Raw genomic sequence first — 548881 nt, 5'->3', positions numbered from 1 at the left:
GATATCGATAATATTAATAAATCTGAACTATCTGAATGTTCTGAGAGTCACCAGTAATTAGAATGAATTTATGGAACATCGGAGTTCGTTTTGACTATCTTAATAGCGATGCTAAGATTATTTTGTAAGCTTTTGTTGATATAAACATTTCGACATATATTTATTTTAGCCTCAATTATTATATGACAGATGTCTTCCATTAGAATTATTTTGAATTGATTTCATTTTCTAGGGACATCAGAGAACTTGAATAATGCACAATTGTGAAGTTTTGTTCATGTATAACACACTCACAAGTGGTAGTGCCACACTGCATACCTCTCGGTTGCAGTCGAATGGGCCGGCACACAAGTGGTAGTGCCACACTGCATACCTCTCGGTTGCAGTCGAATGGGCCGGCACGCCCGGGGAAGTACCACTCTCTCACTTAAAATCGGCGTGAAGTGGTAGCTATGCTACCGCGTTTCGTCCGGTAAGTGAGAGTTCCGGAGGCCCGATCCCTCTCCCCCCAAAACATGGTTGTGCAGAATTTGGTGACATTACCCCAGGAGGGTACCATCAGCGACTGCGATGGAGAATCCCTCTCTGGGCATCCATGCTCAGGACGTACACCGCCTGAGCAGGGATGCCCAGGCTGCCCTCCGAATTCTGGGGGGGGCAATTTTGCGCTCGCCACTGTTCGGGGCAAGCGGAGCAGGCATCATAAGGCAACCCCTACCACACTCGCTGTGGACTTCTGCAACATAAGGGGACTCAACTCCAACTTGAATGCCGTTCACTTTCACCTTGAGACGGCGAAGCCGGCCTTGCTCTTTCTTACCGAGACCCAGATATCTTCTCCTGCCGATACGTCTTTTCTCTCTTACCCCGGGTACAAATTGGAGCATACTTTTGTGCCACGAGCTGGGGTGTGCGTTTACGTCAGAGATGATATCTGCTCTCGACGCCTCGGCAGCCTTGAAGGGCAGGACCTATCAATTATCTGGCTGCGCGTAGACTGCGACGACCATCCGCGAATCTACGCGTGCCTTTATAGGTCCCATAGCGGTAATGCCGAAACTGACCGACTGGTTGAGCACGTCCAATTGGCTACAGATTCCGTGCTGCAGCAGACTCCATCCGCAGAGATCATTATTCTGGGCGATTTCAATGCTCATCATACAGAGTGGCTTGGATCACGCACCACTGATCATGCGGGTAGATCTGTTCTCGACTTCGCTTTGGCTTATGATTTGACACAACTGGTCACCTCGCCAACGCGAATACCGGACGTGGAGGATCATACACCTTCCCTGTTGGACCTTCTGCTGACTTCGCATCCGGACGGCTATAAGATTGTCGTCGATCCCCCTCTGGGCTCGTCGGACCACTGTCTCGTCCGGAGTACAGTGCCAGTTACACGATACTCACGACCTCGTTTCGCGGGCTGTCGTCGCGTGTGGCACTACAAGTCAGCAGATTGGGATGGGATGCGGTCCTTCTTTGCATCTTACCCATGGGGGCGAGTTTGTTTCTCGATGGATGATCCGAGCGTTGTTGCTGACTCTGTCGCCGATGTGGTGCTTCAGGGTATGGAACTATTCATTCCATATTCTGCGGTGCCCATTGGTGGCAAGTCCCAGCCCTGGTTTGGTCGCCTCTGTAAGACGGCTTCACGCCGAAAATGGGAACGCTACCAAGACTGGGCTAACGCATCGGCGTCTCGTGATACAAACACCAGCACATTCAGAAAGGAATATAACTCTGCCTCCAGGTCCTTCAAAAACGTGATAGCTGAGGCGAAGTCGAAGTACATTGGCAGAATTGGCGAGAGACTGGTGCGCTTCCCATCAGGATCACGTGCGTTCTGGTCTCTCGCTAAGGCTGTCCTAGGGAATTTCTGTCAGCCTTCTTTTCCATCCTTGCACAGGGACGGTGAGTCATTGGCCCATACCGCGAAGGAGAAGGCCGATCTTTTAGGGTCTCTCTTCGCGTCGAACTCGACTCTGGATGACCAAGGAAAGTCACCTCCATCAATCCCGCGATGTGATACGACGATGCCGGAGGTTAAATTTCGGCAAAGTGCAGTTCGGAAAGCACTTCTTTCCTTGGACATTCACAAGTCGAGTGGACCCGATGGCATCCCTCCAATCGTGCTACGGACATGTGCTCCCGAGTTGGCACCGGTCTTAACGCGTCTTTTCCGGCAATCCTACGCATTAGGCGTCGTCCCGAACTCCTGGAAGACTGCTTTGGTGCATCCGATCCCTAAAAAAGGCAACCGCTCAGATCCGTCCAATTATAGGCCTATAGCCATCACCTCCTTGCTCTCCAAGATAATGGAGTCCCTTATTAACTGCCAGCTCCTGCGGTACCTAGAGGAGAATCAGCTGATTAGTGACCGCCAGTACGGTTTCCGTCGGGGTCGCTCAGCCGGTGATCTTCTAGTTTACCTTACTCACAGGTGGGCTGAAGCAGTTGAGAGCAAGGGGGAGGCATTAGCAGCCAGCTTGGACATAGCGAAGGCCTTCGATCGTGTATGGCACAAAGCGCTTCTTTCGAAGCTACCTTCTTATGGGCTTCCCGGGAAATTATGCAATTGGATTACCAGCTTTTTGGCAGATCGGAGCATCAAGGTCGTTGTCGACGGTGCATGCTCTGACTTAAAATTCGTCAATGCTGGTGTTCCACAAGGCTGCGTTCTATCACCCACTCTGTTTCTTCTGCATATCAATGATTTGTTGCAAATCGGGAACATTCATTGCTATGCAGACGACAGTACCGTTGACACCTTATACACCGGCCGCGCTAATATTTCTCGGGAAAACGTCGAAGAAAACCGGAACAAACTTGTGTCTGAAATCGAGTCTTCGTTAAACGAAGTCTCGAACTGGGGCCGGCTAAATTTAGTCCATTTCAACCCCAAAAAGACGCAAGTTTGCGCGTTAACCGCTAAAAAAACACCATTTGTCGTATCTCCACGATTTGAGAACATCCCGATAGCCGCTACAGGTAGTATCGGAATACTTGGCGTTGATATTTCGAGCCTCGTTCAGTTCCGCGGTCAATTGGAAGGCAAAGCCAAATTGGCTTCAAAGAAGCTCGGTGTGCTCAGCAAGGCGAGACAGTACTTCACGTCGGCCCATCGCCTAAATCTTTACAAGGCGCAAATTCGGCCTCACATGGAGTACTGCGCTCACCTCTGGGCGGGTGCTCCCCAGTACCAGCTCCTTCCATTTGACCGCATCCAACGTAGAGCGGCTCGAGTTATCGACGATCAAGCCCTTTCCGATCTCCTTGATCCTTTGGCTTTGCGTAGAGATGTTGGATCACTCTGCATCTTCTACCGAATTTTTCACGGGGAATGTTCCGAGGAATTGTTCGGATTAATCCCGGCTGCTGAATTTCACCTTCGGACATCTCGTCAAAATTCTAAGTTTCACCCGCACCATCTTGATGTCCGAAAATCCACAACAGCGCGATTTCTTAGACATTTTCTGCCTCGCACAACCACTCTGTGGAACCAGCTGTCGCCGGCGGTTTTTCCGAACCGATACGACATGGAAACCTTCAAGAAAAGAGCCTACTCCTTTCTCAAAGGCCGGCAACGCACCTGCAAGCCCCCTGGTGTTGCAGATGTCCATGGGCGGTGGTAGTCACTTTCCATCAGGTGAGCCTCCTGCTCGTTTGCCACCTATTCCATAAAAAAAAAAAAAAAAAAAAAAAAAAAAAAATGTATAAATTAACTGAGGCAACGGTGATTTCAGTAAAGATCTTAGCGCTCACGTTATTGGATCTCCCAATTCGAAAATCGAATATCAACTTCAAATTTGTATCGATGCTCATGTCATACCAGTCAACCGCTTATCAAACCAAGATGATTTAATCCAAGTGATCACTACAGAGAGTTACTTCATAAATAATAAATAACGCGATAAGGCATCATAATATCAAAACGCCTTTGAAAAGAGAGATATTATGGTTTCTGAGACGATAACTGATTCCTTATAGATAGAATATACAAAACAAATTAAAAGCAAATACTCGAAAATGGCAATGAAAGTCTCTGGAGAAATAAATAAAAAAAAAAACAAAATGTCATCTCCAAAATAAACACATTTGTTGATTCACGTTTAGAGGGTCGACGAATGATCTACAATAATATTCCAAATAAATCAAACAATTGCTTTAAGCCAATACAATTATGCAGATAATTATGTTATTTAAGTGTTAATTTTGCATTATTTTTAAACCGTCTTTTAAATTCGACTTACAATTTGAACAAACAATTTATGAATTGTACTTTAATTATGTATTTGTATGAACAATAAGCTTACATGCTTATATTCAAAAAAGAAAACGGTTGCTTATGATATTATGATCTACTCTTATATCTAGTCGTTATCTTTATTTATTTTAAAGAAAAAAAAATGGATGTAAATATAATAGAATAATCAACTGCTAAGCTTTTTCGGCTATAAGATTAATACGTACAATATATTTTCTGTGCAACCATTATTAGCAATGATGTATTGTATAACTTCTTTCATAAATGTCTACGTATATGAAACAAACCCGAGGTTTTCAATTATACCTACTCAAGATCTTGTATTAATACAACCGCTTTTGCAGTTCCTACACTCCATGCTTTTGTTCTCTTTCGTCTCGGCGATTTGGTTATTTCCTGAGTTGTAGATGTCACGTTGGCTGTAGTCAATTTAACTTCAGTTGTCATATCAGACGTAGGTTCAACTTTAGCAGTAGTTGGTATTTCTACTGTAGAAGATTCGAATTTAGTAACGTCTGTAGTAGTTATATCACCTTCTTCATTTACGTTATTTGTTTTAACGTAATCTGTTGTAGATATATAATTGGTTATTTCAGTGTTCATATCGATAGAAGATATTTTTGATTTTATTTCGTTTATTTTTGTAACCGGTGTGTTGGTTGACTTAATTTTTAAAGTTTTCTCGCTTTGCTTTTTATTCACTTTTTTCTCATTTTCTGTTACTTGATTAGTTTTTATATGATTTGTTGTTGCATCAGAATCAGTTATTAAGAGACTATTAAGCATTTTTGACAACTGGTCTGCTATTTTATTCGACAACATTTTTATCGATTTATACCAGTTTAAATCACCTTTATAGCAGGTTTGTAAGCAATCTAGTTTTTCTTCGAATACATTTCCTATTTGAGGACATCCGGTCCATATAATTTCTTCACAGTCGTTTTTAGCTTTGTTATAAACAAAAGCTTTAGTAGCCTTTTTGTTACATTTATAAATGTTCAAAGGTTTGACGCAATGTCCTGAAAGTTCAACGACATACAATAAATCGAATATATAAAAAAAATAATACACAGCTTGATAAAAATCTGTAAATAAATATTAATTAGCACAAATTGTATGTTCTGATAATTTTCGAAATATAAAACAAACAAGCAGTAAACTGCCTTTAAGAGTCTTGCTGGATTACCTCCTCACCTCGATTAGGAGGTTTTAGAGTTTATTCCACTACGTCACTAAACTGCATTACATGTTGTAGAATTTGAGTGACGTGTAAGTTCATACTGCTATTTCTGTTACCACTGAGCCCAAGAGAACAAACGAAAACGCTTTTAAGATGAGAAATCGTTGGTGTAACAACGACAATCGTCGTCAAATCAAGTCATTGAACTTATCTAGGCTTAGTAATGCTCAAGGTGCATGTTTGAAATTATTATTCAACATAATCCGTCATATAACATATCTAATTAGAAGCAGCTCTTAAGACATAGTGCAATTATGTATACTAAACTATATTGATATTATAAATTTGACTAACACACCGCTGAATCCGATTTTGATGAAATTTGTTATGAAGCCAACTTGAACAACTAACTCATGATCTCTAATCCTTAAAACGCGAGCAACGCCGAAGGAACAACCAGTGTTTAATAAAGCATAGGGTACATAAATATTGTCTTACTTTTTACACCACCGCTATGAAATCCTGTTTTACTCGTCGTGTAATCATAATTAATGCAAATATTTATACAGTTTTCTTCCGTATCGAATCTGTTGTACGTCGGACATCCCCTCCATTCCTCTAGCTCGCACCGGGACCCGGGCTTGTAGTATGTGAATACTTTGAGAGGCATTAAATTACAGTTGGATCTGTTTAAATTTTGAAGGCAGTATTCTGGTGGTACTGATGGAAAAAAGCGAAATTAAAAGTTTGAAAATTATTGACCTTTAATTATCATTTACAAAATATACTAAGTAATTCTATTTATTCAAGCAGGATCTATATGTTGCCTTTTTTATTCAAAATCGATATGTGGACTAAACCTTTCCTTATATAAGTATATATATTAATATTATAAATTTAAAAATGACTCTGTCTGTCTGTGGCTCTTTCACGACAAAAACAATTAACCGAATTTGATGAAATTCGGTGTGAAGCAAACTTTAACTTAAAGAAAGGCTTCGTTTTTTGCCTAACACATGACAACCCCATAAAACGCGAACGAAGCAGTAGGCAACAACTAGTATTATATGTAATTAGCATGTTAAATTATTCTGTAATAGGCTATTTGACAATGTGAAAAATGAATTGTGAATTATTGTAATCAGTGTATATTATGAGTTTAAAAATGCTTATTTACTAATGAAAGTTGAAAATAATACTTAATTTATTCAAGAATACATAAATAAAAATGCATTTTTTCAAACGTTTGTTACGTGACACAAAACGCTCCTGATTGGCCGGGCTTATGATGAAGTCACCTTCTTGTAAACTTTGCATTTCTACTACATGTACCACAGATTTAAATACAAGAAAGTGACCTCACCGACCACATTGCAGAGCCATATTGTCCAAGTAGCGTTTTTGTGCGCTATTTAAATATGGATTTTTTAATATGATATTTTTCGGCAAATATGTACTAGAAATAAAAAAATCAACTTTTACTGGGTTCCTTAACTTCTACTGAATCGTAAAAATGGATTTTAAAATCCAGTCAAATACCTAGCCTATTGGGTGTTCATATCTATTATATACATAACAATAGATATATAATCTACTATGTCTATCTATTTTAGAGATCTGAAATCACTGGGGAAACAGAGAAATAAAGACCGGTTTTAGGGATTCATATTATATGTATAAATAATAATGTCTTACCAGCATATATTCTTTTTATGAAATTAATTATGAGGCATATTTTAAGCAACAAACTCGCAGTATTAGCTTTTAATGTTCTCATGTTGCGGAGACATTGTGCATGCATAATGGCCACTATCGAGACGGCAATTTTCCTTAATTACCGTTTTATACCGTATTCTGACTTAATTATTTTTTAATTGCCTCGAATTTAATTAGTAACTGATATTTGTTTCAAAATAAATTGAGAAATTATGAAATTTAGATTTTGAAGTAATAATTAAATACACGGTTTTGTAATGATTATATATTTATATTGACTATAAATGTATATATAGATACTGATATGGTAGTGTCAAAAATAAAAAGCGTTGCATCGGCCGGGAATCGAACCCGGGCCGCCCGCGTGGCAGGCGAGCATTCTACCACTGAACCACCGATGCTTACATTGTTAGTGCAGAAATAACGGTATAGTCGGCTAACAAAACCAGTATCAGTTATATTTTATTGCAAAATTCATAGAATAAGTATTTTTAAGTCATATTTATATATATTTAAGGCCTTAATGTTAACATTTAGTCCTTAAATATAATTGTATAGTACACTACTACTACACTTTTTAAATTTTATATTTTCGAAATCAAATTATTCGAAAAAACTAAAATTTTATTTCTATCAATAAGAAAAAAACGTTCAAAAACATTATGTTTGTAGGTAGTCAAATAAATACTATAATACATTTTTCATTAAATAATTAATACTTTATCGAGGTTATGCAACTATGCCGCCATCTATTAAATAAAAGCATAACTAACAACGCTGACTATTGCAAAGTAGACCAAGCTTCAAGAGATTCCACTACTCAATAACAGGTGGCGCTGTTACAATATTAACAATAAAATAACGACAATCATATCTCACATTCGTATATTTTTTTAAAAAGGATTCTTACAAAATATGCTTAAATAAATATAACATTATAACATTAATTAAAAACAAAATTATTTCGCCGCCTCGTGTCTGTTGTTGAGATCGTTAGAAATTTGTTTTTTTTTTGCTTTGACTTTTGTTCTGTGTTCCTTTGACAAACAAAAAACAGAAAAAAAAATATCAATCAATTTAGTAATGATGTACCTTAAGCCGCCACTTTATACTAAGAGTATACTTTCCTGGTCAAATAATCAAAGAGATACTCCAATATAATACTCCTAATGACACAATATTTTAATATTATTGTAATTGGATTGTTATACTTCTAGAAATATAATATGAACCCAAAAAAAGGTTTTGCGAGATGGTACATAAGTCATGGTAAAAACCCTTCGCGTCTTGTTATGGTAGGCCATTTGCTTCCGTTCTTGAAGTGTCACCTTCACACTTTGACTGTTTCATACACCAACGAGTCCACAATGCACCATGAATGGCTAACCAGATCTGGTGACAATAGAAATATTTTTGGTTTTTATAAAAAACGTAATATATTTGTTTGTGTTGTGTATTTCAATTTTAATGAATTGATGCTATTGAATTTATAAATCTAGTTCCATTCTATCGATATTTATTACGTACTAGGCATAGTATGTTTAAATTCCGCTAAAACAATTGGGTTGAAATTTTGCATACATTTATGATTCTATGGTGCTGGGATCTCCAAATTTTTCCCGACTACACCCTCGTACATCAATTAAATAAATGTTCATTTACTACTATATGTATATTTTTAGTATACATTTCCACACTTGAGTTCATTAGAAACTTAGTCAAAAAGCAAAAGCCATTATGAATAGGTATCATAGATTAATTAAGCCTTTGACCAATGGTATCAAAATTTGTTTATTTGTCTTTCCTCTAGCTATGATTGGAATTGACTATATACTCTGAAGACTAATATTATGAGGAGGTAAAATTACTTTTATGGAGGAGGCAATCTCCGGAACTAACGACTGAGTGCTATAGCACTAAAGTGGTGATTAAGGCTCCGTAGAAACGTGATAAGAAAAAAAATATAAGATAAATATTACCATTGTTATAATCAGCAGAATTGAAACGGTCATCACCCTCTTCGTCATATCTCTGAACAGCTCTATAACCGGACTACTGCAGCCCATGTCGTAATACTGCTTCTTAATTTTGCAGGATTCTCTTTCTCGTTCCTGCACCAGCTGGGAGCGACTCGGGTCGTAGTTCGGGCAGCAGGAGATGGGCACATTCGGAGGGAAGAAGTTAGGTAGGTATGGATTTCGGTAATCTTCTGAGCTATAGACTCCACAGCACGTTAACTGAAAATTTTTAAATATTTTGAGTGAAGTCCTTAGGACTTAATATTCTTAGGATTAAATATTTTACTTTCTTAGGATTAAATATTCTTCTCTTTTATTAGACTTAATTTATGAGGCAATCCAATTTAAGAAATTAGAATTATTATTTAATGGGAATAGTAATGATACTACTTAATATGATTTTAATTTCAAATATCGATTAGGAGGTAAATATTCCAAAAAGTCACGTACATCTTTTTGTATGGTGGCCCAAAGCTTCACATGTCTTGAATTGTCTTCCCGAGACAGCTGGAAGGACTTTGATAGAGCTTGACTCAACTTAACTTCATCCTCTTCACGTATCTTCATCGTCACCCCGATGATGACTGACAGGATGATGGCCAGGATCACTAGAACTACGGATCCCTGAAATTCAAGTAATGTTTAATTAATATTAAACATTTTATATAATCATACTAGATACGCCGGCTCTCTGCGCGTTTGAATTTAACAAAAAAGTTATTATTGTAGCTTAAGTTACTCCTTATTACATCAGTTTTCGAAAGTTCCGTCAATCGATCGATCTAGCCGTTCCAGAGATTAGTTGGAACAAACAAACAGACGAACAGACAAAAATTGGAAATAATCTTATTTCGGTATATGTACAATGTTTTCTAAATTACTTTTTTATTAACATAAGAATTAACAACATTAAATGCTTAAATATATATATATACAAATATGAACTAAAACTAGTTACTGTATAAATCTTGACCGCGTGGAATGGTGGCAAGAATGCTAGCAGCATTTCCCCGTTGAATCGCAATTCCGATCCTCTGGGCAAAAAACGAACCAGCCCTCCTGTCACCAGTGGAGGCTATGAGGCGAGGTGTTATACTTTTGATGAAGCTTTTTGCAATATATGTATGTACAATGTACTTACATATGCGTGTCGATAAAAGCGGTTATCTTAATATTACAAACATACACCCTAATTTTATTATATATATACATATATTGATTAAGTCCGTCGAATAAACTGTTTTATAAAGATTTATATTAACGTTAATTTCTTTTCGTTTTTAACATATTCGAATATTCCAGTTACAAGATTTGACTAATTTATAAACGGTAATTTAAGAACGAGCTATAGCGTGATATGCCGTCCCTAGCCACGTAACGTCGGTGTTTCTGAACTTGAAAACACCATAATTCCAAGGTTAAGTGTTATTTACCCTGATTTTCTTGGAAAGGCGAGATAAAGAAAAATTTTAGCTTTCAAATCGACGAAAGCAATTACGCTTATAAAATCAAAATCGTTAAAAAGTAATTACGTTAATAGTTTTATTATTTGAGTTGAAAGTAATCCGTTTACTTTACGACATAGGAATGATACTGAATAATAATAAAATACTAAAGTAATATTTTACATATTTAAACGAGCTGGCTTGAACCCGAAATCGGTTAAGTTCTAACCACTGGGCCAAGTGGTTAGAACTTAACCGATTTCGGGTTCAAGCCCAGGCAAGCGTCACTATATATAGGTGCTTAATTTGTGTTTATAATTAATGTCGTGCTCGGTGGTGAAGGAAACCTGCATGTGACTAATTTCATCGAAATTTTGCCAAATTTGCATTCCACCAACCCACATTGGAGCAGCGTGGTGGAATATGTTCCAAGAACTCTCCTTAATGGAAGAGGAGGCCTTAGCTCAGCAGAGTTGAAGAATTCTTTCTATGTAATTCTTACCGAGTGAACAGGTTTCCTTTGGTTCCTCAGTAGTGCCACCATTGCATAAATGGTGATGGACAAAGTAATTGCAGCTACGACGGCAATTATAATCAATGCTACCAATCTTCCAGACTGTTCGGTGGAAAATATCCTCATGGCTATTGCTGCGCTCACCGCTACAGCCATCAGGGCAATGGCTTCTAACTGAAAAAGTCAGAATTATATAATTCTATAATTCTATTAATCTGGTTTTAATTGGTATACAATTCAAAAGGGATAAAATCATCTATTATTTCATTTTTATTTTACTTAAACCATTGTGGTAACTCATAATTCAAAAATTCATTGGAAAACATTCATCATTTCAAATGGCAACCAATATATTTTTGGGAACATATTTTTCTACATTCTTTTAAAGCTAGGTCTACACCAGGCTAAATTAGTGCATTATACGTATCAATAGGCGGTAATACATATCAGTGGTGGCTCTGATTATCTAGAAGCATACAATCTCCATCTTTAAACTTATCTAGTGTCTGTCACAAAATTTAGCTATATATTATAATTGTCATCTTATGAGTGAGTTATTATAAACCGACCTATTAATTAATTCACCAACCCGTATTGGAGGCGAGGTGGAAAATGCTCTAAAAATTATCCGCAAAGAGAGAGGAGGCCTTAGCCCAGCAGCAAATTTACAGGCTGTTCCTACCTATCAATTAATCAGGTCTAAACAAACAACAAAATCAGCCTGTAATTTCCCACTGCTGGACTAAAGGCCTCCTCTCCCTTAGAGGAGAAGGTTTGGAACATATTCCACCACGCTGTTCCAATGCGGGTTGGTGGAATACACATGTGGCAGAATTTCTAAGAAATTTGTCACATGCAGGTTTCCTCACGATGTTTTCCTTCACCGCTGAGTACGAGATGAATTATAAAGACAAATTAAGCACATGAATCAGCGGTACTTGCCTGGGTTTGAACCCGCAATCATCGGTTAAGATGCACGCGTTCTAACCACTGGGCCATCTCGACTCTAAAAGGTCTAAAACTATTTAAAAATATCTATAGCGTAGGAAGAAATGATTATCAAAACTTACAATATTTATGACGCTTATCACTACAAAGATAACTTTGGCACATTTGCTGGAACACGAGTCCTTCAGGCATTGCATTTTGTCCAAGACTCCCTCCTCATTTTTGGACTGCGGCTGCACCGCCTTTTCTACTGGGAATAATAATAATAAATTAGATTAAGCTGAAATAAATACCTGGTAATATCAAACCGCTAAGAAATTTTGTTGTATATCTAACAATGTTTATTATATATGGCGTAATCATGACTTATATTCAAAATAATTAATAAAATATGTACTAATTTAGTGATTATGAGAGTTATTCATATGGTAGTTAAAATAAACGTTTAAATAAAACTAATTATAACGGATTTGAATCGCGTATATTAATTAACGAAGAACAAATGAAATATTATATTTCTCAATAATATTTCATTTGTTCTTCAAATAGACAAATGTCATCTTAGTCTGCCCGTGACCACGAACGCTGTAAAGTGCTCGAAACATCGGGATGTTTAAAAAATAATTAATATACGCGATTCAAATCCGTTATAATTAGTTTTATTTAAATGTGTAATAATCGCGAAAATTTAAGACAACATTAAAATAAACGTATAACGTAGTTTAATTTTATTCCAAGAATACGTTTATATTTAATTGTTGTTTAATAAATTAACCAGCTAGATTATTTTAACACAACACTTTTGACGCTTGACAGATATGAATTAAAATTTATATAAAATTAAAACGACAATTTGGTTCCTTGAACTTTTTTTGAGAATTAAAAAAAAAACTTCCGGTACTCAAATTCACCTGTTACTGAATCCATTACAAGCCAGCAATCCAGTAATGATACAAAGCCATCCTGTCTCCTATTTATAACTAAATTCACAATAGCCCACGGTCATACAAATGCTCGACTAACCAATTATAATGGGCTATAAAGTCATTCATGTGGTTTACTGGTTTATCAAGTGGAATTTTCAAGATATCGACATTTTAGGTACAAAGTATTCATATTCTATTCTGACGTTGTTAGTTGAGCTATCTTTATCGATATAGCGATCGTAAAACTCACTCTAAGACAATTAAATCGACTACAATTAAAAAAAAAACACAAGTCACCAGCACCACAATATTGTGTGCAATATCTATGTGTAAAATTTACCCACACATATTAATGAGTAGTTACAAAAAATCTACTAAAAATAAATAAGTATATTACATTTAAATGTATTTAAATTAATGTTTGTTATTAATTGCACGAAATAAATGTGCGCTTAATCATAAAGTTATTTTCTACGTTGAGAGACTATGAGAGATTTACTAGCCGTTGCTTAGAATTTTCTACCGTCGGAAACATTTTACTTTGATATTTTTAAATTAATTTATATTTCCATATATTTAGTTACATTGAAATAATCATGTATCTATATATTTAAGCTGAATCTTTACACTGCCAATTATTTTTTGTATTTGTTTTTTTTTTAATCATATTTAAGTTTTCTAGTCCTTTTTATAGTCGTAAATATGGTGTTATGTTTTGGTATAACTAAATTTCTTTGTATACTCACTGTTTTCAGAATAAATCAAAATGGGACGATTTCTGTCTTCTATATATAAATTACACACAACCATTTTGACCGTTTATAAAAACAAAACACTTAAATTAACGATTTAAAAACAATATAATCTTTTTTTTTAAATAAGGTTCTTCATAATGCCATTATGTCTTTAGCGCTCGATTTCTGCAATGTTACTAGGTTCTTTATTGATACACGACGATACGCGGTTGATATTAGCACATTAATATACGTAATACGTAAATGATGCTAAATAATAAGATAACTAAGAGAAACAATGAAAAGGATTTGTAAGTTGTAAAATTAACGTCACTTTTTTCTAGATATGCAAATCATTAAAACAAATTGTTTCATATGACTTCAGTCTAACATATTTTAATAAATACTGGCTGGAAATTTACTTTTTAAAAATTTGATACTGTATCTGTTTTTAATCTGGGACCGAACTCGTATATATTTTGTTGTTGTTCTGTGCAACTTAGCGAAATGAGAACTATTATATATAGAGAGATACACATTGCTTTTATTGGTGTTAAGTGATTGTGTATTAGAATTGTTTTTACTGACTTAACAGGCTATATGCGTTTCATAATATCTAAGACAAAATATTATCAATAACTTGGGTAAACTGTTCTAAATTTATTTACGCTTTGAAGTTAAAATATATGCGAATATTACATTAACACTGCATTTACAATTCGTTTCAAGAACGTGTAAACTTAGCTGTTAAGTGGTAGTATAACTCCTCTATTTCTGGTTGAAGGGTGAGGCAGGGAGTCAGCCTGTGTAGATAACAATTTCTAGGTCAAGATTTTGCATATAATATCCATTGGTCGATAGCGCTTTGACGTCGTACCATAAGACTAGTAATATTTATATAAACGTATTAGCGAATGAAAGAAAAAATCTGTTGATATGAAACAATTAAGAAGTTATCAATCAGCCAGTGACAAATTTTTTGTTAGGGTGAGCAAATCGGGATAAGCACGTGTTATATATTGTACAGACAGCAATACAGTATTAATTTACTACATTTTCAAGAGCGCCTCACTTATGGTCCAAGTTCAGGCATGGGGACGTACTGACCTATGAAGCATAATGAGGTTGCAACTAAAATTCTGGTAATCAACCCGTTCCAAATAAATTTTAAAGAAAGTCCAGGAATTAACTCGAGCTTGAGACGAGCTTACTGCGCGGCGCCCAGGTAATTTGCATCCCATAAAGCTCTTACTTGGACTGACCTGACGACGCAGTCATTTGCATTGCATTCTTTGGTTAGAAGGTGGATAATAGCGCTTAGTAACTGATTTCTTACAAATTAGTTTTATGGTACTGAAACATAACTAGAAATGGGTATAATTTTAGGGTGACTGACAGACTGAAAATTTACAAAATTATAAAAAAGTTTTAAAAATCACTAGTATTTTAGTGAGGTTTATCAACCTATTAAAATCCTCATTCTATGTAACTTATAACGGATACTTTTTATCAATTTATTTCTCAAAAATTGTAACACTGATAAGTTTTTAGTGTTACGAAGTAGTAACTAATCATCACACCTTTCAGCAAAGCTTAATAACAGCCTATTTATGTACAAACTTGTATTGGTACCGTCAGAAAAAATAAACAGTGTATTTATTCTTTATGATTAGAATACACTTATACACATATCAATTTTTTAAAATATTAAACTTGTCATAAAGTTGCCATCGTTCGTAATGAAGTCTTCTAGGCAAATTCGTCTTTGAAACAAGTACAAATATTAATGTTTGCTATTTAGCTGGATTTCATTTTGATATTTTCTTTTATCACCTTGCCGAGCTTGTATTGTAATATTCGGTTAATTTATGTATTCTACAGCTTGGCATTATAATAGGTAACAATACCCAGATATTATGTACGTATGTATATCGTTTATATTCCAAGAAGTTACAATCTTTGTATAGAGTGTGTGTTTCTTAATACTTATGCAGTTGTAACAGTTTGAGAACCCAAAATAAATTATAGTTCTAGTATGTAAGCAATTATAATAAAATATAATTTAAATTTTCTTATAGGCAATGTATACAATACATATTAAAAAATACTACTAGTAATATATTTTGCTGACCATATGACACGTTTAGTATTAGTAAGCTAAGGCTTCGTAGCAACGTAGCCATAGCCACCAAAACGCAAACACCACGCACAAAAGGGTACCACCCACGATCCAAGGGCGGAAAATTTGCAATTGCTTGGAAAATAGAGCTCTTTAAACGTATTATTTTGTTTGTAGTTATTGAAATTTGATGAAAAGCCACAAAAGGCTAGACTTGTCTTTGTTGGATGTTTCTAGATATAATATTATAGCTTTTTGTTCAACGATTCCGAAGAAAATTTTTATTCAGACACACAAACAAAGCACTGTAGACTTTAAGTCAGGCTAGGTAATAAAACTGAAGTGAAATAAATTCTCGTTTAAAATGTTATGTTATACAATGTATTATGAAGTTTAATTTATTAATGAATTACTACAGCTTATATGAGCTGAGATGGCTCAGTAGTTAGAACGCATTCATCTTAACCGATGATTGCGGGTTCAAACCCAGGCAAGCACCGCTATATATATGTGCTTAATTTGTGTTTATAATTCATCCCGTGCTCGGCGGTGAAGGAAAACATCGTGAGGAAACCTTCATCGAATTTCATCGAAATTCTACAACATGTTCATTCCACCAACCCGCATTGGAACAGCGTGCTGGAATAAGTTCCAAACCCTCTCCCCAATGGAAGAGTAGGCCTTATCTCAGTAGTGGGAAATGTACAGGCTGTACTTTACTTTTTATAAAGTATAAAAAAGTAAAGTAACTTTACAGCTTATACATTATATTTTAATTTAGTATTATTTTCAGCATGATAAAAGGAAAGTCTATTTATTTTATTAGCATAAGAATTATTAGAAATAAGTCCTTAATACAAATGTGAATTAAAGTATGTAGTAAGAGTGTTCCCAGCACTACCCCGTGGCTATTCCCGTCCTCTGGTAAAAAAACAAACCAGCCGTCCTGTCACTAGTGGAGGCATATTATATGACAAATTAATATACCTAAATAATAGGTTTTACCAGTAGCCTAATATCACAAATATGAAAGTAATTTTTCCACTTGTAACTTTGTATGTTACGCATGGAAACCTATTGGTTTAAATGTTAAAATATTGTAATAATAGGTTGGGGAAAAAGTTTCTTCGTATTCAGCAGAGACCGAAACAGATGAAAATCTGAAGGTGCAAGGTCAGGACTATACGGCGTTAATACCTCCCAGCCAAACTCTCGTAATTTTTGTTGAGTGGCTAAAGATGTGTGAGGTCTAGCGTTGTCATGGTGAAAAACCACACCCCTTCTGTTGATCAATTCTGGCCGCTTTCTCTCAATTTCTTGCTTCAATCTCATCAATTGTTCGCAATACAGTTCTGAATCGATGGTCTCATAATGAATGATGCCCTTCCAATCCCACCATACACACAGCATTACCTTGTTGCAAGTTAATCCGGGTTTTGCCACAGTCTGTGAAGCTTGACCGGCCTTTGACCACGATCTTTTTCGCACGTTCTTGTCGTATGTGATCCACTTTTCATCACCAGTTATCAGCTTCTTCAAAAATGGTTCGGTTTCATTACGTCGTAATAAAGAATCACAAACGAGTACACGGTTCATTAGGTTTCTTTCAGTGAGTTCATGAGGCACCCATATATCGAGCTTTTTTGTGTACCCAGCTTTATTCAAATGAGTCAAAACCGTTTTGTGGTCAATTGCCAGTTCTTCAGCTACATCGTAACTACTAATATGCCGATCTTGCTCCACTTTTTCGAAAATGGCATCAATTCTGTCCGTAACAGGGCGACCAGAGCGAGATGCATCTTTGATATCAAAATTTCCGGCTTGAAAACGCTTAAACCAAACTTGCGCTACTCTCACAGATACTGCATTAGGTCCATAAACATCACAAATTTTTTTCGCGGCTTGAGTTGCATTTTTACCTTTTTTATAGTAAATTTTTAAAATGTATCGAATTTCTTCTTTAGATTCACTCATTTTAATAACAACAAAAACAAATGAAAGTCACACAAATTCCTAATTTGAATTTGGAAGTGCCTTCTTTAAAATTAAAACTTTTTAATGATACCAAAACCAGCCAGATGCAAATGGTATAGCCAAAGAGATTTTATTACAAGTTCATACATACTATATGCGAAAAGACTTTTTCCCCAACCTAATATTTTAACCAACACAAAAAAGGAGGAGATTCTGTATTCGTCTGTATTTTTTTAAAGTTCAAGCGTAAACCTTTAAGAGGCATTAAGGCTACTTTCTTGTAGCTAATATCAACTAGTATTTTATATAGGAGATGATTAGTTACACAATACAATGTATTCTTTAGAATATCAAATCAATTACTTAAAATAGAAAAAGAGAAATATGTGTTAAGGTAAAAACAAGCAAGCAGTAAATGATGTCATTACTAATTAAAATTATTAATTGTTTGTATACTTGTCGCGTGTAGTAATAGTAAAGACGCTTGCACTCTATATATATTTATATGAAATCACGAACCAAAATCCGGTATTTTGGGTAGGAAATTGACGCAAAGAAGGTCAATTTATGTTTGCAAGATGTTTATTGAACGAAAAACGTACATTACCATTGTAATCGAACCCCACGTATAAAAGTTTTTTTTTGAGTTTTTTTTTTTGATTATATCAAAATATCGAACTCCAATAACCATCAATTAAAAAAACACATGGAAAATATTTCGTAACAAATAACTGTAATAATACCCATGTATAAATTAATAAATCCTAAATTTTATTAACACTTAAGTTACTGACGTACGCTGACATGTAACATGTAACATGTAGGGTTAAGGGTTGGCTTAGATTGGTAATTTCATGGTTTATATATAACGACCCCCCCATGAAATAAAAGGAGGTTTTTATCCAAGTAACGATCAAAGTAAACCGTGTTAATGGTCGAAATGGGCTAAATAAGAAAAAGCCTTGATTTCTTACACTAGCCTTCTGAATTATCTTTAATATCGCCTAGGAAATAAACGGTAGGTACAGAAACAGTGAACCATACTTCTAACAGTGACTTATTAGTTTTCCCTGAGTGTATATGGTAATGAAACATATAACTTGACCTTGCTCGGTCGTTGACCTTCGTTTTTTCCATAACGACTATAAATTGTTTCTTATAATAAGAAATATAACCTCACTGAACCGAACAGCTCAAATCAACATGTAATTATATTCTAACGTTTTTAATCTAGAGTCAAACAGTATAAAAGTAAAAGATAAACAAAATGAGGCTGTTTTTGGTGCAAATTCCCACGTTTATTCTCCATATTCTATAAAGGAATAAATGTTCTGATATAATAACGATAAACTGTTTGTTACTTTGTAGTTAACGTGTATTATTCCTGATTTTTTTTTTATCCAGAGTGTATTAATATGAAATTAAAAGATGGTATATCTGCTAACAAGCGCACTCCTTACTTTGTAGAGAGATATACAAAATAAATTAAATCAATTGAATAATAATGAGCAATAATTTAATCAATAATTAACATTTAAGTACGACATTTAGTACTACAGTGCATCTTGAAAATGTCTACGATAAGTCACCGATGGATACATCTATCTATTAGGATTAACCCACAATAACAATTTGTTATTCTTTACTTTTTACGAGAGATGATGTCTCATATTCGAAGCGATTTTAATACAATTCCATTTCATATTCCTTATAGTATGTCATTTGATTGAATACTTTCGAAGATATTATTTTGAATGGGTGGGTCATTGATCGATGAATATTTGAAGTGTAATATTTTGAAGTCACAATACTTCGTAATGAAACAAATGAGGTCTAAGTAATACCTTTTTGAACATTATGTGAGACCTAACATTGACCGTCATCAGGGTCAGGTTTGTTAAAATGACATACATTACATAAAATTGAAACGTTACGTTTATATGTATTTAATTTCAACAATGGCGTCAGCAATTACTTGTGGAGATGAGTCAAGATTATGAGGATATAATTTGTAAGAATTACAGAAAGCTAGCCGCCAAACATTTTGTATTATGTTCCAATGAGACTGAGCGAGTCAGTGTAAATATGAGCAGTAGGGAAATTATTTCGAAATACTTATATTAAGAAACGTATAGTGTTGTGTGTCTCTGTATAAATAGAATATATATAGGTATAAAAGATTGTAGAGGCATTTTTATTCACGAGATACCCCAAATTATATAGATATATTTTTGAATATCGATAATATATTATGTATGTTTTAACACCAATTTCTAACGTGTGACTGAACCTTCGTCTTCAGGTTTGGCAACCTTCGGCCAACGTCAGCCTTGGGAAAACTTGTTAGAAATTTTGGCCGACGCTGAAGTAGCCATCTTCAATTAACATCTAGTGTTAGTAAAATTGTAAATTGTTAGCAAAAAAATGATTATTTATTATTGCATAGTAATAATTACTTTTACTTTTATTTTATAAATGCATAAGTCTGTCAGATAACTGACATGGCGTGGAGATAGTTTGAGTAACGAGGAAGGCTATCAATAAAATCTTATAAATTTCGCGCAGGGAAAGCTGCTGGTCAGCTGGTATAGTCAATATTTCAGTCGATATTATTTCGAACTGTTATTGTTTTTCTGTAAGCAGTTTTGACCCTTTCGTTTTAAAGTATTTTATAAACATTCAAGCATTATATTCAAAATACATAATTTTATTCAATTTAAGCGAATTTTGAACTGTATTTCTTACATCTTGAGGTTATTTGGTTTATAATTTAACCTTCGGTTTCGGCCGAAAGTTTAATAATCTTAAATTATGTTGAGTATGCTATGGACCAGAAAGTGACCTTCAGTCGGAAAATCTTTAAGATTTTTGATATTTTTTATCGATTATTGAGTTGAAATAATTAAATATAAAAAATATATAAAAAAGCTAATATATACAAAAAGACACATAAAGTAATTGTTGCTTTTTATCTACTTATTAATTCAAACTTCTGAATTTTCAACCGGCTTACGTGATTTCCTCTTATACGTGATATTGGCAAGTGGTTTGCAGTTACACGCCATGAAAAAGAAAAAAAATTGAAGCATTGCATTGACTCATGTTATTTTAAAAATAAAAAAAATACCAAGTTATGAAATAACCAATGAAAACTCACGATCATTTTTTTAACAATGAAATATCTAGCCATTTTAAATTTTCAAAATTAAAAGAAAACACGATTCCTACATTTCCTACACGTAACATTTATTATAAAATATCTAGACCCGTAGCAAATCTGTGAGTACGTATTAATAAATAACATTATATGTATATATGATGTCAGAACTGGAGCTAGATATATACATATTGTACAATGTTAGATATATTTGAAAGAGTTATTACTGAGTATTTTGCTGGTTCCTCATTCACTGCATACAATAACTTTACATGACTTCAAAAGCGTATAAGCGGTTTCCTTGACTAAAATATATTTTGCTCTGAGTGTTAATAGTCGGGAGAAAAACCTAGTCCAATTTGAAAACATCAATCCAAAAACACTTCTTATTCCTACAATGTTCTTAAGTCATTGAACGCTTGTACTCCTACCACCTACCTTATGGCTCGGAACATGCTGTTCTGTGTATTGACCTCGGGGTAAGGGGACTTTGAAGTGGTCGGATTCGGTCGCCATGGTGATTTGTCGTATTACGCCCAAGAAATAAAACTGTTCGAAAATATATCGTAGGAAATGGAAATTTATTCGACAATGAGAAAATTAGACTTTTTTATAGCAAACCGGCTTGGCAACACTTTAATATTTCTACCTTAGCTCTTGCGGCTGTAAATAGAAAAAAATATTTAGTGCTGCAATTAACTCTTCCGTTATTATTTTAGAGACGTTCGAAATTTAAAAATTAAATATATTTATTTTCAGCCAGGAACGAGCAGAAATGACAAAGATCGTAATTTAAATCCAAATTGTTTCGGACACAATAAGCATCAAATATACACATATAATACTCCATAAAATAAATAATATTCTTTATAAAGTAATAATGATACCCGACCGATTTAGGTCGACCGCTCTCAAAGAAGACTAACCGAATGTTCAGAAGGGAGAGAAGTAAGGGGTATTGTACAGTGCATTTAATATAGATCCATATGACCCTTGACAGCACTAAATTTATTTGAAAATACAAGAGATTTAAAACGCACGTATAGTACGACACAAATTAAATGTAGCGTCGGAAAATGCAATGGAATGGAAATAAAACTGATTACTGCCGATTTATACAACCAATAGAAATAGCTCTTTATCGCGCCATTCGACGCTATTCGACGCTATAGATTCTCGCGTCAGAGAAAACCAGTGCATGTAAATCGACGTGTCAAATTGAAGAATATATTAGGTCATATGATATTACAAGTTATTACGTTTGTGCAAAGATCATATTCGTATGAGAAATAAATATTGATAATAATTTTCGGTTTTACGAATTTTGTCGATGCTACATCTAAGTTGTGTCGTACTATACATAGCGGTTTGTATTATCTAATGACAAAAAAGCTGTGAAAGTTTTAAGACATTATGCAATATATGTAGTATTAGTATTGCACCCGTGCGAAAACAGGGGCGCTAGTTAACTATAATTACAATGCATATTTGCCCGCAAAAGCAAGTGCACTCTGTTGACCTTCACTCTCTTAACCCTGATGATGGGACAGCCATTACGACACGAACAGGAATAGTTCAGTTGCAGTATCAATAGCGTAATGACGTAAACTAAATGACCTAAGATTTCTTATTCCTAGTGAAGTACAATTATTGTATAGGAGACTCGTTCTAAAAGCCGTAGCAAAGCAATACTGAGTATTGTTTTTATTTAAGCATTATTGTGAAGTCCCCTTGCCATTATTTTTTTTTATTTAGTAACATACACTGACATACTTATTGCATTTGTTTGTGGCTGTTTACAATTTTCCTATCGACTAAACACCAGCAGATCTTTGGCGGAAGCTTGCCGGTTCACTTGAATGACGTTGTCAACAATGACTTAATTTTTGTCCTTTTTTTATCACTTATCTAATAGAGTTGAATCTTGAGTTTACATAAAACCTTCATATCGTAATAATTAGTAACAACCCGTAAATTTCCCACTGCTGGACTAAGGCCTCCTCTCCCGTTAAGGAGAGGGTTCAGAACATATTCCACCACGCTGAGATGGCCCAGTGGTTAGTACGCGTGCATCTTAACCGATGATTTCAAGTTCAAAACCCAGGGAAGCACCTCTATATATATGTGCTTAATTTGTGTTCAAAAGTTCAATTATCTCGTGCTCGGCGGTGAAGGAAAACATCGTGAAGAAACCTGCATGTGTCTAATATCATAGAAATTCTGCCGCATGTGCATTCCACCAACCCGCATCGTAATAATTATAATACATACATATATCATATAACTTTATTGGTTTCAAATAAACTCCGTAAGCATTTTTTTTTTGTGGATATCTCCATCAATATTGGTTATATATCAGAAAATTTTAACAAATCCATCATGAATTGTACACTAAACCTTCCTCACTAAACACTCCATCCACTGGTGAAAGGCGTATAGAAGTTTGAACCGTAGTTTTTGAGGTTAACGCGTTAGACAAGACGAACTCGATGGGCGGTTGCGGGATGTCATATGTTGTGTTATATTCTTGTATTTATTATTTGTATCCTATAATAATTTTTTTTAAATTAAAACTTAAACTTAGAAAAAAGCGAAGGTATAAATTAAAAGAAAATTTGCAAGTTAGAAGTTAGAAGAAAACTTATTTAATTAGAAATACAAGTAGTTACCCAAAAAATGTTACGAATAATTATATTTCTTGAGATTAATCTGATAATATCTAAATTAAAAGTAGATTTAATGCGGATTAAAAAATAGGTATACAAGAAAGGAAATTAGCTCAGTAATGTATGGATTTCTTTTACCGCCAATGCTCCTCCAACCTTGGAAAATAAACACTTTATATATCCTGTGCTTGTTGCACTGAATCATCCATGAAACCGGGAGATCAATATTAAGTATTGGTTTGTCTTATTCTGTTTGGCGGTATATACGATGAGTGGGTAGAGACAGACGGTCTTGTATAGCCTCAGCAAGTAAAACGGTCCGGATGTCAAAAAGGTTAAATCCTGAGTCCTTGCTAAAGGTTTGCTGTACTAAATATATGAAGCGCTAAAAGCATTTGTTTCGATGGTCACAACGAGATCATGAATTTATTATTATTACAGACTAATAAACTAGTTTACTAAGGAATGTTATTTATTTTTTACATCATAATGGTAACGTCCTAATAGTGTGTTAAATTTTGAAACGGTTTAAATTTCCTATCATTTTATTTCAGTAATTATGGACTTAAATTGACTATATAATACGAAATAAATCACCCAACGGTAATTTATTATAAATTTTTAAATATAGAGACTAAAATTCACATTCCCTATTGCAATTTTATTGCTGAAACTGACACAATCTATGTATATACAAGTCAATACATTAAAACTACTTTATAAATAGCCAGTTATGGCAATATTCATACGTACGTTACGTAAAAAAGCTTAATAATAATAAAAGGTCGGGTAATTACAATGGCGTCGTCATACATATATTTATATGAGATATGAAAAATGAAAATAACCTTATTGCATCGCTTCGGCGTGTTCCATATTTTTTAATAATAAAAAAAAAGAAAAACGAAACCAACCTTGGAATTTGGAAATTTACACTTTATACATCCTGTGCTTGTTACACTGAATCATCCATGAAACCGGAAGAACAATATTAAGTATTGGTTTGTCTTATTCTGTTTGGCGGTATATACGATGAGTGGGTAGAGACAGACGGGCTTGTAAATCCTTAGCAAGTAAAACGGTCCGGATGTCAAAAAGGTTAAATCCTGAGTCCTAATAAAAAAAAAGAAAAACGATACTTACTTTATCAACAGTGGGCACTGGCCGTAAATACAAGATCAATAACCTATCGCTTGTTCCTAGACCAATAATTCATCAGATCCCTATCATACTTTACGACATAACAATTAGAGGTCAAAGGATTTTTAGGGTGGTATTAGTGCGTGATATCAACCCTTCGCACGCGATATATACCACAGGGTACTAAATACCGTACCAACCAAAAATTACCACATTACGCCACCAGCTCTGGCCGAATCACAAGCTGTCGAGACGGAGAGCCGCGCGAACGCGTTTAAAAAAATTAACATTTGAAATTCGAACGTTTAAATTCCCGCGTCATTTATTTGTTGTGTGATTATTGTAGCCAGTGTTTTTTTTAAACAAAGATGGAGGGCTGCGGTATGAATTGCATAAAATATCTTCTGGTTGTATTCAATGCCCTGTTTATGGTGAGTAATATTTTTATAAAATTATTTAATCATAAGAAATCCTATAGTTTGTTAGTAGGTCGCGTGTTATTTTTGTCGCCTCATGACTAGCTAACGCTGTGATTTCGCGCTTCATTTTATATTTACATTTCGAGGTCGTAATTGTTTTGGTTTATGTTTATTATTTATTCGCAAACGTTTCAAAATAATTTACTTTTATAGAACACTAAAAAAATACTATCAAACATTTTATATTTTAAAATATTTTTGTAAATATACCTTCGATCGAGTTTTTTTTTTTTTTTAATAAAATAGAACATCATTAAAATATAGTAACATAAGTATTTTTATTATTTATAATGCATGCAATGTTTTATTCAAAAATAAACATACCAGTTATATCAGCGTACATCAAATATTATCACAGAAAATTAATCAATGTTTGAACATTAGTCTTTTAACGACTGTTATTTATTATTCATAAAGGAAGGAAGTGCAGTTTATGCCCACCCTACACGTTAAACTTGCAGACCTTAAGTTACTATTTTAGGTAGTCTAGATCAAAACAAGATACAAGTTATTCCCTTTTTCGATGAAGAAATGTTTATTTATTATCATACGTTATTTATGTTAATTTTTATGATATACATAAATGGACGTTTAAAATTATTACGTAAAAGCATTGGCAAGTTCTTTGTGGTACGAATTGACTACCATACCGATTTAGATGCATTTTTTTTCAGTCGCGTGATATTATGAGGACGTTCTTATGTACCCTATTAAAAAAACCGTTTTACATAAAACTTATACCAGAAAGTGCACCGTGTTTAATATATATATATAACACACGACAAAGAGCGTCTATTCTACGTCATAATCTTTAATCAATAAACATTTCACTTGTAAATTGGACTTCTTACTGAATCGTTTATTTTAAATATGTTATAGATTAAAAAAATGTAATCTTACAACTTTTTAATATAAATTAATATACAAATGTAACTTACCAAATGTATTCATATTCTTTTGTAATATAACAAAGTCACAAGTTGACCTGACGAATTTCGGTACGTATTTCCTTAATATTTCTTGACTTAAATATATGTATATTAAAACATTATTTAGGCTTACTTATTTCCCTATGCTTTATGTGCAATGGAAATCCTGTATCGTCATTGGAAAAACTATTGGAATTCAAAATAATAGGAGTTCATGATTTTTTTATTTATACCTTTTTTAATTTTAGGCAATTTATTTGTACCGTCATCTTCTTATCAATTAAACATAAAGTAAGGACATAATAAATTACATTTACCTTTTTTATAATATCTGAATATCGCATATTGAAAACATACTACGTAATTAGACCATAATCTTGACTGTATGTAAAATATTATTATTTAGATCTTATTACTAAAATGATAAAGCCTTATTACGGTTAATGAATATTAATCTTTTTTTAAATCATTTGACAAGTAACATTACATCACTAGACTATGACACACGTATGACATTATATGTGATCATAGTGACTACATGTAAAAATTGTTTTGAAAAATTATATATTTTATATCGATGACAAATAAATAATTTTATTCAACTGTTTAATTAGCAGTAGTAGCAGTACCAATTGAAATATATTATACTGATCACAATCGCTAATCAATTTGAATATGATAAAATACTTGCTGTCCTTTTTTAACTCCACTCATTAGAATAGGATAGACGTCAGTGATATTTGGTTCTGTCAACATTTAAAAATTTCTCAATTAGTGCTTTCTCGATCTTTCTTGACATGACGATATAATCTGTGATCTGTTAGCACAACTAAAAGTCATCATAGGAAATGAAGAGTAAGAATCAACGACAACTTACATTAATATTTAAGGAAATAATTAGTTTATCTCACTTTAATTAATGTATTAGGAACTCTAATGTTCTTTTTGTAGTCGAACAAATATCGCAAACAAATAATCTTGATACTTGTTGACATTGAAAAATACAACAGTCTGTTTTAAGTACAAACTATATAATACTATGTATAAAATGTATTTGTAAAATGTTTATTTAATAGTGTATATAAAAGTGTATTTAATAATACACCTGTAGGAATTATTACTAACTCTGAATCACATAAGGCTCACGATTATTCAATATGCGTCATGCATCATGATCTACAATGAATGACGTAGTCTTAGTGATTAGGCACACATGTATGTCGTCTCATTTCCTGCATCCCATAATATATAAATGGAAGTAAATAGTGCATCTTTGATTGACGATTTTATTAGAAAATACAATTTTTTTAAATGGTAACATTGTTAATACAAATTGTCAACAGTATCTGTGACATACAGAGGCTCTTAGACAGAGGCTGAATTAAAAAAAAATGTTTTTCTTTTAACATTTCTCTAGAATCTTTGGACTGTTGTTGCTGTACACTGCCTAATGTATAATAAGACAAGGCACATATATTTTATGAATATTTTTTATCTATACTAATATTATCTATAAATGCAATAAGTAAGTCTATCTGTATGTTACGTTTTGATTGCTTGCCGACTTTGGTACAGACCTAGCTTGAACCGAGAGGTAGGATATACTGTTTTTTTATAATATCCCTTGTAATATTGAACAGATGATAGGCAATTATAATAAATAAAGATTTCCACGTCGAATTCGAGACATAAATCAACAATGTGAAAGCTCATCCGTGCCCGGATTGGGAGTATCCGATATCATTGGTATACCCACGTGTTTATTTTGGTACTTTGACCCAACAATAAGCCAATTAAGTGTAAGATTTTTAATGTCCCTTGTTCCTGTAAGAACATATGTTCTCCCTTCGAACATAACATAGCAACAAGTATCACCGTGTCGGTAGAATAAATGTTGATAAAATGGTCGAGATGGTCGAGTTAGAACGCGTAGAATTCAAATACCTAGAAAAGTATAATTGAATTTTCATGTGCAAATATGTTTAAAATTAAACTCGTGGATTAAAGGCAAACATCGTTAGGAAACATGTAAATTGTAGCGTCTTTGAATTAGCTTTAAGCCGCCTCCTCAATTGAAGAGGCTTTAGCCCAGCAGGCCCGCCGCTAGCTGTTTTGTCGCCCGCGTGCAATACCTATGATGCCGCCCTTTTTTTCGCTGCAAAAACGCATACCACTATTCCTCCACATGAGGTGGGGGGCGGGGTGTATACCTGCTAAAAAACCAACGTTAGCGACTCTGTCTTTTTGGAGGATGTTACGAAATCTTTTGTGCATACTACCGTGACGTCCTAACGGTAGGCTCACCTCTGCGGAGTTCCACTTCCTAGGGAGTTCTCAGGGTACAGAAACCGTTAACCCCGGGACACTTATGGCGGGAGGAGAAGACATCCATAGCGAAGACCCCTTCTACTGGTCTTCTTCGGCGAAGCGGATCAGCAGCACTGTTCCCACGGTCCCGTAAGATAAGAACCTTGTTACGAGCATTAAGGGAGTCCAACCAAATAGGTGTTTTAGGGCATCGATGGTTGAATGACCCGCTCTTTTCACCGGAAATAGCTCCCCGATCAGTCGCAGGAGATCTGGCGGTAGTTATTCCGTAACAGGAGCGCCGTATGTTCGGAGCTTCCCTCGCAAACCACGATAGGGGCGCCCCTTTGCTCTCTGTTTACTTAACGCCTTTTCTAACTCTTTTTTCAACTGACGATGTGCAGCCCACAGGTGTACCTCTAAGTTTGCGTTGAGCACGTTGCGCCTGCGACAGCGAACGTATGCCCTCCGCGCCCGGTTTAACGGGGCCCGTAGCTCTGCTATTTTGAGCGACCACCAATATAACTTACGGCGTGATACCCTTCAAGCCGCCCTACGACAACGCCCTACTACAAGTAACGGATACCTAATCTACCAATTGATAAGGAAGCCGAAAGGAGATTCTCCTAACTTCGACAGTACTGTTTTCATAGGATAACAGACGACGGACTTTTAACTTTACTGAGTGCGATATTTTTCGATGCTTTGAATAATTTATTTTACTTAAGGATTTGTGGGAATTATAATAATGACTTGAATTAGGTACGTGATGTATTGCTCAATTTGCCGCCCCCTGGACGTGCCGCCCGCGTGCGGTGCACACGTTGCACCTCCGCTTACGGCGGCCCTGTAGCCCAGTAATGTTTTAGAGGCTGTTGATTTACTGGATACACATCCAGGCGACCCTGAAAAAAGTAACAAAACGATATCTTAATAAAATTAACACAAAAATGTGACAAATCACAGTAAAATGAACAAAAAACATTACAAGATTTAAGTAAACGTGTAAATTGTAATTCCAGAAATTCAGAATTTCTGAAATAAATAAAACACGTCAGGTACATCAAGGCGTGACTTCAATTGAGTCACGCGAAGCTACAATCAAGTCGGATATGTTTTCCGACTGTACTTTACGACGACTCTAGACGCTTTGAGGCGATAAATAAATAGAATACATATATATGTATATATACATATTCTATATTTAATAAAAATGTAATTTTATCACAAACTCTTAAAAATGTATAGCTTTTTAGGACGAAGGGTTTTTTTTAAAGTAATAGATAATAATAACGTCTAAATATAATTAAATTATACATATACCTACCTCCCAAAATGAGTATCTTGGGAGGTAAGTCTATAATATCGCTTATATGTAGATCTACTAACTACTTAAATATTTTAATGTCTCAATTACTCATTGCACGATGTACTAACATAACAAGGCAGTTATTTAACTACCAGTAAGTCTTTCATTATGCAATCAAAAAAGACCGACGGTTAGCAGCCCTAGCAAGCAATAAAAAAGTATTTATACGTTTATTGTTTACGTTAACTAATTTACATAAAGTAAATTCCAGTGCAGCGTATTATATAATACAATGCCCATATGTTGTTCCGGATATATTAAGCGATGCGTGAAGGTTGATCCAGTTTTTTTAGCTCTAACAAAGCAGGCTAAAGTCTGAGCTTTTATTAGGGTTGTCACATTTGCAATATCCATAAAACTATATCAAACATCAAGAGCCTGTAAATTCCCTATGCTGGGCTAAAGGGCTCCTCTCCCTTTGAGGAGAAGGTTTGGAACATATTCCACCACGCTGTTCCAATGCGGGTTGGTGGAATACTCATGTGGCAGAATTTCTATGAAATTTGTCACACGCAGGTTTCCTCACGATGTTTTCCTTTACCGCTGAGCACTTGCTTGCCTGGGTTTGAACCCGCAATCATCGGTTAAGATGCACGCGTTCTAACCACTGGGCCATCTCGACATGATGCTTAAAACTATATCGTTGTATCAGAATCTATATTACCTAATATTATAAATGTGAATGTAACCATGTCTGTCTGTCTTTCTGTCTCTATCGCAACCAAACCACAGAACCGAATTTGATGGAATTTGTCATGAAGCAAACTCCAAGAAAGGATATAGGCTAAACCAAGCAACCAACACCCTAAAACGAGCGAAGCCGAGGGCGACTACTAGTAGAATATAAATATCATTATAGAATCATTAGTTATGCTTCGTAGTTTCGTCTCGCTACCTTAAGAAGCCGCTATAAGTCTTGACGTGATGATCCTGAATTTCATATTCCTGTAAAGATATATATATTAAATAATACTGTTCTAAGATAATGTAAATATAATTTATTTATTCGTTTCGCCGTATTAATTGAACATTTTTAACAAAATAAATGACATATTATGTTCAATTCTAGGTCATGCTTTAATTATATATATTTTGGTAATTTAATTAAAATGTAGGCGCGTGACGTTATGTAGACAGCGGGTACAGGATTGGCGTGTTACGTATTCCGAGTATGTAATATTATATTTTTGTGATTAGATAAAAGTACAATACCGCATTTGTAAACTTTCGTTAGTAATAATATACAATAACCATATATTTCCGCTATATACATTATTCCTATGATTTTTATATTTATTTATTAACATAAAATATATTTAAATATGTTACTCATCCATAGTAATACAGGCGCCTACAAATGAGTCATCGCACTTATAATCCGGCTCAATTAAATAGCATCAACTATCATTAATCATTCCGAAACAAATCGACTTCCGAATTGTACTGCATTACAACCCACGTGTTAAAGGCATTATAAGCCATAAAAATTCGAAATAGTTCTTCCACCTTCCATTAATCACACAAGTATCGACTTTTTAAATATTCTGTGTTATATGCTATTATTGTATGGGGAATAGATTGATTGAGCGAGGTCGATTTAGGGCGAGTGGGTGTCACACTTACAATACAATGAAATGCTTTGTGAGAAGTAAGTATTGAACACGATATTTTTAGATTGACAAAAAAATATATACAATTCGAACACAAACGTTCACTAGTCCATAAATTAAACAGTGAACTGTAATGTAACTGTGATTGAATGGTATATTAATGTTATTAAAATATCATTTGAATTAAATAGATGTAATTATTAATCATCACAAATTTAATATGCTTTTCAAATGATATAGAATAAACTAAAAACTAACATATGAGCTGGGATAGTTTAAACGATACTTCAAAAAGATTTACTGATGCTTGGAGAGTCATGCTGGGCGTTGAAGGAAAACATCTTAACTTGTAGGAATGAGATGAAATTCTGCCAAATTAAAAAAAATCAACCAACAGTGGCAGTATGGAAAAGGCCTTCGCCCGTAATCAATAATGGAAAACTAACTATATAATCATTCATAACAAAATATTTCATCCAGCATTTTTGTGTTTAAAATATTAGTGTTCAAAAAACAGAACATTTCGTATGTCAACAGAATAATTATTCGAAAACTGTTTCAGAAATAATATCATTGTTACTCTAATCATGACATTAGAGAGACCTATAGAATTTAAATGACAATGTAAAGAAAAGGGTATTGTATTCGCCTCTTAGATAAATAATGCTGATAAAGTAAAACTAACCGTACTGCTTTCAAATAGAGTTGAAAATTAAACCGAAATAATGGACAATACACAAGCAGATTATTAGTTGGTACAGTTCAGAAACTGTTTAAAGTAATTTAGTCTTTATGCCATTAGCTTAAAACCTAATTTTGAAATCTTGTGAAACGTTGTTATTATAAAGGATATGACCATATTTATTACTTGAACACTTCCTGAAATATTATTTTAAATTCAGATCGATACGATTCCCTTTAACTATATCAAAGAACGTACCGACGATTATTATTACCGATTAAAGGTTTATCGAAATTAATATACAATATACACGAGTCCCAAATTTTTCCTACTTTTTCGGTTGTATTGTCCAAATAACATCCTCAAGTTATACAACTTCCTGTTCCTGATGAGAATTTTAATCTTCATTTAAAACGGTCTCATGGATCAAAATTCCTAATAAACGGAACGCGTTCAGTAAACAAATTGATTAAGATATATAATACCAAGTGGTTACCAGCTGAAGATCTCAAATCAATACACGTACAAGGATTGTCTTCACCTCCTGTTTATAATTGCTTCCATGCTCGTAAATCCATGTGTTGGATCAAATTTGCCACGTGTATAATAACTCGTAATGGAGCGTTATGGAATATGCTCCAAATCTTCTCTACGAGAGGATGAAGTCTTTGTTCTGCTGCGCTGATTCATATGAACATAAATGAGTATTTGACTTGGCAATCTATAGTGGATTTTGCTAAGAGTTCGTCTCGGCCAATCGAAACTATCTTCTTCAATCTACTTTTGATGGTGTATTAGATAGAAGTATTATAGCGCATCTGGCTAGGTCCCACTTATCAGATACCCGTCAAAACCAATGCTTATTAATGTCCCGTTTGATAAGAACAAGAATGTCATATATCTTGACGTTGATGATGCTTAAACAGTGTAAGAAATTGTTAATGAGTTTGTTGATGTTGATGGTCTAAGATTTATATTTCCAATAGAACCATAGTGTATTGACGATTCGAACCACTCACTATCAAATGACCCTTTTTTAGTCCAACTACCTACATGTTAAAAAACGCATTAGTCAGTAACATACGTGGTTTATAGTTCCCTAATTGGAGAAATGACTCCGGAAGTACAACATAAACAAACTATATTTATAGTCGAACGAGCTTTGAAAAATATTTAACGATATATTTAGGTCAGTTAGAAGCCATTTGACATGACACTTCTGTAACCTACATTCGTGCAGTTAAAGTGTGTTCCAAAACGCTCCCTGTAATAATGACAAATCGATCGGGTCACAGCGCACGTTGGATTAATAATAAATTAATGTTTAATAAGTGCTGACTTAAATACAGGTATACCTTTCTTTACTTTGATGCATTGAAGGAATTTCTGTAACTAAAACAATATTGGCGTAGGGTTTTTTGGTATATACTAAATCAACGTAGGTACGTACGCTATGTAATGTTGAAATTAATTTTTGAAAAAGAGTTATTATTCAGTTTTTTGCCCGTTATTCTCGATAGAAGAAGTGAAATCATTATTCTAAATCATATTTACTATACTTAAAATTATTTTTTAACTATAAAAAAAAAAGTAAATGAAAATATATTTTATTCAAGTAGGCTTTTACAAGCACTTTGAGTCATCAAATCAGGTCATTTTACAGACCTATCTATTTTATTTTATATGTCTATATTACATATTAAGTAGGACATAACATGATAAAAACAAACAAAATATGTAAAGGTTGAGCGGTATCAATATTGGATGTCTAAATTTTCTAACCGCGACTATGGTGTTAAAGTCTTTCTGTAAGGGGGGAAAATGAGGACACTACTGAAGATTAGAATCTAATGATAATACTAAAAAAAACCGTAGTATTGGTTACACAAAGATAGTTACTGTTTAATGATACATTATAATTTAGCTTTCTAATATTAGGTTAGGTAAAACATCGTAGTTTATTTTTTTTTGTCATTCAAAACTAAATAATTAGTAGACAACCGTTGTATTTGTAATAATGCCCTGTTTACAGCGTCATAGTAAGATTTTTTCAATGGACCTTAAAAATCAGTGCAGTATCGTCAGCAAGTAATCTAATATACCAAATTCCGTTAACAAAGGAAGATCATTTATACACACTAGAAATATAAAAAGACTACCTTAATAGGATCAATTGTAGGGTTAATTAGTATTGATTTAATCCAAGTGCACTTTTATTTTCAAATAATCTTTATATTCGATCAATTCCAGTATTTTTATAATTCGAATGAATTTAAATCCAAATCCTTGATAATCGAATTTATTCCAATTTTAAATATCATTGGAATGTAGTCTAGTGCAATTGTCAAAAAAGTAAGTGTCAAAAATTTCTAGAAATCTCTTTAATAAAGCTGAATTCATCATACCAATGTCCGTATAGTACATGTATGTATGTTCAATTCAACAGATCTTAGCTCGCTGTCATGAAATCATTGCCACTTTAGACCTAAATTGCGTCAATTAAGCAATTTACTAAAAGACTGGATCTATTAAGACACGTCCTTTATTCGTATACATGGTGTTTTTACTGGCTAGAATTAAAATAGTTAAATTGGAATGTGTTCTTTTTTTTAAATGTTGTTAAAGACTTACATCATGTTAACAATCAACTCTATTAGAACAATTATTTCTATTTTTGAGTCTTTATTTATGAATGTTGTTGGGCTTTGTGTAGACCACCGAGTAGCTAGCTATACTTATTATTGTTGTGTTCCTGTTAGAATAGTATGTGAGCCAGTGTAACTACAGAGAAAAGTAGCATATTATCAAAGGTTCTTGGCGTATTGACGATGTAAATAATGGGTAATATTTCTAACGGTGGTAATTTGTATGGCAGGTGCGACCACATATATCCTTTAGATGACCCATTTGATCGTCATATCTTTTAAAAAAATGTGGGTACAAACACAAATGCACCCTTAGATAGAGAAATAAAAATCAAAATCAAAATATATACAACCTCCTTTGAATCGTCATTTAACAATTATATTGATTGAAGCTACAACCGATACAGAAAGTCAATTCAACCGAAAATAATCCTAAAGAAACTTACTACCCTTTTTAACATTTAAAAATCATCATCAATCAAGTTATGTTAGTTAGTAGACAATATACATTCCCCCATAATCCATGAAACCGGAGAGTTCAGTTCTGTGTTTGTGTGTTTGTGTGCATACAACTGTGTAAAGTCTTTATATACTCCCAATCAATGTATATTTAAAACTGTAAAGATGTAGATGATACATATATGTATACATTTTCAGCAATCGTGGCGTGATTCTATAAACATGGCTGGATATTTTTCAACAATGCGTTTAATATTAATGGGTGCTATTAGTCTGTGTGACGTTTGTATGTATTTGTTGAAGGTCGAATCGTTTTAATTGAAACATCGAGTCTGATTTTCCTGTTGATAACTTTTAAGAATATAATAAAGCGCACTGAAAGTACATAATTAGTAATTAAGGATATTTTCAGATAGATTCCTGCAGGGTTTAGAATAAGACACAAAACTTTCCTATTTTTTTTCACAAATACTTTTACGCTTACTTACTCATCTGAAAGATTTAAATATTTGATAATTTTATGCTTAGATAAGACTTATTTTGGAATTAAATGTTTGTTTTTTTAATTTCATTGGTTAAAATGAGTTACTACTAAGACTATTGTTTTATTATTATATATAGTGTTCTTCTTGGTATAGCCTTCAATCCGAACCAGTAGCCATTCACTTAACATTAAATTTAACCTCAACCCATATTTGGGATCATCCCATAACTGGCATTGCATTGGCATACTTAGGTAATATTTATCTATAACCCATACTTTAACACGCTTTGGTAGATGTGTAATGCGTTCTATTTCGGAAAAATTAAAATCAAAATATACTTAATTCAAGTAGGCTTATGTTTTACAAGCACTTTTGAATTGTCAATTATCAAACTGTATTAAGTGAAGCTACCACCGTCTCGGAATGTAGATTCTACCGGCAAAAAATCAGTAGTTACTCTTTTTCAAAATTAAAAATACAGTCATGTTAGTTAAATACAATTACATATGTATGTAATATATCCTGCCTGGAAGTCAACAAGTATTAGCATTACCTGCGCGCTTTTTTATCACCTGTATAATCTTGTATTAAATAATATGTCTTCTCTACCAATGTATTTTTCCAAATGTTCTGAGTTTATGGAACGGCAAAGTTAAAATTTTCTGCGGATTTTTAGATCAGAATAATAATACATCTGAACTGAGAGCTAATATAATTAAATTTTGAAATAAAATCCCACAACTAAAATCTGCCTCGTCAGTAATTCGAAGCCTTCGATCCGCACCAACGCATTCGTACGTGATATTGGTCAATCCGTTCTCTAGCAAATGTTAATTCAGCGATGACTATTTGTTATTTTTTTTTATTAACATTTTTGCTGAACACAAATACACACAAAAGAAAATGAAATTAAAAAAATGTCATCAGAATTTAAGATGACGCGTTAAATTATGTTAGGTGAATTTATAATATTATGTATTGCTTTTGTAGTTTATCTTTATTAACATAAGAATTAATAACATTAAATGTTTATTAAGTATCTATAAATATGAAATTAAAATAGTTACTGTATAAATCTTGACCGCGTGGAATGGTCGCAAGTATGCTAGCAACTTAAATTGCTTTTATTGATTAATTTAATTCAATAGTAAGTACTTGTAAGTACTTAGTACGTATATTACACAGAGTATAGTATATTTAACAAAAATATCATAATCTCCTTGATTCAAAATTATTAATATTAAAAAAAATTATCTGATTCTTGTATCAATAAACAGTAAAAGTTATTTTTAAATCGTTTGTAAAATTATATATTTGTCACAATAATATTAGAATATAATGACTTAATTTACATTATTAAATTTTATAATAAACTCAATAGAAATGTAATCTAAAACGTTTAAAACAAACATAACGAATTAATAACCTCGTTTTTTTTGAAGCCGGTAAAAAAAGTAAAATAAAAGCCATATATGTACCAACTACAAACTAAATTAATCAGCGGACATAAATGTTACTAGACCTATGTATTTCCGTGTCCATAATTACATTTGGAAAAACGAAACGCTTTCTTGGTTCATCAAACTGACCCATTTAAACAGTGACCTCTTTGCTGGCAGCTGATGGCGTGGCTCGTAAACGTTATGCGTTCATAGTCTGGGATGGGCTAAATGTTTACGGTAATTATGAATAGTTATTTATAACCAGCCAAATAAACGTTGAGGCCCTAGGCGATGCAAATGTATCTCTCTATTAGATATATAGAGACAAGGCAGAGAATAGGTACTAAATTTAAATCATCATTATCATTTCATAGTATAAAACTATGTCGCTTACTGTCTGTCCCTATATATGCTTAGATCATTGAAATTACGCAACGGATTTAGATGCGTTTTCTTTAATGATAGAGTGATGCAAAACGTTTTTGTATATGACATATGAACAATATAGTAAATAAAAAAAACAACAAAAACTCTGTTGTATATTCAGTGTAAGCATTGCTACCGTGTCGAAACCGGGGCGGGCGGCTAGTATATTATATAATAGCAGTATTTAAATTTTTACTATAAAATTGTTTCTTATTTGGGCAACACTTGTTTCCGGAATCCGGAAATAAATCCGCAATATTTTGTAGCTCTAAACAAATATAAATCCTTTACAGTGAACAACTGTTTAATTTTAAATTATAGGACCTTTACTCTACGTGTCATACGTCAAAGAGTAATTTAAATTTTATGATTACAATAGTCGAGATGGCCCAGTGATTAGAACGTATGCATCGTGAGGAAACCTGCATGTGACAAACTTCATAGAAATTCTGCCACATGTGTATTCCATCAACCCGCATTGGAACAGCGTGGTGGAATATGTTCCAAACGTGGAGAACGTTTGGAACATATTCCACCAAAGGGAGAGGAGGCCTTTAGCCCAGCAGTGGGAATTTACGGGCTGTTGTTGATTCCAATAGTTATATTAATAATGGAACGTTTATCTGTTTCTTGAAAGGTAATTTAGTATTGAAATACATATGTTATATTCATCGATTTACGATCATACTACTTAACTTTTATTCACGTCAGGTTATCAAATTATTACGTAATTTGTACTATCATCTTCAAATCGGATACAGCAAATGTTAGAATAACATCATATAATTTTGTATTCATAGACAAGTGGATTGCAGTGAATTCTTCAAATACACTTTTGCAATTTAATTGTTGTAATAATAAGCCAAGATGGCTGAATAGCTATAATAATAATAAAATGTCAACCACATATTGCGGGTTCGAACATTTTTAACCGTCTTCAAAAAGGAGGGCGTTATCAATTCGACTGTGTTTTTTTTTTCATCTACTTAATTTCTATTTATAATACAATTCTATCGTGTATCGGTGGAGAAAATATAATTGCTAAAACTACATAAGTTCAAAATACAAAATCTACATAAATCTTTCCATATGAATCTTCTAAACCGATGTCGGCCGTGCTGGCCAATCTCTAGGAGGTAAGCCGACTTATAACCCGATGAGATAGCAAATCCAACGCGACCGGAAATAATCCTGAGGCACGTTCTCACTTCCATCATCCTGAATTTGGCTTGATAGTGATTTTTATTCGACAGAAAAGACGTGGGGTTTTAGTCTAGGATTCTACCGCCTTTATTTTATTTTATTTTTTATCGCTGGAAAAACGCTTTATGCGCTTCCCCCACGTGATGGAAAACGGGGGGTGTGTGGGACTCCCCGGTTTCCTGGACGCCTAGTGCGCCCAGGTCCACCGGGTTTTCCCACTAAAAAAATTAGCGGTACCCTCTCCGTCTTTCGGCTGGCGCCACGGGATCGCTTACGCATGTTACCGTGACAGGATTCTAGCGCCTAGCCTAGCCTATCTTCCACTGAACCAACGTGTTATATCTTATCAATATGAAAAATGATATGTTTTATTATGTCTCTGTTTTAATATTTTAAATATTATTATATTAATGTCATATTGATAGGCGGAGCGGCAAAAGGAGGATTTACTGGTCATCACTGACAATAGAAATTGTAATTTAAAAAGTTTTAAACATACCGTTGCATCGTAAAGATGCCACCAACTTTTGCTGATTAGTTCTCATATATTCTACATATGATGAGTGGCTAGGACCTACCAGAAAGTTATGCACAAAGCCTTGCAGCTTACTTCGCATGAGTAAAATTGATGTTAGGTTAACCCTTCCATTTCTCTGCTAAACGTCAAAAATTCCACAAATTGAATTTTGCTTAGCGATCGTTTATATAACAATTTACATTTAACCCTCCAAATTTCATCAGCTTAGATTCAATAGTTTTTATCTGTGTGATTAGTTTCACGGACTTAAAAACAAGATTATTTTTCATACTTTGAATCATTATGGCACGTAATATTAGTAAAAGCTTTTTCTAGAGTATTAATGTAGTGACTTTTCTAACGCTAATAGGATTTATACAACCCAGTTAACGCTATCCGCTCACGCAATGAATGTAATGTGACCTTTAAACTATGGTTTTAACTACAATATTTTATTTTTTTATTAAACTAACGAACGTGATATGAAATAAATAATCCCTTAATATGAATTATTATTTTAATTCACAATATATATGCACATTATTAACAACGTGGCTTGGAACTTTGTTACCACGCTGTTCTAACACGAATTTGTTAATGTGTATTTGTTTCTCCGAAAATTAAGCAAATGAAACTGAGATACCTACAGGACCTGCTATTTTTGCAGGCGTTCTAACAACTTGACTATCTCAATTAATTGCATTCATAATATTATATGTATTTTCACGTATAAGTTCACGTACAAGTTTTTAAGCAGTTGTTAAACGACGCGTATTTATGTTATTTTCTTTTTTTCCAGATCTTCGGTATCGTGATCATAGCAGCAGCATGCGTGGACATGGGTGTGATGAGAGACTTCGCCGGGATGGAGACGACCGGCCACGAGACGGATGTCGTATTGATTGTCGTGGGTGTGCTGATCATCGTCGTGGCTGCCTTCGGCTGCTTCGGGGCTTGGAAGGAGAGTCCGAAGCTTCTGTATATTGTAAGTCCCTATAATATTATGCATGATTTTATTATTAACGCCTATGGATTAAATATGTATAAATATATGTATTTGTTTGTTTATTAGGAAATATTCTTTCACTATCTTTACAACTTTAGTTGAAGTTCAAGCATTTTTCTGGGTGGTTTTTGCATTCTATCCGCATTTGAATAGGAGGCTCTAGTTTAAATTATAAAATTAAAGGCAGATGGAGCGCGCGGAACAACAAAAGAATATGTAAAATCTAGTGATTTTATTATTAGTATAGTGTGTGTAATTATTAAAAATTTGTTTATACATCAATAACTATAATGACCGTGACACCATAATAACGTATCAACAAAATTCGTTTGGCACTTTGTTGTAAAATCTGAGGATGATCGTGAATGACAGCTATTTGTCCTCTCTTTGCTTCTTAGTTTGCTGGATGCCTCATCATCATCATACTATTGGAGTTGTCCGTGGGAATCGCTGCAGCTGCCTTACGCCCGCAAATCGAGGGAACAATGAAGACCCAACTGCGCGCCTCCTTCATCAAGAACAAGTCTACACGAGAGGAAGACTCTACATATAGGGAGTTCTGGGATCGCGTCCAGAGCAACGTAAGTATAATAGTATTCTTAATTCAAAATAGTTCATACCTTATCCGTACTATCTACAAAATATCGGTGTTATGTACAGTCGGGGTAAGAAAATGTTCGTCACCTTAAGATCTATCTTTGTGTGCTCAGTATGAGCGATAATCTTTACCGATCGAGAATGACATATCGCTTCGCAATGATTTGATGTTTAGATTCAAAAGGTACTAAGAGTTTACGACTTGATATGCGAATAATTTAACACTATTAAAATAACTCAACTATTAATTAATAATAATAACCATTATGATAATGAAAGATAGTATAAAGGTTATCATTCTTCCTACGTTTCTTGGAATCAGAGCGATAAAATACGATCGTTTATGATTGTTTTATTAATTATTAAATCCAATTTAATATGCTATTGGAAAAAACAAACGTCGATTTAATTCTCAATGTAATTCGATCCACACATGACATTCGGAGAAAAATTTTAGAGGACGCAATAGAGCGGGTCGCGTCATATTTCCATTTAAAAAAATCATAAAGGCCTTGTCTTAGATATATTTTGGTGTCAAATATAAATTCAAGGTAATGTTTAATATTAACAATCTTAATATTTTTATAGTACGCATAGAAAATATAATAATATTCATACAATTACCAAAACATTTCCAAAAGGCTTTTTTCCGAATAATTTAGGCTATATTAACACAGCGATCTCAATTAAAGTTTTTTCGGATGAATCTTTCGAGTGATCGATTCATATGCATTGTTATGCATTACTGTTGTAAGGTATAATAAAATACCGATTCGAGAATATGAACACATGACCTTTTACTGATCCTTATTTGTTGATGTACAACTTGTTTATCAATCAGTATAATTTATCGGTCGATAAGAACATACTTCATTTTCCAGCTGGAATGCTGTGGAGTCACCGGCCCGGACAACTACGTAGCCTCTGAGCCTCGCCTGAACCCATCGTTCAGCTGCTGCCCTCCAGATGGCACCGACCGCGCTGATGAAATCAAGCGCTCCGACTGCATCTCCCTCTCCAAGTACTACCAGGAAGGCTGCGAAGACAAGGTCCTGAGCACCGTACACAGCGCCGGCATGACTGTCATTGTTTGCGGGATACTCTTCTGCTTTTTGGAGGTGAGCTAATTTTCAAACATTATATTTTCACTTAGAACTGACATGGTGTAAGTTTACCAATTTAAAGGAATACTTAGGTGGATAGGCCAATAGGCCATCTGATGGTAAGTGGTCACCGACAATAGATATTAATAATAATAATAAACATTTATTTCAGATTATTAATCCATATACAAATAAAAACAATTACAAACAAAACAATTAAAATTTGAATTCGTGTTACATTTAAATAATTAGAATTAATTTAAAACTAACCAATGAAAAAAGACAAAACACATAACAAAGAATTTACGGCCTCCAATGAGACCCCCGTTCTACAAAAGATGTTTTGTAGAGGGACCATAAAGCTGTACCCAGCGATAAATCAGTGGGGAGTCCCATCGGCCGGCCAACCCGCTCAGGATGGTGTTCGATGTTTCGCACACTCGATATTGATGATATAACATAATAAACAGTTCTTACATTACACCAATGCCCCACTAAACTACACACTACTAAAGATATTATATCCCCTGTGCCTGTAGTTACACTGGTTCACTCATCCTTTAAACCGGAACACAATAATACTAAATATCGCTGTTTGGCGGTACTATATCTGACGAGTAGGTACCCAGGTGGGCTTGTAAGTAAAGATATTTCTTCTTCAGGTCATAGGAATAGTCCTCGCGTTGTGGCTCGCTCACTCCATCAAGACCCAGGACAAGGGAAGAGAAACCGCTTAAATATATACTAAAGCACAGTACTAAAATAAAATTATTTATTTTTACACGAAAATATTTAAAAGCGGTACCGTTTAAAATTTAATATTCGAAATTTAAAACTTTTGTTATTATTATATTAAGCTCCCTATTATAGACTGAAATTGAATGCAATTCTCACATAAAGTAACTGTAGCGTATGGCTGTTAAGTCATTATGATTCATAATAAAAATTACGAGTAAAATTCTTAATTACAAACAAAAGAATATTGGTCTCACTTAGAAATAATAATGTAAACAAAAGCGAATAACAACAAATTCAGAGCATACATTGTATATTTCTATTAACTAAAAATGTTTTTTGGTGAAGATGAGGAAATCCTATATACGATTTAGACAAATATATACATTTGTTTAAGTAAAGACAGTAGCGATTATTGAAAGACAACGTTAATATAATTATACCACTTCACGTATATCTCCTTTAGGTAAATCAAGCTAATTACAAAAAAAAATGCATATTCTATATCTGTTATTATATATGTTTATTATAATTTGATTTACATTAAAATAATCGGGAGCTTAATACATGTTAACATATATGTGTATAAAATCTATAAAAAATTGTATCAAATTAAATTCCTTAATTTTAATTTTTAAATTAATTGTGTAAGACTTTAAAAAAAGCACTGAATTTGTTACTGGTGCTATATTATTTGAAATATATAAATAAATATATTTAATTAATAATTAATATCCTTAACATTAATTATTGATTAAGTATATTATTTTATTATTAATTTTTATTTTAAGATATTACTTTAATGTTGATTATCAAAATAAATTAATTATTAAGCTTGCAACATTTTAACACTAGTATTACTTTGATAGTGACGTGCGTGTACCAATTATCGATTATAGATAAATTAAAGAAATGTATTGCAATTAAAATTAAATATATTTTTTATGTAATTTAACCCACCTTATCTGCAAGTACAAATGATATTGTAGTAAAAAGTCTAACAGACACTTTATGTAATATTTTATGGAAATTATTGTAATGTTAAGAAATTTATGATATTATAAAGCACAGTTGTTCTTGTATTTAGTACATTTCGTTTACGTATTTTGTAATTTCGGAACTAAAATTGTCGTAATTTTTAATAGGCATTTACTAGTCAGCTAAGTATCAGCTAATTAGGTATAAATATAATTTCTAATAAGATATTTACTTTATCATTATATAAAAACAATTGCATTTTAAATACACCATATTCAATAGATTATTTATTTAATTTAATTATTAATATCACTGTATATATTTATTTGTAATCTTTCAAATGTAGTACAAGATTAGTGTATGTTCTAATTAATTTTATTTTATATAGTTTAAATTAATATATCTTCCTTAATTGTTATGAAATTAGTAAATAAAACTTCCCTTTTAGTTAAGATAAATTTAATTTGAATGAAATTATAAATGTTAATACATCTTCTAAAATAAACTATCAGTGTTTCTGGATGTGACTTTTATTTCAATATTAACGACACTCATTTTAGTGAAATCGTGAGTAGAAATACGAAATACACATTACAAAAAATCTTATGTAATTAATATTAAATGTGTTTTATCGATAAATTATCGACAGCTCAAATCCCATCACTAAATATTCTTACAAATTTTCGTATTACCTATTGAGCTATTACAAACGTGTAAAAGTGTGTAAATATCGTGCTTAGACGGATTAAGGTTTTCATATTCTTATATAATAATTAAATCTGTACTAATGACTATGTATATATTTCTTTAATTCTAAGAGTTGAATTTTACTGACGTCATAATCTTTAAAACTATTTAGGACTTATGATCTAAGCTGAAAAATCATTGACAGTGTATTTGCTCATTCACATGCTTGTTTGAACTTAATTCAAATAAGATTCGAATTACACATTACATTAATAGCAAGCATTAAAAAGCTATAGCTTTGTTTTGCATTATTTATTTTTAAATTTACTACATTGAAACAAAATAATTCGATAAAATAAATTCAATCGTTCATTCATTCAACTGTAGTACTCAATCAGTCGCTCATTACTCATGAATGTACTTTTAAGATCTTGCTTACATAAATATTTGCTCAAAGAAAAATTAAAAAGAAAGCAAATAAAAAAAAATTCGAATTTTTAGTAACATGAAACTGTTTAAAAAAACAATTCGAAAATAGATTTGAAATTCGAAACAGAACCAAAAGTGTTCTAAATGACAGTTTTAATATTGTTGTTCTGTAAGTTGACTGTTTAAAAAAAAAACAATTCGAAAATAGATTCTAAATTCGAATACGAACCAAACTATAAGACAAGACACGCAATCCACAATTCATTGCATCGAATACGAATTGAAAAGTGACATAAAAGCGCTTTCATCTCTGCGTGTTTCACGTGATCATGACGCAAACAAAAATGCTTAATAGTTAATTCCATTTGATTTTTATATGCATTTTACATTGAATACTTAAAAAAAGAACATGGGAAATCATTCACAATTCAGGAAAGCATATGAATAAATATGGAGAGTAATAAAGAAATACGTACTTTTTATTTAGGCTGTGTAAGAGCGGGACGGCGTCGCTTTACCCACACAGCGTGTTGGCAATGGCATTCGTTAATAAGGCACATAATTGAATACAAGATAATGTATGTGATATTTAAACAAATGACAGTCGGAGTACGCGGAACATTAAAACGAAGCAACCAGGGCCGGATTTAGGGAAGGGCAACCGGGACAACTGCCCTGGGGCCTCCACACGACGGGGCCCCCAACAGTTTTCAGCGAGTTAAAAAATACCAAGATATAGTCAAATTATAATAATGTTAATAACTTACTATCTTTAAAGTTACCGGTACAAGTAAATAAATCATAGCTTAGAGATTGAAATAAAAAAACTTATTAGAGTCTCCACGCTCCTGTTAGTCTAGGCCCTCCACTGCTTTGTGGCCCCAGGGTCTTCAGACATTTTAATCCGACTCTGGAAGAAACAGAAGCGTGTGGAAATTCGCATTAGCACGGTCTGTTAATATGTCAAAAGCTTTGTCACTGTAATTATTAATTAATGACGTATTTAGAAGACGCGTCGTTCGTTCGTGCGAATACAAAAATCAAAATTTTTGTATTCGCTTTTGTTGCTTCAACATAATGTTCCCCGCACTCGATCTGGCTTTTATTGTATCATAAAACTAATAAGTCAGCAGCATCGCTGAAGACGAGTAGTACATTTGGTCCCCTACAACTCTAAGCCACACTTATCTACTACAAAAACTTACGGCTACCACGAAAAGCCAAAAAGATTGAACTATGATAAACATATACAGATACATATTTTTATTCTATTGGCATGTTATCATGCAACGACATTATAACGCTGCCATCACAAATCTGCGCAGGCGCATAACATCTCAATCAGAGAGCAAATGTCGTCACACCTAGACTTCTTATTAAACGAGTCCTAAAAAGCATCTTCACCTATTATAAACAACGACTTACAAAACTATTTAAATTGATTTTTTTGTTTTTAATATTTCAGCTCTACATTTTATGTACCCTATATTTTACGAGTGGTTATTGAACATTAGTAAAATAATTCCAATAAATTATACGTCACAGTGCAAGTGTAATGTTCACATATATAATTGTAAGATCGTTTTTCAAGTTACATATAAATATATGTTATATTTAAATATCCACTCGCCGTGCACACACACCGTCGTCACCCGCGCCCAATCATATATTTTATATTCGATGTGTATCACTCGAGGGGACAGATACATAAATACACAGATAATATATCTATCCATATAAAATATAAGTCCAATAATATTTATTATATTATTACAGATCTGAGTACACTACAGCAAGTTTGAAACATACAAAAGGAGTACATAAATTTGAATACACTTCGTAGACGATTCTATCCATATTTTTCAGTAAGGTTACTGTTTATATTTTATTAAACGAATATTTTAGTAAAAGCAAAAAATGTTTTTAGGAAATATCGTATTAAAAAGTTTTATTTTAATCAATGAACTGAAATCGTACAATTTATTTGTTTCTTAAAACTACAATTGACACAAATAATCTGAATAACGCTATATGGGATTGTTTTTAAAACGACGACAAAGAGACCATATATACATTAAGAAAGTATTACATACAATGAACCTTTATATAATTAAATGATCGTAAATTAATACAATTGAATAGTGGGTAGTAACACGACTATTTCCATCTCTTTCTGTCATCAGTTACTTAACATTCGAAGGAAGGAAAAAGCATTATGTAACTACACAATCGCGATACAACATTGACTAGGCTGATATAAGATACATCCGTGCAAATATCAAGACGACATACACCCAATATGACTAACATATGTTGGACAAACATTGGTCATAAGTTGGAATCCAATCACCAACTGTTGGCGCAGATAATATCAACGAATCAGTTAAAGTATTAAACACTAATGTGCAAAGAACAGATAGTATGTAATATATATGTGAATTGTTTGATCAGTGACCGTTAACTTTTAACTCTACTTTTTATCACAGTATCCGCTGTATGTCTTATTTATTTCTTAAAGACATTAAAAACAAATATAATAATCGTATAGATACATAAAATAAGTATCAAAATATGGTACATAGATAAAAAATGCGTATTTGTGTTGTGTTTATTACATAAGAAATATTTACATTAAGAAAATTTGTAAGAGATTTGACACTCCGTTATTGCTTCTTCCAGTTAATCTGAATTTCGATTTCACGGTTTCCCTATTCTATAGAATCGTAATTAGAATAATACATGAAATTGTTTATTTGCTTTAGATGTGCGATGTGAATTGAACACAATGGGTGACTTACATATAAAAATATACCTTAACTATAACTAATTACGATTCAAAATGTGCTTGTAGATTCTGCTGCAACTTACGACGCTCGTTTCGAACGGATCTAGCCATCCATAATGAAAGTATGATGCAAATAATCTGAAAATTAAAGCACTGTTAACGTACTAATAAATTAGTATAGTAAAAAGGTCGATCTCGAAGATAAGGGAGAAATAGAGAGCGAGTATTATATACATTGCCAATTCAAAATAAAAGGCTCCCAAATGGCCACTTAGTGATAATTTGTCAATACCTCTGCTCCTAAAGCCTAATGGGCATATATATATATATGCCCATTAGGGTGGGTTAGGCCTCATATATATATATATATATATATATATATATATATATATATATATATATATATATATATATATATATATATATATATATATATATATATATGCACATACATAAGAGATTAACAAGTTATTGGTATCACACATAATAGCAAAAATATAAGTTTGATCAAGATGTCTTTATTGTTGTTTTAGATTTGACCGACGAGTGGAATAAGATTCAGTCAGTAAACAATTTTATTTCAAAACATCCATCAAATCCAAAGATTAAAAATGTAAGTTGTAACTAGACCAGTTATTTACTAAAGTCAAGTTCTTAATGTCATATAACCATATGATAATAATTAAAAATATATCAATAATCATAATCAGACGACCTCCGTGGTCGAGTGGTGTGTTCACCGGTTTTCATGCGTACACCACTCCGATTTCCCGGGTTCGATTCCCGGCCGAGTCGGTGTAGATTATCATTTAGTTTTCTATGTTGTCTTGGGTGTTTGTGGTGCCGTCGTTTCTTCTGATTTTCCATAACACAAGTGTTGCTATTTACATTGGGGTCAGAGTAATATATGTGATGTTGTCTCATATTTATTTATTTATTAATAAAAAATATCTACTTGCCTCCAGCAATACAAATATGACGACGGTCGTTATGAATATGTTTCCCCGAAACGACCTCTTCTGTCTCAGCACTTCTTCGCAGCCTTTCAAGTAATAAGATTTATCGTTCAAGCAAGTCGAATGTAGATGGCGGCGCGCTCCTCCCTCGCGGAGGGGGTGGGCGCGTAAGCAGCAGGACGCGGGGATCTCTCGGTCCAAGATTGCATAATCTTCTGGCCCTTCTACGCCACAGCATTGATTCTGTAGAAGAATATATTCAAACTGATATATGAAAATATACATTTTTATTGTTGCATTATAATTTGTAATAAAAAGGTATCCCATGAAAATATTTATTACTAGAAATATTAAAATATTTATTTAGGAGTTGAACTATTTTTTTAACTCGCTTTTATCCGCGTACTTTGTTTAATTTAACTGTTAAATATAAATAATGTAGCTACGGATTTTTGTTACAAATATACAAACAAAAATAATTACAGTAAAAGTACAAGTATTAGTACAAAATTATTATTTCAATTCATAGACCTGGAATTTACCCAGTCAATGGGCTGGTAGTAGGCGTGTCATTATTTGAGTCTATAATAAAAAAATACATTAGATCCAAAAACACATACTTGGTGGTAGGGCTTTGTGCAAGCCCGTCTGGGTAGGTACCACCCATTCATCAATTATTCTACCGCCAAATAACAGTACTCAGTATTGTTGTGTTCCGGTTTGAAGGGTGAGTGAGCCAGTGTAACTACAGCACAAGGGACATAACATCTTAGTTCCCAAGGTTGGTGGCATATTGACGATGTAAGGAATAGTTAATAATTCTTACAGAGTCATTGTCTATGGGTGATGGTGACGACTTGCCATCAGGTGGCCCATATGCTCGTCAACCTATACCAACCTATACCATAAAAAAAATCTGAACTACTTTTACCAATGTTTCATACTTGGCGGTGTTTACCTCAGATTGTAAATTGTCCCAAAACATCTTCTGATTAGAGCCCTCTACATCTTCCACTGTGGTGTTCTTATAGAAGTGTACGCTGAGCTCGCTGGAACCCCCAACCCAAGCGCTTAACACTGCGCCACCCACTCCCACTATGACTTCCACGGTAACCAGGAATATCAGGAAACAGGCGTGCTGGAAGAGATGTCCTTTTTTAGGTCGATCTTAGAAGTTACTGAAACTTTAAGCCTGATTTTCATAGATTAAGCCTACTTGAACCAGATCGCCTATCACAATTGAAAGCGAAGCAGGAAGCAGGTTATACCCTAATGTTTTTCTATGATTTCAAAATAAATATCATATTTGAGAGGATACTTCCCAGAATTCCAAGAGCTTTCTCTTTGTCTATTTAGGGTAATAATTCCCGGAGTGATATTCTAAAAGGGTAAAACTAAAATATTTAATAATTGAATTTTTGCAGGGTACTACAGGGTTTTGGTCTTTGATTGTAACCATATTGATTGAGTCTATCAACATGTACCTACATTTCAAGTTTTGGTGTTTCATTTCCATGTAAAACAAATGCCACACAGAGGTGTAATTATAGGTTGAGTATTAATAAAATTTGGCTCATGTACAGCTTATAATTCATTACAAATATATATTTAATAAATTCTATTGATTATGTTTAATGAATAAATAACTAATACACAATGGTATAACTACAATCCTACTACTACTATCCAACTTAATTATTTTTATATAGAGACTATTATTCTATGCATGGACAAGGGCGATATTGATATGAATAAAATATTAATACATTTTTAATAATACTCTACTATTTTTTAAGTAATGGGTACGAGGACTAATGTGCCAATTGGTGATTAGTGGTCACTAATTATGGTTAATAAATATTAACTTTTCCGTATATCAGACCACTGCGCCACATCTCAGGAGCTCCATCGAATTAGATAACATTACTATTGTTTTTTATTATATTAGTTACGAATTAAACCTTACAACAGCAGCTTATAAATTCCCACTGCTGGGCTAAAGGCCTCCTCTCCCTTTGAGGAGAAGGTTTGGAACATATACCACCACGTTGTTCCAATGCGGGTTGGTGGAATACACATGTGGCAGAATTTCTATGAAATTTGTCACATGCAGGTTTCCTCACGATGTTTACCTTCACCGCTGAGCACGAGATGAATTATAATGACAAATTAAGCACATGAATCAGCGGTGCTTGCCTGGGTTTGAACCCGCAATCATCGGTTAAGATGCACGCGTTCTAACCACTGGGCCATCTCGACTCTTAAACTTAAACCTTATTTTATTTTAATTATATTTGAGTAATGTATTTCTTCTCAACAAAAATGAATCGCTGAGCTTAATATACATATCTAGTTCACTCACCACGTAGAGTATCTTAATATTTTCTCGCAAAGCCCCAATGCATCCCAGCACAGCTGTCACCACCAGCCCGACGCCGAGCGTGAGGATGAAGGAGAGCACTCCTCGGGAGAGCGTAGATTGCTGGTCGGGCAGAGACTTGCGCTCACGCATGTTGATCACAGTAACTGCCATTAGCACGAGACCAAAGAGCTGAACAAGAAAATAATAAGTATATTACAAAAATCAAACAAAAAAGACCACTAATAACAATATGGTGTAAGAATTAATCTACTTGATAGTAGGGCTTTGTGCTAGCCCGTCTGGTACCACCAACTCATCAGTTATTCTTCCGCTAAATAACAGTACTCAGCATTGTTATGTTCCGGTTTGAAGGGTGAGTGTAACTACAGGCACATAACATCTTAGTTCCCAAGAATGGTTATTGACGATGTAAAGAATAGTTAATATTTCTTACAGCGTCATTGTCTATGGGTAATGACCACTTACCATCAGGTGGCCTATATGCTCGTCCGCCAACCTATACCATAAAAAATCTGATTAAAATTCAATTTTGATTAAAACTATTATCAATTTTCAATAACAGTAAATTAACAATACGTTTTAAAAAATCATATGTTGTTCAAAAAAGATTTAATAACTACATTTAAAAGCTCATAGGCGAACAATGGAGTCTCGCGTGCAGCATTCGTGTTGCATATTATATTTAAATAGGGTCGATCAATATTAAGTAAACATTTCCATCAAACTTACAATAAAGATTATATTGAAGAGAGCAAGGAAGAACTTCATACAGCGAATACTTTTTGGCTTCATTGTAATTCGTACAGCCGCCGCAGTATCAGATGTCCGGTGACGGTGAGGTTAGGAAGGTGAATGGTGGTATCGATCAATGCATTTGACGACCTGCTGGGTGGTAGGTGGTCATTACTGGCCGTGATCAAGTGATAAGCGAAGCGTGTTTTGTTATTTCTTTAAATGTTTGTATTTGATTTTAAATTAGGTATCTTTAGTCTAGATTTTAAATTTTACATTGATTTAGAGTATAGTATTATTAGTTTTAGTTATTTTTTTGTGCCGAAAATTTTAATAGACATGAAACAAATGCACCGGAATAAATCTTTCTGCTTTCGTACGGTAAATAAAAAGTTAACGATTCAAATAAAGAACAATCTATTTGTTTATTTGAATAATTTAAAAAAATGGAACATGGAATATGTTCCATTTTTTTACAGAATATTTTCACACATCGATTTAGATGGTTTTTTTTCTTTTTTCCTTATATTTATCACGTCATTTTTAAAAAGGTTGAAATCTATTAGTCCGCCGCTTTGCCTCGTCTTTAATATTTAAAGAAGTAAAATCTAGGGCGTGGGAAAACAGATGTCATTTTACCCATACATCGTGTTTCATGGATGTCTTTGTTTCAAATAAATTGATAATCAATTATAGTTTCTATTCATCTATAGTTAAGTTATAAAATTGATTGCAATTTGTGGAACGTTTAATCGATCTTTACGGTAACGTTAATTTGTATGACGATATTTCCAATTGCATTTATAAACTTTGCAATTTTTCAAAAGAGATACTTAACAAGTATACTAATACAGATTAATAATATAATATATCGTTCCTACACATCACTATTATTCATTAATTTTAGTTAATATCTTAAGTTACTACTTTTCGCTTATATCTTGCATAAACTTTTAATCTAATACATTTTTTCTCTATAATACTTTCTACGTATAAAATGTTATTTTTAAATTACTTTATTGAACTCTATATTTGCTCGTGGAAGGTAAAGTGCACCAATAAGGTAATCCCATAGGAAGTTACCAACATTTTTTTTAAGATTATGCATTGATTAAAACAATAACATACATATTTCGAGACAAAAATTAATAAAAACAAAAAGCCGTGTCACTTTATCAATTAAAGATTCGAGACAATCCTCCACCCTCTAAAACAATTGAAGACTTTTTAGATATTTCACCATAAAGAAGGGTATTGTGTCTGTACAGAAGTCAATTATTATCTATGGTATAATAGTTATTTTTAAATACTTTCAAGTATTTATGGTCGATTAATGTAAATAATTCGAAATGTTTTAAATGATTAGACATAAACTACTACAGAACCCATTACTGACTTATCCGAGTATCCTCAGAAATCTCAGAACAAGATACCATAAACCACGGGAAAGTAAGTGCTCTATAATCATTTTGTTTCAACTCCTATGACGTATGCTTCGGGTTTTGTGTTCAATCATGGGCTCAATTACCTTTTGGAGCAAAATCAAGAACTTTAGTTCAAGACTGTACCGTAGAGTCTATCTGCTCACAGGAAGACAGGGAAGGAAAAATAATTTAGATTACAATTGATAAGTTTACTAAAACGTCGACAATTTAATGTAATTATAATTGTTATATTTCCATTGGTGACTTTTAATTTTTACTTGTTAGAATGTGCGTTCCTGTGCTATGATATATGTAGTAGCTCTATAGGCAAAATTTATATAATAAAAGGAAAATTAAACAACGATTACTTTATTATTTTTATTTATATTATGTATGTGTAAAATGTAAGACGCTCTTATTTATATATATTTATGACATGTCTAGTATCGAATACTTTGCACGTAAACTGCTTCTTTTCTGGAATTGTTCGCCACCCACATTGCGAGTAACATGCATGCCGCCTGCAAAAAAAACTTTATTAATATAAAGTAAGTAAAGTAACCTGTAAATTTCCTACTGCTGGGCTATCTATACTAATATTATAAATGCGAGATTAACTATGTCTGTCTCTCTGTTGATCTTACACTTCCAAACTACTAAAGAGAATCTGATGAAATTTTATTTGAAGTATATTCGTACCCTAGGGCCGAACATAAGCCACTTTTTTATGCCTAAAGAGAACCCAACCTCTGTATCAAACAAAGACGCGCGTTAGAACTTACAACAGTCTTTTATATAACACTTAATATCTTTTTATACTATTTTCATTTATTCCGATTGTAATGAAACTTATTCCAAAGTGTTGCTGATACTGGAATTTTTTCCAACCAATTATATCGCTAGTAGGTAACTAGACTAAAACCCACATCTCTAAGAGATCCCTCGTATAGTCATTGTATATAAATACACATAGTTCTTAATTATTAATTAGTTAGAAGTATAGTCGATTTAACATTAAGTCAGAAATATTTATAATATAACCTCAAACCAGAAGCTCGTAATGGCAACACCAACGAGCCAATTAGCGTCTGATCTCAATGCGTACAAGATTTCATCTTCGCACCCGTCGTTGTAGAAAGAGGAGGACCTGGGATGAAATAATTACAATAAAATTATTACCCCTATTTCTATTTTCTAGAATAAAATAATTTTGTTATCGTCATTTATAAGGCCACATAGATTTTTACTTACAAAAATTTAGTTTGTTAAATGTAATAATTGTTAAATGAAATAATGAATTAACACGCTGTTATATAGGTATCTAGTTATATTTTAATTATTTATCTATATATACACTACGTTATTATATACTATATATAATCCCATCAAAAACATAAATGTAAAATGAGAGCCAAGTTCAGTATTATGAAATATACCTTAGTTGTTGACATCAACGACAAAAGAAGTGAGATCTAAATGGGTGAAAAGTTCCATTATCCTTCCTGAAATTAATTTAATACTAAATAAAATAATATTTCTCCTTATAACTTAGAATAATGTATTGTAGACTAAGCTCTCACTTGGCTAAATTTGACACGTTTATGTCACACAGTTTTTGAGTTATGAAGGGGTCAAAAATGGCTTCAAATGGTTCGTGTAAAATTACACACGGTGCTACTCGCCAGTTCTGTTACCTGAACTTGGCTGACACGCTACCGCGTTTCTAGATAAAATCGCTCCCTGCAGTCAGTATACTTAGATTTTTAATCAACGCAACGGATCTTAATAAGGATTTCATTAACAAACAAAGTGATAAAAGGGGATGGTTTATGTGTCTGATATATGTATGTATATCGGAAAAGAGAAGATTGATTTTTTTGCTATTCTCAATCTTAAGATTATATAGGTATTATACCCGTGTGGGTAAACGTAAAAATTGCTCTCATATCATCTATGCTGTGATTAATATTTTTAGAGTACTAATAACGCAAACTAATTAATAACTAGTACTAATCTAATGGAAGAAGACATTTATAAAATTACAATTTTATAGAATAGTTTTGTCTATTTAAATTTATAACGCTACATAGTAAAATTATTATACTTTTGTAAAATAAATAGCAATTCTTGTGAACACATAAATTGCCTTTTTTTTTTATATTACGCTGGAAAAACGCTTTACGCGCTTCCCCCACGTGATGGAAAGTGGGGGGGGGGGGTGTGGGACTCCCCGGAGCCCTGAACGCCGAGTGCGCCCAAGCACACCGGGTTTACCCACTAAAAAACCAGCGGTACCCTCTCCGTCTTTCGGCGGACGCCACGGGATCGCTTACGCATGCTACCGTGACGCCCTGACGGTCGGCCCGCTTATACGGGCCTTCAACAGCTAGGGGGGATTCCCAGGGTACTGGGACCCCCCCTGGTCCCTACGGCGCCTATTGAGGCGGAGGGAGAAGACCCTGGCCGGTCGCCGCGGTCCCTCGCCTCGACCCGGAACCGGTACACTTCCGCGAGCACCTCCGCCTGGAGCTCCCAGGGCGGATCGCCCGCGAGAAGTGTCGCCGCAGTCCACGACACCGTACGGTACCCTCTGATTCCTCTCACCGCTATGACCCTCTGCGGCTTTCGCAGCAGAGCCCGATTTTTAGCGGTGAGGGCGTCTATCCAGATCGGGGCACCGTACAGCGCCATCGACCTCACTACGCCGGAATAAAGACGCCGGCATAGCGACCCCGGCCCTCCCACATTCGGAAGGAGGCGACCAAGAGCGGCAGCGGCGTTGATGAGCCTTGGGCCGAGATGAACAAAATGCTGCCCGAAGCTCCATCGTCCGTCCAGGATCAGGCCCAGATACTTCATCTGGGGCTGCACCTTGATAACCGTCCCTTGGACGGTGATACTCGCCCCTCGTGAGGGTCCTTTTCGTGGACCGTGAAAGAGGAGGGCCTCCGTTTTGGATATGGAGACCCTCAAGCCCAGCATTTCCATGCGGTCCACGGTGAGAGCCGTTCCGACTTCGGCAAGGCGAGCCGCCTCCCGGAAGTCCCGTCCAATCGCCGTGACGAGAGTGTCGTCAGCATAACACAACACCCCCATCCCGGGAAGGACGGGAGCCCGCAGGAGCCAGTCGAAACCGACGTTCCATAGAATTGGGCCGAGGACCGACCCCTGTGGAATGCCGCAGCCCACTCGGTGCCGGACGATCCTCCCATCGACCCCCGCCCAGAGGATCTCCCTGTCCTGGAGATACGCCTCCAGCAGTCTCCTCAGATAGGTCGGCACCCCATGGTATCGGAGTGCCTCCCGTATCGTCTCGAAAGGGAGACTGTTGAAGGCGTTCGCCACGTCAAGCGACACAGCCAGGAACACATAAATTGCCTTGCTAATAATTGAATAAGAATAATAATATTCAGATAGTTAAATTTACAATTACAAAGTACAGAGAAGTAAGCAAAGTATCGAAATTAATAAACAAAATAAAACAAAAGTAGGTACTAACTCTACACAAGACCGGTAAAGCTGTTGCCGCGCGTATGTCGTCCTGGCGCGGTAGGCACGGGGGCAGCATGACAAGCTGATCTGCTTACGAACAGCTTCGTAATCATCGGGCCCATTGAGCCCACAGCATTCGTACTAAATAAATAATAAATATTACTAAAGTTATTAATTTCGGGATGTTCTCGTGGACAAGACATTCGACAAAAATAAAGAACATGGTAAATATCCCGAAATTAATAACTTTAGTAATAAAAATAACCATGTTAATTTAAAATAATAAATACTTTTATAAAGTATGATATCAGAGAAACTGGATCAAAAAACAGGTAACAAAAATAAATTCTTGTGTAAAAGACATTAGATATTTTGACGACCTCCGTGGTCGAGCGGTGTGTACACAGGTTTTCATGGGTACGCCACTCTGAGGTTCCGGGTTCGATTCCCGGCCGAGTCCATGTAGATTACCATTAGTTTTCTATATTGTCTTGGGTCTGAGTGTTTGTGGTACCGTCGTTACTTCTGATTTCCATAACACAAGTGCTTTAGCTACTTACATTGTGATCAGAGTAATGTATGTGATGTTGTCTATTAAAAAAAAATTTTTTCTTTTACATTTCTGCCAAAGAAAAAATGAAAAATGATATCAAGGTTCTTCCAAGGTCATTAATGTATGTATGAAAGTTTATTTATTCATTTCAAATCAAATCAATTTTATTCAAGTAAACTTTACAATGAAGCGTTTTTGAATCGTCAACAATTAAATACTACCCCCGTTTCAGAAAGCAGCTTCTAGCGAGAAGAAACGGCAAGAAACACGCATAGTTGCTCTTTTCATATAAATAAATTTACAATGCTAATTAGTGCCCTATCATGGAGTAAATAGTGTCATTTAAATTCCAGAACAGATTTAGCCTTACATTATCCACAGTGACACTCTTTCTATAAACCTTAGGATATCTTACGGTGATTTGCAAATTGTCCCAAAGATCATTATGCACGATGTCATCAGTGGTGTTCCTGAAGAAGTCTTCCCTCAACCACTCGGACACCTTGAATTCCAAGCCGTAGCGTTGCAGGGACACGTATATCGCGATCATCATTTCCAGTATCACCATGATCATGAGGAAACCGATGTACTAGAAGAAGTCAGAAAATTAGACCCTTTAATCAATGATGTTGTAGTAAACAGATATGTTATTAACGCGCAAAAAGTGAAGACTAGAAAACGTCCTGATTGAGACGTTTGCCCTTAGTTGTTTTACGTTGCAATACGTTATAATACATCATAATTACGTAGTAATACGTTTTGCGTAATTAAAACATCTAGTTATCCCTTTTATTTATTGTTTTTATCAAGCTATCCTTTTTACTTTTAACGAAATGTAAAAATAAACTAATTAAACGGTCCCCGACGCGGCACACTTTTTTTCTGTTGTTTAGTATGGATATAACATATCTGTTTATTAGAATATCATTGCCTTTTAGTGAAATAAAATTGTTTTGGAGCCCTTGATCTTCTTCAGCTGTACATATTTGAATTCCAAAAACTTTAGCTTAGGATTATTGAATGACCAGTTTTAATCAACTTTATCCTATTTCAATCCTAAGGTGGGCACTATTTTTCTTGCAACAGGTTCTACTTTACTTTAATTCATTAATAATTTACATAATTTATTTTCTTATAGTAACAGCCTGTTAATTACCCACTGCTGGGCTAAGACCTTATCTCCCATTAAGGAGAAGATTTTGGAACATATTCCTTCACGCTGTTCCAATGTGAGTTGATGAAATGCACATGTAGCAGAATTTCGATGAAATTGGACACATGCAGGTTTCCTCGCGATGTTATCCTTCACCGCCGAACACGAGATGAATTATAAATAAGATACAATTTTTTAAGGGACAGCAATCAGAGATCAGCATTCATTATCAGGTGATATTACCGCTTTCCTAGTACAAATAAGAAAGCATTTCTGAATTCAGCGTAAAAGTTTCTGCAATTGTTGTCTTCAATTAGTAGTGATATTTGTTAAGCACTTACGTGAATGGGTTTTATTTATGGAAAACTGCGAGAAATTTTAACCATTCCTTACATCGTCAATAGGCCACTCTTGGGCGAATACGAAATGTTGTTTAAGCAGCAAAGCATAGATTTAGAGTCGAGATGGCCCAGTGGTTAGAACGCTTGCATCTTAACCGATGATTGCGGGTTCAAACCCAGGCAAGCACCGCTGATTCATGTGCTTAATTTGTCTTTATAATTCATCTCGTGCTCAGCGGTGAAGGAAAACATCGTGAGGAAACCTGCATGTGAAAAATTTCATAGAATTTCTGCCACATGTGTATTCTACCAACCCGCATTGGAACAGCGTGATGGAATATGTTCCAAACCTTCGCCTCAAAGGGAGGGGAAGCCTTTAGCCCAACATTGGGAAATGTTGTTTACCGGCGAAATATTTAGGTGAATTTGTAGGATTGCCAAGTAAATGGTAATGAATCTTACGAAATACAGTATCTTGACATCTCCCTTCATTGCCCCTACGGATCCAAATGATGCCAAACATATCAGCAACATGCAGGCGACGATGATGATGATGTCGCCCGTGAATGTACCGCTTGCCCGGTCCTCGCCATATTGCTGAAGTATCTTGGTGTCCACCACAGCGAAAATGAAGGTACATAACGCTACGAGCTGAAAGCACCCAAATATTTGCTAATTTTATTCCAATCTAAATGCGTTCATCTGTATATACCGAGTGAAATTTGAAAAGATGGTTTAAATCTAATTAGGTATTTATATAGACTATTATAATAGTAATAATATAATAATATCGTCTAAGAGATCGTAAAGATATATAAAGATTCATAAAGATAAGAATTTTTAGTTAAGATAATTTAGGTATTTTTCTATTATTAATAATATGATAGTTCGTTAATTTTCCACCAAACCTAATTAGCATCGAAATGATTGACCAACAGGACAATTAGGTACAGTACTGTTTTATCCTTTGTTTTTATAGGATAAAGATAAGATAATGTCGAAATGAGCGATCTGATGGTAAGTGGTCACCATCGCCTTGACCTACACAATGTGAGAAACATTCACCATTCCATAGATCACCACCCAACCTGAGAGCTAAGATCTTGTTGGAATGGCACCTGTGACACTGACTTATTTATACGAGATAAAAACGATACTATAAGCAATAGATAGAATATCTGATGAGTTTAGCGAATGATGATTCACCAAAATGATCGATTCCCGGCTGAGTCGATATAAATTAGTGTCAATTAAATTAGTGTAATAAATTAAATTAGTGTAATAATAGTGTAAATTAGTGTGTAGAGTGTCGAATCGAGCATCGTATATCATTATGATATTCGATTACACTAATTAAACTAAACTACAAAATCACAGTACTTATTTAAAATATCCAAAAGAGCAAAATGAGGGCTTAAATTTCGATAGTGTTAGGTATACGTATACTTACAATGCAACATCCGTTCAGCACCAAGAGTAATGTTTTGGCACAACTGCGACTTACATTATTAACATCCACAAACATTTTTATAGCTATATCTTTTTATTGGTTTTACTTTAATACACTTGTTGTCGACCGACCATTTGACATTGACTAAGCCTATGGTCGATTTCCATTGTATGAAACGCTATGAACAGTCTGTAATAAACATCGGACGGATAAAATAACACAAGCGAGAATAAGCTTTAGATATATATTCAGAGGAGCTATAATGCTGTGATGTTTTTAAAATGTACAGCTACTATGTTTTATGTGTTGAGAATTAACAGATGATATAAATTTGTTTCAAAGTAATGTAAAATCAATAATTTGTTGGATACACTTAATTATATGTGTTCATACATATATTTATAATACAATAATCAATAATCGTTGATTACAAAAGGTAACAAAATTTTTTACACTGCAGTTTAGTTTCAACCTTAAAGATATAGTAACACCACAGTCTTTTGTTTTATTTTCCTAAAGTTTGGGAGGCGAGTGAGCCCATATACGCATGGTTATTTAAGTGGATAGGATTGTTGTCATAGTAGCAATGTCTGAGGGTTAGAGGTGGAAACCACTCATTACCAAGTTTCCTATAATCAATATTTTAATGATCAGATTAAAATGTTAACAAGCTCATCGAAATATCGTTGATATTTTTGTAGAAGCTAACTAAAATTCATCATTAGTATAAATTCTAAACACTGAACTACTGGCGGACCTAGATGCAAAATATTTATATTACTGCAGTTATACCTTAGATTTAAATGTAAAAAAAGGAAATTAGCAAGAAAGATAACAAAACATATTAAAAATTAACAAAAAATATTAAAAATTAACAAAGAATTCTATTTTATCTTAAAAAAAACAACTAAAATTAAAAGTATAACAAAAAGAGAACAAAACTCTTCTTTTGTTATTCTTTCTTGTATTCTTGAATGGAAAGTACGTTACATAATTATTTTTAAAGAGGCGGCTATATCAAATTACGATAAGCTAATTGTTACCTATGGCATACTAAAAGTACTACTATTTTCTTTATGTAAACGAAAAAAAGAAAAAACAAATCTTTTAATAATATTATATTTGAATTAGTAAGCAGAAAATAATAAAGTGGTAAAGTTATGGTACAGAAATACAAATATTCCGCATTTTTTTTTTATTATTATTATATAATATACATTCTTTTTTTTCTTTTTTAATATATACATGACAAAGTGACAAAAACCCCACTGGATTTATCCGTACATCGGTATTCGTTGTCACACTTAGACTTAAAACTAAACTACTACTATATATAATAATATAATAATGGCATAATTTGGGATTGCGCGCATATTTCCGAATCGACGTAAATCAAGCTGTATTGTTTAGCTAGATATTTGACTATTCGGCTACAAAATGTTGTCTACCCGTGACCACGAACGCTGTAAAGAGCTCGAAACGTCGGGATGTTAAAAATAATTAATATATGCGATTAAAATCCGTTTAAACTAGTTTTATTTCAATATTCGGCTACAAGCCCGAAATATTATAGTCATTGCAATACTAGAAAAAAAATTACAATATATAAGATATCTTCAATCGTAGTTTTATGTAACAAACAATTTAACTTCACATTTATCTAATATGCACCCTAACCCACTTGACGTTGTAGACTTCAAAGCAGTTACCGAAGCAAAGGAATTGAATTGAATAAGTTGATCTCGAATAGATCTGTCATTCACAAGCATTACATCTGTCTTCTCATGGGTACATGAATGGAAATCAGGGGCTATCAAAGTATAATTTCAAGGTCAAAAGAACATCGTTTCCAAACTTTAGGTAAATAAATAAAATTATGTTTGAGCGGTTTTTCTTTTATGGAAGGTCCATTATGTATATACTACAGACGTAAAATGTTGGACTCTAGAACACCTTATAATGCAACTGACCTTATGGTACCACGATCGATAGAAAGAGGCGTAACAAGCGATGGTATATATAGCAGGGCATAAATAAATAATGAGTATCAAATAATTTCATACATAGGGTAGGTAAAGAAAAAGAAATCAATACCGTCCCATTATATTAGGTTAATACTTTGTATAGTATGATTAATAATACGTATTATAATGGATTACAAATTCAAGATTGACTTGGTTTAAAGCATATTCCTATATTTTGTAACTTTATTGTTGCTATTGTATCTACAATCAATTCGCACACACTAACTTAAATTTGAGATAAACCAGTGAAGAAATATTTTTTTTTAAAAAGAGCTCTTCTTTTATAAAAAACTTTATTTCTTCATTTCTTTAGTCATCTGACTACAAATTGCTAGAAGTCCAATTACTAAGCAGTACTCTTTCAATAATATTATATGTGACGATATTTAATGAACAGACTCGATCTCGAACATTTTTTTATATACGGATGCTCAGCTCACTTTCCTTATGTAATCAAAAACGTGCATAAAATAGAGGAACGGTAACCGCATCATAAATAGTTGATTGTAATACTGTTTCTTATGGTTTTCCTCCTAATAAAATATCAGTATATCTATACTAATACTGTCATCCAGATAGATCTTGATCGTTGCAACCGAAGTCCAACCAAGTATACACGTATTATATTAACAATTGTTTGTTTCACAGATGCAATCTCCCTTTCATAAGCCGATGGGAATGAAAACGAAAAATCAGACCACACGACCAAAAATGGTTCAGACGAAGGACAATACGGCTTTAAATGTTATCCGAGGCACAATTTCAACTTCCAGACTTCGCGCTACTTACATTTTTCAATAGAAACCAGTATTTTTTTACTGCTCCTACGTGGGGTTGGAACCCAGGACTACGGGATTTATGGCTTATATCTAGATAATAGACCAAGAGGCAGTTATACTATTATCATCTATGGTAATATTATAAATGCGAAAGTAACTCTATTTATCCGTCTATCTATCTGTTGCTCTTTTAAATAAACAAGCTTGTACTTCATGTAGAGACATTTACTTTTTAACCCTAAAACGCAAACGAAACCACTGGTTAAAACTAGTAACGTATACTATTCTGTATTAAACTATATATTTACATAACTTTGAAATTTAAATAAATAACTTTGAGCAAGCCAAATAACAGTACAATTCTTTCCTAAATATAAAAGCAATGCAAAAACAAAAGAAAATCAAAACGTATTTTATTTACGTAAATGAAAATAACAACAATAAATAAATGATGTACATATGTATTGTTAACTATATGATTTACTGGAACAGAGCGACGTTGGCTGATACTAGGACGGTCGCAATTGTGGCGGTTACGAACTTGGATGCTGCATTCATCATCCATCCATTAACGGGACTCCTAAAAATTAAAATTAAACTTATTAATAATTCATTTTAACACAATAATTGTTCTATAAATCATCTAAAAAAGATATAGTTAAGATTGTAACGAAAGAAAATTAAATCACTGTTAACTTATTTTGAATAGATTTTCTACTTATATATATATATATATATATATATATATATATATATATTACTATATATTAAAGATAGTTGCAATAATATTTTTGAATGTTACAGGCCAAAACTACTTATGATTAAACAAAATTAATTTCTTTGACAGAATTACAACTGATAAAAACGGTGTAATCTTATACCATGTTAACTTTTGAAGTAAAACATACATGGACAATTTTATTTAGATGAGCATTTTTTGTCTCTCTCCCTTTTTGTCTCAAAGATTATTAAACAATTGTTAAAGAGATAATGAATATTTCGTAATCAAACCAGACCATCTCTAGACACCTTGGTTAGCTACCTCTGCCTTCTTTGTCTTATGTAACTATAACCAAATTAAATGATGCGGTTCCCTCTCAAAAAAAAGTACGCCAACCTCCTCCTCAGATACCCTGATGCGAGTAATTCTAATAATTTTAATCATTAACCTGTTTAAAGTTGTAATCAGTTAAGAAATACTTTCAAATATTCGATGATGTGTATTTGTATTAAATAAAAATTATCTTTAGTCTATGCAGAAGAATCAAAAATATGTACAATCAGGGTAAGAAAAGGTTCGTCATCGTAAAATCTATTTTCGTGTGCTCAGTCTGAGCGATAATCTGCTTTACCGATTGAAAATGAGAATGACATATTACGTCGCAATGATATGATGTTTGGATTCATATGGTACTAAGAGTTTACGACTTTTACGACGATAAAGGAATGAATTTGAAAACTGACGAAGGTTTTCTTACTCTGACTGTACATTACACTGATAAAAATATTTATAATTTTTATTGAACATTTTAGGTTTACGTTCATTAGTTTCAATTCTCAGTTTATGACTTTTAGTCGTGCCTACCAGGTTTTGCAGCGCCACCTTACATGAGTACTAGTCCTTGTGTAACACAATAAACATATTTTTAAAATGGCACAGATAATTAAACCATCGTTCATTCATAATGCCAATGAATGCCAAAAAAAAAAACGCACGTCCTGTCAAAAAAATTAATCAAAATATAGTTTTTTTACGTTGATTTTAAATTTTTTATATGCAAAGGTAACTTTGAAATGAGCCTAATTTTTTATATTTTTCAAAATCGATGTATCATATATTTTATTAGCAATGATTAATGGTTGAATTTTGACCAATGGGCGATCACTAGTATGTTTAAAACTGTTTATGTAGCATCTCTGCTAAGTTCACCTGTTAAGTTACTAATCATAGTTCACGACAACCATCTTATTCAAATATTTGTCGAACTGTTAACTCACCAGCTAACATTAACCAATACGCTAAGCAGACATAAGACTTATTAGTGATGGGACTTGTTTATCGAATTTAAGGCAGAATAAGTAATAGCAATTAAAATTAATACTCTATATTTTCTATACAAAATCATAAATTACAATTTAAATTTGGGAGTAAGCTATGTATTCATTTTGATTTTGAATTCTATCGGCATAAATTTAGTTATATCATTCATCATATACACATAGCACGTGTACTTTTGGGAAAAAACATTATTTTGAATATGCATGATCATATGTGTCACTGGCAAGCTTACATATATGAGCAGTTTATACAAGCCAACAATATCAAATTAATATCGGAAGGTCCTGTATATATGGAACTTTTATCTTGTTTATAAAATTAAATATTTCTTTGTTTGCTCCGAGTTCATTTAATTCATTGTAATTAAGTTAAAGATGTTGCCGTTGATACTTCAGGTAACGTCCACTCATCACATTTTGTACAGCCAAGCTGCATGATACTGTTGTGTAACGGCTTGAAAGGTGAATGAGCCAATATACGAGTATATTGGCTAATAACAACAGACAAGAGGAACATCTAAGTTTCCAATGTCGGCGCATTGACGACGTAAGAATTGTTTCTACGGGCTGTGGTGACAACATATAATCAGGTGGCCTATTTGCCCAACCACCTACTTATGTATGTTATTAAGTATCCTTGAATAATATTCTAGATACACTTCTAGATAGAACAATATTAACAGCAACTTTAAAAGAAGCGTTTCAATAGATGCGTGAAATTGTTCACATAATCTTTTTAGTATTGCGAATAGTAAAATGCAAAATAGCTAAGGCTTAAAAAGACACATATTAATGTATCAAAAATAGATATATAAACTTACCTAGACATTATTTTAGAAAACGAGGTGCATAGAACATTTACTCTTAAGTCACCAAGTGAATTAGCTCGATTTGATACACTTAAAAGGAAACAGCTGATTAACATCGACAGCAACTTTATCCTGTCCCTTTCTAAATCTAAGTAAACTTTAGTGATAATGAGTTAATAAACAGACTACAGCTATTTTTGACTTCATATTTTGATTACTTCAATAAACATATTGTAAGACTCAATATAATGTAAGTTGTATTACTTAATATTCAATATTATATTTATTATTTTTATCTGTATATTACAGACGAGTAAATGTCACCTTGTCTATTGAAATTTATATTTTTAATCTGGTAACATTGGAACATCGTAATAGCGGGAAAATTGATTCTAGAATATATTTTTTTACTGCGTATTGAGTAAAAAATTATTTTAATGAAACCCTAATAAATGTATTTTATTTCTGATGTGAGACTAAGTTCTTACAATATATATGTTACCAAATAAAGAAGTAATCTGTATATGTTCATGCTGCTAGACTTAAAACTCCTCCCTATTTTATTTGTTTAATAAAAGAAAGACAGACAAGACCTCCCTCAAAATACCAAAGAGGTAAAGTCAAAAAGTTTCATTTTGGAAAAATATTTTTTAGAATAAAATGCGTTGTTAGGTAAAGTATTTTTGTTATTAGTTACTAACCTTATTTTTTTTTATTATGAAATTCTACTTACAGATACGCGTAGAGAGAGAGAGACAAAAATGACGTGAATAGAATCATAAAAATCTTTATTAACAATATTGAGCTGAATCATCTTATAAAATAAAGAGAGATTATTTAAATCTATACGAAAGAATTACAAAATTCCGATAACGCCGCAAGCGACGCGACCGCCAGCGTTGCCGGTCTTCTTGGAGTCGGGGTGGTCTGATCTGCCGAAGTCGTCTGCCATCGCGTGAAGCACGACAGCCCTGCCAATGATGTTGTGGGGTCCGTAGAGAGCTATCACGCTGTCGGTGAAGTCAATGTTGCTGAGCTGCTCGTTGTCGAACACCACGTTGCCGAGGTCACCAACGTGACGGTTTTCGTCCTCAGGATGACCGTGGTCCTTCTGTCGTGTAAAATAATGTATCTTATAGAAAAGTATAGACAAATTGTCTAAATATAGTTGGACTGATACCGTTCGAATTAAATCAAAGGTTATAAATATAAAAATATAACTAGCATTACCGGCAGACATTTACTGCGAGAGCATTTATGATGGTACCTTCAAGATGTCACAAAAAAACTTCAGCTGAAAGAATTTACAGTTACCTCGAAGATATAAGTATACAATTTATTTGCCAACGTTCAGGATAATCTGTCAAATGGTGTAAAAGTCTTTTCCCCTTAATCAGATATATCAACACGTACATAATTATATAGATCTTTCCAAAGCAATAATATATGCTCAGTCATATAAAATTTACAACTAAACTCCTCATTTCCGGACTTAGGGGATTTCGCTTGACTTGTTGTATATTTATTCTTAAATTTTCTATTTAAATAATAAATAAATATAGTAAAAAAATCGTACCTTATCAGGGTTGAAATGTGCTCCAGCTGAGACGCAGCCGTTAGTAATGTCTCCGGTTTCGTGGATGTGGAATCCGTATTCTCCAGCTGGCATACCATAGATCCTTCCCTTCACTTCAACCTTGCCATCTAGCTGTGTGAAAGTCACGTTACCGTGAACATCGTGGCCATCAGGACTGGCCAGGCGAGCTACTCCGCGGAGAGGAACTGTCGCATGAGCTGATGACTGGAAATAAAAGATCTGATTAATTCCTTATTCATTAATATAATACAAGTATTGGATATTTTAATAAGTTACAAAATTCAATACTTAGTTGTATATTGCAGTTACACCCACTTTTTTATTTGTAATTACAAATAAAAAAGTGGGTGTAGCTTTACATTTTCTCATCAACTATGGATCTGAAAAGTAAGGAAGAATTGACAATATCTTCATAGTCACCTCCGTAATTAAAATAGCAGAAAATATTTTATGAAGAATTTTCTTATATTTATTTCCTCCTCCTCCTTTCCTCCTTCCTTGCCTTTCCAGTCAAGTGGATCATCTACTAGTAGATGTTTTATCGTTATTAATTATCAACAGATGCACTGTTTTAATAACTATTGGTGACAGTCATGGAATTTTAGGGAAGATTCGTTAACGTTGATTTTTTGTTTTAATGATTGCTGGATTGATTGATTTTAATTTTCCTTAACAAATATTCCAATTCCCTGTTCATTATTTTTATTACTTGTAAATAACTAAGATTATAATATTTGTACATGAATACTTACATCGTCGTGTGTGTGGGTGTGAGTGTGTGTGTGAGTGTGAGCGCCCACGAAGATGGCTGCCGAAGCGAGGAGTACCAGTTGATACAGCATGTTTAATATATTTCTGAAAACAACAAAATATCTTTATTACAAAAACCTTAAAAATTTGCATGAATATTGTACGTAATCATATTTAATTATGTAAATAATTATTTACTTTTTATAAGGATAAGTTATGTAAATGATTAAATTACTTTTTTATTCGTATAATGTCACTACAGTTCATGAATAATTGGAATTCCCTTCTTGTTTGTAAACCCAATTTTATGGGTAGTAGTAGTAGTTGTTGTTGTTGTTGTAGTAGTTGTATTCTATACCCATATGTTCTATACCCATACAACATATGGGTATAGAATACAAATTTGGATATAGTTACACAAATTACATAAAGTTTTCATTTATTTTAATAATGACTAATTAGATAAAAAACCCGGCTACAATATTTAGCTAATTAAATATGGGAATCCCGTATATTTATTAAAAAATCAAAGAGAATCAAAGAGAATCATTTGATTTGTATAATACGCTCTTTGTATACCTAATTGATAAATTTGATTTTGAAATATTACAAACAGACTATATAATAAGACTATTATATAGTCTGTTGATCTAGACAGATCAAACTAATTTTTCCTTATGTAATAAACCTGTCAGTTTCGTTCGTGAACTTGTTTGGAGGTAAATTCCGTCTAGAAGCTTCTTCTGGGAATCTTTACTACCAACATTGAAACGTAATCCTGATTTAACACATTTGTAATATACAACTGGTGATATCTCTATAAAGCGAAAATATGCAATACTTAAAAAGTATTATTCTTTGAACAAGCTACTCTAGAAAAAAAAAATAATTAAAAAAAATTAGAAAAACATAATTAAACAATAAAATTAATTCGTAATTAAGCTTGGGCTTATATTTTGTTATTTCAATGTCAAAGTTTTATTGATATTCTTAATCGTTTTATTTTAATAGTTAATAGTTTATAATATTTTAATAGTTTATTTTGATATGTAAGTCTTCATATCAAAATAAATAAGACAATAAGGTAAAATTGTTTTTACGTAAAGTTCAGAATGTTTGAACAGGAAAATTACATAAACAGTATTATTATCGATAATGATCATCGTATCAATATATTCAATCATCCGAATGAATGCAGATCAAGGAAAAATGTATAAACAATAATAAACTTATTTTGCATGACAACGTAGCGTATGAAGCATCTGACATACATACTGATTTGCATAAAAAATAAATATAAATACTTTTTTTATATATGACCTTTATACTAATAACCTTATTAATCGATGTCTCTGAAGACGGTACATTTTTCTTTTTTTTATTATTTACTGATAACAATAAAACGGTAAACAAACAAAACAAAAACAAATCGGTCGACGTACAGACATGTGATGTGGAACTGCTTTGTCTTAACCTATTATAATGTAAATTTTATTAAATTTTCAAAGGTCGTTTTAAATAAAAATACTAACACCGTTTGCAATTCTACTAAGATAAATTTTGACTCGTGTAGAAAATTACTTGTTCAATAGTTATTTCATTTCTATTATTTTAATAAATTTAAAAAAAAAAAACTTTTTTTATATTTCATTGGGTATGATGTGACGACAATAACCTAACAGAACTATGTTACAAACAACATATACAACATTTATGGTTCTCAATTTTTTGAAACATATTAATTTCTAAATAATACTAACATTACAGAAGTAGTTATATAATGTATCTATAAGTATTATTCGACGAGGTCAACTCAAAATCAAAGTAATGGAAAAAAAATCCTAAATATCATTGGGTATCCGAGTTTACTCTGTAACCTTGTTTAAATAGAGTAATGACTTGGAAATTGTAATGAAGATGTAATTAGATAAGTCTACGAAGAACAGGATACAACGAGTTAAAATACAATACGGAGCAGGCGATATAGTATAAAGCTTTATGCATAAATTGACTTTTCAAATGCGCATGAATATAAATTTAAAATAACTGGTCAGAGAACACAAAAAAGTAATACACACATTTATATAATCCAATATTGATCCTAACTGTTTTTCGTCAGCATTAAAACAGTTAATCAATTTGAAAACATTATCTTAAGCAGATTGTTAGTTAGACAATAAGTATACTATGGTATAATAGTATGGTAAGTAAAAAAGATGGCAATATCTCTACATCTCACTCTGATGCGGTATGTTTGATTGATCAAGAACTCTCATATGTTAGCAAACACTGTTGGACTACAGGTACTTTTTCATTTAAAGTTAGGCTTAATAACATACATTTTATTATTGTTATTTCAGGTAGTCATCATAGTTAATTCAAGTGTAAAATCTCTATACTCATCCTTAGTATAGATGTTGTGCACTTGAATGTGAGCTCAATGTAAGCTCAGTTGCTTAGCTCAGTAGCTACACTGGCTCATTCACCCTTCAAACCGGACTGGCACAGAGGACATAACATCTTATTTCACAATGTTTGTCGCGAATTGCTGATACGAGCAATGATTAATATTTCTAACGGTATCAATGTCTATGCAGGGGCCACTTACTATACAGTCAATAAATATTTACAGTAGACAGTGAATAAAGACACAAAACGATTTTCGACGAATATTTACTTTTAAATTCTTTTGCCAATGCTATTAGTGATTTGTCTAATGAATTCAAATTAACCGACGTTGAATGTTTATCCACTTAACAGCTTTAGCACAATCCTAACCTAAAGACTAACCATCTGCGCAAGAGATATTGTCGTGTATACATATGTGTGAATGCACAAATACAGGTGCATGGTCATACGCCGACGGGACTGTTTAAAACGACTGGAGAAAATCAGAATAAATAATGTGATGCGCTTTCCAAAGTAACTCTATGTTATTCCTTGTCTAAAATAAAAATTAGGATTGTATATTGCGATGTGATTCGAGTCTTCGAATTCGAATTCTGCTGTTTTATATACTAGTTACCTAAGTCATTAGCATAGTTCATAATTGTATTTTAAGCAATTAAAAGGACATATGCCGCATACGACGTTTTTTTAGGGAAATAGTCGAGCTTTCACAAAGTGCTACCACTGTAGGGTATTTATTACTTGGTGTAAGACGCTTAAGGTTCTTTGACTATCTTTTAAAACAGATAAAATAAACAAGACCATTTCGTTAGACTAAGCACATATTTAAAACCCGTATGTTCTACTGGGCCATCTCATCATAATATCTTTACATACTCTATCTCAATAAGGTATTATATTTAAATAAACAATTATTATTATAGCTATTACCACATTTAGTATAAATAGTTTTTATATTACATTAGAAGATCGTCGTTAATCAGTGTTAAAGCATTTATCCATTAACGTATCTTGACTCAGAGCATCTTTATTTACGTAATTGCACAGTTTCTTTATTTGGTAGGACTTCCTATGGGTCTTTACAATATTTAACAATGCGTTTTGCTAACGGACGATATAATTGTATAAGAAGCGTAACTCAAAAGCGTAAGTCTGCTTCATTCAACATTTAGTTGTGATATCGCTTGATTGTTAAGTAAGCACTCATAGTAACTTATAGTAACGAAAATTACACAGTAACGATATTATACATATACCTGTAAAACCAGGGATTATTATTATTAATGTATTATAATAAACATTGTAATACAACGGATAATCACAACGAGTATATGTTTACTAATAGTTACATTGAAGAACAAATTAAGTATAGGTATTCAGATCAAAATAAATTGATTACTTTTATTAATCATGATTGCCTTAAGAATACATAACAGTAAACAAGCCACTGTTTTGATACCGACTTCAAACAAAACACTATTTCAGAACAAATTAATATGCACTAAAAAGTAATAAAAATTATTGCGTATTCAAAATAATTTTAGAGTCCTCCAAAGTAAAATAAAGTGATAAATAGTAGACTACTTCTAAAGTTGATTGACGATTATATAAAGTTGTTACAGTTATTGTTATATTTGGTGCCGGTGTCAGATAAAAAAACTGTCGCATGCCGCCCCACCCCTTCTTCGTTAGACAATAAACAAAAATAGGTAGATAGGATCAACGAACGATTCCACGTCGATTGATGATATACTTATAATAATACGGTTTTACATGACTGACAGAGACAACAAATACGTTATCGATTGTTAATAATTTACGTCATATTATTGTAAACATATCATAATCATAACGCTACAAGTAATCCTACTTTATAAAGACATCCAAAGTTGATCTCCAAGTTTATAAATGCAATCCCGTTACTTGTATTTGACTTTAAATAGTACTATTTGATATTATGAGACTGTTTATTTTCATTATAGATATATCAACATATTTTTATTATATCTTTGAAGGTCGTGTCATTGATTACCAATATAATAATATACAGGTGTAACTAGCTACCCTCCCCGGCTTCGTACGGATGTAAAACTGATACTAGATATACTAAAGAATTTGTTTATTTACGACATCACAATTCTAAAATTATCAGTATTTCTTGACTTTATTGTCCATGTTTTATATACAAAAACTCGCGAATCACTCTATCTATTAAAAATCCGCATCCAAATCCGTTGCGTAGATTTAAAGATTTAAGCATATATAGGGATATATGGACAAATAAAGCGACTTTGTTATACTATGTAATGATTATAAAGGACTACAAAGTTTTAACATAGGAGACCTCTCCTTTCTCTCAAGAGGAATATTTTTGCGAATAACACTGTACAAAACCATTCATATACATTTCTTTTTTTTTTAATATTTGTTCTTAATTATTAATCAATGTTTATTATTATGTTGCAATAGTATTGTCATCCCTGTCAAACATACGGCGTCTGAGCGAGATCTAGAGATATTGTTTACACTTATTGTTAATCTTTTTTTAAAGTTAATATTATTAAATTGATTGTTTCAATACCGTAATTACTTAAGTATTATTTAAATGTTGAATTTAAAGAATTTAGTATTGGACACACAATTTATATATTAATAGGTACATATTTAATATAATATACAGATTATAATATTACGTTATCAATTTAAATACATATTTATTTTTATTCAAACGCTTTTACTACGTACTTGGATTTGGACGATAAATATACTTTCCTATTTGTATTATCATGTTTTCTTTCACAAGATATCCCACAACTGGGCTTAGACTGCTTTTTAAAGATTTTTGATTGGACCTTATGGCTCTAATACGGGTTGTATATATACAAGTGAAATAAAATAAACACAAATGAATCACGTATACATTGAAAGTTCGAATGTAGAGTCGCTGTGTCGCGAAGATTTACATGTCCTAACCGTTTCCGCATTTTAAATATAACAGTACAATTTCGTAATGAAAATATTCCACACGACTTGATAAACAAATTTGACATACCTTATGAAATTTATTTACCCGTGTTATTGCTCCAAATTTTCTAAACACGTTTTAATGGAACGTAAATGAATGGTGTGGTACTCTAAACTGGTATTGCATATCTATATTGCATATGGTTTTATGTAATGACTATTTAACTATTAAATAGTGTAATTAATTATCGAAATGGTTATAATATCTATACTTATATTATAAATGACAAAGTAACTCTGTTTGTCTGTCGTTCAGTACCAAACCAATAAATCGAATTTGATGACAATAGGCTATTTGACTGGTTTTTAATATCCATTTTATATTATTCAGTAGAGGTTAAGGAACCCAGTAAAAGTTGATTTTTTATTTCTAGTACAGAAAACGCTACTTGGACAATATGGCGCTGCAATGGGATCGGTGACGTCACTTTGCTGTTTTTTAATCTGTGGTACATATAGTAGAAAAGCAAGGTTTACAAGAGAGTGACTTCATCATAAGCCCGGCCAATCAGGAGCGTTTTGTGTCACGTGACAAACGTTTGAAAAAATGCATTTTCTTTTATTGATTTTTGATTAAATTAAGTCTTATTTTCAAGTTTCGTTAGTAAATAATTTTTAAACTCATAATACACACTGATTACAATGATTCACAATTTATTTTTCGCATTGTCAAATAGCCTTTTGTTATGAAACAAACTTGAACTTCAAGGAAGGACTTTTTGCCTAAATAGCGAGCAAAGCCGCGGCAACAACTAGTATTTAACCTTTCCATCAAACGAATATATTATATAGATATTAAGTAGTTTGTTTGTATATTTAATATTATACGACTTAAATGAATTGAAGGCTGTATATAATTATTAAACACAACAACACAATGAAACAGGTACGTGAAAAAACTATTAATCTATAGTTATACTAATAGAATAAAGAGGCAAGGTCTGTTTGTTTGTAAACGATAAATTCAGAAACTATGTTACCTACAAATCTACTATGTCTACATTGTATTGTTTAATAATAAGAATTTAACTTAAAAGGTCATTTATTACATAAATACGACCGTATGTTATTTGTTGTCTTTCAATCATAACAGATTTAAGTGCGGTCGAAGCAGCAGGCAAAACGTACTGTATTTATAACTAATTTAAAACGTAATATCTATTCAAAACATTAAGACGTTTTTCTTATAAATATATAACATTTCGATTGCATAATAAAAGAATTTGTTTTTAGTAAAATCCCACAAAAACCCAACCATATCTAATTCCACACAACGATATTAATAAATTTTAAATAGAAAAACACGTAGGTCACGTAGTTTCAGATATATAAGATAAGTAATAAATATTATCTTTAGAATCTTTGGGATAAATGTCGTTATCAATGTGCACGACTTACCTCGACGATGTCTGATCTCGAATGTCGACAAATAGCACTGTACACAATATATCGTATGGTACTGACCACTATAATGTGATCTATTTTGTTCGACATCACGAGACCTATATTGTGAAAATAACTAACTAACAACAAGAAAAAGGGGTCATGACATTATGGTCGCACGACCGGTTTAAGTGTACGACTAAGTAAGCGGCAAAAACTATGAAATAGTGATGTGATGAGTCGATAATCGAATGACGATATCAGTTTTTTATTGCAAGAGGATAATATATGTAGAATATTAATGATTGTGTTTGTTGTTTGTGTTGTGCGGCTTTGTTCAAGTTCAATTAACTCATCAGATATCTTGATTTGGAAATAGATTCATCTATATATATATAATAAAATTGGAGTGTCTGTTTGTAATATTACAATAACCGTTTTTTACTAAATGCATACATTACATTTTTTACAATTTTGTCAGACCGTCTATGCCTATGTCTATTTATTCCGACTCATTTTTGGAAGGGCTGAACTAATTTTCACGAGACTTTCACAAACAGAAAACTGATGTAATAAGAAGTAACTTAGGCTACAACGATAACATTTTGTTTAATTTAAACGTAGTCGCTGCACAGCTAGTTTTTTCTTTAACATTATGATTATGTATACTCTCGTACGAGCTATCGTGTAATATAGAGGTACCTTGATGACGTCATAATCAATTTTCGTCTCGGCGGGTCATCAGTCAGTCTCAAGGGAGACCAGCTAATATGATCCCGTATAATATTGCACATTCTATTAGTTTACACTCATAATCCAATTGCAAGAATTCGACACGAGCGGAAAATGTCCATTCGTAAGACCAACGGTTTAACGAGTTTTCCGAGTCCCAGACTTAAATCTTCAGGACTTCGGGTTGCTATTGAAAACCCAATAAATTCTATCGGTCCATCACATATAATAAGTGGTAGACTATGAGATCTGTGGCCTTATATCTATCGAGTAGCCTTGGTCTACTGTGTTGCATTATATCAACATAATGCCCCAGCTTCACCAATATGGGTTGTGAATTGAACAATTACTAGCAATATCAATTTTTCAAAACAAAATCCCCTGTATAAAAGTTATATGCAGAGATAGATGTAGTAGTAGACATATGCAGTTATTCAATACAATTTATTACACTTCGAAAGACACGTTAAGTCGTCATTATCATTAGCAATTACCGATAGGAATTTCACCTACAGGCTATATTTAAGTGTAAGTAATTAAAATTCATACATTTAAATCAATCAAAACAAAATATTGTACTAAAAAGTTGTAAAACAGTAAATTATATATTTATTACCAAAGAAGACTGGGAAGAATTTACAGAAGATTAGTATACAAGGGAGAAATTAAAAAACCACAAAAAATTAAAAACAAAAGATTAATCATAGAAAGTTACGTTATCGATAAGATAATAATTAAAAACAAAATAGCTCATCACTATCTCCTACCACAACACCATGCGATATAGTTTATCGCTAGTTATGTAAATAGTCGATAAATAAATTTAAAAAAGTAAACAAAATTAAGAGTGCATCAGAACAGGTTACTTAGCAAGTGTGATTTCATATAAATTTATAAAAAGAAGAAGAGAAGAAGAAGAGTCGAAATGGCCCAGTGGTTAGGACGCGTGCATCAAACCCTGGGTTCAAACCCAGGCAAGCACCGCTGATTCATGTGCTTAATTTGTCTCTATAATTCATCTCGTGCTCAGCGGTGAAGGAAAACATCGTGAGGAAACCTGCATGTGACAAATTTCATAGAAATTCTGCCACATGCAGGTTCCACCAACCCGCATTGGTACAGCGTGGTGGAATATGTTCCAAACCTTCTCCTCAAAGGGAGAGGAGGCCTTTAGCCCAGCAGTGGGAATTTACAGGCTGTTGTTGTTGTTGTTATAAAAATAATAGGACTGATAGGGTTTATCCGAGCACAAGGAAAATGTTAGTAATAGCTGTATTGGAATACAATGTAATTTAAATATTAGAAAAACTTAGTTTTCGTCTGTCTGTTCCGACATTACTCAACCAAAACTTATATTTTACTTATAATTAATATGCAGACAATTATAAATCAGTTGCCATAACATAAATAAAATTATGTATTCTTATGTTAAGATTTTAATGTCGTCTAGGCACTATAGACGACGTCTTAGGCTAATCATCTCTCACTGGCTGTGTAAGCAGTTTTAAATATTTCTTGTGACATAATCTGTGGACGAAGATGACTCAGGTACCTTGTTAGGTAACATTCTTGAATAAAACGACAAAAAACATTAAACATTTAATTAGCCTGGCATTACTGTTGTTTTAATTTTTTATTCATTTATCAGTAAGGTTAAGATGGTTTCTTATACGTCAAATAAATAAATTGTCTATTATATTTTATTAAATTTATATAATATTATTTTTTTTTATTTATGTATATCAGAATATTTCAACTCATTGATTTTGTACAGCCTTCTTCTTATGGTCGAAATTAAAGCGAGTTTTATGTGCGTATATGCTATAATCGTGATATCGATTTTGGTGCCTACATAACAAATTAAATGTTTCGCAATAGTAATAATTAAAAATATGCCGTTCTACAATAATTAAAGTAATTTTTTTATCAATTCTTTTTCTTTCAGAAAAGCGTATTTTTGTTTTATTTTTTTTAATAATTCTAATAATATTCATTAGGAGCCGATAAAGACCGTATAAGACCGATAAAGCCGTAGCACATAAAGACTGAAAGCCCCACTACTTTTCATGTATTTGAATTGTAAAGACACAATTCATCTCGTGCTCGGTAGTCATGGTATCGTGTAGAAACCATGCAGGTTCCTGCGTCTGTTGAAAATCTAACACTTTGCATTCATGGCAGGGGAACAATCTCCTAACCTACTCCTCAAACGAAAGGAGGCCTTAACCCGATCGTAATTATACTTATAGTCTGTCAGATAATACCTTTACTGCAATTACAAGTTTTACTGTAAAGTACCTTTACACCTTATTATTATACCTTTTTATTTTTTATATTTTTTTAGGTAAATACCTAAAAATATATAAAAAATAAAAATGAATAATAAAAAAATAAGATGCACGTAATAGTTTATTTTCGTTCCAAGAATGCTATATAGAGACGAAATGCAAATTAGGAGATAAAAATAAAACTTACTAATAATATTATAAAATGGGGACTAAGATTAAAATTCAGATCGCAATTAATATAATTGTTGTTATTGATAAAAAGAAATCATACATTTATATTCGCACAAAAACTTTATTAAGTTGAAGATGTTGCTAGGCTATCTATGTGTAGCGTCATGGTCAATAGCCTCGGTAACATCAATTGAAATCAATTTGAAAATTGGCCTTCTGGAAATTGGAGACCCACACCTAGCTGCCTTATGCAATTTTTGTTTAAAGTTATTTTTATATTCATTAAATTTTAAAGAGATAAGGATCTAAACAAACCCTTGAATTATAATCTACGTCAAAGTCAAAATTGTTATAGTATCATTCCATTCATCATTTTTTTAATTTCATTTCAATTCATTATAAGTTCTCTTTTTTTTAACAAGATCTTTTTGACGGAGCAGTTACATACTCTATTTTCAACCGACTTCAAAAAGGAGGAGGTTATCAATTCGTCTGTATTTTTTTTTATATGAAACAGTTTGAAAGTGTATTATTTCATTTTCAAAATGAAAAAGCATCGGTTCAAAAATATGTTTATTAATTTGACAAGCGTGAATTTCGTGTTCTTGTCATATAATGACTGCTGGACAAATCAATAAATACTATTAATATGTTGGTGTATTATAATTCACCGGCGCACCGCCACGGCTTCGCACGGGTTCAATACTGATACTCTAAATATTCTTCAGAATTTGTTTATTTACATGCCATCAGAAACTTCTAATATTATCAGTGTATCTTCACTAAATTGTCCATGTATTATATACAAAAAGCTTCCTCTCGAATCAATCTATCTATTAAAGAAAACCGCATCAAAATCCGTTGCATAATTTGGAAGATCTAAGCATACACAGGAACTAAATTTGTTTTACATATACTATGTAATGATTCGCGTGTTCGATTATAAAGCGAATAAACCAGAAGCTGCAAGAAGTAAAGATCTCATTACTTACACTATTTCACAATGATTATGAGTATGAAGCAATTTATTCAAAGTCAAAACAAAGTCTTAAAATATGCCGGAATTCTTCTTGAATTGGTTGAATCGGTTGTTTTCTTGAAAGCCAATGCCATTCAGTATAAATATTTTTACAAATAAGTATATAAACAATGGTTATAAGGTTTCATTTTGTACTCTTTAATATTTCTATTGAGAAAAAAACTGTGAAATAAAATAGATACGATTTTAATCAGGACAGGATAAATATATTAAAACCCGTAAGTATGGATCACATAATCCAATATGGGAAGATGATAGCGCTTTGTTCGAGTTGGGAGGAGCGAAAATAAATAGTAAAGTTCTCATAAATGTGACAACCAAAAGCCTTTGTGGGCAATCTTCAAACATTTAGAGGTTATAATTATTATTAGGAAGCAGAATGTGAGAATTTCACTTAGTACTAGACTTCTTGCAAGTCTATCTGAGTAAGAACCCAATCATCAGATATTCTACCTTCAAGCAGCCCTTGCATATTGTTCCGGTTTAATGGATGAGTGAGCCAGTGTAACTACATACACAAGGACAAAGCATCTCAGTTCTAAAGTTAGTGGCATTGGTTTTGTAAGGAATGGTTAATGTTTCTTACGGTACGGTGAACACATTTTCCAGCCTACCTAGCTATGGCTATAAATAAATAAAGAGAGAAATATTTCTCTTATATAGCTATTAAAGTCTATACTATGTTCTCTTTGCCTGTGAAAATTGTAATAAAAAAATATATATTAACAGACGAATGAAACAACAAAACAACATATGTTTAGCATTTCAGTAAATCCGAGTAATTTATGTTAAGGGGATGGCCCCGAACAATACCTTTTCTTAAAAGTATTAATTAACAACTTTTCCTTATACTATATGTTTATCAAAGTATGTATCAAGATATTATTACATTCGTATATGAGATAATTCTCGAATAATACAGTTAATAAAACCTCAACAAAAACACTTAAATAGATCTAAAGAACACACAAATATTAAAATAGGTTAAATATTAATTACAAAAGAATGTGAGATAAATACATGTATTTCATTTTTCTTCTATTATCTAACTATATTTAGTGCTCCTTTCTATTATCTATTAATCTATACACATTAAAGGGAATCTAAATGAACTAGGTAAACTGCTATAAACTTTCCTTTCGTATTGAATGTATTTAATCAAAACAACGTTATATTCGTTTTTTTTTTAATTGTGTCGATACACGCAAGCAAATTTTCTGTTTTTTATTGTCTTTCGTCGCTCATATACTGTAAAATTAATTAATTTAAAGGATTTGTGTACTTTTAAGTCCCTACTACACGCAAGTTTTATGCCCTTGTCATATTATAAACAATTCCTAATTATTTTAACTTTACTACTACTGATACATATAATAGTTATAATTTGCTTTTATAACAAATACCTTATAATCACTAGAAGTCATAAATTAATAATTTGCGCAGTTCCATTGTAGTTTTTTACTTGTATTGTATATACATATGTATGTATGTTATTGTTTGCTTTCCATGCGTGTAGAAATTAGTTCACAATGCAATGTAATGTCGAAATAGTTTCATTATGTATTGACAAGATTGTTTTGCCATACGACGTAAATAAATGGACTTGATAAAAAGAGCATTGGTCAACATTTCTTCAATACTTCTAGTAAATTTCTTGCCGGTCCTTCTTAGTAGAATCTGCATGCCGAACCGGAGGTAGTTTTAATTAATATAGTTTGCTAAATGACGATTAAAACGCCTATTTCAATAAATTAACATAAGAATTAATAACATTAAATGCTTAAATGTATACAAATATGAATTAAAACTAGTTACTGTATAAATCGGTGGTTAGAATGCTAGCAGCATTTCCCCGTTGAATCGCAGAAATTGATTTTGAATGAATACAAAAATATACCTTGTTGTATCATTAAAAGAAGCGTGACCAGAAAGCTTGAACCTCTTGGATAAGTGTAGACCAAGTGATCCGAATGTGTCCACACAGTCATCAGCTTAAACACGGTACTTTAAATGCCAAACGGCGAAAGGTGCTCCTGATTGTAATAAAGAAATAAATACTAATAATGACAATAATTATTTATTTATTAGTCAGCTTCAATATAAAATCAAAACTTTTTTTTTTAGTTTTTATTAGTCAAAGGTACCAGGTTACCAAAAAGGTTTGCCAAAAAGCACAAACTTTTTGATGATTCTCCAAGTATTATTTTATAAATATGTGTCCCATGTTCCTGTTCACTCACGAAGTCGCGCCCCATCGCTATTAATTTGCGACGAGCATTAACTAATGCAATCTAATTTTATTATTTTTTGCAGCCTTTATTCGTACATTAGTCAATTCACGCACAAAAAAGGAATATTATAAGCACGAGCTTCAATTATATTAATGCATTCCGATAATTTAACGTGAAGATTATTGTTTACAATTATGAAATGACTAGCGACCCGGCCTGGTTTCGCTCGGGTGCATTGCTGATACTAAATATAATACAGAATGTCGCTGTGTAAAAACGTTCAGAGCTTCTGAGGTCTATATTAAATGCACAATGTATTTATGATACTTAATTGGATAAAGGTTTGTAATGTACCTACTCGTATTACTTAAAATCGCTTCATAAGCCATTATTTAATGTAAAAATTTAATCCCAAAAAGTTAATGTGGCAAGAAATAGATATATACCATTTTGTAAACCTTTGCCAGGTGTACAATACTGTAATACATTAGTTAGATCTATCTCGCAGAGATCAGATAGCGTTTGCAATGTAAGGAAAATGTCTCTTTTTACAACATTAGATACCTCTAAAATGTTCAGTGTTTCTCTTTTCTAAACATGTATTGAGCATGTAAACCTTTCTCTTGAATCATTCTATGAAAGAAAACCCCAAAAAAACACATCAAAATCCGTTGCATTGTTTTGAAGAACTAAGCATATGTACATAAGGACAGATCGACAGGGGGAAGCGACTTTGTTATATACTATGTAGTGTACTAAATGAATACTCAAAACATTTATATCTGTTAACAAAGCAGATTATATGTACTAATAATATAAATGCAACGAAGCACTGTCTGTCCTCTCTCTTCCTCTTTCCCGCCAAACCATTGCAACGAATTTGATAGAATTGATTATTTTTTATTTGATATGGTGTGAGAGCAGAGATGGCCCAGTGGTTAGAACGCGTGCATCTTAACCGATGATTGGACTTCTAATCCACTGAATATTTACGTGCTTAATTTTTGTATATAATTCATCTCATGCCCGGCGATGAAGGAAAACATCGTAAGGAAACCTGCATGTGTCTAATTTCATAGAATTTCCGCCACATGTGTATTCCAACAACCCGCATTGTATGTTCCAAACCTTCTCCTGAAAGGGAGAGGAGGCTTTGGCCAAGCAGTGGCAAAGGGGGTGTTGTTGTTGTTGTTGTTGTTGCATATGGTATGAAGCAAACTTCAAAGAAGGGAATAAGCTGCTTATAAAACACCTGACGACCAACTCTTAAAACATGTCCGAAGCCGCGAGCCAAAATTAGTTTGTGATATATTTATACAAAAATATATTACGTGCACGATAAGCCGTTTTTACTATCATTTGATTGACATTGACAATGATATTTAAATAGGTATCTCGAGTTCACGAGTGATATATCTAAACGTATTATAAATAACTACATAATATAAAAGACAGTCATCGCTGCGTCTGTTTGTCTGAACACCATAGACTTGAAATCTGTCGAACGGAGTTTCATACGTCGTTCTCGTATTCGTATTCGATTATATTAGACGATCTCCGTGGTCGAGTGGTGTGTACACCGTTTTTCATGGGTACGCCACTCTGAGGTCCCGGATTCGATGTAGATTACCATTAGTTTTCTATGTTGTCTTGGGTCTGGGTGTTTGTGGTACCGTCGTTACTTCTGATTTCCATAACACAAGTACTTCAGCTACTTACATTGGGATCATAGTAATGTATGTGATGTTGTCTCATATTTATATTTATATAATCGTAAGTTATTCCTTTATTATATTAGAGTTAAACCGGAGGGGGAAGGGGCGGTGTTGTTTGTTGCGTTGTATATACTTAGTGTTTAATCCTCTGCGTGACTTCAAGCCGGGTCAAAAAAACCTTCGCTTCTTGTGTTTGTTACTGTGATGTAATGTTAAAACTTTAAATAAATACTATTTCCTCGGAATTTATTTTTGCTAGTATCTTTGTGTATTAATTATAAAATTTATAAAGGCCAATCATTCTGCATATTACTCGTGTATAATATCTGTATAGTAATAGTTTAGTGATGAGACGACGTTGATTTTAAGACACCCTAAATTTATTATAAATTTAATTCTGTAATATTTTATTTAACGTGGTTTTATGAGTCTACTTGAATAAAGATCATTTATTCATTTAATAAATAAATAAATGTTACACCAGATCATCTAAATATTTTATAGGTCTTCTAGCCGTCCGTCGAACGGGTGAAATTAGAATCTTGCACTCCGATTGCAGCGCCACCTATGTTCAATCTAGACCCACTCAAAAACATTTATTTTTATCGACCTAGCCGTTGAGCAGGAGTTCAGATAGAGTAATAATAATAAGTTTATTTCCTCGTGGGAGGACAAAATTATTAATTAATTGCCTTTTTTTTAAAGGTAATACATTCATTATTTATATGTTACAATAAGTTCTTAATAACGATATTCAACCAATAACGTTTTGCAAGCAAAATTACTAATTTATTTTTATTTACTCACCCGTTAATTAAAAAAAGAACAACATTTTGTGACTACTTTATAAATTATTGACAAATGTATTAATTTTAAGAAAACAACTAACGAAAGAAAAGCATGGATTTATTTTATTGTTTTCTTTACATATAAATATAGATTTGTTAACATATTACATTAGTAACTTTCCTTAATAGTGTATAATGTATTTCATTTGTTAACTTACTTGGAAAATCCATTGGCGCTATTAAATGAATTTTTCGATTATATTTTATCTGTTTTCATATTTCTTATCTGACCACATCATAAATAATCTAGTTATCTTTTTTTTTCTATGCGTCTTCTTCACAATACGTGACGTTGGCAGAATGTTTTATGTCCATTGACACGCGCCTCATTAAACAATAGGCTATTTGACTGGTTTTTAAAATCCATTTTTTATTTTTAGTAGAAGTTAAGGGACCCAGTAAAAGTTGTGTTTTTTATTTCTAGTTCATATATGCCGAAAAATATCATTTTATAAATTCCATATTTAAATAACGCGCGAAAACGATACTTGGACAATAGGGCGCTGCAATGGGGTCGGTGACGTCACTTTGCTGTATTTTAATCTGTGGTTCATATAGTAGAAAAGCAAGATTTACAAGAAAGTTACTTCATCATAAGCCCGGCCAATCACGAGCGTTTTGTGTCACGTGACAAACGTTTGAAAAAATGCATTTTTATTTATTGATTTTTGAATAAATTAAGTAATATTTTCAAGTTTCGTTAGTGAATAACCATTTTTAAACTCATAATATACACTGATTACGATTTATTTTTCGCATTGTCAAATAGCCTATTAAAAACAAACTACGCGGGACAAACGTATATGTAACATGACTTGGTCTGTTTTCATGACAAAAAAAACTCACAGATAATAAAACCAGTCACTTGTATGAGGTTTTTTGTTTTCTTCATTATAAAAATCGAATAAAAAAAACAGCTGGCAGCTCATTACACGTCCAAGATAGAAAAGGATATTTAGTGACATAAATAATTTAACTCGATGATAACAAATTAGAGGAGGTAATGCTTTCATAATTCATAATTTTATTCTTCGTTAGTAATTATACTGATTTAATTACATAAGTCGTTTCTGTTAACCTGTAGAAGCTTCTAGAATTTGATAGAAATTTGTGAAAAGCATACAATATTCGAAATTCAAAAAAAAGTTATTTGTTTCTCTGACAAATATTAATTGTTCTTAATGCATACATAGATGCCTCCTCGTAGATATATCCACATATATACATATATATATGTAACATAGTTTTCAACTAGCATATGTAGCAAAAAAACCTTCACTACACGATCTTTTTCAAAAAAACATATAAGAACAGGTTTTATATTTACGTTAATTTAATCTCACCCAATGGCAAGGTGATCTTCATAAAATAAAATCATTAGTTACATTGCAAGAAATATTTGCAACCATTTATATATTGTGAAAATGTATTGAGCTAGTTGAACACCTTGATCTACTTGCTTTGAAAGTTCAATAGCATTACTAAAAGGCAGGCTGACTGTCTGTTACATTAAATCAGCATGTACTGTGTTCAAGAACTGGATCTGTTCTAATTGGTCGTGGACCACATCTGTTGTCGTCTATAATATGTATTATTGATTGAGTAAAAACCATTTCACATTTTCTAATATGAAGAACAGGTTTCAGAACTATAAATTAAATACGCCATTAATTGCAATCGTGTTCAAATTAAAGTAACCCAGAATCTGGGTGTGACAGAATTGTATAATTAATCTGTTGCTATAATTGCTGTTTAGCCATGAATCGATTAAATTCAAAGAGGTTGTATATTATATACAACCTTGGGAACTAAGATGTTATATCCCTTGTGCCTGTAGTTACACTGGCTCACTCACCCTTCAAACCAGAACACAACAATACTGAGTGCTGTTATTTGGCGGTAGAATAACTGATAAGTGGGTGGTACCTACCCAGACGGGCTTGCACAAAGCCCTACCACCAAGATGGAGTGTCGCACTGAAATAGAACTAAAAACAAACGGACAAACCTTATTATATTTGGGTGCGTGAAAACATCGCAAACGTTCATTTCAGTTCATTAACACTATTAGTGTGCGTGTAATTAGTAATTAAGTAGTTAACTGCTACTGCTAGCTATTATTTTCTTCAATGTGTTTTCAACATTGTTGAGTATTATTAATATTTAAAAACATGTTTATCATTTTTGTACGCGATTAGAGCAGTTGATATAAGTTCATTGTTCAAATGTCATTTTAATTTTAAAAACTGTTTATGATCGAATTGCGATCATTCTGCAACAAAAGTAATATTGCTTTTTAAGTTTCCAAGCGTTTCAATGTTATAAATTTTTCGAATAGTTCCTTACAAAATATTAAGCAAAAATCACAATGATATAGAGTAAGTTTCTCATAAATTTAATTTTTTTCAAATCTTTTAATAAATATTTGCAATCACTAAAAATTCGTTATTGCTATTTTGAAATTTAGGCGTTTTAGCGATTTAAATAAATAAATTATATTAGTTTTTTTGTTGATTCTCAGTCCCAATATGCGCAATAAAAACCACAGCCAGAAAGTAAGAAATACAAATAAATACGCACAATTCGACAAAATAAAATCTTATTTGATAAATATAAATTGATATGTTAATTTTATGATAGGTACAAGCTTAGAAAAAATACATATTTTCATTTTACATAAATAAAGTAAAAAGAAAAATGAAATAAAAATAAAAAAACTTACCCTTTTTAAAAAACTCTTTATCACTGTTTTACTGATCTTAATTTTATTAAAATGATATTTTAAACCGCAATTGTTGCTAGTTTAATTTAACTCTGCCTGAGTTAAATTAAAATTGTCACTATACATAGCATTTTTGTCAAAGTCTTGTAACTGAATTTTTTTTAAAAACCACTCAAAAAGGTTGATAATCTTGGTGGTCAAATTTTAGTGCCGACACGATAACTTATTACAATTGATATCTACCTATTATTATTATTATTTATATCTACCAAGAGGCCTATCTATATTTTAAATCTAGGCTGGAACCTTACTTTACTTTTAAGTGCTTAATTTGTGCTTAATAAACCATCGCATCTTCAGCGACGACTGATAGGATTTCATTTGCCAATCCTCATTAGAGCAGGGTCTTGGAATAAACTTCTAACCTCCTTAAAATAAGCCAACTAAGACAATAAATAGATAGTTACTATAACAATAAATAGAGTTTTATTAATTTAAATTTCCACGGAAACATTGGGTACAACATTGTCTTTTATATGATATTTATCTAATTTAAATAAATCAAATTATATTATGATACAGATAGTTTTCCTATACATCTTATTTACGTTTATGGCTAATTTTCCATAATTATTCATTCTTAACTAACAAACTAAATATGTAATATATTTAATACGTTCGTATAATCGATCTAAATGTACATATCACGTACAAGTTAACCTCGACTTAGCCATGAGCATACAGTGTATCTATTAACTCATTCTATTACACGTATAGTAAAACTTTCAATCAAAGAAATAACTGCATAAAAATTTTTAAACACATGTAATTTATTTTTAAGAAAAATGAAAAATATTTTTATTTCACTTACCTTAGAAGAATAGCCGCATAAATATATATCGAAGTTAATTACACAAATAAATATCACACAATCACAAATGTATATTTTAAATTCTTAGAGCACTTTTTCTTAAAAACCACTTAAAACTATAACGATAAATAAATATATATTGGTAACTGATCGAGTCTGAACGCGCGTGTCTTACTGACATACACGAAACCTTTGATAAGAAGCCTTCAACGAGATGACAAATTGTTACCCGTTGAAGTGGAACAACTTAAGAGGTTACCTGCTTTTTAGAGGTCACTATAGAAATATGACAACATATCTTACCTTTTAAAATTATTCGTACATACACCGCTCAATATCACTTACAAATTATATTATAATAATTAAATATGGTAATTAGTTATTTTATTTTTTATTTTTACGTTTGAATATTTGAAATTAACTGTTTGTTATTGACTTATTCTCTGAAAGACTAATAGTGATTTCACAAATTAAATCTTTGCTATTAATATGATATCTGCAATTTAGTGCAATCAAAACCAACAATTAAACTACTTATATTATAGCAATTAACAAATCAATTTTATTTTAATATATTCACGAAACACCTTTTGGATAATTTAATCTTTTTTTCGGATTGATACATTGCTATAAAATTAACAAAGGAAAAAGTCATTTTATAATATTAAATCAATAATACTATTATGTTTTTATAGGACGTTCGTAGGTATATATCACAGAATATGACATAAAACTTATTGTTATAGAGGTTATATCTGGTTTTGGCAAAATTTGCATTATCGTTATCGTTTTATTTGTATAGTTATCTTTTAAGTTTTTGTCATAAAGGTTGCCTGGAAGAAATGGCAGTAGAGCACAGTAAGTTTTTAGTTACTTATTATCTTTCCGCTTCTTTGCTAACTTATAAGATATATTTAGTATCACTTATATTATCTATAATGTATAAAATGTTTGTGGAACGATAAGGTCATAACTCTTTTTGGGTGCTACCAATGACTGTACTGACTGAAATAAATCGTAGTTTGTAAATTCGCGAGCGCATAGTATTAAAGATTTAGAACAATAAATAAACAGTAATCTTAATTAATTCCCGATACACTCATAACTCTTTTCAAAAAACGATTTTAAATATTAAGATGTCCGAAGAAAAAATTAATCTTTCATCTTGAATATTAGAGGAAACCTGTGTTTTCAAGTAGCACCTAATACAGAACATGCTAGAAATTTATCTTTAATTAAATTTATTAGTAATATTGAAAAACCATTTTAACAACTGTAAAGTAACCTCAGGTAAAATAATCTGAAAGGTCCCCTAAAAGTAGTTATACGTAATGAGCATTGGGAAATACTTTGCGGTGGTTTGGCGGCGTGCCGTTGCTTCGTTAATTTTAAATTCGACTTCAGAAACGATTTCTGTTTAACCTAACTTTTAATATTGCCATTACAAAGAGACTAAATAAAATATAGGGTTGTCAAACTTTAAGATTACCTGTCTTTGATAAATGTAGCAAGTTTTTGCTTCTTGTGTTTACATATTATGTATGTAAGTGGGTATTTGTTTTAATGTTATGTTTGTAATGTGTCCGTAGCTTTTGTGTTTCATATATTTAATTACAGCAATATCGTCAAACTTTATAGGCTAAAAGTTCCACATTTAGATCTCTCTATAGTCACATTAACCATTTCTATTCAGTTTTAATTTAAGATGAGATACTAGGAATCTTTATCGTCAGTACCATAAATATGCCACCCGGATTATTGTTGAAAAAGAGAAACATCATATTTTGTATTGCAAATCTCGTTTTATTGATAATTCAAATTATTAATAATATATATACAACATTTAAAACAATTAGATTTAATTGGCTAAACAAATAATTATACAATAACAACTAAACGTAATTACATCTCATTTATATCGCTATAAACACTGTACAATTAATGACACAAAAACTTCTATGGGTAGAAAAACATGTTTAGTTATAATACAAGCAAAAAATCTTATATATTATTTTACGGTTAGAACATAATTCATGTATTTGTTTATTATGATTTAACGTAGGGAAACTTTACCTAAATATATTTATGTCCATTACTTGCTGACAAAGTGTCAGACATAGCTATAGCTCTCGTCGTCCGAATCTCGTCCCTTCTGAATAAGATATAGTACAAAAGTATGTGTGAAAAGCCAGGTGTACTCTATCCTAGGAGCTCGAAATGAAATGAAACAGAAAACGAACGTATTTTTTATTTTTTCTAACAGAGATTCGATCCCTTGTTAAAAAAAATGGTAAAAACGATTCACTTGATTATGATTACATTCGATTTGTTGTGAATTGTTTAAAAAAATAGGGTAATTTGCTTTGGCTAAGTGTATGGTCTACATTTTAATATTGGTTCTAATCTATTTTCTATCAATCTATACGTATATAATTTTATCCTGAGTTCTGACCGACAGCTACTGAGTTTCTTGCCGGTTCTGCTCGGTGGAACCTACTTTCAAAACCAGTGGTAGCTTCACTTAAAAGTAATTTTTAAATGACGTTTCAAAAGTGCTTTTAAAAGCCTACTTGAATAAAGTATTATTTGATTTTGATTTTGACAAACAACACATAGCTGAATCTACTGATTCTAGCTCGCTGAAATTTGGAACATATAGCAAAAGTGTATTCGTTATCGTAAGGGTCAACTGAGAAATGTTATTTGGACTTTAAAATAATAATTATTAATTATTATAAATTAATTTCAGACTATGTTCAGTACTAGGCAACAAATTAAAGATCGCCCAGCGTTTTATACAGCGCGCTATCAGCTATGCTCAGAATATTTTTGAAGGGTAAAATCAGGAAGGATATAAAACGGAGAAGAACTGGAGTTTCGACATGCTTGCTTGTTTGATTAGTTGATTGAAGTGGCTAAGTTGGTCATGTATGTTGAAAGACCGATGGCCGTCGGAGCGAGAATACGAGAGAGACGAGTCCTACAGTCGACACCGCGGATAGGGAAACAACACGCTGGTCGCCCTGAAGTCAGGTGGACAAATGACCTGAAAGTCGTGGGATCCGTCCGGATGCATAGTACGGAAAACTGGGAGCTTTGACACTCTTTGAGAAATGCTTTTATTCGACAGTGGTTTGTGATGATATAGAAAATTTTAGGAAAAGAGTGTATGTTACAAGTACACACATAATTTACTGACAATAACTCCCAGATCTGTCACGACATACATCTTTCAGCACCCAGAATAATTTAATAGAATTTTAATTATTATCAGGATATTATTTATATCCTGATAATAATTAAAATCAGGACAAAATTAAATGTAAATTCAAATGTTTGGATTTTTGTTTCACTTGAGAGTTAGATTGGATATCTCTATAAACTGTAGGAGCAAAGCTTAATATAACAGAAATAAAATTGTATTGTATGATAATCATTATGTTTTCCATTTCATGAAAAAGAATTTAAAAATAATAAGGCTTGAAAAAAGATGAGGGATGACCAGTTTTCGTAATTCGCTAGATAATCAAGAAAATAAATTAACTAAATGTATTGATTTTTTTGTAGCCCATAAATTATTTACAGTTTCCTATTTTTTTGTTTTTCTTTTTATAGTCTAAGGTATTAAACAATTCCATTGAGCGACTACCGTATACTTTTACAGTTCTTTCTTATCTTGCCAAATAATAAGTCGAAGTCTCAGTTCATTGTAATGATACCTCAATTCTGGGCATTGATATGTGCATCGTATGTTAAACGTTTAACTGGTTCCGGTGACTCAGGAGCAGATTTAGAAGCAGCCGGTAAGGGGGGAGCTGGTTCACCTTCCAACTGCGTCAGAGCACATCGAACGGCAGATAACATTTCGGGCGTAGATTTTCTGCCACGAGGAGCGTGCGGGCGATGTTGTCTCGATATCCGTTCTGTTGTTACGGTACCTTCTGAGAAATTACAAAAGAATTCCGTCATCACGGTCTAATCATACTTAAAGCTGAAACAAGACCTCCTCTTCCATTAAGGAGAGGGTTTGGAACATATTCCACCCCGCTGTTCCAATGCGAGTTGGTGGAATGCACGTGTGGCAGAATTTCGATGAAATTAGACACATGCAGGTTTCCTCACGATGTTTTCCTTCACCGCCGAGCAAGATATGAATTATAAACACAATTTAAGCACATATATATAGTGGTGCTTGCCTGGGTTTGAACCCGCAATCATCGGTTAAGATCTCAGCTCCATATTCTATACGATTTCCTAATAACTTATATTTCATGCACTACAAGCAGTCTTGATGAATACAATCGTATCTTTGTTATGAGACTAATATATCTGCTTAACGATATATACCCACTTTGTCCAAAGATTCGATAGCAATTTCATTGAAACCCCATTTTTTTCAAGAATTACTAATAATTGCTTGAGTATTTAAAATACCATATCACGACCAATAATGTTACAGTTTATTTGTTTTTACCCCTAATTATTAACGGCTATAGATATAAACAAATATTGTTCTTAACTAACTTTTTTTTTTTAATTAACTTTATAAAAGTTGACTTCATAATTTGGTATCGAGTATAAGTAACTTAATGTTTGTTGTAACTTACGATTGACTCTTGGTCTTTCCCTCTCCATTCTGTCTTCGAATTTCTCACAGCAGCTACAGAAGTAGCACGGGATACCAGGGACGCCGCAGCAGAGAGCGCCCCACATCCACTTGTTCAAAGTGGAACCAGCTCGCGACCAGGCGTTGGGTCTATCGTCATCGTATACGAAGTCGCGATTCATGCTACGTGCAACTACATTTTAAGCACTGAACGATTTCTTTTTCTTCATAGGCTGGTTATAACTATATCTTGATGGTATTGCAAATTTTTTTTAATTACGTAATGTGTGATAATGGGCTAAGGTTGTCAATAAATTGTTTTGACTATAGATGACATTATACAAAGATATATGTCATTGTTGATATAAATACTTTTTGGCGTTACATGTTAAAATTTTTAATATTTCAGTAGCTATAGGTGATGACGATCTTTATTTATAGAAATATAAATTAAGTGATCAGATATTCTCTACTCTTTGATGTTCATGATTTCATTTGAGGTTGGAAGACAGGCAATGCTTCTTTTTTTATTTTATTTTTTATTTAATTGTTTTTGTTTGTGCCCAGATTATTCCGCCAATGTCACGTGCGATGGAGAAGACACGATGCAGTCGAAAGTGCAGGCTTAAATTAATTTTAAGGGCACAATAGTAGTAGACTCTCTATAAACCCTAAAACAATACAAAAATATATAAATAATTAGATAAAGATATAATATTATTATTAAGACAACAAATAAGAACGATCTCAAAAATATTTACAACTTAATTTTATTACGCTCAATATATTTACAGAAAAATTTACAAAGTGGACTGAACACACAGATTAACAAACATTCAATATTAATAGGGCTCCTCGCCCTATTAATGTTGAATTTTGACTTTGGGAGGGAGAATGTCGTATACGGGATGGAGGAGTTTGGGGCAAGAAAACAGTATATGGGATCAGGCAATGCTTCTTAAGTTTTGACAATTACGAATTGTCATAAAGTGTAAACTAATTTTTTTAAATTGATTAATTAAATTTTGCATGTTAACAGGGTAAGTGACGCAAGTTCTTTGAAGTTAAGCGTGGAACCATTTAATAGTTCACAACTAACCATAGGTATTGCTTTTAAATAAAAAAGACTTTAAAATAACAATTTTAATATTAATATATTCAAACAATTATTATATAATTATAACCATAACGAATACTTATACACGAATCAAGTTTTTGTTTTTAATATCGATTAAGATTATTTTTAATTCCATATTGTCTATAATTTATTTCGAGAAATAAACACGTTTAGTCGAGTTTAGTTAACACTATGTTTTAACTAGACTCAACTAATCAAATAAAGGTCATACCCTTCTAGGCATATTTTATTCAAACATTGATTTTTCTTATTATCATTCAAAAAGATGAAGACGTAAATGCCTTACGCTTTTCTCCGTACAAGAAGACTACGGTGTTTAAGTAAAAAGTTCAAGTTGAAAAATGCAACATAAATCCAATACATATTATATATTAGTTAAAGTTGCAACTTAAACAGAAAGGTATGCTTATCCTGCAAAGTTCTAAACAAAATTAACACTGTAATTATAAGTTAATATAACATCATTTTTTTCTAAAATATGCACGAATTAACTGCCAACTTCCAGTTCGACAATGGCGTATCTAAACGTTTAACACGTCACGCTCCTCAATCACGAGACCTTGGCTGCTCACGAAGACCTAATGACAAACCATCTTCATATACATTCATTAAAATATACAAGAAAAAACATCTCTTACCACCTCTACTCAGTACAACAATCATTGACAGTCAGCCATTTGCAAAGCCAAGACGCCTACCGAAATCAAATCTGTTCCATTTTTAAAAAGCGCGCGTACTATTCCAAATTAGTTTTTTTTTTCGAAATGCATTTAAGGTTGCATATATTTTTTGGCCAATTTTTGTGGCTCGTGACGGTCCTTAATGGCAAAAGTTTTCAAGGCGTTCCTGGATATGGCAGAAACTTGTTGATCAAAGCGATACCTGCAATCGAAGACTACCAAAGTAACATTTATGAAGTGTTCATGGAACCTTATTTGTATGTAAGTTAACAAATTATTTTATTTTATATGTTACGTCTTTGGCAAATACCTGGCACGGTGACCATGCTCTTCGCTTCTATATTAGGTTGAATTTCTCCTCGCTTTTAACCCAATGTATACCATAACTATATATTTGTCGACTTCCAGGCAGGATATATTACATACATATATAATAGAATTTAACTAACATGACTTTGACAAAAGAAACTACTGAGTTTCTTGCTGGTTCATCTCAGTAGAATCTACTGTCCGAACCGGTGATAGCTTCACTTAATATAGTTGTTAAATGACGATTCAAAAGTCCTTGTAAAAGCCTACTTGAATAAAGTATATTTTGTTTTCGATATTTGATTATATCTGGAGCGATTTTAATCGAAATTTGGAAGAATAAACCAAATATATTACTTACAATATTGTTATGAACAAACGGGAAGCTGCAATCTTATATTATTTTTAATTTAACGTCAAATAATTGAATATAATTACGCTCGTAGTGAGTGATATGTCAAATTTTGCAGTAGGTTTCTGTAAGAGTTCATTGCACGTTTTTTTATCTGATCATTAGCGATATCCGTCCGTTTTTTGTTTGATTTCGTCTTCTTAAAATAAAAAGTTAAGTTACATTTTAATAATAACTGCATTTGCCTGTAATGACAGTGTTTCAGTCAGGTTCGCCGCGGAAACACTTAAATTTGGTCAGTTAATGTTACGTTGCGAGTCAGAATTTCTAAATATATCTTTATATTATATTCTAAATGGGAGTATTTTTATTTGTTGTTTAGATCGGATTTGGTAGTATTAATGTGCGTATTAATATGGGTTTAGAGAATTATTTAATTGTAAACCACTAGCTGTCCTTTCTGGGGTTGATCTTCAGCTGTTAATTATAAAAAGTAGTCTTTGTTCTTCTTTGGAGAGCAGCTTGCTTTGTACCAAATTGCATCAAATTCGGTGGAGTGGCTTCGATTTAGTTAATTTCACATTTATAGGTCAATAGTCCCATATATCTCTTGGGAATTCTGAAATATCCTAAAAATAGTTTTTAGTTGTTGTTATAACCTACTTGCATGCTAATTTGAAACCCCTAATAATTATTGTTACGGAGACAGAGCTACTTTGGTTCGAAAATATAAATCCCATTTATTCCCTATCCCGTGGGAATTTTGAAAAATCCCTTCTTAGCGCACCTCTGGGACACTTAAGGCATACCTACATGTCTGTCAGTCACTCAGTAACTGAACAGTTTATATATATTGATAATAATATAGGTAGATTATATAACGTGTATAATAGTATTATATATTATTTACACAGCGTATTTGGTCACCTTAGTCGAAATGAACTGGTCGGTCGATTCTCAGCCGAACACTGCCAGAGTTACAAAAGATACAATAAAATTATATTTACGTGTTTGGTTTATTTTTCAGGAACTCGGCTCCTCTTTTCCTCTTGGAAGCGAACGGTCTGATAAACAAATAGAATTTGCTGTTGTAAGTATTAGATGTACACATATTTATTATATATACAATACTAACACATACAAAGTTGACATTGGAAATAAGTACTTATATCTTCGATGTAAGTCACGGTTAACTTTAGGTTTTAATAATAGTCTTATCAGGGTTACTATTCTGACAGGCTGGACAACCGGCCATTACCTTAACATGGCCCTAATGGTAGGTGGTCGCCACCACACGTAGATAGTGTCACTGTAAGAAATTTTAACCTATAAACTTTTCTTTCATCGCTAATGGAACCTTGGAAACTAAAATTTTCCGTCCCTTGGGGCTATGCACAAGCTCTACCTTCAAACCGGAACACAACAATTCGAAGTATTGTTGTTTGTTGGTAAAATATCTGAAGCATGCAATGCGCTTAACCAATCAGGCAGACCTATTAGTAGTGATAGGGATATGTGTATTAGTTGGACGTAGATCTTCTTAATGCTTAAATTGTCAAAATATCAAGGTTTATTTTAGGAAATGCTTAACTTTAAATAGAATATGTAAAACGTGAGCTAGATTATATAAATATATATAATACAGGTGATTAACAATTCGGATCGAAGATAAAAAATAAAGTAACAATTACATAATTACTTAAACGTGACTAGCTCATGTAGATTTACTCATTTTAGTTTTAGGCCGTTATATGCCCATTACATCAAACTCTACACGACCATAGAGAACCCTCTGACGTCATATATGTATGTATACTAGCCGCGCGTCCCGGGTTGGTCGAAATTTCCTGAAATGTGTTCAAAATTCTTTCATAGCGCATGTTTACGGTATAAAGTAATCCCATACATTTTTCAATAATCTATAACTTATAGTTTTAGCTGTACCTTGATAGTCAGACATAACAAATTGATTGATGACGCTTTCATAAGCATAGACGCATGTTTTTTTTTAATAGACAACAATTTCAGACAGACAATTTTAAAAGCAATATAAAATAATGTTTAATAAAATATATTACTTGTTAAAACTCCGTTTTTAGTAAACAGTGATTAATAGTTATATTTTCTAAAGTAACATGCCCCATAACTAGGCAAAGAACCTCCTTTGGGTTAAATGACTTGGAGGTTATTCCATCACTCCACGAATACTCAGTAATGCTTGCTCGAGTTTCAGTGGCGCAGCGAGGTTTTTCGCTGCCGACCAGAAATCTGCCGTCCCCTATTTTAATTACATCTTATTTAAAATTTTAAATATTACATTAAAGAGCCTAAGGATTACAAGGTTTCTAATATTATTAAAATTTTTTGTTACTATTAATTAAAGAAAAAAATTAAAATGTAACCTTCGTGTTTTTTAGAGCAAAATCTTTTACACAATCGTCAATATCTAAATGTACCTATCTCATTTTCAAATGGCAGAAGAGCTAGGTTTCACTCGCGGTTCGTTTTCGGTATTTAACATATCGTGAACATGATTTAGATTTATGTATGTTTTTTCTTAATCATGTAATGCAATAATATCATTATGTTCCGTATCTGCCGCCCCCTTTCATATGGCGCCCGGGGCCATGGCCCCCCTCTGCCCCCACCACGCTAAGCCACTGTCGAAATGGAACCCACTATCTGTACCAAATGACAAGTCATATTGTTGTTATACCACAACAATTATTTTTGTGAATTTTAATGACGCTTAATAACTTATATGACCATAGATTAAATTTAATTATTTGATTATTAAAAACAATCGTGATACAAAAACTTCCTTCATTAGAGCTGTTCCGAGTGTTGGAGCTTCCGCGATGTAATTGATATGCGTTAATTAAGGATTTATATATTTAAAGCATTTTAAATATATATTTATTTGTTATTGTAATTATAGTTTGTTTATTTTATGTTAGTACTATTTTGGCTTAAGTATATATGTTTATTTTTATTATTTAGTATATAGTTTTATGAGTCGAGATGGCCAAGTGTTTAGAGCACTCCGTCTTATCCGATGATTGCGGGTACAAGCCCAAGCAAGCACCACTGAATTTTCATGTGCTTAATTTTTATTTATAATTCATCTCGTATTAGTGAAGAAAAACATCGTGAGGAAACCTGCATGTGTCTAATTTCATAAGAAATTATGCCACATGTGTATCCACATTGGAGCAGCGTGGTAGAAGATCCTCCAAGCCTTCTCCTCAAAGGGAGAAGAGGCCTTAACCCAGCACTGGAAAATATACAGGCTGTTAATTTTATGTGATGTAAGAATATTATTTTGTGAATATTGTACTGAATGCTTTCAACCACGGCACTCTCTTTCTTGGACTAACGTAACCAATATAATCTAACTTGCACAAGCACAGGTATAGCCAATGCTAATCAAAGAAAAGATAAGGATAAACAAACAATATATTTACGTATTCCATATACCTAATTTGATAATTAAGTACTTAATTAATATTATTTTAAAAATAATCCACTTTAATTTTACTTCCAAAGTGCCTATAAAAGCACCGTCTTTCAAAACTCTTTTTACGTTAATCTCTAATGAATATCATAGATTATTATTCTAGCTCTCGACCAATCAAATCACGTCAATTCGATTTAAAATGTTGTTCATTTGGTTTTGTTCTGTTTCAATTACAATATCATAGACCATAAATCTCCCACAATTCAATATGAAGACTTTATGTGCTTTATTACTATGTAAACAGCCTTAATTTCATACATGCGAATTTTTTGAAGGAAAAACCTAATAAGAAAAACGTTGATCATCTATAACAGAATTGTATTGATGACAATATATTTATATGAATATATTATGTAATCTGGCAAAAGTATACTCAAATGTTTATTCAACAAAATGTACACTTTTTGTCAGTCCTATATTGTAAGCTGACATACCATTCATACTTATGTGGTTTTTTGTTGTGGGAGTGGTATCTGATAATTGCTTTTAAAAAAATGCAAACAGGAATTGCAACGCTCGAGGGCATCGAAATAAATTATAACATTTTTGCACTATTGTTAAGTACGCTACGATGATTTGCGAGAATGTCAGCTTAATTTGTTCGTCTGTAATAAGATTGTCTTCCTGTGTTGCTTTGTTAAAGGATTTAAATTATCTCTAGCCTTTAACCTACGATGAACAGTGAAATGTGAGTTTCTTGCCGTTTCTTCTCGCTAGAAGCTGCTTTCCGAAACGGTGGTAGTATTATTTTCATTATTGACGATTCAAAAACGCTTCTTTGTGAAGTTTACTTGAATAAATTGATTTGATTTGATTTGATTATGTTTAAACTATTGATATGTACCTATTAAAAATCGCCATTGTACAATCACACAAATCGGAGAATGCTTTAGATTATCCTAAAATAAAATACAGTAATACACCTAATAGAATAACCATTCAAAGACAATGAGATTTCCACCAACCCGCATCAGAACAGCGTGTTGGAATATGTTCCAAACCTTCTCAGCAGTGGGGAATTTACAGGCTGTTGTTTTTGTCGTTTGTTTGACAATGAGATTAAAACATAGACAATTTTACTTCTTTTTTATGACTTAGTAATATGTCACTAAAAGTCTTAATATCAAATCGGTGGTATCGTTACGTTAAATGTAATCCAGTTATAAAAATCATTATTGAAATATATTTATTTTGATTTAATAAGAATTAATTTCAAAGATAAGCATCGCGTGAGTAATCACGTCGTCTTTCCTGAGATGCAATGCCGTGTCAAGGACTCATATGATACACGTTAAATCGTGATGACCATGTTGATAGTCACTAATTATAATCTTAACAATTAAATTCCTTTTACTTGCAGACTTATATAATTAACAAAGTGATTTTAATAACAGTTTACTCGTAGTTTAACCTATTGTGAGTCTATCTACATATCATAAAAAGCTTTATCTTTATTTAATTTTAAAACTTTATATGAATTAATTCATTTTAAAGTAATTAATACTTCTATAATAGAATTCTAGTGTGTTTTCACTAATTGTTTGTAATGAAAAGCGATGTTATTTTTATATATGCGACTATTTGTTCTCGATATTGAAGGAATAGGTGTGATCTACGCTCAAGTAAATACCAGCTATAGACAAACACAGACTATTTATCATAGACAATTATGTATTTCAGACCGTTTCTATTTAATTAAAAGGCAATATACAATACAAAAAAAATTTTTTCAGCACATAAGTAGCATATAGCACATTATCTACTTCTATAGTAACTCGCAAGAGGGCAATAAATTACTATTTAAATGTTTTACATTAATATTTTATGTATGTATGATCATTGTTGTACCCGTGTTCCTATTTTTGGAACCATCTTCTATTCACATTATTTAAAACGTCATATTTGACATGAAACCAAAGTATACAGCTAGTATCACGCTTGATACTAATCATAAGTAGTATCTCGCGAGAAAATCTTTTAATGCATACGAATTTTGCATTAAATTACATTCAAATATTACGTTACGATTAAACAATTGATTTAAAAATTTACTATTTATTAACTTATAGCATAAACTTATTGTGCAAACTTCCATTAACCAATATATTCTTACTTAAATATTGAACTTGTTTTCGAAAGGATTGGTTTATTTTTTTTTATTTTTTTAATAAATATGAGACAACATCACATAAATTACTCTGATCCCAATGTAAGTAGCTGAAGCACATGTGTTATGGAAATCAGAAGTAACGACGGTACCACGAACACCCAGACCCAAGACAACATAGAAAACTAATGGTAATCTACATCGACTCGGCCGGGAATCGAACCCGGAACCTCAGAGTGGCGTACCCATGAAAACAGGTGTACCCACCACTCGACCATGGAGGTCGTCAGACTATAAGTATATTTATTTATATTTTGGAAATATACAGTGCTATTAATAATTATAAATGTTGTACATCAACAACAACAACAACCTGTAAATTCCCTTATTAATTAATTAAAAGAAGATTTGGAACATATTCCACCACGCTGTTCAAATGCGGGTTGGTGGAATGCACATGTGGCAGAATTTCTATGAAATTTGTCACATTCAGGTTTCCTCACGATGTTTTCCTTCACCACTGAGCACGAGATGAATTATAAAGACAAATTAAGCACATGAATCAGCGGTGCTTGCCTGGGTTTGAACCCGCAATCATCGGTTAAGATGCACGCGTTCTAACCACTGGGCCATCTCGACTCGAGATGTTGTACATAATTAATCCTTAAACCAAAACAGTTTCCTATGACAATTAATTCATAAATAATTTTCAGAGTGTAGAAAGCATATTAAAAGTTACTATTATAAATTATACATTATCATTATAAATATTAAATTAAAACTTTAAATTAAAAATGATTGCAATATATAGTTAGGTATGTTAGATATCATTTAGGTTCATTTAATAAATATTTTACAGCAGATTTAAATTGACGGAGAGAGAGATGAAACATATCCAATTTAAAGAACATCTTGTTATGTTGTTTTGCACTTCTAATAATAAAAACATTTCCTGCAAATTTAGTGCGGGTATACAGTATGTTAAAAATAGGTTTAGTTCGAGAATTTAATCTTGGACAGTTAAGATCCAGTCTAGAGAGAAGGTAACTGGAGTCGATTCTATTGTTCAGTATCTTGTATAATAACATTTGATCTCTTTCGATCCTTCTATTACAAGGCAGTGGCAGTTGCTTCATAGTTATATTATTACCAGAGGTTCTATATTTTAAGTGTTTTTTAAATAAATAATGGACTTTATTTATTTTTTCTATATAGGTTTCGTATTGAGGATTCCAAACAACTGAGGCATATTCAATTAAGTTCTAACAAGTGTTTTATATAAAAGCATAAGGTTTGACATATGCCTAAATTCCTTGGATATCCTCAACACGAACCCTAGTACTCTGTATGCTTTGGCGGCTTGGCCGTAATCATCTTCACTTTTTGATATGGCGATAGATCTGCTGACCACTGAGCGTAGGCCACGTAAGCTGATATATATAATAACAAGTTTTCTATCTTTATTACAGGGGCCACAGCCAGCACCTGGTCTACGGGCTATTGCGCAATTACAAGCTGATGAGGAGTCAGGAGTAGGAGGCGAGTTGATATTCACTCAAATCTTACCCAACGGTCCGGTGACGATCGAGGGAAATGTGACCGGCCTCTCGCCTGGTCTACACGGACTCCATGTGCATCAAGCTGGATCTATAAAAGACAATTGCCAAGAAATCGGGCCACACTTCATAGCTTACTATGTGAGTAATTTCCTCCCACCAGGAATGTATCTAACTATTTAATAAAAGTGTTATCTATTAGATCACTTTTATCTGTTTAGTTAAAAACATATATCGTACGCCAGTTAATATATTTGAGTACGTTGTGTCAGATGCCCCTTGCAGTAAACAATTCGGAAATACCTAAATATAATATATATGAGACTCAACTTACTAGGAATAAGATAGTGTAGAACCTACATAAATGTAGATCTTAATAAATACGAAAAACTTATTATTCCGTTTTCAAACTAGTTATATTATAATCTATTCAGTAGTTAAGTAGTGTTGGTAGCAAGAACCACAACAACAGCCTATAAATTTCACACTGCTGTGCTAAGGCTTCCTCTCCCTGTGAGAAGAGGCATTAGCGCAGCGGTGGGAGAGAGATTTTAGTAGGTTTTATTAGTGGAATACACATGTGGCAGAATTTCTATAAACATGATTATTTAAAAAAAACGATTTCACAAACATTTTTATTGTGGAAGTAGGAAGTACGGTATGATCAGAGGTAAGAAGGATAAGTATCTAATTTTGTGATGGGGCGCCAAAGCTACGTATCATATAAGGTGTACCCGGTTCTACGATGGTCTACAAAACTTTATAAAAGCAGCTGCTACGGCAATCCTTAATAAATTTCGGAGGAATACTCGGGGTATTACATAACAATAATTAAGGCGCAAATTAATTTGAGCACTTGTTTCCCAAGGGTCGTCATGGCGGACCACGCGATCAAATTCGTCACGTCGGCGACCTCGGCAACATTAAGGCGGAAGAAGGAGAAACACTCCAGGTCAAAATCGTGGACCACTTGATCTCCTTAGCTGGTCCACGCTCAGTGGTTGGCAGATCGATCGCCATATCAAAAAGTGAAGATGATTACGGCCGAGCCGGCACGGAAGACAGCGCTCTGACTGGCACTTCTGGGCCAGCTATTGCTTGCGGAATTATTGGCTATTTGAACTAACCCATAAAAAAATTCTGAATGCCAATGTCCTTTTTTTATATTTTGTATAAATTAGGGAATAGATTTATTATACAAAGAAAAAACAATAAATTTAAATTAGATTGACACATTATAAATATCTATTTAATTTATTGTTTTAAGGAATTATCGTGTATATATCTGGTATTAATGTTAATTTGAATACACCTTTTATTAAAAATATAAATAAAAACCCATACTTTTTACTGATTTATTTCAAGCCAATATAAAAATAATAACAAAATGTTACCATATTGGTAACAATAAAAAAATTTAAAGAGCACCTTATCGCGTTCCAAAGGTAGCCTTAACGTTGTGATGTAGACATAAATAAATAATGATAGTTTCGGAATTACTCCCGAAAAATGGACACGATTTAGACAACTGTTTGTCATTTACACAGATGAAAAAGTAATGACACTTTAAAAAATCTAATTTTAGCAAAACATTATTAATAAAATTTAATAGATCTAAAAAATACTATTAAAAATATAGTTTATAAATGCTTTTGTAAAGGAAGAATATGGATTTCATGTTTATTTGTGCTTAACAGTTCAAAAACTTAAAAGTATAATTTTATTGCACAGATAATGCTAAAAAATATTTCTAAAACCAACTAATGTAAATAATATGATTCGACACTACGTTGATATTATGTCGATAGCGCTGGCAACATTACATTAATGTTGGCAACACAGATTGACATATTATTAATATAGGGTCATGTTGACTTAGAGCTAATTTATTGGAGGCCAATGGACGCGACTAAGCTTTCCACCTTCGCGATGTAAGCCTTCTGTGCGTCTTCCTTTGAGAGACCCTTCTTACCACTCCACGCCTCGAATTTAGCTTTGCCCTTAAGGTCGAACATGCCAGGCTTGTCTGAAAAAACAAAAAAACAACAAATTATAAATGACATTATCATCAATCAAATTAGGTTCAATAGGCTATTTGACTGCTTTTTAAAACCCATTTTATATTATTTAGTAGAAGTTAAGGAACCCAGTAAAATTTGATTTTTTTTATTTCTAGTACATATTTGCCGAAAATATCATATTAAAAATTCCATATTTAAATAGCGCGCAAAAACGCTACTTGGACAATATGGCGCTGCAATGGGGTCGGTTACGTCACTTTGCTGTATTTTAATCTGTGGTACATATAGTAGAAAAGCAAGGTTAACAAGAAAGTGACTTCATCATAAGCCCGGCCAATCAGGAGCGTTTTGTGTCACGTGGCAAACGTTTGAAAAAATGCATTTTTATTGATGGATTTTTGAACAATTAATTATGATTTACAACTTTCGTTAGTAAATAAACATTTTTAAACTCATAATATACACTGATTACAATAATTCACAATTTATTTTTCGCATTGTCAAATAGCCTATTATTACTTCAGAGTTTCTTTCAGATTTAAAATAATAGAATAGCTTGTATCACTTCATCCAAACAATATTAGAAATTGGAATTTAATATGGAGTTGAGAGCAGATAATTTTAAGCCTATACAAAATAATTAGCCGACAAGAATCCAATTCACGCGTTTCACTTAACATGTATGGGTAAATATCAAACAATTAGCGTTGCGTAATAATTAGAACATGTGAAAATGATGCTTCATAGCAACACTAATTAAGTATTTTAGTTAGATCAATAATTTTCACAAGTGATTACTATCAGAAAAAAACCCACGAATTTACGTAAGAGTAATGTTTTTTATAAAAAGAAAACAATTTCATGTCATTCATTATTAACAGATTTGTATGTTATATTAAAACATTTTAGAACTTACAAAATAAAAGCTAAAATCACAAAGGATAAATGAAATATTTAATTATTTTTGTCTAATAAAATGTTTCCTTTTTAATATATGACGGAGTATACAGTACTGGAGATGCTCGTTGAAATTAATTAAGAGTGGTAGATATAGAGTGTGCAAAATAACGTAAAACCTACGACAATATAATGTTTTTAAGTCTTTCTAGCTTTGGCGTATATCATATAATATGGTTATATGATATACGAAAAAGCATATCAGTATAAATATTTTTAGTTTTATTGAGTTGATTTCGCATTTATTGTAATGTTTATCGTTTATGACAAATTTGTATAATTTTAAATACATACATAAAATGTTTTGAATTTAAATAATTTAATAAATTAAAGAAAAAAATCAATACGTGCTTAAAACAAGAGGTTATTCACCTTTATTATCTATTATTTATTCTATTTACCATTTAACGTAGTCTTAACATTGTATGGATTATTGGGTTTGCTTATCGATGTGTATGATTTAAAGAAATAAGTAATGACTCGTAAGTATAATCAGAGGTATGCAGTATACGCATTTTACTTGGTGGTAGGGCTTTGTGCAAGCACGCCTGGGTTGGTACCACCCACTCATCAGTTATTCTACCGCTAAACAACAGTACGCAGTATTGTTGTATTCCGGTTTGAAGGGTGAGTGAGCCAGTGTAACTACAGGCACAAGGAACATAGCATCTTAATTACCAAAGTTGGTGGCGCATTAATGTAGGGAAAAGTTAATATTTCTTACAGCGTCATTGTCTATGGGTGATGGTGACCAGGTGGCCCATATGCTCGTCCGCCAACCTATTCCATAAAAAAAACGCACAGAACATGTCGATCGTATAATGTTTAAATATTTGAATATGGCAACTGGCTACAAACAAACAAAAACAATTTTATGAAAAAAAATAAACGAAGCATCACTCAATATTGATTAAACACTTTATTATCTGTGACTTAACATAGTAATATTAATTACTTTCGCGTTTTATACTTACTTCAAGGTTTCTTTAAATTACTAATAATTCTTTTATTATACACATTATATGAATTTATGGTATGAATCATAAAATAATAAACAATAATTAAGAAATGAGGTCGCGGACAGCGAGTTTAACAGGACCTTTAATTGTATATTATTAAGTAAGCGACTGAAAATATGTTAAATTAAATATAACACGCTAAAGCGCCGTTTCTCGACCCGTGTGTCACGAAACTAGGTACAAATGTTGATTTTATATATGTATTTATTTTTTTAAATCATATGTTAAAAAATATCCAATATCACAGCTAAATATTAATTTTTCTTAGCGATTTACGTGAATGTTGAGTAAATGTTAAATTAAAATATTGGGGAGATCGTACGGTAGTTTTTTATTTACTTATTTGTAGTAAGTAAACTGTAAATTAAATAAGTTAAGAATTTTTGTATGTGGGATTTCAAAATCTCAAAATGTTACGTATATTAACAAACGTTTGTACAATAAATTGTTCATATTGAAATATTAATAAAGAATGTTCAAAACTAAGGTTAAATTTAAAAAGAATTCAATTCAATTGTTTTTATTTATCTTTCTTTTTAATATAAATATTTAAGCTAATCCAAAGCAAGCCGTATCGCCCATTCAATCCTAATAATTTATCTGTAAAATAAGTTTCGGTCATTACCCAACCCTATCGGAATCTAGCTATTAATAAAACAGATTAACTATCGCTAGCCATAAAACCGATACATTATGATAATAGCATGACAGTTATCGCGAAATAATATTAAATAATCAGCTAAGTCCTCAACAGGAAACGAAATAGATACCTCCCGCGCATTAAGCTGCATGACAAATTGTGATTTTTCAGAAAAACGACTTTTGACTTTCATCTTCGCATTGCTTATGATTAATTTTGGAACACAGCATAGATTGTATGTTTAAAGTAATGATTTTTCATTTAATTAAATTTCCCTATAGTAGGAAAAATGTGGGAAAATAAAAACTTAAGACTTTTCACTTTTGCGATTCGTCACGAGGTCTTACTTTAATTTGAAACGACGCATATAATCTCAAGTTATATTTACAAGACTATATGGACGGGAGTTTAAATATGAAAACTATTGGCGAGTTAAAATCTCGGTATTAGAGAAAATATTATAATATAGGTTTCACGAATGTGTTGTACTTATATAATCTTACATTAAAGTATCAAAATACCATTTTGGCCAAAAAACATTTTACGTTGATGGTGTCGAAATATTTACAAATTCATCTTGCCTTGGTTCTCGGGTAAATGGAACAATAATAAAACGCCACTGTTGGCCAGTGGAACGAGTGGCCGGTTGTAATTTTTTTTATATAACGTCAATCAGGTCAGCCCAAACAACGTTTAAAGCATTAAAAAACAGTTTCGTTATGTTTCGATTTAAAGGAAATTAAAATTTTACTTCCCAACGATGGTAGCGCATTAGAGCCCAGACGGTTCGCGAGCATCTTAACTATTGATTGCGGGTTCGAGCCCAGGCAAACACGCCTGAATTTTCATGTGCTTAACATGTGTTTATAAATCATCTCGTGCTCGAAAGTGAAGGAAAACATCCTGACAAAACCTGCACGTCTCTAAAAGAAACGAAATTCTGACACATGGAGAAAAGGCCTTAGCCCAGCACTGACTAGACCGTTACTGTAGCGCTTTAACGATATTTCTTACTCGCCACTAGAATAGATAGCGCTAATGTCTATGGTTGGTGATGACCACACACCATAATGTAGAAAGAGCTAGTTATGATACACAAATATTAATTAATATTGTTTATTAGTGAATTTATAAAGATAAAATAAAGTGAATATAAAACCAAATTTAAAAATAAGATTACCGCTCATAATTCAAGGTAATTAAGCAGAGTAACAAAAATTGTGAATTGTTTTTATCATTTAATACATTCCTAGAAGACTTAAAGTACGCGTATCACGAAGATTGGCAAAAGATTATATTATTTAACCACTCATTCATCGATTAGATTCATATAGTACGACACAACTTATCCCAAATTATCAATATTTATTTCTCATTGGAATATGATCTTTACACAAACGTAATAAATTGGAATATCATATGACCTAACAAATTCGTCATTTTGATACGTCGCTTTGCATGCACTTGCTTTCTCGGGTTGAACTAACGTAAGAATCAATAGCGACGAAAAACGTCGCTATTGATTGCTTGCGTTATTGGTTGTGTAAATCGGCAGTAATCGGTTTTATTGAATTTGAGCTGAGATGGTTAGAACGCGAGCGTCTTAATCGATGATTTCGGGTTCAAGCCCAGGCAAGCACCACTATATATTTGTGCTTATTTTGTGTTTATAATTCATCTCGTGCTCGGCGGTAAAGGAAAACATCGTGAGGACAACCTGCATGTGTCTAATTTCATCGAAATTCTGCCACATGTGCATTCCAACAACCCGCATTGGAACAGCGTGGTGGAATATGTTCCAAACCCTCTCCTTAATAGAAGAAAAGGCCTTAGCCCAGCAGTGGGTAATTTACAGGCTGTTAGTATTTTTTTTTAAATCTGCCGATGCAGCATCTAAGTTGTGTCGCACTACCCTTTCTCACGTGTTGCTAACAACATTGTTTTTTTCATTACCCTAATGTGTGTTTTATACCTCTGACCTTTGACATTACTTATTACAGCAATATTGTAATTTTTAAGACTCACTCCGTGACGTCATTTTTTACTCATTATGTAACAATAGACTCATTAGTGTATAGTAAAGATTTTTTACATTTGTTTTTACATAAAATATACTTTATTAAATAAGGCTCGAACAAGCAGCTTTAACTTTACATAAAGATTTTTAAAATATATTTCTACAACCAAATCGTAAATAACCGACAAAAAATGTAGTCATTTATTTTTTAAAGTATTAAATCTATTCTTCCTTTATTATAGTAGCCATTGTTATAGATTTCAATTGTAGCCACTATAAAGATTATTTCATTTAAATGACGTCAGCAAAACATCAACGGGAAATAAAAATACAAATATTGAACTCTGGTGAATAAGATTGGAAACAGTGTTGGGCAAATTTTAATTGCAATTAAAATTAAAGATTAACAATTAATTAATTGTTAATTGTTACTACTACAGTTAACAATTAATCAATTGTAATTGTGGAAAATCACAACTAACAATTATTTAATTGTTAACTGTATTAGTAACAATTAACAATTAATTAATTTTTAATTGTTTTGTTAATTTTAATTAAAAATAACAATTAAAAATACTGCTGTAAAATATAAAGACTTGAGCGAAAACGACGACTTGAAATGTTTTTGTTTTATACCTACGCTGAAGAAATATTTATTAATGCAACTTTATATTATATAATATAAAAATAAACACTTTTTTTCTGTGGAAAGAGACATTTAGAAAAAATAAGCTTAAAACTTAGAGTCTTTGACCACATTTTTATTCGTCTGAAGTCTAATACTTATAGCTAAATTTTCCTAAAAATTTACTAATTACATTTTGATGTATAAAGTTAATTGTTAGTTTTAATTGTTTTATAAAACAACTAAAAAAGTTAATTGCAATTATTTTAATTGTAAGTTGCAATTGACATACGTTAATCAAATTAATTTAATTGCAAGGTGCAATTAAAAGTGTAATTGCGATTAATTTAATTGTAATTAATTTAATTGCAATTACTTTTTTAGTCAATTAATAAAATAATTAACAATTGCTTGATTAATGCCCAACACTGATTGGAAATACCAGAAGGACACTCAAAATCCACGTTTTAGTAAATATGATAGCACAGTCATATGAATCTAATAACAAAATGAATAGTTCTATCATTAAACTAGGGAAAACGTAACGTACAAATATTGACAAGTAACATTCAAGGCGACTAAACAAAGAGGTTTTCCCGTTAAATAAAAACTCCGCAAATAGGAAAAAGTCGACACTTAAACTATTGTACAGTCGGGGTAAAAAAAGGTTCGTCACCTTAAGATCTATTTTCGTGTGCTCAGTCTTAGCGTTAATCTGCTTTACTGATTGATTATGACATATTGCGTTAAAATGATTTAATGTTTAGATTCAAAATGTACTATGATTTTAAGACTCGATAAAGGAATGAATTTGAAAACTGACGAAGGTTTTCTTACTCTGGCTGTACATAGTACATCATTGCATCAAGGATATTTAAAAAGAAAACTAATTGTCACTGTTAATTTGTACACAGGGGATTTAAGTTGATTTAAATATTTATTAGTATCTTATGAATATTTATGTATATTAGGTTTAAATAATGCCTCATAACTATGCAAATAATATTTTATCAAATAAAGAATAAATTTATTATAATACTGTTGCAAAAAGAAAATGTTTTATTGCATTTAACTTTCACTTTTGTGAAATTATTAACTATATTCTTGTTTAAATAATCCTGTATCATGACTTTTTTCAAAAAGAGTTCTAATATTATTATTTATCTCTCTAATTTTATATTAACTGAGGATAGTATTAGAAACTGCGTTGGCAAAATTCCCTACTGGCTAATATTGAACAATTAAGGGTTATTTTGTATTTTTTTGAAGGACTCAACTTCATAATGTATCCTGATAAAAATACTGATAATAATTATGAATTAAAGAAATAGAGATTAACAATAAACCCTTTTAACAGATATTATTTTAAATTATATTGGCAGGGCTTAATTCTATGTATGTACCACTCACAAATAATAAGCTCTATCACTAAACGGCAACACTTTCAACTGAGGCATCATCAATCAATTAAATTGACTTCATATGTTGATTATAATTCTTTCAAATTGCAGTAAGGGCAATATAAACGGGACATCTTGTGAAAAAAATCTTTGTGACTCATGTACTAGGTATTAGTCATAATTATATTATTAGCATGATGTTATGCAGTACAATAATTATATACTAATTAAAAAATGGTAAAATTGATGAAGCAATGAACAAGTGATAATTACCTCAGAAGGTCATGATCCCATCAACCTTACCATTGTATCTGAATATGTATACAATGCAGATTATGGAATATATGAATTAATAAAAATTCAATATTTTATATACAAATCTTTAAGATGTAATATTGTGATTGCTTGAAAGATGCTTCTAGAATTTAATAAAACAATAGTCAAGAGAACTAAATGAATTGATTATTATAACTTCCACTGCTGAAATAAAAGAAAGCATTCAAAAGTACATACTTGCAGGGTCGGCATCTCCAACAGTCGCTTGCTTGAAGTATGCGTAGAGCTCTAGAAGATCACTGTCACTGGGAAGGGTCTTAAGTTTCTTAACGTTAGCGGCAGCTTGGTCAAATTGCTGAAATTATAAAACATCACATTACTTTTTTATTCTAAAATTTAATATGTTTTTAGTTTGTGATTTGTGACTTGAAGAGGTTATATATAAAATAACTAAGATGACTTATTAGTCAAGATTCTATTTAATAATTTAAGCAATACAAAAATTGCTATCTTTACTTGCACAAGCATTATTATAGTAAGTAACAATATAATATAGGTGATACTTTTAATTGATTCACATAAACCATTTTTTATTAATCAATAATATATTTGTGAACATATTTTGTATAATATTATAGTGACAGATCGTATAATAAATCCTCAATAAAAATGTTATTTGTTCATAATATACCTTCAGACCATACTGTGACCAATGTGACTTTGAATTGAACCCTATCAGACCTCTATACATTTAACAACACTCAATATAAATACACTTACCTCTTGGAGGGACATGGTTTCTTGGTGTATCGGCAGTTACTTAATCTATAATCATAAAAAAATAACTTTACACTACAAAAACCGAGTAATAATAAATAATATCAAATACCTACATGCCAGTGTACATTATGATTAAGATCACAAAAAAAGTAAAATAAATCTACTTGAAAATGTATAAACTCTTTACATATAATTAAAAGCATTTACTTGTTGTGGCATAAAAAAAAACTGTAATTATAAGTAAATGAACTACACAAACTTACTGAATTAAATTTGCGCAACAAGCACTCTCAACGAATGTTCGTATAAAACTAAAGGCAAATGGCAAAGCAAACCAAACGTAAAGGTACCGAATGAAAATGACTGATACTACTTGAACAGTAAAGTGACCTCTCTAAATTGACTGCTATAGCGTCGCGTCGAACTGAGCTGACGTGTTTCATTTCTGTAGGTAGCTAGTAAAAGGTGCTCGATAACTATATTTATAATTTTATTATTACATTATTATATAATGAACATTAAAAAAATGTCACACAGTAGAATTTATAAATAGTCCAAGTCAATGTCACTAAAGAATTAAATATGTCATTTTTGAAAAGTGACTGCAGTTTTGTGCAGAAATTGAATGGTTCTAGCAGCAATAATAATTATGATAAATAAAAAATTTGGACATGGTTGTAAAAATATCAACTTATACTTTATCATTTTTGTGTTATTAGAGCAGTTATTAGAATTATTTTTTTCAACTAAAATACCCACTTTATTGTTTACTCAATAAAACTGCGACTTGCCCTGGTCCTTACCATTGCCGAAAACTTATAGTAGTTATATATAGCATCGCAGCGCTCGATTTAGGGGATAGCATCCGGGACAACAATCTCGGTGTCTCCACAAAAGAGTAATGCCTTTACTTTTGAGATTACAATAGATATTTAAAAAATCCATAATTCTGTCAAGGTAGAAATTTAATTGTGAAAAGATTGAAATAATTTGGAATAAAATAATAAGAGGCCTCCGCTCCACTATTGTTTATTCCATACTAAATTTAATCCTACCCCTAGGATAGAAGCTACACCAGAGGGTCCATTCTATTAATCAGAAAAAATAAATCGGACACGAACCGTAGGACACTATTAGCCGTCGACCAATCGCCGTGGCTAATTTACGCAGTACACCCCGGCGGTAACCGCCAGTGACACAGATCGAAAGGGCTACATAATCATTGTAATATAATGTACCCGAGACCCTCTTGTACCGTTCACGACTTAGTTGAGCCCATCATTCTACTTGCTTTTGCGAACCATAGAGCGAAAAACTTTTACAAAAATCATTATATACTACTAATTTCGACTTTGACCTGATGCCTTGCTTAGCTCAGCCTGTTTGCCTCATCTCCTACCTATTTTAGAAGGAATAGCTACCTGTATTGAATACGGGTTCAACTTATGGAGAGATTCCCGGCTTGGAATAAATAGGTTACCTTTTCCCAGCGGCAAAATAATATATTATTATATATTAATTAGATATGCTATATTTCCAAAAGCCCATTCTTATGCTTACATTGGACAGACGACAGTAGACCTATGCTTTCCATTTCAGACACAGTAGTTCTGGCTACGCGTTGATAGTCCGTGAGGACAATTTTTATTTTTTATTTTATTCAAACTCTGTCTGCTTTATCTTATTGTGACAAACCTGGTGTATTGGCTGCCCGTACGTACTTAGAACCTGGATAAGTACAAAAGTCGAGCCTGAATAGATATTCCGTGAAAAATTCTGGATAAAAATTTAATTTCATAATGGGTATTTTTGAACTAGTTGGTTGAGCATTAAACAATTGCCTCAAAGCCGTTTCAAAGTCAAATCAAAAAGTCAAAAATCTTAATTCAATATGAATGTTTTACACTTACTTATTAATAGAAAAAAATGTACCACCGAGTTCCTTTCGCTAATTCTCTTCAGCTCTGAGTTGGTTTTTTTTTTCGAACCATACATATATATACCTAATTTTGACAGTTAATAAGTAAGTGGACTGATGCTTCTTTAGTGAATAAATATTTTTAATTTAAAAAAAAAGTTGGGAATAAAATTGACAATAAAATTTCAAACTAAATTTTTGACATTATAAAACTCCATTGCTCCGGATTCATGAATTAGTCAAAAAAATTATGTATAGACACACATGTATAGACATTTCACATCCAGTGAAATATGATTTGTAACGATACCTCATTCTTTCAAACATTTTAAAATTAAAGTGGAATTTCTAAAGAAAGGCACGTGAATACAAGTTCTGAAAACATTCCACCTCTCTCCTTTAAAATGTTAACGTTTATATTCTACAACTTGTACTTGTACGTTACTAGATATTATTTTAATTATAATTAATAACGTAACGTACACAGGTAAAAAAAACAAGTGATGACGCAAAGATGTTTATTAAGGAAACAAATTTTAAGTTAAAATTATTATTTAATAATAATTTTATAAACTTACAAAACGTTTATACAGAACATTCCAAATATATAAATTTCGAGTAAAAACAATTAGAAAATGAGAACGTTGAAGGAATTTCTAATTTTGAATTTCATGCATTTCGTTACACAACCTAACTAATAACTTACAAAATAATTATTAAGTTTAAGCGTATTTAGACTGTAATTTTTCGGCCATTTCAATGTATTGCTTCTTGGCATCGTCTTGTGAGATGCCCTTGCGACCGGTCCATGCCTTGAACTTGGCCTTGGCGATCATTTCACTGGGCTCAGCTGAAAATAATATATTTAGTTTTATTAAATACTAGCAACACTAGAATTAATTTTTAAATAGTTATCTTTGTCAAATATTACAAGTAGCCATTTTACTTTACTACGTACCAATGTTAACATCGCCGGATGTAGCCTGTTTGTACAGAGAGTAGAGAGCGAGGTTCTCGTTGTCGCTTGGCCTGGTCTTCCAGTTCCTTACTGATGCAGCGACTTTTTGGAATTGCTAGAAAATAAAGAAAAATATATATTTTTAAGTCGCAACAAACAATACATTAACATTATACATTATCATTAACTATACTTTTTTTCTAATATTTTTTAATTTTAGTTAAAGTGTAATTATAGTTTGATATATTATTTAGCCAGAAAAGTTAATTTGATATTACTATTAAAAATACTTGTTTTCCAAACATCCGGTTATGTATTTATTTATCTGTCAAAGGATCTTCATAATAAACTGTGATAGCTTATCGCAATTTGCAGAAATGATGGATTGTGTTTGATTCCAATAATCACCTTAACGTTGCTTGTAAAACTGTAGATAATTTGAACGTTATCATAATAATATAATACGTCCGAAAATAAATGTAATGCACCGTTACTTATATTTGTATTTAAGTAGGTTCATTTTTTGTGTTGCAGTGCATTAAAATTAACATCATAATTATTATATTTCATATAAAACCTATTTTGTTACTCTTATATCGTATATGAACTGAATGAATTATTGTAATACCACATTTAAGTAAATATATTATTATTTATAATATTTTATAGGTACATTGTATTAATTACGCAAGTCAAAAGACCAACGTTCTATAAGACATTTCCTCATATGACTTATTCAAAAACCCATATTCTAACAGTTTACCTGTTTGTTAGAATATGGGCATAGAAACATATTCAAAAAGATAAAATATTAATTGTATATTTCGTTTAAACTGTCATGTGACAACTACTTTGGTCCTAGTAGCCTCACAACGGGGCAAAAGCCTCGTCTAATCGCTTAAAAAGATTCGGAAGTTTAAATTTCTTTAATTTATAACTCTACATGCGTCAAAATTTTCAGTCGTCGATTCGTTCGTCTAATACATCCTTTTTTAGACGTCACATCCATCATGGACATTCTTAAATAGATTTAGTGAATTTTATAATTGTTTCGACCTACGTATATTTAATAACAGCGCTAACTAGGACTGCTTAGGCCTATAAGCTATTGGAACGACTGATATTTAATCGCATCAAGAATTAATACGAAGAATCTATACGCCAATTTTAAATTCATAAATTGTTTGAAACGTGTTCTATAAAAGACCATAATATATAAGTACAAGCCGTGCAATTATTCAAATATTACCTACTAATATTATAAATGCGTTAGTTCGAATTGATCAATGTCTGATACTTAATCACTCCAGAACGGCTGAACGGATCCGAATGAAATTTGTGCACTACGATAGATACTTATTTGGAATAGCACATAGTTTTTTTTCTTCCTAACACATGTACTCCTCTTCACACTCATACGCGGGCAAAAACTACTAATTAAATATAAAAAACAACTACTGTTATCAATTGCTACATAAATACCTCATAACATAAATATATCGTATACCTAACCTAAATAGGTTTTTATTTATTTTAGTTTAGTCTCCTAATGCTATAATACGCTAGTTTATTTGCAAAGTTTGTATTCCAAACCGGTACACTCACCTCGTCAAGAGACATTTTGGAATGTGTTGAGATCTGGAAAAGAAAAAAATAAATATGAATGTATGGTATATAAATAAATATTTCACTAATAATAATTATAATACAACGCATGTGAAATTAATGCATAGAACTTTGGGGTCAATATCGAAATGGTGCTTGGAATAATTTTCGAGGACGCGGGCAACGGCCAATGCACCAAAAATCACCTTTTGTGAAATACTTTCTTGATTTTAATTGTTGGATATGTGTATAACAGTGTGTAACAGTTATTTATAACTGAGTTTCTGTATAATGAGAATTGTTAATGTTATTTATTATTGATTTAAAATGATTTCAATTTGTGTTCTCATAAGTCAAGAAAAAATTACAGTTCGTTGTGCTTATACCTAACGATGGAACAAAATAGGTTTTGTTCCGGCCTTCATTTATGTCAACATTTCTATCGATATGCAGGTAAGACACTGTCTCTCAGATTTAGTCAAAAAAGTCATTACATATATTTTGATTAAAATAAAGTGTTTGTGGGTGAAATATAAAATACCTTTTAAAACATTACTGACTGTTCGCCATAAATGCAGTAAAATATAGAGTATACTTATTGGAGTCAAAACACGCATTCCTTTGGAAAAAATATTTTTTCAAACCCATTAACGTGATTTGAGTTAAGTAAGATTATAAAGTGAAAAAAAAATATAGCAGGTGCAATGAGTTTGCTTCGAAGTAGCTGCGCACGCGCACAATGTTTGCGGTATTCGCGTTGGACATTCCTTGGGTTCGTTGACCGGTATGCCGGTAACGGAAACCAGACGTTATCGCACTTTCCAACACTCATTCATAATACCGAAGAAATAGAAGGATTAAATTAATGCCATTTAAAAAAAATAACCCCAGTACTTGAACAAACACCAAAAATTATATGTATGTACAATGTTCAAGTAGGCTCTCTTGACAGGGCATTTAATACCAAGGCTAAACGACAAAAAACTCAACAGCATCAAATATATATTTTTATTTATCAATAAACAATAAACATCTGTTTATAAATTTGTGACACATTTTTTATTAGTTGTAAGTAAATAAAACGTTACGTACTACATTAACAGGGCCGTATTTAGGGGAGGGCAACCCGGGCCCTGGGGCCTCCACATTAGTGGGGGACACAGTTTTCAGCAAGTTAACAAATACCGAGATATAGTCAAATTATAATAATGTTATTATTTTATATTTTAAAAGTTACCGATACAAGTAAATAAATCATAACTTACTGATTGAAATAAAAAAAGTAATTAATTCATGATAATATAATTATTAGGTTGTTCACGCTTCTATTTGTCTAGGGCCCCCACTGCTTTGTGGCCCGGGGGCCTCCAGACCTTCAAATCCGACTCTGTACATTAAGTAAAACACTCGAGATATCAAAACTAAGATTTGCATATCAAAAATACACAGACTTTACACATCTTTGCAAAACACAAACACATGAAAGTCTAAAATAATTAATGCACAAGTGTTGACCCTAGACCCCTATTCATGATAGTCATAGTTTGTGTATTCAAACTGACATTTCAACCTTTTTCGGTTTCACTTAATAACATTGTTCAAGAACTAGTACACAATGATGTGCTCCGAACGAATTTAGACCACAACAACAACAACAACAACAGGCTGTAAAATCCCACTGCTGGGCTAAATGCCTCCTCTCCCTTTGAGGAGAAGGTTTGGAACATATTCCACCACGCTGTTCCAATGCGCGTTGGTGGAATACACATGTGCAAGAATTGATATGAAATTTGTCACATGCAGGTTTCCTCACGATGTTTTCCTTCACCGCTGAGCACGAAATGAATTATTAAGACAAATTAAAATTAAAGGTTTGAAACCGCAATCATCGGTTAAGATGCACGCGTTCTAACCACTGGGATATCTCGACTCAACGCCATTATAACCAACTCTAACTACTAAGAATACAAAGCAAACTGAGCAAGATATATAAATGTACAAATGTATAGTAAACAGAGATGCCCTGCCTATTCCCTTACTCTCATAATTCGTTGGGCATCCAACCAGAAGCTAGCAGACTCATGGAAATGTAAACAATAGCATCTTTCAAACTCCGAATTGCAATTGAAACAAATTTTATCGTCTAGTCCAAATCTAAGAGTTGACCTAGGACCTCAGGCGTCATGAACTAAAGATCAATGAGGCTAGAGGTCAACTGGTCGTAGTGCACACCATAACATTATTACACAAACTAGAGACAGTAATAAAACTGGTATTAATTAAAAATATTAGTTGTAATTGTAATACTTACCGGGGGGTAGAATCGGATCGCAAGCAAGAAAGAAAATGAATTATTTTGAGGCGGATCTCTCATTAAATTTTCAAACCCAGGCCCTTATCGGTTTTGCAGATTGCAATAGGGTTGTCAAATTTGATGTCTTGTTCAATGAAAACAATTATATTTTTACATGTAATTTGTTTTATTATAGAAGTCAACATAGTTAAATTGTCAATAACGACAATAAGCATATTAAATTATATTCTTCTTAAATTTACTACAACTAACGTAATTACTTAAATTTCAACGGGATAATCCATACGTACGCTATTCCAAGCAAATAGGAGAAACCATCATATCGACGCGTGTTTATTGGTCGAAAACTTGATTCTGTTATTTAATCTATGATATTTATTATTTATTATGGATTTGCGAAAAAAATGGCGTTTGGACATCGACGAAACAGTTATCGGATTTTATAAACAGTAGTGTTAAAATTGTTATATTGTAAATAAAGATATTTTAATAGAAACGAAGGTTTGTTTACCTTTTTTTCCTACTTAGATTGGAATAGGCTTTAGATCCATTACCTTAACAGAAGTAATTTTGACAAGTATGTATCTACCAAGCAAAGTATTATATTACCTTTATAACATTAAATGTAGTTTTCACTGAACGGATATTGTTAAAGTTATTATAAAGAGATTATTATCTATAAAATCTCTTGAGAAGCTTGCTGAGAAATTATACATATGATAATAAAAAATAACATCTTATGATTTTCTCACAGTCGAACTTTTCCTCTCTTCCTTGAAAACATAATTTGCAGTTTATTTATTAACCACATTGATAAAGCTTAAGTTACGAATTAAGTTATGTATGGAAAGGTCTACTACTAAATTAGTATTACAAAAACCTTCATTATCATTTATCTATTTATTACCTGTTTTGATTATTTTATGTTATACTAAGCGACAACCCTATAGCAAATAACGGTCAAAAAATAAAATTGGATCACTCAAATATAACGTCAAATACATATCAATAGTAATCAAGGAATTATAAAACTTATTACAATCTTATCATCTTTATCTGTTAAATATATTTTATTATTGGACTCAGTATAAATCAATCAAATCAATCGTTATCTAATATAAATTGTAGTTACCACAGGTCCGTAAAATTATTTATAAAATATTATGCTGCGCCGGCGTTAGCTACCCAGGCGATCGCTTTCACGATTAGTGAAAACAATCGCCATCTTCGTGATTGAATCACCTTTGAGAATATATGAAATAGGTGGAAATATGTGTATAAAACACAGATTCTAATAATATACGGTCTATTAAGCCGGCCACTAGACTCAATTACTGTTAAATGATTTATTTACTAAAGTAAGGTTAACTTATTTTCTATTAGCCAAGTTAGTGGTTACAAAAATGAAGTGTGCAAATGATTACAGATCCGTCTTCACTATCAGAGTCCTTTAGAAAAATAACTTTTTTAATTTTATACTTTATGTTTGCTTTATGTTTGTATATAAGTTAGTTTTAAGTTTAATAGAACTAAGATAAAATCATCACTAACCGTAAAACATATCGCGAACGCAACTTCGTTCCAACAAAGAGGTCTACGATTCTTCCCGTTTTTTATAAATATATTTTTTTAATTTTACGAAAACCCTATATATATATATATAGATGCATATATGTTTGCGAGTATGTGGATGTGTATGAGTGTGTACAATAAACGCAAATAACCAAAGGGTAAAACAATAAAATTATGGTTTTCTCATTGAGGGAATAATTGATCACTTTAACCCATTTAACGAGCGTTTAATCGTTCATTTCCGCTCTTTCATTCCTATGATTAACTATTTTATATGAGAAATCAAATAAAACAATGTATGTGGAAATTACGAGTTGAGCTGATTGCTAACGTTACTTAATTATTCACGTTATAAAGTAATAGGCATACACTTACACTTGCACACTACAACAAAACAGTTACAGTAATGTTGCAGCTACATTTACATAATAGGTGTTAGGGCTTTGTGGAAACCAGCCTGAACATCATTACATAGTATAACACAAAGTCACTTACTGCTGTCTGTCCTTATGTATTTTTAGATCCTTAAAATTACACAACGTATATTGATGCGGGTTTTTTAATATTTAGAGTGGTTCGAGAGGAAGGTATATAATACTTGGACAATATAGTAAACACTGATAGTTTTAAAAGTTGCTAATGTGATGTCGTAAAAACCCAAATTCTGTAGAATACTGTGTCAGCATTGCACTCGTGCGAAGCCGGGGCGGGTCACTAGTAACATATAACATCTCAGTTTGCAAAGTTGTTAACGCAACAGCAATATAAAATATACTTAATAGGAGAACTATACATTGTAGCAGTAACTATCGGCGATGGTCGTATGTAATATAATAAACATAACAAAAAAAAACATCATAATGTAAAAAGGCAAGTAAGCTTCGAATCGGTAAAAGGAGTTATCACTGGAATTAATTATTATTTCATTATATTCTTTGATGTGAAACATGAGCCGAGTTCTCCCAGTGGTTAGGACGCGTGCATCTTAACCGATGACTGCGGGTACCAACCGAAGCAAGCACCAATATTGTATTCAAGTGCTTAATTTGTGATTATAATTCATCTCATGCTCGGCGGTTAAGGAAATCATCGTAAGAAAACCTGCATGTGTCTAATTTCATGGAAATTCTGCCACATGTGTATTCCAACCCGCATTGGAACAGCGTGCTGGAATATGTTCCGAACTTTTTACTCAAAGGAGAGGACGCCTTAGACAAGCAGTGGGAAATTTACAGGCTGTTGTTGTTGCTGTTATGAAATATTTATTTTCGTGTCTTGCCATTCCCCTCTCCGCTACCGCTCTTAACTCCCTTGGAGGATGCACGGCGCGTATACTTGTTGCTATATAGTATTGTAATTTTAATAAGATTCTTATCAGTTCTAATTTTAAAGAAATGTCATTAATTATTTAATCGTACGAACGAGAGAATGGTAATGACTTTCTGTCTTTAATCACTGCGATAACTTATTCGATAATCATTATGATATAAGTATTTAAACACGTAATACAATTAACATTTTGTTATACACTAAATTAATAGTACAGGAAAAAGGAGTTACTTTGTTAAATATATAAGTTCAATCATTTATTCAACTCATTTATGAAATTATAAATTGACATTTCACTTTTATAGTAACCATAAATTTTCAAATCTAATTTTATATATATCACTATGAAGTAGGTCATCTTAAGTGGTTACTGTTGTGTTATCTGATGGAATTTTTTGAACACACCTAACACACGCCCGCTTTGCAAGACACGCATAAGTACGTACGCGTACATTAGAGAAATAAAAAAAAAAAACATTTTTCAAATAGACTTCCAGGAAAGCGACCATAAATGGCATCACCTCACGTTAAAAAGACACCTTTGCCTGCTGACCCTCGGAATTTTAGATGTATATGTATATTATGTATATGTAAACCGCTTCTGACAATGCATCGTGTAACTCGGTAGATAGGGATCTGTCCATGAACCTGCGATGCTTTTTCAACCGACTTCAAAAAGGAGGAGGTTATCAATTCGTCTGTATTTTTTTTTTATATTTGTTGCCTCATAACTTTTCATTGGGTGGACCGATTTTGATATTTTTTTTTTGTTTGAAAGGTAGTGCTTGCCGTGGGGTCCCATTTTAATTTTATTTTTTTCCGATGATGGTATCCTTATGAAAACGACATAAGTCTTAAATTTGCATCAACTTTTAAGTAGTCTAATATTTTTCATTTGATTTTACTTAGGAGGTCTCTAAAAAATATGTTGAATACGTAATTATTTTTATTACATTTTAGTGCATATTCATTTGTTTTAAAATAGTGTTTTGTTTGAAGTCGGTTTTTCTTTTTGTTAAACCGGAATTCGGAAAATAATTGCTGTTTTACAATAGAAACACTGGTGAAGCGAACCTACTTACCCAGAATACCTGTCAAGGAACGTAGTTTTAATAACAGGGTAGCTAATAAAACCGTCAAAATAAAAAAAGTTATTTTGTAAAACAATACAGAATTATGTTAGTATAATTAATACAATTTTCCCACCCAAAGGTTCCAATTGAAATCTAGGTAAGCGCTGTAATGGGCGAATGGTGATGATGTTAGGATGACCGTTTTCTTCTGCAGCTGGAAATATCAAGAGACCTGTGCACAATGGAAAGCCCACCCCTACACTGGTGCACTATCCATATCTAAATCATTTCTTTCTAATCACAATCTACTTAATCCATATCTTTCAAAATCTGATGGGACAAAATAATGTACTTATTTATGACATATTTTTTTTTAATAAATTGGAAAAATGCTGTCCATTTTGTCTTTGGGCTCAATCCAAAAGCTGACACTAGCTTTTTAGGAACTGAGACTTCGTGTCATATAAGGGAGATTATGATTAGGTAAAAGCTGAGAGACGGGAGTTCTTAATGAGAGGAGAGCTCTTTCATTTATCGTCCAGATAACCAACTTTGATCTTTGGTGGCAATTCAACGAGGAAATATTGCACTGCTTTACAAGGTATCGTGGCTGATTTGAATAGTACTTAGTCGTTTTATTTTTATTTTGAGAAAGTGCAAAAGAAAAAAAAAATGCAAAATATTCGAAAAATGAAATCCAACGGTCTACCGACGATAACTGTTTGATAAGTATCGTATAAGATACCTTAAACAGTTCCTTTTTGATATCTTAATTACACACGTGTAATCTATTACGAATAATATTGAAGGAGCGATTTGGGCGATTAATTAAAACTAGTGTCGGCCCTTTGCTCGAAATTCGACCGACGTTTATTACTATTAAAAATATGACAACATAATAGTACTGTAATATATTGTTGGATTATGTTCACTTAATTTTAATACACATTATTTATAACATTAGGCGCACTTTATCCACCTAATTGGAATTTCATTATACAAAACTGTTTTGTAATCATTGCTACTTATGATCATAGTTGAAGATTAGGTTTGTTATTAAAATTTTTAAGTAAGGAAATTCGACAAATGTTTGGAAATTATGAAATATGTAAGTATGGTTTTTATATTACTTTTGTATGTTGTGTTCAACATATTATTTGAAGGAATAAACAAACAAGACGAAAACCACAAGAACTTTTCCATGGACCGAATCTCACTCCTTTACATGTTATCAATGCGCCTCTTACTTCTATTAATAAAAAATAGATTTATGAAAACAATAAACATTTTTAGAAAATTTACTCCTTCGAGATGAAAACATATTAATATACTCGATACTGACTTGTAATACACAAGTGTCATCATCATATAAATGTTATGAGGCTATTATAAAAAATGTTATATATTTTTATAAATTGTATTACAAATTTGCTAATTTTATTAATCGAAATAAAACAGCCAATAACTTAAATTTAAAATGTAGTTTAACTGTCCGCATACAGTAACATTGTAAACAATCCTGGTTAAATTATGAACACGCCCATTTCGTTTAAAATTCCATTCAGTTGTGACTTGTAATGTTATGATTGCCGTGAAATCATAAACAATAGAATTGTAATTTACCGTAGACTTGCGGCGTAAGCATTATATCATTGAATGTTTGATTAGAATGTAAGAAAATTAACGTAAAGTAAATTAACAGCCTATAAATTTCCCACGCTAAGCTGGGCTGGGCTAAGGCCTCCTCTCCCATTAAGGAGAAGGTTTGGAACATATTCCACCACGCTGTTCCAAAGCGGGTTGATGGAATGCACATGTGGCACAATTTCGATGAAATAAAACACATGCAGGTTTCCTCACGATGTTTTCCTTCACCGCCGAGCACGAGATGAATTATAAACACAAATTAAGCACGCATATATAGTGGTGCTTGCCTGAGTTTGAACCAGCAATCATCGGTTAAGATGCACGCGTTCTAACCACTGGGCCATCTCGGCTCTTTAAGAAAATTAAAATCACCTCCAAATCACATCATGGTGTAAGGAATGCTAGCACTTTGCCCTTTAAATCACGATTCCAATTGTCTGCGAAAAAGGAATCTAATCCAAGCTCATGGCGGCAATCCGTAACATTATTATAAATGTATAATTCTCAATTTTTTTAATGAACTACTCTAACTAACATTATTACAGCATCGTATCCACACAAAAAATCTTATTTTCATTAAAAGAGAACAAAACCAGATACCATAAACACGAGTAAAATATGAATATTAATAAAATACGAATAAAAATAATTAGTTCTAGCTTATACAGGAGGAATTCTTTAACACAAGATATATTTTTGTATATATTGTATGATTGTGCACTGGAACCATTGAAGATATAATTGGACAACATATAAGTCATATAACATATAGAAAACACATATTCTAACCCCTTTATCACAACTACTAGAATACCTTTTAACTTTAGCTTATCCCTTATAACTGAACAATAAATTAGGCTTTTAATACTAGCGAGCTTATTGAAGCTACATCAATGAACCTTGTGACTTTAAGTCAAACATAAATTTACAAAATATTGTTCAAATGTGCTTATGTAGATAAAGATCTATGTACTTAATTCTATGACTTAAAGACAAACTGACTAAGCGACATTTCTTTATAAAGATAATACAATCTTCAACGTTAGCTCATGACTCACTCGAATTATAAGAAATTACGTATGAATGGAATTATATGATTATACGGCAAATGAAAATTAGTGAACGACAGTTTATAAAACACACATAGACACCTCAATTATCTGCACGGTGGTACATACAACATATACCATACGATAAAGAATATATAACCACCTGAATGTACCTCAATAGAAAAAAGTTTTAATCATTCAAATCAAAGATGATTTACAAAAATATCTTGACAAAAAATTTTTTTTGAAGTTTTTAAAAGATAATAATGACGAAATAATATATGTATAGATACAGTCAATGATGTTGTAGTAAACAGATATGTTATTAACGCGCAAAAAGTGAAGACTAGAAAACGTCCCAATTGGGACGTTTGCCTTTAGTCGTTTTACGTAGTAATACGTTATAATACATCATAATTACGTAGTAATACCTTTTGCGTAATTAGAACATCTAGTTATCCCTTTTACTTATTGTTTTTATCAAGCTATCCTTTTTACTTGTAACGAAATGTAAAAATAAACTAAAATAAACGGTCCCCGCCGCGGCACACTTTTTTCTGTTGTTTAGTATGGATATAACATATCTGTTTATTAGAATATCATTGGATATATGTAGTTAAAAAAAACTTAATTCACATCCGTAGCATAAAAACTGTGAATATTTTTGTCTACGTAGTGATGTACTTACACGATATGCACACATACAAAGAGTATTTACCTATTCGCGATTCCTACAGCCAAATATCCGCTGTTCTAAATACCAGGTTCATCCATTATAAACATTTATCTCGTACCCATAACGCATTTTTTATCGCTTAACTAGAAAAATATTTATTCAGTGTTCGTAAATCGACAAAAAATAGACAATAGTTAGCATCAAGCGCAGTCATATGTTATATTATTTAGTTAAATTAGTTTTTATGTAATTTACGGATAAAAAATAACAAGGCCATTTTTTTGGCTTAATATCATAGTTGAATAGAAGATTACGTAACTTCTAGTCTAGCTGTGTAAACTTATGTACAATATGCTTGATACATAGGAATAGAAATATATACAAACACAAATAGTTAATACAAACATTTGAAAAACATGTTCAAGATAAAAAAGTTGCCAACATTTTGTATAAAATTATAATATAGTGATTAAAAACATTGTAGATTTATATTACTCATTAAATGAATTTGTGTCGCTATTAAAACTAACTAACATTTAATAATAATTTAACATACATTTTAACTTAATGGGATAAAACGACTTCGAAATCATTATATATAAATACCTAAAAAAAGGAAAATAAAGTTTAATTTTAATTTCCCACTGCAGGGTCTCCACTGAGGCCTCCCAATGAGGGTTGGTGGAATACACATGTGACAGCATTTCGATGAAATTACACATGCAGGTTTCCTCACGATGTTTTCCTTCACCGCCGAGCACTAGATGAATTATGAACAATAATTAAGGACATATATATATACATATATATATATAGATATATATATATATATATATATATATATATATATACATACACACATAATATATATATATAGTGGTGTTTGCCTGGGTTTGAACCCAAAATCATCGGTTAAGATGCGGTCTAACCACTGGGCCATCTCAGCTCTAAATACCTAAATAGTATAAAATCACATTTTAAGACAAGTATGTAGACTATATAGCCTCAGGAATATAATTTTAATCAGAACAATCGACTCTTAAGTATATGTAGGTATGTACTAAATAAAAAAACAGTCAGATACTTAATTCATAATTTCATATCACTTTAAAAAAGAACCGATAATAATTCAGGCATTTTATACAACACAAGACTATAATTAGATTATAAAAACTATAAGCTTATATTTATTGACTTTTGGGCAGAATATGTTTCACAATTTGTATGTCTATTTTTACTATAAAAAAAAAATAAAAAAATGTATTTTAAATGTAGGTACTAAATAAAAAATAACGCAACAAAACAAAGTAATAGAAAAAATGAAGCATTAGAAATAAACAATATAAATCTTTTTCTAACACAAATAGATAGTGAATGTAAATATGTGTGTTTTTCTAAAAACTTATTTCTAAAAATATATTGCACATATATCAACTGCCTCTAGAGGATTCTAGAAGACCAGTATTATTTCTGGTGTCGGAAATATTTAAAAAGCTAAATCTTCCAAATAGATTACCACCACATACCAGTCCACATATGTGGACTAAAATAAATAATAAAAGAAATCTTAAAAAGTAACATGAAACACATTTTCGGCAACCGCTAACTTTAATTAATTTTATCATAAGCTAAATAAAATGCAAATATATCAAAAGCAGAATAACAGTCAACAATATAAAATTGTGATTGCAGTCTTAATTCTGCACATTTAAGAATTATTTAATTTAAACACAATAAAACCTTCTATCATGTCATAATTTCAGAGTGTTAAACAATGTAAAATTAATTTATTATCTTAAAATGTCTTTGGACTGATTTACTATCAATAAATAAAGTTTATCTTAACAAAATATGTTGTCCGATTATTTCAACTGATCTCTCTGCGTAATACCGACTATCATACACTTCCACGCAGCTGTATAATCCACGAGTGTAACATATTTACCTTATTTTATCAAATAGTTTATTGCCTCTTATCGATTTTGAGCGTAACCGTTATAAAACATATTATAAAATATTGGTTAATTTATTGGTTAGTATTTATGTTAGGATGCTAAGGTAGCTTACACACTGACGGCTTCAAACGATCGGATTGACGACGACTGATTCCGAAAACATCTCGCAAAGGTGATACGAAACAGATTAATAAAGTTAATTATTATTATTATTAGACTTTTTTTCTGTTTAATATAAATATATCCTTAGGCTTTTATTTAAAAATAAACACCGAAAGATGAATCATACAAACGTTCTGTATGCGGCATTAACCTAAATGACTATAAAATGAATAAACACGGTTGCATTACTATCACCGTTAAGTCTTGCTGAAATTTTTATCTATACTAATATTATAACTCTGTTTGTCTGACCAATTTCCCATAAAACGCGTGAGACTAGTTTACTATAAAGTAATTATCATAAAAGAGTTCTCCGACATAGCTGCTAATCCTGACAAATATAAAAGGATATAATGAGACAAAACAGCATGCAAGAAACAAGTTTCTAAATCATATATGAAATTCTTATTGTCTTTTAAATATATTTTATGATTAGTTGACGGTCGCTGTTTCGCTGGCGTTTTTTGGGGTTGGTTGTCATGGGTTAGGCAAAAAAATATAAACAATGTCATAAGGCATTGGGTCTTACACAATGACTTATCAATAAATAGGTCATTAATAGGCACCGTGCGTAGCGATGACTCTGCTATCTCGTGACTCAAATTCAAAACTTTTACCTTCAATTTCAGAAATTCTACTGTCAAACAACGGAAAATATTTCTGAATTATCGTGTTAATTTTTGATAATTTGAGCTATCGAAATGTATTGTTGTATTTCTGCATGCCGTAATACATCCCAAAACAACTTTAAGGGTGTAAAATTTTACTATTTCCCTACTAATAGCTATAATTGTTGTTTCTTTTAGTAGTCATCCAAATAACTGTTTCCCATCTAAAAATACCACCATCTGCAGCGCCCATTACTTTCATTGTTAATTTGTAAAAAACCATGTTTTATAATTTTGATCATTGTAAAATCATATTTACAGACTTGACAGCTGCCAGCCTGCCACCAATGTGTCTGGGAAGTTTCTTTTTTTACTCGCACGGTGTCTCTACTGTCGGGATTTTAACGCCCTCTATTGTTTCTGCACGGTGCCCATAATGTTTACTGGCTTTATAGATTTTTTTGTTCTTTTTTCATTTGTGTGTCAAACGAGTTTACTTGTATTCTAGAATAGTCTCGAATAAGTTAGTACGACTATAAAATCCTTTGGCATTGTTACATTTTGTTTGCTTTTCCAAATTAATCTATCACTTCCTTGGGATTCATGTTTGCTTCATACCAAATTTCATCAAATTCGGTTCAGGGGTCTGGTCGTGAAAGAGGGACAGACAGACAGCGTTACTTTCATTTTCATTAATTAGTATAGAAGTAAAGATAAAGATTACAATTGTAAGTCACTTATTAACCTTTCACAAGAAAGAAGGTGAATCAGATTAATTAATCCATTGATTAAAAACAGCACCTCCATTTATTTGTATTCAATGATTACAGTTGCTTTACAATAGCTGATTTCGAAATTCAAAACAAATTATCCAATAAAATTAAAATAGCACAAGTCCCGCTGTTATACCTAAGTTTTACACTGCGATCGAAGTCCGGCCGTAATCATGTTAGAAAAACAATTGAATATGAATTTGTTTGTTTCAAATATATTTTATCTATTATTATTTTCATTTATTATTGATAACACTAAAGTCGTCAATAGCTAACTTATATCCTAATTATGTACCCTCTGACATCTCTGGTATTAAGCAATTGTTAGCGAGTAACCCTAACCAATATGATGCTACCATAGAACGTCATAATTATATCACATAATTACGTATAATGATTATAATCGAAACTGTTTATTTTACTTTTAAAATTATTGTTGTATTGTTGTTTAATAATTTATTGAACTTTAATTAATATTATTTTGTGTGGCATAATATTTAAGACTGGCAAAACTTTATTTAAAAAAAATGAGCGGTCACGCTCAATAATTATACGATTGCATGATATTGGGGATTAAATGTATTAATTGGGAGAGTTATTATCAAGTTTGGATTTATTTGTCATCCGGATCAAGTGAAATTATACTTACACAACATTAACAATATTTTATGTTAACAAAATTAGTCAAACGATTTGTTCCACAAAAATGCTTGTATTTTAAGATAGTCGAAAAAAAAGAAGTAGGCGGTAGCGTAATGCCATACTTCTCGGACAGCCCGCCATACCGACGCGAAGACATTAATTTTAATAAAAGATTTCAACCATTTGTATCTGGCTAATTTTTGGATAGCTAATTATTGTCGAGTAGCCATTCACGAAAATCACCTTGCCATACTTTTCCGACAGTTCCCAATGGCCGCCATACCACTGCAAAGGTAGGTAGTATTTTTTTTTGGAAAAGCGATTTGTCCCATTATTGCATTTGAATTTTTGGAAAGTATTAGGCAAAATGTGACCGTTATTATTTTTCCCATACTTCTAGTAGGGAGAAAAAGTGCTGCCATCCTTGAAATACTTATTTATTTAACAAATTTTTAAAATACGACTGTAAAACGTAAAATCATTTTTTACATCATCACTATATTCTCGACATATGGATACAATTGTACGTAAAAAAAAATTATTACAGATTGTAAACATGGGGCGGATGACTGTCGGACTTGAGCTGAAAGGTGAAAAAGAAAAACAAAATTGGATGATTTGTACCAGTATGGCATTTGGATTTTTGGAAATTATACGATACAATGTGACCATTATTATATTTGCCATACTTGTAGTAGAGGGAAAAAGTGGCGCCATACTTGAAAAACCTGATCTTTCGACATTGAAAATCAAGGTACAAGACATAAAATCATTTGTTACAATATGGCATCATCGTATTCGGTTTATTTGGATAACATTTAACCAAAAAAAAATTATCCCATACTATAACTATATTATACAACATAATATCTGCTTGTAGGACAAGATTGCCGCCACCTACGTGTTTGAAACTTTGTATTTATATTCGTCAAACCTCAAACTTACAGGAAAAAATTGTGCCATACTGGTACAAATCGTTCGAATTACGAATAAAATCTTAGGATTATGAAAAAATATTGTTCACATTCGCCGCCTCCCAGGGGTATGGCATTATCAGACTTCTATTTATGATCGTACAGGGAACTGTTAAAAAACTGTTTTTGCGTTGCGTTCGATTAAAGCCCACGCGATTGGGCCGCCGGTGCGAGCGCTATGACCATCATTTTCCTCTTTGCCTTAACGTAATTAGACCCCTGAAGAACGGCCATACTGGTACAAATGACCAAATATTTTGTCTTTATCATCTCCCGGTCTATTCCTTAAATCTTTGATGATTTGGGTTGATGATGGGTTTTCTAAACGAAACGAAACATACAGGATATGTATAATAACTAGGTGTTGCCAGTGACTTCACTTGCGTAATGCGTTTTAGGGGTTTGGTTGTCATGAGTTAGGCAAAAAACGTAGCCAATGTTCTTTCTTGAAGTTCAAGTTTGCTTCACACCAAACTTCATCAAATTCGTTTCATAAGTTTGTCGTGAAAGCGCGACAGACAAACAGATAGTCACTTTCACATTTATAGTATTAAAATAGATTTAATATTAATAAAGAGCAATGGATCTAGGTTATAGAGCCGAGAATGTACGTAGATGTTACAATCTTTTTAATTGCCTCAAATGGGCAAAGGAACCCAAGTTCAGTAAAAAAGAAATAATTAAAACAACACATTACAATTGGTAATTATATTTATAAACGTTAATCAGCGTGTTATCTCGGTGATGCAGCGATGTAATTACTTCTTTATCGAATACAATCCCAAGCAAAACGTCCTTCGCGTCGTAATGATGACATATTACGTTATAGTACGACACAACTTAGATGTAACATCGGCAAAATTCGTAAAACCGATCACATCCTAATTTATTTATTTATTTTATTTATTTATTAAGATACACCATCGACTTATCATAATAACTAACACAATATTATAATGCACTAAATGTACAATCCAGTATGATTTGCCTTTACAGGTGTATACAACATTGTTGGCATTTGTTTGTGTGCGATTACATGATGCTATTAAGGTATCATCTAAATAGTATAAAACTAAAACAAAACAAAACAAAATAAAGCTAGGTGCAAACAAAGTTAAAAATTAAGAATTAAATTAATAACAAATTAATCCACTTAATCTAGATGAGATAGAGAAGAAAAGTGCAACAAAAAATTATTAACTATACAATCATTCTTCGTCATAAATAACATCTAAACACTTTCTAACAAAATTAACTACGGTAGCCCAAATTATCAATATTTATTATGTGAATATGATCTTTACACAAATGTAATAAGTTGTTGGTTGCCTGGAAGAGTTGGTTGCCTGGAAGAGATCGCTATGTAGCGATAAGGTCGCCAAAATTGTACACCTGTTATATATAGGCCATATCTTTGTCATATGTATTTTTTATTTCATTGAGTGGTGTACAATAAATAATAAACTAAACTAAACTAAGTTGTTAAATCATATGACCTAATTTACTCTTCAATTTACATGTACTTGTTTTCTTGGGTTGAACTGACACGAGAATCTATAACGACGAATAGTGTCGAATGGAGCGATAGGGAGCTATTTGTGTTTGTTGTGTAAATCGATAGTAATCGGTTTTATTGAATTTGTCGATGCTACATCTAAGTTGTGTCGTACTATATATTATCGTCGTTTTGCTTAAAGTCGCTTGACGCTTGTATTTTGTCGTACGGTATCATCATGGGGTCCGTGGGAGGCATTGTAACGGTTGCTGCCAGTACGGGACTCGACTTCCCGTCTTTCAAGAGCAGAATCTTTATGAGCGATCCCTCGCCCGCTTGTCCTGTGACGTTTCGGAAAAATATATCAGGGTTTAAATTCTCGCCGAAAATCTCTTCGACTTTTGCCGGGAACTTTAGTTGATTTCCCGGTGCTATCAGTGGAATCTGGAAATTTTAAAGGTTGGTAGTTATGATAAATATATAATATCAAGTAAATCAAACATCTCACACCGTGCTGAATACCTGTTATACTTTGTATGGGTTAAAGTAACTACAAATACCATAGGTAGCCCAATGGATTTATAAAAAAACATCATTTTATTTATTTTGTTGATGTTGAAACATTAAAAAAGGACTTTTAACAATACATTAAACAAAGTATAATAAATGACTACATGGCTTTTTTTTATTTTTATAAAAAATCTTTTTCTATTTTTCCGCAATAAAATCAATAGTTCTATTATTTGTAATAAGGAAATCATTGTATAATACCTTGACATAAGGGTTATAGACTTTATAAGCCGTGGAATGTACAAGAAACAATATGGAGAGGCCAAGTACGGCCTTATCCGTCGACGTGTTCTCCACTATCAGTGTCACGCGGAACACCGGTCCGAGGCCTTCGACCTGGAGAAAATAACTTATATAATAATAATAATAACTTTTTATTTCAAGTGACTATGACTCATTTTTATTGTTAGTGATACATATTACTTATCTCCTATGTTAGTATAATCAATTAATTAACAAAAAAAACTATCACTAAATTGTAATTATGGTAGTAATTGCTGAACTAATCTGCTCGAAATAGCACAGCAACGGCTAACATACTTACAGTCTGACGTGCTAGCAATTACCTTCATGATGCTGTTGGGACTCTCCCGCAATCTGTACACCAAGGATCCGCATCTTTTGCGTATAATGGCATAAAAGCAATCGACCCTCGCTGCCGCGAACATCCCTGATGCACTACAATGGCGGGGCAATCCCATCAGCACTCTAAAGGCATTGTTATATTGGACCCGGAGTGCGTTATACGACTTTTGAGAGTATTTGGCCCACAGGTTGCACGTGTAAAAGGTGGTACAATAGGCTCTAAACAGTGTAAGCTTAACTTCGCTCGAACAACGTACAAATCTGCGCACCAACATATTCGAAAGAAAGAAAATTAATGTTAATTCAATTTATTCAAAAAAAAAACGACATTAAACTATTTTTCTATTAAAATAGTTTATCTAATAGTTTATCAAATCGATCAAACTGAGATTTACACCAATTCGCAAAAAAGGTTTTTTCGAGAATCGATAAAAAACTCGGTAATTACCCTTTCAAAGCCGTAACGGCTCAGTAGTTTCGAGATTTGAATCTTATCCGATGATTTTGTATTCAAATTCGGGTAATCATCATTGAACTTACATGCCTAATTTGTATTTATAATAAATCTCATGCTCGGGCGTGAAGGAAAAATCTCAAGGAAACTTTTACGTGGCAGATGTATACATCAAAACCCCTACGAGTTGTGTGTTGGAGTAGGTAAGCTCAACCTTCTCCTCGAAAGGGAGAGTAGGGTTTTGCCCAGCAGTGGGACTTTAACAACTTTTACCCTATGTATTGGTTTTTATAGAGAAACTCGCGAGATTTGACGGGTAGACCACGGTTCCTTTAATCGTAGACATATAACAAGCCTCAATTAGACGAAATTAAATAATTGATGATCTGAGTCTATCCTATAATATTAAAATAATTAAATAAAAATAATAACATAATATTAACATATTTATTTACACTTACATTTAAGTAATCTGTATGTTAATCATCGATTAGCAAATCTATTCTTTATGTCATTTATAATCTATGAGTACAGATACAGATAATATAATAGTATAGTCATTTATATTAAATAATTTCGATTTAAATTTATTTATTCTGCTTTGTTTGATAAGTTATGGTTTAAAAGTAGCAAAGCCATTTATTACCTTATTTAAAGGTGCTTAAGCCTAGGCTCTAGACTAGACTAATTGTTTTGTACAAGACAACGAGACAGATAAAAGCAAGTAATCTAAATATGGTAACCATGTAATCAAATGTTCAGGAAAATATACAATAATTGAATGAATTGACATAAAATATTCGCCTCAAAAGACGGAAAACTCAAAAGTGTGTTAGATATGTATATGGTTAAAATTGTTAAAAAAATTAAACAAAGAACGTAATAATCTATGAAAAAAGAAACAAACAATATATATCCTAAAGCTATTCGTGTTTTTTTTTCTTGGTGTAGTTGGAACCACCCATTGACATTAGCGCTGTAAGAATTAGCCATTATTTACCAATGGGCCGCCAACCTTGGATGTTATGACGTATTTTACCAAATTCTATCCCTCCAAGGGGTTAAAACGGGGGTTGGAAATTGGTATTTTATAAATTTCGCGCGAGTAAAGCCGCAGGTGCAGCTAGTATAAAATATATATATCTACTATCGCATTTCAACACCGGGCTATTTATCGGGCTTTACTGATACATCCTTATCATCCGTTTTCAAGTCTTAATAATAAACACGAGTATTGCCGTAGGTTATGAATAAAAAAAATAACATAATTACCATATAAAAAAAAAAACAATTATAACTATTCAGCAATGTTAAATTTCGTTTTTTTTTTATATAAAATAACTGGATGATGATGCATTCACGGATGATTTTATGTCACTTGGTTCTATGGCCAATAAACGTGAAATCATTATTTAGATACTTGAAGCATCCTCAAGCAAGAGAAAACGATAAAAGTTATCTTATCACTCGTGGCGAAAAAAGTTTGCTGAGACCGATAGAATGTTGAGATGACAAATGCTTATATGATAAATCGCAATTCTTTACATTAAGAGATATTGCGAACGAAACAACTCGCAGACAATATTTAATATATTTGCACTAAAATTAAACAACACAGAGCTCATTAATGAACATATAATGTTGCACACTCCAATAGAATGTTTTATTTTTTACAAGCTCCACAACCCACAGAGCAAAACAGTGTTGTATGAAACGAATATAAAAAAATCCTTATATGACCAATGCCCTACAAATCTTAAGAGCTATCTATTATTTTTATTTTAAAGTCAACCAACCGTACAAAGCCTTGCATGGTGGTAGAATATCTGTCGAGCGGTTGGGATTGACCCCAACTGAAAAAGTTCTACAAAACAAACGCTCACGTAACCACTTTTAATTACAGGAATTAAGAGCGAAATAGGTTTGCGTGACAACACTATATATTTATCTCCCTCTAACAATCCGATGAGATGACAAATCAGACATTGCTAGAAATAAGTTCAGGCTTAAGACCAAAGGCTATAAACCAAGTGGTTTCAAAACCAGAAATTTGAAAAAAATGCCAACTTTTAGACTGCTACTTCCAGCTTCTTAAAAACTTTTTCGACAAAAACTTTCAAAGCTTTATAAAGAGCCGATTTGAGTTCGTGCCCAAGTCCTCAAGATCCACGGCCTTCTGAGCTAAAGATCAAACTAACAAAGGAGTTAATGCAGTGGATATGAACCTTTATATTATTCTATATCAATTATTCAAATTACTAATCAGCTATCGGCGCTTCGATAACAATTTCGCTTGGATTACCAAAAAGTAATTTTCCATTCCGATACTATTATCAGTTAATTGAATACATTAACATTTACTAGTCAATTTATTTAGGAGCAGCTTATGCGGCGGTTTCGTCTGTCCGGCATATTACAATTTAGTACTTACTATTTATAAACACCGGTTCAAATATAAAATCACAATGGCTAGCCTTTCTTCTCTCTTACGTTCTTTAAACGCATTCTCAAATCAAGAAGCCCTCTTCCAAAACCTTTTTCGATAATAAATATTGGGCTAATGCCGCTTCAAGACATGGATTATAGATAGCTGACACGTATCCGTTCACACGGGGGCATTGCGAGTTAGGGATGGCAGCAGCGCGGGGCCGGAGCGAGATCGCGTTATATCGACACGATCCCGTAGCCTCTCTGATCCGTGCCAAAGACGGCCGTCACAGTGGATTTAGGGGGTAAGAACCTAGTTCTCCTAAAAAAGTATGTCTACTTCTTCAGTTATTTTGCAAATCACCTAATGACTTATACGATCGTTTAGACAAACGCAAAGCATATGGTCATTTTATTAACAAACTTAAAAAAAAGAGTGATCTCAATTCGACCGTATATATATATTTTTTTATGTTTACTCGCCGATTACTTCGCCATTTATGAAATTATCAGGGTCTGATGATGGGATCCTGAAGTAATCGACGGGAACCCTCAAATTTTATGGACACATGTACCGCGTTTAACACATTTACTGAAGTTATATTGACATTTGCTTCTAGCAATCATAATGTTATGCTGCTGAGCTGATGATGGACGATGAATGTCCTCAATTACTAGAAATTAGGAAATAGTTCTTTCAACATTAATATATGGATTTATACTCCTTTTCGTAGCTTTTATGAGAAGTACAGGTTCACTAAACATTTCTTTTGTATACTATGTAGTGATGGAACTCCTACACGGCTCACAGTTAGGGTGCGATATGGGGCAGAATTTCTTACTATCTTTAATCAAATTTTGTGTTGATGTCCTATGATGTACGACTTATATTAGCTCTTTTGCAAAGTTTTTTTACTGAGGTCGATTACAGCTTTCTTTATGGTATAGGTTGGCGGACGAGCATATGGGCCACCTGATGGTAAGTAGTTACCATTACCCATAGAAAATGACGCTGTAAGAAATATTAACTATTCCTTACATCGTCAGTGTGCCACCAAGCTTGGGAACTAAGATGTTATGTCCCTTGTGCCTGTAGCTACACTCTTTCGAGGGTGGAGCCACGGGCTCACGCCTCAATAATCAAAAGAAAGAAGCGATACGAGCCCCTTGATTGACCCAGTATATTATCGTATAAAAAGTAATTTGTAAAAAACATATTTCTTAAAAGTATTCTCGTATTGTTTTTTGATAGGTATACTATAGGGTTTTCTGGGCTGACACCCTCCAAATATAGCAATAATTATAACTACATTATATAATCGTAAATCCTCTTTTATTACTTTTTAGTGAATATTTATTTGTTTTAAAAGTCTTTTGGTTGAATTCGGTTTTTCTTTTTGTTAATTTTTTTATTATTTTAGCGTTGAAGCATTTATGTTTGATTAAATGTATTCAAATATTCTTTGCGGCGTTACATTTTAAGCTTCTCTCATGTTTACTTATAACAATTTAAGCGAGATACCAATTTCCTATAAAGACAGCACATAATATGTTATGGCTGTTAATAAATCTAACGTAATACATTTATATTTAGAAAGATAATTCTTTAAACATATACAAATTAATCTATTATTACATATTAATATTATCATTATGATATGATATCATACTAATTAATAAATAGTGATAAGTACACTTCTTTTTTAATTAAGTTCAGGCGACCTGATTATGATGGTAAGTGGTCACCACTGCCAATAATTTTCGTACCATAAGAAATATCAATCACTTTTCACATCAACAATGGCCCAACTACCCTGCGACCTAATATAAGTCTTTTTGCGTGTACACTGACTAACGCGCCCTTCAAACCGGAACACAGCGGCTTTGCGGTAGAATATATGAGGAGTGGGTGGATCGTACCCAGACGGTTATGCGCAAAGGCCAGCACCAAGTAAAATGATAGATTAATAATTAATTTTAAAGCAAAGTAACTTTTTAATAATTTGCATTTGCATTATACCCTTGAATTGATAGGTATAACGTATAACTATAACGTATAACTAACTTTAATTTGTCATTAAAAATAGCTCATCAGCAAATTATTACTTTACAATCTATATTGGTGGTAGCACGTACTTGGTGGTCTGTTAGTTAGGTGGTGGTTAGTGGTCTGGGTAGGTACCACCCACTCATCAGTTATTCTACCGCCAAACAACAGTGCTCAGTATTGTTGTGTTCCGGTTTGAAAGGTGAGTGAGGCAGTGTAACTACAGGCACAAGGGACATAACATCTTAGTTCCCAAGGCTGGTGACACATTGACGATGTAAGGAATAGGTAATATTTCTTACATCATCATTGTCTATGGGTGATGGTGACCACTTACCATCAGGTGGCCCATATGCTCGTCAGCTAACCTATACCATAAAAAAATCATAATATGTATACATTTTACATAATTACAAAGCTCGAATTATTGCTGAATCGGATATAAATAAACTAGTTCGAACTAATTTGTACAAATCTATATTTTATAAAGAGTAAGATTAACTATTCTCTACATCGTCAATGTGCCACCAACCTTGGGAACTAAGATGTTATGTCCCTTGTGCCTGTAGTTACACTGGCTCACTCACCCTTCAAACCGGAACACAACAATACTGAGTACTGTTGTTTTGCGGTAGAATAACTGATGAGTGGGTGATACCTACCCAGACGGGCTCGCACAAAGCCCTAGAACTTAAAACTCTTAATAATAACAGCAATGATAAGTGGTATTTTTTTCACTGGAAACAATAAATGGCATACCTCAGCAGAAAGTCGTATCGGCTCCATACTTCCGGCCCCGATGGAGTTCTCAGACTTGGTGTGAGCTTCCAGAAGAGTCTTTGCGGACAGCAGCCTCAGTCGGTTGAGCTCGTGTTGGAAGTTGATATGCATCGCTATAAATGTAGAAATTACAAGATTTCATTATACTAGCGACCCGCCACAGGTGCAATGCTGATACTATATATGCTAGAGAATGTATTACAACGTATAGTACGACACAAATTAGATGTAGCATCGGAAAATGCAATGAAATCAAAATAAAACCGATTACCGCCGATTTAAACAACCAATAGAAATAGCTCCCTATCGCGCCATTCGACGCTATTCGTCGCTATAAATTCTCGCGTCAGTTCAACGCGAGAAAACAAGTGCATGTAAATCGACATGTCAAATTTATGAATATAATTAGGTCATGTGATATCTATCACAAGTTATAATGTTTGTGCAAATATCATATTCGCATGAGAAATAAACATTGATAATTTGGGATAGCATACTCAATTCGGATGTGATCGGTTTTACGAATTTTGCCGATGCTACATCTAAGGTGTGTCGTACTATACACAGTTTTTTAATCATTAGACAATACATAGTTTGCAATATAAGCCCAAAAATGATATTTACGACAACACATTAGAAACATCTAAAATTATCGGTGTATCTTTACTATACTGTCCATGAATTATATACAAAAACCTTCCTCTCTAAACACGTAGTCGATTAAGAAAAAACCGCAGAAAACCGTTGCATACTTTTAAAAGCAAGATATTAGATAACGAAAACAAAGATGTTATTGCAATTCCAAATACAAAGATCGACAATGTAACATATGTATAGTACGACACAAATTAGATGTAGCATCGGAAAATGCAATGAAATGAAAATAAAACCGATTACTGCCGATTTACACAACCAATAGAAATAGCTCCCTATTGCGCCACTCGACGCTATTCGTCGCTATAGATTCACGCGTCAGAGAAAGCAAGCGCATGTAAATCGACGCGTCAAATTGACGAATTTATTGGGTCATATGGTATTACAAGTTATTACGTTTGTGCAAAGATCATATTCATGAGAAATAAAGATTGATAATTTGGATATATTATATTAAAGATTGATGGGACATCTAAGTTGTGTCGTGCTCTATGTATTTGACTCCCCATACATAACACTGAAATAATTCAAGTTCGCGGCGATGGAATCATATCTCGGGGATTTTTGTTTTTAATTGACTTTAGATAAAAAGAGGCGGAGAACCACAGTACGAAGTACGCAAGTAATCAGTGGTAATTAAGCATTCCTTAAGCCGTTAATGAGTCATCCATTGGTAATAATTGGTTTATCGATAGTTCTGCGTCTTTATATCAAAAATAATACGACCTTAGAAAGTATGATACAACAACAACAACAACAGCCTGTATATTTCCCACTGCTGGGCTAAGACCTCCTCTCCCTTTCAGGAGAAAGTTTGGAACATATTCCACTAGGCTGTTCCAATGCGAGTTAGTGGAATACACATGTGGCAGAATTTGTATGAAATTAGACACAAGCATCCTCACGATGTTTTCCTTCACCATCGAGCACGAGATGAATTATAAACGCAAATTAAGCATATGAATATAGCATATAAGCATATAGAATAAGCATATAGTGGTGCTTGTCTGGATTTGAACCCGTTAACATCAGTTAATATGCACGCGTTGTAACCACTAGGACATCTAGGCTCTATAAATATGATAGCTAGGATATAATTAATGAATTATATGAAATTCATCTGACCAAGAGAGTCGAGATGGCCCAAGAGTCGAGATGGCCCAGTGGTTAGAACGCGTGCATCTTAACCGATGATTGCGGGTTCAAACCCAGGCAAGCATCGCTGATTCATATGCTTAATTTGTCTTTATAATTCATCTCGTGCTCAGCGGTAAAGGAAAACATCGTGAGGAAACCTGCATGTGACAAATTTCATAGAAATTCTGCCTCATGTGTATTCCACCAACCCGCATTCTCCTCAAAGGGAGAGGAGGCCTTTAGCCCAGCAGTGGAATTTTAAAGGCTGTTGTTGTTGTTGTTGCATCTGACCAAAAAGAACGAAGGTGTGACTCACGTATAGCGTTCTCTCGCTCCCTCATGGACTGTTCCAGAAACAGCTTCGACTTCTTGGGTATGAGCCACGGCTTGTGGCCGACCGTCGCGCCCACGGCGGGCTCGATGCCGGCCGCGTGGGCGTTGAAGTCCGCCGTCCGCTTGAGGATTTTCAGCATTAAGTTGCCATCTGAAAGTTACAAAAAAATTCAAATGGGTATTATTAGCTTCAAAAGGCATTAATTATGCTGGTAAACTAGCCTCAGGCTGTTCAAATATAAAAATATAAAGCGTATATTATTATTACAATAATAGTGTTACAGTCTCCTTAAAATTCGTTTGTTCGTATGAAGGGGGTAATATCCTAAATTAATGATCACATTCCAAAAATGTTTTCACTGAAGACAGCTTTGTAGAAAGCTACATTCTGGAGTGCTATAGGATAGAAATTATATTTATATCAATCCATCTTCCTAACTAATAGATTGTATATAAAATGTAACATATAAAAATGAACAATACAACAAACATTAATTTTTTCTTATATAGAAAACCAAATAAAAGCTTGTTTATAAATATATGAGTAATAATAGGTAATACAGTAATAACTTTTTTGTTAAATTAAAACGTGCACGTAATCACAGTTAGTTTTTTATAAAAATGAAATTTACTCACTTGCAGTTATGATGGTAAACACATGTTCCTCTTGGCCGAGCTGGCCAAACTTCATCACGGAGACAACATCTGATAAACATATTCAAGTTCAGTTAGGGCCCGTTTTCTAAGTTTAAGAACCTTATATTATAACATATCCGATATTATACCGCCAAACAACAATACTCAGTATTGTTGTGTTCCGGTTGGAAGAATGAGCCAGTTTAACTACAGGCATAGGGGATATAACATCTTAGTTCATAACTCATTGGCGATGTAGGTTTAATAATTATTATTAATCGATTTCCTTACAAAAATACCTCGTCATATAAGTAACGATATTTGTTTAGCCGGCTTATTAAATACAATTTACTTTTGATGACGTACCTCTTACATAGATGGTGTCCCTGCGAGCCTTCCCCTCGTACAGGTGCACGTGGCCCGAGCTGAGCGCCACGGCCGCCAGCGTCAGCCCCAAGTGCATCAGCGGCAATAGGGTCATTGCTACGGGCCGATGCTCTAGCGATATCGACCATACTTTCTTACCCTAGAATAAATTTAACATGAAATCACATTAAATCAAAATAAATAGGCATGTAGTTTTAGAGGAGCAGAGCAGAGCCTTTCACCAATTTATCCTTCGGTCATCTCGTCAACATTCCAATTTTCACTTGCACCACCATAAGACATTTTCTGCCTCGCACAAACACTTTATGGAACCAGCTTTCGCCGGCGGTTTTTCCTAACCGATACCACTTGGGAACCTTAAACGTGGCAACGCACCTGCAAGCGCCCCGGTGTTCCAGATGGGTGGTGGTAGTCATTTTCCATCTCACTTGCCCCTTATAACATAAAAAAATACAAAGAGCCGAGATACTATTGCTATCTCAAGCCATGTGTCGTTAGAACTGACTGAATTCCGTTATGCAAATTCATGATTCAAGCTAAGTCAGTACCACCATAATATGAATACTTTTTAATTAGACAGATCAAATTAATGTCTATCAAATATTATTTCATTTCACGATGTCAGTACAAGTGTGTAATATAAATTGCTAGTGTGAGTTCTATTGCTACGCTCCGAATATCTATGAAGGCACTAAGTTAGATGACAGAAGAGATTCATAACCAACTGAAAATATGCTCTACTATTCATTACTTATTATTTTCCTCGTATTATTATTTTACGAGTAATGTCGTGAAACCATAACAATTCAACTTTCGATAATTATATTAATTAAGACGTATTATTGACATTGTAAATGAAGTCTGTTTCTTTTCAAAATCAGAGTTTTAGTTGATTACCCTTTAGTTTAGTAATTTAAAAATAAAAATAATAATAATTGCAAATATCGACGGCAACGTGAATTGAAAGAGTCGAGACTAACGTTTGACTTGAGCTTTCCGCACCCTGCGCTTTCCCCTCGGGGAAAATACTGGGCGTGTCTTACTGGATTGAACTGATTCCATTAACAGAAATATTGGGAGATACTGGTTTTATTTGCATACGCGATTAATAGGACATGATATTTAGTTTTTAATATTATACCTTTCTGCTGTAGCACGCCAACGTGCCGTCTGTCGATATGACCATCACGCTGTTATCCGTCGTCATCACCTCTATAGCGACGATGTTGTCATCCGTATTGAAGAGCAGGCGACCCTCCTTCCACTCCCTCTTCAATAAGCAGACAGATTTTTCTCTGAAAAATAATTATACCCTGTACTAAAACGGAAAATTTAGGAGAATCTGTTCACATGTTTTGTGATCTATTAATAATAATCAAGCGTGCAATACTGATATTAAAAAAAAAAATTGTTTAATAAAAACTTTTTCGTGATACAATAAATTTTAAACTAAGAATGTGTTTTACCACATCAACATTTGCACTTTGCAGCATATTCAAGTAAACGACAATGATAGACCTACGAAATTATAGAGATACCTAGATTAAACAGATTCGAAACAAAAATAAATAAAGATCTTCGATAGTGCGTTATGTAATGTATCATAATTAAAAATCATTTTAACGATCGGACTTCAACTATGGTTCCTCTTTACATTCCGTGTTATTAACAAAAACACCCTACAAAATATACAAACAACTGCAATACCACATTTGGGTGTGTTGGCAAAAAGTTATTCAAGTGCGATACTTTTGAGCGTTACGAATATTTGTGAGTATTATCCATCATGCAACATCTAAGGTGCCAATATATTCAAATAACAGTGCGTATTTGTAGATTCACCTGGTAGCTACAGTTATTCGGTAGTCAACGTTATACAGGCCTGTCGCTACTATCTGATATGGTGTTCTCTTGATTGCACATAGCCTTGCCTGTATTATACGTATAAATATTTTATACTTAGACAAGAACAGCCTGTTACAACAAATTCAATAAAATTAAAGATATTTGCGAAGTAATTTGGCCAGACGCAAAAATTTCGATAACGCAAGTCTTTTTGATAGATATACCAAAATGAATTAAAGGTCACTTCACGGAGCCTCCACCAATGGTCCTATAGTACACCATGTCGGTGAGGCGCAACAACGCGCGGCAATTTTTGCAGTGCTGTCTGGAGTTAAGTCCTCAATATGTTTTAAGGTGCTCTATATTTCACATAAGCTAATGCCTCTGACGGTCTTAACTCAGGCCGACAACTTGCCCTTTCTATACTATAGTAACTCTCTAATGTTACCAAAAAGGTCATATATTTTGACAACTTAAAAGTCTAATAATAACAAAACCTACCAAATGAATTTGTGTAAAGGTCTGTGGATCTAGTACAATCAAGTCCCCATCTTCCGTACCCAGAACTAGACAGCTCATTGCATACTTGTCAACGGAGCACATTCTCAAAGTAGTCATACAAGATATCTCTGAGAGGGTCTTCTTTGGTAATTCTGCATGATCCAAAAATTCAAGCTGCTGCTCGAGGGTCAGTTCTAGGAAATGTCTTGATTGAGAACTTAGAACTTTTTGTGGCATGTTGTGCAGGCTGTCCGTGAGTGCGTACACTTTCTCCTCCTTGTGGTTCACTGGGTCTGTAAGCTGAATATAAGATATTGTTTTATATTTGAAAAGAAACCAATTTTAAACAAATATTATGAATGTGAAAGTAACTTCTGTTAAGCTCTCCCGGCACAACCAGAGAACAAATTTTAAAATACATAAATTACAATGAGAATACTGAAAACACTGCTATTTTTACACTGGAAATTTGAAATTAAAAATATTATAGACATTATTAAATGCTTTTTCAAATTTACTAGGAGATTGTATATCCCAGAATGAGCACAAATTTCAAACTTTAGAATATAAATATAAAAATTCTATGAAATAATATTAGCAACCTGTTTCCAAATCTCCATTTCACTAGAATTTAGTTCCATAGTCGGCAGGTAATACTTGTAGAATAATTTTAAGTTCCTATAAATATAAATACACGAAGAAAATGCAACGGCAATCAAAGGTAATGTTCTTGGCGTAGAGTCACTGGTGTAGATACTTTCCACTCCCAGTGGTAAATCTGGTAGAGCAATATCAGATAATTGCATGGCTCCTTTAAATATCTGTAATAGTCAATAAAATGCCATATTAAAACAAATATTCAGTTAATTTTATTAATAATGGTTTAATGAATGTTATATTGACAGAAATAAAATTGTTTAAAAAGAAAAAAACATAATGTAATACTAATTAAACAATTGAAAAGACAAAATTCGCATACACCAATGTTAGTTTTTAACAATAATTTAATAAGTGGTAGTAAATTCATATAATAAAATGAACTTTACACTCGTTGTAAGTTACCAAGTTTATATTATTTTTTTGTAAAAAATACCTTCATTGTTATTATTCTTATGGTAATTACAATTAAAATAAAAAAGACAGAATCTCTGCATAATTTGAAGAAAATTTTAAAATAAAAAATACCTTTAATCTCGGTCCTTCTTCACCTCTACCTAAATCACCAATAATAAGTTTATATTCATTGTCGTTTTCTAAATCAGTGAGAGTCAAATTAGAAGGTAAAGAATTAATATCTATATCGTCCGTCGCTGCTTCAACGTCTAACCACCGGCTCATACCTCCCATTATTTATTTTTTAAATATTTGTGTACTTATTATTATACTTTAAATGAAATAAACATTAAAAATATATACAGGTACAGCCAAGAGTGTGAGCCTTATTTGTGGAAAAATCTATTTTCATTTTTCATTCTTTATTTTGTATTTGGTTTCCTTGGCGATGATTCGATAATTGACATTATATATTTTTAAACTTATCCCAAATTTGATAAAAGAGCAAAGGCATACTACCGTCTACCAGTCTGTTTTTAATTTTTGATTAATTGTAATATTCCTTTTTCATTTAGTTTTTAATATAATTACCACATTAAGATTTTTTGTAATAATTATATTTTTTTTCAATTAATTAAGAATAGTACATCTATGTGTTAATATTAAGCTTCATAATATTTAAACATTTTGTACAATTTATTTATAATTAATAAATTTCTAAAAATGTAACTATATCACACAATAAATTTTGAGATGGAGTAATTAAATGGAAAATCTAATTATCTGTGTCAAATAAAAACCGTTTTTCTCGTTATTGACAATAACAATTTTATTATGACATTGACATTTATATTCGAATGCGAATGTAAAGTTGAAACTTCCTACCGCAGCTGAGTTTTGTTATTCAGTTATGTTAAAATTGTTTTATTTATGTGAAAAGTTATGTAGATGTCATATATTTTTTGTTTATAAGTTACAAGAAAATAAAATAGCTCTAAAAGTTCTTAGTGTAAACAAACTATCGTGGAAGTTGTAAAAATGGTATGTGTTTAAATTTTGTTTGTGTTATAATAGTTATTAACTTAATAAGCAAAAGGTAATGTATATAGGATTATTTCAGTAATTTCAAATGCATATGTTAGTAAATTTTCAAATAATTTTTTACAACATCCTCAACATATGATGAAAATAGTACAATAAATATAAGAGTTAAACAACTTAAATATTAACTACCTAAACACAGAGACACTTTTTGAAGCATAGTAAGGCCTTAAAGATCAATTTTGCAATATTACATGGATACAGAGTGGAAGATTTAATATATCTTAGAGGATTTCATCAACTTATCATTAAATAAACAGGATGTTACAATGCTGCAAGCAATTTTAGATTGTTATTGAAATTTATGGTCATTATAAAATAAATGATCAACTTACACTCAGGCTTAAACTAAATACTGCAAATTCATGATTACATATACTAACATACTTTTGATGGTATTTAATATTAATTTTTGTCTACATGAATATTCTGTAACTTTTTTTATTTATTATCAGTTTCCATAACACAATATAACAATTAAGATATTAAGTCGCTCTTCATTAAGATATACCTATTTATTAGGATTATGTACTAAGAATACCTTTTAAAACAGATAAAAAATAGTGTTATAATTTTAATATACCATTTACTAACTCAGCATTGAACTAACACTACAAGCATAAAAAAAGACAATACAAGCCTAAATAAATTTAAAATGTACCAAAAAAAAAAAAAGTATACAACTCTGTATGTGCAAATTTTGGTAATAAAATAAATTCATAAAATAATGACGACATTAAATATACATTGTTAAAAGGGCTTAATGTGCACTTTTGTGAGTACACCTTATGTAGTCATCAATAATCTGTATTGCTGTGTTCTGGCATAAAGAGTGACCTCTAGCTTGCCATAATCACTGGTACAAGGAATACAATATTTAGAAATATCCATTAGCAGTACAATAAATGGATTTCCTACTACACTTCCAATAAGTTTTTTTTTTTTGTATGTGCACATTTGTCAATTGTTTTCGTGAACAAAATGACAATTGTAAATGTAATTGCATGTATAACATAGATGTTTAAGTGATGTAATATTGTTTTTTTAATTTTAAAATTAAATAATTTTCCATATTGCTTCATTCCTAGCATTTACGCATATAACTCAATGTATTGAATGCAATGAGTTATATCATTATATATTTTTATGTGACACAATTTTTCTTGGAAGATAATGCTGTCAAGTAATAACAATTATTATTAATGAATGAACGACGGTTACTTATCTCGTACAGAATATAGTTTATACAATTGCATAAATTAAAATCTTATAAAGTACAATTGAATCATTTAATTAAAAAGTCAAATGTCATAAATTAATTAATGAAAATCTATGAAAAAAAAGAGAATATATAAATAAATTATGGCTTGATGATGATGTATATTATAAAATCTCGTTTCTCATATGCATCCCTGCACTATTCATTAGCTTGCGATCAAAGTTCAGATATATATTGTGCGCTCCGTAATGGCGGCAATTTGTACCTACTCTCAAATATTATAAATATGAAATCAACAAATAAGTTGCGTCCTCAAATAACTCAATCATACAATAATATTTACTTATACAACGATGTTTGATATTAACTCTGCGTTATATTACTATGAAAAACTCATAAGTAAATGAGTTGACATATGCTTAGACAAATTGCCAGTTTTCCGAGGTTTTTCTCGGTAGGAACTCCATTTCGAACTGATGATTTTGACACGTTGCCTATTCAAATAAGTTAAGCTAAAAAATGCCACCGTAAAGGTCAAAGAATTAGTATTATAATATGTATTCAGTAATTTTTAACCACGTAATCGTAATCAACATACAGTTTAGGATAAATATATATATTATTTCAAATAACGACAGTTACTTTCGCGATGACTCACGCCAGAAGGAACTCGGAGAGTGGTTTCGCTAGTTTGGTTTTTATATTATTTTGTTTGCCGATCGTAGATGAAATCTTTTTGTTCGTTTTGAGTCACAAACCGGTGTGGCTTATATATTCCCGAGGGGCACACGTGTGTGCTATAAGTGCTAACTCGGTGACTTAAATGTGTACCTACTCTCCATTTTAATAATGTGTTAAAGTTGTCTATATCATAAACATCATATATCTATCCTCGAAAGCCATACAGACATAGCATTTCAGTTAAAGTTTATTTTGATTGAAGAATTGAATAGATGAATACAAAATTTAAAAAAATAACTGTTTTGCAAATTTCGATCGATGTAATTTTCCCTTTATTTATGTAAAGTTGTTACAAATCGTTTCCCTGTAACGTATAGACGTGAATATTATTTTATATCACGCAATAATAAACATATCAATAGGTAACCATCATAGTAAGGAAAGGACTATACGCTCTATGAATTTCCGTTCATTTGCTTCCTAATTAACCATGGATACAAAATGAGTTAAATACTAATAACCCTACTCTACCTGTGTTCTTTTAATTATGAACATATTCATTTAAGCTATGTTGCTCACTTATTGTATTTCCAATAATTGCATGGCGGTACATACAGCAAATAAATAGTTCTAGGTAACTTACTCTACTCAGCTGAAGACTTTAAAGATTATTGATATTTTTTGGGGCTTTATGACAGTAAGTAAACTCTTAGTACCGCCGCAGGAGTAGAATTTTTTTTCAGTTACTCTCCTAGGCAGATACTCTTTGCCATGATTCACAATATCGTTCCATCGGCTTATGACACTATGCGAATAGAGTGTGCAGCTGATATTGTACACAAACTTTTGTGCCTTATAGTAAATCCTGCGTAGTTAGCTATCTCTTAAGATTCTCCACCGTGGTTGATCCAATGAGGAAAACTACGCAACTAGCATAGCTTTTCTATGGCTGATAGATATGCTATCTTGTACAAGTGTTGCTAATTTCATACGTTAACTGCAGTGGCGAAGCTAGGTGAGGAAGGACCCAGGTGCATAGAAAAAGAATCAGGCCCTCATCCCCTCTTTCCCATTCCTCTTTAACTAATAATTTCCCTTTAAAATTATAAATACCAAATAAGAAATCTTGTGCGCAGGGTCGTCATTTTCTAGCTTCTGAAGCTTAAGGTTTAGTTTAGGGGGCCCCCTGAACTCAGGGGCCCTGGTGCACTGCACCTCCTGGCCCTACGATAGCTACGCCACTGGTTAACTGAAAACGTAATTTATGATATACCGTACGTGAAGTTAAAGCGTGTTTTTATTCGAGCACAGCACTTCCCATGTATTTTATCTGTAAACGCATTATTCTCTCAATCTCCATAACTTCACAGTCGCTCAGCGTTGAGATTAGCAACGCCTCACCGAGACCGATAACTGGTCACGGTTTTATTATACTGAGCAACTAAAATATACTTGGAGTTATAGATTCAAACGGTGTGTTTAAATCCCTTTCGAGATTTTCTAAATTTTGACTGTAATAATAATAGGTTGATAAACTTTCGGTGCCTCAAAGACTTGATCCGGATTGGTGACTTGAATAGAGCCTGAATGTCAAAATCAAAAATCAAAATCAAAATCAAATTTATTCAAGTGGGCTTTTACAAGCACTTTTGAATAGTCAATTAACAATTAAGTAAAGCTACCACTCGAAACTAAACACTAGTGGAAACATGTACTATATCTATACGTATATTAGTAGCGATAGTGACTCTGCCTGTTGCTCTTTCAAACTACTTCACTACTTTTTTATATATAAATTGATATGGTAGTCCATAAAACTACTTATACCTAATATTTATTTTACTCATATCAAATTATTAAACGATGATGAAACTATTAATTTAGCATTCGTATGTAATTAAGACCTCAACATATTTGATTGAATTTAATTGTTAATAATAATTTATCAAGGTATTAAAAAAAGTATGTTTTGTCGATATAGCATCTACATTCCGTACCTGTGGTAGTAGTATTTATATTTACTTATTCAAAAGTATATATTTTCGCACAATGAGGTTTCAACTTAGATTAAACCTTATTCATATTTTAGCGTTTTTTAATAATGTGCAATTGTAGTGTATTTTTTTTTACATTTGAAATAAAAAAAATCTATTAAACAAATATCATGCTGTTTATTTCTAGATATATCATAAACGTTTGTTAAACGTATTATGAACTATACTCCAGTCAAATTCGATGTGGAATGTTTAATAACAAAGCGTTGCTTAGCAACCAACGTCAGGCAGATGCTCAAAACATTTTAACAGAAATATGTACAACAATTATTTTTGATGTTAATAAAAATTAAATTTGATGATTAATAATAAAATATTCAAGACAAAGGACTAAGCGCATTCTTGATTATAATTATAATACTTAGGATCATCTGGAATAATGTAAATCTCAAAAATAATAACTCTTAATTTTAAATTGATATCAGAAATTACCTCGTAGTTATATAATTCGCTTTATTAACTTTATCTATCGCCTCCTAAACGACAGGACTCATTAAGATTAATTTGAAACAGTGATTTTAGTGCTATATTTATGCTAGCCAAAACAAGATATCTTTTTTTTAATCTATGTGTAATGAAACGTTGTGTGTAATGTTAACATTCTTAACCTGTTGTGGTTATACTACCATTATAATACGACTAAAAATATACTCCACCAATTACGAAGAGTCGTATCGCTATAATATATCTTCCTAAATCTGCCAATTGCTTAAAAAACACTCCAAATGTTACAAATCTGCGATTTCTTTACGTCAGTATTAAAATATAGGGTTGTTAGTTTTGTAGTAATATTATAGTAGTAATTAAAAAATTTTAAACTTTTATTTTAAGCTAATTTTCATATAAATTATGTATTGACCGGCTAAATAAAATTTTTGGATAAAGTTTAAACAGGAAATTGTGTTATAATTAATATAGTTGTAATTATAATAATTATTATTTTTTATTAAGAGTGTATCAACCCTAATTATGATGACACATGGTTTGTTTACTAAAATTCCAGATCGAATGTGGCTGGAGTATAGAGATGAAACGGATGACTGCGGACGATTACTATCCGGTCTCCGGTCATTCTTAATAGCATCCCGTCGAATGAATACCATCCGACCGGATAGTGCATACCTAATTTTGCAAATTATAAAGATTTTTTTTGCAAAAGTTTAATCTATTAATACAAATCTACTTTTATTCTTCCATATATATCTCGAATATAAGGGGACATACTATTTGACTTGATAGTCGCTTTGGCCCAGTGGTACAGCTCTTGCATCTTAACTAAAGATTGCGAATTTATATCCATTCAAGCTATTCTTCGCGTGCCTAAGTTTTGTATAATATAAAACCCTTATTACATTAAAAATCATTACGTTTATTAATGGTAGTGTACATTTAAATATACTCTTAAGCTTCCGCAATGTTACATGAACAGGCCTCGGAATAATTGAAAGGTAGCCAAATCCTTTCATTACATAATATTAACTTTCATTGGGATGATGTTTAACGGATAAGTTTTACACTATATCCTGATTGGCCAGTATTAATGAATGAATGAAAGTGAAATCAATCATACGGCGTGCAGTACGATGGATTAGAAGGGACTAGTATCACATAGTGCTTGTATCCTCTTTGACTAGTATTTGTTTTGTTGAAAAGTTAGTAGTAGTGGTATGACCATCTGGTCGGAGATAAAAATAATTGTTAGGATATAAAAATAACTGTTGGAATACTGATTCAGCTACTTGCGTTAAGTTTAATTTTCAAAGCCATTGGACAAATATCATCGAACGATTTATTAAGTACGGTTGCCGTTTCTATCTCTGAACAGCTATGATTAGACGTCGCAAAGGCGACGATAATGATCACTTCATCAGTAATAGCTAGAGATGGTTTGAAGTAAATTTCGCCACGCTTCTAAACTATAAATTTTCTCGCGATGTTTTCATTTACGTCGAGCATATATATTATAAACATAAATAAAGTACGTGATGATCAGCGGTGATAAGCTATGACCTACGTGTTGTATGCGCTTCGACGCAATTTATATGTTATTTATATTAAATTAATTGAATATTCATTCGACTTTTAAACGATAATGCCTTTTTGGTAATATATTATTAAACGTGTCCGTTTAACACCAATTAAGTCAAGGCATTACATTCGCTTAGAGTGTGTCGATATCATTTGTATTCAATTATCGGCGCTTTTCTGTAAGAAATCATTTCCCACCCGTGAAATGATAAAAAAACGACTTATGGTGATACGCTATTTTGATAATCGCATTTCACTTTCTGATATTTCACGGTCGTGTACTGCGATTAGTTTTTATATATATGCTACAGAAATATATAATTCTGTTCTGGCTTATACCACTAGCTAACTAACTCAACACGGAGAGACCGGATGTGAACATATAGCTAAATCGATGTAATTGTCAAAATGTTTTCTTATAAAAATTATCTTACTCAATATCAATATTCAGAAACAAAAACAAATATTAAATTTAACTCTGAGGAGAAGGAACCGGCGAGAAACTCAGTAGGTACTTATACTTTGCCATCATATTAATTATAGTGTATGACAATAAAATACTAGAAAACGCAGAAGTATACTTTTTGTCGTTGATATAATCTTGTATTGAGTAACATGCATTATTTATCAATGTTTTTAAACTAAAAGTTTAATAACATAATTATTTACATAGATCGATGTGCATAAGTTAAAACGGCTCTATTAATCAAATCAAATGAAATCAATTTATTCAAGTAAACTTCACAAAGAAGCGTTTTTGAATCGTCAACAATTAAATACTACCACCGTTTCGGAAAGTAGCTTCAAGCGAGAAGAAACGGCAAGAAACTCGCATAGTTGCTCTTTTTAAATAAACAGATTTACAATGCTATTGTAAATGTGCAATTTACAGTAATTAGTGTCCTATGATGGAACTTTTTACTAGCATCAGCTTTTTATTTTGAAAAAAGTTTAAATAGAATTAAATTTACAACTACTACAAAATAATTATTATTTCGACGTTGCCGATTTTACACATTGAGAATAGTATTTTAAAAACCCAATTATTTTATGTTAAACTCGTATCTTTATGACAGTTGTTCTTGTCAACAGTTTTCTCTAAAAATATAGATTAAAAATTAAAACATATTCAAATAAAGTAGTGTACGATATGATAATTAATCTTTACATTAAATATATATTCTGAGTAATAAATCCTTGGCCGCATTAGTGATTGTTTAGTTAGTGTCTGATTACTTATCACGTTGCTTCCGTTTAGGAATTAATTAACGCAAACTCACTGTGTTATATGAAATCATACGTTCTGGAAAATATTTATTCGAGCATTTTGATACTTTATAACATCGAGCTCAGTTAACGGAGAACCTCGAACCGTTGTTTCATTGACGCTTGTTTGTCAGAGAGATTTGTACAGTCAGAGTAAGAAAACCTTCGTCAGTTTTAAAATTCATTCCTTTATCGAGTCTTTAACACTTATTACCTTTTGAATCTAAACATCAAATCATGCGAGGCAATATGTCATTCTCATTTTCAATCGGTAAAGCTGGTTTTCGCTCATACTGAGCACACGAAAATGGATCTTAAGGTGACGAACCCATTCTTACCCCGACTGTACTTGGCAGTTTGTGTCATATTTAAACGGCCTTACGAAAAGTATCGCGTTTTATCAGAGTCCGTTACCTCGTAACAACGCCATGATGGGGTTTGACTTTAGAAAATCATACTCAAAACCTACGATCTTCTACCTTTCATTTTTCACGATATTATATTGTATGTAATGTTTCTGTTGCCTTGATAAATGGTCACAGTGAAATAGAAAGCAATGAATGCAGCAGAATGGCATGCATTTTAAATATATGAAGAGATTTATTATATAAAGTATTATAACTTAAGAGTTTGTTATTTTTCTGTTCTATACATATTATGACGTCAATTTAACAATAAAAGCCAGCCTGGGATAACAGTATTTTGAATACACATCTACTTCATAAGTAAAAACAAATGTAAATGTTTGTGTGTCATCTATGCGTTCCAAAACTATTCATCCGATTGTGATAAAATTTTCTGAGGTGTTCTTCATACGCCAGAGATAACTTAAAAAAAATACTTTATAGGGATATTGTGCTACACAATAAAAGTTTTATGTAAAACCTTATTTTAGTCGGGCGAAGTCTGGAAACAGCTAGACATTTAAAAAAAGAACATTGTAGTTATATTATTAGTCTCACTCACAGAGTTGACATTAATCTAACAAGCTTTATTTTATGTCAAAAATATAAAACAAAGCCTCTTATGATCCTGCGTCGAATAGCATTGTTCATACTTTCAGTTATCGGACTTCGCATCCGCGGTTTGTATCCTGTAGATAACTTGCGAATTCTGTATATTGACCCTGTCAATCTAATTAAGGAAACCCGATGAATGACGCTCTGTTAAGTAGGTGTAGCGTTTCTTTCACCCTGGATATTGACAACTCGTATTAAATCTACAGACATTTAAATGTTTCCCCACTCACACATGCGTATTTGAGAAGTCTATTTTAATACTTGTACATGGAATTTGATTTATTTTGGTTTATAATATTATAAAAAGAATATATATATTCTTTAGGAGTATTCATAGAACAACAATATCAAAATAGATTTTAACATATACCTCCTACTGTTTTCCGTAAAAAATCTATCAGTATTTGTTTAATTTGATATATTGTTTTATTCTCAAAAATATTTTAAATAAGACGTACATTTGTCGCGATAGTCACGAACATTTATGAATAAACATCAAAGGAAACCAATTGAGAACACCTTATGAAGTGATCATCTCATGCAGTCGTGCATTAAATTGACTGCGCCTGCGCCGGATATCTGCACGATACTTTAATAAAGATTAAGAAAAAACAAACGAGCATCGAAAATATTGTCAATTTTTATATATTAGGTTTTCATATAAAAAAATTGTCAATTAAAATTAATGAAAAAATATATCTTCAAGTAGATTTTAAAGCTCAAACGTTGTCAGTCATAAAGCATACAAAGGTCAAATAGCTGTATATTTTACAACGTAAAACACCTCAGTGTACACTTATTACCGTATGCAGACACAGTAATACTGTTTATTGTTCACTAAGTAATATAAATAAATACTTAATTGAAAGTCCTGACTATTTATAGAACGTAAACAATTAACAAGTAATCTGTCGCGTCTGCTTCATGAGCTAAATTATTCTTTATCGTCAGTAGTAGGTTAACGACCAGTCAAGTAAATAGCGACACTGGCTTTGTTGCCAATAAATGATTAACATTTTTTACGAAGAACAACTGAGTATTATCTGTTATTCAACAATTATTTAAACATTGATGTATAGGCTGTTTCAATAAGTTGGCAGAATGAAATGTGTAGAACGTGAAGTTAGAGCAATAATATAGGGCTCGACGGAACGTTTTACTTTTACGGTCGACATATTGACGGAGGCGCGCTCGCGGAAAGCATTACGCGGTTAAATACCTGGAGGTTTGTTGACTCTGCTACATTCAGGGTTGTCCACCTGTTCTAAGTAACGGATTTTTGTCAGTCGGCTTTATGTGGCAGTTAAGAACGAATCGATTACAGTCGTCGAGACACTTTAAGATTGCCATAAAAGTGTAATTCTACGCTTTTACCGTTTCACTCGGGTTCTGTGTGCATTTTCTCTCCGAAGTGGGTTACAACAGAAATGTACAAATTTCCTTGAATTAATTAATTGCCAGAACTTCATTAGAATGTCGTACCGGTAACGCCATTGACATGACAACCTGTTAACATAAGTCGTTTATTGTTATTCGTTAAACATCCTCTGTTACGAGTGTGTGTTGAAAAATAATCCTAAACATTAGCTTTCGATTCCCGCGCAAGGACATATCAAAGTGATCGATTTACGATGCCTGTCGCGTCTACGATGAACGGACCTTCGGGTACTCCTACATAACATGATGTTCAGAAAATAATTTGTTTTATTGTGACCCTTTTCATTATAAACGCTCCTTTAATTCAAGTATTTTAATGATTTATAATCTTTCATACAAAATATAAGTAGCAGTTACTTAATTTTGTACATAACTAGCGACCCGTCCCGACTACACATGGGTACAATAATGGTCAGTGCAAAACTTTCAGATCGGAGATCATAAGAATAATAGTTCTCTTTTTCATTTTCTGACTATAGCAGTTGTAATTCTCAGCTTTACTCTAAAACAAAATGCATAACACTGTGCGTAGCTAAAAAGATCTAAGCGTATACAATCATCATGTTTTACTATGTAGACTGTAGAGATTATAAGTTTGAAGTTATTTTTAACTTATAACAAACTGTAAGACGGAGAAATGACAAAAGTTACTTTCAACATTAGTAAGCTTGTAGTTTAAATTGAGTTATAAAACATGAAATTATCGGCGTTCATTATTATTACTATAAAATTATTATTACCTTTAAGTGACACTCTTCCTTATGACAACACATATTGTGTGTTAGTGTGCGTGAGACGATTATGTCCATATATGTAAAGACGGAAACAAATACATAGGTATGATTTCTAAGATTACCTTTGTTTTTAAGTTTTATGTGTAGCTTAATGAAAGAGCGCACCATTGTATTTGAATATATCCATAACTAAAACTTATGAAATGTTTTAAATCATTGTAAGAAAGAATGAAATGTTTATTAGTACACGTGACACAATAAAAGAATAAAAAGTATAAAAAAAAATTTAAAAAAAGAAAAACAATAAAATGTACCATTCAGCTTCCAAGTTGGGTTCCAAGGGTTGTACTAACCTAAAGTTTTATAATAGACAATGTCTATTATAAAACTTTTTTAAATTAATTTTACATTCTTTTTTCCTCTTATATGTTATTTTGTCGTAATATTATCTAAGTGTATCTCTCCAGTTTCGATAAATTCCACATCAAAATAATTTTACGTTAGCATGCTAGCTGATTTATGACATAATGGTACACCACTGAGATTTATATCTGATGTAAACCTCCGATGGTCATGTTATCAGGCAGTGAGAGCAAATCTCTAAGCTAGTGAGCGCTTTTTGAATATTATTTTATATTAATAACTATGTATCTGTCTAGTAACGTTTGCGTTACGATTAAGTATAACTTTCCAATTTTGTTTATGCGGCCCGTCACGACTTTGTCTATCTAAAGATACAAGCTCTAATGAAGACCAGATAAACTATATAAGTTTTATATAATATAAAACAATACATATATTTAAGATATATCCAGACAGACATTTATATTGCAGGAAAAAGGAAAAATAATAATCATTTTTTTATGATAAATGTTGGAGGAGGAGCAAATGGTAAGTGGTCACTACATGTACAATGTCGTTATAAAAATACTAATCATTTCTTATAGTATACTGGTTCATTCACACTTCTTACCGGAATTATGTTCCGGTAGCAATATTGTTTGACGGTAGAAATTCCCGTCAAAATAGACCCAGCCGTTCCAGGAAACAGTCGGAACAAACGTACAGAAAGACAATAATGGATTTTATTTGTGCGTTCCTCGTATGTATACATATGCATTTAGTAAAAAGCGGTTATGTTAATATTACAAGCAGACACTCCAATTTTATTATATGTCTAGATATTTAATGAACTAAAATTTTCATCGGGAACTGACCTGCCGTTACGTACAAACATTGGAACCTACGTCTTGTTTCATCAAGTCTTAAAAAATAACTCTTTATTAAAATAAGAATTAATAACATGAAATTCTTAATACAAATATGAATTAAAACTAGTTACTGTATAAATCTTGACCTCGTGGAATGGTGGCAAGAATGCTAGCAGCATTTCCCCGTTGAATCGCAATTCCGATCCTCTGGGCAAAAAACGAACCAGCCCTCCCGTCACCAGTAGAGACAATGAGGAAAGGTGTTATATTTTTGATGAAGTTTTTTGCACCACTATTCCAAGGCCCAAGCGTTTCTACAGCAAAAAATTAAAATAATATTTAAAACAAATCCAGACTGATCCTGTTTTTTATTTATATTTTAATATAATTTTATAATTCAGATGTAATCGGGTTTCGAGTACACAATGAAATCATTAAGGTAAACTTCTGTATCAACGTAATGCATTATATCAGTGGGTAAACAAAGGTAAATCAATATTTAAAATTCAACTCATTTTGGTTAGCTACACTTGCTTGATCCTGTTTTGTTTCCAAAAGGTATAGAATGAATATTGCGTTTTCTTATTTTTAAACTTGTTTACGTCGTGCCGGGTGGTGCCAGGAACTGAAAATGTTAACTAGAACCTGCATGACTCATCTCATCCGAGGTATCATTTGCTAGAACTGAAAGCATTGCCGGCTTGCAGACGAATATTGCTCAGCGCCATTTTTTTTTATAAGATTTAATAAAAAATAAATTTTAATTTTTTTTATTTTATTAGTATCGTTATTTTAGTATATTATCTATACATATAATAAAATTGGAGTGTCTGTTTGTAATATTAAAATAGCCCTTTTATACGCAATGTATATGTATTTATAAACGGTACATATACCAAAATAACATTTTTTACAATTTGTCGGCCTGTCTGTTTGTTTGTTCCGGCTAATCTCTAGAACGGCTGCACCGATTTTGACGGGACTTCCACTGGCAGATAACCGATTTAATAGGGAGTAACTTGGCTACAATAATTTTTCTTTTTTGTTAAATTCAAACGTGCACAATGTCGCGGGCACAGCTAGTATATATTATAACTAGTAGTCGCCCGCGGCTTCGGGTTTTGGGTGTTGGTTGTCATGTTAGGCAAAAAAGTAGCCTATGTCCTTTCTTGGAGTTTTGCTTCATACCAAATTTCATCAAACTCGGTTCAGCGGTTTGACCGTGAAAGAGCAACAGACAGACAGAGTTACTTTCATATTTATAATATTAATAATAATAAAGATTAAAATATTCGTTGGATGCGAAGGGCTCGCGTCGAGAAATAAAAACAATGAACTACACACGACAGCTCTGAAAGAACTATGGACGCCTTTGTATTCTTCGTAAAACCGACAGCCGTTTTGCAATTAGCGGTTAATGAGCGCTTCATTCAAGGCCCCGAAACGCATTCCGATCGTAAGCACGATTCTATACGTATATGTATTCGCACCTTAAGATGTTGTAACGTATTACCATTTACCGATGACCAAACTTGAGAAATGATGTCTGCCTACTTTAATGGTTTCATAAAATAAATATTATAAGGATTTTTCGACTTCTCAAAGAATATATATTAAGGATTTTTTTAAAAGGCGAAATCTAATTTCATAACACGGAAACAGTTATAATGATTGACGATTTTATATACATTGCGTAATCAATTAATCGAATATCTAAATAAGTTATGATTTAATGAAATCGAAAAATATTTATTTCCTGTTTTTTGAATCTTCCTTAAAACGTTATTGTTAAACGTGAAATTCAACTTCCTGAAGAACCTCCAAGAATCTAACTTATGTTGTAAATACTTAATCGATCCTTATCCGGTTTACACATGTAGGTACGACGCACAAAGGACGCTTTAGTTTAAATGGTTGGTGGCGCACTAGCAGTGTAAGAAACGGTTAAAAGTTGTTATGACATTATCTGACGTCAACAACATCATCATTATTATTAACTCATTCTTTGAGAATGTGGCCTCTTACAATGGACTATCTACCATTGTCATAAAAATAAGAAAATCTTACGGTATACAACAGTTTAGAGTAACACATCTTTTAATATAAAAGTAAAAAAAGTATAGTAACAGCCTGTAAATTTCCCACTACTGAGATAAGGCCTCCTCTACCATTAAAGAGAGGGTCTGGAACATATTCCATCAAGCTGTTCCAATGCTGGTTGGTGGAATGCACATGTGTCAGAAATTCTATTAAATTAGACACATGCAGGTTTCCTCACGATGTTTTCCTTCACCGCTGGACACTAGATGAATTGTAAACACAAATTAAGCACATATATGTATATATGGTGGTGCTTGCCTGGGTTTGAACCCGCAATCATCGGTTAAGATGTATGTGTTCTAACCACTGGGCAATCTATACTAATATTATTAATGCGAATATCATCATTCTCTGTGTTACCTCATCATTCACAAATTAAGAAACGGTGCAGATGAAATTTGATATGCAGATAGTATAAAAACAGTTCCGTTAAAGAATATAGGTTACAATTTTTTAATTCACACCTCGAGGATATAAAAGGTCAGATGACGGTTTGTGTACTATAGGTCTATAGATTCTTTTTTTAAATTCTGAGCCGGTAAATCCGCAATTTCAGTTAAAGTTACAATTATTATTCATATCGGAGAGTGTCGCGTTTATCCTTATAGTCCAGTACTACAGTAGTAAGAAAAAAAATCGACTTCTATATAAATTGACGTAGGAATGACGTCCAAGCTGCGAGCATGTGTGTCCTTTTATTCGCTTTGGAATATGTAATATATCCCTGGTATGGCTGGTACTTACTCACGGACTGTATTAAGAAGCTTCGTACATCATTTAGTAAGGACAAGTCTAAGAAAAAAACTTTGACTATATTCTAAAAAAATGCATTGTATATTTGTAGAATTACAATTTTCATTTTTACGACTTCAGTACTAATTATCGGTAACAAAAAAATACACCGCATTCTATTCACAAAAATAAATAATATTCCATGAATCATTACAGATTATATACAAATACACCATATAAAATCATTTAGGTCATTGACATTTATTAATAATACATTTTTCGTAGATTGCAGGTAATTAAAAATATAATAAAATAATTAGAAATGAGTCACTTCGAGAACGGTACATATAAGTTCGTTCTTGATTTTCCTCTTATTGCCCGAACTAGTTTCACTTTAAACACATACATTCATGGCTATTCTAGGTGGCAAAAAAGTTTAAATTTTGTCGGTGTTATAATGAGTTTTACACACAACTTGATTAATTATAAACGTTCGCTATGAATACACAAACAGAGAATAACTATTTAATCTTTCGCCTTACTGTTAATGTGTCTTGAGCAAAGACTTACGTTATCTCGAATCAAATTGGTTTCGTATTAATTAATATCTAAACCTCGCTCGCTTCTAGAACATGTTCAGAAATCAACTTTTTATGACATCGTTAAAAAAATATTACGCAAGGCTTTAAGTAATACGTTCGTTTGAAATATTATAAGAATTTGAAGTTTTTATATCTGTATCCCATACATTGCAAACGAGTTGAACAGGATGATTACTTATTTGGATCTTATTTGATTTTTTTAAACGAATGGTAACACGAATATCGCAAGGTTGAAACTAATGTTTAATCAATATTGAGTATGTACTTTTTACAAATTGTCAAGCACTATCGATTTAGGTCTCAATTCTGAAATCAATTAAAGATACTTTTATATAATTACTCGTATATAATTGTATAAATTACAAGTACTTAATAAGTTCTCTGATTGTTTCTAGCAACAATAATTACGTGTTTTCTTCAGATATCTTGATACAGAGTTTATTTGTAAGAATATTTGGGTATTTATTAAATAAAGTTTCTTTCCTAAGGTAAGAAAAGCCTGTGGTATATTTATGTCACAATTTTATAGGAAGACGTCTCAAAAGCGCTTGTTAACGTCTACTAGAATAAAGCACCAGTTCTTTTTCCTTTTTTTCCAATCAACAAGCAAATGTTATGGCTATATATTGAATTGAGGTATTTACTATGACTTTAATAGTTTCAGTTTGGAACATAACATTTCTTTAAAATTCCTAATGTTGTACTTATATGATTAATTTGTGACTAAAAAAAAGGTTGGACAATATAAAAATTGTCTTATGTAGAATAATATTAGTTATATTTTTCACTGCCAATAACGCAGAATAACACATTATTATATTATTGTTAATTAAGACATCAATGAGATTCTTATTTAAGATATAAAGCAATTATTTATGACTACTGAAAGCCGTCCCGTACCGTATGGAAGTGAAACCACGGTGACGCCCAAAGAATAGGAACAAATCGATATTGATTGATTTGATCCGATTATGAAAGACAAAATCTAAATTTATCTTATTTGTCAAAAGAGTACGACTACTATAAAACTTAACATCGTCCTTTTTAATGTTATTTCGTATTTTCTGTTTTAAGCATTTGAACGCCTCGATCGTTCAGAGTTTTACCACACAGAGAGTTTAACATTCGAAACGGATTTTGATACTGCTTACATGAATTCCGTGTAGTCAGTAAGTAGAAAATTAACCGAAAATTTCTAAAGCTATTGAAGATATTTAGGTCCACCGATCCGTACGGTATTTAAATTAATTATTTTTGTGGATAAAATTGCAGTAAAACAGACATTTTTGTGGTTGACCGGCTATTGAATAATTTTGTTGACAGTACAGCCGTCGTGAAATTGGGGTGTCAGTGAAAGCGTTAAATATAATAAGCCTACCAATTGTTGACTTCCTCAAACATTTCCGCCTACTCATCAATACAACCATGTCTAGTTCCCAGAGCTATTACAAGACGGTTGCGTCATTTCATTACCTCTCATTGTCTCATTTACTACCGAAATTAGGTAACATCTTGTCACTTGCTTGGGAACATTTCTTCTCGCTTTCCATATATAAAAGCAACGTAATTCATCCTATTGTCCGTCCTTAGTTCGAAATTCTATAGATCACTTTCATGTACTTTATAAAAATACAGTAATTTGTATTGAAAGCTTTTTTAATTTTGGAAAAATGACTTAACGTTTTTATGATGACAAGAGTTTTACTTCTTTCTCCATTTAGTGTGTATTAAACAATTTAGAATAGATTACGTTTTACGCAATGATCGTCTGCTATCATTTAATGGTATTATTTAATGCTAATGTTCACGGCATACGAATGCCTCTCGTATTTGGTAAGAACGGCACGTTCCTATAAGCTATTAAACGCAGGTAGCCTATTAATATTCGCCTTAACACCCTAACGGGTTGTGAAAATTGCACTTTCTCTTTTAGTGTTTGTTGTTGAAGCAACGTTTTGGCCCTTATGCATTGCATTCAATTGACTTTTTTATCAATTACCTAATAAAATCAACAACATCTGGTAAGCTTATCGAAGGAATTAAATTCGACTCTTCAAAGTCAAAAATTTTACAAATAATCTTTTCTTTCATAAAGACCACATTCGAAAATCAGGCTACTTATGTAGTACCTGTATAAATACTCATAAAAAATTATTGATTTTGCTCTTACAGGTCCTTTGTTATTGTTGTCAAAACTGAATATTACTTTATAACAGATTGTCTTCATAAGATATTCGAACGATTTTTTATTCGATTTTTTGTACAGGATCATACCTGTGTTACAAAAATATGCATATGAACTATTATATTATATTACATAACATTGCACCCTTTCAATTTCCATGTGTCACCAAGAAATAAACAGGCGTATAACATATAAAAAGCCTGGGTGGCTTTTTATTTATGTTTGTCAACAAACATACTTAAGGTTTAAATAAGTTACATCGTTAATGTACATGGTGATTATCAGTCTATTCTAGAGAGCTGTTCACTCAGTATTGAAAAGATGGACATTTACGGCTATTAGTTAAAAAACTTCGAATACTAGATAAAGTAGTATTAGTATTAGTAGTAGTATTAGTAGTAGTATTAGTAGTAGTATTAGTAGTAGTTAATAGTACACGATCTGTGGGTTTCGACCTAAAAATCATCTCATTTAAGTGTATCGATCAGCAATAAACAGACTTATAACATGTACTAATGTATGTATAAGTATAATTCTAGTGAGTAGTGTAGTTAGAAGCCAATAGTGTAATACTATGCACGACTATCAGCTTCGTCCTTGTTGCGGAATGCCTGTTTGTTCTTAGTTTGTGCAATGTTGATAACACGGTAACTGTAGAATCATTGCCTCATATTGGAGTTGTTACGTTTAAATATACATTGAAGCTTCTTTTGTAAACTACTCTTCGAAAATTGAAATGCTATCAACTACAAGATTTTTTTTTATTTATTGATGCTACCACGACACTAAGATGAAACGTACAAATATATCATTTGAAAAAATCCCTACCAATTCGAATAAAAAACTAGAATTTGTTGAGTACAAAACAAATAATTTGCATTGACATTGAAAAATATGTACCAAGGATTTTTGTGTTTTCTAAATCATTATCGTCTAATTACATTTCTCGGTTACGCAAATCATCCCGAGAATCGGCGTCGAAGCCTCTCGCCAGTTCACCGCGGCCCGTGCGCATGCGCACACGCGCACACGTTCAGCTCTCAGCCAGTGTCAGTGAAGTGTCAAATCGTCCATGTGTGTGTATCTATCGTCCCTTTATATATTGCGATAGAGGGATAGATGTTGCTGTAATTTAATAATACTGGATTTTCTAATGTTTTCTACGGTGAGTTAGTTCGTTAATGTATACGTATTATGTTTCAAATCTGGTTCCACCTGTCTTATGTTTGTTAACTGACTTACGTCAATATCTGACAGTACGGCGTGAGTTTTCGTTTACTTGACACGCGTTGTTTTATTTTAATTTATGGAATGCATATTCTTTTGTTATATTTAATCCTAAGTTATTTAGTTTTATTACTGTTTTAACTATATATCTTTCAAGATTACACAAAACATCGTTTCAAAACTTAACGTATCTTAAATGTATCTATGCCTATACTTTGGCTTGAAAAAGTAAGGAGGTTAAAAAATGGCTGTTTTATTTTTGACTGTTTATATACATACACGGATATTGGTTTTTGTTATTGTATTTACCTACAACTGGATAGAATAATATAATAACTCTAGATAAAACTGAAACCCAGGACCACGAAACAGCACTATCTCATATGCAATTTAAATCTATATACGTACATAAATCACGACTTTGCACGGGTGCCATTTATTAATCTATATAAATATAATTTGTATATTACCTGCCTAGCAGTTAAAGAAAAATTGTATGGATCATTAAATCCTAAGATTATTTATTAAATCAATGCAATCGATTAAATCAAAATGAATACAATATGTTTTTTATCTTGCCTCGAAAGCAAAGTTATTAATTATTGTAAATATAAAAAAATCAAATACTCAGAAATTAAATACTTAATAAAAAATATTTTTCGAGGGTACATGTGTATTTTTTGTATATATTTTTTAAGGATTTATTAAACTAGAATAACATGTATCACACTTGTCACGTGAAAGCCCTTAAATTATACAATTTCAAACGATATATTACCTGCATGTTAAGTTGAATATATTTCGAATTATAAAAAAGAAAGCTTACATCTCTACGTTAGAATTTTTAAAAAAAGAAACAACGTCTGTGATGTAATAATTATAAAACGAAAATTTTAATTATAAGCAATACATATATGTATTAAAAACAATGACGTAACCGATAATATAACACCACTACAAAACAGCTAATATATTATTATTCATCATAGAGAGTTTGGCTTTTAAATTAATATATTATAGCTTATACGGTTGCGAATGTTCGTTTGAATTAAGAAGATGGAAAAATCCTGTGCTGAGGCACAGATAAAATTATAACCTGCCTTATAATTTGTCACTTAACTCATATCCCCGTATTGTATTATAATAGTGAGGGAGTATCGAAGTGTGCTGTTTGTATAGTATAATATATAAACAGGCTGGATTCTGATAAAAATGGACGAAGAAACCCCTAAGCCGGAATGACTCAGAATGATACGATTTAGTTAGATCAAAAAAATAAGATCCACACAAAAAGTTAGGTGTTTCGTTTAACATTAAAAAATCTCAAAAGTACTTAAAACTCCAAAGTATTTATAAGCATATTTTATTTTAGCAACATACTATTTTATTTAACTACGTAAAAGTCAGGAATGAAGTTCCAAATCTTATCCAGCAGAGCTGTTAATAAGTTGTTACTAAGCAGTAACAGCCCAGCCCAGATGTGGGTCATTTATAGGATGTCGATATGGAAATATAAATGTAAATATATTTATGCTAATAGTTAACTACGTTATTATAAGCAAAAAATATATACCAATGTATGTGTTAGGAATGCGTTAAATAAATAAGTTTTTATTTATTCAATTGTTTTGTTTTTCAGATGCTTGTAATGTGTTTTGAGCGTGCTATAGCGCGGTAAGTTTCAGTTGAAACAATGTATTGAATAAATTAATATTATCCGTTTTTATATGTAAAATTCTGTTAATGATTAAAATAATTCCTTCGACTTACGTCATCCTGGATGTAGATTTAGATCATGCTTACCATGAAATGCATCGTCATCGAAACTGATTCATGTAAAATTCAATTCTACAGAAGAGATTGTGCTTTTAAAACAGCTTGCAAGACTTGACACACACACGTTTTTGCTATCTTCAACGCTACGTATATTTTCTTGTACATATATTGTTATAGTTTGTCTTGCTTGGCATACTTTGATCTTGACTTTATATCGCCGATACAAGCCTATTTCAACCACGAGAACACAAACGCCAAATAACAAACATTGGACATCGAATTCACGCGATATAATTTTTCAGGAGCTTGGATAATCTATGACACAAATTGGAGCATGTATATTGGTATGAAATTAATAATATTTCAGTTCATTATCCAAAGTACATAAAAATAGTTTATCTAATATATAAAAGTCTCGTGTGTACAGCGTTTGTAGTCAGACTTCCGAAACGGCTTGACCAATTTTTGTGATTTTTTTGGTGGATATTTACTAGGTCTGAGTAAAGGTCGTGAGCTATTTTTCATACCTCTAAATAATGAAAGGTCTCAAATTATTCTAAAATATAAAATTCTCGTTTTCATATGAAGATTGAGTGTACATAGTGTAAGATAAGAACAATTAAAATCGTGCTTTAATAAACAATACGCTCTGATCCCCGTAACCAAATGAGCGTTATCACAAAGACCTGATTTATCTTCCATTGCAGTTCATAAGTAATGTGTATTAAAAACTAAAACGTGCTTCGAAATACTAACGCAAGTCATTAATTCTGTATCAGCTGTTATCTAAATAACGATTTAATGATTTCGTTCTTCGTATTAATTCACAATTCGTGATTAATTGATTTAACAATTGATTTAGTCCGAAGGTAAAGATTTTTCTTAGTGAACAATTATCAGTTAAACATCCACACTTGAGCAATTGTGATCCTTGTACAATGTATAGTATTAAATATTTTTACAACATTGCTTATATTAAGAACTACCGACCCGCCCGGCTTCGCCCGGGTGCAATGCTGATACTTAATATACTACAGGTTTTTTAGGTTTAAAGATCTTTATTTCTCAAAAAGATTTACAAGAAAATCACTTACATGAGAAACAAATAAACAAAAATACAAAAAAAAATTGTTGGGACAAAACGGAAATAACTGGACACTTACTATATTACATAAAACATAGTATTTAAATATTTAAGTGTAGGGCGGTTTTTCTTGTTTCTTTACTACATTGTCCATTATATACAAAAATCATCCTCTCGAATCACTCTGTTTAATAAAAAAAACCGCATCAAAATCCGTTGCGTAATTTGAAAGATCTAAGCATGCATAGGGACAGACAGCGGAAAGCGACTTTGTTTTATACTATGTAATGATAATGATGTATTTATTCATTAGTGATTTTAAAATTGATCATAAATTATACATCGACGCAATTTATAAAGTGATATTATATTTGAAATTATGAAATGTAAATTAGTTGGAAGGAAATAAAATTACATAAGATATGATAAAATTGCATTAATTAAATGAAAACCATTAACGGTATTTTAAAGTACCAAGCTAGTCTATTTGAAACTTTGAGATAACAATAAGCAAATGTGTGTTAAATTAACATGGTTATTTTTATTACTAAAGTTATTAATTTTCTTGATATTTACCATGTTTTTTATTTTTGTTCGATGGAGCTCGATATTTCGACATTATCTACGAATGTCTTGTTCACGTGCCTCGTAAAATTAATAACTTTAGTAATGAGCAAATCATCGAATCCGTTAAAGTGAATTAATCGATTGTGCATATTGAATCCTTCACATTCAAATGGTAACTACTACAGATTATCACGTGTTTATAATGAGACGATACATTTTCATGAAGATTAGTTAGTCCATACTGCATTAAAATTTGACGTTTAAAACAATCGAAAGAATTGGATACTTCTTTTTAAAGATAGATAAAATTAACGTATTTTAACTTTTGCAAACTTTCATTCTTCTAGTTTGTCTATTTTTATTTTTACTCTTTATGACGTTATTAGCACGTTTTTGCGAGTTTGATATTCGTTAATGCAATGGTTGACACGTTTTGTTTCTTAAATTATCAAAACTACAATTGACAAGTCGGTACTCTTTTTTTCAACGTCTTTGCGTCGTTTCAAATACTTTTTGATAATAAGGATTATTTTTGCTTGATAAAGAACTTATCTGCCTCAATTTACCCATATAAACATTTAAAAGATGTTAAGATTTATTATATGTTAGTATATGTAATGCATATATTTTCTACTTTCTGAAGATATTTTATGAATGTACAACGTCCCATACAAAGTTTTCTGTTAATTTGTATCTGTTACAGTTTTTAATGACGATTACTTGGAAAGCGATCAAACCAGCAATGATCTCTCCAACTACTTAATTGACATAATAAACTATGTTTCAAACATTATACAACATATGATAAATGTACCGTATTAAATTACAGCCTATGTCCGTCCTGAAATAATGTGAAAGTCCCATATAAATTTAATTAGAAGATAAGTAAAATGAAGAGTGAATGTTTGTTATCGCTGGCGCCGAATGCGCTGGAGTACCCACTAAAAAAAGTATGAGCCTATTCGTCTCCTCTGGGGGCAACACGGAGCATATTTACTACCGCGTCCCCCGTTTGGTCTGGCCTACCTGCAAAATAGAAGGGTTTTCTGCACTCAAGGAATTTATCTTCAAGCGACAACCAAGTCGGAGCGGATCAGTCAGTGCAGGCACTCCCCTTACGCTCCCACTTCATGGCTATCTTCCGCGACATGACACATTCGCAAATAGGAACCATCCAGCATCTCTCACTGAAATTCAAACCAACCTACTTTACGTAAAAAAAACAGTTTGCCATTTGGATTAGATGGTAAAATTTTAGTGCAAACATAGACCAAAAAATGAAATTAATTTCTCAGTCTCATAGTAGGGTATATGTATGGAAATATTACCCTAAAGACCTAAACAGTGGTCCGTCTCGGGTTTTCCAGGTACCCCTGATACGTTCTTTCGAAAATCGGAGAACGTTAGTCAGTGTAGCTCTGTAGAAGAAATATTCCAATATTTTTTACTAGCCCAACCCACAATTCGAACATGGGGTCCCAATATTAATAGCCTCAAGAGCATTAAAATAAAAATGACCCCATCTAATGACTTATAACTATCTGTGAACGTCATAAAACAGCTCGACGTTAAGTGAAAACGAAAATCTTCTAAACTCTTATTCAAACAATTTCATATCTATTTGAAGACCAACTTTTTAGTCAAACACACAAGATTTCTCTGAAACAAAAAACGCAACAAATTTCTCAGACGTGCCGCAATTTTATGCACAATTATGATTTAAACATAAAAACTTATGATTTGAAAATTATTTTATCGTCCAATTTATAAGAAATGTTAATAACAAAATCTAAATTTGAATTTTTTTGGAATAAGTGAACCTTATAAATCGTTTTTGTTTGAGTGAATTCCTTATAAAAATGTGCATTGTAAATAGCTTACAAGAATGCACATTCGAGTCACGGGTGAGAGGGTGGATGAACTTCTTGGCGCACATGTGTGGATACTGCAGTCTGGCGCGACGGACACTTGATTACGTGTACCTCGCAATCGATATATAAAAACATACCGTGTACTGGAATTTAATTAAGCATATCATTATTTTCCTGCTGTCATGATATTTACTACAAATTGCTCACTGCTACATAATTTCATTTAGTTGATTTCTTTAAGTGATTTGAACCCGAAGAGATTGTCGCGAAAATATCAGTTAAAAAACGTTGCAAAGTATCAACGTTATATAGTTGCTTCAATTTAAGAATCTTTTTTTTTTTTGTTAACTTTTATTCTGTTTTTATAATCTGTTTTTGTTATTCGACTAAATTCGCTCCATCTTTAGCAGGTCAAGAGTTTAGGTTATTTTCGTAACTATCTAATCCTTGGCAGTGATTATTAATACTTAAAGAGTTTTTATATCGATTTTATTATTCAACTGAAATTAGTTATAGTTGTTTTCGATTTAAATAACTGATTCATTTTAAATGAGTCTGCATTTTAATACGACAGTCGACAACTTTTGAAATCGTCGCTATCGATATCTGTGAGAATTTCACTTATCAGAATTAATTAATAATTGATTATTTTACCGTTGTGTCAATGTAAAATAATTTCTATATTTAAGTAAATCTATCGAAGCAATATTAAAAAGTTGTTAAACGTGTTAAAGTTATGAAATAAGCATAACTAGTATAATAAAAGTTTTCTAAGGCGTGGCTAAGCGAGATACCGCTCTGCCCTACATCGAAGACCACCATTGAACATCTCTAGGGATGTGTACGCACTGTGTAATGTTACATTACAAGTAAATCACATTATAACAACAAAAGTGTATCCACGTGAAAATATAACGTAAAGAATCGTAATTGTTTTTGAAGACTATAAGTCATTTTTAAGAAATCAGAAAGATTTTTAAAAACGCGATAAGATTGATGTTTTGTGATCTAATTTAATGCAACATATGAGTGAAACTTCTCACGCCGTAAGTTTCAAAATTGTTACACAGCTGAACAAGCTGCAAGCGCTTTTTTTATCTTAAACATAAATTTTAATTACCGACGTATTTTTTAAAGGATGTTTAGTATACGCAACCATTAATACATAAATGCATTAAAATCATGCAACTTCTATTACACGAAAATTGCTTAAATTCTGTAAAAAAAATAGGTAACTGTGTATTTAAAAAAAAAAAGTAGAGTATTATTAAATATGTTGCAGACAACCCTGTTTTCCAACAAACAAAGATAAATCAAGCCCTGGGCGGTTACAGTTCTGCAGTTAATATTGTAATGCATTTTATAACAATCGTAACATCAAAGTACTGGTCGTGTCTGAGGACTTCACATCACACTATCTAAGATTCGTAAATAATGTCTTACTGTTGGGAAGATTGTCTCTCTATTTTGTCGAGAAGGTTTGGAGCTTTCATGCAGATTGGTGGACACTCTTCCCAGATCCACTACGTAAAGGTTCCCTCATGTGTGATGTTTCCTTAACCGCCGAGCAGGAGATAAATTATAAAAACATATTGAGCAAATGAAATCATGGTGCTTGTACTGGGTTTGAACTCACGACCATCGTTTTGTAAAAGTGGTCAGTTTGTAATAGTTAAATATATTTCAATTAAATTGAACATTACCATTCGGTCTAACTTCACTTATTTAACTCTCTATGATCTTGTATAATAAAATATAAAATCAAAATGATATTCAAGTAGGTTTTTACAAGCAGTTTTGGATCGTCATTTAACAACTACCTATATTCATTGGTATGGAGGTTACTGAGGTTTTATGAAGTTTAACGCATTTAGGTGTTAATAGCATTTATATCACTATTATATATTTGAAATGAGTAAAATAGTATCTAATATGTGTCTGTCTATACTACTTTCTGAACCGGTGGTACCGGCTGCTAACGGTTTATTCTTGTAATTAAAATTGCAAAATGACTTTTCAAAAGTATGACACACTATTATTAATAAATAGATATTTCTTTCTATGCAAATATTATATTAAAAAATATGTATATTGATTAGTTTTTTAATAAGCAGATAATTGACAATCAGGAATATAAAAAGAGGTTTCATTATTCACAATAAACAATTTGATTGTGAGCTTTTTTATCGACGCGGAAGCACATTCACTTTCTTCGTTACGAAATCATGGTTATGATCGATGATAACATGCGCCCGCGCAGATAAAATCTTTAAACTGCGTGTCGATAGAGCTTCGACTATTTACTAGTTATTAGACAGGCGTCTATATACATACATTGAATGTACAGAATAAAAAATAGAAATTTTATTTTGGTAATTAAAGAATATAAATCATTTTCGAAAAAGGTTCTCGGTTTTCACTTCGATATATTTATGATAAATTTGTTTGTTTGTCTTACATATTACTATTTTTATACATCCTTATCTATTTAACTGCATAAATATCATGTGATATATTAGTCTTGTCATTCAGAAATGATAAAAAACGATTAATCAGAATAACAGTATTTATTCAATAACTTTTATTGATAGGCGTATTTCAACTGTTTATAAATATAAATTAAATTGAATGGACTTAATATCTTACAAACTAACTGTCCCGACTCCGTAAAATAAAATCCGTGGTAAAATTTATATAAACGAACCCATTTCTTCACCTATACATTGGAATTTACAAAAATATTTTGATAGTGATTATATCTTTAGCGCGAAAAGGGAACCTGTGGTAACTTTTCAATTAAATCAGATCTATAGTTTCGGAAATTTCCAATGTTCTAGGTATTTTTCTCATTTTTCTTTCCGTTAGAAACTTCTTCGAAAACTTTTAAAAAAAGAATGAAATCGGTAAAATCGCTCTTAAGTTATGGCATAGGTAATATTCATAATAAATTATAAGTTTACTGCTATCGTTATTATTTAATAATAAACGAAAGTAGTGGTCACAACATGGGGTCCAAGTTGCGAATGATTTAATAATCATTGAGTGCCTATCAACCATTCATTCATTCAGTTGAATGGTGCTGAACGAACGGTTAGATAAAATAAAAAGTAGTTATTCTGACCCTGACCAGCATTACAGAAACTAAACGTAAGGGTTTACGGCAGACTCCATTGGGTTTTCTCTTACGGGTTGGAGGTTATTAAAGCATTCGAAATTTGGAGGCTATTCGAAGCACGGAAATGTAACCAAATTACTACTGTGAAATCCTCGACTGTAAACATAGACTCGATCAAATATTGCATATAGATTTAAACTTGTTATTAAAAACGGCTTATTATAAATAAAATAAGGAATCATCCTCAAATGGCTCGAATTTAAGCTGTATTCGAATAGGACTTAATAAGCGATAAGACTGTGACTAATAGACCGGACACTATGCTTCATGAAAAAAAAAGAGTAAGCTTACCCTATAGAGATTGGTGTACCTAATACTTATTATATAGCTAAGGAAAAATTGCCAAGTGTAATGATTTGTCTATTGAAATTAAGTCTCAGTCGAAAACGAACCATATAAACTGTAACCGTGGTATATATGTTGACGACCTCCATAGTCGAATAGTGTGTACACCGGTTTTCATGGGTATGCCACTCTGAGATCTCGGGTTCATTAGTTTTCTATATTGTCTTGGGTCTAATGTTTGTAGTACCGTCGTTTCTTCTTATTTTCCATAACACAAGTGCTTCAGCTACTTCCATCGGGATCAGTGTAATGTATGTGATGTTTTCCAATGATTATTTATTTATTATGTCCAGTTGATAAAATGCTTGACTCACTATTCTCTAGCTAACAGACGCTTAGCATTCACAAAGTCACTTTTATTTTATTTCAGAAAGCAGTTATACTGTACAGTGATTGCGTAATCCTAACGGTTTTTTTTTTGACAAAATCCCGCAAAAACGGAATAAAAACCTCGATAAAACGAGAACAGTGAAAATGTAATGTAATTAATTAGTAATAATAATCTTTATTGCAACACAATAGTACGATGTAATTATATATTGTGACTCCAAGTCTTGAATTATTTTAGGATTCATTGATAACAAACTTTTGACAATTTATTAAGATTTTATATTTTTTTATTACAAAGAACTATAAAGATAAATATTGTTTATAGATTAATAAAAAAAATATTAATATAAAAATATAGAATGACACTTTTTCACTCAAATATTTTGAGTGCTGATTCTTATAAAGCTGCAACTCAAATCGTAAACCAGAGATAATGGACCTCAAGTATCAAGTATCGGTGTATATTTAAAATGCTTTCATTCAAACTTTTTCTAAGCGTGATTCACGATCATTGCCCAAGAAGCAATATTGTAGGTCAACGTACAAAGTCGAAATCTGTCGTAAGAGAGTTGACATTGAATAACACGTATTATTTGAGAATAGTTGAGTGGCCTAGTGACGATAGCAAAGTGCGCAATGATTGAAAACGAGTAAGTCTCTTATAGTGACTTTGATAAAACCGATTCCTTGGCGGTTAATTTGAATGTATTATATGTTTGACTTTCCTAAATCCCTTCTCCACATTTGTCTGTACGTCTGTCGATCTATCTTTTATAAACTAACTTTAATGATTTTATGGTTCGGTTTTCACCAATAGGATTGCTTTACAGGCGAAGATTGGATGTATCATTTCTTTAGATATTTTATTAAAAATATCTGAAATGCTGATGGTTGTATTTTAGTGTTTTCAACGCTTCATAATTGATATAAGAATCAAATATTAATTATTTAATATTCTTACAGTATTTAATTTGAATATGTTAGGCGGAACTGGTTAAATCCTAAGTTCGATTTATTAAACGTTTACATAACTTTTATTTGATCCAAGATATTATTACATAGATAATAAAAATATAACGTACAACTAGTATTCGTTGATTTGAATAAATGAATCATCGATTAGGATTGCAAGTAATTATTACAAGTACGACAAATTCATATAAGATATTTAATTTCTCGACCGTTTTCTTACGAGTAGACACAATGACACTTGTAACATTTTCTTATCTCGTCATGTGATATAAAATGTTTGTATGAAAATATAAGAAATAAAAAGTATATTTTAACTGAATGGTATTAATTTTTTTTTCTAATTAAAAAAAATTAATCTTTTAATTATCTGTGAAATGTAATTCAAAATGTTTTTTCTGGACAAAAGGTTTTCGCGCGTTATAAAAATATATGAGTATTTTTTTATGTTGCGCACGCGCAGTATGTCATGATAGCTGCATAATAAAGTGGCTCGCTCGAAAAAGACAAAGTCAATTATTATTATTTTATTTTACTCAATTTTTTGCATCTAATTTAAAATAATTTTTAATTTCGTCGAGAGGTAAAACTTCGTGCATATATGTACTCGCATTATAATAAATTTTAAAACATTTAATAAAGCAGGTTGATATTTTAAAAGAAAATAATTTTATTGCTGTAACGTCAAGCGTTTTCGTTATTATCGTAACTGATTGCAATGCATTTTTAAGATAATCTTCACGATACGACCTTAAGTACAACTAATTGGAACATCATTAACAACAAAAGAATAAAATCTTTGTTTTTAATATTCGGCTTATAGATACTAAGCTTTCATCGGAATACCCGACGTTTTGGGAATACCGGTCATTCCGTTTAGTGTTCGTGTGTTCTAGCCCCAGTGGCTCCAATAATAAAAATACATTAAACATTGCATTTCTTACCTAACTTTTCTCAAGACTCCACTGTCCGCGTCAACATTTTCTTTATGGTATAGGTAGGCGGACGAGCAGATGGGCCACCTGATGGTAAGTGGTCACCATCACCCATAGACAATGACGCTGTAGGAAATATTAACTATTCCTTACATCGTCAATGTGCCACCAACCAAGGAACTAAGATGTTATGTCCCTTGAGCCTGTAGTTACACTGGCTCACTCAGCCTCCAAACCGGAACATAACAATACTGAGTACTGTTATTTGGCGGTAGAATATCTGATGAGTGGGTGGTACCTACCCAGACGGGCTTGCACAAAGCCCTACCACCAAGTAAATGTGTAAATGTGCAAGCCTATGTTATATATTCAGGAAAATTTCTGAACAGCCCGTTTCGTGTCGAAGTCGCGTCGAGCTAACGAACTGTCAAAAAAAGTTCCGTTTATTTGTATAGATGAAAGCCTCGTTAGAAAGTATTTCTTATCGCCGTTAAAATAACTCATTATTTATTTAACACTAGTCGAGATGGCCTAGTGGTTAGAACGCGTGCATCTTAACCGATGATTGCGGGTTCAAACCCAGGCAAGCACCGCTGATTCATGTGCTTAATTTGTCGTTATAATTCATCTCGTGCTCTGCGGTGAAGAAAAACATCGTGAGGAAACCTGCATGTGACAAATTTCATAGAAATTCTGCCACATGTGTATTCCACCAACCCGCATTGGAACAGCGTCGTGGAATATGTTCCAAACCTTCTCCTCAAAGGGAGAGGAGGCCTTTAGCCCAGCAGTGGGAATTTACAGGCTGTTGTTGTTATTGTTGTTGTTATATAACACTAGTTTCCTCCCGCGACTTCACTTGCGTTTTTGGATATTGTCATGAGTTAGGCAAAAAAAGTAGCCTTTCATGGAGTTCAAGTTTGCTTCATACCAAATTTCATCAAATTCGGTTTGGTCGTGAAAGAGCGACTGAGACAGAAATACTTTCACATTTATAATATTAGTATAAGATTGTTAAATAGTGGGATGTAATAAAATAAATGAACACTCTTTGTAATTTTACTTGCTTTCTACTTTAACACTTGTCCCGTTACGACGTTACGTATTGTCATAATGAAGTTATTGTACGTCACAACTTAGCTGTAGCATTGGCAAATTAAAAAAACGATTACTGTCAATTTATGCACCCGATTGAAATAACTCCCTATCGCGTCATTCGACGCCATTCGTCGCTATAGATTCTCGCGTCAGTGATGTGAAACTGACTAATATATTATTAGGTCTTTTTTTTGATTTATTTTAGGTTTTATCTTTTTTATGGTATTGGTTGGCGGACGAGCATATGGGCCACCTGATGGTAAGTGGTCGCCGTCACCCATAATTATTCTTACATCGTCAATGTACCACCAAAAAATATTAATTATTCTTACATCGTCAATGTGCCACTAACCTTGGGAACTAACATGTTATGTCCCTTGTGCCAGTAGTTACACTGGCTCATTCACCCTTTTAACTTCTAACTAACTTTTTTAATTTGATGGTGTGGGATATTGTACATAATTCAGACGGTTGTACGAATTCTGCCGATGCTACAGCTATGTTGTGTCGTACCATACGAAGCTCCCCTCCTTACGTCATACGACATATGTTCGTGAGCTTCGCAAGGGTTTCATTTCTTTCTTTGTAAAAATACAATATCACATGTGTGTTTTTGATGTGAATCACTTGGATTTATTTTAATATCTATTCTTGAAGGGAGTTAATAATACTATTGTGTATAACTTGTATCAAATTACCTATAAACTCTGCTTAGGGTGCTATTAGTTGAATAATGTTTTATCTGCACGCTTTATTTAATTAAGGGCCGATTTTTCAATCCTCAGTTAATAGGTGCAATAACTATCTGAAGAATAAAATTATTTGGCTGTTTATCAGATGAATAAATGCTCACTGGTTTTTCGACTGTTATTTATTCCATTGATAACTACCTGACATAATAATTCAACTCTGGCAACTCCAACTTCAAAGAAGCGAGACAAATATATTGCTTAGACAAGCATTAGAGCAAGACAGATGTTTTTCACAATTTCTGTCAATAACGTCACTGTCATGTCACACGCCGTGTCTATTATTTTTAGTTTTGTCGTTTGGTTGGATGTGGTGTTTAATTGAAAGTATTTTTTTTTGGAATAGGTATAATTGGTGTAGATATAATGGAGTCTAAAAAAAGAGAGCATTCGGTGAACTTTAATGAGGCAGAAGTTCAGCTACTCATAAGTTTTGTCAACAAATATAAAGTGATAATTGAAAATAAAAAGAATGATGCAGTTTCTAATAAAGATAAAGAGGCCGCATGGAAGAAAATTGAGGATGGTTTTAATTTATGCGGAATTACAACAAGTTTCCGCTCGTGGAAAACCTTAAAACTCAAATACGAGGGCTTAAAAAAAAACATTAAAAAAATCTTATAATTCTTTCCTTTCTTTCATTTGAATTACGGTTAATATATAAATTTATTATAGCTTCTTCTTCTAATGCATGCTATCGAAAATATCCATTTTTAATTATTGCATTTGTAACTTTTTTCTAAAATATGAAAACCTAACGTCAAACTTTCAACAATTAAAAATCAACGTCTTTTTCAACGTTTATCTATAGAATAGCGGTTATCGGGCCGTTAAAGGGTCAGATAGATTTATTCCTTCGATAATGGAATTACTCGTCGAATAAAGTCTATCTGACGATTGAACAACTGGTTTTTTGGCTATCGGTCGAATAAACGCTATCTGTCTGTTTATCTGAGGATTGAAAAATCAGCCCTAAAAATAAATTTAAAAACTTGGAATAATACAAAATCTGTATAATTAGTTTACTGGTGGTAGGACTTTCGACGGCCTCGGATTCTACCGTCAAGCTGTAATACTTCGTTTTTATAGAGTTCTGTTTTGGAGGGTGAGTGAGCCAGTACAGGCACAAAGGACATAATATATCAGTTACCAAGTTTGGCTATTTGTGGAATGGTATAATCTTTAACTTTACTATAGCTTCTTTTACCTATTTCGCCTGCTTATGCTAATATAAAAGTATAGTGTTTTTGTCACAGTGGCTCTAATGTATCGTTCGATCAACAAATAAACCTCAATAATATCTAATGTTTTAACTGACCAACAATTATTCAAACAAGTGTAATAAAATAATAAGTGTTATATTCTGTCATTTGAAAAACATACATTGTTTAAATAGGCCATATGACTCGCGCTCTTGGTATGTTATTTTGTAATCATAGATTCGCAATCAATATCCGCGCCGATGACAATTATTGTTACGGCGATTGTGATGTACAATTAAACAAACATTGCCGTTTAAATAATGAATAAAGATACACAGTTCTATTAAAACTAGATTTAGTTATGTGTGTCAAATGGGTATAGAGAGTAAAAATTAACAGTATTGAAATTATCTTTAGCCGTGCCCGTGTGTTCGTGTGTGTTTTAATGTAACAAAAAATTATTGTGGTAGCCTTAGTTAGTCCTTATTATATCAGCTTTCTGCCAATGAAAGTTCCAAATCAGTCCAGCCATTCCAGAAATAACCCGTGTTAGAATTCATATATATTATTAAAATACTACAAATAGACACTCCTGTTTTATTATATGTATAGATAACGTTTATGGCCTTACGACTAATGTGAAGAGGTATGTTTTTATTAGAATGCCTTCCATATCTTCCTCGTGAAATATTGGCAACCGACTTATGGTATTATGTACTAACGTATATTATACAAATTTTTAAAATAATAGGTTGGGGAAAAAGTTACTTCGTATTTTATATGAAAATTCAAAAAGTTTTTTTTATAGTTTATTTACATTTGACTAAAGTATGTAGGTGCAATTTTGTTCCATAACTTTTTGCCATCTTGTTGGTAGTGACATGATCCCATTGCTGTAAAAATTTTGGGGCTTCTGATCGAGTTTTTCGATCAGAAGCCACAAGTGGTTTTGGCAGTCCTCTCGTGATGTTAACCTGACACTGCCTAAGGAATTCTGCAGAGACCGAAACAGATGAAAATCTGAAGGTGCAAGGTCAGGACTATACGGCGGATGCATTAATAACTCCCAGCCAAACTCTCGTAATTTTTGTTGAGTGGCTAAAGATGTGTGAGGTCTAGCGTTGTCATGGTGAAAAACCACACCCCTTCTGTTGATCAATTCTGGCCGCTTTCTCTCAATTTCTTGCTTCAATCTCATCAATTGTTCGCAATACAGTTCTGAATCGATGGTCTGCCGGGCGGTAACAGCTCATAATGAATGATGCCCTTCCAATCCCACCATACACACAGCATTACCTTGTTGCGAGTTAATCCGGGTTTTGCCACAGTCTGTGAAGCTTGACCGGCCTTTGACCACGATCTTTTTCGCACGTTCTTGTCGTATGTGATCCACTTTTCATCACCAGTTATCAGCTTCTTCAAAAATGGTTCGGTTTCATTACGTCGTAATAAAGAATCACAAATGAGTACACGGTTCATTAGGTATCTTTCAGTGAGTTCATGAGGCACCCATATATCGAGCTTTTTTGTGTACTCAGCTTTGTTCAAATGAGTCAAAACCGTTTTGTGGTCAATTGCCAGTTCTTCAGCTACATCGTAACTACTAATATGCCGATCCACTTTTTCAAAAATGGCATCAATTTTGTCCGTAACAGGGCGACCAGAGCGAGATGCATCTTTTATATAAAAAATTCCGGCTTGAAAACGCTTAAACCAAACTTGCGCTACTCTCACAGATACTGCATTAGGTCCATAAACATCACAAAATTTTTCGCGGCTTGAGTTGCATTTTTACCTTTTTTATAGTAAAATTTTAAAATGTATCGAATTTCTTCTTTAGATTCACTCATTTTAACAACAACAAAAACAAATGAAAATCACACAAATTCCTAATTTGAATTTGGAAGTGCCTTCTTTAAAATTAAAACTTTTTAATGATACCAAAACCAGCCAGATACAAATGGTATAGCCAAAGAGATTTTATTACAAGTTCATACATACTATATGCGAAAAGACTTTTTCGCCAACCTAATATTACAGTCGATGTCACGTGATGTATTCTTCTGACGTTGTATAGTCGTGTTCTACAGCGAGATTCGAGTTTACAGAATGCCTTTACTTTAAGGGCCCGACAACGATTTTTATCTTTCAGGATTTGGTAATTTAAAATTCGAAAAGTAAGACATTTAGTTATTGTGAGTTGATAACTTCTCTTACCGACTTCGGCCAGCGCGACCAATCAATTGAGATCAGCAATATACGCTGTATATTATAGTGCAAAATTCGTAAGCAAACACAAGTGCACTTTCTATTAACTCGCTCTCATTTCTGATGAGATTGTAAATCGACACGGCCGGGAATCATTTAGAAACAGGACCAACAACTTTACGTGCTCTCCGATGCTCAGGAGTATCGACACTTTTATTTTTTAGACTCTGCACAGCCGATGAGGCAGTAATAAAGCAAATATTTTATTCCTTAATTCAGATTTTAAATATCGAATTGGTGAAAAATCTACGCTAACAATTCATAATGTGTGACGTCACTTAAAATGTAATTGTCGAGTTAGAAGTTTTGTAAGTTAATTAAACGTTTTATGAACTGTTATGCAAGACATAATTTTGTTATGTAAAAAAAAGTTATGTAAAAAACTATTTTACTAACAATTTTATACAAATATTACGTTAAAATTGTGCGTAAAAGTGTGGAATTAATACCTGTTAACTTCCAGGCAGGATATATCGATTTAAATAATTATATTTAACTAACTTTGTATTTTTTAAATGTTGAAAATAGTAACTACAAAGTTTCTTGCCGGTTCGTCTCGGTAGAATCTACTTTCCGGATCGGTGGTATCTTCACTTAACTGTAAAGTATTGATTCAAAAGTGCTTGTAAAAGCCTACTTGAATAAAGAGGATTTTGATTTTTGTAATAATATATTATATACATTTCCATATTAATCGTTAAAAAATACTTCACATTGAACATCAATGATAGTCAATATTTTTATACCAAAGTATATCTTAAAGTCATAAACAGCCTTTTAAGTGATCCTAGCACCATGATGAATAACTATGTTGATCTCTCATTAATTTGTTCGAAATATATTTTAAAATAAAAAAGATAGAAACATACCCATGATAAATACTGAATTAAATCATTCAGTCAGAGATCAGTTAAGATTTTCTCTAACATGGCAATATATGAAAAAAAACAACAATTGATATTGTAATATTTATAAAAATTAAAACTGATTATACATTATTTATAGGAGGCCTGGTTTTGTTCCTATCGCTTTGTCCGATGTACACATAGCACATAATAAGTAGTGACTAATCGAGAGCTCGGTGTACACAGCTGCGCTTATCTGCTAAAAATACCACGAATGCTCCTTGTTTTATGAATTTTATATGAATTTAATTGGCGGGAAATAAGGGCAGGACAATGAACAGACTGCATTTGTTTTAAAGTTTTTCTAATCTCGCGTCGACGCGAGTCGTTAGCGATTTTCGCTGTGTTATTTATGTAAATTATTATGTAATGTATATTAATTTCATTATTAGTCAATATTTAATAGAGCCATAAAATATCCATCTGCTGAATATAAAAAATAACTCAAAAGGTTTCGCACGGAAGTATTTTTAATGTGTGCCGACTTTATTAATTGCTTTTCCTTTTCACCTTACTGATAAAACTCCTTACACGTAACATCTAATCGTCGATGATATAGGTACCTATATATTTTATTCCGCAACAACCATATCAGTACCGTTTCCCCTTTCTACCTTCCTAAATTATTCTATTACATAGCAGTTTTATTCACATTAACGATTTTTTGTATAAGTCTAAAATGAGCCATCACAATATTTAAACTAGAGCAATTGGCTTTAATATTATCATAAACAGTGATTTACAGCCTTATGTCCCAATATTTGTATAGGTTGCCCCCTAGGGGTCCTTACTCCATGTCCAACTGACTCGGGACCCCCGAGGCAGTTAGGCAACTGCCTAATGGATAATCGGGCCCTGAATTCGTAATTAATTTCGTTGTTTAGTTTCATCGATTACCAATCTGATAGTCTGACATAGAAAAAAAAAAGTACCGATCTCATTTTTTTTATTTCTAACTATTGAAAAATAAACATTATATAATTGTGTATAGTTTATATGGTATGTGATGTTTTTCGTTCAATTGTTTCATAGAAGTTACATCTGAACAATTATCCGATTTGCATTGCATACAAAACCAATAGCAGGGCTTACGTTATCGCAACAATCGTTTATATTATAATTGTGATGACTTTCGCTCAAATCAGGAACAATGCGTTGAACAACAATACGAGTGATCAACGCTTCCGTATCGAGAACAAAACATCGATTCCGTGTAAATTACATTCGTTCTCGATTGATGCTTGTTTATGACGTTTCCGTTTTAATGTTTCCTTCGATTTGACATAACTATTCTCTTTGTTTTACGATATATTGACTATAGTAAAATTATTAATTCGAGTCAGTAAAATGACATTTCCAGTGTTGCAGGTTTTTAATCTCAAATAAATAGTGATGTGAAAGAATCTCGACTATAATTTTGGGAATTTCGACTAAAGCACTATTACTAATTCCAGTCAGTAAAATAATAAATGCAACTGTCACTGATACTGTTCGGCAATCAATAGACATAGACATTTAGTCATGCTTTATTTTATTAAGTATCAAAGCTTTTTTTATTATAAATATTTAATACATATTGTATTAAATAATACGATTTTAGAAATATGGACCTTACCAGCGTATTAAAATTTCTCACTACAAAATTATTACAAAGCTGGGAAAAAATGTATAAAGAGGTTCAGAGGAATTAACACTAAAAGGTCAAGAAAAAACAAGTAATTTTATACGTTTTATATCGATTCCGATTCTGAATATACCGATTCAGAATCGGAGTCGGAATCAATAACAACCGTAATGAATAAAAACGTATAAAATTACTAGTATTTTCCTGACTTTTTAGTGTTAATTCCTCTGAACCTCTTTATACATTTTTTCCCAGCTTTGTAATAATATTGTAGTGAGAAATTTTAATACACAGCTAAGGTCCATATTTCTAAAATCGTATTATTTAATACGGTATGTATTAATTTACAATAAAAAAAACGCTTTGATACCTAATAAAATAAAGCATGACTAAAAGTCGAAGTCTATTGATTGCCGAACATCACTATTGTAGCGGGTAACCCTTTTTTGTATCAGTGACAGTTGCACTTGTCATTTTACTGACTCGAATTAAAAATCGTACTATAAATACTTTATTAAAAAATTACTAATTTGAGCGAATTGTTTATTAATTTAGAATATACAATGGAATGGAGTAGATGTGAATAATTGTGATTTACATATTCGAATAAAAATTTCAAGATCATTTAAATTTATATCTATACTAGTGACCCGCCCCGGCTTCGCACGGGTTCTTAATATGTATCGTTATTACGACCAAATTACATAAAATCATTATAATTTATAGCCTATGTTATATTCTGATGTATAACCTACATTACTGTAAAATGTCGTTTAAATCCGTTAAGTAACTTTTTCGTGAGAGCGTAACAAACATACATATGTACATCCATCCCCACGAGCTTTCGCATGTATTTTTTTTATGGTATAGGTTGGCGGACGAGCATATGGGCCACCTGATGGTAAGTGGTCACCATCGCCCATAGACAATGACGCTGTAAGAAATATTAACTATTCCTTACATCGTCAATGTGCCATGTGTTGTCCCTTGTGCCTGTAGTTACACTGGCTCACTCACCTTTCAGACCGGAACACAACAATACTGAGTACTGTTATTTGGCGGTAGAATAACTGATGAGTGGGTGGTACCTACCCAGACGGGCTTGCACAAAGCCCTACCATATTAGTACGATTAGAACGCTTACTAGGCAATTGGATTGAGCTTTAAGCTATTTTATAAGAGTTACCTGGCTTATAAGAAAAAATAACTAAAGTCGCAACGACCTTTTCATTCCGTACAAGAAAAGCGATACAGCATTCATCATGTGAAAGTCCATCAACGCTATTATAATTTCTGAATTCTGCCATTGTTACAGATTCCTGCGCCCGCGCCGTTCCCACATCTGGTATGATACGTTTGTATTTTATATGTGTAATTAATTTCACTTTTTATCAAATACTAGCGACCCGAGCCGGCTTCGCACGGCTGCAATACTGGTATTAATATTCTACAGAATTTGTTTATTTACGACATCACATTAGAAACATCTAAAATTATCAGTCTTTCTTTACTATATTGTGAGGTTTAACTTTAAGAGTTTATTCTCAAAAAGACAGATTCACTTACATGAGAACAGTATGATAAATATAACAATAACAAATAATAAATTCTCCTTATAGATACTGAGTTAACGGAATAGAATATAATAAAATAGCTGTGTGTATTTTAATCGCTACAAAAGTGGGTAGGTATTCTCTAAAATAGGTATATTTTGAGAGTTGAGACTTGAACCCGTTAACTGAGCTTACATTTTTTATATAAGATGATAATTTGTTATTAAGTTGTGCTCCATCGAAAGTAACATTATTTTTTTATGTATTATATACAAAAACCTTCCTCTCGAATCATTCTATCTATTAAAAAAACCGCATTAAAATCTGTTACGTAATGTTAAAGATCTAAGTATACATAGGTACAGATAGCGGTAAGCGACTTTGTTTTATACGATGTAATGATTTGAAGGAAACGTGGTTGTTATGATTATTCTGTCGGTTAACAATATTATATTTTAAACTTGAACCGATTAAATCTGAACCATGAAAACAAACGTAATTGAAATAATGACGTACCATGTCTTAATTGTTTCTCTTCACTCGAACTTCCGAGGCCGCTACTTCAAATAAATTCTTCCATTTAAATTTTAAGAAGGTTCTATGCTTAATTTTATTTTTTGGAATAGCTTGACGGACGAGCATATGGGCTACCTGATGGTAAGTGGTCACCATCACCCATAGACAATGCCGCTGTAAGAAAAATTAACTATTCCTTAAATTGTCAATGCGCCACTAACCTTGGGAACTAAGATAACACAACAATACTGAGCACTGTTGATTGGCGGTAGAATATCTGATGAGTGGGTAGGAAGAAATGTGATGATTTACAAAATAATGTTTGAATTTAATACATTTGATAGGAAACAAGTTTGAATTCAAGAACATAGGCTTCTGTTTATGCTTAACTCCTGACGACCAAACTCCAAAAATCAGTGAAGCCGCATCCGACAACTAGTTTTGTATAAGATTTCAACATATTCATCCAATGCATCTTCCCTCACGATCACGTTTCAGTGGAAATCATTCACTCTTGCCGTAACCGACTATTAAATTTGACATTTAAGGGTTATGAAAAGCGAAATTCGTTAATTGCAGAAGAAAGATTGAAGACCCTTGTAATGCGACCAAATAAGGAAGTCGCGATTTTGAAGTGATATCATTATTAAATATTTTTATACGAGTGAATGGCACGAGTATGACCTGAGCGTGTTGCTCTTTAATTTAATCCGTTTTTCCTTATCAATCTATCGGAATGTAACATTGATAGCCGAGTACCTTAAAGCTAATTGGTAGAAAGCGATAGGGTTATAAATATTCATTTAAATTAACAACGTTGTTCTAGTATTGTTCGTATTTTAAGATTTCACGCATCATTCATCCGATTTGCATGGAAGATGCTCTAGGTACAAAGCGCTTTGACCCATCAGAACAGTCAGTACACTATATGCTAGCATACTATATGTGGCTAAATATAAGTGTAAAGTGCATTTGAACTCTAATGAATTCTATATAAATATAAGAACAATAACGGTCATTTAAGTTCGCATAGTTGCTTTACTCCAAATCAGAAGTTTTCAAACTGGGTTGCGTCCCCCCCAGTGTTTTGTGAAACGTTATTCCGGGGTTCGTAGTATTTTATATTACATATATAGGTTCGTTATAAAACTGTCAACTTTTTGTTGTGTCGCATGTCGTAAAAGGAGTTTTCTCGTCCAACCTGTCTGATTAACTGGTGGGGAAATTTTGACAATACCGAGTTCATAGCTCACGATTTCGCACCAGTGACTCATTGAGTAAATGTTACGTGCGTTCATTCATTACGCGGGTTTACGACGAAAAACTTTTACTTACAACTTGTCTGAAGAATCAGAAACGCTGCAACACTACACCTTCAATTAAAAGTGATCAAGCATTGGTTTTTACTTCCCAAAGGAAAAAGGGTGTATAATAATCTCTCTTAGATATCTATAACACCGTGTTTTGTATGCATTGATGTCATTTTCCTTTAATTATCAGTATCAGGTAGTTGTTATATGCAAAGCTTTCATATTTACCGCTTAACCACTCGCAGAAAATTGTGTCTTGCTTGCTTATAATTAAGCCATTTGGTGCAGCCTGCAGTTAAGCTCGTTTGTTTTAAAATAACTAACAGCTATATCCTACTTAATTTTGAATACAATTTAGAATTTCATATTGTTAACAATAGTATATGTTTGTATAATGTATTTGCTTCCTGGTAGGGCTTTGCTTAAACCCCTTGGAATAGGTACCATCCAGTGATCATATATCTCACTGCCAAACAGCAATATTTTTGATTTACGGTTTGAAGGGTGAGTGAGTGAATGAGTATAGCTACAGAAAAAGGAAGTGCGACTCAGTTTCCATGATTCCAAGAATAAATTATATTTCTTCTTCTTCCAATGTCAATGGCCGCTCACAATAATTTACATATAAATAAAAAAATTAAATTTTATAATATTGGCTAATGTATACAAAAAAGTCTGCAATTCCTGAATCGTAATTGATATTATTAATATCTTCTTCATCGAAGTCTAAAACTTTTGCTAGAAGTAAATCAAGACCAATCCTATTAATTTTACGTGTGTTTATATTGTGGTTTAAAGATTTATGAGAATACATGTTCCTGATTACTTTAGTGGCAGAACATGACGCCCTAACTACCTCTCAAATTAAAAAGAAAAACAATACTTTTTTCGTAAACCTTCCCGTAGTGACATCTGGTAAAAGTTTTTCTTCTGGACAAAATACTCCATTAAAGAGAACGTTTGGAGGGTATTCCACCACGCTTCTCTAATGCTCATAAATACTTTGTGCACAATTAACTATGTTTTCATTCACCGAGCATGAGGTGCCTGGATTCGTTTCCTGTTTCGATTAAAACAAACTCTCTATATCAATTAATTATACTTGAACTTCCTCACAGTCAATAAAAACAAATATGACCATATAAAGTGCAAGGTAGTTCTAGTCAGCGCTCAGTCAGGACAAATCATGCTCACGAAAAGGAGAGTTCTCGTACTACAGGTTCGATTTCAAGTTCAACGACCTGACCACTTTCCCTTCTTCCTGACTTACCTTAACTTGTCCTAACGGGTACTCGCTTTTCACCCGTCGTCGTCGAATATTTTGTTATTGACGTTTTTTTCCATTTGTCATATTTATACAGCTGTGAGCGTATGATGTACATATATGTTACTTAACATTTCAAGTATTTATCTATTTATAAAAATAATTGGCTTGGAATATTGAGAAAGAGCTAAGTTGACTCCGTGGTTAGAAAACGTGAATTATAGCTGATGATTGCGGGTTCAACTCTGGCCAATACCACAATTTTTTATATATTTTTTTGAACAAGTTGTATCAACAAATAATGAGAAAACCGGCACGTATCGGTTGAAAATCAACTACATGTTTAGCTAGTAATCCTGTTCATGTAACAGTCGCTTGGTGAAATATGCTACATCTTCAAAAGAAGGGAAAGCCTTAATCCGGCAATGGTTGATTTAACTATATGGTTATTATAAAATTGTCCTGGAAAGAATATTATTATCAACTTTACTACAACTGAGTAACACATGTAAATGTCCTACTACCAGACTAAGACTGCCTATTTAGGGAGAAGGTTTTTGAAGCTAATTCCACCATACCAATCCAACGCGGGTTGAAGGAAACACATGTGGCAAGGTTTCATTGATATTAGACACATGCTGGTTTGACTACCTGTTGAATTTTAGATACATTACATACATATATAATTGTATTCAACTAATATGACTGTAATTTTTAAATGTTGAAAAAGAGTAACAACTGAGTTTCTTGCCGGTTCTTCTACTTTCCGAACCCGTGGTAGCTTCACTTAATTGTTAAATGACGATTCAAAAGTGCTTGTTAAATCCTGCTTGAATAAAATTGATTTTGATTTTTGATTATGATTGCTAATTTTTCTGTCATCGTCAATCACGAAAGGAGTTATAAACCAATTAAGCACATAGAATTTCAGTGGCACTTGTTTCACAAACATCATGCACATGTACTAACCACTGGGTCATCTCGGCTCATTGTCATTGTAAGATTAACAAACATTACTATTGTTAAAATGAAATCGATAAACAACTTTTGACGTCTATATCAATGTATTATTCGCTCGTGATAAGACAAAAACTGTATCAGCTCTGACACCGTGACGATTCCATTTACCGACAGGTAACGACTAAAAACGTCGAATGGTGCTAATACAAATCGTGACTATTAAACTACATACAGGTAGCGAAAGATAATACTTTCGAACATATTACAGTTGCTTGTACTAAACAAACATAATTTCACTATTCGTTAGGTCACCTGTTTGTACTGAGTATTATATTAATTGTCTATAAATGTAGTAAATTTCTTTTATCTTTTATATCTATACATATAATAAAATTAGAGTGTCTGTTTGTAATATTAATATACTTAGACCTTTTTTACTCAATGCATATGTAACATTTTTTACAATTTTTGTCTGACTACAACTTAAATATCTATTTGTTCCGGCTAATCTCTAGAAGGACTGGATATTTTTTATCTTGGTGGTTCCGATGGGATATGGAAGGAGGAACTATGTCGCGTTTTCGAAAATGACTGTTTGACAGCAGAGGATAACGATTGCCCCTTAGGGGATGATTGCCTAAATCATTCTAATATAAACCTGTCTTGTTCTGATGACAATACGATACTATTATTTTTTGTAATCAACCTCATTTACAATTACGAGTTTTATCAAAAATATAGAGGGATAGAAGGATAATTAAAAGAGAAATGTATACAATAACATGCAGACCTCGTATATAAATCTGTGTGAATGTATTTATATGTATTATTTGTATGAGTACTATAACAAAAATTGTCTTAATAAAAACTTAACGGCTTATAACATGGCATTAAAATTTGACGATACGTATCGCTGTAATTATGTTAAAATAACTACACATCTATCATGATATATGAATACGCGTATCAAAGGCACATCAAGCATTTAATATAGAATTTCAAATCGACACTATGTTGAATGTTGCGAAGTGTAGGTAAGCTGGAAGGATCAACAGCAAATAGTTCAACTTAGCCGGTAATCAGCTTTTATCGCTAAGCTATCGGAGCGTGGAGCGATTCACTTTAATCGGTTTATTAATAGATTTGTTTTATCCTTCGTCAGTCTTCCTGTAAAAATACTGTACTCTAACTACTGTATCAGAATCAATAGCAGCTTTTAATTTCTATCTTTAACTAAGGTTCATTCACTCGCTTTCAATGTAAACATCAAATCAGTTACTAAACGATGTAAACTTGTAGCGTAATTAATCGTTATGTAAATAACAACTCAGGAAGAGATTTTAATTCCCTTATTAAGAGAAATTCTATTTGAATAACAGTCCCAGGGCCGTATTTAGGGGAGGGCAACCGGGGCAACTGCCCTGGGGCCTCCACATGAGAGGGGGCCACAGTTTTCAGCAAGTTAACAAATACTGAGATATAGTCAAATTATAATAATGTTACTATGTATTTAATATTTTAAAAGTTACCGATACAAATACGAAACAATTCACAGCTTACTGATTGAAATAAAAAAACTAATTAATTCATAATAATATAATTAGGGTGTTTGTGGCCCCGAGGCCTCCACACCTTCAAATCCGACCCTGTCAGTATCTTAGGATTCGATTGATACGGAGCCCCGAGTCCCCTCGGATTGTTTTCCAAACATTGAATACGTTTGCGCTGCGTTCGCACGGTACAATTGTCTTATTAAAATGAAGTAGGCGATGTTTTGCAAGTCTCAAAGCAAACCTATCAAGTGTTGCAATCTAATAGAAACGCGATATAGTTCAATGTACACTGAAATCTAATTACATCGCATTAGTTGCCTATTCACGGACTTTTTGTGTTGGAAATTGTATTGTGTCTCATTGATTGATATACGACACTAGGTAATACGTGTTTGTTCGTGTTTTCGTGTAAAATAATATTTAGGTTTTAAAATATCAATCAAACGGCCTCTTTACTGTTCTAAAATCTAAATATAAAATAATTATTTTATTATTTTTTTTAATAAAAAAATAATAATATCCTTTTCATGCTTGCAGATGTTTTCTTAAAGTTGCAACAATTATATCATTATCGTTACTCTAAGCTAGTTTATATATTTTTAAATTGTCTGTCAACTTTACTAAATAAAACATGTGATTTCCAATTTAACACGCAACATTTTCAACATTCCATGTGAAATAAAGATATTTTTATTGTAATATTACGATACAAATAAGTTTGACTCACGTTTGCGCTTAATCTTATATATATTCAATATTTGACATAGAAACAATAGATATATTTTACTCGCTTATTTTTTATCCTATCTCTCTTCATTTGAGTTGAATTCCTCAGCAGTCATTTGTCGAGGCCGACCAGTCTTACACGTCTAGTATGATATCATGTGTTTAAATAAATACCTAAATAGCATCGCTTCACAATAAAAAACTAAACTGATTGAGAAATAACGCCTTATAATGACTTATAGCAACGCTCATTTAGGTACTCTTTTTGTACATATAAAGTATTCATGAATATAAAAAATGTGACCGTAACAAAACCGTTGGATATTCAATCAAACAGGTATATATGATATGTGATAAAATTTGATAACAATTAAAAAGTCTTACAAATAAAAATATTTTGTAAGGATAATTGACATATATTATTTAGAAGGATTATCGTTGCTACTAATATTGTAAATGCCCAACTTAAAATGAAATCTTCACGCATAAACCGTTGAACTAATTGATATGAAATTAATTATGCAGCTAGTTTGAGTTACGGAGAAAGACATGTCTACTTTTTTTAATTCACCCCTTAAGGGCCTTAAATGGGGATTTCCGGTTTGTACTATAGGTAAAGTTTTGTAAATAAAGTATAACGCGCAATAAAGCCACAGGTTCTACTAGTTATATTACCTATATAATATATGTTGATTTTGAAGGTTAATAAAATCGATCTTTCCTGTCTGAAACAAAATACAGTTATACGTAAATTGAGCATTGATAAACTTTCAAGAAATTGAGATGCATCGAAAACGTTACACAATAAACATTTCTACAAGGAAGGAAACCTTAGCAGCGCCCGAGCGGGCTTCTGTAAACCAAGACGAGTAATCTGAACAGTTGAATTATTATGTGTTCAAGAGAAGATTCGTTACAGCTGATTAGGCGCTACCTTTCTCTAGTTATTAGAAACACTTTTTCAAATCAGCGACTGTTTTTTTGCAATATTAAGAAATTCTGATTTAGAGAAAAATTTGACGTCTGAACATTATACAGGCTAGGATATAAATAAAATAAAGACGTGATATTAAAACTCTATTTATAAAAACGAATGTATGAAATGGTTAATAAATATTAGAAACACAAACATACTATTGATATTTTTTTACAAAACAAAGACTATTTCAACTTAAATAACGTCTTTTTACTAACGTATCAAGATGAAAAAAGGCGAGTTAGAATACAACTGTTGGTTTTATAAATTCCAATGGTCGTGGTGAAATAAGGTTGGTGATTGAATAATGCTCGTTATCGAAGGTCTTATGCGCCGCTCTGACGATTAAAGCCAGTCGCCGTTTTGACATCGCACGCTTAGAACCAAACACACTTGTATCCGAATTAGGAGATGAGTATTTATATAAAACTATTCGAATAATTAAAGAAAATTATCATGTCCAATAAAATAACTTGTTTGGTTATAATGTCAATTTAAAATCGGCCTTTGATCTATGCCATTGTTGCTGGCATATAGTATGTATCGGTGACGATAAAAAATATATTCCATGGAAACAACTCGGCGATCGTGTAGGTAATTACAGGTTGAGGTCCACGAGTCTACAGACATGCATTCCACGTGTAATTACACTGCGGCTGAGTTGACTTGCTCGCATACTCTGTTACTGACCCGGTAAATATTCCTTATATAAAAAGTACTCGTTAAAACATTGATATAAATCAGCTATAGGCGGAGACTTCCTACGTGCCTTAAGTTGAAGTTTGCGTACCAAATGTAGAAAGCCGATTTGCCCTACTTTATTCGACAAGTCAATCTTAACTGAAGATTCCTTCTCAATTTTTCCACATGACAGTGAAGGAAAACGTCTAAAGGAAACATGCGTGTGTCGGTCGCGTGTGGTTATGGTATGTTTCCGATTTAATAATTCAGTTCCAGCATCAATTATTTCTCACAAAAATAAAACTCAGCTTAATCAGAACTGCCCCAATTATGCTCCATTATGTATATTTGTTGTACGATCCTAATTTCCAATTTCGTACGATTCGCAACTGGATTTTTGTTTATTAGAATAGGAAAACTGCTATACGGCAGTGACGTTTTGAATCGATTGCGTTATAGTGATAATTCGAGATGGCCCAGTGGTTAGAACGCGTACATCTTAACCGATGATTGCGGGTTCAAACCCAGGCAAGCACCGCTGATTCATGTGCTTAATTTGTCTTTATAATTCATCTCGTGCTCAGCGGTGAAGGAAAACATCGTGAGGAAACCTGCATGTGACAAATTTCATAGAAATTCTGCCACATGTGTATTCCACCAACTCGCATTGGAACAGCGTGGTGGAATATGTTCCAAACCTTCTCCTCAAAGGGAGAGGAGGCCTTTAGCCCAGGCCCAGTGGGAATTTACAGGCTGTTGTTGTTGTTGTTGTATAGTGATAATTTGTAAGAACAGTTAGTGCCTTGCAATGCAAAAAATTCACTTCGTTTCTCACTCATGAAATTTTGACAATCGGATTACAATGTTACGCTATTTTGATACGTGTATCCTATTAATTTTATAATTATTACACTCGTTTTGAGATTTGTGTTAATTGATACAGAATAGCCCAGAAGTAATTGAATAAACTCCAAAAACTTTTCTTTACAGAACAATATGAGTAAGATATTTAACTCTTTTTATCTTGTGTAGTGGAGCGATACACAATTTAAAAGACATGAGTACACTCACCTTCTGAGATTTCTACCACAACAATGCCAATATTTAGCGGTTAAACTTACGATGCTAATTGTACAAAACATTTAGTTTACAACAAATGTGTTCGTCATAATATAGTGATTAGTGCCATTGTGCTAATGATGGCTTCTTACTTTCGATTCTATAATGACCGTTATCCGATAATAATGAGCCACATTATTGTGAAACTTATTCTATTTACTAAAAAGAACTCATGGAAGCTACGCCTTTTGTTCTTTTATTTCGTTTCCCACCAAAAAATGACCTAAAAATTCTATTATAATACCGCATTATTCGTAAAATTCTCGATAAAGGCTTATTTATCGAAGGCTTTAAGAATGTATACAGGTAGGTGGTACCGTCCGTTTCACCCAGTTCCGACTGCCCCGTCTGGGTCACGTCAGTCGGCGGGCGTTCGTTTGACGCGTAGAATTGTTACGACCGTTCCGACGGTAACATGTGCGCGATCGATTTATTCGCGTTATAAAACCTCCCGCTAAGAGAACGTCCTAATAATAATCGTGAATGCTAACGAATTGTGACTGTTAGTGATGTTAATTAGTGATGTGATGTGTTGTGTATTGGATGTTACGCTACAGGTATGTTTAGTGAACACGGCTCGTATAATTATTATATCTCATAAATCATCACATACTAAACATGTATTTGTTGTTTTTTTTGCTATGTGAGTAAATATATGTAACGGTTTTTATTCGAATAGTTAGGTTAAACAGATCAAGAGTGAAATACGACAGATAATAATAAATACTGTCTATTTAATAATTATTTATATGTATTTGTCTTTTTGTTCGCTTGTAGTCTCCTTCAATATTCAGCAAAAAGTTTTTATAACTATTTTTGGGAATGCTCGTTACGTATTTCATATCTAGTGTTTAGAAATATTTTCGTAATTAAAGTGAGTTCCAAAATAGTTTTATTTCGTAGTTGCTTCATATTCCTAATGGGCAATAAGTTCTATACACATTAAAAATTATTATTTTTATATTATATTCATTTCCTTAATAGAAGCAATTAGGTTAAATGTGTTTGTATTTGACCACAGATAAAGAAATTCTACTGAATATAAAAGCAAGTTTTTTCGTGAAGAAATAATATCTATTAATCTTCATTACCTTCATTTCATAATATATGAAGTAATCTTCGCTTCGTACAAATTCCATATTATACGAAAGAATGAAAAATGTTGACAACATAATATAGCTATATTTGCGTGTCGGCAACTTTTATTTTTAATCAAACCTTTTCTTAAGAGCACGTCTTGTCCAGTAATGGAATAAGTACACTTGATGTTTTTGTCCAAACGAATTAAGATAGTATATATTTTTTATTATATAGTATGTTGTGCTAGTTATTATAATACGGTAAATTAGCTTCGAGGAATGTTTATTTCGAGTGAGAGTGAATGTGATTATTATACGTGTTATTTGAACCGTATCTCATATTACACAGAACTGTAAAGGTTTCGTAAATACTAAGGCTATATTTCCTAACTCCGTAAACTGAGGGCGTTATCTATGTTAATATTATAAACATGAAAGTAACTCTTTCTGTATGTCTGTCTGTCGCTCTTTCACGACCAAACCGCTGAACCGAATTTGATGAAATTTGGTGTGGAGCAAAGTTGAACTTCGAAGAAGGATATAGGCTCCGTTTTTTGTCTAACACATGACAACTAACCACATAAAACGCCAGCGAAGCCGCAGTCGAAAACTAGTCAATAAATATAAAATAATACTTATATTATAGATATTTAGATATAATAAATTTTGAATAAACTCATTTTAAACAGCGGATTAGTAGAAATACTCTCTCATATTCTGTATTTAACGAATCGTTATCGTGAATCAGCTACCGATCGAACCGGACTGTTAACTAGCCGTTAAATTCGTTCCAATATAGTTTTACGTCACATACGATCGAAACTTACGAAATATATTTTATTGGGCCGCTTTTGAATTACGTGGACATTTTTAGTGTTTGTAAACAAACGAATCGATTGATGAATATCGAAAAAGGATATGAGCTTGCTATTTGATAATATGTGAATTATATTACTACTAGCGACCCGGGCTTCACAAGGGTGCAATGCTGATACTAAATGTTACAGATTTTTTCTTGTTCCTTTATTATTTTGTCTATGTATTATATACAAAAACCTTTCTCTCGATTTAGTCTATCTATGAAAACCGTTGTATAATATTAAAGATCTAAGCATACATAGGGACAGACAGCGGTAAGCGAGTTTGTTTTATACTATATAATGTTTAAACAACAAATGTAATAGCCATGCAGACATAATCACGAATACCTATGTTATTACAGTAAAATAGTTTTTATTACTATGGGTGGTAGGTCCGGCGGGGTGGATACCACCCACTCATCATATATTGTCCCGCCAGACATATTGATGTTTGCATGCATTGTATTGACGTACTTCGCTTATGTTAAGTAATAAGGACATAAGTCATATAATAAATCAGAGTCCCTTTATTGAAAAAGCAACCTTACATCATTTATATAGGTATCTAAATAGAGTGACGCGCCGTAACATAACTAAAACAAATACGTTTGACACTTACCAAACGTCATACTATTAATGAGCGTGTAGTTAGTGGCCAACAATTTTTTTCAATGCATTTTCTGCTTCTACAACCATACCTATAAATAATCAAAGAAAGATTCTTCGTCGGTCTAAAGAGGTGTTTATATTTGTTGTCATTAATTACTGAATTTATATGAAACGATCAGTAAGCAAGTTCGTTTTAATTAAATAACAAACATTATTGTATAAATACAGGTATGTTGCATGAAAATCGATCAAGCCTTATTAAAGAACTGTTGCCTCTGGAAGAATCTTTTATTATTATTTGTAAACGACAGCGAGGCTCTTATAAATTATGATGTATGAACTCCGGATCTAATTATATATAATTTCAATAATGTACCGATATTCAATCAAAGGCTTTTTAATAAGTGAGTGTCATATATTATTTTAAGCACTAAAATAATTTTATTTATTTATTTCGTACTGACACATCCATTTCACGTATTAAGTAACGTCATTAGTATGACGTTAAATATATCGGATGTAATCGGAAATTCCGTAATGCTGTAGGTTATTTTAAATAACATGACTGTTGGGCACTAAGCTGCGTTCTGAAAGTGATACCATCCGCCTATGACTAATATATGTATATTAAGTAATAGTATGCTCGTGTATTAATGACAAAAATGCCTTAGTTATGACATAGTATGACAGCGAAATGATCTACATAGCATAATGTTTTACGTTGACGCGAATGCAATTGCTGAAACTTCAATACAAATAAAGATAATTGATATAAGATTATAGGGTGTATATGATACATAAATAATATTACTATGACTTTTATATGTTATGTGAAAACTCACTTTTGTTTGCCGGATATGATGTCCCTTCGGTGACATATAATACAGTTATAATAATAGAAAATTTATTATTCATTATTGAATCGATAAAGTATATATTGGATGCAATTATTTATTTATAATGTTTTACTTGAATGTTAAAAATAACATCGTAATTGAATGCGATACATTTGTGAATGATTTATTAGTGTTTATTTACGGAAGATTTCCTCGCTTTATTAATTTTATCGAGAAATAATACATCTTATATTAGTGTACAGTGCCCTACAAATATATAAGTAATAATAAGTCACATGAATATCTAATTTATAATCTGTGTATATCAAACGGCTTAGTCAAATAAATTATTGTAAATTAAATTTTATTCGTATAGGCTATTACTAAATATTGCTCTTACGACAATTTCTACTAGGTTTTATATCAGTCGAACGGCACAAATACCTTATATTAATTAAAATAATTGTATTTAACATGACTCTGTATTTTTTAAATGTTAAAAAAGAGTAACTACTGAGTTTCTTGCCGGTTCTTCTCGGTAGAATCTACTTTCCGAACCGGTGGTAGCTTCACTTAATTGTAAAATGACGATTCAAAAGTTCTTGTAAAAGCCTACTTGAATAAAGTTTATTTTGATTTGATTTGATTTATGATCAGTAAAGGTCTATGCCGATGATGATGTTAGGTGGTATGAGAACACGACAGCACTGAGGATTGATGCTTGTTTATGCTATATGACGAATCTGGATACTATGAGTACTATGAGTCGTCTCTATCCAGAATCGTCGTTCGTATAGAGACACCACAATGCACATCGCTCAAGACAAGTATAACTTAGTAACTTCTTTAATGCTAGATTATCATAAGATTAGTAGTAAATTGGCGATTTAGGATTTTATTAATATTAACGGTGGTGGTGAGTAGAGATGGCCGACGATCTGGTCAAGTTCGCGGGGTATCGCTGGATGCAGGCCGCTACTCACCGGTCAAGGTGGAAATCATTGGGAGAGGCCTATGTTCAGCAGTGGACGTCTTTCGGCTGACATGATGATGATGATGAACGGTAGTGACCTCTTAATATTTATCAGTAAACTTTATAATAAAAATAGTAGTACAGTTCTAATTACTTACATATATCCAAATCCAAATATCCATCCGTGGATAAATTACTTCATTCGTCATTTTATGAAAACGCCCAACGTGTTTTAAATAGCATACTAAATATAGTAATCAAATCCTGGTACAATAAACTTTATGTAACGCTCTCGGCAAATGAAAGTGAAACTTCTAGAAATTACGCCGATCATTAAGATTTTATTAGCAAACTAGAACTGGGTATGAAATAAAGAATAGTAGACATCGGACCGCGTCAAACGCGTAATCTGACAATTAATAAAAATAGACATTTATAGTATATTAGTTACTTTGCGCTTATTACCTTTTCAATTCTTTACACTTGTATACCTACGCAATTTAAATATGAAAAATCATAATTATTATGAATACGATTCATGATCTTTGTGCACACGTTCTCGATTTATGTGAAATTAGCGCATATTTTCACATAGGATTATTAGAATAACAACAGAACTCCTCAATTTCATAATATTAGTATGAATAATGATTGTCTTAATATATGTACACTGGATCAGTTGTTGTTATTACTGTGAGTGTATTAGTGAAATATTTGTATTAAACCGTAATCGATATCGCAATCCAATTACAATGATCAATGGCTTTACGTCTTCCGTTTTTCTTGGCCAACATAATCTGTTGAAACAATGAGACCATGAAATGTTCTTTACATAAGGTCATCTTCACACGCCAGCGATTACGTCCGATTAAATACGATTACATTGTGAAGTAACACCATGTAATCACACTTTACATCACTATATCCTGTACGAATGGGATAGGATACGTGTCGTAGAGGATATCCATTTCCTGTCTCGCTCGCTCTCTTCGATTCGATTTTCTTTCCTCCTCGTATCGGAACACATGCAAGACGTATGTGGGTCGTCGTCTCAGGCGAGTAAACGCGATTAGCTAAGCTGTTCGCTGCGTGAGGTAATGCGGCACGATCAATGCAATCCTTCCTTCAATCTAGATGAACATTCTATTTTACAGTAAAGATTTATACAGTTAATATTTTTAAATTATATTTATATATATTTAAGCATTTATTAACATAAGATTTAATGACAAGAGTTTTATTAATTCTTATGTTAATAAATTATAGTATTTCATAATAAACTGTTGACCCACTCCTTCTTCGCACGGGTCTATAGTTTTGATTGTTAGCCATACTTACGAGAACAGACATTCGTAGTTCATTTTTTAAAGAATATTATATACAAACTTTCCTCATGTATCATTTACTTATTATTTACTTGTTATTAGTTAAAACCGTATAAAGATCCGTCGTGCGTATAATGATGAGTCGCTTACAACTATTTATGTATCACAACACTCAATTACCTAAATATGTTACACACATACGCGTGCCTGTATATATGTATATGTAGTAATACTGATTATTATTTTGGTTATTAATTTATTTTTGCAAAAACAACAGCCTGTAAATTACGATCGTACGGCCTCTTCTCCTTTTTGATTTTTTTTGCTTTGATTAATTCAAATTGATTAATTAAATTTTCTACAAATTCAAATTGACACGTCTTTACCAGCGGAATGTAAAATACATATATTTGTTTATTGTTAACTTGAAACATACTTTCATTATATATAATACATATTTAATTAACGTGTGTGCTAAAAGGTTGACACTGTGAACGAGGCATTATATGTAGTAGAAGATTATTGCAAACCCCAACTCTTATCGCCTAAACTGTCCCTTAATTTTCAATAAATTTCATGTATAGATGCTATATACACAGATTTAAAATACAAGAGAAATCATTTTGTTGCACATAATCTCTTAAACTCGAAACGATAATAAATTGATTGAATGTTTAAGAGGATAATCCTCTGGCTGTTCACGATGTCAGCAAATGATTGTACTGTTAACCAATTATATATACTAGTTGTCGCCCGCAGCTTTGCTCGCGTTTCAGCGGTTGATCGTCAGATGCTAGGCAGGGCTCTGTCCTTCCATGGACCTATGGTATAAAGGCTTGCTACATAGCAATATTCATCAAATTCGGTTCAGCGATTTACCGTAAAAGACCAAACAAAATTACTTTCGCATTTTAACAATATTATATTATACATATATAGTACTTACGTGTTATTGAGTTTTCCCGTATTAAAATAATTAAAATATCCATTCCTAGTTCCTGAAATAATGCGTAAAATACCATTTACTTATTTGACTAAATACTAAACGCGTCTTCCAAGAAGACAACAAGCTCGAATTCCAGCGAAGATTGCAGATGTTCAGTAAAAATATAAAATAACGCCAAAATGTATAAAAGTAAAATGTAAAAAAAGGCACGGGCAACTGTGAGCCCGTGGATGTTATAAATTAAATAAAAAAAAAGCTTTTTGGTCGCATATTGCGTCATTGACCAATTACGATTGAAATTTAAATAATATTAAATCATTTGACTGCGATCGAGGTTGCAGGAATTAAGGATAAAACTCGTATCAAATAGTGATCACAAAATTAAAAATATCGGGTAACATTTCGGTCTGTTTGTTATAAAGAAAGTATTGTTGAATACGTAGTATAGGATGGTATGTTTTAGTTTGTAGGGCTTCACTCCCACAAACTGGTTTCCTGAGATCCCCTCAATGAAGAACGCTAAAGGTTTTTTTGCTGTTACTAGGTCAGTTTGAACCGGTTTTCTGATGTGTTAGAATAATCTTGAAGGTATTTAGGATACTAAAAATGCAAACACATGATCTACATTCATTACGCTCATATGAGAAGACAAATTATATACTGATAACTATTATTTTAGTGTTCTTTTTTTATTTTCAGCAAATTTCTTTTACTAAAATTAATAAATATATACTCGTTATATAGTTAGGCATCAACTCAGACAATCAGACATGATATTAGAACTAGAAACTAGAGTAGTCGTTCACGTTCGTAATATCTCTCCTTTTAATATTCTATCGAATATGACTTTTTCTGTTGTCACTCGTTCAACATTGTACTGAAGTTGCCAGCATGGACCATTTAAAAAAAAACATCCTAGTTAAACTTTTTAATGCTTCGAGATATATTTTGTCAGTAACTAGTATTACCTTCCCGCTTAGTTCTTGATAAGGTTTGAAAAACATTACTTACCCATTTGTAATATACGTTAGATTTTATAAAAAATGGAAGATAGACCCAAATAAAACGAGTTTATACATAAAACACATATATACAAGGGTACCGTTTAACATAGTTGAGAGTTTTTAAACTTAATACATTGTTTTGCAGTATCGTATATCATAAACACATGTTCCAAGTGCGAAGGTTCTAACGCCATATGTTACCATACATGAGTTCGCGGGTAATGTTTCACCACACAATGCTCATTATAAAAACGGCTACGTCCGGCCGTTAGGCCAGCCTTGGCGTCTCCGTGTACGTCTTGGGGTTTTCTACTCTATCACAAAATTAACACTCATTGATAGCTACGTTTTATATTTTCACTTGGTGAAGTAAGAATTTTATTTACGACACATTGAGTACATCGTGCGTCCTTGTCACACATATTAAACTTACATAGGTAGGTACACTTGTTTTTTTGTATGAATTATAATCAATATTTATGTAACCATTATAGTATATGTAGAAATCGTAATATTGTATTTTTTAATATTTACATCCATATTAATTATCTCAATATTAACTTTGTATCTTGATAATTGCAATCAAGAATTCATATACTTTAACAAGCAATAACAATTATACTTTTTCACAAAGTTCACAAACTTCGCCGATCCCGGGAAAAGAGTCCTCTATTAGGAGCTTCCATCACTTACATAAGCCTTACTACAAAACATAGTAGTTTACAGAAAAGTCAAAGTACCCTCTTATTTAATATTAATGTTTTCAATACAAATCACAAATAATTTAAATCTAATTATTAGTATTACAATTAATTAAAACATGCCATAAATAATGTAAGCCTTTTTACCTATAATTATCTAATTATTTAGATAATTAGTCACTACTATACAGAATAACACGCACAAATCGCAAATTCAAAACTAATTTTAAAACCGATTACTGTCGATTTATACAACCAATAGAAATAGTTCCCGACGACAACACTATTCGTCGCTAAAGATTCTCGTTCAACCCAAGAAAACGAGTGCATGTAAATCGACGGGTCAAATTGACTTATTTTAATATATTAGGTCATATGTTCTTATAAGAATTAATTACGTTTGTGTAAAGATCATAAGAAATAATTATTGATAATTTGGAATTGCGAACTTAAGTCGGCTGTGATCGGTTTTACGAGTTTTGCCGATGTTACATCTAAGTTCTGTCGTACTAGAATCGTATCGATCTAACATAGAATTACACTTTTAATTTTGGTTATCAAATTCAAGTCGCGTGGATAATCGCGACGACCTAAATCGGTCGGTTGGTTGTCCTTTGCCTCTCGAGTCGCACCCCTTTTAGCTGTTATATAAAACATCAAGTAAAAAGTAGTGAAGTAGTTGTAGAAATTGGGTCGAAAAAAAATGCTTTTCTTACATCATCATGTTTAATATATACGAGACACAATTAGAAGAATTTACCGTAATACAAGTTGATTATCAAGATTATTCGAATATTATCTCATTACGCAGTTTAAAAAAAATACAAATCGTTTAGTTTTTGATATATTTGTTTCCCTCATAAGAATTTTCTTATCTAATTTTAAGGCCTTTTTTTAACATAGTCATCTCACAGCTGAATTTGTCTGTCTACCTTTTTTAGAGGATTCTCTCATCCAGAGGATTGTAAATATGTATAACCTGATTAAAAAATTGAAATAACCTAACATACCCATATCAAAACGAATCTGTTCGTGATTTTCCAAGAAACTCTTAACTAATTAACGAAGATAGTCCGTATACTTATTCTTTAATTTTATGCAAAATGAAGGAACTACTATTACATCTTATTACATGTACTTTTTTAGATAGGGTTATGTGTAAATTAACCTTAATAATAATTCTTATAAGCTTGTTGTATAATTGATTGCGTAAATGATTGTTCTGTAACCGATGCGATTATGTTGTTGTAATTTATATTTTGTCATATTTACTCATACACAATAACTCGTTAGGAATTTCCTAATCAATTGTTATACGTTGGATCAATAACGTATCTGTTTATGTTTGTTTTCACTTTATATTATTTGAAAATCAATCGTAATAAACAGACATACACAAAAATACGTAAAAATTCTAAAAGGTTTTTATGATATCCAGTTAGTTGTAAGAGGCCTCTAGATAGTTCTGTGTATCGTCCACTTCTATACAGTTTTGCCGATCGCTATAATTACTAGAATATACTTTACTAGCTACCAGTCCCGGATCACATGTGTCACACTGTTACAATAGGATCTATGTACATTTATAATATTGAAAAATAAACATACAAAGAAAAAACATCTAAAGTTTCTGCTTGGAAAGGTAACATTCTTGGCTTTTCGGTAATTTACTCCTACGGCCTACGACCTGCTAAATTACTCTATTTATTAAAGTCAATTGCGTAGATTACAATCTCTAAGCGTACAGATATGCGTATATGTGTGTGTCTTATACTTTTTAAATATATACTCGTGTAGAACAACTTCTGACAAGTCAACCTAGTATACTCGTATCCTCTATTTATTTATCATTATCGTATTTACGCTATCCGAGCCCAGATGGCCCCAGTGGTTGAACGCGTGCATCTTAAGCGATGATTTAAACCGCAGGCAAGCACCACTGATTTCCAAGTGCTTAATTTGTATTTATAATTCAACTCGTGCCCGGCGGTGAAGGAAAACATCGTAAGGAAACCTGCGTGAATCTTATTCCAATGAAATTCTGCCACATATGTATCCACCATCCATAAGAGCTGAGACGGCCCAGTGGTTAGAACTCGTGCATCTTAACCGATGATTGCGGGTTCAAACCCAGGCAAGCACCGCTGATTCATGTGCTTAATTTGTCTTTATAATTCATCTCGTGCTCAACGGTGAAGGAAAACATCGTGAGGAAACCTGCATGTGACAAATTTCATAGAAATTCTGCCACATGTGTATTCCACCAACCCGCATTGGAACAGCGTGATGGAATATTTTCCAAACCTTCTCCTCAAAAGGAGAGGAGGCTTTTAGCCCAGCAGTGGGAATTTACAGGCTGTTGTTGTTGTTGTTGTATGTTGGATACATATGTAAGAATAATTTCTAAACCTTCTTCTCAAAAATGAGGTTAGTCCTTAACCCAGCGCTAAGACATTTACGGGCTGTTATTTTAACTACTTTGCCGTTAAAAAAGGTTCTATATAACATAAATATAAAATAAATTGCACCCGACTTATTAATGAGTCTTATTCATTACTTTACTTGCTATGTGTTAGTTTACAAACAGAAATCCAATTATATCAAAGTTACATTACATATTAGGCAAGCCCAGTTTGTACAACAATGTGCCATGACATATTATATCGGCAATAATGGCGTGACGTCATTAGCAAGCGACGAGTACTTTTTTAAATCTTTGCTCGTGTGGCTGTTGCACTATATGACACAGATAATTAATAAACTCGTTTTATTCAAAGGCCTAAAAAAATCTTAGCTGTTCATTTTAAAAGACTCCTAAGAATTTAATAAATAAATTATAAGTTATATATAGGTACGGTTTTAATTAATCTGCGATATATCAAACGAATATACTAACGTATGTCTTAATTAAATTAGGCGATTGGTCTATGCCCTGTATTATTCATCCTACGCGACGAAATATCTATATCCGTTTAACCCAATAAAAAAAGTTACACTTGGAAATTATGCAAACATATTTTTTTTATACATAGCAACATTATGCTATTTTTTTACATTGTTACTTATTTCATAACAGCCATGCATCGATTTTTTTCACAATTATAACAACGATGGTTTCACATAAAAAAAAAATTGGTTTCGAAGTTGCAAGGGAAAAATAAACCGTAATAAATAATAATTACGAATGGCAACATTTTTAGACATTATTTTCTAGACCTATAAAGTATAGCGACGCATGTAAGTATACCTACCTACATACATACGTCGCTCTACTATTGTATACACCTATGAAATAATGAAAACACAAATTTATTTGATTACATAATTATGACGACTTTGGAGACCAAATAAATTTAAAACAATACATATATATTGATTGATTGCTAAATAAATACCCCACTTTTAACTGTAGATTAACAATTGTATTTTTGTATTACTAGTATTGAACTTAATTGATTTAATATCTATTAAATAAGAATAATTTATCTAATTGTATCGTTCAAGGTAACTGCAAATATTTAAACCAATTCATTATGCGTTTACTTATTAGAGCATGAACTAGTCCACTTCTTGCTTTTAATAGAAATTTTCTTTCCCAATAATAACAAACGTACTGGCTATCAATAATATAAAAAATATTTTTAAGAGAAATTTCAATACTAAGAACTTATTTCTTTCTTTAAAACTTATATAATATATTCTAGGCGAAAAGTTGTAAATTAAATGTATCTCTGCTTCTCTTACATCATCTGTGTTTAATATGTAGTTATTGATTACGTTACATATATTATAGAACATCATAATAGTATGCGATTATCAAGATTATCTGGGTTAGTTACTATCTCATTACATGACGCAAAATCGCTTTAAGATGATAATTATAGTTTCTGGTCTAATCATGTACGAAGGAGGATTTGACGTCAGCTTATAAGCATAACAGATGCATGATGAATCGCTTGCAAAAGCCTACTTGAATAAATTTTATTTTGATTGCGGATTTAAAGTTTATATTTGGTGGTTGGTCTACATAGGTACCACCAACTCATCAGATATTCTACCGCTAAACAACAGTACTTAGTATTGTATTGCAGTTTGAAGATTGATTTAGTCAGTGCAACTACAGGCACAAGGAATAAGGGTCGTAACATCGCAGCTACCAAGGTTGGTAGCGAAATGGTGTTATATATAGGAATCGTTTTTATTCCTTACAGCGTCACGTCAGGTGGTGACCACTTACTATCACGTGGGCCCATTGCGGGTCCGCGGATCTATCACATAAAAAAGGCCTAACTGATGGATATTCTACCGCCTAACAGCGATACTCAGTATTATTGTGTTCCGGTCCGTTCCGAGTGGACCAATATTATGATATTATATTATACAGACCAATGTCTCGTTAAAAGTGAATTAATAGTTACGAAATGCTGCTATTAAATATTATACAGTGACATAACTTTCAATTAGTTTTTTACTTCGTCTGTTCGGTTATATCTCAGCTTTGTCGAGCGCCGCGCCGCGTCGATTCCGTTACACAAAACAGTTAAAAAAATTGGACATAGTATCCGATGTTAGATGTTTTCTTAATTTTTAGCGTTATACAATGTAGTTGTTTTAATAAAGTATGATTTATTTGTTCCTTGTCACACATTGCTCGATACTTTAATTATTGAACTAAGTTTTTTTGACACGAATTTCTTTCACGACGCTTATATTAGAGATAAATCTCAGAAAACGTCACTTAAAGAAAAACTATAACGCCACTTCAAGGCGATTCTTATCTCACTTCTTTTCCTATTGTAAATACAGTAATTTATAAGATTATTAAAATCAAATATGCGAATATATAAGAATGCGAAATCAATGCATAGTATAAACGAAGTCCTTTACAGCTGTCTGTCCCTATGTATGATAAGATCTTAAAACGATTAATTAACGATTAAGCAACGTATTTTGATGCGGTTTTTTTTTTAAAGATTGTGTTAAGGATTGAGGATTAAACGGTATTGATTTTGTTTTAAGTAACCGACTGTACAATTCTTGTTATAAGTTATACATTTTCGGAATCTGTCAATACAGAATCGATTTATTACAGTTTTATTTGTATAGTCGTTTTTTATGCATTTAAATTGAATATGATATCACACGGTTTATGTCATGCGGGATTTTTAAATAAAGCTGATGACACATAAATTGTCAAAATTTAAGGCACACTACACACGTAAACAATTGCTAAAAAGCACTTTTAACAACTATCCGTAATGGATCGCGAATAAAAATTATGTTATGTATATATACCTACGTGCATTGTTTTGTTTTTCGATACATCGGACGTCATGTTTGCTGTTTTTCTTTTCGTTTGTAAATACCAATTAGTAGTAATTAACTATTAATGTATTTAAACTGAATTAAGAATGAAGCTATATTTGCCTTACTAATTTTTACTGTATTTTACGAGTTTATTGACCGTGCGCTATTATGTTGTTTTTTTTTTTAATAATCTAAATCTAGATCTAGTATTTATATTTTCTTGGATTTTCCATGAAAAATTAGTGAAATTCATTTTTTTTTCATTTCCTTGCGTTTGATTTATTTGTATTTCTGACCAATTTCTATATCTCTTCAGACTAGCCAACTGGAGATATTACAGATGTACTGTATCGATTCATTCTATATTTATGATCTGACGTACGGTAACGAGTCCATAAAACTTCAGCTATGATTAACTTTCTGAGACTCACTTACACTCTGCTAACTTCTTGAAGTTACTGGACACTTGGATCTAGATCCAAGGCAGTTACGAGGAATACTATAACAAATATAATATACATCATTTGAAGGATGAAAAGCCGAAGCGCCAAAATAGTGCCTTTGAGAAATGATCTTTATAGTAAAAAAATCTTAGAACGAGAAATATATAAATAACTTTTCATTGGTTTTGAAATGAGTATACGAATCTTACAAACTAGTCATAGCTCATAAGCGAAACAATAAGTTTTATTCTGAATGTAATCATCAGTAAAATATCAACATATATAGCTTTGTTTTCATTAAATTTCTAATCACACATGTCATCTATAAACGTAAACAATTTATAACGTTCAATATATTACATTAGCGGTAATAAATAACATTGTATAACAAAAGCCACCTGTTAGAAATGTAATAGATGTAACGGCCCGTCATTTTCTATCACGTATCAGCCGCTTTCTATGAGCTTTGGACGCGTGCGCGTGCGCATGTCAAATTGTTAATTGGCTATGTTAGCGACGCACGCCTCATTGTGCAATGCGCAAGAGATCGTCCCATCTACATTTCCGGTGAATACCAGTTTTACAATATTTCTGGTAATAATTTAATACCTAGTTGAATAAAGTATCATTAGTGTATTATATATTTAATCGTAAAATAGCCTGTATATGTCTTCCTGGTGGGATATGTTCCCCTCTATGTTAGGGGAGAATTTCACGCAATTATGATATAAATTCTTCTCGTATGGTGATATTTTGTGTTATGAAGCGTTCTTTACTTTAATTCCACTAAAGGTAATCAGCAGGACATCTTTATGACAATTAAATGTAATAAAGGAGGTCTTCATTGAAAACATCGTATAATATACTGTTTCATATGACTTTGATTTGATTATAACTTTAACGTATTCAAACAAGTCACGTTATAAAAAACAAAAAAAAAACAGTTCAATAAACTATCTAATAAATAATTATGAACAACTTTTATATTTTAAATGATAATAATCAATTCGAGCTATAAATAACTTCTCGACTAAAATAGAAATAGCGCTACATATTGAATACATAATACATAAGTAAGAAACAAGATACAACTTCTAACTTGATAACAGCCATTTAGGTGCGCTAATCTTACTTTCCCAGATCCCAGTGAAAGCGTGGCTTACACGCTGACCTTAGGGTCAACAGCCCTATAAGTAGGTATTTGAAACAACATGGAATTGATAACGTCGACCGAACCATTTGTTTGATTGTGGCAGAAACTTTCTGTTACATTTATAAATGCAGTTTAATCTCAACACACAAATGTATTTTACTTAAACTAAGCTCGTTACTAGTAAATTGTTCTTAATCGTCGTTTTTAAAGTATCGTAACGATTAACTGCTAAACTAACTGCTTCTTAATTACTACTGGCTACTGATTCGAAATGTAGATTCTAATGATTGAAGCTGAAAATGCCCTAAAAATTGTGCTGTTGTGGACTAACTTATTTTCTTAAAGGGCGGCAATGCAACTGCAAGCCCCTCGGTGTTGCAGATTTCAACTTTCCTTCAGATGTATGCTGCTAGTTTGCCACCTAAACTATAAAAAAGCAAGCAAAAGCTGCTGAGAAGTTTTTTATATATTACCATGTTATTAGAAATAATTATGTTTAATATTTTTCATCAAAATGGAAGGATTTTTTAAATTGTTGTTAACGCTGACAAAAAAATCAAAGACTTTATTGTTCAATGGCTTATAACCCTTATACATTGACAAAATAATATGCCGAAGTCATTGATACTTAGCTTCCATTGGCTTTTCCAATTACGGCATTAAGAGGTCAAATATGAGGAAATACAGAATGCATTGTCCTGTCGAACGTTTTGTAATTTTGATGGCTCTCTTTATGGGTTATTGCCATTGGAATTAATAATCATCTATAAATAATACTGAAATACTGTGACCAAAATTAACCAATTACGGATCTTAAAAATTATATTATGATTAGCCGATTTCACTTGTATCAATCATGTAATCATGTATCACAAATCATGTATCAAAAGATGTTCTGGTAAACAGATATGTCATTAACGCGCAAAAAGTGAAGACTAGAAAACGTCCTAATTAGGACGTTTGCCTTTAGTCGTTTTTATCATAATTATGCCAGTAATACGTTATAATACATCATAATTATGTAGTAATACGTTTTGCGTAATAAAAACATCTAGTTATCCCTTTTCCTTATTGTTTTTATCAAGCTATCCTTTTTACTTGTAACGAAATGTAAAATAAACGGTCACCGGCGCTGCACACTTTTTTCTATTTTTCTATACGTATGGGTATAACATATCTGTTTATTAGAATATCATTGACTTGTATTATTTGTGCGTCATGTTTCGAGTATTTAAAATATATTAACAATAATCTAGTTAGTAAGTAGCTCGCCGCTCTAATCTCATGTAAATAATTAATGTGAGTATTTTTCTAGGCGGTTAAATCAACTGTTATTTTAAGAAAATTATCGTGTTATTGCGACGGCTGTACTGAAAAAATATTCTTAATAAAATTTTAAAATAACTGACCCACTACACAGGCTTCTGCACAAACTTACTTGCGCTCTTTAGTCCTCCGTGATAATTCGATAGAAATTCAATTTACCACAACCAAAGAGAGTTCAGAAGCAAATATATAAATTGATTATATCCCCGGGGCACGAGATCGTAACACTGTCAGCTTCTTTAATCTAAATAGATACTAAAAAAACAATAACTTCTATTTACCTTCCTGATATTTGAATACAGTACTAAAGTCTTATACGCTAGCTACTAAAGCAGTTAAACCGCAATATGTAAGAATATATTAACAATGTTTTCGACAAACGCATGAATGTTAACAAAACAAACTCTCGTCCCAAATAACACAAGGAAAAGAGACATCACGTATTAGGAACAACGTTCAACGTTCTAGGTCGGAATTAACGCTCGAAAACTGCTAATTCGCCCCACTTGTACAGACGCATTTTTTCTAGAACACAATCCTCGCACAACAAAACCTTGTTCAGAATAACACGTATAGTACGACACAACTTAGATGGAACATCGGCAAAATACGTAAAACAGATCAAATCCGAATTAAGTACGCTATCCCAAATTATCAATATTTATTTCTTATGTGAATATGATCTTTACACAAGCGTTATAGCTATATAATACTTTGAATTAAACTGTCGAAAAAATCTATAGCGATGAATAGCGTCGAATGGCGCAATAGGGAGCTACTACTATTGGTTGTGTAAATCGGCAGTAATCGGTTTTACGGTTAAATTTCGCCGATGCTACATCTAAGTTGTGTTGTATTATACTTTGGTGCGGTACGAAAAACCTTTAGCGTTTTAAAGAATTCATCAGTATCATTATCGTTACATAGTATAAAACAAAGTCGCTTACCGTTGTCTGTATTAATGGAATTTGATGCGGTTTTTGAATACTTGCACAATATAGTACAGAAATACTGATAACTTTAGTAAATAAACAATTTCAGTAGTATATTTAGTATTAGCAATGGACCCGTGCGTAGCCGTGCCGGGTCGCTCGCTAGCTTGAGATAAATAATAAGTGTAGCTCGCATAGTTTACGAATTAATATGTAGCTTGATGCGTGGGAACAAAAAATATGCCAAGATTCCTAATTATCTTAAATTAGTACAATCAAATTTATTTACAAAACCTAATTCTGCGGCGTAAAGATTGTTCGGGCTGAGATAACTGTTTGCTTGGTTTATAAGTTGTTGAATGCTTGTATCAAATAAACAATAGACAAATATAATGATTACGTAAATGATAGATAAGGTTTTTAGCGTCGAGCCGTCTATTCTACGCTACCATCAGTATTGAGCTGATTATCCACTTAAAAATATAGCTTAAAAATGACAATATTCCTTATTTATGTTGACTCTTACAAAATCTAATGAAGAATTCATATTGTTGAAATAAATTTAATATAAAGATATCATCACTTTGAATTTACTGAACAAAACCGACTAAACATTCGTACTTTACTTTTTTTTGCCAATAAATAATTCTTGTGTAGGTCTTAGCCCAAAACATACGATGTTGGGTTGGGTACAAATTTGGCTCACTTTGAAAATAATAATCAAGAGTTTCAGAACGGAGGGGCATCCTATAAGGAATCTCTTTTGAAAAGATCTTCAGAACTCTGTTTGCACTGAAGTTGTATTTGAGATTAAAATAACTTCGGTTATAAGCTAACGAAATATTGCAGCGATATATCACAGTTTCAGTGGACAGTCGGCGTTTAAGCCCACTTATTGGCAACGTCTTGCCTTTTGTTTCATAGGACACGCAGAACAACCCATTGTCATTGAAATAAACCGTAAAATCATGGCTAACAATAAAACAAGACAGTTGCGAAAATAATAACAGCTGTATCCAATTCGCAACGGTGTACTTTGTTTTCAATTTTACTTCTATACTACAAAAAAATATATTTAATAAATACAAAAAAGTAAACTAACAGCCTGTAAATTACCCACTGCTGGGCTAAGGCCTCCTCTCCCATTAAGGAGAGGGTTTGGAACATATTCAACCACGCTGTTCCAATGCGGGTTGGTGGAATGCACATGTTGCAGAATTTCGATGAAATTAGACACATGCAGGTGTCTTCACGACGTTTTCCTTTACCACCGAGTAAGAGATAAATTATAAACACAAATTAAGCTCATATATATAGTAGGTTTGAACCCGAAATCATCGGTTAAGATGCACGCTTTCTAACTACTGGGCCGTGGTTCTCAGCTGGTACTCAGCTTCAATCAGTACAAGACCAGATGAAAACATATTAAAAACTCAATCATTTATCGTTAGGCGATAGCTGTGAGGCTGGTATTGTCCTGACACGAGTTACTCCTTAAACAAACAAGACTATTTATGAAGATTCAACTCGATTTGATTAACAATGCATAAACACAGGAGACGAACATAGGCAAGGATTACATATTTTATGAAAAATCAGTACACATGAAATGTACTATAACTTATTCGCCTAAATTTAATAAAGTTCTTGGACCGTAAAACTTCGTATTTACATATGTTGCGGTCAATGACCGCCGCTTGTTTATCATAGAACCTTATTTGGTACGAGCGTAGGCAAAAATATTTTTGGTACCCGACAACTTTACCTTATTTAAGAAAATTTGTATGTTTAATTTCTTTTTTCAATATTTTGGTATGTTTATTTGAGTAATTATATTTTGTAGTATGTCTGTAAATAAAAATACTCGAACTTTTAGTATAATATGGACAGGAAGAATTATTTTGTTGCCATATAAATATAGAAAATTTTCGCAGGTTATTATTTTGGATGTTTTCATGTCATTTGAACAAAAAATTTGTATATAATGGACGCACTGTTTACATCTACAGACACCTAAAAATGTCCACGTTAAAAACAAGATTGTTTATTTCAATCAAGACACGTACGCTCCTCGAATCACGAAATTGATACTGACCATTAAGGTAAAAACAATATTATTAACAAGAAAATAGTTAATACTTATAAACCAGTAGTTAAATTAGATATGAAACTAACTATTGATTGCGAGACGCGAGTTCAACAAAAGCAAGTTACTGATATTAAGTGTTGTGCTTGAATAAAGTTTATATTTAATCTCGTTTTCGAAACTTAAATTTTTAATTTTTTTCATATAGGTAGGCAGTAAATGGTTAGTGATCATTGCCCACAGACATTGATATTGTTACATATATCAACCATCCGTTAATAACGACGTTAAAATATTTCTTAGTAAAATGTATGAATTGGCTTATTTATCGTCAAAAAAATATATATTAAAAATTCGTAGAACATAAAATATTAGTAAAAAAAAAGCGCCGTATTTAAAATAGTAAGATCATACAGAATATGTTAACCCCCTAAAAATGAAAAATAAAGAATCCATTTTGTAGAGCTTTACTTTACAGAACGGAGATCTTCTTTAATTTCAAAGTTTATTCAATCAAAAAATATCCTTTTATAGATAGACCACCTGCATATTATTTTTACATGTTTTCTTACCTTAAAATTTGAATTGTTTCAGAAGGCGTAGAAAACCAATCAGAGATATCCAGCACAAATGTTATTAAACAATCTAATGGAAGGCGAGTCGATAACTACAAAGAATTTAATTTCGTCAATAAAGAAATTTAATACAGACGAAAAAGAGCACGGTACTATAAAGGCCCTTTTAAAGAACTTCATTCTACCGGATTCGGAAAACATGGCTATAAAACATAAGCAAAATTTTAGTGATAAATGTATTTATTCAGTACCAATCAAACCATCGTCACCCCAAAATGAAAGAACGAATTCTATCAATGAAGCTAAACAGGCCTTTTTAAACGCTACTGTAAACCCATCGTCTTTGTATCCGAAACAGACAAGTAAAGATCCCATAATACATTATGCACAAATTGCCATGGTTACAGAAAGTGATGATACGAGAAGTACTGGAGGAGGTGGAGAATTACCATTGGCGACGAAAAAAATGAACAAAATTGCTACACCTTTGGATATACCGCCTAATGTCAAAAAACGGATAGAACAGCAACAGAGAAAAGTAAGCTTTAAAACAAAAAATGCTTCAGCATCCTACAGACGACCACCATTAGTTACTAAAACAACAATGACTATAACTAGTACTAAAGTGTCGGAGTTAACTAAAAAGTTCAACGACTTAGTAACCGACGGGAACAAAACGCCAATCAAACAGTCGAAGTTAGTAAAGACCATAGAGAATCTCCAATCATCCAGATTTTCTGCAAGCAATAGTTCTACACCTTCGTCGACCCTCAGCTCTAGTCCGAACATTAAAATAGTGTTACGGCAAAGAAGAAGTTCTAAAAGACGAGGCTATAGAAAAAGATGTTCAAGTGTAAATTCAATTGATAAACTGCTTTCCGAAGGGCCAAATGGCAAGTATCGTGTAATACGTTCAAAATCAGATGGTACTAAAATTCCAAAATCACCAAAAAAACGTCTAAAATATCATGACTCCAGTGAACAACAGAGTGGATCAGATACAATTGATGGTTGCCCATCGAAATCAAATGAAAGTGAATATCCTAATCAAAATTCAATTGAAAAACCGATTGAAACTAATGTTAAAAATGTTATTAAAAAGTTCGAATGTGAAATAAGTGCCCAAGCTAGTAATAATATAATAAGAAAATCAAACAGTCAAACTTCCAATAAACCAACAACAAAAGAGAAACCAAAAGTACCTGAAAAGAAATCTTCTCTAGTTTTAACTAAAAATATCGTATTGAAGGACGGTGTTCCAAAAATCAAAACCATAAAACCACCAATGTCAGTAGATTTTTCGAAACAAGAGCAAGTTACGGATTTATTAGACAATACGAAAAAGAAAGAGCCCATTTACGATAAAAGAAAATTTAAGACAAATTACATACATTCCGAAAAGTTACCACTTCACTTAGTTGAGATTATACAAGAGGACGCCAATGAAATATCAAACACACTAATATCAGAGGAAATTAAAACCTCCATCAAGTTACAAAAGGATGACGAACACACTTATCAAGAAATCAACTCGCAAATTACGCCTAATGATTCTTTTTTGTGGCGCAGAAAAAGTTCTCAGATCTACGCAGATCACGAGAAATCTGTATCAGATAGTACATACGGCTTTGTGAGCGTGATGATGGACGAAACTACTGCTAGTATCGGTAATGCAAGCACACATAACACTGAAAAAGAGCAATCTCTACAAGAAAAAAATAATGAATCTCAAGAAAGTACTGATAGAATAGATATAAAAAGTGAAACGAATTGCGATTTCGAAAGTAATTTAGTAGAAGCTTGTAATAAAGACGTACTTATAAGAAAAATATCAACAAACATTGAACCAGTTATTGAAGATGATTACGAACCATTAGAACCAAGAGAATCAGAAAATGTGGTAATAATATCAATCAAAAGCGACCGGTCATCCAAAATTAATTGCCCTTTACCAGAAATACCTAAAGAAGAATCTGCTAATCAAGGCGAAAACATTTATCAATGCCTTTTAGAAATGAGATCACATCCTGAAGGCGATGAGAACAGTCTTCACAACTATGAGCTTTGTGGCAACCAGCTCGAAGAGAGGACGCGTGGAGACGGTGACAGTGACGATGGTTACGAGTACTGTAAATATTCGGTTAAACCATTTTGTCATACGTCTAGCTCGGGCATTCAGATAGCTGAAAATTTTAATCCTCGTGATTCGAAAACCAATGATAAGAACTATTATATTACCAAATCTACTAGTGGAACATCAACAGTTAGCTACGAAAAAATCGGTTCCGACAGAATTTATGAGAAGATTCCGCCGCGTCCGCCAAAGTCTAAAGGTAGCAGTCCGAATTACAGCACCAGACATTCATTCGTCTCATCTGATTACAATGAAACTGAAAATATTTATGATACCATCAAGCATGCTGATGGCACCTCATTGTCTCATTGCTACGAGAGCATACCGAATAGCCCGAGCATGGTGAAGCTCAGAAATAATTTAAAGAAGCAGCTAGCGTCTGCAGTGCAAAAACGTTTATCGTTCGACAATGTTTCAAACATCAGTCAGTCAACGCTGTCGAGTGAGCAGAAAACTAACAGTATATATGGACAAAGATCAGTGCTCAGTTATAATGGACAGGAAATAGCTTTCCAAGTACCGAGCAGCGAAACGAGCGTGAGTGACCGAAGTGACAGGAGCGACGATTGGGTCGACGTGTCGGACGAAGAAAAGACTGAGGAGAAGAAAATAATCATGTAAGATAAACCTTTTTTAAAACTCAGTAGTGTCTGTTATTTTAACGTTTTCATTCCTTGTTTCCTCATGACTTAAGGTTCAGTAAACTTTTTTTTCAACAACATATAATCTTGAATAGATAGCATAAATAACTAGGAAGTTATGTAAATTTATTAATCATGAGATTTTAGATCTAAACTTATTTATGTTATATATATATATATATTACATAACAACTATAGATACTCCGAGCGCGATCGCTCACGCTATCTAGTATTTATTCTTGTGACCTATAAATTCACCACACGCATATCGAGCAATATTTTTTCAAAGAGTTGTGTAAACAGCGTTATCTAACATCGATATTACCACCATATTTACGTCCCAATCAGTATGAAGAAAGAAGGGGGAAAGTGCGGGACTATCACATGTCGTTTTTCATAAATATTAAATAAATGGATGTATTTGTTTATAGAGTAAGAGAACGGAGTCGAGGCAGAAAGAGTCCGGTCAGCTGGTCGCAGAAGGTTCGGCATCAGTGGGTGAATTCACCGAAGCAAAACAAAGATCAAGGTATGATAATTTATTATTATTTAATACATTTTATTACTTATTCTATTTTCAAATCGCTAATAACAAAATAATAAACTTTATAATAAGCGCCATCTATCGTAACACGGCTACAACTACAATACATACTCTAGCAGTAATGTTAAGAAATTGAAAAAGATGGCGCTAGGTGTTTATTTTTAAAAGACTTCATAAATAATCATATTATTTGATGAATGTATAAAATTACGGTTTCGAATTATTTACATAAAATATTTTACTATTTGTATATATTTTTCTTTCCGAACATCTATCAGAAAGTGTGCCTGTCTACGCTTATATAACACAGACAGTCATAAATATGCAAAAGATATTATTTAAGCGATTAATAATTATTATAAAAATATTGCAGACAGTCGTTAAGTGAGAATGGATGTTTAAATAAAGCGAGAGTGCGGTTTGTTTTTTTAATGTAGTGAGTGGCTTCCTTTATATTTATTCCTGTAGATTTGTTTTTGTATTACTTATAAATAAACGTAGATTCCGTAACAGATTATATCTAAGTACAAAAACTTTTAAGCTCATGTATTTAATTATTTTATATAATTTTGTCGGGCGGATGAACGAATACAACTTACCTTGCAAATGTTATGTCTCTGGTGCCTGTGATGACTACTTTAAATATTGTTTTAGAATCTCTTGTTTACAGTTCATAAAATATTGTATATTATCCATACATCTAATAAAATCGGAGTGTCTATTTGTAATATTGAATTAAGCCTTCTTTACTCAATGCATACGTATATACATACGTATGCATTGAGTAAAGAAGGTATACATACACGGTATACATAGCAAAATATCATTTTTTACAATTTTTGTCGGATTTTGACGGAAATTTCACTGACAGATAACTCATATAATAAGGAGTAACTTAGGCTACAATAACTTTTTTTTCTTGAAATTTCAAACGCGTACAAGATAGCGGGCACAGTTAGTCAATAATAATATTGTATAGGTAAAAGTTATTATCTGTATCAAACTAATTAAGAAAATTTCCGAACCTAAACTCAAGTTAGTCGACAAGTTCATGAACCTCAAACCGAAACAGGCGGCGCACGCGCCTTTTGAAGTGGGCGTTTGCTAATGTAATTGTTACCGGATTCCTGCGCCGACGCATTCGCTATCTAAACAAGATCTTAGAATATTTGTACATAGGAAATATTCGACAATGTTATTTTAACAATATAGAAATTCACCTAGATTTAGTTTAACTCTAAGCGTTAATTTCAATTATAGTACCCGCTGCCAGGTTGGTCACAAGAGCAGTTAGATAACTGACTTAAAAAAACATAGGGTTTTCAGGATGCAAGAGCCGGGTAATATAGTTAACTGAAATATCCCACTGCTGGGCTACGGTCTCCTCCCCCTTTCAAATATATTTGATATTTGACATATTTTATTTATAAGATATTATATGTTAATTATACGGTTATTAATATATGACTTTAGTTCGCTGTTTCGATCTAAATTTTCGTCTGAAAATTTGCAGAATTCCCATGGATAATAGAGTTAAACGTAATGATTTTCTTATGGATTATAAAATTACTGAACATAATCTCAATTGCATTATTTAATTGAAAATAATATATAACTCAGCATTGTTGATTGTATTGATTTTAATATAAGGGGCGTATTGCAGCTTAGGCTAAAACGATAACCGCTGACCTACATAGATAACCTTGTTTTATATAAAACTGCAGTGTTTCAGTAAACTTTTTAATTCAGAAGAGTTTTTCTCTTCCATAAATATGATTTACATATTTTTTTTTATACTGATGACGATAAACTTGTAATTTGAAGAATAATTGCAAATCAAACGTTTACTTTCTAATAAATTTCATAACATAGTACTTTATATACATGTGTTTGTGTGTGTGTGTGTATAATAATGGTGCTGTAAGAAATCTAAAACATTCCTTACATCGCCAATGCGCTACCAGCCTTGCCAACTAAGATGTTATGTGCCTTGTGCCTGTAGTTAGTGTTGCCATATTTGAACAAATGACAAATAGATGGGTAATAAAAACGCGGAGCACACATTTAAAGTTTGTGTGTAAATTGTATGTGCTTAGGAGCATTAACAATACCTACTTGCTATCAAGTAAAGGCTTTTATTTATTTTTATTCTTCTCAACAGAAAATCCTTATGTACTATACCGTTACAGAGATAGACCCGAGGACCAGTTTATTCTATATAAAATAGATATATGATCATAATATGAACATATATGTATCTTTGTGGCTAGCTTTTATATATTGCATAAAAGCTAGACCAATGAGTTACTTACTGTATAATTAGCTGTCTCGATGTAGCGAATTTATTGTGTTCCTTTACCTATGTAGTTGATACGATTATGACGACTAATTAATTTTGGGTCAGTACATATGGAAAGTTTAATATAATTCGGTAAGATATAATCGTTGCGTAATAAATATAAGGATGACATATATTTATTATGAATCCAAAAAGTCAGTCTTTAGATATATGATAAGCGACATTGACTGTAATAATCATTATACATAAAGGACATAATAGCGTATATATATGACTGTAATTACCTACTAGTCTACCTAGTAAATAACTAGTAGACTGCAGATTTCGTATACATAAGACGTTCCACAATGTACTAAAATATAGCGAGAATAAAATTTATAGCGAGAGAGAGTAAGCTCTATTGACTAAGGTCAATATTGAAATAATTCTTGAATTTGAGACTAAGCTATATTTTACACCAAAATATTTAAAAAAATATATAAGAATCTCTTAGTGAAAATCTTAACATTCAGACTTTAATTATGTTTAACCAACATAATTGTTTATGTCTCTCTTTTCCTGAATTGTTTTGTTATTACCGATTAAATTTATGATTTATTTTATTAACAATTTTTATTATTATACTAGGATGCCGAATTTGCTCGAGCGTTGTATATAAATTAAGCTATTTAATTGGCGGAAAAGAGTAACTACTGAGTCTGCCGGGTGCCGATGGTAATCTTACAAAACGACGAATGAAGTACTACAATATTTTAAGTTTCGATTTCATTTTATTTGTTGAGTAAGATTCCTTTGTAATAGACTATACTCGATCTTTTGTTTTAAATAAATAAGAATATAAATTATTATTATTCGTACGTACATATATTTAGTTAGTCTCTTTAAAATGATAAAATTTTAACACGAAATAAATTATCAATGATATTTTTTCCTTATATCTCAATACAGACAAAGCGTCAGTTTTCAAAGGCCGTCGCGACATTCCTCCGAACAAAGGAAAAAAACACTCGTCAATCGTCATTCATTCCAAAACAAATATCTTTCTCACGTAACCCGACGTATACTCATCCTTGACCGTATAAAATTATGACTAGGCATTGCGGCCATTCGACAAGTATAAGTAGAACCACAGATCAGTAAATCCGCTTTCACAAACTTTGACGGATATACCCCGAGCGGGGTCGTGTTACGCTGGTGGGGTGTCGATGACTACCGCACGCAATGATGTGTGTAATTCGACATGATTTGCCATTCATTGCTTAAGTGTTGTTTAATTTCGTAATGATGTGAAAACACTTGCGTTTGTTGTTTATCAGATGAATGTGAAGTTATTATCTCGAAATATTAAGTAGCTATTTGAATGTAATGCAACCGATACACAATCGGTATCAGATACAGCGTTGGCGGGGATAAACGAGTAGATGTTAGACGAGAACTCATAGATACACCCTACATATGTAATTTATGCTATAAATAAGTGGCATAAGAATAACAGACAACAACAATAGCCTGTTGATTTCCCACTGCTGGGTTGAGGCCTCCTCTCCCTTTTGAGGAGAAACATATACGGAACATTTTCCACAACGCTGTTCTAATGCGGGTTGGTGGCACACATGTGGCAAAATTTCTATGAAATTAGACACATGCAGGTTTCCTCACGATGTTTTCCTTCGCCGCCGAGCACGGAACGAATTATATACCAAGTTAATCACATGACAATTCAGTGGTGCTTGCCTGGGTTTGAACCCGCAATCATCGGTTAAGATGCACGCGTTCTAACCACTCAGCTTATAACTACAAAATTATAATTCGGGCATATTCAAAAATAAATAAATTATTCGATGAAATAAATGATAAATCAATATTAAATAAGGTATTACTTGAATAATGCAATATATTGGATATATGAAATATGATATATGTTTAGCAACTGTATATCTGTATCACTATTACTGAAGTATTTTCCAATCGCCACGACGATATTGTTATGAGAATGAAAGTAAATCATTCCATTGTCATTCCTCATAAACTCCGATATTTATACTTTCACCGTTCAGCGTCTCCAGTATTGTTTATAGACATTTTTTTCTCGTATCTGTATTGGATTCAATCTTAACGATATAAATATGAAATCAAATATCATATTTCCATCATCTGTACTATTTGATAAATCATTGCAAATAAATGGCCTTTATAACATTACTTTATCAGTGAGCTAATGTTAAATTCGGCGAATTTTGTAACTACTTTTCGTTGGGAACAGCTGTGTCAAATGTGAAACTGTTCATATAAATACATACTAATTTACGAGCAAATTTAGGTTTATAATGATATATGCTGATAAAGTAGAAGAGAACCAGGCATAATATAAACACCTCAATCTGAATAACTTAGTTCTTTTTTCCAAGAAAACGCTGTAGACTGCGCCTATAACTCATCATGTATACTTAAGTAAGCGTTAGCTTAAGAACAACATATTATTTTTTGTTGATTATAATTAATATTAAATTTTTTTCGTTTCCTGAGAGCGCACTTTTACTCACGGAACTGTTACCATAATTCGTTATTGAAATTCAAAAAAACTTCCAAGTTGCAATTTATAATTGTCTAATTATAGTCGTTTACTTTGTCGAAGTGTTATATCTTTGAATTATTGAGACAATATTTTACAATTGTACTCCGGTGTCTCTGAAAGAATTTCTAAACAATGACGTAGTAAAAAATGTTCAATTCTTGCTTGAGAAACTGTATCTATTACTAATAAACGCCAACATTATCGGCTAATTTATATTACCAAGATTTCTTGTAAAAAATTGCCAATCGGTGCCTTCAACGGCTTAAATGCCAATTCTAAGAAGATTAGTGACTTTAAAGATGATAACATACTTTAGGAATTCCTATTCTCTGGAATAAAAAAAAGTAGTAGACTTAGACTAAATAGAAGTAGAAGAAACTAGACTTTAAATGAGGATCTATCTTTTCCTCTCTTTTAAGTGTAATTATATATAAATACGGTTAAGCTTACCAAATCATTGCAAGTAAGCAAGTTAAATAAACATATTAAGAAAGAGTGCAGACATAACATTACACAATAGGGTTATATCAAATTTAATGAGCTTGACACATGCAGACATCTCACTGAAATGATAACTACGGAATCATTTTTGTATTCTTTGCTAAAAACTCGTGTTTAAATGAAGACTTTCACATTGAAATAGTCGAAAATTGTGAGAATCAGTTTGGATAACAATAAGCCGATTATAATGATGCTTGCGTAGACAATATATACGTTACGAACTTCTGTAAGTCTATAAACGTTGCATTTTATTTAATGAATGTAAAAAAATATGGAAAAGATATGATTAGTACACAGAACGTTCGTGAATTTCACTTCCTTCGATACTGATATATTATAGCTAGAAATATGTGGATACATGAAATGAGCTCAAAACATTCTTTTCACAAGAAGTGACATTCTTTTTTTAGTAATGGGCAGTTTCCATACAACGCCTTGTTAATTGTTACTAAATACGGCAGCTAGGGCTAATGTAGACACTAAATGTAAACATTTTATTAAATGGATATAACACTTTATGACTAATTAATAGTCTTACTGTATTTTCTCTCATGTATCTGAGGTATGGGTTCCTTATTACTATAGATAACAAAATTGTCAACAAGGCAGAAGCTTCCATTGACTTGCCACTTATTACGTAATAGCAAAAATATGCAGACACTATATACCTATAAATTATCACATAAATCCCCAACGATCCCCATATTTCGACTTTCCATACAAGCTTTCATCCTCAGTTTCACCCTCATAGGTGAAGAGTTTTCTGCCTTCATATTATCGTAATTAAATGATTTAATTACATTAGGAATACGAATTTCTATTCCAAATCTCATATCCCGTTTAATTCCATGAGCAATTCCTGTGCAAAATTTCACGATGTTTAAAAAGGCCTAAGTTGTTCGTTGTATTTTTATATCATTTAGTATTTTTATGAAAAAGTTAGTAAGAAGTAAATATCAAGAAGTTAGAAATTGCGGTAATTTGAGTATTCATACAACATCGTGGTTACATCGTCAGCAAACACTTCGTCACTGCTATACTAAGCCGAGATTTGGTTCTTAGGAAAAATGACTTCATACATATTAAGCAGGTTGAACATCCGTAAACATCTTAAATCTCAATTACATAATCCGTATTAAATCGAAAAATAGATAAAACTAAAACTATTGAAATACACGTGTCACTGCATTAAAATGTAAGTACGATCTAATATACATTTATTTTAAAAATCTCTTAAAAATTCAGATTAATTTAAAAGGTTAAATGTTTTACGAAGTGCATAAGGAAATGTATTATTTTAGCCAATTGACTGCCTTCGTGAGGCGATACGGAAGCATTGCCGGCACCACCGCAACCTGAAACACGAGTGTAATGAAAGTATAGAAGTGTTCAAACATTCACTTTAACTTAAAAATAATGAAACTTGCATTTTGTGCGTAATATTAATATACTGTTTGTTTGTATATTGTTTGTTTGAGCCGAGATGGCCCAGTGGTTAGAACGCGTGCATCTTAACCTATGATTGCGGGTTCAAACCCAGGCAAGCACCGCTGATTCATGTGCTTAATTTGTCTTTATAATTCATCTCGTGCTCAGCGGTGAAGGAAAACATCGTGAGGAAACCTGCATGTGACAAATTTCATAGAAATTCTGCCACATGTATATTCCACCAACCCGCATTGGAACAGTGTGGTTGAAAATGTTCCAATCCTTCTCCTCAAAGGGAGAGGAGGCCTTTAGACCAGCAGTGGGAATTTACAGGCTGTTTTTGTTGTTTGTTGTTGTTTGTTTGTATCACTTGTTTTACAGCAAAAATATTTAACTGAAGTCTTTAAAACTCGAAATCTGAACAATCAAACAAACAATATTTTAGTACTTTTAATACTCCTTTCAACTAAGGCTACTTTTTTCATAAAATATATGTCCTATAGATGTCCCTTGCTGCATTATACAAACAGTCAATAGATTACTTTAATCATCCACAGCAGTACCTAATGTGATGATACGTGCACCTAATCCAATTCTGTTGGACAAATCTTACGATTTCTACGCACTCATCATCCTCCTACACTTATCCCAATTTTATTTGGTGTCGGCGCAGCATGTCTTCTCCTTCCATACCTCTCTGTCAGACGTCATCTCACAAGTAAAATTCTTTCTAACCATATCGTCTTTCACACAATCCATCCATCGTTTCCTTGGTCGTCCTCTACCTCTATATCCATCCCCATGCTCAAGATATCTACGCACTAAGTGGTTATATTTAATATTTTCAGATCCACATGGCTTAATATATAAGGTTAGAAAATCAAATCAAAACCAAAAATTGTCCAAAATTTGCAGATTTGCAAAAGCGACGAAGACTTTATTTGTGAAACCATTCATTTTGCACTACTTTGTGATACCACGATATGTACAAATAAATACATTTCTTATTCCCGTTAATGAATTACAATGCGTTTTAAATTGGACGAATTGTAGAACGCGTTGAAACCGAACGTGGGATCAATAATGTATCTGTTCCACTTCTTACCGGTTATATCATAGGCGTTCTTAGCGCAGCTCGTTCTTGCATGTATCGACACTAACAGCGACTTAGTGCTTGTGTAAGTGTCACTATTTATACTTTACAAGTTACCAGTGATTTCGCTTGCGTTCAAATGATTAATCGTCAGCTGTTTGGTATAAAAAGTATTCTTGCCTAAGTTTTTAACCTTGCTTAATAGGAAATTTTATCAAATTCCGTTCATAAGTCGTGAAAGAGAGGCCGATAGATAGTTACTTTGGCATTTACAATATTAATGTAGATATTAAGTCGATCACCAATATCAAATGAGTATGAATAACTAGGTATATAATTCTTTGAGCTCAAAAAGCACTTAAATTAAGACTATATTATATATCACTTTCTCTTCAAATTTTTCTGTTGAACGTTTTCAATATTATCTTAACAACATTTAAGTACACAAGATAAAATTATGATCGCGTTTTATCTCGCCACTTTATTTTAAATGCTTAAACGTATTTAAACATGTAATTCGCCCGTCGTTTTATAATTGTTTTAACAAATGGTTTTCTCGTGATTTAACTCGATGTGAGCGAGTGGATAGAATGCGTGGAATGCAACCGATTTTGAGAGTTCAAACCCAGGCGAGTACAAAGCCTGCACAAGTTTGGAATGCTTAATTTGTTTGTATAATTATTGGCGTGCTTGGCGTGAGGAAATTTGTTTGACAATATTCTAGCACATTTTAATCAATAACTACAGTAGAGAAGAGTGACGAAATGACCTACAAATCTTCTAAAAAGAGAAGGCCAGTCCAGCTATAGAACTTTTACAAACACTATAATTGTTGTAAAAAAGGTGATGTCAATATAGAAAAAGTCATTTAGTAATAAGTTACAAGGTAACTTCTAATTGATTAAATTCTTTACTTAATGCCTTTTAGTTCTGACGGTTCTATCATCGGTTACAAAGTTCGTTCTTCTGTCGAAATTCAAATTTATTAGTCTGTAGATACCTTTTGCCCTAGATTGTGTCAGCTCTTGGAACCAGTTCACTAAAATGCAGCTTTACTTGATCGTATTTACGGCTTTCAATCTTATCGCATTGAGAGTCTAGCAAATTAGCGATGACAGTTACAATGTTGCAACAATGTACGTGTAATTGTACTAGTTGCCTGCCCCGACTCCGCTTGGCTGAAATAAGTATTATTTACTCCACGCCACTTTAAATCAAACAATGCTTCAAAATTGGTTAAAAATATGTGTTCAATGCTTTATGTATATAGAATTATTCTGTAGGAAATAATTTTATTTACATAAATAATATTACAGCACATTAGTGAGTACTGAGTACCTACTATCGAAGTTAACTAATTAATATTTAATTCTAGCAAAACTATTTCAAAGCCTTCATATTTTGTATCAAATATATGAGTATTACATACCATATATATCTACACATAAATTAAGTGAAAATATTGTTTTTTGTTTTGTCTAAAATCTCTCATTTGAGATGTATGCGTTAGTAGGCATAACAATTTCCATATTATTTTAACCCTATTCCGATGTTAATAATGCTAAAACATTTTAAGTGATACAATTATATCTGTTGAATTAATCACGAGGTATAATTTAAGAAACCAAACAAGGTTACGACTATGACGTAGATAACTGCCATTTGTCCATGCATTCTCGTGCAAATATGAAACGTGTTTTATTAAAGGGGTGCTACGTAAATGGCGATTCAGGTGCGCCCACACACGGCACGGCAGGGAGAGGGGCGACGGCGCGAGTTAGCCCTGCGCCCGCGCAAGTGATGCACGCGCCGCTCGCTCTGTTAGTGAAAGTTTAAAAAAAACCAGTGCAGCTGTGTGAATATGAGAAAATATATTTGAATTTGCAAGTGCGATTTATTGTAAATATAAGCAGTGTTTGCAAATTAATATTTGATCGTTTAAAAGGATAACAACATACTCGTGTGCTCTCAAACGTAACGTGTCTCGTTATGTCGAGATTTTATTTCAAGTGAACGATTACAGTTTTTAAGTACAAAAACAATGTAGTTTTTCTTTCTTTAAACGAAAACATATCTTTACCGTCTAATTGCGTTTTACTTTGGTCACGCTCTGCTTCGGTCCATTAAGTTATAATATAATGTTTGCTCTTGCTTCATAATGCTTATCTTTCTATCATTTTTATATAAAAAATATACGACTTTTCGAAACTATGCGGTCAACAAAAAAGCCGATTATCGTAATCATGCAAATTAAATAGTTAACGATGGTGTTTGTAACTGCTTCCTCGTGAGAATTTCATAATTCACTTGATGTTTTTTTTTACTATGTATATTGTATCATCATCAACGTCATACACTATGCAAAACCTTCATATAAAATGACAATACCCTCATTGTTATTTTTTTCCCTTATTTTTTTTACACACCAGTTTGATTATTCGAATGAAATAAATAGCCGTATAAAAAGTAATCAACAGGTTTTGGAACAGCATGTTTTAATTTTATCATTTAATTGCTTTGAGAGTTTAGTTCTCTAGAACTTAATTTTCTAAGTTATGTAATCTTTGTACCAATCAAACACTGATTCATTGATTATATTGAATTCCTTAAGTTACACTTTCACAATCATTTAGACAGGCTGAATAGAAAGCACTAACTAAATAAACTCGGCCGATTAAAATATTCAATGGCCAGTAATATTAAAAGACATGATTGAAAATTATTATAAAACTCTATGATAAATAAAATATAGGTTCCAGATTCTCATCTGGTCCGGAAAATTAGGATAAGATAATTTAAAAAAAGAATGGAATCCATCATATGAAACTAGATGGGGTGACATGCATCCGGCAACCGGTTTCAGGCCACTAGCAGCCAACTAGCCGGAACCGCAATTACGTCACGTTATCTTTAATATTCCGTTTGGTCAGATTACTGCATATTGCACATTCTTATGTAAAAGGACACATAATACAGATACATTACGCTTACCAACGACTATTTACTTTTAAATGAGAAAATGATTTCAATTCATTAATTTTTAATTTATTTTTTAACTTAAAAAAGAGTAAGTTGAAAATATTTTTGGTTAGAATGAATATGTAGTAACAAATTATTAAATAATAACAATTAAAGAAAAAACTAACAATCAACCTTAAGTTACAGTTGTTATCATTTTATACAGTTTTTGTTAAAAGTTGTTTTTTCGTCCCATTCCATATCAACATCAACAACTCTCCACGCCAGTCTTTAAGTGTGATAGTCCTCTTATTATATTGTTATGTAATTATTTTCACCGTGTTCGAAAAGTAGGCTAACATGCTCAAAGATCTATCTAAAATAGCGGCATTACTGTATAAAGCGGCTATTGTCTATATTTTCCATCATAGCCACTTAGAAAGTGCATCGCGTGTCTGACACAAGATGTAAGCTAAGATACGAATAGTAATGAACTTTGAATAACGCGAACTTCAAACTAGACCAAAGCCTCAAAACTTATCAATCTATCTATTGCAAACGCTCAATTTTCACCGCGACAAATGTTACTTTAAGTATAAAACGCACATTGAATACCTTAAAATAGAAACAGAACAGCAATGTTACAATAAATAAATATACATTAGATGTGTATTCACCGTTAATGACATTTAAATTTTGCGCATCACATTAACTTAGTGCCTCCAGCTGTTAAGCAAAAGGGCTGGTTATTTTTCGCCGAAAGAATCCAAATTGTAATTAAACGGAAAAATCTTATTAGCATTCTTGCCTAACATTACACGCGGTCAGAATTTATAGTTGTTTATATATATTTGCACATACATATTTAATTGCGACAATGCTTTTGTTATGAGCGTAAATACAATTGTTTGTAAGAGAACAATTCCGTGATATATTCGGTACTAAAATATAAACTGTTGAAGGAGTTAAAGTTATTAATTATTATTATCTGCCGTATAGAACGACATCAAAGCAATAGATTTAGCAGAACAGATTATGCGCTAGTCATTGCGTTGCAACGCAATGCTCTGATTGCAAAGCCTTGCTTAGAAACTATGAATGTTCCGGTAATAAAGTACAAATATATAGATAACTCGAACAGAATACCATAAATGAAAATCTTTTAGTGATACATAAACAGTAATTCAAAGAACGAAACATATTATTAAATGTTTTCGAAGTAAAAATAAAGAATAAGTTTTGTAAATAATAACAAATTCGGGTTTTACAAAAACTACGAAGCGTGTCAATGCTAAAATTATTAACAGAAAATAACCCTTTCTACAGTCTTGTTCGTTGAGGACAAATTTCGTAACTCTTGAATCAAAGAGTCTAAAGACTACATTGGGTGTAGTTTATTACTATTCATATTATATTTTGAAATTTAGTGGAGCGTGACTACTCGTATCACGTTGCGGAATTAATTAAACTCATTTATACATATTAAAACAGATCTAAAACGGCAAAACACAATTAAAAGATACGTCCAAAACTTCTCACGAGACATCGAAATATCAACAAACTACTTTTTGTTAAAATTATGATTACGTAGTTCACGATTTGTATCGAGAAAAAATCAGCTCTTGATATAAAGCGACCGGTTGACCCTGAATCGGACAACAGCTGCCGGTGTCTCGTTTAAGTTTTTCCTGCATCGAGTAGTAACTATAGCCATTGCAAACAGACCAGACATCTCGATCGTAATTCGATATATTATTTCATTCCACACGGGCAAGCACTGAGTATTTCCAGCGTGTGATGTATGGCAAAATAAATGTGAAGTGTTAAGTGATGTGATGCAGTGAAAAATGTTGGAAAATGGTATCGGAGAGACCACCAGTGAACGGCGGAGTCGGTCCGCCGAGGCCTCGGACATTTCGGAGGAACTGTGGCGATCAAGGTGCTAGGCTTTATTGATACTTTTTATTTAAACATATATGGTAAACAAGACGCGAGACCGGCTTTTGAAACTAGTGACTCAGTTGACACTTTACGTACGAAGCTGATTCAGATTTCTTTTGCAAACAATAAGTGTTAACTCGTTTCAACACACTTGAACAGTGCTTCTTTTTTGTTTAACAGTAAAAAATGAATGAGATACTATCGTAACTTAAATACAAGTTACTATCTGACCTTAAGAAATAACTTAGCAAATATAAAGCCGTGTAGTCATTCCCGTTTGAAGAAATGGGAGCCTGAGGAGCTAGCCTATGTGCTTTCGTTAATTGTCAAAGCGATACGAACTTAATTTCTTCTAAATTATTCAATTAAATATGATAATTACATTACTCTTCATCGATTATAATTTTCCCTTATTCTATAAATTAAGTTAATGGTACCTATTTGACTTTGTGTAGGCTCACTGATCGAAAATTAACAACAGCTAATCGTCAAAAACAAGGTTTGCTGATATAAATCAATAAAATAGAAGCACTGTTCCACAATGTAAAGTTAAAATTCAATCATTATTTCGATGCCTTTCTTTTACATGCAAGGACATCACATCGTTAACTTTACACCGCTTGTAAGCTTGACCTTTTAATGTTCGAAAACCGATCCGCACGCCGTGATCTCGTTTCGTTGTTTGCTCGACTTTAACTTCGAACATTCAAGCGGAACCAAAGCCTAAATCACCTTGACCGTTCGTTTTAGTATCCGTCACTTCACCGACGAAAGTTTACATCAAGACGAACGCCAAGTCTTCGTACTATAGCGAAAATGACGAGAAACCGAATAGCGTTTACCAGAACGTGGAAGACAAGGTGAAGTTTATTGAAGTACTGGAACAGACCTGGTGGCTCAGCGTGAGGACGGTTCTCCGTGAAGGAGAATTCGAAATCCAGGATCTCGTTGCATTTATTGGTACGCATTTTTATAAGCGCTAGATTATAAGGCAAACGATTAAAGCAATTATTTTAATGTAACAAGCTTGAAGTCTTTATTTTTAATTAATAGTATTATATCGAACGTAGACAAATGGATAATGTGTGAACACGCACACAATCAAAATGTATCTTAGAAAAAATTACGTGATGTTCGTGTTAGCTTATTTTGTTTACAATTTTAATTGCCAATTATTTTTACGTTAATTTGAACTTTGACTTTATATTTTGTATGATGGAATTTTTGATAATTTTTATGATAACATATTGAAATCTCACCAGAATCGGTGCTACAGAGGTGTAATTTTTCAATAGTATGTCAACTTTGTAGATATGAGACTTGGTACACGTTTTCTATGATTGATTCGAAACAACCTTACTACTTTTTTGTCTTCTCCACGATCAATCTCTGAAAACTAACAAAACAAAAATCATAAAACTCAAACCAATTTTTCAGCTCGCTTTGGAAAAGTTTTCATGAATTTAATATATACAATATATATAAAAAGCAAATGCCACTCACAGATTAGAATTACGAAATTTCAAAAGCTATGACAAATACAAATTTGAAATTCATCATCTAGGGGATAAAACGGCGGTTCAAAGTTTAATTTTTATAAGTTTCGCATGGGTAAAGCCGCAGATTCAGCAAGACTTAATAACTTAATATAACTAACTACTCTTCGCAATTAGTTTTTGTAGTTTGCATCCGCCTTAATTTAAATCTATTCTATTAAATAAATGTAAAATCTATTGTATTAAAAAAAACGACTAGAATTTTATAACCGGATAAGTTACTCGTTAAATATAATCGGTTTAATTTATGAAACCTCAATGGAACTGCAATTATGTTTGTTCGTAATTTAAATAAAGATTAATTTAAACTTAACTGGAATATTAATGTCATAGTGTGGGATATTCTATTGATTGATGACGGAAGATTACTTTCACTTAAACGGATAACTGGGAGCCTTATATAGTATCGAGTATTACTAGTATACGAGCCTAGAACAGAGAATGCTTATTGAATAGACATGGCGATCTTTATAACTGTAGGTCGTGCGTTTAAATGTATTTTCCCGATGAAAAAGAAAGAGTTTTCATGACTTTCTTATATCATGCTGGTAGACCACTTTGTATGATTCTTCTCTAGTTGGTTAGGGTATTCGCAAATTTAAACCAAAAAACATCCCTAAAGATATTTTGAACCCAAATAAGTCCAGTTCTGAGACATGCTTATGGATTATTTCTGTAATGCATTCACCAAAATTAACTATCACAAAGACTAATTTTATTGACAGCAAGCATGTGTTGTATTTAATTGAACTAAACGATCGCTACCTAGTATACGTTTATTTACGTAAGCTTCATCGCAATCAAATGAATGGCTTAGGATTTTCTTATGCATAATTCTCCGCTCTACCACACTTCATCTATTTTGCGTTCACGGCCAAAGCAGTACCAGAAACCTTCACGCAAATGTCAATTTTATAATTACTCTCTAATTATCAACACTCACATTAAAAAAAAGGTTTTTTTCTATTGTTTGGGCATATAATCTCTTAGAGTTAATGATCCTATCTAAAACAGTTGTGCGGCTGTAATCTACATTATTCCTGAATGCTATACCTAATATATATATATTAGGTATAGCACCCGTATGAAGCCATGCTTGGATTTTTATATACTTGTTAAACAATATTATTCGTCAACATCTTGTCCTATAATCTTTGTACAATTGAAGACTCTTGATTAATTTGTAAAGCAGTGAAATCATAAATGATCTCTCGTAATTGTACTAAGCTTTAATATATTTTACTACCGAAATTACGTTCTAAGTAGCAACATCATATTAAAATAGATACTTGTTTTTGATCGTATTTCATGCGTTCACGCATCGTCAACCGATAAAGTTGATACTGTGTCCAGTCGCTGTTGGCTCTTGCGTGAAGGTTTCTGCTGTAGTACAATAACAAGGTGCGTCACTCGTATAATTGCTTACAAAAAATTAAGACGCATTTCAGTACATGCAGCTCATGAGTAAGTCACAAGAAAGTATATAGTTAAGGGGAAAATAAAACAAATAGAGAACTTTAAGCTAATTATATAACAAAATTAATGTATAAGTAAAGTCTGATCAAGGACAGAACCTCTTATTGACCGAAAAACGATACATGTAAATGTGGAGATAGATTTTTGTTATGCCTAACTGAATATACCAATAAGCATAAAACTTAAACCAGAAGCTACAGTATGTACAAGCAAGATGTCTGCCGGCGGTCTTGATCGTTCTTGTTGTACTGCGTTACAATATTTATACATGTACATATGTCTTGTGTGCATCTAATCGACATAGGTATGCATTCTTTCAACTATCAAATATTAACCAAAAGTAATGATGAAAAAACATTCATCATAATACCACAAAGTTATCAATGATTAATTAATCACAGTAATATATGCGCATATTTATTCTTAACTGGTTTTTAATTTAGTCAATACATTAATTTATCGATTAATTTGCGATTTTCAATATTTTATCGTCCACGTAACACGGATGTTCGAATAACCTTACTAATATTAAAAATCCGTGGGAGGCTTGATGCTAAATATATAAAATAAGTTCGTATAAGTTTATAAAATACTTTGTTCTCTTGATAGTATAAATAAAGTGGCTTCCAGCAGTCTGTACGCTTACATTATTTAAACTAGGCAATGCAATTTTTAAGAGGTTTTCACAAATAAAAAATCCCAAGCTAAATTGATATTATGTCAAATGGGCCACCTGATGGTAAGTGATTACCACCATACATAGTGAAGACCCAGCTTCAGATAAACAGGAACATCAAATAATTAACAATATTTAATATGGTTTACTATATTAATTTTTACAGTTTTCTTTACAATCATCCATTATTTTCCGTATTTAAAGGCAGATTAACAATTCCCATGTCAAATTTAATAATATTCTTTTTCTACTTTTATTTATAAAAATGTCATTACATTCATATAGTCAAAGTATTCATTACATTCATATAATTCTGTGACTGAATATAACTCAACAGCGAGAAGTTATATAACCTTAAATGATTATTTATAAAATATTATATTTAAAATACTTTATAGGCTTACAATAGGCGCTGTAAAAAACATTCCATACGTCACCAATGGAACCAATCTTGGCAACCGTCCAACCATGCCAACTAAAATGTTATGACACTTGTATCTGTAATAACACTGACTCACTGACCCTTAAAATCGGAACACAACAATGTTAAGTATTACTGTTTGTTGGTAGAATGTCTGATGAGTAGGTGTCACCCCCACGGACTTCCACGAAACCTTAACCTTGAAATGCGAGAAAAGCCGCAGGTGAAAACTAGTAGTGTATAAAATTTATAGTTATAGTTCCGTATAGTAATGTCACTAGTGGAATTTTTTTTATGGAATAGATTGGCGGACGAGCATATGAGCCACCTGACACTAATCCTTACATCGTCAATGCGCCACCAATCTTGGGAACTAAGATGCTATGTCCCTTGTGCCTGTAGTTACACTTACATTACAAGAGATATTAACAAAAATGTTTATGCTTAACCACAGTATACATAACATACTTAATGTTGGGTCTCTCTAGTGAGCATAATACATTCTCGTGTCAGAGGGTACCCACTCTTCCATAACATTATATTATATAATCAGTAAAGAATAAAGAAACTTTTAATTAATATAATTAAAGAAAAGATAACTAGAATTAACAATGATTACAAAGTGCATCTGTGTTTGAGTGAGGCTAGTGAGATGTATGTATGCGTTAAACATCTTAGCATTGTCATTAATTACAATTATTATCATATAAATTATTCATTACGGCTCAGGATACAAAGGACCCTCAGTAAATAAAAACGTCCTAAATAATTATTTACACACACACAACATACGCTTTGTTAAATTTATGTATGTGTTGGTTGTCATGTACAGGCAAAAAAGTAGCATGTCTTTTTTTGGAGTTTAAGTTTGCTTCATACCAAAATTTCATCAAATTCGGTTCAGCGGTTTGGATGTGAAAGAGCGACAGACAGACAAACAGAATTACTTTCACGTATATAATATTAATATATATTTAAGTCTAGAACTGCACTCTTTTATCAAAATATAATTAAATCCCTCATACCGGATTGTATACGGTGTATTTAAAAACGCAATAGGCTATTTGACTGGTTTTTAAAATACATTTTAAATTATTTCGTAGAAGTTAAGGAATCCAGTAAAAGCTGTGTTTTTTATTTCTAGTACAAATTATTCGAAAAATATCACAGTAAAAATTCCATATTTAAATAGCGCGCAAAAACGCGCACGCGCGACAATATGACGCTGCAATGGGGTCGGTGACGTCACATTCCTGTATTTTAATCTGTGGTACATAGTAGAAAATCAAGGTTTACAAGAAAGTAACTTCATCATAAGCCCGGCCAATCAGGAGCATTTTGTGTCAATGATTTTTGAATAAATTAGGCTTTATTTTCAACTTTCATTAGTAAATAACGATTTTTAAACTCGTAATATACACTGATTACAATATTTCACAATTTATTTTTCGCATTGTCAAATAGCCTATTAGTTCGTTGAAACTAAGTTACATTTGATAACATATTGGTTGTATCCAGTTGAAAATATAAACGATGAATCGAACACTTGTCGGACGTTCTTAAAAAATGTAGTCAATCTCAAAACTTGCAATAAAATGTCAAGGTACGAGTATTCGCGGCTTACATAAATCACTCTGAAGCAACTCGAGTGAGCACGTCGTTTTCGCAACACCGGCTATCAACAATGGCTACGTTTTGTTGCGATCCGCACTTAAACATATGTCATTTACATACAAATGAATATTACCGTGATTTTCTTTTGAAGTTAAATCACTGGTTAAGCTAACAAAGTAAAAATGTACATTTAAAACGTCCGCTAAATTGCTTGTTGTTTCATTTTTATTATAAGTAGCTAAAGCACTTGTATTATGGAAAATCAGAAGTAACGATGGTACCACAAACTCCCAGGCCCAAGACAAACATAAAAAACTAATGATAATTTACATCGACTCGGCCGGGAATCGAACCCAGGACCTCGGAGTGTCGTACCCATGAAAACCGGCGTAGACCCCACTTGACGGAGGTCGTCAAAATACATTTACCTAAAAAATATAACATTATAACTCATTAACTTCTTTCATTCTAAATGCAGAAACTAAATAGCGAAGTAGTTGGAACGCATTAATCTTAATCGAAGATTATGATTAAGTCCGACATCGTTGAGTTTCTATTCGCTTAATTTATATTATTTTATTTATCCCACGAGCGCTGCAATTATCGTCGAAGTGGTCGATGACAAGCAATATATCAAATGAAAATCTATCACGCGTTTAAGTGTATACCAATCCATAAACGAGCAGCTCGACAGAGTCGAACACCAATCTTTCTGCCCTAAATCAGCTTTTCCTATTTCCTCTACGTTAAAGGCATTGCTTGCTTTAAACTTGCTACTAAATTACGCACTATTTTTTTATGTTATAGGTTGGCGGACGAGCATATGGGCCACCTGATGGTAAGTGGTCACCATCACCCATAGACAATGACGCTGTAAGAAATATAAACTATTCCTTACATCGTCAATGCGCCACCAACCTTGGGAACTAAGATGTTATGTCCCTTGTGCCTGTAGTTACACTGGCTCACTCACCCTTCAAACCGGAACACAACAATACTGCGTACTGTTGTTTGGCGGTAGAATAACTGATGAGTGGATGGTACCTACCCAGACGGACTTGCACAAAGCCCTAGCCCTACCACCAAGAAACTATGAAACTATGTCATTATGGCACTAATGATTCATCAGGTAAATCTTACCTGGATTCCGGATATTGAAAAACAAATAATAGGGAGTTTTACCTATCCTCAATAGAAGAACCTTTTCTTCTGTTTTTCAAAAAGTCATTTACAGTCTGTACATTTATGGCCTATGTATGTAGCTAACATACATAGGCCATAAATGTCTTATTAGGACTCGTTAAGGCCTTAAAAAATATATACTTAGTTTGATTAAAAAATCATTTTGAACGCAACTTTTTAAAGCGATATAATTTTAATGTATTAAAGATTAATTGGACTTTTTCTGCGTCCCTTTTGCTTAACCTGTTCGCACACGTGTGGCCGGTACTTTAACGTATTTGTAAAGTAATACCACTTATTCTTGACATGGTTATGATGTTTTATTATCTTGACCTGGAAAGCTATACTTGTTATGTTTACTCTAGTTTTATTACGTTTTTTGTTCTATTTATAGAAAGCATACGTAATGTGCGATATAACTGTTAAAATAACTGGAATATCGTAAAAAAAACATTAAATGGTGACTGCACTGTGTCAAGATTTTTTACTAGATATATATGATATAGATAAAGATGTATGTACATATATATACATTAAACTAGCAGCTTTAATTATGGGCGTCCTTTCGTAAATAAACCTATTGCTTCACCTAACCTTCTAACTTCACCTAAACTTCACATAATAGTTTTTTTTGAAAGTAAGGATATTGATGATTATCATCTTCCGTCTCGCTTTTTGTAAAATGAAAGTGATTTCAGGAAACGTACAATATGAGTAAGTTGGTAACAGGATGTAAGGGAAACGCGCGCTTTGATTTTGACGCAATGAGCGCGCTGTGTAAGAGTCGGCCGTCAGATGCTACCAAACTCGGAAAATGAGAAATTGTAATGTTAATATTGCTCAATGCCAAAGGTTATGTGGCAGATGTTACACATGCGAATAATATTAGGTTCGTTCCTGTATTTATAATTCTTTTGTCCTTTATACTACTATTTATATCTTACTAGCTACTTGTCCCGAGTTTGGACGGGTACTTAATATGTGACCAAATTACAATGACACTATCATTATAAATTGTATGTATTATTCTGATTATTGTAAAATTTCAACAAAATCCGTCCAGTAGTTTTTACGTAAAAGAGTATCAAACATACATTCATCCATCATCACAAACTTTCGCATTTGTAATATTAGTTAGACTCGTAGGATTAGTAGGATTGTTTGATGAAGGAGTCCTTGACTACCTATTTATGTTTATTTATTTATTATTTATTGCACATCAATACTAAAACGAAATAAAACATTTAGATTGAGAGTTACATGAGATCGATAACGGGTAGGTTCCATCTCTTCGTTTTGCGTATCCACTCCCAACACAAGCTTTACGACTAATTTAAAACTGACTTCATCTCTACTTTAAAACTAATTTAGAAACTCAATGCAAAGTATCGATTAACATTATTAAAGTACTTATGTTATTTTTTTTCAGACTGTGACAGTAGTGACTCCGGGCACCTCTACGAGTCGCTGGAGCCGCAGCCGCCGCTACCGGCCCTACCAGCGCCGCCCATACCAGATGACGACTTCGATTCCTTCGACAGCGACACCGACTCTGACGAACATGAGAAGGTGAATTATATCATATCATTCTAAATTTCAAAGTTTATGTATGAAAATCAGCGTACCTTGCTGCAGCTGTTGCGATATTTGCTCGCTTTATATAGTGTTTCATGGCATAATAAGATTCCGTTAAATAAAACTAATTATAACGGATGAATGGCGTATATTAATTATTTTTATTTTTAAACATCCCGACGTTTCGAGCACTTTGCAGTGTTCGTGGTCACGGGTAGACTAAGATGACATTTGTCTATTTGAAGAACAAAGGAAATATTATTAACAACTACCGCCAACGATTTCTCAATTGATATCTTGAGTAACGTTCCGGATGCACGCAGAAGGCACTAACTGTATCTCTAGGTCTTGCAGTCTGTTGGATTTGGGATTTTAAATTTTTAATAAGTGGATCCCAGGTGTTAGAAAGTCTCCAACCATCTTCTCTATTGAAGTTCGGATGTTTTTGAATTTCAATAGCCTCGCGTATCATTCTAGGAATGAATCTGTGTTCTCTAGCGAGGATCTGTGGTTTATCAAATCGGATAAAATGGTTAGGTATATCCAGAGCATGTTCACAGACTGCAGACTTAGAAGAACGCCTATTTTTGACATCTCCTATATGTTCCTTGACCCTGGTACCTATACTTCTCTTTGTTTGGCCTATGTAAGATAAACTACACTCACATTCGAGTTTATATACTCCTGCAGTTTGTAAAGGAATATTACTCTTGATAGGTCTCAAGAACTGGCTCACTTTCTTATGAGGCTTGTAAACGGTTTTAATTGAAGCTCGCTTCAAGATGTTGCCAATCCTGTCTGTAACTCCCTTCACATATGGTAGAAATGCAGGTTGTCGCTCAACTGTGGGTGGCTTGATACGGCTTCTGCGATGCTGGCGAGGCACGGGCAGCTTGTTCTGGTGGAGTGCAAGCTTGACCTGACGTAGCTCGTCCTCTAGGTGTTCAGCATCGCAGAGATGGTGGGCTCTCTGAAACAAAGATTTGCCAACGGTAGCTAACTGGCTAGGGTGGTGGTGCGAGTCACCATTGAGGTATTTGTTGGTGTGTGTGGGTTGGGTGTGTGTGCAAAGTGCTTGAAACGTCGGGATGTTTAAAAATAAAAATAATTAATATACGCGATTCATCCGTTATAATTAGTTTTATTTAAATGTGTAATAATCGCGAAAATTTAAGACAACATTAAGATTCCGTTAGGATACCATGTTGGGCAGTTTTTGAAATCGAATAAAAACAACATTTTGAACATATACTTACCGCTTTTGACAGCGGAAAGATGACAGGGTTTTGTGTTTATCTCTGGTAAAATGAAAATATACCTACTCTTTAAAGCAATTTCTTGTACAAAAGCACTTTTCATTATAATTTTATAACAAAGTTTTTTGAAAAATCAGTCTTATCGAACACAAAACCGAGCTAATCCCTCAAAGGAGTAGGATTTGGAAAAAAATACAGTTGATATATTTAGTCCTGAGTTCAAGTTTTTGGTATATTCCGCATGAATTGCCCAAAACTTGGGGTTATGGACTATTTACAGGAATATTAACGCAGGTACAAATAACTAGTTATGTTATGTTAGTAGGGGATTATTTAGTTATTTTTCTATCTATCAATATATGAAAACCACTTTAAGAGTTTTAGCTGTACTCAGCTGAATAGCTGTTAAACTAACGAATTCCTGAGATTATTGCACTAAATATTTATAAAAAAACACTTTTATTTTGTCTCCGATTCGATCCGAGAATTAGTTCGTATGAAAACAGGGCACAAAAAGCATATTTCAGTAATATTTTCTTCATATTGTTTAAAATTTTTCATGCCTAAAAAGCACCATTTTGATGTTTTTTTGTTATAATAAATAATTTATGTCATATTTTTTTTAATTATTTCAGATTATACAGCCTGAAGTTCCCCCCGCGCTCCCTGCGTCCAGATTACCGTCCCCGCCCGGAGGCGGACCATACACTCTCACAAAAATCGCGAGTGCCGCGCAACGCAAGATGCGTCAGATCAAGCGAAATCTCACAAAACGATACTCCGGTAAAAATATTCATTAAAACATTAAGTTTAAAAATTATTGGTAATAAAATAAATAGATGATTAATAAATAAATATATAATTTAAAAAATAAAAATATATTCCGATACCGGGAATCGAACCCGAGCCTCCTGGGTGAGAGCCAGGTATCCTAGCCACTAGACCATATCGGATGATGTGTATTATGTTGAAATAATCGAATTGTATACAGCGCTTGTATTTTCATGATATTATAATCATTTATTTTATTATAATAGGTTGGGGAAAAAGTTACTTCGTATTTTATATGAAAAATTCAAAAAGAGTTTTTTATAGTTTATTTACATTTGACTAAAGCATGTAGGTGTCATTTTGTTCCATAACTTTTTGCCATCTTGTTGGTAGTGACATGATCCCATTGCTGTAAAAATTTTGGGGCTTCTGATCGAAAAACTGCGACAAGTGGTTTTGGCAGTCCTCTCGTGATGTTAACCTGACACTGCCTAAGGAATTCTGCAGAGACCGAAACAGATGAAAATCTGAAGATGTAAGGTCAGGACTATACGGCGGATGCATTAATACCTCCCAGCCAAACTCTCGTAATTTTTGTTGAGTGGCTAAAGATGTGTGAGGTCTAGCGTTGTCATGGTGAAAAACCACACCCCTTCTGTTGATCAATTCTGGCCGCTTTCTCTCAATTTCTTGCTTCAATCTCATCAATTGTTCGCAATACAGTTCTGAATCGATAGTTCTGCCGGGCGGTAACAGCTCATAATGAATGATGCCCTTCCAATCCCACCATACACACACCATTACCTTGTTGCGAGTTAATCAGGGTTTTGCCACAGTCTGTGAAGCTTGACCGGCCTTTGACCACGATCTTTTTCGCACGTTCTTATCGTATGTGATCCACTTTTCATCACCAGTTATCAGCTTCTTCAAAAATGGTTCGGTTTCATTACGTCGTAATAAAGAATCACAAATGAGTACACGGTTCATTAGGTTTCTTTCAGTGAATTTATGAGGCACCCATATATCGAGCTTTTTTGTGTACCCAGCTTTATTCAAATGAGTCAAAACCGTTTTGTGGTCAATTGCCAGTTCTTCAGCTACATCGTAACTACTAATATGCCGATTTTTGTCCACTTTTTCAAAAATGGCATCAATTTTGTCCGTAACGGGGCGACCAGAGCGAGATGCATCTTTGATATCAAAATTTCCGGCTTGAAAACGCTTAAACCAAACTTGCGCTACTCTCACAGATACTGCATTAGGTCCATAAACATCACAAATTTTTTTCGCGGCTTGAGTTGCATTTTTACCTTTTTTATAGTAAAATTTTAAAATGTATCGAATTTCTTCTTTAGATTCACTCATTTTAACAACAACAAAAACAAATGAAAATCTCACAAATTCCTAATTTGAATTTGGAAATGCCTTCTTTAAAATTAAAACTTTTTAATTATACCAAAACCAGCCAGATACAAATGGTATAGCCAAAGAGATTTTATTACAAGTTCATACATACTATATGCGAAAAGACTTTTTCCCCAACCTAATATTTATAATTCCTAATTTACAATAACTATACTGTTTTATAAATGTAATAATTTTATATTATATTATCTTTACAGTGGCAATGGACGGTAAAACATTCACAAAATCAAACAATCAGAACGGGACATACGACGTACCGAAAACCCAAACAAAAACAAAGTCGCCAATATACGCAAATTATGAGAAACCAGAGATCCAGCACATATATAGCAATATAAACTTTAATGACACCAGAAATGTTTTGAATAAAGCCGATAATCCCTTGGCGAAGATTACCGGCACGTTCAAGGAGGAATTAAAGACTGTGATAGGGGAGAAGGGCATCAACAAGACTGGAGCCGACAAGGGAACAAATAAATCTGTAACAGGGGAAAAGATTACTACTAATAAGCCCGCTGAGAAAAGGAATAGTCATGGGGAAGTGCCACCCCCCTTACCAGATAAGCCGCCTCCAGAAAAGCCGACGACGCCTACGAGTGATACGAAAAGCAGCGGGACGCTGTCCCGGAAAGCGTATTTCTCCTTCAAGTCCCGGTTCAGACGAGCCACTTCCATGGCCGTGGACATCAACTCGGACGTTCCCAGCGCCTTGAAGATCACCAACTCGACGTTTTACTTGACCGATTCCATGGACGGCGACTCTGGATTCAGCAATTGGTAATTTATTCATTATTTTCCTGTAAATAAGTTAATCTTAATATTAGTGCCCACTATTTTCAAGATTTTTTTAATCTACAAGAACTTTTATAATGGTAAGATCTTCTTCGTAGCGTCAAGAAATACTTGTATTAGTTTCTTGTCCGGTTCTGACTCGTATGATATCATATATCATGGGTGGGCCCATCATATATTGAATCGCCAAACAGTACCTAACAGTGAATATTGTTGTGTAGGGGTTTGAAGAGTGAGTGAACCAGTGTAACAACATAATGTCTTAGCTCCGAAGATTAATGCGCATTGGTGATGTAAACAATGGTCAATATATCTAACAGCGATTGGATCTATATAATAATGAAGGCAGTGTATATAAAATATGCAGGTATATTAAAATAGCGTAAATTCAAATTATAAAAAATATACACATAGATATGAGTCACACGTTTGCATAGATACAAATATGATCAAATAAATGTTTCTTTGAAGTTAATAATGTGATAGAATTCTTATGGATATCAAATTGTTTAAATAATTAATGCAATCGTTTTTTTAATAATCTTTTAGAAGTACACTGAGGCCTACTTTGTACAAATTTATAACAGAATAATATTGTAGTCAATATCCAATAAGAATTAGTATAATTTTAATCAATTTAATTACGTAAAAAGATACGAATATTTTCGGAAAATAAATTTTACCTTAAAGTTATATTTGGCATTTTGGAAGAATACAGGTTTGTAATTTATTTGCAATATTCATGACTTCGGCTATTTCCCCGAGGCGTGTCGCAAGGCGTCCGAGAGGACGGGGAATTTCGTTGCGCAAATATTATGATCAGTTTCGTCGATATTGCCTTCAATTCGATTAATTTTATATAAGGCTCTACTAAATTATAATATTGCTATAAAATTAACTTTTCGTTTGATTGACATTTATATCCAGTATTTAGGACCATATTACTTTAGTTAACTTCATACTGCTTAACCATAAAACAAATTATATTATACCTACATTAAATAGTTAAACATACACTGTGAACATTCTGTCAGTCATAAATAAATAGGGAAACTATAGGAATGAACCTAATACCAGTTAAAACTATATTGAAATGCTGACGTAAACCCAAATTGCTCAAGATGTAATTAGATAAGCTAATCTATTAACTTAAAATGGACAGACCATATTATGAGCATGTTAATACATATAATAAAAATATACTTAACTAGCTACCCGTCTCGATTTCACATAAAATTCTGGTTAAACGTTTGGTTACATGATTACAGAAACAAGACCAAGTTTATGAGGGTGCATAAATACGGAATCTCATCTCACCACTGACCTGTCATAATAAATTAAATACACCTAGGTAAATGTGGCCGACTAAAATGACAAATTGCGTTATGAAAATATCCTTACATCGGACAATTCCAATTTATTAAATATTGATTTAATAAATTTTAATTGTCTGATGTTAGGACATCGTTGGTAATTATTGGAGGTAATTCTCGGTTGTTTTTCTACATAACAACTGAATATACAAATGTATGTATGTATGTATAATGGTATAGGTAGGCAGACGGAAAAATGGGTTATCTGATTATGAGTGGTCATCAGGAGTGGTCACCATCGCCCATAGATATTGGTGCATAAATCCCAAATGCGTCAAAGAAGTGGGTACTAACATATAATGTCCCTTGTGCCTATGTACACCAGGATATCTTACCTTTCAAACCGAAACACAACAATTTCATTTTTGGCAAACGATTATCTGAAGAGAGGTTGATACTGCCCAAATAGACTTGCAACAGGTCCGCTGTATAGAGTTTATTTAGATTAGAGAGAGAGGGAATGTGTGTAGTGTCTGACGCCGAGGTCGTTTCAGCAGCGAGACGGGCGCGGAGCCGCTGTCGCCGGGCGACCGGCGGCGCGACGGTACGCTGCGCGCGTGGTCCGAGTCGTCCCCGTGCCTGGCACTGGAGCGCCCCGCGCTGCCGCCGCCGCCGCCCCCCGCGCACGCCCCGCACACTGACCTTAGCGCTGTCAACGAAGGTCGGGACCGCTTGCTTTCCTTGAGGCGTCGACTGGAACTGCGTTACGTAGGGTCCGCCAGATCTAGTTGTATTCAATACAGATATTGATGTCTTTGCAGAATCGCCCTATTAATTCGAGCTTAGACTCCAAAATATTTAGTCACATAGGTAGAACTGTATTTTATCCTTACCTAGTATTCCTTACTATATTATAATGACTATAAATTAGTATTGCCAACTTTCTACCGTCCAAGAATAAATATTTCCCTTTCCTATTCTGTGTACATCGATACATTCTTTTAAAAAAATCGGTATCTTGTTAAACTAAAATAAGATCATTTAGACTTATATGTACATCGTACAAACATATAATATTACAGCGTAGAAAGATACATAGACGAAAATAAATATGGGGTTAGGACAGATTGAGCTCAGTTCACGTTATATATTTACACTTGGTAGTCCTTGATAAATATATCTTCATTTATAATACAAAATATTTCCATATATATCATTCAAATTTGTATCCAAATTTTTAAAACACCTGCGCGAACTTTCAACCTCCTTATATTATTTAATTCATAGATTACTCTAGATTTTGACCAATGATGTCGCATCAAATTTCAGATTTACTATTTGTCTACTTCTATAATTGGTAGGAAAACAAAAAGTTGATTTCATTGGCTTAAAAAAATAATGTGCACAATTGCAACTCCCTAGACAAATAACTTAAAATTAGCTATATTTGGTTGCAATCAATCTTGCACCAATTAAAAAAGGTTATATTTTTGACAGGCATTCATTACAGAAATGGCGAGTCGAACGTAAATGTTTAATAATCTTAAAATTAAATTATTATTAAATATTTGCGTTGCACTTTAATGTTTTAAATTAGCTTGAAAATTGTAGACTCAAACCGTTAAAAGTGATTTAATAACAGTCCAGGAACTAATTGCTAAATTGTTTGAGAAAGATTTATTTTAAACTAGCCGCCCTGAGTTCGCACACTGCAAAAACCTCTATATCTATATTTTTTCTCTACTACATTGTGCATGTATTATGCGTATAAACTTTTGTTTGAATCAATGTATTCCTTTAAAAAAACCGCCAAGTCCATTGAGTAATTTTAACGATCTAAGCATACATAGGGACAGACAGAAATAAGTGACTTTATTTTATTTATATAGTGATATAAAACTTGGAAACAGTAGCGGATTTACAAATCTGCCGTTAGTAGGCTAGTTGGCTATTAAATTTTTGCCGCCCCTCCTTATTTTTGCAGTGATATTTCTGTCAGATCCTATTATTTTTCCAACCCGCTATATAGTGACGAGTATACGGATTACGGACGTAATGTGTATTATATTTTTTTTGTAATTTCTGTAAGATAATAACAAATTTGGGCTAAATTTGCCGCCCTAGGCTCCAGCCTACTTAGCCTATTGGTAAATCCGCCACTGCTTGGAAAGATAGAAAGAGACGTAGATATATTTTGAATAAAAAGAAAAATAGTTTGTCCTAACCATCGCAATTATACTTTCAACATTCAAATAACAATACCCTTATGGTCGTGTTAGTGTCGAATGAAATTTAAAAATAACTTCTGGTTCCAAAATCCGTTGCGTAATTTTAAAGATCTAACCATACGTAGGGACAGACAGTGATAATGTCGTAATCTCTTGTAGTTTTGAGCAATATGCAAAATTAAAACAACTGTGGAATCGTGGAATAAAACTGAATACCGTGCTCCCTATAAAAAGTATATTTACAAGTAGCAAAGTAAGAAACGCGATGTGATTTGTTTACCTTTCCTCCTTGTCTCGGAAATTTGTTATTGTGAAGCAAATGTAAGTTTTCCCACTCTATAAAAAACTGACAACAGGGGTTTGGATGGGGAAACTTAGTGTTTTCCAAACATTTATTTCTTAAATCAAACTTACTTCTACAACTCGAGCATTCCTCGGCAAAATGAATGGAACCGGAATAGCTACTAATAATAATTCGCATTAAATGATTAAAGATATAAATGTTGATGACCGTTAAATAGCTGTTTTAATTATCATAGTGGTTACCGTGGTCGCATCTGCCTTTTAACCGACAAATATAATTGTATTGGAATGTCACATGTACACTACATTAGGTATATTTCCGTTAAGGATTCAGGACGAGTGTAAATTTAAATTACAAAACTAGAAAATTCATTTTTATTTAAAAAAATCATTATTTGTTTTCTTTCTCGATTTGAATTTGAAAAACGGTTGTTTGAAAAACGGCTCATTAAAATCACTAGTAATTCATTGTAAAAATCAGTAAATTTTTAGTTATTATATTAGTTAATACGCGTGAAGTGATGAAAATTTTTAATTAAGTAGATATTTTTCTAAGTGAAATCGGCGTTATGACAAAAATTTCAAGATCTAATTTGTGTGCAACGTAAGTACATTTTAATGACAAATTTTCGACGCAAAGTTTCACTTAAATTAAAAAGCGTAAAGTTATTAACTGGCACGACCATTTTCTGTTTAATATTTTGTTTAAAGACGTACGTTTTAGTGTTTATTATAATGTAAAACTGGGGTTAAAGTACTCTAAAATGGAATTTAAACATTATGATAACCTGAAACTGATTACTGAGAAGTTCCTTGTAATATTGAAACCTTTTTTTGTACATTAGCTCTTTGTCCCGTTAAGTACAGATTTCAGTTGACGTCTCATCGTAATTTATAAATTAAATCGTTCCTAAAGGGTTACTTGATAACGAAGACAGCGCTAAACAGAGGTCAGAACCTCTGTTCCTCTGCAAATAACTAATATTTATCATTTATTTTGAAGTGCGCTATAAGTGTCCAGTCCACTTCTAGTAGTAACGAATTAATAAAATTTTGCTGTACTATTATTTATAACTGAAGTAATATCATAACAAAAATAATTATTAAAAAAAAAATCGGGTAGTTTTGTAAGATGATTGCTATGAATGAAAGATTTTTTTTTTAATATTAGTTATTTTCAGCGGTCAGAGGATGGTTGAGGCACAAACCGTAAAGCTTCGTGAATGTCATATATATGTTTGCACTGTCTTTGTTCTTCTTTTAAACAATACATCTTATTTTTTATATCATTTTATGGGTTTTGGTATTGAGCATCTACAAAATAGTATTTTTTCTTTTCTTTTACTCTTATCTTTGACTTAAAACTTTTATTACCCATGTAATAATAATAATATTTTTCATTTTTCTATGTCGTTTAAAACTTTTTAATTATAGCGATTTAAAGTTCAAAATGTTTGACAGTGAAATATATAAGAATGCCTCAAGAAGCGTTATAAATAGGTATTAAGATTATACTAAAAAAACGTAAACTCTTAATAAAAGGTCAGATACACTTTTAAATCGTCTAAGATTTGAATAATAGAATTGTATTCGTGATGCTGGCTTGTTATATCCTTGTCAAGGCGACTTGAGCATTTTTATTGTTATATATAATGATTTTCCTCACGGTTTAATTACTCGAGCGGCCTTAGAGTGCATCATTTTGCGACCTACAGATAAACGTGTGGGCAGAGAGACGTTGGATTCTTTAATAACCTATTATAGTTAGTCACTCTTTATAATCTGCACGCGATAGACGTTTCAATGTTTAATAAACAATTAATCGTTATAATTGAAAAAAATCTGCGCACTTAGTGTATGTGTTGATTTATGTTTTGCTTCTAAATGGGTCGTGAGTTACAATGTTTAATCGTTTAATCTTCTAATTTCGTTGAATTATGTCACTGCATGACGTATCGCAGCATATCATAGATACTAACATTTAAATGTATGCATGCAGTTACACTGGACGTAATCTGTGCAGTGCATGGAAGTGTAGAATAATTTATGCACATCGATCCAATGTTACACCCACGTCTAATAATGATCTCTTGTTCGTTTTGTGTACACTGAGTGCCCTAAATTCAGGTCGTTGCGTTTTACTTGTCAAGTTGTAAATAAAACATTTTGTGCAATTACAGTGTCGCTCAATTTACTATAATGGAGTTAACTAAAGTGGTAAAGTTTATTTCTTGAATCATTTAAAATTGTTTCTGAAGTACCTATATTTAAAGATATTTTTAATTTGTACGTGTTATAAATAATTAAAATAAATAAAGAGCTCAGTGTAAAGAATAATAAAGACTCAACGCAAATGAATGGCTCTCATTGTACACGACGGTCACCACTGTGAATCTCAAACGAATGTTATGAAAACAACAGAGCTGAAGCGGCTCCTCCCGACGCTCTCGCGCAAGGAGAAGGGGCCGCGCACGCGGACCTCGTGGTACGCGGAGTGCGGCGCGGACGCGGCTCCCCCGCACACATCTACGTCGTCCTGGTAAGTCAAACCCAATGATAATGATAACGTTCTCTCGTGATTACACTTTATTCCAAGTTAAACGTTTTATAGAATGATACTCAAATTTAAGTGCAACCCTAATATAACTGTCTTGTATACTAAATAATAAATTCCCACGCGTTCTTTTTTATCAAACATATTTATTAATTTAAACTACAGGCACATGGGACATAACATCTTAGTTCCCAAGGTTGGTGGCACATTGACGATGTAAGGAATAGTTAATATTTCTTACAGAGTCATTGTCTATGGGTGATGGTGACCACTTACCATCAGGTGGCTCATATGCTCGTCCGCCAATCTATAACATATAAAAAAATTAAAAAAAAAGTATTCTTATTCTTATATTATAATAACCACCTTAATTAAAAAAGAAATACTTATAAAATAAACACCTATAAAATTATAATGTAATAAAATAAATATTATGTCTATTAAAGCTATAAAGACAGTTCAGTGCACTATCTAGTACCATTGTGGAATACTTGGAATTCTGCGAATCAAATTCAAAATATACTCGTAGGGTCCAAGAAACATAAAATACAGTTATATATTCCATCCAGTGTTGTTTTTCTCACATTAATAAAAACAAAAAATATTCACATGACTTACAGTTAACTTGAATTTTAATAATATTTTATACAAAATTTATATAATGTTTTGTGTAAAATATATAAACAATACATTTTATAAAGTAGCCGTTACGAGACAGGTGTAAAATTAATCTCTGTATTTTTTTAAATGTATTAAAGATAATATAAATAATAATACCTTTAAATATATATTATTTGTTGATAAAGTAAATTTATACGAGGCGCTAGAATATTACACCGGAGATTTTGATGATGATCATCGATATGAAACGTGATGACTTGAGAGATCGTTGTGCCGTCACGACGTACCAGTGATCTTACTCCCAGGCGTGCCAATAGATGTTTCACATAGTAAAATGATAACAGACATATATTATGTATAACATGTGATTACAAGCACAATGGACAATGAGCATAATAGGCAACAGTATTAACGACCCAGATCCCAAGCCTGTCAACGTTCAGTCAGGGCAAATCAGCAAATGTTTCGCAGAATTTAATCTTTGACAATTCCTCTGCTATATTTTTTTCACATATTTTATCATTCACAAAACAAGGGACCTGCTTTCAATTGTCAATGAAACATAAAGTAATAGATATGTGTGGAATGGATGGTACAATTTCTTGCATCGCTAATAGTATAATTCATTTTATATGATCGTCCTGATTCGTAAGGATATATAAGTTGATTGCGGATTATAATCTTCGGGCCGGAGCCGTTCAACATGACGCGGCCATTACGCGCTGACTCATAAGCCTGTTCTGCGCGGTTAGGCTCGTCGTAATTTACAAGCAACAGCGAATCTTAACCATCAAACCAAACCTAAAACTTGATGTCACTACGAACATAAACAAACCAATCATTGGTTGGTTTTAAACGAATTCATTTGTTTTCATTCATTCATTCAGAAATAAAATTGATGTCACTTTATTACTGATTGAAAAATTGATAATGATGTCATAATTTATATGCGGTCGATTTCTAGATTTTTAATGAAAGAACTTGCTTACCTCATAATTAAAACAAAGTTTATCTTATAATTTTTATTTTTAAGGCTTTACAGTTTACACGACGCTCATTGTAATTATGAATAGCGCCAACAATTTCCCGCCATGACGATGATCTGTAAATTTTTATGTTCCCAGATAAAAAAGACAAGATATGATTATTATACAAAGTGACAGATACTCATCTGTCGTTCACAGATAAAAGTTGTTTTTTTTTATATAATATTCATACAGTATTCGATACCAACTACCAGATCCTTAAGGAATCTTACACAACAAATCTATAATGAATATCATACATAGGTTACTCAAGCTCTCGACTAATTAGGTATTTCGCGTCAATTCGATAAATATTGTTTATTTTCTCTTTTGGTCGTCTTATGGTTGGAATAGGCTTTATATCGATCGTAGGATTGTCTTTACTAACTACATCATCAAGAATACATACATAACAAGTCTACTAAAAGAGTACATACTCAAATACATATAACATTTTTTTTTCTTATTAAGTTAGTCATAACAAAAAAAAAGAATAGTGTTTCATATATAACATTAGTAAAGCGTCATTTCTCATTTCCGCTAATCGCCCGTAACTTGACACACCAATGAATTTAATGTGTACATATACCTACATAGTCGTATCTTTTGTTGGATGGTCATCACGGAGTTACGAATCCTCTCAGTAATATTTTGTCGTTTTGCCGTTCAGTGACGGTAATTGTTTACAAATTTTCGTGGAATTTCAGTGGTTATTCATTTTTATAAGAATTAAAACAGATGATCACAAAATTGTTCCTGACACCAGGGTCGTAACCTGCCCCCCCCCCCCCCCTCCATATAAATCTGTAAAGGTCAGAAATCAAACATTTATTATGAATATCTATTTCTTACTGACAGTTCCATATTAATATTAAAGTTATTTTATTTTACTTTCTTCCGTAAACATAATATTTACACGTTTGACAATTTTTATTCAATATTTATCAGGTTATAAAATTGCACGTTCAGGTTTTACTGCATACTTTTTATGTACTTAATATCTTTTAAAAATCAGTGCAGACCGGTTCGCGCTCGAAAACCGTTTTTTTTTTTTTATAACAATCAAACGCAAAGATACAACGGGCGTTGACGGTTATCGGTTATTTTACGTTTTTTTTAAGAATCACGGTATTGTTTTAAAATTTCACGATTAACTCTCGAACGTTGTGAAATTGTTTTTAACCGTTATTATTATTTGCATATTGTAATTCATATCGCGATCCCAGACTTTCTCTCAACTTTAACCTTAAACTTCTTATCTCATTTAACCGCGAAGAATCTGAATGAACGTGAATAAAATTGATAAATCAAATACGACTCTGTATCGTCATTTTACGTGCTGCTAACTTTATTGATTTGTATCTAAAGATGTGTTTCTATGTGAGAATCGTGAGTGATTGATGTAATCGTTTTCGATATTTGAATTTTTGAATTCGACGTTGACCATATCGGTTGCTATTCTAGGTACGCGGAAGCCGGCCTATACCAGGCTGGTAACATCTCGTCGTCGTCGGGTGCGTCCTCGGGCTCGCACCCAGCGTCGCCGCTCCCACACTCGCTGTTCACCCACGAGCCGCTGTACCAGTTCTACAACGCCGCTAAAGTCGAGGTAAACTTTCAAAACGTTGCTAATCGAATTTAAATTAAGTGTTTCCTTTTTAGTGCATCTACTCGGTTACGCAGATATACCGTGTCTGAAATTGCTTAAAGGAATTATATTAATAGTGAAACTTATTCAGATCAAATTCAGTTTTACAGTGCGTCAAGGCTAGCCTACAATCTGGTACAATTATCATATACCAAATATTTTATTCATACTAATATCGTAAACGGAAAGAAACAATATTTACAGATAAGAAACGATTTCTTCAAAAATACTTCATAAATAACTTGATGATGTAGAATTACAATGAAATAGAGGTTCTGAATGACGTTTGGTAAATCTAAGAAATTGCGTCGACGACGTAGATGAGTCAATTCTTGCGTTCCTATTAATCAAATTTCCCGGTGGTTTGACACAATTACAATTACAAAGGGAAATGTTCGTTTAACGTTTACAGTTTAATAAAGTGGGTTATCAAAAATATTTTGTTGTACCGTAAACATACTGGCCAGTACAATAAATTTAATTGGTTAATGAAACGTCAAAACAAACAGTTTTATCTTGTTTAGTGTGTTAATTGAGACACTAATTGCTCGGTAATTGATGTAACCTCCAACAACGCTAAACTTGACCTTACATCTCCATGTTTGTCGATCGCGTTAGTGGTCTATTAGCGTCACGATTACAGAGATCCAATTCGTATTTATGACCATAGTGTTTACGGAAGTCATATTCGTGAATACATCATTGCGCCTGTTGAGGTAAATGTCGCGTTTGTTTTGATAATGTGTATTATATAACTAGTAATAATTCAGTTACACGGATATACCAATCAATCAATCGAATTACTTATTACAACTCTGTTGTATGTATTATGTACACAACTGTTATATAACTTATTAGCGCGTACAGGCTCGGCTTCGCACGGGTGCAATACTAAATATACTACAGAATTTGTTTATTTACGACGTCACATTAAAAACTTCTAAAATTATCAGTGTTCTTCTACTTCATTGTGTGTCTATTATACACAAAAACCCTCCTCTCGAATCACTGCATCTATTTCAAAAACCCCATCGAAATCTCTTCCGTAATTTTAAAGATCTAAGCATACATAGGGACAGACAGCGGTAAGCGATTTTGTTTTATACTGTGTAATGATAATGATAACGAGTCGAGATGGCCCAGTGGTTAGAACGCGTGCATCTTAAACGATGATTGCGGGTTCAAACCCAGGCAAGCACCACTTTATATATGTGCTTAATTTGTGTTATAATTCATCTCGTGCTCGGCGGTGAAGGAAAACATCGTGAGGAAACCTGCATGTCCCTAATTTCATCAAAATTCTGCCACATGTGCATTCCACCAACCCGCATTAGAACAGCGTGGTGGAATATGTTCCAAGCCCTCTCCTTAATGGAAGAGGAGGCCTTATCTCAGTAGTGGGAAATTTACAGGCTGTTACTTTCACTTTACTTGATAATGATATTTATAATATGAACGATATTTAGTCGGCGTGCCGCGAGACGGGCGACTCGGACTCGGACGCGTACGAGGCCGGCGGCGGCGGGTCGACAGCGGGCTCCACCGCAAGCTCGACCCGCCCCTCCGCCATGGCGCTCGTGGCGCCGCGCGGGCCCGCGCGCACGCTCTGGTGCGAGGTGCCCGAAGTCGTCAACTCGGCTGTGCTCAGTGAGTCATAAATACGTAAAAATATTTGATTATCGCTTTTCTTATTGTATCGTAGGCTGACGGTTATTTAGCCTACCTGATGGTAAGTGGTCATCCGTAGACCTTAACCTAGAGACTGCGCTTGTTACAACCGTAATAAAAGTAACGGTAGTAGGTACCTTATAAGTGGGTGGTATATGCCCAGACGGGCTTGCACAAAGCCCTAACATTATTCCAAGCCATTCAACCGAGTAAACTGACATAGCACGTGAGGATATTACACAAAATAACAGCAAGAATATCTCCTATAAAAAATAATATTAACAATTATATAATTGAGCCAAAGAATATACAACAAATAAAGAACAAACAGACATTTCTTGTGTTCGAAACTGTTATTCCTGTCCCTTTGATTTGTCAATTTTTTTAATATAATGTAATCCATAACTGTTATTTTATAGTATTTTTATGAATCAGGTTCGCTGGCACCGGCTCAGAAGCGACTCCAGGAGGCGAAGTTCGAACTTCTGACATCAGAAGCGTCGTATCTCAACTCACTGAACGTCCTCGAGACGCACTTCATCTCGCACCCCGCCTTCCGCGACCGCCACGTGCTCCCCAGGGACGACTGGGAAACGCTGTTCTCCGCCATCATATCGGGTAATAGATAGAACCGTTTGTTAAAAATATTATTAAGACTAAATTAATAAATAAATCATACTATTCATTAAAAGAGTACTTTTTAGAAAGAAACGCCTGGAGTTAGGCTCGGGTTCCATGATAGGACGCTAATTACTGTCAATAACAGCATTGTAAATGTGTTTATTTGAAAAGAGCAACTATGCGAGTTTCTTGCCGTTTCTTCTCGCTAGAAGCTGCTTTCCGAAACGGTGGTAGTATTTGATTATTGACGATTCAAAAACGCTTCATTGTGAAGTTTACTTGAATAAAATTGATTTGATTTGATTTGATTTGATTTGTAAATATAGAGAGATAGCTAGGGTATCAAACATTTGAAATCAGTTATTATTACATTTGTGAATATAATGTAGATACATATTTTTATCAGGTGTGTTTAAAGCAACCAATATTATTTTGTGATCAATAAATAAACTGACTAGTAATGACCGTAATAAATGATCTGATTTTTCAACTTATGATTACTACTCATATGGTGATATTTTAATATTGTTTATATTGTTAATAATATAATTTGTTTTTTTTTTTCCTAGTGCGCAAATGTTCTCAAATTTTGATGACGGAATTAGAAAAGTGCTGGCAAGAGAATATCTTGCTCCAAGACATATGCGACATCGTCCAGCGCCACGCCGAAGCGCGATTCCACTCGTACGTCAAGTACTGCGAGAACCAGCCGCTTATGGTCAAGACGCTGCAGCGCTTGAGAGAGCGCCCGTCCTTCGCTGCAGCGCTTAGAAGGTATGCTCATCACTTTACAGCAAAAAAGTTTGTAGTCTAACTACTCGATATTGCTCAAAGAGAGTGAAAGTAAAAAGTAAAGTAACAGCCTGTAAATTTCCCACTGCTGAGATAAGGCCTCCTCTTCCATTAAGGAGAGAGATTGGAACATATTCCACCACGCTGTTCCAATGCGGGTTGGTGGAATGCACATGTGACAGAATTTCGATGAAATTAGACACATGCAGGTTTCCTCACGATGTTTTCCTTCACCGCCGAGCACGAGATGAATTATAAACACAATTAAGCACATATATATAGTGGTGCTTGCCTGGGTTTGAACCCGCAATCATCGGTTAAGATGCTCGCGTTCTAACCACTGGGCCATCTCAGCTCTAAAGAGAGTACCAAGTATGAAGTGCCGATCTATTTTTGTCCTTAGACTGGAAAGCCAACCGGCGTGCCAGAGCCTGTCGCTGCACTCGTTCCTGCTGCTGCCCATGCAGCGCGTGACGCGCCTGCCGCTGCTGCTGGACGCCGTGCTGCGCAACCTGGCGCCCGCCGACGACGAGTACCGCGGCTGCATGCACGCGCTCGCCACGCTCAACGACGTGCGTACCGCATACTGTGCACGTGCTAGCCCGTGCCGTGGAGCCACTCGGCCGTCTAACCGGTTTGCCCGCTGTGCGCAGTTCGTGTCGCAGTGCAACGAGGGCGCGCGCAACACGGAGCGCGTGGAGGAGATGTGGCGCGTCGCGCGCGACATACACGTGCCGCCCGCGCTGCGCCGCGCGCCCGAGCTCGGCCCCGCGCTCTCGCGCCGCGACCGCAGGTGCGCACGCACACACGAGCGCACACACGCACACACATTCACACACCACACACGCAATCTCACACACGCACTCACACACAGGCACACACGCACTCACACACACGCACACGCACTAACACCCACGCACTCACACACACGCACTCACACACACGCACTCACACACACGCACTCACACACACGCACTCACACACACGCACTAACACACACGCACACTCCACATAATTACACACTTATTAGAGGATTGTGATAATAATGTCGCCCGTTGTATTGCAGACCAATTCGCTGGCTAGTCCGCTCGGGGGAGATGACGCAGCTCCTCTGGAAAAACGATGAGCTGAAACTTACCTTCGGCAAGAAGTTCCACAAAATACCGCTGCACCTCTTCCTCTTTAACGATCACCTCGTTATCACGAAGAAGAAGGGGTGAGTCGAATATCTTACTAATTAAAACGTAGATTGTTACAATAACACAGGCGCACCAACTCTGATCCTGAAATGCCACTTCTACCTTCTAATGATCCTCGATGGCTTACATCAAATCTGTATTTTAAAAAACACGTCGTCTACCTAATCATCACTACATTATGATTAAAAATAAATATTTCTGAATTGCAAGCGCTCTCAAAGTTGTCTATGGTCCGTCGATAACACTGTAACCCGTATGTGTCGCCAGCGAGGACTCGTTCGTGGCCGTGGACCACTGCGCGCGCTCGCTGGTGGAGGTGTGCGCCAGCGACGCGGCCGCCGGCGCCAAGCACGCGCTGCTGCTCACGCTGCTGGAGAACCACGAGGGGCGCACCATCGAGATGGTACGGCATGACCACATACTATAGAGTCGAGATGGCCCAGTGGTTAGAACGCGTGCATCTTAACCGATGATTGCGGGTTCAAACCCAGGCGAGCACCGCTGATTCATGTGCTTAATTTGTCTTTATAATTCATCTCGTGCTCAGCGGTGAAGGAAAACATCGTGAGGAAACCTGCATGTGACAAATTTCACAGAAATTCTGCCACATGTGTATTCCACCAACCCGCATTGGAACAGCGTGGTGGAATATGTTCCAAACCTTCTCCTCAAAGGGAGAGGAGGCCTTTAGCCCAGCTGTGGGAATTTACAGGCTGTTGTTGTTGTTGTTGTTGTTGAGCACATACTAACGAATTCATTTCATTTCCTATGTCAACACTTTTCATTTCTCTCTGTAATTCGTCTTTTGGATTGAGACGCTCTCTAACCCATGCCAAGCGGTCAAGAAGTAGAGACTGTATAGTAGAGCGTGCGTGCGTGCGTGCGTGTGTGTGCAGCTGGTGTCGTGCCCGAGCGAGACGGACGCGCGGCGCTGGGCGGAGGCGCTGGCGCCGCCGGCCGCGGGCGCGGGCGAGACGCTGTACGCGGGCTGGGACTGCCCGCAGGTCACGGCGCTCTACGCCTACGCGCCCGCGCAGCCCGACGAGCTGGCGCTGGCCGAGGGCGACGTCGTCAACGTCACGCGCAAGACCAGCGAGGGTGAGTGCGCGCAGCGTTGGGCCAGTACCTCCCATTAATTTAACCATCAAAAAGTTTGGGACTCCTATTGGGTTGAAAAGACAGACTTCAATTACATTAGCAGCGGTTCAATTATTTAAATTCTGAGAGAGTATTTTCGGTTAAAGTAACTTACAACTGATGAAAAAATTGTCGATGTTCCCCGAATCAACATAATATCAGTTTATGTGATTTCGTTTTTTATTTATGACATAACTCTTTTCGGGCGCAACAATGCAGTGTTGTCAGCACTGCATTCAATGTATGTGAATAAGACACTAGAGCTAAGGGTGTCGGTCGGCCCGCAGGCTGGTACTACGGCGAGCGCACGCGCGACGGCGAGGCGGGCTGGTTCCCCGGCGCCTACACGGCGGAGATCGCGTCGCAGCACGTGCGCGCGCGCAACCTGCGCCAGCGGTACCGCCTGCTGGCGCTCTCCGCCACCTACCTCGGACAGAAGAAGCGCGCCGTCTGACCACCCGCCGCTGCCATTGCGAGCCCTCGATGACCTGGAGCCAACGATTTCGAAAAAAAAAATCAATATTGATGACATCGTACGAATTCATAAAAGATTAATAATCATATAAAATTAATAAAACAAAAAAGTGCTACTTAAAACAACGCTATTCACATCGTCCTTTAATAAATATCCTCTTTTATGTTTCAGTTTGATTTAATTACAGTAAGGAAATTTAAAAATTTTATATGTTCTTAACTTATTAAAATTATGAAAAAAATGTAAAGTTCAAAAAGTTTAACGGTATGTATCATTTTGTATAGTATATTTATAAGATGCGATTGTTAATAAGTAATAAGTATTATTTCACATTAATCACGACCGTGTTTTAAGAATAAAGTGTTTCCGTCCAGAAACTGCCTTTTGTAATTATAAGACAATTTTTGGAGTATTTAATGCCTGGAAATTTATCAGATCGTTGTTATATACATTGCACCAAGTTTTGCATAGTTTAATGTTGGTGCTTTTAAATTTAGTATATTAAATGTATAATTATTTTAAATACGATACGCCGATGTGTAGCTAATTTACTAACGTAAGTATGCGAAATGTACAGTTACGAATGAGATTCACGGAAAATTATTGTATAGAATTGTTTTTGAAAAGAAAAATTAATATTTAGTTTTAGTATATTAATAAATAAAATATACACATTTAGAATGTTTATGTTTAACAGTTGAAAACTTCAAAGATAATGATTAGAATATTTTTAAAACTTTCTAAATTTAGTTCTAGATGTGTATGATTTAAGACTTTAGTTTAAACATACATGTACGTATACCATTCACTCGGTCGCTGATTCATAAATTAACTAGTCAAATAGCGGACGAGTGGAATTTGAATATTATTAAAAAAAGTTAAGACAGTTTACAATACAGATTCCACCAACATTCCCTTTTTATCAAAACCTTTTTTATTTCGTTAAGAAAGTTGCACTATAAATTTTTGTTCAACATATGTCTATGTAGTATCTTAAATTATTTTAATGAATGTAAAAATCTAGACATAATATTAATTAAGATCATGAAACAGAGTAATTTACATCAAATATAATTTTATAAATATAAAGACTTTTATTTATTATTCCAACAAATTTAGTCAATTTCTACAATTAATATATTTAATTGTAATTATTATTAAATAGTATTTATTATTCTCAAAATTATCTCTACATTCATGTACACCAACACCAATGTGTATATTATATACTTTTGATGATGATGGTGTAAATTTAACAGCAATGGAAATAACATAAGGTAAGCAGAAAACTCATATAAAGTAGATGCATAGTATTTATTCAAGCCTCTACCTTCACAAGAAAAGCGCTGTCTTTATTCATTGGTGGATTAATGTTACATTACAATTCGGTAAATGTTGATTGGCATAAGATGTAGATCTTTTTTAGTAGCTTTTTCGTTTTTTTTGTGTCCAAATATAAGACATTTCACATGCCTAGGGAAAGGTTTCTCCGGGTACAACTTAATGGTTCAAACATAGTTTGCATGTGTGCATCAAATAATATTATAATTATACAAAAATAAAAAAACTCATTGCTTATCTTGTACTTTATTGTTTTATATGATTTTCGTCATCATAAGGCAATTTTAACTTTATACAAAACTAGGACTTTTTTTAAACTCATAACACCAATCAATCCTTCTTTAATAAATGCATACAAAAAATATTTTCATTCGATTTACATTACAAATTTTTGTTAATTTAACAACAATAAAAAATATTTGAAATATAAAAAAGTAAAAATAAAAACAAAACAAAATACAACTTTTTAAAAATATCTTACCAAATTCTATTTTAACTAATATTTTCGATCTTATTATTTTAATCTATTGTATATTACACTAATTATGATTATGGTCAAGTAAATAAAAATAGCAAAAAAGAGATCAGTTAGTAAACAGAAATAACATTAACAAGGAATGAGTTAATTCAGTCAAGAGTTAATTGTGTCTTTTTCTTATCATAGAATATTTAAAAATTTATATTCTTGTTTTAGAAGAGTTTTCCTTAACTTCGAAGAGTTTTCTTACAAAATAGACTTGCAGTGTGCCTGTTGCTGCAACTGCTATGATTTGTATGAACGACCACCTGAAAATAAAACAATAACTAATCAATATGATAATGTTTTGATAAATAACATGGATACTGTAGCTTCTATAGATAAATTTAAAAAAAAAAAAATCACATTTCCCAAATTATCTGTGTACAAACAGAAATCACAAAAGTCTTGGTACAAAAAAAAAGTACTCTCTCAGTCATCATTCTTATTTACTTTAAAGTTATTTCTGCACAACCGAGTAGAAAGGACCTCTCAAACATATTCGGAATATAATTTTAAATAGTGGGCAATAAGAAAGTAGAAGTCAAGCAGAGGACTACAGAGATGGTGCATAAAATGCAGGGCCAAAGATTTGTTGTAGTCAGTTTTATGTCTAACTCATTTGATTTAAAAGTGAAAGTTCAAAAACAAGTTCATCTAAGTGCTGGAATAACTAAAGGCAATATGGAATGTGGGGTCATTGTACTCAAATAAAACATTGCCACTTGTGTAACTTTTCACACCTTTCTAATTCCAATATAATTTAGTATAATGATTATAATGCTTCGTTTACTACCCATCCATTTATATACAAGAATTTTTAATTTTCAATTTTTGTACTTTATAAACCAATATCTAAGTATGAGACCTACTAATTGCAATCTGACGATAACATAAACAGCATGATTCTTACGACATATTCAATTGGCTTACACTATATACATACCTTAATACATAAGCATTATTGTCTACTAATAGATTATAATCTCGAGATTCTCTTGCTCTGGAATGATATTGATATTGTAATATGTCATTGACATTGCGCTCCACAAATTGAATTGAATTCTGGAACAATAATAAACACAGTTAAAATAAATGACATAGAAATTTATATTTTTATAATATTGAATACAGTTTGTTTTACTAACTTTTTATTTAAAATTATATGTAATTAAAAAACTTACCGTGAAATTCTTAATATTCATATCAAGCTCCTCTACCTCCTTTGCATATTGCTCCCATTTATCGTACCTAATCACAGATAGGTACAAGTTGACTAGTTTTCCAGCAAACCTTGAGAACTGGTTGTCTATACACACGGCATAATAGCCACCAGAGCTTGACTGGTCCGCATACTCCGCACTCTGGCGCCACTCGTATGGGTGCACTATCTGCCCATTAGGGTGCCGAACCGCAAACCCACACATTCCGTCGCCTCCTTTTAACACCTACCATCAAAACAAACCAAATCTGTTTATTTATTGCTACTTTGAGTAATCACATATGTTTTAATTGGAGAAAAAGGCTAATTACTTGATAACTTGCGTAAAAAGTAGCGCCCTGTTGGACATACTGAAAATAACAATCTTCCTTGCCAGCGTCGATGTGTACTTTGTAATCCATGGTGACTGCTGGTAGGTTTTCGTACCATGGTGTCGGTGACGAAGAGGATGATTCGCCGACATGTGATAAAATTGTAAATATTAGTGTTATTAAAGAAAACATATGCCACGTCCTATGAGCCATTTTTAAAATCTGACGTGGGTGATGAAAGGTGAAACGGTTAAATTGTCAAAATGACTATAAGCATAATATTTGTATTCTGTGCAGTAACTGCACTGTAAGAAAAAATTAGGTAGATAAACTTCCCAAAGAAAAGAAAACATCATAATTTGTATCATCTTGTTCTACACCTTTTACCTATTTTAAACATTAAATAAATACACATAGATTATTATTAAAGATTAAAATTCAAATACTTGAATTCTATATCAAGCAATAATTCGTTTTATCTAATAGAGATTATATTTTTTATTTGTTTGTCATCGTAATCTTTTTATTACTACCCTACCTTTTTAGTATGATTACAACTAATTTGACCATTAATCTCATTTTAATCAGGATAGTCCCATTTTTATTCTCCATTACACTGTACCTGAAATTTCATCGGCTTGAGATGACTAGCTTTTAACTTTTAATAAGATTTTCAAGACCGATTAAAATAAACTTTAGAAATTATCTTTAATTACTAAATAGTGTTGATGAAAACTATTTTTACTTTAGAAATTGTAGCACTCTTTGTGAACAACAGAAATATGAATCTTATTATTTTATTAAGTATTTTGTCTGTATGCCTTAGCACTGCAGCCTATTTTGTACTTGAAACATACCAAATTTTAAAAACTTGTTGATCAGCTGTTCTGTCAGCTGTGTGCTGAATATTATTGATGTTTTTATGTTTGTTGTAACAAAATATTATTTATTTACATCACAACAGAAAAACAAGAGTTTTGTAACTGTACTTAAATTTTATGGTGTAAATAATGAAAGCTAGATATTTAACATTCTTCTCATATATAGGTACAAAATTTAGGTTAGTGTCGGTTCGAACGTTCTATTTTAACTTATAGTGACCTTTCTTTTAATATAAAAACAACGCGACAGGTCCTCCGAAAAACTATGGCTTAAAGATGGTCGTAACTATCCTGATACCGAAAGCGTCCAGGGATTAATGGAAATATCCTTACTGAAATTGAAGCCTTTAAATTATCCTAACCTCTATCTATCGAGCCGGTAAGTTTGTTACTCAAGTAGAATTAAAGTATTAAACTTATACAAAAAAAACAAATTAACTAAAAAATAATAATGATACCTGTAGAACAACATTTATATTGGTTTTTGACTTCTAATTACAGTTATTATACTTTTTTTATTCTTACAGCACAGATGGTGGAGTGCATGCATTGAATTCCAGTGCGCACTTTGACTTGGAAAGACGTGGGAATTATATATATGATACACAGTTCATCATTAACGAAATTAATAGGTTTTTCTCAAAGAATCAAATAAGTATATATGTTAAAGAGGTTTTACGAGTTAATGATAATTTTAATGCCAGGTTTAATGCTACGTCAAGGACATATTTGTACAGGTTAGTTAAAAATACATCTACTGTTTTAATGTTTCTAATAAGTGTGGGATGCAATTCTGCTGTAAAAAAGAAAAAAATAACATACTAATGAACCAAGATAATCTGATTCAGAGTAATCATTTTAAAATATCATCAAACACTGGCTAACACAAACTGTAAACGAAATTTATAAAAAATGTTTGTGATTTTATATTTCCAGATTGGCACTACTAAAACCGGAGATTCAGATTGATGAAAACAATTACAGTATACCTTCATTGATACCAATAGAGGAATGGAGAAGGTGTGACTTTATAAGGTAAATCTTATTTGAAATAATAGTGTAGCTAAATTTTTAATTATATATTATTGTTGTCTTAAATTTTCGCGATTATTACACATTTAAATAAAACTTTATAAATAAATAAATAGCACTTTGCAGTCTACCCGTGACCACAAACACTGCAAAGTGCTCGAAACGTCGGGATGTTTAAAAAATAATTAATATACGCGATTCATCCGTTATAATTAGTTTTATTTAAATTATATATTATTATTAAATAAGTTCAATTAGACAATACACAAAATTATTACCATATAATATTGGTCCTATGCAATGTATTTTATCAATGAATACATCTAATAAACTATATACATAATTAATAAAATAAAAGTATTGAGGTTTTAAAGACTGCTTTGGAGGATATTGCACGAATTGATGATGCAATGCCTTTCATTAGATGCTGAGATTTTTTTGACACAAGATCTTAATTGGCCTGAAACTATTTGAACCTGTGGCTTTAGGATTTGTAAATAGCAAAAGCATACTGAATAGAAATATACAGACTCTAAACTTGGAAAACTTCAATCATTAAACACCTATGTCTTGCAAACAAGTTTCTTCATTTATTGGTATTAGTTTTAAGAGATCTTCTACATTTGTTGTTAAAGTCAAGTAATGCTATTGCTTGAAACAAATGCGGACAGGTGTAACATTTATCATTTTTATCTTACAGATCAAAGGAATTTGACATAGAGAAATTCAAGGAAGGCGCGAAATATTTGGTCGGCTATCATGACTTCACGACTTTCAAGAAGTTCGACAAATTGAAACAGAATAAGCACAACCGACGTGAAATTAAATCAATAGATGTGAGACCGGGCCGACCTTGCGTCACGACATACACGAGTCAGAGTAATAGCTGTTTTGATTATTGGGACATAACGATAAAAGGACGATCATTTGTACATAACCAGGTAAATATATTACTGCTCGTGGCTTAAAACGCTCAAAAAGTCATCGTGACTTTTATTGTCAATAAGCTATTTGACAATGCGAAAAATAAGTTGTGAATTATTGTAATCAGTGTATATTATGAGTTTAAAAATGGTTATTAAATTAAATTATAAGTTTAAAAACAAACGAAAGTTGAAAATAAAGCCTAATTTATTCAAAAATCCATAAATAAAAATGCATTTTTTCAAACGTTTGTCACGTGACACAAAACGCTTCTGATTGGCCGGGCTTATGATGAAGTCACTTTCTTGTAAACTTTGCTTTTCTACTATATGTACCACAGATAATACAGGAAAGTGACGTCACCGACCCCATTGCAGCGTCATATTGTTCAAGTAGCGTTTTTGCGCGCTATTTAAATATGGAATTTTTAATTTTTTCGGCAAATATGTACTAGAAATAAAAAACACAACTTTTACTGGGTTCCTTAACTTCTATTAAATAATATAAAATGGATTTAAAAACCAGTCAAATAGCCTATTTCATTTCCAGATACGACGTATGATCGGCACACTCATATCGGTTGCAAAAGGAAAATTAAAACCCGAGGATGTAAAAGTTATGCTACAAGTCCCCTCCAAGCATTCCTGGCACAGCTTCATAACGTGCTGTCCGCCCGACGGGCTATACCTTTGTAACGTAGAATATAACCCAAAAGACTTGGTCTACGACCCAAATAGAAATATAGTTGAGTTGGAAAAAGAGAACGAAGATGAGTTTCTTGAATGAACTAAAGAAGCAAAAAGAACGATTAAAAGGAACGGAAACGGTTGTTACGCGCGCCGATGGTGTCAAATACTTAGAAGGTTCTGGAACATTGGTGGAGTCCAAGTCACCCGGCTTCGTAGTCGATACTAAACCAGACGACATACCTGTTTTAATTGTAGACTATTTATATATAGGTTCACAAGATTGTGCAGTGAAGTGTGTATTAGAGAAATATAATATTAAGCATGTTCTTAGCTTAGGCATTGATTTAGATATTTCTTTTATAAACCATAAGTTCGTTCACATTTTGGATCTCCCAGAATCAGACGTCAGACCTGCCTTAGATGCATGTTTGCCATTTCTGCAAAACGCTATAGAAAGTAAGCAAAATGTATTAATACATTGTAACGCAGGTGTTTCTAGAACTTCGATGGTTGCTATTGCCTATTTAATGCAATATCAATTGTTAGATTATGAGACAGCTTACAATTTTGTGAAGGAAAGAAGACCAGCTATACAGCCAAATGCTGGATTTAAGAAACAGCTATCATCAATGATACCTGGACAAATAATATCTTAGCCTATTATTACTAGTTTTACTTAATGAAATATCCTGCTTTCTAATACACGTTATATATAAATGTTTTGTAGATGTGTAAATGTTTTTATTATATATATGACTTACAAATTGTCTTTTGTATTACATACCTTAAGTACTCTGCTTTATATATCATAATTTATATCACATTATTATTGCATATTATGAATATAGCAGGTGCTATTGAATTTACTTTATTATATGCAATTATTATTGTAATTCTTGATCAGTAATTTGTAAAACTGTAATTAATGTTATTTTATATGGCATAGCATTCAATACTGGCATGTAACACTATTTTATTTTAAATATGATTGAGCTGGCATTAGACAACAAAAGGACGATAGCGGGGCTTTTAACAAAAGATAGAGAGATGGGAGCATCATTGTAAAACGTAATATTATTTTGGCCATTCTGAACTACTGAAATTACAATAGGCTTTCAAATTTAAGATTGATGAGAAAGAATAATGAAACAATGGTAAAGCCGAAACGGTAATGGGCATAAATGGACTGTTAATTTACATCCTCCCACATATAATCCTCATCATATAATTCTCCAAATCAGTTCATCAATGACGAATGAATGGTTAAAAAAATAAAATCCAGTTGATAGCCCTCTTATATTTGGAAGCCGGTTTAAAAATTCGCTGCAAATTACATCAAGTCCTGGTATAACTTTTTACTATGAACAACCTTTTAAAATATGAAGATTTGTATTTTTCTCAACTCATAAGCTACAAATTATTAAATATGAAAGAAATAAAATAAAAAATCTACATTCAAAACAGAACTTTATTAGCTAATAAATAAGACATTAAGTACGATCATCAGTCGTGTAACGTAGAAACTGCAATAACATCTTAAAACTATGCGATGAACACCAGGAAGCGCTCTAAGGTACAGGGTTGTAAAGTAGCACCAACATCACAAGTACTTTTTTATAAACATATATTTATACATTTAATATGTTAAAAAATGTGTGCTTAGTACAAGTAGGCAAAGACGCGACCATCCACTTGCAAATAGGAGCAAAACTGCGGTGGGATATATTAATAAGAAGCGAAAAATCAAAATATAATTGTTTTTACATTGAGGTTAAAAAGTAAACATAATATTATTTCTGCCAAATCTTTAGGGATTATTAGCATTTTGTCCTCATTATTAAGAATATTGCGTTATCTTGTAAATGGATGATCGCTATATATTTTAAGTAAAGAGCTTTATTTATATATTTTGTATAGCTTGGCACATCCAGTGGATCTTATATAAACTTAAATCTATTTGTCATTTATTATTATAATATATCTTCTTATATCTGCTAAATTGAGTTGCAAATGCAATAATAGTATAGTGTTTAATATATAAACAAGTTTTATAGCTTTAGTAAAAGTTAAGGAAAATTATTGAAATATATTGCATTTATCTAAATTTTTATTTAGTTGCAACCCCAAATTGGGGAATAATATAATTTAGCCTTAATAGCAATATTTATGACCCTGCAGGATTTAAGCAAGCAACTTTTTAATATCATCTTTGTTTAAACATTTTTTTAAGTCAATTGTAATATTCAATAACTATTGGACGCAATGACTGTTTTTAACAATTCTTTTTAACATATAACAACCACGATACAGTATATTAAGTTGAAACGAAAAGGTTGCATTTTATAGATTTATATTAATAAAAGTCATACGATTTAAATTGTTAGTATCGTGAAAAAAATAAAATACTTAACTGACTCATTTAACGTTTTTAGATTTTTTTTCTGATTTCCATCAAAGGTCTATGTCATAGCCTATTGATACGAAGTACAATGCCTTATTCAAATACGCGACATAAAAAATCAGATTAATAATTTATATAACAACCATTTTATAATTTGAGACCAAGATCATTTCATAACAACCGGAATGTCAATTTCGAATCACAACTCGTCTGTTTCGATTAAATAAAATATTTTCAGCAACACCTAAATAAATTGTTTTGTCAATTATAAATAGTCAAAAAGTTAATAATTAACATTAAAATTGATTAAAGTATAAAAAAAACTTCAAAACAATCTAAGGTAAGTTGTTTAAAATTGATAAAACGATAAAAAGTGAGCAATTACTTACAGAATAATAAAAATAAACATTTTTCACTTTACTATGACTACTCAACTTCAGAGAAGTGAAGTGTTTATATGTCATATTGCATGTATGTTTGCGTGTGTGCTGTTATGTACCTCCTTACCTTACCTTTTTATCTACTTACCATTGTGTATATAGATAGGACGATTTGTAGAAATATATATAATTAAATCATGTTAAGATCTATTCACAATTAAACGCACCTCCACGTTAAATTATTATAATTATAGTCCATTCCAATGACAAAAGGAAACATTCAAAACATACCGTATTTTTCAATATCACAAGTGTTTTGTTGATAATTCCACTATAAGATTAACTACAAACATTTCTTGATTAATATATCTTCATTTGTAATACAACAATATTTCACTAAACTACATAGATCCACCATAATTTCACTTCCAAAGTAACGAAAACAGTTTTGTCGACATTCAAGACGCCATTTCTGCATGACGAACATTAAAAATAGAGGCCTCATATAGGCATGTTCGCTAAACGAATGTAGACGAATGAATTTATACAGATAAAAAATATATTATTTTAGTTTTAAAATTCATTATAGATATTTTTTTTTAAATAAATTTATTTAATTGGTTGTAATATATAATATGAATTATTTATTAGAAACGTAAAAAGTTACCTAACGATAGATAAAAAAGTTATTTTTATACAGTAAGGTTTTTACATAAAAATAATATTTTTACCAAAAATGTTAAAAGAATTATTTTACTTAAAAATAATCTCTTATCTCGAAATGTAGATCAGTTTTGTGCATAGCAATTTTATAGTTTTGAAAATAATACAATGGTAAGAAAGACATTCGTCTCTCATCTTTCGTATGTATCATGTGCACGGATGCATATTCGGAATTCTCTGAAGTTTTTTATTACGACCTGACTTTGTTTAAACGGAAAATTACTTTTAAAATAAAAAAAATATATATCGTTCTTTAGCATTAATTACCCATTCATTCAATTATTTTCACCTCACTAGTCGAACGCAAATGACATATCAATTCAAGGTCAAAGTTGTTTATTTACCTTTTCTCCTCTTCCCATTGGAATAGACTATACTAATCTCATGCACACTATGAAGCATGTATGTCACTCAAATAAAGAATTAAGAGAGTTTCGTATGGAGAGGCACGCCTTCGTGAGTGAATAGATCTGTTGGTTCTTGCATGTATGCATAAAAACCTTTTTTAATTCAAAGCCATAATTAGCTATTACTGGGTTCTGAAATTACATGCAGCAAAAGATTATATAATGCTAGCAAACTTGCAAATTTTCACATACACTCGTATTTCATTGACTTTTTTATATAAATTTTATAGGTAGTAAAATAATCAATGTTCAAAAATTAACATTCTGTTAAACCTCATGTAACTTACGCTTATTTTGTTAGTGTATTTCAGAAATTCCATTTTGACTATGATGATAACACTCACAGTAGATTTATTGGCTTCTGAATATTGAAAAATGTATAAGAACCTCATTTTAAACATAACACACTTAATTGCTCTACTATATTTAAACTATATCTTCATGTATTCATAAAAAGAAAAATGTTTCGATATATTATCTTACTACTTATTGAATTGAACTATAAAAACATTATTTATTTTAACTTGGTATACACAATAATGTATATGTTGTAAATTCATATTGTAATTACTTCATTAAGTACAACTATGACCAGCACTCAGTCTTCGACCTTCCTACGTCTCATTTGTCAATACAATCGTTTATAATCCACGTATATACAGAAAAAAACAATACACAATTAACAACTCTTTCAATTTTATAAATTGACTTCCCAACAATAAAAACGTAATCTAAAAACATTAAAAAACTTCTTGTACTTCTCTGTCTTAACATTATAATTATCTTAAATATTACAAAATGGTACCATCGCTTTTTATTTTGTCTTTTAAATTTACTTGTAAATGTATAAGTACGCGTAGATATAATCAATAATCATTATAAAAACACATTAATGTCTTGGGAGCTTATATAATATGTCACTTTTGTGTTGCCACTTAAAAAGTTATGTTTTTATGTAAGAGAAAATTTAAGCAATAACTTAACCGGATATAAATATATATCACAAAGTATTTAAGGCACATACTGGCAATAAATTTAATAAGTACTTCAAATAGGCAAAGGCGCGAAAACTATGAAAATTGAAAATTAAGCTTAAAATAACGTGCGGCATTTTTACTATTTTTATATTATACTTATAAATAAATATAAGATTATATGAAATGCATAGAAAGTCTTAAATGTCAGTCAGCGCCAAAAAATAAGTAAGTTTTCTTAGATTACTTTATATAAAATTCATTTTGAGTAAAACCAATAAAATTATTTTTAGAAAGTATAGCGACAACATTAGATTGGCATAAAAAAATATTTTATACAAAATTTCTGGTCAATTTAAAAACAGTTACATAAAACTCAGTTTTTCATGCATATATCAAAATGTCAAAAATGTATAAGTCGTCCATAATTAAAATAAAATATGGTAAAAGCACGCGAATAGCAATGATGTTACGAAAAGAAACAAAAATGCTAATTCAGTTAGGTATCACCGAGGGTGGTTTACCTGAGGGAAGACCATCGATAGTGGAGTGAGTTAAAAGGCCTCTTGAAGTGCTCCAGAAGCCTAATGATATTAGGGCTATCAGAAGCTCTTCAGCGTGAGGCCTCGTGCAGGCAGACTGTTGGCCTTGGCAGGTGCGTCTCTCGCCTGCGAGTGTGCAACCGCTATGCTCAAACACTGAGCCCATTCCTCCGCATTTTTTCCGTCCTTCGGCTTCAAAATGAGAGTTTGATCGCCCGTGAAGATCTCGAAAGCTTTGGGAATGTTGCGAGCGCCTCGTGACACCTTCACCGAACGAATCTGATTTATGTCTATACTTTCGCCACCGCTCTAAAACAAAAATATATTCAATTTATCACTCGATTTTAAAAAGGATTTCCTTACGATCAATTGTGTCGTTTCAGAACATGTTCAATGAACACTCACGGCTCCCTTGCACGAGAGATGCGCGCCGGACAGCGTGAAGTATCTCGTGCGCCAGCGTCGGAACAGCCGCCAGCGCCCCTTCTTCTCCTTGAGCTGACCCTCGATGACGGGCTGGCCGTCGGCGGCCAGGAAGCCCACGGCGCGCTCGGGGTGGTTGCACAGGAAGCAGCCCCACGGCGCCTGCGTGGGCGGCACGTCCGTGCGCGTCGCGTTCACCTCGAACACGTCGAAGAAGCCCGCCGCCCGGAGCTCGTTCACCAGCATCTCCTGCTCCTGAAAGGGACCACGATGAGCGGGGCCCGCCGGCGCCGGGGCGCGGGCGGCGGGGTCTCACCTTGAGGCCCGGGAAGGCGCCCGTGACGAGCGTGAGGAAGGTCTTGTTCTCGCACTTGAGGATGTCCCAGCAGTGCTTGAGGCTGGCCACGGTGGGGTCGCGCGAGGACAGCGCGGCGGCGTGGCGCGCCTGCAGCGCCAGGAACATGAGGTGGATCCACACGCGCGGCAGGCGCGTGCGCATGGAGAAGGCGGCGCGCGCGTACAGGCAGTGCGGGCCGCGCCGCCCGCACGCGAAGGCCAGGCGCGCCTGCTTCTTGGAGCGCCGCTCTGCACACACACGGGGTTACTATCTCTCTCTCTCTCTAGGCTCTTCATGCGCACGCGCGCGTCTCACCTTCGATGGTGCACTTGGCGGGCGGCGGGATGCGCACCGACACGTTGTCCATGTACGCCTTGATCTTGTCCAGGTGCTTCTCGCAGAAGTGCTGCACGGTGTCGCGCATCGGGTACGGCTCGAACACGCTTATTCGGTGGTTGGAGTTCGAGGTCGAGTTGGAGTTGCTCGAGTTGATCATCGTCACGCTCGTGTTGTTCGCCCGCCGCGACGTGACCGTGACGGGGCCCAGGGACGCGGGGTTCGTCCCGACCGGTATCGGGCCGGGCTGGGTCAGGATGGGCCCGGCGCTCGGCGTGGTGGTGATCACCGACACCTGACCCAGCGCCGTGTTGGAGTGCTGTATGGAGACGGACGAGGTCGGGACGAGGGCGTCGGACGATTTTCCAGAAGTCAATGGATTCACAGATATCGATTGCGTTTGGAGAGAGGACGGGCCAGAAATTATCGTGGGCCCAGAATTCTGGAAAAAAAAATAAGCAACATAAATACCCAATGACACAGAACTGCTAAACGTCTTCCACTTCCTTGTGGGTTCGATTACTGAACATTATAAACATAGGGATGACAGGCAAATTTCCCTATCTCAAATTAATGCTCAGTTATAGATATATCGTATGTATATTTTTATAAATAGGTTTACAGCAGATGGTTACCGTCGCTGGGGCGGGACCAATATGTATGTTGTGTAGATGCCTGGCGGGTCGCGCTACCACCGTGACGGCGCCTTTGGAGCCCGCCTTGCCCACACCTGCACACACATCACTACTTTACAGCATCTAATATAGTAAGTCAGCTCATTCACACTTTCTTCATCAAAAAAAAAATTAATTATATATATTAAGTAAATAATATAACAATACAATATCATATTATATACTATTTGTCTCACGACTTCCGTCTAAACATATACAATAAAGAGTGCCTTACTTGGCGGAGGGTTGGCGGTCTGCTGCGCGTTGATCTGTTGGGAAGACGACAGGCGCGTCATACTTTTATGGAGACCTCCCACGGAACCACCTGGAAATATTCGTTTACACGCTATTACACGCTACGTATTCTATATGTACGCATTTGTACGGATAAACAACACGGACGTGCAAAAAGCACACAATATTTACATTACAATCGACACTATATATAATATGTTTTAGCAACAAAGTCAGAGAAACTTTCTAACCGGCAATATTCAATCGAGTCATACTTCGGTGCGAGTTGGGACCGGGGTGCAGCCGCCCCGTACTTCGCGAGTCACCGAGCTTCGCCCTCCGCGTGTAGCCCGTCACGGGGACCGCCGGCACCGCCGCGGGGCCCCCCGGCACCGCTGAGGTCACCACAGATACCGGGGTCACGGAGCTCGATGCGGTAGTGACGGGGGTGTTGGGCCCTCCTAATTTTACTATCGTTACGCCACCTGGAGTCCTGTTCACTTCACCGTGGGTTGATTTGGGTCGATTGCTGCAATTAGGAGCGATAGGCTTGAAGGATATCGAATATTGGGATACACTTTAACGGCATTAGCGTCACTCCTCCTCACCTGTTGTTGGCGCGAAGCGCAGCCAGCAGGCGGTCCGTGAAGAGCGCGGGGTAGGCGCTGCACAGAGCGGTCGCTTCGCGCAGTAGAGCGGCCTGCTCCGGCCATTCGGCACCAGACAGCCGCTCCACCACGAAGTTTAAAGCTTCTTGAGCTCGTTCCTGTTAAGATAGGGAGATCATTTTTATAAATAGTCACCGTTCTGATGTACCCGAGGGTGGGGCGGGGGATGTAGGGGCACTCACCCTGCTGGTGTACCCGAGGGTGGCGAGGATGGTGGCGACGAGCGCGGTGGCGCGGGGGGAGGCGTGCGGCGCGCGGGACGCTCGCCTCACGGCCGCGCTGTGCTCCGCCACCAACGACGCACGGCTGCGACTCACACTAGCTATTACCTGACATAAAAAACAATAAAATTATGTTATGATCGGCACTCTCTGGTGAGACAAATCTAACATCGAAGTAAAGTTTACCTGCAACAAATCTATACACATGCACCCGGGATCGTTTTGGCTGGCAGTATTTGGGCATAAATATGACAATAGCTGAGGAATCGCAGTCTTCAGCGCTTCGGGTCTTCTTGCAGCTATTTGTTCAAAGAGCGCGAATAGTGAACTCTTTTCTACGGGCTCGGCGTGAGGCAAGAGAGACACAAGTGCCGTGACATGGCCTTCCAGGGGTTCCGGACATACTTCGTACAAGTTTGTAAGGATCCGACACAGTGGATAATTACCTGCATATTAAAAACAAGCAAAAATAATTTTAGTTCAAAAAAATACAACACAAAATACAAATAGCTCCATTAATAATGAATCAATAAAAATAATTGTACCCGACATAATAGAATCCATGATTGTCTGAACATGGGGTTTTAAGAGTACCGCATGGTGCACGGCAGCTAGAGAGAGATAGCGCGCCATGTGTCGCGATATTTCTCTATTTCCTTTGTGCAAGAACTGGACCGCGACGGGCAGGAAGAGTTCCATTACTTCCGCGTTGCCACTTGTTTCCTTGTCTGACTGAAGAGGAAATGATACCTAAGAATATAGAGTTATGTAAATTAGATCGGCCACACTAAGGAATTTTTTATAAGTCAATGAAATAATTACAACTGTATGTAATGTAAGAAGTGTAAAACAATATGATATGGAAATATTTAATTTCTTCAGATAAAATTTGAAGTAAATTTCTATACTATTGGTATATTTCAAACACATTTTTAAATTTTATTTTGTATTTGATAACTTACCAGAACAATACAGGCAATAACGTCAGATGCAATCTTGGCATGAGGTGGGTCGTCATCACGTAAATGACCAACAGGCATTAGATTGTGATGGAGACAGGATTCCAACAAAGCAACTAGAGCCCCACAATATTTTTCGAGAGTGCCTGTCTCCTTTATACATGATGTCACTCTGGTCACACATATCTCAATGAGAGCTTGATCGCGATCATTCCTGATGTAATCAGGTCTGGATGATATGTCAGTGATTTGTTTTAGCTGTAAATAACGAAAATACATTTCATTTATTTTTTGAACCCAGTACTCTTTAATGTTAAAGTTTATCTTAACTATTCATTAACTCCTTCTATATGCTGAGAACTTATTGTTTCACAGAATAGGACAAAATAGTAATCAGGAATTTCATCTACATATTATTTTTTGAATTAATATTTAAGCAGCTATTTTGAAAATTCATATATTTAATAACTTAGAAAGTTTAAAAATAATCCATATTTTTTAAGTTAATAACACAGAAATTGGTGTTTAGGCTAAAGTTGAATGTAAAAAACAAATATTACACATTTTCCAGATATCAGATAAATATATAATTACTTAGAGATTGTTACAAATTCAAGTAAACTCTGGTATTAAGTTAGATATAATAAAATGAGATGCATGCACTGATGTATGCCAGTTGAAAGTTACACTTCTGTATATATATATGAGTTTGATAACTACTTATTATATAATTTGCTTTCGATTTTCCATATAGTCTTGACTAAATATAATAAAGTATGTATTTAGCTCTATTTAGCAACTGATTTCACATCATTTTTATTCCAGTACAAAATTATACATTCTATGAACTATAACTATAACTAGAAAAGTATCCCTTCAGTACATATTTGGGACTAAAAAGCTTGTTTTTTTTTTGTTTTGTCAATTTAATTAGTTGAGTTGCTTCAAAATACTCACATACATTAGTACCAAATGTTACTGTATTTCTTAGAAATAGATGATAGAAATCATAATTCAATAACAATATTCCTTTTCCAATTAATTATACATGATTACTTTCATATAGTCAGCCCAATCGCCTTGCTTCAAATAGATAGAATAGCAAAAATATTCAAATTTTTGTTTAAATTTATGAATCGTATTACAAATTTTGAGTACCAGTATTAGTAATACAGGACATTAATTTTAAGCAACTTTTGAATGTTTAATAAAAAAAATTTATTCTATTCCTTTCTAGTTTACTATATGTTTTGTAACTTAATATAAACATGTCTGAATATTGAAATTTACTTGAGTGCATTATGATTGGCAACAAACACGATAAACAAGTTTCGTAACTCACCACTTCATTCAAGTCGTCCACAATATCGGCATCTGCGATGGCGAAAATATCGCCAGCTCGGGTCAGATCCCGCTCAGTTAGCACGTGTTTCAGCAATTCGTGCATACTGCAGTCTCAACATCCACGTAAAATCACAAAAATACGGGATTCACCACCAACAAACACCTGACTGGACACATTAACACGACATCCTACACAAATCTACATAATTTTCCGGATAAGTATTAGACAACTTATTTTATTATTTTCATATTTATATAAATGCACTTATAATTGCGCTTTCTCGCTAGAAAGGATAATAATTAAATAGTATTATTAAAGAATTTCATTCGTGATTTATAAGAAGTCTAGTTCGTTCGTTCTGAAATCGAGAAGGTAATTCAGTCGACCTGTCGTTGTTTAAACGTCAATCAGTCAATGAACTTTAGAATCGGATAATGGTACTCAAATATTTATTTTATGAAACATGGTTAAGTACATTACTAGAAGTATGAATAATTATTAAACCCTTTCGATATATTTTACAATATAAAATATTTTATACTCAAATAAACTAAAACACGTTACGAAAAAATAAGAACAATAAATAATAACATAATTACAATACTTTGTTTAAGCTGTGGCTGTCTATTTTGTCATTTGTGTCACTGTCAATGTGTCAATATCAAACAGGTGTGATTAGGGATAAACACCTTCACCACTCACCAAGTCGCCAGCATAACGTAGTGATTATATATTTTTCTTCCCAGAATCACTGTTCACATCCCTCAGATTAGAATAATACGGGATCAAATCGAGTTTTAAGTCTTAATTCATGAAGGTCATATTTGTTATTCATTTTGGAAGTATTTGATAACCTGAATGTTTAAAAACACAATCTTGCACAACATTAGTTATAGTTATTATTTTAAATATTAATTAATATAACAACACAAATTATCAAAATGCCGGTACCGTGTAGAGCTGGATGTGGGAAAAATGCAATGTTAAAGGTACTAACAACTTTTAAAATAAAATTTATTACCATATTTAGAATTTTAATTAATCATATCTTTATTGTAGCGACCAAAAACAGGAGATGCTCTGTGCAAGGAATGTTTTTTTTGGGCGTTTGAAACAGAGATACATTTCACAATAACAAAAGGGGAACTTTTCAAAAAAGGTGATTCTGTCGCTGTGGCTGCATCGGGTGGCAAAGACTCGACCGTCCTCGCACACGTATTGAAGACTTTGAATGAGAGATATAATTATGGCCTTAACCTCCTGCTTTTATCAATTGATGAAGGGATCACTGGTTATCGAGATGATAGTCTTGAAACAGTCAAACAGAATAGAGATGACTATGAAATGCCGCTGAAGATATTGTCCTACAAAGAGCTGTATGGCTGGACCATGGACGAGATAGTGGCTCAAATAGGAAGGAAGAATAACTGCACATTTTGTGGAGTTTTCCGGAGACAAGCCTTAGATAGAGGAGCCGCCATGCTCAATGTTAAGTGCATAGCAACAGGGCACAATGCAGATGATATTGCTGAGACAGTGCTCATGAATGTGTTGAGAGGAGACATTGCTAGATTAAAAAGATGTACTGCTATATCCACGGTGAGTATTTTTTTTAATGTTAATTTTTTTTTTTTTTTGATTTGCAAATGCTTACCTAACTTCTAGGAACAATTATTTGTTTTAATCAAATGTTTTCATAACTCATAATATGAAGAAATTCATACAGATAACATAACCCATAACTTACCGAATGTTTAGACAGTTGGCATCACAGTGCATTCGATATAAAACTTATGTAAGAAAAAAAAAACTAAAAAAATATTTTTTTCAGGGAAGTGAAGGAACTATTCCTAGAGTGAAACCTCTGAAGTACACATATGAAAAAGAGATAGTTATGTACGCACATTACAAGAAACTTGTGTACTTTTCAACAGAGTGTGTGTTTGCTCCAAATGCATACAGGGGGCATGCACGAGCACTCCTTAAGGACATGGAAAAAGTCAGACCTACATGCATTATGGACATTATTTATTCAGGTAAAAGAAAATAAATAATAATAAGACAATTGTATTGCACTCATGTTAATACAATGGGTTTATGTAAAATAATTAAATAAAATTTTAAAATGTTATAATATATATTGTGTTATGTAATTCTAATTACAGGTGAAACAATGGAAGTTAAAGAAGCAGTGTCACTTCCCTCCCAAAGGGTATGCATTAGATGCAACTTTGTGTCTTCTCAGGAAGTATGTAAGGCTTGTGTTCTCTTAGAAGGCTTGAACAAAGGACTACCAAAGCTTGGTATAGGAAAAAGTTCGAAAGCTAAAAGAATGTTAGAAGAGTATAATGCAAAACAAAACAAATCTTTAGAAGAAGCAATAAAGGATATCAATGAGGAATATGAGAAAAATAATTGCATTTCAAAAGGCAAAGTATGCAGATCTTCATGTAAGAATAAGCAGACAACACAAATTAATAAAATTCATAATACAAATTCAGAGAGATGTTGTAATGGACAAAGTGATGAAAATGCAGACAATGATATCACTAATACAAAAGTTAAAGTTCTTTTGAAAGAATATGGATTATCTGAACCCACCCAAGATGACAGTTCAAATTTAATAGCAGAGGAAACAAATCATAGTGACACTGAAAAAGTGGCAAATGGCGTCAATGATGATGATTTTGAAGTTGACTCACACAATGCTGATGAACAAATAGTTGATGAAGATGACACATGTGGTGGAGCTTGTGGGAAAATAGATTCACTACATATAAATTTCTGATACAGGAAATAAAAGGCGTTTATAGATTATGTTGTAAATAATATACAGATATTATATAAAATAACTTTTATTATACCATTATACATGTTTTATTATACCAAATATACATGTTTGTTTTATACATCCTTTAAGTTGCATTTAATGCGCAGTCAAAACATTAACAAGATTCTATGTGGTGCTATGGAAAAATTTAACCCAACCCTTTACAAACAACAAATACATTTAATGTTCTCTTAAATTTTCGCGATTATTACACATTTAAAAAAAAACTAGTTATAACGGGTAGAGTCTACCCGTGACCGCGAACGCTGTAAAGTGCTCGAAATGTCGGGATGTCCAAAATATTTAATATACGCGATTAAAATCCGTTATAACTAGTTTTATTTAAACAAATACATTTTACTGCATAGCTGATATGATAGATATTTAACATGAATGTAAATTATTAATTGTGACTAGAAAAACAATATAGTGTTGCTCTGAGTTGTTACAAAGAAAAATGCTTCTGATATTTTTAATTTAATTTACAGATAATTTATATATATAAGATGATATTGATTTAAATTGATACTTTTTAATGAAATATTTACATAATACCATTATATCCTTGAATAGGCCGTATGTTTAAATAAATTAACTAATAAATATATTTTATTATTTACGTTATAAAAGCGGGTGCGCGGGAGGCTATTCTCTCCCTGCAAATTGGGCACTTGTCTTTGATATGCTCCGAGCAGTCTTCGCACAAGCACACATGACCGCAAGGTAGCAGAATTATCTGAAATATATAAACAAACATTAACTTTTAACCAACGGCTAAAAAAGTATCACATTGTTGTGGTGATAGACATTGTAGGAAGTAAATGAGGTTTTTGCTCAGTATTCTTTAAAGAATATTGCACAAGGCATTTTGTTGATTAAAGTGGCAGAAGGTCATGTGACAAATGCATTTTTCTGCAGCAGTTGTAGAACTGGATGTAGATTGTGGATGTAGATCCACGGACCTCGACCATTATTAAAGAATAACAAGGTCAAGCCAAAGTCAGTGGTGCTTGTCCAAAAATGAAGATGATAGGAAAAACGTTTCGGTTAAATCACAAATTGAGTATCTAACAAATATTTAATGTTATTTGTTTCCACGGCAACGAGTCCGAAGTTTAGCTGCTTATGTATCGAGCGGCGACTGACCTCCTTGGGGTTCTCTGCGCAGACCACGCACAGCTGCAGGTCGGGCAGCGTGTCGTCGCGCAGCGCGCGGCCGCGCGTGTGTGCGCGGCGCTGGCGTCGGCCGGCCGCCAGCTGCTTCTTCAGTTGCTCCTCAGCCTCGCGCCGACGGCGTCTCTTCATGTACTTGTAGAGGACACGGCCGGACGCTATGGCGGCGACTGTGCCGAAAACGGCAAGGAGGATTCTGTAAATTGTACCATAAAAATTATATAAACCTTTTATATTACATAATGCTGACCTTCTAGCTATTTTTCTCGATAGAATCTTTGTTTGGAGCCAATGGTAAGTTTACGTTAAACTGATTTTATAAAATTAAGATTCAAAAACACTTGTAAGAGAATACAATAAACATTTATTTGTATTATTATATAACAAAAGTGTTTGAAAGGATGATACCGAGTTTATATTAAATATTAAAGTTAATTTTAAATATTTTTTTTTGAATAATGACGGTTTTCTTGTGGTATTTCCTCAAGAAAATATATCTGTTTCCTGATCTATTCCTATTATCTCCAAGAAGCCGTCATCTAGCCAATATAAAAGTAAATTTGAAAATCCGCTTGTAGTAGCTGAAACACTTTGGTGCGAACATGACACTACCAAAAAACACCATTCACTTCGCTTAACTCGTGTAAAACCAGATATAATTTTAGTTATTGTTAAGAAAACTTAACAACAATACAGTATAACAATAGTTTAGAAATTGCAAATGTAAATTTGACTTACATGGTTGTCACAAACATGGGGGAACAGGCACACGAATATGAACTCAATAGGCACTAATCGAAGTCAATACGTAATCAAAGTTGATTGACATTCGCAATTAAGAGGTCACTAAGCTCGGAACGCTGGCATAAATTATATCGTGTGCGTGTCGTTACGCGAGGTTCTGTCTGCTGCAATTAAATTTGCGTCACGGGCACACAATTAATCAAATTGAGATGTTCATTATAAAAAAATATATATATTATTTGAAATAAATAATGTCAGTCTGGGTAACTTTGGCCTTCAGTAAAACATTGGCCCACACAAAGATACAACCAATCAAACAGGTCAACAGGGCAATGAATCTTTTTGTATTGTGAGTTACGAAGAGTGTCTGTTTCCTGGTAAGGTCATCAAGAGCCTGGGACAGAACCTAAAGATTTCCGTAATGCAAAAAGCTTCAGATGGGTGGAAATGGCCATCTAAACCTGATTTTCTGAATTGTAACAAAAAAGATGTTGTGAAGTATTTAGATCATGAGCAAATAGTTGTGAAAAGGGGATACTACGAAATACATGATGACTTTTTATACATGGAATGGGGAAATTAACCTATAAGTTTCAGCATCTTTCACAACTACTTTCTTATGTTATTTCCTGTTGATTAAGGTATTTGTTTTCTCCTGTTACTAAGATATTGTATTTCTAATTTTAGATTTAGGTTGATTTAAGCACAACTTTTTTTTTTTATTAAAAAACCTTGTTTCTCAAGGGTCAGTAAAAAAATACATTATGTACATTTTTTAGTTAATGTTATGGCAACCCTAACCTTTCTGTTATGTTTTTATTGTCTATGGCGTAAGTTTGCTTCTTCCTAGCTCTAAATTACGAGGTTAAAGTTACCCATAATCCTGAAATTAAAACATACGTAGTGAAATCCAGATCCAGACATACATGGTACAAAGTTACCCAAGTATCCGCAAAACTTTGGCCCAGCCTAAAATCGCAAAATTTTCCTTGCCTGCATTTAACTAAAATCAAAATCGGTTGCAAATTTTACACAGCAATGGTTCAATCCCACTGATATTATATTACTTGGAGAGCAGTATACAAATTAAAACGATTATTTTCTACAAAAAGTGTCCTGACTGGGCTAAAGTTACCCCGAGTGACTGTACTACATTGAAGCAAATGGCTTATTTTGTGAACTCTTATAATTCATATTTGTTAATGTACCGTTCCTACAACTTTAATAGTATAAATAGAAGGCAATTTTATAGACATACCTCAAGAAATCCCGCGAGCTAGCTAGCCTCTTCAATAAACTAGACTTCGTGGCAGTGGTAAGGTAAAGGGGCAGTCCATCTCTTGGTGGCTGAATCTTAAGACCAGAGCTGGTCCTACTCAACTCTCCTACGACGGTTATGTAGGAACCATCTCGAAGCATCTCCTCCATAGTCTGAAGACCGCGCTGCCGAACTCCCGAGAAGAACCCCCAGACATGGTCAATCACGCCAGGAGACATTGGCTCAAACTTATCTGATATTACATCCAAGTCTATGTGACGGAAACATAAAGTTTATTATTAAAATACAATAATCTAACAATGCAATCTTAATAGATAAATATCATTATCATTAATTTGCAAAATTTATTAATTTACGAGTCGAGATGGCCCAGTGGCTAGAACGCGTGCATCTTAACCGATGATTGCGGGTTCAAACCCAGGCGAGCACCGCTGATTCATGTGCTTAATTTGTCTTTATAATTCATCTCGTGCTCAGCGGTGAAGGAAAACATCGTGAGGAAACCTGCATGTGACAAATTTCATAGAAATTCTGCCACATGTGTATTCCACCAACCCGCATTGAAACAGCGTGGTGGAATATGTTCCAAACCTTCTCCTCAAAGGGAGAGGAGGCCCTTAGCCCAGCAGTGGGAATTTACAGGCTGTTGTTGTTGATGAATTAATGAATGAATTTTTTTTATAATGATGAACACTTGGCCACAATGGTACCTGATGCAGTTTGTGGAGGGCACTTGCCTAGCATGTTTATTTGGATTTAAATATTTCCCTTATTCATTTTTTCATTTAAAATACCCGAATATTTCTCGGAAAATACTGACGTCGGAAGGACGTTCCTCTCTTTGACTGTGATGGTGGAAAGTTTAAGAAGTTATTAAGTCAACGACAAGCACGCTACTACGTCAAGTTTCGACACATCGGCGAAGATTCTTATAGCGCAACAATCCACTGAATTTATTGTTTTTTTTTTTAAAAAGTGCTGGATATCAGGAGATTACACAACTCGAGATCTGCCTATAATTGGAGTGCAATCATTTTTCCCTTAATAAAACAACCTCGTTGCATCCTGCAGGCTTCAAAATTTTCATTGAGATGATGTTATTAGCCATAACTTTGACCTCCAAGCAGAAAAAAGAGGTATTGATTGGTTAGCAAAACATTTGGTATTTGCTATGGAGTAGCAAAATTTATTATTGCATTTGATTGAAACTGCAATCCCAAGTCAAGGCCACCTTAGAATAAAATTCAATTTTATTGATGATGGGCATTATCACTAGTTTTTTTTTTAATAATTATATAGTGTTACATAATTGATAAAAATAATGTGTACCAACCTAATAGTTCTGCAGCAAGAGCATCCACAACTTCAATGCTGTATTTGCCGCTATTGAGTACAAAAGGGGTTGAGTTGTAAACCTCATGGATTGTGCGGGTCTGGTCTGACCAGAACCCAGCTGATGTTCTTGCTATGACATGTTCTTTAATTGTTAACCTGCAATAATGTTAATACATGCATAATGGTATTGTATAGCATAATGTGGTATTTTATTATTACATTTAAATTTTATTTGTAATTAAAAAATGTTATCGAATTCCATCACAAGCAATCCCATGCCTGTGATTAGAGAATTTAATTAGACAAATAATCTTGAATTTTTAATCAACCAGTGTTTGCTCTGCTGTTGAAATTCAACCATAATAATTGAAAATTTTAGGAAAATGTATTCAAAAATAGTACTAAAAAGTAAGAAAAAAATTGTTATCTTTTCTTTGGTTATTTACATTTATAACACATGGTGCTGCTTGCCAGTACTATCACTAATACTTGGCTTTGACACTATACTGCGTGTATAGATAAATCACCATACCTTTGAATTACACCTGTGACAGATTGGTGGTAGTTGCTTGTAATCGGGTTGCCAAGTGGCTTCACAAGGCCCCTTATCACCACATATGGGATCACATGACTGGGATACTTGTTAATCTCCTTGTTTAAAGTTGAATCTATATCAAGTACAGGGGCTGACTGTAAAAAAATAGTATTCCAAATGTTAGTCTATCTTTGTTTCGATATTTCTAATTTAGTTTGTTTGTTTTTTAATAAAATGTATGTTATATTCACGACATAGTAAATCGAAGGACTAGTTGTAAGGCAGTAAATGACATAACATATCAAATCTCATTGATAAAAAACAAATCAGACAAACAGAGGCTCATTCATACGTATTTCTTTACTTATAAATATTAGAAAATAAACTTTTTCTCCAACTGTCATATTCCACTTATCATTATACGAATTACGTATAAATTGTGTAACATAATGTGTAACTTATATACGCTTAGGAATACCAACCTGTAACGCGTTCAATATATATTTACATTTGCTCAGCTGTTTTACACAAAATCCCAATATTAACGAATCAATGCCAAGTATAACGGTTTCACCTATTATCTCCGAAAAGAAATCCATTTTTAAGTATTTCTATAAAACTGTTTACACCAAAATTTTGACGAGTATTCTTTTCCGTTCTATATCATCATATTTATTTTGCTAAAGTTATCTAATAGTTCGTAATTAGACCACATAACCTCCTACAACAATAATAAATCATATGTCAAAGTCAATCTTATGTTGATATCAATGGTGTTGCCAAAGAAGGGATCAATGCCATTTAATATTAAAGCTTTTGAAACAGTCTACTATTTAAAGTTAAAATCTTATATATCTTAATATATCTGGTTTGGTACCATACATTCATTATTAACATGCCCATCAGTAATACTTATCATTGTTCTTTTCCAGTCGAATGGGGGAAATAGCCAGGCTAACTACATGCACTAGGTGAATGCAATAGATGATATCTTATTTCCGAAAGTTGGTGTAATTTAAGGAATGGTTCATATTTCTTAAGGCGTCAATATTTATTATATGGTGATAACTAAATAGAAACTATACTATCAGATGGCCCATTTGGGCGTCCAGTGTTGACCTACATGTTATATAAAATAATAAATATTGATTAGGTACATCGAAAGAACGATTTCGGCAGAAATGCTACAAATACTGCATGTGCTTAGTTGTTATGCTGCTATATTTAAGTATTTCTATTAATGTGACTGGTAAAAGCGATGATATTAATAGAAATAATTAAAAAAATTATTGGCCGATATGCTTTGTCAGCAACCATATGATTTTAATTTGTAAACCTGTATGGTTTTCAAATTATACTAATTGCCTTTTGAAAAACTTTGTTTTGAAATTGAAATTTTCCTATAAACAACATTTACATGTAATGCTTAAAATAATAAACTTTAGTATTTTAGATAAAATTAAGTTCAGACTTTTATTTTTATTAAAATACATTAAAAATGTAAATAAAAGGCACAAATTTCTAAGATTATGTTTAATCTTAAAAAGACATAAAACGTCAATAAACTTAAGTTAATTTCTGCGTCGTCGAACTCTTGATATTCTCCAAGCGTTGGGTTCTTCATATTTGTTGTACAGGGGTTCCAATCTCTGGTTCTTCTTGAATTTAGACAGTTTCGTCGGGTCAGAAAACTTGAAAAAGGCTGGTGCAAACTCCACGAGCCATTTGGGGTCGATTGTAGTCACCTCACGCATGTATTCCTTGGTGGTCTGTACTAGTTCATGGTAGATGACCCTAAAAATAAAGAAGTTTTATTTTATATAACTATATATTTATTTCAAAAATCATTAACAAGTATTATTTGATACATTTAATATAAATATCATACACAAATTCTCAACACAAAAAGTCTGTCGTTATATGAAGCACGGTAGCAAGGCACTGTAGCTCGCTACTTATATTTAAGGACATCAAAACATTTAAGCATTTTAGGGGGCGATCAAGTATTACGTAACGCAATTTAAAAAAAATAGGGAATCAAAACTCTCAAATTGACTCTTCCTTTACGTCTTACGGGGAATCCCTCGATTGTTTTATTGGAATAGTTGTTATTTTCGATTTGTTAAAAAGTAAAGAAAATAGGTAGGTGTTGTGGACTAAAAATGACTTGATTAATTTAATATTATTACCGCAAAGTCAATTAAAACTATACCATAGATAGTAACTATAACATAAGTTTTTGCGATTTTAGAATACAAATAGTTACTTGTGTGTTACGTAAAGTTTAGAAAGGGGGTATAGAAAAACGTTACAGTGCGTTACAAGGGGAGGACGGGGGCTAAAAAATCTTCAAAAATTGCGTTAAGTAATACTTGAACGCGAATGCTTGAAAATACAGCATACATATTTTTATAAAAGAAAGAGTCTTTTACTGGAAAACAAGTATGATCAATTTAATATTAATATATTATTAAATTTGTTCTACTTTTAACATAAAGCATAAAAAGTACATACCATTCAGGCTGTCTATTAAACAAAGCACTTGAAGGATGAATGTACACAACTTGACTGTCCACTAGAGTCCGGTAGCCTTCTTGTGGATCTTTCTTTGCAGCATTTCGGAAGAAGCCAGAGCATATTGTCTTCTGAATCCTTACTGTGTTCTTGCCGGCTGATACCACATCTAGTTTGTGCCTAAAATATTGAAAAGATACATTGATTATTATTGTTGATATTATAATGATACCGACTCTGAACAAACCGGATATTTGGTCCAAGAGTCAAAATAAAATGTTTCAGTAATTTTCACATACCTATCCATGATACCGAGCAGTTGTTTTCTGACATCCTGAGCCCGTTTCAACGTCCTGATCTGCACGAAGTTCTCATAGCACCACGCATTCGAAAACTTGTTATTCTTCCAACTGTTGTAAACAGCTAGTAAAGTCAGATGGTCTCCTTCGGGCTGGTTGAACTTCGCTTTCTTCTGATCAGCCAGAGCTTGTTTGTCTTTAGGTCGATAGAATACGTTTTGAACGCTCAGCATGGATACGATCGTCAATATTTCATCAGAGCACTGCAGCGCTACCGACATAATAAGGATTTTCGAAAGATTCGGTTCCAGCGGGAATTCAGCCATCTGTGACAGAGAAATGAATAAAATAAGTAATAATAAAAATATGCTTTTATTTATATTAAGACGAAAGGCACGCTAATCAACACACCACTAAACATGTTATAACAGGCCAAACCGAGTTGGATGCTTGGCAACATAACAAAGGAAAAATGTGTACGATAAATGGCTTGAAAGAAGTTAAATATCTGGTAAAATGTTTTTAATTTAGTAAAAGTGCCAGCTTACCCGTCGGCCAAGTCTCGTGAGCAGCCCCTCGGAGTCCAGGGCAGAGAGCGAGTGCAGCTGCTCCAGCGCCATGATGAGCGACTCCACTGGCGGCGCGTCCATGAAGTCAAAATGCAGAAGATCGTTAATGCCCATCGTCTTCAGCTGCAGGACCTGTTATGATATAAAATACATATTTTAGTTACTATTATACATGTGTACGGGGAATGTTCCGAGGAATTGTTTTATTAATCCCGGCTGCTGAATTTCACCTTCGGACATCTCGCCAAAATTCTAAATTTCACCCGCACCACCTTGATGTCCGAAAATCCACAACAGCACGATTTCTCAGACATTTTCTGCCTCGCACAACCACTTTGTGGAATCAGCTTTCGCCGGCGGTTTTTCCGAACCGATATGACATGGGAACCTTCAAGAAAAGAGCGTACTCCTTTTTGAAAGGCCAAGCCGACTGGTGTTGCAGATGTCCATGGGCGGTGGTAGTCACTTTCCATCAGGTGAGCCTCCTGCTCGTTTGCCACCTATGCCATAAAAAAAATGTGTATATGTCAGAAATTGAACAAATAGGCATGTACTGACCGTGGTGGCGAGGTTGGTGCGCTGTATTTCTGGCACCGGCGTGGGCAGCATCTCGTCGCGGTAGGCGCGCTCGGTGTACAGTCGGTAGCACTTGCCGGGTCCCGTCCGGCCGGCACGACCGGCGCGCTGCTTGGCTGCCGCCTGCGAGCGATACAGATACAATACTTCACCATTAAACCATTAAGAGAGATATTTGTAAGAGGTTTTTTTATTTTGGTTATCAATTTGATACATATTGATAATGAAATAAATATATTTACATGAGAAATGTTCATAAATTTAAAAATATTTAGTTGGAATATTTGTCTTTGCTTCGATATAATTTCCATTCATTAGTTTTAATGGCCAAAGGCGAGTTTATATTTCAGGAGTATCTCGAGTACTTAGAAGAGAATGAAACTATTGCTATTGCAATTTAGTTTCATAATTAAGAAAGCTTAAGCGTACATCCTTTTCAAAACCGAAATAACGTACAAAATGTATCATGTTAGATAATTACAACAATATTATAAAAATGCATACCTGAGATATCGGGGTTACGACCAACGAGTCCATGCCAGTCTTAGAATTGTACACCTTCTGCTTAACAAAGCCGGGGTCTACGACGTAATATATACCATCAATAGTCAGGGAAGTCTCCGCTATGTTCGTGGCTATGACCACCTTCCTCGACCCCGGCGGCGCCGGCTCGAAGATTCTTGTCTGCATTTCCGAAGGCAACGCCGAATATACGGGCAGGATGATCAACTCGGGCACATCGGGTCCCAAGGACTTCATCCTCTCATATAATATTTCACAGGCAGTGTCGATCTCCTCCTGACCCGTCAAGAACAGCAGTATATCACCGGGCGGTTCCCGCAAGTGGATTTGCATGACGGTAATCAATGACGCGTCGAGGTAGTCCGTCTCCGGCTCCTTCGTGTACAACACCTCGACGGGGAAAGTTCGTCCCGGTATCGTGAAAATGGGGGCCTCGAAGAAGTACTGCGAGAACTTGACGGCGTCGAGGGTGGCCGACGTCACGATCAGTTTCAGCTCGGGCCTCTTCTGCACGGCTTGCTTCAGAAGACCGAAGAGGACGTCCGTGTGTATAGTGCGCTCGTGGGCCTCATCCAACATGATGACGGAGTAGCTCTTCAGATCCAAGTCCATCAGACACTCGCGGAGCAACATGCCGTCCGTCATGTATCTGCAAATAGATCACGTGTAAACGATCGATTGTAAGATAAATTTAGTACTTAATAATAACAAAATATCTACAAGTAGTCCAGTCATTATAGACATTCAAAATCGAAAATTTAACTATAATTCCAAAAGTTTTCAAACTTCGGTCAAGTGAATGGTACATTGGGACGACAATAAATCTCATTTTGCAACCTTGTCCGCAGTCCGGAACATTGTTAAAATTGCAATTAAATTAATTTTGGCTGTATGGTCGTGAAAAAAATTCCAAAAGTTCTGCAAACTTAGGGAAGTTTTCGATATACTATTTCATATCACGTATTAAATTTGCAACCAATCTAAGTGTACGGAACAGTTTTTGTTATTGAAAATTAATGTTTTTTTTAATTAAACTGAATAATAACGTTCCAAAAGTTCTGCAAACTTGACACATATGTCGGAAAAATATACCGAACGGTTGTATAAATTTGCAACCTTTTTCGTTGACCGGAACATGTTTATTTATAATTATTTTTAATTCGTGGTCATTTTTTCGAGTAAGGTGGTCTCGGAATAATTACAAAAGTTTTGAAACTTGGTTGCAAACTTCGGAAACATCTATTCTGATGCATTAACAAATTTGCAACCTCATACGTGATCTGGAACTTTAAGCAATTTGCAAAAATGTAATTTTTTCATTTTTTTACCTTCAAGAAAATTTTAAAAGTTTTGCAAATCGAGGGGACTGTTTAATTTTGGGATTAATGTTAGTTTTGGAACGTTTTCCTTCAGTTTAATAAAGAAAAACATTAATTTTTAATAACAAAAAATGTTCCGTACACTTAAATTGGTTGCAAATTTGACACGTGATGTAAAATAATATATTTAACACCACTCCAACTTTGCAGAACTTTTGGAATTTTGGTGTCAAGAACAGAGCAAATTATCATTTATTGCATTTTTAACAATGTTCCGGGACGCAGAACAGGTTGCAAAATTTTATAGTTTGTTTTAATACCATTCCCGACCTTATATAAAAATTTGAAAACTTTTGGAATTATAATGAATTAATTGTCTTAAATGACTGGGCTAAAGAAAGATTTTTAATTTTTGAATTGAACTGATGCTCGTGTGAACGCCCATTGTCATTACTGTACTGTTCTTTGATTTAAGTATAATGTAACATATAATATATAATGTGAGTCGAGATGGCCCAGTGGTTCGAACGTGTGCATCTTAACCGATGATTGCGGGTTCAAACCCAGGCAAGCACCGCTGTTTCATGTGCTTAATTTGTCTTTATAATTCATCTCGTGCTCTGCGGTGAAGGAAAACATGGTGAGGAAACCTGCATGTGACAAATTTCATAGAAATTCTGCCACATGTGTATTCCACCAACCCGCATTGGAACAGCGTGGTGGAATATGTTCCGAACCTTCTCCTCAAAGGGAGAGGAGGCCTTTAGCCCAGCAGTGGGAATTTACAGGCTGTTGTTGTAACATCCAATAATATAGTGGGTCTACTCACTTAATGACGGTGTCGGGCGAGGTGCAGTCCTCGAAGCGGATGGTGTAGCCGACCTCCTGTCCGAGGCGGCAGCCGAACTCCTCGGCCACGCGCTTGGCCACGGACATGGCGGCCACGCGGCGCGGCTGCGTGCACGCCACGCGCCCGCGCGCCGCCAGCCCGCACTCGCACACGTACTGCGTGATCTGCGTCGTCTTGCCCGACCCCGTCTCGCCGATCACGATCAGGATCTGGTTGTCCGATATCGCCTAAGGACCGGATCCACCGTTAGTGTTCTGCTTGGCAGTTATGGCCAAAATGTTATAGATTCAGAAGTAAGCTAGTTACCTTAGTCAGCTCGTCCCTCAGCTTGTAGATGGGCAGGGACTGCCGCTGCTCGAGAAGGGATAGATTAGTTTTCTTCCCGAACGACGACTTCTTCCCGCCTATCACGTGCTTCTTCCATTCTGGGAGGTCCTGTGGGGTGATGCCGGTGCCCCTCATGTTTGCAGCTAAGGCCCGGCCATCCGCCTCTGGTAGTGGATCGATCCAGTTCTTGTTGAGGCCGGTCGGTAAACTTTCCATTTCCTGTTCCCTTTGCAGCATCTTTTGTTCTCTTCTCTCTTTGGCTAGGGCCGATTGCATCATGGCAGCTTGTGCCAGTGATCCGTCTGGATTCTTCACGATCCTAACGGGCGATAGGTCGTGTAAGGCTCGACCGTGGCCCTGGAGGAAGGGCGGTTCCTCCTCGACTAGTTCTATTTCAATGTCAGCCTCTCCATCTTCGTCTTTTGGTAGTAGGCCTGTCTCCTCGTCGAAGTCGGGCAACTCACTCTTATCGATGACCCCTGATGATATCATCTAAAAATATATAAAAAAACTTTTACATAAAATACTTTTTAATAACTCTAAGCAATTTTAAGTAAATATACAGAGCAATGCAAAATGAGATTACAAAGCCATTATGTATGAGATAATGTCATTTTAAAGCACCAATTTTTTACCTGTTTTATCTCCCAGCGCTCTGGACTAGAGATTCGAGTGACGCGTTTACGACTCGAGTCTTCATCTGGATCGAGACCGCCTTGTAGCCCCGCCAGTACCGTGGCTGCCGGCGGAGGTCTATCGGGGTTGCGACCTTCGCGCTCTGCCTGTTCAAAAATTTAAAAACATTCATTTAGTATGCATTCAGAATGTAAACCAACATTGTCTGGCTCAAATACTTTCCCGGGTTACTAAATAAAGCTTTGGTAGCAAGCAAACAGCAATTGTATACTTATTCTTTAAAAACTTAAAATGCTGTTCTAATTTAAAAATCACTTGAGATAGTTAAACTGTAACCTTCAAAATTATCCATGTCTAAAATAATATTATTTTTTTCAGTAAAATAAAAAACATAAAATGTCAACCAACTCATGGTACTAACTTCAACTTTACTATGGTACTAAAACAATTGAGATTCTTACCTCTAAGTGTGCATGAGATGCTGGATTCAAATCTTTTCCTGTTTCTTGACAAACATCTTTCATAGTAAGTGACACTTTTTGTCCTGTCACAGACAACACCTTGACCTGCAACAAATTGGTTTTAGCCTTGTATTCAATAGCCTATTGTAAAATGAATTTTAGTTATTTGTTTGATTATAATTGAAACAATAACTTCTCCTATATCATCAAACATTGGACAAAATCAGCAAAATATAAATTATTCTCTTTGTATTCAGAGAAAACCACTCTTCAAATTTATTTTTAAATAATACAATGACTGCATTTTGTTAAATTTGTAAAACTTTATTCATCTTCTATTAAGTTTGTGATAAAAGTTAGTACCAAAACAGGCCAACCAATGAGGATTAAATATAACATATAAAATATACAATCCAAATAATATAATATTTTTTAAACTATAAATATGAACATACCTTGACTTTATCACCTCTAGATACCACATCAGAAACATTAGTCACTCTTCCTTCAGCTCTCAGCTGAGATATATGAACAAGGCCTTCCCACCTCTTACGTAAGCCTTCCATTTGTATAAAACATCCAAAAGGCACAATATTTGCCACTCTCCCACCGTAAATCTAAAAAAGGAAATATAACGTAATATTTTTAAAAATATACCAGGTAGTCTAAAGGTAGCTTTCAAGGTGCAAGAGTTTTTTAATTTTATTTAACAAAATCATTATGGATACAAGTAATACTACTTATTTGTTAAGTTTTAATTAATATATCCAACATGATGTAACCTTATATTATGGCCAACTTAAGCAATATATTAAGTTATATTATTATACATGCACTATACATATTTACAAAAAAATTCTATAAGTCTACTTACTTTACCCGGCTCAGGATCATCACTCATAGCTACATCAGGGCTCTTTTTCCTTGGTTTTTTAACAAATTCACTATCTCTATACCTGCTCCTGTCTTCCCTACCACGAGACTGGGACCTGGATTTTGACCTCCTATTCCTAGATCTTGATCTTCGATATCTCTCTCTTGACCTAGATCTGTGACGTTGGCGACTCTTAGATCTTCGTCTTCTATCTCTCCCTCTACTCCTACTACGCCTGTCTCTACTCCTACTGCGCCTGTCTCTACTTCTACTACGTCTGTCCCTACTTCTACTACGCCTATCTCTGCTTCTGCTTCTTTTGTCCCTTGTACGACTTTGACGTTCTACACTTCTTCTACTTTTCTTGTCTCTTGAACTATCCCTTTTGATACGACTATCCTTACGATCTTTACTGTGTTCTCTTTCCCTTTTTCTAATATTTTCTTTCTTCGTGTCATCACTTTTGATGTTACTGTTAGAAGGAGCCAGTGCCTCCAAGGCTGCCATTGCTTCATCCACTGCATCTTTACTTGAAGATTCTTTTCCTTTTGACTCAACTTTAAATATTTCCTTAGAAGTTAATCTTGTATTTTTCTTATCATCATCACTTTCTTCATCAGAGGTAAAAACTGGAGGCTTATCATTAGGAATAGCTAATCCAGGAAACTTATTAGCTAGCGGATTTGATTTATTATCTTTGTCATCACTTTTTTCTTTTTCACATGGTACTGGTTTCATATGCTGTATTATACGAAGTAAATTTGTCATAAAGGAATCAGAAAATTCAGCCCCATTTTCTATTAGAGCTTTTTTAAAATCATCAAAGTAGGGATTCTTGTCTGCCAAGTCTATGATAAATTCAGCTGTAAATTAATAAAATTATGTTAAATTTGGGATTGCCTTGCGTGTTCGGTAGCAGAAATTTAGGAAACCTATAAACCAGAGTATAATTAGCGCCAATAAATAATGCACTGTTACATTGTTTTCTTAAACCCCTGCTACCTGATATATAATATTATGAAATAATACATGAAATATGTTATGTTGTTCTCTAATACGTACCTAAATCCTTATCGTTTAGCCCTAAATGGTTGTCTAATTCTGTACATATTTTAGATACAAGCGAGAGATGTTCTAGCTTAGCAACCTCATCCATTTCTTATTCTTAAATTAATTTATTTAAACTTTAATGTTGCTGTAAAATCATGCTCGTCACAATTTTAACAAAAACAGAACTTTAGCATTGCTTTACTGACAATGACAGATTAAAACAAACACAGATTATTAAGTATATGAACAGATTTAGTTCTACGATAGAAAGTTAGAAAATAGTTATAGATATCATAAGTTAGTAATGTCTATAATTAGAAATATCCATTATTTATTATATATTAAATTAACTTTTTAAATCAAAATAATGAGATATATCAAAGAAACATAAACTACATAAAGATATTTAACATAGTTTAACATAGCTTTTAAATATATAGTTACTTGTTTTTGTTTTTTTTTTTTTGCATTTTGGCTTTTATTTTTGCCAAGAGGGTACAGCTTATTTCATTATAATTTGTACCTGTGTTCCTCAATGACATATGAAACAACAATACATTTTGTCAGTTGACATTTGGGGTCGCTAATCGCTATTTTGCTTTTGACAATTCTTTCCTGAGTAATGTGTTATGTGTCCAAGCATGTGAAATTATTCCAATTTTAAGCTAATCCATGACTTTTAGTCGTTTCAATATTTTAGGCAAGTGAATTTTATAAGTTATTATAAGCATAATTATGGAAAACAACACTGATCATTCCGATCCCAATAATTTTAGCCCGTTAACTGTCCAAGAAGTAGACGTAGACTTTTTACCGATTGTTTACGAAATCATACGAAGGTATATTTTTGTACGATTTTATTTTTAGATAAGTTATTGTCACATTTATTTGACAATTGTTTAATATGCTATTTTTTTATTATTACGTAGTGTCGAAAGAGACTTTCACGACAACTCAGCTAAAGCCAGAGAATCTCAAGATTGCAGCTTAAAGGTCCTAGAGTTACAGAAGAAGTTTGATATTGCACGTTCACAGGTTTGCTTACTTCATACAATCTTCTTATCATACAAATATCTGCTTTAATAATTTTATCTTTTAGGCTAGGTATACATCATAGTTAGTTACAAAATATAGAATCAATACTTGTTTTATTAAATATGGTATTTATAATAAGTTCATTTATAATGTTACAGATAAGACGTCTCCCAGGAATTGAGTATAACAAACAAGATCAATTAAAGCAGTTTGAGATTCTTCGAACTCAACTGAGACTGAAAAGAGAACTCTTACAAAAGTATCGTAACATGTGCTCTTTTGAAACATCATTTAAATGATACCAAAATGCCTTTACGAACAATACTCAGATATTTAGCAAATAATGAACAACTTGTTCAGAAGATTGCGGATTCCTATCCAGTAAGAAGAGCAGCTCAGCTTGCTGTCTCAGTGTTTTTCAGAGGGAAGGAAAAGCTGTCTACAATGGATCCTCAACAAGTTAATAGATTTGTATCATTCTTTAGGAAATTTAGTCAAAACATAAAGGAAGGTATAGAAGATGCCAAAACGAAATTAAAAAAATAGCACTACAAACAGCACAAAAACATATATCAGGTTGTAGACTTGAGAAATATGTGCTTAGGAAGATTTGTTACCTTGTAGAATCTGGTGTTTCTAGTCTAAGCTAGAAGTATACATTGTAATTATGTAATAAAAAACCATTTACACTTCCAGCTAGTTTTATTTTTCAAAATCAATAAAAATATCCTCTTACTTACACTATAAAAAAATCACATTACAATGGTACTTATAGTGAATACTGTAGTTCTATGATATGAAGCAAAGAGCTAGCAACACTAATGGATCAATTGGTATTACTTTTGACCCATACCTGGAAAGAGATAATAAATTTAGAAATCATAAACCTGCTTCCAAGGCAAGTTCACAATACGAAGAATACACTGCATCTCAAGAGACCAGTGTAGTATATATAAATAGCCTATTTTTAATTCAAAATATTTTGTTGATTTATAGAAAATTTAGTAAAAACATGTTTAAAGATATCTTAGCCCAATATTTGTCTTCATCACATAGATTAGTCCACACTCAATTAATCTGATAAGTGTAAGATACTGAAATTTTTAGTAACTAAATAATTTTTCACTATGAATTTGAATAGGTTCATTTACAAATAAATGATTAAGCCATTTTCACACATAATAAAATAAAAAATATATTCTTTTTAACATAAATTCCATGAATGCATATAATCTGCGACAATATAAATTAACAAAAAGAAGAAAGGTAACAATTTTGCTTTTAAATTTTAACAATATAATAAAAAAATAAAAATTTCTGTGACAGGTTATTTTAACAGTATTGCTTATTGTTTTGTTTGTTTTCAGTGTATTGTAAATATTTGCCATGTGTTCAATCATAATCACATTTGCATTTGACAAGGTAATCGGTAGATCCTATTATACATATCTATTGCAAGCACTATTACTAATTTTGACCCATAAAAAAATTATGTTACTTTCTAAAAATGTATGTAAACACTATAGAATATTTAAAAGTAGATAAATATTTTTATATATGAATTCAAGACAAAATAGTTCTTCAAGACTTGTATTTCATAGACACAACTGAGCGAATGACATAAAAACGATTAATCGATCATGATGCAAGCAGACCGCACCACATCCTGCCCTATCGTGGTCGCACAGGTGTTTCTTATTATTAATTGAGTGGTAAAATACATGAGATTTATATAAAACTTACTATTATTTTAACCTAAAAATATGACATCACAAGTATTTTCATGTCATCAATGTCATTTTTAAGTTAAACTCAAATGATAAACATTTTACTTATATGTAAAGTTTGAGCTCTTTTAAGATGAGTTTTTCATGAAATACCTTGCCATAAAATAAAAACAATTTATTGCCATATGCGAATATATGCGAAAAAGAACAGTCTTGTGCAATGCTGTCTGTCAAACTCGTGAGGCAATTTATTAATTTAGCTCCGTCTTCTAATTTATTTGCACTGCAGTATCCTCGTAAATGGTCGTCGGTATGCTTGCTCAAAAAAGCGGACGTAAAGCGGAAATTTTTGGCATCGATTGCGACGATGTAGGTTTAAGTTTATTATTGAACAAAATAGTTCGAGTGCCGTTCGCACGGACAGTAAGAGGATTCAGAGCTGCGAGCACGTCGTGGAGGGAGGCGGGGTGAGGCGGGGGGGGGGGTCTCAGTTGGCGGCGAGCGCGGGCGGCGCGGGCTTGTCGTGGCGCTTGCGGCGCCGCGCCGGCGCGCGCTTGTCCGCCTGCACCTCGAACGGGGAGTCCACCGCCGTCACGTCGCTCTCCTGCGTCTGCACAGTAAACCACATCGAGATTCTTTGATTATTTATATATCTAGGACAGACAGTCAAGGGTAAGACTGCGTCGAAAAAAATAAGGGCCAACGTTTAAATAAAACTAATTATAACGTGCTCGAAACGTCGGGATGTTTAAAAATAATTAATATACGCGATTCATCCGTTATAATTAGTTTTATTTAAGTGTGTAATAATTGCGAAAATTTAAGACAACATTAAGGGCCAACGGTTGGTCCAATTACACGCCCACTTGTAAAGTCAAGTATACCAATTATGATCTGCATACTTTCTTTTGCATGTTCGATCACTTATTAAAAACAGTTTTGTTTTGACTAGGAAATTTATAAGACTTGTTTAACTTTTTAAATACTAAAAACTAAGAGTTCTATGATACTTATACAAAGCCTAGAAATATAACAGATCTAAGACAATAAGATCCATTCATAGACTTTTGTCACAAAGTTTTACTAATTTGATAAATTCCTAACAAAATGTTTTGGAAACTTTATTTGCTATAGAATATAAATTCAGTAAAATGAGTCAATATTTAATAAAAAAAAAAATCGTGTATCTTATCCAGTAGTGCCACCGTATCTTAATCTCGATTACAAGCAACAGCGACCGACCGTGGGGGGCGGCGTGGCGTGCGCGGGCGTGGCGGGGGTCGCGGCGGGCGCGCGGGGGGCGCGGGCGGGGCGCACGGGCGGCGCGCGCGGCGCGGCGGCGGGCTCGGGCCGCAGCACGTTGCCCACCGCCTTGGTGCGGCCCTCGCGGAACACCTGGCGAGACACGAGAGTAGTACTAGAGTCCACTATCAGGGTAGCGAGCTATTCGAGCAGTGACGAATGCACCCATGCTATGGCACATTTACACCTCGAGGGTGACATCTAGTCTTTATTAATTACTGTCGTTTTCTTGGTGGTAGGGCTTTGTGCAAGCCCGTCTGGGTAGGTACCACCCACTCATCAGTTATTCTACCGCCAAATAACAGTACTCAGTATTGTTGTGTTCCGGTTTGAAGGGTGAGTGAGCCAGTGTAACTGCAGGCACAGAGGACATAACATCTTAGTTCCCAAAGTTGGTGGCACATTGATGATGTATGGAATAGTTAATATTTCTTACAGCATCATTGTCTATGGGTGATGGTGACCACTTACCATCAGGTGGCCCATCTGCTCGTCCACCAACCTATACCATAAAAAGTCGTATGTGAACTCCGAACGAGTGGATATCATAATTGCACTTTAATGTTAAGTCCAAATAGCTACAAGTGTCGAAATCGGACGTTACCATGCGCTGGCCACACTTGAGATACTCGGGGTGCTTGATGAAGCGGAAGCGCACGAGCGCCTTGTCTCCCGTGCGCAGGCACTCCCGCGACATGGACAGGATAGATGCCGTCTGCCGGATGCTGCCGCAGTGCACTGCGAGTTAAGTAGGGGTTTAAAATTAAAATAAGAAATATTATTTTAATTCATTCACTTGACCATTGCTGTACTTACCATAAGTTTCTTTTTAAATTATATGATTTTATATATATGAATATTGTTATAAATTACATCTAATATAGGGTATTTTATTTATGGTAGTCTTTGTAACAATACCATATTTACAACCATTAATAATGACAATAAATTTGTGTAATAGCTCATGTAAAATGACCCTGCCCTGACCCTGCTGATACGCTCAAAGCTTAAGAGAGAGTGAAATATTAACAATAATAAAATAATACAAATATTTTTATGAACCAACTGATCTTAAAATATTTTTATTATATTAAGAACACAATACTGACCCATGGCCTGGTATCGCGAGGAGATAGTGGTAGGGTGGTGTAACACCAGGATCTCTCCCTCAAACTGCCAGCAAGCCTGCGGGTTGAGAGCCGGAGACACCATCACCATACCCTTGCGGATCTGAGACCTCTTGATCTGTAAACATAAAATAATTTTTAAATAATAAAATATTTAAATATTTAAATTAAAATAACAAACTATTTATCTCATTGTGTCTATTTTGTTGTTATAATAAGATAATAAAACGGAATCATATAAAATATTAGTCATTTTTTTTTAATAGATAAAATATATCTTTTTGTAAAAAAAATATAAAAAACATAATTGATACATATTTCAAGTTATTTAATCTCGAAGACGATAAATATCCTTCTCCAAAACAGGAGAACAATTTCGGTGAACACCTCATAAGCATCAATGGTCTAATAGAGAGCTCTCCTGAATTACACTGGAAGGGTGCGGGTTCTAATCCCAACTTATATGTCCAAAAGGGTAATAAAAAATGTGAATATCTAGCGATTTCAAAGATGTAAGTAAGCAAGAGCGACTCGTTTATTTCAGAAAAAAATTATTTTTGCCGAAAAAAAAAAAGAAATGCTCACTAAAATATCATATCAAAAAGGATATGTTATTTGAGTAAGCAATGCTATGTGTATTGTGAGTTCGATTAATAACTCGTTGTAAATATATTTTTATCTTAAATCTTCAAACTAGAATCAAATGTAGTAGATGATAAATTTATTTATAACGCACTTATCTTAGTAAGTTTGGTAAATCGGCATTCAGTTTACTTGATTAGACAGATGGTTTACAACCACAACAATAACAACAGCTTGTAAATTCCCACTGCTGGGCTAAAGGCCTCCTCTCCCTTTGAGGAGAAGATTTGGAACATATCCCACCATGCTGTTCCAATGCGGGTTGGTGGAATTCACGTGTGGCAGAATTTCTATAAAATTTGTCACATGCAGGTTTCTTCAAGATGTTTTCCTTCACCGTTGAACACGAGATGAATTATAAAGACAAATTAAGCACATATATATAGTGGTGCTTGAGTGGGTTTGAACTCGCAATCATCGGTTAAGATGCACGCGTTCTAACCACTGGGCCATCTCGATTCTTTAATCTCTTTTAATTGACTGGCTTATATCTTGACAATTTAGGATCAAATTATAACTTATTAAATATATCCTTTTATTACGTCTATAACAGGTAGCGAACTGCTGTTCCAATGCGGGTTGGTGGAAAGATGGTTTAAGAATAATAAAAACTAGCCGGCCCACCTTCTTGAGCGCGAAGCTGGCGGTCTGTCCGCCGCGCACCTCGGCGACGCTCATGCGCTTGCGGTGGATGCTCTTGACGGTGATGGGCGTGAAGCGGCCCAGCGGGTCGGGGCCCAGCAGCAGCGTGTCGTTGAGCCGGATGAGCCCCGCCAGCGTCGTGCCCGACACCACCGTGCCGACGCCCTGCCGCACACGTCCACACTCATACAAACGTATAGTACGACACAACTTAGATGTCTCATCGGCTAAATTCGTAAAACCGATCACATCCGAATTAAGTACGCTATCCCAAATTATCAATATTTATTTCTCATGCGAATATGATCGTTATTATTAGTATTTAGTTATTACAAACGTAATAACTTGTAATATCATATGACCTAATATATTCGTCAATTTGACGCGTCGATTTATATGCACTTGCTTTCTTTGACGCGTGAATCTATAGCGACGAATAGCGTCGAATGGCGCGATAGAGAGCTATTTCTATTGGTTGTGTTTATCGGCAGTAATCGGTTTTATTTTCATTCCATTGCATTTTCCGATGCTACATCTAATTTGTGTCGTACTATACACAACAGTATGTCAACATTAAAGTTATTAATTTCGGGATATTTACCATGTTTTTTTATTTTTGTTCGGTGGAGCTCGATATTTCGACATTGTCTACGAATGTCTTGTTCACGAGACAGTCTCGAAATATCGAGCTCCACCGAACAAAAATAAAAAAACATGGTAAATATCCCGAAATTAATAACTTTAATAATAAAATAAAATAAATATGAGACAACATCACATACATCACTCTGATCCCAATGTAAATAGCTGCAGCACTTGTGTTATGGAAATCAGAAGTAACGACGGTACCACAAACACCCAGACCCAAGACAACATAGAAAACTAATGGTAATCTACATCGACTCGGCCGGAAATCGAACCCGGGACCTCAGAGTGGCGTACCCATGAAAACCGGTGTACACACCACTCGACCATGGAGGTCGTCAAATAAAAATAACTATGTTAATTTAAAATCCTATATAGTATGTCAACATTTTAGGGTATCTTTCGTGTGTGTGAGTGTACTCACGGGAACGGAGTACGTGTCGTCGATCTGAAACTCGGCGGGCTTGTCGTCCTGGGAGGGCATCCGCGTCTTCAGCAGGTTCAGGAACATCGTCAGCATCTCCAGATTTTCTCCAGTCACATTGGACACTTGGAAGATGGGACACAGTCTGAAATGAGTGATTAGTACTTAAAAAAAAATTAATACAAAAAATTATTGGTTCCTTAAAAACCTTCTGAAAAATAGTGGCATAGCTGTTCCAAAGTAATCACTGCCATTGAGGCCCGTCTTTCAATGGGCTCATAGCGAGCAAAACAAGATTCAAGATTCTTTTGTTTCAAAATATATATTGTTTTGGGCCAGCAAAGGCTATTTATATTTTACAAAACAAACAATAGTTTGCTGAATTTTAGTTGAAATGGTATATAACGTCTTGTATGATAAGTATTGATAATACACCTGCTATGGAGACATGTTTAATATCAAAGAATACTACGAAAGTTCACCTTTGAGACACAAAATTCGTTGCACTGACGATGACGTCATCTCTCGTCTTCACCATCACCGGCACCTTGCGACATCCGGAAGACTTCAGAATCCTGATCAGTAGTTTGAGATTATCCTGAAATATAAAATACACTCATGTTATTATTATAACAATGACTACAATTACATTTTATTTGTCCATAGTTTATTTATGAAATCATTAAAAAATATTTTGGATGAATCTGTAATAGAATATATTAAATTTTTCTTCATTTTGTATAATTAATAGGTATTCATTATACTTAGAAAATATAATATAGTACGACTACAAGATATAGATATATTAAGAATAACCCGATATTGCCTTATATTATAGCTATGAAGGTCAAATTTGTGCAGGGAGCACAAGGTACCTGTAGCACGTTGGGGGGGCACATGTCGATCTTGGTGACGACCACGAACACGGGCACGGCCAGCGCCAGCGCCAGTCCCAGGTGCTCCTTCGTCATGCCCACGATGCCGGCGTTCGCGCCGATCTGCGCACACACACACACACATTTAATAATACACATTTGCTGGGGGGAGCTGGATAACGAGTGAAATTTAGATGTAAATTGTCATTTGTCAATGCAAGGACTACGGTGATGGCAGTCGCGGACGTTATTGTTTCTTAGGGTTAAATTACCCCTATTAATAATGTCTGCTAAGTTAACAAATTACACAGAATTATGCTAAAAATATTATTTGTGAAATACATATATGTATGTATACATATATGTATTTCACAAATAATATTTTTTATAAAAAGTTTAAAGTGTCACTGTTTAAAAGTAAGCTCGACTAGAAGTATAAGAAGTATGCAATCAATCGACTTTTATAATGTCTTTTATTTTGTATTTCACAAATAATACTTTATGAAAAGTTTAAAGTAACAGTGTTTAAAAGTAAGCTCGACTAGAAGTATAAGAATTATGCAATCAATCGACTTATAATGTCTTTTTTTACTAATAATAATTATTTTAAAGCATTATTGCTTTATACAGCAGCTAGTGCTGGTAAGCCTCCATACCATGAGCATGCCGAAGTCTGGCGCGTGGCCCGTCATGCCGAACACGGTGGTCTTGAGGTAGCGCTCGTGGCCCGCCAGGTCGATGAACGTGATGACCTTGGACGACTTCTCGCAGATCTTCACCCAGTCCAGCGCGCCGTGCTCCGGCTTGTTCACCACATTACCTGCAGTGGAAATGTGTTAAATTATGAGTAATAGTTGCAAATATAATACACTTAATAGACTATTATTTTTTATTTATTACAATAATAAAATCGCTGAGTTTATATATTTATTTTACTGGTTGTAAATGTATCGATGCTGGGCTGACCTGAGTGGCTTAAAACCCAAAAGTTTTGAGCTGATTCCATCATGCTGCTCCAATACGTGTGTTTTTGTAATAAAAGCTTATTAAGCATATAAAAATTCAGTGGTGCTTGTTCGGGTTTGAACCTGCTATCGTCGGTTAACATGCACCTTTCTAACGACTAGGACATCGCGGCTGGATAATACAAAGCAATTTTGTAAAAAAAAATTGAGAAAATAATTAATATCTATCCTACAATTAAATTAGTATTAGTATATTTTTATGCGGAAGTAGGAGGATATGTAGTATACACATTCATTAAAACCTTGACGATTACCTAGGCTGTCGAACCCTAATATGTCATTCCCGACGGAACTGGTCCTCCCGCTCTCAGCCTCGTGCTTGTGTCTGAACAGCCTCTGTCGAGCGTAGCCTCGTCCATTGTCAAGTTCGCCGTGCGTCAGCACTCCCAGCAGGGTGGACTTACCGGCATCTACATTGCCAACCACCGCGACCCTGAAGACAAGCAACAAGCATTGAAACATTTCAAAAAAAAAAAAACGAAACCGACGCGAGAACAAATTGTAATTTTAAAGCAATTAAAATCTCCTTGATATGTTTTTTTTTTTCAGTAATAAATTAGATAAGATGCTTGTATACTATATTGTATTTAGTGTAATTAACAACTAAATGAGCAATTAGTCAATGTTTTGATCTGGAGAATCTAAAAAGATAAATAGATATACATAAAAAGGTATATAAATATAGACCTTATTTCCATGAAATCATTATGGTCTACTTCTGTGCGTAACAGATACTGGCCAGTGAGGCCGGTGCCGCACTCCCAGCGCCGAAGCTCGACGCACGATATGCGCTCCCCGCTCACCAGGGACTGTAGCGTCGCCACTGACGCGCTGTATTCATCCTCCGTTAACCCCCGACCATCTAACAATGGAAACTCAATTAATTTAAAGTAAAATTAAACTTATATTCCCTTTCTCATAAATGTTATTTTAAAATCGTTACTACCATACTCATTGAATTATTCTCGCTCATATTATATGAGTTCTAAGAACTGATAAGACAATGCAAGAAAGTAGATTGTTGCAACATCAGACAGCTAATGACTATTGTGTAATCACATTTCATTATGTGTAGAAATATAATTATGTATTTGACTCAAATTAAAAAAACCATTTACCATCTTTAAAAAAAAGTATTTTATTGTGATTCATAAAAAGCAAACATTAATAAGTACAAATGTTGTGTATGAACCTCAAGTGGAATATAATAAATTAACTATAAAATCTTGTAACAAAAATGAATATTGTGTATACAGCACAATATATTAAAATTTTGCATATTAAATATTAAAACTGTATATGTATTTCAATTAAATATTCCATATAAAATTTAAATTTCGAGTAAGAATAAGTTCATTTAATAATATTCAAAATTTATGCAACTAATACATAAGTTTTAAGTAAATAAATAAAGAGGTGATGCAATATAAAGAAATAATTACAACTATGAACCAACAGTTACTATTTAAGGGTCGAGAATACATATAAACTATTGCCTTCTCACCAAATATACTAACAAAATATTATGTGAAAAGTGATGTGTTGAAATACAAAACTTATCACATATTATGAAATCATATCAATGATGCATATGATTGTTGCAATCATACATATTATGGAGTGATTTTGTTGATAATAGATATTGTGTTATGTATGTACAGTAGGTACTTTTTTATTAATTAAATTAAAAAGAAGAATTATATTTTGATATACAAAAAAAATATTTTTTCTGTATACAGGTTGGCAAAGATTCATATGTTCCACCTAATGGAAAGAGGTCAAGATCACAACCATCAACAGACATTGGTGCCTTATGAAATATAAAGTAATCCTTACATCACCATCCTAGACAGCTGAAATATTATGCGCCTAGTGCATTTTTGTAAATCAATTCATTTTTAATTTGTACTTAATTTGTCAACAAAATACAAAATTATACAATTTATGACTCACCCTCTCCGTGGCCAATGTCATATATTATTTCACCATTTCCCGTGTCTAGCCTCTCTAATAAATGTTTGCGTAGCAGATCATACTCATCAGCTGTTGGACTTACAAGTATCATCTAAAATATATACATATTATTCAAGTATGCTAAATGAAAATTTAATTAAATACTAAGACATATATTAAGATTTTATTTATTTATACATTAAATGGAGGTGAAGCATAATTAATGATTTAATTTAAATTAATAATCATTGTTCTGGCTTTAGTAAAGTATTTCATCATTTGTTTACAAATTTCATTCATAATGGGGATGCTAGGGTTGACTGACCATAAACCAAACATGATGCAACAAATAAACATCATTTGTTATGGCGAAATTGTTATAAATGTGTGTATGTATTTTATATATATTCATTATATGTTATGTTATGAAAATGTAAGTTCTTTCTTCATTACTTCCTTTCAAATTTAATTTTAATAAAAATACTACGACTATTGTGTTATTTATTGGCGCGTAATTGTTTTCAACAAAATATCTGATACTGCTTCATCTACGCAATGTTACCTTTCCTCGAATACTTGAATAGTCAGTATCACAGTCGTGAACTTCAAGTTCTGGCAGAGGACTTTCAGCCGTCGGAGAATCCATGTTGTTGTCCATTATTATATTTTTAAACAAATTCACAATATACCAATAACGATTACACCATTATGTCACCATTAACATAACAATCACAATTACAGTTTTATTGTTACCCAAACGATAGTTTCTTATATCTCAACTTAAATAATAACTTGAAATAGACAATTTTTACATCGCGCAAAATTAAGTTCTCATTTAATATTTTTTAATGATTTCCAATAAGATTGTCACTAAAATTAAGTCTTCGTAAGTAATTAAAAACACAAATATTACAGCACAAATCAAATCATTTACTTTCTCGTTCTATAGTGTATAGAAATAGATTTCAGCAAAATAAAACAGATGGAAGAAATGCCAACTTTTTGACAACTCAGCTCAGGCGCCGTCGCCAGTATTGCCGCTTTCGTTTAGTTGTAGGTAATTTAGTAGCAAAGGTCGGATACTTCATACTAATCTGTTATGTCTGTTTAACAATCACCAAGATAATGATATTAAATAATTAAAATAACTGTTATTTCAATAATGTGTTCATTTTCATTTTTATATATATCATTGGTTTTATTTCTAAATTTTACATATTACAATATTATATAAACTCATAATGAATTCCGCATCTGTGTAAATAATTTATTTTATTTGAAACTTTGAAAATTTCAATATAATCTATATTAGTATGATATTTACATTGAACTTTCAGTAAATAATTTGTTGTATTTTCCCAAAATATATAACGGGGAATTACATTTGAAATACCACATTTGTTCATTCTTTTCGAAAACAATGGTTTTGTGGATACCTTTATCATTAAATAATCAATATGGGTGATCTAAGAGCATCTGATAGTTCATGGAAGAAAATGGTGATAGCCAAATCAAACAATAAATGGATTTCTACGATCAAATCTGAGCCTATAGATTCTATTGTTACTACGATGAATACTACAAATATGTCTATTGGCGAAAGCAATTTCGGTTTTAGAGAAATAAAAAAAGAGAATGATGGCGTTGGTATTGAAAATAACACTCCAGAAATTAATGAAACAGAATCTATGATACAAGAAATGGATCCCCTTAATATTGATCTCCCTGCAAGGAGGACAAGGAGAAAAAGCTCTGGGCCCAAAAATGAGACACCAGAAGAAAGAGCATCAAGGCTTGCAAAAATGTCAGCATATGCAGCTAAAAGACTTGCAAACGAAACTCCTGATCAACGTGCTATTCGGTTGCGACGTATGTCCGAATACGCAGCTAAGCGCCTTGCTCAGGAGACTAGCGAGCAACGAGCACGTCGTTTGGCACGCATGTCAGCATATGCAGCTAAAAGACTTGCGAGTGAAAGCCCAGAGCAAAGACAAGCAAGGCTAGCTAGAATGTCTGCGTATGCAGCACGGAGACAGGCTATGAAAAAAATTATTAGCGGTAGTCCCAGTAATAGTCTTGAAACATCAAATTCAAATTATGATATAATAAATAATATAATGCCTCACCACAGTTGAGACTGTGATAGAGGTTGTCGGTCATCATAAGTTCTTGTCCGAGCAAACATACCTATGCTCATAGTATGCTAAAAGAATGCTATTTTTAGAGTATTCAATATATTTGTCATATTTATTTTTTGTAAAGAAAATTTAAATGTAAATAATTATATTTCCAAGGAAAACAAATATATAGTGATTTAATAATTTACTAATCTGTTATAATAACTTAATTTAAGGGAAACTAATTTTTTAATATGGAGTTCAGACAGGATTTTTGTATTTAACCATTGTAAATAAAGAAATAGACTTGGGCAGCAGAAAGAAAATCATAATAATGAGAAGTAAAAATATTTTATCTTTAGTCATTTAACAGTACATTTTTGAGTGTGATTTGAATTAATAAAATCATTTAATGAGAAATAATTTGTAAAATATATTTTTAGAGATTTTAGCATCTGGTAACTTTTATCTATATGATAATTGCATTTTTACATATTATATGCAGCTGATAAATCAAGTGTGTGCTACAGTATAATAAATTCATTTTTTAGCCTGGACTAAAGTTCTTTTTATTTTTTTCTAAAAAGAGGGTGAAATGAAATTAAAATTAATGACTATGTATACAGCCCTTTGTTTTTGGAAAATTGACTATGATGACAAATACCATTTATAAAGTATATATTCTTAAAAATGTTAAATGATAACTGAATAGCCATTAATAAGACTATTCTGCAGTGAGAATTTACTTCTTATTCGAGCATGAGTCGTTAGATTATCCGAACAGTTTATTCATATGTTCGAATGATAATTTAATGAACACATTGCTAGTACAAAATAAACATAGAAGAAAATGTCTCCAGAGTTATGGGCGATAGTTTAACACTTTTATGAATGAGGCCATGCCTGTCTTACTCATACAATATACTCAAAAAAGTTTGCAAATTTTAATTTACAACATGACAGGAAAAACACAGCCCAATCTAAAAAAAATATTAAAAATACAAATAACAGATACACCAAAGGTACGGACAACATGTCATTGGGGACAGATAGTAAAATAAATTATTTAAAAAAAAAGGTAATGAAAAATAAAACATTTTTAATTGTACATTTTATTTCAACAAATAATAAACTAAATTAGATTTAATTCAAGGTAGACATTTGAGATTCAACCAGCCAAGGAATGTTTGCATCAGTTCTCTTGTACATTCACATTATATTTATAACATGTAGTACATAATACTCAAGAAATCAAAATACCAATAACTCGCAATACCTACATTTATTAAAATTCTATACTTAATCATATTTAGTTCTAGGTATATATAATCTTTGAAGTATTTTTGTTTATTTGTTTTCTTTACAACTTACTCGCTACAAAAACGATGTTTAATAAGGATATTTCGTAAAAAATAACTTAAATGTATTTCATTTATTTATATTTTCGTTTTGGTATGGCCGCACTATAATAATAACGCGTGACTTCATTAAACCAATATTAAATAATTCATTCGAGATATTTGAGATTTACACTTGCAACATTAACAACTAATGGATTAAATTTAGGAGGCGGTCATAGCAATTATAAATTTCTTTTACATAAGATTTAGAGAACGTCACTTACATAGTAATAATTATTTAGGTAAACATGTAATATAACGAGCAGGTATAAGGCCCGAATCATATGTGATATGACATAGTATGTTAAACTTACATTTAACCCTAAGGGGTAAAATAGATGTAACCTCATAAGAAATAAATTCAATGCCTACACCTTTATTCTAAAAGATCATATGTCAGTAATATTAGTGAATTCGAAAACTGTCATTACAATCCTATATATCTTATATTTATATTAAATATATCACAATAATAATTTAATTCATAATTTGTGATGCTTGATTATGATGTGAAAGCGATACATATGTTAAATACAATTATAATTTAAACATTTGTAATATTTATGTTAATTTTTTAATACACAATTTTGAATGCAATCGCATTCAAAATATAAAAAGTACTTATATTTATGTAACAAATTTCTTTACCTAACAATAATATTTCAATTTTTTTATCCTAATTTTTTTAGAATCACGGAAATATTTATTTCATACGGGCACTAATGATTTCGAACTGGTCCTAGATGGTTCCAAAATCGTTAGCAATCAATCATGAATCAGTCAATACTCGCGACAGTCGGGAGAGTCTGTCTGACAGGTGTGAATGCGAAGTGCCGCCTAGAAGTGCGTGTCGGAGCGCGTGGGCAGCACGGAGAGCGCGCGCTAGCACGCCGGCTCGGCCGACAGCGCGGCGCCGGCCGCCAGCAGCCCGCGCGTGCTCGAGCTCGAGCTGTACGAGTCGCCCGACGAGCGCACGCTGGCCTGCGACAGCGGCGTGCCTGCGCCGCACACGCGGACTGTCATTGCCGGCATGCCGGCGCGCTACTCGCTACTACTTATTTACATGTGTAACGTTATTGACACGTTGTCATTGACACCACGTGTATTGTTATTTTAGCCTTATTCAATTTCGTTGTACCCATAAATTACTATTTCCATTATAAAGTAGTTTTGGTTATATAACATACCTGGCAAGGAGGTGACGCGATGCGGAAGCGCCCATCGTTGCGGGGTGCACTCCCCCGGCGCGGTCGTGATTATCTCCTGCAACAAAACACTCGATGCAGAATACGATCGAAAGCGCGCAATACAAAAAACTACTGCCAATTAAGTACAAATGGAGAGGCCGGTGAGAAAATTAATCCACAATGCACAAAACACAGTCGAATGAAACCAAGGCAGAACAACGAAAAATGAAACAAAAATTTGAATGATAGCGCTTGACGTCACAGCTGTGTGTATGGTCAGTGAAATGCCAGCCCCTCGGCAGTCCGGCGTCAATCCGTCTAACTTCTACCCACATATCATACAAATGAACATCACATCTACACAGTAGAGCGTGCGAGTCGGGTCGGGTCAGTCACTCAGTCAGTGCGGGTCGGGGTGGGGCGCGCGGCCGGTGCGCACTCACGGTTGGCGCGAGGCTGGGCTCCTCCGGCGTGAAGTAGTCGGAGTCGTCGGCCGCGGCCGCGCCCGCGCCGTCCGCTGCGTGCGCGGGAAACCATCACGCTCGTACAGTACATCGACGATTTTGGAAAACGGTGGTTTTAAACAAAACCTCGCGTTTCCCAAAATATTAAGGCTAATATTTTAGTCGGTCTCAAAAATGTTATTTACGCGAGAATTGTTCCTTTTAATTAAAACGTCACAAAGTTTTCGCAAGAAATTTCAATCGCAAATTTGTATAGTTAACATTATATATGATTGAAAATAACATTTCTTATACACGTACGGGCGGTAAATTAAGCTTTACAGCATGGTCAAATCTACAAAGCTCTTACATGAGAATAAGACAACTTCATTAGGGATACTTCATACTACATTTAATACCTATTAAATTATACATACTATCATTTAATATTCACTACAAACTTACGTACTGCAGTTCTAACGTTATTAATTATACAACTCTATCTTCTGAAATCTAAGTAATTACAACTACAAGCACTTAAAGATCTCAGTTAAGATTTTTAACCCCCAATTCTTCTAGATGGGGGAACTAACCGACATACATATTACATTAGATATTACGCTTGTGCGCTGTAATATTGTCGAGATTATTTCCATTTATTATTAAAAGCGTGAAAGCGTGATCGTTTGTTTGTCCTTCTTTCACACCGATCCAGCAGTCTTTCTCCATTTTAAACTCTTTAGAGATTTTGTTACAATTTGATTTAAAAAAGGCGACTTACAGAGCGGTTGGTCGAGTTGCTCGGATTGATCGGGTAGGTCGGTCTGATCAGGCTGGTCGGGCTCGTCGGTGTCGGTGTCGTCGATGTGCGCCAGCGGTGATCCTCGCAGCGTCTCCGAGCCGCAGCTGCTGCCCGTCCGCACCGTCTGCAACCACGTGGCCACCAGCGTTACTTGAGAAAACCATTTAGCATACCATAAACCATATAGAATTTCTTGGTGGTAGGGCTTTGTGCGAGCCCGTCTGGGTAGGTACCACCCACTCATCAGTTATTCTACCGCCAAATAACAATAGTCAGTATTGTTGTGTTCCGGTTTGAAGGGTGAGTGAGCCAGTGTAACTACAGGCACAAGGGACATAACATCTTAGTTCCCAAGGTTAGTGGCGCAGTGACGATGTAAGGAATAGTTAATATTTCTCACAGCGTCATTGTCTATAGGTGATGGTGACCACTTACCATCAGGTGGCCCATATGCTCGTCCGCCAAGCTATACCATAAAAAACAAAAGAAGCACCAAGCGAAATAAGCCACTGCTCAGTAAGTTTGAAAAGCACTAGTAATAGAAGAGTTGAGGTGTATGTGAGAGACGCACCCCGTTGGCGAGCTGCGTGAGCAGCGGCGAGCGCCTCTCCGCGTCGCTGTCTGGCTCCGCCTCCGCCGCGCCCGCAGCCTCCTCCTCCGAGCGACCCGTCGAGTTGAGGGAGCTCTGGCGGAGCAGCGGCATCGTATTAGCGCGGGTTAGTGCGACTCAACGAGCCGACGAGGGCGGTTAGCGCACCTTGGACAGGCGGTGCAGCAGCGGCGTGGCGGCGCGCGGCTCGCGGGCGCCCTCCTCGCGCGCCAGCAGCACCGACATGCGGAACTGTGGGCACACGACTCACTCGGACCGTACACGGGCGGCCACTTCCGAATTCACTCAGTCAACATAGTACGAAAATAAGGGTTAGTGATCACTTTATTTTACGTGAAGTGATAAAATATGAATCCGTCGCACTCGGCAACGATAATTTATACGGTACCTCGGGCGTCAGAGGGTGGTGAGGCTTCCGACTGCCGCCGCTGCCGAGACTGGTGGACGAGCTGCGCTCCAAGTTGCAGCGGTTAAGCGCCTCCGCCGCCTATGCACGAACATATTTCCTATTTAATGCCAACTATTTGTCTGCCTCCCGGCCATTACTATGGAATACTGATTTTGAAATACGATCGTTAATAGTTTTATAAAATTAGAGAACTTTACATGTGTTTCGACTGCATGATCACAGCTAGATAAAATAATAGTAAGTTTTGAATGGCAGTAAATACAACAGCGACCTGCGAGGCGGTGTCGGTGTCGGGGCTGGCGATGGCGGGCGCGGGCGGCGCGACGCGCGCGCGCGCGGGCGGCGGGCCGTTCAGCGCCTCCAGCAGCGACACGGGCTCGTAGCCCGCCGGGATGTTCTCCATGCTGCCCTGCGGACCGAGCGCACACGGGGTCACTTCACACAACCGGGGGCTCCAGACGCGTGGCGTGCGCGCGGGCGCTTACGTCGGGCGGGGTGTGCGGGTGCGGCGCGGGCGCGGCGGGGTTGGCGAGGCGCTGCAGCGCGCGGATCTGCAGCAGCGCGCGGAAGGGCGCGCGGCAGATGGGGCAGTTGTTGGCCTGGTAGCGCAGCGAGTCCGCGCACGAGTTGCACAGGCACAGGTGGCGGCACGGCAGGATCAGCGTGTCGCGCACGTCGCACATGCAGATCACGCACTCCGACCCGCCGTCCTCCGTCTCCTCCTCCGCGGTTATCTGCGCGGAACGTGACAAGCTGATAAAAACGTTACGAGTTGCTTTGCACGTATATTAGCGCCAATACTTGTGCCTTGTTGTTGAGAGGATATATTTCACTTGAATATAGTTTAAAAATGAAAAAAATCTTCGTTTGCAAAAAAACAAGGAAAAACCTTTCTTATCTAAAATTAACAATAAATGGTTAAATAAATGTTAAATGAAGAAACTATTTCGTACTAGAATACTAAAAGGCTCACCTTTGAATCTAGATTCTTGTTTTCTATGCCATAGATTTCTTGCAGCAAGTAGCAGAGGCCATCGACAAAGAGCTTCTGTTTGAGAGCTTTCAAGACATAGGTGCCATCTGAATGTTTTTCCACCACTGCTATAGTTGTGTGTGATTGTCTTATTTCTACAATGTTTTAATAAGCATTTCATTTTAAAGAGTTAAATTAAAACATATAAACAAATATGTAATACCACATCATTCCACTTTGTCTGAAAGCAATATTATGAAAATATGGCAATACATATTATTTTCTTACCATCTTGTCCTTCATCAACTACACAATAAATAGCAATCGGAATTATTTCTCTATCAGCATTGTATGACAGATCTTCTTCAGGTTGTTTTGAAGGATCAAAGACATGGGATATCTGGCAAAACTGTTGGTTGGCACCTTTCTTGTAGTGATAAGTCTGAGATGTCATGGACGGGTCTCGGGGATAATAACTAGAAATATATGATTAACTTGATTATTATTATTAATTTTGAAGTAATCATTTTCGAGTAATGCATTTATTAAAACATACTATAGTTTGATATGGAACATTTTAATTATTATCTATTAATTTCCTTATAAATATAACAAATTAATTTGCATACTAACACAACTCCTGTTGGTGTAACTTCCTCAGTACAGAAATAAAAGATTGTGATAGCACATCGAACATCGCAATCAAACGTAAACTCAATATTATAGTAGGTCCCCTTGCCGTTGCAATCAATAGTCTTTGTGACTCCATCTCCAATCTTATTTGTATCACTTATCTTACCAATAGGTTCTGGACATCGAACAAACCTCAAGGATTCCTTTCTAATATTAATGAGACTTTTAAGAGTTTTAGTTGGTTCATTGGATTGTGGTGGTGGATATGGAAACTGCAACAAAATTCATTATAAGCTATGAAATGCTAATTATTTTACTTTAATTTCATAATTTCATTACAAGGCAAAAAAATTCATCACACTTTTTGTATTTATTGGACTTACTGGTGTTGGTCTGCTGCCAAGAAAGTTAAGGTCAGCATTTTCACCAAACAGATATGCTTCTGGTTGTGGAGTGTCGAACCTCTCTCCACCCATTATAAAATGACTTCCAAAATAGTTACCTGAATAAATTATATTTGTTTAAAACTACAAAGACATTTTGTGTTGGGTTTTGTTTGTTTCATTTATGATAAATAGTTTTCATATTAAGCATAGTAAAAAGTAAAAAAGTATATAAAAGTATAAGTATATTAAGTATATCAAACTGTTTTCAAGGAAAAATTCACCACTATTCAAGAATTAAAGGATATACTACACTTTTAAACAGACAAAAAAAATTATTAAGACATTCTGCTTTACTAGTTATCAAAAAAGTGAAAAGGAAATGGGTCTACCAACCAGATCGGGGTGGATATTTATAGGCAAGATTGGAAACCACATCTGCTTCTTCCACACCAGCATTTTGTCTACTGGCTAAAGCACCCATTGTTAACTGCAGATATTATCTCGCTATCTTTTAAAAGCAATATGTATCCAACATATATAAAACAAATGAGTATGAATACAGTTTGTAGACTATTAGCTTAAATTGTTTGCTTTGTTACTTCATAAAAGAGACTCTTCTAGTGACATCGTCAAGTACCTAAACGTCACATATGTATTGAGTATTGACTATTGACTGACTATTGACAGAAACTTCGAATCAAAATATAATCATAAATATCAGATCTAATGACAGACAAACATTATTTGATAAGCACTAAAGAAAATATACAAAATCAATATTTTTCAAATACTTTTAATAATATTTATTAAATACGCAATATTTTTACATTTTTGTTTTTGTATAGGAATCATTGTGACTATATGTATTCTTTTAAAAAATTGCGGAAATTAATATTAAAAACAAAATAATATTGTACTCAAACTATATACAGACAGTATTAAAAGCATGTAATAAATATTAGAAAAATATATCTATTTAATATTTATTATATTCATTTTATTTTATCATTCATATATTTTTGTAGATTGATAGATTGTATTAAGATATATAAACTGATTACATCGTCTGTATTTTTTAAAGTCTGTAACAGTTCCGGTTGTCAACACTCTTTTACTAGGTGTCGGTGTCACTTTGTGAAGGTGCTTATTATTTTATGTGTATTTAATCTTAAAAAATCTCATTCTTCATTTAATATTTTGATATTATTTAAACAAGGATTGATTGCTTATGGTTTTCTAAGTATTTAATTTTATTTATTTCAGGCCACAATGGGGCGCCGTCCAGCGAGATGGTAAATATATTGGAGCTCTCACATAGTGCCATCCATAAGTATAAAGTTTTTCGCAATATTAAAGTGTTCGTTTTGTTTTAGCTATCGTTATTGTAAGAACAAACCATACCCCAAATCTCGGTTTTGCCGTGGTGTACCAGATCCGAAAATCCGTATTTTCGACTTGGGCAAGAAGAAGGCTACAGTGGACGACTTTCCACTATGTGTGCACTTAGTGTCTGACGAATATGAGCAGCTGAGTTCAGAAGCTCTAGAAGCGGGTCGTATTTGCTGCAACAAATACCTCGTGAAGAACTGCGGAAAGGACCAGTTCCATATCCGTATGAGGCTGCATCCCTTCCACGTTATCCGCATCAACAAAATGTTATCGTGCGCTGGAGCTGATAGGTATGTACTATATTATACTATACACATCTCTTTTTAAATCTTTAACTTAACCTTGCCTAACGAAGAACTAACGAAAAATTATGAGTAACCTATTCACAAAATGTGGTTAATCATATTTCTTAAATAAATTTTCTAAATGAGAAATAAAGAGAATAAAATATCAAAATTTTTATTTGAGTGTGGCTTGTGCAATGTTTATTCTAATTGTATAGCTACAATAACATAAGTAACTCATCAATGTATAATAGTTTGTTCTTACAAATGCAAGTAGATATTCAATTTTTAAGATTGACTGAAAACTTCAGATAAATGTTATGATATGATAAAATTTACCTGAAGTTTTCAGTTTTTGAATTGAATTGAATGGATATAATATGAAAGACAGTAATCATTATTAATATGTAATAGTAAATTTATATTATTTTTTGATTCTACTCGTAACTTCTATTTTGACCTTGTTGATATGTTTTATGAATCATACTGACTTAATTGATAATACTTCAATTTCATCACAATGTGATGATTTGCATATTTCTATTTAATATGACTTGTTACTTTCAAATAGTTTATCAAATAGTATTGACAGAGTTTAATATTATCATGATCATGCATTTTTTCTTGTAAACACCAATATGCAACACAATTTAATGTAGGTTACAGACTTATCCATTCTATTTCCTATTGTTTGATTATTGGTCTTACATATTTACTGACACTTTATTTATATTTATTATCTTCATTATATCTAATATAAATTCGTGGATAATTTGAAGGTTATAATTTCAAGTTATAAATATTGTTATTATAAATTCCAGGCTCCAGACTGGAATGAGAGGTGCTTTCGGCAAGCCCCAAGGTACCGTTGCGCGTGTTCGCATTGGACAGCCCATCATGTCCGTGCGCTCCAGTGACAGATGGAAGGCGCAAGTCATTGAGGCTCTGCGTCGTGCCAAGTTCAAGTTCCCTGGTCGTCAGAAGGTTTGTTCATTCTTATATACATATACACATATATATATATATATATATATATATATGTGTGTCTAACTTATTATTTATTACATTTAGAAGTGTTTGACAACAGAATTTTTACATTCTTAAACATTATACATAGTTTGTGTTCAATTTTAGCTGCCTTTCAACTGAAAAGGAGTCTATTATGATAATATATTTTTATCAAAACAGATTTTAAAATATTTAAGTCTAAAATCTAAAAAACTCTTTGAGGTGTAAAAAATCAATAAATAACAGAAAATATGCTTAAAAGCTAATAACTACATCAATGTCTATTTATTTTTTTAGATCTATGTCTCCAAGAGGTGGGGCTTCACTAAGTATGACCGTGATGAGTTCGAGAAACTGCGTGATGATGGCTGTCTCGCCAATGACGGTTGCAACGTGAGGTACCGCCCCAAGCATGGACCTCTTGACACATGGAGAAAGTTCCAAACTGAGCTCCACAGTGTATAATTGCATTGGATTGAACATCAATAAACCATAATATTTTACCTCAGGTTTTTATTTATGCCACATTCCTTTCAAAAACCAGTAAACCAGTTCCTGAATCATGTTGGTCACATGATTTATTAAACTTGACCATTTTAAGAATGGTAGAAAGGATTATAATAAAATTTATAGCCTTTTTTTATTTTGGGTTTTTTGTGTTAGTCGAAGAAAGACGTGATTTATTGATTTCATTATTTATTGGATAATAGTAACAAATATATTGTAAAAAATCTGTTCCTAGATATATCACATAATTTACATAGTTTTAAATTTTTTCTCACACTTATATGTATCTCACCTAAAAAACGTGTCTATCGATTTACAAGGTAATTTCGTTTTCTTTATGGGTGATGTTGATACTCTCTGCCTTTTACCACTACTACTAGCATAAGAATTAACTGAGGTTTTTTTATTTAACTCCCTACTTAATTTTTGAGCTTCGTGAAAGTCGAGGTGTTCAGAAAATTTTTCAACTGCAACTCGTTCACCACACTCAGTACACATCTTCACGGGGGCTGTGATATCGAATTTTGTAAAAAATTTGGAAATTTGATTGGAAGGCTTTGGCTCATTTTTATTAAGTTCTTGTACAGATTTTTTCTTCTTTACTTCTCCAACTGCTTCCTTGAGAGTAGTTTTATCTTTTGTTTTACGTAATTCCTCTCTCTCTTCCTCCCTTAATTTAAGCGCCATGTGGTAATCTGCGTGTTCATCAAACTGATTTAATGGTAAAGCTTTACCACATTCAAAACATTCAATGGTTTCTATGTGGTTTGCATCTATAATTTCAGGTGTAACTGTTCTTGATGAAATATCAGCACTAGGTTGTACTTCTAAAAGCTTATCTACTTCGATTTCAGTCGTTTTTAAGAGCTCCCTCATATTACTAACACGAGCTACATCAAGCGGATCATCTTCAAATAGAGCTATACTTTTATTAATTTCTTCATTAATAGTTGATCCTGAATAAACAGTATCATTGCTATCATCACCACACTCAACTATATTACAAATAGGACTATTAACTATATTTAGAGATTTAGATCCATCATCATAAGATTCCTGGTTACATTCTTTATTCACCAAGTCTTTTTTCAAAAATTTGGCAAAAAACGATTCTTGCTTATCTAATGAAGATTCTAACACTTTTTCATTATTTGGTCCCATAGTTTCTTCCTTAATTTGTTTCTTATCATTGTTTATTTGTAAAAATTTATGCAATATGTAGTTTTTGTCAATATTGTTTTTATTTATTATATTTTTTTCATTCACTTTAGTGGATTCATTGGACTTTGGTACTGTTTCTTTAGAAGAACCAGCACAGAAATAGTCCTTGATTTTTTTCGTTTTCTTATTCTCTGTATTATCTTCAAACTTACCAACACTGATACCAAGAAATGTTATTGGTGCTCTTAATTTTTTATTAATCTCGGCTTCTGGAAAGAACACTTGCATTAGTTGAAATAAATTTGGAAACATAAAATTAGAAGTTTAGTTAGGTACTTATGTATGAACCTTTTGGCTTGCAACCTTCTGTACTATCAATAAGAATTTCAAAAGCCTTATTTGTAAACAATTCTCCACACAATTCATCTTCAGGTAAGAAATTGTATGACCTGGAACTACTTGTGTCTCTGCCATCCTGGAGTTGTACTGAAAAGCTGATGACCATTTGCTTTGGTGTTCTATTAGTTTCTAAAGCATCTTTTTCTAATCTTTCTTCTATTTCGTCGCCTAAATCCCTTAGCCACTTTTTAACACTTTCTAAATCTAAGAGAGCCGATTTTCCTTTGAAATTCTTGCAACATCCAATACTTTTTGGATTGAATTTTGCTTGAACAGGTTCTACATCTATTCCTCGAGCTATGTTGTACAACCATGTTCTGAAATTGTAAAATATGTTTCAATTTTAATTTGATTGATTGCTTCAAAGGAGTACCACAATAAAATGTGAAAGTGAAATATTATATAGGAATAACAATTTATTTGATGTGGTAATTAATTTAAAATGCTTACCCATTTTTTTCATCAAATTTAGCCTGAAGATCTCTTTCTGTGAAAGGTTGTAACTGCCCCATGGTTTGAATTTTCAATATTTCACAGACATGATCTCCAAATTTTCCTCCTAAATGCTTAACTTTTTTTACTGATAAAGTCCTGTGATCAGAATAATATACTTTTCATAGATAATTATTATTTAAGGTAATGTATGTACATTATATTTAATACATACTTGTACAAAATGTTTACAGAGTGTTTTGGCAGCACTGTTTGTTTGTTAGGTTTGTTCATACCACAGACTAATTTTGCCAATATTTTATTGTGAGCAATTCCCGCTGAACATGTGTAACCTTAAATATGATTGGTGCATTAAAAACAAATGTATAAAAGGTTGCATATGACGAAACTTATTAAAAAAAAAATTTAAACTTTTACTTTTAAAGTGGCCAAACTAAAAATATCTTATCAATAATGCATTTATTAGAATAATAAAAATGATTTAAAAAAAAATTTAAATATAAAGGAATATCAATATTCCAATTCATGGTTTACCTGTTTCTTCAAAAACGGCAGCTCTAATTTCACTAACAATCTGAGCTCCAACTAGTAATTTTTGTGCATGTTCATAGTCAAATTCAATAGAATCCGAGCCACAGCTGTGAATATCTGAGATAAAATGATCAAAACTGTCATATCCCAGTGCAAATGTATTGGGCATCATACTACTTGTTAATGTGTGCACATTTATTGTTTGAAGTCTTTTTTGCACCTGAAATTTTAGTTCATGTCAATAATTGGTTTAAGACATATTAGATTCAAAAATTAAATAAATAGAACAGAAGAATAAGTAAAAAGTTTGCTTTGAATCATCTTTTTTTTTTGTTTATATATATTTTGTAATATGTTGATAATAATTCATAAATATTTTGTTAAACACTTTTATATATAAGAACTTACTGGAATTGTTATATCTAAGTAAGCTTCATCAATTGAAGCCCTTTCTAACAAAGTTGTAAATCTTTGAAGTACCTTTGCTACTTCTATCCCTGCATCTCTATATCTAAAATGTTTCAAAGTGATATATTTTTAATACAATCATAATAAAATATGTGTAAATACAGCAAGAACAAATCTTTCACCATAATATTATCTATTATTATCTTATTTTATTCTCTTCTTACTTTGAAATATTCGCTTTTCCTTTTTTGCATGGCACTGATGGGAGTTGGATATCAGGACACTTCGCCTTGGCATCATCACCTCGCATATGTCGATTTACTCCCATAGCTCTGGCTACATAGTTGACTGCAATAATTCTAAGTAAATATATAAATTATATTATTTTTAATCAAATATATTACTATTTAAAAAGTAAATCTTTTTTCTTTCTTTAAAAGTTACAAATAATAATTAACATTGTTGGTTTAACACAATCAAGATACTAAAATATTCTCCTATATAATATGGGCAAAGAAATATTACATAACAGACCCTAATTTAAAGGCTAGGAGGCCGTGAAGCAACAGAGGAGTAGGAAGTCAAATTATTATTTTACAAAAAATTGTTGACTACTTGGAATCTCTATTATGGAGGGTCCAGTTGCTCCCTCCTGTGTCATAACATAAGAGAGAGTTTGTTTAAAGGAAATAATATTGATAGGTTTAATAAACAAATGTAGTGTATATACTTAATACTGACAATTCGTAATGTAAAGTTTAATGAATAGATTTATTCACCCTCCTCCTTTCCATGGATTATATTGCACAACAGCTATAGGTTTTCCTTTAAGTTCTGGATTTAATTTCTCTTCCACTTGACAATAAAAACAATCCATATCTATCAACACAACTATTCTATTTTCCAAATCCATTTTACACTTTTATAAAAAAATAATACAATTTTATCTACAAATGAATTTCATCAATAGTTCATTAAATGACACAAGTTTATACTTGTACTACAGACTACCGGTTTCTTTTCAAGCAATGATTAGGTATTTACTTGATTGTGACTTCTGTTAGAAAAAACTCATGCTTTACATTTGTTTTGACATTTGGATTAATGTTGCCAGACTTTTAATTGGTAATCGCAGGATAGGTAAATAGACAAATATTTTTTAACATTTACATAAATGTACTAAATATAGAAATACGTTGTTTTTTGTGTAAATATTATATAATCACTACAGTATAAAACAAAGTCGCTTCCCTCCAACTGTCCCTATGTATTCTTATATGTTTAAACATACACAATGGATATAGAATACGGAATAAGAAGTGTGGGTGAATTTTATATGAGTAATAATATCGCACCCTTAGTACTATAAAGGCACAACCCAAAATCATTCTTAACAACAATATTTTTTTCTCTATTTATATTCTTTCTTACATAACAAGTATTTTTTTAAATAACATGTTTATTATTTAAGTAATACATATGAAACTTGGCAGATTTGATCTTTGATAAATAAACTATCAATATTTATACATATAAAGAAATAATATAAAAAAAGAAAGAAAATTACAAGCACTTGAAGAAACAGTTTCAAATTAGACGCATATAGTACAAAAAACATAGCGTCAATATGGAACTATTTAAGTTTACAACAAACCAATAAGACATGATTCTATAAATAAAATTTACTTTTAGGCAATATAACGATCGATTATGAACTAGACCCAATTATTTATTACATTTTGTATAATATAACGGCGCAAATATAAATTGTTCTGTATAATACAAAATATTAAAAACCAAACTTATTAGGTTTTTCGTCATAGAAGGACACAAACACAAATTGCGCCCTTGTAACAGAGCGGGGAACGGGAGCAGCGAGTGTGAGAGAGGCACATATATACAGAGTTATTCTGATTCTTTTTCTTTCTCTGTCAGCGTTAATCGGTGGCGCATTTCATTTTGTGCCCTTAGCTTTTAAAATCACAGTTTTCACAAATTTTGACTTGATTCCTTATATTACTAAAGGTGCGACATGCACAATATACTAGAGGAGCACTGATAATTGTGGGTGTGGTAGTGTGGGTTTTTTAAATTTAAGTCGTAATTAATATACATATTTTTTGCGCTTTCATTATAACTGCTGGCTGAACTGTACAAGTTAAATAAAAAAATATAGTAACAGTCTACTAAAAATATCTATTATAGTACAATGACAAAAAGATGTGATCTTTGTATATAAAGCAATTTTGTAGGATATTTAGCATTGCACCAATGCAAAGCCGAGGCTAGTCAAAAACTCAAATAACTTTATTCAATATTGAAGCATTACACTTTCTTATTGATGGTCAATTGAAACACTACCACCGGTTCGGAAAAGAAAATACCCTGACCTGAGAAGAACCGGCGAAAGAAACTCAGCGGGTTTTTTTTTTTTTTTGTCTCATATATTATTTAAACAATTTAATATGAGATGAAATAGCCAGGAGGCGATCGTTTCATTCCCAAGGTGTGCTATCGATCATAAACTCATTAATTGTATAGTAACCTTTTGCACACAAGCGTTCCTTAATAATTTTCTTAAATTTGGCAACAGAGGCATTTTGAACGCTTTCTGGGATCCTGTTGTAAAACCGTATACATTGCCCCACAAAGGAGTTACTGACTCTATGTAGTCGAGTAACAGGAGTAACAAGTTTGTGTTTGTTCCTTGTACCAATGCTATGAGTATCACATTTTCTCATGAAATCATTAATATTTTTTCGTACATACATAACATTGCAGAATATATATTGAGAAGCAACAGTCAATATCTTGATTTCTCTAAATTTATTCCTTAACGATTCTTTAGCTCCTAGGTTATAGATTGCGCGAATAGCCCTCTTCTGTAGCACAAATATAGTATGGATAGCGGCTGCGTTGCCCCACAGCATAATACCGTATGACATTATACTGTGAAAGTAACTGAAATATACTAAGCGAGCCGTATCAACATCGGTACATAATCTAATCTTTTTGACCGCGAATGCCGCAGAACTCAGTCTACTCGCCAATCCGTTAATATGGGGGCCCCATTGCAACTTGGCATCAACAGTAAGGCCAAGAAACTCAGCAGAATCAATTGGATCCATAGATTCCCCGTTAATGAGTACATCGGCTTTTACATTATGTACATTTGGTGTACTAAATTTCACAATTTTTGTTTTATTATTATTAAGCCTAAGATTGTTTACGCTAAACCAATGTACTATATCAGCTATAGCATAGTTTACGTCGTCGTACTGTACCTGTTTTCTATTAATTTTAAAAACTAAGGAGGTATCATCAGCAAACAATACTATATCATGTTTGTTCCCAACAAGAAAGGGCAAGTCATTTATATATGTGAGAAACAGAAAAGGTCCAAGAATTGATCCCTGAGGGACCCCCATACCAACTGAGACCCCAGGAGACCTATTTCCTTTAACGTCAACCCTCTGAATTCTATTGTTAAGATAAGAAGTCAGAAGGTCAAGCGCACATTCTCTAATTCCATAGTGATAAAGTTTCCTGACCTGAGTCTCATGTTGAACACAATCAAAGGCTTTGGATAAGTCACAGAAAACCCCTAAGGCATCCCGTGACTCCTCCCAGGCTTCATAGATATTCTTAATAAGCTCGATACCAGCGTCTGTTGTCGAGCGACCCCTCGTGAATCCAAATTGTTTACTATGAAGCAGATTATGTTTGTTAAAATGTTCTAAAGTGAGTCGCTAGTTATTCTATGTTTTAACAAATTTAGGTGAGAACTTGACATTCGTTAAATGATCCATGTCAGAAAACTTCGATTCAACTTCAGAGAATTTTAAATCAAGTAAAAGGCAGACACTGACATCAAAATTTATTAATAAAATATTTTTGTACTAACTACTAACTAGCCCAATCTGCTTACAATCTGCTCACTGTGCTTAAGCATTATAAGAACTTGGATAATAGTGGTTTTCTGGTGATCTCCCTCTTCCCCAAAATTTTTATTAAGAGACCAACTGTGGCGTTTCGCTGATGTTAAATGACGAGCTTAACGATGAGCCGCCCGCGGCAATGACACGCTGCAAACGCGTCTTTTACCCCGCTGCACCCTCGTTTAAAACAGATCTGTGTACAATTTTAGAAGCCGTGACCGTAAGTGTTATTCCATTTAACATATTGGCCGAGGTCGTCTTGTGAGACACTCGGACGCACACGCTGAAGAGCTATTTTGAAGTCTTGCACAGTTACCGGACGAACCTGAAACAAAATATAGTACAGTTTGATGTATCTCAAAATATTTAGGAATTGTTATCTGATACAACCAGAAAGAGTTGTGACTCCCAGTTTATAATCGGTCCTCGTATGTTCTGCTACCTGATCCCTGTCAATGGTGACGATCTGCGACAGAGGCACGGAGCGTATCGGGCCCATCGCGGCCTCCGAGCAGAGCGACTTCATGTCGGCGCCGGAGTAGCCGTCCGTGAGGCGCGCCGCGTCCGCCACGTGGCTCGCCGACAGCTCGTGCTGTTCGCTCCTCAACAAGTTGCTAATTATTTGTTTGCGTGCCTGGAATAATATACTTATCAAATTTTAGCATATATGGATTCAAATCAAATCAAAATATACTTCATTCAAGTGGGCTTTTTCAAGCACTTTTGAATCGTCATATAACAATTAAGTGAAGCTACCACCGGTTCGGAAAGTATATTCTACCGAGAAGAACCGGCAAGAAACACAGTAGTTACTCTTTTTCAACATTTAAAAAAAAGTACAGTCATGTTAATTAATACAATTATTTAAATTAATATATCCTGCCTGGAAGTCAACAGGATTATACTGAGAACATTATTCAAGCGATTTATATATATTATTGTTTTCTTTCAATCACACCACTAAATCGTTTATTACGAAATATATTATTCGACATATATTTTCGTTTGTTTTTGGTTTTTTTCGTCTGACAATGAACCATATATTACTTGAGTTAACTATGACGACTAAGCAATATATTTTTTTGCAAAAACTAATTCCAACCATCAATTAAGGGAAATGTTGAATATACACTTGTGATGCAAACTTATTAACCAAAATTATTATTCTAATTATGTTTTCGTTAAGGTTTCAATATTTTAAATACAAACTTCGAAATCGGGCAGCGGGATGTACAGTCGTTTGACAAGGCGCCGTCTCGCCGCTTCGTCCAGCTCGTGCGGTCGGTTCGTCGCGCCCACTATCAGAATACGATCCTCTTCACCTGTTGGCCAATTTTACACTTAGCTTACTTGCTACTATAAATAATAAATATATACATGAGTAACGAAAAAATATTGTTAATGATTACACGATTTCAATTACAACTAACAAATAAGATCCTATGGATTTACCACAGCAATCAATTAAAATGTTGCCGTCGTTCGATTCCTACACAAGGCAGATATCAATTACAAAATTAAAAGGTTTGATCGTTAAACAGCAAAAACTCACCAGTAGAAGCGCCGTCGAATTGCACCAGGAACTCAGTTTTGATCCGGCGACTTGCCTCGTGCTCGCTGTCGCTTCGCTGACTCAGCAGCGAGTCGATCTCATCGATGAAGATCACCTAAACATGGGAAGACGTCAGCTACAAAGGCACTTGAGCAGTCATGTCAGGAGGCAGCTCAGGGGGCGCTGACCGCGGGCTGGCGCGCGCGCGCCACGGCGAACAGCGCGCGCACCATCTTCTCGCCGTCGCCGATCCACTTGGACGTCAGCGACGCGGCCGAGATGCTGAAGAACGTCGCGCGGCACTGCGCCGCCACGCAGCGCCCTGCACACACGCACACGTCACACGCACACGTCACACGTCACACGCACACGTCACACGTGCCTCACGCGCTCCACGAGGCGTCTTAGGATATTTTCAATTTTTCAGTATCAATACCAATGTTTTCCTGCGCTCATTTGGATTATTATTCAGTCCGCCTTCAACACTTATAATAAATACTTTTTCAGTCAAAACGATTCAGTGAATTTTTAATCCGTGTATGTATAGAAGTATGACTTGATAATTCGTACATTCGCCAAGACCCTATTGGGCTATTGCGGGCGGATAATAAGACGGTGGTGAAAACTTAAAAAAAAACGCGAAAGAGATGTTGCATATCCTGTTGCTTATATTGTTCCTAAAGAATCTAATTTTAATTTTGAGATTTGTCTTTGCTAATGTTACGACTGTCCCTCGACATCTACGGCGTAAAGCGGATCGCTCACCGATCAAGGTCTTGCCGGTGCCGGGCGGGCCGAATAGCAGCACGCCGCGCGGGGGGCGGCGCAGGCCCGTGAAGATGTCGGGGCGCAGCAGCGGCCACACCACCGCCTCCTGCAGCACGCTCTTGGCCTGCTGCAGCCCCGCGATGTCGTCCCACCCTGATGATTAATAAATAAAAGTAAAAAGTAAAGTAACAGCCTGTAAATTTCCCACTGCTGAGATAAGGCCTCCTCTTCCATTAAGGAGAGGGCTTGGAACATATTCCACCACGCTGTTCCAATGCGGGTTGGTGGAATGCACACGTGGCAGAATTTCGATGAAATTAGACACATGCAGGTTTCCTTACGATGTTTTCCTTCAACGCCGAGCATGAGATGAATTATAACACAAATTAAGCACATATATAAAGTGGTGCTTGCCTGGGTTTGAACCCGCAATCATCGGTTAAGATGCACGCGTTCTAACCACTGGGCCATCTCAGCTCAATTAATAAATAATAATAAATAAATATGAGACAACATCACATACATTACTTTGATCCCAATGTAAGTAGTTAAAGCACTTGTGTTATGGAAATCAGAAGTAACGACGGTACCACAAACACCCAGACCCAAGACAACATAGAAAACTAATGATAATCTACATTGACTCGGCCGGGAATCGAACCCGGGACCTTGGAGCGGCGTACCCATGAAAACCGGTGTACACACCACTCGACCACGGAGGTCGTCAAAACGTCGATGATTGGTGGTTTGATGACATTAGAGAGACAATTTATTCGCTAATTTGTTTTTAATTTAGATTCTTTATATCAGAGATGTTATACTCAAACTTTAAAGTGAGTAGGAGGCTTTCTAATGATTCATAGTAGAGACTATTGATAATAAAATAGTACAAAGCAACATTTTAAAGTTTAATATTCATGTGAAATAATGACAAAAACCCAATACCAATTGGAGATCCTTTATCAATTATTTCACTTTCAATCAGTTCTATCATTTTCGGGTCAATGTGCTTTAGTCGCTCATCTGTTATAACAGGTTCATTGACCTCCTCCTGTTTTTCTCTGCAAAAAAGACCATTTTGTAAATTTATTGTGATATTAGTGAAATTACTATTTTTTTTACAAAAATCTTTGATAATATAAATAATAAATCATGGTTTAATAATAAAAGGGTGATATTTTGAAATGATTTAGTGGCTATAATCATCAAGTTTATTTTTGATTATAATGTAAAACACCTTGACATTTGCCAAATCTTTTCCAAAAAAAAAATCCATTCATTCATGCTAAAAGAATATAAGCTTATAATTATGCCAATGATTTTTAAATTAACCAATCAACTTTATTATATTTAATATTTTCATTCTGACTACCACAAGAATGGGTTATTGATATTTGATATTTTAAAACCAGGGAACAGAAATATAATTGAAGAGATTCAATATTTGATAAGTCCATGACCAGACGAATTAAAGTAATTTATTTTAAATATTTAAAAATAAAATCTTACTGAGCCCCAAGCATTGGAGAAACAAATTTGGCCTGAGCCTTTCTTGATGCGCCCAGAGTGCGCCGAGCTGCTGGATTAGATGCCAATAATGTTTCTCTAGCAGTTTTAAATGTTATTTTTGCTACTTGACTTTTATGAGCTTTGTCCTCGTCAACTTCAACATCATTATTTACTAATGGCTTTTCTATGTCCATATCAAATTCTTTACTGAAATTTCTATCCGATACATTATTTGATGTAGGCACAGTTTTCTTTGATTTCAAACGTCCAAACTTATGTTTTGCGAGCTTGTCATCTCCAGATTTTGATTCTTGACTAGAATTCTCAGAATACAATGGTCTAAAGTATGACACTTCTGACTTTTCTTGGGTAGGTAAATCAACTTTACATATGCATTTGGTATGCATAATATTTATTGTTTTATTTTGTTGCAAATTTTGATTTATACTAAGACATTTACACTTTGGTAAAGACTTTTCAAATAACATTAATGGATCTGGTAGTTCTCTGAAAATATAAATTTTTAATTGTACATATCTTCTATTCCATTTTATTACAGATGAGTGATTTTTAACATTAATAATTAAAATGAAATTTATCACACAATCCTTACCCCAGGGATGTACTCCAAGATTCGATCTCAGTACAGATAGAGCTGTTTAAAAGTTCCTTTGCAAAGCCTATAAGTCGATCTTCATTTTTGTGAAATAGTTTAATGTTGGCTTGCCATGCTTCTTGCAAAGAGATAGTTGATGAATTGTTGGAGCAACTAAAATAAGTTTGTCTTCAAGTGTATTTTTAAAATAATTTAGCTCTGATTATTTATGGGAAATTCAGTGCTGTTTGTTAAATAATATTGAATAAGTAACATTTAATCTAGCATACCTGGTTAGAGATTTCTTATACTGATGGACAATTTCTGCATTTATTAAAGACACGTTAGTACCGTCACTCGATTCAGATTGTGATAACTGCATTGTTTTTTAACTTGTAGTATTTACAGTTTTATCTATACTTATATTACTTTCTTGTTTCTCTTTACAATTTAAATTGCATTTAGGCGGCAATTCATGAAGTCACGACAACAGAAACCAACTTAATTTTTTTTGACAACTGACTTTGAAATATAGATTATTAATATACTTTAATATGTCATGTAAGTAATTTTATAGAAATCAGTATATGAATTTTACTAATATTTTCTTATTATTGAATAAGTTACACATGTACTTAACAGTTTTCTTTTAAAAATATGAATTACCATTTTAAACGTCATATTTCCTTTCAATCCGAACGTATTCGCTTTTTTTTTTTAACTCAAAAGTGATCTTGTTGAACTGTTGAAGTCTGTTGTCAAATCTGATTACTGAAGTCAATAAAATTATCAAGTTATTCATCATCAAGCTTATATTTTTTAGATTATTTTACCAAATTATCTGGTAAATTATTTTCAGTATTATAGTGATTATAGAAATTCTATAAAAAATTGAATAATTACAAAATTCAACAAAAAAATTAGCGCTTACTTCAAATACCAAACATGCCAAATGTTTAAACGAGATGGGTTCGAAACCGCAAATATATCATGAAAAACAAGTAAAAGAATTGTGTGCATTGCATGCGTTGAATAATTTATTTCAGGTGAGTTTATTATAGTTTTAAGAGGGTAAGGCTAAATTTATCACGTGAAAAACGACCATGAATAACATTAGCCGACAAGCCAAAGTAAACAAATTGGCTTGCTACGGTCATTAGATTTTAATTATCACCTCGTTATATTTTCGTTACTTTTAATTCCGATAAGATATTAAAGAGTATTTAAATTAAAATAAATTACTTTTTAATATGTAAAGTACAACTGATCATTTGAATATCAAAAAATATCGATAATGGCGGTATTTTCCCTATTTGCTTATTTTCCTAGTTTACTTTTTCCTTAAAACAATAACTGTTTTGATTTTTAGACAAGGAACACATTTTCGAAGTCAGAATTAGACACAATTTGCAGTAGGCTATCTCCAAATGTATGGATTAATCCTCACCGATCTATGCTGGGTCTTGGCAACTATGATATTAATGTAATCATGGCTGCTCTTCAGAAGAAAGGTTGTGAGGCTGTGTGGTTTGATAAAAGAAAGTAAGACACTTTTTTATTCAGGCATGTTATTCATTAGTAGATAAAGGCTAGTCTTATTCAGCCAAAGTACTCCAACTGTGTCAGTGTCTGCAGCTACATGTACATGCAACTTTCCTGACAATTTTCCTTTACCAGTGAGCACAAGACACAAATAGAGCATATGAACTGATATTAACTGATGTTTAGATATGAACTACACTGCAGTATTTGACTACATTTAATCCCACAACCTTATGGATAAAACTAGGTTCAATGTATGTTACAATATTGAAAAATTGAAGAAACAGTATGTGAATCCATGCTTTATACGTAACGGTTAATCTATCAGTAAATTTAAAGTAATTGTGTCAACCAATCATTGTTAATTATAATTCTATCTGTTGTAACAACTGTCGCTAAGCTTACAAATGTAACAAAACTTTTTCATTATAACCAAATATTAAAGATTTAATGATTCTTATGCCTATTTGTCTTTTGTCTTCAGAGATCCTGGATGCTTAGACCTCTCAAATATATGTGGATTTATTTTGAATGTGCCGTCAGATTATAAGCTGGGTTTTGTAATGTTGCCTCTTCGACGACGGCATTGGATCACTATCAGACAAATACAGGGCAACTTTTACAATCTCGACTCTAAGTTAGATTCACCGCAGTTAATAGGAAGGGTATGTAAATAATGTATTTTAGAGAAGATAAAGAATTTTTTTATGAAGTCATTATATTTTTAAAAATATCCATTTCTTGTGGTTGAGAGGCATGCTATTTAAATGTTTTATATACACTAAAAAAACTGCTACAAATGATTTGTTTGATTTTCTTTTGTGTAGTTTGTGCTGAATGTCATTTTTGCTTAAAATTTTATGCACCTAGTCATGCATATAAATATATCATTTTTATTAAATATATATTATCTAATGCATGATCAATTCAGTTATGAAGATATACCACATATCACATATTCATTAGGGTAGTTGTACTTGCCTTATTAGATATTTGATAAGAGGGCAATGATGCTGTTTTAATAACCAATTTATCTTATGTCTAATGTTCCTAATTATAAGAATCTTATTTTTTATCCATCCATTTGGTCAGTTCTATCCAAGCAATAAAGGTAATGAAATAGAAAAATTAAAAAATGAAGATTGAAAGACAAGAATACAGAAACTTGTTTTATTCAATTAAAAATTAAATAATTTTAAATAATTGACACTATTACTTAAAAAAAGGGAAATGTTTTTTCTTATAAAATGAATCCCTTCGAAAATTACCATTTATTTGTGCATAATACTTACCTAAGTTTTACTTCACTATCTTTTTCAGAGTAGTGATTTAATAGCATATTTAAAAGAGCAATTAGACAGCAAAGAAAAGGAATTGTTTGTGGTTGTGAGTAGAGAGGTTGAAGAAAAACAATTGTGGATGCATCAATATACACTGAACAACCGAGGGCAGGATACACTTTCCAATCAGAAGGATTATGAGCCGCAATGTGGGAGTCCAGATGATAGCCTGTCTTCTGATTACAACAACCGTGATTCTGAATGTCTGCGGTTAAATGAGGTCAGAAACTGTTTTGTTAACAATGAAAACTTTTAAGTGCTTACACTGCACATTGGTTCGGTTGTGTGTTTGTGTGACTAATCAACGTAAGATATTAGTAAAGTGATAAGATTTTGACATCTATTATTTTATCCATATTTAGTAACTGTTACTACACCGTAAACAAATTAATATTTAAAAAATACAATATTACAACAAAGTCATAGTCATATGCATAATTATGTAGATACTCAAAGGAATATAATCCAAAGTTCAATTTTAAAATATTGTATCTAGATATACATACATATGGGTGTTTTGCTATGAAAGACTAAACTACTCCGTGTTTATAAATACTATATTTATTATGTACTTAATTTTGAAAGTTATTTATAAATTATAAGTTCTTTGTTTCTTGTTATTATCATTATTTTGTTTATTTTTTTTAAAGTTGCATTTAATTGAATTGTTGAATATTAGTTAAAAATTACATAACAGATTCTCATTTTGAATGAGAGCAATATAAAGGCCTAAAGTAAATTAGATCTCTAAGGGACTGAATATTTTGTAATTCTAATAGACATTTATGTATATTTAATAGGATGTAATATTAATATCTATAGTCGTAAATAAAATTATTATTTACATAATATTTTGGTCAGTTCTATGCAAGATGTTTCATTGAAAGTGTATAAAAAATATTTTGATCTTGTAAAATTTGCTATCTATATTAAAAATAATGTTTGTCAATCAATTTTAGTCGAGTAGGTTTTGAACAAGTCAGTTTTGAATAATCAGGTAAACAAATTAATATGTAGATACAATCAACGTAAATATTGGTAAAATACTAATTGAATAAGCAACTTTATCTCTATCAGTTAGACACTTGTATACTTGGAACCAATAGTTAATACTAAAAATATTTAATGTCAACATGCTGTGAAATTAAATACTTATACTCAGATAGTTATACATTATTATTTTGTGTAATTAAAAGTACTATGTCTTGATATTCAAATTATTTCAAATACAATTGAATGCCTGCTCTTTGCTTAATAAATGACTTCACTTCAGCTAAGGAGATAATTTGAAACACCTCACTGCTAGGTGATCCAGGTTTGTTTTTCTATTAAAGTATCTTTGTCATGCATGCACTTTTTCTATTTTTTTGAATATCATATATGAGATGAATTTTAATAACAACTTAAGCTTATTTCGATTCGAAATCTTTTCCTAGAGATCGCCTGTTGCGTCTATTGGGTTTGCTCGGCTTCATGAATCATTACTTGCAAGTAAAACGTTAAATTGACTCATCAATTTTAATTTCACAGCATAATATGAATTCAATATAACGCCAAATACTAACCAAAATTCTAATTATAGCATATATTTACATTCATACTACTGACTTCAAGTACCTAATAGCACACATATATATTTTGTTGGCATTGCTCAAGCATCACAAAACGGGATTGTAAAATTTAATGTTTTATAGTAAACTGTTGCACTGGTCTCAGATTTCTAAGTAACTCAGATGTACCTAATTTTAGTTCATCGTATTTATGTTTTTATTTTGATATTATTATTATGTCCAAGTATGTTTTTTGGTGGTGGAGATCTGTGTAAGCTCGACGTGTCGTACTGTCATCCTTGGTATCATCAATGATCTATAGTGGAGCTAGAATCCCAAGGCTTGCAGCATATATTTGTTGGAAGGATTTACGTTTCTGATAATGAAAATTTAAATAAATTATAATTTGTAATGTTATAGTATGGAAATTGTAATTAATAAGTAATTTAGTTTTTTTTTTTGGGAAAAATATTATTTTACGCCCTCGCTCGTTCATTTAGTTAATCAATTTATAATAGACTGTAGGATTTTTATTGTGCGAGTAATCCACTGATAAAATACGGACCTCTTATTTCTTTGGATATGAGGTTTTATACTCTGGAAATCATATTCAACTTTCCAATTGTCACAAAAATCCTTTGTCTAGTTACATACAATTTTATATATTATAGCATAGTATATATTAACTGTTTCTTCAATTTGTAAAGATCTTTACGTTAACATAAACGGTATTTTGCTATTTCTTACTTTAATTATATTTTTAAGGCCCTTTCATCGCGTCTCCTTTTTTCAAAAGGCCGCTGATATTATTCCAAATATGAAATCATACCTACCACAAATTGATTAACAAAAGATTGCTAAACAACTAATAGTTAAATAAAAATATTATAATGTAATATAAATAAATATTAATATTGGTATTGATCGAGTTATATAGTACTAGATTAATTATTAATTACAATTTCTAAAATATAACATTACAGATTATTATTATTTGTTTATACATTATATACGGGCGGTGGTGACCACTTATTATGACTTAATCCAACTATTAGTACCTATGTCTTCCTGCTACAAAATTAAGTAGGTATCATTTAATAAAATTAATCTATACTTTTAAAACGTAATCTCGATTTAATTTTAATGATTGTCGCCCAAATATATTAATTTTATAACTCATTTCAATCTTCTAAAACCATGGAGGGTGTAGAGAATTAGGCTACACACATATTAATGCATTTCAAAAATTATAAAACACGTTTCAAAATGTTATGAAACATTAACAAGATAAATATTTTCTTTTTTTTTACTTTGTTTGACCTTGAATATATATGCTAAGAGAGAGAGGATAGACGCCATTTTATTGTTAAAAACAAGAAGCAATACTTTTTTACATTTTTAGACGTATAATTGTTTACGTGTAATAATTTATAGTTATTTTGTAAGTCAGTGTGTGGTCAGTGTCTGGTTTGTTGTGTCTGTGCCTGTAATATAGGCAGCTGTGAATTCTGTCACCATTCTGTAAGGAAAGAATTAAAATGTATTTCGATTCTTATATCTTTTACTCTATATTGTTGTAAATAAATATTTTTCCAAAAGCGTCCAATTTTATTTACTGAAAAATATGCATACGCGCGTTTCACCATTTGTTAAATATACCCATATCCCTTCCTACGTATTTAGTGCATAGAAAATAAGTAATTGAGTCGTGGCACACAGACCGTATTGTAACGTTGTGATTGTAGTTTCTGTGGCGGGTGTGGTGTGGTGGTGTGGTGCCCCATAGACACGCAGCTAAGATACAAACACAGTAAAGTCTCTGAAGTGCTGTGTTCTTGTTTGAAGAAGTAGTAAAAAAAAGGTGCGATGTAGACCCTACCTTGAGGTTTGCTTTTGGCTTATTATGAAATACTATATACACTCGAACTCGAACTATACATTCCTAATAGATATAATCGTCAATTTTTTTTCGATAATTTAGTATTATATTTACTTATACTTTAAGGAGAGAAAGGAACAGTCTGTTGTATTAGCGGGTGGTACATTTACAGTGTAAGAAGTTGTTTGTTTCTTGCAGCGTTAAAAAAGTACCCTTTGGTACCATGAAATTATAAAAACGAATATCAATAAATAATTAGTTTATTTCAGTCGTTTGATCTTCAAATTCGGTACAATTGTTGTTTTTTGAAAGTATAAGTCGGTCGGGGTCGAGTCGGAGCTCCTGTATTATGGCGTATATCTGTGCTCGCAATCCCGCTTCTATATCCCGCTGTCGTCCCAGTACCCACATGCGATCTGTTTAATAAGGAGATTGATGTTGATAGCAGATACAATTAGAAAATTTATAACTAAATATGCAGTTTTGTGCAAAGTGTGATTTGATGTTTAAAGATAATCGATAATCAAATGAATATTTTAAAAAGTTTGTATACTACAAAAGTAACAAAGAGGTTAAAAAGAATGATTGGAGAATATTTAAAATAGCTGGAAAATACGTACCAGAGTGAGCGACGCTAAAGTTAGTACAGGACCAGACAAGCGCAAAGCGGTCGTAGTCTGTGAATAATATGTTGTAGTGTCCGGCACCGGGCAGCATCCGACCTATGATGTACGGCATCCGGTTGTTCAACTTGTACCTGAATGAGGACGAGCCGTTGTGGCTTGGGATGCCTATGCCGTTACTTGTGGAACGGTTACCAGACCTACGGATTGTTTTTTATAATTCTAAAACTGCGGTACACGCTACTTTGATCAAATATAATAAATAGAAAATAAACATTATGTCGGACCAAATGGATTTATGTATAGAAAGAATTTGAAGAAAACACATACCATCTATTGACAGTGCTGACTGTAATAAGTAAGAAACCTCGCTCGTTGAGCATAACGTTCAATTCGGTGCAGCTCGCTGCGATCTCCATCAGATGGAAAGATCTCTCCACTTCGTACCACGTACCTGTCATCTAAAAGAAAGTTATTGTTATTGTATATTCGAAAAAAAAATACATCAATCAGAACATAATAGGTACGTATCTAGAACTTTTTTTTTTCTTTTTTGTGTAAATATTTGGTGCACTCATCCATTTCGGACAACATGATAAAATGATTAGTAGTTTTTTAAATATTCATTTACTTTAAATCTTTTCTTAAAACTCTCAGCTACTGATTCTTAATGCCTTCCCTGACTAATATTTTTGTATAATTGTTATTTATTATAATAAAGGTTTAAATTATTTCACTTTTTTTTAATTACACAAATCAAGATAAAATTTCCAACCGTCATTAGCATTACGGCAAAGGATGGGAAGATTGCATAGCGATTTCAAAATTGGATGACTATAACTTATTTTTTTGTTCCGTAATATTTTATCGTAAGACTCATAATAAATTCATCAATATTTGATATTCTAGCGATACGTCCAATTACTAACGTAAATGGCTTTCAGACGTACTACAAGTATTGTTTCCTTATAAAAAGACTAATATATGACTAATAAACGGTTTTTTTTCATATGAGTAGACAATCCCGTTGTTTATTATTGATACTTTAAATAGGTATCGTTTCAGTTAATAAGTTCAATGACCATTTTTGTAAGTGCATTAGTTTTATTTCATATGAATATTCTAACTGCCTAAATTTGTATTAACATATATAAATAATAGAACGTAGGTATTTAAATGGGCGTGTAATATCATTAAATACCAAAGTATAAATATTATTTCAAGACATTAATGACGTAACGACTGTTTGAATTAAGTAGATATTTATATTACGTATATAAATATCTACTCCACAACGAAGAAAATATCTTTAAACGAAACGTTTTTTTTTGGTAAGTATTTGTTATACCTTCCATTGAACTTTTTTTTTAAATTCTCGAATTGAATTGAGTGAATAGAATTTTGTACTGAATATAAAATGGGGACCATTTTCTGAAAGTGCTATTAGTTAATTTACGCTTTACAAGTAAGTATGTGTATAAAAATAACAATACGCGTACGTTATGTGTAAACGTTTAGTAATGATATTAACATGCAAAAGCTACCGCAGTGCCCGCTTGAGGGTTAAGGTCGACACTCTATGATTGTTAAGTATAAAAATATAGTAGGTATTTTGTAGTACGCAATTTATTTACCTTTAAAATAATTGTAAATATACGAACATAGACGATAACTTAAATTATATTTTCAAATATTTTTTTTTTATATTTTATGGTCAATATTAGTTCTGATCTGCAAATCAGTATTAAAATGCAGATAATCTTTTTTTATTATTTCAAGTTAATTTATTTCTACTTACCCGTCTAATATCGTAGTTAGGGAATTGTGGATATATTGGACATTTTCCTAATCCAGTACTGATCACAGCTTTGAAGATCGTGCACAGCAGTATGAAGTGTATTCTATTAGTGCCCTGTATCCGGAAGTCACCCATGGCATTTCACAAACAGAATTAGTGAAGAAAAAAATAGTATTACTTTTTAAACGCACGCCGCGGTCAGTGTTTTGTAAACAGTGCGCAGTATTTGTAAAATGGGGGTGCGCAGTTGTAACCGCCGCGGCCGTTCTTCACACTGACCCATTCGCGTCCGATTTAATGGATTGTTATTCATACACATTTATTCTTTTATAATCAACGACAAGTGACCGCGGCGACATATCGATCGACGTTGCACTATGGTCGGTTAATTTTAAAATTTCCAATAAGCCGATTAATGATGTTTTGTTCGGTTATTTTCTAAAAAAATATCATGATTTTCGGTGTAATGATTGTTAAGCAACGAACTGAGCGAATAATTGGCGCCATCGCGAACATCGTCGACACATCCCCACGTCGCCTGTAAAGGTCTCGTTAACACGTGGTGGTTAAAATTAACATAAAAAGGCGCGATAAGTGACAATGCATAAGTTATTACAATGTCGACGTGAACGTGAGTTACGTTATGAAGCGCACTCCTCCACTAGCGAACCGCTAAACCAGACAAGACAACAATATCAAGTTCAAATGAAACGCAAAAGTAACCACAACATTCTGTTTATTAAATAACAATATTTACAACATCGACAAATATCACCATTGCTGATAAAATCACTTATATACAAAATAATATATATCTATTATACATTAATTAAGCGCGTATGTAACGCGATATATCCATATCCCGCGCAGAGGCTGCCAGACGGGTATGTGAGCAAACGCTCCCGGTAGGCAGGTGAGTGCGGATCACCATTTGATGTTGAGCGCGATGTCGTTGCGCTCGAGCGCGTGGTAGGCGGTGTGCAGCAGCGCGCGCGCCTTGTCCGAGTCGCGGCCGTGGAGCCAGTCGGCGTACAGCTGCTTGGCGAGGCGGCTGGCGGCGGGGCGCGCGCGCGGCAGCCCGCCGTACAGCGCGCCCAGCCGCGCCACCACCTCGCGCCCGCTCTCGCCGCGCGCGGGCCGCGCCTGCGCGCCGCCGTTGAGGCAACCTGCGCAGTGGCCAACATATTACATTTCTCCTTGCTGGTACTAACAAAATCATTATGATTGACTGATGACCAATGGATTTTTTTCAATATATCGAGTATAAATTATTCTAGAAACATCCTTTTTGATTCGACAAAGATGCGTAATAACTCGTCAGACGCTTGTACACACCTGAGGGGCACGCCATGACCTCCACGTAGTGATAGGGCGACTTGCCGCGCTTCAGCTTCTGCACCAAGTTCTGTATATTGCGGAATCCGTTCGCGATCGCAAACCGTAAAACTTCAACGCCATCTTTTTCAAGTGTCACCTCACGGAAATCTGGATTTCTAGAATATTTGAAACGAATTATTTGAGCTATGATATATATAAACGTTTTTCGGTGAGATTTCGATCAGCAGAACTATTCCGTAACGACAAACTAGAAAATTAACGAAAAACACGATTGTTAAAATCAAATCAAATCAAAATAAACTTTATTTAAGTAGGCTTTTACAATCACTTTTGAATCGTCATTTTACTATTTAGTGAAGCTACCACCGGTTTGGAAAGTAGATTCTACAGGAACCGGCAAGAAATACAGTAGTTACTCTTTTTTAACATTTAAAAATTCAAAGTAATGTTTGTTAAAGTGGGTCAGAGATAAACGACATCGACTATGATATATAATTATATCATTAAAATATAGCAGACGTCAAAATAAACATTATAACGATACAAAGTGATGTGTTGATGAGTTGTTACAGCATAGTATTGCAGCTAATTAACTCCTTGTATACCTAAAATGTTAATTGGATGCTATTTCACTTAGTAATTATTTATTATGATTCAGTATTTGATAATCGATCATAGCATGCGCGTTTTAAGAAGTTCTAAATATAGTTTTATATATACAAAACGAATAGCAACATAATTTGTACATAATGAGGTTAATGCATTGAATTAAAATGTTTCTACACAGTTTAGTTCATCGAGTACATAAAACAATAGAAGTGTATTTGGCAACAGATCGCATCATTCGACCCACGATCTATGTACCATAGATAATACGTTTAAAGATAATAAATAAAAAATCAACTGTACCTACAAGATAAATTCATAGTCCAAACAACATACCATTTTCAGAGACAATAAAAAAAATAGAATATTTTTTTGCTTTAAATAAACTGTTTTTCTATACTGATAACAAACAGATAGAGCAAAGGTCTATTTGGTGATGATTTCGTTAACACATGCATTCCATACACAGGTTATAATAAAATGATACGAAATGATTATATAAATTAGCAAAACGCCCCGGCTTCGCACGGATACAATTTTTAAAAAAATAATAACATACTTTATAGTCTTTTTTAAGTGGGTATAATCAGAAAAAATGCTTCATAAATTTTTTAACAATACTAGTGTAGGTAATAAGTTCTCGCTAGCACTGTAATTAAACTAACCTTAAATTCTTATAAACCAATTGTGCATTTGTCTCTCCAAAAAGCTGTTCAGCGGCATACAGGAACACGTGATCTGCGTAACCTCCAGAGCCCGAGCCGATATGACTTTTCAAGCCTGGTGCTTCAGAATCATCCCACGGCCAATCCAAGTTGGTACCTTCAATCTCAGATAATGATCTTCCACTGTTTTCCAGCATTTGTTCCAATTCGACTGTGTACAAATAAAATTATATTTATTTATTTTATACTTAACGCAAAAAAACACTATCTTCGTGCAAAAAAAATCGTAGCAATAAAGTTTTATTTGTTTCTTTAATTATACGCAATTGCGATTAATAATAAAATAAGATAAAATCGCAGACACGCAGACGCTGTATTTCCGTTTTCTGTTGTGTCGAAAAATGTCGATGGTCCGTAAAATACAGGATGTGCAAACGGGTCATCTGATGGAGTGGAAACACTGCTCATGTACTTATAAATGTTAACGTTACGAACCTTGGAAACGAAGATGGTATATGCCCTGTGTCTGCAGTTACACTGTTCAGTTTATAAAACTAAACACATTGAAAAAAATATAGTGTGTTTATTTTTAGCCATTTTGGGTATTTGGTGTCAATACTTCGGCAATAACTGTGCCATTAAAATGATTTAAATTGATTACAAGTTCATTGTAAATATATATTATTAAAATCATTTGCAACTATGAAAATTAAACTGTGTCCAATTGGAAAAAGAGCACCTATTCAAAATCAATAGCAATTTCTTAATTTCTCTTACTTGCAGTGATGACACAGTCCACATCATGACAGCTCAATACTTCACTATAAAAATCTTCTCTAGACGCTTCGAGTTTCTTGTCATAACAAGGCATGAAGGTAACATGATACACTTCACTGGGATTCAGCTCTCGCTTGTTAGCCAAGTACTGCTTCACTAGCGAACCCATTATCTGCTGTGGTGATTTAGTACTTGAAATGTAGGGTAAGATGAAGTTACCATGAGTCTTTTCCGCGTAACAAACCCAACCTTATTGGAAGAAAAACAAATATGGTTTTATAAATATGCTATTTTACAAACCAGAATTTTACCTTCATGTTTATGTTTTCTAGAAGTTTTAAGTTTTATTATTATATTTAATTACTTTATTATTTATTTTATTCTTTTATAATTTTATATGTATATCTTGCATCCTAGATTGTAATTGTGTAAAATATACCAAAATCTTCAATGAATTTCTTATAGTTATTGATTTATTATTTCTTTTTAATTATCCTTACCTGGACAAGAACTAGCAAGCATTGGTAGTTGTTTTGCAGAAGGATCATGCTGGTGGTTTTGGTAACGCTGTAAGAACTCCTGCTGTGCTTCTAGTAGAGACAAGTCTTCAGCAACTGTCATATCTAATACCAGATCTGCTCCAAGACTCTTGAAATATCCTATAAAAGATTGATAAGAAACAGATTGTTTGATAAATGTTGAGACACAAAATTGAAATTGGTTGAAGACTTGCATGTAGATGAGTTATATTGAAAAGAAAGTTGCACTGAATGAAAGACATATTTGGAATCATTTTATTATATTTTATCATAACTAATTTCTGTGTCTATTAAAATTGGTAAAATATATTAAGCTTAACAAAATCTATTATCACTTATAAATCTATATAACAATTTTCAAAAATGGACATGAATTTAATTGTGCATAAGTGGCAATTTGTATTGATGATTGAGAACACTGCAGTAATACAGGTAAGACTGAAATATAACATATCAAATTGCATCAAATCAAATGTAACACATTTCATTTGATTGACAGGCAAATATTTATTTACTTAATTTATTTATTTAAAAGGTACATCAACGTCACAAATATTCAGCACTTATAAATAACATATAAAACAAAAAAAAAATTAGGACCTGATATGAGTGACAATTACAGATGTACACAAAATTCACATAAAGAAAAAAATAAAACTTATTGTCTACCTGTTGAATTTAAGTAATGATTAAAAATATATATTAAAGAAAAATCATAAGACCTAAATAATAATAAACAAAACAAATATGTAAAACTACAAATAAAAAACCACAAATGAAAAATAGAACAATTATATCTTAGGAACAGTACAGTGATAAAATGTGACTACAGACGAAATTTTTTATTGATAGATTTTATTCTTAAATCTGGGCAAGGCATCAGAAAATATGTCAAGATGCGGTGAAAATATACTACTATATACTGTTATCAACAAAAAGAATGCATTTATAACTTACCAACTAATTTTCGTGTTGCTTCTTCAGGGTCTAATTTATACCTGGCAGCTAAAGACAGTGTTGGCTGCACAGATAATGATATTACAACCAAGGTTACATCTCGCGTTACACCTTGAGTATCCGTATATTTTCTTTCAGACATAACTCTAAAAATGAAAAAATTAATTAAAAAGAGATTGTTGAATAAAATTGTATATTAAAAACAAAACAAACCTACTTCAAAAGTTCTTCCTGACTCTGTCTAGTTACGAGGACACTTTCAGCCGATGTTATGCAGCCACTACAAGCCAGGCAATCTGCAAGTGTTATTTCCACTTTCTGCAACTTCTGTTCCTGCCCAGTGGACAGGTCAAAATATCCATCTTCACCTATTTTAATTTTTGCGCCTGTTTTGGTTTTAGTCTTTTCTATTTTCACTGGTTTTATACATTCCTAAAAACAATATCACTTGAATGAATAATTGTTATATCTCCACTCAATATATTAAATATTTCTCTAACTATTAGATTAATAGGATAATGGTTTTTTTTTTAATATTTTAACAATACGCTAAACTTAAAACAAATAAACAGGGTTAACAACTTTCCAGAATAAATATATTTTAATCCCATAGAGATGAAGGTAGTATAAGTACTGATAAGATTTAAGAAGTGTCTTTGCGATGTGGTATAAAGTTAGTCATATATTATTAAAATTGAAATGATATAGCTATTACAACGAAAGGTTATAGTCACCTGCGATGGAGTTATGAAATCGTCTAAATCTGTCAACTGCAATGCACCACTAAATCGAGAAGCCATATTTTACAAAACATAAAGTATTCTAAATTACTTTTTTATTCAATGTGTAAATGTATTTTATTTACATTACACCAAATAATTTCACAGCTGATTCGTTTTCATTACATTTAACGTCCATGTGACGTTGACATTATTTTGTAAGGTTGCAAGTTTCTGTCTTCGAATGACTTGGAAAATTTGAGGAATTCTATATGCGCAATAACACAAATTAAATAATAAAAATAAGCAATAGCGAAAAATACTCACGTTTAGAAATAACTGCTTTGACTAACACAACTGTAATAATTTAAGGTATTTTAAAAATACACATATAACATTTATTTTGATCTATTAAAGGTTAAGCAATTAATGACCTAATGGGAAATGCAGGACATAAAAACAATTATTTCAAGTAAATATGTAAAACAATAATATATATGGAAGCAAAATGCGTGAAACAATGTTTATGTGCTTTAGGTGGACACCTCTCACACACATCTCTTATACAGTCTTACTTTCTTTCCGCCGCCATTCTTTACTTCTTTGTGGGTGCATGTCGCGAAGACATAATACCTACTTCTATAATTCATTGTTTTTCCGTATGCAGTACAATGTAGGTATACATTGAACTTGCAAAAAAGGGATATATTTATTACTTTTTATACGTTTTAAATTCATTCAATAGCAATAATAAAACAAGCAATATCAAACCTAGCATCCCTTGAATTTTTTTTGTTATTTTAACGAGGCAGTCTAGTGACCTTCTTAATATTTGCGATGCAATAATGAATCACTACTTACGACTCCAAAGCATTGGAACAGCGTAGTGGATTATGTTCCAAACCCTCTCCTTAATGGGAGAAGAGGCCCAGCTGTGAGAAATTTACAGGCTGTTACATTGCTACTTTTTTTTTATTTATAGTAGTTATAATAATTTTGAATTGGGGGAAAACGAGTAATTCAGCATCAATTGGTGTAATTTTAAGCTGCAATCTTTTATTGCATTTACTTGGTAAATGTAGTGTAGGTTTTATATGAATTAAATATATTACGTACATCGAAATCTGAATGTTATAACTAGTACATTACCTACTGAGTACTGAGGTCTGAGACGAAATAATATCACTTAAAGTACTCAATTGCATATAATTATAGTACATTATAAAGTGTTTACTGAAATAATTTAGTTACAGTTTAATTATAGGTCGTTATCTGAATAGGTGCTAGTTAATAATTAAAGTAGTTTTGGTGATCTTGGTCCGACAAAATATTTGTTCCCACGGTTGACCTTGGCAAGCACTACTTGTCAAAAATGGTCCGGCAGAAGCGAATATTATCTAGATTCAAGTTTGATTCAAACTATTGAGAAAAATCAATCGCGTCTTTCCGCCCGCCTACGGTTTCCAAGGCGACGCGTAAACAGTAGGGAGACGTCGCGACGAGCGACGCACGTCTGTTTTTTCAATACGAGTTTTTGTTTTCAATTTTCGTGATATAACTGTGTTTTAATTAAAAATGGCTGAAGAAGGAGCAGCTGCGGGTGGTGCTGTGACGGAAAAAGTGGTACACACGTATCCTTTAATAAGGGTAAATTAATTTTATTATTCTAAAATCTGCAGTACCTATATAATATAATTTGTATTGATTTTATTTACAGGATGCATTCACATTGTTTATCATAGTACGAATCAAAATACAAACAAGGCAAGGTCCTATGTTTATTAAAATTATGCATAAATATTGTGTCGCCTTTGGCCTACTCGATTATTTTATATTTTTAATTATTTAATTAAAAAAACGCACCTTCGTTTATTAAATTATAGATTAAAATAAAAAGACGTAGATAGTTATTGACGCGTGTATTACAATCGTCGATACATAAAAAAAAAAAATCATCTGAGCGAAGATCTGATTTCGGATCAGCATATTAACGCCACTCTTGCGCATCGGCTTATCTCCGTACACCGTGACATATTAAATTACTACATTCTAAACAATGAATGATGGTCACGTTATAATTAAATATTAGATTTGTGACATCGAGATTGATTGAGATTTAAATAACGGATTTCGTGTGGTTAATTATTATATGTAACTCCTCTTTTCTGTTAGGAAGTACCTACTTTATATTACATTACTAAAAACATGACATTATTTTAGAATATGTACACTACCTTTATACAAAAGCGAAATACCATTCACTGATTAAACACGAAATCTCAGGCTAAAATACCTACAAGCTAGAAAACTGTTCGGTTGCTTTCTTATAGGTGTAGACATTGGTTAAGTAAACTACACACTTACACTTATTCACTTAGGGTTAAACGTCACCCTTGTCGTAGATTCAGCTAGTAAACCTACAAAATTGTAAAATAATTCAATGAATACAATTTAAAGTGAGATAAAAGTTTAAATGTTAAATTTGTGGCAGTAAAATCGTCATCAATCATCAGTTAACAGCCGCGATGCATTAAGTTGCAGTACACAATTGGTTCTGTTTGTTTTGGCAGGTGGGCCGTCGCATCTCACGTCTGACGATCGTTAACAGATCAATAAATAGATGCTAATCATAATATTTTAACGTTATATGTGATTTGAGATACTTAAATTAGATATGAGTTATTGATACCTTTATGAAAATATAAAAAAGTATATCAAAGTATCGATGCGGCTCGTCGAATACTTAGTATTTGAGTTAAACATTATTTTATTTTTAGTAATTTTATCACGAGATTCAGTGGCTGTTAATGTTCCTACTGTACGTCTCCTACTTCCTCGTGGAGCTGTACGACTCCGCAATGCAGCTATTTGGTAACATTCTTGATCTAAATCTGACTCATCAATGGTTTTTTATTACAGCATACAGACATGTCCGAAGAGATGCGGATCGAAGCTGTTGAATTATCAGTGACAGCTTGTGAAAAGTTTTCCCAGAACAATGAAATGGCAGCTCGTATGGTTAAAGAGTCCATGGATAAAAAGTTTGGTCCAGCTTTCCACGTGGTCGTCGGCGAGAGTTACGGTTTCGAAATAACTTATGAGTGCACAACAATATGTTATATGTATTTCGGCGGTAACCAGGCTATTTGTATTTGGAAGTGTTCGTGAGTGACATTCTTCCTTTTGTAGAAATATTTTCAAAGATTCGTCACGTTTGCCGACTCGGATCTAACTGGTCTCTTGTGCTGAAACTAATATGAATACAATGTAATTATTCAGACGTTTATTAAAATTTTCTGTGCTTTAAAAGAAAGAATTCACTGTCCTTAGGAAGGAAAACATGATTATTTTAACACTATTTCAACAGCATATGAAAAGGAATGTAAAATATCGATGTCGTATATATCCCTCTAATATTAAAATTGCATTTTGATTGTCCTTTAACGTACTAATGTTTTAAAACATAAAATATATTTTTTGCGTTAAGCTAAACAAATAAGCCGATCGTATAATGATGTTGATATTTCAGCATATTCTGTTTACCATATGAAAGGTACTTAAAATATGCTCAAACGGTCAATATTTTAAGTTAAAAAATAATATATCTCGATTCCATATAAATTTTATGTATTAAAAAATCAAATATTAAATAACATATTAAAAAAAATCACCATAAAAGTACCTTCCTTAAGAGCTTAGCTCTAATTAAAATGTTTTGATTCACAAGATCAGCATGCCAACCCCTATCTTACGCTCGGTTATCAGGGGTGGTATTGATCGAAGGAAACAAACTTATAAGCTAAGTATTAGATAGTTATGTCGCGACTAAGAATATGAAGTTATATTAACGCTACTTTTAGAGATATGTTCATTTAGTTTTATTTAAAAATATATGTTTGTAGAGCAAACAGTCAAGATAATATATACAAACAATAAATTGAAAATGTCTAATCAGCCGCACTATTTTACTATTCGATGTTCAAATGAAGTAAAAGATAAACAACTGTCGTAAAAAAATATAAAGTAAATTAAAAACTTAGATTTTAATAAAAAAGCTTTTGTTATTATAAAGAAAAAAGTTAACAACCGTAATATTATTTAAAATCTAATAATAAATATTCACAAATCAAGTGCATGAATTGTAACACAAAGAACGTCGAAATTCAATTTCAAAATCTATTAGAATACAGTTTAAATTACAGTGTCAATTGTGAGAACACCAAGGAAACAAATATAATGCCAAACTACAGTTAATTAACCTTGAAAATTAGTTTTAAGTTCGGGCCTCGGCAACAATCGTTCTTGGAAAAATGATTCTGTTGTCATGTTAATGCGGATACCATTACAGTAGCTACTTTGGAAATAATTTAGTCAATTACCTTTGACTATGAAACGTAATTATATTTGAAGGAGCTTGAGATTTAAAGGTCATTTAATGCCATATTTTTAAACGTAACAAAAGTTTTATATTTACACTAATTTTAAAAAGAAACGTTAATACCGTATGATTTTCTTTGGTCAATGTAAAGAAAATAGAAACGAGCTAACAAAAAATAGCTGGTTATAACTGCTGTTTATTATGTATAATTTTTGAAACGATGTACAAATTGTAATCAAAGCCTGATGACAAACATGGATTACAGATCCTTGTGGAACTTTGCCTTTATCTTATAGATAATATATTTATACGGTTTTGCATGTAATAATAATGGAATACTTTAGTACTTGAGAGGAAAATAAATTATATTATATTTCAAGAATTTGTGTTTTATTATATGACTCTGCCCGCGACCTTTTACGCGTTTGAATTTAACAAATAAAATAATTATTGTAGCTTAAGTTACTCCTTATTATATCAGTTAACTGCCAGTGTCCCGTCAAAATCGTTCCAGCCGTTCTAGAGATTAGCCTGAACAAACAGACAGACAAAAATAATAAAAAATGTTATTTTGGTACATTTACCGTGTATAAATACATATGCATTGAGTTAAAATGGGCTATTTTTAATATTACAAACAGACACTCCAATTTTATTATTTGTTTATTGGGAAACAAACAGTATTACAGTCAATCAATTGAAAATAATTCATACAAAAATAAATACATAAACCAATTAAGTTTCCACCGATTACAAGTTCAATTATATGTATAGATGTTTAGTGTCACTAAACATTCATTACTCATCACATACCACTTGTATCTATTTGAAAAGTTAGATACTGTTTTGTTATTGGAACTTTGCTTAAAGTAGTCTGGTTGTGGTATTCATAGCAACGGAAATCATTAATTTGGGTAATTGTAAAAAAAACTACGTAATAAAAATCATTTTTTTAATGTGTTAAATGTTACAAATTTCAATAAATTTCAAAAGGATCAAATTGGTATCCTGTTTCCTAGGAGAATGTTATGGTGTCTTTTTGGTACTAGTTTCATATAACCGATGACACATTGTATACTACAGTTGTGTGGAATATAAAACGTATGATCACGTGATTATTAAGAAATAATACGAATATAACATCTTTAACAAGTGTTCCGTACAATTAACTGTATTAATAGCAGACCTGGGTCCGGGGTTCCAAACCCAGGTCTAGCTATTAAAGATATTGGAGATCAGTGTCGAGAAATGCTCAATAATAGCGAAGTCTGGATATTGGCAGTGAGGGAATAGAGTCCAGCCGTGTTTGCGTACACTTATATACTATAATGAGTATAATGCGTCCCGCGCAGTAGGCTCATAACTCTTGAGATTGGTCGTTGTGGCCAAAATATTATAAAAAAAATAGTAATACTCATTGATTGGTCTATGAAGTAAATTTTGTAAAGAACAATTTTAAGTATTATTTTTACTATATTACACTAGGGCGCTTGCTGTATGGAGGAGCACAATGGTGCAAATGACTTTGTTTTATGTACATCAAACATAGCTCATATGATACACTTAATCATGCATTCATTTATTTTTTGTAACTAAAAATTGTATTTATCGATCGGAAACAGGATGCCATACAAGTGCTTTACCAATAAAATACGTCTTTTACATATACATTGGCACATATAGTGATCACATAATACTCATTACAAATGTATAATTGTTTTATGTATACATCGCCTAAACATTCCATATGCAAGCATTCGATACAGAACTATCTGTGAATATGACTCGTTTACAAATACATATTAGATTATTAATACTTTCAATGAAAATATGATATAGGCAATGATGTTCTAGTAAACAGATATGTTATTAACGCGCAAAAAGTGAAGACTAGAAAACGTCCTAATTGGGACGTTTGCCTTTAGTCGTTTTACGTAGTAATACGTTATAATACATCATAATTACGTAGTAATACGTTTTGAATAATTAAAACATCTAGTTATCCCTTTTATTTATTGTTTTTATCAAGCTATGCTTTTTACTTTTAACGAAATGTAAAAATAAACTAAAATAAACGGTCCTCGGCGCGGCACACTTTTTTCTGTTGTTTAGTATGGATATAACATATCTGTTTATTAGGATATCATTGAATATAGGCCTTTCTAGTAGTTTCAAGGTCATGTTTATTTCAAGGATAACAAACTGTTATAATCCACATCTGTAACTGATTCCTATTCACAGACAGATATTTGACAACTCTATCGTCATTGTAATTGTGATTATTTATTTTATTTAAAGAAAACTTATATAATAAAATTAATACTAGAAATTAATATAAATTCATACGATAAATTGTTAACTTAATAAAGTTTCATGTGTATATACGCGTTCTAACTCGTACCCGTTAATTACTATTAATTTAATTTTTATCTATCGGAAGCCAACTTGTATTGATAAATTAAAGCAAATAATTATATCATTTCGGGCTTCCTAGATCAAATATTTTAATTTGGTTTTTAATTCCTTATTACAAGATCGATAGAGCGTCGTCAGCGTTACGAGACACTGTAATACAGCCTAACTACGTTTAAAATTTACACCATTTCAACTATACATACAGCTATGAACATATCGTGGAACGTCAGTATAAAATCTACTAAACTCATATATAGTAAATATCGATCTAGTCTAGTCTAAAAATTTAGGAATAACATCAACATCTTTCAGGCACGATTTTTATCAAATACCCCAAGTACAGTCGGCGACGAAAATTAATTAAAAATGTAAACAGTGACGATAAAATAGTTGTAAGATTTTTATCAAAGTTTATACGCATTTTTAAACTAACCTGATATTTAATATTTTATTGTATCTTTATGACTAAGTATTTTTGTCGTTGACTGTACTTAAACAAAGGGCAGTTTATAGGATAATAAGCACCTCTAGATAACATGGAAATCAGTATAAATCCTTGGATTCATTCAAAGAAAATCACTATACATATTTATATATAATCGAAGGCGGTGTCTGCAGTAGCTACACACATCGAGATCGACAATAAATAATAGTGAATATTGCTCCGCTCGCGACGTGTGTAGCGACTGCATTTACATAAATTCTATAAATATACATTGAATAACAATCTATCAAACTATGAATAAAATTAAGTTATTAGCAATTGCTTTAGTTAGTACGAAGTAGTTATTTTAGATTTAGTTTAAGAAGACACCGAAAGCATTTTATCAATAACTTTAACGTACAAAGCATTGGATAAAACTTGTTGATCGCTGAAGCTTTATACATTTTGTATTTACAAATTATATTTATTGAAAATATACGAAAAGAAAATGTTCAAATATACTTTAATCATAATACAGAACTATTGAATACATAATAAATTGTTATTATTTATAAAATAAATCATTTTCTTTTCAGCGGTATGGGACTTTTTGGAACTTTCATTTATATTATGTTGGTATTTGTGAAATTCATGTGTGATTATGACAACAAATGTTAAAACAAAAGTCATATCATGGTAAGTTTTTGGATCTACCAGATAAGTATGGCATTTTGTTTATGCCGTATTTTGTTTATAGACTACCGAAAAATACAAAAATCTCTATGTAATAAAGTTCTTATAACCCAGTAGGGTCACCTATACTATAATACTTGTGACAAATAATTTCCAATTATAAATCACTATTACCCGATGTGCAATATCTCTTCCTTCAATAGAATAGCGACAATTTTACAACCCCTGACAGTTAATACATGTCCTTTTATCATAGTGCAGTGAATTGTTATTATAATCAAGGTGCAGATGTAAATTACAAATAAAATAATCAAAAAGTAGAATGTGCCTTATATAACATATGTTTTACTTTGACAATTATTTTATTTACCTAAGAAGTTTATATTATGTAAATTAAAATTTTATATAGAACAAGGGATTTAGAAGGTTTGCAAAAAAATGTAAAAAAGAGCCTCAGAATAAAACGCAATATTTAAAACATTCCAATTACATTATATAAGTGTAGATTGCAATGTAAGAAAAAAGGCTTCGCGTTAATTCACAAAAATGAATCACGTAATTAAAGAATACTGCTATAATAAATAATTATTTTGTATTCTTGTGAGCTATTGTACGACCTTAAACAAACCTGCAATTTATAAAATAAAAAATAATGATCAACCAATACAAAATTATGATCAATTATTTTTTTTTCTTTCTGCACCCTTCAAATTTAAGACCAACTTTGTAAAAATATTGGTCATTTTTAAAAACTTGTTTTTATACTTTGTTATATTTAAATTATCTAAATGTTATTTAACTAAAATGCATTAAATATTTGTGAATTACATTCTAATCGAAACATTTTTTCTTAATAAGAGTTACTGGTACATTATCCAGTAACAAGGTTTTAAGACTTAACTTTATAGACAACAACCAGCGACAACCAATAGTATTTCCGTTTTTGAAAAAGTAAAGCTTAGTTAAAATATAGTAAACCTCATATAAATCGATTAATTTAATTTCTAGCGTCCAACATTTAAATTTGGAACAATGTTATCTTGTATTTATATCAACAAATTTACTAACCTATAGTGATAATCCAATCATCATCAATCAGTATATAATCCAATCAAAGAAAGAGTAAAGAGAAACAAAACTTTGATTTACACTTTCCACGCTATTTGCTACTAGCTAATGATTCCATATTCAAATATTTGATACAGATACAGGGTTGCCAATGCCTATTCACCTAATTCCCCAAAAATCTTAGCGAAATTCCTCTAATTAGGGAAATAAAATGTCCTAATTCCCCACACAGGAAAAGGAAAAAAATCATGTTATTGTATGTTTTTTTTCATTTCCTAAAAATAAAATCTAATGAGACTAGTCATGGTTACTGTCTATATATTAATAATCGACTACAATTTCAATTTTCGTACTAAAACACGGGTAAACAATCAATTACCGATCGTTTTGGTAAAAAAACGCATAAGTATAAATTGCCCTCATTTTCCCCACACCGATCCCCGATCGACTTGTGATTCCCCGCAATTTGGGGAATTCCCCAGACATTGGCAACGCTGTACAGATATTAACAAATGACATGTTGGTAAACATCCAAATGCTTTTTTTAGTAATACATAATCAGTATCAAATACTATTTCAGATCTATATTTAATGTTATCAAGACCATTCGAAGACAAAGTTGTTGATTTATCTTTACTCCTGTGATTTGAATGCGCTTTATGCTTTTTACACATTTCATAACATTATTACTTTTTTATATTTAGTATTAATTGTTTTCTTATTATTTATCATTGACACATTTTTGTTAAATTATTGTTACATTTAATAATTTCATACAACTGATGTGCGCAGACCGTATGGTACCGGCATTAGAGAAGAAAGCCATACCATATCAATCCGTAGCTATGGCAAGAGCCGCCTAAGCAATATTTTGTAAGGCTAATGCAACAATCAAGCAATAAAGCGATTTAACAACATATGGTGTTAAAGGACCAAACTAATGTTAGAAGCATTCCCAAGAAGGGGTGGCGGCAGTTGGGCGGCGGCTGAGCCTGGTTTACCAGTCAAGCAATTTACATCAACCATTGCGTAGAATAGGGTAAGCCAACGATTAGAGAGAATTAGTCCAGGAAATCAAACACATGAGCCCTTTCATTTCAAGATGTTATACCATAGTTTTGTTAATTTCAACATTATCAATGAGTAAGGTAAGTTTATTAGGCTGGCGATCTTTCGTAATATTGCACTAAAATATGGACATTGATGAAAGTCATATTTTTTTGAATCAATAGTAGTTATGGGTAGTTGTAAGAAACATTTTAAATTGAAAAAACTAATAAAGAAATTCAGAGGTCCTCGATTTTCTCCCAATAGACACGCCCTCTAGCACATTGGCATCAGAGTTTCTAGCGAATACATTTTAATACATTAGACGTAGACAACCTACTACGGTTTAAAATATATCGAATGCATTACTTCTAAATGAATCAGATTTTTCCTTCGCGCGCACGAACACAACACGAGGAAAATAACAAGCGAGTCTCGCACTCGAACACCGTCCCCTGGCGCCGCGCCGCTCGGCTGCGCTCGGCGCCGCTCGGCTGCGCTCGGCTCCGCTAGCGCAGCGCGAGGCAGCAGCGCAGCAGCGCGCGCGCGGCGGCCTACAGCGAGGCGGGGCGCGGCGGGCGCTAGGACGGCTGCACGTGCGTCACCAGCAGCTTGGTGGCCTTGGCCAGGTCGTAGGCGGCGGCGCGCACGCGGTCCAGCGACGCGCGCGCGCCGCACGCCCGCGACACCGCCTCGCTCGCCGCGCGCAGCTGCTCCAGCACGCCGCCCAGCGCCTCGTCCGTCGCGCTCTGCCGCCCCGGGGAGTCGACGAGTTTCAAAATTATTAGGCTGCCCTACTTTATTTTTGTCGATATTTGGGATGTGACTAGCGAAAAAATTCGGGCGGACGTTTACCGGCGGGAAGAGAGCCAGCAGCGACGCGACGGTGGTCCGGATGGACTCGGCGCACTCCGGCAGCCGGGAGCGGTGCAGGCGCGCCGCGGCCCACAGCTCCTGTATGCAGCGCGTGACGGCCTCGGCGCGGCGCTGCACCTCGACGCTCGTGTCCGCCTCCGCGTCCGCGCCCGCTCCCGCGCCCGCCGCGCCCTCGATGGCGCTCTGCGTCAGCGAGCGCTCCAGCCCCGGGATACTCGTTAGCTACGAGATCGAAAGACATTGCTCATTTTTGTTCTCTAAATTTGCAAATAACGGAACACGGATAACTTCTTATGGGAAGGTAAACAGCTTCATTACGTAACGGGTTACAACGCCACTCTATTTGGCTTCCCTTTCTTTCACGTATAAGACGCTGACTCTAGCCCACAGCGCCAGCCATATTTCGGACAGCGTAAGTTTTAAAATATTTTTTGTCGAGCGACCCGAAACGCTAACGTATCTTTTTTACCTTTTAAATTATTATGAATAAATAACAATTTGAACCAATAGCTTAGTTTTATTAAGAGCATTTACCAGATTTTTTATGAGTTTTTAATGTCATGGTTACATAAAATTTTTGTATCCAAGACATACATATATCCATGTTATTAAAATATATAAAAAAAATTTAAACTTGAAATTTAAGAATTATAAAAGTCAATATCAAATTGAGATTTGAATATTTTTTTTTATTTTTTTTAATTCATTATTTTTGTTATTTTAGATTTTCGATGCCCCCTCACATCCGAAGGAGGTTTGAATTAAACAGAAACATGCAGGTTTCCTCACGATATTTTGTATAATGGCCGAGCACGTGATGTATTATAAACACAAATTGAGCACGTGAAAATTCAGTAATGCTTGACTGGATTTTGAACCCCCAATCATCGGTTAAGACGCACGCGATCTATAAATCGACTCATAATAACTACATATAAAATATACAAATACAAATGTATCAATATATTATGTAACGATACACTCAACACAAGTGCAGATTCACGCACACAGGCATATAATATATTAAATAGGATTCGCAGTACTTGAATAAACGCTCTTAAATAGATAAATTAGTATTCTTGGATTATCTATGGGGGTCTAAGACTTATATAATAGTTTATTCATATTCATAGTAATAATAGCGTACATTTGTTAAACGATATCTAACATTAGTAAAGTTTGGGTAAATGTTGAACTAAATTATCTACTTCATTGGTCAATATTCAACCGTTAAGAATTGTCAGTGATTCTGGGAGCCCTGTAAGTAGGATGATGGTGTATTTACGCTATATCTAATCATTAAACTAACGACACACCTGCCATCCCTCATCTCTACATAGTTAGTCTACGGAAGGGGGCCGTTTAATAACATGTCGTACTTTAATGAAATCGAGTAAAATTTTAATACAAATCCATAATTGGTAACTGAAAATATTTATTTAAAAATAACATGTTATTATACGGACCACATCTCAAATACTATAAGGTAGGTAGAAATTAGTAAATTATTGATTAGTACCTGGTGTTTAGTAACCTGCCAGTTATTCTTTGGTCCCTCCCTAGCCTCAAACATACTGACCGGTCGCTGAACAGTTTTCAGCGATTGCCTCACGTCCACGTCCTCGGACAACGTCAGCTGTTCCGTCTCCAGGCTCCGGCCTCGCTCCTGCGGAGTCAGGTCGAGAGTGTTGTTGCTCTCGTTAATCGACGCCTGGGAGGTCATACTCTGGTCGTCGTCCACACTGCTGGTGGTCTTCAAGGCGCTGTTCTCTTTCGTCAATTGTTCAACTATCGTTTGAAGGTTCTTCAGCTGGTTCTTCAGTTCTGTGATGGTGGAATCTCGGTTGTCTAGTTCTTTCTTGAGCGATTCGATTTCGGTTTTTCGCTCGGGGAGGCTGTGCGCCGGGCTCGGGGAGTGCGTGAGAGGGAGCTCCAGGTTGGAATGTTCAGTTGGCAGCGAAGGGTTGTAAGTAGAAGATACCGTCTCGCCGGTTCGCGGGTCTGCGCTCGACATCTGTCAACATTGAATTAGAATTTAAAATTGTGGATATTTTTATCAGTTTGCGTAATTAGAAGCACACTTACATCTAAATCAATCGGCGCAAGCGCGGCGTAATCTTCGTCCGACGCGACCGAGTCGTACAAGGGCTCATCGTCGGACATTTGGGAGAAGTGTTTGAGATGGCTCGCCGACAGCAACGGATTTAACGGTCCGGACAATCCTAGAACATAATTATAATAATCATTATTGTTTAAATACTAGAGTGTGTTGCTAAGATGCTAAATGTGAGCTGAGATGGCCCAGTGGTTAGAACGCGTGCATCTTAACCGATGATTGCGGGTTCAAACCCAGGCGAGCACCGCTGATTCATGTGCTTAATTTGTCTTTATAATTCATCTTGTGCTCAGCGGTGAAGGAAAACATCGTGAGGAAACCTGCATGTGACAAATTTCATAGAAATTCTGCCACATGTGTATTCCACCAACCTGCATTGGAACAGCGTGGTGGAATATGTTCCAAACCTTCTCCTCAAAGGGAGAGGAGGCCTTTAGCCCAGCAGTGGGAATTTACAGGCTGTTACTTTACTAGAGTGTGTTGTAGAGATATAAATGAGATAAGAGTTATAGATAAGATGCTTCTATCTGCGATGTAGGTTGCAGTGCCTGCGCACCTCGGGGCTGCAGCGCGGCGAGGCGCTGGCGGCGCGTGGCGTCGAGCAGCACGTCGCGCAGCAGCGCCGCCAGCTCGGGCGCGGACAGGCGCGCCAGCTTCTGGCGGCCCTGGTTGCGCGGCGCCGACAGCGCCGGGTTGACCGGCAGGAACGCCACCCCGCACCGCTCCAGCCCCGTCGCGCTCGTTTGCCAGACTGCGATTGACGTATTTAACGTTATTTGTGAAGTTTATTATTTATGTTTATAAAAATTTTATTCAGTCGAAAAGTTGTACAAGCGATCTGTACCTGTTGCCGTTATATAAACTAACAAAACTAATCGTTACGAGTGAAGTATACACTCATATACATATATGTACCTATAGCTTTAAAAATCGAAAAACATATATCACAACTTACTAGCTTCAGTTTCCCGACGATCTATTTCATCGTAGATATCCATGACGAGCTCCTCGAACAGGTGATTCGGCAGCTGCAAGTAAGGGACCGGTTAGTGCCGTAGTGCTGGGGGTTGGGAGGGTTGGGGGGGTATGTGTGGGTGGAGGGTTGTCTCACCAGCTGCAGCTTCCCGCGCGCCGCCTTGGCGACGTCGGTCATCTCGTGCGTGTCGTGCGCGCGCGGCACGATGTAGTGCCGGCCGGCGGCGTGCTGCGGACGCTCGCCCGTCAGGAAGTGGATCATGCGGTCCGTCGCGTCGTACACCAGCTCCGTCATGCGCTCCGCCAGCTCCGAGTGCCCGCCTTGCCTGCGGGACAGCGCCAAACAGAGCTTTACATACATAAAACCTAACATGTAGGAAATTGTTGTAATTAATCAATGTATTTTTGTAAAATTCTGTTTATGTTATTTTGTAAAAATAAAATTTTATTAAATTTATAAAAATATTGTAATTGAATCTTTTAAAAATATGGTTTGTTTTATTTTTACAACAAACATCTATTAAGTCTGTTTCCTTATGCTCAATTATTCAAGAGGAAACATAAACAAATATTATTGTTTGTACAGCATAAACCACTATTGTGTAAGTCTTAAAACATTCTATTATATGTTCTTTAGGAAAAAACATTGTGGTAACATTTAAATATATTGATAAATTCAATACAGCATATTTTTTAAATTTATCTATAAGCTGTGGGTTGGATATAAGTATTACCTAGCGCAGTCAGCAGGCTGGTTGCCAGTGCTGTCTCGTGCTGTTGGATCAGCGCCCCACGCCACCAACAACTCGGCCTGTGCCGGCTGTCCCGCACGGCAAGCCACATGCAGACATGTGCTACCTTTTTCCTATAAAACAAATACATCTACTTATACAAGAAAGTTTTTTTTTTATTATTATTAATAAAGTAAAAAGTAGAGTAAAGTAACAGCCTGTAAATTTTCCACTGTTGAGATAACGCCTCCTCTTACATTAAGGAGAGGCTTTGAAACATATTAAAACATTCTGTTCCAATGCGGGTTGGTGGAATGCACATGTGGCAGAATTTTGTTGAAATTAGACACATGCAGGTTTCCTCACGATGTTTTCCTTCACCGCCGAACACGAAATTAATTATAAACACAAATTAAGCACATATATGTATAGCGGTGCTTGCCTGGGTTTGAATCCGCAATCATTGGTTAAGATGCACGCGTTCTAACCACTGGGCCATCTCAGCTTTTTAATAATTTGCATAAAATACTCAAGCCAATTTATGATTTTAAAAATGAGTATTTTACTTAAATATTAAAATTAATCCCAATATCAATAAAATTTTATCAGTAACAGTATAACTCATACATTTAAATAAAGTGAGCTTATGTGAAATGGAGATATGGTATCAAAAGAAGGCTGTATCTAAATCATTACTTAATATGTAGACATACCTGGTTGTAATAGTTAGGGTCAGCTCCTTGGGCAAGCAGTCTCATGGCAGTGTCTAGAGAGGAACTCCTCACAGCACTGTGCAATTGTCTTCCAAGCTCACTTGGAGGTTCATCTCTTCTTGCTCTTAGCACATATGCTAGCCTTAGGTGTTTAGCTAGTATGAATTCAGATTTTATTGGGCTAAAATAATTAATAACATTACATTATTTCGAAAACACATCATTTGCATTCAGATAACAAAAATACACAAAAATAACACACTATCCTCAGAGCTTTTCTTTATAATGATCAATTTTGGTAATAGGATAGTATGAATCAATATGTTTTTTTAACTTAATTCTTACTGAAGGGGGTCTTTTGGTTGTGGTTTCTTCCGTAAATGTTTGGGAGCTGAAGTGTCGAGTAACGAATGTTCCCATATACTGTTGACATTCTGAGCTGTCAGTGCTTGCACCATCTGTATTAAAACCATGGCATTTATAGAAGGAAAATAATCGCAACATAAACAATAACTTATCTTATTTACATACAGATAAAAGCGAAGGAGGCCAAGACCCTTGTCGTAAAGATTTAACATGTGAAATATGTCTTCCCATACTCCTATGAACACTACAGCATTCAGCACACAGTAGTAACCCACGGTTAATAGATGCCCATGACGGATCTACAACACAAAAGTACCCAACCCAATTAATAATCAGTACTGAAGTAATTAAACGAGATAGACGAAACTGGAACATCATCTAACCCGATGCTCCGCAATCAGAGCACACTTCCACCGATGAACGATGTTTTGAACGTGATATCATCATTTTTATTAAGTTTCCTGGAAGACTTTAACTTATTACAAGCTTTAAATACACTTAATTAATAGAAATAACTTGTTTTATAGACATAATTAACTTTGATACAAAAATAAAACATTTCGCGAAATGTCAATCAAAATAAGTATTGCAGATAATTTAAACAAAAGGTATAGTATATGTCATTAGTATTATGTAATTATTTATTAATTTAATAATGGGGAGAGAGGGAATTGAAACTCATTATTTAAATATTCTTGATACTATTCGGGATCACATACGATAAAATATTTTCCTAAATTATATTTTGATACAGACAGTTTTTATTGTCTGTTGGTTATTGAACACGTCAGTAAGCCGTTCATACGACAATGTCAAAAAATAAATCGGAATAGGAAGCGGTTTATTAGAGCAACAAAAATGAAGATTTCACTTATTTTAGGTCTAATAGCGTGCTTTTCAATAGCATATGCCGAACAAGAGACTTTAGTACTAGTGGATAATTTAAATATAAGAGAAACTCATTCTCAATTTTTTAAATCTTTGCAAGGTAAGCGACGTTAATCGATTGTGTGTCGTGTCGATAAGATGCCGGCTCATTTAGAAAATTCCATGTATATTGAAAACATTTTATCGAAATTAGTATTTTCTAAAGCCTTTTTGACCAATTTGACAACATTATACTAATTGCAGATCGGGGCTACAGCCTAACTTTTAAGTTGGCCGACGATGCTAACCTAGTGCTCTCGAAGTACGGAGAGTATTTGTACAAGAATCTTATAGTGTTTTCCCCTTCCGTTGTTGAATTCGGGGGTCAACTTGACACTGAAGGTATCACAAAGTTTATTGATGATGGTGGCAATGTCCTCATGGCTGGCAACTCAGTGGCAGGAGATGTATACAGGGAAATAGCTTCGGAATGTGGTTTTGAGGTAAGAAATAATTAAATATGCATATTGTAAATACATAATGAAGCTGACATTGGCATTATATTAATAGGAGTACTTATTATTCAACTTTATTTATTTATTAATTTCAGATGGATGAAGAGTCAGCTGCTGTCATAGACCACTTCAACTATGATGCTCTAGATGAAGGTGATCACACAAGAATTGTTGTATCACCTAAGAACCTCATCAATGCTCCAACCATTGTTGGTACACAGAACACACAACCATTACTGTTTGAAGGTACTGGGTTGATCTTGGATAAGGATAATAGTTTGGTTATGCCAATACTGACTGCTGATAGCACTGCATACAGCTACAATCCTAAGAGTCTGGTAAATACATTATTCCTTTCTATACTCTATTAAAATATCCTTTTGAATAATTATTACTGAAGATTAAAATCTTTAGTTTGAAGACAACATACAAGATTTGACTGATATGATAAAATATGTTATTTATTTCTTCAACAATGCAAAAAGTTGTATCAATAACTCTTTGAATAAAAATGATTCCTAAAGTAATTTTTATCTAATATTAAAGGTTCTAATAGTTATAGATAAAAAATATTTTATAGATATTTTATTACTAAATATAATTTTACAGGTAAAAGAGTACCCTCATGCTGTGGGTAGGAAGACTGTGCTGATAGCTGCTCTGCAAGCCAGGAACAATGCCAGAATTATTTTCAGTGGTTCACTGTTCTTCTTTTCTGATGAAGCCTTCAACTCTCCCGTTGCTAAAGTTCATGTAAGCTTTGTTGTGATATTTTTTTGTGAATTTGTTTTCAAATTAATTTGAATATATAGACTTTGTTTTATTAGCTATAAAAATATGTATAAAAATTAAGATGTTTTGAACAGATCAGTCTCAATGTCTTCTGTGGTCACATCTTTTAACAAAGAAAAAATATTATTAGCATAATAAAAGAAGGATTGCAGTTGGGATCATTTATTAAATATTAAATGTTTATATAATAGTACTTAAAAATATCAAAGAGATTTATTACAACTGCATTTTTAATTTCTTTTTATTTACAGGGTGATAAAACAAAAGCATCCCTTTCTGGTAACAAAGCTCTAGCAGTACACTTGAGCGAGTGGGCATTCGGCGAACGAGGTCAACTGCGCGTGCGCCGCGTTCATCATCACCGCCAGGGTGATAAACAATCATCTAATACATATACTATAACTGATACAGTGGTAAGTAGGGTTCAAAATTTATTAGTACCTTTAATTATAGTTTGTTAGCTTTAGTATTTTCTTTGTAATAGTTGTGTGGAGAAACTATTTATTTCAAATTAAAGTGTCAATATCTTAACCAAATAAGTCAGCATGGTAGTAAGTTAAAGCAAATAGAAGAAAGCATATATTCCACTTCTATACTAAAATTAAATTTGAATTTGATCAGTCATTTGTGTCGTGATTAATTAACACACATCTAAATACAAACAGTTGTATATAATGTAATTTTAACATAAATATTAATTTTTAATTATTTATTTCTATAAGATTTGTTAGAAATTTATGGAATTCCTTTTTCTTTTATCTAATCTTATTTTGTTGTACAGGTTTACAAAATTGAAATTGAAGAGTTAAAGAATGGCAAATGGCAACCATTTGAAGCTAATGATGTGCAATTGGAGTTTGTCAGAATTGATCCATTCATCCGCACCACACTCAAAAAGAAACCCAATGGAGTCTATGAGGGTATCTTCAAAGTTCCTGATGTGTGGGGTGTATATCAGTTCAAAGTTGATTATGATAGAATAGGATATACTAGACTATATCATTCAACACAGGTAAAAATTGAAATAAAGGATTATTATAATTATTTTATTATTAAAAAACTCCATGTTGAGTAAATTGCCCTCTTATTTCCAATTTGTGATTGTTTGTAGACAACTTTTAATTTTATAATGAAATATTCATATTCTTCTATTCTTTTTTTAGGTGTCTGTTCGTCCATTGCAACACACTCAGTATGAGAGATTCATACCAAGTGCTTACCCATACTATGTGAGTGCTTTCTCCATGATGGTTGGAGTATTCCTGTTTTCATTTGTCTTCCTCTATTACAAGGAAGAGACTCCCAAGAGCAAGAGTGAATAAACTAAGAAATTATTTATACATTTTCTAATTCCTAGTTGTGCGTGTGTGTATAGTTGGAATAAAATTGTCGTAAAAGATAAATGATATAATTATGGTAAATAAAATGTTCACAAATATTATTTTATATTCTTTTATTTCTTTTTTTTAAGTAAATTATATGTTACAAATAAATGAAAACATATTTTATTGCATAATATATAATATAATAAGTATCACAATAGTTCATAACATGAAAAACAACATTCGGCGAAAAGAAACCCGAACGTATTACAATGCGTTATTACGAACGTAAATGATTATACTGATTTAAGACTGATATTCTAATGTTTTAATAAAATTAAATATTTATATATTACAATTTTAGTGCCATATTAATAAAACTATAATTGAGTATTAAATAAAAAACTGATGATTTTATTTCATTTCCAATGATGAATGAAGCCATACTTAAACTGACATTCCAGTCTTGAACGCAACGGTTTTAAATGGCAGAAAAAAATGGCATGCTTGTCATAGAATGTCTTAATTTTTCGTAAAAATAGTTCGATTTAAAACATTTCACTGGTTGAAAACGATTTAATTTTATATATTTATACACATTGGTGCCAACAGACTCCTCATTATTTATAGAATTTGTGTATATACGTATCTGTTAATGTGAATCGTGTAGGCAGTGATTTGATTTCCCCGTAATACTTTAAACTGGCCTTTTTCAATGTTTGCATTTTAGTTTTTATCTAATAAGAGAAACCAGTGAAGGTCTTTACATATTTGTGTTAAAAAGTTGCAGTGGTTGTAAAAGTGATGTGTTTACATCTGTAAATTGTCTCCGTAAGTATGATGTCATTGTAGTGACTGCCATTAAAAATATGTTGGCTTTGTGCCCACCCGTTTTCCTGCTAGTATTATAATTCTAATAATGTTTTGTGAAAACAACCACGCGGAAAAGCACAACGAACCCTCTAGGTTATAGCTAGCTTGTACTAGATAAATATGTAAATGAGATCTCTCACTGTTCTGAGAGTATTAGAAAGCATTTTTGCATCTGGTGCATGGTGGTAGTGCATAATTATAGTGAAAGAATATCAAATTATATTCTACAGTATCTGTGGTAAAAAGTTTATAAATAACAAAACAATAAATCGGAGATGGTCAATTTGCAAGAGAATAGTAAGTGAACTTAAAAGTATTCCTGTCTTATATTTTAGGCACATTCTTGTCACTGATACTTTAAAATTAAAGTACTGGTTGTATATATAATATAGTGTTAATGCAACAACTATGCTTAATCTATAGTTATAGATTAAAAACAATATACATATGTACAAAAAGGTAATACAAATAGGATATGCAATTTTTGTTTGTGCAATAGGAATGTTTTGTTTTCAAATGCACTCTCATATAGTAACAATATTAAGAATGGATAATAAAGTAATAATTTATAATTTGTTAATATAATATATTTAGTGAACTGACTAAGCTTAAAAGTAAAATTATGAGTTAAAGTTATTAGCAAATCAATCTTGATTCGTGTACTTTGTCACAATTTGTCTGAGGAGTGAAATTGATCACATGCGACTGATAACCTTATTTCAACCTGCCTATGATAAGAATGTATGCATACTATGGGAATACTTTTTGAATGTGAGCTTTCATGGTGATAAAGGTTTACATAATACTAGATATATTTATATTTATAGATATGTAATTATGTAAAAAAATTAAAGTATTATTTGAAATCATTGACTGGAAAATTTAATAAACGTTAATGCTATAGTTTTATAAATAATAAGCAAGGACTTTTAACTGTACATATTATGAAACTTTGTATTCTTATTATTTTATATAAAATAGATTTGACAATAATCTAGGCAGCATTTACTCTATATATAACTTTATCTGTAGTTTATACAGATGTGAATCTCATATCATCTCATATATCATATCTGTTAGTTGCACTTTTGCCGTTAAACTATTAATTGACCTGGATGAAATCAGAAAACTTATATATTTAAGACGAATGTTGTTTGATATCTATCATTTATCAATAATTTACAAATGATAAACAAATGAAAAAAAATTCATACATTGCTTGAATGTTAATAATTAATAAAAATCAAGATGTAATATTACAATGAGTATTAGCGCATGCAAGCAAAGTGCAAGTATAACTTACAGTTACTTAGAGGATAATGCAGTAAGTGGACACTTAGTTTACATGATGACTATGTATATGCATTATAACAGAATCCATTATTTTCATGCTTAGAATTGACTGCCATGCCAATGCTAGTGAAAAATACTACGATAAAGGGCTGAGACAAAGTAATATTATTTAGGGTGAAGCTATTCATTTTGTTTTTCTTTGATCAATCTCTTCTCATGACTCCTCAAGTTGTTGTATCATGCAGATCTACGTCAACTGACAACTCCATTGATTTTGGATTTTTCTAAAAACTAATATATATATGAAGGTAACGCAAAGCATAAGAATTCATAAGACCAACCATAGAAACACTAATCACAAGAAGGATTATGGAAGTTAATAAAGTTTAGTGTTTTAAATTCAAATTAAATAACAAAAAATTTTGTTTAGAGAGTGCAGCGACAGTCAAGATGGACCCGTCGCGGCGTCAGCGCACCCAGACCAAGGCTACGGCGGAGGAACAGGCACTCGATCAGATTGCTAGAGAGGTCAGTCTTTGATATGCCAATATATTTTAAACTGAACAATAATTACACAATATTTAAGAGTGTGCCGTTTGAATAAGCTGAGTGGTTAATGGTCTTTACACAACTGAAACTCGTGGATATATTGGAAAGCAATCTTAAAATAATATGTAAGCTATTATATAGTCCATGTTATACTTATTACCTATGCTATTATGTAAACAAAAACAAAGTTATAAACATCGATCTGAATTCAAGTAGCAATAACACAAATCTATTAAATAAATTACACAAACCCATTTACGTTTATTCGTAACACAAAACGTTGTAGCAATTTATAAATTACATGCACTGTTTTAAAACGAATTCTTATTACGTGTCATGGATCAATTTATCGTATTTTCTGGTCGATTAAGAACATGTATGGCTCGCGATAAGATTGCAAATCGGTACAAGATAAGACAGCGTACAATTGTTATAAACGATATTATAATGTTTTTGCTTAATATAAACTGTTTTATATGTTAAGAAATAATCGTGCATGCCGTTATTCATATGCAAAAGTGGGTGCAGTTTATTGTAAATGCTTACATAACAGTGTAAGTTATGTAACAAGTAATCATTTAATAGTAACGTTAATTGTTATCATACTATTATTTAAATAAGTGAAAATGAATGTTGAAGTATGTCGGCCAAGTTTCGTTATCACTTTTTTATGGTTCCACATTCTAAACGTACTTTTTAATTCATTCAATATTTATTAATGATTAAATTAGTTTGCGGGGAAAAAATAAATAACGAACACAAAAAATAGAAAATATATATAAAATATAACCGTCATTAAAATTTTATTAGTTCTCTGACATTTGTGGCAATATATTCAAATACATTTAGTAAGTGACCAACATACTTCTTTGAACATAAAGCTCGCCATTGACATCATCACCTACTTAATTATTTCAAAGGAAATTGTTTAGCATCTCAACGCGATGTATTTAGTAAACAGCAAGACAACGTACATAGAGGACAACTCACCTGCACGGAGCGCGATCTCTGTACACTTTGTAATAGATTCATATGAGCGCGTCATACTTACCGTACTGCACAGTGTACCGGATTAAGATGCTGATAGAAAAAAAAACCCGTTACGAAGATTTGGAATGCAAAAGTTATACATGTTATTAAGTTCAAGGATAAAATAGGTATAAATGTAACATGAAAAGCATATTCGAGCTATGTAAGTGACAATCTGTCAATTTTTCGAAGGCTAAAAACAAACGTAACAATATATTTAAAAAGAACAAACAGTGCAACAGTCAATCAATTAAACATAAGAATACCAATAATTAATTTATTGTCACAAATGATACATATTTTATCCGGTCATGTTAAATCGTTCCGGACCTGGTACACTACACACTGCTTAGAATTATAAAACCATCGGAATATCTATAATGTATGTGTTTTCGTGTTGAGCTTGATTTACATTTTTTTCTACGTATAAGCACGACGTATCCAATGTTCAGTGCACCCATCAGAGGGTGTGAATTGAGACTAGATAAAATTAAACTTCCGCATGCAAACACCTTTGGCGACGTCCCTGATTCACGAGACGATGTACGTTCGTTTATTATACTACACACAAATATTTCACGTGTTGTATTTTCATCAAAGGTATTGCCAAGAGAGCATGATATAATTGGCAATCAAATTATAAGTAGCATTGCTATTACATCACTAGTCAATATAAATAACAATCAATACAGATATTGTCTTATTTATATTTAAACTAGTTTTAGCAAGTGGCTTTGGTTTGGTAGCCCATGCTTTATCTATCTCTTTTCAAAATGTCATCATAATCTATCCAGTCGTTCTGGCGTGATACAACAAACTAACAAACTCTATTATATCTGTTATATGGAACAGTTTTTAATTGATGTGTATTATGTATTATTTTTTATACCAAAATCGAATAGATGGTATTTGATATTACCCATCTTTCCCTTAATATATTGTTAAAATAGATAAATAAAAGTCTCTTATGCGAACTATTCAGAAAGAGATTGTAAACGTCACAAAGCTGGGCAAAGGATAAGATTTGGAACTTACCCAGTTTGCTGTATCTAGTATTATTACACAATTTAAAATCGTCTAATGTAAAGAATTGTCAACTTTATAAATTTAATCTATTTATGCATTTACAAGTTTCCCCGACGGCCGTTTTGAAACAAGACGAGAGAATGCCGAAATAGCCCCGTTCCCGGGCCCTCAGCTATTTAGGAGAACACCTTTCTCGTTCCATGTTTGGTTCGTGGTGCATACGATGTTGTTAATTACGAAATGTCTGCGACAGGTATATGTACCGTAGCTATAGATATATTCATAACTGGCTGGCCCGATAGCCGTTGCAGTCTCTAAACTATAAAACTATACAATAATAAATATAAAAAAAGGAAATAAAAAAAAGACAACGAATAATATTGTTTATATGCATATGCCTTATGAGGAAAGTTGATAGGGTTACTAAGATTTCTTAATAAATATTTCATAACGTAATAACGTTTAACAATCAACGATTGTACGTCCTGCAAAAAGGTCGAATATAAAATAAAATAATACCGTAAAATTGTGGCTTTTACAATAATAGCTTGCTTTAAATAAAAATAGTGATAGCGTATTTAAACGATGTTTAAACCTTCCCGTATTCTTTATCAACTGGTCGGAGAAGCAAACGTCTCTATAGGTCACTTGTTTCGGCGAACGAACGGGAATATCTTTCCGCGAAAACATTTACGTATATTATGTACACGCGGAAACCGCAACGATTTCGGACTGATAAGTTTACGTAAATACGTATGTATATATATAAAATATTATAATAACTTCAGTGTATATTTAATTAATGCAATAAAATATACAATTCTTTATTGAGTTACGTACTTATAACCGTTGTCGTAATTATTTAATAAATAATAATTTAACTGTGATTGAATGTATCAATGTAATTTAACCAGTAAATACAGTGCCCATTGCTTCTGAGTTTGTTACAGCTCATTATAAGTAGATTCTATAGAACTTTCTAAAAAAATCTCACTTGATTAAAGATCTTTTGATTTTAATTAACTAAATTTTATAAAGTACAGTCGTATTTGCTTGTGATGTTTGCCGATGTAAATCATACTGAATTAAGTAGTATAATTGTACTTTGTACGCAGGGTTTTAAATGCTCTTTGAATGGTCATGTCTTTGTTGATCATCTTTCAGAGGTAGAGATGGATGAAATCACTGGTTTATGTCATAGATAGTTGAAGACATAGAAATAAAATAATTTTGTATATTTCCTAAATAAACAGTACAAAAGTGTTTCAGAAAGTATTTAGAGTAAAATTTTAAAATGTTACGTTTCTATGGTATTGAATAAAATATAATTTAACCCTGTATTTACTGACTCAGAGCGCTCTTTTCTGTAATTCAAATAAATTTAAATAAAGATCTCATGCAAAACTCTAGTAACTGTGGTTTATACTTTCATAAAGAGTTCAAGTAATAAGTACGTACCGTTATACGATTTATGCGGATAAAATCTGACCTTCATGGTTTTATACGTAATGGTATATTTAGGTATATATGAAATTTTAAAAAGAGTTTACTACTAAAAAGTTTTTACTTGTTCCTTACAACGAGGAGAGTTAACTGGTGTATAAATATTCACTTCAAAAGATCTTTAAAAAAAATTGTGGTGACATTTGTGTATATTCTAAGATACACTTATTTCTTAATAACTATTTTATTAAATACAGCTTAGCAAAAAACTATAGTTTATTTGAAAGCATTTTCTCTTATTCATTATTAATACTTCTACAGATCAATAGGTTGCTTTTACATCACCCAAGTTTAAATCTATAAACCGTAGACAAATTATGATCTTTATTTCACCGTAATATTTGACGAATTCAATTTTTATTCAACTCATATTTCTGATTTAAGATATACTCATATTATGTAATAAATGAATAAAGATTATGAAATAAATATTCGGACCTAACATGGCATGTCCCTTGTGCAGTTACACTGGCTTATTCCTCTTCAAATCGGAAATAAAAATACTAAGTATTGCTGTTTGGCGGTAGAATATCTAATGAGTTGGTGGTTCCTATCTAAAAATTGCCTTGCATAAATCCTTACTAACAAAATTAAACTTTAAATATCCATTACATAAAAACTTATTATTTTTATAGGTAAATAGCCTTTACACCAGCGGTAGAACTTTATGGGTCGATTCTTTAAAATACGAAGTTTCTTAAAAATCCCTGCTTGTTGTTGTTGTCCTAGATTGTATTACTGGTATGAATATTTTATGGTTTTTCGTCACGAAATTTGATTGTAGTAATCCTTATTTTTGTAATTGTACTGATCGCTAATCTTATACCCGGCTCCTATCGATCCCGTGTTCCAGATTCAGTTTGAAGTCAACGTCCTGAACCCTGTATAATTTATACGACATTTTATAGCAAAGTAATATTTATATCGTTTGCTGAAAAGTTAAAGTATAAATAAAAATCTGTGAAAAGGTATTTCATGAATTCAATAGAAAACTACCTTTTGTAATAAAGAAGTTACTCGGTGAAAAAAAAAAATATTCGTCACAAAAATGAAGTACATAGGTAATTAATTTACTTTTTTTGTGTTTAAAATTGGTAGCTGACTGGTAAATTGATTTCACCATTGGTCTACAGCAATCTACCATAGATATTGACCATAATAAATTTCATGGATCCCCTACATCGTTAACGTTCCACCAGCCTTTTGAACTGTAGATGGTATATCCCTTTGCCTGTAATACACTGGTACACAGGCTTGAACAGAACTAAACACATATTTACATACAAAGTATTATTGTTTGGTGGTAGAATTAGTGATTTGACTTAACAGGCTTGAACTGTAATAACACTAACTGAAGTTGGCATTAATAAGAGCTTTTTTCTCCTTTCACGATAATTCTATAACAAAGTTTTAACTGATAATGTGGGTTCTAACACACGTCAAGTACCTTCGTTATGTATAACTCGTAAGGATTGCATTGTTTGAGTTTAGATAATCATTTATAATGATGTTCTTATCGTTCATTAACATGTATCAATTAATTGGGTTGTGTCATAAAATACGATATTTCGTCATCCTTATAAAATAGTAAAACTCTCAAAGAGGGTGAGATTACGCAATACACAATAGAACGTCACTATATTTTTAAGACCAATATACGTCCCAGGTCTCCATATTTCCGTGGTAAATAATGTGATATGTATATTAGAAGGATAAGTAAGGTTGTAAAATCCAGTACCCTAGGTCTCAGCTCCGTCTCGTCTGAAAACGCTGACGTCAGATATCGATCCGTCTGCCTCAAACCCCTGGGTGGGTGGAGGCGGTCTGGCTGATGCAATTGCTACATTTTGTGTCAAGTATAGTGACATTTATAGTGCAATAAATCCCTGTAATTACTGTGTGACATTAAACGTTAAGTAAATGAAGCCCATGAAAGTATTATTAACATATTCTTCATATTTTTTACGGTATTGTTTTTTTGCGTTCTTAAAAAATATATTATATTAAGCCAAATATAGAGATGTATCCGTGAGCTCGAAATCTTAACGTATTGCGAAACAACAAGATAATTAAAATAATATAATTCACGCCAATTAAATGCAGTACACCTTTTTTTTTCACCGTTTCGCAAGTAAAAAGTCGACGATTTTAATTTGTATTTGGATGCATTCCTCGGTTTTGTATTGCGTTTTGGAATAGTGGTTTGAGTGCACACCCTCGCAGCGAACTCAACCCACACCACTGAATGAAACTGCGTTCTACTTTTCCATTTCTAAAGTACTATATAATTATAGTTTATACAAACCATTATAATTTCTGTTTTAACACGGTAAGAGATTTTTTTGTAAAAAAACGGACTAGTTTTCGGTGAATATTCGAGGCTATTTTTTGCTCTTAGTTTTTACTTGCTACCTCACGTTCGTGAGTCTCACTCAAATTATACTCTAAGTTAGACTCATCGAAAAATTGTTTATCGAATTGAATTGTTTAAAAAGTTTACGATTAGTTTATATGACAATAATTCATTCAAGTTTTGACCTAGATTATGACATATCTTCATTAGACAGATCTTTTTCTATATCGTAATATATTGTAAATAATAATCATACGACTAAAGGATTATTGCAATAACTATAACTACTGAAGTCTTAATGCAGCTTGTCTATAAATCTCTAGGAACTCTTTCAGCGGGCGGTCAGTTGGTGAGATCGAGAAGGGGGATGGTTTCATGGGCGGGCGGCTGGAGAGGGGCACTCTGCATGGGTGGGGGCACCAGCGTCAACGACCGCCACTCGGTTGTCTGCGATCGCGAGAGGAAACCGTTTGGTGCATCGTGCAACTTAAACTTGCCAGTCGCCAGTTTAATGTTATTTAGCTTCTTTGCACGCGCCTGATTAATCGAATATTCGCTCCTACGTCGCGCTGAATGGCCGTGCCTCTTTAGACGTTTTGAATTCTTGGGATGACGCGCTCGCTCCGGTGCTACGTGATTTATTGAGTTACACGTGCTTACGTTTACTGACGTTACGTTGACGGACGAACCCTAGTGTGCAGGTTTCAGTGACACCGCGTGACAGTGTGAACTGCATCGATCGAAAATAGCTGCGTTTTTATTTATGAGCGATGCTCCGCTGACGATTGTGTTCCTCGTGCTAGGAAAAAGTGAATTATGTATATATAAGAGGGTTTCATCAATTTATTTGACTTTTTGGTTATGATGGTTCGGCTCGGCTTAGCGATGGTCGTCGGTGTCGCGCCGGCCCTCGTGTCGTGGTGGAGAGGTCAAGGCCCCTGGCTGCCGCCTCCTTTGTCTGATCAGAGTCCATGTTCAGAGAAGTCGCTGAAATGGCCGGCAAGAAGATCGCCCTCATTGTCAGATTGTTTGGAGAGTGCCAGCGACGAGGACTCCGCCCGCTCGGTTGTGTGCCACGTGAGGCCTAAATTAGTAAGTAGAGAATAATGACCTTATTTTATATGGTGTAAAAATAGCCGTACCCACGAAAAATAGTTACATAAATATTAAGTCATATGGATATAGCTCTGTATAGTAATAAAAAGCATATTTATATTATTTTCATACCATAAACATTTTGTTACCTGCGCTGTAAGCATAATACATGAAAGGCTGATGAGTTTAAAAACATTTACAAGAAAATGATTACCCAATTCTGTTTTGGGGTTCCGCAGCGCTGGTTATAACTTTCTCTCAGTCGTTACTTATTCGCTTCTCCATAATATTTCAATAGTCTTTACCGAAATATAATTTATTATTTTTAATGAAGTTTAAAAATACTAATATTTTAATCTTTAGGATAAAATAGTTTTTATTTGCTAATTCAATGTATTGCTTAAAACACGGAGTATGAGATAAATATTGAATGCCAGATCGGATTGATTCAGAGCTCCCATCGAACGATCATCACGTTCCTGACCGGTTTTGTGCTCCGTCCTCTGCGAAAAAGAAAGCGCAATTTACATAACAATTTGGAGATCGTATTTCGGCGACATCATTGTGAATTATATTCATCCGAGAAATTAGCTAATGTTATCCATATATGTTATATAAGTTATAGCGTATTTTCTAAATAATGTCGATCATTTGCATAAACAATTAAACATCCCCAAACGTAAGCGGCTTCAGTGGAAAAAAAGGTTTATATATTGCACGATGTTGGTATAGATATCTTTGTACATAAACCCTGAACTTATTTATTCATAATTCGTAGTTAGAAGCTTAGCTATTTTCTTCATTTGTTAAAGACATTTTATACCAGGATAGGCATTACATTCTCGACTCGTTTTATTCATTGAGCCCGCGCGAGCATTCCTCAAGTCTGATTAGACTAATCATTCGTCGGCCATATTATCATTTTCAACGAGCGATGACGACATATCTCGTCTACTTTGCAGACAATACTTATTGGTCACTGTACGCTTACGCTGTACGTGACCAGAAGCATATAACCGAGCACGAAAACGTCCGCGTTGCAAAATTGCAAATTAGCAAAGAATAACTTGCTTTCGTTTGACCTCATGTTCATATATTTTATGATCAATTTGTATCTATAAGTTTTGAACTTTCTTCTTGATATAAGAAGAACTGTTTGTATTGTTTTGGAAAATTCAATTCAAATCAAAGAGTATATAACCAATTTATATAATCACAGTGGTGTAGTTAATTCCAAAATGGTCTCTCAACGCAAAATATTAAGATAATTTAGTCATAAATCTCTCTATATTTAAAGATATTCGACTCGACTGACTTAAAAAATTAATTTACAGATAATAAATTACGAAAGACAAATTCATTTTGGGAAGCTTCTTCTCATAGGAATATAAACATAAATTAATAACTTATTATATATAATTTATTTATATCTATTGTTAATTTACTTAATACTACTCGCTTACCATTTCTTCCAGCACCGAACTTAGTTCCCAAAGTTAGTTTCTTCACATTGGTAACAAATTAGTTAGGCGACGGTGAACGCTTACCATTAGGAGATACATTAGTCACACTCGCTACTTATAAAAAATGTATACAATAAACATCAATCCCATACTGCAAAGATGATCTTTCATTGAGAGATTCAATTCCCGTGAGTAATAGTTGAGATACGGTCGATTTATGAACTCGAACGAACGCGTAAAGTAAAAATATAAATGCATTAGAATTCATATTCCTGTATCAGACAAAAATAAACTCAACGATGACTCAGTATAGTTTATTTTATACTCTCATAGATGTGTCGTAGGAATTTAAATTGTCAACTTCGAGAAGATTAGTGTTATTTGAAAATAAATGGTCCAAACAATGTTGATCTTATGTCAAATATCGTGATTTAGTGGTAAAAGAGTTTTATGGTATAGTAAGACACTTACTTGAACTTTTAAATGAATTAATGTATAATATTGCACGCTAATTAAATAAGAGAGCGCTGCTAATTATAAAAACTGAGGTACGTACTGTAACGGGCGTTGTATAATAAGTGTAATTAATTAATTAATTTCATATTAATATGAATACGTTTTATTTCTGCAAGGAATATAGCTTTAATATTTTTTGTAAAAATATATCTGTTTCTTTTATGGAACGTTTATAAATTAAATTATCTATCAGTATAGATAATTTAATTTATAAATTTTATTATAAATTAAATTATCTATACTTTGGTGCCTTACCAACAAGTAAAATAACAATATACTGATATTGTTATTTTACTTGTTGGTAAGGCACCAAAGCAATATTCTGTGGGTAGACTCACTTATTAGATATTCGACCATCAAAACAGCAGTGCTCATTATTTTTGTCTTCCGATTGCAACTACAGCTATAAAAATGTAACATCTTAGTTCCCAAGGTTGGTGGTGCATTGGCGATGTAAGGAATGTTTAACATTTCTTACAGCGCAATTGTTTATAGGCGGTGGTGACCAATTACAATCAAGCTGTACGTTTGCTCATCAATTGCATATAACATTGAATTAATTTCATTATAAATGCGAAAGTAGTTCGCCTATTTGTAGCTCACAGCCAAACCAGTGAATGGAATTTGATGAGATTCGTTTGTAGCAAGCTTAAACTCCAAGGAACATAGACACAACCAGTTATAAATATAGACCCAATTCTAAACCAAAGACAAAAGATACACGTGAGAAGATGTACTGTTATTCTGAAAAAGGTGTATCGTTAGTAATCATTGCATTTTTTATATTTGTTATTTGTTATAATAAAGAAGAAAATTGTTGTTATGTCAAGATTGTGGATGAAATCTGATACGATGTAATTGAATTTTAAAACTTTTTCCAATCGATTGAATTGAAATTAGCTCTTATTATAGCTCTGGTGTAAGTGTAAATTTATTCTCCAAATAACTTGAAAGTGATCAAATATAATTATTATAGAGTCGTATCACGTAAATATACGTAGAACATATTAAGATATTGTATGAATCTACCAATGTACGAGGGCTTAAATTCGGTAAAACGAATCTGCTTGTCATCAATACATAGTATAAGATTAAGTCGCTTTCTCTGTCCCTGTATCCCTACGTATGCTTGAATATTTAAAACTACGCAGTGGATTTTGATGCGGTTTTTTTAACAGATTGAGTGATTTGAAAGGAAGATTTTTGTATATAGTACATGGACAATATAGTACAGAAACACTGATGATTTTAGAAGTTTCTAATGAGATGTCGTAAATAAACAAATTCTGTAGTATATTTGGTATTAGTATTGCACCCGTGCGAAGCCGGGGCGGTTTACCTTTTAATCATCGCTAAGTAAACACTCGATCAAGTCATATTTCAAACAAAAATTAAGCTACACTATGTCAAAATTGGGTCCTGCACTTAGAATGTACGATGCAGCACACATATGCACATGCTAAACTTATACAATTTTTGCGTTGGTGTTTAATACTATGAAGGTGACATGTTCTGCATATGTATTATGTATGTAATGTGCATGTTTTTAATAAATGTGCCAATAAATATTATAAATAATACTTTCTATTTGTGAACTATATTCATCTTATTGACATGAAATCTAGATCAAACATCGATCATTCACCTTTGCTATTACGAAAGCGTATCTCACGTGCGTGTGCATCGCTTTGATGCCGGCAGACGAGCAGCAAATGTCACGGTATTTACGTACACGTCGCGTGCTCGGCTACCTGGTAGTGGTGGACTGACTCGATTACACTCGATTACTGTCTCGATTAAGTAGCATTAGGTAAGTAAAAATTATCTTATTATCATAAATAAAAATACCACTATCCTTCCATTAATCGAATCAAAACAGCATTCAATAAATACTGATAACTAAGCGTCGCCTTACTATACGAAAGTAACACTCATTGAACCGAACCATACGATGTTTTTTTTTGTCCCGATTTTTTGAAGTATAATTACCTAATCGATTACAAGCATCACTCAGGCCACCACATCTCCGTCCGACGATCCCGTTCGACGGTCATACAGTTAACTGTCCGCGATCGCCCTCTACTCCGTGGGCTCGTTAATTTTTTCCGCGCGTTTAGTTGCGTTCGCGCCGTTTTTTATGTGACAACTTTTCTCGTTGCTCAGTGCTTTGCGGCCTGTGATTTAGATCGGTGCGTTCCGTAAATGCTCTCAAGTGTCCAGAGCGTTTTATGTTACAAGTTTTTTGCAAGTTTTCGTATGTAACCATGTTTTCGTAAAACGTTTTACAATTTATCGGTTCAGAAGTGAACGTTGCTTGCGTAAATTAAATTTATCAATCATTGCTCAGTGATTGTGGAATGTATAGACCCTTTTGTTGTAGATTAAGTGAAGTGTATAAAACGATACGATATATACAAATAATATTTCCTTTTTATGATACTAATAATTGTTAATGAAAATTTAACATTTTCGGTTTTATGTAGGCATTTTATTGTCGTGTTAAAATAAGAAAACCTCATTTATTTTTCTTACTATAATTTTAAAATATATAATTGAATTAAGAGATAGATACTTTTATACGTTTTTATTATTGATAGAAAGCTAAATTATTTAATCAAAGTAATCTTTTTTCAAATACACACAAATGTGTCATGCGAGCAACTATCCGCTTTAGCTCAGCCAATTATAGCGAAGTACGACAGTCAGCTGTTCGGGTACAATACTACAATACCAAACTAACTGACAATCCCATTGCATTGTGCTGGTTACGGTACCCGTGACGTCCTTGTTCCACTGTCCGCGCCGAGATCGCCCGATACCCGACACTCGGTGAAAATAAACCAGTGAAATTTATTGAATCCGTTACGTTTACAATGTTTGATTGAAATAATCTGCCACCTTCACACTTGTATATTATCATATAATAGTGGTAGCGTACTGATCCATAAATTAAAAGGGGCGGTAATTCTGAAGCTTCCTTTAAATTCCTGTCAATTATCGACAATCTAGCAACTAGACATAAATTGCTAAATACTTACAGAATTTAAGTAAACATTGTCCATCCATATCAATTTCCTGTTTATTATCCTCGTTGCTATTGAAGGTCGAAAATTTATTTAAATAATATTTTTAATCAGGTTGAAATTGGATAGCAAGTCTGTTCCGTTGCGATGTTTTCGGTCGTTGTTCTAGGCTTTTCCATTAACCAATTCGACGAGGTTATCTGATTATTCATTTTCAATAGCTCTTGTCAAGCGGAACGTAGCCAAATTGGTAACCAAATGCAAAAACTGGTTTTCATCACAAAACAGATCACAGATTATAATTGGATTCTTATTTGTAAATTTTATTAATACTAGTAAGTAAAAGTATAGTTTCAATTGGTAAATGGAGGATGTTTACTGCTAACCTAGGTAAGGCCTACTTTTTATAAGAATGAAAATACTAATTTCACGATGCTGTTCTTATGTAGTTCTGATAAGACGGTTTTCTTTTCTTACATTTTTTTATTTATTTCTTTCTTTTTATAATAAAATATACACATTAATATATTTTACAAGCCATTAAACCATTTTCTGGTTTGTATTGGCTAAGAAAAGTATTCGCATATACTATTTATTAAAACTAAAAAACATGCAGGGCCTCACATGATGTTTGTTGGTTTCTTTTCCTCCCTGTACGAGATTAATTATAAAAACCAATGGAACACACGATCACTCAGTCGTGCATGGTTAGAACTCGTAATCTTCTGGAATAACAGAACTCACATAGTAATAGCAACTGAGCCACAACGTCTTTGAAAATGCCTAATTACTGTTCTAGAATTAATCTAATGTAACTTTACTTCGTTGTTTATTAGTACTTGTGCTTCGAGTTCAAGTTACCTCTTATCTATTGTTTTTATTTTATTTTATAATAATTATAATAAGTGTGTACTTATATTGTTATCAGCTATTATTTTGCAATACGCTTGTTTCCTTTTGATAAGTTCAGTGTCGACTCGTTCGTTGTGTAATTAAAACGATTCGTTCAAATATTACAAGTTATGTTTGAATTTCTTCATAATTATCATTGTTTTTAACGTTTCATCATTTTATGTAACGAATATTAATGTTTATTTAAGTCATCATAAATTTAAATTTAACAACAATCTTTGCTCCGTTAGAGAAAATTAAAAAAAGAACTAGTGATGTTCGGTATGATTAAAACATAACAATGTAAACACTTCCGTTGATCTGGCGTAAGCGATTTGAATTATTCCGGTATTTCGTAACGAGTTAATTACAAATCTCAGCATTTTTCATTTCTGCTTTTAGAAGCATTTTAATAACGAATGTATACACTATAGTGACAGATGACAATTTTCCGCCCCTATTTACTACACCTATCGGCGTTCGGCGTTTTGTTTGTATATGATTTTTTTCTCTTTGCCACGGATGATTCGAAAGAAAAAGGCAGAGTATACTTACTTAACACTAACTATCAATGTTTATAGATAAAGCCATTAATATTCAAACCGCTATCGGAACGAAAACTTGCAAATTGGATATTAACTAGGTTTTAATTATCGTCTGGTCGAACTAACTTATAATGGGCTTAATGATAACTTAGAGAGAAAATCGTTAATGTTGCTAATGCCTTAATTGCATTACTAGTATTGTTTCGAGACTCAAATAAAACTCCTAGGGTACTCCTTAGTCGGCTAATGTGAAGAAAGACTTCGCACATAAAATCGTATCACAACTTTATTCCTTGGAAGTGTTTCTGGTATCATATACATTTATTGTGAATGCATTATTTGTTAAAAAAATACGGTTTGATTGACCTTATAATTTGGATCGGTTCAGTTTCGGATACAATTATTTGGTCCAAAGTCCTAGGTATGCAAGGCGAAATTCATACAATCTAAAAAATATAGAAATAAAATCTAGAGCGAGTCTTCAAAAATTCAGATCAGCCTTCAAATGCAAAGTTATATGCGTTACCTACAAAGTTTGATTGTTGGTAATAAACTTCCTCACTGATTACCTGACTGATTGATCTATCAACGTCGAGGTCGAAACGCTTAAACTAGGAAATTTTAATTTGTAAATTACACGTGCATGAACCTAAGTAGGGTTACTTTTTGCGTTGTATGCGACCTTGGCGCTTAATAATAAAGTAGTTAAGTCGAGCTTTTATATTCTACATTGCGAGCAACACAAATCTTGCTGTCTTCTTCTTTCACATTTCATATCAATTATGATAGAATGAAAAGGGAGAAGTCAGTGTTTAATCGTGATGATGACGCCGTCCTAACCGATTTTGGCCGCGACTTCCTATTACAAGAGTCAGTTATCCAGAACCTATCGCAGTGCACGAGTGAGTGCGCACTCGTGCACTCGCGCACCCTAAACCCATAATTCTGCATCATCACTTTCATAATCCGATGGAAGGACTACTTCGACAAAACTGGAATGACTTCAGGCGCAATTTCAGGCCGTTGTTCCGAATTTTTGTACAGAAAAGCCCAATATTGTTTTATCGGCTCGACCTGGGTTATGAATAGAGGACCTCGGTGTCCGCTGCACAAGATCAACGACACAGTGAGGTCTTTAATTAAATTTCCACTTAACAGCATTTATAAGTAACCTATAGTAACTAACATGGACTCTTTACCTATCTTCATTTCTTTTCAAACTATCTCTTCTCACATTAATTTATCATTTTCTGGCACCCTGGTTTCCACGAAACGTCTAAAGACAGTATAGTTTTTTTTGGTTTTTGTAACGGTAATAAATCTCCAGGATCTTTACATGTCAAACAATATCACGATACGAGTCCTATTGTATATATTTATATGATAAATAGTTGGGTAATGTGACAATATTAAACGCGTTACTTGTATTGCATATAATATGGACAGGGTATTTCCTCGACCATAAAGGTCTAAGCACACTATAACAATGGACTATTAATCACCGCACGCAAAAGCTGAGGGCGGGAAATGCTTGTGTCGTCTGCGAGCGGAATGATTCACCTGGTTAAGCCTTTAAATTAGCCGCTGGTTTTAGAACATAAGCGAAGCGATATGTGATAATGTGAATCCGATTACTCATGCATATATTTATATATTATAGATATTTTCGAATAAATATTTACTTTATAAATTAAAAAAAAATAGTAACGTTAACGTCTAACTCTAATGCCGGTTAGGAAGTATTTTATAAATTTAAAAATATTGAATTAGAATTTTATCAATTATTGTTCCTAATTTGTCAGTTTAATGATTATATAAAATAATTAATCAGTTAGATATTTTGTTAAAAGTGAACCCTTAAATCGAAATATGTACTCGACCACTCGTCAAAAAGGGCCACATGCTCGCTTCCGCTTCTGTTTAGTGTTCGGATTAAGTTGCAGTTAACGGTGCGATTACGAAAGCGATAGCGCAAAGATGGTCGCGGTAACATACGGGTTGCTTACAAATGACACTGACAGTCTATCACCGACGCGGCCTCAAGCGCACGTGTCTCTCCTCCCAGCGAACATACGTGTTGCTAACGATAGTGTATCCAAAGTATTTTATTAAATTATTTATCATACTGAGATGTGTAAAGAAACGGGCCGGTGCTTATAAACATATGTGACTGTGACGTGACGTGAAAATAATTTAACTATTGTTATCAACAACAAAAATGTTATTGTTTTTTGAAACAAAGAATGTGTAATCCAAGGAGTGATTCTCGAATAAGTGGATAATATTGATAAGATAAAATAATATTTTATCACGTTCGTAGTTACGAAGTGCAGCGCAAGAGTGCTGTGCAAAAATTGCGTCCTTCCTTTCCATTTAAGTGCCTCTAACGATATTTAAGCGTACGCAGTACTTTGTGAATATTGCCACAAGATACATTAGCTGAAGAGCTGAAACTAAAATGCGTATTAAGGAAAACACTTGAATGAAATAAGAAGAAAGTTTTACTATGACACTAACCATGGGTGAGCGGTCTGACCAAGCGATATCAGAGAACAGCGACGAGGAGAGCGGTGAGGCCTTCACCGATGGAGATTTTGAAGATTCAGGTGATGAGACGGTTATTGAACGCAGTGCGTCCAGTAAAACGTCACACATCCCCCTCAATGAAACTGTGAATTCCGATATAAATATTAACAACACGATTGATGAAACAGATGACATTTTAGAGGAACACATTAACGGACATACGGAGCTGAACGGCTCTGACGACGATGATGTTAAAAATGTAAAATCAAGCAGTCACAGCAACGGTGATAATTCATTAGAAGATTTGCATGTAGATTCGCAGAGCGATAGCAATGGTTCTATCGTTGGAATCCTCGGAGATCAACAAAGTCACGTATGTAATGAGATTGAATTATACTTGTTTTCTGCTTAAGGTATATAACCTTAGAATAACTATGACCTATTATAAATGTCGTCTTGTCCATTTATAAGATTAATACAAAAATATCAAAAAGAAGCGTCAAAGTATTTCCTTGAAGTTTTTCTTTCTTTATACACCAATAAAAACCGTCTTGAGTCATATATATGGAATTTATTAGGACTTATCCTTCATGGGTACATTAATATCAGATCGTGGATAGCGAATAAATAAGGCAAGGTTTTTATTATCTTATCTGAAATTGTCTATGCTAACTTGGACACATACGGGAGGCCGGTCTAATACTACATATTATCTTACGTGAAGTGTTTGCCTTATTCATAAAGAGGTGTCTAATTTTGTGTCTCCGTTTACGTAAGGCCTTAAGAATTTGCCTTTTGTCAGGTGCCTCTAGCGTCTGTTGAGGTTACAGGTACTTCGTGTCTGTGTAATTTGAATGTCACGTTTCATGGTGTATTAAAATATATAGTTTGAACATTATATATCGTGATTTTGCAATATGTTGTCGTATACGTATAATCTTGAACAGATGATTTCGTTATTTTTTGTTGAATATAATAAAGTTTTGTGATTCTTCATGTAAGTGATGTGAAGTAATATAAATATAGATTATGACAAACAAACAATTAAACATAGTATTGTTGGATGGCAGTCCGTTTGTTGCGACAGCTGCTTACACTTGTGTTGAATGTGAATCGCGACCTTCGCTAGAATATTCGTCATGTCAACCCCGGAGCTCGTTATTCGGATCACGGCTCGGTTGATTCTGCTCTATGTAAGTAATTTGCAAGCGCAAAGTTTCGTCTGTCATGTTGTCATGTATCGTCAAATGTTATACGATAATTGGTGTATTCTTACGTAGCAATCGGTTTTTTTATATCCGTTATCGTGTATGAATCAGCTCATTCCTTGCATATATAATTTGTTAGCCATAATAAAGCTATAAATATTTTAATCAGCATTTGTTCAGCAGAATAAATAAGAGTTTAGTTTTGAAAAGAAAAAAAATAATGAAATGGAATAATAATTTGAATATTTAAATTTTAAACATGTTAATATAACTAATTGCGATGAGGTTAATAAACCGAATTAACATGTTATCGTAAGGGACTGTGTCGGAATAAGTTATTGGCAGATAGGATCCAAGTGTCAATTCTCAATATTTTTTTACATATTACTTTCATAACAGAGATTTAGACATAAAATTTCCCCTCTTTGATACGCATATGAATCCAAAGTTAGCGAATATATCGTCAATCAGCATGCTCGTTAACTTTACGTAGGAATCAAATCCAATGAATATGTTCTACAAATTATTTAGAGAACATATTAGTAATATGACATAAAGAATAAAGTGATATAATATAAGTTTATTCCATAACTTCTAGTAAAAGACCAAATCATATCAGAAGGTCACTCTTCTTGAGTTTTTTTATAGTTTAATGTAAATACATTTTTAATACTAAAATTATACTTCAGTACGTGTTAATTTTCTAAAAAAATTCTTAACTAGTCCAAAATTTTAACATTTTATGTCATAAAATATTCGCACTAAATTAAAAAATATATGAAAATGTAACATTAACATATATCTCGTAACATGAGAAACTGTTATTTAATGTACTTGTAACATGGCATGAGTGTTGTAAGTAATAGTTAACGCGGAATTTCTGTTGCGGCGACTTGTTAACGTTTTTGTACACATTGAGATACAGCAGTAAGTTAGGAGTTAGGAGAATTGACTGTAAACTGTTATTAAAGAACAAGGTTGATACGTTGATTGATTGAAGCTGGGGTTTTGTAATTTCGTATTCGCATTATCTCTAACAGATTTAGATTATGAGCTAATTCTCAAACTTAAATACGTAAAGTATAAATTACTTTTGACGACCTCCATGGTCGAGTGGTGTGTACACCGGTTTTCATGGGTACGCTACTCTGAGGTCCCGGGTTCGATTCCCGGCCGAGTCGATGTAGATTACCATTAGTTTTCTACGTTGTCTTGGGTCTGGGTGTTTGTGGTACCGTCGTTACTTCTGATTTCCATAACACAAGTGCTTAAGCTACTTACATTGGGATCAGAGTAATGTATGTGATGTTGTCTCATATTTATTTATTTATTATTTATTTATTATATACTTAAAGTACTTATTTCTTGTGGATGTTTTGATTGGAGTCTTAATATGTTTCAAATGGTATTAAAATTCATTCGTTCTTTTCGGTTTTAAGAGCAACGCGAGACGTCGCTTTGCGGTCAAATAATACGTAGAATAGCTATTTTATATCTTAACACATTTAACGAAATTAAATATAAATAACTATGGTCGCTTATCAAAACATGTTTGTTCATTAAGAACAATTAGATGAGGTATTGTTATCTACAACTTCACTATTGAATAATGAGCATCCAGGACAGTGATGACGCTTTAAGGATATTAAAAATAAACAATCAGATTACTAAAAGATGAAAATAATCATCTTGATATTGATAGAAATTAAATGTAATATATAGCCTTTATATATAATTATTAATAGTTACAGACTAAGCCTCATAGACGGGTTGGGTTGTGGCTGAATATTTGTGATACTCGCGAGTTACTACTAGTTAGTTAATTACTTACTAGTTAGCTCATTAGACAACCAAATTTAAACTATCATATAATAGATAATTTAATTAGAAATATATCACTATAAATTTCTTCGTGCAATTTTTGTTATCGTCACGGCAATTCCGGTTAATTATTTGTGTTCCGGGTTAAAGGGTGAGTAAGCCAATGTAACTGCAGTCACGAGAAATATAACATCTTAGTTTCCAAGCTTGCTGGCACATTGCACGCGGCTGGTGTGTTGTAAGGAAACGTTTTTTATACTCCTCATTATTACATGCAATGTGACAGAACTTAACATATTTGGGCACAAACTGAGTGGGTTTGTACGCTGTAATTAAAAACGTTATTGCAGCGTCATCGTGAATTCAGTAACAGATATTGATAAATCAATATACATTGCAACATCTGAAATAGGAGATTTAAATCAATATTAAGTTAATAATACTTATTGCATAATATTTATTAACATCAATGTGGGCGAACTCTAACCGCAGACCTAGGAGTGCTATTGAAATGGAATATGAGAATTTTATTTTAATATTTTATATTATTGACTTGAGTTATTGAAATCTTCTATAAATATCTTAACGTGGTATTGAACAAAAAAACTTATAGCTTGTGTGCTATTTATTGGATTATTATGAAATATTTCTTGATAAGATATTTCACGTGGTAAGGCAGTACGGTCACTGACTGAATTTGGAAAATAGTACATCATTACTATTCTATACTTACGCCATAACAGCTTAAATTATTCGGTAAGGCTGTAATGAAATAGTAATAAATACACTCGTAGACCTATTTAACAAAAATATTGTACTTCCAAACGGCACATTGTGTTGTCTTAGGTCAGTAATATTGGCACAAAACTCACAAAACGAAGGCCCTACATTTGGCAGCAAATTGGTTAAGCAAGGCATACTTTGGTATTCGTATATTAATAGCAAATATTGTAGTACTTAAGAACGACTGTAAAGAAGGAAATAAATTTGTATGTGTAGTGATCAGTTCAAGTCCGTCTGGGTACCCCATGGGTTACTCATCAATACTTGGTATTATTGCGTTCCGGTTTACTCACCCGAGTAAGTTAATATAGTCATATCTTAGTTTTCAAGATTAGTGGCTCATAAGCGATGTAAGGATTTGGTACTGTTTTTTACAACGCCAATATCTATGATTGTATTTGTGATCACTTTTCAACAGATCCATTTGATGACGTACAAGCTTATATTATAAAAAAATAACTTATTTAATAATATTAAATAGCTGTGTTTATATAATAGGTAAGTTTAACATACACCTTCAATATTTTATTTTCCACGATCACGTGAAACATATGCACGCTCGTTATGTGTTAACTCTGTTTCTATGTATGTTAAATGATGACTAATGAGCTTAAAACGTCGCTAAGTCTTGTGATATTTGTATTCGATTCAACAACTTGTTATTTGACTTAATAACGATTTATGTCTGTAAGAATCACGAATTTCTTTTTATATATTCTATAAATTAAAATCGAAGTACTTTTAATGTATTTTGTTTTAAAAGTATTAGTAACAAAGATTTGAATAGTATATTTAGTAGCGACCCGCCCCGGCTTCGCACTTGTGCAATACTAAATATACGACAGAATTTGTTTATTTACGACATCAGATTAGAAACTTCTAAAATTAACAGTGTTTCTTTACTATATTGACCATGTATTTTATACGAAAACGTTCCTCTCGAATCACTCTATTTATTAATAAAAAACCGCATCAAAATCCGTTGCGTAACTTGAAAGATATAAGCATACGTACATAGGGACAGACAGTCGTAAGCGACTTTGTTTTATACTATGTAATAATAAGTTTTTATAACGTAATATTGTTCTGTGGTAATAAAACTATGTAATTAAATTACTTGGGAGAGTTTGGACACTGAAGACTCTCACATAGCGCGACGCACATGGCTTAACCTTCCTTAGTACCGATTTATTCAAATTATTACCAACTGTGTTACATTTTATACTATATCGAATGTAAAGTAAAGTCTTAGAAATGAATACGATATGCGATAAATGATAATATTTTCCGCTTCGAAACAGATTGCTTAAACTTGTGAGATACGTGTAAGCGTTTGTAAATATACATTAAATGACTAATATGATAGATACGTGTACATGTAACAAGTTACTGATTGAGTGCAGGAAATGAAAGTCACGTTCTTTGAACTGATTGATAATCTCAGGTAAATAAATAATTATAGCTCAGTAATGATATAATTTTCCAATAAATGGCTTATCAAGTGCGAAAGATTTTTCAAATATACGTATATCCTGAAATTAGCGACTATAATATATAAGTACCTACATATACATATGGATGCTTATAATAAAAGTAATTTATCGTTTATGTTCCTTTATCTAAAAAAACTAATTAATATATTTTGGTACAATTTCATTGATATAGTTTTGATAGAATACGACTATGAGACAAACCAAAAAGCAAATACAATCGTAACACAAGCTTCTAATAACTTATAATTTAAATAACGGATCAACACTATCGTATTATCACGTTGTTCATTAGCTTTGTGTTGTACAAACAATCTTGTTTACAAAACATGTAATTGTATTCGTTTTATAATTATAACAATATTATTATCTTTATTATAATAGTTACTCATTGGCACCTTGCATACCAAACATTACGAACAGTTTGAGATATGAAAAGAAAAATACATAAAAAAGTCGTCATTATACACAAAAATAAGTTACACACAACCATATTTATTAGATTTAATGTCTAAAGACGGCTTATTGCTTTACATAGTCTTATAGACATAATTTTTAAAAGAAAAAAAAAGTAAAGTAACAGCCTGTAAATTTCCCACTGCTGGGATAAGGCCTCCTCTTCCATTAAGGAGAGAGTTTAGAACATATTCCACCACGCTGTTCCAATGCGGGTTGGTGGAATGCACATGTGGCAGAATTTCGATGAAATTAGACACATGCAGGTTTCCTCACGATGTTTTCCTTCACCGCCGAGCACGAGATGAATTATAAACACAAATTAAGCACATATATGTGCTTCCCTGGGTTTGAACTCGCAGTCATCGGTTAAGGTGCACGCGTTCTAACCACTGGGCCATCTGAGCTCTTCATAATTTTCAAATCAACTTAATTTTGAATCATAATGTAATGCACACTAATGCACAAATATTGTGTATATTCGAATGGCAGGAAGAGTGATGCGATTAGATTTGCTGTATCCCACAAACACTTCTTGATTGATGTATTTATTGAGAATGAAACAGAATTTTTAGTTATTTTCCTAAATAATTTCCATCGTTAGTAACTTCGCCTGCATTCAAGTTTTTCATTAATACAAGGGACTTTAGATCTCGACAAATGATGTGTCGAGAGTTCAAGGTCAAAGATGTTTATGTAGCTTTACCTTTCATTGGAATCGACTGTAGTCTGTTGTTGCCATAAGAGCAATCGTTCAGTAAATGGTGATTAGCGGTTAAGTACAATAATACAAATATATTTATGTGTGTGTGCTATAAAATTCGACAAATAATTACACACATACACAAAATCATCGTTCTAAACAACAATGTATAACTCTAATTTTATCACTGGCTTTACATTTTATTCATTACGATACATATTGAGCTAAAATTTAAATCTTTGGGGTGTGTAGAGTTGAAACTTTTCAGGTTTTGTGCAACAAAATCTTCTTAACCGTAAATGTACCGCTACTTAATGCGCTGACAAAAGTACAATCATTTATATTTTTAAGAGTGACATTCGATTTGTTTTATCTCATTGGGTCTTATGCACGAGCAAAATCTTCCCTTTTATAACGATACAGAAAATTATAAATTAAATGTTTTACGATGTATAAACATATTGTATATGTTTGATTTTTATTACACCGTTTGGGATTATCGTCCTGTAACTGGAACACCTTCATTCGTCCTTGTTGACCAGTCTCAGCTGATCTCTTGTCATTCAGCATTCTACTACGCGCGTATTTTATGCCGTACTTTCTCTGATTCCCCTTTATGCAGATCGACAAGATTCTTAAACACTATGTAATCGATTTATTATTTCCTTAATGTGTACTAAATTATGAAACAGAAATAACTTATGTACTTGTCTTATAGATACATATAAATAAAATAAACATTTAGATAACCGGTTTAAGCATTCGATATAACTAAGAAATCACTTTTTAGGATTATTTAATTTCAATAACTACAGTTTAAAACATTTTGTTAATCGTCTTTCGGCTCCCAAGCACCACTGACGCACCTAACTTCATCCAGAAAATGTGTCAGTGTATTTGCAAATTCACTCAACACATTAAATTTGTAATATGTTTATTTTCTGTAGTATATGTTACTTAGTTCGTATAATTAATAAAATTGTTAAACGTGTATAATATTTTTACATCATCAGCTCTGCTTGCACAGTTTTTAAATTAAAATTAAAATAATTATACGTATAGGTTCAATTTCGTCATCATCATCATCAATAATTTTTACTTGTTTAACTGGACAAAATTATGCAACAGAAAGGTTGATCAAGTTAGGCAAGTGGCTTATTTGAATGCAAAAGAGACAAAACAGTTATGATTTTTTTTATTGTTTATATCTTACTTTCTTGCATTTTATATAAAAAAGTATTAGATTTTATGTCGTGTTGATGAAATAACCATGAACGTAATACTTTATGCATGATTTCGCAACGATCGAAACCCGTTTGTTTCGAAACGATTATAAAATTATATGCATTCGTCTGATTCTAAACTGTATTTTAATTAATAACCAAATACGCATTTAAATTCTATTAACGTATAAATAAATAGAGACAGCAGTATAGTTATACGTTCATTTAATATATTAACGTGGCAAAAGCGTCAGTAGGTATATACGGTATGCTTAAAAAAATATCGTAAATGCATTAAACTGACATTACATGACGCTCGTGTCTGCCATTATCTTATTGACAAATATGACCCCAATTCGAATCAATTATTTTTGTTTTATTTGCTAGATCTAAGACTATGTGTAACATCACGACTGTTGCTATAAATAAAATTGAATTATCAATCAAATGTTTGACCCAGTAATATTGAATTCATTTCAACGCATTCAAAAGTATCCACGTGGTTTATGAAAATATTAAATGTAATACGCGTTTAAAAGACAACATGGTAATGAATTTTACAATAACAGTAGACGTTATGAACGTAAGTATTCGCTAAGTTCGTCAACGTGGGGGAATAACACGAGACCTTGAAACCCTAATCTGAAAATGATGTCATCGTACCCCGTTCGAACGCCGGCATTGGCTTGCGCTTGACCATATGTGCTGGTGTACACATGCATAATGCCGGTTTCACACACCGATTGTTACGAGACGTTTAGAAACATCGAAATAATATTCAGTTTATTTTTGTATATAACTCATTTAAAGTGTAAACGGTGTACGGTGACGAAATGTTACAATAGTAATGTTACATAAGCTTAGCAAAAACCAAATAAAAACCGAACTGCACCTCCAAAAAAGACCTTAATTTTTTGTCTAATCTGTCTCAACAAGGCACAAGAAAGCATTGCAAAGTTTTGTAAGAACCTGACGTGCAGGTAACTATTACGTTTTTTAACAGAGTCTAAAAATGTATTTTACTTGTTACATTGGTAGAATCTTAGGCCATAATAATCACATTAATCTTTTATATATAACTAAGTACCAAATAATATACATTATTGAAGGCTCTTACATAAACATGTAAATGAGAGCTAACAGTTCGGCTTGTTTAATTTCTACGCTACTGTAACACTTATTGGTATAGTTGTAAATACTTATGCGAGCCAAGCACCATGTGATTATTTTCCCTCGATAATATAATTCACTGGCGGTCAAGGAGAACGTCGTGAGGTAAACTGCATGTTCTGCATGCAATTCACACATGCATATCGATCGGTAAGCCCGCAGTAGAACAGTTGGATTAGGTCCAAACATTCTTAGAAGGATATTTCTGCAGTGGAACGTTTAGGATACCAGATTTCCCTAAGTAATCCCTAATTTGCTTGTGTAATAAATTATTTATAATAATCATACAGTACCAACGTGTTTTGTCAGTGCCAAAACGTTGACCACTTACCATCAGTTAACTCGTTTGCTCGACTGCATTCCTACTGTAAATAAAAAGTAGCATTTGATATAATTAACAGATACGTAACGAACTCTCATTACGTAACTTAATGTGGAACCATATTATTAGATCTTTTTTACTTAAATTAATCGTTCCACACATCTCCAAATTCATTTGTTTTTTTATTTTACAATGACTATCGATTGTTTAGAAAATATTCGATCAATTAAAATTATGCTGTAAACAAATCAAAACTCGTTAATATAGTTGTATAGTCAGTTCATACCTTGTTCGATCATGCATGAAGCAGCAACATCTGGAGCCCTATGTAACAATGTTACTAGCACATAACCTTTATATCGATCAGGTCATCTTTATCTATAAATCTGTATCATTAAAAATGCATTGAACTGACGAAAATCAAATGTTATTCCTAATTTTGAAAAGCCTGTTCTAAAAGTCCGGTTCACGGTGGAATAAGATGTGTTCATTTGTTCAATTTTTGTATTGATAATCGCTTTTAAATGTCAAATTAATTATTTTATTTTTTGCAATACTTTCGAAATACATTTTATACAATTAGTATGTTCCGTATAGAAGAAATGGTACAATCGAGCGTTAAATAAATTAAGTCGTTATTTTCTAGTTTCTATAGTTAATAGAACAAGTATTCATACATCCCATAACCTAAAAATGTATTTAATTTTCCCCAGAGATAATAATCACATTACATCAGTATTCATTGTGCGGTATTTAGTCATCATTACATTTAATCACTGTCAAAATTTATCTAATAATAATAATTATTGGCAATTTAGCCTAGTAGCATATAAACGTCGGGTAAAATTTGACAGTTATACTGGCTTTATAAATGAGTTAAAACAATCTTGTCTTGTTCGACCCTATCCCCATTGTAAAAATATATATTCTTATATAATAGATTACTATTAATAGTCGCGTTGTTTATGTCTGCCTCCGGACTCTCGACACAGGATATCCTAGTCCTCATCAGGTTAGTCGTTGAATATAAATCACTATTAAAATACAGCCAGTCCCCCAACTTCGTCTGCGTCTATTTTAAATCCATGAACAGTTCTTCAGATTTTACCTAAGAGACAAACTATTACTACTTCTGTCTGAATATTCATCAGTATGGAGTATGGAGTGTATAAACATGATGTTTTATAGTGGATATACGGTTTCATTGGTCAACTTTTTGACAGTTTTGTCCAGTGGTAGAGCTTAAGGAGAGCCGTCTCAATAATTCAATCATTAATCTTTATTGGAGCATTTCGATGTAAATGCAGATCCCTATACACAATGATAATGTAGCACTATACATGGGGGATATAACGTCTTGGATTATCTATGCTTGGCCCACTACGGTATAGTTGTCTATAGACGAAGGAGGCCATCATGGGAGCTAGACAAAGAGTAATTGACAATAGTCGATGTGATTTGAATTTGGCTTTCGTTAATTTTTTTTTTTATATATAATATGTAAATTGTTGATCACTTGACAAATCGAGTACTTTCAGACATTTTCTTATGAATCTAGTCTTTCAGTTAGTGAGACAAAATCACATTTTGTCTGAGCCCGCTTTTCAGTTAGTCTGTCTTCTCAAAAAATGTAAAATTCAGTCCTCCTTTACGACGATCTTGTTTTAAAAACCATCGTTAAGTCAATTGATAAAACATAAAATACTGGATTTAGAGTATTTGTTGTAGGTATTTGAAACAATAACAATTTTATCTCGTGCTTTGTTTTAGCTATCGTGTGACTGGTTCCCGAGTTATCGGTTAATCGCTCTCCACATTAACCCGATTTCATATCGCTGTTTCCAATACAATACATTTTATTAGAAAACGAATTTACAATAAATTCATTTGGGCTAAAATATCAAATTTAGAATCCAAAGCTTAACGTATTTTACAGTCAAACACAGGTAGAGTTATCTAAAAATTACCTGTAACTCAAAAGTAATAAACAATATGTCAGCCTAGCCCTAGCGTCATTTTGAACGAGACATGTTCTCTGCTTTATTTTTAACTAGCGACCCGCCCCGGCTTCGCACGGGTTCATACTGATACTAAATATACTACAGAATTTATTTACGACATCACATTACAAACATCTAAAATTATCAGTGTTTCTTTACTAAATTGTCCATGTATTATATACAATAACCTTCCTCTCGAAACACTCTATCTATTAAAAAAGTCCGCATCAGACCCGTTGTGTAGTTTTAAAGATTATAGCATACAAAGTACAGGGACAGAGAAAGCGACATTGTTTCATACTATGTAGTGATATTTCTAGTAAGGTATTCCGTCACCAATGTCATTCTATAGGCAAGATAATGTACATAGAAAACTCCGCTGTCTTACTCTGACTTTGTGTGTATTTTAAACGTTTTAAAGGAAACGCACACTTCGAGTGAACGCATCCTTTAACCCGTATGTTTAGTTGTTCTGGTCCTTCCTTTGATTAGGATTATGCTTTTTTTATTGGAAAATATGCATACTTTAATACTTTATAGAATCTGGAAGAGAAACAACATTATTTAAAACAATTTCAACGCCTCGTGATGCTCGTAATAAATAGATAGGGCTTTACTTAGTATTTAAATCAATAATATTTAGATTGAATAAAAGAAATAATAACTAAAAACTGTTATTTATTTACTAACTATTTTTATTATATCAAAACAATGTTACTTTTTATCGTTATATATTAATAAAATAAAGAAATTCATATACGGACGACTCCTTGGGATGAATATAATTGGTACTGTAACAATGAGAACTATTTTATTTTCTAAAAGCTATTTGCTATTGTTTTGGCCGCCATACTTAGTTCTGCTACAGGTTAATTATTATACTTAAAAGTAACGAACTAATTCACCTATTGTATGAAAACACGTGATTCTTGACCTTGAATAAAACATGTTATTATATTATGTCTCAGTTGTGTTGTGATTCACTTTTATTTTCCATGGAGGAGTCTTCATATCACTCTGATTGTAGGCGCGAGTGTACGCAATCATACAGAACTAACCGGATACTACCGGATCATCTTACTTCAAACCAAGCGTTGAGATGCTTAGGTTTCATTCGTTTCAATAATTAAGTAGTTTGTTTTCCAAATGAGTGGTTATTTGGTACACCGAACCGCAATCCTCGAATAAACGATAGAATTCCATGTAATAGAAAGAAGCGGATATGCGCTTAGTTTTTGACAGGCCCCATTAGTGTCACGCGATACGATCATTTTGTTAATTATAATATAGTAATGTTGAGGTTTTTATCGTTACAGGCGGAGCAACGGCTGGCGGCGCGAAGAGCGGCGCGGGCGGAGGCGCGAGAGATACGTATGAGGGAGCTCGAGCGACAGCAGCGCGAGCAGGAGGACCATGCCGACAAGGCCTACGATATGTACGCAGGTGAGCGAGAGATCCGCACTACACTGCGTGCGATACTTAAGCTTGATTTTGTGTGAAAACATTAAACATGGAACTTTCATTTTAATAAGTTTATTTATTTATGCGAAAGTTTGTAATGTAAATAGTAAATACTACTGAGAACAAACGTAATAGTTATTCTGTTTTAACAAAGGTAAAATTAAATTAAATCAACACGCAGCTCTCGTTTGTATTATCTTGTTAACTAAAATATTCCATGTTTATTGATACTTTTGAACACGTGATAAATGTAAATAACATAAATATGTAAACAATTTCTGACTTCTGAGACAATGCACCTCATTACAGGCGTAGTACTGCCTATTACAGAGACAGTGGGTCGGCGGACGGGCAGCCGGCTGGCGGCCATGAGCCCGAGCGTGCTGCACTCGCCGCGGCGCAGCTCGGAGGACTCGGACGACGTGCTCAGCATCAAGGACCTCAGGGTGAGTCTGTCTATGACAACGCTACAGATTTAATTTTTTTTTTTTTTTTTTTTTTTTTTTATGGCATAGGTGGCAAACGAGCAGGAGGCTCACCTGATGGAAAGTGACTACCACCGCCCATGGACATCTGCAACACCCGGGGGCTTGCAGGTGCGTTGCCGGCCTTTGAGAAAGGAGTAGGCTCTTTTCTTGAAGGTTCCCATGTCGTATCGGTTCGGAAAAACCGCCGGCGAAAGCTGGTTCCACAAAGTGGTTGTGCGAGGCAGAAAATGTCTAAGAAATCGCGCTGTTGTGGATTTTCGGACATCAAGATGGTGCGGGTGAAACTTAGAATTTTGACGAGATGTCCGAAGGTGAAATTCAGCAGCCGGGATTAATCCGAACAATTCCTCGGAACATTCCCCGTGAAAAATTCGGTAGAAGATGCAGAGTGATCCGACATCTCTACGCAAAGCCAAAGGATCAAGGAGATCGGAAAGGGCTTGATCGTCGATAACTCGAGCCGCTCTACGTTGGATGCGGTCAAATGGAAGGAGCTGGTACTGGGGAGCACCCGCCCAGAGGTGAGAGCAGTACTCCATGTGAGGCCGAATTTGCGCCTTGTAAAGTTTTAGGCGATGGGCCGACGTGAAATACTGTCTCGCCTTGCTGAGCACGCCCAGCTTTTTTGAAGCCAATTTGGCTTTGCCTTCCAATTGACCGCGGAACTGAACGAGGCTCGAAATATCAACGCCAAGTATTCCGATACTACCTGTAGCGGCTATCGGAATGTTCTCAAATCGTGGAGATACGACAAATGGTGTTTTTTTAGCGGTTAACGCGCAAACTTGCGTCTTTTTGGGGTTGAAATGGACTAGATTTAGCCGGCCCCAATTCGAGACTTCGTTTAATGAAGACTCGATTTCAGACACAAGTTTGTTCCGGTTCTCTTCGACGTTTTCCCGAGAAATATTAGCGCGGCCGGTGTATAAGGTGTCAACGGTACTGTCGTCTGCATAGCAATGAATGTTCCCGATTTGCAACAAATCATTGATATGCAGAAGAAACAGAGTGGGTGATAGAACGCAGCCTTGTGGAACACCAGCATTGACGAATTTTAAGTCAGAGCATGCACCGTCGACAACGACCTTGATGCTCCGATCTGCCAAAAAGCTGGTAATCCAATTGCATAATTTCCCGGGAAGCCCATAGGAAGGAAGCTTCGAAAGAAGCGCTTTGTGCCATACGCGATCGAAGGCCTTCGCTATGTCCAAGCTGGCTGCTAATGCCTCCCCCTTGCTCTCAACTGCTTCAGCCCACCTATGAGTAAGGTAAACTAGAAGATCACCGGCTGAGCGACCCCGACGGAAACCGTACTGGCGGTCACTAATCAGCTGATTCTCCTCTAGGTACCGCAGGAGCTGGCAGTTAATAAGGGACTCCATTATCTTGGAGAGCAAGGAGGTGATGGCTATAGGTCTATAATTGGACGGGTCTGAGCGGTTGCCTTTTTTAGGGATCGGATGCACCAAAGCTGTCTTCCAGGAATTCGGGACGACGCCTAAAGTGTAGGATTGCCGGAAAAGACGCGTTAAGACCGGTGCCAACTCGGGAGCACATGTCCGTAGCACGATTGGAGGGATACCATCGGGTCCGCTCGACTTATGAATGTCCAAGGAAAGAAGTGCTTTACGAACTGCACTTTGCCGGAATTTAACTTCCGGCATCGTGGTATCACACCGCGGAATTGTTGGTGGAGATTTTCCTTGGTCATCCAGAGTCGAGTTCGACGCGAAGAGAGAGCCTAAAAGATCAGCTTTCTCTTTCGCGGTATGGGCCAATGACTCACCGTCCCTGTGCAGAGAAGGAAAAGAGGGCTGACAGAAATTCCCTAAGACAGCCTTAGCGAGAGACCAGAACGCTCGTGTTCCTGAAGGGAGACGCACCAGTCTCTCGCCAATTCTGCCAATGTACTCCGTCTTCGCCCTAGCAATCACGTTTTTGAGGGACCTAGAGGCAGAGTTATATTCCTTTTTGAATGCGCTGGTATTTACATCACGAGACGCAGATGCATTAGCCCAGGTTTGATAGCGTTCCCACTTTCGGCGTGATGCCGTTTTGCAGAAACGACCAAACCAAGGCTGGGACTTGCCACCGATGGGTACTGCAGAGTAAGGAATGAATAGTTCCATACCCTGAAGCACCACATCGGCAACAGAGTCAGCAGCAGCGTTCGGATCATCCGGCGAGAAACAAATCTGCCCCCATGGGTACGATGCAAAAAAAGACCGCATCCCATCCCAATCTGCTGACTTGTAGTGCCATACTCGGCGGCACCCAACAAAGCGAGGCCGTGAGTACCGCACAACCGGCACTGTACTCCGGATGAGACAGTGGTCAGACGAGCCCAGAGGGGGATCGACGATAACCTGATAGCCATCCGGATGCGAAGTCAGCAGAAGGTCCAACAGGGAAGGTGTATGATCCTCCACATCCGGTATTCGCGTTGGCGAGTTGACCAGTTGTGTCAGATCATATGCTAGAGCGAAGTCCAGAACAGATCTACCCGCATGATCGGTGGTGCGTGAGCCGAGCCATTCTGCGTGTTTAATAGATTTTAGTGTGTAAAGTTCGTGTACTCTATAGGAAAGCATACAAAGTATATTTTTTTCTTGTACTTAGAGTATTTTTCTTCCATTTCCAATTTATTACAATTACTGAATTTGAGTCCATACGAGACCACTATAAAACTAATTTTGCTAAATACACATCGTCTAGATATTATGATTGATTGATTAGATATTATGATTTTTTTTTAACAATTGATTGAATTAATTTCAGCATGAGCTGAAGGAAGTCGAGGAGAAGTTTCGCAAAGCGATGATCCTAAACGCTCAGCTGGACAACGACAAGGCGGCGCTCGGCTACCAGCTCGAGCTGCTCAAGGACCGGATAGAGGAGCTGCAGGAGGAGTACGCGCAGCTGCAGGTACGGCTCGGAACGGCGACAAATACACGCGTATGTCGGGTCACACTCTAACCACGCCAACCTCCAACGGCAGCGCGAACACAAGGAGAAGTGCTCGAGCCACGAGCGGCTGAAGCGCGAGCACGCGTCGCTGGAGCGCGAGGTGGTGCTGGCGCGGGACGCCGTGCGCGCGCGCGACGCGGCGGCGGCGGCGGCCGGCCGCGCCTTCGTGGAGGCGGCCGCCGCGCCCGACGCGCTCGCCGGCCAGCCCTGCGGCAGCGTGCCGCCGCTCGCGCTCGTGTCGCACCACTCGCAGCAGCTGCTCGACGACGCCGGCGAGGGCACGCTCGGTAACTTGCCCCTCCTCGCCGATAATAATCCATAATCTCTGTTTTTGTAACATTACTATAAAATACTATAGAAATTTTCTAACCGGATCAGTAGCTCTCGAGATTAGTGTGTCCATCAAGTAAACAAATAGTCCTTATAGTATGAGTATAGATGAAGGCTTTCGAATCAATCGATGGCGACCGCTTGCAGACGTGCGGCTGGAGCGGCTGGCGGGCGCGAAGGCGGCGCTGGAGGGCGAGGTGCGCAAGCTGAAGCTGCAGCTGAACGAGGAGCGCGCGGCGCGGCAGAACGGCGTGGCGCACCCCGAGCGCGACGTGGACTGCGAGCTGGAGGCGCTGCGCAAGGCCGCGTCCGAGGCCAAGGCCCGCGCCGCGCGCGCCGAGGCCGAGGCCGCGCTGCACGCCGCCGCCGTCGTGCGCCTCGAGGCGCAGGTGGCGCGACTGCGCGCGCGCCAGGACCACCAGGACGAGCACGAGGAGCTGCTCAAGCAGGAGCGCCGCCGCCTGCAGCGCGAGGTGAGCCGAGCGCCGCGAGCCTTTAACGTTACGCCAGTATATAAACCGAGTCGTTGTTTTCAGGAAGTGGTCGATTTTTGGGCCGTTATAAATAATGGTGACAGATAACGGTACAGTTGCCTCATTCTACGCCCGGAGTGATCCTTGAAACTACTTTAACCGTCTCCTGTGTAATGAGTAAATGTAGCAGTAGTCCCCGTGATATTGTAGCACTCATGTACAAAATACACATTTTGTTCCTTAACTGTACCAGTAACACCATACTAATGATTTTTAGTAAAGTGGTGTTTTACTTAACCATTTTTATATAAATGTTTGTTACTCAAATGTTTTGAATCAACGATAAACAGTGTACTAAATAACAATGTATAAAAAATTAAAAAGCCTTCCCGCAAGCAAAGAACATTAATAATTAGTGATTTAATAAAAATAAACTCCAATCCAAAATTAATGTAAGAAATAATAAATTAATTATAACCTGGTTTAAAAACTTTTAAAATAACATCAACCGACTAATGACTTCAAATATATTTGTAGGCGAGGGAAGCATTAAACCGAGTTGAGGAGTTGGAAACCGAAAACAGCCACCTCACGAAACGACTCGACAAACTCAAGAACGCGAAGTCCGCCCTGCTGAAGGACCTGTGACACAACTGACCGTGCGGAAAATATTACGAAATCCCTTCATAGTACACGAAGACACAAATATATAATGCCGACATTTTTTATTTAAATTTAGAACGTTTTAGGGAATTGTGTACTTGCAAGCTACGCCACAGATAATGTATGAATTGATTACGATTCAATAATGAAATGTCTTTGCTGTAAGTTTGTATAAAACGACCACCTATGTTTTCCGCAGTCGATTTTTATTAATCTATGTTATCCAGTTTAAAGAATTTTTAGCTGAGTCTGTGGTTTTATAAATGAAAGTTGTATATTTTCGATGGTAGCGATGGTTGTTCGAATTTAAATACGTTGACGTTTTCCTTAATTAATTTTGGAATAATGATTAGATTTAATTTAATAAATTACGTATTTACACAAATAATATTGAAAATAAGGAATCGCAACATACATTTCTTGAGCAAAAAAAAAACAATTCAATACTGACAATTAACTATCAATTACATTATTTAATTTACCTAAAATATTCACAATGCCTAAAATAATATTCATAATAAAAATTAAAAAAAAAAACATTTTCATATTGACGATAGTAAATCATAAGGAAATATATATTTGTTATTTATAATGATACTAGTTTCTTTGTAAATGTACTTTTATTAATTATTTGTAAAAATATGTGCATTATGTTTAAAATATAACTGATTATTTATTTGTTACGCATATTAATATGTTCGTATTACTTGTATAGGTTCTATATCATAGGGTTTTTTTATTATTCTAACTTGCCCAAGTTTCGCTTTGTACTAATCGAAAAGTTGATAGCGATCACATTATATATTTAACTTGCCATTTCAAATTCGTTATATTACTAATAGAACCGACCGAATATGAAACAATAGTTGTGTTTAACCGCCATGGTGATGTATATAAATATTTTATACTGTAGTTAGACAACTTGAGAAAAGTTCCTCGCTCTAGCCTTAATGTTGAACATTTTGAGGAATTTTTACCAAGACTGTATGATCATTAGTGTAGCCAGGGGTGCGGTTATTGCTAGTAGGCTTAGAAATAGTCTAAATGCCAACTTTTTATATTTGAATATTTCAAATTTAATTTTTAAATAAAGCCTCGATAGAACCAAACCAGTCGTTCACGATGCCCATCAACCTCGTGGCCGCCTTCGGCAATTCTGGTTACGCGAATGTGTAAGAATAAATAAATTATTGCTCAAAATTGTACTCCAAACATTGTGATAGTCGGTAGCGAGTGTACACGTCCATTAGCGATCTCCTTGTAACAGTATTCCTCGAGGGATACTTGAATTTTATATCGCAACGTGTAATTAGCGTTGTTTTTTATTCGGAAGTTACCACAATAATATCTACGTATAATTGATTTATTTTCATACGATCATTTCTTTTTGTTTTAATAAAATTATTTCAACAAATGCAATGTGTAAAAATGTAATCTTTTTATGTATAAATTAAGTCATTCTTAAATGCCAATTTCATTTAACTACTAATCTTGGGTTGCGTGCTGTCAGCAGCGAACGATTCAATGCAAGTTCATTGCATGGCGAAGAGCGTTTTATAAATCTTTAATATGTTTATAATTTCGCGGCCGTCGATTAATAGTTATCTGACACGTCGTAGATAGGAATAGTCACGTACACAGTGCCATGGCGCACCAAAATGTATTATAGTTGTAGTTTGGTGGTCTAGTTAGTATCGTGTAGAGAATGATTTTTGCGGGTATATTACCTACTGTTAGTTAGATTATTGTTTGACAAAATATGCTTTGAATAACGCAGACGTTGCCTGCCGGTTCAGACGTTGTGTTTTTGAATGTTAAATTCTACTAGTCAATATGGTTATGTGGAAATAAAGCGTTTAGCTGAAGTTTATAATATTTAATAGAAAGTCGCCATCAGTGCGATGATGCCCTGAGAGTTAGCGTTTCGTGTAGACAGTAGACTAGTTGAATTTAACTCGTATTCCATATTGACTTACAGATTTTTATATTAATATGACCCAGATTACTTGTTTTATTTGAAAATATTTAAAAATATTCATTTAACGAAAACCGAATATACCTAAATAGTAAATAGTTTATGTAATGTATTAAACAATATAAGGGAACTATTATGTCTTGCGATTATAACATATTCTTTGTAATTAAATGTATAATTAATTTATCACTGCAAGATATAATATTTCTCTGACGTATGTTGCGAGTTGATTACGTGTGTGAGAAGTCGGGATGTAAGTAATATAAGTAGGAATTATCATTTTGTAAGTATGATGTATGTATTTTGGTGCTGCATTACTAATTTATTTCTTTTTAACTGAGAATGACAGTCTTTTTACAAGAAGCGAAACTGACTTAAAATGATGTATAAATTTGGATACTTTGAATAAATTTCGCCCTCAAATACTTGTTTTATTTACTTTGTTTAAAGAATAAACTTCACTGATCCTCGCCTAGACGGTCATCGCGGGATGAGGACAAGAGCCGCAGAGAAATGAGACACGTGATTACGTTTACATTAAAATTGAAGGCGTTTTTTAAACTTGGTTTTGTTTAAAAAATATATAAATTCACTAACTCTACAACAGTTAAAAGTATACTTATGTACATCAAATCGATTCTTTAACGAACAATTTAACCAACAGCATCCAGGTGGTAAGGAAAAAGCTTTTCAACCATACTATCAAAATATTTAATTCATAGTTTGATGTGGCATTTATTTACATACATACACATCGTGAGCCAGTTTTGAGAACGTTTGTATTTAAAAAATTACTTTCTAATGAGTCTGACAGCAATAGAGCAATATAACTAAGAAGCCAGAAAGATAAACATCACACACTATATTTTCGACAAATTAAATATTCAGATAAATCTAAACTTCACAAGGTACTTTTCTTCTTATCTATCTATCTATATAAAATTAGCTGAGTTGATGATACTGTCGGAATTCCCACTAATGATATATTCACGTAGTAATATAAAAAAAAAAATAAGTCACTTATTCCAGCGATACAGAGATCAATTCAACAACAATCATCCTTAGTTTAGGATAACAAAAATTTTAATTATCTGACTATATTGATAAAAGCTTGAAGAATGGCCTATGTACACACTTAAATTTTCGATTAATCTAAACTCTAAAGGTAGATCTACGAGTACAAAAAATCTTGATTAGATTAACTAACATTTAACTTTATACAAGTTAAAACACCAGAGAACTTTTTTAATCATTATCAAAAACATTCTTAGGTACTTGACAAATATGTTAGAAAAACTATTTAACTGATCTATCTATCTCATTAGTAAACCATAAAAACAATATACATTATATAATTCAAGTTTAAATAATTTAAAAGGGGACTAAGCTTTTAAAAGGTCTGATTAAGAAGCATCCAAGAAACTCAAGATAATACATTTAGAAGTTATATATAGACAGTTGAATGAAATCAGATAGGTTTCTTTGGGCCCAGTATTTGGCTGAATTATAAGTTTGGTACGAGCAAGTTTACAATATAAAAATAACAAAATGTAGATTGCAATAGGCTGAAGGTGAAACAATATTCTATTTGGTAAGAAGATCATAAAATTCAAATGCATTCAATTCGCTAAATTAACTAGATTAAAGTAAGATACACTTATAATTAAAACATACATTTTAGTTTTTTACTTTTAACAATTTTGTACATACTTTTTTATCTTGTTAATTTATTTTGTGATCACAAATTTTTCTTTCATATTCAAATAAATTAACTACAATAGTTGTTTTAATATAAGTTAACAATAGAAATAGTTCATAATTAAATCAATGTTCACATCACATGTTTTAAAAAGTTGAGTTGGTTGAGGTTAACAAAACTCATGGGCAACAATTTTGATAAATTACATATAAACTGTTACAGTTAAAATGTGTGTTATGTACTATTTAGAATAGGCTATTTGACTGGTTTTTAAAATCCATTCTATATTATTTAGTAGAGATTAAGGAACCCAGTAAAAGTTGTGTTTTTTATTTCTAGTACATATTTGCCGAAAAATGTCATATTAAAAATTCCATATTTAAATAACGCGCGAAAACGATACTTGGACAATATGGCGCTGCAATGGGTCGGTGACATCACTTTGCTGTATTTTAATCTGTGGTACATATAGTAGAAAAGCAAGGTTTACGAGAAAGTGACTTCATCATAAGTCCGGCCAATCAGGAGCGTTTTGTGTCACGTGGCAAACGTTTGAAAGAATGCAATTTTATTTATTGCTTTTTGAATAAATTAAGTATTATTTTCAAGTTTCGTTCGTAAATAACCATTTTTAAACTCATAATATACACTGATTACAATAATCCACAATTTATTTTTCACATTGTCAAATAGCCTATTGTGTAACTGCTAAGTATGTAAGTGATAAACAATAAAATTCAGTCTAAATAAAATTTTATCATTGAAGTCATTCATGTTGAGTTCAAATTAATGCCGATGACCAATGAGTATAATTAGATAATATTTAACTATAGATAGTTTCCCCTAGGGGACCGGGTGCTGGTTGGGAGTGAGACCACCATGCTCTGGACTGTGTTTCTGTTTTTTTCTTTTCTTCTCCTTTTTCCTTTTCTTACGTTCCTTGTCGTCATCATGTCTTTTCTGCTTTTTGTGCTTCTTTTCATAAGTATCAGGATTTGATGAATCTGCAACATATACATTAATAATAATTAGAGGTGCATATAAGATAAGTGTAAATGAAAAACCAAAATAGGTAGTTGCACATATTGCATGAAAATCTATGCATAGGTTGTGCTCTTTAATCTCACTATAACTCAATATTTGTGTAAGTTTGTGGTACCAAGGTCTGTCTACTTCAAACTCAATTATACATATCATAATTTTTACTGACCTTGTAACGGTGTGTCCTGTCCAGGCGGTGCTCCGTCTTTATGCTTGTGTTTCTTATGTTTACTTTTATGTCGCTTTGGTGGAGTGGCACTAACATAGCGATACTGTTCTGGCAAAGGACCAGGATGCAATCTGAAGCCCGCCAACTGTGCACTGGATAAGGGCAATAACTCTTTGCCACCGATAGGTCTCTTAGCTATTACTGAACCCAATGTACTATTGTCCTCCTGTCCTGGACCGTCAAGAATACCAGGTAGGTTTGGAAGAAATGATGATAGCGATTCCTTGAGCTTTTTACCATTAAATTTACTATAAGAGTGCTCTAATCCATAATACGCCATTAAATTCGTGGCTCCTGTGAGTTCACATTCTCCTAAAATAAAAATATGATGTAAAAAATATACAAAAACTTATTTTCTAATTAATTTGTCGATCCTTACCTGGAGGTTCTTTCATCAAATAGAAAGGCCCACTATGCACTATAGAAGGGTTCTTGCCCAGTGAAATAGTGGTTTTGAGGGTCCCAGAAGAATCCTGTCGAGAAACTACTGGTGACCTCGCTCCTCTAGGCGAGGATTTCGGTGAATAAGGCTCTACCTTTCTAAATTGATCAGACATCATCTTGCATATGCATTGTCTATAAAAAGGAATATAAAAAAGAAATTTTCTTAAACAAAACGATAAAAACTAAAACGAAGAATCTTTTCCCCTATCCTTTCGAAATCTTCTGATCACAGATACTAAAATTTAGCGTTATAATTATATACGTACACATAGATTATATTGGTTTCAGAAAACAGATTATTAAACATATTTGATTTAACTACATTTACGTATATTTTTATTTTTGTCAAGATTGGATTCGATAAAGAAAATTTATTATGACTTTATTTTTCACAAAAAAAATAAATTATAATTATTAATAATTTTGACAAAAGATAAACCGAACACTTTTGAATTAACATTTTTAAAAGTAAATTAATATTATTCAATTAATTGTAAAATCAATAACTCAAAATATGTTATAATAAGTATTGTGTAAAGTATGTTTAGCCTAATATCCAGCTTTTTTTTCGTATAAAATAATTAAATTAATTATAGTTGTACCGACAAGAGTACTATAATATAATTATTAGCCTTCTTTATTTTTAATAACATATTTAAAATCATATTCTACTCTCACTGTACTAAAAAAATTTAAAAAAATATTTTCAAAACCGGTTAATCTATGGTCAAAACCACGTGTTTTTGATACAAAGCATTAAAGACATCACTTAAATAAAAAAAAAATAAAAAAAAGAAAAATTTAGTCTATGGTTCATGAATTAGCTTCTCGTAACGCGCTACGATTTTCGATAGTGTGTTTGGAAATAAACAGTTTGAAAAGCTCAATTTGAGTTATCGTCAGTTATATGAGTTGTTTAAAAGCTGTAAAATGTTTAAACATCGTGATGTTTGTGGTACTAAAGAAGTGCAAAGCTTCTGATAACACCAATCCTCGCTCAGCGAAGTGACGCCATTTTACGGGAATGACCAGCCCGCGGCTGCCTCTTATTAGGTCTGATGTAAGGAGTGCTCTATTTAAACGGATGCATGGAAACAAATCCCTTCTATTGTACTCGTACTGGTCGTACGACTTCAGAGGTACAGTCAATGTTATTAATTGTTATTGTCGCTATCGTAATTCGAATCAGTTTTGATTTCCTCTTGTTTGAATGTCTTTTGTTTCTCGGTAGTCAAACTGAGCACGTGTTTTATTTTTTCAGAAAACTATGGAAGATGGTAATATTGTCAACACTAAAGACGATAAAATCGCTGCCGCATCATTGACAAACTTATATAGTGAACGGTCTTGTAAATTGAGGGCAAATGGACATGATTTTGCTGGCGAACCGTCCAGTCCTCACGACAAGCCGTTTGAGCACCGACGACACAGTGCCGACACATTGCAGGAAGAGAAGTTCAGGAAACGCATTAATCCGCTTAGAATACACCTTGGTAAAAGACCTTTCGTGGATAACTCGGTACCGTACAATAGTGTAAACAAAAAAAGAAAGTCTGTGATAAAACCTAGTGACGCTAGCGCGCCCAAAAGTAGTGCACCAAGGGTACCTAAATTAATTCCAAAGCGCTTAGACCATAGTCAATTTCACAATGTTACACCACACATGGACAGTGTATTGGATAATGAACAAGATAAACCGGTGCCTCGACTTGTGCCTAAGAGTCAGCTATTGCAGTTTAAAAAGAGTAAAATGGAAAAAGGAACCCAGCTGAAAGAATATGCTCAAAGTCTTGGTTTACAGCCTATGGTGAAGTTTAAGTGTCGAAAGTGTTGTTCTATGTCATTCAAAACTTTGGCCATGTTGAAGGAACATCAACTTGTTTGCCGTGCACAGGCCAAAGAGCCAGCTTTAAGTCCTGAAGCTGCCCCGAATACAGAGTGTAATGCAGGTGGACCTTCCCGAGTCACCCGTAAAGTATATTTGTGTTCAGCCTGTGGTACCTATTACGAAAATTGGAATCTCTTCCTTCACATGCGAGAAGTTCACAATAGGCACATTTGTCTTTTTTGTCTTGGAATGTTTTCAAAGGCTGAAAAGTTATCCTCACATCTAACAAACAAACACAATGTCCAAGAATTTAATTACGATAGCAAAGATGAATTCTGTAAAGTGTACAATGGGACTTTTTATTTAATGTGCTGTGCCTGTGATGAAATATGTAGTGAAAAAGATGATTATTTCAATCATGACTGTAACAATGTTAAACCGAAACCTGTACCCGTTCTCATAAGTAAAAATTTAATAAAAACTAACAACGCAAAATTTGTTAAAACTGGTAATGAAGCTACCACAAACGGACCTCCAACGATTGTAAAAGATGTATTAAAACCAGTTATTGATAAAAAAGAGATAAGTGAGCCAAAACCTGAGACAATAACATCACAAACTCAGAAACATGATATGAATATTAATAGTTTTGATGTTGTAAATAGTGATACAAGTATTAGTTCTGAGAATTCTGAATCTACTGCAAAAGATACTAGTAGCACTTTGGATTCTACTCTTGGAATAAATAACTCAAGTACTAAGCCTCCATCAAGTCCTGTTGATCATTTAACACACAGTAAAGAACCTATTACTACTTATGTGCCTAATGGTAATGAACCTTCAGAACAATCAGATGAAAGTGACTCACCAGATGCCATTGATCATAATGAACCAATGTCAGAATACACACTTTCAAAGCCTAAAGAGCCTTCACCCACACCCCCTCAACCCCAAGAAAAGGAAAAGGAGTGTGGTATTAAACTAAAATTAAGTTTAAATAATGCTAATTCTCCAGTAATTATAAATTCTACTGTAGATCCTTCTATTGGACAGCAGTATGCTAATAAACCTCCGTCACGTAATAGAAGGCCTCCCAAAAGATATGAAAAAGACAAACCGCCAGACCAAGGAACTGCAATAAAACCCCCGTCAATTAAAATGACAATTTGTGATAAAGCAGACAGCCCGTTTGTAAAAACTACCATTATTGAGAACAATAAAGAAACAACATTAAAAACTCTTGTAAATAATAATATTGAAACATTAAATAAAACACCTGAATTCAAACCAGAAAACACAATCAAATCTACTATTTATGATAACAAATTAGAAGATGTTAATACTTTGAATAGGGTACCAAAGCTAACTGTGAGAGTTCCTAAAGAATTTTTAGACAAAAATTCATCCAGTGATTATTCATCAGATAGTGATGTTGGTGAAAAGTTAAACATTATGGAAAATATCGATACAGAGCTAAAACCTTTTGAAAGTAAAGAAGAATCATCAGACCTTGCCACCTCTGTTTTATCACCAGTACATGTAGATGAGCATACAGAAAAAAAAGAAGATCAAGAGCTTGAGGAGGAAAAAGTACAAATTAAAAATGAGCTCACAATGAATCTTGAGCCAAAAGAAGAGCCGGTGGATGAGAACACGACTGAAGATGTTAATGTGGATGAACCAGTTGATCCAGCAGTAACAGATGATATTCCAATTACAGAACTAACTCTAGATAGACCAATTGATAAATATCCCCTAAAAGATCTTTTAAAAGTTTTTTTGGCTTCAACAGTTTTAAACTGTACTTACTGTAATCATGTTCGCAAGATTGCAGTAAACTGCGAGCAGCTAGCACTTCATATGGTGGCTCAACATAGATTCTCTGCAACTGTGGACAGTATAACAGCAGAAGAATTGATGCCTGAAACCATAAAAGCTAAAGTAAAAGCTGGAGCTGAGGAGTTATATTCTATTTATATTAATTTGGACTCGTATGATAGTGTAGATAAGTGTGAAACGGTACAACAAAATCAAATGTTCGAATGTTTTCAGTGTTATTTTAAAACTGCTGTTCATAAAGATCTCTACTTGCATAACCGAAAAATGCATCAGAAAACAATATTACTGTGTGTTATGTGTAAAAACAACTTTTATAGTTATAGTGAGTTATTATGTCATTTATGCCCTGGAACATATGATTCTGAGTATGAAATTAAGTTTAGATGCTGTTTTTGTAATGTAGATAATATTTCTTCATCATTTAGGTTAATGGTGCATCTTCGAAAGATACACCACACTTGTGATGTATGTTTAGAGTTTTGCCAAAGTCAAGCACGCCTGTCGAATCATGTGTGGAAACATAAGTTGCACCATTTATGCTACAGATGTGGTATAGCCTATAGAAATAAGCCAGACATTACTAATCATTTATTTTGGAAGCATGGAACAGAAAGTGTATTATGTAAGAAATGTCTACAGAAGAAATGGCCACATGTTTATCATTTCTGTACACCTCCTGCTGTTTTTGTTTGTGATGAATGTTCACTTCAGTTTACGAGAGCGGTTTGTTTAAAGGTTCATAAAAGATTTCATTCTGAGGAATTTCCACATTTATGTACTGAAGAAGATTGTACAGAAAAATTTGTTTCAAGAAAACTTCTCAATAAGCATTTAGAAGGACACAGGAAAAAAAATATTACAGAAGACTTAACTGAAGAGAAACCCCCAGTTTTAAATGAGCCCAGTACAGATAATGTAAAAGAAGCAATACCTGTTATAGATCTTGTGGATGAGAAAATAAAAGAGGGAGCTAGTTCTGCCGAAAACAAAACTGACAATGAAACAGAGCAAACACCTAAAAAAAGTAAAAAAAAGAAAGTAAAAGACAAAGATGCTTTATTATTAGATGTAAATTTACCAGCCCTAAATCTATCTGAAAGTGATAGTAGTGATGAATCAGATAGTGGCGTTTCTCAGCCTAAGGATGAAACATCACAAGATAAACCTAAACCTCCTGAGGCTCCAGAAGAAGAACCCGAGTCTATTATAAAAATTGAGTCTAATGCCGCGGATGTTGAATTGCCATCAAAAGCAGAAACAAAATCCGAGCTCGCAGAAGAGGACAAACCAAGTGAGCAACAGGTATTAGACATTTGGGATAACTTTAAGAAGTACCAAGCTAAAGTCGAGAAACAAAAAGAAAAAACACCTCCATTAGTGCCGATACGAAAACATGTATGCGAATCTGATCATGATTATTGTCTCATACCAACAGATTTAAATGGAGAAGATGACATTTTTAATACTGATAAAAAGAAAAATAAAAAATCTCCTAAGAAAAGACACGGTGATCTCTCATCATCGAGCAGTAGTAGCAGTGATAGTGATTCAAGTTGTTCTTGCGGTTCTAATTGTAGTTGCTCATCGAGTAGTGGTTCTTCGTCGTCAAGTTCATCTGATTCAGATTCCTCAGATGAATCTGGCAATGAGAAGAAAAAGAGCAAACAACAGAAAAAGTCCCTTCAAAATAGAAGAATAAGTAACGGGTCAAATGTTGATGTTATGGGAATGTCTGAAACGCCTGTTTTAATTCCTGAGAAAACTGAGCCCCCTATCGCTGAAAGTGATCTCGAAACTGAAGAAAGTGAAACTGACGAAGAATTTTACGATAAAAATCCTCAGAGAATTGCAAATAAAATGTATAATGAGAAACGCAATCAATTAATGCTTTTAGCATCAGTTGCGCCGTCTGATGGTGGTTCTATATCGGCGGAAGTGAGTCGTTCTAATACACCAATAAAAGAGGAAGAAGCTAAAGAAGTTAAAGAAACAAAAGAGATAGAAAAACATGAGGTGAAAGAAGAAGAGGTTGAAATTAAAGAAAAATCGAGCAGTAGTAAAAAGAAAAGCAAAAAGAAAAAGAAATCTCGGAGTTCTCGTAAACATGGTCCAATAAAGGTGACCATTCCGAAAGATGTTATTTCAAAATCCGAGCTGGAAACACCACTTCCTTTAATTCCTAATAAAATCACTATATCATTACAATCAAACACAGTTCAATTACCTGAGGTGCCTCACGTACCAGTCACAGCGCTGCCACCTGCCAGTGTTAGTAGCGGTACTCCCTCCACGGAAAGTAAAAGGGCATCAAAAAGAAGACGAGTGCCTAATAAATTTTACGGATATTCTAGTGATGAAGATTCGCCACAAACTGTTGCAGCTTTAAAACCCCAATTACCACCAAAATTAGAGTGGAGAAAGGAAGACTTGCCTTCACCCGTTACGCACAAATCTAAAAAAGAGATACCCTCCACAGTTATTCCGCAAAGAATGTTTAATTACAATGAACCAATAAGGTTGACGGCACCGATACCAGATCCGGAACCTCCACGATTCTTGATGAATTCTGAGTCCATGGAATCGAGCGATTCGGAATCTAGCAACGAAGGGGCCTTAGAAATTTTCCAACAGAACAGCGTCGCCAATCCGCCACCTGTTCCACCCCCGACTTATTTAAATTCCGGTACTTCAAGCTTGCCATACGCGTTCCAGAGGCCGGCCGTCCGACAGGCGCGCGAAGGCGAAAGCGTGTACTGCTACTGCCGTTGCCCCTATGACGAGGTGTCAGAGATGATAGCTTGTGACGCTGAGGGCTGTTCTATCGAATGGTTCCATTTTGAATGTGTCGGTATTATGGTACCACCTAAAGGCAAATGGTACTGTCCTGAGTGCAGGAAAAATCCAAGTTTTTCAGGTTACAGATAAGTCTAATCGAAATTCATTTGTATATAATTATGCTGTATTGTTATCTGTATATAACTTATTGATGACTGTAGATAATTTAGCTTTACCTGTATATCTTTGTAGTTAGTTCGTGTAAGTTAGGATATTAGGTCTGATAAAATGTATCATTGTTATAAAAGTACATGTTATGCTTGATTCTGGCTGAGCGGCCGACTCTGTAACCTGGCAAATTGTTACTGACATTATACAGCAAAACAGAAATATAAATCCAATTTTTGATACCATCATCGCATTGTTATTTTGACACCCTATTTTTAGACTATAGTTGAATATATAAAATGAAATTTTGAGCATATAGTAGGCTTTCAAAAGCTGAGACGTTTTGTTTTTATTTTACTGTGATTCAATGCGTATTTATTGGTGCCGGGTACCAGACAATTTGCTCGATTACAATTGGAGGGTCATTGAGCGCGCCAAAATTAGGGGAAATTATATAGTATATTGCTCCAATAATAAACTTTAACTCATTGGAATAAAGTGCAACCAAGCAAATAATTAAATTATCGATCTAGTATAGAAAATGAAATTTTCATACATTAACAATTTTTTTAGAACCATATTACATTAAACTTCGTTCGAAAACCTCTACAAATATAAATCATTTTAAGGTCATTTTCGTCTATTTTAATAATGATTCATTTTAATGTTTTGCTTGATATAAGTTATAAAATATTAAAATATATTAACCTTCCTAAATAATGAAATAAAGTGATAGACAAATGTAATCATTATGTTGTAAAAATAGGGTTAATTTTTTTGACATTATAAGTCTGTATAGTTAAATAAATAAATTGTTACGTCTGTCTCATTGATTGATTCCTGCCTTGTAGCTTTACTTTACAGCCATGAACATATCATTGTTAAATATTTAAAATCGATATCTATAAATAATGTAAATATTTAACCCATTTGTTTTACCTTGGATGCGATATCGCCTCACAAACTTCAATTATAATAACGAAGTTTGTGTCTACGATATAAATAAATAAAAACTAATAGTAGAGTCCGTCCGTGTTTCTATAAAAACAAGAAACGTTTATCTGTAACGTAAAATTCGAGTCTTAGTACCTACTTACACCACCACAATCTTAGTCTAAACTGGATACTGCATCAGTGCAGATACTTGTAACAGAATATAACTCCGACACATGCCCTGTTTCGTCTTGACACACATTGTTCTCCTTCGCCGCTGAATACGAGATGAACTATAAACACAAAGAAATCACATGAAAATTCAGTTGTGTTTGTTTGTTGTTGGTTTACAGTTACCTTTTTTTTTACTTGAAACCTAATATGTAACTCGAGCTATTAACATTTTTATCAACTCATCACACTCTCCAATCAGCAATAACTTCAATTATTGTGTTCCGGTGTGTAGGATGAGTGAGCCACGGTAACTAAGGTTTAAGAGACTTAGTTCAAAGGTAGTTGGCGCATTGGAGATGTAAGGCATGTTCAAAATTTCTTACGGCGATAACTGTCCCACTTGCCATCTGGTGTCGCATTTGACCGTCCGTTCATCTTGTTTTTAAAACTTCTATTCCATCTAAAAAAAATCCTATTCTATCTCTGATTTTGAGGGAGCAAATAGAAATTGGAGTTTGCATAAGTATAAGTCAGAAGCTGTAGAAATTGTTAAAGATACAGTTATAATAAATAAAAAAAACGTGTATTATTTATGAAAGGTCACACCTCTCTAACATTCACTTATTAAATTTTATCAAAAAGTAATATTATTTAGAAATTATATTCATACATACCTAAATAATACGATTAAAGTAGATAAAGTTGGCCAATATTTTGTACCTCATAAATGATTTTTTAAATGATCAAAATTGAAAGTAGAGGAAATATTAAATTATAAGATAATTATGTTAATCGATTTTTTAATATGACTTTTATATTAATAATGTAATTTTGATTAGCTGTTGCATACTTTTTGGCCGTCTATTTTCACGTAAAAGTGTTTTCAGTGTCAAAATTTCAAGTTTGATAATAAAATACACGACAAGTTTTAAATTAATAATACTCTAGGAGTGATAAAATGGATCTTGGTGCTCTTTGTCCGCACAGAAACATTTGCAGTAAGTTTGGTGAGTAAGATAAACTTAAAATAATACTTAAAACGTGTAGTTGAAGTATGAGATTTACACAGTCTTCATTTTAACAGAAATGTTATTCCTTAAATAGTGTTAAACATAGTTGATTTGAGTTTCTGTCTGTATCCTATTCTTATCCTTAACCAGTCACCAGGTTTTGATACAGTTTTACTAATAGAGAGTGTAATACATGTATGTAGTATGAGGAAGGTCTGTGTAGTGTATAATTTGAACAAAATGTCTGAACTATGATCGTGTTTTGTAGAAACATTAACTGTTTTTGTACGCCTACATGGCTAGCGCTAGCTAAATTTTAGGTGGTAAAAGTAGTAAGGTCCTTAAAAAAGCTTTAGCATACGTCTCCAATAATGTCTCTCTTTTACTTAAGGTAAAGTCATAATGGGTATTTCTATAAATAACAAATTAATAGAAATCAAACAGTCGTTAGCAAAGCCATTTTAAAATTACTCAACCCAATTTTAATATTACCTATATTTCTCCTTTATGAACAATTTATAGATGTTTAAGAAATTAATAATTTAATATACGTATGCAAGTTGATACCACATTAATATTTCCTTGTCGAGCACAACTCTCATTTTCTCGTTAAAATGCATCTGTTCGAAGCCGGGGCAGGAGCTTACGTTATTTTAATAAAATATATTAATACCTACTTAAAATTTGTATTTTTTAATGACTGAAGCAATAGAAACAATAATTTGTAATAGTAAAAGTAAAACCACTAGATTTTTTGTTTAAGTCGCTTAAAACATTTTTAGCCATTATTCCCATTTAATTTGTCTGAAATATTAACATAATCATTTATTAACATAATTTCGTCTTTTGTAAATAATAACTATTATACACCAAAAGCTTGTAAATTTCCCACTGCTGGGCTAAGGCCTCCTCCCCCCTTGAGGAGAAGGTTTGGAACATAATCCACCACGCTTTTCCAATGCTGGTTGGTTGAATTTACATGTGGCAGATTTATTGTGAATTTAGACACATGCAGGTTTCCTCACGATGTTTTCCTTCACCGCCTAGCACGAGATGAACTATAAACACAAATTAAGCGCGTGCAACATTCAGTGGTGCTTGTATTTGAACCCGTAATCATCGGTTAAGATGTAAGCACGCGTTCTAACCACTGGGCCATCTCGGCTCTATTATGTACCTATGTAATAAATATGTAAGTACCTATATTTCAAAAAGCTAACTATTTTTCAATCGTAATTTTACAGAACTGTATTTGGTAAAGCTACCAATGATTGGAATGTAGGTTTTACCGCGAATGACTGACCAGAAACTCAGCATCTACCATAAAATTACCAAGTAAAATGTGATTAGAAAATATCACGTTAAGCTGTGTTTGTGTGTTTACGAATAAATATGTTAAAGCCTTAGGCGCTACTCGTGGGTATGGAAAATAGTTTATGATTCTCAGAACCTGAAGCCATCTTCCATATTCACCAAGAACAGGACGACTCGCTAGGTTTTGGTTTGACTCTTAGCTCAGTAGGCCCTATCCTGGTCCCGTACGAGTACAATAGGCCGTCTTTATAGTCACCTACTATATGAATAGGAGCAAATCCTGGAGTTCAAGTTTGCTTCATACCAAATTTCACTAAATTTGGTTCAGCGGTTTGATAGTGAAAGACAGACACTTTCACATTTATAATATTAATATAGATTGACGTATTAAAGCATTTGCTTTTAGCAGTCATAAGTAACTATAACCATTGAGTAGCCCTTGTACCGTAATTATAGGTCCATGTTGATATTAAAGGTTTTTAAATTAACATGGTTATTTTTTTATTAAAGTTTTTGATTTCGGGATATTTAATATGTTTTTTATTTTTGTTCGGTGGAGCTCGATATTTCATCATTATCTACGAATGTCTTGTTCACGAGACAGTCTCGTGAAAAAGACTTAAATATAACTTTAATATTAAAGGTTGTACTAAATTATTAGAACATAAAACATACCTACTAATTGCTATTTACATAATTTTAGACCTAGTATAGTCATAGTAAGTACTAGTAGTAAACTATCAGATTTATTTATCACCTTTTAATAGAAAGAAAGAATTCTTATATAAGAATAAATGAATAATTTATTTTAAAGGTAAAAAATACAAGACAGAAGTATTTACCGCAGCCGTGAAAGAGTTTGGGAAGTCTAATTGGGAAGGTATGTGCACTTAATTATACATAAATTAACAGTCCCATGCTACGCGTAGTCACGACTGTTATTTGATTTAATTTTTTTGAGGAAAAAAATAACGGGTCACGCGGGTATTGACACGGAGGAATCATTATCCCTAATTCCTGCTTCCCTTTTCCTTCACCCGCCCGCGACGTCACCGCCAATATATGACAGCAATTGCATCGCGCACAAAAAAAATTGACAACTCTTTGATTTGTCGCACCGCCAAAAAATGTAATTCCACACCAGTTCACATGTTCCCCTCATCTTATAACCTGGATCCCTTTAAACGAGGCGTCAAGAAGCACTTGCGGGCATGGCTAGGGCGATTAGTGAAGTTCATTCTCTATGACTGTACCTACTGACCGTCTTCGCGATTGGACTCCGCTACTACTTTCTATCAGGTGGAGTGGAACTATATGCGTCCCTGGTTTGTATATATATATACATAATTATATAAATCGGATTTATACATATATTACAAAGACAAACAATAAAATAAAACAACATCGACTAAGTAGGGAATGGTTTTTATTTGTTACAGTTGTATTTATTATATTAAGTAAATAGTTGATCGCGCAATTGGAAATAAACAGAGTGAAAAGAACTATCACAAAATAAATCGATGAGTTTTAACAAAATAATGTTTTTCTATTAGGTATATTTCTTATGAATCATGTAATTGTTTTTAGAAAATTGTTTGATAAATTCCATAGCATATTACCTACTAGATAACAAATAAATAATTAGCTGCTTATATAGACCGATGTTACATTTTATTTCAAGAAGTGCATGTATAATTCACAATAGTTATAAGCCTATAATACTCTGATCTAAGTAAGTTTTAAATTAAAAGTATGCAATGAGTTGACCATGAGTTTTAACCAAGACTAATGACTTTGAGGAGAAATATATATCTATAGTATTAGTAACATGAAGTATTATAACTAATAAATGTATGATAATTATTACAATTTATAATCTATATTTACCAAGCCAACTCAGTACCGTCATATTGTAAAAATTTTCCACTATCTGTTTCCTTTAGATTTTCTATAGTGTTAAAAATACCAGAAACACTAGTGTCGACATCTAGTGGCGCATTTTTGCCACCCATATCCGTTTTTACCCAACCTGGATGCATTGCAGCTACAACAATTTGATCCTTTTTTAAATCAATACTCATTGATTTAGTAGCTGCGTTTAATGCCGCCTGTAATTTATCAAATGTTATTATAAAAAATTTTTGTAGTACTTAATATATTCATAATTTTTTAAAGATGTTACAAAATAATATTGAAATTTGAAATTTACAATAATCATTAAATTAACTATGTATTAAAATATGATCTGCGTTATGTTACACAATGTGCAAAAACTACCTTAGAACATCTGTAGGGATAAAAGCCTCCTTGGTCATTCAGTGCTATAGATCCAAGAATCGAGCTCATATTTATGACGACGGCTCGCTGTGCACCTACTGATTTGTCACTGTTTGATTCAACAGCTTTTTTTAAAATTGGATGAAGGCTCTGTACCAAAAATTAAATAAATTTATGATTTATTATTTAAAGTCAAGTCAGTAAAGTGACTATAAGTAAAGTACCTTGGTCAACATAATTGGTGCAATAGTGTTGACAGTCAGATTTTCTAATAACTGCTCTGCTTTTACTAATTGAAGCTTTGTGAATTTAGTAGTCACACCAGCATTGTTTATTAAAACGTTTAATCCGTGACTGCCTACTACGTTAGAAACTTCTGACGCTATCTCACCAAGTTTTGTGAAATTTGTAACATCTGTTGAAAAGGAATACTATTATATAATAATTGCCTTCTATATCTTACTTGTTCGATGACTAATATTTCTATTTAAATATTATATAATATTACCTAGATTTAAAATGTGTAGATTCTTATGTTCTTGAGATAATTTTGTTAATTCCTGTAAAAAAAAATGAGAACTTATTATATTGAAATTTATCAAAACATTAATGGTTGTGAAATCATAACATCTCGAAGAAACATCTCGATGTCGATTAAGGATTAGCATCGTCATCGTACGTCTCTATTAATACGTCGACGGTGACGTCATCTGTCATGTCATGGGCAATCCTCGACTCAAGCCGCCTGCGAATTGTGACTGTTGTATTGTCTCTTTCTCGCACTGTACAGTTACCAAAAGATCTCTTTATAAAATACGCGACAGCAAGTCTACAATATTAATTGAATCGTTGTCGAATAGACGTGACCATACCGTGTTAACGTGTTGAATATTTAGTGACAAAGTTTTAATTGAAAATGGCACCAATAGGTAAGTAAAAACGTTTAGTTTATTTCATACCTCGGAGGGTTTTCGGCATGTCGCAAATATAATCCCGGCCTTGTCATTTTTAGTTAGGTACTTCACCATACCGAGTCCCAAGCCGCGATTTGCTCCCGTTATTAAGATAGATTTCATCGTGAAACACAAAATAAACCCAACTGTGTATTACTTAAAGTTTGACGTGCGTCGGTCATTAGAAAGTTAACTTCCCATTCGTGTAAATATTTCGGGTGATTTTCTTGTCTCTGTCACATGAAATACGTCAAATATGACAATACTAAATAATTTCCGAAGATTAACTAATTTTGTGAAACCTCTTCGTGGAACGGAGAGCCTCTTTGTGATCACGACACGCTCCCTCGCTAGTAAGTTCAATGGTGCAATTAAAACATGTAACCTTGGAATCGTAAATATCAAATAACCTCACCGATGATACATCGTATTCTTTGAACCTTGTTCGTTGTTTTATAGATAAATCCTATTGAATTTATTTAATAATCATTAAATTCTGCATTTATTCCACTATTGAATTGATTTTGCTGAGTTCAGTATTTGAAATTTTAAAAATTTGCTATTTTTAATAACCATATAATAATTGGTTTATAATGTTAAATTCTTTTGCTTGGTGACAACACTAGGTGGATGGATGTGTTGTGGACGTAAAAGCAAGTTCGTAGCCCCTTTGGTTAATAATGACCAAGGTACAGTAAATGATGTATAAATACTAGGCATTTGTGCTGTTTCCGATGGTGTATGTTTTAACTTGCCTACACAGCATTGCACTATTACTTTATTTGTACAGGGTTGGTACAGGGATTAACGAAACATGAAATAAGTTAAGATAAAAAATCAATACTAAATGGTTTAGTGTAATAAAAAATTTTCATTTCAAAAGGGCTTACAGTTATTGGAACATTATTATATTCTTAAATGGATTATGTCATGTAATCAATTTGATAAATGGATTTGTCATGACTCCCTAATGGAATAACTGAATTTCAAAGCAAATTATTCAAAATATACTAATCTATGACTAAACATAAGAAATCAAAGGAAATCTTAAAACTACCATTTATTCCTCATTTGTGTTGTCACCAAATTAAAAGTTACTTATAACATTCTTAAAATAAATTAAAAAAAAATGACTAAACTGGCATTTCTGTACTAACTCTGTGAATGCACTTAGTGATGATATCACCACCACTTTATAGATGGGACCTACGACTATGATTTGGCTGTTATCGGTGGTGGGTCTGGAGGTCTGGCCTGTGCTAAAGAGGCTGTGAATCTTGGAGCCAAAGTAGCAGTGTTAGATTATGTAACACCATCACCTCAAGGCACAAAATGGGGTCTTGGAGGTACCTGTGTGAACGTTGGATGCATTCCAAAGAAATTAATGCATCAAGCTGCTATACTTGGAGAGAGCATACATGTAAGTATTGTTATGTTTTGTCTTTGGCATTTTTGTTTATACTTTATTAGATTTTAATATGTCCCTGATTTTCATTTTTATTGATGATTTCTTTAGGCATTATTAATGTTACTTGTGTTATATTTCAAATGATGTTGCAATTCGTCACATTGAAGGGTAGATTAGAGTAAATTTTGAAATGATTGGCATTCTAAATATTTTTTTCATTGTAGGGTATGGTAAGTGAACAATCCTCGGATATCCCCTCAACAATTTCCTTCCTGATTCTGGAGTTATGGACGATGTTGGTAGTTTTACATTTTAATTTTTTTTTTATTTTTTCTTATGAATCAAATAGTATACAATATCCGATTTAATCATATAATACTTAATACTTATGAAAAATCAAAGTTTTTATTAATTTACTTATTCCTCTAGTGAATTAGTTAAAGTAAATTTCATCATCACAGGAGGTCAAGCAAGATCAATAATAAAATTTGTAAATGCTAATCTTTCACCAAGAAGTATCATTATAATTTGATATGCAAGCTGATACAAATATAAAATATTTTTTTAGTTTGATGTCTATTTACGTTTCAAATACCTACTCTTATTAAACAAAAGCGAGTCGTTGACATTTACGAACTGCGCATTATAATTCGATCTTATTCCGTTTACCATAAGGACTAGAATAAGATTGCACAATTAAATATAGTTTTACAGTAGGTATGGTAGTTAGTCATACCTATTGGTATGGGAATATAATATGTTACATAATGAGAGTCAATTGTATTGAATTATGATTGCACAACATATCCATATATAGATTTCCTATGACTTGTTACGGTTAAATTGTGCTTAATTATAAATATAAACCAGTCATCGGTTAACAATACAAAAACTAAATTGTTTAATAATTAATAACTAGGGAAAAATGTATTTTTAATTTTATTAGATTTTTGGATTTGATTATTCTAATGTAAAAATTATTTGTTATACTGTATCGTGAGATTTTTATAAATCTCAAAACAATAGAAAAGCTTGGATTTTATTAGATTGAAAATAATGTGATTTGTATAAATGTACAGTGATACGATACGGCCGACCTATTTTCGTTAATTTAGTGAAACCCGTAAGTGATACCCGGCATTTGTAATGTGTTACAAATAAATACTAATATTATAAGTGCGAAAGTAACTATGTATATCTATCTGTCTGTTGCTCACGCCCATACCAGTGAACCGAAATTGATGAAATTTGTTATGAAGCTGGCTTAAAATTCCAGGAAAAATATAGACTATAACGCCAAACAACCAACTACCAACATCTAAAACGGCATGTGACAACTTTGCCTTCCTTCCTTCCCGTAAACCCGTTGTCCTGAAGTCCCATCGGATTATGAGTGTGATAGATAAGGGTGTGTCTGTGTTTGTGCACACACTTGTGCCCCATAATGTTCTGCGTTCTGTGGCCTAAATCGGACATCAGTCAGTCAAAAAATAATCATTTATCGCCTTTGTTATATATTTGTGTTTTGTTCCTCGTGTCGCTTACCTATTGGGTTCTGTATTTTATACTAACTATATATTATTTAATAGTATTCGATGTCGTGACGAATACTTTGACATCACTAAAATGTATACTGTTATAATCTATAAAACAATGGTTTTATCATTGCTTACCACTTTTAAATTAATACACATATTAAATCGAATTATGTATGAACTTAGGTTAATTTAAATTACAGTTTGGTATAAAAGATAAATTAATTGTGTTTGAAAAGTATAATAAACATATAAGTAACTAATTTATTGGAATAGTGTGAGTATATCATCAATATAATTCATATATTTTTTAAATAAGTAACTTACGTACAGCAATTTAACACGATAGTTCCACATTGAATTTTACGGCCTGTTGATAATTTAATTTAATAATATGTTATATATGGAGATAGTAATTAAATATAAGTATGTATGTAATCTTCTATAGTTATAAACCGAATGGATATCTTCCGCTTTTAGACCAGGTGTATAACAAGTGTCCTTTGAGGTCATTACAATTTTAAAAGTCGTTTAAATCGTATTGAAGACGTAAGTGTATGTAATTAACAGCCGATCTTTTTTTTCTTTCAATGGAATCCAAGACAGTTACAACACACTGAGCGTAATCCTAGTTGTATGCTTTAAGTAATAGCTTGAAAATAACTTGATATAAAAGTGTTTTAGCCCATGAATAATATACGGATTATTGCAAACCAAAAATAGTAAAAGCAAGATTTTAAAGTAAATTGTTTGTTTTTATCCATTGACTGTGACCTATTGAGTTAGTGAGTAGTTTGTACATAAATTTTATACATACATATACCTATTTTGATACATTGACATCGTTAATTTTTTATGAGTATTTAATTTCTATGTATAAATACATAGTAATTAAATAGTTATGAATATAGTTATAAATATATAATATAAATATAATAGTACCCGTATGGAGTAATAATTGTAATGTTATGTAACCATGAAAACTGCTAACGATGCGTTGAATCATTACATGATTTAGAGAATCCATCTATACTCTGTAATAACTAACTATGTATCTCCCCTAATTAAAGCAGGGAAATGAGTCAAGAACCTGCATAGTTGCGTGTCATGCACGGTGCATCAACATTTGTAGGCGAGAACATTTTGCTGGTGTCGATATGACGCGCTGTTGATGTTTGCGTACATGATATGATCATAGGAAGTTACGAGGCTGTGTAGTGTGCATACTTCCTAAATTAAATGTTACGAAAACTGTATAGGTGTTAATGGTGTTAACATATGCTAATCGACCTGTCAACTTATTTACGTCAAGTATGAGTTGTGACTTGAAGTATTACATTCATTTTATTTTCATTTACGACCAAGAATACAAACAAAATATTTTCCTTTGCTTCCTTTCTGAAGGTTATTCAATGATGGTTTTATTACTCAATAAATCTGAAAGAACGTTAAAATAATTCATTAGCTTGGAAAATTATTAGCTTCAATTGCAAAAAGTATCAAATTAAAAATAAAACTTATTCTTTTACTTTTACAGTATATCTAAAATTATTTTTAGAATAATCATACAGAAAATTCGATATTCTTATCTCAGATGTGTCTACCGAAAAGTCAGAGTTGGTTTTATTGTAGATAAACTTAGAAATTAATGGTTCTCAAGTGCCTCTATTTTTTATATTAGGTGCTACAGATACAATAGTAAACGTCTGTTAACAATGCAATAAGAGATACCGTGTGTACTGTTGCTATCAAAGAGAACTACATTGCTGTGCCAGCCAGTATCTTTTCTTGGTCTATTTATTATCTGTATTGTCCTTGTTTCTCTTTATTTTTATATATTTATAAATGTGATGTTCATATAATATAACTGATAACGATAACAAAGATTGCGAAGGCCTTGCGTAACATAATATTAGTTATGAAGTCCTCTTTGTGTTTTTGCCGCCATTATTCATTTTGTGGTACCAAATTTTATTATTTAGAAAAACTTGATTACAAAACAAACTATTTTCGTATAATTCTATATCCCACATTTAAAGTATGTACATAATGATTTTGTGCAAAAAATATTTGTCATTCTTATTACTAATTATATTAGGATTGAGTCTACTCGCTTTGTTAGTACCATTTAATTCCTTATCATGTAATAAAATTGGATTGCAGGATGACGCTCTTAATTCTCTTACGTCGACTGTCATTCACTTCGAAACCAACTAACAATTATCTAGTTAATTAAAAATCGTAAACAATAAATTCTAATATTTTTATGTCGTCAGCTTTTGCGCACATCTTAATTATATGGTTTAAAAAAAACGATTTATTGGATTTTACTCGTTTTCAGGAACAAATGTCGATTTTGAGCGACCGTTCAGCCTCGGTGCTTTGTTAGACCATGTTTAAATTCAGTATATCAATTTTCAGTAGTTGATTTCCATGACACACTGTATTATAACGCTTATTAAGGCATTTTATCTTTAAACTTATTTTTCCTAATCCAAAAAACAATAATCAACTCGTGAAATCTTTTTGTATCCATTGTTTGGAATACCACAAAAACAAAATCTCGAATCATCTAGAAATGATAACAGTTTGTCAACAGTAAATGTTGGACTCGAGACTTGTTGAGTCATGAAACAACCGAGTTTCTTGCGATTCTTTTGGTAGAATCTATGATACGTATTTGCGGTGGCTTTACATCTCTACTAATATTATAAATGCGAAAGATATTCGGCTACTACGTCACACTTTAAGCCGACTTAGATGAAATATTGTGTTTTGAGTCGAGAGTCCTGTACTAGAGACTTGAGGGAGGACGTAGGTAAGTTTTTATAAAAAAATCGTGCCTTAAGGGAGTGTAAAATGTGGGAAGCATGAAATCAATCAATGTATGGAGTAACATGGCCGTGAAGTTATAAGATATAATGTCGTTGTGCGTTATAAAGTTTCATAAATTTTGCGTAGGTAAAGCCGAGGTTTAGGCTAGTTTAAAATATTATAATGGCGATTCATAAATGATTGTAAATACTTTTAAAAGATACAGACTAATTTTAAGTTTCAATATATAAAACACTAAACAGGCCTTAAAGTAAAGGAACAGGTTTGGGGCTGTATGTCAGCTGTATAATTACATACGTAATCATTACATTACAGATCATTTCCATTATAAAAAAATCTAAGACCGGGAACTAATTGGCCATGTCAGGAATTGTATAAATTTCCAACGGCATGGGTGGCAGAGTTCACTTACCATAAGCAGATCAATTCTTCTGTGTGCGTGTTATTGAAATAAAAATGGTGCAACTGCCTAATGTTCGGAAAAGAAGGAAAAGGGATCATCGTCCGGCTAAAACGAGATTCGGGAATGAGCTTTTGGAAATTTCCTCGCGATATTTCCATTCAACGCCGACAGTCATTTATAAACTATATTATATTAAATTAGAATGCTTGTCTCATTTAAAACTTGTATTTTCTATCGAGTCGTTAGTGATAAAGAGGGGGTGCATTTTTAATAAAGCATAAATATTAGAACGTTATTGATTTTTCTGCTAGAATAATAACCTTGACTCTGTAGCTGTAGTCGTATACCGTATCTACTGAACGTGCTTAAACAACAGTTCAATTTGTAACGCTACGGTCTACCGACAAACACGGATGTTGTGACTCATAAACACTATGAATTCTGAAATAATGTAACTCTATACAGATGTATTGATTTTATGTATTAACAAGGACTTTGTAGTAAAATTGGATATGAAATCTTGAATAGGTGTTTTAAGCAAATATCACTTATCACAAATAAAGTAAATATCTACTGGTTGCGATATTATATGTAATATAATAAAAATATGTTACAAAAAGATTTTTAATTTAATTAAACATACATTAATACTTCGTCAGGAATATTTAATTTTTCTTTTTATGGGCCCAATGTTTGGGCGGTGGTACCAGCTAGCATAAGGTGTTATTTACCTACGTATAAAATAAGAACCAAAAACTAAAGAATATTTTAAGTCTTGCGGTGTGTCAATTCAAGATCAAAGTGTATTTATCTGTAATCCTTCTGACATTTTTATCGATTGTTGATCAAATACTTAAAACACTAAACTTTAAATATTTCGTGTAATATTTATAAGATCGCGCTTGTTTTATTCTTTACATAAAAAATTAAAAGAATAAATAAATAATTATTTGTAATCTGTTGTAATCTGTTCTTTGCATAATAATTTGTTGTAATCTGTTCTTTGCGTAATGCACAATTAATTAAAAATATTCAATAATATATTGCATACTTTTATTAGTTATAGTGTATAGTGCAATGTCATGTTCATTATTACATTATTAAATAAAAAGTATCTTCGATAGGTACGCCCTTCATTGTAATACGACGAAATTGAAAGATGTTATCGCCTAATAACACTTTTATTTCCTCTAATGGCCGCTGTTTGAGGCTCTGGCTCAACGTTCATTACAGATATTATCTAAAATATTTTGTTATCTTCTATCAAATGTGTTAATTAATCTACGTATTCTACTTATTGTATACTATAACTCATTAATCTATTAAAGAAAAGTGGAAGATTCGTCAAATGAACATTTCCAAAAGTTTAACAGAACAGAACAGCTGTTTTCACATTGTATTTTACCGGGAACACAAGTTTAGACGTAGGCTTAAATTATTCTGCCTAATAATTGTTGGTCTTCATTATTTTTGTAAAATGTTTTTTATTATTTAATTTTTATTTACTACGATGTGACGAAATTGCAACATTATAAAAATATACGTTAACTTTTATTTTACAAATTATTTTGGTTTGAAAGTATATGCCATTTAATCATCATTCGCCTTAGTCTTTCTCTGTTTGTCAAATCTATAGAACATTCGAGTTTGCTTGTAAAAAATACAAAACAAATAAATTGTATTTTCTAAAAAACTTGTTATTATATAATACAATAAAGCTTTTATTTATCTATTCAAATTTATTCTTATATTCAATCTTGTATTTTAATATGTATGTTTATGTACAGAAAAAAAATGAATATTTTTTGATAGAAATGCCAAATACGTTTTCGAGAATATTAATGTTGTTTTTGCTATCGGTCAAAGAATTTTCTGGAACATGAGAAACTAAAAATACCTACGGTATTTTAAAAAAGTTGTATTCAAATATAGAACGTGTTCCTAAATTTTTCGACATGATCAAATACGATCGTCTTTTTTTATTTAAATGGACGATAGCTATAATAGAATTAATGTGCACGAAAACTATTGTGTTTTAGAAAGCACCTCTTAAGTTGTAGTTTGTACGTTGTTTCCATATTTTTTAATTTATTTGTATTAGTTAGTTAATATTTATCGATACGCAGTAGCATCAATCCAATATTATTTTATTCAATTACAGGAAGCGGTAGCGTATGGATGGGAAGTGCCTTCATTGAACAATGTGAAAATTAACTGGTCAGCATTGACTGAATCCGTCCAGAATCACATAAAATCTGTAAACTGGGTCACCAGGGTCGATCTCAGGGAAAAGAAAATTGAATATATCAATGGTTTGGGCGAGTTCAAAGACCCCCACACCCTTATCGCCACATTAAAGAATGGTAGCAAGAAGGAGTTGACGGCTAAGAACATTTTGATTGCCGTGGGAGGAAGGCCTCATTACCCAGACATCCCCGGAGCGAGGGAGTATTGTATCAGCAGCGACGATATTTTCAGTCTGAGCCATCCCCCTGGGAAGACACTCGTCGTTGGAGCTGGATGTACGTATAAACAATATTTTCAATTTTTTTTCATTATTTCTAGTAAAAGTAATAACAGGTTAGCTCTTAAAATTGTATAACACAATATAGTACGACACAACTTAGATGTAGCATCGGCAAATTCAATAATGCCGATTACTGCCGATTTATACAACCAATAGAAATAGCTCCCCATCGCGCCATTCGACCCCTTTCGTCGCTATAGACTCTCGCGTCAGTTCAACCCGAGAAAGGAAATCGACGTGTCAAATTGACGAATATATAAGGTCATATGATATTACAAGTTATTACGTTTGTATAACGATCATATTCACATAAGAAATAAACATTGATAATTTGTATAGCGTATTTAATTCGGATGTGATCGGTTTTACGAATTTTGCCGATGCTACATCTAATTGAAAATTTACGTTGAAAACAGCTATCTTTTTGCTTCCATTTTTAAATTAAAACGATAACAATAGTGGCGTGTTAGGTGAATTATTCTATTGTATAGTAGTAATGACAGAGGTTAACTGTTAAGATTAGCGTATAGATTACGAGATTATTATCTCGTCTCGCGGATTAACTTTTAATATTAGCGATCTGGCCCGAGTTTTAACCTGCCTTCCATTATGGAGGGCCGTTCACTCGATGGACCCTTAACATTTATGACTTATATAGATGATGTGCCTGAGGGTAGTTGTTACTTTGGGGAAGTAGTAGTACTACGATAGCATCTAAAGACCTACTTTCTTAATAAATAGGTGTCTTATTAAAGTGTGTCTTAGTAAAGTAGCGCGTTATAGATTAAGTAATTATCTTAAATGCAAAATCCTTTATTAAAAATACAAACGTTACATTTATTTAATGACTAGTACTGTATTTGTGTTGGTTGTGATGTTGTATGTAGGCAAAAAAGTAGCCTATGTCTTTTCTTGGAATTCAAGTTTGCTTCATACCAAATTTCATCCCATTCGGTTCAGCGGTTTGGTCGTGAAAGTGCGACAGACAGATATTTTTTATTATTTTTCTGATTGTATACCAAATGTGTATCTAAATTAATAATTTTGATGTCTCTTGTAACTTAATCATATTTACTTTTTTTTTTGTATCTCAATTATTCATGCGTGCTGTGATGACCTGTAATTGGAAGTGCAATTAATTCTTAGTCTAAGAACATCTTTTATGCAATTACTAATGTTGTAACTTCTGTTGGCTGTCCCTAAATAAATAAATATTTATAATATTAATATAGATTGTCAAATTTAAAACTACTACCAGCTTCATACATCGAATACAGTAGATTATAAATTGCTAATTCCAATGTAACTTTATTTTCAGACATCGGTCTAGAATGCGCCGGTTTCTTAAACTCATTGGGCTACTCCGCCACTGTTCTCGTCCGATCGGTACCGCTGCGTGGTTTCGACCAGCAGATGGCAAGCATGGTCACCAACGAGATGGAGGAGAAAGGCGTTAAGTTCCACCACAGATGCGTTCCGCTGTCGGTGGAGAAACTCGAGTCTGGCCAGCTGAAAGCACGCTGGTTGAACACGGAGACCAAGGAACAGTAAGTTGTATTCAATTAATTAATCAAGTCTAAAACCATAGACAAAAATCACTTTTTTAAAACAACTTATATTATTTTGGGTGAGCATATAATTTATATCTTCAAGCATGTACTCTCAATTATAATTTTAATTATGTGAAATTTTTGGAGAAAAAATAAATACAGTAACTAAATAATTTGCGGAATATGTTGAAATTTTGCCCATAAATGCTTGGAGCAGTGGTGAAAATGTTTGCGCTGCGCAATATTATATTATTGGCATGAACAAAGTGACTGCGTTGTTGATTTAGTGGCTTTAGAAGCTGCAGATCCTGAGGTTTAAAACCACCAGGTCAGGTCAATAAAAAATATTGGGCTTTCCGTTTAAAGGTCTCTGTAGCTGCCCAGAGACTGGAAATTGAAAGTATGTAAACTCCTATAACCTCGCACGTGAACTTAGTTTCATACGCTCATAAACTATAGTCTTTCAAAGTGGCTCATATAGCACAAAACAGTATTTAAATTATCCTTCGTAACGTACAGACTAATGTTGTCTTAAATATCGTTGGCGGTAGTTGCAAATAATATTTCTTTGTTCTTCAAATAGACAAATGCCACCTTAGTCTACCCGTGACCACGAACGCTGTAAAGTGCTCGAAACGTCGGGATGTCCAAAATATTTAATATACGCGATTAAAATCCTTTATAACTAGTTTTATTTTAAACGTACAGACTCTTAAGTGATAAATTATGTCTTCCGATGTTCAGTTTTTTTTTGTTTTCTCAGGGGTGAAGATGTCTTCGACACGGTACTGCTGGCGACGGGCCGGTACGCGCTCACGCAGCAGCTCAACTTGGCGGCGGCCGGAGTCACCGTTAGTATTGAATGAGACCATGGATTATATTTGATTTAGTTTGTTTGTATCGCACTCGTATCGCATGTATTCTGTCAATTATAGAAAAAATAATCTAAAAATTAATATAATTTTTATAGGGCTGACTATGAGTCTATAATCTTAAAACTCAACGTAATACAGTGGTTAGATTTGTTTTCTAACTGCAGTGATATCAATGAAATAATTGATAAATTTTATCTAACATTACGAAATATTATTTGCCTATTTGTACTAATGAAGAGGCACAATCATCGAAAATATCAGATTTGGTATTCACCTCAGTTAATATCTCTTCTTAAATTAAAACACAAATACCATATTAGAATTAAAAAATACAATAATCCTTTGGACTTATTAGAATTTCAATATCTGCGTAAAGATAATTTATACACATATATAGAATCATATCAAAAATTACATAATTGAAAATCAGCAGGGATTTATACGCTCTACTTTGACTAATCTGTCGGTTCATGTATCTAATATTTCTGAATGTATTGATAGTGGCCTTCAAATGGATCCCACACATACAGATTTCTCCAAGGCCTTTGACAAGGTTAATCACTGCATTCTTTTAAATAAGTTGAAATCATATGATATTTCGGATCGACTGCTTGGGTGGTGCAAAACTTACTTAATAGGTAGAATCTCAAGAGTGGTAATCCACGGACACCACTCTAAACTATTCATTGCTTCCTCCGGAGTCCCACAAGGATCGAATTTAGGACCATATTTCTTCAATATGTTTATTAATTATATAATGCAATTTATTTTTAATGTGATATTGTATCGAGAGTCGAGATGGCCCAGTGGTTAGAACGCGTGCATCTTAACCGATGATTGCGGGTTCAAACCCAGGCAAGCACCGCTGATTCATGTGCTTAATTTGTCTTTATAATTCATCTCGTGCTCAGCGGTGAAGGAAAACATCGTGAGGAAACCTGCATGTGACAAATTTCATAGAAATTCTGCCACATGTGTATTCCACCAACCCGCATTGGAACAGCGTGGTGGAACATGTTCCATACCTTCTCCTCAAAAAGGGAGAGGAGGCCTTTAGCCCAGCAGTGGGAATTTACAGGATGTTCATGTCATGTCATTGTATCTACTGTTGGTTGTCCTAATAAAAATAAAATGTATATTTGTCGACGGCGCAGTCGCTGTCGGAGAACGGCAAGATCGTGGCGGAGGGCGAGCAGACGAACGTGGCGCACGTGTTCGCGGTGGGCGACGTGCTGGAGGCGCGGCCCGAGCTCACGCCCGTGGCCATCCTGGCGGGCCGCCTGCTGGCGCGCCGCCTGTTCGCCGCCGCGCAGCAGCACATGGACTACGACAACGTGGCCACCACCGTGTTCACGCCGCTCGAATACGGCTGCGTCGGCCTCAGCGAGGAGCAGGCCACCGCCCGGTAACGCGCTATCCTAATATATATAGCTCATAGGACACGCTATCGAGTTACTTGAACGCATCATCATCATCATCATCATCAACAGCCTATTTTTGTCCACTGCTGGACATAGGCCTCTCCCAGTGCACGTCACTGTGGTCTTTCTCCGGCTACTCGCATCCAGCTCCTGCCTGCCGCCTTGCGTATATCGTCACTCCACCGTGCCTGAGGACGTCCTACACTACGTTTGCCGAGACGCGGTCTCCACTCTAGAACACGTTTTCCCCAACGGTTGTCGGTTCTACGACAAATATGACCAGCCCACTGCCACTTCAGCTTACTAATCCGGTGGGCTATGTCGATGACTTTGGTTCTTTGACGGATCACCTCATTTCTGATGCGATCCCTCAAAGAAACGCCGAGCATAGCCCTTTCCATAGCACGCTGAGCGACTTTAAGCTGGTGGACCAGCCTTGTCGTGAGTGTCCACGTTTCGGCTCCGTATGTCATGACGGGTAGGACGCACTGATTGAAGACTTTCGTCTTAAGGCACTGTGGGATCGACGATGTTAGGATTCGACGTAACTTCCCAAACGCTGCCCAACCCAGCTGAATTCTTCTATTCACCTCGTCCTCAAGGTTGTTTCTACCTAATCGCAGAGTCTGCCCGAGGTAGACATATTTTTGAACAACTTCGAGGACGGTACCGTGTATCGTAGTTGGTTCCGGTAGAACATGTTCATTGAACTTGACCTTGGTTTTATCCAAGTTCATCCGTAGGCCGATACGCATAGAAGAATCAGCCAGCTCGTTCAGCATTTGTTGTAGGCCCTGCAGCGTTTCTGCCACGATGACGATATCGTCTGCGAATCTCAAGTGAGAGATGTATTCGCCATTGATGTTAATGCCACGTCCTTTCCAGTTCAGCGTCTTGAACATATCCTCCATTGCATTAGTGAACAATTTGGGGGAAATAACGTCCCCTTGTCTCACTCCTCGATGCAATGGTATGGGATTTGTTTGCTGATTCTGTACTCGGACGGACATGGTGGCAGCTTCGTAGAGACATCTCATCACTTGGATGTATCGCCAATCAATTTGGCAACGCTGCAGGGACTCCAGAACAGCCCAGATTTCAACCGACTCAAAGGCCTTCTCATAGTCCACGAATGCAAGACACAGGGGCCGATTATACTCATGGGACTTCTGTATAATCTGCCGCACTGTATGGATGTGGTCTATGGTGCCGTATCCGGTCCGAAACCCGGCCTGCTCCGGGGGTTGGAATTCGTCGAATCTTCGCGCAAGACGGTTCGTGATCACTCTTGAAAACAGCTTATAGACGTGGCTCAGTAGGGATATGGGACGATAGTTCTTTAGCAGGGTTTTGTCTCCCTTTTTGAAGAACAGGACGACCACACTCCTACTCCACGCCTCCGGAGTTCTCTCTTCGAAGAGGACAGAGTTAAAAAGCGTCTGAAGTTCCCTAAGTACCGGTTTACCTCCCGCTTTTAATAGCTCTGTGGTAACGCCGTCCTCTCCAGGGGCTTTTCCATTTTTAAGCTGTCCAAGAGCAGTCTCGATTTCGCCAATACTGACTTCAGGCAGGTCTTCGGAGAAATGGCGTGTTAATGTAGCTCTAGGATCCTCATTTTCGGGATCAGGTCGAGGTGCATACGATGCGTATAACCGGCCGTAGAAGTCCTCTACTTCCGAAAGTACTGCCGGCTTAGAAGAAACGACTTCTCCACTTGCTGTGGTCAACTTCGTCAGGTGGCTCCTTCCAAGAGATTGTACGAACACCTTAGACCCCCGATTCTGCTCAATAGCTCTTTCTATTGCAAGAGTATTGGAGCACCGGAGGTCGTGTCGTACGCGCCTGCTGATCTCTTGGTTTAATTGCCGTTTCTCTGACGAAGTGACAGTACTTGAACGCAGTGTGATAAAACGTCGTTCCTAGGATTCGTCTTTAAATAAATCAATATTACATCTAGGTATTATACACTTGAACATCAAATGATTTTGCTATCTTGACTGAGTATTTATTAAATTCAAAACTCATATTTTAAGCAGAATTTTAGAAATATATCCCTCCACACTGTGTGCGAAAATACAGAATGCATGCCAAAGCCATAGGTGTGGCTTCAGTGTAACTACAAGCACAAAGAACATAACATCTTAGTTCTCAAGTTTGGTGGCGCATTTAAAAAAATGGTTACAGCACCTATGGCTATGGCTCAGATAACTACTGAGCATACTGATATTATTTCTAAATATTGCCATTCAAACATTGCATCAAAATTATAACTAACTTATTTGATATCGTTCCAGACACGGCGCTGACAACCTAGAAATATACCACGCGTACTACAAACCAACCGAGTTCTTCATCCCGCAACGGAACATCCGTAACTGTTACCTCAAGGCGATAGCTTTACGGGAAGCTCCCCAGCGCATCCTGGGATTACATTTCGTGGGGCCGGTCGCTGGCGAGGTCATACAGGGCTTCGCTGCTGCTCTCAAGTGAGTATTTATTAAGATATACTCGTTTAACCCGTCTTAATATACCGCCATGCTTGGATAGTAATAAACTCTTAAAGGATTTTTTTACGGTTGATTTTTATAATGCATTACCATAATATAAGGATTTAAAAAAAAAAATAGCAATAACACAAATTTGTCTAAATTATTGCTACTCTTATCTTTCATCAGAATAAAATAATTTAGAAAGGTACATACTATTAAGGGATAACATATAGATAATTATGATAATTTTTGTGATTATTACATTATATTATGATATATTCATATATGACTGTGGTTTTGCATTGTTTTGCGGTTTTTAATAGCTTATGTAACTGTAGCCCACAAACTATACGAAGTTTCATTGCTGTTTTAAGAAAGACAAACCTATATACAGTCACATTTATAATAATAGTAGGAATTTATAATAATAGTAACTCATTTATAATAATAGTAACTCATTTATAATAATAGTAAGAATAGAAATGACGACCTCCATGGTTGAGTGGTGTGTACACCGGTTTTCATGGATACGCCTCTGAGGTCCCGGGTTCGATTCCCGACCGAGTCGATGTAGATTACCATAAGTTTTCTATATTGTCTTGGGTCTGGATGTTTGTGGTACCGTCGTTACTTCTGATTTCCATAACACAAGTGCTCTAGCTACTTACATTGGGATCAGAGTAATGTATGTGAAGTTGTCACATATTAAAAAAAAAAATATTAAAAAAATTGAAAAAGTAACTTTGAGTAATGTTTCCAGGTGCGGCATCACAATGGAACAGCTGATGAACACGGTCGGCATCCACCCGACGGTCGCGGAGGAGTTCACCCGCCTCAACATCACCAAGCGCTCGGGCAAGGACCCCAACCCCGCGTCGTGCTGCAGCTAAACCATCAACCGCAACGATATCTCGGTCGAAATGTCCTCACTTATACAGATTAAAGTTGTTTGTCATATTAAACTATCATTCTAAATGTTACTTATGAATTTAAAATTATATTTTCGCGTTGATACCGCCTAGTTGCTTAAACGAATCGATTAATTGTTTTTTTTTTTAATGTTACAAGTTAAAATATTGCATCATGTATATGTATTATTGTTCGAACAAGTAGGAAGTTGTTGTAAAAATTTAGCCACTAATGAGTCACAAAAATTTGTTTTCTATAGCCTTATATTGTCTTTGAGGGTGGTACATTGCATGTGGTTTTATTAATTTAGTAAAATATATTGAAATGACAATAAGTGTTTTTTAATCTGTTAGCACTGCAGATAAAAAACGTTTTGTCAATATAATTGTTAAAGGCTGTTTTTGGGAATTTCTTGCCTCGTATCGTTTTATTATTAGTACAAAAGACATTCAACTAGAATATATTAAATATGTTCAATAACAAAAGAACAAAATTATGTTATAAAAATACGTCATATTGTTCCAACACCGTCAGCTCAGTATTATGTCGATGTTATACGTTAATGTTTCTACTCCAGTGCAAGCACGCAGGCTCACATTCCGTCGACGCACGCTCACGGATTAATCAGTGTTGATCACTTTTTTTTTATTTCAATTCTAATAAAGTGATATATTTTTAATTTTGTGTTTATTTTTTGAATCCTTACTTAAATAACAACCCTCTTGTTAGGTAGCCGAATTCTTATTCCTTAATTTTAAATAAGTTTTTCTTTAAATATTTTTTAAGAACTGCCAACAAAAATTGTTTGAATTAGTAACATATACTAGCTGCCCATCGTACAGCATGAGTAAGAATTTTATTTTCAATAAAAAAAAAATTATAATCTGTAAACCATGTGCAGCTTCACCCAATTTAACCCAAATTGGATTGTGACCAGTGGCGATCCAGATAATGGTTGATCACCTCTTACACAAATCATCAAAATCATCAAAATCTATCCAGCCACTTAGGGAGTTCAATGATATATTGTAAATTGTAATCTATTCAGTGCTATGTTCTAAATCACTTTCAAAGCGAAGTTCAGAACTGGTCTCAAACAAATTTAGATTTTTTAATTATAACTTATCATGAAAAACATTGACAATGCTTAAGATGCTACTATATTATTTTAAGTTATCCAGTCTCAGTAAGATTCCCAATGATAAGAGGTGACAATAAAACACTTCAACTAAGTTATATCACATGATGTTATATATTGAGAAGCTAGCGACGCCCCCTAGGGCTCGTCGTTGGAGACGTACCGCGCCATGTCGGGCGTGGGGCGACACGGGAACCAGATCTGCGCGGTGGGCAGCGGGTAGTACTCGTGCGCGCGCACCAGCGTGTTGTCGAAGCGCCAGAACCGTGGCCCGCGGAAGAAATACGTATCTGTTGGAAATTAAATATTAATATTGCATTTTTTTATGGTTTAGGTTGGCGGACGAGCATATGGGCCACCTGATGGTAAGATCACCCATAGACGATGAAGCTGTACGAAATATTAACTAGTCCTTACATCGTCAATGTGCAACCAACATTGGAAACTAAGATGTTACGTCCCTTGTACCTGTAGTTACACTGGCTCACTCACCCTTCAAACCGGAACACAACAATACTGAGTACTGTTATTTGGCGGTAGAATAACTGATGAGTGGGTGGTACCAACCCAGACGGGCTTGCACAAAGCCCTGCTACCAAGTAAATATTAGCATACATTAATTTTATGTAATGGTGACTACGTGTACTAGGTACTATGTGTACTATTCTACATTACAATCAAAATAAAACTCATGTCATACTGCATGTAAGTAAAATATCAATCTATATCTTATTTACAGTTGGGTCTTAGCTTTTAGATTCTCCTACCTCCTTTCCATATAATTGCTGCGTCTACAGGATATGGAACCTGTCTCCAGGCTGACATTTCCTTGGGATATCCTTTATCCATTTTACCCGTCGCTTCATCAAATCTCCAGAACCTTTCGTATTCTATGAGATAAGTTTTGTTGTTATAGTTTGAGAGGAAGGCGGTTGTCAATTCGGATATCTGAGGCGGAATCTTGTATTCGCTGATTCTGCCGCGTCTTACGAGACGAAACCGAGAGCTGAACTCCCAGAAACTTCTACCTGTGATGTAAGAATAAATTGATAATAATTATTTGGATTTTATCATTTTTAGAAGTCAATTAAATCCATATGACTCTTTAAGTTTAATGTTCTGAAGTTATGTTTATCATGGGTTCATCGTATGTTTTTTTCATTAAACTGACATCTTATTTAAAATCCTCATCACGCGAGGCAAAATGTATTACTATTTGAGAAATAAAAAAATGCTATTAGTTTATTGTGTTACGTGTCAAAAGATTCCTAATATACATACCGGAAAATACAACAATATGTCCGTTTTGTTTCTCATATATCGTCCTGATCACGTTGACGTGTTTGGGCAGCCCTATGAAAACATCGTGAAACCTTTTGGGATAACCTTCTAAAATTTGTTTCCTTTCTGTCAATACCCACACCCACTAAAAGGCAAGAAAGAAATATTATACATAGAATGCTAGTATAATTGAAATGGCATAATTGTATCTGTTAAAGACTGACGGATATTATATAACTGATCATTGTTCGTATTTAATTTCTGGTAGAAAAAACACTATTTTTATTTTGTCCGTCTGTCTAGAATTTGACCATGCGTGTTATTTATGTATTGTTTATTTAAACATTACATGGACGAACATACCAAAACTATGCTACAATGTTGGATATAATAAATGTTTTGTGCCATAGGCAGCTTTTATATACATAGTAGATGTTTGCTCGTAAATTTCGTACTTTAAGTCAGGAAATTAGTAGTGACGAAATCCCACTCGTTTTTATGCTCACCTCCTCCTCGAAGACGTATATTTTGCCCTGTATGACCTGCAGGGTGTCATAGTTGGTGTAGCAGAGGTCGGGCACGTCGTTCTCGTCGTCGTCAGCAAGAGTAGGGCGCGGCGCTAGCGAGGAGCGTGACGCCACCGAGCGCTCTGTGCTTTCCGCCGACACCGAGGGAACTTCTTCCTTAACTGTTACGATGTTTAAAAAAACTTTTAAAAATGAATTTGGATACTATCCAGGCGTAATTGCTTATAAGTCAAATGCCTTCATTTCAAGGCTATTAAAAATTATTGGCGGTCACTGGGATTTAGGCTGAGATGAAGTCGGGTTCTTGGATTTGTTATCCTGGCTGATTTTAGGTAAAAGAGATTGCTTTAACATTTGCTTACTTATGCGTATTACGTGATTCTGCTGTAATAAATTATTGATAGGGTGTTGAGCGAAGTGTATGATGATGCTATCTTGATTGACAAAAATGCCATGTTTAGGCACCTATAGAGTTTACCAAAACATTTCATATTTACATTAAGTTAAAAATTTGAACCATAAGATAAATAAATCCATAAACTCACGATAAAGTTCTTGCATTCCTAGAATATCGTCCTCGTGTAATTTCTCCACCGGTACTTGGTAGTAGGGGTACATGACTGACGCCTTCACGTTCGAATGAGACAACCCCAACGCGTGTCCGATCTCATGGACGGCGACCGCGAAGAAGTCCGTAATGTCCTCGTCTTCCTCGTCAGGGTTGTCGCCCCAGAGCTCGTCGTCATCGAAATGCATTGCGCCGTGCGGCGGTGGGAACGCGTGCGCGACCACGTGACCTGGCCCGTCAAAAGGAAACCTAAGTTAGAGAGGGACGGTTTTAGTTGTACTTATTCACCATTCGATTGAAATTAAGTTTTGAAGTATAATATGAAACTATGAAAAGATTAAGTTAATCACATTTTTTTAACTAAGCAAACTCACTAAGGGGTAATGCTAACAGAATGGGTGTCTTCCCAAAACTCGTTGAAAATTTTTAATAAGTCGTAATATTTTGCCGGTCTTAAAAATAATTTGTTCAATTTAATGTTTAAAGTTATTACTCTTACTTTTTAAAAGCTTACTTAAGCCCTGTACCCTACTTACCCTCTCAAAAAACGGTATAAAACTTTTTATTCTTCGGTTATTTGCAAATTTTCATATGATGAATAAATAACCAGATTCGGTAATCAATTTATAGTCAAGGTGCTAATAACATAGCGCGTTTAAAAAAAACCCTTTATTAAGTAACTATATCTTTGTTACTAACTTATTTATGAGAGGCCCTTACCCATCTCCATGGTCCTTGCTCGCGAAGGAAACTTGTATGTCGGCCTTGCCACGCTCTAGCTGTTCGAACCTTAAGCCTCCGTGCGGCGCCCACACCGCCAGCCCTGTGGCCATCAACGACTGTACGCGAGCTCTCTCAAGCGTGCTCGAGCCATTAAGAATCCTGAAAATGGTAATCATTCCATAACCACAACCAAACTGCCACACATCAAGCTCGTTAATTATAGATTGTTTGACTAATTTATGAGCCTAATGCACAAAACTTTTGTCCCGGCTATTTTAGGGAAAACCTATTAATTGTTTTAGTACTTTTTATTGGTGCTTGTGTATATAGTATGGATATAATTTTGAAGATTTTTACGGCTTGGAATTTTTTACTAATGAGATTGTTGGGAATCGGGTCTTACGTCATCCATTCGCTTAAATAATTTATAATCTATGCACGGAGAATTTGAAAAATTATAAAATAAAATTAATTAACCAAATAAAAAATCGACCCGGACTATGCTGTTCGCATGGGCTGTATCATAGTAGTACGCTTCTTATACTGATACTCGCACACTTTATTTCACTACATGACATGATATATTTTATAGGTTGCCGATAGGGTTTTTTCTTCTGATATTCTAAATATCAAGCTGAACTGGCCAGTGGTCAGAACGTGTACATCTTAACCGATGAGTAAGGGTAAGTACCACTGAATTTTCATGTGCTTAATTTGTTTTTTTAATTCATCTCGAGCCCGATGGTGAAGAAAAACATAGTAAGGAAATTTGCATGTGTCATTCTGCCTCATGTGACTTCACTGGCCCGCATTTGAGCGGCGTAGTGGAATATCCTCCTAACCTTCTCGTCAAAGGAAGAGGAGCCCTATGCCCAGCAGTGGGAAATTAACCGGCTGTTATTTTTTTATTCATTATAATTATTATTTTAAATATCTCATATTCTCATTATTCACCGGTAAGTGATTGCCTTTTTGCCCCACCCCTGTTGCAGGATGTAGCGCTTCCGACGACGTATCGCTGATTTCGTTTCAATATCCTTTACACCGCAACGTTTTCTTTTAAACAGCTGAAAAATAGGAACAGTTTGCATTGATGATGATTTTTTTAAATTCTATTTAAGCATAATAATGTCTGTGTATTTTGCTGACTCACTTACTTGCAATAATAGCGAAATAACTTAGAACCCTCAGTTTAGAGTTACCATGCGATTATATTACATTTAAATGTGTTCGACAGCAGATTTACTTACTAAGTATGCCGATAACTTACTAGAATATTTCAGAATAACTTAAGTTTTAATTTCTTGTGACATTATGTTAAAATACCTTAACTATATTTTAATAATGTGGTCTTGGATTAAAAGAACGCTATAATTTCCAGAAAAAATAATTAGAAAATGGAGTCCCGGACACTTGGAACAATAGGAACTATAATAAAATTTGACTCACCTTTCTAGTTTCGGAATCAAGATGTCCAGTTGGAGAGAGACCAGCGAACTCTTGCATTTTCTTCAGTGCTTCTGCAATTGAGTGTGACGTATACGCGAAATCTATGTCATCCTGCTTTTCAGGAAGGTAACCGTACTTCTTCATGAAGCTTATCTAATTAAAAGAATAAAAATTATTAATTAAGCTAGACCGGCATCTCCAGGCTTGAATAAACTATGATTGAGAAATGAATATAGTTGGAAACTTGGATGGAATTATAAGATACGCAAATACTTTGTACTTGCAAAGGAGAGCTTTCATAATATTTTTATTCGACTTTTTCAGTCTAGGTATATTGTAGTAATTCACACCCGCGTGACGGGTGGTTGTTTAAGTTTTAGTTATAGAATTATTCGAATTAAGTTGTTTGCTTTAGCAGTAAAAGCGTAACATACAAACAGAATTACTTACGCATTTATAATATTGGTAAGTATAGATAACTAATTTTTTAATACAATCTACGTATCGACCATGTATTGGTTCATTTGATTGATAAAAAAAGTTGAAGAATTTATAGTAACATACATATAGTCGGTACCTTATTACTTATTAGTTATTATTTCTGACTCCATTTAATAAAATAAAATTTTAAATCGTATTATTCCAACAATCGTGATCTCAATGTAAACAAAAAATTAGGTCACCGGAGCAAGCGTAAAAAAAACAAATGAAATAAATTCAAGACATTTCATTATTGCGACCACTGACCTCTTCAATACTCGGCATATCTTCTTCCAGGAATATGGTCTTGGCCGTCGCTACACTGCACCCGACAACTATGGACACCAGGAGAACATATTTCCGCGGTTCCATGATCACATTCGCGTGGACAAACCGAGTGTGCGTTTACGTCTGTACTGGGCCGACCTTTGACAGGCATCTGCAGATAATGAGCCATGTATAAATACGGCCCCTGGTTAACGCCCTTTGTCTTGCTTACTCATGTATTTCCTACTTGATGCGCTATTTTAATGATGCACTGGGCGTTTACAGGACATTGATTTGGTTTTGTTTCATATGTGACTAATGTGCAAGCGCGTGTTAAATGTTTGCAAACTAGAATCAATTTTAGTATTTAATTTTGCTATTGTTATTTGGAATTTTCATTTGAATTCCCTTATTCATAAATCTTATCTGTCCCTTAATTATGGAACATTTGTGTTGTGACTGTGTTTTTAAGATTACCTAAATTAATTTGGTACTCATTTATATTTTAAGGTTATCGTTGTTATTATTGTATTAAAAATATCTTCAATGTTGTTTTAAAAATACCATCTCCATTTTGTTTTTTGTGACTTAGTTGCGCTTTTTGTGAATATGAAATTGACGATTGAAAATTTCTTTTTATTATCTTATAATTGCCTCATAAAAATGATTTTATTTGATTTCATTATTATTATCCAAAATATAATTAAAATAATTATGCACCAAATAAACAGTAATAGTAGTTTGGTGGAAGTTCATGCATTCATTCTTTATCATTTTACGTCTAACTGGCTAGCTATAGTAAACAAGTGTCATCATAAATGAAATAAATTTACAAAGCTGTCAAGGTTAAGCCTTTACAGTTTTAAAACTATATTCAATAAAAGTGTTTATAAATATTTATAAAACGATATGGAGAACTCTGTCGAAAAATTTCATTCTGTGCCTAATCTTCAGGCAAAAATGAGTAGCGAGCCAGACATTCGACACCTATACAGTCTCTCATTGTCCCAGATCAGAAAACGAGCTGAATTCGGAGAATACAATTATAAACCATCGCCTTTTGTTCGTATAAACGATCCTATATTATGTTAATCAATTTTATGTTTCCACGACAATGCCATATGGTATTGTGGGACTAATAATTAGGTTGTACCTACTATTAATATGAGAACTTGAATGAATTTTAATTATTTATTAGATTCCAGGGTAATTTTGTAAGGGTCTTTTATTTTCATAGAACCTTTGTGTTGAACTATCTTAGAAATCACATATTGTTGTTTTTCTCTCTTTGAGAGAACAAAGTTTTATCACAATCGGATTATTGGTTTAGATACCCATATACTGCAAACAGTCGCAATATTTATTTCGAAAAATATTTGTTATATTTATTTTTATTCATGACATAAGTATATAATAAATAAATGGTTTGTAAAAAGTTTTATGTAAGTTTTTTTTTAAGGCTTTATCGCAAAAACAGCGATATTGTCCCATTTCAGACAGGTTTTGATATTTTTTTTTATAGAAAAAGATATTTCTTTTATAAATCACCAGAATATTCGCTGGATTCATGGATACAATCCAAAAGTAGGTGTGATCAACCTTAACGACAAAGGCTCTACTGTAGCGTTCTATGCGGCGGGTAACTGTGCGGTGCTGTACAACTGGACCACTAACAATATGATGATACTTCAAGGACATGTAAGTTTGGGCAATTATGTCGAACGAACTAAACGTACTTTGAAAGTATTAGTTAATTAACTTACTGTTACTAACTGGTTAGTTAACTTTAGAGATAACAATAATAATAAAAAAAAATATGAGACAACATCATATACATTACTCTGATTGCAATGTAAGTAGCTGAAGCACTTGTGTTTTGGAAATCTAAAAAAATCGTAACTACGGTACCACAAACACCCAGACCCAAGACAACATAGAAAACTAATGGTAATCTATATCGACTCGGTCGGTAATCGAACCCGGGACCTCAGCGTGGCGTACCCATGAAAACCGGTGTACACACCACTCGACCATGGAGGTCGTCATAAGAGATAGATTTGGTTTTTTTTTTTTCTAAATTCAATTAAATTTGAATATTGAATATCCATTTTATACATAATATTAAATCTTAGTTATCCATTGGTGGAAGAAAACGACATTCCCAATCGGTAGTATTGTTCAATTTATTTTAATCTTATAAAATAAGAATTGAAAAGGGCTTTGAGCTCGAGCCCTACTTAAATAAAATATGTTTAGATATTATATCAATAACTAGCGACCCGCCCCGGCTAAGCACGGGTGCAATACTGATACTAAAGATACTACAGAATTTGTTTATTTACGACATTGCATTAGAAACTTCTATAATTATAAGGGTTTCATTACTATATTTTCCATGTATTGTACAGAAAAACCTTCCTCTCGAATCACTCTATCTATTTAAAAAAACGCATCTAAATCCGTTGCGTAATTTTAAAGATCTAAGCATACATAGGGACAGACAGCAGTAAGCGACTTTGTTTTATACTATGTAATGATGTTGAGATAAATTAATGAATCCATCTGATTCATTAAAATCATTCCTAAAGTGGCAGCAGTCGGTTTTAAAATTCATCAAATGATCACGATAATAATAATAATACAGTCAATGACCGGGTAGCCGGTTGCAGCGACGCGACGGTTTACAGATCCGAAGCAATTAAAATTGCGCGGCATTATCCCGTTTCCCGATGTTGCTAAATAAGGAATAATTGTATCAAAATTACTTACCACCACCAAATATGCACCCGTTAAGACGTAACACCTCGAATTACGTTGTAAATATTTTTGATTAAATTGTTTTATGTAAGGTAGATTTTCTTTAATAGCTACTTGACAAATAATTTGTTGTATTATAATAACTTAAAATAATTATTATACTATTGTTGCCGATAGATAACATTTTTGATCGATTATTATTAAAATGTATGTGTGTAAGTTTGTTGTACCATCATAAATTTTAAAAGAATTGATTTTGATTTTTTTGGATATCTGGATACTTTAGAATATCTACTAGATTTCGAGTGACTTTGGCTCGAAATTAATATATTCATTTATTGAATGTTTTATTTATCTTAAGTAAAAATGTGATCATTTTAGAAACATGTGGTTACGTGTATATCATCGGACGGTGCTGGCAAATGGCTGGTCACTGCTGATACAGGGTCTGAAAACGTCATCATCATATGGGATAGCACCGACTACTTCCCTCAGAAGACAATCTTCAATCCTCACAGAAACGTGAAGTTGGCAAAGGTCACCATGAGTACTGACGCTAAGTATCTATTGACCCTTGGATACCAAGAGAAAGCGACGATTAGCTGGTGGATTTGGTCTTTCGGGCACGATGTTCCTCACGGTAACATGAAAAAATTATAATTTTTACATTAAGTTTTTTATTGCTAGCTTTCCGCCTGCGTGTAGGCAAAGGGGGTCAGGTATTAGTACTTTCTTTTTGAAAGAGTAAAGATCCATACATCCATCTCGTGGGGTCAAACGTACACATTGATATATAAGACGCTTAACATATTTTGATTAAAGTTATTATTTTGTCTGGAGTTTCTTTCCTGATCCGAGAAGAAGAAGACGAACAACAATTTTAATTTTCCATTGTTAATTTCAGCATCTTTAGAAGTTGGCATTCCTCGCGGAGGGGTTATTGAAATGGATTTCAATCCATACCAGACTGAACAATTCCTATTGATGACGAAAAGTAACATTTGGATTGGTATTTCCGCTGTAAGAATTAATTTCTATACTGTGATATGAATGTATATGACATATTTATCAGAAGTAATATCTTGAAATTTAATGTAGATACAGAATACATTATATAAGAATTGTAGGAAGCTTAAATATTTTATATTTAATTATTATCTATTATTAGGTAGCCCGTTGCATTGCCTCTTTTTTTTTACCTCTTTTGATTACCTCTGTGATCAAAATTAAACAGTTCTCCAATCACCAGTAAAGGCAAAAAGACTCCGCCTCTTAATCTTAATATTCTTTATAATATCGTTAATAATATACCAATAGTAGGACTATATACATATGAGAGATAAAATGCTAAAAAATCTTACATAATCTAATATAATGGAACTTATATATACACTAACAACATTATGTATAGTCATAAGTTGAATACACTTAATTTTTTTACAGAAAGTATTCGTCATTGAAAGAGGATTGTTAAAAGAAACAAATGACTATGAATTAAAAATAAGGGTAGTGGAACATAAACTTAACCCTGAAAACGGCCGGCTTACGTGCTTCACTTTCGTCCAAGAGACTTCACAAGTCCTAGTCGCCACCAGCCGAGGATGTGTCCTGGTGTACGGATACAATATAGAATATAAAAAAAAGGAAAACATGGAAGCCACAAATTATGAAAGCTTAAAGTTTATTAAAGTGCTAAAAGTAGAGCAGAGGAAAATTCACGTCATCAAAAGTATTGATGGGTAAGAAGTGTTAATGAAATTGTATAAATAATTACTACTTACCTTTCTGCTAATAGCAGGAATAGAATACTTACAGCTCATGCTCGTCTTAGTCTTTTATTCTACCACATCTTAACACAAGCATAACATGTTCATGCAGTGTTCTAATTGTTTTTTGTTTATTTTTCTTAAAACACATTTTTTTATCCACCAAAATTTTAATTATCCCTAAAAGCCTACCTCATAGAAGAAGAAGTATTTTAAAACGTTGGTAAATGATTTGGACCAACAATGATTTTAAATTTTTCCTTTTAGAGTCATCGCTACTGGTAACAGTATCGGCGAGATACACTTTTACGATTCCCAGATGAAGTTGCTGTACTGGGTGCACGGATTTACCGTTGACTGCATTAAAGGAATTAGTTTCAATATATCACCAAGAAGTTACAAAATTTTCGATCCCAAATGTTAGTTTTCGTCGTTAATCGAAATTTTTAATAATTGTTTGATTAAGGGTCTTTGTATAAAGTTAATTATTGTCATACCTGCAGTAATAGAAGTCTAGTTTTAAAAATATCTTTTAAATCGATTACTGTCGTGTATTGTCCAGAAAAGAGTTGTTTCTAACCTTCGCTAACTTGTTCATTAAAATAAATATCATAATTTATGTTATTTATATCAGGTAGAAAGTTATGTCCGTGTTGGGAGAAAGTCGTAACCGAAGTAGACCCAAGTACCGGACAGCTCCAACAAAAACTGATAAAGAAGGATATTCCTTCAGACGCTACCTCGGCTGGGAAACCATTTCTCGTACGGGATTTCATCGTATGTATGTTGACAAGAGTAAGATATTATTTTGATAAGGTATCATTATTATTTATCGCTATAAGTTTGTGAATTTAAATATTACTTATGAATCAATTACTCTTAGATATCTACTTTTATCGTAATCCAAGCCCTAAGTGATACTACTTTATTAATAAATATAAGAAGGCTTATAATAAAAAAAACATAATCCTATCTACTTTAATATCTCGGGCATAATGTCAAGAATAAATAACTTGTCAAAAATTCCATATCAAATATATAATGACTATGTTTATCTACACTAATATTATAAAGAGGAAAACTTTGTTTGTTTGGTTGTAATGAATAGGCTCAAAAACTACTGGGCCGATTTTAAAAAATCTTTCACCATTCGAAAGCTAAATTAATCCCGCATAACATAGGCTAAATTTTATTTTGAAAAAAAATAGGGTTCCGTAAGATATTTTGGGTTTTTCAGACAAAAAAGGAAAAAATTGATCTTTTGCGTATGATGCCTAAACTATAAAAGATAGAACTATAAAATGTTCTAACTCCGGTCCTTAGAGGGCATAATGGCCTCCGACCCTAAGAACCTCATCAGATTCGTGGCTGATGTTGGTCTGGCTGAGGTGTTGTGATCACGGATTTGAGGTTTATCACAAAAGATCCAAGCGCCGGTTGCAGTAGTTCTTCAAATGTGACCATGCCTCATAGGGATATTAGAAGACTGATTATGAACCGTTAACTACGCGGGCGAAGCCGCGGGCGACCGATAGTTTATTTATATAGTAATATAAAATCGAGTTATTTAAGAATTATAGTTGTTATTTTACAATTAAGGTATTAAAAAGTTTATTTAGGTTCTATCAAAATGTATATTTGATATGATGTTACCTACTTATCTGACATTTTGACCTTTTACAATCTTATGTAAACTTAAAAAATGGGTTAGAATTAACTTCCTGTATGTTTATCAAATAAAAGGTACATACAACTACAGGAATTAATAAAATTTCCAAGTGATGCTTTTTTCTCAATTTAAAATAAAATGATTTATTACGAGATTATCGTTCGTAACTGATTGCAGTCTTATTTTACTGACTCTGGGGTTGACTACTATTGGCCTACGTAAAGGATACAAAATTATAACAAGGATTATAATTATTTAAGAAGTAAGAACTTAAACAAATGTATTGTCTGATTACAGGCACGAATAATCAAGGCATTGGCTTTGTTGACTTCGTAACAGAGAAGTTAGTGACAATCATGGACAACAAAACATCGCATACAACATCCCTAGCAATACACCCAGAAAAGTAATGAATATTTACGTTATTTTAATTAATAAAACGTATCTTAAATTTCCAATCTGTTATGCGGTAATCTTGTGTAGTACTATGCTGCACGGTATCTCGAAAAACACCTGATGAAGTCGTTCTTCCCTATCACCAAGTATCTATCATCATTGTTGATAATGCTTGTTAGGAAAACTACTTGTTTAATACCCAAGAACTACAAATACAGTTACAATCCTCTCAAACTTAAACTTCTTATTCAATTTAATGTGTCATAAAGTTCAATAGCATTTTCTTTACAGACCATTCGTTTGTATCGGATATGCGGATGGCATTATCGAGTTATTTAACTACGTACAACACAAGCTTTTCGTTAGAATCGATTTAAGAGAGTACTACAAAGTAGTGATCCCACCCAAAGAAGACTCAATAAAAGGAGATGTAGAAATAATGAAGCCACATATTAGTGTCAAATGCTTAAAATATTCGCCTTCAGGTAAGATATCTAAAGCAATGGTATTTAGTACCGAACTTGATGCAACATACCTAGGATACGGATACCATAGAAAAAAGAGCAAACACAAACACAAGCGCATCAAACAAGGTTTACCTGATGGAAAGTGACTATAACACCTTTGAACATAGAATAACCTAAAATAAGCTAATCCTAGAATAACGGAGGGCTAGCAGATATTTTGATGTCCTGTGAGTAATGAGTAGGTTCTTCTCTTAAAAGTTACCATATCATATCGGTTCGGTAAACCGAAAATGAAAGTTGGTCTTTATTTTTTTGGATAAGATTTTTTTCTCCACTGTATATTATTTTCTTAATTTTTTAATCTATTTTAGGTCTTCATTTAGCTTGTGGCTTAGACACAGGCGAATTAATTTTTCTTCACCCCACAATAATGAATATTCTAACGCAGACACCACACAAGGATACGACTCATGCAATAACCCACATAGAATTCAGCATTGATTCTTTATCACTGGCTATTGCTGTAAGCAATTTATATTATCATATGAACTTTTATTTAAATATTCCTTGCCTTTACCGTTACTAATATAACACATATATTAGCTATACTTTCAACATCCACATAAGACAACGAGTGTTTTGGAGAGAAACAGTTTATGTTATAAGTTAGTTTTTACAACCAATTTTGGTCGTCACTTTACAAAATTAAATTTGTAGATAAATAATAGGTTGGGGAAAAAGTTTCTTCGTATTTTATATGAAAATTCAAAAAGTTTTTTTTATAGTTTATTTACATTTGACTAAAGTATGTAGGTGCCATTTTGTTCCATAACTTTTTGCCATCTTGTTGGTAGTGACATGATCCCATTGCTGTAAAAAATTTGGGGCTTCTGATCGAAAAACTGCAACAAGTGGTTTTGGCAGTCCTCTCGTGATGTTAACCTGACACTGCCTAAGGAATTCTGCAGAGACCGAAACAGATGAAAATCTGAAGGTGCAAGGTCAGGACTATATGGCGGATGCATTAATACCTCCCAGCCAAACTCTCGTAATTTTTGTTGAGTGGCTAAAGATGTGTGAGGTCTAGCGTTGTCATGGTGAAAAACCACACCCCTTCTGTTGATCAATTCTGGCCGCTTTCTCTCAATTTCATGCTTCAATCTCATCAATTGTTCGCAATACAGTTCTGAATCGATGGTCCTGCCGGGCGGTAACAGCTCATAATGAATGATGCCCCTCCAATCCCACCATACACACAGCATTACCTTGTTGCGAGTTAATCCGGGTTTTGCCACAGTCTGTGAAGCTTGACCGGCCTTTGACCACGATCTTTTTCGGACGTTCTTGTCGTTTGTGATCCACTTTTCATCACCAGTTATTAGCTTCTTCAAAAATGGTTCGGTTTCATTACGTCGTAATAAAGAATCACAAATGAGTACACGGTTCATTAGGTTTCTTTCAGTGAGTTCATGAGGCTTATATATCGAGCTTTTTTGTGTACCCAGCTTTATTCAAATGAGTCAAAACCGTTTTGTGGTCAATTGCCAGTTCTTCAGCTACATCGTAACTACTAATATGCCGATCTTGCTCCACTTTTTCAAAAATGGCATCAATTTTGTCCGTAACAGGGCGACCAGAGCGAGATGCATCTTTGATATCAAAATTTCCGGCTTGAAAACGCTTAAACCAAACTTGCGCTACTCTCACAGATACTGCATTAGGTCCATAAACATCACAAATTTTTTTCGCGGCTTGAGTTGCATTTTTACCTTTTTTATAGTAAAATTTTAAAATGTATCGAATTTCTTCTTTAGATTCACTCATTTTAACAACAACAAAAACAAATGAAAATCACACAAATTCCTAATTTGAATTTGGAAGTGCCTTCTTTAAAATTAAAACTTTTTAATGATACCCAAAACAGCCAGATACAAATGGTATAGCCAAAGAGATTTTATTACAGGTTCATACATACTATATGCGAAAAAACTTTTTCCCCAACCTAATAATATACATGTAAAAATCGTAATTATACAATGATGATGTTAAGTCAACGAAATATAACTCGTAAGTGATGACTATATATTTGAAATGCCTATTTTGAAAAAATATATTTCAGGATAAGGGCAGAACAATTTGCGTATACAAGTACGATTGCACAGAATTAGTCTGGAGTTTTGTCGGCAAGCACAGGGCTCATTACAAAGATATTACAGCCGTTATATTTTTACCCAAGAAGAATAATGATGGGGAGTATAAATTACTGTCTCTCGGTGCGGACAGAATTATGGTAGAATATGACATTGGATCGAGTTCTGATGGATATTTAGAAGTTCTGAGTCTGGATAGAATTGATCAAAGTGCTGTGCCGCTATATGGGATACCTTGGAATAATCCTCCTGATATTGATCCCGAAACGCAACGCACTGATTTACCAATGATTCTTATTTGTAATGATGAAGTAAGTTTTTTTGGACAAACTGATTGTAATATAAATTGTATACTAAACCGAAGAAACTGATAAATTAAATTAACAGTAGCACTACTACGAGTAAAAAGGTTTAAGTGGTATAATTTACTTATGTCTTACCTCTTTTAGTTCTACACGATCACTTGTAGGTACTACTTTCTAAGAATATTTCCGACATTTCACAAATTACAATTCCATTAAGCATATTACATTCCATTGTGTACATATTATAAATATTAACTTTGTAAACATTGGTGCCGGATGTAGCTTTTTATACATAGAAAATTATTTTCAATTTTAGTTCAAATACAAAATTGTCAACTACGGAACAACAATGACACTGTCAACAATATTAGGACCCAAATACGAGCATCCTGTATGCCGCATGCAATTGATAACGAGTAGAAAAGATGACGTTGAGACTCAGTACCTGTTATTTGCGACGAAAAACGTTATAGGTTTACGAAAGATGCCGCTTGATGGGAATCCGTGGAAACATGTCGCTTTACTTGGCCATCCGATACAGGTATCAATTTACTGTCGTTTTGTTCTAGTGGCTAGTGTGCCTTTACATTCCAAGATCTGGGTCCGGCTCAGGGTTTTCTGCTTAAATATTATTTTTTGTGATATTACAAACGTTAAATGTGTTAACACTTCAATGCAACAGAAAAGCCCCCAGTCCTACGCCTAAGCTATCTTCAATTTAGTATTTTGCCGTCAAATAATTAAAAAAATTTATTACAATGTGAGAATCGAAGACAAAGATAATGCCTAAGCATATGTGCACTATATAGGTATATCTTAAATATTGGGTAAGTCTGTAATTTGGCAGCCGTAACCGAAATTTTAACATTATAAAAAAAAACCATTACACGTATAAAGTACCCGCCGTATATTAAAATGGTATCAGATGACATTTCGAAATACCCTTATCATGTATACGAGTATATTTCGATTCATGATGGACATTGGACACGCTCTAAAAAACTTTATTTCCAGGTTATCGACTTGTGTTATCGCGAAGATCACGGAATCTTATTCACAATAGGGAGTCGAGACAGCTGTATGTATCAATGGGCCGCCAACTACAGGTGACTTGCAAATCTAAAATATTTAAAGCTTATTTCCTTCCATTCAACGTAATAAAAGTATTTGATTTATAATTGATTGTACAAAACGTTAAGAACAGACGATAAAATATATTATATGACAACGGCCAAAGGGTAAATAATGTTATTAATCAGAATAATTTCAGATCGGTAGAAACAACTTCAAAACAAGGGGGTGGCGACTTAGACCCTTACTACTGTCTGATCGAAAACGGTCGTCCTGGCTGGTTGTTCCATGAGATCCGGGATCTATTCTACTACATCCAGATCTTATGTCAGGGTACTTTCTCGCCAGCAATGAGACGAGTAAAGGATTATATTCCGATTGAATCGTTACCAGACCTTATGCGTGCTTTGGGATACTTCCCTTCAGACTATGAGGTATTTAGATTTCTTTTGCTCCTAATAAAGGTTCAAACACGGAAAAAACAGCGGGCTTCAGGTGGTTATCTTAGAGGGTTGAAAACTAAACGCAACAAACGATATTGTCAAAATTTTAAATGGAATACGTATTTTCATGCTTATAATATCTGTTTCATCGCCATCTTAGTCATCTCATGTTCGGTGGCGAAGGCCAACGGCGAGCGTGATGCATGTGCCTAATTTTGTTGAAATACTGCCGAGTTGTGAGACAACAAAATTAAAATATACCGAATTGGTTGAATGGAATAACATTGACATAAATATAAGTTATTCAAAAACTTTTTGTTGTATACCATCAAAATTCAAAATCATATAAAATGTGTAAATTTTCTAATTCTTTCTTGAAATAGAAAAACGGTTGTTTTAACAGTGAAACTAAACTTAAGAAACAACTACAACAACCTGTGAATTTCCCACTGCTGGGCTAAGAGAAGGTTTTTGGATCAATTTCTACCACGCTGTTCTAAAGCGGGTTGGTGGAATATACATGCGGCAGAATTTCTTATGAAATAAGACACATGCAGGTTTTCTCACGATGTTTTCCTTTACCGCCAAGCACGAGATGAATTAGAAACACAAATTAAGCACATGAAAATTCAGCGGTGCTTGCCTGGGTTTGAAACCGCAATCATTTGTTAAGATGCACGCGTTCTAACCACTGGGCCATCTCTGCTCTTAAGACTTAAGAAAAGAATGTGTATAATTTATTGGGAGACATCCATAGAATATATTATTATCATCCTACCCCATATACAGGTGGAAAACTTAATAGTCGAAGCAAAGTACAAAATTTTTAATCGGACCCCATCTACTGAGATAGATTTTGAAGAATTCGTTAAGCTGTATCTAAATCATCGACCGGCTTTTGGCGAAAGTTTTAAGAAGATCAGAAACGCTTTTCGTTACTTTGGTACAATGGATGACACTAGTATTTCTATGAATCGAGAAGACTTTATTACTATGCTCAATAATAATGGTAATTATAGATTTTTATTTTTTATATTATTTGAAAGTAATGAGATCTATTCGCTCACAAAGTTGCGTACCTATATCAATTAATTATTAGTGTTTTATCATTTTATGTCAATAAACGAACATAATCTAACATGTATTTTAGACATCAGACGGATATAAAAATTAATGAGAAGCGTGCGTTCGAGAGCGAATAAACCTACACCTTCATATATAATTCTATATATCTATAATAGCTATCTGTTGCAATAGTTTTATAAAAATGTTATGAGTGATTTCCTCCTCATTCCGAATTACTATATATTTTTTTTTTGGAATTTTAAGATCCAATTGATAAGAATATCGAGTACAATAATAAAGATTAGCTTCAGCTTGATATTACAATTACAAGCCCCGATGCAGCTATTATATTATATATAATTTTATTAATAACGTTCCACTGTTTTCATATTCCACAAATGCAACGATCCAGTAATGGCTCTCTCAAAGTTGGATCGAATATAATCGGGATTGTATCGTAATCGATACAAATAAGTCTTCAGTTTTCTGAATTAGTCTTCAGTTACGATTAGAAATACATTTTTGTTAGTATTAGTCGAACTGGAATCAGAATAGCGTTTGGAATGTATCATAATCTATGACGATCATTCTATTCCGAGTTATTAAAACTGGTCCCAAATATTTTTTCTCGCTGGAAAAAATAACCTTCCGCGTTGCCACATATAGTGGGAGGTTATGTGAACAATGCTGGTGCCTCGATCGCCTGGTGCGCCCCGACACACCGGAATTCCCTCTAAATAACAGCGGAAACTTATGGGAACCCCACAAGATCCATGGGTGCAAGAGACCACGATGAATAGAATTGGATCCAAAGCAACTTGAATAGTGTTACAATTATCATTGCAATATAATTCATTATGTTTGCATATAATTGGGTCATATGCGTGCATAACTATGTCATCACCAAACCGCTATATTTTGCATATAGCGGTTTGGTGATGACATAGAACAACAAAAAGATTTCTTGTATTGTTTAATCTCATATTTATAATACAGGTGAATATTTCTCAAGAGAGCTCTCTTGGTACTTACTTTCGATACTATATGGTCAGAGCTTTGAAGATAGGACTACGATGACAGAAGGAGATTTCTCATTTTTACCTGAGGTTTCTGCTTGAAATTGTATCTATTTATTTTTAACATAACATATATTCACCATGTGTGGTACAATTAAATTTCACACATTGACATAATACAGTTTGTTTTACACAGTTTTTAGTTTACCTATTTAACTGCATATATTTTTTAATTCTGTACTCTTAAGTGAAGAAATGAATTTGAAACTAATAATGTGTACCAGCTTATTTAAAGAGTGAATACAATGGTATCATGGCCGTAGGCAGGCGGGGGTTTTGGGGGTTCAAACCCCCCCGAAATTTTTTCGCTAACCGCTATCGTATTATCAAAAAAATATTTTGCGCTAATTAAACAAACAAAACGTAAGTATTTATTGATTTCTTCAGAAAATTCAGCCGTTTGGTCTAGATACGACAATAAATCTACACAAAATGAATCATTTTACGCAAAGACTAGAGGCAATAATAATCATACCCTTATTCACATTTTATTAAGATACTAATTTTTAATGTCATAATGTCATGTTAGTAATTTTAGATACTGAAGAAGATAAACCTTTTACAGAGTGCCGTTATTTTTTGAAATGTGTAAGACAGATTGTAAAGGTGGAGGTGAAAGGGGTGACTATTTGCAATAATTTTAACCCCCATATGGATACTCCAAACGTGAACCATTATTTTAAAAAAGTATCAATTAAAATCTTTTTTTTTTTTGTTTTATAAAAAACGATTAAACACTGGATATTTGTCAATATTTAAACAATAATTATAGGTCCATATTTAAAAATGCGAGACGGAAAACTAAAAATTTTTTTTCCTCAAAAATGCCTTAAAAACAAAAAAAATCATTACAAGTAATCTTGGCCTGCAGATTATTTTAAAAACATAACCGTTTTCTTAGCTTTCCAAAAATTTATAAAAAGAAGGAAATTATTTCAAATCAATCAAAATAAAATGATCAGAAAGGACGCTGGTGGGAATTCGTAGGCGAACATGAACGAATTCGTATTAAAATAAAATTTAGGAACAGAAACAGTTCAATAGCTAAGTTATAAATAAGACATTTTGTAATATAGCTTAGATAAAGTATTAATAATCCGAGAAACTCTCTATAACATAGCACAGCACACACAGTATGTTCTACAGTGTATATGCAGAATTCTATCCTTACTATTCTCACGAAGAAGTCCCTTAAAGGAAATTTATTTTTTATAAATATGAGCTTAACGCGTATTCAGGAGTCGCGTCTGATTTGGAAAATAACTCTGAACCATTAGAAGCTACATTTGATCAAGATGGGATTACTAACTATCAATGACATTTTCATTGGAGTGATAAAGTGTACAAAAATATCCTCATGTGATCCTCCTTAATGGTCCAAATAGTCACCCCTATCACCTCCTAACGGATATACGTCAAATTACCAATAACCCTGTATATTTTATTGGGAATATTCATACCATATTATTAAAAAACAGATAGTCGGCGCTCTTTACTGATAGTCGCCGACTACGAAAGCAGCCGAACTCCTGGAAGAATAATTTGGTGCATCCTATCCCTAAAATGAGCAACCGCCCAAACCCGTCCAATTAAAGGCCAATGGCCATCACCTCCTTGTTTCGTTTCCATCGGGGTCTTTCAGCCAGTGATCTTCTAGATTACCTTAGTCATAGATGGGCGGAAGCAGTTGAGAGGAAGTGGGAGGCATTGGCGGCCAGTCTGGACATAGCGAAGGCATTCAATAGCGTATGGCACAAAGCGCTTCTTTCGAAGCTCCCTTCCTTCGGGCTTACCGGGAAATTATGCAATTGGAGCACCAGCTTTTTGGCAGATCGGAACATTAAAGTCGTTACATGGTGCATGCTCTGATTTAAAATTCGTTAATGCCTGTGTTGCTCAAGGCTGCGTTCTATCACCCACTCTGTTTCTTCTGCATGCTCAGCAAGCCATGACAGTATTTCACGCCGGCCCATTGCTTAAAACTATACAAGGCGCAAAATGAACCCCACATGGAATATTGCTCACAACTCTGGGCGGGTGCTCCCCAATACCAGCTTCTTCCATTTATCCGTCTCCAACGCAGAGCGGCTCGAATTATCGACGATCAAGCCCTTTTCGACCTGCATGATCCTTTAGCTTTGCGTAGAGATGTTAGATCACTCTGCATCTTCTACTTTCGAATATTTCGCGAAAAAAGTTCGAACGCATTGTTTGGATTAATCCCGGCTGCGGAATTTTACCTTCGGACAACTCGTCATAATTCCACTCGTTTCAACCGCACCACCTTAATGTTCAAAAAACCACAACATCACGATTTTTAAGACATTTTCTATCTCGCACAACCACTCTGTTGCAACAGCATTCGCCGACGCTTTTTCCAAACCGATACGACTACGGAACCTTAAAAAAAAGAGCGTATAAGGAGTACGCTCATTTTTTAAGGCCTTAAAGGCCGATAACGCACCTGCAAGCCCCACAGAGGTCCATGGGCGATGGTAATCACTTTCCATCAGGTGAGCCTCATGCTCGTTTGCCCCCTATAACATAAAATTAGCCATCGGTTGTTTTTTAAATAAATATGTATAAATTATGTCTAATTTTAATATACCTATTTATGCTTATTTAAAAAAAAACCTGATTTTTTTTCCTGGAGCGCGAACCCCCCCCGAAATGAAATCCTGGCTACGGCCCTGAATGGTATTCAACATGAGGATTTATAGATAGATGATGGAGTACAGTTACCATTGTCAAGATATAATGGTTTATTTTTCAGGTAATAACTTTAGAAGAATTGGCAACAAATATAATTGGCATACATGACACAGACATGTGTTCAGATGTTCATTCGGTTAAAGACTCCTTAGGATCTCAACAGACGATGTCATCCGATTCCGAAGATGCGGGGAATACAAGTTTTGTGTAAAATAAATGTATCCTAACGTGCTGCTGTGTCATTTATTATAATAGCGGTTACTGCTTCTTTCTTTGATAGTATTTTGTAAAGTTTTAATAGCAATTGCTTCCTGTGGAATCCGTCTATTTACCGAAGCCCCGAGTTATATTTTCATCAAGGTTCTACAACTAGTTTAATCAAATTATATTCATATTACAGCATTTTTAAAACTTTTTAAATTACTTGATGCGGTAAAATGCAGGTAAAATTACAATCTTTCAGAAACATGATTCGGCTAAATGCAGAAAATCAATGATTTCTACTGATCATTTTATGTTTGCTTGAATGAGTTCACTTATATAGAGAACGCACACAAGCAAAGTTCGCTTTTATGATATTAGTATATATCACTATAAATTTATGCAATGTATATTATCTGATGTAAAGACATATATCTTATATGATGATAAATAATTTCAAGGTCAGGGTCAATATCCTCAGTAGGACATATAAAAATGTGAAACATATGTCGCTTTTTGGAAGTTGAATGTATTTTTAAATAAAATATTTTTGGATTTATGAAAATTTAAAAAATTCGGCATTTTGTGGCTACCGAAAATCGATACTGTTCATGATCTGTACAAATAGTGTAATTGACTTTAATGAACATCTTCCGACGTGTATTTGCCTATTGAACAATTGGATCTCATTAACGACGACTTAGAACATCATTGTTATGTCTTGTCTGAGTTTCGACAAATTTTAAATAGAAACCGGCCAACTTCACAGAAAATGTCAGAGCACATACATATGACTATTAGAAAAACCGTAATCTCATTGTCTTATATGAATACTGAACACGACCGGAAAGAGATGAGAAAGCGAAATACGGAAATAATACCATTGATGATTATTGATCTCTTAGTGTGGAAAAACTTCATAAAATAAAATATATGGGTCGCAAATTTATGACACACACAGACAACGAAGTGTGATTGTTATACCAAAAATATAACAGGTAAAAGAAATGAAGTTCATAATAAATGATAACACTATCGTCTTTGATAGCAATACATGGTATAAATACTGATTAAGCAATACAGTTTGTATCCCAAATTGTATATATCTCATCAAACGATGGTTAAGCAACGTAAGGAGTTTCCACACAAAATCGAAGATGTGGATCCGAAGCTAGCAGAAGAACTCATGAAGCATTATACAGGTAATTTTATGTATAAAGTCATTGTAAACATATTAATGGAAATTATAGATCAAAGATTGAAGGATTAAAATGCCAAACACATTGGGATTTGACCTATATGTTATAGTTTTCTCAGTACACACCTTAACTAACATTAATATTCTGATGAAGGATGACTTATTATAGCTCATAGGTATCACTGTTTCACACATAATCAATAAGATCCATCGATACTAAAGTTACTGCTTAGTCTAAATAAGGTAACGCCAACTGTGATATATACCTTGGATACATCCAAAGTAGTCACGGTTGCCGGGACTACGATACGTTGAAGATACCACTTAATTATATACATAGATCAGGTCATGCTTGTTCATTCTTCTAGATGATCTGATTATATTTATTATTCTTCTCCTACTATCGCTATAGACTAAAGAATATTTTTGTATTTCGGAATTACGAAGTTGATAAATTAAACAAAAGAATGCTTGCTATATGATAAGTATCCTACAATAAAGAAATTCTTCAAACTCAATAACTATCCGTCAATTAGCCACCATGAGAACTTGTCCGATATGTTATAGACGTCGTTCCACTAAATTATATGAAACGTTTTAGTTATAAGCCACATCTTGGAGTGTATATGTGATAACACATTTCCTAAGTATCATAATTCGGATATCTTACGAGCCCAGGCATCTTCTTGATCTTTCATTCTTACATTCTTCTTAAGTTTGCACATTTACTTTTGAAAATCACTAATTGAAGAACAAAGTTGTAGATTAATATTTATCTACTACCATACTTTCATAAATTTGGCAGAAATGCATCTAAATGTATGTTTTATAGTTTGTCAAATTTGTTTTACATACATGTATAATAGACCCTGGAGACAAACTCATGAATTTCAATAGCTTATGTTCCTTTTTGCAGGCGAGTTAACAGGCTTTGTAAGGGTCGGACCGAAAGGCTACTTTTTCCCTCACAAATACAAGGAATGTGCGGCGGATTATTATAACATGTCAGTGAAACCAGACGACATATTCATCAACACATTTCCAAGATCAGGTAATTAATCGGAGAAAGTTTGTTTACTTATTTTATTGGTACTTTGTTTCTGCTTTTTAAAACGATGATAAATTAAACTAACAGGTACAACATGGACACAGGAAATGATTTGGCTGCTACAGAACAACTTAGATTTTGAAAAAGCTAAAAATACTCCTTTGGCCTTAAGATATCCCTTCTTAGAGTAAGCTAATTTTATAGAAAATTTAACTAATTTTAAATAACATTTTCATATCAAATTTTTTGTTTCACTTACACTAATATCGACATATTTAAAAAAGAGAAAATCTAAGAAGTATTATTTTGGCTTAGATTAAAAATCCGAATCTGAAGGTTGAATAAATTATGACGATGGCAGTAATGTTTAAAAAATTTACAAATATGACAATAGTGAACTTAAAGCTAAAGCATATTAAAATTTTCAGCTTTTCAATGTTAGTCCACCCGGAACTTGAGAAACAGATGTTTGAAGAAAACAAACACGACGAGGAAAAGCTAAACATAGTGAAGATCGCTAACATGCCTGGTGTAGAAAAAGTCGAGAACGTGCCTTCTCCCCGCTTCATCAAAAGCCATTTGCCGTTATCACTTCTACCCCCAACTTTGCTGGATAAAGCGAAAGTGGTGTATGTGGCCCGAGATCCGAGAGATGTGGTGGTATCGGTGTACCATTTTTGCAAGATGCATAAGATTCATGGAGCTCCAGACAACTTTAAAACGTTTTGGAATTATTTCAGGAATGGTTTGCGTAAGTACGAAGATTTTACAGTTTTTTATCATTAAAATATTGAACTTTTGTAAAAAAAATAACACAATGATTTGAAAAAGTATCACGATAGAGCTATTTTATCATTAATTTCTCTGTTTCAAATAAACTGGCCCAATTTACATGTGTCAATATTGTGTGAATATTTTCCTATACAGACTATTTTGCCCCTATCTTCGAACATGTCAAAGAAGCGTGGAAAGAGAGAAACCACCCGAACATGCTATTTATTTTTTACGAAGAATTGCAAGAGGTAAGTAAAACATTAAGATGTCAAAATTTTATCTTTCAACTATTAGAGAACACAAGCATTACTCTCTTAAATTGAGTATAGTAGAGATTCAAACAAGTATGAATTCAGAAATGTATGGAAGAGAAATCGTTATATTGGAATGAAATGGCAATAGTGTAAAAGTACTAGGTAATATTCTTGAAGAATATAAAGAAATTATGAAATTGTAGAAATTAATTATTTTCAAATGAGGGAAAGGAAGTAGCGTGTAACGAATGTAAATTAAAAACGAAAAGAGAAAATAGTTTGAAGTTTATTCTTTAGAGATGAGGCGAGAGCGGTTTCACCGGTCAGTAAAGATTACTCAAGGTAAAAGAAAACATTCTACATCAAAAGAAAAGGGAAGATTTCTAATTAACATTTTAAAGTAAAATGTATAAAAAAATAAAGATGCACATAAACACAGAACACCGAATCGAGTAGGATTATTTAGATAGTTAAATGAATAAAAAATATGTTTAAAATGGCATGTATGAAAATGTGATTCATTGTAAGTATACAGGAAATTAAGCACATATTCTTACTGCTCACGCTTTCGCAAAAATACGGATATGAAATAAGGACAAAAATATCATGTATGAAAGATTACATATGCAAGGGTAACTAAGGACGATTAGATAAAGAGACTAATGAATGAAAAACACTCAACGTCGTTCTCAGATGCCTTGGTATGCAGTAGGAGAGTGCGATGCACGTATGATCATGATTCAGCCAACTGTTTGCGCGGAAATTTACGATATTGCGCATTAATGTATCCATCGGCAGAGGCAAATGAGATACTTTTTATTTATAGGATTCTTAACTTTTCTCATATTTCAAGTTCGACTGATTTTAGCATTAAATTTTACTTTGTGTTATATATATAGTAATATTATTACAGAATCTTCCAGCAGTTGTTTTGAAAGTTGCTTCGTTTCTGGGAAAAAAGGTAACCAATGAACAAGTTCAGCAGATCTGTGACCACCTGAGTTTCGATAATTTTAAGAACAACAAAGCCGTCAATCACTCATTGCTCAGCAAGATTAACTTTGTCAACACCGATCAGACATTCATCCGAAAAGGTTTGTTAAGCCGATTTTCTAAATAGCAACACTAAGAAATCTATAAAAAAATTTAATTACATTCAATTTCAAACTAAATAAATAATATGAAAAAAAAAACAACAGTTTTATTTGACGTTTTTATTTTCTAGCTTCAATATACAACCTTATTTATTTCAGGTAAAGTTGGTAGTTGGCGCGAATATTTCGACGAGGAAATGGAGAAGCAAGCTGACGAATGGTTTGCACTTAACCTTCGTGACTCCGATCTAGTGTACCCAACATTTCCCACTAAGTGTATTTTATAAGTAATATGATTTAATATTAATTATTCAACTTCAGTATTTACGATATGATCAATTTACGCTTATATTTCATCAACATAATTATTTTACACCCAAGATAAAAGATAGGGCATTAACATCACACCACAAAAGAGTTGACAATGTTTTTTTATTCAATAATAATAACAAAAAATAAGGGGTCCTTTGAGTACCTGTCTAGTTAATAAATGCAAGATATAATTTGGGTATGATTATTCAATAATATAGCATAACTTAGCTGTGATAATAAAAATAAATTTTGTCATTTTTTTAAATTAATTTAATATTGTAAGTTACACTGTTTATCATAAAATCATATTTATAAACGAGCCTTTTATTTAATGAGTATTATTAATTTAACACAGAAAAATATTGTCTATCTAAACTTTATTAATCGTGGTTTCAATACAGCAAATTAATTAATAAATAGTATAGTATTAATTAATAGTAATTTATCTTATATAATATATACTCATCTATTTATTTTTACAGTAAGCACTGTCTTTTACTTGTAATTTAACTAAATTGATTTTGTTATTACTTTAAGATTTAACTGAAATTTTGCAGCTTTTTCTAATGTAAGGCTTAAAGTTAACAAATAAAACATCTTGTACATATATTTTCAATTCATTTAATATTTTTAGAATAATTTAATATCTTGTAAAACTGTACTTTGTTATTTTCAACACACATCATTAATTCCTGAGCATATTCTTACTAAAAAATCAACTAAAAGCATGATCATAGTTTTATTTCATTGTTAACCCAAACTATCATAATCTAATAACTATGTACACTTCATATACCTACTTTAAAGTTTATGTACTAATATATTTTAAACTCATATATGTAAAATACTGATAAATATTTTATAAAGTTATTGATTTAAGCACATTTGTTTTGAGCATTAGAGAACTTTTGACAGAGTAACAAAATCTAATTTAGCGAATGTGTCTTTTGATTGAAAGCATTTTCATCTCAACAATAAAACACTGAAATTACATCATCTATTTTGCATTTATGTGACCTACTGATTACCTATATCTAAAAACAACTAATCAAATTGTGGCATTGGATTTGGCAAATTTTATTATCAAGAGTTGATATTATAAGGGCTATAAACTTGAGTCCTTATAATATATTGTGTCTTGTTATATCTATACAGCTAATTCTATTTGAATGAGCTAAATAAATAACTAACAAAATGCTATAATTGTCATAACATCAAGATCTAAAATAAAATAGTATTCATTGTGGTTTTTTTAAATAAGAATAATTTCAAAATTGGCACACCTACATATCTTTCAAAATATCAATCTAAAATCAATGTGGATGGTGCTGTATTATAAATAAAGATATATTAGGTAATCAAGAACAATTTGTAGCTCATAATATAGACAAGCTTTTAAAAAATCACATGAAAATTGAATCTAAGGTTTTTTTTAACTGTACTGCATTTGAGATTGGAATAAGCTATATTTAATCTGTCACTCTGTTGAGTTCTCTATAAGAAGGTATATATATTCTACATAAAGTCACACACACATTATAATTTAAAGAAATGTACACAAAATGGTTTATTAAATGCAAATAACAAAGATATCAGTTCAAAAAGTATATTCTGAACACTGTCTTCACATAAAATATAATCATATATTACAATTAATAATAATGCCTGTGAAAACTACATAAAATTAAGGTCATATATGCATTTATATTTATTAGCACATCACTAACACTGACACACAGCTCACATTTTCATCATGTATATGTCCTTTGCTTTGTATAAAGTCTATATATTTGGAAACCAAAAATTTTAACTTTTGGCCATACCTCAGTCTGTTTTTAATCTTTTCGCTGGCGTTGTGGTACCACTGCTCTGTGAATTGGAGTCTTCAGAAAAGTTCATGTGCGTCGAGGTAAAGTCTGTCGGGCCCTGAGAATCACTTACTGTTGAGAAACCTGGAATTAAATAATAAATTAAATATAATTATTTTATATAATTCCTTTATTATATCAAGCTTATAAATAAATAAATAAATAAGAGGATCATGCAAAAAATATAATGAAATATATTCATTTTGCATAAAAATAATTAAAATTAAATAATTCTTTCTCAATAGTTATTATTATTCTGAATGTTATAAATTTTCGATAAAGCAGTCAATATAGTATTATATAAAAATATATATATATATATTATATAATTAAATTTAAATATAATTAAAATATATTTATTATATAAAAATAATTAAAATGAAATAATTCTTTCTCAATAGTTATTATTATTCTGAATGTTATAAATTTAAACAGTCAATAGAGTATTTAAAACAAAAAAGAAAAGTGTTTAATTAAATGTTATTGTACTGTATAAGTTATCACTTCTAGAATGTTACAGAGTTTTGTATTAATTTAGATCGAAAAAAAAAGATGAATGAAACTTACATGTATTCGAGTCCTCTGCCATTCCAAAATTGGAATTAGAAGAGTCGTGCATTTTTTTTGGTGTTAGTGTATTCTCTTTATTTTCTCGTTTCGCTGCATGTTTCTTCTTCTGTTCATTCGTGGATATCGGCACCCATTTGTATATCTTCATGGTTGTTTCTCCAATAGTCACCCATTTTTTCTCCCTACGATTCGGTTTAATTTAAAATTTTACCTTAATATATTAATACGTTATGATATTATATTTTTTTTATGAAATGAAGATGTCTAGCTTACCAATGGCGAACTTTTTCAACAGCTTGCATGACTCTTTTGATGTCATCTTTCACACGGTTCCTAGTTTCGGCACGCACGGAACGAGACATTGTACTATAAGTTATATTAAAATACTACTGAATTAAAATTATGAAACTTTGAATAAAAACTAAAATTATTTCATTACATTAAATTAAATACAACTGGCGTTCTCTCGCATTTGGTTAAATCCGCCATTTATGAAATTGACAGTTCCTTTTTGACAAGATATGAATCCGGATTTCTTTACAAAATTGTTTATATACTAAAAATATGTCAATTAAATTTAATATTTCTAGTAAATAAAACTTAATTACTTATATTTTATTTTTTGTTCAATTTTTTTTCGAAATTAGCGATGGCAAATGCATACTATAGACAATTGTTAATACATCTTTAGCACTTACGAAACGTCGTAGTTCAATAAAGAAATGTGATTGGAGGAATTTGTACAAATGATGTGCGAACCAATGAAATTATTTTAATTTAATACAGTAAATCGAAGTATTGTAGTAAAAAGTAATAGAGAACGAAAACATGCAAAAATCATAAATGAAAAATTTTACAGGTATATTCTGCCGAAAAAATAAATTAAAATACAGTTTATGTAATGTAATATAATGTTGCTTTAAAACAGGTAAGATTATTTAATGTTGGATATTTTAAACTTTCGTTATATGCTTAAAAAATTAAATATATCTGAAATTCAGCGCATATCTCATATTCAGCGGCTGTCATTTGTTTTACGTCTTAAAAGGTTTTTTTTTTGTAATGGATAAAATTTATAAATAGTTTAAAGTTTACAAAAAATTTCACGCGGCTCGGACTGCAGGGATGTGTTTGTGATGTCTATGATGCAACGGAATGATAAGGTGCACTAGATTTACATTTATGTAGTGCTCAATGTTTTGCTTCTTCTGCACTTTACTTATATTCACTAGCTTACTCGTTGTGGTATAACACTTGTTTTATTTCTCTTATAATCTGCTATAACCTAGTAAAAAATACTCCGTAACGAAGTCAGTCAACCACATCAGCTGTATTCATACCAGTTGAATTATGAAACCTATAAACTATTCTTCCTTCAACCATATATACCAAAGTGAACTTATTTTTTAGCTAATGTAATACTTTATTGATTTTTCTCCATTGTGTGGATCACATATAAGTTATTTGTGGTAGAAATTAATGATTACCTTCTCCTTAAGAGAAGAGAGGCCCTTTTCCCTATACTGGATATGAAAGAAGAGGGATATTTACTAGCTTTACTATTACGTTTTTTTTGTGTGTGATATAAACTCATGAACCATTTCGAAAGCTATGAAATCATCCCACTGTGTCTGTCTTGCTATGCACTCTTATGCTTGTTTGTTTTTGTTGCAGTTGTACCGTGCATGTTGTGTTTAAACCATAGAAGTGGTATTGTAATTATATAATTGGCATTGTCCAGTGTAAGGTACAGCTAACGAACACAGTGCATCTTTCCTTCCCGTATGGCTGCATATGTTAACCGTACAATATCGATGATGGCTGGCGACGGGCCTCATAACGTTGCTATGAACAATGGGACCGTTCGTGTCAATATGTCAAATGTGGACTCGCCTCTACAGATATTTGTTAGAGCCAAGAAGAAGATTAATGACATATTTGTTGAAATTGATGATTATGTCAAGGATGCAGTTACATTTATGCATGGTAAGTTTGGATTCATAATAATATGATTACATTTATTGTTACTCCCTTGCCAAATCTGCTTAAATATTTCTTACATTACATTGATGTAATAGCATTGAGAAAATAGTAGCTCAAGTAAATTTTTTAGTGATTTTTAATTTAGCAAATCATATCACAGAATTTGTAAGTATCAGATTGTAGAAGATGAAACATTATTTATAATGATTTTATTATAAACAAATATAAGATGCATTAATTTTTTATATATTTATGGCCTCTACTTCAGCTCAGTTTATGTTGATGATACTAAGATAATAATCTTCAGACTAAATAGAACCAACAGCAGCTTTGCAAAGATTGAACTCAATCAGTTCAATGATATATTAATACACTTAGAATCTTAGATTAAAACAAGAATTTATTTTTACTTAGAAGATTATTTCATGTTAATCTATATTATAGTTTATTTAAATACTCACATTCTTATAAGATTATCTTTTTCAGTCTATTCCGTTTATCATAATAATTTGACAAGAAGAGTATTGCTTATCAGAAATTATTTAATATTACATAAACTGAAATATGTTACAACGAAAAACATGAGAAAGATAAATAACTATGTAATTAATAAAGATTAAATATTGAATAAATAGTTTTTGTGTAATTTTTTAATACTTTTAAATCCAACAAAAGAATAAAAGGTTATTTTTGAATACAGTGTTATCAATTCTTCATTATGCTATTTCTCATGTTTCACTTTATCAATTTCAGCTGTGTCTGGTGAGAATGGTATCGCGACAGCACAAGATGTTGCGAATGTTGAAGCGTATGTCAGTAAAGTACAAGCCATTCGGGAGGTTCTTAAGCGAGATCACATGAAAGTGGCATTCTTTGGAAGGTATGCGTTCATATTCATAATCTCAATTAACAAATATACCAGAGGCTTTTATTAATCTAATGTAATACTAATTGAGTATTATTCGGCTAAATAATTTCAAGTAAAGACTCTAGGTAACAGCCAGCCTAGTAATCTATAAAAACTTGTCTTTTCACCTACGGTTCTATAGGTTACTAGAGAGTGGGCTAAGATCTGTCTAATATCAAGACTATTCCATTGTCAGTTAGGTCACCTAAGCACAGTGAGCTCTGTAACCATAGCCAAAACTTTGGCATATCTAAAATAATTTCTATCTGAAACGGGTAAAATATTATAGACATACTATATCTAGATCTGAAATTACACATCCTTAACTACATTACACCCAAATACAAATATATATATAATAGGTCAGGATAGTAGTATGAACTGATACTAGATAAACATTAGTTTTTCACTAAAATCCTTTGTTATTGTTAATTTAGTTAAAGTTTTCCAATACACAATGTATTGGAAAACTTTAAAGTGTTATAACAACAGTATTGCATAATGTAGAGTACATAATATGCAATGCATTATTTTGTTCTTGGATGAATGAAAAAATGTGACTACAGGCACCAGTGACATAACATCTTAATTCTCAAGGTTGGTGGTGCATTGATGATGTTAGGGATGGTTAATATTGTTTACAGTGCCATTGCCTAGGTGGTAATTACCGCTAACCATCAGTTGGCAGTCAACCTACAATAAATAAATAAAAAAATATTTTTTTCATCTATGATTATGATTAGAAAAATTTAATATTCTTAAAATTAAGCATATAAAAATGTTTATTTCATGAAGGACGAGCAATGGGAAGAGTACAGTCATCAACGCTATGCTTCACGACAAGATCTTGCCGAGTGGCATAGGTCACACCACCAACTGCTTCCTGCAGGTGGAGGGATCTGATACAGATGAGGCCTTCATGAGGACAGAAGGTTCCGAGGAGAAGCTCAATGTACAGGTAATGTCACTGTCACTTAGCGTGTAGTCTTTAATGGGAATGGGACCAAATAAAGTTAAAATATTTCGTATTAATGCCATTGCAATACTATGTCAAGATTAATCAGTCAAAAAAAAATCAAAATTAAAATATACTTTATTCAAGTGGGTTTTTACAAGCACTTTTGAATCGTCATTTAACAATTAAGTGAAGCTATCACCGGTTCGGAAAGTAGTTTCTACCGAGAAGAACCGGCAAGAAACTCAGTAGTTACTCTTTTTCAATATTTAAAAAAAATACAGTCATGTTAGTTAATACAATTATTTAAATTAATATATCCTGCCTGGACGTCAACAGGTATTAATTTCACGCTTTTTTATCATCTACAAAATCTTGTATAGAATAATACGCCTTTTTTACCAATGTATTTTTTATAAACGATTTGAATTTACGAGACGGCAAAGTTAAAGATGTCTGCGGAATTTTATTATAGAAATGGATACCTTGCCCCAAGAAAGATTTATTGACTTTGCGGAGTCGGAAACTTGGCGTTATAAGCTTATCCCTGCTTCTAGTGCACATACAATGGTTATCACTGATTTTATCAAAGTGTCGCAGAAGTTATGATAGTGCACATGTTTGTCTGTACTACAACAACAACAACAACAACAACAGCAGCCTGTAAATTCCCACTGCTGGGCTAAAGGCCTCCTCTCCCTTTGAGGAGAAGGTTTGGAACATATTCCACCACGCTGTTCCAATGCGGGTTGGTGGAATACACATGTGGCAGAATTTCTATGAAATTTGTCACATGCAGGTTTCCTCACGATGTTTTCCTTCACCGCTGAGCACGAGATGAATTATAAAGACAAATTAAGCACATGAATCAGCGGTGCTCGCCTGGGTTTGAACCCGCAATCATCGGTTAAGATGCGCGCGTTCCTACCACTGGGCCATCTCTGCTCTGTCTGTACTATTCTTCCTATAATGCGATGGGCCCGTGAGCCCGGAGCGGTCCACACTACCGAGCGGCAGTGTGGACTGAGGTGGCGTGCCCGCAGTCGGTGAGCCAGCTGGGCCACGCGCTGTGCGCGTCGCGCCTGCAGGAGTGCTCGCTGGTGCACGTGCACTGGCCGCGCGAGCTGTGCGCGCTGCTGCGCGACGACGTGGTGCTGGTGGACAGCCCCGGCGTCGACGTCACGCCCAACCTGGACCAGTGGATCGACAAGCACTGCCTCGACGCCGACGTCTTCGTGCTCGTCGCCAACGCAGAGTCCACGCTCATGGTCACCGTGAGTCCAAAAGACAATTTTCAAATATCTCAACACCGCTTCGGTGAGTAACACCTTAGCTCAGGGAGGAACTGGCGAAGCCTGAAATTCGGTAGTATTAGTTAGTAGTATTTATATAGGTATAATTTAAATTGTAAATTTCATGAAATATAAAAAAGTACTGCATCATTAATTATATATAAAGTTTACGGTTGCACACTTTGTTTTAAAAAATTACTAGTTCAAATGTTCATTTATCTCATTTTCGATTTAATTCCACAGGAGAAGAACTTCTTTCACAAAGTATCGACGAAGATATCGCAACCGAATATATTCATATTGAATAATCGATGGGACGCCTCCGCTTCGGAACCTGAATATTTAGACCAGGTAAGATTATCATTATTATTTATTGATGCTTAGCAATACGTTAAAAATAATCTTCATAATATATAATTATCATAAAATTAATTATTATAAAATAATCTCAATAATCAAATCTTATCCATCGAATAAGAAGTAATTCATTGTATCGAGCTGCTTCACAATGAGGTCCCGTGTGCGTGCAGGTGCGCAGCCAGCACGCCAACCGCTGCGTGGACTTCCTGTCCCGCGAGCTGCGCGTGTGCACGCCCAAGGAGGCCGAGGAGCGCATCTTCTTCATCTCGGCCAAGGAGGCGCTGCTCACGCGCATGCGCGAACGGGAGAAGCCAGTCTCCTGTGAGTAACACCCCCCCCCCCCCATTACTTCTACATTCAGTGACACCGATTAACATAGTGTAACGACTATTGCAATGTTTCAGTTTGAAATATGAGTAATTCAGATTTTATTCTTTATATTTTTATTACATGAGCCGGTGAAATTGACCGCCTGATGGTAAATGGTCTCCACTGTCCGTATTGGTGTTTTAAGAAATAGTAACCGTTGCTCACATCACCAGTTGAATGTTACTTACCCTGTGCCCACAATTGCACCGGCTAACTCACCACTGAAACCGGAACACAAAGCCACCATGTGTTACTGGTTAGCGCTAGCATTAGTAACGGGCCTTTGACGCCGTGGCGTTGCAGCGCCGCTGCTGGCGGACGGGCACCAGGTGCGCTACTTCGAGTTCGTGGACTTCGAGCGCAAGTTCGAGGAGTGCATCAGCCAGTCGGCCGTGCGCACCAAGTTCGCGCAGCACTCGCGCCGCGGCAAGAACATCGCCGGCGACGTCATGGCCGCGCTCGAGCTCGTGAGTATATAACATGTCACCTAAGAAAAAAGTGTCGAAAACCTTCGGGCGACTTTTCCCTCTCTTTCTCGTGCTCTCTGTGTTTTTATTTGGTTTCATATAAGTTCATATAAACTATTTTGGCGAAAACAACTTCGTTCCGACTTGTATCTCACGATATATGTATATCTTTTTATTTTATTTAGTTTGCTGGAGTGTCGTCTAAACCATATATGATATTCAAAAGTACAATTAATTCACAAACATTTGGATGACTAAATTCATATTCTATATTTCAGTCAGTAATTGATGTAAATTATTCTCTTTATTCGAAAATAACTTAGAATATATATAAGACTATAAGACTTAAAACATGACTACCGCGACTCAGGTGTACAACAGCTCGAGCGAGCAGAAGGCTGCCAAAGTGGAGAAGCAACGCGTTCTTCAAGAGCAGCTGTCGGCCGTGGAGGAGCAGCTCACCGCCATCACGCGCCAGATGAAGGACAAGATCGGCCGCATGGTGGAGAGCGTGGAACACAAGGTTTTTTTTTTTTTTTTATAGTATAGGTTGGCGGACGAGCATATGGGCCACCTGATGGTAAGTGGTTTCCAACCTTGGAAACTAAGATGTTATGTCCCTTGTGCCTGTAGTTACACTGGCTCACTCATCCTTCAGACCGGAACACAACAATACCGAGTATTGTTAGTTGAGCTGCAGTCCTCACACGAGAGTGAGAGTCTTTAGTTATCGTGACGGAGGATGTAACCCTGAGACCGCCCCTTGCCGCAGGTGTCGCTGACGCTGAGCCAGGAGATCCGGCGGCTGTCGGCGCTGGTGGACGAGTACGAGGCGCCGTTCCGCAGCGAGCGCGGCGCGCTGGAGCAGTACAAGCGCGCGCTGCACCGCCACGTGGAGGCCGGCCTCGGCTCGCGCCTCAAGAAGCGCCTCTCCGCCGACATCGGCCACGAGATGGACGAGGCTCAGAAGGAGATGGCCGGTGACCATGCGACTCGCTTCTGTGTATAGTAGGACACAACTTAGATGTCGCATCGGCAAAATGCAATGGAATGAAAATAAAACCGATTACTGCCGATTTACACAACCAATAGAAATAGCTCCCTATCGCGCCATTCGACGCTATTCGTCGCTATAGATTCTCGCGTCAGAGAAAGCAAGTGCAAGTAAATCGACGAGTCAAATTGACGAATATATTAGGTCATATGATATTACAAGTTAGTACGTTTGTGCAAAGATCATATTCGCGTGAGAAATAAATATTGATAATTTGGTATAGCGTACTCAATTCGGTTTTACGAATTTTGCCGATGCAACGTCTAAGTTGTGTCGTACTATACTTTGAATATAATATAGCAGGACTAAAGTTTTGTATTACGCTTGTTCCCCAGAGCGCATGTACAACATCCTGCCCATGCACAAGCGCGCGGCGGCCGCCAGCTACATCGTGCCGCACCAGCAGCCCTTCGAAGTGCTCTACCGCCTCAACTGCGACAACCTCTGCGCCGACTTCCAGGAGGACCTCACCTTCCGCTTCTCCTACGGAATCACGGCCCTGATCCAGCGCTTCCAGGGACGGAACACGAATAAAATCGCCCTGAAGAATCCTCCAACGGTTACGCAGGTATACCGCAGGCATTCCATATCATCCTTTTGATTGGAATTAAGTTCATTTTGGTTATGTTTATCGAGTAATCGTAGACATTTAAATTTTGTAGATTTTAAGACAACTACGGATTCCAACAGTCTTTTTTCCCAACATTTTTTTTGTTATTATTTCCGATAATTAGCATAAGTAAACCTTCTCATCCACTAACAATGAATGATAATCCGAACAGATCCCGCCGTCAATGCCCCCCGCGGCGCAGGAGTCCCCGCGCACGGCGGCCGGCGTGGGCCCGCTCAGCGCGGAGGAGTGGAGCATGGTCTCCAAGTTCGCCCTCGGCGCGCTCACCTCGCAGGGCACCATGGGCGGCCTGCTGCTCTCCGGACTGGTGAGAGGAGATGCTTTATATCTGTCGGTGACACAGCATCCGATCACTGATATCACGGATAGTATTTAATGATTGTTCTCGGGGCCGTCGGCAGCTGCTGAAGACGGTGGGGTGGCGCGTGGTGGCGGTGACGGGGCTGGTGTACGGCGCGCTGTACGCGTACGAGCGGCTGACGTGGACGACGCGCGCGCAGGAGCGCGTGTTCAAGCGGCAGTACGTGGCGCACGCCGGCCGCAAGCTGCGCCTCATCGTCGACCTCACCTCCGCCAACTGCAGCCACCAGGTGCAGCAGTACGTATCCGACCCCTACACCAATACGCTTATTAGGATACAGTAGGTTGGGATCTAAATAAAACTAGTTATTACGGATTTTAATCGCGTATATTAATTATTTTGGACATCCCGACGTTTCGAGCACTTTACAGCGTTCGTGGTCACGGGTAGACTGACGGTCGACCCGTGACCGCGAACGCGAATTAATATACGCGATTAAAATCCGTAATAACTAGTTTTATTTAAATGTGTAATAATCGCGAAAATTTAAGACAACATTAGGTTGGGACTCTTGCAAATGCTAGGTTGGATCATTCTAAAATACTGGGATTTTGACTCGAAATTCAGAAGTCAAAAGTGCCTCAGAGCTGCAATGTTGAGAGTTGAGAGTCCATATGTGATTCTGCACCATCTCCTGCATAGTTGCCTAGGATTGATCCGCCGCAGTAATCGCAACCCCATAACTAACGAGTTTGTCTGTCTTCGGTAGAGAGCTCTCCACGATGTTCGCTCGGCTCTGTCGCCTGGTGGACGAGGCGACCACCGAAATGGACAGCGAGCTGACCGAAGTCAAGGAAGCTATTAAAATGTTAGACGGAGCGTCCACCTCCGCCAAGAAACTGAGGAACAAAGCGAACTACCTCTGCCACGAACTGGAACTATTCGATGACGCTTTCCTCAAACATTAGGAGATTGTTTGTAAGTTATACTATCACTGTCGACTAATTGTAAATTAAAAATCTCAAAATCAATATTATGTAATATTTAAAATATTTTCTACCCACACAAATCCAAAAATAAAGATTTTAATAAATGTTATTATTTATAGTATAAATATTTAATTTATATTTTGTAAAATTATTAATATCTCATTAATGTAAACATTTTTGTTTTTCAAAATAGAATTCTTCGTTACAATCCTAATAAATTTTTCTCTTTCACCCTTACAGGTGTTTAAGATACCCTGGCGGGGCCGGCAGTCGCGGGATGCATTTCATACGAGCGCACTGGTGCGGCGCAGCTGATTAAATATTATTATAGTAGTCGTTATGTTGTGTAGTCTCGACGGTAGCGCGACTAATGCGTTAAGTAACATTTATCGAGACATAATCTCACCTCATATACTGTGTCTTGTGTAGACAATACTATTCTGATGTCTTTCTTTTTGACCGAGATATATTTTAGCTTGTTTAGAATATAAAAGTTTTTAATTCAAATAATTAAGACATTTTATAAATTTTATATGCTAATTTGTATATCGAAATCACGTCGGACATTTTATCAAGGTAATTGGATTAATTTTCTCGAGATAGTTGTAAAACTGCATCTCCGTAATCATAGTTGAAGGGATTGACATATAATATTTATTTAACGACATAAGTTGAAAACATTGGACCAATTTTAATTTTCCTCTAACATTAATAAAATCAAAATGTAAGTAAGCTAAACTAAATAAATTCGAATATTTTGTGATATATAAATATTTTTCATAAGGCATTAGATATTAAAATAATGTTACCATTTGTTGGTGGGGACGCTACCGTCGGGACTTTTGAGGGTATTGTGTGCATGATCTATTTATTTACTGTTGATTATTGTTGTTGTAGATGTCTTAAATATGTAAGGTTATATGTATGTCTTTATATAACTCAGTTATAAACTCTATTATAAACGCACAAAATACCATTTTTCTTTAGCCATTTGACTTTAAAATCGTATAAAACGGCAACTGTTTTTATATGCAAATCAATTTAAATAAAGAATTTTGTATATTAAGGAATTATCTGTTTGTGATAATTTAAATATCTTAAAGGCAAAACTAAAAATAAATGATAACAGTTGTATAAAGACTTACAATACAACCTCGCTGTTTTATATTTGTTAGCCTGTTGTATTTCAATGTGTATAAATATTTTTAATCTCCTGCCAGCACCATTGTAATGACATGACAATTACGGGGTCTTCGGTCCACTGAGCTTTACTATTATAACCGTATCAGCCATCAAACAAAAAATTGAAATTAGAGAATTTGGACATTGTCATTCGCATAGCTACTCCAGCGCGATGAGGTGCGAGGCTCTGTCGATTTAATCCACAAGAGATTTGATACGTTGACCTTGATGTGACCTTGGAAAGGTCAATCTTGTACATTAATTCATGTATAGTTGAATATATCCGTGTAAATTCGTTTTGTTATTTTTTTTTATTTTGTCTTGTAATATTTTTACCATAATGAATTCGCGCTTGAGAAGAGACTAATTGTCTGCTGGATCGTGACATATTTAAAGGTCTATTTAACGCCAGACATGATGACAATATTTGAATAGCAACTATGGTTAAACTTAAATTTTAGTCTTCTGATAAAACATGACTGGCGATTGAAAAAATTGTTAATATAATAATAAAAAGTAATTGCAGTGTCACATCCAGCTTTGTATTAGTCTTCGCAATTTTGTTATTATAAAACTTTAGTGAAATTTTTAATTTTGATTTTATGTCTTTTATGCCCGCTTGGTGCTATGCGCTAGTATAATACGGCAACATTGAAAATATAAAGCTTATTAAGCAACCAATATGTTACAATCTTAGGTCGTTATTAAATTTGAGTAAATTAAGAACATTTGTAAATTAAGATTAATACAGAAAGTATTATTACATGTAAAGCAGGAAAGAAATAATATATAATATACTGAAAAGAAATGTTACCAAATTTCAAGTAATGTGGTAATTTTGAGATATCGTCCTTGAGAGATGAGTAATAGAAAATGCTGGGAAACTCCGGAGTATGCTAGAATCAATGCAATTGGAAAATATATTACGTCGGAGTATGCTGGAATCAATGCAATTGGAAAATAAAATAAGTAATTTGAGATGTGATGTAACAACACTACAGCTCTCTAAGCTTCAACGACTAGATTTCGAAGGGTGAGATGTCGGAGTGAGCTGCAAGTATGTTCTATTACAAAACAACGAATGTTTGAAGAAAATTCAAATTATATAACAATGATTCAATAAAATTTTCAATTATTCTGTTTGATGCCTATTAATTTGCTTTTCAATTTAGAAACGCTTCCTAGTATGATAATATAAAGTTATAAAATACGCGTTACAAATGGAGGAATATATTTATTTAAATGTAAATTTGTTAAAACGTATGCATGTATGTCCTCCGGTACAAAGTACCTATAAAATTGGCTAATTTTACATAGTGTTATGTATAATCTAGTTTAATCTAATTTGTACAAAAAAATCGAGTAATGAAAATACATTATTTGGTTTTTAAATATATTGGTGTTCTAAAATAACATTTGATCACAACTTAGATACCAAAGTAAAAAATAATAACATATTGAAAATACAAGTTCTGTTTATTTTTGTACAAATTACTGATTGAATTTTTAATATCTTTGTTGCTCACAAATATTTTTTTGTAATCATGATTTGGTTACGAAGTAGTATACATATATATGAGGCCCTATTTCTATGTTATGGATTTAATGAGTTGAGGCCACATACGGTTTAGATAGATTTTGTTGTCAAATGTAATTAGTCATGCGTAATTAGGTGAATTTTCTTATGTAAATAAATAAAGGATTCCTTTATAATTCTTTGTTTTATTTAAAAACGACATATACTTTTAACAAAAAAATAGTGAGATCAGTTGTTATATTCATAAAATATTTAACATTAAATAGTATAGGATAGGACATCTTCCAGCTTATAACTTAATATTTTTGCTCTATAGTATTTTTTTGGTGGGAGCTAAAACAAAAATAAAACTTTGTTAATTCGCTTCTTGGAGTATTGTGTATAAAAAATTGGACGCATCTATGGCACGTACCACTCGAATGATATGGTTGCTTTCTTTTATACATAAAATAATACACAAGCATGTGTACCAAATGTTCATGTAACATATAAATATTTAGTCAGTCATTTAAATATGTGTAGAAATGTTATCATACCATATTAACATCGAGTTTAAAATGACTCTTGTTAAAGAGTACACCATCTGTAGCTTCCAGACCATAATATTTACAAGCTGAACGCACTTCCTCCTCACTGTTGAATGCTAGCCACTTTTGTACCACCTTTACAGGTACAGTCAAATTTTTACTGTTGAATGCAGTACTCAGGCTTTGCAAAGCTCTTCTGAAATACATATGTAATGATTTAATTATATTTATTATTCAATAAATAAATAATTTTAGGAATTTGAAAGAGAATGTCTTGTATATTTTAGGATTTAACATTGAATCAATAAATAATATGATAAATTTGTTCAAATATCAACTCACTTTTGTAATGAAGGCAGGTACAAGCAGAGAACTGAGAATGTTAGTGGACATAATCTTGTAGAAAGTTGCAACATCCTGATGTAATTCCCGTGTTGGTTAGCCACCGCTATGTTGTAGGTCAGCTTTAATATAGAAACTCTACAATATTAAATTTTTCAAAAATCATAATTTTTATGAATAAATATTTAAGCACCTAATATCATTTAAACAAAAATATTATATCCAGGAGATACAAAATATGCTGCATGTAGGTTCATTTCAATTTGTATAGTTATTCATTTTTGTTACAAATATTCATTATTCTTCAGAACCCCGACATGATAAAAGTAGCCAATTTTCTTTTCATATGAAACAGCTAATTCAATACATTTTATTAAGTTGTTGACATATCATTAAATTTAGACTAATAATAATTTAAATTCTATTTTATATTTGACAATAGATGAGTTTCATATGAAACTTTCATATAGTCATAATACTAACCTTTTTATGGCTTTTGGTAAATTCAAATACCTATAAAGTGGATGGATATCATCTAAGTTACATAAAATATACAAGCTTTCTACCAATATTCTGTCACATGAAAGAGATCCATCTTTTCCTCTATTAACATTCAAAGTTGATAAGTTATCAATGATCTCATCAACGTTGCTACCTCCAACCTTACTCTGTTCTATAAGGTCACAACAACTTAAGTACCATTTCAGACATTCCAACAGATATTTCTTGTTTAGAACAGGATCATATTCACTCAGTGGATGTTCACATAACCTAAAACAAATAATTTAAATTATTCTATAATATTTAGATTATTAATTCAATTTTAATTTATTTTATCAACAGACAACACACCCGATTTATACAAAGAAAAAATATATTTTAATTTACTGGTTTTAACTGATTGCATTAATAAGTTACATTGATGTTTCTAATATTAAATAAATAATTCTTAGACTTAATTATATATTTTTCATTTAATTTAATATGTATAAATACCTATAGCCAAAGTAGACATAAAATCTAATCATAGGTTCTAGGAGAACAATGCACTCTTCTGGTGGGAGCCTTTGTATAGTCATATCTTGCCTCACAGCCCTCAGACGATCATTTAGAAAGTCATATAAAACTGACATTGGAACATCTGATCTATTTGATACTCTGGAAAATCAATTTATTTTTTTATTTATTCATGTATTGTAAATGATTAGATTATATTATGTCAAATTTACCATTAAAACTCACAAGATATTTATTGATATTGAGAGATTTGTATGTTTAAGTAACACATATTACATTTATAAAGTCTATAGAAATATCATCTGTAAAAATATTTAGAAATTTACTTTAGCAACAAGTAGTGTATAGTGTCAAAGAGCACTGGATATGGCCTCAAAAGACGAGGCACTGCCATATTAGCACTGGCTGCCGATCGGGAGTAACTTTTGATTAATTTGTATCCCGAACCAGTAACTTCTAGAACATGCACCAACTTTTCTTTTTTCCGCCTTTAATTAAATAAATAAAACAATTATTGTCATAATGTTGCAGTATGATTATTAACAACATTTTCGCGGTTAAATCTTACAAAGTAACTTCTTCACGTGGACACATGTCTGAACATGTTCCAACGACGCACTGCTTGTTACCGTCATAGTCTGGGTCTAGAATTATATTATGATTAATATTTTGGGACATTATGTACATAAAATTATATTATATTTTTAAAATTAAACTAGGTATGTCCCAAATGATGATGTCAAAACCTTGACATTGACAGAATTTAAGTGCTGGTACTTCTTTTTAGACACAAAATACGTATCGAAAATACAGTAATATGAAGATTAGAAAATAATTTATACTGAAAGTTATTTTATTTTGCTTATTTTCGTTTAATGCCATTAACTAAACATATGAGATATAATATTTTACAGTTAATTTTTTGTAATATAATGTTATTCTGCCTGAAAGAAAAGAATATTAGCTTCATGCTTTTTTATAATTATATTATACCGCCAACAAGGCAATCAGACACCACACAATATTTTGCATGACCAAATACAATGACAAATCCTTAGATTGTGCTATGCGATTCTGTAACGCGGAATTTCGATTTCACACCTGGGATTTTTAAAGAAAACTATTATATACAAGATCGATAAGTGTAAAAAATACTGAACACAAAAATTAATTTCCTTAGTATTATTTCCTTTGAGGAAACGCTTTAAGAACATTGCCTATTGGAATGATGTTTTGCGGATCCTTTTTCTAATGTATTTTTGAGAAAAATATATTACCACTAAATTAAAAAGATACTTTTATTTTTAATTAATCGTGCATGCTTAAAAATTGCAAACCAATTATTTTAAACACTTTTGATACAATATATTTCTCGATATCTTTATGTAATAAAGAAAATGGTAGTACATTATTATTATATCATAATAATTGTACATATTTCGAGGCATTACTCTGCGATCAACATAATTATAATTTCATTACAAACATTAAAAATATATTAATATGCATATGCAACAATAGAAAGGATGGTATTGTTAACTAATGAAAATGCGGCTATTATTTTCCCATAATGTTAAAATTTAAAACCAATTGTCTCCCTTGAATTAATATTTTAGGCAGATAGAAAAGTAAATGCACATGAAATTGTACTATTTTTAATACGGTGTTAATCGTGTTTTTTATTTCCAAAATGACTTACACGATTTTTTACAAAATCGTGATTATAGTGTCAGTTATTATTTTTGAAGTTTTTTGTGTGAGTTACAAATATTTTTTCATTCATAAGTATGCTACGTTCTATCAATTCTAAAGATATGTATTTTTTCTACAGCTGTTTTTAAAATATATTAGCCATACATACAAAAATCAGGCAATTTAGTTTGTTGATCTAAAACACCTTGTTAGTTATAAAATGGTATTTTATATTACAGGCTGTTCAAGTGATACCAGAAAGGGCAAAAGTTGTATATGCAAATAAAAAATTCTTCCATAACTACACCTTTGAAGTCAGACGATACAGCAGGAAGAGCGGTTACCAGATCAATATTGAGTCCACCTTGAAACAACAATGGACTAATAATGTTTCGGTAATTAAAAAACAATGCGAAATATCATTGTTTTTTTATGACTAATACTAAACTTGTATATTAAATTTTTAGATACATATATCATTCTACGAATACCTTCACAATGAATACAGGAGGTCGTTTATTGAATTCAATTACAAGTATTGTGATTTACTGAAGTACGAAAAATATTTCGCTCCTGCACTTCTCAAGTATGGTGTCACGTGTCCTCTTCCGCCAGTAAGTCCTAGATTAAGATATTATTACGGATGACATATGGATAATCTATATAACTGGTGTGAGGACACACTTAGTGGTAGGGGTTTATGTATACCCGTCCGAAAATTAGTCATGCATCAAAAAATTAACCGTCAAACGTACAAACATCAGAGTATTAATAATATTAAATGCTTAAATATATACAAATATGAACTAAAACTAGTTACTGTACAAATCTTGACCGCGTGGAATGGTATGAATGCTAGCAGCATTTCTCCGTTGAATTGCAAATTCTGATTCTCTGGGCAAAAAACGAACCAGCTCCTATCACCATCGGAAGCAATGAGGCGAGGTGAATAATTCTTATATCAAATTACTTTTTTGTTCCATTTGTTGTCGAAACGCTAGGCCCTTGGAGTAGTGGTGCAAAAAGTTTCACAACTCGCCTTATTGCCTCCACTGGTGACAGGAGCGCTGGTTCGTTTTTTATCGTCAAACTGGAATACTATTAAGTATTAGTACATATAAATAACAACAAGCATAACATGTTAGTTCCCAAGATTGGTGAAACATTGGGTTTATAAGGAATGGTTAATATTAACGTCAACAGTACCTATGGGTGGTTGTATTCACTTACCTTCAATTCAGAACATAAGAAAAATAATAGTTATATTAATATGTATAATCATTATTGTTTGGTCAATATACAAAATAGCTGTATAGGCTTCAGATATATTAAAAAAAAACATAATATAAAAGTTTTACAAGGACTCATTCTCAAAGATTGTAAATTACTTACATGTCCGCGACCTTGTACGTGTTTGAATTAATATTATTGTAGCCTAAGTTACTCCTTATTATATCAGTATTCTGCCAGTGAAAGTCCTGTCAAAATCGGTCCAGCAGTTCCAGAGATTAGCCGGATCAAACAGACAGACAGACAGAAAGTCAGACAGACAAAAATAGTAAAATATATTATTTTTGTATATGTACCGTGAATACATACATATATGTTGAGTAAAAAAGATCTATTTTAATATTACAAACAGACACTCCAATTTTATTATATGTATAATTTTAATTATTTATATAATTAAAAAAATGAGTTATTTATACTGAAAAATTAGATACACAGTGATCGTGAAGGTTGTATTTACATTTTGATATAACTGTTGTTTTTTTTCTTTTGTATAAAAATACATCACACCCCGGTATTATATAAAACACAATGTACTCGTATATTAACAAAATATTTAACAGGGAACCTACCGCTTCACGAACATGACGGTGCCGATGGAGAATTTCCCGAACGTATTTCCCTTCGAGAAGGCCCGCGTGGACATCGAGAATTTTGCGGCCAACGAGACGATGCTCCTGCTACAACTGTACGCATCCTTCAAGAATACGAGAAATTAAATAAAATAAAGTAACTAAGTTTCTGTATATTAATCCATTTCACTTATTATTATTATTCATTACCCTTTATTGTACTTTATATATTGTATTATGAATAGTTCTTCTATGACAGCTAAATGGCTACTAAAACTAGATCTTAGCCGTGATTAAAGTCTTTTTTTTGAGCAAGAACAGTAGTTTTTTTGTTCATGTGTTAATAAGATTTTAAATTAACATGTTTATTTTTGTTTTTAAAGTTATTAATTTCGGGATATTTATCATGTTTTTTATTTTTGTTCGGTGGTGCTCGATATTTCGACATTATCTACGAATGTCTTGTTCACGAGACTGATGTTTGCGGGTAGATGTTGATAATGTTAGAAGTGTCCATATCAAAATACCTCCTTTCTCGTACGTTTGCTGCGTAAACACCGGTCACCACTACTATTGTCACATTCACCCCTACCATTGTCACTAGTTATATTAAATAGTGAGCGAAAACGCTACTTGGACAATATGGCGCTGCAATGAGGTCGGCGACGTCACTTGCCTGTATTTTAATCTGTGGTGCATATGGTAGGCAATCAAGGTTAACAAGCAAGTGACTTCATCATAAGCCCGACCAACCAGAAGCGTTTTGTGTCACGTGACAAACGATTAAGAAAACGGCAAATAGCTTTATTTTTTTTATTAAAATCAGAAGAATTGACGGTACAACAAACACGCAGAATCAATCCCACATCGAAAACTAATGAACTTTTTCTATATCGTGTCGGCCGGTCGGACCACAGTGTACACACTGCTCGACAACAAAGATTTACTTTACGCATCATGCCATTGAAATATATTATAGGTTATTTTCAAAGTTTCAATTTGATCGTGGGATCAAAGAAATGCAAACGCCCAAGCGCAGACTCAGCCTTCGCACTAACAAACTCACAGAGAATTGATTTGTTATAATACTTGTCCTAACAAAAGGCTACATCCAGCAGAACACTAATAAGAAATTAAAAATAAAACAACTAAGAATTCGTATAAAAATCACTTTATTTATAAAATCGTTCGCAATTACACAGCTGATGTATCACAAGTCACAACGTAATTGGTAACTTAAATAATATAAAGTCACATTTAAAATACATTTATGATTCGAAAATATTTATTTCAAATACTATTTAAATGTTTTTTTATTAAATTTTGAAAAATATAGTTGATTATTTATTGTAAATACTTATATGTTTATATATTGCAGTGAAGTAAAAGAAGTAGACCAAACTTCTTTAAAATTTGCAACAAATGCAAAAAACTAATAAAATAAATGCATCAATGATTTAAGTATATGTACATATATACACAAATAGCGTAATGATTTGACGGTTGAAAAGAACGAAATAAATGAATGTTAACTATTTTTTTTATCTATTAAGCCAAGTTGGCGCCCGAAGTGGGACTATCCTTTAATTTGTTCGTTCATATAAAATGATTTAATATTAACTTAATATTAATACTTTATTTGAGCTTACTTATATAATTAATATTTTAAAAGATGGAATGAAAAAAATAGTCTTTTCAAATATTTCATCGAGTAAATAAACCTTACTTATTAATAATTGAAAAACAATAACAGTCTGAATAATGAGAAAAATGGCATTTGCTATACTTTTTATTATTTAACATAACGAATGATTATTGATGTCATTTTTTTTATGAGGAAAAGGCTAATGGCCTTTTTATACATCATTCAAACTATGGCAGGATTTTTATAGATTATGCACTTTTATGAAAAAACGGGAATTTAATATAAATATCATCATTCATTTAATCGATATCACATATGACACTGGCATATTTAAACTAATGATTTATCATCGGAATCTGTCCAGTCATCGAATCTATATAAATATAGTTTTGACTCAAAAATAAAATACTACTTTATCAAATATAAGTCAAGTAATTTAATTAATATATATCAAGTAATTTAATTACTGCTTGTTTTTAAAGGAACTTTCTCTAACTGATTTTATATGTTTTATTTTTATTTATTTTGTATTATATGATTATTTTTGCAGCTATTTTTGTTTAGTTTGTCTTCTTTGCCTTCGCCTTGACCTTGTCCTTGCTCTTGGGTTTCGAGGGGTAAATTGCGAACAGAGACAGCTGGAATCCGCACAGGGCGAACGCTACTACGTTCTGAAGCTGAAAAATTTGTAAAATATTCATAGAATTTTGTAATTGGATATTAAATATAAATATAGTCTATGTTTGACATCTAGTTTTAACTTTATTCTTTTTTTGGGTTTTCCGTGGCCTGTTAGAAATTTATCTTGTTAGATATTATCTGTTGACAATAAGTCTGACAGATTGAAAGTCACAGTCGTCCCGCCTTAAAGTAACAGCCTGTAAATTTCCCACTGCTGGAATAAGGCCTCCTCTTGAGGCCTTATTCCAGAGAGTTTGGAACATATTACCCCAAGCTGTTCCAATGCGGGTTGGTGTAATGCACATGCGGCAGAATTTTAATGAAATTAGACACATGCAGGTTTCCTCACGATGTTTTCCTTCACCGCCGAGGACGAGATGAATTTTAAACACAAATTAAGCACATATATATAGTGGAGCTTGCCTAACCTAACATAACCTAACCACTTTAGAAGCGATGAATTAAGAATATTCTATAATGAGCTCATTTTCAATATATTATATTAAATACGTTTTAACTGAATAAATAAACAATAATCAAATATATAATTTAAAAAAAAACTACCAAATGATGTAATCCAAATTATTAACTATTTTTTGGATAAGATACTACGTTGTATTAAAATATCTTACGTAATACTAATACATGTACCAAATTAAATGTAATTATATTGTTATCTTGTTGATCATAGACACATTATCTTATCATGGTATTACCACGTAGTATGTTACGTGGTGTAACTAACTGTCATTAAAAATAAACTGATTTAGGTTATACTTCTATAATAGAAGGATTAATTATTCGATTCATTACAAATATTTTTATGGTTTACCAAAAAGTCTTCTCACTTCCATCTTTAGATTCTCAAAATATGCACTTATAACGCCTGTACATCATAGCGTTATATATTTTAAAATATAACAGGAAAGATGTATTATTAAAAAGGTGCATTTTTACATCACCAGTTGTTTTTGGAAATTTGCCGCCTCAAAATGTATAATATTACGATTATATTTACATATTATTTTGACGGTCGTTCGGGTCAAAAAGTATTATCACTGGCTAAGTCCTGAGCTATTAACAACATAATAAAGATTCGAAAAAGTATATATGTATGTGTATTTTGTGAATAATTCATATTGTCTTTATCTGTATTATAAGGCATTGAATCCTCCAAATTGATCGGGGGGACAGATATTTCGAAAATAACCAACCTTAATTCATATGGTATTATTTTTGCATTTCTGTGTTAAGCTAAAGGCCAATGACATTTTCCTTTCCTCAAATATACATTTCTGTGCATTTTCGCCCTTAATATGTAACGTTATTATTTAGAAATTAAATGAATACTTACAACAAGGAACTTATTCTTTAGAATTATACCATACAGAAGCCACATGAAGGTGACGATTGTACCAGAGAAGATTATGGGGAACGGCATGCCCTCTGTACTCTTGTTCTTAACGATGTGTTTCTGTAACAATAACATATTAATATTATAATTTCGAAATTAACCATGGCGGCCAGTGTCAAAGATGTGTCTGTCGCGAGATATTGTAACGCACAAAGCGTGTGTACAAATACATGCATTCTATTCCGCCACTTTGCATTGGAACAAGATTTGGCCGACCGAGGAGAAATTGGAAGCAAGGAGGTTTATCGCCTTAGATGGATAGGAATGTAACAATATCAACTTCTTGACTCTAGAGTTGTTGGCAAATTAAGAAAAAAACAAAATATCTTCACAAAACTGTCTAATATTTCCTGACCCAACTCAAGGTTTAGCCTTATCTGGGAATTTTAGTAGCAACGTCCATATAAGCTGTAAATAAAGAGGATATTTCATTTCAGCTGTTAGATACGTAAGGAAAATTTAGTTTACAAAGCGTCTTACCTCAATATTTGTTATGTAATCGTAATTACCATATTTGTTAATTATGTATTAGAATATAATTAAATTGGAAATGGGAAAAAAGTCATTCAAACTACATAATAAGTGAATACATGTTATAATATTTTAACGATGTATCGAATACGTTTTGAAAATGTTAAAAAAAAATAAGATTTGAGAGCAATGCAAAGTATATTTCGTGTGATATAGATCAACTAATTGAATCGTAACTTGAAACCAATAAAATAAGAAAATGTCTCATTGTAACTGCAGCCTCGTGTCGTACAGGCGAATCAAAACAAAACCTATCAAGACAAGACAGGTGATAGGTATACAGATAATATTTATAAAGATACGGATAATGGCAGCATTTGGAGTTACCGATATATTTAGCATGGTGGTAGACATGAGTCAGCATTAATTCCTTCGTAAAAAAGGCATTTTAATGATGATATAACGAAAATAAATGATTGCTTTGTTCTGGGCGGTTTATAAACTACCACCGTCAAATCTTAGTCTTTTTCAACAGCACAATCGGTTTTTAATAAAGATTCTACTTTAAAAAAAACTGACAAGAAACTGATCAAATATAAATGACATTGACAACACTTTTAGTACCCTTTTATTGATCAATTCCATGAGACACAGTTACCAAAACGCCAAAACCAACTTTGCATACACGAAAACCGAGGAACATTTGTTGTTAATTGATAATTAAATTGTTACTATTTTTAATACGAGGAGAAGGATACCATGGCATTTAAAATTAAACAACAACAAGGTCAGGAATTGAACAGGTCAACGTACTATGTTCGAAATTCGAATATGCGCAGGCGCATCGTAATATGCCTAAAGTTTTAAATAAACGACATTCTGAGTATTGATAGCATATTGTAATATCGACAATTTTATATGATTTCGCTGCTTCATCTATTTATAAGTATGTTACACGATAACGACTACATATTACTGTTCTGTCAGTTTTAGGAGCCGTTGTTGAGTATAATTATATTTTAATTCAATAAAGGTTAGCAACACAAACTAAAAACGAGTTTCAAAATATTTCATTCGTATATATCTTCTGTACTAAATTAGTAACTTTAATAAATTTTATATATCGATAAAAATTTCAATAAAATGGAGGACTAACATTTCATTGGGAAATGTTTTAAAATATATATTTTGTTAATTATTATCCCTATGTAAATTTCGAAATGCTGGACCATCTCCCTTTGACGATGTTAGGACACATGGAGGTTGTCTCACGATGTTTTTTTTATTTAGCACAAAGAACTACAGTATAAAAACAAATTTAAAACATGAACTTTCTGTTCTTGCCCAGAGCTTAATCATGATATACACCTTTTTAAACCATTTAGCCATTTTTAACAAGAAGGTATTATATCCAGTGACTGAAAGAGTCATTATTTTTTCACCCTTGCAATGCGTTCATGTTTAAACACAAACAGCGATGCCTGATCGCTGAGTTTTATTAAAATAGTTTATATTTTCGTTTTCTTAAAATGGTTTTTCAGAAAAAGGATATTGCAGTGCCATTATTACAATCATGTTATATTTATATTTTTGTTAATTAACCAATACTAGAAATGACTTACCAGATTTAAGAGCGGTGATGCAATCAAATAGAACATGAATACTGTGATGATTGAACCAAATCTGTTCTCTATTAGCTTCGGATCTTCCATCTCTGCGTAACCGATCAGTGCAGCACTGAATGCACCAGCTATGCCCATCTGCAGCCAGACTTTGCCCTTCTCAGTGGCGTAGTTGTAGTATATCATAATGTAGAGGATACTCAGCGACAATCCGAAGAAGTTAACTTGAATCATTGTATCGTCGCGGAGGATAAACCCGAATTTCAAGTTGAGGATACCCCTAAAATATGGCAATGGTTGTCAAAAAGGAGTATTATATAAAAGTGAGCTATGGGAAGATAAATAACATTTATAATATTTGTTGAAAATTATAAAAAGAATAAAATTGGTTGTATTCGTTAATGATTTGTAAGAAACTCTTTATATCATGTGACTCTTTGAAATAAAATAATCTTATTAACAATCAATGTCAATCATATAATTCATACTGAATAAGCAAGGGTTTTATCGCGATAAATTTAATGTCCTTAAAATATATCCTGTAATGTTATGTATACATATGGAAACTTATTAAATTAATTATTTTAAGGAAATGAAGATACCCATAAATTCGGTACATAAAACAAACAAATTGTTTCCCGACTGCATAGAGTCAGTAACTATTTTGTGGGCATACAATGCCTTTGTGGGTATGCAATTAATTTTTTACAACAGATACTGAAAGCGTTCAAAATGCCTCCGTAGCCAAATTAATAAATTTGCAAAGGAGCGCTTGTATGCAAAAGGTTATATACAATTAATGAGTTCATGGTTTATAGCTTGGGAATGAACGAAACAATAACGATCGCCTCCTGAATATTTCTTTGTTATGTTGCATATATGTTAACAATTAAAAATTTCTTTTGCTAGTTCTCAGTCAAGGGTATTTTATCCAAACTTATTTTAGAGTAATACTTAACAATCAAATCAGAATTTGATTTGATTTATTTAAGTTTGTGTTATATATTTAAAGATTGAGTCGAGATGGCCCAGTGGTTAGAATCCGTGGATCTTAACCGATGATTACGGGTTCAAACTAGGCAACCACCGCTGATTCATGTGCTTAATTTGTCTTTATAATTCATCTCGTGCTCGGTGGTGAAGGAAAACATTGTGAGGAAACCTGCATGTGAGAAATTTCATAGAAGTTCTGCCACATGTGTATTCCACCAACCCGCATTGGAACAGCGTGGTGGAATATGTTCCAAACCTCTTCTCAAAGGGAGAGGAGGCTTTTAGCTCAGCAGTGGGAATTTACAGGCTGTTATATATAAAATAATAAATCCACATAACTATTTTTAACCATTTCCAGAGTTCCGTTAACGATTTCGCCACTATGCAGAATGGTATTTTTTTCGCAAATCTATAATAAATATCTATCCATTCAATTCAGTATCAAAGTTGTGTGTTGGCCTTTTCTCCTCTTTTGATTAGAATATTCTACACTTACTGATTACATGCTTTAAAGAGCGGTGCACACGTACGTAAACTTTAATTTGATACAATATGTTAAGAGAGTAACCTTAGCCTTCATTACGGTGTTATGACATTTGATTCTATATCATAATTTATATCACATTATTATTGCATATTATGAATATAGCAGGGGACAAATACCTGTTGACTTCCAAGCAGGATATATTAATTTAAATAATTGTATTCAATTAACATCACTTTGTATTTTTTAAATGTTAAAAAAGAGTGACTACTGAGTTTCTTGCCGGTTCTTCTCGGTGGAATCTACTTTCCGAACCGGTGGTAGCTTCACTTAATTGTAAAATGACGATTCAAAAGTGCTTGTAAAGCCTACTTGAATAAAGTTTATTTTGATTTTGATTTTATTGAATTTACTTTATAATATACAATTATTAATTAATTGATCAATAATTTGTAAAACTGTAATTAATATTATTTTATTTGGCATAGCATTTAATACTGGCATGTAACACTATTTCTTAATTTAAATATGAGTGAGCTGTCAGCAGAAAACAATTGGACGATAGCGGGGGATTGTAACAAAAGATAGAGAGATTAGAGCATCATTATAAAACATTAATATTACTTTGGCCATCCCGAACTACTGGAATTACAAATACTTGATCGATTTAGATAAACATAGATAAAACTAATCGATACTTTGGATTACTTTACATATATAATATTTAATTACATATAACAACTACTCTTTTGAAGATAATCCTTGAAGTAAATGACACACTCTTTGATTTTATTTATTTGTATAGATTGTTATAGAACGTATAACAACAACGCCCCTTGGGGATTAAACTATAATTCTATTCTTTGCATGTCAATGTTTGAGTACTCTATATATGATAGAGCTAATTCAAATAAATCTAGTATCAGTCTATCGGATCAAGGAGGAACTCTTGATAAAATAAATGCTTAATGGATTGGGGATCCATGACACTCAGTGTGAACTTGGATTATGATGCGAGATGAAATAAAAAATCAAGATTGAAGTTGCTAGTTAAATTAATTTTTTTAACGAAAATTTATACAGGTAATAATAGTGGAGTGTCTGTTAGTAATATTGAAACAACCGCTTTTTACTAAATGCCTACGTATGTATACACGGTATATATACAAAAATATTTATTTTTCACAATTTTTGACTGTTTGTTCAGGCTAATCTCTAGAACGGCAGGACAGATTTTGACGAGAGTGGCATATAGCTGATGTAATAAGCACTAACTAAGACTGCTTTTATTCTAGAATAATCTATATCGTAATCACAAAGTGACGCTGCAATGTCCAAGTACTTTCGGGTCTCGCGCGAAGCCTTCGTGCATGCCACCACTCCGCCAACCACCAACGACTTAATATCACAAAAACTGCCTAATACAGAATTAATAAGTTTTTTTTTTAATTTAAATTAAGAAGCACCCGAAGTCGTAGGCACAGCTAGATCATAATAAGGTGGGAATTCAACAAAATATTGACATTTGTTTTAACAAGTACATAGGTACTGATTATTTTTCACCTATTGTTCCGAACGTGTCCAAGGCCGGGGTATAAATAATTGTGACAAGTCTACGGCAACTACCTTCTATTACGAGTACACAATAAAAATAAAATGAATATAGTAATGATTGGATACAACTTTTGTATAACACTTTACTAACCATGACTTCAATACATTTGTAATGTAACGACGCGTGAGAGTAACGTTAAAAATTAAACCGTAAATACTTAAATGCGGTCTATATTAATATTACAAATGTGAAAATAGCTCTGTCTCTCTGTCTGTCGCACGACAAAACCAATGGAACGAATTTGATGAAATTTAGTGTGAAGCAAACTTTGACTTTGAGGAATGACATAGGCTACGTTTATTGTCTAAGAACTGGTAACTTTTGTCACGGTGATTGTTTCATCACTCTTGTCTAATCCGTGAATATGTACAGATGCAGACTCAAATTTCACGTCGTAACGTGCACGCACCTCCATACATATTCATGGACTCGACAAGAGTGACGAAACAGTCACCGTGACAACAGTTACCAGTGCGCGCTAGTTCTAACTTATAACAACCAACTCCTTAAGACGCGACCGAAACCACGGGCGATAAGTAGTTATAATTAAAATTTCCGAACACAGTAAAGCTATTCTGTAAGAAATAATTCGGAACTGTTAGCAGAACATGATCTACGATCATAATCTTGTAATTTCATCAAGTATGTGACGTTTAAGTATCCGTTAATCGAATTTAAACATTTCGCGAGTGAGATACGAAGTGATTTTTAACAGAGATGATGTCTACGTTACTTTTAACAAGGATGGGCAATGTCAAAGGAGACCAACCGTCTTTGCAGATATTATAGTTCGAAAGTGAGACAGGTGCTCTCTTTATTGTCTCACTCTTAAAAACAGACTAAAAAAGCATATCACGACCGAAAAGAGATCAGTTAAAGGATGGCTTTCCACATTTTACGAAATACGAGACAACGAGTATACACTTCTAACCAGACCTTGCGCTGTTACTTTTCATCGACCCGATAAATTCCGTTTTAATCATAAGAGCACACTGCACCAGTGTGCCCACTGTCGAGGGCCCAGAAAGACTTATACTGTATCTTTTTGGAATGTGGAGGTAAAATATTGGATTCCAATATATGACAAATAACTATTCGGATACCCTTTCGAAATGTTAAGTAAAGGTAATCAAGAAATAACAATTATTTATTTTGCGGCTCGGCTCTATGAGCTAAAGCGGTCCTAGGGCTGATAATACATCTAGCCAACAAATAAACAAGCCCATCATATATTATTTCATTACGAATACGATTTATATAGCATATATTATGTATGTAATTAATATTATGTTACACGCCTCACATTGAAGTAGGTATGTTTATACAGTCTGTCACTAATAATTAAACTATATAAATAGAAATTTCTTAGCTAAAACATAATATAATACGAAAACGGCATTCCTGTTCATATATTTAAATATAAATACATTTGCTAAAATAAAATGACTCAACACGCCTTCTTAACATATAAGAATAAAACTTGTTTCGCCGGAGATTGGTAAAGGCAAAAGTCAACAGAATAAATAAATGGATATCAAAATAGGCTAAAATAAAAGCAAATAGTTTAAAAAACTAGGGTGTTACGTTTGAGTTTTAATAAGTTTTTTTACAGAAACGTGTCACGTGATAACTTCGCTAGCTGTAATGCAGATTACACATCCAGATATAGGCCAGTTTGAAATTAACAAGCTAATTTTTCGATATGCTGTACCGAGAAAAGCTTAACTTGAGTTTTCGACCAAGATGTTCGGGGCGCTAAGGCCGCCATCTTGACTCGGCTATCCGATGAGGTTACAAAACAAATTGCTCGTAAAATTTTTCGAATCAAGTTTGCTTGATAATTCTTTTCCATTTTTGAATGTACATAATGACTGGACTAAAAATATTTTCTCCACACGATACCTATATTAATATTTTCATGGAAACATATACATAACTATAGATTATAGCATATCATCTTCGCTTCGCACGGGTGCAATGCTGATACTAAATACACTACAGAATTTGTTTTTATATGACATCACATGAGAAACTTCTAAAATATTCAGAGTTACTTTACTATATTGTCCAAGGATTATATATACGAAAACCTTCCTCTTGAACCACTCTATCTATTAAAAAAAACTGCATCAAAATATGTTGCGTAACTTTAAGGATCGTAGCATACACAGGGACAGCCAGTGTTAATTGACTTTGTTTTATACCTTGTAATGATGATAATGATTTGTAGTTTTATTTTTTTTACAAATATCATCATGACATCAAAAAAGTAAAAAAATTCTATCTCTTAAATGATAACATTATCAATAGTTCCATCGATATTGTTACTACTATATTTTCTTACGTTACAATCAAAGTAATGACTTTGATTTATTATTTTTATTGAAACTAATCTGTATTAAATGGACAATTTATTTAAGGTTTAGTACCTTAAATAAATTGTTCATTTAATCTGATAAGATTAATGCTGTATTGTCTAAAATCGTTTGGTAAGTAAGCCTTCGTAAAAGGTAAAGGATAAAAAAAGATAGATATATCATGACGGAATTTTTATAATGCATTACTTTGATCTATTTCGTAGGGTTCAACTAGCGTTTGCAATGTCGGCAAAAAATGTGTTTAAATCACATTACAAATCCCAAAAAATATTACTGTTACTCTACTATATTATGCACGTATTATACATTAAATCCATGAAACTTTACTATTGGAATACTAATTAGAAATGAGTAGATACTAATTTAAGCGTTTCCCAAGCATCTTTCAAGTTATTTATATAATTTCTTTAAACTTTTTTGATTTTTATGAGTTAAACTTAAGACCATATCATTGTTAAAACCCGAAATAATAGACCACTTTTGTTGTAAGTAATAGGAATCTTCTTGAAGATATAATTAAATGCCCTGAGAGCCAATTTAACTAATATATAACGTCACGCTACGTAGAGATATTTTTGAATTAGCATGACATTATGGTCCAGATTTAATAAAATGCATTCATTGTGGAATCATGGAAAAAAATGTTTCCTGAATTTCAGGAATTTTAAAAGTTACTGTTTGCAATGCATAATATGGCAGAGCTATTGGCAAATAATAATAACCATTTATATATTTCATAACCAATATAATTAGAATTACTTATTATAATCGAATCGAAGTTGCGTGATTTGTTAAATCGAATAAATTTGAATAGAATTAAATAAAAAATGTTCTTATAAACGCCATATTTCATGCCATTAATTTGTTTACAACTTTAACTTTTTAAATATTTATTTATTGAGTTTCCTTTTTTTATGTTCTTAACCAATTTTATTCAAGAAAACAACTAAACATCCATGAATTAAAAAAATATATATTCATAATTATCTAAGCGTATGAATAATAAGTATGTATTTTTTAATTCAAATATTTTCCCATATAAATAAAAAAAAAGCTGAACATTATCACATCATAATTTATTTCGCGGAATGTTGTCATTGCAAAAAAATATAAATAAGCGGAAAATATAAATATTACAATGAAAATAGAACTCACATGATAAGACCACCAAGGAAAGGCATGAGTGGTACGCCTTTCGTGTTTCCCTGTTTATATATATCGTAACAGAGGAAACTGCCGGAGAACATCTGGCCCATAGTAACAATCCGTGTCACTAATGCGACAGGCTCCTTGTAGGGCAGTAGGATATCTCCTAATGCCTCCATTTTCACCTGTAACAAGACAGAAATATTGTATTACCGTAAAAAAAATCACGTTTTATTATATGTATTGATTTATTTTCTTATACGTTATTTACAATCTGGGCTTTTGCGTTTTTGCAAAACATCTTAGATTTATTTTGATTGATTATTACTTCTTAGGACCAGTGACAATGGACATATACTACCAGGAATCCAATTTACAAGTCTAGATTTTAAAAATAAATAAAAGCTGAAGATACTAAATTATATAAGTTTTAAGTTTATATTTATATATGACTTTACATTTTAGAAGCAGTAACAGACAGCAAAATCAATAATTTTGTCGCATATTCTGCTTCAGTTATACCCTAAATCCGAAACATATATATAATTCAAGATCATAAGAACTCAAAAACGGCATGAACGCAAGTCTGAAGATCGGAAAAAAATCTTGCTAATTTACATCTTTAACTTATTTAAATATAGAACCAGGTAGTTCCTAAAATATGAACCAGTTTAAAATATTAAGGGGTCCTGATTCAAAATAAGAACAAAAATACATTAAAGATATCGAAAGCGAAACTTTGTTGCTTTTTTCGTTTTTTTTTTTTTAAACTAAGTATTATTTTTTGTCATCTTTGGGCAAAAGAAATGAAAACAAAGTACTTATCTGGAATTCATTCGTAGAGTTACGAAGTATTTTTAATTTTGAAGCATTATTAACATATCAGACTAAATAATGTGATAAGGATTTTAATAAACCAAAGTTTCCTGATTACGTAATTGCGCTGGTATCACGATTCATAAGCATAGTCTTATATATCTTTAAAAATGTTGCAAAATAATGTTCTATATAATTTCTGCAGTCAATAAATTATTTATATGAAAGTTTATCTAATGTGTACAACCGATATTTTCTTTCTTCTTTCTTTACGGTGCATATACAAAGAAAGTAAATACGTATGTTTCTAAAAAATATATATGTAATTGAAAGAGATATTGTTTTCTATTTTACATACTTTATTTTCGAAAATGGCAACATCATCAAAAAAAAAGGATTAAAAAACAAAAATTTTGAGCGTTTCGTAGTTTTTTAAAAGTGTTTAGTATGTTTAAATTATGAAAAACGACTTCGGTTTCAAAATAAACCATTTAACGGTTTAGGGTCACGAACAATCACATCCTTGCATATTATTGAGACAAATGATCAGCAATTGACTCTAGTGCGTCATTTACACACCCACCGACGGCATTTGACGTCACTACACTTGCCCGTTAATAAGGATACCGCGTATACACTTCTTACTTGGTTTATTTAGACTATACGCGGTATACCTCATACGACCAATAGAGCCTTAGGAGATATTCTATTGTTAAACCAACACTAATTATTATGGTTTTCTGTTTTGAAGGGTGAGTAAGACAATGTTACTCCAGGCACAAGGGACAAATTATCTTAGTTCCAAGGTTGGTGGCCCAAAGGATATCTTTCGATAGATATCCGCTTAGCTAATGCTGTCATTTCAAAGTGTATTGTAAGTAGGTGGCGGCGAAAAGACACCGAAAAGGGCTAACGATTTTGATGCCTTTGGGGTCAAATTTTATATTTTATATATATACATTAGTATAATATTTTGGTCTTCCATTATCCAATATTAACAGTGGCGGCGCAAGATCGAATCTTAAGTTTGCGAGGCCTTTGTTTTTTCCAAATTTCGAGCGCGAGACCCTTTGCTCCGAAAGGCGGTGTGGGCCTTAGACCGCCACTGCAGTTACAATTACGAGCACATCTTTGCACTCAGCAATACTTGCACATCTTTGCACAGAAGCTGTAGCTGTTTCGTAGATAAACTCCATAAACTGAATGCGAACTAAATATATAATTGAGTGTTATAGATTTTCATCAAGTCAATAACTGAGAAGCTATAGTTACACGATTGCCTATAGGCCTCCGTAAGTCGTTTTCATTGTTCCGTTTTTTTCGTGCTCGTAAAAGGAATTGTCTTTGAGACTGGAGTGACCACTGCTCATCTTTTTGTACCCTTTCAATAGTTGTTTTGGTCTTTGTGGTTACAGACATAATTATCTACAAATACCTATAATTTTTTTATTTTGCAATTTTTAATGTTTTGTTTTAGAAGATGGGAGGAAGATGACTTAGCTTTGGAACCTTATGGGACCAGAGTAGCAACAGGTAGAGTGCAATGGAAGAAGTAGGAGGAGGCCTAAGTCAAATAACTCAACAAACTGAGGAACATTTTATAATTAACAACACAACTATGTTCACGCAAAAAACTGTAATTGTTCAGAATAAAGAGCTATTATTAATATTATTTTGTTGTATTCATTGGTATTAAATAACCAACTATATATCTTATCTAATGAATCGTAACTTAGGGACAATTAATTTATTATTATTTTATGTTTTGGTCTTAGTCTATAGAAAGATTTAAAAAGCTTTTAACTTATGCAAAATATTTATCAATTTATGGTAATATTATCATTGATAATGATATTTAGAAATTAATTAATACAATTTTATTTTTATATTCAGTACTTTTTGTAAACCATTAAATTTGAAGTCCTTACAAACATTCCAAGATATTTCACAGAGCATTTCTTTGGTATAAAAAATATTTAAATAATTAATGATTACAATTGTAACTGAAATTTACAATTTAATGTGTACAAAATGATAATTGTCACAATCAAGGAACAAAACATCTGTTTTGTTCCTTGATTATAATCCTTGATAAGAGGCGAAAACAAATATAACATAGTAGCTTTTGAGTTAAGAAGGCGGTTTTATTGGGGCTTAGATTTACATTCACAGTTAACTTGTGGATCATTAGTATTATTGTATGTGATCTAAGTTATCTGTAATATGTTAATCTTTAAGGCACTATATTTTTGTAACTATTCAGGGAACTTATTGTATCACTTGTATCTTTACTCCTTATAAAATTAATGCCATCTTTATTATAGCTGCTTTATGTAGTTATAATGTATAACTTGCGTATGTATAAGTGGTATATTTTATTTATAGCTGATTTTAAACTTATCTCATTCAAATTTTATTATTATTTTGTTTCCTTAATTACATGTATATTGTTAAAAGCTTACTATTATCTTTAATGTTTCTTGTTTACATTATTTAAAGAACTTTATTTATTTAATCTAATAATTGCTGAACAATTAGTAGCTTATTGACTTAACTTTGTTGATTAATTATTTTTGTAAAGGTATTCGAAAAATTAGAAAGTACTTTTGTGTTCCAAATAAAAAAAAACAATTATTATAAGTCATGTAATCCTATTTCAAAAATTACGTTAAGTATTACATCATAAATTTATTCTAATAGAAAAATTGTAAGCAATGTAATGGGAACAACATATTTATATTTTTAATTATTATGTAAGCTGAAAATAATATAGATATTTTTTATTAAATAAAAAACAACCTAATCTTACCTTTTTTTATATTGTCCTTTGTATACACGACAACTAAACTTTAAGTCACTTATTCTATATTTAGAAAAAAAACTTTATAATATATAAAAGTAACTTTTACAATAGTATGGTTAGCAATATCACACAACTTCTTCTGAAGTTAGCGATTCAAAAGTGAATGAAGTTGACTGTTGCAGTCTAGTACAAAGTTACAAACTACGAGTTATAACTCAACTAAATATCAAGGAATGACGATTGACTTTGACGTCGATTGACATTTGGTGCAACTCGGAGTCGACGGATTTCCTGACACGAAGCCTTGCCGCATATCGTGTTGTAATCATTGAAATTTAATATTGACAGATAACGGTAACTTCACTAACTTTTTGTTAACTATATGTTGAATTCGTTAAGAAGGGATTAGGTGCCTCTTTAAAATTAATTTACACTAGCGATAAACGCTTAAGTTAAGCTGGGAGCAGTTATTATCAGTTTTCAACTTTTATCGATGTACATGCATGATGGGGCAATGAAAACATGCGACTTTAAGTAACATCTGCGCGCATATGTATTTAAAAGTGTAAAATATAAATATATCGCAGTTGTGCATGGCAATGTCAAATAATAATCTGTGAAAAAATGACAGTTGGTACTATCAGCATTCTATCATTATTGTTTTATCAATCTGTGGTTGTCACTTTAAAGAGTCTTCAGTTTTCCCAAGATTTTCACGAATTTTCAACCATCTCGTTCTATTTTAGGACGTATGAGTGATAAGAGATTTCCAATTATCCGTTAAATCTCTTTAGTAATGAGTGTCTTCGTAGAATAAATCATGTTAGTGTGAAGATAATTCTATGAATAGTGCGGAGGTTCGAGTACGGGGCTTTGTCGCTAGCGCTCAATAATATGCTATGGAAATGCAAGAGTTGGAAGGGACGATGGCTGTGTCTGCTGCTGATGGTGATAGTGCTACCGATACTGGCTGCACAAAAGATCGGTGACCCTTATAAAATTCTCGGCATCCATCGAAGGGCAACTCTACCTGAAATACGCAAAGCGTACAGGCAATTAGCTAAAGAATGGTAAATATTGCAGTCATTCGATTTTTTTAAAATATTGCCATCAATTCCTCTTGATAGTTTGTGATAATTATCATTAACATAGTAATTGCTTTTTTTATGAATTATTTTTATGCCTTTTAATCTTCTTCTAAATTAATTAAACTTTTTGCAATTTCTGACTTAAAATAAATTAATAAAATAACTCTATTCTGTACAACATTGTCTTTATTTGTTCATCTTTGGATGTGCATGTGAAATTTATATATTATCTTGAGATACTTATATGATATTTTGTAGATTAAATTCTACATACTTCAATTTTATTAATTAAAAGAACAAAGACAAAACTCAAATTAAGTTTTTTTAAAATAAATTCAATATTTTATAGGCATCCTGATAAAAATGAAGATCCAAATGCTGAGTCTCGATTCGTTGAGATTAAGCAAGCATATGAGCTGCTATCGGACACAGAGAGACGGCAGGCTTATGACTTGTATGGGATAACAAATGAAGATGATCACATGTACAAGCAGCGACATGATTATAGTCAATATGCTAGATTTAGGTATGTTTAATCTCTACAGATAAATTATAAGTTTTTATTTTAATGTTTTTCTCTAAATAAGCCACCACAGACTAGTCTAGTGCTACATGATTGTTCTTCTACTAAAAAGGAGTTTTAAAGTTGTACCCTCTTCAATATTTATTGTTGCATATCAGCTGGTTCCAACAATAAAACAAAACTTTACATTTGAATGTATTCAATCTGTCTACATGAAGAGCTACAATTATGTTTTTTTTTTCAGCAATGACCCATTTGACTACTTTGGCACACACTTCAGAACACAAGACCAAGACATAACTTTGTTCCACAAGCTGTCTATTACAGCAAGGTATCTTATTTTATTGCTATATTAAAAATTTTGTATATAAATTTTAATTGAATGAAGAATGTAAAAAGAAATGCATAAAAAAATGTTGCAATATTCAGTATTTACTATTATGCCTTAGTTTTGTTATATACATTTATTTAAACAATGGGTACTTTAATATAACATACAGCCACTAGAATTTGTAAGGCAAATATTTGACACTGCATATTAAGTAGGATATTTGGTTATGTATTTAATGGTTTCCAGTTCCATTTATAATAGTAATTAATCACTGCAACAAAAACCCACACATTATTTAAATGTATATAGTGAATTTATAAAAAGGAAAACACAAACTTAAATAAAAGCAATGTTAAAACTACAATAACATACTATGCAAAGAAGCTATCAGTTAAATACAGACAATGAGATTAAAACTTTTTAAACTTGTTTATCTAATACCTTTGCATGAGTCTAGTTTTATTTGTATGGGTTTCTCTACAAAATAACATCTATTGTGAGAAATGAGTATTTGTTATTGTTATATTGTGTTTTGGGGTGGCAAAAACGAAATTTTTTTTTTTTTAATTTCAGACATTTCGAAAACAATATCTTAGAGAAAAGTGTTCACACACCTGCACTAGTTTTATTCTATACCGACTGGTGCTTTGACTGTGTTCGATCAGCGACCGCTTGGAGACGGCTTGTTGAAGCACTGCAACCGTTAGGGGTGACGATGGCTACTGTCCATGCTGGACATGAAGCTAACTTGGCAAGGCGGATAGGTGTTCATGGAGTCCCCTGTCTCACTTTGATACTTGATAAACAAGTGTACATATATAAGGAAAGCCTGTCGTCTTTGCCTAAGATATTGGGTTAGTATGTGATTGATGCTCAACTATGACTAAATGCAGGAGTTTTAAAATTATATTTATGTATGATTATGGAGAATCTAATTTCTATGAAATAAAATTATGTTGGATTAGACATTTAAACTACATAGTATTATTGGATTAAAGTAGCTTAAATAGTACAAGGTTTTCTAAATATTAAATTTGGCAGAGTCTCTTGTCAAATTACGAGTGTATAACAAAAAATAAATTTTCGTTTTAGATTTCATTCGGTGGAAATTCCCATACAAACAAATCAGTCACCTGACTGACCGTAACGTGGATGTGTTTGTGAGCGACTTCGAAGACAACAAGGTGAAGGCTCTGATATTCGAGGAGCGGCAAGTCATTCGCCTTCGATACTTGATCACCGCTTTTCATTACCGAGACCGTGTTTCGTTCGCGTAAGTTACTACTTTGATTTTAATCTATGGTTTCATAAACTAGACAGTTCATTCCAATATTTTAACAAAGAAATAGACTAAATGAAAACGTAACGGATAGTGTTTGGTCAAATGTAACTGGTGCTGGCTCAGGTAAAATTTCACGTATTTTTTCAATATTCTAGCTTCGTGGATATATCCGCCCAGAACACCCAAAAAGTGACAGCCCGGTACAAGATCCAGCGCAGCATGGACACCATGGTGCTGCTCAAGGAGGACAGCGTCGAGCCCGCCGCCACCGTCAGCACCACGGAGATACCGTCGCAGACGCTCCGACAGTTGATAGAGGCCAATCAGATGCTCACGCTGCCGAGGCTATCCTCCCAGGTGAGTCGAGCGCGGCGGATACACGAGCGAGGCCAAGATCGCAGACGGTAGCTAATGCATGTGTGGCGCAGAGCGTGCTGGACAGCGTGTGCCCGGTGGAGTGGCGCGCGGCGCGGCGGCGCCTGTGCTGCGTGCTGGTGGCGCGCGAGCGTGCGCACGCGCAGTCGCTGGCGCAGCTGCGCGCACTGGCACGCCGCGCTCCCGAGCGCCTCAAGTACGCCTACGTGTACGCGCACGCGCAGCCCGACTTCGTCGACGCGCTCGCCAACGGCTCCGGTGAGGCCGGCGACATTGCCGTATTTTGTATTGTGCCTGCATTGCAATCTGCTATCCTTGGAAATCTGAGTTCGGCTGAATAAATGAATGTCGGAGTATTTCCAGTATGCCGAACTCAAGCTTAAGCGCTAAAAAACTTCTCTCTTCGGCTTTTGCACTTAAATCTGACGCAACCTTAGGGAAACCCAATCTTGCCCTTTAAACTGGCCACTTCGGATCGGTACCATACATAAATCAATCAACATCCATGTTTCAGGCATCGACATATCGACGCTCGAGCATCGTATCGTGGTGATCTGGCGTCGCGAGGCGACCCGCATCCAGTACGAGTGGCTCAACGAGACGTGGCCCACGTGCAGCCAGTGCCGGCCCGACGAGCTGGAGGAGGGCGCCGCCCGCGGGGAGGAGGCCGTGCGGTACCACGAGAGGCTGAACGAGACGAAGAGGGCACTGGAGCAGCTCGTGAAGAGGTTGCTCAAGCCCAATGAGGTGGTGGCGTACGAAACTCGCGTGAAGGTAACTCAACTCCGTAAATCCGTATTCGCTGCCCAAAGGTTACCTGGTGGAGGAAGTCATGTATTTTGTCGTTTTTGTGTATTTAAAATATATGTTGGATCGACAGCGACATCAGTACGATCGTCATGCATCATAGGGGCGTATTACTAGGGTGATCGAGCAAAGAGGAAACCGCGAATACAGGAACACGTTTATTCTACGTTTAAAGTACTTAATACACTTATTCAGTAAAACACTGTATCACACTTGGCAACGAAGTGAATGACGGTTCCTAGGATGGAGGTACTGATCTTCACGAGAGCGGAATCGTAAGTGAGTCGTCTCTGAGCGCCTCCATCGGGCAGGCTCCGTCGTAGCACGAAGTTAGTAGCGTCGTGACGTAACGATAGTGCTGCCGCCTCGCGCTATTCGTGCCGCGCTTCGTTACGCTAAGGAATTCATGACCGTCTCCGACATATATATGTGTGCAATTATTTTTTAGTAAATATAATAGAAATATAGTCTCTGCTTCTCCACTTATTTCCAATTAATTTTCAAACGAAAGTAACAAAGAAAATATTGCAGTAAATACCATAGCTGTGGCAGAGTTCAGAAGTTTTGTCAACGCACGCACATCTGTCGCAGGAGCTGGTGGACGAAGCGGTAAAGGGCCCGCTGTGGCGCGCCGTGTGGCGCCTGTGCGAGTGGGCCGAGCGCGCGCTGTCGGCGCTGCGCACGCAGCACGCGCTGTCCGCGCTGTCCGTGCTGGCCACCGTGGCGCTCGTGCTGGCCGCCGGCTACTTCATGGCCTACCTCATGTGAGTACAGAGCGCCGCTGTCGGCGCTGCGCACGCAGCACGCGCTGTCCGCGCTGTCCGTGCTGGCCACCGTGGCGCTCGTGCTGGCCGCCGGCTACTTCATGGCCTACCTCATGTGAGTACAGAGCGCCGCTGTCGGCGCTGCGCACGCAGCACGCGCTGTCCGCGCTGTCCGTGCTGGCCACCGTGGCGCTCGTGCTGGCCGCCGGCTACTTCATGGCCTACCTCATGTGAGTACAGAGCGCCGCTGTCGGCGCTGCGCACGCAGCACGCTGTCGATGAATAGAGGTCTTTATGTGTTGACCTATACACATCGGAACTAAGGTCCGGAAAATCTTACCACAAAAAACTAATATTCCGTTATGGGTTCTCTTGCTTATATATGTAATATAACATAGCAATTTTAATAATATTTTCTTTATAATTATAACAGACGAGTAGAAGAGGAATCGGTCCAACGCCAGAAGGAGGAGAGGCGCCGACAGAATGGCACGAAGCGCAACAACAACGAGCCGCAGTCGGAGATGCGGCTGCACGAGCTGCGAGCTGAGAAGTACAACGGTCTGGTCAGGTCAGTCGAGTTGACCACTGTCGTACTGGCATCGAAGGATCATGGTATAACCAATAGCAGGACTATAAGACCAATAGCACCATGTTGACCATAGGTTCTTGGAAAATTTATTACCAAATATTTATTGGCTGAATGAGATTTTTACACGAGAAATTAAAACTCATGGTCATGGATTTGATAGGCTTAAGCGATTCATAAAGAGGAATGTACAGTCAGAGTAAGAAAACCTTTGTCAGTTTTTAAATACATTCCTTTATCACGTCGTAAACTCTTAGTGCCTTTTGAAACTAAAGCACTTAACTGACAACTGCATAAAAAATTAAACTTACATGATACAACTTGGTTCAAAATAGTGTAACATCTTTAGACTACGTCTAGTTTTGTATCAACATGAAATGTTTTTAATGCCGTTATAAGATATTACAAATTTAAATTAGATGGAAAATATGTTGCATATTAGACAAAATATATCACATTGGGGCTATGTGGTAGAATAATCAACTGAGGTTAGGCCTTAGCCCATATCAGATTTGTCTAACAGACTATGTCGTGTTAACTTTTAGAAATTATAAAATGTGAGATTTTAATCATTATTTAAATCATGTCATTCGCAGGTTGCTTAAGCCAGGTTGTCGAACTATTGTCCTATTGGTGGATGGCCAGAGTCGAGTGCAGTTGTTGTCGAAATTCCACAAGATTGTATGGCCTTATCGAAAGTAAGTACAATTTGTGTAAGATAATAACGCAATGTTTTTAAAAAGACAGCCCACCGTCTTGTAGCCTTGTTACAATGTCAAGAAGAACATGTGGATGATGCGAAATAGGCTATTTGACAATTCGAAAAATAAATTGTGAATTATTGTAATCAGTATAGATTATGAGTTTAAAAATGGTTATTTACTACGAAACTTGAAAATAATACTTAATTTATTCAAAAAGCAATAAATAAAAATGCATTTTTTCAAACGTTTGTCACGTGACACAAAACGCTCCTGATTGGCCGGGCTTATGATGAAGTCACTTTCTTGTAAACCTTGCTTTTCTACTATATGTACCACAGATTAAAATACAGCAAAGTGACGTCAGCCACCCCATTGCAGGGTCATATTGTTCAAGTAGCGATTTCGCGCGTTATTTAAATATGGAATTTTTAATATGATATTTTTCGGCAAATATGTACTAGAATTTAAAAAAAAACCTTTACTGGGTTCCTTAACCTCTACTAAATAATATAAAATTGATTTTAAAAACCAGTCAAATATGACTGTTTTGCATTACAACAAAACAGGTATTATATGTTGGAGAAAACACAGCAATGAAATGAAGAAGCAGTCCTTATGATTCTGTACTCTTTTCTTACTACCATAGATAATTAATCTAAAATACCTTCTATTTCTGGTACCAGAGGGCGCCATAAGTACTTTACCGCCATTGTAGCTGTTGAGCGTCATTGCAGTCTTCATCATCAGCAAGCTCCTTGTATCATTGCTGTGTTTTCTCCAACATATAATACCTGTTTTGTTGTAATGCAAAACAGTCCTATTATATGCCTCCGAAAACACAGCAATGAAATGAAGACCTGTTTGATATCTTCTGGTGATCAGAAATAACAAACCACAAGAATGCAATGTGAAAGCAAATTGTTAAAATAATAAGATTTTTTTTTTTTTTTAAAAACTTTTAATTATAAATCTTATTAACTTCTAATTAAGAGAAATCAATTTTACAAATGTCCTTATGTATCTAAAAGTTAGGAACCAAAATCATTTGTATCTTGTAGATACTACTGTTATATTAATAAACTAATAAAAGAAATATAAAATAACAATCAAACTTATGATTAAGTTAACAAAAATAATATGAAAGCTTTGTGAAACCAAAAATATAAGTATAGTTCGGTCTTAATCTTGAGATCAAATCATTAATCACTAAAATCAATAGGTATTGTAATTAAACTGTTTTAAAATTATTGTAAAGTGAACCTACTGCAGCTTCACTAGTCTGAGATCTGTCTACATTTTTGCAGTAATATCTTGAATAGGTCTTTATACTCCTCCAATTACCTCTCTCTAGTATCTCTTGAACTGGTCTATTGTCCAACCATCCCCGAGAAGCTACTGCTGATCTTATGCTACCTGGAGAAGCATCAATCTTGGCTAATCTAAATCCTGACCTTACCCATCCTGCAATCATTGTCTTAGATGCAGGTCTAACAACTCCAGATAATGAGATAAAAAGTGATTCTACTTTTTTATCTTGGTCCCGTCTTGACTTTGAGATCTCAATAAATTTTTTTATATGAGTAACTGGGCAAATCTTTGGGTCTTGATGCCTTATTAGAAGCCAGCCTGATTGCCTATGAATGCTTGTATCCGTTTTTGAACCAAATCTAGGCCAAAATGTAATAGTATGGTCAGTTTCTACAAACCCTTGGTCACTGAGTTCTAGCAGGGTCAGATCATGGAGCCTTCGACCCGAGGCAAGTAAAAGGATAAGTGCTGTTCGTCTGCTTTGTTCAAACAAAGAGTTGGTAACCTTAGATGTCTTTAACCACTCCAACAGAATATTAACGTCCCACACAGGGGATTTAGGTGAATGTGGTTGGGAGAGGCTTATAGCCTTTAAAACTTGATTAATAAAGAAGTTCTTTGATAAGCTTTCTGTTGCTGCACAGTATGTTGCCACAGCGGACTTATGTAATAAAATTGTACTGTATGCAAACTTTTCTTGTAAATACAAATTAGCCAGAAATCTGGCTACCTCCTTACCCTCAGGTCTCTTACTTTGCACATTATGTATTCTACTCCAACGTAGCCACCTCTTTAACGGTGCACTGTAGGTATTTAAAGTAGCTGGACGCCAGCTCTTCCTTAACAAAAGTCGTTCCTCATTACTCCATTCGGTTATCTGATCCTCCCACCCATAATCTTCCAAGCCTGAAGCTTTAATCTGTCCACTTGAGGTGGGCTGATCCCTGTTGTCCAGTCTATTAAAACTCTCTGGAGATTCTCTATTTGCAGAGGAGGAACCACTGCGCGGGACTGCAGGTCCGGGAACCAAAAGCATTGGGTCCACTGGGGCACTACTACATAGTATATCCCCACTGCGCTGTTGAGATGTGCTAAGACTCTGGGTATCATGCTTGGAGGTGGGAATATCCATGCTGTTTGAAAGATCCACTTTTGGCTGAAGGCGTCGCAAAAAAGAGCCGAGCCATCTCTTGAGTTTAGAGTCACATACCTTGGTACAACAGCGGTCTCTTTTGATGCAAACAGATCTACCTCTGGAATCCCCCAAAGGTCGAATATTCTCTTTGTGGCTGGTGGCAGCAGATGCCACTCTGGTATTGGTCTTCCTCTTGACAAGCGATCTGCAATGCCGTTTAGGTTTCCTGGCAAGTAGAATGCTGTCATCTGTATATTGAGCTGAGAAGTCAGTTCCAGCAACAGGTTGTTAGTCCTAATAGGTTTATTGATCGGGTTCCGCCCTGGTTCCGGATGTACGCTACTAGGGTTTTGTTGTCCGATTGTACCAGAATGTGTGCATTTTGTAACCGTGAACTCTGAGACTTGATCACTGCAAAGACGGCATACATCTCCTTCATATTGGAGTGCCAGTTTCTTTGGTTTGGAGCCCACCTTCCTGACAGATACTGATCGTTTAGACTCGCTCCCCAGCCCGCATCCGCTGCGTCTGTGGTTAAGAAATGAGTTACCTGTCTCTTTTCTAGTGGAGTTGAACTGCTCTCTACTGCATCCAACCACCACCTCAAGTCTTCTCGCACACTGGGAGTCAATACCCTCTTTGGGCCTTTCCCAATAAACTTTTTTAGGAAGAGTTGTAACCTCCGGCAGTGGAGCCGGCCCTGAGGATTCGCGTGGTTGGCAAAGTTTAACATGCCCAACATCCTCTGAAGCTCTCTTAACGAGCAGCTGTCTCGGCGCAACATGCCTCTCAGGCAGTCTTTTATGCTTACAACTTTTTGAGTTGGTAAGGCTATTGTCCGATTTTGAGTGTCCCAGATTAGACCTAAGTACTCCAGCCTTTGTGTGGGATTGGTAATGGATTTCTTGTAATTTATCCACCATCCCAAGGACTCCAAGATAGCCAGTGTTTCCGCAACCTGTGCCAATAGTTTGGTTCTGTCCTGACAGGCCAGTAAAAAATCGTCCAGGTACACAATGAGACGTATACCTCGACCTCTGAGGACCTCGGCCACCCAGATTGAGACTGCTGCAAACGTACGGGGCGCTGAGGACAGGCCGAAAGGTAATGCTGTCAACTGGAGGATCTCGTCCTTGTATATGACACGCAAAAATCTTCTGTGTGTCTCCGCGATACACAGATGAAAATACGCCTGGTGGATATCGATCTTGGCTAACCAGTCGTTCCCCTTAAGGAATTCTTTCACATCTACTTGTGCTATTAAATGGAAATGTCTCGTTGCTACATATGAGTTCAGACCCCTGAGGTCGAAAATTGGGCGCAGGCCACCATCTGATTTCCTGACTAGGAACATCTTTGAAAAGAAACCCGGGTCTATAGTTGAAGGTTTTTCTAACACACCCTTGCTCTTCAATTCTTCTATCATTTGAGTCATTTCTGGGGAAACTTTGGTTGCTAGACATTCCAAAAAATGACTGGTAGGGTATTTCAGAGGAGGCTTCTTCCTGAAAGGTAAGCGGTGATTTGCTATTGACCTTAAAATAAACTGGGTTGCCCCTAGTTCCGACCATTTCTCTATGGAAAATCTTAGGCAACCTCCTCTGAACCCGTGCAGTGAGTCAATTTTCTTTAGATTTAGGGTTTGATCCCTCTGTATTAGGTCGACGTTGACGAAAGGACCGACTCTTCTGTTGCACTGAATGTTTGAATTTCCTATCAAACTTCTTGTTTTTATATTTATTACTAACCTTCCTATTCTGAAAAATATGTTCTCCCCGCTCTGGGTTCTTCCTCTCCTTTAAATAGGCTGGTGTATTCAACAAGACTTGAGACCCTCCGAGGGATTGTATTATAGGCTGTAAAGCCTCTCTACTGAATAAGTATTCAGAGCTGGGCGGGACATTCCTTAGAGTATTTTTAAGGTTGTCATTACCTATTTCTTTAAGAATGCGTTCACGCCTAACCTCTATACATTCAGAACGCTTTCCACAAATAATTTGCATAGTGGTCTCTGAATTTTTATGACATAAAGATCCAGGTCCAAAAGTGTCAGAAATTTTCTCAAACAAGTTATTTGGATTTAAGTTCTGAGAATTAGTACAAGCCCAGTCAACAATAGTTTGTAAACCTGTTTTTAATAATTGACGTTGTTCCAATACTTGATTGGATAGCCCGGCTAAAAGTAACTCAGTTGAAGCAAGGTAGTCCTTGCTTTTATTAAAGTGACATAATTCATCGTTAACTTGAAGCCCAGTGAACCCTGGTGCTGCTAAGCAACTCTGTAAAACTTGCTTATACCTAATGCCTTTCCAAGCCTGAGAATCAAATTGTTGTAACTTATTTAATTCTAAATATCTCTCTTTATCACTAGTTGGCATAATCTTTTTTCTATCAACATCTGTATTTAGGGAACCCCAATTAAGCGACATTGATTCGGGTTGGCTAGGTAATGTTAGAAATTGTTCTGAATTATTATTAGGAAATTGTAAATTTTTATTAGGAAATTGTTGTAAATTGTTATTACTACTAGTACTAGGAACAGCTTTATTATAATTCTGTTGATCCGATGAATTATAATACATAGGGCTACATTGACTGAAATAATTAGAAATGTACGCCATTTGTGACATTAAAACATCAACCCGCGGATCGGAAAAACTTTTTTTGACCTGTACTTACGTGCTGTTGTACGAGATCGTTTATTTGGTAAGGGTGATGCAGTACCGTCCTCGAACTCCGAGGACGAGGATGAACTGTTCCCTGGCGATCTAGACACAGAGCTCGTAGATGGTATTTGTTCTCCATCCGAAGCAACAGTACCGACACGTTCGTTTTCCTTACCACTACTTACCGGATCCATCTCTGTAGTGAGATACACTGCTGTGTTTTCAAAAGGCACTAAATCCTACACTTAGTACACTTTTTAACAAACTTTTTAAGACTTTGTATTTTAAGAAAAAAATTTCGAAGCAATTCGAACGAATCACAAGAATGCAATGACGCTCAACAGCTACAATGGCGGTAAAGTACTTATGGCGCCCTCTGGTGCCAGAAATAGAAGGTATTTTAGATTAATTATCTATGGTAGTAAGAAAAGAGTACAGAATCATAAGAACTGCTTCTTCATTTCATTGCTGTGTTTTCGGAGGCATATAATAGCCTATTATAGTCAAAATTTTCTGTCAAGTCACAGTTTGCATTCAACAAAGAAATATTACACTTACTTATTTATTGTAAAGTAAGAATTTACCACCGATTCGGTCCGAAAGAAAGTGAGCTATAAAGTCACAGTTTGCGGAGTGGCACTTACCATCAGGTGCTCATTTGGCAACCCGTTGCCTTTGCTATAAGAAGGAATGTAGTCGGTGTGAGCGTTGGTCCCTATCCGATCCGTAGGCGTCCTAAGCACGTCCTACACGATCCCGTCGACAGACTCACTGCCGACAACACTACCCAGATAGGTACAGACAACACACACCGACCCCGCCGGCGGGGTCGAGGTCCCTATTTACCGACACGTCGGCGCCTAGGCGCACGACGTTGAATGCACACGTCATTCCTCCCTGGAGTCGACGACGGCGTCCTAAGCCGAGGTTCGGCCTCATAGGAGGCACCCTTAGGATGCGCGTATTCTGAGCCCTTCAGTGGGCTCCCATCACTAGGCCTGAGCATATAGCTCGCCCACCCCACCCGGTGACGCTGTAGAGGCCAATAGGGCCAACAGCAATACACATTTCGAAAAAAAAAATAAAAAGTGAGCGTTGGGTCCAGTAATGATATCTGCGTGTCGTGGCAGGAACAAGACGCTGGTGTTCGCGTACCTGTGCGTGGACCGGCACGTGGAGTGGTTCCGGCGCGTGCTGCAGCTGTCGCTGGGCGGCGGCGAGCTGCGCGTCAACGCGCGCAACTGCGTGGGCACCGTGCTGGCGCTCAACCCGCACCGCAAGTACTTCTGCATCTACCACGCCAAGCACCCCGAGTGCGCCAAGCCGCACAAGGTGAGCCGCCCGCTGATACTATAGTCTGTTCGCGTTAAGAATGCAGTGAGTTGTCATTGTTTACCGGCCTGACTCCGCCCCCTTTGACCAATCAAATCTTTTTTAACAGCAGGGTGAAGGTGTATGCATATTTGTGTTAAAATTCCAACAAATTATATTTGTTTTAAAGACTAAGTATAATGAATTTAAAAAATACACATTAAAATAAAAAATCGAATCGGGGTGTTTAATCAACAAAATTCTTAACACTATATACAATATTCGTTTGCGAATTTTCCCATCGCGATGTAGAAATTAACATATTTTGACATAACGTCATCTAGAAGCTATAGGTTACATTAATTATTACGTGTATAGCTTGAATAAATTAAATATAAATATATAAATAAACAAAATTTAAATTATAAAATAAAAATATCAGTTATTAATTGATTAAATGTGAACTTGACTTTGTAATTTAAAAAGATTTGATTGGTCAAAGGGGGCGGAGTCAGGCCGGTAAACAATGACAACTCACTGCATTCTTAACGCGAACAGACTATAGTCCTCGCCAAGTTCAATCAAAAAAAATCAAAACAAAATAAACTTTATTCAAGTGGGCTTTTATAAGCACTTTTGAATCGTCATTTTACAATTAAGTGAAGCTACCACCTATTCGGAAAGTAGATTCTACCGAGAAGACCCGGCAAGCAACTCAGTAGTTACTCTTTTTTAACATTTAAAAAATACAACGTCATGTTAATTAAATACAATTATTTCAATTAATGTATCCTGCTTGGAAGTCAACAGGTATTAACTCCACGCTTTTTCGTTATTTTCAGCTCATACGTCACTTTTGTTCAGTTATCTCAAGCAGTTCATTTAGCCCTCCATGTGTATAGCTTGATTAATGAAAAGCAGTAGATAATCAGTTTTCTGAGACTGTCTTCTTGGTACAATCAACGTTCCCAAATAATAAATTAATATTAATAATTCCTTTTATAAGTGACAGTTGAAAGATACCCATGGACTACTCGAACAAAGTACTTTTAATTTACACATTATTTATATAACCTGACGACCTGCATGTTCGAGTGGTATGTACACCGGTTTTCATGGGTACGCCACTCCGAGGTCCCGGGTTCGATTCCCGGCCGAGTCAATGTAGATTATCATTAGTTTTCTATGTTGTCTTGGGTCTGGGTGTTTGTGGTACCTTCGTTACTTCTGATTTTCCATAACACAAGTGCTCTAGCTACTTACATTGGGATCAGAGTAATGTATGTGATGTTGTCTCAATATTATTATTATTATTATGTATGTGTCAATAGCGCATGAGCCGCATGACGGTGTCGCTGGGCGGGCGCGCGGCGGACCCGGAGGCGGGCGCCTTCATCGGCTTCACCACCGACCCGGACTCGTCCGACGACGAGCGCTACGACCCGCCGCTGCTGCTGCAAGGTACCAACCTGCAACCTTTTCAACGCAGAGCGATATTCCCCGATTAGTAGTCTAAAGATTAGCTTTTTAATTAATACTCAGTACGCATAGGTATGTAACAACAACAACAACAACAGCCTGTAAATTCCCACTGCTGAGCTAAAGGCCTCCTCTCCCTTTGAGGAGAAGGTTTTGGAACATATTCCACTACACTGTTCCAATGCGGGTTAGTGGAATACACATGTGGCAGAATTTCTATGAATTTTGACACATGCAGGTTTCCTCACGATGTTTTCCTTCACCGCTGAGTACGAGATGAATTATAAAGACAAATTAAGCACATGAATCAGCGGTGGTTGCCTGGGTTTGAATCCGCAATCATCGGTTAAGATGCACGCGTTTTAACCACTAAGCCATCTCGACTCAATAGGTATGTAAACAGATTTATATTGTAATTTGAAAGTAATATGTATTATTTGTTTTAATTTTAGAAAACCTGTTGGATGGTCTCGGCAATTGGCTGGATCGACTGTTCGAAGGGAGCACCCACCGATACTACGTCAACTACTGGCCGGACATGACGACCAAGTGAATTTACACCAAGAAGTCCTTGGTTATCCCAAAGCCTTATTACGGGCTATTTTTTTTGTTTAAATGATGAGTTGGCTGTTTGTGTTTCAAGGAAACGGAGGTACCTTTTCAGCCTTTTTTATCTGTAAGCGAAATATACTGCCCAGGTATAAGATTTTTTCGACCACTTAAGTGGTGGGTTGGTGTTTTGACATTCATGGTATATTGATGTTGATATTCTCGATGACGTAACATAAAGTTATTCTTTTGTTTTACCATAACCTCATACCACAGATATTATATTCAAGGTCTCAATCGATGATATTGCATCAATGCATTGTTTGTCTTGTTTATTCGATTTTGTTCCTATTATTAAAATATTATTGATCCTGCATGAAAATCAATTATTACTAACTTCATGATTTTCTTATCGGTGCCTTATTTATCAATGTTCTTTTTTAACATTATTAATTGGTAAAATTATTGGCAAATGTATCTGTAGAATTTTATTATAGAAATGTTACCCAAGGATTTACAATTTTGAAAAGACATGCAATCTCAAATGCTGGCAACATTCTGTAAACTAAACTTATTTTTTTACTAGATTCTCTCTTTCTCATGTAGAGATATAAAAAGCTAAATATTTCAGTCGCTTCCAATATAATATTAAACATCAATATACTATGAATGTTAATAGAATAGGTTATGGTGCCTGTCTATTTGATAGTTATTGATAGTGTCACGGTAGAGGCACAGTCTGATAGAGATACATATATTAATGTAATATTATCACTGGATCTGCGGTACAAATTTTTTATGATTTATTTTTTTCTTGTACATGTCTTTCTTAATAGGACTCTTTATTTTTTTATTATATTTTCTCCAGCTTTTCGCGATTTTAATATATTAAATAAAATTATTGTAATTGAATTTAATTTAAATATGTAAAATTTTCTGAAAGTAATTGGAATGCCCAAAGGATTAATTGAAGGATTTGATTATAATAATTTTATTTAATATTTTAAACATATACTTCAATCCCTATTAAATAATGTTTAATTTGTTATGATATTTTCATTAACTAATTGAATACATTTTTTTTAATGATGTCAATAATGGCGTCCACGAAATTTTATTTTTGTACTGTACTAGGGAATGTTATGTTGAATTCAACTGCTATCCACGTTTGATAAGTATTCACACTTTTATAAGAAGTAGAAATTAGGCGTTCGTCACCATGAACACGGCTAGTCTTGCTAACGACAGTATTAAACGCACTATAGTCGTTTTTGACAATAATAAGCTATGTTACCATAGACATTGTTTTACATCTGAATTAAAACTCATAATACATTTTTTGAATATGCAATACAAAGCTTGTACCATATTTCTCTTGAAAATTAATATCAATATGAATCCCAATATATAAAATATAAGATTTCTGGAGTAAATATCGTTACGTAAACATTTTCAAGGTCAAATGTAAATCGACTTTTTCATATATACGACTCAACTGTCTATTACATATTTCTTGTGGAGATGTAATACGAGAAGGATGTAACTGTTTATTATAATGTCTATGGCAATATAGAGTTTTACAATTACGGATTTAAATATCTTATCCATAGATAGTATAATTCTAGCTTCAAACATTTCTCTCTATATGCTGTAATTGCAATTTTTATTAATAATATAAATCTGTATCAGTGCCTAAGGACGGTCTCTGACTTATGTTCTTAAAAATACCTTAATATATGATAATTATAGAAGTTATCCTTTTAGACATCACAATGGAGGAGTTAATTGTTAGTTACTTCTATAATCTGTATGTTTAATTGTTGATAAGGTGTATTTAAGTAATGGCCAGCCCCAATGTTATTCAATACTTTAAAATTTTACCTATATACAGATTATCAAATCGGGATCATAAATTTTTAATATCAATAAAAACAGCTACTGTAAATTCCGCATTTGAATATAGCCACTCTATACTAATTCTGTATCTATGGTATCATATACACAATGTGGGTGTCAAATTTCAATTTTGCTGAATTTATAATCAGCAAAATTGAATTTATATAAGATATCTGTCAGTCCAAAGTCACACTATTAACATTTACTTTTGATAATCGGTTTTTGAACACTACTTTTCTGTCATACAAATTCTTTCTATTTAACCTTAGCGGTCTCAATATTTATGTAACTGTTTGTAGCTTCATAATATTGAAAATTGAATATCTAGTAATAGTATTTTTAAATTATTAATGTTCTGTTTTTAAACGAATTTTTTGTCGTTTAAGGACTATATGTTACTAGTCAATATGTTACCAAATATTAGTTAAATGTTATATTCAATAGCATAGATTGCAAAGTCATAGACACGTTATCGTTAAAAAATATATCAATTGGTTTCTACAACACTATCAATATTATGGATGAAACAATTGATTTTTTTGTTAACGAATCATTAAAGGGTAATTTAATTTTGATCTTAGATATTGGAACTAATGCACACAGAGTAAATAACTTGTTTTAAAAATAATTGTCAATCTTTAATATTGCTATATAGTATTTTTTAATAAAATAAATAGTTCCATTTTTAATTATCAGGATTATTTTTCAATGTCGAGGATAGTATTGCAATCTATGTCTATGGTTAAATAGTTATTAAGTAGTTACAATTTTAATGTTGCCTATTCTTTGCCATTTCACAAGCAGCTGTATGTTTGCTTGTATGTTTATATAAAATTGTTACAATTTAAATGTGTGAGTGACCTGAGGATTATTTTAAATGTTCGATAAAACATACCTAGTTTATTATAAAGCCCTCAAAGACTCACAGACTTCACTTTTGCTAGATTTGAGATTTTCTCCAATTGGATAGGTTGGTGTGACTTTTAATTTTCATGAAAGCAAATTCAACAATAGTACTCGGAACTTTTTAGTAGGCCCATTTTTTATCTGAGAATTTACTAGTAGAAATATGATTCAGTTTCACTATGCTTTACATTTTAAAATAGATTTATTATTTGTGTTGGTCACAAGTTGGTCTTCTTATTAAAATATCAATGCATAAAATTCTCATTTCTGTTAATTTTTGAAAATATTGAGGAATTTATTCTCAGTTAAGAAATGTAACAACAATACGCTCAATATTCTTTGTATCCTGTATGATTACTTAAATTTATAACAATATACTGAATTGTATAAAAGTCGTATCATAGTTGCTACCATATCCTAAATTATTACAAAATTAATAGCATCTGATTTTGAATGTTAAATATATAGAGTCCTAAGTATTATTGGTAACAAATTCAATAAATGTATGGATATTTATGTAGATTATCTTATGACGTCTTGTTTTTCAACCAATTTTGATAATTCTTTTTTGTATTCAGTTCAGGTAGATAGAAAATGTTGTTAATAACTTATTACATGTAATTTTTTAAGTGGTCTAAGCCCAACATCAGAGAGATATAAAATATGTTAAATGACTTCAGATTGTGCAAAACAGAACTGAAACAATAAAAAGCTCATGTGCCATTCGAAACCATTATTATTAAATTTATGATTAATATAGGACCACCCTAAAAACTTTTTGTGAAGTTTTTGAATGTTTTGTGTGATTTGATGTCTGATTAAATTCTACAAGTGAGTTTTCCCATTTCTCATTTTTATTTTATAATCTGCATTTCAATTTTTTTTTTGTTTCTGTTCAATATATATATGAGGTTTAGTGATGATGATGATAAAGACACGCTTGTTTCATAAATATTTCCCTAAATGTATTTCTTCAAACCTATTTTAATTACTCACATTATAATTTTTTTTTCTTTATATATCTAGCCAAGGTCTTATATATCAAATTGTGATTGTTAAGAAAATCATTCTTATTATATTGGGGTCTTTTCATTGTATTCATGGATTTTATACCCAACTTAAGATGTGTGTGTTATTGTGTATTTTATCATTAATTTAGGTTAATTACCACCATGTTTGGTGTCTGTATATGGGTTGTTAACGGAGCTTTTTGTCTATTCATATGAAATTATACTGTTATATTATTTTCTACTTTTAAAATACAAAATTCTTGATCTTTATTCCAGTATCCATTTGTACAATAAAATATTAAAATTTGTTCTTCTATTATTGTTTTATTTATTAAATAATAAAGGTATAAATAAAAGGCATTATAATAATTAATAATTATTTGTACATTAAAACAAAATTGAATGCTTTTAAAATAAATTATCTACTGAAGTTGAAATTGCTTGCTGGACATGATTTGCATCACTCAAGTCTTCTCAACTAAACTCTTATCTGTGAAAATATATTGATACATTAGTGAATGGTACAGAAATAAACTAGAAACTTTAGGATAACAAAAGATTTCCTTGCTCGGTCTAGACTTATAGGACTTGGCCTCAAAGATTAAAGATGGCCTATTTAAGATTATTAAGCAATCTTGATATGCATAAGATTGGTAATTTAATAGATTCAGTATGGAAAAGGGTAGAAATATATTATTCTCTATCTTACCTGATATTACATATTAGTCATTATGCAGTATTTTTCTTTTTTGGATTTAATTCATATTCACAGTTAGCATATGCTAGACCTATTCCCATACCCATTCCAGCTATAACTGGCCATCTCCGCCGACCCAAGAATAAAACTGAAGTTAGAGCACCTAACATAACACCACTTCCTGCAAAGTAAACAACATATATTATCCAACTTGTTCATATTAAAAACGATATCAAGTAAGAATAATAATAGATATTTCGTAATTAAAGATTTGTGTTTTTTCAAAGGAAAATAATACATATTAAAGGTTTTAGTTATTTATAACTATATCAGCCTTTTGGTATAAGAGTTAGAGGAACTATACGGCTTCTGTTCATGGTTGCTAGACTCATTTTTAACCAAAAAACAAACCTACCAGTTTTAATGATTCCATCAGTCAGACACATGTCTAACTTCGCTGAGTAATCGTCTTCGACATCACTTTTGCCTTTCGTCATTATGGTAGCTTATATTATTAAGTTAGAAACAATTTCTTTCCAGTAAAGAATTGTAAATTATTTGCAAAGTAAGTAATGACACTTTTACATAATTCGGCACTAAAAGAGAATTTGACAGCCACACATGACATAATATGACTTAATTAACAGCAAAGGTAAATAACAATTGTCAAATTCTGTGACTCAAAATAATATAAAAAATAATTAAATCACTGTTGAGCACATAAAGAATTAAATTATTAATTATTTATAAAAACAAATTGCACGTGTAAGATAACTTTTTCATTAGAAAACTTTATAACTTAGAAGTGTAAAAAGAAACGTATTTAAAATACAGCTGAGTTTCACATTTGTATTGACAAATGACAATTCAAAAGTGACGTCTAGATCGAATTTGACATTTTGTTGGAACCTCATGCAAATATTTGCAACTTTATGTTCATTAGACTCAACATGTAATTTGAATCAAAATCCATTCTATTAAGGCTTAAACATACAATGTTTCTGTAATTGTCTTTGACCCGTCTCGTGTTATCATTATAAATACTTTCAGACTTTGAATTTTGTCATACTTTGTAACATTCAAGTTACGCATTATTTTAAGGAACGATGAGTTTGTCTGACTATTAAGTGGTGATCATGTTGTCAACTCGTGTAAATAAAGCTTATAGGCTCCAGATTACGTCTGTAGTAAGACAGACAAGTACCACTCCCGATGTGAAATCCATTCAAACGCCGAATCCAGCAAAAATTTCTAGTGATATGATAGGTCCACCGGACCCTGTGTCCAATCTTAGAAAAATTATATTTAAGAAACCTGATAATGAAACGAGCTTAGAAGAAAGATATCGAAAATTAAGAATGGAAGTGCAAGAATGGAACCACAATTTTTGGGCTCAGCACAATTCAAGGTTTTTCAAGGTAATTTCCATAAGACATTACAATGTATCACATAATAGATTCACTGCAACTATTTATATAAGTTGATCAAAATTTTCTCTCTTGTGTCTTTCATGTGATGCCAAAATTGATAGACAAATATAATAGGTATTAGAAAACTTAAATATAAGTCTAAAAAATGAAATAAAATTTGTGACAGTATTAGCAACAAATCTTATATATAATTGGGTGTTATAATTAGTACATAATTACTATTGACACTTTTTATTGACCATAAAAGCATGTTACTTAAATATATATGGCAAAGTTTATTAATTTGGAAATGATTACAGGAACGCGATTTATATTTAAAGAACAACTTGCCTGAAGGAAAGGCAAATCTCACTGCTGACGAGATGAGTGTATTTTACAAAGCTTTCCTTGACAAAAACTGGAAGACTCATCTCACATACAATAAGGAGTGGTATAAAAAGAACTTAACTCTACTAGGTTTAGCAATACAAGTTAGAATTACAAAATTATTTAGAACAAAAAATTCAAAGTAATTCTGTAGTGTATTTGTATTAATGTAGTAAAAATTAGTCAAAAACTCCTTTGTTAAACATTTTAAATTGTTATTTATTAATAAGGGTGTAATTTAGTATACAGTTAGAAGTTGTTATTTTAAAAATAATCTAAAAAGTCCTCTCTATTTGTTTTTGTATAATAAATCAATAGTATTGTTTAAGAGAACAACAATATTGTACAAATAACAAAAAGAAATCCATCCTGTCCGAGATTGTATATTTGGTAAAATTTGATCTTGATGATTGATGAGATTGTTTAATTTAAATAATTTAAAATGCAATAAACTTATTTCATCATTGAAATGTCATTCAATTAATTTTTAGAAGTGAAACTCAATAATGAAATGTTACCAATAACAAAATAAAATATTTTGGGACTTATTAATTGGTATCAATTCAAACCTATTTTGACTGACCTCTTTTGACTAAATGAAAAAGTTTAAATAACTCAGTAATAGTTGTTTTAATACATTTATTTTGATGTAGAAATGACATTAATTGTCAATTATTTTAAAACTGCTACTAAATGTTTTTAAATTATGTATAAATTGATGGTATATGATTTAAAGTTAATAAAAAGATGTATATTGCATTCAAATATCTATTTGGTATGGCTGTGACCATGTGGGTTTTATTATGTTGTCTAGATTTATACTGGAAGAAAAGTATGGAAAAACATTTTGGTAAGTGTTCAGGCGACCAATTCTACAACCTTTAGACCTTATAGGTATATTTCTAATTCTATTCTAATCCGACATCAACTATCCTCACACGAATTAACGTTAACTTAATCGTAACTGAGGGCAAATTCTACTTCCATTTATATCAATACGAGTCCGTATATATTACGATCCAGCTTCGGAACGAACGAACTGCACGTGATTCGTTGTGTTAGTAAATTGATAAAATGACTAAACTCAAAACTGTATCCATTTCATTATTTGCGACACAGTGGCAAAGGACAATTTTCGCCCAGGATCTTTAAACATATCGGGTAATTTAAAATTACTTATACAATTTACATATGAATTTCAGATAATGACTTTCAAAAGCTGTTGTTGCCGTTTTACGAAAACACAAGTATTGTACAAGAAAACTTGATTGAACCGAAAAATGAAATAAATATCTCTACTGATAATATGAATAATAATATTTATCTTCAATTTTTTATGTATTTTGTTGGCGTCTGTATGGTTTTCATTATTAATAGAAAACATGAAATTATTACGTTAACGAAAGGAAGATTTAATTATATAAATTATGATACAGCTGAAGCCTATTTACGGTTAAAGTGTATGTATTTGAAAAAAACCGCCAAAACGATTAGGGATACCATAATAATGTTTCTAAAAAATATGTATTCACGGATTAAGGTGAATAAAGTTCGTGACGTTAATTTTAATTTAATTTTGCTAAATAAATTGAAAGAATTAAATCAAAAGCATAGAAATTTAAGTGACATTTTAATACCCACAATCCAAGAAAACAAAAATTTAAGAATGCAGTTTTACCTAAAATCTGTATGTAATGATGAAAACATAGTTTGTAACGTATTTTCACAAAAAACAATAATGGAAAACCGATCTGTAAATGTGGGCTTCCAAAAATTGTATTTAATGACTCACCGAGAAAATGTTTTCTTACGATCACGTCTAAAAAACATAACACAAGAAAAAGAAGATGCTGAAAGAAAACTTATTAAATTAGTAAATCGAGTTTGTCAATCAAAAAATAATGATCTCAAAGCTTATTGCAGTCAGTTTATAGTACAAACTACAAATAATTTACTTAATTCTGATGTAAAAGCTGAAATACAAAAGTTTCTCGAAAAATCTTCTGATGATGCTTATTTTCCAGTAAATAGACTTTCTGAGCAAATGAATTCTTTAAAACTGACTGAATTAATTAACAGTGAAAATCCAATCATTGCAAAAGAATGCGCTCCAAAATTAAAAAGTGCTCTCGAGACACAGGTTCAAAACTATGTTTGGACGGTGAAAGATAAAGATGGAATTATTGAGAAACTTTACGAATATCAGAGTGACTCTCAAAATGGTACTATAATCAGAAGAATAAGACAATATTCAGTATATTATGATACAGAACGCGTCGTAGATTTGTCTAAGTAAGCTTAAATTATTTTATTCATAAAAATGTTAAATTTTGTATACCTATGTTTTACTATTTTTTTTTCTTCCAGCTCTACGACGCTTATTGATCATCAAAAGGCAGATGTGTCGAATTTACTTTGCGTCACTAATCAAAGGTTCTTATCGGGCTCGCAAGCTTTTAAAAATTTTCTGCAAAATAATAAGAGTATTGTCTTGAAACAATCAAGATCGCCAAAGTCTACAATATGCATAGCGACTTAAGTTTGTTTTAATAGTGTCCAATAATACATTTATTTTTGTTATTTTGAAAATAAATGAATAAATATTGTCTCTTAATTATATGACCTTATATACGATAAAAAAAGGATGTACCCATTGCAGTTTAAAGTTAAACTTTTTATATTCATTTCAAATTAACGCAAAAGCTACATTTGAATTAAACCTACATTCAATCATATAAATCTAAGGTAGATATAAAAATTAAAATCTCATTTATATGGCAATTTTAAATAACTCGCTGTCGACTGGTTGTTATTGAGCGGTTTTGATTAATTTTGATTTCAACGATTTGGGTATCAGTAAATTCTTTGTTTGGGTGAGTTCTAATTCTTTAAATTTAAATTAGCTTAAATAATTATATTGTATATGGATATATTTTAAATGAGATTTAAAAAGGTATAATATAAATAAGTTTGTATTTTGACTTTTGCATATGTCAAAAAAAACATTTGACACATAAAAAATGTTACCACACATTAATTACTTATTTTATTTTTTTAGGATTAAAATTTATGGCTCAAAGTCTTAATGAAATCGATTTAAGTTCACTATCGTGGAAAAGTATTAAGAATGATAGCCTTGATCTCGAATATGCCGTAACGATTCCAAGATCAATTGCTAATGCTTTATTAAAGGAACTTGAAGACACTCTATGTTATTATACTGGGGATTTGGCGAAAATAAAGTATAATTCTTTTGTCTATTGCTGTAGAGTAAATATTTAAGTTTTTATTGACATTTTGATCAAAATTCAGCATGGAAGCTTTGTTTTTAGCAAATGCTGAAACAAATATTTTTGTCATGTAAATATCCATTGTACTTTATTTTTTAGGTAATAATTTGGGTATTACTTACTTTCAGAGTTTTTGGTAAGGTTTATGCATTACCTCGCCAACAAGTGGCCTTTGGCGATTCCGGTATAACTTACACGTATTCTGGAATAACAGTTCCGGCCTTACCATGGACTCCTGCAATCCTCAGTATAAGAAATTTTTTGTTCAAATTGAAGGGTATTAAATACGACTTTGTCTTGGTAAATAAGTAAGTCTTGACTTTTAGTAAATCAAAGCATACCTACCTACCGCTTTAACTTATCCCGTTTCATTATGTAAGGCGCTATATTTTGTTTGAAGGTACAGGAATGGAAATGATCATATGGGTGAACACAGAGACAATGAACCCGATCTTGATCCAAATTTTCCAATAGCTTCTGTTTCTTTAGGAGCAGAAAGACCGTTCATACTAAAACATAGAGATACAAGGAAGCCAGGACCAAATAAAAAAGCGATACCAAAGAGTAAGAACATATTGAATTTATTTTAAATCCTCATATTTATTAATCGTCACAGAATCATCAATGCTTCGTAATTTAAAAAACATATAACGTAGAAGTCGAGACTCGTATGTAACTGTTTGTTTAGCTTTATTATTTGCGTCTTCCTCTTGGAAAGGCGTCTCAATAACTGTACTGACACTTCGGCCGTAAGTTTCAGAACCTTCGAGAAATTGTAAGCAATCCTTGATTGTATTGTCCTTAACAACGATTAAGTGCTTCGCCAGATTTTCTAAAAAAGATAAGAAACATCTCTTTGCATAAAACCATGTATCAGTGCCCAAGCGCTTGTTAAATGGTTCTAAGGATTTAATTACTCTTGAAATACCGAATTCGTAATTTCCCTTAGCACAATAGAGAGTACCTATAACTAAATTGACAATACATAAATGATAGAATTTCTTATGGGGATCTTCAAATATTTGTTGTTCTTCCTCCTTTTCAATCTTCCGCATAATATCTTCAGCTTCTTCATTTTGAGAAGTCATGATGTAGGACACACATAAATTCGCTAAAACTACTGCACTTACATCTAAAATATTATCGTACTGTTTTTTAACGATTGGTTCATAGAAGCTAGCGGCTTCTTTGTACTTGTTTTCTTGCATAAACAAAACGTGAGCCACATTTAAGCGCCATACATCGGATTCGTTACAGAATTCGACTGATTTTCGAAATATTTTTTCGACTTGACCATAATTTTCCATATCCCAATATATTTTGGCTTGAGCCATTACTACTGGAATGTATCTCTCTAAAGCTTCTTCATATTCAACGACAGCCTTTTTAACTTGGTCATTGTCCCCCTGAGATCGGCTCTCTTGTACAACTTTCGTAAGTTTTCTTAATTGTTCTGCATGTTTCGAAGCAATGTCTTCATACTTTTGAAAAGCTTCTTCGGGCGAAGTTTGGCTGGTTATTATAGCGTCTAAGAAATCGTATAAATATGGCGTCAAGTATTTGTACGTAAATTGTGCATTTTCAGCTAATATGTCTGCAGCAAGATCGTAGTACTCAAACTTGCAGTATAAAAGCAGTAAATTTGCAAAAGTTTCTGGTGGAAATGGATCCTGCTGAAGTAAGAAGTGGAGTTTTTCGAATCCGTCATTTGGCTTAACATCGATTGATGTGAGAGCCAAATTATGCAATGTTACAGCGTCTAACTCATGTTCGTGTCTAGGGGGCATATCGGACAAGGCTTCTCTAGCAGCTTCAGTATTCTTCAATTGATACTCGATAGCTGCTTTTAAATTAAATACTTCAGTCAATGCTGTTTCATGAAGCGTCAACGTGTTACCCACCGATTTCACCTCTGACGTTTCAGCTTGCATACCTACTGCTAATTCGGGATGATCCCGAATGCCCTTTTCAATGACTAAGGTTATGTGCTTTAGGGCTTGAGGATACTCTTTAAGTCTAAAGTAACATAAAGCCACGTTGTAATGCAAATGGGCGTTAAAACCTAAAATGTTTAGGCTTCTCGAAAACTTTTGTAACGCTTCTTCATATTGATTTTCTTTGTATAATAAACATCCCAAATTGATATCTTTATCTACGTCGTCTTGGGGATATGAATCGACAAGACTTTTTGCTGTAATTGTATCTTCTTCACCGTATTTAATAGCGGATTGTAATTTCGTTACGTTTTTCTCTAACTCGGGAGCTGTTATTTGTATAGTAACTTTGTATGCTTCATCGAACATTGACGCTTCGTATAGCGCTTGAGCAAAATAGAATTTGTACTCCGGAACATCGGGATGCATAGCGGTTAGTTGTTCATAGCAATTCGCTGCTTCTACGAATGATTGGGTTCGAAAATAGCAATAACCGAGTAAGGACAAGCCGGCTCGGTTAGGATTGAAATTAATGGCATCGTTCAAAGTCTTGATTGCATCTTCGTATCTGGATTCCTTTATCTAAAAAAAGTATAAATTGTATTTAATATCTTATCTACCTAGCAAAGTAAAGGTACGGTAAATATTTATTGTATAATTTATGGTCCTTTGTGAAATCGTAATCAAACTCGATAAACGACTGACACGCAAAGTTATTCTCTACAATAACATAATACTTAATTTGCAAATGTGATAAATATGCATTTCTTATTAAACTGTTATTTATAAAATGAATGAAAAAAAATCATATGATGAAAAAAGATGTCTATGTAAACTATCCTAGTCGGTAAGTCCTACTAATATTATGAATGCGAAAGTTTATGAGGATGGATGTTTGTATGTTTGTTATTCTTTCACGAATAACTACTAAAAGGATTTGGATTAAATTTAACAGTAAAGTAGGTAGGTTAAGCATTAGAATAACACATAGGCTACAATTTATAAGATTTTATATAATTTGGTAATGTAACGAAATATATCAACTACCCGTACAAAAGCAAAGGCGGGTAAGCTAGTAAGTCATAATTAATTTTTTGAATAATAAAATACGTGGTATTTTCGAATATAAATCCCTGTTTATGAAAACCTTTCGTTTGTATTTCAAATCTCGTTAAACGGATTGCGCTTTGCAATGAGCTGTTATCATACAACGGCACATTCCGATAAAATGTTCGTTTATCGTTTAAAAGTTCGCGTGTAAACATTTCCGCATAGGTTGGGCAATTTTCAGGGTTGGGTCAAATTTTGCTAGTGATAAAATCGATTAAAGATATAAATAAAATGTTATATAGGAACTCTTAATACACAATAACAAGAGGATCGATCACCTTGTCTTGTGGTGTTATATTTTCGATAACGATTAACGGACGTTTAACCTTGTATGTCAGTAGAATGCAGTACAATTTTTTAGGTTTAATGCAATAAATAGTAATGTTAATTTCTTAAATTTTTAACAGCAAATTTTATTTAAAATGCTATAACAATTGTACAATGTACTTATGTATATGTTGTCGCTACAGATTTTGAAGTGGGCAACATTATAAAAAAAAAGAAAACATTGGCGGGAATTTAAAACTGGCGCTCGGCAGAATATGCTGGAACCGGGAACATTGTGATAACTTTAATTTTCATTACTGTATCTCTTATATATTCTTTGCTTAAATTGAATAAAGAAGAACCTTATTAATTAATATCAAGAGTTATCTTTCAACAATTTATAAATAAAATAACTGTAACTTATATCAGAAGTGGAAACGAATAACCTGACCCACAGGATGCCGCGAAACAGAAAGCGAACTCGTAGCGCAGTTAGGAGGAAAACATCATCGTCAAGTTCCACCTCATCAAGTTCATCATCATCGTCTAGTGAGAGGGATCGCCGGCGGCGTCGCCGCCTTGTAAAGAAATCATCAACCTTGAGTCAAAATACCATCTTGTCGACTGTGGTACCAGAGTTTGATCCTTTGAATGATAATATAGATATGTGGATTAATGTGGTCGAAGCTAATGCCCGTGCGTTCGGTTGGTCAGATGCCATGACTAAATTCCAAGCATTACAAAAATTAAGAAAAACTGCCCAGGTTTGGTACGATTCATTACAAAAGACTGAAACGCGTTGGACTACGTGGAAATGGCGGCAGTGGCGTGATAGACTATCCGACACTTTTCAGGTAAAAAGAAATACCTATATTTTGTTAAAAGAATTAATTGACACTAGGCCTTTCAAAGGGCAATCTCTATATGAATTTTTTTTTCAACAAAAATCTCGAATCGATAATTTATCACTATCTTTTTCGGAACAAGATATCATTTCGATTATTGTAGGAACAATAGGTGACAAAAGTATTTCAATTGCATCGGAATCGGGTAGCTTTAGATATTGCGACGAATTATCGTCGTTTTTACATTCTAAAATTTATGAGTGCGAAAAAGAAAAGAAAGACGACCATTTGAAAAACAGTTATATATCAAAACAAGGTTCATCACGAAATGTATCTGTGCATAATAATAATACAAGTAATAGTTTAAGTATGAGTTATGCTGATTCAGGGACTAAAAATAACAATTTCCGTTGTTTTCGTTGTGGCGAAGCCGGACATAAAAGAAGTGACTGTGATGTAAAGGGTAATATACATTGTACATTTTGTAAAAAATCAGGTCATTTAGAATTGGCTTGCATGAGTAGGTTAAAAACGAAACCGGAAAAAGATGTTGAAGTTAAGTTAATTAGCGCGTCTGAGTCGAAACAAAAATTTTTTAAATACATTTTGATTAATAATACTTTTGAATGTCGTGCGTTTATTGATATGGGTAGTGATTGTTCCTTAATTGTTTCTGACTTTGTTGAAAAATATTCATTACAACCATATAAATTACAATCTCCAGTTTCGTTGTTCGGGTTTACAAATGATCATAAGATGGTTGTTGATTATGGGGTATCTTGTACAGTACGAATAGACGATGTCGAACTTTACGTTACAATGTATATTGTTAAAATGTTGTCTGGTTGCGGGGTACTCATAGGTAGAAACTTTACTGAAAATAAAAGTATAATGTATTGCCGTATCGGTGATTCATTGAAATTTAGAAACATTCACGACCTTAATAATGAAAGTGAATTAAAAATATATACCATAGATAACGAAACATCTAAAGATTGTCTTATTAAAGATATTTTGTCAGACTATCCTAATTGTTTTACAAACGATTTGAGTAATCTGGGCAAAGTACCTGGTATTGAACTGGAAATTGAACTAACGACAAATAAACCGGTCGTACAGCGCCCTTATCGTATGTCAGATCGCGAGCGTATAATTACACGGGAAATTATCGAAGATTTGCTGAAAAACCGAATCATTCGTTGCAGTAACTCGCCATATGCTAGTCCGGCATTATTGGTTGATAAAGCTTCCGGAGAGAAAAGACTTTGTATAGATTACCGAAAATTAAATAAAATTACAATAAAAGACAAGTATCCCATGCCACTGATTGAAGATTTAATTGATAGGTTACGCGGATGCGAGTATTTTACGGTACTTGATTTAAAATGCGGCTATCATCATCTTATGGTTAAAGAAAGTGACGTGTATAAGACAGCATTTATCACTCTGGACGGGCACTATGAATTTTTGAGAATGCCTTTTGGCTTGTGCAATGCTCCTGCCGTTTTTCAGAGATTGATGAATACTGTATTAGGTAACTTAAGATTTAATAGGGTCATCAATTATATGGACGATATTTTAATAGCAACAAAGACATTAGAGGAAAATGTCACCTGCTTAAGAAGTATTTTAGAACTTTTGCTTGCAAACGGCTTAACCGTTAATTACGATAAATGTAATTTTTTTAAAGATGTTATAACATTTTTAGGTTATGATATTTCGAAAAATGGAATAAGTCCGTGTCAAAAAAAAATTAAAGCTATTAATAACTATCCTAAACCTACGTCAGTTCATGAAGTAAGGCAATTCCTTGGGTTAATAAATTATTTTAGAAAGTTCATTAAAGATTGTGCCTTGACATGCCGTCCACTTAGTAACCTTTTAAAGAAAGATGTAACATGGAAATGGGAAAAAGAACAAGAAATTGCCTTTGTTAAATTAAAATCCATCTTAACAAGTGATACTATACTGTTAATATTTGATCCTAAATTACCTATTCTTCTTTATACTGATGCTAGTCGTGAGGGCTTAGGGTGTATTCTAATGCAAATGACCGAATCAGGGGAGAGGCCAGTTTACTTTTATAGCCGACAAACAAGTAATGAAGAAAAAAAATACCACTCGTTTGAGCTCGAGTTGTTAGCGATAGTGGTAGGGTTAAATAAATTTAGACACTATTTATTAGGATCAAACTTTAAAATCATAACAGACTGTAACGCGGTTCGTCATGCTTTAAATAAACAGGATATTGTTCCACGTATTAGCAGGTGGGTATTGCAAACCCAAGAATTTACGTTTGAGACAGTCCATCGACCAGGAATTCAAATGCAACACGTGGATGCCTTAAGCAGGAACCCTGCCACCATTGCTGACCACAATACATGTGTAGAGAGTAGTGTTTTGTACATATCAGAGGGCGACTGGTTGCTATCGGTGCAGTTACAAAACCCAAAAATTTGTAGCATTAGAGATATTTTACAATCAGGACAGGCCGAGTCTAATAGGCAAATATTTAATAATTACGAATTACTGGGCAATAAAGTGTATAGGCGCACGGAATTTGGTAGACGCTGGCTAGTTCCAAAACAATGTATCTGGCAAGTAATCAGAGCAAACCATGATGAAGTTGGTCATTTCGCGGTTGATAAAACGGTAGAAAGAATCAGTTCAATGTATTGGTTTCCTCGCTTAAAGAAAACTGTTGCTAAATATATCAAAAATTGTCTTCAGTGTATTTACTTTAAAAACTTGCACGGAAAAAAGCCTGGCAAGCTATTTCCCATTCCTAAATATGCGAGACCGTTTCATACACTTCACTTAGATCATATAGGACCATTTGTAAAAACCACTCAACTAAATTCTTACTTATTGGTAATAGTAGATTCTTTTACTAAATTCGTTTTTATTTCACCTGTAAAGAGTACTAAAAGTAAATGTGTCATCAATGAGCTTAACAAAATATTTAAAGTATTTGGAAATCCAAAGAGACTCATATGTGATGCAGGTACTGCATTCACATCTAATTTATTTAGTTCATTCTGTAAAGATAGAGGGATACGACATCACATTATAGCCACAGCCGTTCCTCGTTCCAACGGGCAAGTTGAACGATACAACCAAACCATATTAGAATCGTTACGCACAATGGGGGCCAATAGCGAAAATAATAAGTGGGACCAACATATACCTACAATTCAACAAGGCATAAATAGCACTATTAACAAAACCACATCGGCGATTCCCAGTGAAGTATTCTTTGGCTATCGTTTAAAGATGAGCCACGAAAACATGATAGACGAAGAAGAACCTATTGTGGATGTGACTAAATTAAGAGAAAAAGTCGATGCTAAAATTAAAGAAAATGCTTATAAACAAAAACAAGCTTTTGATGCAAAGAGGAAAGAAGCTCCTGTTTATAAAGTAGGTGATTTGGTGGTGATCAAGATTCCTAGTTATAATAATGAGGGGCAGAGTAAAAAGTTAATGCCTCAGTTCAAAGGGCCTTTTCAAGTAAAGCAATGTCTAGGGAAAGATAGATATCGCGTGGAAGATATGAGAGGAGCTGAAAGGTCTTCGAAGCGATACAACGGCGTCGCTTGTGTCGAGAACATGAAAGCTTGGATAAACATATCCAATGATGAGTAAAAGCGGATGTTGTCAAATATATATAAGGAACGCAAATGACTGTAAGTTACTTAAATTTAGTACCTTCGACGAATATCAATGTTTAAAAATATAGAAATTGTCTAATGTCTGGTGTACAAAGCTTTCAACAGAGTGAATCACTGTGATCGTTAAAGCACGTGACAGGCATCTATGTGAACGCTGTCTCTTGCGAATGATAACATGGTGATATGCAACCGCAGTGACCTAAGGTGCTGTTGGTTAAGCCATGAGGCTGCGAATGATAACATGGTGATATGCAACCGCAGTGACCTAAGGTGCTGTTGGTTAAGCCATGAGGCTGCGAATGATAACATGGTGATATGCAACCGCAGTGACCCAAGGTGCTGTTGGTTAAGCCATGAGGCTGCGAATGATAACATGGTGATATGCAACCACAGTGACCTAAGGTGCTGTTGGTTAAACCATAAGAATACCTATGCTACTACAGTCACGATTACCACGATGATATACGAGATATCTGGTAGAACCTTGGTTCGGCAGTATTCATTATGGGATATCACGTGTACATCCTTATATGAATACTATTTATCTATATAATTTTAATTTGAAATAATATTTAACCTCTGTTTACAGCTATATACACCAGACTAAAACGTCATTCGAGGGCGAATGCGTCTGCAGGAGGGCCGGATGTTGTCGCTACAGATTTTGAAGTGGGCAACATTATAAAAAAAAAGAAAACATTGGCGGGAATTTAAAACTGGCGCTCGGCAGAATATGCTGGAACCGGGAACATTGTGATAACTTTAATTTTCATTACTGTATCTCTTATATATTCTTTGCTTAAATTGAATAAAGAAGAACCTTATTAATTAATATCAAGAGTTATCTTTCAACAATTTATAAATAAAATAACTGTAACTTATATATATCTATTTTAAAATTAATTATTTCCAAAAATAATAAATAAAAATAAATTGAGGACATCAAGCAAAAGTAATAAGCATTTTTTTGTAAATATTAATCTGTTTATAAGGAAATGAGATTTAGTAACCGTAATATATTACCTATATAGAAAGGTATAGTGAAATTTATAAGAAAATACTTACCATGGAATAAATTGTTTTCGTATATTGCCCATCAGATATTTGTGCATATTCCATTGTTAGATGGATAAGTAGGCTACAAATTATTCAAAGAAAAAATATGTTCTGTATATCACATGTAACTAGTTTGTTTGTCAATTGTTGTCATGACAATGGTTTAGAAATAATGACAATAATTTTTGCTTCTCAATTTACATTTTCTCAGTCTCATAATTTCAAAACTTAATAATATAATAAAATAATATACATTATAATATTTCAGTCACGATCAATTTGGAGCATGGGAGTGTACTATTGATGAATCCACCAACAAATGAAGTGTGGTATCATAGTTTACCTACTCGTAAAAGGATACTGGATGCAAGGATAAATTTAACTTTTCGTAAAATGCGTGAAAAAAATATTTTATAATAAAGTAATATTTTCATATTTGTTTTGTTTTAATAATTTTCCTTTTTTATGTTATATAGTTAAAAACGAATATTTTAGAAATATAAATATGAAATATTAGTATTGAAATATATATGTCACGTATAATATCGATTGCATATAAATGTCTGTAACTTAAATAAATAAGATTAGTGACCGTCTAGGTTGGACTTGAACAGTGAAAAATATTGGATAGATTATATAATATAAATAGAATAACCAATTTTAACAATAATAAGTACCAGAATATTTAAATGTGCCATTAATATATCATTGGCATAACCAAAATTGTGTATGTGGTTGTATCAAAACAACCTGTAGTTGACCGTGAAAAAATATCGATAGTAGTTATCGATGTAGAAACTATTGTTGATTTCAAGATTGTAATCGGTTAGCGGTTATAACGATTGTCAACTCTATGAAAATTGAAAACATTTCTGCGTATTACGAACTGTCAGTATGTCATAATATGAAAAATATATTATTTTGCAATGACTGTTGTTCCGTTTGACAGATGGAAAGTTTTCCTCTTGCATTTTATTTATTTATTTTTGTTATGAGTTCAAACATCTAAATTAATTTCAAGTTGCTTAACTACTACATAATCAAGGATATAAAATTTGTAACCCGTTTGTTTGATAGAGGTGAGTGTACACGTTAAAATCGTTTACTTGTCATATCCAGCTTACTCACAATAGTTATCGTAGACTCGTTCAAGTACATTTACGATAAGAATAGCCTATATAACGACGTTCAACGGCCACCGTTACTGCCGTAAAATTGCGATGAAATATAACTCACACGCCGAAAGTGGAATTTCTTTTAATTATTATTTTCGGCAAAAATGGGCTGATATTTTGATTGAGTCGCTTTATGGCAGAATTTTTGAGTGTCGTGTGTTAAAATTAACTTGAAAATTTTCGTTGATATCATTTATACAAAATGTGGTATGGGCATAATCTTCAAAGATCTTATAAGTATATGATTTTTGCTAGTAAGATGCCATCTCTACGGATAGACCAAAGCGACTTGAAGTGCAAAAATGGCTGTGATTATTTCGGGAATCCTCAGTGGCAAGGGTACTGTTCCAAATGTCACCGAGAACTACTTCAGCGTCAGAGAAGAGCAGGTAAAACAATAACTTACTGAATACATTGCCATATTTAATTCACACAATCAAGCCTCCTGCTTATTATCATAGATAAATGTATCTTTGTATCTAAAGTATTATATTACTTTTTTAATTTTAAAACTATTATTTAGTCTCTATAATTGATGTAGACTATAGATTAGATTACATTAATAATACTATAAAATTGTGTATTTTTTTATAAACTAATCTCCATATAAATTTAGATCATAACTTTTTAAATCTGTAGTTAATTAATAAATATTTTGTATATGTCAAAAACCATTGGAGCTTTCCTTATAAAGGCTCAGGTCACAATCTGTGTGGGGTCGGTGCAGCATGTTGTTTCTTTCATTCTTTATTATTTGCTATCTGATTGTTCACATTCATCTTTCATATCCATTTTCACACACTCTTCTCATGTTTTCTTAGGTCATAATTAAAAAAAAATCCTTATTATCCTTGTTTGCTCCAATAATAATGATCAAAATAATCTGTTTTTGTATAAATAAAAACATTCAAAATTATATGGCAGGTTCAATTAGTCTATGTTTCTGAGGATTTGGGATTTTTTAACAGTAAAATAAACACCTGATATAAAAACTATAATATTTTCCCTACTTCAAGAATGATTACGAGTTGCATTGTAACCTGTGTTGCATTGGATATCGTAATTTTAAACTTGAGCCAGAATTAGAACCAGAAATAATAGTTTCTTTTTTCTTTTTTTCTTTCTGTATTAATTATCTATATCCTAGAATTAAATTATCATATTGTTGAAGCTTCAGACTTTCTGTATATTACATGAATTATCAACATGATTGATCATGATCATCCTTGAGTTCCATTTATATTATCATGATGTTATAGTAATAGTTGAAATCAATTAATCATTTATATTTATATAGGTTAAGTTTATAGGCCTTGTTAATTATTAAATTTAATGAGTATGATATATACATCATAAAATGTTTAGTTATTTTTTTTTAAATTATTATTTCCAATCATTGACATAGCATGAGTTAAACTTGCAACAATGTTTAGATAAATAAAATCCTGAGGCCCTGACAACCTTTGAATATGAATATTTTGTTTTTTATCCATATTCTTTATTGGTACATAGCACCAGTAGTACTAGGTATTCTTACACTTTATATTGCTTATATATTATAAAACTTACCCAGATGGATCTCAGCCATAAGTTAATTTAAAAATCAATATGATGTTTATAGTTCTTATCCATCTTTCATATCAGCATGTCTGGGTAAGTACCACTATAAACTATACATTAGGAACCCACAAAATAAAGCAGGAATCGTGGGCATTATTGTGTAACTACAGACAAGGTCACTTAATCCTCAATTCCTAAAGTTAATAATCAGATGGCTCATTTGTCTGACCATCAATCTGCATTATCAAAAAATAGCAGAAAGATTACATTTATTTTACTATACTATGCTTGTCCATCAACATTTTATTATATGTTGGGCTCATAAAAATTGATTGTAAACAATTGTCTACATGGTTGTAAAACAAAAAAGTCACCTTGTGCTGAGGGTAAATGTGCATCATGTAGGCAGTTTTTAAAGATGTAATATACAATTTATATAGTAAATATTAATAGTATAAAAAACTGCTAAGTCTCTATATATAAATAAATGAATATGTAATATGATATATTTGAGTATGTGCTTAAAATATCTTGATCTTAAAACACTTCAAATTTTAAGTGCTATTCATTTACTTATCATGAACTCTTAAAATACTTTGGATAATATTTATGTTCAAGGGAATGTTTATTTCTTTGATATATTGAATATATGTAAACAGCTACAAACAGACACAAGAAAAAACAATTCATATCGCCGGTACTTCTCAGATCAGGGTAGTTGAATAGTGCAAGATTTTAATTATACGGTATTGTGAATTCTGATTCTATGTGTTTTTCTGTATGATTTTGTAAATATATCATATTTTGCAGAGAAAGCATCATCAGCGACTCTCCCAAAGCCGGAACAGAAGAAGCCTGAACGCGGGATAAAGCTCGCGTCGCATTCGTCCTTTTCAAAATTCGAAGAAAAACGTCTAAGGCAAAGCGAAACTCTTAAAAAAGCTAATTTGTTAAAATTTAGCGTTTTCAAAAAGAGTAGCAATGGTAAGTGTCAATGTTAATAATCTTATAGAGTTGTCTAGTAGCTAGTTATAAGGTGACAGATTCTGAGGTCCTGAATTCAAATCTCAGATCAGGCCATGTGTATGTAATTGGGTATATTTTTTGAAAACAAAATCAGTCACAGCTGGGATTGCGGATTGCTGAAAGTGTGTACACACCCATGCCCCGGAAAGAACGTAAGCTTAGCTCTTGCCGGTTTATGTCGGATTTGAGAGTGATAGAATAGAGAGTGCTTCTGTGTTTTCCACATCTTTGCACTAAAATCGTGTAGTTAGCCGGTCGCCTTTGAGGTTCGTCGCTGTGGCCTAAATCGGTTAAGATAACATCATCATCAGAGATAATTTAGATTGAACAAGTATAGTTCGGTACAGATGTAGTGTAAATGTTTCTGGCCTGACACCATCACACACATGGCACGTGACTTGGCGAAATTTTTTTTCAAGTAAATCTAAAAAGTCAGTATAATTACCGGCGCAGGTAGTCATCACTTTAGATCTATTGGCATTAAGATCAAAATTGTGTATCCTTAGACGAACAGGATCACACACCGGAGCGCAAACCGCCGGAATTCAAAATACCGGCCCTGATAAATGAGGGTATGAAACGTGAGTTTCGAGTTCGATTCACGAACCTGCCGCCCCAAGTCGACCGCGACGCGAGGGTCTTCGTGCACAGCTTCATCATGGACGTCATCAAGTGTTCCAATGTGATGACGGTGGACGAACTGTCGGAGAGAGTGCAGAGACATTATCAGGTACAAACTATTTTTTTTTATCATTTACAATTATAAGACAAAAGAACACATCCATCCAACCTAGAATTCTTTTTCATTGAATTTTCAAAACTCGAAACTTGTATTATTTTATATATTATCCTGTTCATTATTTTTTAGTATTTATCAATTGCTAAATTACGACATTACATTTGCTTTGATAGAAATAATTAATTATTATTGGTGCAAGCAAGTTTTAGATAGTGTTAATTGGCAAAAAACGCCAAACGAACGTTACAGTATCGATTTATAATATTAGTTTATTTCGTCGAACAGCACTTTATGAAGTATATGGACACGTCGCCGCATTTCGCGAACGCGGAGTCCGAGGTGAAGGAACTGCTGATCGACTTCGTGGAAAAGCACGCCATGACTTACCTACACGAGTAAGTTTTGACTGATATTGTTCTGATTAGTGGTGGCATAGTTGGCCGAAAGTTTTGTTAATACTTGGTGGTAGGGCTCTGTCCAAGCCCGTCTGGGTAGGTACCACCCACTCACCAGTTATTCTACCGCCAAATAACAGTACTCAGTATTGTTGTGTTCCTGTTTGAAGGGTGAGTGAGCCAGTGTAACTACAGGCACAAGGGACATAACATCTTAGTTCCCAAGGTTGGTGTCACATTGACGATGTAAGGAATAGTTAATATTTTTTACAGCGTCATTGTCTATGGGTGATGGTGACCACTTACCATCAGGTGGCCTATATGCTCGTCCGCCAACCTATTCCATAAAAACAAAAAAAAAACAAAACAATAATACTTTATGACCCAGAATGTTAAGTAGAGTTTAGGGGGAGGTAGTAGTTAGTTGGTAGAGGTTGCAGGTTTATCCATTTCTTTAAACAAGCTTCCGCTAAGATTTTTTTTACTATACATGTAGGCGGACGAGCAAATTTTCCACCTGATGGTAAGTGGCGTTGTAAAAAATATGAACCATTTCTTATATCACCAATTAGCCAATAGCGAACTGAGATGTTATGTCTCTTGAGCCTCTTGTTACATTGGCGCAGTCACACTTCAAACCGTAACTTAACAGAAATTAGTATCTGCTGTTAGGCGTAATAATTAATATTTGATGAGTGATATAGACAGTAATTACCAACTTACGGTTAAATGAAGCTCTTTTGCAAAATGTTCAAATGTTTTTCCAAATGTTTAGTAAATCAGCCAAATATGCATTAAATTATATTTAATTATTTATAGTACTTACGCTGTTCACGTGTAATGAGCGGGGTAAAGGTGTTAGGTACCCTTACCCTTAGGAAGGGCATACGGTACCTCTGTTATCGTGTATATAAATTTTATGATGGTCGGTTGAAGTTTTAGGGACGGTTAAGGTAGCAAACAAACCAAGTTTTGATGTTTTGGACATTCCAGTCTACCAGGCGTGGTGTTCTCTCCAATCGGTACGGAGGATGAGCGCCTGGACCGCGCCATGTCGGAGCGCATCCAGCAACTTAGCTGGGTGGGGGAGAAACACCTGGAGTGTAAGTTGGACCGCACCGATAGCGCCTGCAGCCAACTTTTGTACAAGGCTATTAGTGGTGAGTTGCACTGGACGAATTTTATTACTGATAGCAGTAAGAAAATTGTGTCGTATTAATAAATTTCAATAATATTTTTAAATAAAAAATAGTGGCAATATAAACTACCGAGGATAAATAAATATTTTTATTATGGCAACTTTGTTTAGGCATGGAGTTGATACTTGAATGTTTAAAAGTGGTGGATATGAACAATTTACAAATTGGATCAGTTCGAACAAGTAAAAAAATCAAAATAAAAAATCTATTGAACTATACTTTTACAGATAAACGGACATAGTCTTTATGAATTTACATTCATAATAAATAGTGGGCTCTAAAATAAATGGTGTCTTTGTATAGAACAAAACAAAATTTAAATTTCACTATATTCAATAAGTAAATTAATTATAATTTGTCCGTTTACTTCTTCATTCACCCAATAATTTATGTTGTAGGCTCGATCGATTGGATGAATCGATCCTAATGGGGGAAGTACAATGTAGGAGCACATTGTCCGCAGAGCTGCTGGCGGTGGACGGCGCGGCGGGCCCGGGCGGGAAGCTGTCGCGCGTGCGGCGCGCCTGCAGGCACGTGCTGGCGCTGTGCGGCCCGTCCGCCTCGGCCGACGACCTGCTGCCCGCGCTCATCTTCACCGTCAGTACAGGCACACACGCGCACACGCGCACACACACGCACTCACTCACAGGCACGTGCTGGCGCTGTGCGGCCCGTCCGCCTCGGCCGACGACCTGCTGCCCGCGCTCATCTTCACCGTCAGTACAGGCACACACGCGCACACGCGCACACACACGCACTCACTCACAGGCACGTGCTGGCGCTGTGCGGCCCGTCCGCCTCGGCCGACGACCTGCTGCCCGCGCTCATCTTCACCGTCAGTACAGGCACACACGCGCACACGCGCACACACACGCACTCACTCACAGGCACGTGCTGGCGCTGTGCGGCCCGTCCGCCTCGGCCGACGACCTGCTGCCCGCGCTCATCTTCACCGTCAGTACAGGCACACACGCGCACACGCGCACACACACGCACTCACTCACAGGCACGTGCTGGCGCTGTGCGGCCCGTCCGCCTCGGCCGACGACCTGCTGCCCGCGCTCATCTTCACCGTCAGTACAGGCACACACGCGCACACGCGCACACACACGCACTCACTCACAGGCACGTGCTGGCGCTGTGCGGCCCGTCCGCCTCGGCCGACGACCTGCTGCCCGCGCTCATCTTCACCGTCAGTACACGCACACACGCGCACACAGACGCAACCACAGGCACACACGCGGACATACAGGCACACACACGCACATACGCGCACACACAGGCACACACGCGGACACATGCGCACACACGTACACACACGCGCACACACGTGCACACCCACGTACCCGCAGGCACGTGCTGGCGCTGTACGCACGCACACACCTGATACCGGACTGTATACTATTCTAAAGAATAATAAAGAAAAATATATTCTTATTTCTATGCATTCATTTTAATTCGAGCACGTATGAACGTATTTCACTAGCTTAATCATATATAAAAATACTATATTACACTGTATTTAGAATAGGGTTGTTGAGGAAGTGATTATGAGGAAGAGGAGGAGGAAGAGGAATTTTCACTCGCAAATTTAGAGGATGCGGATGAGGATGAGGATATTTTTCGAGAAAGAGGATGCGGATGAGGAATCGGTAGAGAAAGGGGGTTAGGAAGATAGGAAATTATAAATAATAGCGGACCCAACCGAAAAGCCGTTGTCCTGTCTTTACATAACATACATACACCAAAAATAATTAAACTATTCTCAAAACACAAACAATAAAGAATCATCAAAATCGGTCCAGCAGTTATGAAGGAGTTCAATAACATACACAACAAAAGCACACAAAAAAGATGAGTGAACAATACATTTTATTTTAGCAGTTGAAATGATATATAGTATATAATAACAATGCAGTCTTTATTTCTTTATTAATTACTCAAGTCGAATATTTTATTAATCAAAATAAAGGAATTAAATACTAATAAATAATCAAAATTAATTTTACTTGGTGGTAGGGCTTTGTGCAAGCCCGTCTGGGTAGGTACCATCCACTCATCAGTTATTCTACCGCCAAATAACAGTACTCAGTATTGTTGTGTTCCGGTTTGAAGGGTGAGTGAGCCAGTGTAACTACGGGCACAAAGTGGTGGCACATTGACGATGTAAGGAATAGTTAATATTTCTTACAGCGTCATTGTCTATGGGTGATGGTGACCACTTACCATCAGGTGGCCCATATGCTCGTCCGCCAACCTATACCATAAAAAAAAAATTATAGCTACGTTATTTTTTATAATAAATAATTTGGACGCTGTTTCCCCTGACAATCGGTTTCTTAATTCATCATATACTAATCCTGCATTGCTAAAACGTTGTTCGCTGGGCATACTGGATGGAGTAGAAGATAGAAGTTATTGATGTCGTTATTTAATAGTAACTTTAGTACCACACACCTTCTATTACTAAACTTTCATTTTCATCGTCACTGTTTGGTTCGGAGGCTAGCATTTCGGCTAAGATAGAATCTACAATCTTACTCGTGTAAGCGGTGGCTGTGGCTCAGGATGTGTCTACTACAGCTTCAGATTCCTCATAAATTGCTCTTAAATTTTGAGGAAGCGATAGCGGAAGAGGATTTTTAATATTTCTCAATGAGGATGCGGTAGCGGTTGAGGAACCCAAAATATTGCGGAACTTTCGCACTATGAGGAAGCGGAAGAGGAATCCTCAGCAACCCTAATTTAGAACGCTGGTAGAAGAGTTTGTTAGATGGACCGGAACGGACGATGAATATGTTTATGTATATCTCGAAGGTACTGAAAGCGAATCCACCGCGTCTCGTGAGCAACATCAACTTTGTGACTCGCTTCTGCAACGCGCAACGGCTGATGACCGGCGAGGGCGGATACTACTTCACCAACCTGGTAACTTCAATAATCTGTTGACATCTTAGATTTACATATTCAATGCGTTTTGTTAATGCTATGTTATGCACTACAAACGGTTCTTGATTTATATTATAAGTATTCACTATTCGCTATCTGTTTATCATTAATTTTACTTTAGAAGTTCAATATAACATATCCAATATTCAGAACGCCATTTTATTATTGCTTCAGAAATCCATAATAAGTACCATAGATTATCCGAGAGTTTCACCAATGACTGCAGTTTATACAGTTAACAAATGCTCATTGTAGAAATTGTATTTCCTCAAAATATTTATCTTGAATTATGTTAATGTTAAATACAAACAGTATTAGTGGTTTCTGATTTTGTTTTCGTTTTATTACTTGCAGTGTTGTGCGGTTTCCTTCATAGAAAATTTAACAGCTGAATCTCTCAATATGGATAAAAAAGAATTCGATTGCTACATGGCGATGCCCGCTTCAATCGGTGGCAGCACTTGGGTGAGTAGTATTCTTATATAAGTTGGAATGACTTATATACTTTTAAAATATCTATTATAATTTTATTATTAAACGATCAATAATGTGCTATATCGTTAACTTTAACAATGTTTTCGTTCATTTTAAATTATTTTATTTGGTTTTCGAGATCTTAGTGGGAACAATTCATTGTAAGGTATTTTGTTATGTATACGATAATTAAAAATTAAATAAAAATGAATGTTTCGAGAGTTGCTCCAAAGACGTGGAGATGATAAGATTTTCGACTCTCTAATTAAAGTTTAGGGAAATTTCGATTAATAAACAATTAAACGATTGATGAGGAAATTAGATTGTTTAGGAGGGATTTTGGATTAATTGCTAAAGTGGAAGTTTGTTGATTGAGGAAGGATTTTGCAGTTGAGGTAGATGCTAAGTTATTGGACAAGGAATTTTGATGGTTGTCGAGAGTTTAATGACCCCGAGGGAGTTTGATGTTTGATAGTATATGGGATATTCAGTGCGATAGTAATAAGTCCCCGCGCTGGCAGGCGGCGGCGCTGTCGCTGTGCGGCGCGGCGCGCGAGGCGGAGGAGCAGCGCAGCGCCGCGCGCGCGCTGCTGGCCGACGTGGCCGCGCTGCGCGCCGACGCCGAGCAGCTCGCCGCCAACGCAGACTCCTTCGAGGTACGCACGAGCGCCCCGACACATCCTACTACTGTTATAAAGGCGAAAGTTTGTATGTATGGATGTATGGATGTTCGTTACTCTTTCACGTAAAAACTACTGAATGGATTTGAATGAAACTTTACCACAATATAGCTTATACATCAGAATAACACATAGGCTACAATTTTTGAGGTTTCTAATGTGAGGTCGTAAAAAAACACATTTTTTGCGCTTACATTGCAAACGCTGACTGAATCCTACAAGATAGATATATAGATAGATAGAGAACTTAAAAAGGTCTACAAAAAAGTCCGTGATGGTATATGTTTATCTCTTAGGAATAACCAACAATAACAATTTTTCATCCTTTACTTTGTACGAGAAATAATGACTTATTTACGAAGCGATTTTAAGCGATTACTAGACTAGACGGGACGAACCTGAAGTCCACGCGAACGAAGTCGCGGGCAAAAGCTAGTAGCAAATAATCCAGCAGAATGTATTATAGTATCACCCTAAACATATACGTTTGTCATATGCATGTGAATGTATGTGCTAAGGCTTACCTATGTTTTTCTTGATATAGATATATCTATGAAATTAAAATCAAAACTTTAGTATAGGGTTATCTGTTTCGAGCATCCATTAAAATTGAGGAATTTAAACTATAATTAAATTTTGCAGAAAGAAATAGCGTACAAAGTTAACGACGTATTGGCCAACACACCTCTGGAAATAAAACCGCGTCGGGAGCCGCTGCGACTCAGTTCGCTCCGGAATTCGAGTATCCCTCTGATCGACCTCGAAACGCCGGTGGATGTTCCCGCGCCGATGAAGCCGTCCGAAGATATTCCGCAGATAAACCTCCCGGAAATAATGCCCGCCGAGGAGCCCGTCACGGTCACCTTCGACAGGACGACCGACGAAAATGTCACACAGAACATTATCGACTTTCAGTCAGAATTGGAGAAACCGTCACCACCAAAGTCGCCGCAAAACCAGCCGTGGGAACTGAAGCAGACTGGTTCATTCGAACTCCTCACACCATCTCCACTTGGATTCACGCCTTTCGACTCGAGATCTATAGATGAACTGATGACTCCAGACGATTTCGGGTCCGACCACTTGGCACCAGGATTGAGTAACATAAATTATGATATCGACTTGTCCGATTTCAGCGGCGATAACAGCTTGGCAGAGGACACGCCCAAAGAACCGAAAGACCCATTCAGTCCAGACGGCATAAAGAAAGAGCCAATATTTGACCCGTTCCAGCCGCAGACGAGCCAGAGTTCATACAAGAATGTTTTGGAGAAGTTCGATGAATTCAGTTTGATTGATTCGAAATCGAATGATGTTTCGTCAGAGGCGTTTGAAGTTGTGCACAGGCCGCAGGACTCTTGTGCGTCAGCAGCGGCCACAGAGCCCGGAGACCCGTTCAGTCCCGTGCAAAAAGAAGCGTCTATTTTAGATGACTCTGGTTCCCCCACTTCCGCATGCCTCCTTCCATCACCTCTACAACCTCAAACGAGGTGAATAGTTTTGTATTTTTTTTGTCATTTTGTGTAAATCAATTGTAATTTTGTTTTCAATGAACTTACTCTTGTTGTATATGTTATTTATTTATAGGTTAAATTATCGAGTAAGAATATCAACTGTCATTAATGTGGTACCACTGGAAAGTGATACAATAATTATATGTACATCAAATACAATTATTAAAATTCTATTATTTTTCTTCAATTTTGGCTTTCGTTTAAAATATTTTTTTATAGTACTTTATTTCATTGTGAATGCAGCGGCCAATTAGTATTACTCATTAAAATTGTCTGTGGAAATGTTATGCAGAAATTTGTACTGTACTGGAGTTTTCTTGTTTCCTTTTATTTTATTGGAAGTTTCGATAGATTCACATCAGCTGTGGTCATGAGAAATATCTGTCAAATTCAATGTATCTTAATTATGTGATAGCTGTACCCGCCAGGAAATAGGGGATATAAAAAAGGTTTTCTGTATCTGTCATCTCACTTTCCTATTATCTGTGGGAGTGATATGAACAGGGACGGATGTGTGGAACAGGAGGTCGGGGAAGCGGGTGCTATATGATTTAACCAATGAGGGCGCATTGTGCTAGACTTTGATTGGTCGATATAATTTTAATATTGTTTATGAAGGTGAGATGTTAGGAGTTGAGCATAATATGCGACTATTTTAAGGCTCGTGTTGGAATAAACCTTTTTTTGGTGCCAATTCTGTTATGTATTTTTTAACCATTAGGCAGAGTTAAAGAAACATTTGTTGATTTAAAAATGTATTAAGCATCTTACTTTTATAAATTTCATTAATTTTGTAGATTTTATCCAACAGAATTGACTCCAGAAACATGATATTTACATTAATATCTTATCGTGTCGCTAAAGATATAAACATTGCTTATTGACTAATAAAAAATCAATGCATTTGTTTTTTGTTGTCATTAAAATTGAAATTAAAACTACAGTTTGTACATTACAAAAAATTTTATTCAACCAGAATCTTTTATAAGGCTTTATCTAATGTAAAAAAAGTTTAAATCATAAAGAAGTATTCTAATGAAATTGAATGCCACTATTATCAAAGTGACATAACATTACTTGAGAATTACGTAGGGCTGCCGTTGAGGATGCAGAATGAAACCGAACGAATTTAACTTATACGTTTATTTAAATAATTTAATTTAACAATTAATTATTTCTAATTTATAATATACGTGACAGTCTGTTCGATGTTAGAACAAAAAGTGAAGTTCTGTAGTCTGAATTACATATTTATATACGAAATCGGTAAATCACTGAATGGTCCCCACGGTATGGTGATTCTTGGTAGCGCTCGATGTTCGGGAGGTCTTGCGAAACAAAGCAGCGACGCTGGCAACAGGTGGTAGCTTCAAGGAATGCATGGTGTGATTATTTCTCACGGTATGGTAATTCTTGGTAGCGCTCGATGTTCGGGAGGTCTTGCGATTATTTCTTAACAACTCCCTCCGCAGGATCAGCAGCTATTTGGAGACTTTTGTCGAAAATAGTGCTGATAGAGACATAGGATCTCTGGGGCTGTCCTGGACTTCTTGTGTTCTGGTTGCCTCATTGTCCTTCTGGTTGGTATTTCTTAAATGCATACATTTGCGACGAATGAGGACGATGCTAATAGTGAGTACTGATGCACCGATGAGTAGGTAGACAGGTATAGTCGTGTGATAGAGCGTGTCTAAGTTCGACAATTCCAAAGTCACTGGTTCTTGAGAGGCAATCCTGGTATTGGTTGAATGTAAGTGAGTCAAATCTATACTGTTCAATTTCAAGATGTTCTTCGCTGTCGCTTTGTATGGATCTTCATTACTATATTCTATATTCAACATTTTCAAAACTTGTCCTTTTACTTGATCATGGTGGTTAGTGATGGTGAAGATGGACGTTTGTAGAGCACACCCTTTAGGTATTTCAGCTAGATAGCTTCCGAGAAGGTTTTTGTATTGATCTTGAGAACAGGTTAAATGAACTTTCGTTAAGTTGGGAAAGCTCAGAACATAGTGACGATCATCCAATTGTTCCATGGCTTGAGAAGATAAGATTACTGGAGTAACCCGACAGGTTTCATGGATATGTTGCTGGAGTATAAGATGTTGAATGCAGCTCGTTTGCTCTCCATAGTGTCGGTTTAAGTTGTCCTCGCAAAGATGACCGTGACTGTACTTCGGACATTCTGTCTCTATATACAGTAGATCTTTCTCGTGAATTGCTACGTATGGATAGGTAGGGATTATAATTTTATCATTACTATTAGGGGCTAAGGACAATTTGTAAAGGATGTAGTTATTGGGATTCATGATTGGAAACTTAATTACCAAGATTATATCATTATCTTTATAATAATATCCTAATCTTAATAGATCTAAATATTCCCTAAAATTAATATCTAGCACTACATTTGAATTGTATAAACCTTTTAGTTTATTTAACATAACTATATAAGTGTCGTAATCGAGAACGGAATAATGGATGCTTTTAGCTCTTATGAATGCCAATAGATTCTGTAGTTTTGACAACTCTTGTGACAAATTGTCTATGTCATCACCTAGTATTGTAAGTAGCTGGGCTAAATGAAAATACTTAATTGCATCTTCTTCTTTCCTAACATCATTATCTAAGATGGTTTTAATAATGTTCTCTATTTTCCTCTGGTTTTCTACTATCCTATCTGTAACATTTGAACTCTGAGATGCCCACTGCTTGCTTAAACTTATTTGATGATTTATTTCAATGGCTAAGTTATTTTCGTTCTTTTGTAGAATAGCAATGGCATTTTCGTACTTTAGTGCGTCCGTATAATCTAAATTTCCGGAGATACTTTTGATTATGGAACCAAGACCGTTAACGAGGCCTCTTTTTGAACGTTTTCCTTGAAAGGTTAACAGTTGCTCTGACATGTCATTTAATTTCGTTGCAAGAAATTTGATATGCGGGGCGTAAAGTAACGAAGTTTTATTATTTAAGTCAGGTGCTAGGTTGCTTAACTTCTCTCGAACGGATTCTAACCTATTTCGCACATTATTTAAATTTATAATTTGAACAAAAGAATGGAAATGGGAAATTATTCTAGTAGGTCCTAGGTTGAAGGGGAGAATACCCGGTCCATTTTTTAAGCTTTCAAGTGTTATCACGTCTGCTTGTCCCAGCTTCAGGATCTGAGCCAGCATTAACGCGAGTAGTGTTTTCTGTATCCTGTAACAAACGAGCACTATTAGGTACCCGTTTCAGGCGCGACTTGGGTACGGGTCCTCTCTTTCTCTTTGTATAAATATGTATAGGTAAATCTGTTACAACCGTATCGTTCGTATAGCGGGCAGCTAATTTCTGTCTATTAGCTAGGGGATTTCTGACATAGATTCGTTGATCAGGTGCATATGTTTGCTCAGGCTCGCGATTTCTATTAATGTTCTCGGTTATTTCAGTACGACGCTGAAGGGCGGTTTCATTAATGATTTCGTATACCTTTAACATTCGCTTACGGTGATCTAGTATATATTCCTGCAATAGGTGCTCTGTTATATTCATGTCTAAAGGATCTCGCGGATCTAAATGACCAGTAATTATTTCTATTGGGCGACATTTCGTGAAAGAATGGATTGAACTATTATATGCCATTACAGCGTACGTCATAAGGTTGGTAACGGATTCATTGCGGTGTTCTAATTTTAAGATACGCAAGTGTTCGAGTAGGGTATTATGAAAGCGTTCTATCATTCCATTTTCATTGGGTGTATTGGGGCATATTCTATGATGTTCAATTTTGTGTAATTTAATGAATTCAGAAAATAGTTGATTTGTAAATTCAGGGCCATTATCCGTAATGTATTTAAGAGCCATACCATGATGGGAAGAGAACTTTAATAAAGCCTGAACTACACTAACGGCTGTAGCATCTCTCAAAGAATATGCTTGTGCATATTTCGAGAATGCATCGATAATTGTTAGGTACTTGTTACTATCTACGCTGAATAAATCCAAGTGTACAACTTCCATAGGCTTGGTAGGTGGTGGTACAATTTCATATCTAGGTCTTACAGGATTTCGGTCATATTTTGCCTGACCGCAAATAAGACACTCATTAATGAATTTTGTCACTTGGTTTTTCATTTTTGGCCAGAAATAACGTTTAGACAGAGCTAAACAACATTCATTAATGCCTCTATGGTTCGTCTTGCCTTCATGATAGTTCTTAATAATTTCTTGTTGCTTTAGGTAATCCTTAACGTTTTCAACTTCTAATTTGGAAAGAACTAGGTTCATTGCGGAATTTTTGAAATACTTTTGTATAACCGGTATAATTTTGTACATTTCAAGCGGGGGATTAATTAAGATTCCTGTTTTTATACGTGGTGTAACGTATTCTTTTATGGCATCTATTACATCTTGTTCTAGGTTTGATTTGGAGATTTGTATGCAAGTTTTTGTGTAAGTTTCAAAAGGGTGAGTTATGTGAGGTCTACTTTTAATATCGCCAACAACGTTAAATACGATTTGTCTGCTAAATTTGTTAAGGGGATCATCAGTAATAGGGACTTCTAGTATAGGGCTTTCTGCATCGCTATGAATACTGTCGGTTCTTGAGTCGATACTTCTGGTTCTTTCTGAATCAGATTTGTTTGAGATGTTAACGACAATAGAACTAGACTCTTCATTATGGATTTCTATTCGTGATAGGGCGTCGGCGTTGGAATTAATTTTCCCTGGTTTATAAATGACTGTGTAATCATATTCACTTAGGCGTAGTCTCCAACGTGTTAAGCGCGAATTGGGCTCTTTCATGTTCATTACCCATTGCAAAGGCCGATGGTCTGTCATAATTTTAAACTTCCTACCAAAAAGATAGGGTCGAAAGTATTTCGTTGCCCACACAATGGCGAGTAATTCCTTTTCTATCGTACTGTAGTTTATTTCGCTTGAATTAAGCGTTCTCGATGCGTATGCTATTGGTTTATCTGATCCAATGGGGCCTTGAGAAAGAACGGCTCCAATTGCTAAATTCGAAGCATCTGTTGTGAGTATAAATTCCTTTGAAAAGTCCGGATATTGAAGGATCGGATCATTGACAAGTAGAGTTTTACACTTTTCAAAGCATTGGATATAATTCTGATCTTGGACAATTTTGGAACCTTTCTTCAAGCATTGGGTCAGAGGCTTGGTTATTTTAGCAAAGTCTGGTATGAATTTTCTATAATAACCAAGTAATCCTAAAAAGCGTTTTATTTCTGTACGGGTATTAGGTAAGGGGTAATTCTTAATTGCCGATATTTTGTCAGGGTTAGGTTTTATACCATCCTTGCTAATAACATGCCCAAGGTACGCCGTTTCTAGTTTTAGGAATTCTGATTTGTCCATCTGTATTTTAAAATTTGACTCACGTAATTTCTTAAATACTTTTTCTAGGTTAATTATGTGCTCCTGAAGGGATGTACTAAATACTATTATATCATCTAGGTATACTAGACAAATAGTATTCTGTAGCTCTCTCAACACATTGTCCATGACTCTCTGAAAAGTGGATGGACTATTTTTAAGGCCCATAGGCATGCGTAAGAATTCAAAATGGCCGTGTTCAACATTAAAAGCTGTTTTAGGTATATCTTGGGGGTTCATTTCTACTTGATAGAAGCCACTAGCAAGGTCTAAGGTTGTGAAATATTGGCAATTACCTAATTTATCTAATACGTCGGCTATATTAGGAATGGGATACTTGTCGTCTACGGTCTTTTCATTGAGTTTTCGGAAATCAACTACTATACGCCATTTAGCTTTCCCTGACGCGTCTGCTTTCTTAGCTACAACCCAAATTGGGGAGCTCCATGCTGAATTCGAAGGCCTAATGATTCCCTGTTCTAGCATCTTACCTATCTGTTCTTGTACTTCCTGTCTGTGGACATAGGGATACCGATAACTTTTTGTGTAAACCGGAACCTCATCAGTTGTTTTAATCGAGTGCTTTACTTTGTTGGTGAAAGTTAAAGGCTCTCCTTCTAAGTAGAAAACATCGGCATACTGCGCACAAAGCAGCTCTAAGTTCGTACGTTCTTCGATATTTAAGTGATCAGTGCGTAGACGCGAAATTACTTCTTTTATGCGATCTTGCTGTTTATTGGCAGGTGTACACTGTACGTTATACATTTCTGCAGAGATTGCTCGGTCCATAGAGAATATGACGTCGCTTCGACTTGGATTGGTTACTTCAACTATTCCCCTGTTATTCGAAACGGTAGTTAAGCATTCGCCTATAATACAATTTGAAACGGTTTGTTCTTCTATAAATGCATGTCCGTCATGAATATTTATCGGAATCCT

The 548881-nt window shown here is 33.7% G+C and overlaps 50 protein-coding genes, 1 long non-coding RNA gene and 2 other non-coding genes across 88 annotated transcripts; 23 read left to right on the top strand and 30 right to left on the bottom strand.

Annotated features, from left to right (window-relative positions):
* Window positions 1-4573: 4573 nt before the first annotated feature.
* On the bottom strand, window positions 4574-7347 carry LOC124533370. Its single transcript, XM_047108596.1, has 3 exons — window positions 7143-7347; window positions 5946-6167; window positions 4574-5286 (listed from the first exon to the last, which is right to left on the bottom strand). The coding sequence occupies exons 1-3, from the start codon at window positions 7246-7248 to the stop codon at window positions 4574-4576; spliced, it is 1041 nt and encodes a 346-aa protein (XP_046964552.1). The 5' UTR covers window positions 7249-7347.
* A 146-nt stretch (window positions 7348-7493) lies between these two features.
* Trnag-gcc lies at window positions 7494-7564 on the bottom strand. The gene has a single exon. It is a non-coding gene; the product is annotated as a tRNA-Gly (tRNA).
* A 737-nt stretch (window positions 7565-8301) lies between these two features.
* Window positions 8302-15026, bottom strand: LOC124533359. Its single transcript, XM_047108583.1, has 6 exons — window positions 15011-15026; window positions 12211-12338; window positions 11129-11314; window positions 9632-9805; window positions 9143-9400; window positions 8302-8555 (listed from the first exon to the last, which is right to left on the bottom strand). The coding sequence occupies exons 1-6, from the start codon at window positions 15024-15026 to the stop codon at window positions 8454-8456; spliced, it is 864 nt and encodes a 287-aa protein (XP_046964539.1). The 3' UTR covers window positions 8302-8453.
* Window positions 15027-25013: 9987 nt separating this feature from the next.
* Window positions 25014-44232, top strand: LOC124533363 (23 kDa integral membrane protein-like). The gene is made up of 5 exons (XM_047108588.1): window positions 25014-25235; window positions 40157-40342; window positions 40762-40944; window positions 41842-42078; window positions 42726-44232. Exons 1-5 carry the CDS (start codon window positions 25173-25175, stop codon window positions 42798-42800), a joined length of 744 nt encoding a protein of 247 aa, XP_046964544.1. The 5' UTR covers window positions 25014-25172; the 3' UTR covers window positions 42801-44232.
* A 3065-nt stretch (window positions 44233-47297) lies between these two features.
* On the bottom strand, window positions 47298-51855 carry LOC124533361 (23 kDa integral membrane protein-like). The gene is made up of 5 exons (XM_047108586.1): window positions 51746-51855; window positions 50996-51184; window positions 49592-49771; window positions 48637-48876; window positions 47298-47815 (listed from the first exon to the last, which is right to left on the bottom strand). Exons 1-5 carry the CDS (start codon window positions 51806-51808, stop codon window positions 47720-47722), a joined length of 768 nt encoding a protein of 255 aa, XP_046964542.1. The 5' UTR covers window positions 51809-51855; the 3' UTR covers window positions 47298-47719.
* A 1744-nt stretch (window positions 51856-53599) lies between these two features.
* LOC124533362 (23 kDa integral membrane protein-like) lies at window positions 53600-60485 on the bottom strand. The gene is made up of 6 exons (XM_047108587.1): window positions 60162-60485; window positions 59174-59362; window positions 57633-57806; window positions 56672-56805; window positions 54214-54319; window positions 53600-53693 (listed from the first exon to the last, which is right to left on the bottom strand). Exons 1-6 carry the CDS (start codon window positions 60234-60236, stop codon window positions 53613-53615), a joined length of 759 nt encoding a protein of 252 aa, XP_046964543.1. The 5' UTR covers window positions 60237-60485; the 3' UTR covers window positions 53600-53612.
* A 2876-nt stretch (window positions 60486-63361) lies between these two features.
* Window positions 63362-87835, bottom strand: LOC124533364 (superoxide dismutase [Cu-Zn] 4AP-like). 2 transcript variants are annotated; one of them, XM_047108589.1, is made up of 5 exons: window positions 87611-87835; window positions 68181-68283; window positions 67408-67632; window positions 66692-66942; window positions 63362-63544 (listed from the first exon to the last, which is right to left on the bottom strand). In XM_047108589.1, the coding sequence occupies exons 2-5, from the start codon at window positions 68268-68270 to the stop codon at window positions 63445-63447; spliced, it is 666 nt and encodes a 221-aa protein (XP_046964545.1). In that variant the 5' UTR covers window positions 68271-68283; window positions 87611-87835; the 3' UTR covers window positions 63362-63444. The 2 variants fall into 2 exon arrangements, with proteins under 2 accessions (XP_046964545.1, XP_046964546.1); XM_047108590.1 differs by lacking the exon at window positions 87611-87835 and adding an exon at window positions 75010-75099.
* A 3065-nt stretch (window positions 87836-90900) lies between these two features.
* On the bottom strand, window positions 90901-92718 carry LOC124533365. Its single transcript, XM_047108591.1, has 2 exons — window positions 92218-92718; window positions 90901-91551 (listed from the first exon to the last, which is right to left on the bottom strand). The coding sequence occupies exons 1-2, from the start codon at window positions 92396-92398 to the stop codon at window positions 91331-91333; spliced, it is 402 nt and encodes a 133-aa protein (XP_046964547.1). The 5' UTR covers window positions 92399-92718; the 3' UTR covers window positions 90901-91330.
* A 1290-nt stretch (window positions 92719-94008) lies between these two features.
* On the top strand, window positions 94009-103424 carry LOC124533360 (superoxide dismutase [Cu-Zn]-like). The gene is made up of 4 exons (XM_047108585.1): window positions 94009-94295; window positions 95723-95785; window positions 101789-102016; window positions 102744-103424. Exons 1-4 carry the CDS (start codon window positions 94119-94121, stop codon window positions 102999-103001), a joined length of 726 nt encoding a protein of 241 aa, XP_046964541.1. The 5' UTR covers window positions 94009-94118; the 3' UTR covers window positions 103002-103424.
* LOC124533367 (acyl-CoA-binding protein homolog) lies at window positions 103217-112153 on the bottom strand. Its single transcript, XM_047108592.1, has 4 exons — window positions 111874-112153; window positions 111611-111655; window positions 111068-111185; window positions 103217-103901 (listed from the first exon to the last, which is right to left on the bottom strand). Exons 2-4 carry the CDS (start codon window positions 111623-111625, stop codon window positions 103762-103764), a joined length of 273 nt encoding a protein of 90 aa, XP_046964548.1. The 5' UTR covers window positions 111626-111655; window positions 111874-112153; the 3' UTR covers window positions 103217-103761.
* Window positions 112154-114032: 1879 nt separating this feature from the next.
* Window positions 114033-118480, bottom strand: LOC124533580 (acyl-CoA-binding protein-like). Its single transcript, XM_047108954.1, has 4 exons — window positions 118403-118480; window positions 116092-116124; window positions 114487-114601; window positions 114033-114378 (listed from the first exon to the last, which is right to left on the bottom strand). Exons 1-4 carry the CDS (start codon window positions 118463-118465, stop codon window positions 114251-114253), a joined length of 339 nt encoding a protein of 112 aa, XP_046964910.1. The 5' UTR covers window positions 118466-118480; the 3' UTR covers window positions 114033-114250.
* Window positions 118481-132228: 13748 nt separating this feature from the next.
* Window positions 132229-146109, bottom strand: LOC124533886 (Bardet-Biedl syndrome 1 protein homolog). Its single transcript, XM_047109440.1, has 11 exons — window positions 145902-146109; window positions 145319-145537; window positions 144717-145016; window positions 144213-144301; window positions 143512-143665; window positions 142350-142509; window positions 141984-142052; window positions 141331-141498; window positions 139203-139336; window positions 133132-133266; window positions 132229-132804 (listed from the first exon to the last, which is right to left on the bottom strand). Exons 1-11 carry the CDS (start codon window positions 146061-146063, stop codon window positions 132535-132537), a joined length of 1860 nt encoding a protein of 619 aa, XP_046965396.1. The 5' UTR covers window positions 146064-146109; the 3' UTR covers window positions 132229-132534.
* A 682-nt stretch (window positions 146110-146791) lies between these two features.
* LOC124533685 (rho guanine nucleotide exchange factor 15) lies at window positions 146792-260592 on the top strand. 10 transcript variants are annotated; one of them, XM_047109120.1, is made up of 20 exons: window positions 146792-146810; window positions 167005-167039; window positions 185579-185608; window positions 215096-217827; window positions 218283-218380; window positions 239545-239684; window positions 241582-241729; window positions 243340-243919; window positions 245802-245968; window positions 250200-250317; window positions 253443-253587; window positions 255093-255273; window positions 255730-255912; window positions 256485-256689; window positions 257111-257279; window positions 257361-257500; window positions 257774-257923; window positions 258174-258309; window positions 258803-259004; window positions 259331-260592. In XM_047109120.1, exons 4-20 carry the CDS (start codon window positions 215132-215134, stop codon window positions 259495-259497), a joined length of 5625 nt encoding a protein of 1874 aa, XP_046965076.1. In that variant the 5' UTR covers window positions 146792-146810; window positions 167005-167039; window positions 185579-185608; window positions 215096-215131; the 3' UTR covers window positions 259498-260592. The 10 variants fall into 10 exon arrangements, with proteins under 10 accessions (XP_046965076.1, XP_046965081.1, XP_046965079.1 ...); XM_047109125.1 differs by lacking the exon at window positions 146792-146810 and adding an exon at window positions 165122-165303 and having other exon boundaries at window positions 245805-245851; XM_047109123.1 differs by lacking the exon at window positions 146792-146810 and adding an exon at window positions 165122-165303 and having other exon boundaries at window positions 245805-245968.
* Trnae-cuc lies at window positions 241828-241899 on the bottom strand. Its single transcript has one exon. It is a non-coding gene; the product is annotated as a tRNA-Glu (tRNA).
* Window positions 260593-261086: 494 nt separating the features above from the next.
* LOC124533821 (transmembrane emp24 domain-containing protein 5) lies at window positions 261087-263174 on the bottom strand. Its single transcript, XM_047109342.1, has 4 exons — window positions 262910-263174; window positions 262561-262824; window positions 262323-262441; window positions 261087-261645 (listed from the first exon to the last, which is right to left on the bottom strand). The coding sequence occupies exons 1-4, from the start codon at window positions 263120-263122 to the stop codon at window positions 261537-261539; spliced, it is 705 nt and encodes a 234-aa protein (XP_046965298.1). The 5' UTR covers window positions 263123-263174; the 3' UTR covers window positions 261087-261536.
* Window positions 263175-263775: 601 nt separating this feature from the next.
* On the top strand, window positions 263776-266715 carry LOC124533814 (tRNA pseudouridine synthase-like 1). Of its 2 annotated transcripts, none has more exons than XM_047109334.1 (6): window positions 263776-263956; window positions 264041-264169; window positions 264318-264527; window positions 264727-264825; window positions 265523-265763; window positions 266296-266715. In XM_047109334.1, the coding sequence occupies exons 2-6, from the start codon at window positions 264108-264110 to the stop codon at window positions 266530-266532; spliced, it is 849 nt and encodes a 282-aa protein (XP_046965290.1). In that variant the 5' UTR covers window positions 263776-263956; window positions 264041-264107; the 3' UTR covers window positions 266533-266715. The 2 variants fall into 2 exon arrangements, with proteins under 2 accessions (XP_046965290.1, XP_046965289.1); XM_047109333.1 differs by having other exon boundaries at window positions 263776-263969.
* Window positions 266716-270579: 3864 nt separating this feature from the next.
* LOC124533625 (protein melted) lies at window positions 270580-277545 on the bottom strand. The gene is made up of 13 exons (XM_047109021.1): window positions 277057-277545; window positions 275718-275972; window positions 275301-275505; window positions 274942-275201; window positions 274717-274863; window positions 274475-274632; window positions 274118-274395; window positions 273868-273957; window positions 273594-273688; window positions 272938-273400; window positions 272602-272870; window positions 272268-272540; window positions 270580-272171 (listed from the first exon to the last, which is right to left on the bottom strand). Exons 1-13 carry the CDS (start codon window positions 277159-277161, stop codon window positions 271923-271925), a joined length of 2847 nt encoding a protein of 948 aa, XP_046964977.1. The 5' UTR covers window positions 277162-277545; the 3' UTR covers window positions 270580-271922.
* Window positions 277546-277701: 156 nt separating this feature from the next.
* LOC124533524 (cytoplasmic tRNA 2-thiolation protein 1) lies at window positions 277702-279928 on the top strand. The gene is made up of 4 exons (XM_047108869.1): window positions 277702-278048; window positions 278119-278658; window positions 278891-279095; window positions 279225-279928. The coding sequence occupies exons 1-4, from the start codon at window positions 278001-278003 to the stop codon at window positions 279845-279847; spliced, it is 1416 nt and encodes a 471-aa protein (XP_046964825.1). The 5' UTR covers window positions 277702-278000; the 3' UTR covers window positions 279848-279928.
* LOC124533525 (mitochondrial E3 ubiquitin protein ligase 1) lies at window positions 279899-285708 on the bottom strand. The gene is made up of 6 exons (XM_047108870.1): window positions 285438-285708; window positions 284953-285110; window positions 284419-284576; window positions 283065-283335; window positions 281036-281258; window positions 279899-280625 (listed from the first exon to the last, which is right to left on the bottom strand). The coding sequence occupies exons 1-6, from the start codon at window positions 285552-285554 to the stop codon at window positions 280506-280508; spliced, it is 1047 nt and encodes a 348-aa protein (XP_046964826.1). The 5' UTR covers window positions 285555-285708; the 3' UTR covers window positions 279899-280505.
* Window positions 285709-286486: 778 nt separating this feature from the next.
* On the bottom strand, window positions 286487-295166 carry LOC124533462 (ATP-dependent RNA helicase DHX8). Its single transcript, XM_047108750.1, has 13 exons — window positions 294965-295166; window positions 293903-294765; window positions 293484-293645; window positions 293029-293133; window positions 292567-292713; window positions 291911-292423; window positions 291584-291831; window positions 289418-290084; window positions 288896-289036; window positions 288317-288469; window positions 287769-288094; window positions 287470-287649; window positions 286487-286749 (listed from the first exon to the last, which is right to left on the bottom strand). Exons 1-13 carry the CDS (start codon window positions 295056-295058, stop codon window positions 286527-286529), a joined length of 3822 nt encoding a protein of 1273 aa, XP_046964706.1. The 5' UTR covers window positions 295059-295166; the 3' UTR covers window positions 286487-286526.
* Window positions 295167-295543: 377 nt separating this feature from the next.
* On the top strand, window positions 295544-296679 carry LOC124533664 (mediator of RNA polymerase II transcription subunit 9). Its single transcript, XM_047109083.1, has 3 exons — window positions 295544-295791; window positions 295882-295987; window positions 296146-296679. The coding sequence occupies exons 1-3, from the start codon at window positions 295688-295690 to the stop codon at window positions 296284-296286; spliced, it is 351 nt and encodes a 116-aa protein (XP_046965039.1). The 5' UTR covers window positions 295544-295687; the 3' UTR covers window positions 296287-296679.
* Window positions 296671-307393, bottom strand: LOC124533662 (GTP-binding protein 1). The gene is made up of 13 exons (XM_047109080.1): window positions 306912-307393; window positions 306350-306461; window positions 305084-305258; window positions 304651-304829; window positions 304028-304191; window positions 303372-303494; window positions 302979-303094; window positions 302497-302641; window positions 301410-301592; window positions 300126-300261; window positions 299621-299754; window positions 298957-299109; window positions 296671-298324 (listed from the first exon to the last, which is right to left on the bottom strand). Exons 1-13 carry the CDS (start codon window positions 307005-307007, stop codon window positions 298202-298204), a joined length of 1839 nt encoding a protein of 612 aa, XP_046965036.1. The 5' UTR covers window positions 307008-307393; the 3' UTR covers window positions 296671-298201.
* Window positions 307394-307641: 248 nt separating this feature from the next.
* LOC124533663 lies at window positions 307642-309023 on the top strand. The gene has a single exon (XM_047109082.1). The coding sequence runs from the start codon at window positions 307807-307809 to the stop codon at window positions 308482-308484; it is 678 nt and encodes a 225-aa protein (XP_046965038.1). The 5' UTR covers window positions 307642-307806; the 3' UTR covers window positions 308485-309023.
* Window positions 309024-309560: 537 nt separating this feature from the next.
* Window positions 309561-315992, bottom strand: LOC124533661 (probable E3 ubiquitin-protein ligase MGRN1). Its single transcript, XM_047109079.1, has 14 exons — window positions 315703-315992; window positions 315307-315425; window positions 314924-315195; window positions 314579-314766; window positions 314291-314445; window positions 313803-314051; window positions 313589-313726; window positions 313297-313395; window positions 313056-313139; window positions 312870-312983; window positions 312278-312422; window positions 311497-311570; window positions 311054-311129; window positions 309561-310882 (listed from the first exon to the last, which is right to left on the bottom strand). The coding sequence occupies exons 1-14, from the start codon at window positions 315788-315790 to the stop codon at window positions 310749-310751; spliced, it is 1935 nt and encodes a 644-aa protein (XP_046965035.1). The 5' UTR covers window positions 315791-315992; the 3' UTR covers window positions 309561-310748.
* A 359-nt stretch (window positions 315993-316351) lies between these two features.
* Window positions 316352-318493, top strand: LOC124533744 (60S ribosomal protein L10). The gene is made up of 5 exons (XM_047109217.1): window positions 316352-316449; window positions 316573-316601; window positions 316683-316988; window positions 317804-317966; window positions 318288-318493. Exons 2-5 carry the CDS (start codon window positions 316579-316581, stop codon window positions 318453-318455), a joined length of 660 nt encoding a protein of 219 aa, XP_046965173.1. The 5' UTR covers window positions 316352-316449; window positions 316573-316578; the 3' UTR covers window positions 318456-318493.
* Window positions 318494-318674: 181 nt separating this feature from the next.
* Window positions 318675-322530, bottom strand: LOC124533683 (DNA polymerase eta). Of its 4 annotated transcripts, none has more exons than XM_047109114.1 (8): window positions 322229-322530; window positions 321674-321808; window positions 321450-321552; window positions 321045-321261; window positions 320725-320842; window positions 320508-320648; window positions 320007-320374; window positions 318675-319924 (listed from the first exon to the last, which is right to left on the bottom strand). In XM_047109114.1, the coding sequence occupies exons 1-8, from the start codon at window positions 322360-322362 to the stop codon at window positions 318786-318788; spliced, it is 2355 nt and encodes a 784-aa protein (XP_046965070.1). In that variant the 5' UTR covers window positions 322363-322530; the 3' UTR covers window positions 318675-318785. The 4 variants fall into 4 exon arrangements, with proteins under 4 accessions (XP_046965070.1, XP_046965069.1, XP_046965072.1 ...); XM_047109113.1 differs by having other exon boundaries at window positions 318677-319927; window positions 322229-322529; XM_047109116.1 differs by having other exon boundaries at window positions 318677-319927; window positions 321674-321797; window positions 322191-322369.
* A 2783-nt stretch (window positions 322531-325313) lies between these two features.
* Window positions 325314-330315, bottom strand: LOC124533849 (fidgetin-like protein 1). 2 transcript variants are annotated; one of them, XM_047109387.1, is made up of 10 exons: window positions 330102-330315; window positions 329830-330000; window positions 329217-329723; window positions 328653-328768; window positions 327705-327860; window positions 327128-327261; window positions 326940-327054; window positions 326597-326709; window positions 325830-326021; window positions 325314-325712 (listed from the first exon to the last, which is right to left on the bottom strand). In XM_047109387.1, the coding sequence occupies exons 1-10, from the start codon at window positions 330191-330193 to the stop codon at window positions 325593-325595; spliced, it is 1716 nt and encodes a 571-aa protein (XP_046965343.1). In that variant the 5' UTR covers window positions 330194-330315; the 3' UTR covers window positions 325314-325592. The 2 variants fall into 2 exon arrangements, with proteins under 2 accessions (XP_046965343.1, XP_046965344.1); XM_047109388.1 differs by having other exon boundaries at window positions 329830-329985.
* A 252-nt stretch (window positions 330316-330567) lies between these two features.
* On the top strand, window positions 330568-335844 carry LOC124533615 (josephin-1). The gene is made up of 4 exons (XM_047109011.1): window positions 330568-330857; window positions 331181-331353; window positions 331838-332018; window positions 332674-335844. The coding sequence occupies exons 1-4, from the start codon at window positions 330777-330779 to the stop codon at window positions 332947-332949; spliced, it is 711 nt and encodes a 236-aa protein (XP_046964967.1). The 5' UTR covers window positions 330568-330776; the 3' UTR covers window positions 332950-335844.
* A 522-nt stretch (window positions 335845-336366) lies between these two features.
* LOC124533735 (apolipoprotein D-like) lies at window positions 336367-338848 on the bottom strand. Its single transcript, XM_047109187.1, has 4 exons — window positions 338544-338848; window positions 337076-337206; window positions 336743-336945; window positions 336367-336538 (listed from the first exon to the last, which is right to left on the bottom strand). The coding sequence occupies exons 1-4, from the start codon at window positions 338676-338678 to the stop codon at window positions 336378-336380; spliced, it is 630 nt and encodes a 209-aa protein (XP_046965143.1). The 5' UTR covers window positions 338679-338848; the 3' UTR covers window positions 336367-336377.
* A 414-nt stretch (window positions 338849-339262) lies between these two features.
* On the bottom strand, window positions 339263-344373 carry LOC124533770 (probable cytosolic Fe-S cluster assembly factor GL21135). Its single transcript, XM_047109278.1, has 8 exons — window positions 344160-344373; window positions 343643-343857; window positions 343426-343571; window positions 342430-342588; window positions 341930-342178; window positions 341153-341363; window positions 339879-340036; window positions 339263-339709 (listed from the first exon to the last, which is right to left on the bottom strand). The coding sequence occupies exons 1-8, from the start codon at window positions 344223-344225 to the stop codon at window positions 339468-339470; spliced, it is 1446 nt and encodes a 481-aa protein (XP_046965234.1). The 5' UTR covers window positions 344226-344373; the 3' UTR covers window positions 339263-339467.
* A 1212-nt stretch (window positions 344374-345585) lies between these two features.
* Window positions 345586-348883, top strand: LOC124533881 (dynein axonemal light chain 4). Its single transcript, XM_047109434.1, has 2 exons — window positions 345586-345791; window positions 347064-348883. Exons 1-2 carry the CDS (start codon window positions 345720-345722, stop codon window positions 347310-347312), a joined length of 321 nt encoding a protein of 106 aa, XP_046965390.1. The 5' UTR covers window positions 345586-345719; the 3' UTR covers window positions 347313-348883.
* A 752-nt stretch (window positions 348884-349635) lies between these two features.
* LOC124533450 (ARF GTPase-activating protein Git) lies at window positions 349636-360543 on the bottom strand. Of its 2 annotated transcripts, none has more exons than XM_047108723.1 (12): window positions 360330-360543; window positions 360112-360245; window positions 359926-360038; window positions 359581-359761; window positions 358871-359001; window positions 358273-358462; window positions 358117-358189; window positions 357718-357912; window positions 357131-357267; window positions 356565-357059; window positions 355025-355267; window positions 349636-354918 (listed from the first exon to the last, which is right to left on the bottom strand). In XM_047108723.1, exons 1-12 carry the CDS (start codon window positions 360391-360393, stop codon window positions 354751-354753), a joined length of 2124 nt encoding a protein of 707 aa, XP_046964679.1. In that variant the 5' UTR covers window positions 360394-360543; the 3' UTR covers window positions 349636-354750. The 2 variants fall into 2 exon arrangements, with proteins under 2 accessions (XP_046964679.1, XP_046964680.1); XM_047108724.1 differs by having other exon boundaries at window positions 356625-357059.
* Window positions 360544-360731: 188 nt separating this feature from the next.
* On the top strand, window positions 360732-363561 carry LOC124533737 (dolichyl-diphosphooligosaccharide--protein glycosyltransferase 48 kDa subunit). The gene is made up of 7 exons (XM_047109191.1): window positions 360732-360934; window positions 361078-361316; window positions 361424-361666; window positions 361938-362081; window positions 362372-362533; window positions 362902-363132; window positions 363284-363561. Exons 1-7 carry the CDS (start codon window positions 360805-360807, stop codon window positions 363440-363442), a joined length of 1308 nt encoding a protein of 435 aa, XP_046965147.1. The 5' UTR covers window positions 360732-360804; the 3' UTR covers window positions 363443-363561.
* Window positions 363562-363910: 349 nt separating this feature from the next.
* On the top strand, window positions 363911-402083 carry LOC124533760 (leucine-rich repeat flightless-interacting protein 2). 10 transcript variants are annotated; one of them, XM_047109252.1, is made up of 8 exons: window positions 363911-364273; window positions 366039-366136; window positions 394620-394746; window positions 395095-395210; window positions 398031-398177; window positions 398251-398506; window positions 398697-399022; window positions 399560-402083. In XM_047109252.1, exons 2-8 carry the CDS (start codon window positions 366059-366061, stop codon window positions 399668-399670), a joined length of 1161 nt encoding a protein of 386 aa, XP_046965208.1. In that variant the 5' UTR covers window positions 363911-364273; window positions 366039-366058; the 3' UTR covers window positions 399671-402083. The 10 variants fall into 10 exon arrangements, with proteins under 10 accessions (XP_046965208.1, XP_046965207.1, XP_046965204.1 ...); XM_047109251.1 differs by having other exon boundaries at window positions 395074-395210; XM_047109248.1 differs by lacking the exon at window positions 363911-364273 and adding an exon at window positions 364314-364612 and having other exon boundaries at window positions 395074-395210.
* Window positions 402084-402531: 448 nt separating this feature from the next.
* On the bottom strand, window positions 402532-405322 carry LOC124533761 (mediator of RNA polymerase II transcription subunit 19). The gene is made up of 3 exons (XM_047109255.1): window positions 405009-405322; window positions 404570-404941; window positions 402532-404363 (listed from the first exon to the last, which is right to left on the bottom strand). Exons 1-3 carry the CDS (start codon window positions 405187-405189, stop codon window positions 404203-404205), a joined length of 714 nt encoding a protein of 237 aa, XP_046965211.1. The 5' UTR covers window positions 405190-405322; the 3' UTR covers window positions 402532-404202.
* Window positions 405323-405874: 552 nt separating this feature from the next.
* Window positions 405875-411928, top strand: LOC124533910. The gene is made up of 2 exons (XM_047109491.1): window positions 405875-406212; window positions 406335-411928. Exons 1-2 carry the CDS (start codon window positions 406162-406164, stop codon window positions 411663-411665), a joined length of 5382 nt encoding a protein of 1793 aa, XP_046965447.1. The 5' UTR covers window positions 405875-406161; the 3' UTR covers window positions 411666-411928.
* A 4592-nt stretch (window positions 411929-416520) lies between these two features.
* Window positions 416521-418552, bottom strand: LOC124533432 (C-factor). The gene is made up of 5 exons (XM_047108682.1): window positions 418351-418552; window positions 417900-417951; window positions 417616-417806; window positions 417392-417541; window positions 416521-417222 (listed from the first exon to the last, which is right to left on the bottom strand). Exons 1-5 carry the CDS (start codon window positions 418465-418467, stop codon window positions 416998-417000), a joined length of 735 nt encoding a protein of 244 aa, XP_046964638.1. The 5' UTR covers window positions 418468-418552; the 3' UTR covers window positions 416521-416997.
* LOC124533431 (thioredoxin reductase 1, mitochondrial) lies at window positions 418120-434975 on the top strand. Of its 4 annotated transcripts, none has more exons than XM_047108679.1 (9): window positions 418136-418320; window positions 418971-419033; window positions 419544-419764; window positions 426687-427047; window positions 428371-428599; window positions 429366-429453; window positions 430632-430882; window positions 433193-433384; window positions 434148-434975. In XM_047108679.1, exons 1-9 carry the CDS (start codon window positions 418308-418310, stop codon window positions 434275-434277), a joined length of 1548 nt encoding a protein of 515 aa, XP_046964635.1. In that variant the 5' UTR covers window positions 418136-418307; the 3' UTR covers window positions 434278-434975. The 4 variants fall into 4 exon arrangements, with proteins under 4 accessions (XP_046964636.1, XP_046964635.1, XP_046964634.1 ...); XM_047108677.1 differs by lacking the exon at window positions 418136-418320 and adding an exon at window positions 418555-418697; XM_047108680.1 differs by lacking the exon at window positions 418971-419033 and having other exon boundaries at window positions 418120-418320.
* A 550-nt stretch (window positions 434976-435525) lies between these two features.
* Window positions 435526-441082, bottom strand: LOC124533871 (matrix metalloproteinase-2-like). The gene is made up of 9 exons (XM_047109418.1): window positions 440730-441082; window positions 439983-440135; window positions 439488-439600; window positions 438531-438692; window positions 437788-438059; window positions 437222-437403; window positions 436716-436860; window positions 436202-436462; window positions 435526-435724 (listed from the first exon to the last, which is right to left on the bottom strand). Exons 1-9 carry the CDS (start codon window positions 440832-440834, stop codon window positions 435573-435575), a joined length of 1545 nt encoding a protein of 514 aa, XP_046965374.1. The 5' UTR covers window positions 440835-441082; the 3' UTR covers window positions 435526-435572.
* Window positions 441083-441496: 414 nt separating this feature from the next.
* On the top strand, window positions 441497-456837 carry LOC124533926 (cilia- and flagella-associated protein 251-like). The gene is made up of 17 exons (XM_047109521.1): window positions 441497-441791; window positions 442281-442427; window positions 443868-444126; window positions 444391-444506; window positions 444930-445225; window positions 445520-445671; window positions 445887-446033; window positions 447219-447327; window positions 447609-447802; window positions 448156-448307; window positions 449904-450245; window positions 450556-450780; window positions 451254-451345; window positions 451510-451744; window positions 452543-452762; window positions 453815-453924; window positions 456668-456837. Exons 1-17 carry the CDS (start codon window positions 441639-441641, stop codon window positions 456815-456817), a joined length of 3099 nt encoding a protein of 1032 aa, XP_046965477.1. The 5' UTR covers window positions 441497-441638; the 3' UTR covers window positions 456818-456837.
* Window positions 456838-457056: 219 nt separating this feature from the next.
* Window positions 457057-461462, top strand: LOC124533358 (sulfotransferase 1A1-like). The gene is made up of 7 exons (XM_047108582.1): window positions 457057-458009; window positions 458922-459056; window positions 459141-459240; window positions 459482-459804; window positions 459981-460075; window positions 460995-461175; window positions 461335-461462. Exons 1-7 carry the CDS (start codon window positions 457925-457927, stop codon window positions 461460-461462), a joined length of 1047 nt encoding a protein of 348 aa, XP_046964538.1. The 5' UTR covers window positions 457057-457924.
* A 733-nt stretch (window positions 461463-462195) lies between these two features.
* LOC124533715 (B-cell CLL/lymphoma 7 protein family member A) lies at window positions 462196-464422 on the bottom strand. The gene is made up of 3 exons (XM_047109167.1): window positions 464199-464422; window positions 463923-464107; window positions 462196-463439 (listed from the first exon to the last, which is right to left on the bottom strand). Exons 1-3 carry the CDS (start codon window positions 464285-464287, stop codon window positions 463312-463314), a joined length of 402 nt encoding a protein of 133 aa, XP_046965123.1. The 5' UTR covers window positions 464288-464422; the 3' UTR covers window positions 462196-463311.
* A 295-nt stretch (window positions 464423-464717) lies between these two features.
* Window positions 464718-476128, top strand: LOC124533929 (transmembrane GTPase Marf). Of its 6 annotated transcripts, none has more exons than XM_047109526.1 (15): window positions 464718-464853; window positions 465600-465911; window positions 466662-466788; window positions 467611-467773; window positions 468814-469044; window positions 469306-469413; window positions 469593-469743; window positions 470095-470258; window positions 470629-470781; window positions 471031-471238; window positions 471648-471880; window positions 472095-472250; window positions 472345-472541; window positions 473014-473222; window positions 473474-476128. In XM_047109526.1, the coding sequence occupies exons 2-14, from the start codon at window positions 465710-465712 to the stop codon at window positions 473210-473212; spliced, it is 2292 nt and encodes a 763-aa protein (XP_046965482.1). In that variant the 5' UTR covers window positions 464718-464853; window positions 465600-465709; the 3' UTR covers window positions 473213-473222; window positions 473474-476128. The 6 variants fall into 6 exon arrangements, with proteins under 6 accessions (XP_046965482.1, XP_046965486.1, XP_046965484.1 ...); XM_047109530.1 differs by having other exon boundaries at window positions 464767-464784; window positions 465667-465911; XM_047109528.1 differs by having other exon boundaries at window positions 464778-464853; window positions 465667-465911.
* LOC124533930 (germinal-center associated nuclear protein) lies at window positions 475581-478597 on the bottom strand. The gene is made up of 7 exons (XM_047109531.1): window positions 478407-478597; window positions 478165-478326; window positions 477818-477979; window positions 477305-477592; window positions 476822-476959; window positions 476489-476675; window positions 475581-476285 (listed from the first exon to the last, which is right to left on the bottom strand). The coding sequence occupies exons 1-7, from the start codon at window positions 478523-478525 to the stop codon at window positions 476211-476213; spliced, it is 1131 nt and encodes a 376-aa protein (XP_046965487.1). The 5' UTR covers window positions 478526-478597; the 3' UTR covers window positions 475581-476210.
* Window positions 478598-478904: 307 nt separating this feature from the next.
* LOC124533357 lies at window positions 478905-481582 on the top strand. The gene is made up of 4 exons (XM_047108581.1): window positions 478905-478914; window positions 479744-479925; window positions 479998-480144; window positions 481384-481582. Exons 1-4 carry the CDS (start codon window positions 478905-478907, stop codon window positions 481537-481539), a joined length of 495 nt encoding a protein of 164 aa, XP_046964537.1. The 3' UTR covers window positions 481540-481582.
* A 1974-nt stretch (window positions 481583-483556) lies between these two features.
* LOC124533666 (sugar transporter SWEET1) lies at window positions 483557-497691 on the bottom strand. The gene is made up of 5 exons (XM_047109085.1): window positions 497467-497691; window positions 493851-494026; window positions 487226-487505; window positions 485073-485192; window positions 483557-483714 (listed from the first exon to the last, which is right to left on the bottom strand). Exons 2-5 carry the CDS (start codon window positions 494018-494020, stop codon window positions 483598-483600), a joined length of 687 nt encoding a protein of 228 aa, XP_046965041.1. The 5' UTR covers window positions 494021-494026; window positions 497467-497691; the 3' UTR covers window positions 483557-483597.
* A 434-nt stretch (window positions 497692-498125) lies between these two features.
* On the top strand, window positions 498126-513241 carry LOC124533773 (dnaJ homolog subfamily C member 16). Its single transcript, XM_047109282.1, has 14 exons — window positions 498126-498530; window positions 498898-499074; window positions 499316-499402; window positions 499976-500256; window positions 500495-500675; window positions 500840-501041; window positions 501113-501317; window positions 501574-501833; window positions 502458-502630; window positions 503064-503201; window positions 503816-503917; window positions 510163-510364; window positions 511675-511804; window positions 512275-513241. The coding sequence occupies exons 1-14, from the start codon at window positions 498355-498357 to the stop codon at window positions 512373-512375; spliced, it is 2415 nt and encodes an 804-aa protein (XP_046965238.1). The 5' UTR covers window positions 498126-498354; the 3' UTR covers window positions 512376-513241.
* A 3305-nt stretch (window positions 513242-516546) lies between these two features.
* LOC124533778 lies at window positions 516547-517512 on the bottom strand. The gene is made up of 3 exons (XR_006966705.1): window positions 517296-517512; window positions 516893-517061; window positions 516547-516673 (listed from the first exon to the last, which is right to left on the bottom strand). It is a non-coding gene; the product is annotated as an uncharacterized LOC124533778 (long non-coding RNA).
* A 246-nt stretch (window positions 517513-517758) lies between these two features.
* On the top strand, window positions 517759-519109 carry LOC124533776 (COA8 family protein CBG23705, mitochondrial). Its single transcript, XM_047109286.1, has 2 exons — window positions 517759-518298; window positions 518610-519109. Exons 1-2 carry the CDS (start codon window positions 518017-518019, stop codon window positions 518820-518822), a joined length of 495 nt encoding a protein of 164 aa, XP_046965242.1. The 5' UTR covers window positions 517759-518016; the 3' UTR covers window positions 518823-519109.
* Window positions 519110-519254: 145 nt separating this feature from the next.
* Window positions 519255-521291, top strand: LOC124533777. The gene is made up of 3 exons (XM_047109287.1): window positions 519255-519526; window positions 519879-520968; window positions 521044-521291. Exons 1-3 carry the CDS (start codon window positions 519424-519426, stop codon window positions 521213-521215), a joined length of 1365 nt encoding a protein of 454 aa, XP_046965243.1. The 5' UTR covers window positions 519255-519423; the 3' UTR covers window positions 521216-521291.
* A 440-nt stretch (window positions 521292-521731) lies between these two features.
* Window positions 521732-531282, top strand: LOC124533775 (DNA oxidative demethylase ALKBH2-like). Its single transcript, XM_047109285.1, has 4 exons — window positions 521732-521918; window positions 522095-522274; window positions 522367-522530; window positions 531118-531282. Exons 1-4 carry the CDS (start codon window positions 521746-521748, stop codon window positions 531264-531266), a joined length of 666 nt encoding a protein of 221 aa, XP_046965241.1. The 5' UTR covers window positions 521732-521745; the 3' UTR covers window positions 531267-531282.
* On the bottom strand, window positions 522540-531068 carry LOC124533774 (tetratricopeptide repeat protein 30A). The gene is made up of 2 exons (XM_047109283.1): window positions 530859-531068; window positions 522540-524482 (listed from the first exon to the last, which is right to left on the bottom strand). Exons 1-2 carry the CDS (start codon window positions 530910-530912, stop codon window positions 522548-522550), a joined length of 1989 nt encoding a protein of 662 aa, XP_046965239.1. The 5' UTR covers window positions 530913-531068; the 3' UTR covers window positions 522540-522547.
* Window positions 531283-531723: 441 nt separating the features above from the next.
* LOC124533917 (rab5 GDP/GTP exchange factor) lies at window positions 531724-543465 on the top strand. 3 transcript variants are annotated; one of them, XM_047109506.1, is made up of 11 exons: window positions 531724-531928; window positions 532284-532413; window positions 534395-534568; window positions 535117-535340; window positions 535635-535744; window positions 536738-536904; window positions 537407-537540; window positions 539761-539871; window positions 540247-540357; window positions 540888-541022; window positions 541689-543465. In XM_047109506.1, the coding sequence occupies exons 2-11, from the start codon at window positions 532284-532286 to the stop codon at window positions 542538-542540; spliced, it is 2148 nt and encodes a 715-aa protein (XP_046965462.1). In that variant the 5' UTR covers window positions 531724-531928; the 3' UTR covers window positions 542541-543465. The 3 variants fall into 3 exon arrangements, with proteins under 3 accessions (XP_046965462.1, XP_046965461.1, XP_046965460.1); XM_047109505.1 differs by having other exon boundaries at window positions 531725-531928; window positions 532280-532413; XM_047109504.1 differs by lacking the exon at window positions 531724-531928 and having other exon boundaries at window positions 532251-532413.
* The last annotated feature ends 5416 nt before the right edge of the window (window positions 543466-548881 follow it).

The sequence above is a fragment of the Vanessa cardui genome, chromosome 11 (assembly GCF_905220365.1).
Source record: "Vanessa cardui chromosome 11, ilVanCard2.1, whole genome shotgun sequence".
Classification (NCBI taxonomy): domain Eukaryota; kingdom Metazoa; phylum Arthropoda; class Insecta; order Lepidoptera; family Nymphalidae; genus Vanessa; species Vanessa cardui.
This window is presented reverse-complemented; position numbering and strand designations above follow the sequence as displayed.

Bases quoted from the DNA above. Each gene is read 5' to 3' on its own strand.
- LOC124533363 (XM_047108588.1), top strand. From the start codon at position 25,173: ATGGAGGGCTGCGGTATGAATTGCATAAAATATCTTCTGGTTGTATTC. The intron at 40,343-40,761 runs GTAAGTCCCTAT...TTTGCTTCTTAG, and splicing joins GTCCGAAGCTTCTGTATATT to TTTGCTGGATGCCTCATCAT. The intron at 40,945-41,841 runs GTAAGTATAATA...TTCATTTTCCAG, and splicing joins GGGATCGCGTCCAGAGCAAC to CTGGAATGCTGTGGAGTCAC.
- LOC124533776 (XM_047109286.1), top strand. From the start codon at position 518,017: ATGTTGTCAACTCGTGTAAATAAAGCTTATAGGCTCCAGATTACGTCT. The intron at 518,299-518,609 runs GTAATTTCCATA...AAATGATTACAG, and splicing joins ACAATTCAAGGTTTTTCAAG to GAACGCGATTTATATTTAAA.
- LOC124533777 (XM_047109287.1), top strand. From the start codon at position 519,424: ATGTATATTGCATTCAAATATCTATTTGGTATGGCTGTGACCATGTGG. The intron at 519,527-519,878 runs GTAAGTGTTCAG...TATGAATTTCAG, and splicing joins AAGTATGGAAAAACATTTTG to ATAATGACTTTCAAAAGCTG. The intron at 520,969-521,043 runs GTAAGCTTAAAT...TTTTTCTTCCAG, and splicing joins CGCGTCGTAGATTTGTCTAA to CTCTACGACGCTTATTGATC.
- LOC124533432 (XM_047108682.1), bottom strand. From the start codon at position 418,467: ATGAAATCTATCTTAATAACGGGAGCAAATCGCGGCTTGGGACTCGGT. The intron at 417,952-418,350 runs GTATGAAATAAA...TTTTTTTTACAG, and splicing joins CATGCCGAAAACCCTCCGAG to GAATTAACAAAATTATCTCA. The intron at 417,807-417,899 runs GTAATATTATAT...CCTTTTCAACAG, and splicing joins TCTACACATTTTAAATCTAG to ATGTTACAAATTTCACAAAA.
- LOC124533462 (XM_047108750.1), bottom strand. From the start codon at position 295,058: ATGGATGAGGTTGCTAAGCTAGAACATCTCTCGCTTGTATCTAAAATA. The intron at 292,424-292,566 runs GTAAAAAATTGG...ATATATTTTTAG, and splicing joins AGCGCTGGGAGATAAAACAG to ATGATATCATCAGGGGTCAT. The intron at 290,085-291,583 runs GTGAGTAGACCC...ATCTATTTGCAG, and splicing joins TCGCCCGACACCGTCATTAA to ATACATGACGGACGGCATGT.
- LOC124533760 (XM_047109244.1), top strand. From the start codon at position 382,108: ATGACACTAACCATGGGTGAGCGGTCTGACCAAGCGATATCAGAGAAC. The intron at 398,507-398,696 runs GTAACTTGCCCC...GACCGCTTGCAG, and splicing joins CGCCGGCGAGGGCACGCTCG to ACGTGCGGCTGGAGCGGCTG. The intron at 399,023-399,559 runs GTGAGCCGAGCG...ATATATTTGTAG, and splicing joins GCCGCCGCCTGCAGCGCGAG to GCGAGGGAAGCATTAAACCG.
- LOC124533683 (XM_047109113.1), bottom strand. From the start codon at position 322,362: ATGGATTTGGAAAATAGAATAGTTGTGTTGATAGATATGGATTGTTTT. The intron at 320,649-320,724 runs GTATGTATTAAA...TTCTGATCACAG, and splicing joins TCTGTAAACATTTTGTACAA to GACTTTATCAGTAAAAAAAG. The intron at 320,375-320,507 runs GTAAGCATTTTA...TTACAATTTCAG, and splicing joins AAATTTGATGAAAAAAATGG to AACATGGTTGTACAACATAG.
- LOC124533524 (XM_047108869.1), top strand. From the start codon at position 278,001: ATGCCGGTACCGTGTAGAGCTGGATGTGGGAAAAATGCAATGTTAAAG. The intron at 278,659-278,890 runs GTGAGTATTTTT...TATTTTTTTCAG, and splicing joins GATGTACTGCTATATCCACG to GGAAGTGAAGGAACTATTCC. The intron at 279,096-279,224 runs GTAAAAGAAAAT...TTCTAATTACAG, and splicing joins TATGGACATTATTTATTCAG to GTGAAACAATGGAAGTTAAA.
- LOC124533357 (XM_047108581.1), top strand. The intron at 479,926-479,997 runs GTAATTAAAAAA...TTAAATTTTTAG, and splicing joins AATGGACTAATAATGTTTCG to ATACATATATCATTCTACGA. The intron at 480,145-481,383 runs GTAAGTCCTAGA...AATATTTAACAG, and splicing joins TCACGTGTCCTCTTCCGCCA to GGAACCTACCGCTTCACGAA.
- LOC124533664 (XM_047109083.1), top strand. From the start codon at position 295,688: ATGGAAAACAACACTGATCATTCCGATCCCAATAATTTTAGCCCGTTA. The intron at 295,792-295,881 runs GTATATTTTTGT...ATTATTACGTAG, and splicing joins GTTTACGAAATCATACGAAG to TGTCGAAAGAGACTTTCACG. The intron at 295,988-296,145 runs GTTTGCTTACTT...ATAATGTTACAG, and splicing joins TTGATATTGCACGTTCACAG to ATAAGACGTCTCCCAGGAAT.
- LOC124533365 (XM_047108591.1), bottom strand. From the start codon at position 92,398: ATGAATCGCGACTTCGTATACGATGACGATAGACCCAACGCCTGGTCG. The intron at 91,552-92,217 runs GTAAGTTACAAC...GTAATTTCTCAG, and splicing joins GGAAAGACCAAGAGTCAATC to AAGGTACCGTAACAACAGAA.
- LOC124533661 (XM_047109079.1), bottom strand. From the start codon at position 315,790: ATGGGTGCTTTAGCCAGTAGACAAAATGCTGGTGTGGAAGAAGCAGAT. The intron at 313,396-313,588 runs GTCGCTGTTGTA...GTTCGTGCATAG, and splicing joins ACACCGACACCGCCTCGCAG to GCGGCGGAGGCGCTTAACCG. The intron at 312,984-313,055 runs GTGCGCTAACCG...CTGCTCCGCCAG, and splicing joins TGCTGCACCGCCTGTCCAAG to AGCTCCCTCAACTCGACGGG.
- LOC124533360 (XM_047108585.1), top strand. From the start codon at position 94,119: ATGCATTTAAGGTTGCATATATTTTTTGGCCAATTTTTGTGGCTCGTG. The intron at 94,296-95,722 runs GTAAGTTAACAA...TTTATTTTTCAG, and splicing joins TCATGGAACCTTATTTGTAT to GAACTCGGCTCCTCTTTTCC. The intron at 95,786-101,788 runs GTAAGTATTAGA...TCTTTATTACAG, and splicing joins AACAAATAGAATTTGCTGTT to GGGCCACAGCCAGCACCTGG.
- LOC124533359 (XM_047108583.1), bottom strand. The intron at 11,315-12,210 runs GTAAGTTTTGAT...TGACTTTTTCAG, and splicing joins TGATAAGCGTCATAAATATT to TTAGAAGCCATTGCCCTGAT. The intron at 9,806-11,128 runs GTAAGAATTACA...CTTGAATTTCAG, and splicing joins AAAGGAAACCTGTTCACTCG to GGATCCGTAGTTCTAGTGAT.
- LOC124533450 (XM_047108723.1), bottom strand. From the start codon at position 360,393: ATGATGATATCACGTTCAAAACATCGTTCATCGGTGGAAGTGTGCTCT. The intron at 360,039-360,111 runs GTATGTAAATAA...GTTTTAATACAG, and splicing joins GGCCTCCTTCGCTTTTATCT to ATGGTGCAAGCACTGACAGC. The intron at 359,762-359,925 runs GTAAGAATTAAG...TAATTATTTTAG, and splicing joins CAACCAAAAGACCCCCTTCA to CCCAATAAAATCTGAATTCA.
- LOC124533926 (XM_047109521.1), top strand. From the start codon at position 441,639: ATGGAGAACTCTGTCGAAAAATTTCATTCTGTGCCTAATCTTCAGGCA. The intron at 445,226-445,519 runs GTAAGAAGTGTT...TTTTCCTTTTAG, and splicing joins GTCATCAAAAGTATTGATGG to AGTCATCGCTACTGGTAACA. The intron at 452,763-453,814 runs GTAATTATAGAT...TTTATAATACAG, and splicing joins TACTATGCTCAATAATAATG to GTGAATATTTCTCAAGAGAG.
- LOC124533871 (XM_047109418.1), bottom strand. From the start codon at position 440,834: ATGGAACCGCGGAAATATGTTCTCCTGGTGTCCATAGTTGTCGGGTGC. The intron at 438,693-439,487 runs GTGAATAATGAG...TACCATTTTCAG, and splicing joins AAAAAGGCAATCACTTACCG to GATTCTTAATGGCTCGAGCA. The intron at 436,861-437,221 runs GTGAGCATAAAA...CTTGCCTTTTAG, and splicing joins TATACGTCTTCGAGGAGGAG to TGGGTGTGGGTATTGACAGA.
- LOC124533910 (XM_047109491.1), top strand. From the start codon at position 406,162: ATGGAAACAAATCCCTTCTATTGTACTCGTACTGGTCGTACGACTTCA. The intron at 406,213-406,334 runs GTACAGTCAATG...TTATTTTTTCAG, and splicing joins CTGGTCGTACGACTTCAGAG to AAAACTATGGAAGATGGTAA.
- LOC124533929 (XM_047109526.1), top strand. From the start codon at position 465,710: ATGGCTGCATATGTTAACCGTACAATATCGATGATGGCTGGCGACGGG. The intron at 471,239-471,647 runs GTGACCATGCGA...CTTGTTCCCCAG, and splicing joins GGCTCAGAAGGAGATGGCCG to AGCGCATGTACAACATCCTG. The intron at 472,542-473,013 runs GTACGTATCCGA...TGTCTTCGGTAG, and splicing joins TGCAGCCACCAGGTGCAGCA to AGAGCTCTCCACGATGTTCG.
- LOC124533735 (XM_047109187.1), bottom strand. From the start codon at position 338,678: ATGGGTGACTTCCGGATACAGGGCACTAATAGAATACACTTCATACTG. The intron at 336,946-337,075 runs GTATGTGTTTTC...AACAATCCGTAG, and splicing joins GTCAGCACTGTCAATAGATG to GTCTGGTAACCGTTCCACAA. The intron at 336,539-336,742 runs GTACGTATTTTC...CTTATTAAACAG, and splicing joins CTTTAGCGTCGCTCACTCTG to ATCGCATGTGGGTACTGGGA.
- LOC124533525 (XM_047108870.1), bottom strand. From the start codon at position 285,554: ATGGATTTCTTTTCGGAGATAATAGGTGAAACCGTTATACTTGGCATT. The intron at 284,577-284,952 runs GTATGGTGATTT...ACATTATTGCAG, and splicing joins GTCACAGGTGTAATTCAAAG to GTTAACAATTAAAGAACATG. The intron at 281,259-283,064 runs GTATGTCTATAA...TACAATTTACAG, and splicing joins AGCTCGCGGGATTTCTTGAG to AATCCTCCTTGCCGTTTTCG.
- LOC124533666 (XM_047109085.1), bottom strand. From the start codon at position 494,020: ATGGAGGCATTAGGAGATATCCTACTGCCCTACAAGGAGCCTGTCGCA. The intron at 487,506-493,850 runs GTGAGTTCTATT...GCCATATTTTAG, and splicing joins TTCCTTGGTGGTCTTATCAT to GGGTATCCTCAACTTGAAAT. The intron at 483,715-485,072 runs GTAAGTATTCAT...CAAATTTTTCAG, and splicing joins TAAAGAATAAGTTCCTTGTT to CTTCAGAACGTAGTAGCGTT.
- LOC124533364 (XM_047108589.1), bottom strand. From the start codon at position 68,270: ATGCTGTATCAACTGGTACTCCTCGCTTCGGCAGCCATCTTCGTGGGC. The intron at 67,633-68,180 runs GTAAGTATTCAT...TTTTATTTCCAG, and splicing joins ACACCCACACACACGACGAT to TCATCAGCTCATGCGACAGT. The intron at 66,943-67,407 runs GTACGATTTTTT...TTTACACGACAG, and splicing joins CACATTTCAACCCTGATAAG to AAGGACCACGGTCATCCTGA.
- LOC124533662 (XM_047109080.1), bottom strand. From the start codon at position 307,007: ATGGACAACAACATGGATTCTCCGACGGCTGAAAGTCCTCTGCCAGAA. The intron at 304,830-305,083 runs GTCTATATTTAT...GCTTGTCTTCAG, and splicing joins AATGATTTCATGGAAATAAG to GGTCGCGGTGGTTGGCAATG. The intron at 299,755-300,125 runs GTCAGTATTGTG...CTTAACTCGCAG, and splicing joins CTCGCGATACCAGGCCATGG to TGCACTGCGGCAGCATCCGG.
- LOC124533761 (XM_047109255.1), bottom strand. From the start codon at position 405,189: ATGATGTCTGATCAATTTAGAAAGGTAGAGCCTTATTCACCGAAATCC. The intron at 404,942-405,008 runs GTAAGGATCGAC...TTTTTATTTTAG, and splicing joins TTTGATGAAAGAACCTCCAG to GAGAATGTGAACTCACAGGA. The intron at 404,364-404,569 runs GTCAGTAAAAAT...TATATGTTGCAG, and splicing joins ACAGGACACACCGTTACAAG to ATTCATCAAATCCTGATACT.
- LOC124533930 (XM_047109531.1), bottom strand. From the start codon at position 478,525: ATGTACATAATGTCCCAAAATATTAATCATAATATAATTCTAGACCCA. The intron at 478,327-478,406 runs GTAAGATTTAAC...ATTTAATTAAAG, and splicing joins CCACGTGAAGAAGTTACTTT to GCGGAAAAAAGAAAAGTTGG. The intron at 476,286-476,488 runs GTATGATAACAT...TTTTTGTTTTAG, and splicing joins TTAAACTCGATGTTAATATG to CTCCCACCAAAAAAATACTA.
- LOC124533774 (XM_047109283.1), bottom strand. From the start codon at position 530,912: ATGGAATATGCACAAATATCTGATGGGCAATATACGAAAACAATTTAT. The intron at 524,483-530,858 runs GTAAGTATTTTC...TACTTTTTTTAG, and splicing joins CGAAAACAATTTATTCCATG to ATAAAGGAATCCAGATACGA.
- LOC124533744 (XM_047109217.1), top strand. From the start codon at position 316,579: ATGGGGCGCCGTCCAGCGAGATG. The intron at 316,989-317,803 runs GTATGTACTATA...TATAAATTCCAG, and splicing joins TCGTGCGCTGGAGCTGATAG to GCTCCAGACTGGAATGAGAG. The intron at 317,967-318,287 runs GTTTGTTCATTC...TTATTTTTTTAG, and splicing joins AGTTCCCTGGTCGTCAGAAG to ATCTATGTCTCCAAGAGGTG.
- LOC124533625 (XM_047109021.1), bottom strand. From the start codon at position 277,161: ATGCACGAATTGCTGAAACACGTGCTAACTGAGCGGGATCTGACCCGA. The intron at 275,973-277,056 runs GTGAGTTACGAA...CGTTATTTACAG, and splicing joins TGGACGACTTGAATGAAGTG to CTAAAACAAATCACTGACAT. The intron at 275,506-275,717 runs GTAAGTTATCAA...CTATATTCTTAG, and splicing joins TTATTGCCTGTATTGTTCTG to GTATCATTTCCTCTTCAGTC.
- LOC124533367 (XM_047108592.1), bottom strand. The intron at 103,902-111,067 runs GTATGTACTTTT...TTGTTTTTTCAG, and splicing joins TGGAGATGCCGACCCTGCAA to ACAAGCCTGGCATGTTCGAC.
- LOC124533737 (XM_047109191.1), top strand. From the start codon at position 360,805: ATGAAGATTTCACTTATTTTAGGTCTAATAGCGTGCTTTTCAATAGCA. The intron at 360,935-361,077 runs GTAAGCGACGTT...TACTAATTGCAG, and splicing joins ATTTTTTAAATCTTTGCAAG to ATCGGGGCTACAGCCTAACT. The intron at 362,534-362,901 runs GTAAGTAGGGTT...TTTGTTGTACAG, and splicing joins ATACTATAACTGATACAGTG to GTTTACAAAATTGAAATTGA.
- LOC124533362 (XM_047108587.1), bottom strand. From the start codon at position 60,236: ATGTTTGTGGATGTTAATAATGTAAGTCGCAGTTGTGCCAAAACATTA. The intron at 59,363-60,161 runs GTAAGTATACGT...GGGTGCTTTCAG, and splicing joins TGCTGAACGGATGTTGCATT to CTCGTAGCGTTATGTACCTT. The intron at 57,807-59,173 runs GTAAGATTCATT...GACTTCTTCTAG, and splicing joins ATGTCAAGATACTGTATTTC to TACATCGGTTTCCTCATGAT.
- LOC124533685 (XM_047109120.1), top strand. From the start codon at position 215,132: ATGTTATTAAACAATCTAATGGAAGGCGAGTCGATAACTACAAAGAAT. The intron at 255,913-256,484 runs GTAATAGATAGA...TTTTTTTCCTAG, and splicing joins GTTCTCCGCCATCATATCGG to TGCGCAAATGTTCTCAAATT. The intron at 257,924-258,173 runs GTGAGTCGAATA...ATGTGTCGCCAG, and splicing joins GTTATCACGAAGAAGAAGGG to CGAGGACTCGTTCGTGGCCG.
- LOC124533814 (XM_047109333.1), top strand. From the start codon at position 263,920: ATGAAAGCTAGATATTTAACATTCTTCTCATATATAGGTACAAAATTT. The intron at 264,826-265,522 runs GTAAATCTTATT...TTTATCTTACAG, and splicing joins AGAAGGTGTGACTTTATAAG to ATCAAAGGAATTTGACATAG. The intron at 265,764-266,295 runs GTAAATATATTA...TTTCATTTCCAG, and splicing joins GATCATTTGTACATAACCAG to ATACGACGTATGATCGGCAC.
- LOC124533580 (XM_047108954.1), bottom strand. From the start codon at position 118,465: ATGAGAGATCCGCCTCAAAATAATTCATTTTCTTTCTTGCTTGCGATC. The intron at 114,602-116,091 runs GTGAGTGTACCG...TTTATTTTCTAG, and splicing joins CCAAAATGTCTCTTGACGAG to CAATTCCAAAAAGTCGCTGC. The intron at 114,379-114,486 runs GTACGTAGTAAA...TATTATTTTCAG, and splicing joins ATCCGGCGATGTTAACATTG to CTGAGCCCAGTGAAATGATC.
- LOC124533886 (XM_047109440.1), bottom strand. From the start codon at position 146,063: ATGGGAGGTATGAGCCGGTGGTTAGACGTTGAAGCAGCGACGGACGAT. The intron at 144,302-144,716 runs GTAGGTTTTGTT...CGTATAATACAG, and splicing joins CCTTTACACAAATTCATTTG to GCAAGGCTATGTGCAATCAA. The intron at 142,510-143,511 runs GTATAATATTAA...AATTTATTCTAG, and splicing joins TGGCGTGCTACAGCAGAAAG to GGTAAGAAAGTATGGTCGAT.
- LOC124533917 (XM_047109504.1), top strand. From the start codon at position 532,266: ATGATTTTTGCTAGTAAGATGCCATCTCTACGGATAGACCAAAGCGAC. The intron at 539,872-540,246 runs GTAACTTCAATA...TATTACTTGCAG, and splicing joins GATACTACTTCACCAACCTG to TGTTGTGCGGTTTCCTTCAT. The intron at 540,358-540,887 runs GTGAGTAGTATT...CCGCGCTGGCAG, and splicing joins CAATCGGTGGCAGCACTTGG to GCGGCGGCGCTGTCGCTGTG.
- LOC124533663 (XM_047109082.1), top strand. From the start codon at position 307,807: ATGGGTGATCTAAGAGCATCTGATAGTTCATGGAAGAAAATGGTGATA.
- LOC124533370 (XM_047108596.1), bottom strand. From the start codon at position 7,248: ATGCATGCACAATGTCTCCGCAACATGAGAACATTAAAAGCTAATACT. The intron at 6,168-7,142 runs GTAAGACATTAT...TTTTTCCATCAG, and splicing joins CATAAAAAGAATATATGCTG to TACCACCAGAATACTGCCTT. The intron at 5,287-5,945 runs GTAAGACAATAT...TTGAACTTTCAG, and splicing joins TCATAGCGGTGGTGTAAAAA to GACATTGCGTCAAACCTTTG.
- LOC124533361 (XM_047108586.1), bottom strand. From the start codon at position 51,808: ATGAAGCCAAAAAGTATTCGCTGTATGAAGTTCTTCCTTGCTCTCTTC. The intron at 51,185-51,745 runs GTAAGTTTGATG...TTTCTTGTTCAG, and splicing joins TCTTCAATATAATCTTTATT to CTCTTTGGTCTCGTGCTAAT. The intron at 48,877-49,591 runs GTAAACACCGCC...ATTCTTCTACAG, and splicing joins GGGACAATTTACAATCTGAG to AATCAATGCTGTGGCGTAGA.
- LOC124533881 (XM_047109434.1), top strand. From the start codon at position 345,720: ATGGCTGAAGAAGGAGCAGCTGCGGGTGGTGCTGTGACGGAAAAAGTG. The intron at 345,792-347,063 runs GTAAATTAATTT...TTTTTATTACAG, and splicing joins ACACGTATCCTTTAATAAGG to CATACAGACATGTCCGAAGA.
- LOC124533615 (XM_047109011.1), top strand. From the start codon at position 330,777: ATGGGTTCGAAACCGCAAATATATCATGAAAAACAAGTAAAAGAATTG. The intron at 331,354-331,837 runs GTAAGACACTTT...TTTTGTCTTCAG, and splicing joins GTGTGGTTTGATAAAAGAAA to AGATCCTGGATGCTTAGACC. The intron at 332,019-332,673 runs GTATGTAAATAA...TATCTTTTTCAG, and splicing joins CACCGCAGTTAATAGGAAGG to AGTAGTGATTTAATAGCATA.
- LOC124533770 (XM_047109278.1), bottom strand. From the start codon at position 344,225: ATGGCTTCTCGATTTAGTGGTGCATTGCAGTTGACAGATTTAGACGAT. The intron at 341,364-341,929 runs GTAAGAGAAATT...ATTTGTACACAG, and splicing joins GGACTGTGTCATCACTGCAA to TCGAATTGGAACAAATGCTG. The intron at 340,037-341,152 runs GTTAGTTTAATT...CAAATATTCTAG, and splicing joins TTGGTTTATAAGAATTTAAG to AAATCCAGATTTCCGTGAGG.
- LOC124533773 (XM_047109282.1), top strand. From the start codon at position 498,355: ATGCTATGGAAATGCAAGAGTTGGAAGGGACGATGGCTGTGTCTGCTG. The intron at 502,631-503,063 runs GTGAGTACAGAG...TAATTATAACAG, and splicing joins TACTTCATGGCCTACCTCAT to ACGAGTAGAAGAGGAATCGG. The intron at 503,918-510,162 runs GTAAGTACAATT...GTGTCGTGGCAG, and splicing joins ATTGTATGGCCTTATCGAAA to GAACAAGACGCTGGTGTTCG.
- LOC124533715 (XM_047109167.1), bottom strand. From the start codon at position 464,287: ATGTCTCGTTCCGTGCGTGCCGAAACTAGGAACCGTGTGAAAGATGAC. The intron at 464,108-464,198 runs GTAAGCTAGACA...ACCGAATCGTAG, and splicing joins GTTGAAAAAGTTCGCCATTG to GGAGAAAAAATGGGTGACTA. The intron at 463,440-463,922 runs GTAAGTTTCATT...ATTTAATTCCAG, and splicing joins GGCAGAGGACTCGAATACAT to GTTTCTCAACAGTAAGTGAT.
- LOC124533821 (XM_047109342.1), bottom strand. From the start codon at position 263,122: ATGGCTCATAGGACGTGGCATATGTTTTCTTTAATAACACTAATATTT. The intron at 262,442-262,560 runs GTAAGTTTTTTA...TTATTGTTCCAG, and splicing joins TGAATATTAAGAATTTCACG to AATTCAATTCAATTTGTGGA. The intron at 261,646-262,322 runs GTATGTATATAG...TTTTATTTTCAG, and splicing joins AATAATGCTTATGTATTAAG to GTGGTCGTTCATACAAATCA.
- LOC124533358 (XM_047108582.1), top strand. From the start codon at position 457,925: ATGGTTAAGCAACGTAAGGAGTTTCCACACAAAATCGAAGATGTGGAT. The intron at 458,010-458,921 runs GTAATTTTATGT...TCCTTTTTGCAG, and splicing joins ACTCATGAAGCATTATACAG to GCGAGTTAACAGGCTTTGTA. The intron at 460,076-460,994 runs GTAAGTAAAACA...ATATTATTACAG, and splicing joins TTTACGAAGAATTGCAAGAG to AATCTTCCAGCAGTTGTTTT.
- LOC124533849 (XM_047109387.1), bottom strand. From the start codon at position 330,193: ATGCAGTTATCACAATCTGAATCGAGTGACGGTACTAACGTGTCTTTA. The intron at 330,001-330,101 runs GTATGCTAGATT...ATACACTTGAAG, and splicing joins TATAAGAAATCTCTAACCAG to ACAAACTTATTTTAGTTGCT. The intron at 327,861-328,652 runs GTATTGGGTTTT...ATTAATCATCAG, and splicing joins TGATAAAGGATCTCCAATTG to GGTGGGACGACATCGCGGGG.
- LOC124533775 (XM_047109285.1), top strand. From the start codon at position 521,746: ATGGCTCAAAGTCTTAATGAAATCGATTTAAGTTCACTATCGTGGAAA. The intron at 521,919-522,094 runs GTATAATTCTTT...ACTTACTTTCAG, and splicing joins GGGGATTTGGCGAAAATAAA to AGTTTTTGGTAAGGTTTATG. The intron at 522,531-531,117 runs GTAAGAACATAT...ATAATATTTCAG, and splicing joins TAAAAAAGCGATACCAAAGA to TCACGATCAATTTGGAGCAT.
- LOC124533431 (XM_047108677.1), top strand. From the start codon at position 418,601: ATGACAATACTAAATAATTTCCGAAGATTAACTAATTTTGTGAAACCT. The intron at 428,600-429,365 runs GTAAGTTGTATT...TTGTTTTCTCAG, and splicing joins AACACGGAGACCAAGGAACA to GGGTGAAGATGTCTTCGACA. The intron at 429,454-430,631 runs GTTAGTATTGAA...TCGACGGCGCAG, and splicing joins TGGCGGCGGCCGGAGTCACC to TCGCTGTCGGAGAACGGCAA.